At 37.1% G+C, this 576716-nt stretch overlaps 5 protein-coding genes, 2 long non-coding RNA genes and 3 pseudogenes across 9 annotated transcripts; 3 read left to right on the top strand and 7 right to left on the bottom strand.

The window, feature by feature from the left end:
- Positions 1-307184: 307184 nt before the first annotated feature.
- On the bottom strand, positions 307185-408130 carry LOC107513081. Its single transcript, XR_004953406.1, has 12 exons — positions 407623-408130; positions 354105-354215; positions 352873-353027; positions 347682-347776; positions 346317-346431; positions 338107-338241; positions 325940-326104; positions 321949-322015; positions 314989-317076; positions 314614-314759; positions 309841-314039; positions 307185-308766 (listed from the first exon to the last, which is right to left on the bottom strand). It is a non-coding gene; the product is annotated as an uncharacterized LOC107513081 (long non-coding RNA).
- LOC118609420 lies at positions 383419-383537 on the bottom strand (annotated as a pseudogene).
- Positions 408131-416064: 7934 nt separating the features above from the next.
- On the bottom strand, positions 416065-469936 carry LOC118609392. The gene is made up of 3 exons (XR_004953407.1): positions 468054-469936; positions 422906-422975; positions 416065-417306 (listed from the first exon to the last, which is right to left on the bottom strand). It is a non-coding gene; the product is annotated as an uncharacterized LOC118609392 (long non-coding RNA).
- On the bottom strand, positions 435278-435395 carry LOC118609711 (annotated as a pseudogene).
- Positions 469937-470842: 906 nt separating the features above from the next.
- On the bottom strand, positions 470843-477088 carry KCTD12 (potassium channel tetramerization domain containing 12). The gene has a single exon (XM_016149350.2). It carries the CDS (start codon positions 476826-476828, stop codon positions 475851-475853), a length of 978 nt encoding a protein of 325 aa, XP_016004836.1. The 5' UTR covers positions 476829-477088; the 3' UTR covers positions 470843-475850.
- A 7717-nt stretch (positions 477089-484805) lies between these two features.
- On the bottom strand, positions 484806-534653 carry LOC107513079 (glutamine amidotransferase-like class 1 domain-containing protein 3A, mitochondrial). Its single transcript, XM_016149349.2, has 5 exons — positions 534534-534653; positions 533480-533651; positions 530629-530833; positions 519265-519371; positions 484806-484949 (listed from the first exon to the last, which is right to left on the bottom strand). Exons 1-3 carry the CDS (start codon positions 534555-534557, stop codon positions 530712-530714), a joined length of 318 nt encoding a protein of 105 aa, XP_016004835.2. The 5' UTR covers positions 534558-534653; the 3' UTR covers positions 484806-484949; positions 519265-519371; positions 530629-530711.
- LOC118609653 lies at positions 489537-489655 on the top strand (annotated as a pseudogene).
- On the top strand, positions 515230-523636 carry ACOD1 (aconitate decarboxylase 1). The gene is made up of 5 exons (XM_016149347.2): positions 515230-515316; positions 518607-518768; positions 519527-519616; positions 520909-521114; positions 521987-523636. The coding sequence occupies exons 1-5, from the start codon at positions 515305-515307 to the stop codon at positions 522951-522953; spliced, it is 1437 nt and encodes a 478-aa protein (XP_016004833.2). The 5' UTR covers positions 515230-515304; the 3' UTR covers positions 522954-523636.
- A 6074-nt stretch (positions 534654-540727) lies between the features above and the next one.
- Positions 540728-549567, top strand: CLN5 (CLN5 intracellular trafficking protein). Its single transcript, XM_016149346.2, has 4 exons — positions 540728-540926; positions 543348-543513; positions 544195-544420; positions 546774-549567. Exons 1-4 carry the CDS (start codon positions 540772-540774, stop codon positions 547283-547285), a joined length of 1059 nt encoding a protein of 352 aa, XP_016004832.2. The 5' UTR covers positions 540728-540771; the 3' UTR covers positions 547286-549567.
- A 1275-nt stretch (positions 549568-550842) lies between these two features.
- FBXL3 (F-box and leucine rich repeat protein 3) lies at positions 550843-570084 on the bottom strand. 3 transcript variants are annotated; one of them, XM_016149344.2, is made up of 5 exons: positions 569734-570084; positions 565365-565713; positions 562747-562869; positions 559754-559925; positions 550843-553316 (listed from the first exon to the last, which is right to left on the bottom strand). In XM_016149344.2, exons 2-5 carry the CDS (start codon positions 565710-565712, stop codon positions 552673-552675), a joined length of 1287 nt encoding a protein of 428 aa, XP_016004830.1. In that variant the 5' UTR covers position 565713; positions 569734-570084; the 3' UTR covers positions 550843-552672. The 3 variants fall into 3 exon arrangements, with proteins under 3 accessions (XP_016004830.1, XP_016004831.1, XP_016004827.1); XM_016149345.2 differs by having other exon boundaries at positions 569916-570084; XM_016149341.2 differs by lacking the exon at positions 569734-570084 and adding an exon at positions 569199-569544.
- Positions 570085-576716: the final 6632 nt, after the last annotated feature.

Here is a 576716-nt window from a genome sequence, read left to right as displayed (position 1 = left end):
CAAAAGACTGTTTTAATTTGAGCATGAAAATATGCAGTCCAGAGTGATCACTGAAACTCTGAACTTTATTTCAAGTTCAAATTTCTCCCTGCTCTGAGGTAGGGCGCTTCAGGTTGAACTCCTGCAAGTGAGAAAGAGAACCTGATAAGCTTCTTCTCTAAGTCCGCCATCCACACATACTGCTTCTGCGTCTGATTGCCCAGTCTTTGGCTGCCTCTGGCTCCTTCTTGCTTGAAGCCTGGAAAGGACAAATTTTACTTGAATGAAATCCATAAATTGGATGTCTTTGGCCGTGGCTGATTTTTATACTGAACCCGTCCTTGTTGGTGGACTCCTTCATTGTTCACTTTTGGTGTCTCTGACTTCAATACTCTTGATATGCAAGATGCCATGCCTTTGGGTGGCATCAGAAAACTTCTACTATTAATATTGTGCCTCTTTTTACTGAGGTCTCCCTGCCTTGTACAGAAAGCCCTCGTGGAGAGTATTGTTTAGAACAACGCTGAGCTGACATCCTTTCTGTAGTTTATACATCTGGAACACACACCTTGGACCTGTCACTGTAGAGACACAGTCATCCCCCAAATGGGGTCCTCTGTTCTGCCGCCCCCTGTGTTTTCATCCAGCATCTCAGCCATGAGTCAGACATCCCTCCATTGCTTCTTCAAACTCAGGCACCACATTCCCCCATCTGCAAGTGACTTCCATAAAGGTTTCCTCACAATGTGTGAGATGAGAGAAAAGTACCTCTCATCCTTCCCATGGGCTGCGATGCCAAACTCATAAATCTCTCCAAAGTAAACTTCTTCATTTCCACCTTCCTCTACTTTTCTGCTTTAGTGCTTAAATAGCTTTAATATGACTATAAGGGGCTATGATCAGAAAATTATAATTTAATTGTTGTTTTTGAATGTCCAGTTAAAGTGTTTTAGCATAGGAGGTTGCCAGCTATTGTCGTAAGCCTTTGGCTAAAACTAAGTCAGAAAGTTATGTATTTTAATATTCTGTTATAAATATATTTGTAATATTGGTATGTTATGAGTGCATATGTACATGTGTAAATATATGCATGTATATGTGTTTATATGCCCTCTCACACACACAGACGTACCCTGACACACACAGATATAGTTTGTATTTGTATTAATGCGTTCTCCTATTATACAGGCATTTGTGGAGGTTTTCTCAATGTAATTCCTGGTAGGCACTGGGAATACAAAATGAGGAGGGTCCTCTTTGCTCTGCAGGGGATTTCAGTCTGGCCAGGGTAACAGACATAAAAGCAGATAAATACATTGTAAAGTGAGAAATGCTACTCTCAAGCTCTGTCAGCTACTTGAAGGACAAAGGCATTAGCTGTGATGGAGTGGAGGATATGCCCAAACAAGCACCATGAAACCAGTGATAGTTCAGGGCAAAGGTCTTCAAATTAATGCACAGTAATCAGAACTCCATCCTCTAACAAGCACAGCATTCCTGGAGCTACTGAAGAAAATGTGTGTGTAGAATCACTTTTGTGCCATTGTATTGATTCAACGTTTAGGGTCTCCTGCTTCTTGTCTATTCTTCTTCCATCCACTTTAAATACACTCTGAAACTGTTTCATTTGCCGTATCTTATCATAGAGGACCCTTACTTTCAGAAACCAGCCTAATCAGACAGCTGTATACGTTAATCAAGAACAATATTGTTCTCTAGGATACAGACTGTTTTCAGTAAAGCCGTATTGTAGAGACAGCTTAGTTCAAGTCGCCACATGAAAATGTTTTGTTTTTCATGAAAGTTTAGTTAAAAGGGAATCTGAATTGTGTGTCTTATGACTGTGCAGATGAAAATCTGCAGACTCCAAGAAATGTAGTCTTAGAAAATCAGTGCAGTTGTAAGGAAAATGCTTGAGACTCTACTAAGCAACTGAGCAAAATTCAGGGTCAAATAATTCTCTTGAGTAAATAAACAGTGATTTTTAAAAAATGAAAAAAATGTTCATTTTCTATATATGAAAGAAAGTGAATAAGTTTGTTTTCTTCAATATTGAAAACATTGTTTCCCACAAGTCTAAAATAGAAACATTTTCACTGGGCTGTACTACTTTAAAACATGTAATATTTATTGATTATAAATGCTTCTAATTCCTAAAATTGTTTTTACATGTGCATCTATTGTTGGTATTTACCCTTCAGTGTTTGACATTAATCTTTTATTAAGGTTGTTATCCTATGGAGCACTTTTTATGCGAAGGTAATTATCAGTGGTTCATATGATAATAACAACAAATTTGCAGGCTATATTTTCTTATGTATGTTAGGTTTAAGAGTAAATTAAAAATGATTATTACTCTAACTTGAACTGGTTTGGTTGTCTGAGGAGTTACTGGAGAATTCACAGGATTTTCCAAGATATTTTAGAGTTGACAGCAAATTAAAACCATATCTGTTAATAGAAACTAAAAGTACCTTTTAACAAGGGTTCCAAGAGAACAGTTTTAGTAAACTTGAAATATGTGAAAGTTTAAGATACAATATGAAACCTAAGAAAGATGGTACTTATCCAAGCAAGCTAGCTTTGTCTATTAACATCCAACAGTACCCTCATACTTTCTTTGGAATGTTATACATCTATGTTTAAATATTTGTATACACCGCCTGAAGCTTATCAGGTTTTAATTCAGCTGGGAATAGATTTCAACAGTACTTTATCTTCTGTTCACGTTGACATTTCAGAGTCTGGCAAGATTCTTAAAGTAACACATGCTAAAGTGCAATCCTCTGGTTTAAAGGATGGCATCACTGTTTGCTAAAGTTACATGGTCTGATGAAATTTAGCACAGCATTTCTAGACAGCAGTACAGAAATCCACCTGGTCTCTGAATGGAACAAGCCATAGTTGAAACAATGTGGCAAGGCCAGCTCATCACATGTCTAACATAAGCTGATAATTTAGCTTTTGCAAAGGAAAGGTCAGAAAAAATGAAGATGGTAAGACTTTGAAATTATCCATCTACTTATTATTCATTCTCTCCTAAGTACTTAAAACAAGCTTCTTTTCACTTCTTTGTTATCTTCTCAAACTCATCTTAGCCTTTTAGCTTTGAATCATCTACTAAAGAGCTAATGTTAGTTTTTATGAACCTATTCTTTTCTGATACTTATCTCATCATTTTTCCTAGTTTTTATTCTCTTCCTTTGCATATCATTTATCTTTTATCATTCTTCCTTTGGCTTTTTTCTCTCCCAAGTTTGTATATTTTCCCATTTTAACTTCGTTTATCTTCGTAACTCCAACAGCTATCTCTGTGCTGTGAATATTAACATATATGACTCCATTGTGATTCTCTCTTCTGAACAACAGCCCTGTGTATCCAAATACCTATTTGACATCTCCATTTGGATGTCTCACAGATGCCTCATCAGAACAAGTGTAAGATGAGTCGATTCTTATTTTCTCTATAGTCTTTCCCGCTATGGATTATCATTCTCCTTTAAAAAAGAACAAATTCTCGTCGGCTCTAGATACCACCATCTATGTGACTGAGAAGGAGACCCATTAAACTTTAAGTGGTCTTGTTAATGTTTCCCTCTCTCCCAAAATTGACATCTTCAGTACCAAAATTTGACTTTGGGATTTCAACATCCACATTAATGAGTCCTCCAATCCACTGGCTTTCAGATCCTTCACTCTATCTTCCAAAGGTCATGTCCTCCATTCTGAGACATCTACTCTCGTGATCAGCCTGGACCTTAGCAATCTCTAACAAACACCTCTCAGTTTTCTTTCTTTACTCCCCCATATCCAATCATTTCTCAAAGCCCTTAGGATCTTTCCACGAACTATTGATCCTATACTACTTTTCACTATTCCTCATCCCTTGAATATTTTCAGTTCCTTGCTTATGCAGTCGAAGTCTCATGGTCAGTCATTACAATCACATCTCATATATATCCCCAACTTTTTCTTCCCTCCCTCTCACCTTCGACTGATAAACACAACCCAGTAAAATATGTCTTTTCATCTACTCTATACTTGAACCTGAGTAGGTAGCCATGCCGAGGAAAAAAATCACATAACTGTTCTGACAAATCTTTAAATTAAATTGCAACTAACATCAAGTAGGCCCCCCCATGTTATCTAAATATTCTCCTCCATTTCCACAAAATATTCACTCTTGCACTCTTATAGATCAATAGTACATACCTTTTCTCCTTTAATTTCCATCACATTTTTCCCCATTCTTAGCTGGTAACTTTGTTTCTTATTTCACAGAGAAAAGAGACATTACCAGACAAAAATGTCTACATTCTCTTTCACACAAATCTAGGAAGTTATCTGTACTTACAATTGAATACTCAATCTTTCTTGGTTCTCTTTCCACCTTATTCCTCACCCAACTGCCTCTTTCTACTTCTAGATATTGAGGTTTCTCAACTCCAGTATCTCACTGCTTTGTTTGGGTGATATCGCCTAATCTCATATGTTTAAATACATCTACGTGCTGGTCAATCACGAATATGTATTTTCAGTCTTATCTTTCTCCTTGATTCTAGACTCAGGTATTTATCGGCTTACTCGGCATTTCCATATATACATTGTGGATATCATTAGAGTTGTTTGTAAACACTTTTCTACCTTGGCCACACAGTAGATCTGTATTTCTCTGGACCGTCCTCCCCTATGTAGCTCGCAATATGCATATGTTTTCCAGTGAAATGGAAGCAGTAAGTGTCTTAGGTCATTTACATGAGAAGTCTTAAAGAGCCAGAGTATGGAATCATAGTCCCTTCCCTATCATGCTATCTATCAGGGGAAATACATATCTAGAAACACCATCACATTGGCTCTCTGAGTGACTGAATTGAGTAGAGCTTGCTGTTTACCCTTGTCGGACTTGAAACAAGAGCAAAGAGATAAATCTGTTGTACAATTCCAACAGTGTTTTGGAGTTGTTTATTCTACATCTTAACCCAGCCCATTTGACTGATAACATTTTTGTTATGTATCTCAAATTTAACCTATTTTAAACAAACTCTTGCCTTTCTCCCTAAAACTGATCTGCTCATAGGTTTCCCGTATCAGGAAATGGTACTCCTGTTCTCCAGTCTCTATGTCAAAGGCATCTTTTTTTCTTGTAACTCACATCCAGTTCATCAACAAATCCTATTGGCTCCACCTTCAAAATGTAACCAAATTTAAATTACCAGCACTTATATCCCTACCACTCTAGTCCAAACTTGACTTTTGCAATAGTCTTAACTTGTCTCTCTTTTTTCCCTTTTACACCATCACAGTTAATTTTCCACATAGCATCAAGAGTGGATCTTTTAAAAAATCATCATATTAAGTTATTCCCTTGACCAAAACTTTCACTGGGTCTTGAATGTAGACAAAGTAAAATTTAAAGTTCTTATTCAGCTGACAAGTTCTATATCATCTGTCTCACTGCTAATTTTCTGATCTTATTTCTTTTTATCGCTTCTCTTCCTCTCAACTCCCTGCTTCAGCCACTCATCTCTTTCTATCACTTAAACACATCGTGTAAGCTATTAATCAGCTTTTTGCTTGCTGTTTCATTTACAAACCAATTACCATAAGTTAAATCAATACTATTATGAATCTGGCCATAATAGAGTTAAGTTTCTGGCTAAGACTGATTATCAAGAAAAACAGAGTGTTTTGCATTATTCAGAGATGTGTGTTTTATTCTTTCTATCATTTATTAACTTATGTCCTTGAGACAATTATTATGGTAAACTGCACTTATTAAAATGTTTCTTTTATAAAGATCTGTTTGTTCAGTTAAAGTTGTAAACCAAAGTTGTAGATTTAAAATATGTCCGCAAATGCTGAGATACTCCTTTCAATATGTGGAACCTAATTATTCTACCTTGAGTCGGGTATACTTAGACTTACATCTAGGGAAGAAAATGTGGCAGAAGTCATACTGGGGTTTTCAAGACCAGATCATAAAAGGCATCGTAGCTTTTGCTTTGCACTTTATCTCTCTCTTGGATTACTTACTCTTGGTATATCATGAGGACACTCAAGCAGCCCTATGGAAAGGTCTACCTGATAGGGAACTGAGGCCTCCTGCAAACAGCCAGCAAAGGAATGAGGCCTTCAGCCACAATGAGAGAACAGTCTGGAGAAGCAGATCCTCCAGCCCCAGTTGAGCCTTCAGCTGGCTTCGGTCTTGACTATAACATCATGTGAGACAGCCAAAAACACTTATCTGTGTCACTCCCTAATTTCTTACTCTCAGAAATTGTGTGAGATAACAAATGTCTATTCTTTTAATCTGCTAAATTTTGAGGTAATTCATAATGCAAAAAGTAAATAATTCACTATATTATTTTTACCATAAGAGTTAAATTTTAATAAAATATAACCAAGGTGAAAATTTACCTCCTTACTATTATCTTACTGATTTTGTTGTAATAAATTCAAATGGCAAAAAATGGTGTAGGTTACCTTAAATTTAAGTACATAAATAATGTTATTCTTTATTGCAAAAGTACTTTACAAGTAACTTATTTACATATTTTAACTATAAAATTCCTTGCACAATATCTTCTATAGGGGTAAAAATATGAAGGAAATTCTCGAAGTAAAAACTGGCATCATGGTTGTTGAGTAGAGTGAACATCAGCCTTTCTAGAGTAGAAGGTACAAAACGAGGACAAAGTTAAATAATTGGCCTTTAGTAATCCATAAATTACTTTCAGAATTTATGAAAAATTACCTGTAAGTTTTAATTAAATTCAAATATTTATTGATCATTTACTATTTGCCAAAAATTGGGCTAAAGACTAAAAAATAATCAAGACTGGGTCCATTTCCTGGAAGAATCTAGTGGGGGAGTGAGAGAATTAGGGAAAGACCACATCATATGTAGGATGAAATAGAGGTGAGTTAAGAGCACCTGAAAGCTTTTTCTGGACTGTAGCAAATAGCTGTGCAACTAATGTTAGGATAAAAAGCATATTTTTTAAAAAGTTGATTTAACTTCTTCCATTAAACCTGCAAGAAATGATCTCTGCAGTTTCTGAATTATCACAACGTTTCTCCAGTCCCTTAAATATCAAAATAACTTCCCCTTTCAACTCCTGGTATTCCCTTCCCCATCGCTGGAAACAGCTAAGGATGTGGTAGAAGAGAAGCTTTCAGTAAATTGTTTTGTTGGGCTTGGAGGAAGGAGTCTCACCTTGTGACAAATCAGATTTCTAAGCAGAGCTGTCAGATCAGATTTATAAGCAGCATTGAGACCTGCTGGTCATGCTGTTGTGCCCACCTGAGACCCCTCAAGGAAAGGAGGCTTGGGGACCATCTCCTAGCAACACCAGATGGAATCATTTAATACCAAACATTTATTTTCTCTACCTGTCATTCAGTTTCATTATATCAGGAGAGAAGGATAGAAAAGAGAAGGAAAGAAAGCAATGAAGCAAAAGGAAGCTTGGGAAAGGAATGAGAATAGTAAAGGAAGAATGGAGAGAAGGTTGCAGATGCTTGAGCTAGAATATACAGGGCACTTGGGAAACGTTTGAAAGTTATTTCCTTAGGTAAATGACTTGCTCTTTCAGCCTTAACCAGAGTAATTGGTGGAAGCCTTTCCTTCTCTCAAGATAGTTTTGTCTCTCGTAGGGTTCTTATAAGGCTCAGGAATTATTCCCGAGGCAGCTGTCAGCCCTGCCAACTATTTTTTTCATAGCTGGAGTTGATAGTAACATGTCATTTCTGTTTCCACCACATGACTCGTTTTCCATCTGCCAGTTTGCTTTCCCCTTTTGGAACTGCTAATGATGCCGAGAATAGGAAGCTGCTACTCACTGTGTCCCCATGCAGGGCACTGCCCCTTACTGTGGCCTCTGCCCCTGCGACCTATGCACTAGGTCTGAGGCTGCATCACATAGGACAGAAGGCTCTGCATCACATAGGGCAGGTGCTCTGACTGGTCCTCCTCACACTGCACACTCTGCTGCACGGAGGCCGGGGTGGTTACCTCCTCAGTGGTATTGTTCTGTTATGGTGCCGGGACCTGTCTCCTGCAGCCTAAGTTGACTGTTCTCAAACTGGAGCATGCATCAGAATTATGTGCTAGAAAATACTGACTTCATAGAGTTGTTGGGTTTGTTAAAGTAAGTTATATAATTGCCCCGTGTAACACCTACTAAAGAGTTAAAACTTAAACTCTCTTTTCTCTTTACTTATCCAAAGGGTCCCTCACAGTTCTCCCGATTAGTTTCAGTTCTGTCCTGTCTTCTGGACTCACAAACAGGTTTTATTCCTCCCTTCCTTTTCTCTCTCTCTTTTTCTTCTTTTCCTTTTTCTTTTCACTTTTTCCTTACTTTGTATACTTAATAAGGAGATTGCTAATCTTTCTCTGATTTACCGGTCTCATAACTATGTGAAAAAAATAAGTTATTTTGATCTAACTTGTTTCTCCTAAACTAATATCAATAACCTTAATTATCAATATATTCCTTAGTACCACAAGTTATCTGATTGATCACTGATAATCTATTCCAGACTTTAGCCTATTGTTGAAATTAGCTGTTTTTTTCCTTAAATTTCCTTTCTACTTTTTCAAATAGATATAGCACTTGCCCATAGTTTTACACTTGAAACAATTACTTTGATATTGCCAGTGGATAAAGTTTAAAATGTAACTACAAAAAAACAGTATTGGTAGTATAGTGTTGAACTTAAAACTATATTTAGGGATTGTTAAAATATGGCAGGCTGAGCTGAAGCTTCCCTCCAAAAACATTATATTGGGTAAAATAATTTTTAAAAATTACATATTAGAACTCTAAAGACAGGATATCCCAGGAACCAAGGTGGGGCTATATGATGCAGGTCAGGAGTATCTGACCTGGATCGAAGGTCCAAAGTCACCTCGGGCCTGGGTTTGGGCTCTATCATCCAATAAAGGCTTCTTTCCATGTTATGTTCTCCTTATTTCTGAAGTTTCAGTAAAGTGTCCTAAAATGCCTCATTTGATTTTTGCTCTGCTAGAGAGAAGAGGGAGAGCAGAGATCCCTCCCCGAGGCAGGAGGAGGGCTTTGAGGCTGTCCCCAGCAGAGACAGTGCCACACTGGCATCAGCTGAGCTGTGACCACCTGAGGGAACTAAAGATTGAGGCATGACCACAGAGCTGGAAGCTCACAGAGAGCCACGAGGCAGCATACAGGGCACTTTGCAAGGAGGGAAAATTCTCATCATTTGACCACGTAGAGTTCATGCCATAATGATATAGGTATGGAAGAAAGGCATTTATTTTGAAGCCAAAAACAAAGCGGGGATTTTGATATAGGGGTCATGAATAGCCTAGAATGGAAAAAGCCTTAGCATTCTTCTGCTCGATAGGGAGTGAAACTGAATGCCACAAAGATTCCTATGTATCGTGGAGAAGCTGATGCCTTGAGCTAGGATCCTAGCTTCTTGTCCACGGACTCTTCTCCATATTCTACTGTCTCTGAGGGCGAATGGTGGCAGGGATCACATGGGGATTTACCATGGCATGTGACACTTAGGGCTGCTGCTAGTCTGAGTTTGAACTTAGGCCCTGTCCTTTCCTGAGTGATCACAGCAAGTTACTTAATTCCCTGAACTTCAGTTTCCTCATCTGTAAAAAGGTATAGTAGTAACACTAAACTCACATGGATGTTGACAAAGTTAAATGAGTAGATACATGTACTGTGTCTAACATCCTAGTGATTGTTAGAGATCCTGATTTGGCTCCATCCTTCCTTTCCTGCTTCATCTCTCCTATACTCTCCTCCCCCACCATATCACCCAGTGTTTTGTCTTGCTGCCCCTCATGCTGTTTTCAGAAAATGGCAGCTTTTTCATGACCACAGACTTCTGTTTAAAATGACTTTGTTTCCTTGCACCTGTCTCAGTTTTGGGATAAAATCTGCTTCAAAACCTTTCTCCAACGTTCTCTCTCATTCTCACTCCCAGAGTTAAATGCTCTGTCTTGTCTGCTTCCAGTCGCACTCTATAAAGGCTTCATCTAGCACTTTCCACGTCACAGTATGACTGTGACGTTGTGTCCCTGGGTTTCCATATGCCTGTGATCTCCTTGAGGGTAGGCATGTGGCTGAATCCTCCTTTTAATGTTAATATTTTATTCTTAATAGTCTCTCAAAATTTACTTATCTCAAAATAATAAATACAGGCCTTCCCAGGCCACCTTTCTAAATTAAAAACATTCACCATACACACACACACACACACACACACACACACACACGCACGCACACGCACGCACGCACACACACATGCATGCATGCACTGCCCCATCCTTGCCTGAATTTTTTGCTCGACACCTATTATCACTTAACATACTACATATTTTTATTTATTTTCCTTATTTATTATGATAATATGTAAAACACTTCGAATTCTGTATGGCGAACACATTCCTGATAAGTGTTGGTCATTGTTCTTGCTAGTCATTAATGTCACTATTCTGAGTGGTGATAGTGTTGTTTGTATTTACTATCTTCGTTATTATTGCCCAGCTCCTGTAAATTTAAATGATAAAAGAGAGCAGACCCTTCCTTATGTTTTATTAAATTCTATTCTAAACACAGTTAAGTCATTATTATTATTATTTTTTACCTATAGATTTCTTACTTTGAAGTGGATAATTTGAAAAAATGCTAGAGTAGGAACCCAAGAGCCAGATTTTACCAGTTCTGTGACCTGGGCCAAGCTCCTTCATGTATCTTTAAAATAAGTGGTTGGGGAAATTGAGGGCAGCTTTGTGTGGTGACTTCATTTCCCTTTTTCAATGGCAGCATTGCTGTTCCCGTTGAGGCTGGTTGTGGCACTGGAGTCCTTGTCACACTCCTTCAGAGCAGGAAGTTTCTACCACTCAGAGTTGACATGCAAGGTATATACTCCTGGTCATCCAGGGATGACCCTGACCCCTCCTGTTTCATCCTTTACCATTCTGTAAATGAAGAACACAGTGAAGAATTGTGTTCTTGATCCCAGTGCATCCACAGGCTTCCACTCACAATTGCTCATGGGATTCTCCTAAAATGCTTTTTAGCATAATTCTCTCTCAAAAACTGCCCACACAGCATTTTCTAGTCAGTGAACTAGGACTAAGGGTAAAGGCCACCTCTGTCTCCACCTCAGGGATTGTACTCCCTGGAGGAAAATGTAATGTGCTCTGTACTTTTTTCCTAGATGCAGAGGCTCCCAGTTCTCTCTGGGGCCAGAGTGTGGTCCAGACAGTTTTTCTCATGGAAGAGAAATGTTTGGGTTCCATTTTTCTCCATAATGTCAGGGAAGATATTGGTTTCTTTTATCAAACCTGTGTCAAGGAGGTGTGAAGATTAATGAGCTAGTATTTATGAAGTGCTATTCTCTGCCTTGAGGAAAAAGGAAAGAACAACTCACCAAAACCCCTTTATTTTAAGTAAACCTTTTCTGACCCACTTATTAGAGCTCATTTTTAATACTTAGATTCTTAAAAGCCTGCATGAACAATTCGATATTTACCAGATTTATTTTTATATTTGAGAATTGGGAATAGTGAGTTTTCTCTCTAGTTCTTATTTTTAATTTTATATTTGTGCTTCTTTATAAGATTTCTTACTGTTTAGTGCCAATAGAGGATGGTACAAGAATATGTTCTGACAGATACAGCATGGCCAACCTTCAAAAGCCAGGAATAATTAGCTACTGCTACCAAAAATAAAACAATAAGAAAACATTTTAATTTTGTTTCATTATAGAAGAATTATATTTACCTATGAGTATGTAAAACACAAAAACACAAAATATAGAAGCTTCTCTTGAAGAAACTTTGGATAGCTTTGTAGAAATATTTTATTGGTCATAAGCTATTCTACTGAATTCCATGAATCTTCACTCTTCCCTCAAATTAAGTTTTGTGGGCATATCTGTGACATAATGGATTGTGATTACACTTGACTGCTAAAAGTTGTTTACAGAGAGCTTTTCACATCTGTTGGAATGGCTGCTTCACAGAGAAACTATGTGGAGAATTCGTTATGGTTTGTAAATGCTGTAGCAGCACTAACTCATTAGCGTGATTATGGTGGCTCTGGGGCTTGCCACTTGATTCTCCAGTGGGAAAATTTTCAGAGGAATCTCTAGCCCAAGAGGGAAACAGCCTAAGAATATCTCTTTCCTGTACTACTTAATTCAACTGAGTCACAGGTAGCTCGCATGTCCCTCTTCTTTGCATTTCTCTTCTTCCATATTTCCCCTTCCCAATGTGAAAAATTACATACAGAATCACTACATTGTCAAAAGGCATTGTAATGTTGTATTAGAAGAGTCAAACATTCCTGGAGGTAAAACTATCAGCCATAATTGTCCTTATCCATATTATTCTTAGATATAATAATAATTATGTTATAAATGTACATAATATACACAAACATGCATAGAACTTATCCATTATGTACAATAATTATACCATATTGGTATATATGTGTTTGTATACCTATTGATTGATATATAAATCAATCTTAACTACTTTTGAATGAATTCTAATAGTGTCCCTAAAATAGCCATCTAATAAAATAAGGTTGATAGACTATACTTAACTCATTATAAAAAGGAAAAGTAACCTGGTAAATTTGGTTTATGTATGAATGTTTACTTTGCACATGTTATTTCTGTTCTAACAAGGATGATTTAAAAATTAGAATAAGTTCACGTATCTATTGGCTTCCAAAAAATGGAGGCAAAAGAACCCACATGCATGACTAACAATGAGAGGATGATAGAACTGCAGCTGAAGAAGAACAAGCTCTCTGAGTATGGAGGAGGAGGGCAGAGGTTGCTTCAGCTTAGAAAGTAAAAGGGAAAATTTCATAGCTGAACCTTGGATAAGGGGTGAAATTTGGTGGTAGAAGTGCCAGGAGAGGGTAAAGATACAGAGACAGGAAAACTACATATTTGAAACTTGTTTGGTGGAGTATAAAGGGCAAGCAAAAGAGTTCTTGGAGAGAAGTAGAAACATTATTTTTAAATCTACCATAGGAATTTTTACCTGTAAAATAAGCAAAAAAATAATTTTACGTACTTCATGAGATTACGAGTTGATGCATGTGAATTTCTTAGTGCCAAACACTTAAAAAGTACTGGATAAATGGTTAACAACTACTACTGCAATGAGAATTTTTGTAAATGTTCCACAGAAATTGAAAGTGTATTTTCTGTTTATATGGAATCGTGCCCCATTTATGTGATCAATCTTATATTTTTCAGATCTATATGCTTACTTAGTTGATCAATTACAGTCTAGAGTAGGAGCTGGCAAATTATAGACAGTGGCAAACCCAACTGCAGCCTGTTTATAAACAAAGAATGATTTGAACCCAGCCACACCTGTTTATTTATAGACTGTCCCTGGCAGAGTTGCATATTTACACCAAAAACTGTATTGGCTTCAAAGCCTAAAATCGCTACTTCCTGGCCCTTTACAGGCAAAGTTTGCTAACCCCTGGTCTATAGAGACAAAATTGAGTTTCTTATTACTATTTTGTTTCTCAATTTCTTCTTATACTTACAGTAATTGTCAATACTTGTACTTTGGTTTTATGGTATCTGATGCTTAAAGTTTCATTGTGGCATTTAATTTTTATAATTTTGAAGTGCCACTATATGTCTAATTTATTTATGTTTTGCAATTAAACTTGTCTGATACCTCTGCTATCAACTGATATGTCTTTGTTTGCATCTCTCAGATTAGGTCTTTACCCATTGTTTTAGAGTTACCTTGTTGTGATCGCATCTCTTTTTGTATCTTTTAAAATTTAATACGATGCAATTAAATTTATATTGTTACAATTACTGTGTTTAATCTTAATATCATCATTTTATTTTATATTTTTCTTCATACCTATCTTTCACTTTATGGGATGCATGCATGTGCATGTGCGTGCATGTGAGTGTGTGTGTGTGTGTGTGTGTGTGTGTGTGTGACAGAAAGAGAGAGAGAGAAAAGAAAGGAGTGTGAAAGAGAAGTGAGAGAGAGAGTGTGTGTGTATTAGGATCCAACTGCAGACAGCAGAAACCAGTCTAGATGGTTTAGAAAGAAGAGGATTTACTACCTGGTACTTTGGTAGTTTATGAAATTGTTGGAAAGGCTGGAAGAGCAAGCTCTGGTCAATATTCCTTTCTTCTAGCATTACACTATTTACCCATTAATTATGGCTGATAAACCTGAGGTAATGTCTACAAGAAACTATTGAAACAGAAAGTCATGACCACGACACTCAGCCTGTCACAATAGGAAAACTGCTATTCCCATTGTGGCTAGTTCTTTTTCGTGCACCACATGGCTTCTACTGTGATCTCTGTCAGAAAATGAATGCTTTGTACCCCACCTCTGTCTTTCTCACTACCATGTTCAAATATCAGTAAATACTAAAACACATCTGGAACTCTAGCTCATGGAAGTCTGGGATATGTAGATTTTAGCTGTATGCTCGCTGCAGTAGAGAGAGGCATTTAAAAAATATACCAATGTTGAAAAAGCCAATCCACGAGATCTGTCCCTTGGTTTTCTTCCCTGCTTTAAATAGTATGCACGGCTTTGAATAATATAAATGAGTTTAAATAATACACATATCTTTCTATTTCTTGATTTATCAATATTAATTGAGATCTATTGCCTCTCAAATATGAAATATGTGGCGTCCAACTCATTCTATTTTCTCTAAAATATAATATGAAAGATGAAGCAATAAGCTCACTTTTACCTCCATGTTTTTCCCCATCTTTCTTATTCTTTGTATTAATCATATTACTATTTTTAAAGGGTCAAAATTTATAACATGCACATTCTTTCCTATAACTGTTATTCACCCAGTGATTGGCATTAGTTCTATACTTTTATCAATTTAATTATACTGACAATCTTTTCACACTATAATATTTCTCTTTCTGAGCTTCTTTACCTTGGTATATAGCTCATGCTCAGCTATATTTCATTAGCATATATGTCTAATGTACTAGCAAAATTTTGAAATGATGTTTATAGAATATATTTTTTATTAATAAATGAAAATGAAAGGACACAACTGAAAATCTAAGATAATGATAGCATTAATTCATGGCATATGGTAAACAATGAATAAATTTTGAGCCTTGTTTTTTTTCTGAGCATCGAGAATACTACATTTGACTCCTCCCAAAATTTAGTCATCTGTGATCTTCGGCAAGTGACCTGCTTTAATGGGCCTCAGTTCAGCCATCTATAAATTGAAATAGCAATGTTCATAACCCCTTCAGCCTCTTACTTCTCTATATTGTATTTTTATGACTCTTGGTGGGTTACCTGCCACTATTTTTAGAATCTAAGTTTGCCTTCTTCCAGGTGCTCCGAATGCTCCTTGACAAATATCTGTGCTGTCAGTTGATGTGTGTGGCAGGAAGTGCCAACTAATTCTAATATTAATCTAAGAAGGCTATCATTAAAAATTAAATTGATGTCATGCTTATCAAAAGCAAGGAGTAGTGATCTTTTTGCCTATCGAAAGTTGTAGGCTGACTGTGTCATTGCACATCTTTTGCAATATGCAAAACAAAAAATATGACTTTATTTGTATTCAAGTCCCAAGTAGTATTTTTGGAAACTCTAGCGCTATTTTGGGTATTTATTTGGAAAAAAAAGAACAAAACCAAATATTATTGGAATATATATTTTTATATATACATATATAAACACATATATACATATACATATTTACACATACACACACACACACACACACACACACACCAGAAAACATTTTTTGATGGCTTCTAACAGGCTGAAAGACTCATGAAAATGGGGAATATTATTGAAACTAAAGTAAAACAAGAAATAAAGAAAAACCTTATGAGCTCATGCATGACTACGGCTTATTTTATAATGATCGTACAGTGGTTGTAGGCTTCTAAAGCAGTGGTCTGGAACATTCAATTGCAAACACATAACTGGATATCATAATATGGGGTTTCTGAAATATGATTCAAGAAATTCTAAAACATTTAAGAACTAACACAGCAATGATTTTTCAAAACACTCATATCGCTGAAAATGGAGATGATAGGAGAACATACCAGTGAAAGTAAAATATTAACGTTTGGTGGAAAGGCATTTTTGTCTGCGATGTGGAAGAGAAATTTGATTAAGAGATAACTTTGCAGTGGCCAATTGTAACTAAGGTTTTTATGGAAAAGTTAATAATTGTGTCTGCATATTTTCACTAAGTCTACATTTAGCATCTAGAACTTGTTTTAATGTAAGTTTCTGTAAGTTAAAAAGTAGCTGCCATCCAAGCAGCTCTGACTTTGGAATACCACCAAAAAAAAGTGCTATTAGAAAACCAATTTGCAAAATTTGAAAATGAATGTCGTATTTCTTGCAAAACAGTGGGTTTTTCAAATTATTTTAGCACAAAGACACACTGTACATAATCATAGCAACCAGCTCAGAAAAGCCAGGTCCCTGGACAACAGTTAAACTCAAAGAGCATTGGTTTTGTTTTGTTTTGTCTTGTCTTGTTTTGTTTTGTTTTGTTTAAAGCATCTGCAGTATCTATACGATATTGAATTGTGGAGGAAAACTCCATGTGTATGTTGGTTTGCACAAGCTCTTCCACTTATCAGCTATGTAACTTTGGGAAAATTGTTTTGTCTCCTTGAGCTGCCTGCCTATTGAGGTTGTTTTGAGATTTATAGGAGAAAATTTATAGGAGAAAATTCATGGGAAACAATGAAAATCTATACAGATGTAAACTCTATTACATAATTGCATTTTGAAAAAAGTGGCATCAAGAATTATTAAGCATATATCAATTAATAAAAGTTTTTAGAGCAACATTTAAATCTAATTCAATGCCTTTATATGTGAGAATTAACATTCTTATCACTGTTTTCTTAACTATAGTTAACTTTTCATTATTAGCAATGGATTACCTACACAGCAATTTATCAACAATGAAGCTTCATCCCCTCTACAGAGCATTGTGCCTTGATTACTTATCAATGGGATTTTAATTAAAATACCAAGTATAATGCTAGAGGAATCTGCAAGGTGAACCTGTGTTAGGTTTTTACTCTATACTCTATCAAACCCAGAAAAGAATATTTAAGACATATTTCACTTTTTATCCCTATCTCAACATCCTAGAGATTATGAGAAAAAGTACAGCATCACCTGGAAAATTATTTAATAATTATGTCTTGAATATTGCATGACATTGTGCTCTGGTTTTAGAACAGTGATTCTTATATTTGATGTGCATCAGAATCACCTGAGTGAAGGACTTTTTAAACAAACATTTCTGGGCCCTACTGTGGGTTACCGATTTAGTAGATCTTGCATAAGTGTGTCAAGCATCTGCTTTTCTAATCAGTTCCCAGGTGCTGTTGAGGCTGCAGATTTGGGGACCATAAGTTGAGAACAACTATTTAGATAAAGAGACACAGGGGATGAAAGGATTCAGACTGGATTCTTAAGTAGGCTCTGGTGATAGACAACAGTGGGTCTGAGGTAAGTCGTATATCTCTGCAAGGTTCAGTTGGCTTCTTGGGGTTGGGAATGCTACTTCTGCTGCAAGTGGGCCAGACTGTCCTGAGGAAGCACTGTCTTCTTCGCCAGTTCATGGTGTGTACCAGGCTCACCAACTGCCCCTGGAGTGAGGCAGTTCTTATTCCTCGCTCAGTGCCTTCAGACAAGGATCAGCCCACTGTGACACACCTACAAACTGCCCCTTAAATGGCTGCATTTCTCTCTTATGGTGCTTTTTTAGAGTAACATTTTTTTTGGTCTTATGTTTCTTAGGTCTTAAAGGCACACTTTTCTGTAATCCTAATAAGTTTCTTGGAACTTTTTCTTTTTTATAAATAATGATGTCACATTATTTATAAAAAAGGACTAACTCCTCTGCCTTCTCAATTGGGCTAATTGAGATTATAAAATGAGATAAACTGTATGAATGCTTATAAACTGCTATATAGATTTGAGACGACAGATTCAAGAAAGGTATTTATATGTTATTTATGTGATAGAATAAAAATCAAATGGATTTGGCTTATGTCATAGAGCTAATCTGGAACAAAAGAGAAAAAAAATAAAAGAAAAAGAAGGAAAATGAACCAGGTAGTTTCAGGGCTTGTAACTAAGAAAGGCACTCACTGAAGGTTAATAAAAGCTACATTTAGAGGGTTACATCCCATTTGGGTGGACATGTTTTATAGCCCCTGGAGAATAAAAGATTATAAAGAGGATGGTTGATGTTATATAAATGTATTTGCATCTCTTGATAATATCACAATAGACTATTATTTTAGTAAATATGTTTTTGGTTTAAATACTTCTTATTAACGATACATAAGACTCTGACAACTACATTCTGTATATCACAATACGAGTTCGTCATTCACATTTTTAGTGGTGGCTCAAAATTCAAATGTGCACATGTGTGATCATTAGTTGGTAAGATGGTGCTGACTCCCTGCCTTTCTTTTTTCTCCTCTATATTCCAATTCCCCTATTGACAACTGAAATATCTATAGGAAGGAGACTCTTAACCTGAATCGAAGAAATATAATGCAGACCAATTAAAAATGATTCTGGAGAAATGAAAAGATTGAAAATTAAAACAAAATCTTCTATCACTCAGCAACCACCAGCAACGGGGAATATGTCCTATTCTCCTTTCATAATTCTGGTTTCATAGTACTGGATTAGATAATGGAGCTTTGGGGAAATAAAGAATTATAAAGCTAAACTACGTGAAGGGCAAATTCTGGTGATTTTGAAGAATGGAAGAGACCATTGGGTTACATTTCTCACTCTCTTTTCTCTCATTCCATTGGAGCACTAAGAACTGGGGCTGCCTGTGCCTTACTACTGAGAAATACTTTTACTTTTAACGGGTAAGGCAACCAAATAAATTTTGGACTGATATTTAAGGGAAAAGTGATTGAATTTGTGAGTCTAAAGAGTATATTATTGAAGTCTTATCCAGGCTTGTTTACTAAGAGAGAAAAACTAAAAGGGATTTGAGGGGAAAAAATTTCTGAAACTTGGAGTAGTATCTTCCAGAGATTTAATAAAAATGTTAATTTTACAGATGCAATTATATAATTCCCCGGACAATGGAGGGTTGGAGAGAAATGTGTATATGGATATACATGGAATGAGTTTTGCCATGCATTGTTTATTGTGGAAATGGGGGAAAAGGCTCATTTTACTATTCTACTTTTAAATTCTCAATATGCTCAAATATACCTAAAAATAAAAAAGATAGAAAATTATTAAGTGGTTTGATGACCTCCATGTCCAATGGGAAAAAAGAAAACTCAATCATTAATATGACATAAATTTCATCCAAGTAGGTTTAAAAACCTTTCCTAAAGTTTAAAAATATTACATAAACAGTATTTATTTAGACTGTAATGTCATTTTAGGATGCTAACAACAACTTCTCTCTATTACAGGAATAAGTAGCATTTTTTTAATGCTAATTCCTCAGTCATTATGCCATTATTTTATTTCATTAAGACACCAAAGTTATAAGTACAGGCTATCAGATATGAAAATCAAGTCTAAAAATATAGCTTGTCATTTAGATGTTCCTAAACATTCCATTATTTAAAAAAATATGTATAATTCTACTTACATTTCTATCAAACTTTTGAAAATCCAGAAACCATTTGAAAAACATGATGAAACAACTATAGAAAATTTCCAGTGTAAATGACTATAGACTGCTTGTTGCATCTGCAAAGACAAGCAAAGAATTAACAATTAAACATATAATTTGAGAAATTGGGCTTTTCATGTAAATTACCTAGATTGGATCTTTATGTTAACTCCCTGGGTAAAACCAGCTCTCCACTTTCTTTTACCTTTGCAAACACTGTCTCCCTTAATTTTGTGTCATAGAGATAAAGTGAGACTTTCTTAGCACCAAGCTTCAGTTTAAAATAAGCACTGATTTCAAGAGAAAATGTGGAGTAATTTAGGTACATTTCTTTTGCTTCTTTAAATGTGTGTTGACTGGGTACATAATAACAAAAGCAGTCAGATGGCAGTTAAATACAAGAGGGCTAACCGGGGCAAAACTGGGAGTTTGTTCGTGTCTATAATACATTTTGCACAATATCCATACACCCTCCTGAAGTGAATTTTTCATCTTTCTTTTATAGAGCTTCTTAGTTCTAAAACTTGTCCTATGCATTAGTATCATCTAAACCAAACATACATACCACACACATGCTAGCCACCAAAATTCAGGAAACATAGAAATCAAAAGAAACATTAGATTATAATGTTCCTGCTTATGTATATGGCATAATTCTGTTCTTTTTTAAAAACAAAATTTCTTCTACTGTAGGGCCTTTGCATTTGCAATTCTCAGTCACATGCTTGATTCCTAATTATCATATCTAAGTTCATCAGTGCCCTCTCAGGTCATTTTGGACCATTTAATCTAAAGTGGCCCCTTTGACTCAATCCTTCTCTATTGAATTAGCCTGTGTCATTTTCTTCATTGCATTTATCATTAGTAAAAATTGGCTTGTTTAATTATTCCTGTTTATTTTCTGTCTCCCTTCATTAGAATGTAAGCTCCATAAAGACACAAACTTCGTTTTTCTATCATAGTGTTCAGAACGTGACCTGGCACGTGACTAGTACTGAAAAAGGTGTTTATTGAACAAATAAATGACTAACTGAATGGATAGACAAAGTTTATGTAGGGCTTTTTTTCCTGAATCATAATATTTACAATAAATTGATCAATCATCAATAAAAAATGTCTACACCTTCATTAGGATGACTTACTAAAGAAGGCCCTTGATTAAATCAGTTAATGAAATGAGGGCAAAGTTGTGCAACTTATCGCATATAGTTGAACTATTTACTATAATAGCAAAAGCACAAGTGCTTAGTAATACACACAGAACTTAAAATTTCATTTGGCAGCTTTAGAATCTAAATTATTGAGCAAGTATTTCTGCATTTGTTCCAGAGATCAGCTGAGCAAGGTGCAGCATGGGAGGCAGACTGGAATTAGAACTTTTCACAATAAATGGGAACAGATGCCATCCTCAAATTTAACACTGGGTTATATGGAAAGAATGAAAAAAATGATTTAAAGGTTCAAAGGTAGTGAATTCAAAAGAGATTGACCTTGGTGATGCAGAAGGTTAAACGCTGCTATGGAAAGCCATATAAACCATATTTATAGGGTCTACTCTAATTCATATTTTCTAATGTTAGCTAGTTCTAAGATATATTGTTCTCTCTTTATAGGGAATTCTACTAGATACTTCAGAGATCCCCAAACACTGAGGTCTGTGACCTACAGTTTCATTGACAAAGATGAATGTGTCTCCTCTGGCCATGCTTGCCAATTTTCCCCCAAGCATCCTTCACTTAACCTCTAGCTTTTGACTCCATACAAATATTCTCTTGTTAGTGGCTCTCCTCCTATACTTTTTATGATGGCATTGCTCCTGTCAGGAATGCTCTGCTTGTCTGTCCACTACTCATTCTTCATGTCTTAATTCATATATCAACACTTTCATGAATATTTGTTGATGTGACCACCTGAGAAAAAAATCCAAGTGCTGGAAAGTTTACTAAATCTGGAGAAAGAGCGAAGGAGCTCTCTGGTGTCTCTTCTTATAAAGACACCACCTTACTGAATCGGCACCCCACCCTTAACCTTATTTTACCTTAATTACTCCCATAAAGACCCATCTCCAAATACCATCACTTTAACATATAAATATTGGGAGAGAAACAGCATTCAGTTCATAACAGACCTGGCGTAGCATTGGAATCTAGTCACTAATATTTTATTTTGAGTTTTTGCTATATTTATAAGTAATATTGGTCTGTAATTTCCTTTCTTGTCAACTATCTTTATCAGGTTATATAATGATATTGTTCTTGTTTAATAAAATAAATTTTAATGTTTTTGATCATTTACATTCTAATTGGTCTTAAATGTTTTATAGAATTATTTGATGAAACCATTTGTCCCTGATGCTATTTTTCTGAAGAAGTTCCTTTATAACTTTACTTCTTCTATAAAAATAAATCTTTTTAATCCTCCCAGCCTTACCAGAGTTAATTTTGGCAACTCAAATTTTCTTTTAAAATTATCCATTTATTATTATAAAGGTGTGCCTGATTTCCCCAATAGACAGGTTACTAGAGGCTGATTTGGTTTATTCTAATTTAGAAAAATAAAGACTAAATTCTGATTAATTTTAGAAAAATAAAGATATATGATTCAGGTATTAAGGAAAAATATAATAATAATTTTTTTCATTGTGATAACCACAGTTTATATTCATTTATATCTTATTTATCATTTTTCTTTATTTTTATGTGAATATGCCTTAACTATTATCCAGCCAGGATTTGCTATAGGTTCTTCAAGTTTTAGAACTTGTTTTCTCTGCATTCTATATACTGCTATAGTATACAGTACAGTGTAATACTCACAGTAGATGTTCAACAAATATATATTATTATGAAAAGCAATATAGACCCTGATAGATGTTTGACATTTCATAATAATCTTCTAGCAGTATGTTATAATGCAATACCCCATACTGAGAAAAAAATTGATTTAAGAAAACATATCTTTGTGTAAAACTTTTAATGGAATAGTAGCTATATAGTTTTGCTATACTCTGCAAATAACTCTAAATAATATATTTAGAGAGTAGCAATTATCAAGAAGTATGAATAAGAAATGATAATTTGTCACTTAAAAGAGTGAAAGTTTTACACGATTAACCACAGAGAAATACATGAGAATAAAAAATCTCTCTCAAAGGAAATATTTATGAACTAGTTGGAACTTAATGGCAAATATATTTAACTTCTAAAAGAAGTTTGCTGGTTTTATACATCCTTGTCAAGACTGACGTTCCCTCAGTAAACGCGTGGCAGTCTGGCTATTTACAGGGCAGGATTCCAGGAATCCAATAAACCTTTCAAAACATCATTAATGGCATGGTCATACATTTTTATGGACAATAATAATTTCTTTAGGTGTGTCTTGTTAGTTGATTTTCACACTCTATATTAGCATCGTTACTAAACATGAAAACACGGGAGCTGCATCCTCATTAGAGTATCAAGCGAACACCAGCACAGCACTTTTATGGGTCACTGACCTGCTGTCAGCAGTGAGCAGTCCATCTGGGAAAGTGACCTTGACATAAACTTCACTTTATCTGTAATGTTTCATTTATTATAGGCTCCTTATAATGGAAGGTATAAAATGGAGATCCCTTTGCAGAAAATATCATTTAAAAATTCACAGTTATCATTTCAGAGCAAAAAAAAAAATTCATTTGAAAATGAGGAAACATTTATTTTATTTATTTTTAAATTTTATTGAAGTTATTGGGGTGATATTGGTTAGTAAAATAATATAGGTTACAAGTATAGGATTCTATGATACATCATCTGTATATCGCATTGTGTGCTCACCAATCCTTCCATCACTATGTATTTGACCCTCTTTACCCTCTTCAACCTCCCCGTGAAAACTCCCTACCCACTGGTAACCACCATACTGTCATCTGTGTCTATGAGTTTATTTGTTAGTTTTGTTTATTTGTTGCTTTCTGTTTTATATTTCACATATAAGTGAAAACACATAGTTTTTGTCATTTTCCATATGACATTTTGCTTAACATGATAATCTCGAGATCTATCCATGTTGTTGAAAATGGCAGGAGTTCATCTCTTCTTATGGTTGAGTAGTATTCCTTTGTATATATCTACCATATCTTCTTTTATCCAATTATCTATATAAGGACACTTTAGTTACTTCCATGCCTTGTCTAACACAAATAATGCTGCAATGAACATAGGGGTACTTATATCTTTCTGAATAAATGTTTTCAAAATTTTCAGGAAGATACTCAGAAGAGGGATTGCTCGGTCATATGGTAACTCTATTTTTAATTTTTTGAGGAACCTCCATACTATTTTCTATAGTAGCTATACCAATTTACATTCTCACCATGTATGAGGGTTCCTTTTACCCCATAGCCTCTCCATAACTTGTTATTACTTGTCCTGTTGATAATAGCCATTCAAACAAGCATGACATGGTATCTCATTGTGGTTTCAATTTCCATTTTCCTAATAGCTAGTGAAATTGAACATGTTTTCATATATCTGTTGCAATTTATATATCTTCTTGGGAGAAGTATCTGTTCAGGTCCTCTGCCCATTTTTAATTGGTTTATTTTTTTGTTGAGTTGTATGAGTTCTTTATATATTTTGGATGTTAACTTCTTATCTAGGGTGTTGCTTGCAAATATCTTCTCCCCTTCAGTTGGTAGCCTTTTTTTGTTGTTATTGATTGTTTTTTTGTTTTGTTTTGTTTGTTTGTTTGTTTGTTTTGCTGCACAGAAACTTTTTAGTTTGATACATCAATAATCACTCTAAATGTAAATGAACTCAACTCACCAATAAAAATATACAGAGTAGTGGATTGGATCAAAAAACAAAACCCAACCTAGGAATACCAGGTGCTATAGATGTTTAAAAAACAAAACAAAACAAAAAACAAAAACAAAAAATAAAACCCAACCATATACTGCCTTCAGGAGACACATCTCAGCTGCAAGGACAAATATAAACTTAAAGTGAGAGAGTGAAAAATAATACCCCAAGCAAATGGTATCCAGAGAAAAGTGAGTATAGCCATACTTATATCTGACAAAATAGATTATGAGATTAAAAAGGAAATGTAAGATAAAGATGGACATTTTATAATGATAAAGGGGACAATACATCAAGAAGATGTAATGCTTATCAATATGTAAGCATGCAGTCAGAAAGCACTGAAAAATATAAGCAACTACTAAAAGAACTAGAGGGAGAAACTGACAAAAACACAATCATAGTAGGGACCTAAATATCCCATTGTCAGCTGTGGATAGATTATCCAAACAGAAAACCAATAAGAAAACATCAGCTTTAAAAAATGCATTAAATCAAATGAATATAATCAACATTTACAGAACCTTTTATCTCAGAATACCATATTATACATTCTTCTCTGGTACACATAGAGCAGTCTCAAGGATAGACCATTTGTAGGGACACAAAACTATCCTCAATAAATTTAAGATCAAAATCATGCCAAGCATATTCTCCAATCACAATGCTTTGAAATTGAACTGCAGAAAGAAAGCAGGAAAACCACAAATGTGTCAAGATTAAACAACATGCTACTAAAGAATGACTGGGTCAAAGAAGAAATAAAAGATCAAAAGATACATACAGACAAATGAGAGTGACAGTATAATATATCAAAATTTGGGGGATACAGCAAAAGCAGTAATAGGGAAAAGTTTAAATCATTACAGACCTATCTCAAGAAACAATACAAATCTCAAGTGAACAGCCTAATAATAAGTCTTAAGAAACTAGAAAAAAAAAGAACGAATGAAGTCCAAAGTCAGTTGAAATTGAGCAGAATTTAGGGAAATCAAGAACAAAAAGGCAATATAAAAAATTAATGCAATAAAGAGTTGGTTCTTTGAAAAGATTAAGCATTATCGTTTAAGCAATGTAGTTTTTGACCCTTTTGACATTTACATAATAAATAGTAATCGAGTAGATTGAAATGTACACTATTCTTTGCTTACCTTTTTTTACAAGATTATCTGCTCAAATACACACACACATAAAGATATAGATATATCTATATATCTATATCTTTACGCACTGCTATTCTTAGGGGCCAAGTAATGAAAACATTTCAAGTGAGATAGTGTTGGTATTCTAGCAGTAAAATCTTGGCAATTCATTATAACTAAAATTGAACTCATTCCTCCACCCCACTCTCCAAATGTAATATAATTTACTCTCTATGTCAATTCATGAGTTCACGAATTCTGTTGTCATCCTTGACAGCTCCTCCTTCCTTAAACTTTATTCTCACCAATTTCTATCAATTCTACCTGTGTCATATCTCCCAAATTACTCGACTTCATTCTTTTCTCGTTTTTAAAGATGTGTTCACCTGTAAGTTTCATATTTAATTCCTGGGGCTTCATTTGCCACATCATGAAAGAATATCATAATGCAAGGGTGAGAAGATGCCATTAACATGGGAACAACATTGACTGCTGTAATTAATTAAAATGAAATGTTTACTAAAACTGTTTCTCAAAATTAATCATTGCGCATCACTGGGTGTTGTGTTGGCAGAATAGCTGAGAAAAAAGATGCCCTAAAATATTCTGTACTGTATTGGCAGTATTGAAAACAATTTTGATCACGTCAGTCTCTTTTTTACAAAATTAACAGGTTCTGCATTGCCTGTAGGATAAGGTCTAAACTCCTTAACAAGTCATACAAATCTCACCAACACAATTCTTTGCATATTGTAGAACATCTGTTTATCTACCTATTTATCTATCCCTTGTGAGATATTGAAATATATATTTGTCACATATATACACACATATATATGTGTATACATATACACAAATATACATTGTAGGATATCCTAGTGTATATATATTATACACTATATTGCATTTGGTTTTAATGACCGTGAACTAATAATTATCACAGAACAGCATAAAGCTGACTGCTGTCCCTTTTAGTTAAACAAGCATGTCTCTGAGAGAGAAGTCAGAATTGTACCTCATCCATTTTGCCTATGTTTCAAAATCTCAGTGCATTAATTTTTATCTTGTTTTTTGTTAGAATGAAATTATGTAGATTACCTTATCCACAGATTTTATGTGATGTGTGAAATCATTCACAATATGTAAGGCAAGCTTATGACAATCGCTTGAGTACTAATGATAATTACACTTGGATTTGCATTGTCTTTGAAACTAAATTTAGATGATTCTTCATCTCAAACTGCTATTTAATGCCAAACCTGTCACTAAATTCCGGGTTATAGAAGACTATCCCTTAGGATATTACTTCCGAGCTAATAAGTGATGATTGTGAGGTAAGATAAAGAAGGAGAAACCAGTGTTTACTAGTATATGATTAAAAGTATGTTTGATATTTTATTCAACACAAATATTTAAATATTCTTTCTGGAATTTTTTCAATAAACAGCATATTAGCATTTATAGTTGTTTAGAATATTTATATATACTTCTCACTCACTCACTTAAGGAAGAATGAAGCTTTTTTTTTTTTACTTAATGGGATGCTGACAAATAAGATGTTTCTCTAAAAAATTATCGTTAAATTTTTCTTAAGAACTCAAACAAAGCTTTATTTTTTTGTCACTGTGAGTTGAGTAAATTACTCAGAATAAATAATAAAGATTTTACATGAATTGCTTTACTCTAGATATTTTTAATATTTAAATAAATATTTAAAATATATAAATAAATATGTAATATTCGCTATCTGCTTTGATAAATTATTTCCTTTGTAAAAAAAAGAGTTACGATCATATGTGAGGAAGAGTAGTTAAATAGGCTGCAGGTAAAATATGGCACATTTGGGTTTTGAAAACCCTTGAGACTTTCCTGATGTGGTTTGGTGTAATGGGAGGTTTGACACTATAAATAACATTTACAGTCTGGGTAAAGCACAGAAAAGTGGCGGCAAACGCAAAGCTGCTCATGACACAAAGTAGAGCTTTCTCAGTATCTGAATATGGAGGACTGTGTGAGATTTAGTCTACTGAAAATGACCTACTATCATAAATTTTTGGAATAATAGACTGTAATTATTTTATTAAAAATAATGATTTTCTTTATAAAAATAAGATATTCTGATTATAAATAATTTGAACGATTCAGAAGAATTATTTTTAAAAATTTATTTAAAGCTTCACCATCCAGGTCTATACACTCTTAATATTCTGTTACCTTTCTTTTCAGTATTTCTATGCATTGTTTTTTTACCTAGCTGTGTTTACATATTACATGCATAAGTGTATAGTAATTTAGGGGGAAAGCTATAAAATTTGGAAAACACTGGCAGGATAAAGAAGAAAACATTTAGAATTCTATAACCAGATATAGCCTCTTAATGTTTTAATGTGTTTGCTAATTTTCTTTGTCTTGATGTATATTGACATCATCTTCTATGTTCTGATTATGAAGGATAGTTAACAGAGGATGTTTTTAATGGAAGAAGACATACATTGGGACTTGGTGAGAGAGGATATTTCTGTGATTAGGTTGACTTATTAGTTTTTCTCAATGAACAAAAACAAGAAATCAAATTATTTAATATAAGATTTAAAAATATGGAAAATAATTTCTCAAGTTCCTTGGAAATGAAAATAATAATTCTCTCTTCAATTCTGATTTTGTGAAGAAAAATTTCTTGTGTCCCAGCCATTTTAATGAGGGCAATATCACATAAAGCTTAAGATTGAAACCAGGCTCTGCTACTTGGAAGCTGAGTGACTGTGGACGAGCTATTTGCTATCTCTGTGCTTCATGTTCTCATTGACAAAATGGAGTTGGATGAGTTAAAATGTGTGAACTGCTTAGAAGAGTGCCTATCACCTGGTAAGTTTTGTATACATGTTAGCCACAACTAGTAAGCTCTTAAAAAGAACAGCATCTTATTTATGAAGGTGGCCATAGACATTGTATAAATTGTGCAGTAAAGGAAAACACTTTGTTGGGAAGTAGCAAAGGAGTGAAAACAGAAAAGAACCAACTGAATTAATTTTCGACAAAAGGCTACAATTAATTCATCTGAACTCGGCGTTGTGGTTCAAACATAGTAAGAAAAGGCTTTAGTGTAATTATTAAAATTGTGAGCTTAAATTCAAGCAAGATATTTCTAAGCTGTAGCAATCTTGGGGGAAATGTTTAATGCCTCTAAGCCTCGGTGTACTTACTGTAAATAGGGAAAGATAATGGTATTATGTGAAAGGTCATTGTAAAGATGAGATAATTCACATCAAGATCTGGGCACAGAATGAGCATCCAGTAAATGTTAACAGCTATTTTTCTTAATAGTAATAATAATAATAATTCTTAATAATTTTTAAACTTTCTTTATCTTTGAGTTTTTAAATTCATCTCTCCTCTAAGTCTTCTGAAGTGAATATTGAGTCTTTGATTTCAAACAAAGTTTTATGATAATGTTTTTTGAGTTTTTATGTACTCGAGAATTTATTTCTGTTTCTTTTTCTAATGAAAGACAATTTGAATGTGCAAATATTTCTTCTATGTTAAGTCATTTTCTCAACCTGTTTGCCTAGAGCTTATAGCATTTTTTTTTTATTATTTATTTACTGATTGATTTACTAATTGATTGACTATCCTGGTAAGGCATCATTTCTTTTTAGTTATTTCACTGGGAACATTATGATCCTTAAATTTTCCCAATTTAGATTTTTTTTCTTTGACTATGTCTTTTAATATTTATTGTATTACAAATATTCATGTTCCTTACTTTTCTCAATCTTTCTCAGAAGCAGGATATTTTTCAGCTTTTCCTTTTGTCTGCCCTTTTATTTACTTTTAGTAATAGTTTTCAAGTTATTGCTCTGATGCTTGTATTAAGTTTTCCTTGATGCAATTGCAAATTTAAATGTAATATTATATTAGTTTCCTTTTTGGTTCTTCCTTATTCTACTCTTCTCTCTTTAAATCCCGTATTTGTATTTCAGCTTATGTTTATATGTCTATTCATATTGCATTAAAGTCATGTCATCTTGCTTTCTGACATATGTCAAAATCTATAGCTTTTATTTCCTTCTAAATAATGTAGCAATTAATTTGAACCTTTTTTTCTAGATTGATTCTAATGTAAAAGATTTTTTTTCACTACAGTAATTTTTACACACCTTATTTTATTCTCTTTATATATTCTTAAATAAGTTAGAATTCTGTTCATATTTGGCATTGCCAATAGACAGAAATCATAGATAGTTTTTGTGGTCCTACTTTCTATTTACTTAAAAGATGATCATATTGAACCAAAAGATAAACTGATCGTACAGTTCCAAAGTTCTCACTGTGAAGCAATTTTGTTTGTGTGCCTGTTTTGTTTTTTTGTTTTTTGTCCCCCCCTTCCCCCCGCCCCATGGTAGATCAGTTCTATCTACAGGAGAGCTTTTCTATCCTCATGGTCTGATTCTCTGTCACTATGAACTGATGGTACACATGGAAAAGTTTAATCTTAAAGTCTCTTGCCTTGATTTTCACCTATGGAACTTGGCTTCATGAGGTATATCTACCAGGATTCATTGTGCAATTACTGATGGGAAGTATTAATGGAAGATGCAGATGAGAGGATCCTAAATGCTGAGATCTCAAAAATAGCACTAATAGTAGTAGCACAGTTGACCAGTGATTTGATTAGCATGGTCTTCAATGGATGGAGAATACAGGATCTGTTTACTTTTACATGGATAATGAATTCTGTTTCTGACAGCATAAAAGGAACAATTTGTTCTTTGAACATATCAATCAATTTAAATTAATCTTCTTGTCAGTAGAAATTCTTTTCAAAGTATGATGATATGTTGCATAAAAATTCTAACAGTGGCATTTGTGTGCATGTGTGTGTGTACGTGGTCTGTATTGATATTATTGTTGCCATTGTCTACATGCATGTATTTTCATATTTTCAGTAAAAACTGAGAGAATCTAAATGGGGATTGATCATCAGATACCACTTAAAACCAGAAATACAGATTTTCATTTTAAGCATGATAAATGGACATGTGATCTAGGACTGCCAGAGAAAGCCTGCTCACCATAAACATTGTTTACTTGATGTGCATGAATGGAAGATCTTCACAAAATGCTTCCTTTCATTCAGTCTAATATAACATATTTTTGTATTTTGTCTTGTTTTGGAGATACCCTGCCTCATAAAATGTATTTACTTATCACATATGACTTTCTCATTTCAATAGCAGCCAGGTAGAACAAAGGGACTATATTAGGCAGCATGAAGAGAGTAAAAGAAGTACTTGCAAGAAATTATGTAGAGCTCTTGACAAAATTTCAGTATTTACTGCTCTTACCTTAGCTTTCCATATATGGGAATGTCTAGGTGATACTGAACAATGTTCTAGTTATTTTTGGCTTTATTTTGCTTGATTGCATTTCTGCTGAAAAAATGAGCGTGATTTCTAAATACTTTCTATAGCTATTCTGTACTCTCTTTCTATACCTCCTTTTCTCTTTTCTCTTTTCATTGTTCATCCAACAAGCCTAATTTGCTCTATTTCTCTTTCCTATTGGAGATTAGGTAGAAAATAAGGGGGGGGGAGGGAAGAAGGAAAAAGTGAAGAAGCAGAAGAATTAAAACTGAATTTTTTGTTTTGCCTTCTTGTTTCCATCTCAATGCCTAAAATGATAGTGATAAGCTATAGGATTATCTTTTCAGATCCTACAAATGAGTTAAGCCTTGGTGTAAAGAAGCATCTGTACTGCAGAATGAGGAATATAATAAATTTGAATAGAAAATACAATAAAAAATATTTTTTAAAATTGATTTTATACTCAAAGGGGACACAGTTTTCTTTGCATTACTTGATATGTACAAAGAAATTTGTTTTTGTAAATCTACAGTGATCCTTTCTAGGTCCGTATGTAAACCTTCATTGTTGCCTCATTGCTATATTCTTAAAATTTATTTCAGAAACATATTTTACCTTTTCTTTATTAAAGTGTTCATAGGAATTCTTTCAAAGCCAATTATTAATTTCATATGAATAAGTTTGATCGACAGAAATTATATTTCTGTTTCCTCCTTCCCAATAGTACTTGACTGTGTAGATGCTAATTAAGCAGAGATACTTTGCAAAGACTGAGTATCAGACATGGCTCTTGTGTATATGCTGAGTAATGCATATTGAGAATATTTGGAACAGGGCATTTTCTAAATGGAAGGAGCTCTAGCTTTGTCAGAAATTTAAATCATATTACATGACAGGTCACACCACATGCATTTTCCCAGGGAAATCAGACATTTTATTAGAGATATTTCAACCTTCATAACTGTTTTTCAAGCATTTCCTTTGTTCTAGACATTGTGCGAGACTCAAGGTATATAGAAGTTATCAAAACAAGCAACCTTGAGAAAGACATACACACGCGCGCACACACACACACACACACACACACACACAACAAACAATCCCACCAAATATTTTTCAGTAGTATTTGGATAAATACTATAAAGAAAAATATAAGACATTGAGACAGGATATATTAGAAAATCCATTTACTGAAAAGTGAAGGGGGAGATGGGATTTAGAGTAATGAGGAGGTACAGTAGTGAGTGTGGGGAGCCTCTGAGGTGGAAAGATGACCAGTATTTTTAAATGAAGTCACAGATAGGAATGTGGAGAAAGATGAGACTTAAACTTCTAATAGGGACCAAATGATACTGAGTCTTTTAGGTTACGTAAAGCCTTTTGAACTTTAAAGCTAACGGCAATAGAATTCCACTGCAGGTAAAAGGACCATTCAGGAGTTGAAGGCAAGATATAGCTAGAATTATAAACATGCTCAGAGCAATTAGAAATTTTTGCAGTAATTTAAGCAAGAGAATAGAGACTTGGACTTAGTTGGTGGCAATCAGTTAAGAGGGAGGAACATAAGTTAAAAAGCTGGTATCAGCAAGATGCAAGACTTTGTCTTATAACTGTTACATTTGTAAATATAAATATAGACTTGAAAGTTAGAGATCAGGAGTCCTGATTATCCTAAGAACCTACTTTCTTTTTTTTTACAGTAAAAACATGAGTTTCCCAGGTCATAGAAATGTTTGGGGACAGAACTGGGACTAAAATCTAGACTGTAGAATTCAGCTTATGCTTATTTTACAATTCTAAAAGCATCTCGATATGTATATTTTAGCCTTATGAAGCACTGAAGTAGACATGAGTACTTTCTGGTGCACGGTTGCCACAAAGTCAGGATTTTAATATTCTGGTTGTATTTTCATAGCAACAGGCTGCCTCAAATCAGAAGTGCAATGTTAGGAGTTAGAGTGAATCTTAGGCTTTTTGGGAATCAAGATGTCAGTATTAAAATGTTTGTCTCCTTCAACTCATGCTTTAATTATCCTAAACAGGTTGAATTTAAGGACTGTAGAAGTAGAAATTGACTAAATTTTCTTTTGATACAGCTTCCAGAGAGATGGCTGGGGAATATTAGGGATCGGTTTTGAGACTCACCTTCTTCACCCTCATTCTAAAATTTAATTAGCCAGCATATCTGCTGAATTGACATGATGAAACTCAAGGGTTTCAGGCCAACGTGAATCTGGTTTGTGGAGAGTCCCTATGCGTGAGCAGTATCAGAAATACATGCATCTGACTTTAACTCCTCTCTTACCTCCAGAAACAAGCCTAACTAAATACAAGTAGAATTCATGAAATGTGTTGAATAATGATGAGTGTGTATAAAACTATCACCTGTCAAGAAAGACCTTGTAATTAAATTAGAAGTGACTGAGTTGTGGAGCTAAAATTTAAATAATTTTTGTGTGCATGGTCTGTCAACCTCAGCACACAGCTTGGGCATCTTGCTTATTGGTCTTTGACCTAGGAGGGCAGTATAAAAATTGCCTCATCATTCAATTTGAAAAGTCTGATTGACCTATCCATTTAGGTAGGCTGGCTCTTGCCTTATAATTAGCCATAGATCTCCTTTCTAAATGAGTTGTAACTGGGGAAGCACTTTTAGTTCACATTTTTCATACCACATTTAAGTTTCTTTGGGAAAAATGATTCAGAATATATACATAACAAATTTTTAAAAGGCTAACCATTGCCACAGGCCTGTAGAACTCAAGTTTCTAAGAAAAGAACAGAAATTAGTGACATATTTCATGTTATTCCCCTCAATAGCTCTGTATATGTTGTAATTGGTCAGGCTCTCTAGTGTGAATGGGTCCCGGCTCCCCCTTAGCTAGTTATTATTATCTGTAGTGGCTACTATCAGGCCCAACGTCATCATCACTGAAAGGCATGGGAGCTATTGCATTGTCCAGCATGGGCAGCAGTATCACTGACCTGGTTATTAAGATGCAGTGTTACTTGATTCAGCACTAGAGATAAGGGCTGGCAAGGTCACTTTGGCTGGCAGGACACAATCCAGGCAGCAAGAAAGCAAGTCCACAAACAGTTTACCTTTTCCTCTGGCTCATCCTGAAACTTACATGGCAGCCAATGATTAATATACTATTAAAAATATTTTATATTTTCATGGAGAAATGCAATTATTTTCAACTTTTGGTTTCTCTTTCGTAAGGAGGTTAGACTAGCCATAATTATCATACCTCCATTTCTTTTCTTGACTATTTTGGTTTTAGAGATTGAAGCCAGATGTAAAAGTAGGACTAGATTGACTAAATAGCCTTGGATAAGCATCCTTAGGTGTTTTGGGTAACTCATTTATGCGTAATACAAGGAGACAACTCCCAAAGTAAAACAGGGGGCTTACGTCCACAGGGAATAAGAGTGACCAACTTCACTGTTTTCCTCCATTTCTAACAACCCAGTCAAATACAGTTCTAGTACAGCCACAATACTAGCAATGTACAGAAACACAAACATGGTGCTAGCAGTTTTCCTGCCTCTGATACCTCAGGGCAACCAATTAAAAGGTAACTTCCCTTTTCCCCAATACCACACATCCCTGCTCATTGAGGAAGATGGAGGAAGGAGTGGATGTAATCCTAGTGTTCTTGGCAAGGTTAGGAATTTGTGAGGGTTTGACCATGAAATCCTCCAAACATTTATGAGTTTTATATGTATGTTTGCTACTTCCCATCAACATTTAAAGATCATTTTTATCTAGCATTGCTAGGAAATAGATGTATTATAGAGCAAGAGGAAAGAAAGCATATGTGCAAGATATTATAGGGTAAATAATCACAGAGATAGAAACCTGAATCTACACTAATGAACACTGTGACCCAGAGCAAAACGCTACCTCCTGATACCTCAGTCACTCTGTTAAGTGTTTTGGCTGGGCAATAGCTATAGTCATTGATACCTTCCAAACATATAATTTTATGCTGCTTCATTTTTCAAACAACTTATTTTATAATTTTTTTCATAGAGAGATTAATGACAGTTTTTAAGGGCTTACATAATGATGTTTATTTAAAAAGTGGCTTTGACAAAAGTATCAAGGAAAAAACAGTACAGTAGTAGTAGATGCTGTGATGTGCTACCCAGAAACTCTTTCTGGAATGAAGGCCATATTGTCCCAGATGCTGGGTGTGCTATCAGCAGCCAGGTCACAGTTATCAGCCTTCTTCAGAATTGCTTCAATTGAGAAGAGCCACCTTGCCAAAGTCATGTCTTCTTTACATGAAGATATAGAGGCTCAGCTTCCTCACCTAAATTCTTAAAATCTATGCAGGACCATCATTGATTTAAAGCTCCTCATATGGTTGCGTAAGGCCTTCCTTGTGACTTCATTACACCCCAACAGCTTCCTCTGCCCAATTCTGCTTCCTTTCCTTCTACAAATGCTGATCTCAGGAGCGCTCCCTAATGATCCTCCTCCATGCTAGCTTCTAGCATAGTCTGCTTCCCTAATTGTACAAACTGCAGCTGACAGCATATAATACCTCTTCTTTGTTACTGGATCATGTTTCAGACATCTAAGATTCCAGGACAGTGTTCTTCCTGATTTCCAATAATAAAACTCCTCATTATGCTGGGGGAGTAGTTTTCTGATGTTGCATTTTATGGTCTCTTTCTATTATGCAGCGTAAACCCAAGTAAAATAGCTTGTCTACACTTTGCAGATTCATTAAACGCATCGACTATTCAAGGAAGTCGAACTTGTTATTTATGTTCTTGGATAAATGTATTTTTTAAAATTCAAAGGTTATTTAACAGGACATTGAATGTTATGAAGAGATGGTATTATTTCATTTGCTTGATGTTTTAGCCATCCTTATGAAGCCTCTTTATTCATGGAAACAGAATAATTTTATGCACATTACATTTGATCATTTAAAAGCATATTACTGAATAGAAAACCTTGCAATTGTGCTATTTTTAGTTCAAGAAGAACTCAAATTAAGATATGAAAAGGATAGTGATAGACATTTTTGAATAAATTTAGCTCGCACTCTTCATCATTAAATGAAAAGTATGTAAATAAGAACTGCAAAAGGATAGACTCTAAACAGAAGAGATATTTTCGTATCGACAATCTCTGCAGAATGCCAGAGTATATTTAACTCGATGGTATCTCAATATGAAAAAAGGAAAAAAAAATGGACTATTGAGATATTCATGATGGAAAACATCAACTATGTCTTTAAATATTATTCACTTAGCATTTTAATTTTTATATAAACTGAGGATTAATTTTTTAAACTAGGGATAGTCTTCTTTTAATCTGGATACATATTTAGGCAGCTTCTCCCTCTACCTGAACCTTTGATTACTGGCAAACTTACGCGATCTTTTGACACCAGGTCTATTTATCTCAGGTCTAGAGAACAGAACAGTTGTCCTAGTCAGGAACTGATGAGTTACAGAGAAACATAAGGTTCAAGCAAGCAGAAATGGGACCCACTTCATGCACTACCCGGAGCTCTTTGGGCCGCTTTTTTCCTCCTTTCTCTTCCTCCTCTCTCTCCTGTTCCTCTTCCTCCTCCTCTGTAGTCCTCCCCCTCATCCTTCTCCTTCTTTTTATATATTTGGGTCAATTTAAAAAAGTGGGACCAATCTTTCTTTTGTAAGATGAAACAGAGTCAAATCATTGAATATTTTCCTGCCTCCAACATGTCTTTATCTAAAATTTGGGACTCATAGTATATTTTTGCATTTATACATATATATTTAAATATTTCATCAAAATATTGTTCATTTTAACTATTGATTTTTTTGACACCTCCTTAAATTTTGTGCCCAGCACACAGGTCCCTCCAACCCTCAAATGTTGCCTCTGTTAAAGATACAGCAAAAGAAACATAGCATGATAGTGAGGAATAAGGCTCTAGAATCTAAATGTTTGGGCCTAAATTATAGTTTTACCACTTTCTATGTCCTTGGCACTTTATTTCCTTTCTCATCGGTAAAATGGAGAAAGTAGTACCAATGGTACACGGTTGATTCAAAGGCTACATTTATCAGTTAGCAAAGAACTTGACATAAAGTCAACCGACCATAAACACTGGCTGTTAAAATACAGCACTGAACTGGGTGCACTTTTTGGTATCATGAGGATATGCGAAGGAGAACGACTCTTTGTCCATTGGTTGTTCAAAATTTTTAAAAAGTGGTACCATCCATTCCAGCCTTTTTTTCTCTGCCTATTCCTAAACTAAGGGCAACACATGGACCTTCCTTCCTTCCGTCCTTCCTTCTTACGAAGCGGACAGGAAGGAAGGAAGGAACGAAGGAAGGAAGGAAGGAAGGGAAGGAGAAAAGAAAGAAAGAAAGCAAAGGAAAGAAGGAAGGGAAAGGAATAAGAAGAAGGAAGAGGGCAGGAGGAAAGGAAGGAGGGAGTAGTGCAGGAGGGGAAGCTTTTCATCTGCAAGATGAGGAAGAAAGGAGGGGGGAGCATGGGGGAGAGGGGAGAGGGCGGTGGGCGGGTGGGGAGGGAGGGAGGAAGGTGAAGTAGGAAGTAATGCACAGACCTACTCATACCTCCAAATCCTCCCTCCCTCCCTCCCTCCATCCCTCCCTCCCTCCCTCCTTCTTTCTTCTTTCTTTTCTTTCTTTCTTTCTTTCTTTCTTTCTTTCTTTCTTTCTTTCTTGTGGTCTTACTTTCATGTGGCTGCAGAAACAGTCATTTTTAATTGCCTCAAACTAGAATTGCTTTCCTCTTCTACTACAACAACAGAAGTTTAACTAGTATTATAGCCAGAAGCTGAGATAATGACTTGTAATATAAAGTGGAAAATAAGAACAAAATTAATGAAAATTAAGATTATAGAAAACTATTCCTTTAATTAAGCAAATCTTGTATAAATATAAATCTTGGTTGCAATACAATCTTGGTCATTGCCATCTGATATTAAATAAACAAATAAACAATGACATTTCCAGATTCCCTTGTGCCTGGCTGTGGCCATGTGCTAAGTAGTGCTGACCGCAGGGGAAACACACGGAAGTGGGTACAATTCTAGGAAAGCTGTTTATAGACTTAAATTATTTGGAAGGGAGATAATTTTGCTCTCTTTTGACTTGCATCTGGCCTGCGATGCCGAAATGATGGCTGGAGTTCTAGTGGTCACTTTGGAACATGAGAACACCCTGGAGTTAGCAGTTGTATGTTAAACTACTGAAGTAGAAAAAAGGCATCAGGATCCCTGATGATGTCACGAAGCTTCCACACCAGCCCCAACCTGCTCACCTCTGGACCTCTTTAAAATAGGAGAAAAAAACAACCATCTCCTATTTTCCTTGAGCCTCAATATTTATTTCTGTTAGAGCCAAACCTAATCTTAACTGATAAAATTGCCTTTAACATGTCATTTTGGAACTTTGGAAAGTTAATCAGCTTTCCGCTACCACAGCTACCATAACCAGGATTTATATGTATCTCAGACTTTCTTAGCTTAGAAACAGCTTTATAAGACCAAATTTCCATATTTTTAAAATATTTCCATTTATATTTCAAGTCATTGACTTGGCTTTCGGCTTTAATATTCTGTAGCTCAACTTTTGCTAGTTGTATGTGCAGATAACCTTTGCTTGACTTGCTGCTGCCCATAAGGAGTGTTTGCTTAACAATGAAACATATTTTGTATTTTCACATGTAACTTCTCTGATCATAAATTGCAAAGTTGAGTGTCCTTGCTTTTGCAAGCTGTTTTGTCACAACTATTCTAACCATATGTAGCCGAGGCTATTTTTGGATGCAAGAAAACACATATTTGTGCTTCAAAACTTAAGTTGTGTAGCTTGTTCTCAGCTACAGTTGCCAGTGCAAATCGCTGAAAATTCCCAATAGGAGAGAGTAAAGATGTTTTAATATAAATAATAAGGAAATTAAATGGCCAGTCATTAAAATCAAAATGTCAATTAGGTGACAGAAAAGTCTTCTGCTTGGGGGCTTCGGGTTCATCAAGTGTGAATCTGCACTGTGATCCCTCATAGGTAAAAGGTTGAGCAGAAGAGGAAGAAGGAAGGAAGGAAGGAAGGAAGGAAGGAAGGAAGGAAGGAAGGAAGGAAGGAAGGAAGGAAGGAAGGAAGGAAAGGAGGGAGGGAAGGAGGAAGATGGGGGAGAGAGAGAGAGAGAGAGAGAGAGAGAAAGAGAAAATACATTGTTTCTTTCACTTCTTTTCAGGTTTCTTCTTGATGCTTGAAGAAGTCAGATAGTCTAGTGGTAGAATATTACCTGAAGTTGTCAAGTTCTACATAATCTTTTTTTTTCAAATGTATACAATGTCTCCTTAAACATATGTTATTGAAACAGGTACTGTAGTGCCTCACCTCTATTTTCATAGGCCTCATCAACTCAGAGAACTTTCTCTGGTTCCCAGATCCTGCTCTGTCCCCAAATAGGTCAGGCCAGAAATGCCCAGGAACTAATATCTTTCTGGGAGTAGCCCTCAGACAGTGACTAATAGAAGTTGTTGGTATGTAAAAACCCCACTTCCCTCATCCATTGAGTGGGATAACTCTAAGGTGCATCTTTACACCTGCCCTCAGGGTTTCCCAGTGTGATTAAGCTTAATAACCAAACTCGTGCTTGTTATACAATTTTAATGAAAGATAATCATTTCTTGCTATGTAAGTCTAACATTGCCTAATTTCAGGGGATATGCTTATAATTACTAGCATCATTGGAAAGAAGCTCAAGGTGAGTCCAATTGATTGCCTTAATCATGGACCTCCACAAAGATCTATCATATACATCATCTGCCCTCCAGGTGCTTGTCACAGAGAAAATCCTGAAATGCTTAAGTGAGAGAAACAATATTTGTGGTAATCCCTGAAAATTATGCATTCATCCAATATTGAACAAATATTTACATACCTACTATGTGTCAGATGCTCTGCTGGGAGCTGAGGATTCCGTGTTGTCTTTATTCTTAAGAAGCTTCTAGCCTAGAATGAGATAAACAGCTTAGTTATAAAATGCAGTAAGTTCTAAGAAGAAAAAGTACCATGAAAAGTGTACTTATTGCCATGCATTTCCTTTGCAATAAAATTAACCTTGGAATCAAGCCATCCTTTCAGAGAGAACTCTCTGTGGTTGCAATACACTGTCCCTGGGTGAAATGATTTTCACTAAATTGTGCTTCATTGTAATGTCATCAGCTTACATAAAGGCACATTATGTAGAAGCCGTACAATTCATGCATCACTGTGTTTACTTGAAGGATGGTAAGAGGGATGTTTATAAATAAATTTTACAGTATCTCTCCATAAAGATAGTACACAGAGAGTAATTTCTCTCCTGTATCATTAGAAGGAATATTGGCGCTTATCCTAATCAACTGGTTTGCCTATAACTTATGGATTCTATGTTTTCCAATTCCGTTACCTACTAGAAACCATTGAATGCTGATCAATGTTCTGTCTTATCTCCCCTGAGTAGATAGAGTTTCACTGCTTCTATTATTTGTGGCTTTCCTCTGAGATTCATTTTACTTGTCTGCTCTTATTTTTTCTTTATTATGTTTCTCTTGCTTTTTAGTAAAAACTTGTCTTTCTAGGTTGTCTGTATTTTTTAACTTGCCTCAAATCACTCCAGAATAAGACTGTATATAAATAAATCATCTAAAATATAAAATTATTAGAATTCACAAAGCAAAATTTACTCAATTTCATCAATTTAAACTGACATTATTTAGATAATTTATTTTACTTGCAGTTCTTCAATTCAGGCAATGATTTGGAAACCATGCCTAAAGTAATATGTTATTATTAAATCTGAATAATTTTGAATTTATTTTAAGTGAAAAAGAAACACTTTACATGATATTGAAGGAAGGAATAAAACAAAAATAATAAAAGTTTATATTTTTACACTGAATAAATTCGTTTCTTATGTCTTTCATATGTCAACCTCCTATTTATAAAATTTTCAGGAGAAGCCTTTTTTTTTAGAACTCAACAAGATTTTTCTGATGAAAATGCTCAGAGTTTCATATTTTCAACTGCAATACATCTGCACTTACGTTGAGGAAAATAAAAATCATCCAACAATTGAGAAACTGTAGTTTGCAAAGTGTTAAATGTTACCTTAGACGCAACCAAAATACAGAGATATCGCAATCTTTTATAGTCACTAAGTCAAGTCCTGAGATTGAACAGTCTTGGGAACTTGGGGTTTATAAATATATAAAGCTCCTTTTGTGAACAGATGGTCATTCATAGCCTTATGTCCTTGTTTGCAGACCATTTATGACTGTAACAATTTTTCGAGTTATTCAGCCTTTGAAATATCAACCTGAGATGGTGTAACTCTATGTGGTTCAAATTAGTCAGATATGTTCAATAGGTAGTTGGCTCTTTTTTTTTTTCCCCCAGCTTAGTTAAATTCTCAGAAGGGCGCAGATGGCAGAACTGATTTACCCATTTGTTTTTTCAGAAGGAAAACAGTAGAGTTATTCTTTGAAAATATAAAAAGGCTACAGACAATATCAAAGGCTTCAGGCACTGTACATTTCCTAAATATTTTACTTTATTTGACACTCCACATGTACATAATTTCCATACAAATATGTCTCAGAATTATTTATAACAATCTCCTTTATTATTCCTGCTCTTTTCCTACCAGAGACATCTTTTTTTAAAAAAATACTCCTCTTGAGACCTGAATTATAGTAACTCACTTAAATGTCATCCTGCTTCTGAATTATGTGACATTGGGCTCCCTCACTTCTCTCAGGACATAAGAAGAAATAATCTTATACTTAAAAATAACTATCGCAATAGAAATGTTCTTCCTTTATATATAACCCCTCCTATACTTTAACAATTCAAAATAGTTGACACAAAAATGGTAATTGATAGTAAATTAATTGTGAAAACAAACCAGGGTTGGGGCAATGAACCAGTAGAGAACTTAATTTGTTGACTGCGAGTGTGTTTAAATCAAGTTGAAAAATGGAGGTTCCGGGGAATTAAGTTTCTTGGTGGGCCTTTGTGGTAACAAGCAAGTCTGGGCTTTATGATCTGTGTTCTGAAATGATGAGGGATTTTATTCTCCAAGGCTGTCATTCTAGTACTTTCCACAGGCAAATAATTGAATTTCCAAAAGCCTTGTATTGGAAGAGCCAACCTCAACATCCTCTCTTGGCTTCTAATCCATGGCTTTTTTCTGCTGAATAAGGCCTACTGAGAATAACTAGATTGTAGTTTATTATGTTGTCCTGATTATGAATCAGTGTAATTTACAAATGTTTTGCATTTGAAACCTGGAGTTGTTTTAGGCTCATTTGCTGACATATGTGAATTTGCTAGAAAGGGCCAGGATCAAATGACATCCACCATCTGTGGAGGATATTATGTCTAGAGCTAAGAACTAGATACATGAGAGGTTTGCAAATTGAATTGAATTGAATTTATTTGAGTACAAAAGCAAAAGCAAACATTTATTCCTGCAAAATCATTCAGTTTAGGATTATTTCTATTCTACATTTAAAAGATTATTATAATGTGAATATTAATATCAACTTTTAAATCATGAAGAGTATTAACAACAAAGTCAGGCTTTCAGGGTAGGTTTCTGTATAGGAGAAATGAGTAGAAACTGTGAAATAAACATTCCCAACTTATCTCTTGTTCCCAAAGCAACCCCTCTTTATTATCATATATAAAACTTTAAGTTAGAGCCCCATATTTAAATCAAAACCTTTCAAACATTGTCTTCTCTTACATTCATTTTTGTGAGTGTAATTAAGGTCCCTAATTATCCCAAGGTTAAATCTTGTTTTCAATTTTAAAATTAAAGAATTTGTTCCTTGGAGAATATTTTGTGGAAAGAGGTGGTAAGAATGAAGAGGCAGGGAAGGATAGGATTATCTGAAATTACTTTTCATGGTGGTCATAATCCATTTCCTATATATCAGGTCAATCCTGTTTTTTGGCAGCTAATTTTAAGGGTTTTTGTTTGTTTGTTTGCTTGTTTTGCAAAGCTAGGTGGGTGCTACATTATATGATAGTGAGTCTCCTAGTAGTGTATAATCATCAATAGAATATGAAGAAGTATAGGTGGAATGCAGGACATTCATAATAATTATGAGCAGCATTTCAAATCATAAAGCTCAATTATTATCTTTTATTCTTGGTGTTTTGAAATGATATTTTTCATTTACTTATTTATTTAGTAAATATTAAATACACATTTATCAAATACCAGGCATTGCTATCAAACTTGGATCGAAAGCAGCAAGTAACCAATAAAACAAAGCCCTCATTGTAAAGACACCTGCAGTCTCATGGGGAAAACAACAAATTAACAAACAAATCTATACATGAAGTGGCGGTAAATCCCACTAAGAAAAATCAACCTGGATAAGGGGTTAGGAAATGTTCGAGATTAAATACTACGTAAACAGGAAAAGACTCCCTGAAGAGATAGCATTTGACTAGGACTCGAAGCGGGGAATTATTAGTGCAAATATAATGGGAAGAACAGAACAGCCAGTGCAAAGGCCATAAAGCAAGTGTGCACTCAGTACATTTGAAGAATAGTAAAGATTCTGGTGTGGTTGTTACGAAGTGTGCAAGGGAGCGACTGGTAGGAAAGGATACCACATAGGTAGCACTGGGCCTTATGGACCAAGTAAAGACTGATATTTTTTTCTGTGGTAAAAAACACATAACAAAATTACCATTTTTAAGCATAAGATAGTATAGATGTGTGGTTTAAATGTACAGATCAGCATTATTAAGTATATTTACATTGTCATGAAACATATCTTCAGAAACTTTTTTTATCTTGCAAATCTTAAGCTCCAATCCCATAAAACAATTATCCTTTCTTTTCTTCTTCCCCCCAGCCCCTGGTAACGATCATTCTACCTTTTATTTCTATAAATTTGACCTCTCTGGATACCTCATATATGTGGACTCATAAGGTATTTGTCTTTTTCTGACTGGTGTATTTACCATAACATATTATACTCAAGGTTTATCCACATTGTGGCAAACAACAAGATTTCCTTCCTTTTTAAGGATAAATAATATTCCACATTTTGTTTATTCATTCATCTGGCCATGAACATAAAGTCTTAGAATTATTCTGGACTCCTATTTTTGTATCACATCTTACATATGTCTTTTTTTTTTTAAATCATTTTAAAACATTTATTGTATGAATATTACTCTCTTTGGCAATTTATTTTTTCCATTCAAAACTTTTCTATCTTCTTCAATCTTCTAAAACAATTTTCCTCAGGTTAATCGTGCTTTTCTCACTGTTGTTTCCATGGTGTCTTCATTATACTCAGTTCATTATTGCATTCTATTGCAGCTAAAATGAATTATTATTTGTATAAATATTTCCTTTATACTTGTTAATGCATCTAGCACAGAAACTATCTTAGAATAAGTGTGTGCATTTAAAATTTATTGAATGGATACTGAGAATCTGTATCCTTTGCCTTTACAATTTTCTCTAATTTATAACTAGTTCTCTGAATAATAGGATAAACTCTTCTCATAAAACCTCAATAACATAAAGGGAGAAAAATGCTTTTTAGGGCAACAGCATATCACTAGGAATATCAATTAATATACAAATAAGCCACACAGAATATGATATACATCATTTTATAAATAAAATATACAAGCATACCTGTAAGTGGCAAAGCATTGTGCTGATGTTTTAAATAACATCACCATTGATAATGATAACATACAATTATGATAGTTGAAAATAAAAAGATAAATTTTAAGACAGAGGATTAAAAAGACCTCATGATATGGAAACATGTACTTAATTTTTGAAGGATAGAATTTGGAGGAAGAGCATTCTAGGTAGAGGAACTGCCTAAGCCAAGACATAAAGGCAAGAGATTATGTCTTTAATCAAAGGCAGACATGGAGACTTGATTTCTAATGAAATAGTTTGACATAAAGTATGAATATTTTAAGTATTCTGTAGGGTAGTAACGCACTATTTGCCAGAAAAGAAAATGCGACTAATGTTGTGTGATACGTCAAACGGTGTGTGTGGAGGGGATAGGGGCGGGGAGGGGAGGCTGTATCTGATTCAGTTGAAAGGGAGTGAGAAGACATGGAAGGATTTTGAGACAACGAGTGACAAATCCGAACTTTTATCCAGGATGATTTAGTAACTTTGGAAGATTATGGAAAAAATGCCTACTGACTGTAAAACAAGGCAGGTGGTTTTTCAATAACCCCAGCAGCAGGTGACAAAATATAAAAAGTGGCGAGTAGCAGTGAGGATGAACAGTGTAAAGAAGATGAATAAGAAACGTATTTTAGAAATACAGTCAACCATGTTGGGTGTCTGTAGGACTATGAAGAATCAGGGAGAGCAAGGGTGCTATAGAAGGTTCTAGGTGCTGGAGAGCATGGCAAAGACACACCATTAGGAGTTAGGAGAAATAGGGAAAGAGGAACAAGAAGTTGAGGAAGAGATTGGATAAATTTTATTTTTAAATTATAACTTTCGGGGGCTACACGAGTCTTGGAGAACAAGGAAAAACAATGGAAGTCATTATGGTGGGGTGATAGGGCTGTGACTGCAACTACTGTTTAGTTAAGGGTTGAGTTTTGGTACATTCAGCAGCGATTGCAGAAAATAACAAAAGTATATTAGGCATCTGTTAAGTATCGGAGAGTAAGCCAAACTCTTCTAGCAATTTTAAAAAACATATTCTTCATAATAGTTCCATGAGGTAGTCACTATTAGCTTGATTTTCTTAAAGAAAAGACATATAGAATAACGTCCACGGATACATTGATAGGTGACACAACCAGGGTTAAGAGCCTGGTTTGTCTGACTTCAGAGGCCACTTTCATAAGTGGCAAGTCTCCTGCTCTTTCATTAGTACTATGTCTGTCTTTTATTGTGTGTTTTTGCTAACACAGTTTTTGAAATTTTATTTACCATGCTGAGAAACATTATGGGATATGGGTAGTTCTAAACACCCAGAACTAATAAAATTACATTGATCCGTAGATATCAAAATCACAGAGCAAAGCACTCTCTAAAGCAATTCTAGCCCCTTTTGCCAATTTAGCAGTAGTTAGAGCTAGGGAGGCTCGGGAGTTCTGTGATCCAACTATTTCTAGAAGATTTCGCTTTCTCCACCACGCTTTCAATTACATTTTGAAGGTTGTTTTTATTACCATCCCAGGAAGGAGGCTATGTAACCTTGTACCTTGTTTTCCTCTCATTAGTCTAACCAGAATAATTCTGGCTTTATTTAAAGAAAAACTAACAACTACCCAAAATACCTCATACCAGAGTACTTCACCTTTGTTTCTGGGCACGAAAATGAAGGTCGCTAAGAGGTCGAGAAAAGTAAAACCAAAATGAGACAAAAGGAAACTAAAATAATGTTTGCCTGCTTACTCAGAACAACATGCCAGTTAGTTTTGTATTCTTCTCCCTTTTGAATGAACTGGCGATGTTTTTTAAATTTCTGAATGAATATATCGTCTGGATATTTCTAACTGAATCATGACATTCAAAACATATTAAATTTTAAAAGTTTTCAATATCAGCAAGAAGGCATTTCCTTGGTTTCTTTTTTAAAAAGCTGCCACTTGGAAAAAGTATTTTGATGTTACTGTTGGAAACTTCCCATAGGAATGTCTATGGAAAGCAAATGACGGAACCGATCAAAAATACGCTTCTCCTTTGGAGACTGGTGTGTGGCGGGTGTAATAACTACCGAGTTACACCTGCAAGAATGTACAGCATCTAGTAACTGTCATTTGCTAATATAAAAAGTATTTACTAGTATGTGCACTTGGGAAAAATTATAAAGGGCTCCTTTTGAATGTACACTTTCATTAAGGTCTCACATGCAAGCCTAATGGGGACCTCTAAGGACCTTAACTTTTGTTCAATATCATGTCATCATTTCATGTGAATATTTTAAGTATATACAAAAAGTGATTAGATCATATAATTGCTTTTATCAGATTTAAAACATTGGGAAATCAAGCAGCTTGTCCAAGATAATACTGGGTCAAACTTTTCTTCAAACCAAGAGAGGAGTTATCATTTCATTTTTTTTTTTTCCAGAGGGAGACATATAAAAAATATGTGTCCTTTAAAACTATAAGTCGTATTTAGGATTTGCAACCCAAATATCACCTAGCCTGCTTCTTCCAGTGTATTCACCATTATAACATAGTCATCATGGAGCTGACCCCAGTGGTGAAGACAATTCTACATTTCTGCTTTTTAGTGGAATTTCACATACTGAAAATTTAGGAAGAAACATTTACTGTTGATGACCAGCCAAATTAATTATTCTTTACTGACTGAAAGCAAAACAGATTGATTACTCACATGGTTGTCTTAAAACTGGCAAAATTTGAGATGAGAGTTAAATTTTAAAAGCACCAATAACTTCAAAAGAAAAATTTATTCATAAACAAGCATTAGGGTATCAAACTTTTCAGAGCAAGGGAAAGAACAATGGCCTATGTTGGTCCTTCAGGAAAGATTCAAAGTGGAAGAGAGAGATTCTGGCCATCAAAAAATAAATATAGTGGTGATGCTTTCATTGGGAACAGCCTGGAAGATGATAGAGATCTTTTCCCTTCAGGTCCCAGTTTGCTCAGGGGTCTGTGAATACGTATGTAGAATTTTCTAACAACTCTAAATATCCCAGAAAATGTAATCAAATACCAGAAATTTTAGGTAAGTGGTTACCGTATGGGGATTTGGGGATTTGAGACCCGGGTTGGAATCCTGACATCACTAACTATTCTGATCTTAGCAGAATATATTCAGTTTTTCAGTCTCATTAGAAAGAGCATCATAACCTGAGATTACTCCGTGTTAAGAGGGTTAAATGAGACATTATCAGAATATATATTCCAGCAAGCCTGAAATGTGTGCGGTTGTCATATACACAGTATTTTCATCTCTATGACCTCATTTCTCCCATTTCTTCTGCCTAAAGCATATGCTTGCATATAAATAGGAAGGAGTCCATAGAGAGGGAAAGACTGAGTGCTCAGAAACCAGAAGGATAACTCCATCTCATGGTCTCCGGAGGGAAAGAAGGTATGAGACCAAGAAGAGAGTGTGAGATACACTGCAGGCTTAGGCCAGCTTTTAGCACTGGGGCACACTCATGTAGATTCAAATACATGCTCCAACATTTATTAGCTATGTGATTTGGGGCAAGTTCCTTTACTTGTGCTGTTGATTTTATTATTTGAAAGACGGGGATAATAGGAGATGACTTAAGGTAATGCTTTTTGATAAAGCTCTTAGCAAACTCTGGTACCTAATGCTCATTTAATTGCTATCAGTAGTCTTCACTGTTGTTGTTGTTGTTATTATTATTAATCTTCTTCTATGTAAAGGAACTGAATTAGGAAGGGATATCTTTGTATGCAAATAAAAGCACTGATTTCTGATGGCTTTGATTTTACATGAGGCATGAGATAATGCCATCCACTTTGCTTTGGAGTGGGAGACCAAAGGAAAAAGGAAGAAGGGTTGAACCCTTACCAAAGTAGTGAGACTAAAAATCATTTACAAAGATGAAAACAATATTATTTTGTTTACCAGTCTTCTCTCTCCAAAATAATGCTTGATGGATTTTTTTTTTAGCTAGAGAGCTACTTTTTAAAAATTTACCTACTGCATTTTTTGCTACTGTAGTTTGAATCACACATAGAAAAAATAACTTATAAATTAGTATTAGTGTCCATCCTGAAACATAGAAAAAGTCCATAATTGTCATTATTGTTATTTTCACAGCCTATGTATAAATTCTCAAACATTCTTGTTTTTTTAAGTCTCTATGCATGACATACCACCCACTATTGGGGGTTACATTTACTTTTAAAATGAATATTTCTTTTCATGAGACTTCTATGTAGGACTTCAGAATTAATGCTATGCTACATTTTCAGAAAGATGAGTTTTAATAATCAGGGTTACAAACCTCTATTTAATAAAAAGTTTATTACAATTTAATTATTCTTTTTCTATACCGGCTTCTTGTGCTTCAACGATAGTGTTTCTTCAAGGATTTAGGATCTCTATATATGTAATTACTTTGATCTTTGTTAATGGTTTTGGTAATTGGGACAGGTGATATAGTTAGAAAATGACCTGTAAAAAACACTTTAACCCATAAATTAGCTTAACATTTAACTATTTTAGCTATATATATCCTAGGATAAATGGATTTGAGAACTGACAGATAATCCCTTATAAGAATATATTGATCCCTGGCCCTTTCCCACCCATGCCCAGTCTAAGACACAATGGGCCACAGACAACCTTGTGCTTGCCATGTGCTGTACCACGTGCTGGAGAACTTACTGAAACTTCCTCAAGGCAGGCATTGATGTTTAGAAAGCCTTGACTACAGTCGGAGTGTAAGTTGCTTGAGGGCCAGAACTACATAAGCATCATTGGATCTCTAATTTCTAATATATGTGGCCTAGTGCACAGAGGCACATGACATTGGTGAATGAATGAGTGATTAATGAGAAATATAGATACATTTTTTATATTTACCTCTTCCCTACATACATCTTATTAGAAGACCTAATTACATTTTGTATCATCTTGGGCTTCTGTCTTCATCTCAAAGTCCCATCTGGGCTCATCAATCTCACCCTCTTCACCAAGCAACTCAAATTACACAGCTTATGTTTAGTAATTTATCTCCTTAAAAAAAAAGGAAAAAAAAAAACCTTTGCTAGGGAGGAATTGCAGCCTAGAAAGTCTCATTAGTACAGCAAGTCCCATCCTCCCACCTAATTTTTTCAACACTACAAAAGAACAAACACATGCCCAATTCAAGACGTGATAATATTTAAATGATTCGACTATGCTAATGTAGTTATTATGGCATGGCTTTGGAATAGTTCAGTATACAGATCCATGCAAATTGTTCAATATGTGACGGAATCCTTCAGGATAAGACTAAACCTCAGAGCTGAGTTTCCACATTAAAACAAAAGGTTGGGGAGGGAGGGAGAGTGGGAAGAAGGGAGGGAGGAAGAATGGGAGGGAGAAAGGGAGGAAGGGAGGAAGGAAGGGAGAAACTGGGGTAGGAAGAGAGAGAGAGAGAGAGAGAGAAAGAGAGAGAGAGAGAGAGAGAGAAATTATAAATGCTGAAGGTAAGAGTTTAAAAAAATATATTCACAGCAACAATACTTCTGCCATGTCAAGTGTTTGAACATATAACCATTTGATGGAACCTTGACCTTTTACGTTTTTGAAAAATCTATTTATGGGCAATAACCTTAAATGTTGAATGACTTGATATTTTTAAAACATCTGACGATGTGGTATCGTTTTTGCCTGTCTAACATGTGGAGCGGAATGCCTCTAGATGCTACTCAAGCGTGCACTCTGAATGTGTCAGACAGAACACGGTTTAGTCTACCAGACTCCGTCTGAAGTGGAATAGTAAAAATGCCAGAGAGCAGAGCAGAGGGTGCCTGAGGCCCGTGGAAAGCAGTAGAATGACAGGTGACAAGTACACGTTCAAGGGTCAGACTGCCCACTTTAAAATCCTAACTTAGGTAACTCTGTAAACTTAACTTAAGTTTTTGTTTTCGTTCACTTCATGGAAATAACAGGTTCTTCAGAGGGTTCTAATAGGATTCACTGGCCTGATACCTGAGAAGCACTTATGCAGAGCCAGGTGCATCTTCAAAGCACAATGAAGCTCACCTGCTATTATGTTGCCCCACAATTTCCGTTTGAGCGATGGCAAGTAACTTTAATGCCTGGCAGCATTTGCTCACCTATAAAAGGGGATATTGATCACATCTGTCTGCGTAGTTGTGAGAATCTGATGGTACAGTGGAAAGCTCAGTGTGAATCATGGCGAATATTTTCTAATATAATACCCTTCCTATTATGAATGTTCAGAAATCAAATGTTAACAGCTATTCATTTACCTTAATATTTGTTCAGTCCACATGTATCACTCTTGATGTGTGTGTGGGTGTGGGAGGTCTTTCTAATTATATATGTCGAGAAATGAATAAACGATACTATAATATTCACTAAACAGATATATTATCGTATATACACTTACTAATTAAAACACTGAGTTTCTACTTTGACTTAAGTGCAGTTCTAGATGCTGGGGGTATGGCAATGATTAATTCTGATGGATTCTCTACTTTCATAGAGATAACTTTGAAGAGAGACATGCAAGAAAAAAAGTAAATGATGAATGGCTGTGACCAAAAACATATGGCTGTTGAGTGATGGGAGTGTGGTCGGAGAGAGCTCCTAGAGACCTGAAGGAAGGAGGACGAGCAGGCAGAGAAAAGAGCAAGTGTGCAGGTTCTCAAGGGGAAGCCTGCTTGGTGGGTTAAATGGACAGGAAGTGGCTGGAGAGGTGTGAGTGAGGCGAGAATGGCGGAGATAAGGAAAAGGAACAAAACACGGGAAGCCCTTGTGGGCCACGATGAAATCTTTGTGTTACACTCTGAATGAGATGGCAACCCTGGCAATGTTTGCGTGGAAGACCAGCTGGACCTAACATTTTAAAGGACTCATTGCCTTAGTCCATTCTGACGGACGTAACAAGAATATCATAGACTGAGTGCCTTACAAACAAACCAAAATTTGTTTCTCATAGTTCGGGAGGCTGAGAAGTCCAAGATCAAGGTACTAGCAGAGTAGGGGTCTAATGATGAGGACCTGCTTCCTGGTTCACAGACAATTCTCTTTGCTGTATCTTAACGGGATGAAAGGGGGCAAGGAGATCTCTGGGGTCTCTTTTAAAAGGACACCAATCCCATTAATGAGGGTAGTGCTCTTGCATCCTATTCATCTCCAAAAAGCCCCACCTCCGAATATTATTACATCAGGACTTCAACATACGAATTTTGGCAGGACACAAACATTCAGGTGATAGGACTCACTTTGGGTGCTACGTGCAGAATAGACTGCAAGGGTAGTAGTAATGAAAGGAGAGAGAATCTATAGGAGGCAATTGCAGTAGCCTAAGTGGGAAAGCAGGATAGCTTAGATTACAGGGTAGCAGTGGTGCTGATGAGACGATTATGATTCTGGAAATATTTAGAATGTAGAACTAAGGGTGTTATACTGATGGTTTAGAGGTGAGTGAGAAGAAAGAAGGATGATATCAGAACTGACATCAAGACTGTTGGCCAGAACAACTGAGAATATAGAATGGAGATTCCATTAATTAAAGTAGGAACTACTGGGGGAGGAGAGTGTTTGGAGATGAAGTAAGAATTTGGCTTTGGACATGTCAAGTTTGAGATGCTTGTTGTAAATTCAAATAGAGATTACAAGTAAAAAAATTAAAAAAAAAAGTTTAGGGTTCTGTAGAGCGGTCCAGACTGGGTCATCAGCATATAGGTAGTGTCTAAAATCATGATACTAGAATAGTTCACCTGGGGAGTAAGAAAGGAATCCCAAAGGGAACCCCTGGGACACTCTCAGTTTATAGAATGAGAGTAAAAAGATACCAGCAGGAGGAAATCCATTCATACAGACACACACACACACACACACAATGTTTTCCTTTCTCCTATTAAATATGCTACTCATTAGTGTTTTTTTCAAAGGGAGGTCTTTGTGCCATCTGCCTCAGAAATATCTGAGGTGCTTGTTAATAATATAGATTTCTGGTCTAACTGCACAGCAACTGAATCAGAAACCCTGGGAATAGAGCCTCAGAGTTTGTGTCTTAACAAGTTTCTCAGGTCAGCTTTATGCACACTAAAGTTTGAGAATTAGTACTTGTAAAAAGTAGTTTTTTCTCACGGTGCATGTAGAAGATGATACTATTTGTACAACACGTTGACTAAATAAAGTGTTGACATGGGCAAACGGCATTGTCCTGGAACTAGGGTTGCCTGGCCCTCTGTACAGCCTGAGGGATCAATGCATTGTACCTATAATCAATGCAGGTCAAAGGAGAGAGCGCTAGACAGGCGCACAATTGGGCAGCTTTGCTTCAGTCTGTCACACAGAATATTCACTTTTTTATAAAACGATGGTTATGTTTATATATTTATTCTAATAAATATGGGAGTTATGGAGATGACTTAGAGATTGACTGGTGTCTTAAGATACCTATTTCAGCCACAAAGAAAAATATTACAAAAATATGCATGAGTATAAAATATGGACAATCTAATGTCTAAAGGAATTCTCATAGTCTAGAAATTCATGGCACTGAATTTTAAGAAAAGTAAAAAAGCTTCTTTAATTTCCATATCACTAAAAGTTTTTAATTTTCATAAGGACTAAAAGTTTTAGCAGGTGTTTTTTCAAATATATTTAAGCATAAGATAGTATTAAAGTAATAGTTTCTAAAATCTGTTCAGTAAAATGTGAATGTTTCCACAGTTAATTTGGGACCAGTTATACTCCCTTAGTTGTTAACACTTCATATAATGTTATGAAACAAACAAAAAGTTAGTTATTGCTTATTCCAATACACCCTAGATGTATTTGATCAAAACTATTTTTCTTCTGTAGAATTGTTAATGTCTCGAAGGTCAATTACTGTTCCTCAGACCCCAGTCTTACATCAGACTTGGTCGAAAAAACAATTGCAACATGGCATGTGAGCAACGCCAAGGTAGTTTAGTAATCTGCATACTGGATAACTAATCAGAGGGAAGTGGTGATGAGTGACGTGTTTAGTCTAATGAGACTCTCTAGAGCAGGTGAAGCTTGGCCACGAGGAAGGATGTGCTGGCAGAAAGGAAGTGATAGTGCAGAAGGGAGCGGAGGATTAGGTGAGGCAAACTCGTGTCTAGAGTCTGGGAATTACAATGAAAGGAAGAATTTTTCTAAGAAAGAAACTATTTATGGTGTCAAAACTAAAGTTTAAGAATTAAGACATACATGTCTCTGAAAAGTATTAAGAAAGATCTTTTTTTCAGGGTGATATTAGTTATAGACATGGGAAGTGAGAAACCAGCGAGGGGCTATTTCAGGAGAATGTAGCTATCGCTGCATAACAACCACCCGAAAACTCAGTGTTTCAGACGAATAGTCACGTAATTAGATCACAATTCTGTGGTTCAGAAATTTGGGCCAGGTGCAGTTGAATGATGCTAGAGGTCTGGCTAGACTCATCTTGTGTCTGTGTTCAGCTGCTGGTCAACTAGATGGCTTTCCTTCTGAGGTTTTAGCAACTCCTGCTGGAGCAGCAAAGACTCAGAAGCCACATCTCTTTCATCTTCCATAAGGCTAGCCTTAGCTTGGTCATGTAGTCCACAGGGTATCTTTAGCAGCAGAAGAGAAAACTCTCCTGAAGTGTAGACTGCGAAACCTAACGGCACTGCCACCCAACACTACCAGTGAAAGAAAGCACAAGACAGCCTGATGTCAGGGGTGAGGAAGTAGGCTCCACCTCCTGATTGCGGGGAGCCGAAAGTTACTGTGTTCTTTTTTGCAGTCTATCATGACAGGTGACACAAACACAGCCTTTGTGAATTGAGAAGTAATGATTAATACTCTGGCAAATGTACCAAGGCTTTCTTTAAGCTATAGCTCCTTAAAACCTATCTCTGGAATGATTCTAGATCATATGCTCCCATGTACTTAATTCCAATAGGGCTGATCTTGCACGTGATAGTGGCAGCCACAGTCAGTGTACAATCTGCATTAATATGTTGCATAGACACACACTTCTTAGTTATAGGCCTGGCATTTTACAAAATTCAAATTTGTAGCATATTTAGTATATATTATATAGTATATAAATTATACATACTACATATATAGATTATATGTATTATATATTATAAAATATGTAGCAATATGAAGCATAATGTTCTAAATATTTACATTTGAAGTTAATATTCTAAAGCTAAAACTCCATATGCCTTCAACAAATCCCAGGAAGTGGAGGAAAATAGAGATGTGAGTATAAGTAAGCTTAAAATCTTATATAATTTTCAGAGAGAGCGTATAGATACAGACTTGTCCTTTTAAAATATTTCTTTTATCAGGTAACAACACATGTACAATGTATAAAATTCAAAGTTCCACAAGTTACTATATATGATGAAAAGTATCGCTTTCGTTATAGTTCCCCCATTCACTAATTGCTCTCATTGGAAGAACCACAGTTTAGCCTTATTTATCCTTATTTATTTTTATAGAACTATGTATATGCTTTTCTTTTCCATCTTCATCTCCCTTTTTCATTTAAGAGGTCGTCTACTACTTCTCCAGTTCTGTGCCTTATTTTTCCCTAGTGAGAGTAACAGTTAGGCACAGGTTATCCTATAAATCGGTCCATGTGAATCAATCTATTAGCAAGTAGCATGTGGCCTCGTTTTTTTGAACAGCTATATTTATCTCAAGTTATGTACCAAAATTGAATCAGTCTCTTATTAAAGGACAGTAATACTTGCCAATAGTTTGAATTTATAAACCATGCTAAAATGAATGTTCACATTTAATGACACATTTAAATGAAAGACACATTAAAAAATGTGTCATTTCTTATACATGCCAGTATATCCATGGGAAGAATTATAGGACTAGAGTTGCTGGCATAAAAAAGAACATATGCATTTGTCATTTTGACAAATTGCTATGAATCAAGAAGTTTTGCTATGCATAGACAATTTAAAAATTAGTTTGTTATAATTTAATTTACAATGTCTTTTCCTTTTTGACTTCTGTGCTTTGTGTCATACCTAAGATGTTTTTCCAATTCAAGATTGTAAATCTCTCACTTTTTTCTAGAATTTGAGGTTGTATTTATTTATATTGTTTAATTTATTATTTTAATCATTTAAGCTACCTGGCATTTATATTTTAATAAATGTAGAAATATAATTTATTTATTTTTTATTAAGGTGTCTACTCAGGTGGCTTAATCGATTATTGAGTAATATATATATATTTTACTGGTGATTTGAAATACTATCTGTTATTATTATTAATTTTGGGTTTGATTTTTTGGTCTTTTATTTACTAATACCTCTCCTGTTTGTAATAGATATGAAACAGCAGTTTTACACAGGAATCCATAGCTAAGCAGAGGAAGCAGGTGACCTAGTTTGGCAAGGTGGATGAGAAATAGTCTAAGTATGGAGTTGCCACTGAAAGAAAAAGAAAGAAGAACAGTGTACTCAGAGAAACAATAAAGCAGTATTTAAAGGGAATTAGACAAAGAAAGTTATATGTATATGTCTGTCTACGTGATATCATATAGATACCTACACATGCATATACATATAATGAGAGGTGAATAAGAGAAGCCATGACCCTTGTTGGAAGAGACAGAGAGGGATTTATGAATAATATAAAATTTATAAAAGCTCATAGGAGTAGAAAGTAGAATGAGACGTGTACTTGATATAGGCATCTATGGCAGCTACAATCAATGGCATCTCCCTTCCCGACTTAAGGAAGGAAGCAGAATTTCTTTTTTATTGCTAATAGATGTGAGGTTAGAAGACATGGTTTTAAGGCTGTTAAGAAAGAGTTTACTAATCCTGAGCTCCAGAATTCTTTAGATTTAACTGCTTAGTCAAGGCAGGACAAGATCCCAAAGTATTTCCTGAATATTCCTTCTTCTCTTAGATGTAGCAGCAAAACTAACACTCACTGCTGGCACCCTGCTCCCTGGAGGAATAAGGACAGAAAAGACAGAGCGTCCAGATGTTTCCAAACAGAAGAATTGCTCCAGTTAACTCAAGCAGAAGCAGAGTGAGTAAAAAGGCAGAGAAAGGCAAATTGAGTATCAAAATCCCTCTTCTAGAAAACCAGAAGGAGGAAAAAGTGTCTTTTCTAACATTAAACTTCAAGGCCTACTGAGTGAGGAAAGAAATGACCCCTGAAGTAGAACAAGTAGGCAAAATGCTAAAAAATTAAATGTCTGATCGCCTGGATAAAAAAAAAAAAAAATGAGAGGAGATCAAGCGAATGCTTTTAGGAACTGTATAATGAGCCAAGATTTTGATATTATGGAAATGGAAAAGCACTTACTGAGAATTTTTAGAAATAAATAGGTAAAAGCACAAAGTTTAATGTCAATAATCATGTACAAAAAAAAATCATGATAAACACTACTGGTAAACAATTTTATCGAAAAAGAAATTGATAATGATTATGTTAGTGCTACAGGTTTAGAGATTAAAATTGTGGACTCCTTTTGGACAGTTCTCACCCAGACACACACTCACACATGCATGTGCACACGTGTGTGTGCGCGCGCGCGCACACACACACACACACACACACACAAACTCTCCCATATGATTTTACCAACCTAAATCTGTACCCCACAAGGTAATCACTGTTATCCTTAACACTGACAAAATTCTGGAAATTCTGGAAGCTTACTAAGCTTCAAATACGTAACTGACTGCTTGCAATAGTATTTGAATGGTTGATTCTAGAAGTTAAATGGAAATAAAACAATGGCAACCACTTAGCAACAGAATTCTGCAACTGGAAATGTGTATAGTGGTCTCCAAAAGCACCATTTTCTGCTGGTCTAGCTGTGTTCCCTATGCAAATTCTGTGACTTTCTTGAGCTTTTATTTATATAGTTTTAAAATGTGTATAAATATTAAAATACACAGCCTCTCACTGGCTGGACCCACCTTATGTTCACCTCTTCATCAGAACTCCCAGTTGAATAATAAAAGTATTTTTAATCTTAAAATTTCAAAATAATGACATAAGAAGTAAAAAGCAATATCTCATTTTATTATTCTCATTTGTACCACCCACCAGCTAATTTCATAAAAAATAAGATTGAATGATGCTGAACTGAAGGACCAGTTGGTTTAATCACAATCTTAGATTAAATATATGATTTAATTTTGTTCTAAACTTTGGAACTCATGCCTTTTTTATTTTAAAGTATAAAAGCTGCAAAAACTCTTTAAAGAAGTTAATTTGTAACAATATCACCATATTGCACATCTATGACCATATCATAAACCCACAGATATGTACTTGTGTAAATTGTGTGTGTGTGTGGAAAATACACTTTCCAGATGTCTCTCTTAAAGATGCCTGTACACGTATGTTAGAAGCGTTAGGTGGAGTATGTGAGTTTTTCATTCCTCATTTCTTGAAGTCAACAGTTCTCAGAGTGTAGTGCCCAGACCAGCATCATTAGCATCACCTGAAAACTTAGAAGTGCAAAGTTGGGCCCCACCCTGTGTGTATTGAGTCAGAAACACTGGAAACTGGCACCCAGAAATCTGTTTTATCACAATTTTTCTGGGTGATTCTGATGCATGCTCAAGTTTGAGAACCACCAGTATAGAATCTATGTTGTTTATTTCAAAATTCTCTCCCTAAATAAGAGAAGCCAAAATTGAGTCATGAAAATCTAGGTAATGCACCCCAGAGAGTCATAATGACATGGTGGTAGTAAATTATGGTAATCATATTGAATGTCTTTTTTTTTAGGTAAATAAATGTTTTGATGAGAATTTTGTCCTTTTCTTGATCTAGAGAAGATAGGTTTAGGATTCAATCATGTAGGTAATTCAGAATGAAAGGATGCCTATGCAATTTACTATTTCACAACAAGACTAAAAGGCCTAGTCATATCTTTTGGAACTATTGAATATAAGGTTTACATATGTTCTTTCAGTAATGATGATTTTCATTTCCCAAAGATAAATTAGCTCACCAGTACTTTTTAGACGATTATTTTCAGGATTATCCCGCATTGGGCCCTTAGGGCAGCCAAAGAAACTAGGAGGGGATATCACAAAAAAAAGCAACTTTAGCTCTGCCCACAATGTGTTGCTGAAAACACACTCTCGGGGTAGACCAAAAAAACGAACAAACAAAAAAACAAAACACCTAGGTCGTTGGATCCCCCTGAATTCTGCCGATTATATAGCTTCCTGGGAATTGGCTCAGCAGTTTGCAGAACTAATCTAAGGGTGTTCATAGAATTCTGCAGAGTTGCTCCTCTTCTCCTCCTTCTCCCTCTTTCTCCCTCTCTTTCTCTCTTCTCCTTCTTCTTGCTCTTTCTCCTTCTCATTGTTTTCTTAATGGCTATATAGTGCTTCCCTATACAAGGTATAACAATTTAGTCAATCTATTCCTCATTGTTCTCATTATCTGGGATATTATGAACATTGCTTCCTTAAACACCCTTATACTTAAACTTTGATGATTTTTTCCCCTCGAGGTATATTTCTTTTGATAGCATCTCTGTGCCCAAAGGCATGTATATGTTTTAAACTTTTGATAGATGTTGCTAAGTTGCTATCTAGACACCTGTTGTTATTTAAATGATTTGATTTTTAGGGTGTACATTTTTACAAATGTGGTTGCTAACACTAGATATCAATGTTTCTTCTTGGTCAACTGAATTCTTATATTATATATACATATGATATATTTTTAAATAAAATTTTCTTTGATTGATAGTGAGGTTAGGCATTAAAATTTTTTTTTCTTAGCCAATCGCATTTCCTCTTTTGTTATTTATTATTTTTTGGTCATTCTTTTTCTTGGCTATTTTTCTATCTTATTGATTTTAAGAGCTTTTTGTATATTCATTATTTTAATCCATTAGCAATATTAATGCAAATACTTCAAGTTATTCTTATTTCTTTTTTATTAATTTTCCCACTTTAATTAAGATATAATTGACATATAACATTGGGTAAGTCTAACATATGCAGCACATTGATTTGATACATTTATATACTGCCAAAATGATTTCCAGCATAGCACCAGGTAACGCCTCCGTGCTACCACTTATCCAAGCTATCCTTTGTCTTAACTTTATTAAGTGTTTTTTCATGTTTACATAGAAAATATATGAATCTTTTTTCCTATATGTTTATACCTGTGTGACAACCTTAAGTGTTTTTCATTACTAAATTATTTAAAGATTCTTATGTATTTTCTTCCCTACTTTTTCTTTTTTCATTTAAATTTATAAAATATCTGAAATTTGTTTTGATATAAGTTAAAGGTCTATCTTTTCTTCTAAGGAACTCCCTATCCCAAGAAAATATATGGTCGGAAAAGTTTGTTGGAGAACTTTCAAGACTAAAATAGAGAAAATTTTAGAAAAAAGTCTAATTTATTATTTATCTACAAACCATTTAATATCATTTTGTCATTGTGTTTCTTCGGTGAATTGACTGAAAATTGACTCGTCAATACGATATAGAACAGTAAATGGTTCAATAATTCTGACCCTTCTTTAAGTTAACAAGTTCCTTCTCAGATTTTTATCTGTGTTTAAGAAAATTGCAATGATTTAATTTGTTTCAAAGCATATTCTGGAAAATCGTAGCTCAAATCACAAAAGCTTTGTTCCCTTTATCCTTCTTTATTACTCCATGTTACGAGATGAAACAATGTAAAGTCTCTTACCAAGGCCAGTTGCAGGTGTCTCCTTTCAGAGGAAACTGAACGACATCTTTCTATCTATGGAGGTCCCAGACGAAGACACCATCCAGTGCCTCGTGGACTCACACATCCCATGTAGCTTTTAAAGTAGCTTTAAGGTGATCTCTTCTTATCAGACTTGTCCATTCCTCAGGGTGCTCTTCTCCAATTATAAAGTGGGATGTTGGCTACACTACAGAGACTCTGGCCTGGTGGACTGCGAATACAATTGCCCAACAGAGACTCAGTTCTAATTCTTACCATGCCTTTCCTTAGCTTTCAATTCTTGCTAAAGCCCCTTAATCTTACAGTGTTTCAAGTTTTGCATCTGCAACAAGGGATAAAAATGCTGTATTCTACCCAGGAGGTTGTTAGGATCAAATAATTAATAGTCACAAAGAGCAATTTAAATAGTAAGTGCCAAATGTCTTCCCCGATCATTATTGTGCTTGCTTTTTCATCTTCTCTTTGTTGTCATGCTGTCTTGTATGCCTACTTTCAGAGTGTTTAGGCTCATCTACTTCAATTCATTTCCTTCTAAAAGACTTTTAAATACAATCAAAACTACTTTAGTTCCCAATTATGTGTGAGGCATCCTGCTTTTCTAGCTCAGGGCCTGGGGGACATGAGTCATAAGGTGCTTCTGATTCACAGTCACTGGAATGTTTAAAATGTCCAAAACAAAAGGTGCTCTCTCTCTCTCTCTCTCTCTCTCTCTCTCTCTCTCTCTCTCTCTCTCTCTCTCTCTCTCTCTCTCTCTCTCTATATATATATATATATATATATATATATATATATATAAAGCATAAGGAAATTTTAAGAGATCAGAATTCAAAGCACCAGAAACCCAGGTAACTGAAAAGCAGTTTCCCAACATTCTGTTTTGGGGATGAAGGAGATTATACATTTGATTTTAAAAATATGCACAAAGAACTTCAAGAATGTCACACTCTGCTCAATCTTCTATGCGGATATAATTATAGACTAGATCACCACAGAATTTATCATCCAAATCAGGACACATTGGAGCATGAAAGAAGGTGCAATTAGTGATTCAAGTAGAGTATCAGGCTTATATCCAAACCATCTCAAACTAATGGGATATATGATCACGCGGTTCATACACCTACTGACTGATAATCATTGACATCCAGTTAAATGATACTGATTGTCTTAAGCAAGATTTTCAGCTTTCCTGTTATTGACAAAAATAGAAACACAAAAAGATTTTGTGTCGTTTGTTTAATTTTGTGTTAATTTAATTAGAAACGTCTATTTATTAGTCATTCTAGAAACATTACTACTCATAATCCAGAGAGGCATTGGGGCACTAATTTAATAAAGCAATTGTTTGTTTTCAGAGTATTAATGTTATGCCTTCTATTTTCAGTGGCCCTACTTATGCATACCCATTCTGGAATCCTGCTCCCTGGGGAGGTTTGGTGGAAGGAAGTTCATGCTATTAGGGAACCGAGCAGAGAGACTCAGAGCTTTCTGGCCTTGTCCAGGACTGTATTATCTTAGCAAAGTATAGAAGGATTCATGCTAGCATGTAATGGCTCCCCACTTGGATGCCGTGGCTCTAACAAATCATAGCTCTGAGCTCAAGAGCAAAGAAAAAAGCCTTTTATTCTGATTTTAGTATAGGTAAAAATTGCTAATTTGTTTACCTAAAATAAAGATTTCTGGACCTCATCCTCAGAGATCCTGATGCTTGACAAGAGACCAAGGATGCATGTTGCTCAAACATGACAGGTTATTCTGAAGCAAGTGGCCATAAACTTCTTTTCTAAGAAAATTGTTTCCCAATTTTATACATCAAAGTTTGGTCCATAACTATCTATGACCCATAAATATGATTTTACATGTATTTATATTGAAGCAGTTTAAACAATGGTGACTGCAACTTGAGAGACTAATCAAATCTTAACATTTCATGTAAAATGAGGAGAACATAAGAGAACCTACTTTTCTTTTGGAAAAAAAAATTGTTAAATAATGTAAAACCGGAAGCTGGATTTAAGAACCCTTTCCCCTAAAACTATACTTCTTAAAATGTTTCAGATTTTCTGAAGCAAGCAGCCAATGGTTGCAACACGATTGAGAAACACTGTTATTAAAAACTGAAGATCAACTTAGTTAACCATGACAAGGCTTTATATTTATTTCATAGCAATAATTTTGTAAATTTAGAAAATGGATCCTACACACTTAGGGCACTATTATTTTTTTTTATTCAGCAAACCATAAGCAAACATCTTGGAATCTCTTACAATTTAATGGAGAAAAATGGATAAAGTGCACAAAACACATATATTCATGCAAATTACATTTTATTTCCCTGATTATTTGGAAAGTGTTTGAATATCTATATTTGTTTCTAGACTTATCCATCTTCTCCATTCGACTGTAAACATTTTAAGGTATAAATTGTTATTATACTGGCTAATATTATAATAATAAGCAACAGTTACATGCTAGGTGTGTGCTAGGTGATATGAATATGCATTTATTCATTCTTATTAATTAATTAGTCTCACAAATATTTATTTGCCTTCTGTGAAATGAAACTTACTGTGCAAGATGCTGGTGATGGTGATGAATGCAGTAGATGATAATAGAGCTCTAACTTCAAACTTCAATATTGACATTTAAAAGGCAACTTACTAAGAGTTGTAAATTGATTAAATAGATGTGCTGATATTGATTGGTAAGAAACAAGCCATAGCTTAGTGTCCTTTATCTTAGGCTCATTTTTTTTCTAGCTGAATCCTCATAAAATACAGTAAAATCAAGAGAAGAGACATGTGGAAGATGTGTTGACATGGATAAGGTACAAAGATTTCAAAGATTTTTTTTTTTTTTCTGAAAAGGAAAAAGCTTCCTCTATGTTGAATTATTGGAATTCTCCAAAGATTCATTTTGAAAGTCATTACAAATTCTTGCAATAAGCCAAAAATAAAAGTATATTTTAGAACATGAAAACAAAAATACAGGAAAATAGCTGCAAAGATAGATATTATCTCTAACTTTTGCAATCCTTGGGGTAAATTTTTTTAAAGTAAAATTAAACAGCCACAGCCATAGAAAAGATTCATGAAAAAACCTTAATTTAAAGGAGAGTTGGTGATTTACTAGTTACGAGCTATCATAACTTAGTTACTTAACTAAGCCCCACTTCTTCTGTAATATGAATAAAAAGAATACTGATTTTACTGGGTTATTCTGAGTATTAAGAGATAATGTATTTAAAGCGTTTAGCACTGTGCATGGCACATAATAAATGCTTGAGAAATATTAGCCATTATTTTACTCTAAGTCAAATTATTTCATTTATTATTTTTCAATTCTATTTTCTATAATATGAGTACAATATTGTATTGTATGATATTAGGAGTTGTGACGATTTCATGGATTTTTAGATTTCATAAGATGTCTGTTATCTTTTAATCTTAATACAGAAGTTATGAAACTAAAGCATTTTTTTAAATATGAGCAAAAAAACTCTTTAAAATATCACAGTTCTAACTGTGCTTGTTACTATAGGTTTAAAAATGTATTTCACTTCTTTTATACATACTGATCTGGGGTTACATATTCAGCACCCCTTTCCTGAGATTCTGTATTTTATCAGAGTATAATTGAGAGGGCTTTAATAACATAGGAAAAGAAATGATGACTCATTAAACCATTCCCTTCATGGGCATAATATCTCTGACTCAATACAAATACAAATCGCACTTAGAGAAAAAGCTTGCCAACTGTTTCTGAGTTTTATTATGCAAAACTTCTTATACTCTCTCCCCCACCCCCTGCACAACTGACCCCACCAATTCATCACTGTTTTTCTTCCTTTATTATCTTGTCATTTTATTACAAGACCTGTCAAATATTCTTGGGGGATTTAGAGGCGAACTTTAAGTGTCCGTGATAGATTAAATCACACTTTTCAAAGGCACAAATTTTGGTGTGTGGGAAATTTAGGTTTTAGGACTGATGTTAAAACTATGTTTATTCCTTGGGCAACACCTAGTGACATTCCCCTAATCAGAGCTCACCAAAAAAGCTCCTCACATATCTGTAAATGTAGAGAACTCCTGAGGTCTTTCTTGACCAATCAGAAGCAAACTGAATGGCTCCAGTATAGCCTGTGTAGGAACTACAGGCAGGGACTATGCAGGCACTTACCTTTGCTTTTCCTTCATGAAAATCCTTGATTCTTTCTCATTGTTTGGCCACGTTTATACTGAAACATTATTTATTTTTCTATTTTCTCTTTAAGGAAGGGATATATTTAGTTACCCTCTATTTAGGTAAAAATAGTTGCTAATTAATGCTTTATCATTTTTCATCATTAGAATAACCAGAACATAGGTTGCAGTGTTTTTGGTTTTATCCTTGATAATTAATGTGGAGAGGAGCATTTGTAGGAGAAGAAAATTTATTTTCTATTATTTTCTAGGTTCTCTAGGTGGCCTAATAGTTAAATTGCCATAAGATGGATTAACAGAAAATGCAAATTTAATTAAGTATAGTGGAGGGAGCCCCACAAAGATACGAGGTTTGTATACTATCCTGAGAAAAAGAGAAAGAAGTAGAGACCTGGGGATTCAAAAGAGAGGAAGACAATTCACAGGAAGATAAGAAGAGCAAATGTTTGGAATAAATGTTTGCCATACCACATAGACAAGTCTTTCTGAAATAAAAAGTTCTCTCTGGTAATAGCTTTCTTCCCAGTATAGGCCCGCTATCTAAATTCTTTTAGACAGCTAAAGAAAAGGTAGAAAACTTTTCCTGAGACTGCTGGGTCTTTTAATTGCCTTCAACTCAAAACAATCCACATTTTGGGGTGGCATACTCTGTATCTCTCACATTGATTCTGTTAGCAAACATGCAGAGGATGAACGTCTTGGCTTGTTTTTATCCTTGGTGAGCATATAAAAACTCAAAATTTTGTATTTTTGGCTTTATTCCAATGACAAGGCAGTCATCCCCAAAGTAAATAGCAGCCAGTTCTTAGTATGGGAAAGGAAGATTGGGAAATGATTGTTTTGATTTTTTTTGATAGCTGACTTTTTGAATACATTTGAATTCACACAATTGCACCAAGAACAGTGTGTGTGTGTGTGTGTGTGTGTGTGTGTGTGTGTGAGAGAGAGAGAGAGAGAGAGAGAGAGAGAGAGAGAGAGATCCGTAAGTAGGGGTAGCTCTTATTTAGTTCAGTACAGAATGATTTTCCTGGAGGATATTTTTTTGAAGAAAATTGTATACATGAAGAAATGGTGTAGTCATACTTCTCAAAGTTAACCCTTTCAGATAGGTATGAATCGCATACAAGTCCTTGTTTTGTTGTTTGTTTTTAATCCAATATTTTAGAAAACTTTTTCTGCTGGCATTTCTGTCTACACCCAAATCTCATACATCATCCAAGATTGAAGTTTGAGGTCAAATAAAATTAGATAGAATACTTGGAGAAACTTCCTTTCTTCCTCCTTCCTCCCTTTCCTTCTTTCCCTTCCTCCTTTCCTTCTTTCCTTCCTTCCTCCCTCCCTTCTTTCTTTCCTTTTGTTAGCCTAAATATTAAAAAAATTAAAGGCAATAAGCATTTATTTGAGATCACAAAGAATTACAAACCAGAGGCATAGATTCAGGTAGAAATCCAAATTATGTCCCAATTAGGGAGTGAAGGCAAGAGATTTTTCTGAGAAAAGAAAAGGAAATAATTATATGAATAGAAGCAACAGATTTCTATTGTTGTTAACAAACTAAGTTACTCTTTAGCTATACATGTGTGGTACTGATTCTAAAGAATGTCCACAATTATCAGTCATCATAGTCAGGATTTCTGTTACTTTACACTTAGTCAGTGTTGGTTTGGCACAGAACAAAGGTTATTTTGCTCAAATAGAACATTCTAAAGGTTCGAGGAGCAAGACATGCAAGGCAGTTCCTCTAGAATGGCTGCCCTAGCTCTGTTTTAAAATGGCTCCGCGTACATCACCTTTCACACTTCTTTCATCTTTTACTTTTGGCATTTTAAAGGTATTTTTTGATGTAATTTATACCATGTCCAGGTCAAGTTAAAAAGCCCTAGCTGGCCTCCAGACAGGTTGCTGTAGAATCATATCACAATTACATGCAGCTTTCTGTTTCTCTGTAAGATTGTTTTATTAATGTCTAAGTATAAACAATGGAGAATTTACCACTAATAAAGGTTTTATTCTTGATTTACCTTTTGAACTGTGAATTGGCATAATGTTTGAGTGTAAGTTGAAAAATGGCACTCTTTATAAACAAATGATTAATCTGTATACTATATACCATTAGGAAAAACAATTTGGCATTAATCTCAAAAGCTTTAAAATTATGACCCAGTAACTACGTTGCTAGGAACCTATGCTAATAAAATAATCAAGCATGTACACAAATACTTTTGAGAAACATTTTTGAGCTTTCTATTCATAATGTTAGGATATGAGAAATTTTTTGAGTATCCAATGGTTAGAGAATTAATCAATAAATTAATCATAATAGGAACATTAAGGTAGCCTAAAAATCATATTTGTTTGCCAAAAAAAAAAAAAATGTATGTTTTGTGTGTGTATTCCAAAAAGATTTTAAAATTTTAAAAATATGCCTAGGAAATAATGCTAAATGAGAAAAGGTTTTAAAACGGTGAATTGTAATTCTGAAAAGAATATATGAAAATAATAGAATACAGCAAAATTTTGATCTTCTCTTCAATTAACTCTATAGTGATACTATTAGAGGTTTTAATTCCTCATTAGACTTTTTTGTATTATCTTCAATGAGCATGTGTAATTACTTCAATCTGAAATAGCTTTTTTCTTATTTTAAAAATATCAAATCATTTTCCATTTGCTCTACTGTTCACAATACATTAATTCTTATTGCTATTAATTTGTCTGTCTCCCAAATATATCTTCTCTGTACCACACATGTTTAAGCTTTCCAAATGCTTCCTTTAAATGTTTTACAGTATCTTAATAAAGTCAGACTGCTGCAAACTATAAAATATTTACATAGATTGATTTGGTGGGGAAAAAAATGACCTCATTTATATTGCCACAAAGAGTATACAATTAATAGAGATGTAATTCCAAGAAATTGAGAATCTTAAATGCATGTGAATCTTATTAAGTAAGTAACATGTTAGCAATATTAGTATTAAAGGAGTTGCTAAAAATTAGTGAGATCTTATTATTAGTCTGTTTGTACTATAGCTTTCTGCTGGAAAGATTCACAGGACTTTTCTAATGCCTATGTCTATAGATTATGTCTTATCAAGAACAATTTATTATTTATTTAGTGAGGTTTGACCCAGATTTTACAAATTGCATTATTACTCATTTCTGGATGTTGTCAACCTACTGTGTGAAAGTATAGCATAGCAAGCTAATCTTAAAAGGTATTTTTTGGGGGAAGAATGTTGTTTAAAGTTCCACATAAATTTTCATTTCAGGTAATATTCATCATTATTATATGTTACAATCATATGTGTTAATGACATATTGGCATGCTGTTATAACTTTCAAAATACAGTAAATTTTTCAGATTTTTTTTCTCAAAAAATGTGTCAGGAATAGCCATCTTAAAAAGTGATATTCTACTGGAGTCCAAAGTAAATGAATGCTCATGGGCAGAGCTGAGGGAAAGACCAGCGGGAAAACGGCCTAGAATGTGCAAATGTCTGAGGAAAAAGAAAAGTTATTGAAAATAGTTCACTTGAGCTGAAACTCACAGTGAAAGGAATTTATTTAATTCAACAAGTGTTTATTAATCGTGTACTCAGTGCCATGCATCTGATTGGTTCTGGAGATTGGCTGAAGAAGTAGGGAAAGAGTGTCGCTGGGGGAAGGAGATGAAAAAAAAAAGTTTCACACACGAATATAAATATGCTGTGTGTTTCCAGAGAGGACATCTCCAACTAACCTGGAAGACTGACTGGAGGTGACACTGAGCCGTAAAAGGGAGATGAATCCTAGCCAGCTCGGCAGTCAGACTACAAGGCCCTAGCAGACTGCAAGGCAGGAGACAGTGAGCAGCGTCAGGAAATTTGTCAGGACATTTGACGGAGTTTAGAGTTTGCTATGGCTGAGTACAGAGGGTTTGGAGGCCTGATGATAGATATGAAGTGGGTGGTGCTCACCATGCAGGGCATTGCAAGTCAAGGAGTGTGATCTTTATTCTAAGAGCAGTGGAAAGCCTTTACCTCCAAATGCAGGAGAGTGACAAAATCAGATGTGCGATTTTAAAAGGTCATTCTTAGAGGCATTGTAGAAAACACATTGGGGTGAGTGAAGGGGTCAGAGAATGAAGAGTACTAGTTAGGCAACTAATACAAAATTTCAAAAAACAGGTAACAGTGATTTGGGTGGCATTTGCAGTAACTGAAATGAAAAGAAGTGGACTAAGGCATTTTTCTCCATACCTGCTCTCATAGTGACTGAGACTCTAGATGGGCAGCCAACCTGTTCTCTATGAAATATAAACCCTTTAGTCCCCGTAGGCAATGCTGAGCAGTAGAAACTTCCTCCTGGATAGTGACTGCGCTTTGTTTTCTAAATGGCCAAGAGCCAGACCTCATTATGCCTTTTTAAAGATTCGTTTAATAATATCCATTTCATCTTATTGTTACAAAGTTTAAATGAGATAAATTATTTGAAAGCTCTTTGGAAATGATGATCATTTTCTTATGCCCATGAACAGGAGAAATTCAAAAATCCTAAACAGATGTTCATCCATCAATACTTATTTATCAAACACTTCCTTTGTGCTTGCCACTCTGCTGGGCATCATGAAAAAATGGAAGAAATTTATGGGTGTATTGGTGTGTGATTTAAAGAAGGGTTTAAATGCAAATAAAATTAAGGGAACGCTGAAATTAGTGAGGTGGACCAAGACCTTAGGCTCTATGCATAGATCATGTTTCTCTGTTTTAAATCAATGAGAACTGTGCTATTAACCTTGAAATACAATTCATCTTCTCTTGATTTGTTATTTAGAAGTGTTGATTGCCCTAGGGAGAGAATTATCACCTTGTGAGTGAGTGAACTTGGGAAGTTTCTGGTGGCGATTTTCCCATCAGTTGGAACCCAGCTGATTACTATATCTGCCCAGTGTCATGGCCAGACCTTTAATGTTTATGTTTCATTATAATCCAATTAGGTAAACACAACCTTAAAGGTTTACAGATAACAGAGGTTCCAAAGTTTTAATTTCTCTTTCATTTTTCTTCCTGTAGTGGAAGATTGTGCTCACAGGAAAATATGAACAAATAGATATATTCTTGGTGAAATCACTTTAATCTCATCTAACCTGTCTCTGGTGTATTTCTTATTTTTGCCAGTCTTCCTGATGTAGACCAGGTCACTACTGAGAGCAGATTCATTTGCCCTTTATGAAAACACCATTTGTATTATCATTTAGTCTATTACTCTGCAGTTAGGTCTATGTTCCAATGAATAAAAAGGCCATAGCTTTATAAAGAAAATACATTTCAGGGAAAAAACTAAATTTTTCATTCTTCAGTTAATGAATTATTGGACTATTTATGAATATACTTGATTATACACCCTCATCTTTGACCTAAATTTTATTTTAAAAGTTATTAAAATATGCAGTTTAGTAATGGTAGAAAACATGGGTACATATTTTTGCAATTATAAAAATTTTTTTTAATGCGGAGAAGATATCAGAAGATATGGATTTTAGTTCTTATTCTCAGAAAAGTCTAAATCATCTCAAAATATCAATTTCCTTATTTTTACAGTAAGAATAATAATGTCAGTGGGATAAAGTAGTTCTGAGGCTCAAATAAGATACATGTAGGAAGATGGTATTTTGCAAAGTATAAAACACCACATAAATCTGGCATTGACAGGTAGCTTTTATCTAGATGTCCAAATTTAATTAAGGATTTAAAAACAATATCAACTAAAAAGTATTATTAAGTAAAATTCATATGTCACTCAGTCATGTTTCACATTTAAATATAAAAAAAATATTTCATGAAGCAAGTTTAATAATTTATTTGCTTTTAAAGTCAATTTTAATCTAAACTTAGTAATCTTATTTTAAAACTTTTTTATTTTTATGAATTAAGATTTTTTTCTGAACTAGAGCGAATTACCACATGTCAGTTTACTCGTTCATTCATTTACGCATCCAATTAACATTCTTGAGCAACTAATATACACCTAGGCAGTATAAGTATTGGGGATACCAACAAAAATTAAGATATTGTTTAAAAATAAAAGAAATTCCCAGTGTAGTAGGGGAAAATAGCAATGGTAATATACAATAGTACACATGAGTATACAAAAATGTGTAAACCAGCAATTTTGATTCACAGTTCTAGGTGTTGTTTTAAAAGTGTTTAAAAGTTACGGTAAGTACAAAAAGGCAAAACGAAGATACTTTATGTGAGAGAAGGATTACAGGAGATGTCATAGAGGTTTCCGTGTCACTGAGTGTTATGAGCTGTATTATGTCCTCTCGAATTTGTTTGTTGAACTCGTAACTCCCAGTATTTTAGAATGTGACCTTCTTTGAAGGTAGATTCTTTGCAGAGGTAATCAAGTAAAACTTGGGTCTCGAGGGTGAGCCGGAATTCAGAATGACGGTGTCCTCCAAGGAAAATTTGGACACGGACATGCACCCAGGGAGAACATGTGAAGATAAAAGCAGAAATCTAGGTTATGCTTATACAAGCTAAGGGACACCAAAGACTGCCAGCAAACCCCCAGAAGCCAGAAGAGAGGCATGGAACAGATTTTTCTTCACAGCCCTCAAAAGAAACCAACCCTGATGACATCTTGATCTCAGACTTCTAGTCTCCAGAACTGTGAGACAATACATTTCTGTTATTTAAGCCACTCAGTTTGTGGTATTTGTTATGACTGCCCAAACAAACTCATAAACTAATGCTTAAAAAAAAAAAAGAATAAGAATTCATCAGTACATGCCAAAGGAAGGAAACGTGGAGAGCACGTAAAACTGAACAGTCTGTGCGAAGATGGAGTGGAGTGCCTAATTGTAAAGTTGCAAGTAGTTCACCTGGCAGAACTTGGATGCGATGCGAACTCCCAGCAGGAGAAAACCTCAGATAGATGGCCAGGAGCCGTCTGTCTCGGACCATGCCGTGGGGTTTGAATTCCGTTCTAAAAGAAATTATGAACCACTGAAGGGTTTTAAAGAGAGAGTACCTGTAATAAGATACATGTTTTAGAAAGATCACTTACTTTTTTTAGTTCTCTGAAGGATGGTTAGAAGGGGTGAAACTAGAGATCTAACCAGGAATTTACTGTGATATGGTTATTGACGTGAGAAATTATGGTTATTCAAGTAGGGCAATGGAGTGAGATTAAGGAGCAGATTCAGGAGATACTTAGATAGATAAAAATTCAGTGACCAGCTGGTTAAGTGGGCAACAGAGAGGAAATGGATTGTGATTCTAACAGCATAAATGACGAAGGGACAGAGAAGAGAATATTTCAAAAGAAGTGAAGGATGTTCTTTCTCCCAGTGTAGCAAAAGAAACATACATGACCTCAACAAAATTATGGGCCCATTCAGGAAGGCATTTCATTGTGTTGTGATTCTGGAAGCACTTTGTGGGCACTGTTACCTATTTGTGTGCCGCAAATTATATGCCAGCAATTTCATAAACTATTATATTTTCATTATATTTTATTGTACATATCACAGAGAGATACATATTCACTTTGATGGGAAACAAATGTTTCTGCATAAAAAAATAATTTTATGAGATGTGCTATATTTTTACTATAAAAGATAAACTTCCTCTGGTAACTAAATTGCAAAAAGTTTTGCTATACAACAATAATGTTCGTTTTCTCAAGGAAAGGAGGGAATACAAATCTTCCAGTCACACTACTGGAAAACAACTTTATCATAAACTACTCATTCAATTTATTCTTTTTTAGGTTTCAAAATATGTAATTTAAATGTTTTAAAAATGGGGGTCCATAGGTCTATTTTAGAAAGAAATTAAGAACTTTACCTCTACAGAAAATAAGAAGGTACCCAAAGGGTACTTTTTGATGTTTTTCTTTTTTTAATTTTAATTTTATTTTTTTATTTTTATTTTCCCTCTTTAAAATTGGTCACCCCTTACAGTTTGTATTTCCATTAAATGATTTCTCCATACTCAATTATTTCACAGAGGACCAGCAAAGAAATCTTTCTTTTACATCTTTTCTGTTGTAAAAAGTTCTTCCCTAAGCTCTACCCCACCCAGTGCTGGCCTGTGCTCTGGCCTTGCTTTACCTTCATCAGAGCCTTTGTTCTCTGTTCAAGAGGTACCTGCTTTTTGCTAGCTCCCCACTTGGCAGTTCTTTTTTTGCTCCAAGATTTTCCTTCAAGCTGCTTTCTGTAGTTGGTTCTAGCTTTGCTTGGACATCATCTCTGGGCACCAATGTCTGGGCCTAATGCTCCCACTGTCTGTGCTCCCTCACACCCTATATATGCGTCTGCCATTTCACTTCACTCGGTTTCACTGAAACTATCTAAGTAGAGCTTCCACTCATGGACTATGAAATTCTGGAGAGAAGGTTGTTGTATAGAACCTGATACAAACTGTATTTTGTATCACAGATCATCCCCTCTGGCCAGCCTTTAAGGTAGAGTCTGTCTTCATCTGAACTTTTCTTCATCTGAGAATGTCTTTATTACCGCTTTACTCTTAAAGGATAGTTTCACTGGATATGGAATTCATGGTCAACAGTCCTTTCAGTATTTGAAAAATGTGTCACTTTCTTAAGGCCATGATGGACTCGGGTAATATATTATTTCTCTTAGGCTCATTTCAAGATTTTTTCATTGTCTTTATATTCAGAATTTTAACTATGATGCATCTTGGTGTGGATTTCTTCAACATTGTGAATCTGTAAGTTTGTCTATTTTGCCAAATTTGAGAAGTTTTAGCCTTTATTTCTTCAAATACTTTTTCATCTCCTCTATCTTTCTCCTCTCACTAGGGCTTCAGTGATAAGAATGTTGGATCTTTTCTGATTATCTCACTGGTCTCTAAGGATCTGTTCTTTTCTTTTCTTTTCTTTTCTTTCCTTTCCTTTTCTTTTCTTTTCTTTCAGTCCATGTTTTCTGTTGTTCATATTGAGTGGATTCTATTGTTCTGTCCTCAAATTCAGAGTTTATCCTCTGTCATCTTTACCATTGAGCCCATCCACTGAGTTATTTATTTATTTGTTTGTTTTTTTGTTTGTCTATTTGTTTGTTTCGAGTATACAGTACATTGTTAGACATTTATATAGTTTATAAACAATCCCCCTAATTGCTTAATCTCTCCTTTGGTTTTCCACCTAGCCAATATATTAATGCTGACTGCATTCCCTATGCTGTGCTCCCCTACTCTATGACCATCTATCAACTACTAATTTGTACTTCTTTAATCCTTTACCCCATCTATTGAGTTTTAAAATTTTTTCTCATTGTATTTTAAATCCTATAAATTTCATTTTTTTTTCCATAGTAACTTCTGAATAAAATTTTCTGTTTCTCATTTCAAGAGAATTCATAATTATATTTTGGAGCATTTTTATCATTGCTGCTTTAAAACTCTTGTGAGATCATTTGAATTCCTTATTCATTTTAGTGTTAGCATCAGTTGATTTCTATTCACTCAAGTTGTGATTTCCCTTGTTCTAGGTATGATGAATTTTTTCTTATTGTATCCCAAGCATTTTGGCTAATATCTTGGGAGACCCTGGACCCTATTTAAATTGTTTTAACAGGAAGACACGCTGTTTCAGTTTGGCATACAAGTCCCGATCTATTTCTGTGATTCCAATTACAGTATAGTTTTCAGAGACTATGTGATACTATGTTGGTCTGGTTGGTTTATCTCATGCTACTGGTCGCTGCTGATGCTACTTGAGGAAACCGAAAGAGCTTACTGAAGTCAAACTGTCATGTCCCTTTTGATGAGTAAAGGGATTCTTAGGCCTATGGGACAGAGTACTTCCTGGGCTGGGAGCTGTGGTGGTGGGTTCCCCCTGCCTATGAGTGGCATAATACCTATGGTTGTGCTCTCCAGATGAATGGTGTATTCAGGCTGGAGAAGTGAATCTCTGGCCTGGCAGGAGAGACGAGCACTTCCTGGGCTGGGTACTTGTTGCAGTGGGACCTTCCTTGCAATATTCCCTGGATGCATGGTGCTTCTGGGTGAGAAAGATGAGTCATAGGACCAGTGGGAAATGGCAGAACTTACCCTAGCTGTTTATTATCAGCAGGACTTCCTATTGATCCTCCTGCTGTTTGCACTGGGACCTGGCAAATGTTGTTTTACTGCACTACATTTTGACTATATTACATTTTTTCCAATTCCTTTAGATCACGATACTTTATTTTACTTATGTAAGTAATCAAAGCCAAATGGTAGCAAGTGAAGAGTTCTTGAAGAACTTAGAAACTATTCGACATCCCTTTGTAGGCAAGAAAAATTGAGACCCAAAGAGTTTTATTGACTGTCTCCAATTAATAAAGGCAAATGGTTAGGGAGCAGGATTAGATCCCAGGTTTTATGACTTCTACTCAGTGCTCTTCTTTTAAAATTTTTACCATGGAAATAAATGATAATGATTGAATCCATGTTTCAATAATAAATGTTTTATTATAACTCCCCTCGCAGTTTTTTTCTGTACATATTTAATTTGCATGTTTGTTTCTCTTGTGCCCTATAAAAACTACATCTATTTTGTCATTTATGAGCCAAGTATAAAGAAGAAAAAAATTTTAAATTATGCTATTTTCTATTCGTTGAGCAAGCTTTTATTAAGTGTATCATATATTCTAGGCATTGTGATAGTTTTGGAAATATCGTAGAAACATAAAAGTGAAAAAAAAATGACTTCTTAGCTTCTGCCCCTCACTCTCAGTAGTTTCCAGGCTGATGAGACATACGGATGTGTAAACTCACCCTAATGTAAGACATTGTGAAGTAGTTGATTTTAAAGGAATATGAACACTTTTTCAAAGGGAATTAGAAAATGATAAAAATCTAAGAAAATTAGAAAAGACAATCTAAAAGATTGTCAGAACAGAGCTTCATTCTGGTTCCAAACCCAGTAGGTCTAACTCAAGTTGATCATCTTCTCCACATCCCTCAAATGTGTTTCTTCTTTGTTTTTTTTTCTCATAGTATTCTCAAACTCTTGGTGTAGAAACTCTGCAGCTGTCTGAATGCACCTCTCACCTCTATCTTGCCGCTCATCCAGGTTGTCGCCAAACCTTACAGGTCACCACCTCCCTGTGAAATGTCTCCCTGACACCACCATTTCTTTCCCTTTCTCCAGTCTCAGTCTAGGCTCTTGTTACTGTTTATACAAAATTTTGTGTGAATTCACCAAATAGTCTCTCTAACTCAAATCTCTCACTTTTCCAGTATTTTCTTATTTAAGCCAGGCTTATTTTTAGAAAACAAATGGGATTATGTCATTTTTCTCACCAAAACCTTTGTTAATTTATTTAACAATTGTTTAATTACAAATATATGCCAGGCACTGTATATTAGTTGTCCACTGAATAAAATCCAAACACTTTGACCACCTTATGTATTCTGACCCTGAAACTCCTATTTTCTCTAGATTATATCTCTGCCTACCCTTAGACTTTGTTCCCTTGGTTTTCTTTTTCCCTAACTTCCAGGGATTTGTACTCACAAACACAGTTGTATCTTCTCACCCCAAAATAATCTTTGCACACACACATAGAGTTCCCCAGTTTTATCATTACCTATCTTCTAAAAAAAAAAAAATTATTATTCTTGTTTCTATTTTTTCCATACAAGCTTCAAGTTTTTCTAGTCCCTTAGCTCACTTTAGGATTTTCAGCAATAATATGACATAATCAGGATTGCATTTTATAAAATATATAGCTGTACTATGAGAAACTGATTGAATAGAAGAAGAGAAGCAAAGTACCTCTTTAGATAGCTATTACAGTTGACAAGTTACATCTCCAGGCAAGAGATGATAGTGGCATGGATTTGAGTGGCAGCTGTGGGGATCGAGAGAATGAATGAATTCAAAAGATTCACAGAAGACACAGTCCAACAAAATTGGTAACTTACTGGACATTAGAGAAAGGAGTCCAGTAACTCACTGGAACTTAGTTTTATTTACTAATTTTAAAGCTCTAGAGAAAGAGCAGTTTCAACTTTAGATATATATTAAGTTGGGGTGTATACGAGATATCTCAAGGGGATGGTGAGTGATACAATGTGTACATGTAGATCTCAAACTCATCATTGATTACAAAAATAACCACAAATGATAGCTCCCCATCACTGCCCCTTGGAGCACCCATCCAAAATGATTTTAGGCTGGTATCGATTTGGCCAATGGAACATTAGCGAGCATGATGCCAGCAGCAGCATTAAAATAAATGTGCAATGAGGCTGGCCTTCTCGCTACTCCTAGGAACATTGTGATCAAACATCATATCAAGAAGACCAGGCCAACCCATTGTCCCAATCCTCCCCGTTGCCCTCACCCACAAAATGCCAAACATGAGAATGAATTGATTTTAGGTCACAGGACCCCATCAACCTTCCTGCCAACGACAGACACAAGCACAGCAGAGTCAGCCGAACTGACTTGGAATAAAACAACCACAGAAGGCCTACGGAATCCCATGCTAAATTAATAAAAATTATTTTAAGCCAAGATATTTTGTGCTGAATTGTTATGCAGCAAGACCTAAGTGACTCAATATGTTAGGGATACAATAATAATAGTAGCTAAAATAAAAACAGCTTATTCAGTATTAGCATGATGTTAAATACACAAACTAAATAACAGAAGTAAAACTTTTACATGGTGTTGAAATGAAGAGTTATGTTTTATGACAAACTTTAAAAGATGTTAACATTTAAAGAAGAGTAAAGAATTTGCTGAAAGCTACTCAGTTATTACATGGCAGAACTAGAAGTAATCTGAAGAAATCTAAGCTACAAACTTTCTAAGTCTATAAATTATTGAATCCTAGAAGTACATAACTTTGAATTTACTGGATACTCCAAAAATGCTGGTTGATGGTAAAATGTGACTTTAATTCACATCATTTTAGACCTTTGGTTATTTGTGTTAAGTTTTTCTCAGTCTTTGTCAAGGTATGTTTTCTAGCTTGTTTTTTTTCAAAGTGCTAATTCTATGATTTACGCATGCTTCATAGGCAGCAGGAAAAATTTATAGCCTTCAGATAAAATTATAAGTGTGAAGTGTTTCACAAATAGCAATAATTTGCCATACCATTTGACATATTTTTTTTCTGAAATTCTATATTCATAGAATTTTAAGTTACCTAATCAACAGGTTCTTCTGGAAGAACCAGTTCATAACTGTCTTTTAAAAGTTTTTCTTTTAAGCAAAAGAAGTAAACCTTGAACTTGTGAAATGAAGATAATGATGGTTGTGCAATCCTCTTTCTTTAATGCACAGTACAACGTATGTAATTCTCAGCCATCACTCCTGCTGCACTTCTGATCTAATGTCTATGTGGATGCTCTAAGTAATGTGTTTTGAGCTAAAGTATTTAAAAGATGAACTAACAAATAGATTTTCATGTTGCTAATCCATATGGCACCTGACATCACTAGACATTTATCAACATGGGACATGTATTAGTTTCTCACTGCCGTTGTAACAAGTCACGAAAATTTAGTGCTTTCAACAGCACAGATTTATTCTCTTACAGTTCTGGAGGGCAGAAGTCCAATATGGGTCTCACTAGTTGTCTTAGTCAGCTTGGGCTGCCATAATGAACTACCACATTCTCCACTGCTTAAACAACAGATAATTATTTCCTCACTTCTATAAAGGCTGGAATGGTCAATATCAAGGTTCTGGACAATCTGCTTTCTGTTGAGCACTCTCTTCTTGACTTGAGTCTACCCTCCTGTCTGTGTCCTCAGTGGTGAAGAGAAAGGGCTCTGGTAGTTCTTCTTCTTCTTCTTCTTAGGGCACCAGCCCTGTGATATCACCTTTATGACTTCATGGAAACTTCTTCACCTCCCTACAAATCCCATCTTCAAACACAGTCACATAATGGGTAGAACTTCAACATATGAATTATGGGGACACATTTAGCCTATAACACAAGGTTAAAATGAAGGTGTCAGCAGGACCTCATTCCTTTCTGCAGACTCTGGAGGAGAGCTCAATGCCTCACCTTTTCCAGCTTCCGGAAGGGGCCCACATTCATTGGCTCACAGGTCTTTGAAACCAATGTATTAGTTTCCTAAGGCTGCCATAGCACAAAATGAATGGCTTAAAATAACAGAATTTTATCTTTAAAGTTCTGGAGGGAAGAAGTCTGAAATCAAGCTGCTGGCAGGGTTGATTATGAGGGCCATGAGAGAATCAGTCCCATGCTGCTCACCTGACTTCTGATGATCTGTTGGCAGTTTTTGCTGTTTCTTGGCTTGAATATGCTTTATTCCAATCTTCCACATTCATATGGTGATCTCCCTGCGTATTTTTACATAGTCTTCTTTCTGACCATGTGTGTGTCCAAATATCCTCCTTTTATAAACACACCAGTCATATTGCATTAGGGTCCACCCCAGTGACATTGTTTTGATTTGATCACCTTTTAAAAACTCTATTTTCAAATAAGGTTACATTTCTGAGGCACTGGAGTTAGGACTCAACATATTTGGGGAGGGGCATAATTCAACCCACGGCAGTCAGCAATTGCCAGTGAAGTCCATTCCACATTGTATCCCATCATTCTTACCACATTTTTTGCTTCTGTCTTCTACTTTTTAAGGATTCCTGTGATTACATCGAGTCTACACAGGAAATCCAGTATAATCTCACTATTTGGAGTTGATTGGTAACCTTAATTCCATCCATTACCTGATTCATCTTTGCCTTGTAATATAATATATGCGCAGATTCCAGAAATTAAGATACGGATGTCTTTGGAGAGACATATTCTTCCTGCCACAGGGAAAATTGTTATTTACTAAAACTCCCAGAAAGAGTCCTAGATATGGCTTGAAGGAAGTTAGAAAATCCACTTACATTTGGAGACATGCAGGTGATGTGACTCTGCAGAGGATATGGTTGCTGAGCTGCCTTCAAAGGAGAGGGTTTCGAAGTTTTTGAAAGAGCTAAGCCAGAGTTAAAGTATTGTAAGTAGAGGAGCAGTTGAGCATTTCCACCAGTGTTCTTGCATAAAGTATGTTCCAATCCTGCATAAAATAATGACTTCTCAACTAAATAAATATTCAATAGATATTAAAATTAGGTTTCAGAGCTCTTCTGCTATTTGATGCATAAGTGTGCACTACAAGGATAAAAGTTTGATTTCAAGGAACAACTTTTGGTTATAGGATACAGTTCTAGAAGAATCACATATTAAAAATCTGTTTTCCAACCCCATCCCTGAAAACACACACACACACACACACACACACACACAGTTTATTACAGTTTCATTGGTCAAAAAAAAAAGAGAAAGAAAATAGGGCTCTTTAGATTGTGCTCACTTCAGACCTACTCCTTTTCTTGAATTGGGTGAATATTTAGAATTCTGGTATAGCTGTCACCATACTCAAGACTATTCCCATCTTCAATAAATGCTTATATTCTGCTTCATGGTTTCCTGTAATTCATACAGTTAATATTTATTTTATTATATATTTACTAATACTTGGTTCAAATGTAAGTGTAGGAAAGCATGGACTTTAATTTTCTGGAATCAAAGACTAAATTGAGTATTCCATTTGGTGTACCTGTCAAAGAAGAGAATTACTTACTTACTTACTTACTTACTTATTTATTTAGATTTTCCTATTACAATTAACATTCAATATTTTAGATTAGTTTCAGGTGTACAGCATAGTGGTTAGACATTTATATAATTTACAGAATGATCCACCGATTAGTCTGGTATCACCCGAAATCATACATAGTTATTACCATATTATTGATTATATTCCCAATGCTGTACTTTACATCTCTGTGACAGTTTTGTAACTGCCAATTTGTAGTTCTTAATCACTTCACCTTTTTTATCCAGTCCCTCAACCCTCTCCCATCTGGCAGCTATCAGTTTGTTCTCTGTACCTATGAGTCTGTTTCTGTTTTGTTGCTTCATTTATTTTGTTGTTTAGATACCACATATAAGTAAGATCATATAGTATTTGTCTTTCTCTATCTGACTTATTTCACTTAGCATAATACCCTCAAGGTCCATCCATGTTGTTGTAAATGGTAATATGTAATTCTTTTTTATGGCTGAGTAATATTCCATTATATACATGCATACACACACACATGTGTATGTATATATAGCACATATTCTTTATCCATTGGTCTATAGATGGGCATTTATGTTGCTTCCATATCTTGGCTATTGTAAATTATGCTGCAGTGAACATAGGGGTACACAGAACTTTACAGATTAGCGTTTTGGATTTCTTTGGTTAAATAACCAGAAATAGAATTTCTGGGTCAAAATGTAGTCCTTTTTACATTTTTGAGGGCACTCCGTACTGTTTTTCATTCTGGCTGCCCCATTTCACAATCCCCCTAATAGTGCACGGGGTTCCCTCTCTCCACATCCTTGCCAACACTTATTATATGTTGATTTATTGATGATGACCATTCTGGAAGGTGTGAAGTAATATCTTATTGTGTATTTCTCTGATTATTAGTGACATTGGACATCTTTTCATATGTCTACTGGCCATCTGTATGTCCTCTTGGGAGAAAAGTCTATTCAGGTCCTAGAATAAGAATTGTTTTAAAATATTCTGAATTCTTTCTCAAATCTTCTCCAGGATCACAGTCAATTCCTGTAGAGACTGGGATTTTCCTTGGAAGTACAAAACAGAGGGAAGGGGTAAAAGCAAAGTGAAAGGGTGAGCTCAAGTAATTAAAATTATATAAACAGGAAAGAGTGGCAGAGTGATGGGAATAAAAGAAAGACAAGATATCTTTGGCAGCTGAAAAATTAGGAGAGATTATAAAACAGAAAGATTCAGAATTTTAAGGACATAGAGACAAGAAGACTCTCCGGACAGAGGTATACAGAAAAAAACTAAGGAAGTAAGTAATTACAATGAGAGAGAATGCTAGATATAAAAATAAAGAGGAAATTGAAGAGGCATTGAATACATGAGCAAGGGGAGAGGGCAGGACGCATAACCTGGGGGTGAAGGTATTGTTTATTATTCCGCGGAGTACATTTTTCTTTCAATATAAAGGGGGAAAAAAGAGGATATATAATTAGTCTATGGTAAAAAGTGAAGAGATGATGGCAGCCAGAGAGCCAGAAGTTTCTGAGGCCGCTTAGAAGACGCTGCACTCTTGACATTAAGCATTGGCTGGAATTCATTCTTGCTAACATGAACCCGGGGATGACAAATCTCTGCAGGCCCTGCAACGGCCCCTAATTCATCAGTCACCCATAGACGCCACACATGGGAGTTTTACAAATGATTCTCCAGGCATAGTAATCATGGGCTATGGGAGAAGAAAAGTGGGTTTTTGGGCTGCTAGGCTTTTTGCTGAAATTTTCCTCTGTGAAATTGTCCTACGTCTTGAGCGTTGTTCTCCACAGAGACGCCACCTGTGTATCCATCACAAGTGTGTGAGGTTATTGGATCCTTAAGTGACTTCCAAAGGTTGCACTATGTCTTTTTCAGAAAATTCTGGGAGAATTCACAAATTAACATTTCAACTCTGAATAAAGATTTAATGGCAGTGTTTTGTATATTTCGAAGAGAGAGAGAGAAAGAAGAAAAAAGAAAAGGAAAGAGAACCTAAGCTCTGAATGAGTGACTATCTAACAAAATGCCCCAGGGTTTTTCGTCCAAATCTATGTTCCTCCTATAGGCTCTGATTCCAGAATGATCAGAGATACTTAATATGTGTGAATTTACAATTGAGTGGTGATCTTCATCATAGAATCTTCTTGCTTTCTTAGAGTGTGTGTGTGTATGTGTGTGTGTATTCTCAAGATACCACTTGGATCCAGGATAGTTTTCTAAGTTACTGTTGTTTTATTTGCCACTATGAAAAAGAGTCTTGTGTTGCAAACTATGTGTATTTCCAAGGTTCTACCCTTTTCAAATAAATGTCTTCTCATTAAAATGTATAAATAAAGAAGTACTTTGCTGTTCCAGATACCAAGATTGGTGTATAAATTAAACAGAAAGTGAAAAATTGCTATTCCAAGCACTCCAGGATCACCTATATTATAACATCTTTTTAGGAGAAAGTAAAGATAAATGAAACTGATGACTAAGAGACAAAGTCTTTTCAAACTGAGTCAAGTTGCATATTCATGTTATACAAATATTGTCATTTTTGTTGTTTTTATTAGTAGCAGTTGGTCGGATGTTTAGATCTCTTCAAGAGCACCAGGAAAGTGTAAAAGCCAGAGAATGCAAAAACAATTTAAAGCAATTTGAATTCTGTTTTACCGCAAGGCACTATTCCCACAACTGTGTGTCAAAGCATAGCGTTATCTGGACGAAGCCAGCATAGCCCTGAAGTCTGAAACTCATAACTGGGAGTCTCTTTGGAAATCCTTTAAATATTGGGATCATGGGGAGAAAGTGCTGAGAAAACCAAGATGTTGAGAGAAGTATGAGAGAGAAGAGACCTAAAATGTGTGCAATAAGATCCAAAGAGTCATCTTGCATATTTCTGTGTGGTTAGGAATTGGAGGAAAAGAAATAATAAAATCTTCCATCTCTTGCCTGACTTGATCCCAGTTATAAAATAGTCGCTTGTAATATATTTCTTATTAGATTATAGACAAACTGCTTTTGACAATTACCTCTAGAAGTCTCTTTGCTTCCTTTTCTTTTTTTTAATGGAATGTCTTACTCTTTAAAAAAGTGATATTGCAAACAATACTTCTTCATTGAGATACATATTAAAAACTGAAACTGTAGACAACTTCCAAGTGCTACTTTAATTCATTATTTATATATTTGATTAATCTAGTATCCTGTGGGGAGAACAGCAAAAGAGAAAACTAGTCTTGGGCATTTAGAATATGTTCAGAAACCTTGAAACATTTCACACAATTTTGAGGATGACCATAATTCTCTTTAGTGTTATTTTTAAAAATTGACACTTTATTTTCTTGATCAATTTATTTTTATTGAGCAAACTTTCTATCTCAGAAATCCTTTATTCTCCTAAAAATTATCTAGAACTCAAGAATTTTGTATATGTGCATTACAGTTGTTGACATTTAACATATTAGATATGAAAATGAAAAGTTTTTTAATATTTGCCTATTAATATATTTAAAAATAAAAAATAATTACATAAATAAGATACTTTTATGAAAATAACTATTTTCAGAAACAAAGCTAATATTAGAGGAGAATTATGTTGTATTTTTAAAAATCTATGTCTAGCTTAATAGATCATTGTATTCTCATATCTACCTATATATTTAATTTTTTGCAATATATTTAATTTCTTGCAATATATTTTTCTGAAGTTTTTGAAGAAAATTGGGCTTCACACAGATATGTAGGTAGAAAAGGAGAGTGTTTTAATAGCTTTTTCAGATAAGTGTGGATATATTTTCTTGATTTATAACAAAACTTGTGGTACTATAGTAAAGGTTATAATGTGGAATCTAAAACATCAATGAACTTTACATACTTTGTTACATTAAATTTAATTAACCACTCTTGGTTTTAAATAGATCTCAGAGTTGGTTGAGATTGTGGTGTTACACATTGGTCATTCAAAAAAAGTATGTAATATTGCTTAAATTTGTTAATATTACCACCAATCTCATTAGAAAAGTCTTTAAATATTGGGAAGCTTTCAAGTTAATGGTGGCAAGATGGAAGTTTTCCAAACATTAATTGTTTTCATTTTATTTTATTTATTATTTTATTTTATTGTTAACTGTAAGGCATGCATAAATGTACACTGTATATTTACCTCTCATATAGATTTCTTTCTGTCACCACATATTTGACCCCTTTTATCCCGTCTATCTCTCCTCTCTCCCTACCCTCTACCCTCTGGTAACCACTAGTCTATTGTCCATGTCCATGAGTCTATGTTTGTTTGTCCTGTTCATTTGTTGCTTTTAGGTTTGTAGCCCACTTATAAGTGATATCATGTGATGTTCAACATTTTCTTTCTGGCTTATTTCGCTTAGCATGACTATCTCAAGGTCCATCCATGTTGTCACAAACAAACTATTTATTTATTTATTTATTTATTTATTTATTTATTTGCCTATAACCTTCAATTTTACTCTTGGTAATAGATTCTGAGTTGTTTTCTTCTAGTAACATGCTCATTTTTTGCATTTTAGGGAACGTGTATACTAAGTACCCAAGTCAATAACCTTGGTTTTTCAGTTGCTCTTTAAAGTGAAATGTTTATGAAAGAATTTAGTTCAACTAGCAGCTTGAACAGATGTACAAGTGATTTCCCGTGAGATAACCATCATTCCTGAGTATACAACAATATTGCTTTATGCATACTTTTCATTTTGTTGCAGGAGTATTAAAAATGTGTGTACATGATTTGAGATTTAATTAAATTAAAAAATTTCACTGCTTCATCAAGGACATTAATGAGAGAACTCTGCCTTCCCTTCTTTTTACTGTGAGTGCATGTGGACTACTGGCGCAGCTGGGTACTTCCTTGATTCATACTAAGTACCAAAAGTTTTGCCCATCATTGCTTTGTATCATTACTACAAATGTCAACACAGTACAAAAAACAAATCTAAATATTATTAAGGAAATAGGTGTGACACCCTCTTGGACTCCCTGAAAGAGTCTCTATGCAGCCCCAATAGGCCTTGAATCACACTTTAAGAATTGCTCATGAAAAGACAAAATCACAACCTTTAGTTTTAAATTTACTTGTTTCTTTGAGTATTCTTTCCTTAGAATGCAAATGCCAGAAAAGCAGCTGTTGTCTCTGTCTCGTTCTTTTTTGTATCTTAGCCCCAAGTACTAGAGCTGGATTAACAGAATTTAGTAAAACTATGTAGGTATAAAAATAGATAAATATTTTAAAAATAAAAAGTAGGTGAATTAATTTTTTTCAGAACATCTGCATTTATATGACATAAACTATAATAATATTTCTCAAAACAAATAAAGCTATGTCTAAAGTTTTATGTTTTCTATATTTAAACAATTGATAATAATGAAAACAAATTAGCATCAAATGTGTTAGGAAAAAGATTATTTTTTAAATTCTTTCTATATAACAATAAAGTTACTGCCATTTAAGAAATAATTAAAGCATCCACAGCCAAAATATGTAGAAAAAAAAGTGTTTTAGAGATGTTAGACAGTTACTTTATAAAAATATTTTTTCTTGTTTCATGATATTTTTAAGATTAAAAAAATGTGTTTTTATCTTGTTATTCTACACAAATATTCATTTTTCATACCTAATTTGGTAGTCTTGTTCCTAAGGAGTCTCACTACCACTGCCAACAAAAAGCTTCAAGGCCCCCAAATCTGGACACACTCCTGCCTAAAGTGCTATCTCACATGCACTATTGCTTGATTGACAGGATTTATTCAAGTATGGTAGCAAAACCTAACTCTATAATTGAGCTTTAAATTTTTTTATTTAGAAGAAACAGTCAAAAGGGGAGACAAATTATATAATGATGATAGATGACAAAAAGAAAGATATACTTCGTGTATTTCGAGTAAAATGATCTATATACTGAAAAAAGTAGAAAGAGCTTCCTTCTCTCATTCACAAAGCAGAGCGGATCACTTTGCATCAACACTGCTCTTACCTCTGCAGATTCACTCATCGAAGGATAACTTTGTGTTTGCATTTGTATCTACTCACAGATTACGAGACTCTTATGAGCAGCCATTGTTCTTTTTCCATGTTTCTATTCCCAATACCTAGTCCCTATGCCTGACTTGTACCCTGGTACCAGGAAAACAGTTGATATTAATCATAGTGTGTAGATAAGATACATAAATGAATGAATTTGAAAATTATGAACAAATTTAATACTTTGGAAGTTTTTATGAGGATAGTGAATGCTTTGATTGGCAAGTTTTCGTTGTGTTTCCTCTGACTAACCAATACCATTATCAGGTGATCAGGGAAGTCTTTACTAGAAAGATAAAACTTTAAATAGAAATACCTTCAAGTAGTTAACTTCTGAGAAGGGTAAAATTAATAGAGGTTGGAATAGTTGGGTAATTTTTAAGACTTGGAATGTTTTTAACACTATGTATCAGTTTCTTCATTCTGGAGTGGGTGGCAGAACAGTTTAAGCAACTATATGAAGACAAAACATGAACATAACTTATTTGGAGAATGGTGAGAAGATCTGTCTGAAAGAATTGAAGAGTGGGTGACAATTAAAGATTAGTAGACAATATGGTTAAATAAGTAGTTTTTGTAGGAGAATAAAAATTAGGAGTCAGATATTATAAAAGTCTTAAGATTCATTCAGAGTAACTGATATTTAATAAGCATAAAAAACTATAGTTTTTTTTTGAACAGGAGGGTGAGAATACAAAGTAGATTAATTTAGCAGTGGTATAAATAAAATATAAGAGCAGCGTAAACCACATGCAAGGATATTATATAAGTGAAAGTAGAAATCCAGTTATGGAAAGGTAAGAATGTTTATATTAATAGAAGCAAAATTTCTATCAGGAAAATATTTTAAGCAGGAATCATGAACCTTATTAGTTAATATGGACTAAATAATGAGCCAAAATTTTTCATCAGAAGTAAAAATCTACCCAAGCAAATATTGAAAATTAATAAAAGTAATATATACTATACTAGTGTTAATCTTTAAAATCATAAATCAGTAGAGAGAATGTAATTCCTGTGCTATGGGATGTATGATGATGTATAATGTGCGATGACACTAGATATTGATTTTTTCCTGTGATAGTTCATCACGGAGGAAAATTCACACTCATTATTTTAATGTTGATTATTTGTAAAACTGTAGTTTATAGACTTTGCGAATGAGAACAACAGAATTATTAATCTGTGCATAATATTGCCACCCAAAAAGTGTTTTTATTAGTTTGGTAGGACTGACATAACCAAATACCATAGGCTCGGAGTCATAGATCAAAGTGTTGGCAGGTTTAGTTCTCGCTGATTCCTCTCTCTTCGGCTTGCAGGTACTGCCTTCTTGCTATGTCTTTGTGTATGGCTTTTTTTTCTATGTACACACACTCTTTGTGTCTCTTCCTCTACTTATAAGAAAACCAGTTCTATTGGATTAAGGCCCTACTCTAATGCCCTCATTTTAACTTAATCAACTCTTTAAAGACCTTATCTTTAAGTATGGTTACATTCCCGGATACTAGCAGTTGAGACTTCAAACACATGAATTTTGGGGAAACACAATCGAGACAATGACATTCTGCCTTCTGGGCCTCTAAAATTTATGTCATTCTCCCATGCAAAATACATTCACCCCACTCCAACAGCCAAACTCCTTAATCCATTTCTGCATCAACTCTTGGTCTACATCTCATCTAAATGTCATCTAAATCAATTGTGGGTGAGACTTTAGGTTTGATTTATCCTGAGGTAAAATTCCTCTAAAGCTGTGAACCTATAAACCCAGATAAGTTATCCACTTCCAAAACACAATGGTGGGACAATCATAGAATAGATATTCCCACCCAAAAAGGGAAGGGAAAAAAAAGAATGAGATCACAAATTTAAATAAATCTAAAATCTAGCAGGGCAAACTCCAAATGAATAATTATCTTTGTCACCATGCTCTGTTCTCTGGACCCATTGGAGTGATGATCCCACCTCCTGGGCCCAATGGAGAGACAACATTGCCCCCTCACCCCTGAGCAGCAGTCTCAACTCCTTGGCCCTGGGCGGTGGCAGCCCAGCCAGCTATGTGCAAGGAGGTGGCCCCAACCACTGAAACCCAGGAGGAGGCAGCCTCCACACCACCTCACCAACAACACACCTGCAGTGGGAGTGGCAGCCCTACAAATCTCCAAACCACCTTTGGGGACATTCTCAACTTTTCTGGAAGGATAATGCATGTTTGCAGCAGGGTAGCCTTAGTGACCTGTCCTACAGAGTCCCAGAAGTGCAGTAGCCTTTCTTCACTTTGTCATCTGTCCGCTTCAGTCCAAGCTGAACTGATTCTAATTACGAGTGTGACTCTCTTTCTCTGAGGCAAAAATAAAGGAAATTAGGACAAATGAGTTATTCAGTCCTGGTAACTTCTATTTTTTTGGTGGGGGGTGGAGGGGAGAAAACAGTGTGACCGCTAAAAGCGAATAAGGCAAAGGTGGAGTTGGAGGCTTTAAGAGAACGCTCAAGACTAGAAGATGGCTGCTGTAAAGAATGGGAGAAGTTATTTACCAAAGGCTGAGGAAGAAGATGATAAATCAGAAGTCGTGCCCAGTCACGTTGTGCTCATCTTTTTCCTATTAGCTGTCAAGTTAGAGGAAAAGAGAAACTGGATGTCGGTATTAATCCAGAGTAGGGATTTTGTAGTTCAGGTTTAAGTGATAGAACAAGAAGGTAAGTAATATAAGGTGGGGAGGCAGAGGTATACAGAGAATGGCTAGGCTCTGTGGTCTAGTTGGATGGAGGAGGAAAAGAGCAAGTAACGAATGACTTGGAAATATGAGGTGAAAAGGAAGGACAGGGGATTGGGAATGACCTCAGGAAAAAGGAAAAGATTAAGAAGCTGGGTTTTTGGGGGAAGAAGAGCCAATATAGTGAGGATAAGATAATAATAAAGTTGGAAAGGTAGAATGCTATGGTTACAGATTTGGAATTAAGGGAATGTACATAACAAGGTCCACATTTAGGTTAGTAAAAAAACAGCTAAAATTGAAAAGATCAAGAAACTTTGTAGACTGGACTGTTAGACTTCAGTTGAGAACACTTGTGTCCTCAAGGTTGTAGTCACAAAGTGGGAAAGAGATAATCTCTGTGAACCAGGTGCTAAAGCTGTGATAGTCTTGAAAGGAGAAATGAAAAGGGAAGAAAGGGATAGCTATGGAGATGGAAAGTCCCCACCAAAAGAAAAGGTAGAACTATTAAAGGAAACAGCTAGAGTGCAGAGAACAGACAGAGCCCCAGAAGACTTCTTCCATAAGGAAAGCCCAGGGAAAAAATTTAGTCTGACAAACAATTCAGGGGTTCACAGTAGAAAGCTCTACATTTAGGTTACTTACTAATGAAATTCAAATAAATATGTAGATTCCATCTCCCAGTCCTCTAGTTCTACCCAGAGTCTTGTGTCATTACTCCTGGTTTCCTGAGACTGAACTCCATAAAGGCAAAATATTTTCTGTTCAATGAACCTGAACCATTAATGAATATTTAGTAACGCCATTGGAACTGTCTTCTGTCTTTTTCCTGCTGACTGCTAAAGGCGCTATCTCTGTTTTTGGTTCTCCCATTGGTCTCAGCTGCCTGTATTTAAATCCTAGTTCCAAAGCCACTTCTACATGTTTGGGTATTCGTTCCAGCAGCATTCCACTTTTTAGTACTGCAGTTTGCTAGAGATGCTACAACAAGACACCACAGATTGGGAGACTGAAAAACAAATTTATTTCTTCACAGATATGGAGGCTGCAAGTCCAAGATCAAGGTGTTAACAGGGTTAGTGTCTCCTAAGACCTCTCTCCTTGGCTTGCAGGTAACCTCTTTCCACATCCTCACATGGCCTTTCCTCTGTGCACACCTCTGGTATCTCTCTCCTTCTTATAAAGACACCAGTCCTGTTGGATTAGGGCCCCACATCAATGACCTCATTTTAACTCCATCACTTCTTTAAAGACCTTGGCTCCAAATACAGTTACAATCTGAGGCACTGGGTTGGGACTTGAACATATGACTTTGGCGGGAACACAATTTATTCAATAGCAGTGTTTATGATAGATGTTTTCAACACAATAGTCTCATTTCTTCTTCGATGGTTCCAATACCTGTTAAATGTTTTTTCATGTGATTTAAATTTTTTCAATAATTCAAAGGACCCAAAATATGCTTCTGTCACTCATAATTTTTTTTCCCCTCCTCGGTGGGAGTTAATTTGAGTCTATTGAGTTTATAAATTTTTTACCTCTAATTGATGCATATTTAATCCTCTTCTTTAATAATAACTACATAAATAAGTGGTCTCATGTGAATTAATTTTTTTTAAAAACTATAATCATACTCTGAAACTTTTTAATTTATAAGATCATTTTTGATAAATAAAAAAAAACTTACAAAAGACAGGGTACTCTCTTTGATGTATGAACTTGAGATGATACTTAGTTTTCTGTACCTCAATTTTCTACTCTATGAGGTAAAATAAAATACTAAACTCATCCGTTTACTGTAAAGACTACAGTGTGTTAATGTATATGTATAGGGTTTGACTTCTTTATTACTTTATGCCCCAACTCGCTCTTTTTAAACCTAAGAACAAGGACATGACCTTTTCTCAGAAGATCAAAATCCAATAGCTTAAGATACCTGTTGAGAGTATTAATTGTTGCATTGTACAATAATAGTAATTCCTCATCCCTTTTGAGGTTTGTAGAGCTATTTGTTGCATAGAAATGTCCCCGATTTTTATGAAGTTTTTTCAATTCTTACATATAGTCATTTACCACTTAACAATGGGGGTATGTTCTGAGAAATTCATTGTTAGGTGACTCTGTCATGCAAACATCATAAGTGCACTTACACAAATCTAGATGGTATAGCCTAGTACTGTAATTGTATATGCTATACTTTATATGACAGGCAGGGCAGTAAGCTTGCTTACACCAGCATCACCACAAACATGTGGATAATGAATTGCACTGTGATATTACAAAGGCTCTAACATCATGATGGCTACAAAGTCACTAGACAACAGGAATTTTTCAGCTTCATTATAATCTTACAGGACCACCCTGGTAAATGTGGTCCACTGTTGACTGAAACAGAACCAGTTCTTCCACATATATTGGAGATTCATATACCATCTCCATAAGAATCTTACTCCATCAATAATCTAATCTGTCAACCATACCTTCAACCTCATTCTAGAACTGGAAGCCATGGTCTACACAGCAAACGTGATCTCCTACCAAGGCTCAAAGCCTTCATCAGCACTTTCCTCCAGACGAATTCTGTTTGCCATTGTTACTGTACTGCACCAAAATGGCCCAAACCTCATGGTGCCAAAACACGCATGTATTTGTGCATGCATATGTGAATTTTATGTGTGAGGCGGGGAGAGAAAAAGGAAGGGAGAGAGAAATAAAGGGAGACGGAGACAAGAGAGTAGGGGGAGAGACTGAGGGTATATCTAAGTTTTCTTCTCATTCTTTTTCTTTTACATTCAGGGCCCATTTTGAGCTAATGACCAAACCCTTGAGTCCAGAGATCACATTTGCATCAGAAGTATACAAAATAGTAAAATTGTCATCAGTGAATTAATTCTAAATGTGTAGAACATCAAACAGATATATTGATCCAATAATTTTGCACCAAATTATACATGTAAAAACTTTAATAAATCTTTTAAATTATATGTTTTTCTAAATTAAAGTCTTCAAAATATCTTTTTATGTTTTTTTATCATAAAATATATAAAGTAGATACACAAAATTCTGCTATTATAAAATATCAGTGAGATGAAGGGCTAATGGAAAAAAAATCTTATTATATATTACTGTCAATAAACCCACTCATGAGCACATATCATTTTTTTCACTAAAATAAATGTGCTAGCAGCAACAGGGAATAGATGTAGTATGATTAGAAATTCCCCATAAAATATTTAAGAATTTAAGATTTACCTTATTGAACTCACTATAACCCAGTCCACCAAAAAAAAAAGAAGTTGGCATTTTCTTTCACAGTTATGGGAATAGTGATTCTCATCAGAAATTTCATATTGGAGAACCTCAAGGAATTAATTATTAATATCATGAAGGGTGATTTTTTATGGTGGAAAACATGTGAGAAAAATAGATGTCAGTCTCAGGCAACCCCAAAGAACAACAATTTATTCCCTATTTCTACTGACTTCAGAACAAGACAGAGCCAGGGGGGAATGTGTTTGGCTTCTCTTCTTTGAAATCAAGCATAAAATATGATCATTATGGGGATTTCCAAAAAGAGGAGAAATAGGTATTAAGTGGCAAAAATATTCTTATTTTTAGATCAATAAAGTAACAGAGTTTGGAGTGACAAAATAAAATAAGAAAAGTAGGTTTGTGTATATATGGGGTGTTGGAAATGGTGAAGCAAGGTGATACTTCCTTATAAGAATATTCTAGAATCCTGTGGGAGGCAGCTTTCTAGGCTAGAGCTCCCAAAAGAACTACGGCTTGAGAAACAACTAACAGGACATTACCCTGTAGATGCAGAATAAGGAAAAATGTGGCCTGGCCTGAGTAAGTTGTAAATCAATTTGGTTTTTATCATTTGCAAAACAATACTATCTACCTCTTTTCTACCATAAATCCCAAATGCATTCTCCATGTCGCTAGGAAATGTGAAATCACTTCTGTTGAGGAAGGAGTGGAAAGGACAGGACAAACCAGCTGTTAGCCCCAGAGAATGTATGAAACATGGACGAGGGGATCTGCTCACGGGGGAGGGAGGGAGGCCCTCTAGAAATTCAGGCCCTTTGAGGACCATGCCCAACTCACCTCGGCACCTTGCCAGATGCACCTGTGGTACCAAGGAGAAGATAATGGTGCCCACACAACTGGGTCAAGGAGTGAAGGACCAGAAGAACAATTTACCAGTATAGTGGAAATGTGCCCCTGGCCACTTCATGAAATGATATTTGCAAATGCCATACTCTCTCCTCTCTTCAACCTGTTGAAGAAGAAGGAGAACAAGATGAAGGAGAGGAGGAGGAGGAGGAGGAGGAGGAGGAGGAGGAGGAGGAGGAGGAGGAGGAGGAGGAGGAGGAGGAGGAGGAGGAGGAGGAGGAGGAGGAAAGAAAGAAAGAAAAAAGAAAAGGAAAAAAAACTCTATACCTCCTTCTGACAAAATGAAATTGGGAGAATGATTGATAATGTGCTTTTCATGCTCGCAACTCAAATCTGAGGCAGTTTCTGTGTAAATAGAATATGTGAATATTATAATTCTAGTTGGCCAGGTTTCTTAATAAAGTTCTGAAATTTTGCTAGGAGCACTGAGGTAAGGCAGTCATAAAAAGTGTCATGAATACTTCAGACTGCCTATTGAGCAGGCTTTGGAAAGTTTTTATTTCCCTCTGTACCTTATTCATTTTCCTGACATTAAAATGAACTTTGAAAACGATGGCATATGTTGTCCACCCATCAAAAAATTATGCTTCAGACTATCATGAGACTTTGCTAAAATGAGGTTTTGTTTGAAAACTACTGCCTAAATGTAGGGAAAAAAAATCAGATTTCCCTGAAAAGGTTAAAACCATAGCAAGGGACATCCTGATAGCTAAAATTAGCCTTGTTCCTATTAGCAAAGGCCAGGGCCCACAGTGAGAAAATGTGAAGGCACCTTTGTTGAAAAGATTCTAACCTTTCATTATTGCTGGATTCCTATAGAGTAACAAGCATAATATGTCCTGCTTTCAATTATGTTTTCTCATCGTTCGTGCTATCTTAATTTAATGGTTGGTAAGGCTACGAAAAAAAAAAAAAAAACATCTAACCGAGATTCTCTTTTTAAGTATATCCTTTTAATGAGATTTTAAAATGAAAAATATAGTCCTTGATAATATTCTATGTCAGTGTTGTTTTTTTCCTGTCATAGCTAGAAATAAAAAATGTGGCAGCTTCTCTATACCTCCTGCATAACGGAAAACGTGAGGAAAATAACTACCATGCTTTCTCACCTTCCCAAGGTTTAGGAAGCTACAAAACCAGGAAAGTGGAGATTTTAGAATTAAACCCCTGTGCATAGAAAAAGGATTACTTTTATTTAGTGAGAGCTTCCAGTCAGGACAAAGAAAACTTAATTTCTTACTTTTCCTCAATTTCTTCATATCTTCCAAATAGAGAAACATGAATTAAAATCACAGAAATAGCATCATATAAAACAAAGTAAGTAAAATTAGCACAAGACTTTACGGAAAGCTTTCCCTCTTTGTCTTTAAAGATGTGGTAGCCTTGTAATTTTTCCAGCTTATAATATACAATTGGCATATTAAAATTATATATGTATATTTATGTGTACAATGTAATATACATATGCATTGTGAAATGATTACCATAATCAATCTATTTAACATATCCATCACCTCATATAGTTACGTGTACATGCGCATGTGGTGAGAACATTTAAAATCTATTCTCAGTAAATTTCAAACAACTCTAGCCATTATGTTTTACATCAGGTCTCTAGACCTTATTTAACTTGTAACTGGAAGTTTGTACCCTTTTACCAATATCTCCTCATTTCCCCCAGGGGTAGTAGTGTTTGATGGGAAATAATTTTCGTCATATTACAGTTCGAAGAAGAAAAAAAAAAAAACAGTAGCATATCTCTGAAAGCAGAAAATATCTCCAGGGAAGCAATCAATCTGCAGCTCTGCTACAGGAGAAAAGCCAATGGTGTTTATTTCATCAAGGCATCTTTACAAAGATAGAGAAATTTAGTTTGTGAATTATGGCGGCCTCTCCTAAATAATCAAAATATTCTGTAAGGCTGTGAGTTATCCAGAGAGGGACTGCTAATCAAACACCTATTCCATTTTCAATTTCTAAATTGGGAATTTTAATAAAGTTCAACTATATGAATTGCTTTTTTAGCAGTGCTCTCTTTTTTGGAGACTAGTAATTATGATTTCTTCAATAGTCTCTTTATAGTGATAAAATCCGCCTTGGTTTGATGGTTCCTGTGGTAATAATATTAACTGATTTAGTTTTAGTATTATTCTAGTTATTTCATAGATTATAACATGGAAAATGTTTGGCAATATGATTTAGGGTATTTTTAAATGGTGGTCTCATGTCTCTGTCTTCTTATGCTCTCTAAAATAATGAGGAGAATAAGAAACAGAAGTACAAACTCACACTTCAGTAAAACTGGAGACATTGGTAACCAGAACTATATAGAAAGACTGCCAAATGTAGGGAAGTTCAAATAGAGATGAAGGAAGATGTTGAACAGGCTTAAAGCTAGAATTTCAAGTGATGGGGCAGAATACAGTTCTTCAAAGCAGGTTTTATGAATTTAACCAAGTGATCAGAGTTAATGTGAACAATAACGGCAAAAATTGACATCATGGGCCTTTTGGAAAAGGTACAATATCTCTTATTCTTGCTCTCACTCCTTAAAAAGCACAGCCTGAAGTGAATCATGAGGAAACAATTATACAATTTAAACTGAGGGTGTTATGGACATCCAGCAGAAATGAAATGAAACCTCACCCAAAATTTGGATCCAGTATTGAGACTCATCATACACTACAACAAAAATGGAATGGCTTATTACTCACATAGCAAAGCTTTCTGGATAAAGAGAATTTGATCCCACGAACATCAAAAAAACAGTCTGAAAGAAAGGAACAGGAAACTGGCATGGGGTTTGTTCTATTGTGATTAGGAAGTGGGGCCAGGGTAGGCGATTTCTGCCTGCATGTGACTGGGAGGAACTTGCACGGTTTGAACCTTCAATGCAGCCAAAAGGGAATACCCGATTGTTTTTGTTTTTGTTGTTTTTGTTTTTGTTTTTTTGTTTTGTTTTGTTTTTGTTTTGTTTTGTTTTTGTTTTTGTTTTATCAGCTTGCCCAGGTGTGGGACAGAAAGGAAAGAGGTAGAGACAACTGAAAAGTTGTCAGCAAACATCAAAAAATAGAGTAAGACTATATTATGAAGGGGCATTTTGCAAATGAATTGACCTACGCTCTTCTAAATTGTCAATATACTGATATAAAAGTAAACAGAATTGTTCCATATTAAAAATGATTAAAGAGACATAACTAAATTTTATGTGTGATCATGGATTGGAATCTGGATCAGTAAAAATATTCTAAAATACATTATTGAGACAACTGGTGAATTTTGAATAGGAATGATATGTTGTACTTATTTTTTATCAAAGTTAATTTTCTGAATTTAAAAATTATAATGTGATTATTTGAAAGAATATTTTTGTTCTTAGTATCTCCATAGGGTATTTATGGGTAAAAAATCATGAAGTCCGCAATAGGTTCGGTAAGTAATAATATATATATACATTTTAAGTGTGTACATGCTTATACACAGAGTAAATGTATCAAATGTTATCAAATGGCGAATCTAGGTAAAGGGTATACAGTTTTACCTTCTCAGAAGTTTTTCATAGCTTCATTTTTTTCCCAAAAAAATATAAAGATGAAATAAAGGAGGTCGTATAAAATCTTTTTACTGGAAATAAAGGAGCAGGATTCATAGACTGAGAGATGGAAGTGTTTTCTGCACCCTTTGTATCATTAAGGAGGATAGGGAAGGACAAGGTGAATAAAGACACACGCAGAAGACTGCCTCTGCAGGGTAGCGGAGAGAATCTAAGTTCAGAGCTACTACCTTTTGTTGAATGTGAAGACAAAAATAACCCACATTCTCACACATATCTAGGTCATACCGAAGAACTTGACTTCATACCAGGAAGGAAATCTATTAACCCAGACAACTTTCTTGCTTGATCTGAACATAAACTTCTGCCAACATCTATTTTACTTCATGTAATCAAAATAAATAAAAAAGGAGGAAAATAATTTTTTTATGTTGCTAAGACATTTAGGAAAATGAACATTAAATCTTAAAAACAAACTAAGAAACAAAATTAATAGGATTAGCTTGGTACATAACTAAGTATATAATTTGTCCATTCATTTGTCCATCCATCTGACCATCCATCTATCCATCCATTCATCCATCTATCCATCCATCATCTATTATCTATCTATCTATCTATCTATCTATCTATCTATCTATCTATCTATCTGTCTCTATCTGTCTAACTTCCTATCTATCTGTCTATCTATCTATCATCTATCATCTATCTATCATCTATTTATTTTCTCTTCCTCCTTCTCTCCTTCTCTGTCTTATTCTCTCTCTTCCCCCTCTGTTCTCCCTTCTATATGGAAACACTGGAAGCTTCTAGTGGGGCTTAGCATCCCCAAAGAGGAAAATATCAGGGCAGAAAGAAATGAATGATGGAAAAATTGATTTGTGTGTATATAACTTCAACCAAAATAATACAAGATAAATTAGGGTCATCATATCATATCTCTAGTTGACTATGAATTCCATTATGAAAAATAAGTTAGAATCTTTCTATACTTTAGTACTGAAGTGATAGGGTTTATATAAGGTAAGATTTAGATGAGCTGCTTGATGGGAACTCCTACATCATTTGAAAGAAAATTATGAGATAAATACAAAGGTTACTAATTACTGGCAGAGCTCACTCTCTTAAAATGCAGATTAAAGGAAATGATATAGCATGAAATTGCTTTACACATCTGTCAAAAGCAAACTAAAATGATTATATCCTATTTCATGCTGTTTTGAACATTGAAGTTTTTTTTTTTTTTAATTCTAGAATCATAATCTTATTGCTGTGACAGCATGATACCAAGTTCCACTTTAATGTAATGGAAAAATAAAGAATAATTCAAATGAGTTGTCAAAAAAAAAAAAAAGAAATTTCATGCAAGTAATAAAATGAATTGGACAAGGATAAAAAGAACAAGACAAGACACTAAATAATAAAAATATTATGGATGATGTCCCCATACTGATACCAAATATGTACGTACTGTCAGTATGTGAGAATTCTTAGCCTCATATGCTCCATTAGAAAGATATCTTCTCTAAGTAGTATATAAAGCATTGAACATCATGACCATAGCTTAACAGTTTAATATAACTTAATACACAGTTAGAAATAGTGTCTATAGTTCTATGTACTATTAGAAATATTAAATATATATAAACTATTGTTTCCCATATAAAATTTCTGAAGCACGGCCTAATCCTCTCCTAGAAAAAGCTCTGCTTCTGACTTATTTTCATCTGAATGACTGAACATAAAACTCTGAGAAATTTCTATGAAATGAAAATAAATAAATGTACCGAATTTGGTGCTGAGTGCTGAGGTGGGAAAGGAAGCCTTCCGGAGTATACGATCATAGATCTTTATCTTTAAATGGGAGCCAATCCCCATTCAGTAAGAGTCACCCAGGCATCAGTCAGAGAGAAAAAGAAGGCCATTCTAGGCGAAGTGAGCAGAAGCACAGAGGTGTGAAATGGGCTGCTTTGTCAGGTGTGCTATGCCAACTAGAATAAAAAGTCCAAGAAATGATGCAGTAAAAGATAAGGCAGAGGACTAGATAAGGGTAAGAAGGTCTTTGGTGCCAAACCAAGAATTATAAACTTAATTCACAGCAAAATGTGTAATAAAAGGTTTTAAACAGAAGATGTTATATTGGGTTTTAGAAGATTACTTCGGTGAGAGTATAGATAGATAGGAGGAATGTGGGAGTAGAGGAAAAATAGTCTGTAAGGAAATTATTCTTAACTAAGGCAATAGAAGTAAAGATGTAGAGGAAGACATGGATAGAAGTGATGTGGATATAGAATCTATATAACTTGGCAATTGATGGACTGTTAAGAAGTATTCTAAGATATAGATGAATAATCTAGATTTTTATCTTGGTTGATTGGGTGATGTTGGTCTTTTCATTGAGATCAGGAATGCATTCTGGGAAAACATGGTGACTTCGTTTTAGATAAGTAATAAGAGGGCGTGGAACGTCCTGAGAGGCAGTTGCAGCTTAGAAAGGTAGCAGGCTGAGAAAGAGATCTGTGGTAGTTGTCAATTTTTTTCCCAGCACATAGTTGGGAGTCACATAGAATTTATTAATAGGTTCTTTGTTGTATGATAAATGTATTTGGGGAGAAAGACCATGAAGCAAAGTTTAAAAACGTAGAACACAAACCATTTGCAATTCCAGCTTCATCACCTCATTAAAATGTGATTACTTGCTAGAACAGACTATGTGACTTGGCTTCTCCAAACCATCCATGATTTAATTCTCCCTTTCTTTTTCCTACTATAAAGTCTGAAATCTCCAAATACTTGCTTATCCAGACTCTCTTCTGGCTAGGCATGGCCATATGACATAATTTTAGTCAGTGAGATGGAAGCAGAAGTCACTGGGTAAGAACTTGGAGAAAGTTTTTAAATAAAGCAGCCAACACTGGCAACATATTTCTTGACTTTTTCCCCTTCTCCTTGCTGGCAGGCAGACACAATGCCTAGAGGGACAGCAAACATATTGCAAGCATTAGGATGAAAACCACCCACTGAGGCTAGTGGAGCAAGAATAACAGAGGAGCCTGTGTTCTGAGTGACGTCCTTGAGCAGTTTCATCACACTGAGGCTGCCACATCTAATTTCGATGGGATAAGAGCTCTTATCTGTTTAAGCTAAAGGTAGATCTACATTCTGTCATTTGAAGTAGAAATCCTTCCTGGTTGATCTGTTTGCTGATTTTCTTATTTTTAACGAGAACTGTCCATCAAAAAGTTAGGCTGTTGGCAGTAGCCAGGGGCCATTGGTATGTGTCCTGGATTTTTTTGTTACTCTGAGGTTCTGTTCATTTTAGCCACCCATTGTTTAATCCAATAGGCAGTATGAGGGAATAAGGTTTATTTACTCTGCATTCATTCAATGAAATAAGGTTTGGGCTTGGAACCAGATGACTCTGCCTCTTACAGCAATTTTAACTACTAATTTTCACAATTAGAATAGGTATCTGAGCTTTTGCCCATAGGCTAGAGAAATAGTCTTTCGAAGAGAATACATGGGTGTAATTCTATATCATTTAGGGAAGGAGAGTTTCATATGTGAAAAAAATTCACTTTATAAAATGAAGTTTTTTTGCCATCACTTTATGCCTTATGATTTCTCTCAGCAATCTCAAAGATGCACTTTAGTAATCTGAGATACCCCATGTGCCGGAATGATAGCAATTCTAAATCTTTTCTAATTTAGAGCCCCATGCCAGGAGTCATCAGCCATTTGATTAAAGATAGTTTTTAAATGAGTGGAATGCATTTCATGCTTAATATATTTTTTAAAGGAAAAAAAATATGTTTTAGAGTTGTTCAGTTTTCAAGACCGAAATTTTGTATCATTTTCTCTCTTCTATTTACATTACTATTTTTGTCAATTTCCACATAACTCCTTTTTATCTACCACTGTTTTCTTCAAAATAAAATGATATGGAGGAAAATCAGTAAATAGAGTCAAATAATTTAGGGAGGAGGCAAGAGAACTAAAATGTTAAATCAAGGTGTATTTAGAGACTGAAATATGCCAATCAACCCTATAGCCAGACTAGGAGGAAACTTGGAGAACAAAGGAAGATTTCTGCTGGGATTCCTATCAAACCATTTCTCCACACCACGAAGGGAAAACAGGAAAACAGAGTCTTTAAGTCAAGCCCTACACAAAATAAATCATTCATTCCCTCTGGTTAAAACCATGGGGAACCTATGAATCAAAGGGTAGGAAATGCCAGCAGGATGCTACATATTCTCACCTTTTCACACTATTCACTCTTATCCTTATGCTCATATCATCAAAGGAAAATGAGTAAGCAAAGTCTTTAAACTGTAATTCATAGAAACTAAGAATGATACATAAACCGAATTCCCAGAACACTCAAGGTCCCTTGATTTTTTCTCTGCCCCTCTCACTGTCGCTGTCACTGTCTCTGTCTCTCTGAGTCTCACTCTCTGCCTCTAAGAGGAGGCCACGCTCTGTGTATGGACCAATAACCTTTTTCTGATAAACTTCCCTTTTTACTCTAACTCTGGCGTGAGTTTGAATTCTTCTTGAACTCAGCCAAGAACTCTCTATCTCTCAGTGCAAGGCTTGAGCTCCCTCCCTCCCATACTCAGGGAAATTTGCCCTGTCCTGCATCAGAAACACTTGTCTAGACGCAGCTCTTCATTAATCACCTTTGCCACAGCATGTCTGGCCTTGACAGGGATCTCGAGGAATGCTACTTTGGAGAAGACAGAGGCAGCTGTCTGGCTGGCAAGGAGGGATTAAAGACTTAAGGGCGTGACACCTTATGGTGTTCTTATGCTGGAGTCTGGAGGAAGTGCAAAAACCCTTCTCATTCACTTTATCTTCCTCTGACTCTGCATCTCCATTCCCTCATCTGTTAATTGCAGAGGCTGACTTAACTATAAGCATTTAAAATTCCAATTTTACTTTGAGCTTTCTATTGCTTTATGTCCTAACTTTCATCACGTTCCCAACACTTAAATACTTCTGATTCCAACTTTTACATTTCTCTGACTATAAACCACTGCCAGGGTTTTCCTTACACACATAATCTCTGTTGTATCATTCCTATGCTTCAAAGCTTATTTTATCTCACATTACTCTAGGCCAGGTATACAATTTTCTTTCACAGTGTTTGATGAATTCCAGAGAAATTTGTCACATAAATATATTGTGCAGTGGCTCTGAATACGGTTACCTGATTTTCAAGAATAAACGGCACTTGAAAACTTGCGCATCACTAAGTGACAAAAAATAATTTCTTTCATTTTTTTTTTATGTACCAGGGACTGTTCCCAGGTGTTTTTACACATATTATTTCATTTAATGTTCCATTACAAGTATTTCCAGTTGCTATATATTATTCCCTTTTTCAGAGATGAGACATCTCCTGTTTAGATCCATTGAATATCTTACCTCAGGTCATAAGCATAGTGAACGGAATCATTCTATTCAAGCCCAGATCTATTTGACTTCAGCATTTTTCTCTTTGAACTGCAGAATTCTGCCACCCACTAGAGTCTACCATGTTTTAATAATACAGCAGTGCCAGCTCTGTTTACTTTCTCAAAACTCTAAACATACACATCTTTAATCATTATTGCGTACTTTATTGTTCAACTACCAAAGGGTATACCATTTTTAAGTTCAATTCTTCACTCCACAGTCAAATAAAATGTTTCAAAACACCAAAGTGACAGGACCAATGGTCTGTCCACTCCAACTGCCTAGGAACAGAGCCGATTTTAGAAAACTCACAGGCCATGAAAGAGAAGGGAAGGCAATTTTATTATTAGATAGCTGATACAGATAGACTATCATATGCATACTTCCTAAAAGTGATTTATAGTGATTTCAAATTTAAAAAAAAAAACCATATAATAAATCTCAGACATGATATGAGAAAACACAAAGCTAATTTTTAAAATAAAAATAGTAAGATAGGTTTTACATACCAGCAGGGAAATCAAAATAAGAAGAGAAAAATTGTGATAGAAAGATTTAGAAAAAGAATTTGCTACCAGTGAGAGTAAAGCTTGTCTTAGCCATCCCTGGAAGCCCAGCTGGATAAGGAAACAGGATGAGCTAGAGCAGCACTTCTCAAACTTAAACGTGTGTATGAATCATCTGGGAATGTTGTTCAAAAGCAGACCCTGATTTAGTAGGACTAAGGTGCGGCTAGATACTCTGCATGTTTAAGTTCCTGGATGATACAGACTACATTCCATAGAATAGAGCTACTTTCATAGTTAAATAACTGAAAATATAACATGACAAAAAGAACGTTATTTTTTTTATCTCTGAATGTTATGGGTTGACGTGTGTCCCACCGCCAAAATTTATATGTTGAGGTCCTAACCACAAATACCTCAGAATGTGACTAAAGGTCATTGCAGATGCCATTATTTAAGTTAAGGTTAGGTCATTAGGGTGACTCTAATCCAAAATGACTTGTGTCTTTATAAAATGGGGAAATTTGGACACAGAAAACACACACAGGGAGGACACCACGTGAAGATGAAGGCAAAGATCGGAGTGATGTTTCTACAAGCCAAGGAGCGCCAAATATTGTCAGCAAACCAGCAGAAGCAAGCAGGGAGATCATGGAACAGAGTTTCTCCCATCGTCCTCAGGTAATAAGGTCATTTTAAATATGTTGATTCTTTTAGTCCAAGAACATGGAATATCTTTTCATTTCTTGTATCTTCTTTGATTTCTTTTAATAGGGTCTTGTAGTTTTCATTATATAGGTCCTTCACATGTTTCGTAAGATTTATTCCTAGATATTTTATTCTTTTTGTTGCAATTGCAAAAGGAATTATTTTTTTCCACTTCTTATTCTGACACTTCATTATTAGAGTATAAGGACACTGGATTTTTGAACATTGATTTTGTATCCAGAAACTTTACTGTATTTGCTTATTGTTTCTAATAGTGTTCTTGCGGAGTCTTTAGGTTTTTGTATACAGAGAATCATGTCATCCGCAAATAGCGACAGTTTGACTTCTTCATTTCTTATTTGGGTGCCTTTTATATCTTTCTCTTATCTGATTGCACTTGCTAGGACTTCCAATGTTATATTGAATTATAGTGGTGATAATGAACAACCTTCCCTTGTTCCTGATCTTAGAGGAAGGTTTTTAGTTTTTCACCATTAAGTACAATGTTAACTGAATGTTTGTCTTATATGACCTTTATTATGTTAAGATACTTTCCTTCTATACCGATTTTGTGAAGTGTTTTGATCATAAATGGCTGCTATATCTTGTCAAAGGATTTTTCTGCATCTATTGATATGATCATGTGATTCTTCTTTTTTACGTTGTTTACGTGGTGTATCACATTAACCAATTTGCATGTGTTGAACCATCTCTGTGCCCCTGGGATGAAGCCCACTTGATCGTGGTGTATAATCTTTTTAATATGTTGCTGTATTCAGTTCACTAGTATCTTATTTAGGATTTTTGCATCTGTGTTCATGAGAGATATTGATCTATAGTTTTCTTTTTCTGTGTTATCTTTACCAGGTTTTGGTATCAGGGTAAGGAACCAACCCTGCCGATGCCTTGATCTTAGGCTTCTAGCATCCAGAACTGTGAGACTATAAATTCCTATTGTTTAAGCCACTCGATTTGTGGTATTTGTTACAGCAGCCCTAGCAAGTTAGCATAAAAACAAAATATGCCTCTATGGAAGAAATATTTCACCACATATAGTCCTTGACTGTGGTTTAATGAAGGGTTCCTACAGGGTCCCTTCTTCTCCAGACATGGCTTTCTTTAACTATCATTGGCATGCTTTGGCTTTTATGAGCTAGTGTCTGGGATATCCAGTCATCTGGGCACCAAGAAAGATCGATGAATGGTATTCTATTCTTTCCTACTTGAATAGATCTACTGTTGTGGCCTTTTGGGCCTCAAGAGGAGAATGTGGCTGAAAAAAAAAATAAAACTTGGCTTCCTACAATTACTTTCCCCCAAGAGTTTCAAACTGATAAAGAATTCACCAATTTTGTTATCTTCTAGATGTGTATATAGATATCTATTTAATAAGCCTAAAGGCTTAGTTGTTTCCTTCCTCTGATCAGACTGGAGAACTCACACTTCTACATCTATCACTGCCATTTTAATGCCTTCTTAGCTTCTTAGCCATCATATCTAGCTACTTTGTATGATGTCCGACTACGACCAATGGCACTGAAGCTGTGTCCACCATCAGGCCTACTGTAAAATATAGTTTAGTGTATATTACTATAATGTATAGCTAGTATATATTACTATATTATATAGTTAATGTATATTTCTATAATTATAGAAAGCATACTAATTTCTCTTTCAGATATATGACATATTATGATGTACTGCCCTCTTGAAAAGAGATAACAAGACTAACAGGAAACCCATCTTAACCTGAGTCTTTATTTAATAAAAGATAAAATATAATAGAACACAGCACGAGTGACAGTTCCTGAAAAGTGCCCAGTACCTGTGTCAAAGCAAAAATTGCTCTAGACAATGTTAAACAATCAAGGATAATTTTATTTAAGTCTTCTGCAATAGGGAAGAGAGATCAGAACTCAATTTGATCTTAACTCCACTGAAACAAAGGGCTGGAAGATTTTTGAGAGCTGAAGTAGGAAGGGAATCAGAACACCTGTGTTTAGTAAATAGCCTTACCCAGAGTAAAACCAAACCTTTGCATATCTTCATGACAGAAATCAGTTTTACAACTCGGAGGAAGGCATCCTCAGAAGTTAGATTCCTACCCGCCCACAGAGAATGGAAAATGGGCGCATTCATTTCCTTGATGATTACATTTCAAGGGCCTGGCTCTCAAGTCCTTGAGAAAGACAGCTCATGGTTGTAAAACTGGCAAGAAGATTTTTAAAATATTTATACCTCAAAGGTACAGAGAAATAATTTACAGTTGTAAGTTTTCTAACATCTATACTCTACGGAAAGGGAGGTCAGGGGGCAAGAAGTCTGTCTAAAGTTTAGACAAGCTGGGGGTAATGTTAGTGCTGTCCCAATCACCCGATATGCATGTGGGTAGATATTTCACAGCACAGGTTTATGATTATAAAATTGGAAATCGCTAGGAGGCATTGGAGACCACAAATGCAGCTCATGCTGTGCTCTTCAAATCAAGTCCAGAAGTGCTTATTTAAAATGTTCCATCATCATTCTGGGCATCAGAATCCTGATACAGAAAATAAACACTTGAACTAATATTTTGGATAACTTGGAGTTATAACTTTCCCTCTCACCAGTGCAGTCAATTTTTTAGCCTTAACATGAACATATGTTCACAAGACAAAATTCTAGGCACCATAGAATCAACTGTTGGTTTTTTGCTATGAAGCACCCAATGAGTTTGCTGTCATGTGTTAGCCAGGTCATTGACAAATCTCCAAATTGGGTTGATCATCAAAACCATTAGGGGATTTTTAAAAATACAAATTCCCAGACTCTTACCCTGGATATTTTGATTTTATAAAGTTGAGGTGGCTCCAGAGAAATTGAGTTTCTGTAAAATATCCCATTACAAATAATCAGTTATGTTTGAGACCTAGTGGTTGAAGTTAACATTGTGGCGACATGTCTCATGAGATAATTGCAAGATATAATGTAGGATTCATTCTCTCCCATTTCAGTTTCCATAGTGAATTTTTAATCTTTAGTTGAATAAATCAATTCAACTAGTTGCTATTCTGTATAAGGGCAAAAAAGCTTTATGAAAAATTTCTTTTCCAGTATTTATAATTACTCTTACTAGCTTTTGGTTTCATAACCTAATATTCCCAAAATAGAACTTATTAAATAAATAAGAAATTCGATCTATTCAATATGTTATAAATTCACTAACGTCTTGCTAGGCAAGAAGAGCGAATGACTTTTACCATCTTTCCAAGCCCACCCAGCCTGAGCCCTTTGGTTTGGTGAACAAAATCAGAGTGGCAGCTTCTGAGAAAGACAAGGTTTCCAGTTCCTCCCCACTCCCTGCCCCTCCTCCCGCCTGAATTCCATTAGTGTGAGACCTTGAAATCACATCTGTTTTTCCTTATGAAATTCAAACAACTGCCTAACCTTTTGGCTCTTAAGTGAAATGTTCAAGGGCTCACATGACTACACTTTGTTGTATATAATGAATCTGTTAAATTTAAACTCTTTTTGCTAAAAGAGGCAAAAGGGGGCATAAATAAATGGTTATAAAACAGCTGGTTAGGATCTGCAGAAGGTTGTATTTTTTCCATGTCTCCAAAAGGTTTGTTCTATCTGTCACCCATCATTTTGTTTGAGTTTCTGCAGGCAACAAAATCATGCTGAAGTCCTGTGGCTAGAAATACAATGTCTGAAGCCTGCTATGGCTTCCTGTTTGGCTGCAGCTGAGCTCGTCTGCAGACAGGCAGAAAGCAGCTGTGTAAGAATCTATGTTTAGAATAGGGTCACTCGATAGACACAAAGGCAACTCACAGGGCCCTGCAACACATCTCTATTGAAATATTGCACAATGTGCAAATTTGTTTGTCCAAGATTCAATTCTAGACATTGTATAAACAGCAGAGAGAGGGGAGATCTAAGATGAGAAGATTCAGGAAAAAAACATAAGTGCTTTATAGTTTGCTCAGCTACAATTAATTATGTGCCAACATGATTTAATGTATGTTGCTTTAATTAGGTGTGTGTGTGTGTGTGTGTGTGTGTGTGTGTGTGCGCAGACACAGCATAGTGTATGCAATCAAAGTAAAGGGAAGACTTTAAGAATTTAACAGATGGAAAAACTTTAACCATTTAAAACTGAGGAACTTATATCTCTGAAGCATGATACTTTTAAAATTAATTATGTGAATATAAAATTGATTTGTTTCATCTTATAGATGTTTCCTTTAATTTGCCAGAACATGAAAGTGAACACTAACATACAAAGGAAAATATGTAGTCAAGATAGTTTAAAATAATCAATAGTAGGCAAAATCTAAAGGAATACACTTGAGGGAAAGTAATAATAATGACTTTATTTCAAAAGTCATAAAACTAGAAATTTAAGTTTTATAAACCTATATGTTCTCAGCTATTGTATATTGAACATTTGCTATATGTAAGGGAATAGTCTAAGAGCTTTATATGAATTAACTGATTTAACTTTCATTGCACTGTAATGGATCATTGTACCCATTTTATATGTGAGGAAATTAAGGCTCATACAGTGATTAACATTTTGAACGAAGTCAAAAACTTGTAAGTGACAGAGCTGAGATTCACTTTCCAGGCTTTTAACTTCTCTCTGTTGCTAATCTGGTTCCAGGGTTTGATTTACATAAATTCAGCATTTCATTTTAAGTATTTAAACCCAGCCAGGCCACCCACAGGCAAAAATGTGCTTGTTGCACTTCATGCTCATACCAGACAGACCAATACCACTTTGACCTGTGTCTATGCCGTGTCTTTTAATATTGGTGGAAAATTGGTGGCGATTAAAACAAACAAACAAAAAACAACTCACATGTTTTGATATAACAAAAGTTTTCTGTTAAAAATTGTCAGAGAATGGATATAATTATTTAGCAAGAGAATGATTAGAATGCGGGCTCTAAATCATTGCACTCTAGATTAAAATGCAAAATGACATTGATGCTTAGCATGCCTAAAATTCAAGAAGTTGAAGAAAACAATGTTTGATTGGATAGACATTTTAGTCAGTTAATTGAGTTGGCTGGCTTTTTTCATGGAATTGCCTTGTTGATACACTATTTGTGATATAAACACAGGCTGAATGTTAGTACATAAGAGTAGCTAAAATTGCATATAGCTTTAAATGTGTTAAACCACAGCAATACAAAGATGGAAGGGTCCTTATTCATCTGTGAGACCTATTCAACACTGGAACCTCTCGATAAGGATTTATAGTCTAATCCTCCCATTAAATTATGAGGAAACTGAGGCTAAGTTTACTTAAGTGATTTAAAGTTAGATGTGAATTAGTTCTCAGATTCCACAATTCACAGCCCACTGTTCTTACTATAATCATGTTCTTTCACAGTGACCTCTCTGCTTTACTGAATTAGTGGCTTATGCAGTCAGCTACCCAATGACACAAAAATGTAAAAGGTAAATTTATGTGCATATCAACAGTAGCTAGGTGGACTCTAAAAGACATCACATGTGAAGTTAGAGAGTACTTAGTTTGCACCTCGAATTCTCTATGACTTTACAACAGTCTTCTCCTCCTGCCAAGCAGTGCACATACCCCTGCATGGGTATGATCAAGCAAATCACAAAAGTAATCTCCCACCCTGTATACAACCTGCTCGTGCTTCGCAATCCCTTTATGTAATTGCCATTGCTTCTTCTGCAGGCATAGTGGTGGCATTTCCAGGGTGCTTTGAATATTTGCTTTTCAAGAAAAACAGAAATTCTGCTCACAAAAATATGTGCCAGCGAGGTAAGGATAGGAGGCAGATCAATTCACAAGACCAGTGATAGGAAATACTGTGGTTGACCAGATGTACCATCAACATGCCCATGTTCCTAGAGCTGTGCAAATAGTGAGGATGGGCTCCATGATGGCTCAAAAACCCTCAAAAATTCTAAATCCCTCAGTCCTTCCCTCAAAACTCCATCCTACAAAGGCTGTAAACAATTTGCTAAAACTTTATTTTATTTAAGACTTAAGTAATAAAAGTGATTTAATAAAGAGATATAGGCCCTTACATTCCACTCTCTGTTGTTATTAAATCCTCCTTCAAGTTGATGGCGTTGATCATTCATGGTGCAGAAATACTCATGTGGGGCAAAGGCCTCAACGGAGCTTGGTGTCATGTAGTTATTCTCTGCAGCCAAAGATGCTGCTGATGCAGCATTGTTTCCTGCACTTTGCTTCTTACCATTAGCTGTATTTACACATGACCTATTTTTTTTTTTTTTTTGACATAACTTGGATGGGATTTCCAGCACTGTTTGTTTGCATTAACTTGTTACACTGGAAATTAATGACGACTTGAGTAAGTGTTAGTCTCTAGAGAAAAGCATTTTAAGACAAAGGGGTCATTAAGAGCATCATTTATGTGCACAGGAAAGACCATTAACAATGTTAGGGTTTTAAGATATTGGCTGCCTTCCTGTTTCCTGAGTACTTAGCCTCTTCTTTGGGAACCAAGTTCACCAAAAAGTTGGTAATGCTATTGATTTTGCTCTGTCCTCAGCTACTTCTCTAAGCATTTTTGAGGCCTTCCTAGGGCTGTCACCTAGGACCTTAATTATAATGTAACACACACAGATGCCTGAATGTTCAGACTATATATTTAGAATTTTGCTCAGTGATACCAGTTTGTGTTTTATTCTATATTTGTCTCCCGCATGTTGCCCTCTGCAGACCTCCAGAAATTTATCTATGTAGTTTTGCCCTGTGCAGCGTTTTGCCCTGCAGACTCTGTCTGCCAAGTTCTTAGTGGACTCCAGCTCTATCTCTTCAACTCAGGGTGTATCCCTAGATTTCCTCTCCCTGCAACACGGCCTGGAAAGTCTCTCCAAGTGATAAGCTGGTGCAATTGTAAGGCTCACCCCTCTCTAAGCAATTCTTATCCTTCCTTGCCAGTGATACTCAGTGTCCTCAAAACCATGTGTCATTCATTTTGTCAGTATCTTGGTTATTTCAGGTGGGTGGATAAATCTAGTCCCTGCTGCCCGAGATATAAAGCAGAAGTCTCTAGTCTTAGTTATTAGAAGATTTTTGAATCCAACTGTGGGACAATAAGGGAATATTTTGCTGGTGATCTAGATTGATGAAGAAAATTTTATTTTGTTTTATTTTAAATTATGAGAACAAGATGAGAAATGGCAAGGATGGGGTTTTAAGGCTGCTGCGTTGAATTTAGAATTTTTCTTTCCCATTTTGATAAGATCATGGTTGTTTCTCTTGTGTGCATTTTTTTCAGATTAATGGTGGAATTTAAACACAGTGTGAACGACTTGATAGATGTGATAAAACTGAATGTAGCTACTAAATATTTGGGGAAGAACACTACCAATGAGGACTTGGGTAAGAAGACTTAGAAAGGTGGCTAACTTAGAAAGGTGGCTAGCCACAATACAGAGGTTCTGGGAGTTCAAATAGGAGGACTTCGTGCCTCATTGCTGAATAAATGATAAAACATTCAAAATCATAACTGTTTTCTCCTTAATAGCCCCAATATTTGCTGCTGTTTCCACAGGGAAAGAAATGGAAATCTTATAAATTAATAGTTAAATACATTGTGAAACAACAATGGTTTTCTGCTCAGTGGAAGTAAAAAATAGACAAATTTTTCATCAAGATAGAAAACCACAAAAAAACAAAAAAAAACAAAAATGATGAACAATAACATAACTATCAATAATTGTCTAATTGCATCTTCCCTCCACATAAACCTGTTTATTTATTATAACATTATACAGTTTAGAAACACTTAGTGTTTGCTTTCCTGTTTCCTTTAATATTTGGACATTTTGTCTAGCTTGTTTGTAACTGTGATGTATCTTATAGGCAGCTATAATTATTTGGAAATGAAACTGGAAGCTTCTACTAAAAATTTTCTAAAAAATTATAACACGTGAAAAAGTAATATACATTTTAAACTATTGTTTTTAGAATCAAATGGATTTTGTGATAGAACCATTTCAGGTTCATTAATATTGAAGGGATAGAAAAAACCTGAAATTCAGAATTGAGAATATTTGTTGGGAAATAGTATTTATTGTTAAAGGAGTATGATGACTCTATTTCATTTGGAAAGAAAAACACTTCAGTTATTGGAAATCAGAAAGGTAAGAAAAATATGTTTTTATTTATGAGCTCACAGATTGATGTGAACAGTTCTCTAGACAGAAGAATAATAATATCCAAAATGATGCCAAGTGTGTGATGGCATTCTTTCCATAAATGCGGTAGGTTGTCACGTGACAAACGAAGGGGCAACTGCGATAGGGCTGTTGTTAGTGTTAGATGCTCTCACAGAGCATCAAAGCTCATCTTAAAGAGAACATTTTGATTTTCATCATATCGGAAAGATGACTGATACCAATCTGAACAGAGTTATAAAAATTTATCTGCAGAAAATCAGAGTTCATTTTAACATAATTGAGCAGGCAGAAATATAACAGTGCTGATAACGTGGGTGAAATATTTAATAATTTCCCCAAAGTTTAAGAAGAGGGAGAAAAGACTTGTATATATGTACTATCATGATTACCATTTAGTGTTAATTGTGATGAGGTTCTGTCAGCAAATGGAACTCCAAAATTCTTTGACTATTGGTAATTATTTAAACAACAATATTCAAGCATCTACAAAAAGATTGATAATATTACAGTACATTACAAACCAGACAAACAGATAATAATGAGGAAATTAGATGGCTCATAAAAATAGATTGTTAACAGACACTGGAACCCTGTCTAAAATATTTTAGATAATATTGAAATATTGGAAGTGACATCAAATAAATATTTAAGTTACACAGGTGGCTAGTGAATTAAATAGTTTGCCAAATTAGTTTCCAAATTGGAAATTATTATTATTTCTCTAAAAAATGTTTAGCACATGTTAAGAACCAGTACTGGAAAAATTCCTTCTGAGGAACTTCAAAATAAAACTATGTAATTTTCTTTAAATTGAAAAAATTCTATACTGTTTCTCATCTTAGAAAAATAATGAATATTTCAAAACAATATATGACAGGGCAGAGAAAAAATACTTTCTGACTTTACTTTCTAAACCTAAGTTGTTCGAGATTTGAAAGAAATGTCAAAAGAATATTTCACAACATTTTTCTTACTTCATTAGAATATTAACCTTATATTCAGATTTCTGGATACTTTAAGTGGAATGAAATGTAGTTTAAACAATAATCGAATGTGTATAAAAACTTTATATGCTTCATGCAAATAAGATTCCATATCTCTGAATCTTACAGGAATTATGCAAACTTTGCCTTCATCATAGAACCTGATCAGTAATGCTCTTTGCTTTTGATGGCTATTACATGTTATGTTGTCTTGACCAACATCTATATCAGTACAGAATGTACATTTTCTACTTTGTGTTGCGGGAAAAAATGCCAATCCTACTACAAAGGTAGAAGAGGGAGTCAATGACTAGGATTGAATATTAACAAGTATATTGGTAACCAATTTATTTAGCATGAAAGGCTGTCTATTCCCAGCTGAAAAATTTGCAACATCAGTTTGGGCAGAGATAAGTATTTTCCAAACTCAGTCATAAAAATCCTACACAATATTTACTTCTTATACGACTCTATTTCAATTTCCAACTTTTAATTATAAGTTTAAAATTTTCTGCTCCGTTTTTTGGTTTTATGCATTGATGGCTCTTTTTAGGACTATGTACTAGATTAACATGTTATTTATGAAAACAATACTTTATTATTCAAGATGATAAACTTGAAAAATATTAAAATGAAATTATTCACAAGGCCACCTGTTTATTGGTGATTATTCATGAAGAAATAGTTCTCTACCTGTCTATATAATCAGCAATCTTAATTACCATTTCCATAATGCTAAGCTTTTGATCCAACAAGAAAAATGTTGGCAGGGCTAGCAATTTCAACTTCTATATACCATTTGTCCTGTCATGGACCCACTTGTGTTTCCTGAAAATTCATATATTGAAGTCCTGACCCCCAATGGAACTGTATTTGGAGATAAGGCTCTTAAAGAGGAAATTAATATTGAGTGAAGTAATAAGGGCAGGACCAAATCCAACAGGACTGGTGTCCTTATGAAAGAAAGAGACTCCAGGGGTGCGAGCATACAGAGAAAAGTCCATTTGAGGAAACAGCGAGGAGACAGTCATCTGCTAGCCAAGGAGAGAGGTCCCAGGAGAAATCAATGTGCCGACACCTTGATCTTGGAATTCTAGCCTCTAGAATTGTGAGAAAATAAATGTCAGTTGTTTACGCCTCAGTCTGTGCTATTTTTGTTATGGTGGCCCTAGAAGACTAATACACATCCCAACAAGTGCTATCTTATTTTCTGTTAATTGGACATATATATAAATTATGTAAGTAAAATATGTGGGAGAGAAATATTTCTTATTTATTATGACAGATATGTCCAAATGTAAAATGGGAATGCATACACCAAACCAAGTGGGCTTTTTCCAAACTTAATAATTAGAACTTTCTCTTTAATGAGTAAGTTATAATTGTTTTAAAATTGATCTTTTTCAATCAACAAACTTATTTCCTTAAAAAGGTGATACATAATCAAAGTCTACTTATCAGGCCTACATGTTCCCAATATATGGATTTAATTTATAAGATATTTTGGATTTCTCATGCATAAAATACACCAAAAGTAATCTCAAATCGTATTCTCTCCCATATCTCTGTCAAGCAATTCTCTTCAGTATTCTTATTTGGGATTTGTTCCTTGTTAGCTAGCCAGAGGAAACCTTGGATTTCTCTCTAATATGCCCATTTAGTTTCATTTCACAACAAAGGAATAAACAAGAGAACTTTACTTAATATATACAACGAAAGGAAGGAATACTGCAGAAGTAGCTTCCTCCCACTCCATCAATACCCCTCAATCCATTTCCCCATATTTGGTCCCAAAACAGGCTACTCTAATACTCCAGGATGGAGGTTGTCGATAACGGGCTTTTTATCATATGTTCCTTTTGTGTCATGACTTGACTAGGACTCACCCTCCAATATAATCTTGTTCTAGAGCAGGAATTGATAAGTTGCCCTGCTGACCACACCTGGACTGCTGCCTGTGTTCGTAAAGAGTTTTACTGGGACACTATCTGGGCCATCCTTTCGCATTTTGCGTGGAGTTGCTTCCTCAGTATGACAGTGCAGCTGAGTGACTATGACCGAGACTTCGGCCCACAAAAGCTAAAACATGTAGTACATTGTCCTTACAATAAACATTTGCAGATGCATGCTCTCCGGTAAGGATGGAGGACTAAGAAGGAGTTAGAAGACTAGGATTTGTTCTCTGGGCGCCATTCAAAGTAAAGAGCTAGAGCACCTGTGTAAATAACTTCTAGAGATTACCACTAGACTGCAGCTGAGCAGGCACGCCTGCCTCCCTTCGGCCTTTCCATCCATGTTCCCATATCACTGGTGGAGGTGTATTTCCTCTGAACTCCCAGGCTGCAGAGAAGCGGTTTAAATCACTCATAACCTGACATTAAAACAATTTGACCTCTTGTTGAAAGTGCTTTTAAACTCAAATCACTCAAATGGCACTGAAATTATCTGGACCCCTGAAAAACTTAAAACAAATTGAAGCTCCTTTTCAGGGCAGAGCCTCACTAAAAGAAACTGCGGACAGTATAGTCCATACTCTGGAGAAACTGCAAAACACAGAACAGAGAAGTAGCAGAGAAAAACAAAATGTTTTATCTCAAATTGAAAGAGAAGAGGCTGGCATAACTCAGAAATTATAGGATAATAATTTTATTACTTTATGAACACAACAGAAGAGGAATCCTAAGAGCTGTGGAGTTAGGACAACTTTCTAGGGCATCTTTTCTTTTAAAATCACACAGACAAAAAAAAGTTATCTCACCTAAAAAGAAAAAGTCGATTATCACCATTGAGTCCCATACAAAGTTACTTTAGGGAAAAAAAAAAAAAAAAGCAAAACTAAGGATCGATATAGTCATTCTATAGACAATGAAGGCAATCCAGAAAGAATACCCATTAACTCGTGAAAACAAAAATTGAATATTTTACAAAGCACTAAAAGAAAAGTAATAATAATAATAATAATAATACAATCAATGAAAAAATAACAAACTGGAAACAAATAAGAGTGTGAGGGGAGCCAGGATGGAAGAGGAAGAACTATCTAAATTTTCCAAAGGCTTGATTAATATCTGGAAACCCAAAACAATCAATAGTAAAATTTCTGTAATAATTTGAGATTTTAAAATAAAACAGCATGTTATAAAATCATCAAAAATGAATAACCTTTTATATATAAAGAGAAACAGAAAATATAATTAAAAATAAAATGTCATTTATGAGAACTTATAAAAATTAATTAAGAACAATATCGATCACTCTTAAAAGAATCAAAAGTGTATTTGACTAAAAGGAAACAGGGCAGGGCGCAGGTTGGAAAAGAAAACTCGTGAGAGAATGCTAGGAAACCAACTGTTTTAAAAAATGGTGGTAGTGAGAGTGGTGGTAATTGGTCAAGCATTTATTTTGCCTTTTCTGTAAGAATTATCTCACAGGATAACCAAATAGTTGATAAGAAATATTTTACCTTCATATAGTTTTGTACTTAAAAAAATGAATACTACTTGCTCTCCTGCAGATGATGAGTAATTTTTTTCTTTCTGTTTTCAATATTTTCCTTTGTCTTTTGTTGTAAGAAGATAGACTCTGATGAATGAAGGTGTAAATCTCTTTGTGTTTACCTTACTTGAAGTTTGTTTATCTTTTGGATGTGTATATTAATATTTTCCATCAAATTAGGGAAGTTTTGAACATTATATCCACTTCTTTCTGTTTCTCCTGTTTGTCTGGGACTTATATCCATATATCGGTATGTTTGATTATATCCCACAGAACTGTGAGACTGTTCATTTTCTCTTTAACTTTTTTTTTTCTGTCTGTTCTTTGAATTGGATCTATAGATCTAACTCTAAATTTATTCATTCTTTTTTCCTGGCATCTCAAACTATTGTTGAGAATACTTATTAAAATGGTTATTTCCGTTTTTATGCTTTCCAGCTCTAAAACTTTTACTGGTTCTTTTCATAATTCATCTTTCTCTTTTGAGATTTAAAAATGCTTTTATCATATTTAAAATGTCTGCTTTGGAGTCTTTGCTAAATTCAACTTCTAGGTCCATGTAGAGTCCGTTTGTATGGACCGCTTTTTCTCCTGTCCTCTTGCATATCTAATAATGTTTGATTAAAAATAGAAACTTTAGAGAATATATTATAGTGATCTTGAATTCTGCTTTCATTTTTTCTGATATTCGATATTTCTCCTTTCCTCCTATCTTTCCTTCTTTCCTCCCAACCTCCCTCCCTCCCTCCCTTCCTTCTTTCCTTCCTCCCTTCTTGCCTGGATTCATATTTAAAATCTGTCTCTCTTTCACTATTTGACAACTAATGTCTCTATACAATTTTTTAAAATTCTTATTTATATTTTTTAGCCCAGTTTCATATGGTCCATTCTTCTGTCTGCATAACCAGATGGTCAGCCAATGATTTGGGCAGTTTATGTTTAAACACTTGGTATCTGTAAACCTTCCCATCCCTATAGATCAATCTGTGTGGTCTAGTGTGTAACTTATACTTTTCGCACAATTCTCGAATCTGTCTTGGCTTTTTCTTTTCCCTGGGCTCTCTGGGATCTCCTTCATGTGTTTATAATTTCCCAGTCGGCCAGAGAGGTATGAAGAGCTAATCTCAGCACTTTCATGGCTCTCTCATTTTCAGGATCTCTGGGGACTACAGCCTCAACTAGCAGAGCTGTGTGTACATTTTTCTTATTTACTTCCTAACATATTCACCACATTGAGTTGACAAAGCCTGGGCTTCAAATATAGCTTTCTCTCCCTAGCAGCAAACTCGTTGCTTTATGTGGTCAGACTCATGCTTGAAAACTACAGTTCTCAAACACCGAGCACCAAGAGGAGGACGGGAGTGTTTCAGACAAGGACACACATTCCTGCTGTCCTTATCTCAAGTCCTAGTAGATTAAAGAAAAAATGAATGCTTCTCTCTTTGTTGTCCTCATTTGGTTGATTTCCACAGCTTGGAATTATTGTTTATGACAATTTTGTTCAGTGTTATACTTCTTCTCCTTTTCCGTTTCTTTTTCTTTCTTTCTTTCTCTCTCTCTCTCTTTTTTTTTTTTTTTTTTTTTGAGCAAAGATAATCTGCCTACTCCTTAATGCTGTCATTCCCTAGTATTTTGTGGTTATGATTTTAAAGTCTTTATCAACATGAGATACATGCTAAAATATTTATGATGAAATTATATGATGCTAATATTTGCTTTAAAATAATTTGTGTCACAAAGAGTAGAAAAACTCTTTGATGGAGATATAGATGAAACAAGATTGGGCGTAACTTAATAGTTATAGAAACATAGCAACGGGTACCTGAAGATTCATCATGATTTTCTCGAATTTTGTATGTTTGAAATTATTCATAGTAAAATGCTGAATTGGAGAAAAATAATTAAATGCTTGAAATCCTGTTAGTTAAGTGCAGCATCAGAAATAGAATGAGACAAACATAACTTGTTCTAACACAGTATATTATAGCGACGGAGTATATAGGTAACCCTTCACGTATTAATTCAAACTTCTTTGTAAAGAAAGCTATTAGCCCACTGACACTGCAACTGAGATGATCGTCATCTTTATATATTTTTTCTAAAATATAACAGCTTTACATTTATCGAACACGTACTTGTGCCAGCTGTTTCATTCAGCATTTGGCATATATTGCCAAGAGCTAATGCTTGGGGTTCAAATTTTTTGTTAGACCTGTGGCTAGTTCCTGCTCTTCTTGTCTCTTAAAATTTAGATAAAAAAGCAACAGAAACTTAAAAACATAGTAAGTTTAATTAATATTTGTGAAGAGAGAGTGCAAATGAAGCCCAATGCCTCCCCTGCGTCTCCCGGTGTCTATGTAGGATGTGCCGGCAAGCTCCCAAATTGCACTGCATGCAGAGACTAAGAGCACAACCACATGCCTCTGTTCCTTCTGTATCAGGCACATGTAAACTTTGCTTGGGACTCCAGTGTGTATGCCTCAGTGGCCTTCGAGCACTCCCTCAACTCTCTGTATTTCATATCACACAGGGCAAGGCTCGGGATCCTTCTACTGTAACACATAGTAGGGTTCATGGAGCCGCAGTGCCAACCTTGGATGTCGAAAGAATCTATTAGACATGGGTAACCAATGCACTACCAGGGGCTGGATCTCATGTTCTCTCTCTCTCTCTCCTATTGCTGTGACTGCTGTACCATTTCAGTGCATGTTATCTATTCTGAGCGACCTTGAATCATGCACTGGTGTCTTCCCTGGATAGTACTTACCTGCCTTTTCACCTTGGTCTCACTTCCGACTCATGCTAGGAAACTCTTCACCTGCAATGTGAGCTGTGGTGTCCTGGGCGTACGATAGACATTGCATGCCAAGAAAACAATTAGCTGTTAGCCGACCTCAGGGCAACGTGGTGCTTTCAGCACCCACGGCGTGATGGCAGGGGGACAGCTTTCATGACTACTCATTGATGAGCCAGTTCAATTTTCACCTCTCTCAGAAAGGATTCTGCTCCGCCTGTCAAAGTTCTAAATCTTTTATAGCTGACTGCGGAAATAGACATCATTGAAAATCTCTTTCTCTGCTGACACAAAGTATGATTCATCAGTCTATTTAAGGATATGTTGTTGTTGTCTTCATGTGAATATTTTGACTTACAATTTGACAGCCCATATATTGTGGAGCCATTTCAACATTATTACCTCTGCTCACACAGATCTGGGGACTTTCCATGAAACAGCCAGTTAGGTGAGGATATGCCTTGTGTACCTGGCAGGATCCTGCTAAAGAATCACGCCTGAAAACATAGGTGAATCAAAAAGTGAGGGAGGTAAGGGCTAATCTCATCTGATGAAGGAAACCAGTAACCACACCTTCTCCCTGTACGATGACTGGCTTTGCCATACTTAAAGGAACAAATGCTTTTCAATAGGTTCGAGTACAGATAATGTGAATTTTGGACTTCAGATGTGAGAACGAAGAGATAAGTAAATGGAAGTCAGACAAGCTTGAATTCCTCGATAAATGCATAAACTTCTGCATTTATTTAATCTGGCCACTTAATACACTGAAATCCTGTTTCAGTTTCAATGCACCAGGTGGCCTTTTTCAGTGTGCCTTTTTTTTTTTTTTTTTTTTGCTTATGGAAGAGGATTTATCTTTAATTTCACAGTAATGGGAAGTTATACCATTTTTACCTAAATTTAAGATTTAATAATTTTTATTCTTTGAAGGGAAGATTATTTTGTCTTTGCTTGAATAATTATCCCGCTGTCACATTCTTGACTAAGACCTGTCTGAAATGTTTAGTGTTAGTTCATATTTTCGATGGCACACTTTGGGTTAGCAGACGCTATCCAAGAAAAAGGAGAGGGCACTCCTCACAAGGGGAAATCATTCTCTTGGCATATTGTCAAATAGAAATCATAGCATTAACGATTCAAGAAGGATGGATGATGAACATATTTATTTTGCTTTTTAAGTTATGCTGTCTCCATAATAGTAGGATAAGAATTGCAGTTTGGAATATGAGGATCTACTGGTCTAAGCATACTATATTTTATCTTTGGAGTTTACTTTTAGCTAATTGAATTTAATGCATCAAACTCTGTTTCTTCAATTAATTTTATTGCTTATCATTTATTTTCTGTTTCTCTACTAGAATGTAAATGTCACATGGGCAAGAATATTTGTCTGTTTCACTCTCTGATAGATCTTAAGTACATAAAGCAATGTCAGGCACATTGTAGGTAAACAATAAATACTTTTCTACTATTGAAAGCATTCATGATGCAAACATTAAAAAGGTGATTTTTTAATTATTCTATAGATTTAGTTGGTTTTAGATAATAAATATATAAAAACCACCAAATTTCAAAGTCTAGCTAATATAACTCCTTTAGATTTCCTTAGTCCTTCGAGTCATACTAACTGATTGAGACCACACATAATTAACAAGGCCTATATCCCAGATAAGTTATTCTTCTGCTACTTCTTAACTTGTCCTTTCTTAGGTAAACTATTTTTAATCCTTTTTCAAGTTCATTTAAAAAACTGCAATCAATACTCATCCATGAATATTTTTCTAATTTTATATTCTTTTACACCTGAGAAAACTTTTTAGTAGTATATGTATTTATGTGTGCGTGTGTGTGTGTGTGTGTGTGTGTGTGTGTGTGTGTTTTACACCATACCCCCTGGCAAAAGTATTTTTTGCAAGAAGTATTGATGTTTTACATTAAGTATCACAATGTTGTTTCTGTTTTCCTGGTAAGAGCAGGCTGTCTTTTTTAGCCACTTTGAAGACTGATTGAAGAAACAACAGTGATAGCTTCACTCTGTCATCTTTATCATCTCATCCTGTTTTGATCCAAACCCCCTCAGTCTTTAATTTAAGTGTCTAATGGCTCCTTTCACCTAACAGGACTTTAGACTCTACCTTCAAACTTGTTTCAGTAATGGTTGAATAGCCTCAGGGTTGGGAGACCTCTTTGCTTAAGAACACATCCCGCCCCTGTTCTCTGATGCTGGCCTCCCTGTTAAGATGCCTTATCCCTGCTCTATGTGTCTTCCTGAGAAAGCTTGTTACCATGGCCTGTTCTTTGTCCCTCAGATATGCCATGATGTGTGAGGAGGAAGAGAATGGATGGCCTTCCTTAAACACAAGAGGTTTGTTACCATGTGGGCCTATAGCCTTCAGAAACTTTCATGAACAGAGTTGGTTTAAAACCAACCCATCATGTCAGGTTGGGAATATGGGGTAGCAGCAAGTCTCACTGGGTCACCTACATCTTTCTTATCTATCTTTTGTACTCTTTCTCATATACCCGAAATTTCTAAATAATATGTCTTATCCTTCAGGAAAGAGACTAAAGCCCCATGTATATCTTTTGGGTCAGTATTTTGTAGTAGTGGCAAAAACAGCCATTTACCTTGAACTCTCGGACAGGTGTCCCTGCTTTCTCTTGTATAAGGGAGTTTAGTTTGAGTGCAGAGTACAACTTACAGAGGCTGAGGGCATGTCTAGATAGTTCAGGCTGCTATAACAGAATACCGTAAACTGCATGGCTTAAACAACAAACATTTATTTCTCGCAGTCTGGAGGCTAGGAAATCCAAGAATAAGGTAGCTGAAGATCAGGTTTCTGGTGAGAGAACTCTTCCTGGCTTGCAGATGGCATCTTTGCACACTATCCTCCGATGGTGAATTGCAGACAGAGGCAATGCAAGCTCCCCCATGTCTCTAGTTATAAGGGCACTAATCCCACTCATAAGGGCCCACCCCATCCTCATGACCTAATTACCTCCAAAGTCCCCCACCTCTTAATATAATCATATTGGGGATTAGGGTTTTGATATTTGAATTTTAGGGGAATACAAGCCTTTAGTTCATATGAAGGGGTGTAAACCTACAAGTCATAATAAAGAAGCATAGCCAGAATATTATTTTTTAAACCATCTTTTCTTTCTTCAATTCTTAATTTTTTAGTAGAAATTAAAATTCTGACTATGCCAAGAAATGGTATTATTTAGCACAAATTACTGAGTTAGTTATAGGTACGCAACTATGGAAAGGCAAGGCAATACTAACAGGAACTTGTAGTAACAAAAACTTGAGACTAAATCATGGCACTCATTTATTTAATATTCACTTACTGAGTGCTTAATATGTGGCCAGGCAATTTACTAAATTGTCTGTCCTTGTCCTCACAGATCTCTTTATAGAGAAAATTGTGTTTCAATTATTTACTACTAACTGGCCCCCGTACTAATGGCTTGCACAGATAATACACACACAATAGTTCTGAATACCAAGAAATACTTAAATGACCACCTATTACTTGACAGACACTGGAGATTTGGAGATACACAAAATGAATTAGCTTTGGTCATTGCCTGTGAAGATGGTATAACATAAAATAGGAGAACAAATAATAAGGCTGAATGAGTATCAGGTTTCTTGACTGAACCCAAGAATAGTGAATAGGCCCTTTAAAACAAAATATGAATAAATGGAAGGGGAAGAAGTATGATTCTATAAGCTTGAAAACATTCTCTCTCTTTTTTTTCCTGTTGAGTGCTTTTGAAGCAAAATCAGAAGCTACAGAGTAAGACAGGAAATGTCAAGTTGATATGTGACAGTTTGAAAAAGCCCTCAATGTTTCTTTCATAGTCATTGCAAACATGAAAAAGCATAAGGGCATCTTTTAAAGCAGCAATAATTTAACTGAAATGGATCGCTTAAGGAAGACAAAGTATTACTGAGCCCAAATGCGGCTGTCCACACTAGTTGAACTAACTCCAAACAAAATCCACAAAGGCAAAGAATGAAACTGAGTTGATATATATACAACCCACAACCATATGAATCTTCAGTCAATCTGGAGACAAAAAACAGACAACTTTATAGTTCTCTAAAGTATTTAAAATTAACCTTAGAAGGAAGTAAAAAACTAACAATGCTTCATAATGATAGAAACAGAATTATTTTAGGAAAAAAAACTTATAAGGTGTTGTATAATTAACATCAGCCATTAAAACCCTCAGTTAAAATATCACTGCAAGTTAATTAATGAAAGTGATGTTAAATTAATATAAAGAATTACATTTGCGAAGGTGACATTAGTCTCATTATAATTACTATTTATTTTGTTGGAAATATAGCTAATTCAGAAATGCCTTGAAACTGTGTTAGCTAAGGTAATTTTTAAGACTTAAAAAGTATAGAATTATGCAATATAATTTTAAAAAATAAACACCATTCAATATAAATGACCTCTTATGCCACAGAGAAGTCAGTAATTAGTAGGTAAAATAAAGACATTCTTAGTAAAGTTAGTAAAAACTGACACCTAGTCATTTTAGATCGACTCTTCTCAAGGCACAGCATAACTGATGCTTCTTCAGAATTCTCAGATATGTCATAAAAAGAAGCTCTGACGGGTAGAGTGAGCTTTAGGTCAAAAACTGAGATAAATGTACTCAAGACTATTACCGATGTTCCCAAATCAAATAATACTCCCATGAAAAATGTGTAGGTTGTTCAACTGATGAAAACTCAAACATAAAATGATAGTGCAAAATGCACAATCCTAATCACCTAACCAAGATGAGGATGCATGATTCACATCATTTGTCTATTTTTCATAATTGATATTTGCAATTCTAAAGCAGTTAGGTTTTAGATTACTTTATTAAAATTGCAGAGCACCTCTACAGTGCATTGGGGACCAGTTAAGCAGAGCTCGGAAGAAAGGTATCAGAGGTTCCATTTGAGGCTAGAAAAGGCCCTCGGCCTTGGGTCCTACCCCCCAGCATAGGAAGCAATGGATTGGCGGAGAACTGGTCAAGGCTGGTAGAAAGTTTCCTGTGGTTCTGTTGGGGAGAAACAACAGCAATACTCACCAACCCTAACAAATCGCTATGGAAGAGTAGATAGATAAGTGATGGTGTATACTCACTTTATTATCAAACCATGAGAGGAAAAAATCTTTCTTGCAAAGGTTAAACATGTGTTTTTTACTCCAATGAATAAACTATGTGCTAACCATTTCACATACAGTAACTCATTTAATTTAAATTAGTAAGCCTGTCCTTTTCTTAACTTTAAATAATCACTATTCTTTTAAGTTCCACCATGGTAAATGTCTGATTCATCGTCCCATATTATAATGTTCAATATTCTCTTAAAGAACTGAAAGAATCTCATGACCTGTCTAGAAGGATGGATTAGACAACTCGTGACTATCTCTATGGACAGCTAATGGGATTTTAATATCATACAAAACCAAGTGGTACCATTTAGACAAAAGGGAGCCTTCAAAACTGAAAATTGGTCAGAATCCTCGACCAGCCTCGATGACATAGAAAGCCCTCAGAATCAAGATGACATCTGCCTTATTAGCTGTCGGCACAGACTCTTTTCTTCTTTTCAAAAGAATGTCAAAGCATAGCCTCAACACAAAGGGTTTAATGAAACTACTTTTTCTAAAATTTTATATTCTTAAAGAGTCAGAATTTAATTCATGTCGCTAAAAGAAAAAAAACAGTACTCTATTTTAAGCTTTTTTTTTCTTTTTTCTTTGCTTTTCTGATACATGGAGAAGAAATATTTAGAGAGGAAGGAAAAGAAGAAAAAGAAGAAGGAGGAGGAGGAGAGGGAGGGGGAGGGGAGGGGAGGGCAAAAGAAACAGGAGAGGAGAGGAAGGGAGGAGAGAAAATAATAATGTTATCTGGCCTTATCCTCTGTTTAAATAAAGCACAAGAACCATTGATCAAGGGAAATAAGTATTACCTTGAAGTTCCTAACATATCTTCCAACAAAATCTCCCATGATATGTGGCAAAGGAAATAAGATATGATTGAAAATGCTGCACAGTCAAAATTTGTGTATATGACATTTGTATATACAATCTTTCTTAATAGAAAAGAATATCCATTTAGAGCTTCACAATGAAGGAAGCTTTCGAAACCTGCTTCTTGTTAATATGAATTTATAAATAATCTATTAATTCCTCAGGATGTTTGGCTTTATTGATGGAAAAAACGTCAGGTTCGGTCCATAACACAGACGTCGGTGTGTTCAGCTGCCAGCCTGGTATCGGAAATGACTGGCCACAGCAGTGGGGAAAGCCATCCCAGAGAAAAATCAAAAGTAAGTTCTGATTTGAAGCTGTGTTTTAAACATTTGAGAACTGACGACAGAGATCACAGTTAAAATGCCGATGAGCTAGCAGAGTTGTAAAGTGTGCTTGTGGAGTTCATTAAACCAACTTTGTTGTGCCACAAAAATTGAATTGGGCTGATCGAAATGTACATTGGCTTTTGCATTTTAAAGAATCCATTGGCCTATTAATAAAAACATATTAAGATCATTTCTTTATCTTCTAGTAAACAGCTATGACTCATTTCATCGAATTGTTTGTATTTCTTGAATATCCATCTGTTATCCATGCCAAAAAAAATTTTTTTGAAAGTCTATCACTCCTAAGGAAAAGCTATGCTCCCTTTTATTAGAAAAAGAGAGATATATAATCCTTCTCATTTCCTTTTATTGTTTGTTCGGGGTAGTATTAATTACAGTAATGGCAGAACTTAGTGATTTAGTTTTACTATATCCATTGTCACCAAATAAAATTTTAAACTTCTGGTTTAATTTTGATGGTCTAATTAAATATACCTACAGGTAACTCAATTTCTTTTCAGAAATAAAAACAGTTTAATCAGTCATTCTTTTGTCTTGAAAATTCAGAGTATTTGAGCTTTCCCTATCCACCCAAATTTACCAAAGAAAAATCACTGGTGTTCTATTTGTATCTTCCGATAAATTTCAAATTCTAAGTTGATTTTTCTATGGAATTTAGATATTTCCATGATCATTCTCAAAGCAAGAAAATGCTTAAAAATATTTTTTAAAGAAAAAAGAATTTCAAGAGAAGTAGAATCTAGACTAAAGACTCTCATAAAGTATACACTTTGTTTTTTAAGATTCAGTTGGACAATATGTTTTTAACTGGAGCATTTAGTTCATTACAGTTGATATAAAAGTGATATATTTTACTTGTAACTACCACATTATTTTATGGTTTTTACTTACTCATTCTGTCTTATTTTGTTTATTTCATTTCCCTTTTCTTGCCTTCTTCTGAAATTATTTTTTATTATTCCATTGTCTCTTCTGTTTAGAAATAATATACTTGTGTTTATTACTTTAACGAATAGTTCGGAAATTACAATGCGTGTATCTAACCTACTAAAATTTATACTCTTCTGTGTTTTTTTCTTCCTCCTTCCTCCAAAATACAAAGATATTAAAAAATATAACTCCAGGTGAGACAGAAATATATTTCTCGCACCTTCTGCCGTGGGAGCACACTTGATTCTCAGCCCCAGCTACTGCCCCTTTGGATCTTCTAAGATCTTCTACCAATTTCATGCCATGGCCATGCATCCCCTATGCTGCTCTCATGATTTTCCAGAAAGACCACAATGAGGGTTATAAAGTCAGTCCATTCCTGCCCAATGCAGTATTCCTCTGATGGACTACTCTTGCTTGAGAACTCCCCATTGGTCTGGTTAAAATATTAGATCTGTGCTGCAGTCTGATCTTCTTCCTACCCAATGCTCCTTCGACCTCCTCTCCTGCCACATGGGAGACCTGTATTGTAGTCTGACTGTTCTCCCACCTTCTCAGCTCTCTTCACTTTATTCTTCAGGGTGTTTCCTCCAATCGGTCACTTGCATTTCCTATCTCATTAGATATATGCTTCTTGAGGTCCTAAACTGACACAATTCATTTAATCACTTCCTGACTTATATGATGTTACTAGATATTTTATTTCTCTCACTTTTTAATCCTATGAGACATATTTTATTTTTTATACAATCAAAGTTTATTTAGACAAAACTAATATTTACTTTTTAGATCTTTATTCCTTTTTGCCCTTTGATTTGAAATAAATTTTCTTCTGAAAGAATTCTTTAAGATTTATTAGGTTTCTCCAAGCTTTGAAATTATTCATCCTTCTAAAACTCTGATTACATGTACATTAAACCCTATATCTTTTAACTTTATTCGTATTTCTATCACTTTGCCTCACTATGTGGCATTCTGGGTAGTTTCTTCAGACCTACCTCCCAGCTCATGAACTTTCTTTTTAGGTATTTCGAAATGACTTATATAGTTAACCTTTTTGTTTTTAATATTAGGTATATTTTTTATTTCTAGCATTTCTATTTTTTTTTTTAAAAAAAGTCTTCTATAACCTTTGCTATATATACATGTTCCTTGCTTAGTTTCTTAATGTAGTGAGAACATTGGTCTTATTTTTTATTTTGATACTTCCAATATTTGAAGTCTTCGGGGTCTGTTTGTTTTATTTCTGTTGCTTCTCACATAAGGTACTTTGTAAGTTCATTGTAAATTCATAGCATGATGTTTTGTTTTCTTTTGTATTGTTTTGAAATACCAAGAAATGTAGATTTGGACTGTAGAAGGAATTTCTAGTGATGACAACTTTCCAGTAATGATGTCCCCCACTCTGCACCTTGGTCAGCTCTGTTCAGTATCAAATAGTCTTTCCTTCATGCCCAATTACCGCCAAAACTTAAGTTCAAGTTCACGAAGTTTGGTAGTATGCCCTCAGTCTCAAAACCCTATTTACCTGTCTGTGTTCACACTTAATTTAGATTTTGGCTCTATAATTGCTTACTCTATTGTAAGTTTTTCAATATTTCAAAAAGTACTTTTAAAATATAGTTCATAAAATATTTGTAATTGTTTTCAGTGAGAGTACTTTGTATAAATAAGCTAGCTTATAATATGATTGGAAAGGGGATTTTGAATACTGATATTATGAAAGTAATACAGTAAAGACTAATTTTAGAATAATAGAAAGTTTTTATGGGCATTCTGCATTAATTTTCTAGGTGCCTGGAGATATTTAGTATAGATCACATCAAGATTATGAAGCAAAATAGTTTATTTTCAGTTATCTTACTAAATAAATCACAGTACTCAAATTTATGAACACCTAATTGATTAGATATTGAAAATATAATAATACTATTACTGGCATCAGATAGACAGAGTTATATTGAGAGAAGAAAGTGTATTTCCCATTGTAGCAGATATTCCTATTTATTAAACTAACACAACTGAATAATGAAAATATCCCAGATACCTCACCAAAGAAATACAAACTCAAAATTAAAGCTCTCGGTCCCCCACGCAATATGCTTAGATAAGCACATATTTCAGCAAAACTAAACATATTCATGTGGACCCTCTTAGTAATCAAAACAATAATTATTAGATAATGCATGAGTTTACCATATCTAGATCCCGGTGTGAAAGACTTAATACTAAGTCAGTATGAGTTGAGAAAACAAATGTTCATCAAGTAAATTACGCTTATTAGACAGTAAATGAGGTAGCAGCGAGCCTTGCCCTGCCTTGGGATATTCACAATCACTATTTAGCATGTGACTGGAGTTTATCCAGAAAGTGAGTCTCAATAGGACAAGTTCCTTATCAGTTTAGTAAGAAAAACATAATCTGTTGAGCAGAGGGAAAATAGCAGAGATTATCCTACAGAATATATAAAACAGACTGTATGTTTAATACAGTTGTCGGCCTATTTATTTTAATTTTATCATCCATTGCTCATTGCCCTGGAAGAATTAAGGACATATAGCTCTACCTCTATTATCTAAGTTTTTCTTGCCAGTCTTCTTTCTTCTCTTGTTCAGAATTTTACCCTTACAAACATTTTAGTTCTATTGAGATCCTGGCCTCTGCCTACACAGAGTTCCTTGTACTTCCCTTTATCTAATCATTTATCCATTTAATAAATATTTATTGAGCAAATACTGGGTGTCCAGCAATGTCTAGGAGCTCGGGATCCAGTGATGGAGAAGATAGACTCCAGCCCTGTTTGACAAAGTTACTTTCTAATGTGAGAAAAGAGAAAGTAAACATGGGTAGTAGTAAATGATTAAGATGATTTCAGAGAATGAAAAAATGCTATGAAGAAAATAAAAGAGAGCACTGGTTAAAGGCACTGTGGAGGCAAGGGAAGAGAGGGAGAAAGGGCTGGTGGATTTAGCTATGGGCATCAGGGAAAATCTATCTAAAGAGGTACTATTTGGGCTGAGGCTGTAGTGTTGTGGAGGAAATAGCCATTCAGGATTAACTTAGATATTAAATGAAAATCACTTGGCTCAGCAACTGACACATGGTACATACCATTTTATCTTCTCTCTAACCCAATACCCTATATTCCTCTGTTCTCTTAGTTCAAAGGGGGAAATAACATCCAAGGAAAACAATAGAAAGAAGAAACCGAGGCAAAGAGAAAAACATTATTTTACACATGCAAGTGCCAATGAAAATACACAACTATTACAGGAGAGCACACAGCTGCAGAAAAGGGATCTGAGAAAAGTTTAAAGAAAAAATACAAGCATTTTTGTTTTTAAAAAGCCCTACGTAGAGAAATAAAGAAAACCGAATTATTAACCTTGTGAAAAGAACTATAAACTGTGCTGTCAAATGGTTATGATACTATTAGATGGAGAATGGCCAGGTGTTCTTTTTATCTCCAAAGGTATTTATGTTTGCAATGCTTCATGAGGATAGGGATGGGGAAGAATATTCTAACTGAAGTGTGCCTAGACAATTACAAACAAAAATATTTCCTTTTAAAAAAAAAAAAAATTTACCACGGTACGTTCCACCTAAAATCTTTCAGCCACGTATTAGAAGGAGTGATTAGTCAAAAGTTGTGAAGTTCCCTGTGACCTTCTTAGGGCTAGGCACAGAGTCCTCTGCAAGACCACAATTGTGAAATATTGTTTTAGATTTGTTTTTAAAGGGTTTGTATTGTACTTAGGAATGAGCTAAGCAGAGCCAACTTAAAATGTGGGTTACATCAATTTATATCTTGGTGACTTTAGGCAAATTACTTAACCTCTCTGGATTTCCTTTTGTTACCTGAAAATGTAACGAATGACAATACTTATCTCTGAGGGCTTTCTGAAGGAGAGATAAAGGAATGTGTGTAAAAGCATGGTTTGCAGGGTATACTATCATCAGACAGAATGTAAATTAAACTTTTGGGAGAGACAGGATCATGACAGAGGCTATCACGTTTTAATCTGCTCAAGTACTTTCATTAAAACAGAACAACTAGGATGGCAAATATATATATATAGACAGTATTTTCAACAATACTAGATGAAAAAGTGCTCCAACCCCCAAAGTACAAATTTGTGAAGGCAAATTACCTGCATAGTTTAGCATCTGGCAGAGGAGGGAAAACAGGTTGTTATTGCTGTTATTTTCATTTGTTTGTTTGTTTTTTAATCTCCAGAGCTCTCAGTACAGAAATAGCCAAAGAGTATCCCAAAAGATGAGGAGCCGCTGTGAGTGGAATTCTCAGCAAGCGGATCAAAGAACAAACTGAGAAAGAGAAGAAAGAATAGAAACTTTGGAAGAATATAATATTAACCCAAAACCAAAAAAGTTGAAAATGAGATTATTAAACAATCATAAGGAGAATTGACAAAGTTCAAGAAAGACTTAAGAGGATTAAAATAAAAGAAGGAAAGGAAATGTATTCAGCAATGAAAATAGAATTACAAAAACAAACAAACAAAAATATTAGAAATATTTAGTTTTATTTCCTTTCAGTGGGAAATCTGGAGGAAAGCTGGTATGGCACCTCCATTATATCATCGGAAACCTAGGTGTTTCATTTTTTCCACTTCACTAGACTTAGTGAGGGATTGTCATTCAAAGTCAAGGTAATTTGAAGTCTCCTGGTTATTGATTCTTCACCTCCTATATCTTTATTTCAGGCTAAATAGGTAACTAGGTCTATGCTAATTGAATCTTGCCATTTTAAAAGTTTTCCCTGAAAACCAAGCTAACTTTTACTTGTTTCTTATTGACCAGATCTTGGATATCTAACCACCCTATCTACAAGGGAATTTGGGAATGTCACTTTTTTATTGAGCACATCTGTCCTCCCCTAACAAATCAGAGTTTTATTAGTAAAGAAGTGGTGAAGGGATAAACAATTAGCAGTGTGCTCCGTTCTCAGTATATATCAACGGACTTCTACGGCGAGCATTACAGGTCAATCCATGGCAGAGCAACGGGTACTAAATCCAGAAAACCACTTACATTTTGCACTTTCCCTAGAAACCACAAGTACATCACAAATTTTCCAACCCGATAAAGTAGCACTTGAGCAGAATAGGAAAATGAATATTCAGTTGAATTTAGACTTAGATGCTGGACTGGATCAGGTTAATTCTGCAGTCCCCGCCTACATTCATTTTATCTCATCTTCAGCTTCCTTAGGCAGTTGATCCTCATCTTTTCACAGGTTCCGTCTAATTGCTGACATTTACTTGCAACCCCAAAATTAATACTGTGGTGCTTTCATAGTCATTCACAAACATGTCCAGAGTAGCAAAATATTCTCACTGCCTGACTCGCATGTTCTCACCTGATTTTGATCAAGGTGACATACTGCCTTCATATTTCAGCTCTCATGCTATAAACGAGTGCCCTTTTCAGTGTGTTTACTGCCACTTTTTTTTTCTCATTTTGGTTGGTAATTTTACTATTTCACATGGCCCCAAGAATAGTGCTAAAGTGCTGTCTAGCGTTTCTAAGTGGAAAAAGGCTTTACAGAGAAAATACATGTGTTAGATAAGCTTTGTTCAAGCATGACTTACGGTACTATTGGCCCTGAGTTCAATGTTATTGAATCAACAGTATGTATTAAATAACATGTCTTTAAACAGAAATGTACATGAAACAAGGTTATGGATTGCACAGTTGATGAACATGTTACCAGAGGCTTGTCTAATCCTATATGTTCCCTATATGGTTCAGTATTCACTAATTCACTGTTTGTGGCCACTACAGAGAACATTACCTACATGTATAATGAGAGTCAACTGTAATCTCTATTTCTCTATGCTGTAATTTTGTAGGACTGACACCCAGAGAAACTTTCTTCAGACAGTCAGTAGACTGCTCAGCAATGTATTATGCAAAACACTATTCAAGATCTTACATAAATGCAAGGCACTGTGGGGACACAAGATGACCAAAACCCACAGCTTACACTTTAAAAGCTTATAGTTTACTGAGAGAGGCAAACAGTGCAGTATAATGCAAATAGACTGCGATAAAGGATACACTTCGAATGCAATAAAATTTGCCTGTTTAACAAATTGGCAAAAATGGGGCTGGTACATTTCCTCTTATTTTTCCTTTAAAAAACAAACTTACAAGATGTTACTACATGCCTTTAACAAAATTCAGTCTTTCTATAAGGTTATGTTGTCAACATGTATCCTTACAAATAACAATGGGACTCATTGTTTAGAATATATAACTAAAGTGATATATTTTAATTTTTATACTACTTCTGCAGGTACATTTCAACAAAAGTAAAACCCTTTCTTTTAGGAAGCTGAATTTTGGTGTTGTCTTTGATTTGTTCAAAATCCTCTCTCTTATTTATAGCATTTCTAACTTCTCAATATTTTCCCCTTTACAATAATTTAATTCATATTATGACTTCCATTTGTTCCTACTTCCTTCTTATCCTTCCTCAGTATATCTTCTCCAACTCCAGAAGCCTGTATCGACCCATGATATAAATCTAGTTATTCCAGTTATCCTCCAGTCATTTCAGACGCAGTTGCCCTTGGCGACTTAATCTTTTACGTAACCAACAAAATGTCATAAAACGTCCTTGACTATGTGTCATAGTGAAGCACCTTAAATAGGACTCTGCAAATATTGTTCAGAATGAATCTTATTTGCTCTTTAGTTTTTAGCTGAAAAACTGAATTAAAATATTTTATCATATTTCTTCAGTGGCATTTTGAATTTAAATGAGTCATTCTACTTTTTATGATTTTCATATTATAATTGAAAGAAAATTTTCAAGCAAGAGATGATCTCCTATTACTGTGTTTCAAAGGTTAGTTGGACTGAGCTTTAAAATTACCTCCCAAAGAGTAAATTTTGTTTTTTGAGATATGTTCTTGTTGATTTTTTGCTAACTACATGAATGCCTAACTAGAGAGGGCATTTATCTGCCTTTAATAGTGTTTTATATTTTACCTAGAGCATAGTCTCCACTAAATAGGAATGACCTCAGTGAGGACATAAATTGTGATCAAATTAAATGCCTTATTTTGTCTTGGCTGTTAGAAAGATGAACCATATGGCCTCCATTTAAACATCTATCTAGATATAATAGAAGACTGCAGTTTCCTTAGACTGTGTCTTATTGACACAGACATATGAAAGAGTTCTCAGAGCTTACAGCAGAAACAAAGAGACAAAGGACTCTAACACCGAGCTTTCCTTCGTTAACAAGCACTGGTATTGAAAGATGAGAGTGGAAGGAACATCCTTCCAATTGAATCATAACAATGGGATCTCTGTTTTGAAAGAGTCCAATAATGCTTCAGTTGTTACACATTATCTGAACTACGTATTTCTTCCATCTCAATCTTGTCTTCAGTGTTGCTATCTGTAGCCACCGTTGCCTCTTCTGTGGGCTAGTTCAGATAATTGGATTCTCTAAATTATGCATTTAAGTTACTTTTTTACAAAAGATGAAAATATACGATATTTTTAACTACATTTTTTTAAAGCAGAACATGGGGACTATCATTGAGCCTTTATGAATGTGATGCTTGTGTGGCACTGAAAGGCCAAGATACCCCTAGCCTTCAACATTTTAACAATATGGTCAGTGTATCTGCATCTCCTCTGCAAAGCCGAGACAGGAAGACGGAGACTACACAGGAGAATCGGTGGCCCATTACATAGAAACACAAAATATATATATTCTTGATATTGAGCACTCTGAATATCTATTAATTAGCCCAACTATTTGAAAAGCACTTTTCTAAGTATTTATACATGAAAAGTTGGGGCAAGAAGAGTAAGTTATGAAGAAGAAAGAGACATGATTCCCGTTCTTAGAAAATGTGAAAAATGTTCAGAAAAAAAAAAAGAAATGTCAAAATAAAGTTTAAATATACAGTTGTGAGAGACGATGTATGTTTCAAATTCCATGCCAGTGACACTCTGAGGAGAAGGATGGGGAAGGATGGAAGAGACATCATCGAGGCAGAAAGTCGGCCTGTGTGTCTTCCGCCTCTGTTTCATCTTTAGTCTCCAAGTTCCAGCCACTACTGCTCCTTCTACTGCCTGCTCTTCTGTTTTCTCATGGTTTTTGTTTGTTTGTTTGTTTTTTGCCATCTTATTTTAGTTTTCACCTGGCTAATTAGTCTCCTTTAACTAATTTCTTTTTCCTTGTAGATCTGGCTTCACGACGAAAATCTTAATTCTTCACAGCCCTAGAAGCCCAACAGAAAAACTTTCTTTCCTTCCATTATCCAGCATTAGACACAATCTTAAGCATATTGGGTTATTGTTTTATGCCCAAAGTTTTTACTTGTTTTCCTATATCTAACAAAAAATGTCTAGTTTTAGCACTCTTTGAGGATTTGACTTTGTAGGTGGCTGTCTTGCAGATAACTGTATTACTGTTGGCTCTTTATTTAAAGGAAGGAAAAAAAGAAGAAAGAAAGGTACATTTTAAACTTAAGAGTAAAGTTAGCTGTACTTTAAACTTGAAACAAAATTTAGTTTCTAGTTAAATCTTGGCATGTTTTTACTTTTAAAAACTACTTTTTCTGAAGATTAAAGTTACATATGCCTTTTCAAATATATTCATAACAACGTATGTAAGGAGAAAAAAATTCACTCATGATACCATTATTAAAACTCCGGTATATTTATTTCAGTCTTTTTAAAATGATTTTCTGTGATCATCATTTGCATTGTATTTTTATAGATCCACTATGTCTCCCAGTCTTGGCAGGGTAACCTTAAGTAGTAGGTGTCTTGTGGTGCCCAGTGGCACAGTGACCCTGTTCACCTGAGCTGGGTGCTCCAGGTGTATCTCTTGTGTGGGTGGAGTGTGCCCTCTTGTTGTAATTGAGCCTTGATTGCTGTCGGCACTTCAGTGGATGGGATTGACCCTCAGGCTGACTGGCCTTTATGACTGACTGGCCATAAGGACCAGCCATGACTACAGCAAACAAGCTATTGTTCAGGGGCTGCCCCCATAGAGCAGGATTTGCTTTAGCAGAGCTCTGGTGCCTGCCAGGTCCACCTTTTGAGTACGTTGTTTGTGATGCAAATTGGATGTTGCTCTGGTGTGGTCTGAAGCCAGCCACCAGGTGTTGGTTGTAGGCCACTTTTAAGGAGCTCTAGTGTAGGCCAATGCCAGCCATTGCACGTGTCCAGCTAAGGGCCACCTGGTAGGAGCTTCGAAGTGATCTGCGATTGGTAGCTGCCTCTGCTGAGCTTAGAGGCGCCTGGGAGTGGTTACGCTATGAACCTAGGCTGGCTGCCACTAGTGCCGGGCTTGGTGCTGCTTAGCAAGAAGTATAGGGCACGCTGAGGCCAGCCACTGCTTGTGTGGGGTTTGTGGACTTTGAGAGATTTTAGAGAAGTTTACAGCAAGGGCCTAGACAAGCTAACTAACCACTTGTGTGGATTAGCCTCTGAAAGAGATTTGGGTGTATGAATTGGGGCAGGGTCTCCGAGAACCACCAGGGTGGGACAAGAGCAGTGTTAGTCAGGTTAATGGGGAGCTCAGATTTGGTGTCTGCCTGTGTCTGCAGGTTGAGTCTAACTAACTCTTGTCCAGAAATTTGTGACCCAAACCAGAACAAAACGAGACAAAACAAAACAAGAAACCTCTTTTAAAGAAGAAAAACAGCCTCCAGTTGGATGTAAACTGTTGCATACATCCTGACACTAAACAGTGGCAACAAAGTCATACTTCGAATTCTAAAGATTATCTGCTAGATATTATGTTATTTATACCTTGGTAAAATACTCCACAATTCAACAAGTATTACCTAGAATTCTAAATACAACAGAGTTTAAAAGGGAGACAAAAAGGTAATGAATATATATATCGCTTCCCAAAATTCTACATGCCCCTTTGTGTTCCTACTACGTTACCTTCTTACCCTCTCCCCATCACAAGGCAACAACTGATCTGTTTTCTGACATTCTAGCTTTTCTTTCTAGAATTTATTATAAATAAAATTATGCACTATATGTTCTTTTTGGGAGGTGGCATGTCTGAATTCTTTTGCTCAGATATTCTAGTAAGTACATGGTATTATCTTTTTATTATTATTATTTGATTTTCTCTAATGGCTAAAGATATTGAGTATGTGCTTTTATTGCCATCAATATACCTTTTTTGGGTGAAGCATCTGTGCATTTGTCTATTTCGTATTGGCTTATTTGTTTTCTTATTATTGAGTTTTGAAATTTCTTTTTATGTTTTGGAAACAAGTCCTTTTGCACACACGTGATTTGCAAATATTTTCTCCAAATACATAGTTTACTTTTTCATTCTCTGAAGAGAATGAATTCTTAATTTTGATGAAATTTAATTTGGCCATTTAAAAAAAAAAATTAGAGATTGTGCTTTGGGTATTGTACTAAAATCTTTGCCTAAGCCAAGGTAAAAAAAATTCTTTCCTATATTTTCTTCTAAAAGTTTTAAAATTTTTTATTTGGGTTCGTAATTCATTTGGTGTGAATTTTAGTATAGGGGACAAGATATGAATAAATAATAAATATGTGACTCTATCGCTTCATACTCTGTTCTGTTCAGTTGATCTAGTTCTCTGTTTTGACACTGTTACCACTTAATATATATACTTAAGGAAAGTATTGCTATCATTGGTTTTAAATCTACAATCTTACTATTTGTACTTTCTTTAAAAAAATCCCAAATATTATTTTGATCTCCCTCATTTTTGCCTTCTTTGAGATGAATTGAGTATATTTTATGATGCCATTTTATTCCCTTTATTGTTTTATTAGCTATAAATCTTTTGGATGTTATTTTAGTAATTAATTACTTTATTGTTTATAGCAGAATATTCATCATTATCCATCTTCCAGTCCATTATACCACTTCATATGTAGCACAAGAACTTTATAAAAATATACTTCCCCTTCTTGCTTCCAAGTCTCTATATTATTATCAGATATTTTTTCCCTGGGTGTTATAGATTCTATAATACATCATTGTTTTTGCTTCGAACAATTTAAAAAATTAAGAATTAAATAATAAGAAGAGGTTTTAATTATGGCCATAGTTGTTACAGATTTTACTGCTCTTCATTCATTTGTGTAGATCCACATTTTCATCTGGTATAATTTTCCCTATCTAAATGACTTCTTTTAATTTTTCTTCCAGCACTTTTCAGCTGGTGATGAATTCTTTGAGCTTTGTATGTCTGAATAAGTGTTTTGCCTTTGCTTCTGAAAGATATTTTTTGCTGCGTGTGGATTTCCAGGTTTACAGTGATTTTTTTAAACGTTAAAAATGTTTTTCTCTCCTCTCCTCTCCACCCCCCACCACTCTCCATCCCTCCCTCTCTCTCTCCCTCTCTCTGTTTCCAAATAGAAATTGGCTGTCACCATATATTTTTCCATTGTCAGTACTGTTTATTTTCTCTCATCGTTTGTAAGTTTTTTTATCTTTATCATTGGTCTTAAACAGTTTCATTATGATGTAAGTTGGTGTGGTTTGCATTTGGGGTTCAGACTGATTCTCGTATCTATGCATTTACAGTTTTAATTAAATTTAGCAAATATTTAATCTTTATTTCTTGAATATATTTTTTTCCACTGTCCTTTCTCTTCTCCTTTCAGGATTTCAGTTGCATGTATATTTAACTTGTATTTATTTTAAATTTCATTGATTCTCTGTTCACATTTTTTCCACTCTGTTTCAGTTTAGATAGTTTCTATTGCTATGACTTTAAGTTCATCAGTATTTTTCTGTAATATATAATCTGTCATTCATCCTAGACTGTATTTTTCATGTCAGATATTATAATTTTCATTTCTAAAAGTTCAATTTGGGTTATTTAAATATATATAATCTTCCATGTTTCTGTGTAACAATTTCAGTCTTTGTTCTAGCTTCTTGAACATAATAAAATATAGCCATAACTATTTTAATGTCTTTACTAATTATCTCATATTTGTTATTTCTGAGTCAGTTTTAATTGAGTTCTCATTTTGAGTTTTATGTTCAGCTTATTGGAATGCTTAGTAATTTCTTATTTGATATCACAAATTGTAATTTATTCTTGTTGAGTGTTGAATTTGTGTGTGTGTGTGTGTGTGTGTGTGTGTGTGTGTGTGTGTGTGTTCCTATCGATATCTGTGAACTTTGTTCTAAGACTTCATCTAGTTACTTGGCCACAATTTGATACTATTTTTCACTGGTCTTTCTCTTAGTCTTTGTTATGTAGAACAGTATTAAATTTAGCTTAAGGTCTATTTTTCCCCACTGCTAAGACAAGATACCACTTAGTACTCAGTTGATGATCAATGAATTTCTGAATCAGTCTTGCTAGGAACAAATATTAATTCTAGTCCTGTCCAGTCTGAGTACTACTTTTTTCTAATTCTTTCAGGTGATTATTTTCTGCAGCTACTAGAAGTTTCCTCACATGCATGAGCTAATAAGAACTCAGCTGAATACTGCCAGGGACCACCTGTAAATCTGAATTGACTGTCTGTGCTGTTTTCTCCTCTATGATACTCTGTGGTACTGTGAACTCTACCAGCCTTAGCTTCCTGAAACTTCCAGCTTGGTTTCATCAACTCAGAGGTTCAGCCAGGGTTTTTCCTCCCTAAGTGACAGCCTGAAAACTTTCACCAGGCAGTAAGTTGGGAAAATCATAGGGGTCATTTCATTTGCTTCTCACCTCTCAAGGATCATTATTTTTCATTGTCTGCTGTCCTATAGCTTGAGTGTCACTGTTTCACATACTTTGTTGGGTGTTTTAGTTGTTCAGGCAGGAAGGTAAATTCAAACCATGTTACTCCATCTTGAACACAAGTTGAAGTCTCAGTGGTTATTTTTAAACTTAACATTACAGAATAAGCTTTTGCCTATGTCATTAAAAATTGCTCAAAATTAGCCACAGGAAGAGGGCTCAATGGCAGCTATCCCTCCAGCCTTCACTTGAAGCCACACAACTTAGTCTTTCCCTGTATGTCCCCGGCACCTCCTGAGCTGCTGTCCCTCTTCCAGAGCCCAGACTATAGACTTCAACATGAGGAAAATTCTAAGGAACCCAAAATATATATAATGTCTACATTCAAGGAAGAATCAAGATTATTAAGACTAACAACAAAGTTCCATGATAGCAGCACTCGTGCAGAGTTAACTGTGTGCTCTTCAATATTGGAGGTTAGAGTCCACTGATTTTATACTATCTTAAGATGCATGAACGAGCTAGTACTTTAAAGCCCCTAGAAAAAAACAAATTTAAATTCACCGAAATATTGTGAAAACCACCATTTGCTCCAACTTACTATGATATTTTAAAGGGAGTAAAAGACAGTTTTCAAGGAACCAAAAGGATTTCAGGATAAAAAAGCACAGAATTAATGAAGAAATAAAACTCCTAGGACAGTGGCAGGAAAGAAGGGACAAGAAGCCTAACAGCCTCCAAGCAAAGGCTGCCAAGAAACCTTACAAAGTTGAGGGTGACTTTGAGAAGTTCCTACATAACACGAGTTTCAAAGTTCATGTTGACAGAGAATTTCTTGCATCACTATCATCATCACCAACAGAAGACTTCAGCTTTGAGGAAAAACACTAAGAAAAAAACAGAAATAAACCGTATTTAAGAATATGGCTTACAATTCAGTTTTATTGGTTTAATTGTAGCAGTGTGTTTAATCCAGCCCAGTCCATGAGGTCAGTATTATCTTTTATCATTCATCTCTAAAAATCTTGAAATCTATAAATCTCAGTAAATCACTTTTAGGAAAAAATTGCTGAAAATATATTTAAATGGATTTATAATATTTTACTTTATGGATGTAGTATAGTTTGAAAAACTTTGCTATTATGAATAATGTTTCCACAAACTTTATTTTGCTGTACATTTATTGGCATGGGATTATTTATCTAAAATATATTGGTAGAAATGGGATAATGAAGTCCAAAAACTGGAACATTGTATTAGTTTTCTAGAGCTACCTTAACAAAATAGCGCAAACTGTATGGCTTAAATAACAGATTTTATTGTTTTAAAGTTCTGGAGTCTAAAAGTTTCAAATCAAGGTTTCAACTAAGATTGGTTCTTTCTGAGAGATGTGAGGGAAAATCTTTTTCACACATTTTTACTAGCATCTGGTGGTTTACTGTCAATCTTTGGTGTTCCTTTGAGGATCTCTTCCTTCATCTTCATATGGCATCTTCCATATGTACATGCCTATGTTTGAATTTCCCCTTGAATGAGGACATCAGTCATATTGACTCAGGGGCCCACCCTGCTACATATGACCTCTTCTTAACTAGTAATCTATGCAATGACCATGTTTTCAAGTGAGTTCACATTCTGTGATACTGGGGATTAGGGCTCCAACATATGAATTTTGATAGAGCACAAGTCACCTGAAACAAACATATTTAAACTCCATTACATGCTTCCAAACTGATTCTAGAAGGGTCATAACAACAGAAAAATTATATATTGAATATATTTTGCACAATAATTTAAAGAATCTAGAAAGCAACTTGTTTTTGATCATAATAAAGTAGGATAAATCAAGAGCTTATTGCTATATATACTCATTTTTATATAAGTATTTTATAAACTTTAAAATATATTATAGCATCTTGCCATTCTCCTTCTCTGAACCCTTTAGTCTCACTGTGGTTCTGCTCTGGATTAGATATATGTTTTCCTTTTCAATTGTCTATTGACTTTTTCTTTTCCTAAGTGAACATTTATTTAGCTTATTTAATTTCATTCTATTATCCAACCTGCTTTTACAGTAAGTGCTTAAAAAGCATATGTGACATTCCAAAACTGAAATGAACACTATCAGCAAATTATGTATATGTGCCTTTCCTAAATTGAGGTGAACTCTATAATAATATTATTTTTAAAAATATTTGCCCTAATGTCTCTAAAATATTAGCAAACAAGGGAAGTCAAATTAATTCAAACAATCGCATATTCACTGACTATTCTCACTTATATTTCTGTTGGTGTATCACAGTACAGGTCTAACCTAAACTGGAATTTAGAAATATTTGAATTTGCACAATTTTCTGGTAAGTAGAGCCACTAAGAACTGATTTACTGAAAGATTTGTAACTGGATGTGAATAAAAATGTCAATATTGGTACTAGACATGAAAAGATAAGGGATGGAAATGGCAAAGTGGTAACTTTCCCAAATATAATCTTTTCACCTCCTCTCTTATTTCAGCCCCCACAATAATTATCAGTGTATTAATGCTAACATCATCTTATTACAGAGGCTGGGGAAAATTGAGTTAGTAAAAACAATTTGGATTAACTACTCTAAGCTCAGTACTTACTATGCTAAGTATTAAACATATAGTGAAAAAAAAGGGTGGGGGCCTATTTAAGAGTTCTCTGAATCTTAAAATCTAGTTAAGAAACAAACATTAGCAAATAAATTTTTATATGTAAAGAAAATAATAATGGTTTATATTAAAACAGAAGCAACTTAAATCAGGTTGGAAGATACAGTAAAGGATATCTCAAGAATGAACTTTAAGCTAATGTCTGAAGAATGAGTGGGCATCTGCCAGGAATAAGTAAAAGGAAGCGTATTTAAGACAGAGGAAGTGATGAAGAAGACACTGATGCAAGAAAGACCTTGACATACTCAAATAATTAAAGGACAACATGGCTAGAATATAACAATCAAGAGGGATGAGATTAGGTGGGAGAGGAGGACGGGGGTGTGATAATGTAGGACATTGTTAAGCTTCTTTATAACTTAGTATTTTATTTTAAATATAATGGGTAGTAATGTGAAAAGTATATTTAAAAGTGTGAAACAGTTATCTGTTTTAAAGAAATAGTTTGTAAAAAACAAAGAGGAAAAAAGTCAAGATGAAAGAGTTTTGACAGTTCATGTGCACAAAGTATATAGATTTCAAATATATTTTTGAGGAAGCAGCAGAACCAGCAAAAACTTGAGAGGCAAAGGGAGATCTCAAAATCTTCCAGTTCTTTGGCTCAAGTAATTGGGTAGCTTGATGCCAATTACTTATAAGAGGAGGACCAGAGTAAGGTTAAATTCGAGTCAAAGATTGAGAGTTTAGTTTTAGATGTGTTAAGGAATTTAAGTTGCTTATTTAATATACATAAGATGTCAACAAGAAGTTGATTATAAAAGTCTAGAGATAACAAGAGTGGTCTGAATTAAAAGCACAAAATTGAGTCACCACCATATAAATGTTACTGAACACCAAGGAAATAGATATGATCACCTAGTGAGAAAGTCTAGAACAAAAACAGAAGACAGTCCAATCTCTGTAGAACTCCAACATTTAACAATTGCTTAGAGCAAAAAGCAACAGTTAACAGATCTGGGGAGGAGCATTTCAGAGGTCAGAAGACAACAGTGGACAAGAAAGTGTGATGTCTGGAAAAGAACGAAGAGATTTAGTACAGTAACAGCTAAGCGATCCATTGTATTTTGGCTATGTGGAGGCTTCTGTGGCTTAAGCAAGAGCTGTTCCTTTAAGGGGAGAATCCTAAATAGTGTGAATTAGAAAGAGAAAGGAAGATAAGAATGTAAAAACAGTATAGCAGGTGATGCTTATGAGATTCTGGGTTACACAGAGAAATGGAAAAACAGGGTAGGACTAGAAAGGGATATGAAATCAAGTAAAGATTTGTTTTTGTCTTTTTAAAGAGATATGAATTATTGTAGCTTGTTTATAAGCTGTTGGGGAAGATCCTGCAGATGAAATAGACTGAATATACAGGTAGAGAGGGGCCCCAAAGAATAAAAGTCTGAAAATAAGAGGTATTGGCCCTTGACGGGAGTAGGGCCTTCCATTTGCCATAAAGAAGGGGAGAAGACTCAGGTGGTCCAGATAGATGGAGGAGAGTTGGTCAAAGGAAGATGACATTAGTATGGAAAAGAATGAAAGCTAAAGATTTTTTAAATTTTTTTAGCAAATGTTATATGATCTCACTAATTATAAAACATTATAATAAATGCTACTTTATATAACATATAGATATATTACATTTACTATAAAAATAAAATATTATAAAATAAACAACAAATATAGTTAAACACAGAAAATTGGCAGTGGAATTTTTTCCCTTTGGACTTTGTCTTATAAAACAATTGCTAGGCTTTGTTGTATAACAATATCCAAATGGCAATCCTGCCTTAAATTTTAAAGACAGAAATAAAAGCCCAATTTATGTGAATGGTTGGGAGTACATTTGGTGAAATATGCTGCTAGCAACCATCAAAAGCTGAGAGGCTCATGGCTCTAATATAAAGCCAGCTTTATTCTTTCTGTACAAATCTGGTAATACATGCAATAAAATATAACAGTCCCAATGAAGGATATTGTTTTCTACCGTTATCCTCCCCCACAATCTTGGTGTTCAGAAGGTTTTTATTTGGTCTTTTCTGTTAAGTAAAATACATTGGCAAGAGATTATTACCTAATATTTGTTTATCATAACAATCCAGAAAAAAAAAGTGTCTTTTTATTTTAGTGATTGATTCTTTCCTTTCTGTCCTTAGATCTGACTGAAAAACCAAAGCCCAGGTTTTATTCTATCTGAACCAAATACTCATTAGGATTAGGTTTTATGGTGGTAGATTTTTGTCCCTCCTTTTCCTCTCCTTTCCTTTCCTTTCCTTCCTTCCTTCCTTCCTTCCTTCCTTCCTTCCTTCCTTCCTTCCTTCCTTCCTTCCTTCCTTCCCTCCCTCCCCCTTTTTCTTTTTACTCCCTTTCATTTATTTTTTCACTCTGCCTGCCATCCTGCCTGAAGGTTTGAGATGAAGAGATGTTTATTATAACATATCTTTCATAAAACTCACATGATAGCAATATTGGCTACCTAAAAAGTGAGCCATGGATCTCTTCCAAGGTCACTTTTAATTCTCTGACTCAACATCATTGTAAAATGATCGATATTCTCGTAAATAAGTTTAGAATCAGGAAAAAAAGGCAATTTGTCATCAATTGTGTATATAATCCAATTATCCAAGGCAAACCTATTACCTTCCAGTTCCATTTACTATCTGGCATTTGTTCAGGATGCTCATACATTAGCCTTATTTCCAAGTTGCACTTGGAAAGCTACCCAGAGTAGAAATCCTAATAATAGATCCAATGGCAGTGGTAATGTCAGGAAATCCCAGAATAGTTTTCGGACAAGAGACAAATTAGGTTTATTCTATGTTAACTCGTTTGAGACTTCTGGGGAAATTTTAAAAATTGGTAACCTTTAGATTGTGGAAAGAAAAACTAATATTTTTTCCAACTCATTTAATCAAACTTTAATCAGTACCAGTTAACACCAAAAAGAATTTCAAAAAGCTATCTGATTTCTTCCCCTATTTTAAATATATTCATTAAACTGTATGCTCCCATGCAAATGGCAATTATATTCTTAAATTATGCTATAAATATTCTTAAACATCTTCATCAGAGGCAGTAATCACGTAATCTCTCTTCCTTCGCTGCTCCAGAGATTCACTCAATGTTAGAATATTTCCCTACTTATATTTAGCAAAGCATTATGTGTTGCAACTTAAATTGATTCTTTCGTTTTTTGACTTTAATGAGAATTATCTTCCTCAAAATTTATGGTCCATTTTACAGAATCTTATCTCATCAGAATAAATTCAAAGCCAAGCCTGCTTAGAATAGTCAACATATTTCTAGAGATGCAGAGAAAATTTTCTTAGTGCTTTTCTCAGCTTTTTTAAGAAATGTACTTTAATTTAATTTTCAATAACCGTGGACATTGGTAAGTAGAAAATTTTATGTATTTTGTGATTTCTCTGAACTAATATAATCTCATATTATTAATAATTATTAATATTCTAATATAATTCTTGTCAATGAACAACTTGGTATCAAGACTAAATATTGGGATAAATCATACTTTAGGGAAAGCAATGGCTTCAAGAAGGAAGGGATTCCTTTTATTTTTTTATTAAATTTATTTATAAACCATTTTTTCTGTAATGTTTCATTCATTATAGGCTCCTTATAATGGGAGGTATAAAATGGAGATCCTATTACAGAAAATATCATTAAAAAATTCACACAGTATCATCTCAGAGCAAAAATATTCATTCGAAAACAATGAAACATTTATTTTGAAATTTTATTAAATTTATCGGGGCGACAATGGTTAATAACATATGAGTTTCAAGTGTACAATTCTATAACACACAATCCGTATATTGCGTTGTGCGCTCGCCACCCAACATCTGGTCTCCTTCCGTCACCACGTATTTGGCCCCCTTTACTCTCTTCAACCTCCCGCCAAGCCCGCTTCCCCTCTGGCAACCACCACGCTGTTATCTGTCTATGAGTTTGAGTATTTTTTGTTTTGTTTGTTACTTTCTGTTTCATATGCCACATACGAATGAAATCATATGGTTTTTGTTATTTTCCATCTGACATTTCACTTAGCATGATAATCTCGAAATCCATTTACGTCGTTGCAAATGGTAACATTTCATCTTTTCTTATGGCTGGGTAATATTTCATTGAATATATGTACCATATCTTCTTTATCCAATCATACATTGATGGACACTTAGGTTGTTTCCATGCCTTGGCTATCATGAATAATGCTGAAATGAACATAGAGGTGGGGACGTATGTCATTATGAATAAGTGTTTTCAAATTTTTTGGTTAGATACTCTTAAAAGGGATTGCTGGGTCATATGGTAGCTCTGTTCTTAATTTTTTGAAGAACTTCCATACTGTTTTCCACAGTGGCTATACCAGTTTACATTCTCACCAGCTATATACGAGGGGTCCTTTTCCTCCACATCCTCTCTAACATTATTTCTTGTCATGTTGATAAAAGCCATTCTAACAGGTGTGAGGCAGTATCACATTGTGGTTTTGATTTGCATTTTCCTTACAGCTAGTGAGGTCGAGCATCTTTTCATTTATTTGTTGGCCATTTGTATGTCTTCTTGGAAAATGGTTCTCTGCCCATTATTTAATTGGGTTGTTTGTTTTTTGTTGTTATTGTATAAGTTCTTTATATTTTTTGTATATTAACCCCTTATCACACGTATTGTTTGCAAGTAACTTCTCCTATTAGGTTGATTGCCTTTTTGTTTTGTTGATGTTTTCCTTTGCTGTGCAGGAACTATTTAGTTTCATGTATTCTCATTCAATTATTATTGCTTTTCCTTCTCTTGCCTTTGGGGTGAAGTTTACAAAAGCATCTCTGAAACCAAGGTCCATACATTTAGTATCTATGTTTTTTTCCATCCATTTTATTGTTTCGGGTTCTATTTTAAGTCTTTAATCCATTTAAAATTAAGTTAATTTTTGTGTACAGTGTCAAATAGAAGTTTAGTTTCATTTTTTTGCATGTGGCTTACTAATTTTTTCAACACCACTTATTGAACAAATTTTCCTTTCTCCATTGTATGTTTTTGACTTCTTTGTCAAAAATCAGTTGACTATCTACATACGGATTTAATATTGGACTCTCAGTTCTGTTCCATTGGTCTGTGTCTGTTTTTCTGCCAATGCCATGCTGATTTGATTATTGTAGCTTTGTAGCATAATTTGAAGTCAGGGAGTGTGATACCCCCAGCTTTGTTCTTTTCCCCTCAGAATTGTTTTGACTATTCAGAGTCTCTTATGGTTCCATACAGATTTATTTTCTGTTCCATTTTTTAAAATGCCTTTGAGATTTTAATGGGAATTGTATTAGATTTATATATTGCTTTAGGTAACATGACCCTTTTTAACTATGTCGATTCTTCCAATCCATGAACATGAAATATCTTTCCATTTCTTTATGTCTACTTCAATTAGGGAAAAAGTAATTCTCAAGCTAAGTCTTTAAAGAATGAGAAAAGTTCAGAAAGCAAAAACTTTGAATGCTATTCTCAGCTGAGAGAACCATGACGATGTATGGTCATTGTGAATATCTCTTAAAAATCTATTATTTTGTCTTGCTCCTGTTTCTAAATTATTATTAACTTTTTGTTCTGATTTTCTGTTACATTTTCTTTGTTCTCAATGTAAGCCTACTTGCTTTCTCACTTTTAGTTATCATGATGCCTGATATCAAGGAAATAATTCAGAAAACTGTTGCTGTAGGTTTCAGGATTTTGCAATATGACAATATCACATTGCTAAGTGAGGGTATTCATGATGTAATGCAAGTATTTGCCACCAAAAGCAACTCATGTCATGTCATAATTTCACGAAGAAGAAGGAGGAGGAGGAAGAAGAGGAGGAGGAGGAGGAGGAGGAGGAGGAGGAGGAGGAGGAGGAGGAGAAGCAAACATTTGGAAATTTTGTCATAAAAGCAAGAAAACCTCCAAATACCTTTACATCCGTATTTTTAGTGTCATCTTTCTGGCAGGATGAAATTTTCATCAGTAGAGATAAACAGTACTAAACAGAATGTGTGAGCAAGGAATAAAATAACTTTTATAGAAAATAATTATATATATACACTTATATATAATGATTTAATTATATCTATGTAACTTTATAGAAGTAGCCACATACACACACAAAGGACTATGTGTGGAGTGTATGCACATATATAGATATTTTAAATTTCATTTTAAAAGGAAATTTATTATATATATTATTATTATTATAATTTCTCTTTTCAGAACACAAATAAATTACTTTCTTTTCATAAGTTAAGTACAAAAAACAATTTTCTTTCTCTAAGCACAAAGTGTTTCACAACTTCCCAGGAGAAAGTTTTAGAAATGACAAGCCAGATCTAAGCCCACAGCATATGATGATAGAATTGTCAACAAGCTGACTTTTGACCATTTATGTCATATTGATTATAAATGAAATGGCTCCTTGATTGATTCTCTAAGATGGAAATCAGCTGTGTAGGGGTTGGTTACTCATTGCATTTTAATTATTACTCGCTATCCATGAGAGGATTAAAATTGGTTTGCATGTTTTCAATAAAATAAATAATGTGGAAAACATTTTATTCTTTAAGGCATTTTTGACAGAGTGCATGTTGACATTGGAGGAGAAAAAAGTCCCATATGGCAATTTCTTTGGGCTACTGTTTATTAAACCTCAATTAATTAACAATGTGTACTTGATCTATATTAGTAGTAACAAGATACTCTAAGTTAAAATTACAGGATGTTTTTCTTCATTTCCAGCATGTTTTCATGTTCACAACATAGACTAATGATTCACATCTCAGCAGAAAACACTCGAATTGTTTAAACAATTTCGTTGAGGAAGTAAAATTAGGCTTTTGTGCAAAGGGAACAACTACATTGAAATTTTAAGAACCTGAAATGTATATGAAAGGCAGTGATAAATTATATTATGGATGTTTTTCATTGCAGAAACTGAAAAGCAGCCAAGATCTATTTTTATTTCATTCATCAGGACTAACACAGCACTTTGATAGTTCCAAACAATTAGCCATTATACACTTTTAAAACATGTTTTTTCTCTTTTATTTTTCAAACTGTAAAAGAACTTGAAAGATACTTTCCATAAGAAAATACTCTAAGTATAAAAGGAACTAAATTAAAGTTCAAGAAATCTGAATATACCTCCTAGCCTCTCCCTGACTTTGCTGGATTATGTGGAAAAGCCTTTCCATTTGCATTTATATGTGATTCCTCAGTGAAAATCCAGATATACCCTGTCCTAGTTTGGAGAAATAATTTGGGCCTTCAGGTCAGACTTAATTTATGGAGAATAAATAAGCCCCTTTCTCAGTAGAAATACTATTAAAGTTAAATTCTCAATGTTTTGTGTTGTCAAAGAGGAAAATTTTTTCCTCTACCCTTTCAGGTTCTTCTGGCTGGCCTAATAATTAAATTAACATAATATAGATGAACACGAGAAAACCAACAGCACCAGCTGTTTCTCAAGTAACTTTAATTCAAAATAATCGATATGCCATTTTTGCATATTTTGGGGTAGCCTGCCCTGAGACCCATCAGTGTCTGTGTTTATTTTTATTATTTATATAAAAGTGCCTTTATATTTGCATTACTCTAGAGCTTCTTTATAAACCCTCTTTAAATTAAAATGGCCCTCATTTTTTTCTCCCATTTTTTTATGTAATCTATGTGGCATCAAATATGGATATGTGTGTGTAGATGGTTAAAGGCTATATTAGCTGGAACACAACTTGATATTCTGTTCATTTTTATTTTGCTTCATTAAATCATAGAAAATTTGGACCCAACATATATTAATAATAATATAGTTCACTTTCCTACATTATGAATAAGAAAATACACTCAGGAGATTTAATTGGCTTATCCAAGGAAATGTAGAAAGATGGTGAGCAACTGACATATAGCTGAGAACATCTTCTAATGGGTTTTCCACTATCTACAGCATCAATCTCCTGAAAGAGTTTTTTGATAATACAAGTATCCCTTGTTTCCAACTGATCAAATTATTTTACTGAAGTTTACAAATCCTGTAAAAATTCTGATACATGACTATTTGGACATAACTTACTACAAAGTTTCATGATAAGACTGTGCCCACAAAAGAAGCTGAAAGAATAGTTTTCATTATAATATTCAGAATGTTACCTCATAAAGCCCATAGTCCAGATAGGAGTCTATTAATAACTAGAATGCAATGTCAATGTCACTGCTCCGAGGAGTGAGACATTCACTCACATCCAGTCAGCTCTTGTCACAAAGAATAAAACCTAAATCTGCAGACATGTGAAAAGTTGATTTTGAGTTAGGCCAGATTTTAAATTTCACTGGTGAATTAAATAATCGTTTCTACAAGATTTTCATATGTTGGCTCTATGCAATGTATCATCTATCATTCAACAGGCATAGCCAAGTTCTAACGAAACAGGAGTTATCCAGAAAAATATCAGAAAATGAAACATGTTATTCTAGATAACTTTTTAAAATACTAATTCTTAACATTTAACACTGTCATAGAGTTGAAAAATAAACACATTCTCTTTAATATTTGATTGTATATAATGATTTTCTCATGCCAGAGCACTCTATCTTCTAATTTCTCAGTTTATGGAAAGCTATGTCCATAGAAACAGTGCTGTTATACCATTTATTTCTTATGAGGAGATTTGACCATTTAATTTCCATTTAACACTTTATAGTTTTCTCTACTCTAAATTATGACCAATGATACCTATATCTATTTGTTAGGTAAAAATTTTTTTCTTCTTGAATTCCAACTGAATTGAAAAATATTGCTCTTGCTTCTTTTTTCTTATTTCATTTTTCCAGAATGAATGATCAATAACTTTATACAAACTACTGTGATTTCCTTTATCAACCTATATTCACCATTAAAATTGTTAGAATTTTAATAATTAATAATGAATTATTTCTGCTTAATGTATAAGATATGGAGATGTAATTAGAGTTTTATATATGGCATTCGTATACATTTTTAAAATCTGTTAAATGGCTCATGTAAATTTAAACCTTAAGTTAATTTTATACCATTTAATATTTATTAATTATTTCTAATTTTGATCCTAATACTTCCATAAATGATGTAAGATGGCTCACAAGAGAAGACATATGTAAAAAATAACTATTAAAATATAAGTAAAGAAGTAACACAATGTCAGAAGGGAAAAGTTAAATATTACAAAATGGAGTAGGAAAAATGTGGCCAAGAAACTATTCCAATTGAGTACTGAGTTTAATTTTTTACTTTTTCTGTAGGTGAAGTGAGAGTAAGGAAAGTAATTCCAGATTAAGGGTTCTCCCACCAGTATCACTAATTTACACAACTGGACACTTTTCTAAGTAACTATAGGCGTGAAGCAACTGCCGTGCATGTTAGTTGAGAAAAAATCTAAGGCTGGAAATATCCAGGGCCAGGTTCTCCTGCCTGAGTGGGGCTTTGGAGCCTAAAACTGGCTTGGGATTGAGCTCTGGAAAAGAAGAAGTGGTATCATTTATACCACCATGATGTGGCCTCGCCCCAAGTCTATGTTATAAATATTTAAAAGAAAAAAGAGGTAGAATCAAAGTTAGAAAAAAGTTATGGGCTTCAAGCAAATTTTATGTTGCCTTCCAGTTAAAAGAGACTTATAATTCAAATATTAGGTTGATTTCTTTTTATGTCCACATTTGCATGAAACTCTTGGTCAGCTTCATTTGCATATACATGAATAACCATATATATGCTACAGAAAATGCCTCTTTGAAAATAATTCAACTTTAAAACATTCTTGAAAGTCATCGTTTTGTAGAATGATAAAAAGCAAGCTACCCTTATAGCATACACATAAATCAACTCAAATGGATTAAAGACTAACTCAAGTTATGAAATGGTAAAACCCCTAGAAGAAAACATAAAGTGAAAACTCCTTGACATTGGTCTTGTCTTGGCAATAATTTTATTTTTTGAATTGACACCAAAAGCAAAGCAACAAAACCAAAAATAAATGTTACACTATATTAAACTAATAAACAAGTGAGACTACATCCTTGCTGTTTCTACACAGCTAAAGAAACCATCAACAAAATGGAAAAGCAACCTATGAAATGGGAGAAAATAGTTTCAAACTACATATCTGGTAAGGGTTAATATCCAAAATATATAAGTAAGTCATACAACTCAACAGAAAAAAAAAAATAGCTGAATTAAAAAATGGCCAAAGGATCTGGATAGACATTTTTCCATATATACAAATGACCAACAGGTACATGAAAAGATGCCAAACATCACTAATTATCAGGAAAATGCAAACGAAACCACAATGAGATATTGCTTCACACCTATTAGAAAGGCTATTACCAAAAGTCAAAAGACAGTAAGATTTAGAGAAGAAGTCAAGAAAAGGATACCCTCATGCACTGCTGGTGGAAATGTTAATTGGTACAACCACTATGAAAAACAATGTGGAGGCTCCTCAAGAAATTAAAAATAGAACTATGCTGTGATCAACATTTTCACTTCTGGGTATATATCTGAAGGAAATTAAATCAGGATCTTCAAGAGATACCTGCACTCCCATTTTCAGTGCAGCATTAATCACAAAAGCCAGTTCTTGGAAACAACTTAAGTGTCCATCGACAGATAAATGGGTCAAGAAAATGTGATATAAATTATCCAGCTATAAGAAAGAAGCACATCCTGCTATTTCCCATAGCTTGGATGAAACTGTAATACATTATCTTAAATGAAACAAAGACATAGAATGACAAATATTGCATGATTTCACTTGTATGTGGAATCTAAAAAAAAAAAAAAGTCAAATTCCTAGTAACAGAGAATAGAATGATGGTTATCAGAGACTAGGGGGTGAGAAAAATGGGGAGATATTGATCACTTTCAGTTATAAGATGACTAAGTTCTGGGATATAATGTATAGCATAGTGGCTATACTTAACAATATTGTATTCTATACAAATTTGCCAAGATCTCGAGAGTTTTCACTATAACATAAAAAGGTAGCTATGGGAGGTGATGGATATGTTAATTAGTTTGATTATGGTATTCATTTCACCATTTATATGTATATCAAAACATCACATTTTACACCTTAAATATATATAATTTTTATTTGTCAAAAAAATTAAAATAAAAACAAAATAAAAATAGGCTTTAAAGTTCAAATGTCAGATTTATAAATTATTGCCACATATTGAGCAATATATATAAACTCTCAGTGTCTCTATTCTCTCAACTGTAAAATGAGGACACTACCTTACAAGAATTTCTTAAGCGTGGAAGGCAGTTTCTAAAAGGACTCTTGATATTCACAGCCTGATGTAAACCCTTCCCCTTGAGCGTGGGTAGATCTAGCAATACAATTCTAACAGAATATAGCAAATGTAATGGGATATTACAGCTGAAATTAAACTGCAAAAGACTGTGCGTTCCATCTTGCTTGTCCCTTCTCACTCTCTTACTTCCTCCAAGGGAAGCCAGTTGCTTTGTTGTGGGTTGTCCTACAGACAGGCCCATGTGGCAAGGAGCTGAAGGACGCCTCTACCCAATAGCCAGTAAAGAACTGAGGCTTTCAGTCCAGTCACCCATGAGAAACAAGGTTCAACTTCATGACTATGTTTGAAGACTTCAGACTGCAGTCCATTCTGATACTTTATTGCCTCTTTGAGCCATATAATCCAGCTAAGCCAGATCCAGATTCATGACCCACATAATAATAAATGTTGTTTTGAGTCATAAAGTTTAGAATACTTTGTTACACAGCAATAGATATCTAATATAATAAAGTTATCTATAGAGGTGTTGAAATACACATCTGGAGTTCAGGAGAACACACTAAAATTAGAAGCCATCAAGAAATAGATTTTGCCTTAAATTTTATGCTTTTTAAGTAGAAAAGAGGGTAAGACAAATCCTTGGAGAAAACTGATATTTAAGAAAAATAAGATCCGTCAGAGGAAGAGAAAGAAATCCATGGTACAGGCCAAAAGGAACAACTATGAAGTAGAGATTGAGAACAAGGAGAGAGTATACCATGGAGAATTCCAAGAAAGAAGTTAATACTAAAGTTAATTAACATTGGGGAAGAAGAAAAAATATTTGTTTAAACTCATTATGAGGTAGACACAGGTGTTTTGTAAGTAACTTATTTTGGTTCTTATAAGATTAGAACATGATTATTCCCATTTTACAGATAAGAAAGATACTCAAAGGAGTGAAATATCTTCCTCAAAGTCACACAGCTAGTGTGTGGATGCATCAGGGTTCAAATCCAGATCGGTCTAACTCCACTTCCTTGCTTTTTCCACCAAGAGATAACACTCGCTAACTGGTATAGACTAGCTTATAAAGCTCTCTTTTGTGACAAACTTACTTAGACTGAAGAAAATCCCTGTGAGGTGGTTAGAGAGTTCCTCTCCAACCATTGGGTGGGGCTCAGGCTTTACCGTTTGGTGTTTCTGAAGAAACCATGTTCTCTCAGAACCTTGCACATACTGGAAGCTTGACTCTTCCCTCCTGCCTTTGCAACTCCTTCCAGATAACATTTAAGCATTACCCCCTCCATCAAGATTAACTTCCTATCATAGCCGGAGTTGCATCAAAGTGATGCATCAAAGCTCAGATGCATCCCTCCATATTAGTACATAACAGGCTCTGTTTTAATTGTTGATTTATGTCTATTTCCTCCATCATAGGTTGTAGCTATACTTTCTGTTATAATTTCCATTGCCTGATTTCTAATAGACAACATATATTTGTCAACTGTATGTTAAAAAAATAAATGAATGAAAGGAGACTTGTCTAAATCTGTAAAACTGCATAAGATGAAAAAAGCAAAGGAATGGCAAGCAGAAGCAAGAGCATCTCTGAAAGTCTGAAAGCATAAAGGAGCATAGGGTATACAGAGGGAAAGCATTCCCATACGGAAATGTAATGCTCACTTCATCACTACTAAATTCAGAACCATATGCTTATGGGATTTGATAGGAAGTGGCAGACAAAGAGGCGGGAAAGCTAAGGAGTGTAACAGGCACTGGTGGTTGCAGCTAAGTAGCTATTTCTCCTTCTAATAGAACTCTGAGTTCAGAAGTTCACCTGCATTTGTGGTTCAGGGCCTGCATATCCCTAGGGACCACTTAGGAAGGTAGGAGGTGGAGAGTCCTATTGTCCTATGGCAATCCAGATGGGGGTACAGTCCCCTTATCCAGGTTGATGTAGATATGAGTGTATGAGGCAACATAACCCAGTCATGGTCTTATAACCAGTAGAAACTTTATTCATTTATATTGATTAGTCACTGCCCACTAATTGGAATAATCTCAGGCTATTATTATTGTTACCACAGAGTAATAATTGTCATTTATTGGGCATATTCGGTGCCAAGCACTTTAACAAGTGCTGTTACACTTCACATACAAAAGAGCCCTCATTATGAGTGATATTTTTGTTGGGATAACAGTTCTGGACTAACTTAATTTCTAGACAACTATTTCAGTCTCTATTAGCTAATCCATTTTGTTCAATAGAATTAAGCACTCTTTGACTCTAGTAAGAAAAAAAGGAAAAGACCTATTTATGACATATAGTAGATTAAAAATGAAAGAGAGAGAGAGGAGAGAATTAAACCTTCCCCTTCCCCATCTCCACCTGGGTCACAAGGGAGACGATTTCTTAATGACAAGATATTCTTCCCCAGGTTGATACAATATTGATTTAATGAACCTACCAGGGCAACAGTTGCAGGACATCCACTTCAACCACATGTTAATGCTTCTGGATAAGCCATCAGGGTGGAGGTGAGTCTCGAAGCATGATCTAAATATGCACGATGAGGTTTATAACAGACCGTTTTCCTGACCAGCGCGTTCTCCTTCCAGCTCTGGGTCACGGCAAGGCCAGCTTCTCGAAAGTCCCTCTCCCTGGAGGATATTTCATCCGATGCATCACCATGCGTTTTGCTTCACTACAGTCTAACCAGCGGACCTTCTAGCACTTTTCAACCCAGCCAAGGTTGTTCCTGCTTCAGTCCTTTGTACTCCATGTTCTCTCCAGCCAGATGGGTCTTCCCCAAGACAGTCACATGACTCGTTTCTTCACTTCTTTCAAATTACCTAAGTTTCACACTCCAAAAATATCCTTATGTCTCATAAATGAACAGTCCTGAACATGTTGCTATTTAGCTTGACAACTTTACCCTGATCACTCCAACTATGCAAAATCCCCGTTGGCTAGATTTTTCAATTTGTTCCTCATAATCTCAGTGTCCAGAAGAGTGCCTGGCACAAAGTTGGCACTCAGAAAAATTATGTTGCATTAGAAAATAAATCTTATTTATTATAGATAAAATTTATTAAACTGAAAGAATTAGATTTTTAACTGATCACTATACGTCTTTAACTACTGGATCTTGGATATTAGTATGTTCTGCATTTTCTTTCTACAATGTGTCTGTGTTGGGAGAGGGGAACGTGTTCTTAAATTTATTAGAAACTTATTTGTCGAAATCAGGAACTTGAGAGTCACATCCTTCTTTAATTAAGACCCATCTAGCACTCTTCCCAATTTCCCATTTGGTAATCTGCCTCTGCCTCTTCCAAGGTTTAAATGGCAGAAGAGAGTCACAGCACAAGAAACATCATACTTAACTCTAGCATTGTGGGATGTTTAAGTCAAACTCTGTTTCTTAGGCAATGGTTGTAGTTCCTTCAGACAGCACTCCTTCATTACTGGGCATCTCTCACTGCAGGTGCTTTGATGCAGACAAAGCCTTCCCCTGTTGGCTAATTACATATCTCTGCTGTCCCAGCCTCTGGTTTCCTTGCTCGGCTCCTCATAGAATGTCACCTAAATTGGGATTTTTATCATTCCTCTAGGCAGCCCTTTTGAACTCTCTTTTTAATCACCCTTGCTCAGCCTGCAGAATAACTGGAAAGCTACAGTCTATAACTTTTAAGCTTTGTCAGCTCTAGGACCAGGCTTCTTGCTGCACAGACTCCAAGTAACAGAAGCAAAGCTGTTTGAAAATTCTCCTTGGGCCCTGTTGAAATTTACACTGTGGACAAATGTGAAGTACACTCTAGATTTCTGAAAATTCCCAGAGTCTTATTTTCCATATACCTTTCTCCAAGCCCCATTGCCATTGCATCTGCCCTTAACGGTGTCTCTTGAGTTGTGCCAAGAGAATCCACTCGTCCCAAAACATTAGTGAATCATGTAGACTTTATTCAGAACTTTGTAGGGGTGGCAGAGGCGATATTGAAATCACACTGCTGACAGTACCCAACTAGAACCATGATGTGCACAGCTTATAAACCTTTCACTATCATGCAAAGCAATTCATGTTTCTCCGACTCCTGCTCCCAGATTTGCCTACACTAGATCAAAATTTCTCAACACAACAAAGCCCATTTCTTTAAAAAGGATCCATCCTTAAAGGAAAGCAGTCATGTTTATAAATATCAAAGATTTTATCTTGCATAAATGTACATATCTATGTGCATATATATCTATGTACATTAACAGAAAACAGTACATGATGAATTTTCATGCATTTTGATTTGAATAATACTGAAAGCACAAAAACATCTACCTCAGCTCTCACTATGTCTTAAGTATGACCACTTTACTAGTGTGGTGTATTGCAAAATTTTTCTAGGGGAGTGCATACAGTTGCATATTGCATATAAGCACACATGTAGTTTTAACATAAATATAATCACGTGAAGCACATTGGTCGGCAAGTTGTTGTTTTTTTCCTTAACACTGTATCACCTGCCCAGCATCTTACTGGGCAATACATACACTGGTTTGCTTTTGTGGCTACGGAGTATTCCCTTTGATGAATGCAGCATAATCGATCTAAGCTGTACCTGCCAGGCTTCCCCAGTTCCCACCACAGTTTTTCTAGTCTTTGATAGCATCCAGTCTGTGATGAGCACATCTTTTCCAAAATGTTTGTCCTGTGTTGTCTTTATTTTTCCATATAGACTTGAGAATAATTTTTGAAAGCCAAAGGAAAACAAATGTCCCAACTGAGATTGCCATTATAAGATATGTAGACATTAACTTAAGGGTAAATTAACATGTTAAAATGTCTTTCCATTCAGAAACATGACATTTTTTTTTTTGCATTCACTCACGTTTAAGTTATTGTTCGATTGACTTTGTATACCACAATAAAGTTTTGTACTTTTTATCTAAAATGTCGGGCATGAGCAATGATATATGAGTGCTAATGTGCATCTTAGGAAGTTTTGCAACTCATAACCTAATTTCTAGATAAAAATAAAAAAAATTTAAAAAGCTGCCTTTGTGTTCCTAACTTCTCAAATAATTCAATTAACATTTTAATAGCTTCGGAGTGCCACCAATTTTTCATTGCCAATAATATATTAAATAATTCAAATAATCTAAGTTTTGAGAATGTATTTTCCCCCTGGATGGCTCAATAAAGCTATTAAAATTGTGAATAAAATGTGACTCGTAATATGTGAATAGTTTTTATCCTGAGTTGATTCCATGCAACAAAGTTTGTTTGTCAGTATTAGAAGTTCTAACCATTTCTTTTGTCTTCTTAATGAAATATTTATGAAATGTCAAGCAGAGCACTGATAAAAATTGGTCCTTTTTTTTTTAAAACTATTAAACTATTCGTGTTTTCTGTTGTTCTTTACAGTAAATACTTATTTGGAAAAAGATGGCCATTTATCTCCTCACTTTGTGGTAGGATTTTTTCCCCCCATTGGGCCTTTTTCTGGCTTCTGGAGTGTAGCTGTGGAAAATTTATCTGAAACGACTTTGAGTGAAGCAGAAAGTGGGAGGTGCAGACCCAGATTAAGTTTTTTCTCCCTGTTCCACAACTATTCCCCCCAATCCAAAAAATTTAGAAAATTATATCAGATAATTATCCAAAATAATATAATAATCTAGATAATTATTTCAGATTTTTTATTGCAATATTTTGTGTTCATATGGAATGTTTATTTCCAATACTCCTAGGAAGATACTGTTATGAATCAGCTAAAACTGTACCATTGTTCATGCTCTTTGTCAACCATCAATAGAGGAGACGAAGTTATGAAAAAAAATTTGACTTATATGAAACTCTAAATGTGTACACCATACACAGATGCTAAGAGTTCTACTGTGTAAGCTTAACATTTAAATGGTCTATGAGTCACATTTTGATTGGAAAACAAAAAAACACTGTACTTATTTTAACAAGAAGGGCTTTAATAGAGAGAATTGGCCACTTAAAACACTGCTTATAAGGCTAGGGGGCTAAAGGTCAGGGTGTGCCACTGCTGGCTTTTAGCAAATCAGAATGTGTGGAGATTCAGGAAAGTATTCAAGAAGCTCTCAATTGCCTACATCACTTAAGCAGATGAATCACAGGAGCTCACACAGAAGATGCTGCAAACCTTATGTCTACAGTCTGCCAAACATCTCACATGTTGCTGCCAGAAGCAAAACAAAAAAAAAAAACCACTTTAATTCTGTCGTTCAAATCTCTTCTGACTGATCTTCTTGGAATTCCATTTAAATCATGCAGCAGAGGAGTCTGGTAAATGTAGTTTTTAGAATTTAACCATGAGATAAAGGAACATCTTAGTATGGATCTCAACATGAATCCTAAGATTGTAGTTTCCCATTGAAGACTTAAAATACATATACTTATTTCAGGTTTGGTCAACACTCTATGATTTTCAGCTTGATCTTAACTCATCTGGATACCCCGATTCCCTGCTTACAAAATCCTAAATCAATGGTTCCTCAATAGGCAGCCCCTGTTGCCATTACCCTTTTAGATTTAGAAAAGGGTGTTAAAACCTCCTTCCAAAACTGGCCTAGCAGAGTTGATTTACATCATAACTATTTTCATTTCTTCTATTATGGTAGTGGAAGAGCAAGTTACAATACCTAGCTAGTACTTCCCATAGCAACAAACCAAATTAGTGCAGCCTCATTTCTCTTGGGTAACATTTCTATACAAGAAGATTAACATGTTTTCAAGTCTGGCTAGGTGGTTTTGGGTAACTGAAACTGCTAGTTTTATGAATCATTCATGGAATTGATTTAAATCTTATAGACAGTGCTCTCTATCTCTAAAGACTAATTTTACTATTTGCAGATGAACTTCATATGGTTTTCAAAATGTATTATCTCTCTCCATGTCAATGAGCCTGGAAGTTTGAGTAATCCTGGATAGGTTCCAGCAACAGCATTATGACTGACTATGAAAATCAAGATCCAAAAACTTTAGGCAGCAAATTTCCATTTATACCCTCTAATTTTCAGTTCCAGGCTCCTATGACGTGACTTCATATGAATTCTAAATATTTGTTAATAATATAAAAATCTCTAGTATAGTCAAAAAACTTTGTCCCCAAGTTATTTTTCTCTTCTGTATATTAGAAAGGGAAGTGAACAATTTAGGCAAATTGCTGGCATAGAATATCCAGAAATGCTGATATAAGCCAAAAGAGAAAAGTCATGTTAATGTTATTCTACTTTTAGTAACTTAAAGAAAACTTCCAATTGAATCATCAATTATCTAGTTTTCACTTTTCAAGAATAAGGATTTTCTAAATTTGGTTAATACACAAAAATATATTCTCTATCTGAACTTTGTAGTCACAACTATGGTTTTGCTAAAACTGTATTATAGAACATCTTAATATCAAAAATCACTTATGATATAGCAAATTGTAAAGCGGATTTCAAAAATAAATTCAGATCCCATTTTTATTAAAAAGGCAAATGGACGAATTGGATTTTTAGAAAACCATTAGCTATCTCTGGCTAGTGATAATATGATCGATTCTAATTATTCTATATGTTTTATTCACTTTTCTATATAACTTCTGTTATTAAACACATTTATTTTCAAATAAAAAAGCAGTTTTTATTTGTAAGTTTCCCCAGAAGACCAAATAATGCTGTCCCCTTAAATTTACATATTCAAACTGGTTTTTGACTAAAGTACATAATATTTCTATGGAAAAAAAGGGTCATCTTTCTAACAAATTATGTTGTAACAATTGTATGCATAACCAAAAAAAACTTTTATGAATACTTTATACAAAAATTAAATCAAAGTGAATTTTAAATGTAAATCTAAAATTATAAAACTTCTAGAAGACAACATTGGGAAAAAAATTTGTGACCTTGGATTAGGCAAAGATTTCTTTGCTATAATAGCAAAAGTATTATCTATCTATCGATCGATTGATCGATCTATTTATTTCTATTATTATTTCTTAATTGCAAAGCATTATTCATTTTTTAAAAATTACTAAGTGGGACTTCATCAATATTTAAAACTTCTGTTTGCTGGAGGCATTGTTAAAGGAATGAAAAGCCAAGTCACAGACAGGGAGAGAATATTTGCAAATCATATATCTGATAAAGAATGTATAAAGAACTCTCAAAACTCTAACAACAAAACAAACAATGAAATAAATAATTAGGCAATATACTGAACAAAAACTTCACAAAAAAGGCATGGATAACAATTAGATATATAAAAAAATATTCAACATTATTTGTCATTGAGAAAATGCAAACTGAGATTATAATAGTATGCAACTATAAATCTATTAGAATAACTAAAATTAAAAAGTCTTACCATACCAAATTTTGGGGAGGATGTGTAAAAAACAGGAACTTTATAGAAATGTAAAATGACACAAACATTTTGGAAAACAGTTTTTCAATTTCTTAAAATGTTAAATATATACTTACCATGTAACCCAGCCATTTTTCCTGCCAGGTATTTACTAGAGAAATGAAAGCATGTTTCCATTAAATATTTGTATACAAATATTCATAATAGCTTTATTTATAATAGCCCAAAACTATAAACAACCAAATGCCCATCGACAGTTGAATGGATAAACAAATTGTAGTATGTCCAATGCCGTATAGAAAATGGATTACTACTTAGCAATAAAATGGAATGAACCATCGCTACATATGTGTAACAACATGAATAAATCTCAAAATAATTATGCTGAGTGAATAAAGCCAAACAAGAGCAACAAAAACATACTATTTGATTCTATTTACACCTACTTCCAGAAACTGCAAAGCAATGTGAAAACAATATATAGTGGCATAAAGCAGACACTGATTGGTTGGGATGTGTAACCTGGAAGGGTCAAGAAGAAGGGATAACTGAAGGGGGTAAGCAACTCTAGGAAGATGGCGGATATAAATATTGTGTTGATTTTAGTGATAGTTTATAGATAAAATAATATATACATAGAACAAAACATCAGATTGTATATTATAAATATGTGTATTTCATTGTATATCAATTATACCTGATTACGTTGTTATATATACCGATATATATACATACACACATATATACACATACATATATGTGTGTATGTGTGTGTATGTGTGTGTGCGTGTGTGTGTGTGTATCCTCCTCAAAAAGGAATTCATACTGTATTGGTTATTACTATGTAACAAATTCTCCCAAATCTTACTATCTTAAAACAGCAAATATTTATTACCACACAGTTTCTGGGTTTCACAAACCTAGGAATGGCTTAGCTGGATGGCTCCCTCTCAGAGTTTCTCATGAGGTTGCGATCAGGATGGCAGACAAGGCTGCAGTCTTCTGAAGGCTGGGCTGTGTCTGAAGGATGCTCTTTTAAGATGGCTCACTTACATGGCTGTTGGCAGATGGCCTCCTTCCCTCTCCACTTGAACCTCACCATAAAGCTGCTTTTGTCTCCTCCAGAGCAAACAGTGCAGGAGAAAGGAAAAATGAAGCCATGATGCCTTTTAAGACACAGTCTTGTAAGTAACATACCATCACCTCTGACATATTCCATTGGTCACACAGACTAACTGTGATACAATATGGGAGACAACTACAAAACGCATAAATCTCAGGGAGTTGGAATCACCGGAAGCCATCATGGAGCCTACAATGACATTTGCTCATTGTAGACCAAGATAGTATTTGAATTTGGAAGTGAAAGCTCTTTGTATTCCCACAAAGTTAACATTTCTGCTTACATGTATTTCTCAGAAGATATTATGCCTACTATTTTCTTTTTTTCCCCACTTAGTACCTTATGGACAGCCTTCTTTGTGAACGTGAATTGGCTTATATAGACCCATCTTATCTTTTTTTATTTTTATTTAACAGCTTTATTGAGATATAATTAACATGAAATAAACCACGTATTTAACGTAAAAAAAAAAACACTTTGTGTGCTTTTTAAAAAAACAATAATTAAATTTCTATACCTTTTCAAATATTTATACCATCTGCCTAACAAATTGCTACACGATAAGAAACATTGGAACCTAAGAGATAAAAAGATTAGGTGTACTTCAGATGTATCATTTTCCTTCTAGTTGTATTATACCTTCTTGGATTACTTTGTCTTGATGGGAGGTTTTGGAGATTATATGTTTGGGGCATCTGAGATCAGCAAGAGATGAAGGATCATTGCGACTTTAAGGTGGGATGAAAAAACAAAGACTCTTGGGTCTGTTATATCTCTTCCCACAATGCAATCAGCTGGCAGCGAGATATTTTCATAGTAATCATTTCATTAGTAGTAGTTATGTGGGCCTTAGGATATTTAAGGTAATATTATAGGAATTATACATTTTTTATCAAAGATATGCATATTATTACATGAGTATAGACAAGAAAAATTATTTAACCTCACTATTATTTCTTATATGCAATCTTCATAATGTATTGAGCAACAAACAATAAACCCTTTTTTCTAAGAATGGACTGAAAGGAGTACAAATTTGGCCAAGTGGCTTAATCATCCTAGTTCTTATATTATTTCAGCTACAAAATGAAATAAAATCTTTACAAAAGATTTTCAGATTTAATATAATATTCAATATTTTAAATATAATATTTATAATTCTACATAAAATTTTTCACTTTCTTCTTTATAATTTAATTATTTAAAAAATTGCTTTTAGAAATACTTTCTGGGAGATTAAATTGTTTAAAAATCCACAGCTTCATCAAAACGACCTTCAGACCGATATGGAGAATTAAAGAAAAACGGACTTTACGCTCCATTAATGGGGGCTTACCGCTCAACTCAGGGTCTAACATGCTGCAGGTGCCCAGGAAGGACTCATTCGAAGAGCAAAGGTTAAGAGAGCTGGACATCAAGCACAGCTCCACAGAGAAGAAGCTGTGTATCAACTTAGGTAAATTGCTTATTTTATTTCTCATTTATTTGTTTCTAAAATTAATTGTTTCTGAGAGATCCTTTTCATTATAATAGAAATTCGAATGAAACAACTAATCAAAAAGATAAGTGGTTGGGAGCAGGATTTATTGACACAGGAGTTTTTATTTTTCTGTTTATTAGAGGCTTCTAGTACCCAGATGTCCCTCTTTCTTATCTGGGACTGGCTGAAAAGAATCCTACGATGCCCGTGCTTCTATCACATGCCTGCCCACAGTCACTGTGGCCAGGGACATTTAGTCTTCATCTAGGCAAGTCCTGTATCGTGCGTCATGCTGGCTGGGCAAGGGAGTGAGGAAGAGGGGTCACTGCATCCAAAACCCACGGTTTCCCTTAGGAAAAAAGAGAAAGAGATGCTGGACACATAAAGACAGCCTATACCTGTTACAGGGATCGCAGAATAAATAGTCTTTCATACTTTAAAGATGAATAAATACCTGGTCCTGTTTTTAGGACTTCACACCTACTAAATAATCCTTATTAAGTAATCCTTCTCTGTTAGGACTCCATATCTTAACTGTAAAGGTCAATCATGTCAAAATGCCAAGGGCAGCATTTAATTATTTTATGGCATTATATTTTCTAACAGAAAAAGAAACCCTGAGGTACCTATATGCTTTTAGAGAAGCTTTAAGAAGCTATTTCACTTTATAACTCCTCTGATCCCAGACACAATCTCCAACTCTGTGTTCTCAACTGGACTTGATTAAATCTGCGCTTCTACCATTTCTTTGTTTGGCTCAAACGAACTGCAGGGCACACTTAGGGCTGCTTCCCAGCAGTGTCTCCGGCAGCAACACTCCTGTCTACACAGTGGTTCTCCAAATTGTGACCATATGAAAGCGGAAATTCAGCCCGGGAGACTAATTAATGTTTATGTTTTCATAAGACGAAAGTTAGCCAGTAATTGCCTTTGAATTACCATGGCATCTGCTCTAGTTAATTTAGAATAAAGTTGTATTTTTGAAAGACCTGTATGTTTTGAGTATGTGAGTGCTAAATGTTGTAAAAGAGGTTTATAAAGTGTAATTGATGTACACAACTAGTTAGGAAAAAAAAAAAGTGTAGCTAAAACATCAGAAGGGATGAGAGAATTCTGAAAACTTCAGTTGGATCATGTTTTACTGAGAGAAATACATCCATGGAACCCAGTCTAAAAACCATTTCAGGAGGATGTTTGTCAGGGTTGTTTAGGCTGGAGAAGAAAAATTCAAAGTGGCTTAAATCACTGTCTTCAAGTATATGAAGGGTTTCTATGAAATTGAAACTTATTACTTTTTCCCTTTCCATGGTGAACTGAATGAAATAAAATAGCATTAAATTAAGTCAGAGGCAATTTAGGTTGGACATAATGAACTTCTTGGCTATCAGAATTGTAACAGGGAAGAAATCCTCCAAGAGAAGGATGGAAACTCCGTTTTTCATGGCCGTTAAAAAAAAAAAAAAAAAAAAAGGAAAAAGGAAAAGAAAGGAAAAAAGAAAAAGAAAAAGAAAAGAAAAAAAAAAAAACAGAACGATACAGTGCTTTTCCCGGTTCTCTCAGCTTAAATGATTGTATTTGCTACACAAGTAATTGGTGTAACTTCTGTTGCATTGATTGTCACTGTCACCCTTTGTCTTATTCATTAGTCTTTGACAGGGGAAACTCTGCATTAGCTACTGCCCCAAGATTTCTAAATCATTGCCAAGGAGAGGCTAAAAGGAAACTGAATGCAAGTGGGAGCTGTGCGTCCAGGGCTGCTGATGTCTAACATGTGTTATAACTTAATAACTCAAACTTCGAGACATGTGGAAAAGCCAGACAATTGTATAATTTTGGGACCACTTGGCTGCATCATGTCCTTTTGTGTGGTGTGGAAGTAATACCAGCATAGAAAATAAGCATATGAAGGAAGAAGATATGTCTCTCCTTTTTCTGTGGTCAGTATTGCCTGGAGAACAAGGCACAGCCATGGTAGGGTACCCTTAATGTTAGAGATGGGCTGGAAGGAAGCAGGTTCATCCAAGAGGGCAATGGCCCAGAAGGCCCTGCCCAAGCCTGGTTGTAAACGTTCCTTTCCATTTTCAGGCACTGCGCTGGAGGTTAAAGTCTGGCCTAATGCACAAACATGGCTGTAGGCTCAAACATTGTCCTTTATGCCACCCTGAAATCAGCTGAGAAAAATGAGACAAATAGAATAAAAGTGGTAAACACGCAAGATAAAGAGAGCAGAAGCTCACTAACAGAAACAAGAGCTAGCAATAAATCTTTGAAGCTGTAAAGCAGATAGTGAAGTGGGAAGTAACTTAACAGAGTGAAGAGGCTGAAACTCCATGTCTTAAGAGGTACATATTGACAGGAACCAGGAATTCTGGGAACCAGGAGTTCTGAAGGTGAGATGGCAAGTGGGGTAAGGCTTGAGAGACTAACTCAGGGATTGGCTGACACTTTAGATAGGGAACAACTTCAGGTTCTGGTCCCCGTTCAATTAAAGCAACATCCTCTCCTATACCCCTCAAAACATAGTAGGTCTATTCTCTGCAGAAATTATACCAGGACCACCAGGAGCAGATGAGGGCAGGAGTGAGGCACAGCGCACATGCCAAAGGGTGAGTCCTCTTTATCCATCAAGCAGTCCGGTCAATTGCCCATCGAGGCAGAAGACCGTAGCACCTTCTCTGGAGAAACAGAAAACTACAGATTTGGGTATTGCTCAATATTGTAGCTGGCTTGACAGACACAATTTACAGCTTCACTTTTAAGCCAGTCAGAAATTAGGATAAAAAGATAAAAAGATAAACAAGGGAACAAAAATAAGTTAGCCTGAATGTTGATTGAATTTGTTAACCCAGAGTGGCACCATTTCCAGATCCTAGTGTTTTTCTTGCCTCAGACCTTGGAAGTCCTGAGCATAATGTGAAAGAAAAACGAGTATAAATCAGACTGGCAGCATCGCGAGATCACTCAAAACTACCTTTTGGCTTAAGACATCTACAGGTCTCAAGCAGCCCTTTGATGACTGCAGCATTATACACTGGCTTCTCTCATATGCAGAGCCTTCTAAACAAAATGCGTTCACCACTCATATTTGGGGAACATTTTAACAGAGTTTTGGGAGACAGCCATTTCCCCCCTGAAATCATTCTTTGCTTTCCATGCTGTCCTTCTGAGATATTAGAACCTTATGATTCTCATCACCCTCTCACTTAAGGTGCCAAACTTCAATAGTCATCCTCAGCTTAGGTATTTCTCCCTGGCGATGTTAGAAGCAGATTTACGTAGATACTACATACTTACCAGCATGCTTAAGGTGTGAAATGTTGTAAAGCAAGGGGAGTAGAAGTTACTCATTAAATGGCTCTGTTTAATAACTAAGGAAATTGTGGGTGAAAAGTTGTAACGTTTATTTATGGAGTAGTTATACTTTTCTTATTTCTAAACAAGCCCAGATGAATGACACCTCCCCCAAAGAGTTCGGAACACCTCTCTGAGGAACAGACATATTGCTCTACTAGAAATCCAGCATTTCTCTGAAGCGAGCTAGACATATGCACTTTCAGAGGTTAACCATTTGACTCCTTTGTTATATTAATCATTTTGCCTATGTTGATACGTTCTTCTTTTCAATGCATTCTTCGTTATTACAGATCCATTAGCGTCAAGCAAATCTTAATTAAAAAGATATAACTCCAGAGGTTACTTCTATTTCTCTTATTTCCAAACTGTTGGAGAATCCATCTACATGTATAACTGTAAGTTCTATTTGGCATGTGTAATATATATACTAAATTGTTCTTTTGTTAGAAATATTAATCATGATTTCTCTAATGAGGTTTAGTAAATGTAACTTTTTATCACTCTTAAAAGATTCCAAAATAAAAATAATATAATTTAATAAAATAATTTAAAACCAAAGCATTTAAAAACTTTTAATCCTAAAATAGTTTTAATGTTACTTGTTACTGTTTATTCATCGGAAGGGGAGTGGGAGTCTTTCATTTTTCTTAAATTGTGATATTGAGTCCGTATTGATTTATCCATGGCATTAGACTTGCATAAGCATAGACTTTATTTTAATTATCTGAACATGGCCCACATAGTTAAATAAAATATTTTAAGAGAATCATACTATAAACAAGATTTATGAAGTTTTATAATCTCAACATGCCTATCTTAAAAATCCCAGCCTAATCTTTATGCTATCAAACTCTGCCATACACTTTCTTTGACTTGAGAGAATCTTGATAAAATTTTAGAACTTCTTTTTTCCCCCCAGTTCATTTCTGTGCCTCATTTAACGACTCCTTTGAAAATCAGAAATTTGGCATTGTTCTTTGTATTTCTGAAAAGAATTCTCCCTCCCACAATTGTTCTTTAGTTAGAAATGCTGATTATGATTTCTCCAAAGAAGTTTTATTAAATGTATCTTTTCATAGCTTTTAAAAGATTTTTATAAAAACAGCACAATTTGAAACAATAATTTTAAAATAAGAGTATTTTAAAAGTTTCACTCACTGGACAGAAGAAGCATTTTTTTTTTTTTTTAAAGATGGTTAAACATTTGCCAGACATGTTATTGTTTTCCACTCGGAGGCTATCAATCACATTAAAGCCAGATTTCCCCTGAACCTCTGTCGCAAACCATTAATCTGCCTGGTTTCTGATTTATTTAGTCCGTTTCCCAGACTGGACTAATCTCCTCTGCTTAAAGAGCAGAGCAAGTTTTACCTCCAACTAAAAACCCAGAACTATTTTCTGTAAGACTCTTCCCACTTTCATAAAGTCTTAACTACCAAGGTACCAAAGTGTAAAGTCCATTAGCCTACGGCTCTGTTTCACAAGAATCGTTTTGATCTTTTGACTGGAAATGTTAACACTTTGAAAGATATGTAGTTACGCTCCTCGATGTGGTCATACTTACACAAAACTGGAAATAACCTAAATGCCCAACAATAGAGAACTTTCTATAAAGTGTGTTAAAATTATATGTAATAAGCCATTATCAGCCATTAAAATAATGCCAAGGATGAATCTCAAAGGGCAGGGAATGATATTTAGAATATGAAGTTAAATTTTGTAATAATACAAGTACTAAAACTGTGCAAAAGGATTCCATTTTTGTGGAAAGTAATATGAATTTGTACGCATAGTACATAAGACAGAAAAAATAAAGAGGATTAAACACTAAAAAGGTTAAAATGAAGGAAATTTTCTTTTCTTCTTTTCATATGACCCATTTTCTAATGTTTTGCCAAGTGTATTTATTACTTTGTAATAAACTTGAAAAACAATTTATAACTAAGAGGTCCTGTATATCTTCATTGGAGTTTTGCTATTTGTTTTGCCTCAGGATAAAAAAGGAGAGGTTCCTGTCTGGAGAATTTGATGAAGACCTGCCTAAGAATAGTAGGTGAGAGGCAGACTCTTACAGACCCTAAAGGGACTGCTTCAGCCCACATAGGTCCCTCCTTCCTCTGAATTTCCAAACTGAGAAGAGTTCAGCTATACCAACTGGCAAGCATTCAATCCAGTGTTCTTTCCATTATCTGTTATAATCGTCATCTCATCTTCAGTTGGGAGAACCACTAAATCAGATTACATCCAAATAGCAAAAAGGATAATGGAACTAAAATAAAGAGCCCCACTACTCTAAACTGGCTCAGCTATTCTCCAATGGCAGCACAATTTCATTCTTGACAGAAGACACACAGTATTTCCTTCTTCATGCTAGCTCTCTTGTCTCCTAGCTCTAGTAAGTCTTTATAATGCCACATGGGACAGTGTAGGGATTTGAGTGTGACCTCTCAAAACTTCACCAGTGTCCAAGTGTCCAAGTTTAAAACTTCAAGGTCTCCTAGTGCCACACTCTGCTCATGTTAAAATCACCTCACTGCTAAATCCAGTGCCCCAAACTGCACCTGTTATATCATCGCACTCAGGTGTTTATATCATTGAACTCAAACCTCCTTTGAGGATGTGTTTGATGCACTTTAGTATTCCTGATGATACTTTGCTGAGTACTTTGCTCATCATAAATGTTCAGTAACTTTGTATTATAGAGAGGATAGATAGACAGGCATTGATAATCAAAACTGATTCAGTATGAGCTGGTATATGCCTTCGCCTAGGCTAAAAGAAGGATATTATGTATTTGTTTTGAGGGTTTGAAGTTGTCCAAAAAAAAATGATATTCCTTTCTTCAACACATGTCGAGACCTATTGAAGGAAGTCAAGAAAATGGAGGTAAAGACATGTTGGAGGACCCGGATGGCTGCAAAGTTTATCTTGATAATGCATTCCAGAGCTAGCCAGACTTACTGCAGACTCAGAGAGGCAGCCACACCTAAGGGACATCCAAAGGGTTCAATAAACCAGTTCAATTTGGAGAGGAGGTTAGGCTGAAGTTTTCTAAATCTTATTGCCAGTGATTCTGATTTAGTGGTCTGGATAGAGCAGTTATCTGCACATTTTGAGATATGACTCCGTATTCTATCAGAAAACAGAATTGTTGTAATAAGGTACCAAACACTGAAGCTGAATATGGTATTTTCTTTTTTTATAAAGTAAAGTTGTCACTTTTAAGAGCAAAAACATACACAAAATTCAATAAGCAATTTGTAAAAATAAACCAATCATTGCTAGTTGGCAGAGACAAAGATGTAGCCAGCCAGTCAAGTTCACAGTGCTTCTCAAGGGGCTTTATTACACCAAGTGGCCGACCACATTACTTGGCTGGAAAAGGACAGCATCTGCCTCAGGACATCCAAAGGGCACAGATGTGTCTTTTGGCTTGAGAAACGGTGGGCCACAGCAGACACTTCCCTGTCATGTGGCCATTGTTAGAATGTTATGAGCCATATAAATCTGACTGGGCTGTTTGTCTTCAGAGAATTGATTTTTCAGCCTGACAAATGAGACATCTTATTTAGAAAACATTATGTACCTAAAAATAAAGTCTTAATTTCTTCAGATTACCGAGTGGAAAGTTGGATTTTCAAAACCACTTCTGCCGTTGCCCCTATATACACAGAAATACCATGGAAAGGAGAGGAGTGATGGCAAGGACTGAGCTGAGGGCCACTGATAAATGGCGGTGAAGAATTCTCCCAGACTCAGTTCCTAGAGAACACATTTCATGCTGGTGAAGACGCAGTTCTAATGTTATTACCATCTCAAGTGCTTTGAGCTCCTTCCCTCTCCTTGCCTGTCAATGAGAAAGAGCTACTGGATGTGAACCTAATAATCAAAGTGAAAACTGTTCTTTTTAAAAAGAAAAATGTTTTAAATGAAAGGTAAAGCCTTGTTATTATTAAGAACATTATTTTAGCAGGCAAAAGCAGGAAACTAATATTTATTGGGTCTAATTCCTACTTTGTGCAGATGTGGTTATGATCCATTGAAGAAAATGAAGAATTAAATATCCCAGATATTCATTGGGACAATCAATCATGCCGATTGTAACAATGTAGCAATTTGCTGATTCTTTTTTCCATAGACATTAAATGTCTTGCCATCGTGGCTAACCTTTAAATTAGCTGGCCAATCTTCCTCTTCATAATTGTTATTATTAAAGATAAAATGCTGGCTAATTTTAAAGCAGGGAAGAGCAATTAGAAAAATTAAAGAATTGTTCCTTCATACTTTCATTTCAAGGCTCTATGTTAGTTTAAGTAATGTTTTATGTTTTGATCAGAGCTATTAGCAGATGGCCCTATTTTATGAAAGACTAGAATACATCTAAAATGTCATATATTTGTGAAATCCAGTTCCGAGTTACATTAATTAATGTCTATTAATAAGGTGTAAATTTTCAGTTAAATACTTATTTGATCTGTACAAAAATGATTACTAATTTAGTCCTTGTCGAGGCTTTTTTGGTTATGGTTGCAGAAACCCATTTCAGTCAGCAGAAGCAAAGTCGGGAGAGACAACATGATCGCAATTCCATACCGTCGTCTGTGGCGGCTGGTTTTCTCTGCATCTCTGCGTGCTTGGGCAGCACCAGCACGGGTCCTGCTGCCAACATGCCCTCTCAGTTCTAACGTCAACCTTGAGATGTAACATTTCTGAGTCATAAATTCATTTTTCTAGGAAAGAGAAGCCCATGAGTTCGCCTTGGGTCAACTGTCTGCTTCATAGTCCAATCAGGAATTCATTAAATAAGGCTATAGTTTCTCTGGACACAGTGGTACAGACTTTGGCAGTCATCAGAGTTGTGACTGTTACTTGTGACATGTGCCGTTCATTTAGCCTCATTGCTTTAGCATGATCTCACCTGCAGAATCAACAGGTTAGAATAAATCACTTCTAAAAATCCCTTTAAATCAATATTTTAAGCATCTATGATAATTTATCATAAAAGAACGTCTTCCAGGCAAATGTTAAAAAATATTATGTCAGCACATTACAAGATTTCAATGAAGGCAAACCCACTTGTTAGCTAAAACAATCACCTGACAAAACTGGAGAGTAATCATAACCATAATGAATTATTTTATCATTTCAATACAACAAAATATTTAATTATTCTTCTATTGAAAAATATTATTAGCTAGCATTTTTGCATCCTAACAATAACCAAGCACTGTTCTGAACCTTTTAAATGCATTAACAAATTTAATTCTTACATTTATGTAAGTTGGTATCATTACTCTCATTTGGAGATAAAGTTTTAAATTGGGTTAAATCATCTACTCAAAGTCAAATAGCTTTGAGTAGCACATTTGAAAATTGACTCTGATTCTACCATTTTTGCCACATTCTGCTCACCCTCTGGACTTTCCTTTGACATGAATATATTTCCATCCAGTGTTCATGTGGGATTCTGGGTAAAGGAGATAAAGATTTGATTTCAAACTCTTTCTCAGATTCTGCTACAATTATTCTGACCATTACTGCCAATTATTCTGACTCTGTGACCCATTACTACCATCCTAGGGCACACGCAGAAGGGGGAGGAAGTATAAAGGTACACTGAGTTGATTCGCTTTGAGACACCCAGGGACAGGTGACAACCTTCAACAAAGTCACTGAGTACATTTTACTTTTTGTCTCTCCATCATCTTCTTCCACACCCCTTTATAAATTATGGATTCTAGCATAGTATTTTGTGCCTGCATACTAATGAACCATTTTCATTTAGACTGATCCCAGGAGAAACTATCAGTCAGTCAAAGGAAAAACAGCACAGAATCTTGAAAATCCTCTGAAGAGATACCAGTCTTTGAATTACTGAGAGTTGACATGATGCACATTTGGGTTTATTTTCAAATCGTTACTAATGTGGGGAGATAAAATTTTCTCAATTCAATATCCCAAGTATGTATAGAAGAACACTAACTACTGATATGTAATGTGCATTAAGTGCATATATCTAATACCATTTAAATAGTGTCATGGATAGAAAAAAAATTCTATCTAGTTTAACATATTGTTATCAGTAAAGTCTTCGTCATTCATTCATTCAATAAATATTCACTAATCTGCAACAGAAAACATGCTAGGTCTTTGGGAATCCAGTGGTAGAGACAAGTAGAAGTGGATGCTTTCTTCATGGAAATTAGGTGGCGTGGTTTTCAGTTGTGTGTCACATTTGTCTCTGGTTTCTTGTACCTTCTGTGCCTGATTATTTTTTTAATTCAGAAACCACTTAAGCTATTCAAGCTTATTTTCATGAGAAAATACAGAAAGAAAGGGGTGAAAAAAAGGAAAAGAGAGAAAGCAAAGCATTCCCATCCATGTTCTGCACCTTTCTCCTTTGGACTTTGAAATGTTTATTTTGCAGTTTTCACGATGGGAGTGAGATTAGCCTGAATTGTCCTAGGAGTTATGTACGGACACAGGAAGAGGAAACTGTCAGCTTTGCATCACATCTAAGTGTCCGCTTTTGGTGCTTCCTTTAGCTATGGGGAAGTACACATGTTCATTTGTTTGTTTCCTTCATATCTAGTCCTACATTCAGAGTAAGCCTTCATTTTTGTAAGAGGGTTTCAAGTTATCCTTCTTGAATGCAGCGATAACTGATAGATACAAACCACAGGTAGGGAATTATAGGCATCGACTGTCTGTTCATCGCTGCATCCCTGATGCCTAGAAGTGTGCTGGGTACACAGAAGGTCTCCGAAACCTTCAGTAAAAGAGTGAATAAATGGGTCCAGGATTTATGTATACATAACTACTGAGACATCTCTTACTAACCTCCCCCAACCTGGAAGGTCATTCAAGTTCTCAGATTCCAATTTTTTTTCCATCCCATTTCCATCCTTCTGCCTTGGTCCTGAGTCCTTTTTATTTTGTGTTCCAAGACCTACAGTGTACACATTCAGCTACTAACTGGATTCTGCTGCCTGTGCTGTGTCTATTTCATTCCTGGCCTTACTATGACCTTTGTTCTTTGGTTGTTGTTGCTTGTTTTTTTGTTTGTTTGTTTGTTTGTTTTGTTTCATTTTCCTGTCAGGTATCAGTATTTTGCTGGGCTTTCCTTTGACTTGTTACTCTTTTATTTAGCTTTTTCTAGTGATATCTTCATTTAAGCCATCAACGATTAACCCTTTAAACATATGTACATATGCTATACATCTACACAGTATATTATCCCATAGCTATAATATGGAAAATAAAATAAGGGAGAGTAAGGTATAGAGAATGTTTGTTAACCTTCAAAGTATTTGTTCACTCTCCGAGTATTGCAGACTGACTTGAGTTTCTGCTCCATTCATCGGCAGCATGACCCCACAAAACCCAAACCATGACCTCCACTCACCTTTGTTCCAGACATCCAGCCAGGTGGCATCCCTGCCCAATGGCCCTGTACTTAGAAAGGGGCATTACCAGGCACCACCTCCTAGAAGAGAGAAAATGCCTAATGCACCCTGATGATGACGGGAAATGGGCTTAAATGAAAAAATAGGCCATCTTCGGGATTTTCTGACTGCCTCGAATCAAAGTAACAATATATAAAATGTATTTTCTTCTACAAATTGCATGTGCAGTTCTTTGTTTCACTCTCTTAGTGGTAAAGATGATTTTCCTTTGACTATAATCATTTGTAAATCCCATGAAACTAACACACATATACTGCTAATAGGAAATTCTTAAAAGCCTTTAAATTAGATAGAGGCTAAGAAATCAAATACCCTACTGTTCTAAAACATTTCCATTGGCTTTCTTTCCAAGACTAAAAATCTTGAGTCCAACATATTAACTAATTTTATCTGTAAAGATTTCAGCATGTACCTCCAACTGATTGAAATTGTTTGTTTTAAACATCATCACACCTGAATAAAATTAACGGAGATTCTTTAATATTATCAGTGTTCACATTTTCTAACTTGCCTTATAAATAAATGCCGTGAAACTTTGTTCACAATTTGGTTCATTTGAATCAAATTTCAAATAAAGTCCATATATTAAATTAGCTGATACTTATTTTAAACCTTTTAGTATGTAGGTTCTCCCCTGACTCCATTCTAACAATTTTTATAGAGAAAAATAGATCATTTGTTTCATAAAATTTTTTAGCCTTCTGGATTTTGCTAATTGCATTCCACTGAGAACACATTAAATTTTACGTTTTGATTGTTTTTAGAAAATAATTTCCTGAGTCAGATGTCTATATATGCTATTTAATTTTTTTCCTTAAATCTATGTCCTCTAGGGTCATTCTAGGGAAGCATTTTTTTTTTTTTTTTTTAGAAATTATGTAATTAACCATTTTATTGCTGGATAAAATATTTTCAGGAGGCTGAAACATTTAACATTTCCACTCGAATGTTTTTTTTTTTTTTTCTCTTCTGAACATCCAGAGGAGACAGCGCTATCCGTGTGACACGACCTTATTGCATACCCCAAATTTCTTGCTGCTCTGCCTTTCCATTTTAACACAGCATTTGAAAGACAGACCGTGGGTCATGAATTAAAGTACAAGTTGAAATACGGTAAGTTCTTCCATTTATTCACAATATAGTGCCTTATCCCAAATGATCTTCTTTATCCCTCCTGTTCTAAAAATACAAGTCTTGGCTTTGCCATTTTCTGACCAAATACTTCTGGCTCTCCATTTGAAAGCACTCATGACTTTAACTAGAGTCTGTGTATTTAAAGACAAAATTTAATCATATATTTATGAAGTGTTTTTATCCAGACCTCAAAATTATTGCTCTGGTGCATGAAATGTTTCTAAGGAAGACACGAATAGTCTGCCAAAATTTGGCTTTCGTACATGCAGAAGTTAACTGCGGTAGTCACAAAAACACCGAAATTCTTTATTCAGCAAGAGGCCAATCTGTGAGGCTGAAACACATTCTGGGTACAAAAATCTCATTTCAATTGTGAGTTGAATCCACCCACTTTCCCTAAGCAGTACTTTAAATGATACTTTGGGACTCTACAAAACGTTTGGACAATTAAAGATGGATTATCCCACGCTATGCCTTTTATTTAAATTTAAAGATAGAGTGCAGTTCTCATGTTAACTTTAACATCTTCTAAGTAAGGTCAGTAAACTCCTTCTGGCAGGATTTTCTTTGTTGTTTTTCTCCGCTTCATCCAGTGCGTCTCCTCCATGCTCCAGGCTGGGCAGATGCCACAATGCTTTTGCAACATCTTATATGAAATTACCCTTTCTTTGTATCAGAACTCACATACTAATCGCAGAAAAGTGTCAGGTTTATTAAATTTCTAAGGCCCGAAAGAGTCATCTTTAATGGTCATCTGTTTTTTGTTTGTTTGTTTTGCTGCCTGAGTTTTTATCTCCCACTGCACAGATCAGTGCAGCTCTTCTGTGTACACATGATCAAATATGCCTTTTGCAGCTGCCTGCGACTGTCTTAGGAGAGGAGAATGTGGTGGCAGAGGAGCAGGGGGTGGGAAAGGTATGATTATTTTCAATTTTTGTAGGCAGAAGATAACTTCCTGGCTAAGCTCTCCTTTCAGATGCATGCCCCTGATAGTTGAGGCAAATGAAACAAAAACCTAAAAGTAATTTAGGAGTGTGGTACAGGTGCCATCCTAGTCTATACAGATAACCATGTTCAGACTAAATAGTCCATCAGTTGTCTGTGCTCAGTATAGAGTCAGCCCCACATGCAAAACCTTTACAGAACCCACTGTCAACTTTGTATTGACCACTAAATGGTCAATATGAAAACTGTGAGAGTAGATCTTAAATATTCTCACCACAAAAGACAGATGGTAGTTGTATGACTTGATGTAGATGCTAACTACCTCTATGATGATAATCATTTGCACTATATACATGTATTAAATCAACAGTTATACACCTGAAACTTACATGGTGTTATTTGTCAAATACATATCAACAAAGCTGGGAGAAAAGACGAAAGCAGCCTCTAAAACAACAACAAATGATGGCAACTGGAAGAGGCCAACTGGGATGAGTTAGACCTATGTGAGAATGATAACTTTTGGTGCAAGCTGGATAAAAGCTGGATTAAATTGCTCAGAAGAGCAATTTAAACATTCATATATTTTATCCAAATCAATAGCAAGACATCCACATGACCTGGATAGACTACCTGAGAATCCCAAATCTATTCTTCAAAATTCTGGACATTCTCAAGTTTATCCGAATGGAGAGAAATAAAACTAACATCCTGTTAATTTGTTTGGATTTTCAATTTACAAAGTGTGGGGTACATTCCTTCAATATCCACCTCCTTATATACCTGAATACACATTGGTGGTTTTTCTTCTGAGCTGTCACAGTGCCTCAGATTAAGCCTCGTGTTGTATTTTAAGACCAATAAAGCACTATAACAATAAAGAGACAGTAGAATTGTCTAGTCATTCTGAGCTCGTGAAGATAACCACTCATGCCCCATTTCTGGTTGCCCAGGAAGCCAATGTAGCTTGCTGGCTATGGCTAACTTTGAATTTGTTTGTTCACTCCAATCTAGAAGAAATTTTTCTTGCTAGCCTAATGTCTACATAATATTCTTATCTGTCTTGACTTTGAATTAGAAATTAGATTACAGAGAAATTAGAAATCTGAAGAATATTACTGTTAACCCAGTGCAATGCACTAAGTCCTTGTAGAACACATCGAACAGTGAGAAGTAACCAACGGGCTTTGTAATCCATGCCTCACTGAAGAACACAGAGAATGTGAATACTCTTGACTTGGGGACATTTGACAATTGAACTTTATATATTAACTAATTAGCTTTTTTTTTTCAGGAGGAGAAAAACAAAGAAATAACAGGCAGGTGGCATAAAAAGAAATAAACTCTGTTTAACTAAAAAGGTACCTGAAAGAAGATGATTACAATTCCAAGGAACACCAAAATGTAGATTCAACAAACTCAAAAAGAAAGACAATTGTTTCCAGTGGGATTGATACAACAGGCTGTGGTTGCCTTGAAGGTTCAAATACATGCTTTTCAGAGACTGCTGGTATACCATGCAGTGGCTGAGCCTCTCGTTTAAAACAAAAACTGGCAGCCTATTGATAATATCAAAAATTGACATTATTCTTATATAGCCCGAAAAGATAAGAGAGGAGTTTGCAATACTCTAAACTGAGTTGGAAGAAGAACTAGTTGATAGCAAGAGAAAAATATATTACTCTTTTATTATTATTATTATTATTACTAGGGTCTAGCATAACTAAAATGAAGCTTGTGAGCCCAGAAAATCAATCCAATATTGTAAGAAATATTATCTAGAATTATAAAAATATCTATGTTTATTTCCCCTGTATTTTCCCACAGTTCTTATTCAATTCTTGTTTAAGTGCTATACATTCAGCTCTGATATACAAATGGAAAGGCTTTTTACATATATTGGAAGACTAAAAAAAAAAAAAGGTTACTCCCGCCTCTTCTGAGTCCAACATGAGAGGAATGGTACTTTGCAAGAAACTCTACCTCCAAAAAAATATTGCATATCCAAGACAGAATCAGAAATATGTGCTCTAACCACCATTAATGGTTTTAGTGTGAATACTAAAAGCATAGTCAAGAGGGAATTAAAGAAGGAAGGATTTTCTTACTTGCACAAATGACGAAATTACTGACAAGTTAAAAGTATGGGAACAACTTTGGTTTGAGACAGAAAAAGAGAATAATTAGAGGTCTTTGTAGGCCAACTAAACTGTGGAGACAAGTCTAATATAGTTTGTAGCTCAGTGGAGATTCCATACCAGTTAAAAGATGGGTCCTTAAGGGGACCTTGGAGTAACAATTCAGGCAGTTTCACCCTTTTTCCTATCACGTGAAGAGAAAATATGAGACCAAATATCCTCAGATAAACTTCTGAAAACCCTGTATCTACGGTCTATAAGTTCACACTTCCCCAAGGTCAACCCATGAAAACGTAGGCACTCCTTGTGGGGATCCTTTCTATCCTTCTCTCTCCTTTATGCATGAGAATAACCAGTAGCTTTTGGAAACTACACATGCCCCTGCCATTCTCCACCTCCCCAGAGATTATGATTCAAAATTTCCCGGACCATTCTAACGTGCACTCTCAGCTAAGGACCGCGCCCCAGCAAAAATGGAGGAAGACTGCAGGAGTGTACCCATCTTAGTTGATTGAACAACTTCCAGGTGTTAAGATCCTACAGCCTCTGCTGCCCCCTGGTGGTGACTATTAAACTTACCTTACCCCTCTTGAGTCGGTTCTCCAATGAAATCAAGATACATTTATGAAGAACAAACTGTGAAAATATTGCATAGGGTGTTGTGGTACTATGCCATATAATATGTTTCTTCATATTTTAACATTCAATAAAAACATCAATCGTACTTGAAAGACAACTTCAAATACTTAACCAAACACCTAGATCGAATGCCACAAAAATTTTGATTACAAATGCAGAGTAAGCAAACTAACCTGTTCTAATATCAGAAGTTGAAAGCAAAAGCTATACAGAGAATCAATGTAAATATAAAGTAAAATTATTTATATTATTTTTATATTAATTATATTTCCCTCTTTTGAAATCACATACAATTTAATTGTTTAAATTCTTTAAGTGAAAGTCTGTTTTGGTGCTTCTACACAAATAAAAGTAGATATATGAGGATTTAAAACTGAACTAAAAAGGATGAAATCTAAGCCTTCTTTCATGTGTCCAATCTTTTCATCAATCATTTCTTGTTGTTAACAACGAGAAAAAAGGATTATGAGTGAATTGCAGTTTTTTCCTCCCAAGCATCCCAGAAAATAACCTCTAAATTGTTAGTCTCCGCTCATTAAATTTGAAGACCATGGCATATTTTTCAACTTATCTAATATTTCTTCTCCTTTGACTTAGAGTCCACTAAAGAATCATTTTTGTCAACGTGTGTTTCATTTAAAGAAACATTTACTAATAAGATCATTTTCACTGTGTGGGCAGACATCTGTTCCCAATTCAATTTCTGGAAGCCAAGCAGAATTACGAGCAACTCACAATTATTTGACAGTTCTCCATCTTTGTTTCCACTGGTAGAAACAGCCCTCTTAAATGTTCAACTCTTTCAAATGAGTCATATCTTTAATTTATGTTCATGTCTAATCTGATGTTCCCAAACTGGGATAATTTCTAATCAAAGACTTCCCCACAGCTGTTTTGTAGGACAAGGTGTTCTGTGTATTATTTTTTAAGTGGCTGCATGTCATTATAAGCATAGAAACCACATTTTAATATATCTAAATCTATCTTCTTTTGATGCTGGTACATTGAATATGCACACAGGGCCATGTGGGTGTTGTTTTTCACTGTAATAAACTGTAGTGAAATTTGAAGTTATCATGTATAACTTTGGGCTATAAGAGGTTACTTTTGACACATGAATGTCTCTAGGATGCTGAAAAATTCAATTTATTCTATCGCCTCTCTTGAAAGTTCTAAAAGTTTTGGGGAATTTTAAAACTGCCCTACATACTTCTTAGAAATCTTAATATCTGTGGCTGTTAAGAATTAAAATATCTATACCTCATACAACATGTGGAGCCACTAAGAATAAATCATTTAGAATTAAAAGCAAATAAGTAAGACAAATAAAAAGCAGCCAAGTTTCTGACTGCGCAAGTTAAGGATCAAGTTCCCGCAGGCACCAAATGGATTAACTGTTATTTTTACTTTTCTACTCTCAATATGAGTATATTTCCAGGACTAGGTTTCTTGTTGTTTGACTGATCTTACAGTTCCTTCTGCCTAGAATGGTCCCCTCTCTTACAGTCTCCCGTAATTCACCCATGAGCCCCCATTCTGCCACCCACTTGAAAAATCCTTAATGATTTCTAAGACTCAGCTAGAAGAGTTGGCTGCAAATCTACACCCAATTATTAGTTCTTGAATTTTGCATAACTTGATCACACTGGACCAGATGATGATAGCTGTCCACTCTTCTATCATCCCAATTAGACTCATAAGTAACTCGATGGCTCGGACTTTAATTTTTATAACCCCGGCACCAGGAATTGTGCCTCACACCTACCCAGAGCTAAAATTTTGTGGTAGAATGAATATAGGTAGCACACCATAAAGATAGAGTCGATTTCCTTTATATAAAATGAGATTATTTTTTATGAAGTTTAGGCCTTGTTGCAACAAGGAAATATGCCTCCGGTTTATTTTTACATGTTTAATTCTGGGAACAATTTTGTTTATGCAAATATTTGCCTATTGTCAAATGCTAGCAGAAACAATTTTTGTTATCTATGATTGATACACAAAACATAACTTCTGGTAGAAAAGTGATTTAAATAGAGTTTAGTAGGTTTTTTTTTTTTTTGGTAATATGTTTAACTCTAATTAACAGTTTCGACCTATTGTTTTTACTGAACTTAATTCTCAGAACTTATCTCCTTAAATGTGGTGCTTTATTTACAGTAAATGTGTAAATATTTATTGACTCTTTAAGGTAATAGAAAAGAATAACTTGGATAAATTAGTTCATTGCTACCAAATCTAGAGCAAATTCTGCCTTACTCTTCTGGTTCTTTGTTAGACAAAAGGCCTCGGTACCAAATCTTATAAATTTTGATTGATGGCTGTTCTGTACTATTATCTCCCCTACACAGTTCCTGTGAGAGAGAGCCCTGGAATCTAAGACTCGAGTCTTGCTTGTCTGCCTAGAGACTCACATTCATCATAGGCAGTAAGGACAGAAAGTAGATTAAAATAAACTCCACTATAGCACAAATTTTTTAATCTTACTTTTCTACACACATGATCCTGATTCTCATCTTCCTTCCCACTTCTGGAAATTTAACAGACCTAAACCAAGATCAGGTGAAGAAAATGCAACAGAGGGAAAGAATGGAGAAACACAGAATATTGGTCAGAGGGCCATTCAGCTTCTATGAGTAGCACCATATTTACATTCTATAACAAGGGCAGTTAGCTGGGGCCACCATTTCATCCATTGGTAGACCGCTGGCTGACTCTGAGTCAAATTCACGCAGCTAACCCAGATGGGAATAGCCACCGTGTGCTCCAAGTGAATTGATTTTCTCTCCTGGGCTTGGGGGACTTGAAATAGTAAAACACAGAGGACTCAGGTTTCCTTGCACTGAGTAATATTAAGAGCTACACCTCAGAGAGAGAGTTCAATTTCCTGTAGGTGGATATTTGGATTATTTTCACTTTTTGCCTTTATGAAAAGGGTCTGTGTGTCCATTTGTGAAAGCTGCCATCACAGAATACCTCTAACCGGGTGACTTAAATAACAAAAATTAACTTTCTCACAGTTCTAGAGGCTGTAAGTCCAAGATCAAGGTGCCTTCTGGTTTGGTTTGGTTTCTCTTCAGCTTTCTCTCTTGGCTTGCGAATGGCCATCTTCTCCCTGAACGCTCATATGGCCTTTTCTCTGTGTGCATGCATCCTTGGTGTTCCTCTGAGGTCCTCATCTCTTCTTACAAGGACACCAGTCATATCTGATTAGCAACCACCCTAATAGCCTCATTTTAACTTATGAAACTTTTAAAGGCCCTGTCTCCAAATAGTCACATTCTGAGGTACTGGGGGTTTAAGGGTTCGACATATGAATCGAAGGGGTGCGGGGGGTGGGGGGGGCGGGTAGATCCTTTAGAATAAGCCCTGTGGCAAACCACTGAGACCCTAACGCCTCTGCTTGCAGTCCTCAACCCTCAATTCCCTACTCCCTCCACATTGTACCGGGTAGATTCATATTTCTAAGGAAATCCATACTTCTAGAGAAAAGGATTTATTCTAAAAAAATCTCTAAGAATTTTCATTTACTAACTTTGAAAACACTTAAAAACTCACTTTGACTCTTTTACGTAAAGACCTCCGGTTCTTCCCAGTCTCATCAAACTGACTGTCCACCCTCCAGTGGGAAAGGCTGGATTACTGGGAGGATCATCACTGCCACGTGGTGAAGATTCCATGTCTCAGAGTACAGCTAAAAGAACGGACTGAGGAAGCTCAAGTGTCATTTCAATGCAGAGTGTATTTGATATTATTAGGCTGCCTCTAGCAGGAGGATGAATTGTTCAAAACATTTGAGTGAGCTGGTAAGAATTTAGGCTTATCTTCCAAAGCAAATTACCATGACCATCTGCTTTGAAATCTGCATGAACACTAGGAACATGATTTGAGCTAATATATTCTAGTTTCCAAATTCTCCCAGTGAAGATACTTATACATCTTATTTCTTTGCATATATAAAACGCAGCCTTGGCTTTTGGTAAGAAGCCCTGGGCAGTTTTCATGAGAAAAAAAAAAAAAAAAAAAAAGCTAGTTAAGATGATTTTTGCAAAAAGAGATCTCCTCATTAGTAACCAGGCTCACTGCAATGCTTATTTATGTCTGTCTTCTGAGTGATTGGAACAGAATTCCAACCTAATACCATTTCTGCTTTCAAAAGACTCTATCTTCTAGACCTCATTTAGCATGAGGATGGAGAAACACAGATAAATGTCTTATCAGGCGAAAAAGTAATTTCATGTTCTTGCAGTTCTTTTCTCTGTCTATTCAAATGCTAGATGCCCTTTCATCTTCTACAAATGATTTTCTCTTAATCCGCAAAAAACTAGTTTATTCTTTCTAACGACATCATTATATTTTTGAGTGAATTATCACAGAACAATTAAGAGCTGTTCTCATGTGACACGCTTATCTTTGGCTGTTTGTTTCAAAATTTGTTTCAGCTGTGCCCTCCACTATTTCCTCATTTTGTTGAATGCCTTTGTCAGTGTGGAGGGAAAAAAATAACGCTGCGGGGGGCAGGGCATAAGTCCTCGTGTTGTAAGACATGGCTGCCTTTGGGAACAGCGTTCTCCATTATGCTTCAATGAGCTAATAAAGATGCATTATTCTGTTAAAGGCCATTGTTACTATCACTGCAGCAAAACATCTTGTTGTGTCAACTAAACTCTTATTCTGACACTTTGGGTTAAATGAGGACAAATTTTTATTGTAAAATCTTATCTTGTCATGCATTACCTTTTTATGCTTTCCTTTAGACATTTTGTATTTTAATAAGAGTGAAGCTACAGGCAAAAGGGTGGTGAAGTTTACAGTCAGACAGCCGTGAGATTGAATACTTACTCAATGGTTTACAAATGGCATGACTTGGGATAATATGATTTCTTTAATTCATAACTTCTGCCTCTACAGAATGGAGGTTTGTAGGGTTTATTAGTAACATAAGCAATGTGGCTGGTCAGGGCTTGACATGAGGAGACACTTAAAAAGAGGGGGGCATTATTACTATTATTAAGAACCTTAAACTACCTTTAGGTTTTCGCTCCAGAATTCCATTAAACTGTTGCAACAAATAAATAAATAAACCAACTATTCTGGGTGTGCCTTGTTTTATAGGCTCACCTGTTATTGGAAGCATAAAATTCTTCTTTTTGTCTTTTTCTTAATGGAGCAGCTTGAGCAGCATATAGACCATTCTCTAAAATTATTATAGAAAACTTTGTTTGCTCAGACTTCCTCTGATGCTTATGACATAGTGGATGAAGGAGTCCCAATATCCTTTCTCTGATATTTTTTAGTTGTATCAATGGAAATAACATTTTAAGATAAATGTGAAGTCAGTTATCCAAGCTCAGAGAAGAAGTCACATTTTTACATCATTGAGCAAAACCCTAATCTGGCTTTGTTGTCTCTGCTAAGTAACATAGCACAGAAACCTTCTGTTCACCACAGCAAAATAGAGCAAATTCTGTATATTAATTCATTAACACTTATTTAATAAGTGCCTGCTTTGTGTCAGAAACTGAATTAAACACTGAAAACACACAGTAAGACATGGTCCCTTTTCACTCAGAGTTTAGTGAGGGAGACATACACATTGAGAGATAATTAGAGATTTGCAGTCCAGACAACGGGGTATAGATTCATTTCTCCAAGTACAACTATAAACTCTGGAAATAATTCAAGAAACAATGGAAGGAGAACTCTAAACAGTGGAAAGAGAAAGGCGAACCAGTTGGCGATTCCCAAGACTGAAGGAAAAATGTAGAGGCAGAGGTCTCACAATTCCCTGCCCAACAGAAAAATACTAGCCAGGCCCCTGAGTCAGCTCTAGCATCTGACAATTGGAGGCAGCCCGGGTCAGCTCATTCCTCCCCTGGATCAGATAGGAGTCCTGCTGGTAATCAGACACACGAATGCAACGCAACGAGGGGAGATTGAGACCCACACTGAGAACCAGCAGGCCCAGGAGGATCTTCTTCCTCACAGGACCAGAGACTCTCCTCCACCCCACAGGGAAAATGCACGGCCAGGTAACTACAAAGATGGAGAACCACGGCAGGAGGCCTGACCGAGAAGTCTCTTTACCTCTGCAGATCTGAGTCTCCCGTCTCTCACCAAGAGCCGTGGGTGAGCAGGCAGCAGCAGCAAAAGGGATCCGGCTACAAGAGTCTCCTCACCAGCACTCTTTGTTCCCAGAGGAAAGGGAGACACTCATCAACTAGAGGCACCAGGCATCCAAGATTTGGGGGACTGCTCGCTCTTCCTCGGGTAGCACAGAAAGGGTCCAGTGGGAGCCCCAGTGGAACCAGACAAACCAAGCAGACAAAAATAGCTCTATAAAGCTTTTAAAATTCCAATTGTGCAAAATGAATAAATAAATAAATAATAAAATAATTAAATTAAATTAAATTAAATTAAAAAGTGTGGAGAAATTACAGCCCTCATCCCCTGCTAGTGGGAATATAAAATGGTGCAGCTGCTGTGAAATACAGTTTGGTGGTTCCTCAAAATTTAAATGTAGAAATACCACATCGAATATAGAATTACCCAGCGATTCCACACCTACATAATTCCACCCCTAAAAAATTGAATACAGGTATTCAAACAAAAACGTGTACACAAATGGTTGCGCAGCACTAGTCACAATAACCAAAAGGTAGAAACAACCCAAATATCCATCTCCTGAATAGCCATCAATGGATAAACAAAATGTGACACATCCACACAATGGAAAATTATCCAGCCATTAAAAGGAATAAAGTTCTGATACTTGCTACAACATGGCTGAACCCTGAAAACGTGCTAAGTGAAAGAAGCCGGTCACAACAGACCACATACTGTGTAAATTATGTGAAATGTCTAGAACAGATAAATCTATAAGCATGAAAAGTAGATTAGTGGTTGCCTGGGGCCGGAGGATGAGGAGATACAAAGGTGATTTCTAAAGGCTACAGGGTTTCTCGTTGTTGTAATGAAGGAGTTCTAAAACTGCGGTAATGGTTGCACATATCAGTGATTATATTATAAACCACTGAAGTGAACACTTCAAAAAAATTGAATTGTCATTGGAACTATAGCTCACAAAAAATAAGCCAGGAGCTGCATGGTTAGCTAAACCCAAAAGGTTGACTGCCTGATAAAATAAAAGATTTAAATAGGACCCAGAATCTCCTAACATAATTATCAAAATGTAGAGGATACAATTAAAAGTAACCTCATTACACCAAGAAAAGACAATTGACTAATGCCAACACTGATATGAATTGGATACTGAAATAATATGATAAGAATTTGAGAGTAGCCATTATAAAAATACTTCAATAAGATATGATAAATTTCCTTGAAACCAATTAAAAAATAAAAAATCTTAGCAAAGAAAGCTGATGTGTCACAAAGTTATTTAAGTATACAGCTACTGCTCTTAACTCAGAGGAGTGAGGTGAGGAAGAGTAAAGAGAAATTTTAACTTTTCACCCCATAACTTTCTGTATTACTTTGAATTATTTCCAATGAATAGGATTTATTTTTATAAGAGAATTAAAATTAAAACTCCATAAAATTAGTTAGATTTCATTTTGAAAAGTGAAATAGCTTTTCCATGCCTGAGTATTAAAAATTCCTTCCTTTTCTGATAAGTAGCTCATATGCCTTTTAATCGTTGTATGCTGAAATCATGAAAAAAATGAGATAGTGTCTTTCCTTATAAAAAGGTTTATGAACCGCTATTTCAAAAAAAAGGAAAAAAAGTGCATCACTTCCTAGGAATAAGCAAGTTCTATAAAACTGGCTGAGTCAAATTCTGACAGTGCCCATGTACTGTGCTAAATTATTATGTTCAATATTTGGGGAGCTGAATGGTTAAATATTTTTATATTTCATTTTTGATAGTTGGCTTTTCACTCGTGACTACATTTGTTTTCCTAATTTATTAGAAACACTAAATATTATGATTAGAAGTTGACATTTCAGTCCTCCACATTCTACTGTAATTTAAGTAACAAATAAAAGTGTGGTAGTCAACAAATTTTTTCGAGCTATTGCCTCATAGAATACTGTGTGTACATGTGTCATTGCCAAATTCAGCTTTAAGAAATTACCAAGTTTTTTAAAACTACCATTACTTACGAACAGTTATTATCTAGTTAATAATGTGGAACTCAAAATAGAAAGCATGCTGGAAATCATCGGTATTTACTGTTCTTCTCCAGGAGGAGGCTGGATGCCAACCCCCACTCTTGTCTTAAGTAAGTGGAATCCTCCGAAATCCTGGTATCGGTGGCCTTGGAGAATAAAAGGACAAAGGGAAAGACACACTTTGTGTTTTTTGTTTTTGTTTTGTCATTTGTATTTGTTACCCTCAGATCTTCCAACATTCTGACCAAACATGGTGTGATATTATGATTTATAATAAGAAATAGATATGTGGTCTTCAATTCTATATCTGGCACAGAGCTCCTAAAATTTCTGGAATTTCCTAAGTGTTATGTTAACAAGATGACCTTTGGAGAGCCCCTGGGTTGCTTTAGATGGGGGCTGGATTCCAATGGAGCCAACCAAGTGATTAGAGGATTCCAACATTCAGTCTCACCCATTGACTTCTGGAGATGGGAGAGGGGCTGGAGGTTGATATCAATCTACAATAACCAGTGATTCAGTCAAATCATGCTTATGTAACAAAGCCTCTATAAAAACCTAAAAGGACAGGTTTGGCGAGCTTCCAGATTAGCGAACACATGGAGACTCGGGAAGAGTGGCAAGCTCAGGGAGCATGAAGGCTCCAGGCCCTTTCTCTATAATTTGCCCTGTGCATCTCTTCCATTTGGCTGTTCCCAAGTATTTATTTTTATAATAAACCAGTAATCTAGTTTTGTGAACCACTTTAGCAAATTAACCAAACCCAAAGGGAGACTTGTGGGAACTTCTGATCTACAGTTGGTCAGTCAGAAGCACAAATGACAACCTGAACTTGTGATTGGTCTCTGAAGTCTTGTAGGATTGAGCCTTCAACCTGCAAAATCTGATGCTGTCTCTGAGTATAGAGCATCATAATTGAGTTGGACTATAGAACATCCAGCTGGTGTTGGAGAGTTGGTTGGTGGTGTGGGGAAAAACCCACACATCGGAATTGAGTGCAGAATCATACATGGAAATCAGAAGTCACTCACCTAACTAGCTGTACCTGTAGTTACACTGTTTAGAGTCAAGCTTCCAAGTTCATCAATCAGACCACATAGAAAGGCAACATTTTCTCTCTCTTATTTTACCAGGAAGCAACAGAGAAAAAAAATAATACTGTGAATCTATTTTTCTGCCAAACCCAGAGGAAAGTACAGAAAGCAAAGGACGAAGAAAAAGTATGATGCATGCAAAGCCAAAATAAATAGGGTTCTTCATGGCCAGCATTCTGCCAGTACTGTCGGAGACATTCATCCTTTCTTTACTGTAGCAGCAAGAGCCTCTGCTTGTGCCAAAATTATCCGAGCTGCGACACGCACATGAGAATTTCAATATTCCTGTCAGAGCAAACTATAAATATAAAAATTAACCCTCGAAAGGATTTGTCACCATCAGCGAGCATGAATATTTCAATTTCTGGATCCATCATTTATTTACCAGGCAGACACATGGTGTCTTAGAGCAAACAAGTTATTCCTGAAAACTTGTCTCAGTCTAAAGTGACAGAGGTAAGAAGAGGTGCCATTTTTAGAAAAAAAAAATGGAAATCTATAAAAACAATCCTTGATTAGTTTTATAAAAATGATTCCAGAACACAGAAGTGTATAAGGCGATGCTGTCCCCGCGCCGTCTCTTCTCGCTTAGTTGTTCTTCCCCAGATTTTACCATATTAATAGTTTCATGTCAACATGTTCAGAAAAATGTATGTATACGTTATATGTAAATAATCCTTTTATTTACACGAACATTTGTGTTTTGCAATTTTCATTACTTCCTGACCAATGTATTGGCCAACTTTCTATTTTAAGTAGCTAAATCTACCCATTTCTAATCACAGTTGCAAAATAGCACAATGTAAGGATATCATTAGTACTTTTCCTACTGAACACTATTTGTTTTTATTCTAGATTTGAGCCTCAGTGAACATCATTGCATTTAAATAAAACTGCTAGGTAAATTCTAGCAAGTGGGATTCTTGGTCACAAGAAATCTTGGAATTTTCAAATTGTCTTTGAACACGATTTGAGAGTACTTATTTATTCTAGCCAACACTTGTTATTATAAAACATTTTAATGTTTCCAATACGATAGGACAAAATGGTATCTTATTGTTATTTAAATTTGCATATACAGTTATGAGTGAATTTTAGCATCTCACCATATGGCAGGCTATTCACTATTTGTGATTTTTTTTACTGAGGAATGTTACTTTCAAGTCTTTGATCATTTTTCTATTGTGAAAACTCTTTGCAACATTTGTCTGGCACATATTTTATTCTTTTCATGAATTTTTCATAGTTGTCATTTTTTGTGAATTTTTTTACACAAAAGTTAAACTCTTTTATGTGGCCCAATTTATGATTTTCTCCTCTCAGTTTCTAAGTTAGAAAAAGTCTTTTCCACTCCAAATTTTTTAAGAAGTAAAATTATTTCTTATGGTGCTTTTAGAAATTTTTTTCCATATTTAAATGCTTATATATCAGGTATTTATTTTAGAACAAAGCTTCCAGTAGGATTCAATTTTACTTCTTTCAAAAGACCTTACCTAATGGCCCAACAGAACTTTCTGAATAATCTATTAGATTCTTAATAATTTTAAATATCCTCTTTACTAATTTCTTCATTATACTTATGAGTCTATTTTTGACTTAGTTTCCTTAAATACCAAATTATTTTAATGTAGCTTCACAATATTTTTTAAACCAATATAAATGACTTCTTGCTAATTACTTCTCTATATCAGATTATTCTAAGGTATTCTCACATGCTAATTATTTCATACAAATTTCCGGTAAGTTAAAAAAGAATCAATTGTTAATTTAATTGAGATATAAATGTTTGTTGTTTAATTTTGGAATATTACCAATAGGAATTTTGTTTTTCTATCCCAAAACAGAGTATAGCTTTCCATTTATTTAGAGCTTGCTACATGTCCTTTAGTGAAGTATTAAAATTAGTTTCTGAATATCTTAAATTTCGGCATATTCTTAGACACTTTATCTGTTATTTTGATAGTGACATTTTCTTCACAAAGTGCTGATTGAAGAAAAATGCAAAAGATATGACTGTGTACTTGAGAAACTCATAGAGTCTTATTAGAACTTTATAAACATGTAAATTCTGCTATTATTGAGAAAATAAACATATGCGGAAGATGGTGTAGGAGTTCAGAGGAGACAGTGGCCATCTCTGCAAAATAAGTTGCCTAATAAAAGGTAACGTTAGATCTGGATGTTTAAGAGTGAGTGGAGTCTCTAGGGCAATAAGAGAGGAAAGGGCTTTGCAAGGAGAAGGAAGGGACATGCAAAGACAGGACAATGAAAGCAGAAGGCACTTACGAGATGCTCCTGCTGAAATTTTAGCTTGGCTGGAGTAGAGATGTAAGAAAGGAGGTAAGAATTTGCTCACAGGGAAATAGTCCGGGCTACAGATGCACCGTGAAAGGCTTTTCATTGCAAGTCAAAGAATTTGGAATAGATTAAATGTGTTTTTTTATTGCATGATAACTTAGCTAGCTGTGAAGAGGTTTACCCAAAATGAGGAGACGCAAGTGGCAGGGAATGCCAGCAATGGGAAGAAAGGTCAGGTTTGGACAGAGAATCCGAGGTTCCCACACACAGCACATTCCAGGGTAGCAAAGCTTCTAAGGTAATGAAGATTTTCATAAAGTAGTGAAGGAATGAATGAAAAAAATCAATGTAAAAAACAAGGGTTTTTTGAAGTCAGGTATTTCCGGGAGTGCATAATATGTCATAGTTTAATATAAAAGTTTAAACCACTCATTCTGCAAAACCACCAGACTTCCTACAGGTGTAGTACTTTTCCTAATGAGCATGGCAACATTAAGGGAGCAGAATCTGAAACACGGCCCTGTTCTGAAGCACAGCAGTAATTAAGTAAATGAATTAATGTCTCAAAGCACTTGGGACACAGACTAAGTGCTATATAACTGATAAATCTATTTGTTAAATAAATAATAAAGGTTTAAATGCAAGGCCCTGGATACAAATTATAAAGCGGTCGATGTTTAAATCAGAGTTCCCTCTTTCTGAACTATTCACCTCTCTCCAGCTCTCCCCTTCATTTGGCTCATCTGCCTTGTTTTCCAAACCAACTCACAGGAAAAGCTGTATTTACCATAGAAGTGCACGCAGGCTCAGAGGAAGGAGGGAACTTGTGTCACTTGACACGCGAAAGGAAGCTCTGTGCAGCTGGGCCATTGCGAGAAAGCAGGAGGATGGGCTCAGGTCATGCTGAATGCGTTGGCCGCTTTTAAAGAACAATGAAAAGTCAGTAAAAAGCTTTAACGAGAGACTTATGTGCTTAGACTGTCATTTTCAAATGATCCTCCCATTCGCAGTGCAGAACGGAGGTGAAGGAATCGAGAGGGAATGCGGGGCAGCTATTCCTGTGGCGAAGTGAGAGGTGGCGGCAGTTTGGACAACAGGAGCGGCTGCGGGAGTGGGGAGGATCCGCACGAGGTGGAACACTGCAGATCGATTCATGCGGAGGACGGAAGAAAGGGCAATGCCAGGAACGACGACTAGGTTTTGTGTCACGAGCACCTAGGCACCATTCCCCAGGGGAGAAACTTTGGAGGAAGTGCAGTTTGGGAGGGCGAAGAGCATGAGTCCAGTTGATTACATGGGTCTGGAGCTCGGTAAAATCTGGGCTAGAGAAATACGCTTGGGAGTTGTATCAGACTCCTCTCCTGCATTCCTTCGGCCCCACTTCTTAAGCCAGCAAAGCCTGCTACAACTGCCACTGGTGTCTCCTCTCGTCTACTTTCCACTAGAATTTCGCAGGTCAATCAGATAATACATTTCCCAGGCTTTAGCCACGAACCTCTTGTTTACTGCCTGAGGCCTACATATGTGTAACCCGAAAGTGTGAGAGTTGACTTCTATGAGGCGCCCTTGTTAAGTGGAGAATAGAGGCTGATGAATAAATACTTCTTTTCTTATTCCCTGGGAGACAAATCTTAGCTGTATTTATTGAAGCTGCTCAGAAGCTCTTGGAAAAATGCAGCACCAGTTGCCTGAAGAAGTGATCAACTTGATAATGCATCCTTCTTCTAGCTTTTCCTCCTTCCCTGTCTTACTTCCCCTGTATGTCACTGCCACTGCCCGGGGTAACTATCCAAGTAAACTGCCTGTGTGCAAGGCTTTGTCTCACTCTGCTTTCAGGAATCTAGGATAAAAATGGTAGTTATAAGTAAGTGGTAATTCGAATAGTGGATAAGATGATAGAGAGAAAGAAAAGTGTACACAGCCTTTAAAAATCCAATATTTCCTAATTGGATAGAGCTAGTAAAGAAAACTAAGAAAGTATACCAAAAGAAGAAGAGGAAACAGAGAGTGGGAGAAAGAGAGGGAGAGAGAAGAGAAAGAGAGAAAGAGAATAAGAAAGAGAGAGAGAGAGAGAAGTTACAGAAGCCAGGACAAGGGAATAGTGAAGGAGGAAGTAGCCAGTGCTGTCGAATGCTCCTGAGGTCATGAAAACTGAAGACCAGAAGTCTACAGTAGGTGCGGCATCATGGAAGTCAAGACTCTCATAGCTGGGATCGGCCTTTTCTTTTAACAGGACACGTGATTAAAAGGACACCTGGAACTGAAATCAAAGATATCCTCGGACTGAAACTGAAGGTATTAATGAGCAGGATAAGAAGATAAGCAAAGGGGCTTTAAACAACCCTGGAGCCACACCGTGTTGGGGGCTCTCTATCTGTGAGGTCAGTTGTCTAAGACAGCTTTCGGCACAGCAGGGCTTGATTCCGGCTGTGGGATACTTAAGACGCTGGATTGATGAGCCTACTCTGATGTAGACATTTCCCAGGATACATTCACTAACATCTGTACCAAATTAACAATAACTTTTAATTCAGTTGTCATGATCTTGTAAATATATGATCAAGTTTTCATCCACAAGAGATTAACCTGAAATTGAATCTGCAGTGCTATCTTAAAGGTAATGCTTGTACACTTTTTGTCACTATAAAAAAAGTTTTTGAGAAAATTTACCTTGGCATTTAAACCACTCCCCATTTTATGTGGGTTTTCAACACCAAACACTTTCTATGAGAGCAAAGAAATCAGATTTGCCAGAATTCCTCCATCCACCTGCTTTATAGCTAGGGTCACTTAAAATTCTATCCTGGTACTACCATCAAAATGCCAACTCTTTCTTCCCTAACAAAGTCCTTCCTGAATACCATCTCTAACTTCATAGTAATCTTTCCCTGACTCCTACACACAGCTGGCAAAGTACTTGGATGAAAGGCTCATAGAAATGCAGACACATTTTGAAATACAAGACTACACAGTGTCCAAACTGAAAGAAATAGCTCAGTCCTATGTTCCAAGAAGACTAGGGTTATAACTTTTGATAAAATGTAATGCTAATAAAGAAAAACACAGTTTGGAGGAAGAGAAATTGTTTTTATATTTCACATGAAAACGTCAATAATGTTATTCAGCTCTTGACTTCTAGTGCTTTAGTCCCACACTAAAGAACCAGTCAAGATAATCGAACATGCTTAAGAAGAATAGCCAATACCGTTTGCTGGGCATGGTTTCAATACCTTACGTGTACTGAGTATAAATCTTCTTAATAACTGTGTGAGGTAGATATCATTATCTCTATTTCATAAATAGGAAAACTGAGATATAGGAAGATGAAGTAGATTGCCCAGGTTAACAGAGCTAAAAAGTGGCAGATGGGGGCTTGCTTCTACCCTCAAGTCTGTATCCCTAAACCCTCAGAGTAAGACCCTCTGACCATGTAACTAACCTAAGCCAACAGACCACTTAATTCCTCCCTTACTTGTGTGAGCTGTCCTGAGCAGGCTTCTCATATTTGCACATTATCAAACAATCGAAAGCAGAAGTTCAGAAACCAGAGCGCAGGAAGCTCATCACTGAAAACCTGACATGACTATTGATGTTTAATTACAGCCAATATTAAATCTACATGGCCTCCCAAATCAATAGGCTAGAAAAATCAAACTTTGTAACCTGAAGTACACTCTTTCTCATGCCATTCTGCATTGAAGTCAAAAGCCTCTAGTGAAAGAGAGAATCTGTGCAGACGAGGAATCAAAGAGGAGAAATTACCAGTTCTAAAGAGTCATGTTTGTTTCTGCCATTTCAGCAGAGCTGCTGACACTGTCCTGTCTAGAGGCTGACTGCTCCCAGCCGCCCACGCTCCCGGGGGCTGCGGCCCAGGCTGAGCAGCCAGGCCTTCCCATTGCATTTAATTTTGCTTCCTTCAATAACATTAACTTGAGAAGGCTATTCAAAGGTTGCCCTAAATTTAAACACAATTTCTGACAATTAAATTTTGTCAATACCGAAGTTTAAAAAAGGAGGGGGAAAACTCTTTTACACTCAAAAACGAACAGAAAATACAGAACATCTAACTCAGCACAAACCAGTTTTATCTCATTTCTCTCTTTCTCTCTCTACACACACACACACACACACACACACACACACACACACACACACACAGAGATTCATATTGAACATCTCCACTTATTTTTCTGTGCTTTACAAGGCCAGAGATTTTCAAAATAAATGTCATATTCTTCTGTGCCTTCAAAATCTGTTTCTTAGACATATCATCCTTCGATGATTTTATAATCCTCAAAGTGGTTTATACAAAGAAAGCTGATCTTGAGGTACAGACATGAATTCAAATCCCACGTCAGCATGAAGCCAGTATACCGTTTGAGACATTTTGAGCTTTAGTGTCATGACATGCAAAACACAAGTAACAGCACTTGCTTTACGAAGACAGTGAAGGCCACATACGCCAAAGGGTTTGCATCGTGCCTGGCACATAGAGAGGCTTAGAATTGTGATTACATCTTAAACTCGGTCCTTCACACACCAGCTCGCCAGTTTCAATAAACTGTTTTGTCATTAAAAAAATGCTTGTTTAATGACTGCCCCCCACCATGAGTCACCACAGCATTGTGCAGGATTCTAGGGAATAGATAAAATTGATGAATGTTGGGGTATCTAAGTGTCACACTGCCACCAGGCAGCAATGAAGAGAATTATCTGTTTAAGATGCTGTCCTCCGCATGAAATGCTGGCTTAATGGTCACAGAGGGATATGAAAAGTCCTTTGGCAGGTGGGCAAGGATACAAATTCCAGACCTTGGGAACATTGGTTCTTGCCTCTAAATATCCTGTGCGCCTGTCAGAGTCTTACAGAGCAGATCTGATCCCTTTAGGGAACCTGGCTGAATACATGTAACCAACCTTTTGGGGCCACTTAGGGCAGCTCTCCTGGGGTACTTGGCCCCATGATTCAGGACGAGGCGGACAGCTACCCAGTCTCTGGGCATGCAGGATGCATTCCTAGCAGAGCGTATGGGTCTTAAAAATGTTAAGATGATTCTGTATTACACAGGGTATACAGAAAAATAGTCCGTGGAGTGCGAGCTCTTCTGAATCCATAGCAGGACACCCATCATCATTCGCCTTTGGTATAGGGATGATAAGAAATGCATTTAGTTTATAAAACAAAACCACATACGAAATGAACAGTTCCCCATTCTCAGCTGGTTTTGGGACTAGCATAGTCTGGGAATTGTATTTTATATTTCTGCCAGAAGAAAAAAAAAGGCAAAGAAAAAGCTTGTGTATAACTCTCTGCAGTTCAGTAATCTCGGCTGGCATGAGAGGAAGGTCGAGTATCATCCTGGAAAGGAGATGATGTCCCCAGGTACAGAGGCCATTTCCTGGGACTCGGTTGTTTATTAGTAATGTCTATTTAACATTCACCGAGTGTGTGCGCTGATGCAAAACAGGCGTATCAACAGCGTGCATGTGTCACCTAGACGGCCTTGACATGAAGTTACGAATAGAGCAAGATTAAAGCAAGGAAGAGATGTACCACGATTTCTGAGCTATGTGAAACAGCTAGGTCCATCTTTAAACGGCTCAGAAGGCATTTATGTAGATAGGGACTTGTATGAACTAGTTTAATTAGTTACCCAGTCGATGCCATTAATAACCATAGTCAGTCTTGATTAGCCACTACACTAAAGATCTTATCCTCACCTAATTTAATCTACTTTGCAACCTTTAGAAGTAGTTACTATCGGTGTGCCCGTTTTATAAGGTAAACTTAGTCAGAGGGAGGGGGCTGGCCATGTGTGTTGTGTGGAGGTGACACTAAGCCTATGGCCTTACGGACATCAGTGAGCCGCCCTGGGGAACAGCAGGCTGCATCTCATAAGAAGCAGTAACGTGCAGATAAATGCAAACGGGCCATCTGACCACAGAGCATAATTTTTTGAACACCTATGGTCGGTCTATTGCTGCTCTCCATCTCCGCGTCAAATCCAAATAGTATCACTTGAGTTTAGATAATAGAAGTCCAAGTCATTAGGTCTCCACTTAAGAATATTGTCTTGTCATCATTTCTTTTCCTCACCAAAGTACTTTTTTTTTTTTAAGTGAAAGTAAGCATCAGATTCCAAAACTCTTAGATCTTAACTAGGCTTCAAATCTATGATTTATGATTCTAAGGTACGATGACTGCCGAAGGCACTTCTCCTTTTCCTTTAGGTCCCAGCTCGATCATACCTCCTGGGGGGAAGCTTTTCAACCTCCCTGATTGTGACCTGCAGAATTTTTGGAAGAACACTATGGCTGCCCTTATTTGGTATGTAAGTCTATATTCCTTGATTATCATTCAGCTTCTTGCTAGACTTTGCTCTATGAGGGCAGGAACCATTTCTACTTGCTTACAAATTTATTCACCACCAAAAGCACTGTATTTAGTAGGTAATAAATCCCTTAATATCATCTGTTAAATGAATGAAAGAACAGCCTCCAAAGTTGTCCTCTCCAGCAATCACACCAAATCCTTTCATGGACCCAGAACTTCTAACACACGAAATGGCCAAAGGTATGGCTTCACGACAGTGACGACATGGAAGAGAGACAGAAATGATGCCTTTCTATTCTTCCAGCCCTAATCTCCACACAATAATTGAACCAAACTTGCAGTTTCAATCATGCCTAACTTTTGCCATCCTCACCATTTTTCCCCAAACTAAACACACTCTGGACAGTAACGGGAAGGCATCAAGTTCTTTTACCGAAAGGCACAATGTGGGAGACCCAGAGGGTGAGGCTTTGCTCTACCTCACAGAGACAGTTGAAAGAGCCACTGTCCTATGTGAGTACCGCCTCTTCCCAGATGTCTCCATTCCTTCCCTCCAGCTGTCTTCCCCACACGGTCCTTCGTTTACCCCACCCAGACTCTGCCACACAACTCCCCCCCAGGAATTGCATCCTTTTGCACAGAAGAAGGAGGCTCATATGCCACCAGTCCCCGCCGAGGGTGAGGAATCACTCTAGGCTTGTGAGCGGGCGCTGACGGGGGCCCCAGGTGCAGCATGGAGACATCAGGGAAAGCTGTGGCTGATTACCGCCCGGGACTCTAGGGAATGAACCCACATTGCCCAACGCATGTTTTCCCTGAGGTGCTCTATTCTTACTTGCAAACAGAGCCCACCTCCTAGTATGTCTTTCATCCTGCCCCTTGTGGGACAGGGCGTAACTCAGGCCACCTCGTAGTTGAGGGGCATTCAAATCTTTCTTATTCCTGACTTATATGGTAAAAATGTAAAAGGCTTCCTCTTCACCATTAAGGATGGCCGGGGTCAATTTCTATTAAACATTTTCCAATTCCGTTGCCACCAAGGTAAAACAAGGGAGATAAAGCTTGGGGTTGTTGTCACTTTGTTTTACGACATAATCTATGGTCTTCATCGCGCGGCTTAAGTTTCATTTCCTTCTCTCTCATACTATAGTAGTTACCATGTATAGCTATTTTTTAATGTGAAAAGCATATGTCCTATTTTGAAAGTATATTATTTTCCTATTAGTTCTTAAGAACTTATAGAATGCTGTCTTACTGAAAATGCCACTAAAACGAATTGTGAAAAAGACAAAACTTGCTTTGCAAGGTGAGAGAATGCATTATCTTGATAGAATCTTAGTAGCTCCTTGAAGGATAAAGGGCAAAGTTGGAATTTTTACGAGGTTTGGAAGCAGGTTTATGGTGAATCTTTCATTGTGGGAGCTTGTATAAGGACCATGCTATAGCAATATAGGTTTGGTGAGCACAGCGGGGTGGAGATTTTTAGGCAAAGGTTTTAAAAGCTTTCTATGAGTTGAAAAGAGTAGTTTGAGAGAAAAAAAAGTGACTTGAAAAGTCGAATGTCTGATGTTCATTCACTAAGATGTCTTTTTTGGCGGAGTGTCAGGACTTCCCTTAAAAAAAAAAAATACAGCTATTTGAAACTTTTATCTTCTTGAGGAAAAGTTTCCTAGAATAGTAAAGTCATATTAGTAAAGACAGCTGAACAGTATGATTTCCTGAAGGTAGATAGTAAGCTGTGTGGGTGTGGATAATTTTTGTTCTTAAATGCATCAAAATTTTAAGAATCCTGATTTAATTCAAATTAAGGATTTCAAAATTGGGATAATGATTTAGGCTTAAAGAAATTAAATAACTTGTGTAAGTCCAATGAGTTTCAGAACTGTCATTTTCTTTCTCTTTACATAGTGTCTCCTCTGTAGAAATGTTATAATCATGTCACTGCTGATTAGAGTGATATGTCTAATTCACAGTTAAATTCATAATAATTAAAAAATGTATATTCTAGTACAACTAATTTTGTAAAATACTATGCTTGGGTAGTAAGTATCCTGGTTAGTGTTATCATAACATACTTATTTATAATAAATATCCCACCAGCTCCAAAAAGTAATTCAAGTTTTCTAGGGCACTGCCTAACATCTTGTGGAAAGGGCTTGTGTTAATGTTTTTGTTTTTGTTTCTGTTTTTTTGACCATAGAATCTAGTACAATTCCTTCTACATGATAGAATAGATAAATAAGAACATGATAAAATACCTTAACAGTTAAACTATATTAGAGATAATTTTAATAATTTACTTGCTTAATAAATAAAGAATTATTCAAAAGACTATTCTGGATGGTATAATATCAAAGAGACTTTATCACAACATCAGTCATAACTATTAAACATTTATAAATCTCCAATGTAATTTTATTTTTGATTTACTTTTAACTTAATGGGCCACACTAGTGACTTAGCACTCAGAAATAGTTTGCTATTACATTTGCAAATAGGTAGAATTACTACAGTTTGTATTTGCGAGGTTCGTATTTTCTTCTGCTGCTATTCAAGTCCACATTATTGTCCAATGATCTAATCATTACCTTAGATTTCTAGAGGATTTCTTAATTATGATATTTTATTTAAGAATTATATCCTCCGGAATGAATCTAATTCTGTTAAATTAAAGAAAAAAATAGAACATGAAATTCTGGATGAATCGTTTTACAAATGCTTTATCAGTGGTTGTAGAAAATTACTGTGATTCAGACAGAATAAAGTTAGGAAGAAGGGAGAAAAGTCTATTTTGGAGAATATCGTTTCTCATATTTGTGGCTTACATTTTATTATTTCTTTCATGTTAATTTCACTCTCATTTTCTACGGTTCCTCTTTGAAGACTCATAATGTCCTCACAGAGATAATATTTCTTTTTTCTCAGGGTTCTGAGAACAGCAGCTTCTAAATCCACTTATATAAATATCCCAAACCTTAATTTCTAACTATTACTACATCTCTTTCCTATTATTTTGTTAATATATCTTCTTGATAAATCTGTTTTCCCTTTTATCTATTTTCTTATATTTAGAATGAACTTGTTTCTTTGGAAGAAAAAAGAATAATAGATACTTTCTTATTGATTTTTTTTTTAATCTATTAGAGAAAATTCTTTTTCTTGAACATCAAGTATTTAATTTTATTTTTCCCCTTTTTAAAATGAGTATCTGAATAATTTCATATACTGTGAGAAGAATATTAAGCATTACTAACTTGAAAAAAAGTTCTCGGTAAGTAAAACAGCCTCTTTCTTCAAGAATCACTAGCTCCTGAGAAGTCACCTGGTTTTAGACGTCACCTGGAGGGAAAATAAGCAGCGTTTCCCTCAAGATGTGCTTCCTTCCACAAATCCATCGCCACTACTATCCTGCAAGCCAGGGTCATTTTTACATTTTAAAAATGAATTTCACTTCTGCTTTAAAAGATGGAGTAGACATTCTTTTCCCTATTCCTCTTGTTAAGTGCAACTATAAAGCCTGGAAGCAGATGTGAACCAAATATAAGGAGCCTTCCAACATGGAGTCAAGGCAAAAAGAAAAGTGAAAATAGAACTGCTACCTAGGAAAGGTGACTAGTAACTCAGGCAGGATCACTTAAGGTGGTAACAATTTGACTTACTTATCAAAGTCCAACGAGGATCTTCCTGTTTGTAAGTCCAGAATCTTGACTTTAATCAAAGCACCCAGAATTGATCCATCTCTGCAGACTGACTTATATTAATCTAACTCACAAGAGACTAATATTTCCTTGAGCAGGAACATGTAGATGCTCTTTCTTTGCTAACCCTCTCTTCTCAACATCCCTCCTCTGGTCCAAAGCCCCCAATCAAATATCCCATATTCATCTGGGAAACAGACCTTCCGGATTCTTCTTGAATTCTTTAAACTGAATATCATTGGAGCTTAATGGATCTCACTCATCCCTAAAGGGGAAAAACAAACTGCAGTTCTCTGAGGGAACAAAAAATCAGTATTTTAGTTTCGGTTTAGTTTTAACTGAACTACGACTTTAATTATGACTGAACTGTAAATGTAAAGTTTAGTACTTATTTCTTCATTAGGAAATAAGTACACCCCACTTAAGTGAGCATTAATTTTTCATGAAGACCACACACTCAAGTCTCATATGAGGAAAGGAAATTTTCTCCCACTAATCTGACTTTGACCTGCCCTTTATAAAATAGCGACTTCTGCATTACTCTTAAGAACATCTGTCTCCTGCCTGGGCTTTCCCTGTATTATGAAGCTGTGTAAGTAGCTCCCTCTTTGGCAACTAATGCAAGCTCAATAGTCACTTTCTTTTTAATTTTATAGTAAGTGAAATAGGAGATACAGAAAAAGAGTGGGTCCTATTATATGAATTTCAGAGATGCTTTTTTCTTTCATTTCTGAGCCTTACCTCTTATCCTACCTAAGTACTTCTTTTATGTATTTTTCATAACTGTAGTTAATTAGTGTTCCTATATGTAAATGAAGTAGTTGTGAAGATTAAACGTGATATCATAAGACACATAGAAAAGTTTAGGATTCTTTTCTTAATTATACTATGATTAATTCCATGCTGGGTTCTAAGATCCTTGAGGGCAGGTACCTTGTCTGTCTTATATATTCATCTGTTCCTAATCTTTCACAGGAAAATAGTAAAAGCTCAATAAATATCTGTTGAATGGATGGATGGATATGAATGGATGGGTGGATACATGAATGGAGAGGAAGATGGCAAATGACTTAAGCTCTCTGTCCCTCAGTGTTCCTATATGTAAATGAAGTAGTTGTGAAGATTAAATGTGATATCATAAGACACGTAGAAAAGTTCAGGATTCTTCTTTTCTTCCTTTCTTCCTTCTTCCTTCCTTCCTTTCTTCCTTCCTTCCTTTCTACCCATCCATCCATCACTCTAGCTGTATATCTGTACCTTAGAACACAAGACTAGATTAAGGTCTAGCAAAGGTTAAAAGTAACTAGATTCTGCTTATAAAAGAGTCTTACTATAGCTTGTATAAAAATGTAATAATATGCTCGCCATAGTAAGCTTGGAAAACATAAGAAGAATGAAGAAGAACCAAAGAATTGCCCATGGTACCAAAACAATTGTTAAAATTTTAATAGATTTCTTTCAAACCTTTTCCTATAGTCAACTGAAATATCAAATTCTAAAATAAGCCCTCAAGGAGACTATTAAACTCTAAAGTAGATGATTACATTGATATTAATTAAAATATTTAGTAGGTATAATTTCATTTAAATATTTTTCCAATTATAAAAGTGATCTCTAATGTTATAGGGTATTTGGAAAATACAGAAAGTGAAAAGAAGAAAATTGAAAACTTCCATAACTTTACTGCAACTTTTTCTGCACCTCCATTTTGAAACTTTTTTGAGATGTTTTATGAATATTGAATTTTCTAAAGCATATAAAATATTTAATATTTATTAATATCCGTAATACAAGGTAAATATAATATGAAATTATACACATTTCTCCAGCTATTAAACATTCTTTGCAACCTTTTCTTTTGAAGAAGTATACTGTTTTAATGCACCATAATTAAGATAACTATATTGTTGAATATTTGGGTTATATATAGTTATTCACTATTATGAAGTGATAAGGGTACTCTGATTTAGGCTACTGTTTTCATCTCTTATTTTTTTTTCCTTAAAAGAAACTCATACTTTGAATTATAGATCAAAGAGTGTGAACTACATTTTTACTAGGCTTAATAAAAATATGTTTTCATGAGTTTAAATATTACAGACATATATAAAGTAGAAAGTCTTCCCGTAATTTTATCCCACAATTCTCAAAGCTAACCACTGTTAATAATTCGGTATGCATCGGATTTTACATGAGACTCTGTTCTTCTTGTTATTCTGTATCTTATTTCTACTTAACGCCAAAATACAAGGATGAAAATGATCAGACTTATTGCAAAATATTCAGGGATGGGTGTATGTATGTATGTATGTATATATGTATGTATGTATGTATGTACGTACATGGCAAAAGTATGTCCTCTCTAGCTATGAAAACTGATGTTTTGTTTTTATTCTCTACGCTCTATCAGGGACTTCTTAGCATAAACACTATTGTGGTGTTGGCTTTTCCTCACCAAAGATCATGTTTTGAGCATATGAGGCAGGAAAGAGATTGAGCCATTAACGTTATTTTCTTCCTTATTCAAAATGTGAGTATATATTATTCTAAGAAACTCTCCTGACTACTCAAAAAATATTCAGTTAAGTTTTTATTAAGCAGAGATGATCTTAACCAAATCATTTTTATGTCAGTATCTACAGTTCTAATTTATATTATTAGCTGCATATTATAAAAAGGATAATTAAAGTTTTGTCTATTTTGTGCTTATGTATTTTATAATTTATTCATCACTAATGATGTGTGTTTTTCTTTATTTTTTCTAGTTAGTCATACATGATTGAAACATTTATCTATTTTATTGTTCACTTTAAGGAACCAGAACTGTATGGATTTGTGGTGCTGATAGTGGTTATTCTTACCTAATTCGTTAGTTTTTGCTTTTATCTTTATCTTTTTATCTTTATTTCTTTTTTTCAGATCTTTTATCATCTTTTCTAATTTATGGATCTCACTTTTAGTGCTTTTAAATATTTTCTATTTATTAATACAAATTTTAAAACCATAAAGTTTCTTCTGTGTTATAGATTTAGCAATGTTTAATAAGTTTTGACATATAGCATTTTCATTGACATTAATTTCAAAGTATTCTTTATTTCATCTTTATTTTCACTTTAATTCAAGTGTAATGGTAGAGATGACTTGTTTGCTATTATTATTTTTTATTTCCTAATGATTATATTCAGAGGACTCTCTTTTCATTACAACCTGTGGGATTATTTTTTACTATAAATTTGTCAAATTTTCTAGTTCTCTAATATATAATCTTTTTTGTATTCCCATGACTATTTGAAAATAATATGTATTTCTTGGGTTTGGCATCCAATTATCTATATTAAAACTCCTCTGTACGTTTTATATTTGTCAACTTCAGCCATGAAATTCGAAAAAGATATCTTAAATCCGCTATTCTGCTGTGGTTTCGTTGAATTAAAAAATATACATATCTAGATAGATAGATAATATCAATTGATATATACCTTAATGATTATGTCTTCTGTTTATTGAGAACAAGCATCTTCATATGATTTAATCTATCATCTTCCACTTTTCTGAACCATCACTGTGTTTTTCAGCATCACATTTGACAGAGGACCTGGCTTCAAATTTCGTCTTCTCTGTTATTAAGACTTCAGACTATTCGTTTAAACTCTGAACTTCAGTTTTCTCATATGTAGAGCCAAGATCATAATAGTCCTTCTTACCTTATGGATTGTTATAAGGAGCAAATGAAAGTCAATAATGTAAAAGTTTCTTTAAAGTAGAATATTTTCAAATATAAAATATTATTTGGTTATTATTTGTAAGTTTCAGAGTTGTGGCTAATATTTCTGTAGGATTGCAATTGTCTGACTTAAAAGTGTAAAATATGAAGTTTGAGAAAATTTTAAGAGATTTATTCTGAGGTGTGAAGTGTTTGCTATGAATATGGACAAAAAATTAAAGCCATTATATAACTTTTTACTAAAAAGTACCTAATGGGTACTAACTCTTTAACTTTATTAAAAATTTATTTTACTAAACTGTTTTATTCACCAGAGCATCATACAAGAGAAGATGAAATGTCACTTGAATTTAAGAATAAATTCTGCTATTTTTCACAGCTAGAGCATTGGATGTGAATCCTCTTCAAAGTTCATTTTATCCCCTAAATTAACTTTAGTGTGTTTGTTTTAGAACATCATGCTCTTAAATGTGAGTCAAGGGGCATATGGTCTCTTTATTGAAAAATAAAGAACAGATGTGTGGTTTAGATAAGTACACATAAACATGTGAAGGTCAATGACAGGTGACTCATCGTTTTCACCGTATTGTGGAAAGGATATGAATAATTTCCTTAGAGGAAATTTAATCCTCAATACAGTAACATCAAAGAAATCATCATTTTATTTATTTAACTAGATAAGCATAAAAAGATCTAACAAAAATACGGGTTTGAGTTGCTAATAATTCTCTGAAGACCAGATGATGAATTTAAGAAAATGTGCTGAAAGCCAGTCCAAGTATGAAACACAATGCCAACAGAGATTCATATTAACTAAGAACAGAAACGTCTTAAATATACTTTCCTTTTAATTTCTTTGAAATTCAATTCACTGTGCATGAAAAGACTGTGGGTAATTTGGCTTAGCAGGTTGTTTTACTTATTTTGTTTTTAATTGTTAAAACCTTTAGTTAGAATCCCATGAAATCAAAGAAAAGCATCTAGGCTTTAATAGAAATTTATTTATTTATTTAATCATAAGTTCTTGAAAACTTTTAAAATTTCTCTTTTTATTATTTTATCTTTCTTTGCTATAGATTTTCATGTTGATCAATTCAAGAGTTTTCTGGGTGACAGAGCAAGTCTTAAAGCTGACAGGGTGTACACATCCTGCCTTCAGAGAAGATCAAATTTACACTTTCCCAATACAGGCCAAATCTTTTCAGGCTCCACCACCTTTATTTCCACAGCTGTTAGGAAATCAGTCCAGACTTTAAATTCTTGCATCTAAACTCCAGAAACACCTTTCTTACTAGTTCCCCTAGTACCAATTTTTCATTACATCTAAAGTAATATTAAAGCAAGAACTTTATTCTTAGATTCATCTATTCATTTACTTCTCATTAATGTATGCATTTATTAACTAATTTAATAATCCACCACTTAAACATCGTACATATGCTAAAAGTTCTGCTAGGTACCTGAAGAAATGAACATAATATCTATTAAAAGACTTGCTCGGAGATTCTGGAGGATCTCAGATTATAGTTCAAGAGAGACATATAAATAAACTATTACAAAATAATATAATGAAATGAATGTATCCCAAGGGATTAAGAGAGCACCTGAGAAGAAATGCAGATTTGTATCTATTTCGGTCTCCACTATATTCAAGCACCTGGAACACTGTCTGAGACCTGTGGCACTTAGTGAATATGTGGTGAATGCATGGATAGATAGAGGATGTGCGAATGGATGGGTCAAGGATGGCTACAGAAAAGAAAAAGAAATCCAGTTATAGATTGAAGACTATAAAAGTACACGTGAGAGAGATAATTCCATCTGGATAGAGTGGTATAGAGAAGTGAAATAGCATTTTCATTAGCATAGTTCAGAGCACCGGCAAGGAGCGATGCCACGGTATGATGGAGAGGAGTGTTTGGTGAAATGACAGGGGGTGAGATTGGGGAGGTTAAAAGAAACTAGACTACGAAAGGCTTTTCATACATCACTAAGAAATGTGGTCTTGGTGAGTAATAAAAAAATACTAAAGGTTTTAAGTAGGAAACTGAAATGATCTGATTTGTCGGGTGAGAGGACAGAGCTAAGGGAAGCAAAGCATTTAGTAGGAGTGGGAGCAACGGCATGGTTGAAATCACAGACTGGAATCCAGATGTACAGTTTCTTCTTTTAGAATTCCTTAGGGATTCTGATAATCTTGAGAGGAAGTATAGCGTAGTGGCCAAGAGTAATCATACTAAGAGCCGTGCTGTCTAGCCTTGAATCCTGGCTCTTTTTGTAAGAATTAAATGAGTTGGTTTGTAAAGTGCTCAGAAAAGTGGCAATAGTGTTTGTTAAATTGGTTAAATTAAGCTTTATATGTGGGTTCACAACTATTTTATCTAAAATTATGAATGTTTCTTCATTTTATGTTTTCATTTCTATAAAACCATACAAATATTTTTTTCTATAATTTTAGAGTGTTGTATAATTTTTACCCTATGGTAATAAATGTCTGGTTCTAAAGTGGGTTTGTAAGGTAAATCAAACAGTAGAACTTACAAACATTTAAATGCTCAAGATCATGTTAAATACTTTCTCCACATTAAGCATGTAAAAGATCCAGAGAGAATTTGCGAGCTGAGGAAGAGAATCAAAGCAGGAAAAAACCCAAATTCTCCTTCCCACTCCAGCAGAAGTTGGAAGTGTTAACTTCTATATATGAGATTGAGTATTTTAAGTACCAAAATGAGGCAATTTTGTGACTTAAAGTGATCTAATCTCTGGCTTGTGTTCTGCAGAGTACTGTAACTGCCCGTTTTCATGCATAGGCAGGGGGAAATTTAGCTCACAGAACACTAAAAGAACAATGAGAGAAGGAAATAAATTTGTTCTGTGAATTGCATCCTACAAATTGCACTTGTTCATGGCACTGGTTACAATTTTTTGATTCTGTCTTCTGTTTTACCCATTTGCACATTTCACTCCAAACAAACCAACTTGCTCTGTATGCCACTCCGTAATTTTATTTCTAGACCTTTTCTCATGTCTTCTTTTCAACTGACATGAAAGCATTCATCACATTCAAGGCTTCTAACAAACACCCATTATTCTAGGGATGAAACAAACCCTTGGTTAGCGGCCCTCGACCTGCCATCTTGGATAGATTTCAAAGAGTCCTTGAACCCCTGAAATTGTCCTTCAGTGTTTGGGTAAATGTATATATGTACATTTTTTTTCTGATAAAAAAATTTAAAGCTTTTGCTAGATTCTCTAAAAAGAATTAGAAGAAAAACAAAAGGTAGGACAAATCTGTCTGCATCCTCAAAATCTTCCTTTCTTAAAGTTGAGATAAATTAGAAATATGCACGTCCAGGTCTGCACAAAATTATGAAGTAAATGAAGTTTCCTCCTCTGAATTTAATATCTCTAAAAGCTCCTTTATTTCTTTCCTCCCACCTTTTGACCCTCTAGTAAGAGAAAGTATTAGTTCCAGGCATATATCCCTTAAATTAACGATGCATCTCTGTCCATTTAAGCATTTTGCCCTTGTGAATCAGTTCAAGTTGTAGTAAACAAAGGAGAAAGCTCTTGATCGTTAGTAGAGATTTCTATAGCTTTAAAACTGCATTATATAGACTGTGCCTAAGGCAAACTATAGAATATATTTGTTTTAAGGTGTGATTATAAATATACATGTTTAAGTATATATACATAGCATACACATACAAATGTAACTTTTTAAATTTATATATATCCTTGATCATTTCTTCAAGAGCTGTATGTGGCGTTCAGTACAGAGGAGCTGGATAAATGCTTGATTAAGGGCCCAGTGGTTGGTTTCCAGAAATTGAACATATTGAATGCCAGTGGTTGTCTGATTTCCACTGATGACAGGTCCTTCCATGTCCTCCCTCTCTAGCCATTTTTAAGTTGTCATTCTGAAACTTTCATTCACTTAATTTTTCCTTCTCTAGGATTTTGGCTATTTCTCAGAGTTGGAGCAATAATCTTTGGTAGTCCTTGATTGTGGGTCAAAATTATAATAGTTCTCAAAATGCTTTAACTTCTAATTACTGACATTTTTCCCTACAGAAAAATAAAAGAGGTAACTTCATTTAATAAACAGCAGCTAAATCTATTAGCATCAATTCATAATTTTATATAAATGCCAATAATTTTTTTATTAATAAGGGGGAAAGTTTCTGGAGGAGAGTAGAACATTTAAGTGGTTATTAATAGATTTCCAGGTGTCTTCTGACTCCTGTGTCCTGCTCACGGAGTATAAAATTATGGTGTTAAGATCGTCCACTTTCCAGTCATGCAGAGTTCTCCTCTCATGGAGAAAAACTTCTCTTCTGCTCCAGTGACGACTCATTTCAAATCCACAAATAGACATCTCACACTGACAAGATGTGGAGAAAATGCAGGAAGAAGAGAAATTGAAGGGGAATGTAGGGAAATTTTTCCACCTCAAAGTATAATCAAATGGTGAGTACCCAACTTAAATTACTTTGCAGAAAGTTTTCTTTGTTCTGATAAAATCTGTATTTTCAAAAAGATAATTTGAGTGAGTACAGTAACTAGAATCTTACCACTAGCTGGGGGATGGAATTGATAGAATTGGTTTCGGGGTCACAGGTCTGAGTGGACAGAAACGGTGAAATTAATCCTTTCAAGCTGACTCTAGGTGTCAAATACAACTAAGTGTATTTAACAAATATATCTACTGAGGTGTGTTGCTGTGTGAAGCCCCATAGATATGGTTAGGCTCTGCATTTATTCCTGAACTACCTGCCTTCTTGGTCAGCAGATACCTTTCACCTGGCTCTTGGGAGCAGCTGTTAGCCCATATTCCAGCTCCTCTGTACCAGGCCTCCGGGCTGACAATCTTTTGAACACTTTATAGTCACTTGAATTTTCAGCTGTATTACTTACTATCCAAACAGTATTTTTTGTGTATGATATGGGTTAAGGTTCCAGGTTCATTTTCTCCCACAAGAATACTTCATTGTTCAACCACATTTATTAAAAAGAGAGGCTGTTCTTTTTTTCCTCCCCAAAAATGAACATACAAGTTTTGCTTTTAGTTCTAATAATATGTTATCTTTGCACAAAATTCAACAATATAGAGAAAATTAATGTTCTGCTAAAGGCTCTCTCTCTCTTGCAAGAGAGAACTATTAATATTTATCATAAATTCTGTAAGTTTGCATGATTTCTGTATTTATATAATGGGTATATTTATTCACACGTACATACACACAAATGCAAGACAATATAGCTAAGTGGTTAAAAGTATGGGCTCTAGAGACAAATTGACCAGGTTCAAATCTCGTTTGTAAGTTATGAGTAACTTAACTTCTCTGCGCTTCTCTTTTCCTGTCTGTAATTGAGAAAGTAATATCCACTTCATAAGGTTGCTTTTAGAATCGATTTAGAAAATCTCCTAGGAAAATGCGTAACACATAGTAAACAATGTGTTAATATTGGTCATGATTATACCATAAAATGTTCATTGCTTTGTCACTTACCAGTAATTCATAAATCCCTTCCCATAATATTAGAGATTTGCCTTATCTTTGAAGATGCTTATTCTGTTCTGTTCTATTCTATTCTGTTCTATTCTACTTATTCTAATAAGCCTATTCCATATTCTATTGAATGACTATACCTAGAATTAGGTGCAACCTTAACACTAACACCATATTGTTTTAAATACTGTGCCTTTTTGTTACATTCTAATAATACCAGATAAGGCAAGTTGAATTTATAGATGTTTTCATGTAACTAATTACTATGTACTTTCATGTAACAATAATTATTGTGCACTTACTCTTTGTTGAGATTGTTCTTTGCACTACAGATACAATGATGAGCAAAGAAAAGAAATATTTTTTTAGAAAGCTTTGTGATTATTTGTATTGATTTATTTTTTCCTTTGAAATTTAGAAACCATTTACAATTGTACACAATAGAAATTAAAATTACGGATTACTATAAAGGAACATTGACATCTTTCCACTTTTGCTCAAGAACTCCATTCTAACTATGCTTTCAAATTTGTTGCCACGAAGTTATCCACCATATATCTTTAATTCTTTTCATATTTCTACATATTTCTGATTATACAAATTTTCTAGTGATATAAATTTTATCATAATTTATATCTGTGTTTAGTTTTGTTTTAGTTACATTTTTCAGCGATTTCTCTATTTTTAAGGAGCTTGTGATTTTTTTTTTTTTTGCAACACGTAGTTTTTAACATTTAGGCATTCTAATACATTATTCCTTTTCTTTGTAATTGTTTTCATCATTTTTCTCTCTAGTAATTGCTTTCGCAGTCAAGGAATGGGTAAATATTAATTAAGATTTTCTTTAATTATGAAAATAAATTTTAAGGTTTATTATTAAAAATATATACCAGGATTAAGTTTCTAAACATTTTAACTATATGCTAATGAGCACCTAAAACAAAATACCTTAGAAGTTTAAAAATAAAAAGAATAAAGAAGCTACATTTTTTTTAAAAAGGTAGCCATAATAATAATAAAGTTTGATGCAAAATGCATTAAATAGGACAAAGAATAATTTTTACAAAAGCTTATAATATGCAATGATAAAATAATGTAAACTTGGATGCAACAAACAGCATTGCATTAAGATATATAAAACAAAATCTGTAAGAATTATAAAAGCAATGGGCAAAAACACAATATAAGCAAACGATTTCAAGATAGTATTCTCAGCATACGAGAGATTATGATGAAGTAATTATATTTATCCAAAAATACTCTATTTTAAATCACAAAAGAAACCTAAGGAGTTCTAAAAAATACACTATTTTTTCCATGCTAGGTCCTAAGTACAATACAAAAATACCTAAAGATTAATTGCAAATGTTTAAATGTAAAACATAACAACTGAAGATTTAAAAACCTTCTCCTAAAAACGTGAGTCAAAGAAAAAATTAAAATGATAATTACATAGTATTTAGGAAATGAGAATACTGTGTACGAAAATATAAAGGATATAGGCAAACTCACAAAAAGGTAAATTCTTACACTTTATCATAACTTAAAGGAAGAAAAAAGAAAATAAATGAACTAAGCCTCTGTAATGAGCTAGGCAATCTTAGAAATGTCTGCTATGCTCAATCCTTCTTGTGAGGTGAACTATCTGCTCGCAAGCCCTACTGCCACACAGCGAGGCCCTGTGCCCTATATCTTTCCTCCACGGCAACTGGACCAGGGGTCAGCTTGGGATCCAATATACACTCATCCTTAGCCTGGACAGTGATCAATAAAAATCTACCTGGAAAAGATGAACAGAGGCAATAAAATTCTTCTTTAGGTACCTAAGCATCCCAAGATGCAATACACCCCTGCCACACTACCTACTGATAGATGTGGTTTCTGAATGATTACAAGTTGAGGATCTTATGTGTTGGGAAGTGGGTGGAGAGAAATTGGACACACAGGTTCTCCTGATGCTGGATGGCTCAGAAAAACTGACTCTGAACAATTATGGGATGGCTGTTTGTTTTTCTTATCAGTTTTTCTCCAAATCATCATTTCCAAAAATAGCGCCAGACTATGAGGGGCCAAAGTCCCTTCTTATCACAACAGCAACCATTCATGTATTTCTTATTGAGAGAGCAAAATGCATGGCACTTTAACTAAGAATCTCGATAATATGCCTTTTAAGGATATACTTTTAATTCAAGTTCTTCTGGCTCATGGGAAGAAAACACCTCACATATGCTCTTTCTTTATCTTAAGGCGCTATTACTAGGTTCTGCCTTTATAAGTCTTCAGTTGTACTTAAAGGGAATATGGAAGAAAGCATACCAAGCTAGTCTACTGCAGTACAAAGCATTTGTTTAGTTACTCGTTCATTCTTTTTGTTTCATTTACTCATTTGCTTGTTTATTTACAAAAATGCATATAATGCGAAAAGGAATAAAATCAATATGTTTGGCAGGCAAAAGGAATAAATGCACAAAAATTAATAAAACTACAGGTGAGTTAGACAGTAGAAAATGTGTAGTGTACAGTTCTCTGTAGGTGTTAAAGATAACCTAAAAATGTATTTCTTTGTTCCACTAACCAAAGAGGGAAGTAAAATCAGTAGTAAAATTTATAATGTTTTCAAGATGCAAATGAACTTATTTTGGATAATCCAAGTTTTCTCCTTATACTGGCATTTGTTTTCTCATCTTGACGTGGAAAAACACCTTCTCAGTAAGCTCTCCCTAGCTGCAGATATAATGCTACTGAACAAAGGGTTGAAAGAACCTTGACTCAAAATAATGAGAATTTAAATTTTATAACATTCTTCAGTTTGTGCTAATGTCATAACAGTTCAATAGAAAGAATCTTATAAGGGGCAAAAGACAGAACATTTTATTATTTTTAAAAAATTTATTAAATTTATTGGGGTCACATTGGTTAATAAAATTATATAGGTTTCAAGTGTACAGTTCTATAATACATCACGGAAAAGTCACTTATGTTTACAAGATTTCAATTTCTCAAGTTTAATTTGGGAATAAATATTGTTATCAATTCCCTTGGCTGAACTGATGGCTTCAATACATAAAGGGTAATTAATTGGCTCATGTAACCAAACCGTAGATGGGATCTTTATCTCTTTCTGCCAGGTTTATCTCAGCCTCTCTCTGCACACTGATTTTAATCTCTAAAAGCACCTCATGCCACACAAGACTTACCTCATATCACTTATCCACCTGCCCAGCATGTGCACACGTGATATTAAAATAAAGCTCCAAAGAAAGACTTTGATTGGCTTGGGTCACGTGACAAGCCATTAACACTTGTTAAGCTAGACATCAAAGTCATGAAAAAAATTGGATCATTTGGAACACTTGGCCAGGGATGGAAAAAGAAAGCAATTTTTTAAAGCGAGGGATGGCATTTATAAGGGCATGGCCGTTGGAAGAATCAATGTGATTTCTACGGCTGATTTAATTGGTGCCTAACAGTGATACCTCTTTCACATGTTATGTGAATTAAATGTGGGAATGTGCTGTGCAAGTAGTAAAATGATATATAAAATCCCAACCACTGTTTCTTCTGATATGATATTCTTGGAATTTAAAAAAAAAAAAAAGAAAGAAAGAAAAGATTTCAGAGGACAGAAGACTCCTTTGCCTGGAGGTGGCGGGGGAGAGGGGTGGGCGGTGGCGGAGGCGGGGAGAAGCTGCTGTCCTACAATTCCTTGCGACTTGAGAGCAAATCACCAGCTGTTAAAAGTTTGAAAATGAAGAACTCCCAGGAGTGTACTCTGGCCCGTCAGGAAGATAGTGGCTTAGTGACTCTGCTCCTAGACCAGTAGACACTGTCTGCTTTACAGTTGTCCCTGAAGTCTAGGAATGATATGAACACAATCCCAACGACAACACATGGTTTGACTCTAACCGAGGAAATTATTGTTTGTGTACAAGTGGGTATTCTTCATAATTAAACATCCTCGAAAATTGTTTCCTAAGAATTCTCAGAAGTTGGGTCATTACCCTCCCATTTCCATGCTGCAATATTCCCAGGGGTGCTGTGAGAGAGGAAATTTGGCAGTAAAACTAATTTTCTAAACAATTCTCCAAAGGACATCAAGGCAAGGGCATACTTAACAAAAGTGTGTCATGTCTTCTAATGTAAAGCTGAAATTTCGCCCTATATTTTCAAGATGGTTTAATAGAAAAAGAGCTATATCCTGAGTGCAAAGAAACACATTAAAATAAATGTCCTTCTCTCCACTTCTCCAACAAGAAAGAACAACTCCAGCATCACGAAGCAATTAAATTTAAAAACAAACTATTTTTAAATTGAGCTTTCATCTTAGTTTACCTGCTAATGAAAATGGTAAGCATAGATAACCACAGTTTATATATAGAAGGTAATTAAAATCTTCATGTAAATGGTAGACTCATTATACTTAGTAAATATGCTTTTATATATTCTGCTTTTTATTTCTATCTTTTTTGCCTTTCTCCTTTGGAGCAAATCAGTTTCAAGTACCAGACCCACATTTAAGCAAATGCAATTGATCTGTATGTAGTTTGCACAACAATGGAGAGTCCCCACCCTGGGGAAAATTGAAGCTGAAAACTATTGCCATGTTTAGGAGAAAAGTCTCCATTTCAGTTGGCCTTTCAATATTAGTTTTTATTTTTTAACAATTAACGAGATTATTATTGGAAAAAGAAAAAGAAAGACGGGTGTTTATAGGTGAGGAAATTTCATATAAAAGCACAGAAACCTGAGGAGGTGGGTTGAAATCAGGGAGTCAAATGAGGACAGTAATACCGGCATCCCTTACTGATGAAAAGGAGCCCTGAAATCACTCCACGTGATGTCCAGCTCCCCACAGCCATGGTGTCCAAGGGGCAACAGTTATCGATCTGTCTCAAAACAGGGCAATTAGTAAAAGTGCAAACAGTGCCTGCTGAAGAACAAGCATAATTTGAGCCAAACCGTTGTGCTTTCCTATGAGGGCCAGTGAAATTTGAGACTGTCCCTGTGTTCAAACCAGACACCTTACTCTTACTTGTTAATAAATGTGCAATAACCCAAATGATCACAAAACCACATACCAATATCGAGATGAGGAAACTTCTCAATTTCTATCCTAAAGTGTCTACGGTTGCAGCTTTAAAGATCAGATTTCAAATTTTTCCGGATCCTCCCCCACTTTTTTTAGTTATCTCCATGAAATCAAAATGTTTGCTAAATTAAAAGGACTGTATCTGACATCAGCCCATTAGTCATTTTTACCATCTGATGTCAGCACAGGACCCTGCTCTTCTTCCTCATCCTCCTTCATCTGCTCCAGAATGTCGGCCAACATCAAAAACACACCATGATTCCTGGCAACCCTAAGGCCCAGATGCTGAATAATTTTTAACAGTTAACTCGTTACCAACACTTTGGAAGCCAGTCTGTGACCATGAATCCTGCTCCTGGGACAGTTGCTGTCTTACTGAATGTTAAAGCTTGTAGCAGAAGCAGCTGTGCCCAGGGGGGTTGCGATCGCCCTGACTACTGTGTATAAGTAGTGAGGTACTCAGTGCTTTTATTGCAAACAGGTGATTATTTCCAAAGTTATCTGTGCCACGAGTACTCATATTATAAGCAACAGTTTGCTTCTTGGGAGAAATAAAACATTTTCTTCAGAACACCAAGTAGAAAGAATGTTTTAGAGGTGTATTTCCTCATTTCATTATTCTTCTAACTGGGTTTATGAAGCTACCTTAAATGAATAAATTTAAATGTCATATACTTCCATAATACCCTCACTTAAAGAACTTTAAATTAGGAACATATTGTATCCTGACAACCTACAGAGGCAGAGTAGTATAAATAAATGTTTACTGCCTCTGAAAGGCAAACTGAGGTAAAGCGAGAATTTGATTAGTGCCACACATTAAATTGGAGAACTCTTCATATGGCAAATCCCCTGGTTTGCTGATAACTCACTGTAACCTCTTCTCCTTTGGTGCCTGAATCCGCCATCAGAAATCTCCACAGCACAGGTGCCCGGGCTGCTATAGTAACTGATCCTCCTCTGTTATCCCTGCCCTGTAGTGTTCACGTCCAGAAATAAGGAGAATGCCAGGTAACTCCCTGTTAAGTGGAGATAACGACGGTACACATCTTGTTGGGTGGCTCTGAGAATGAACTGCATTAACATGCGTAAAGATCTTCGAAGTGCCTGGCACACGGTGAGCACTGCATGAGCCTGCACCTTCACCCCGCCCGCTTCTTTCCAGCCTTTTCGCCAGGGAAATATTGATCATAAGGAACAGTTGGTTACACTCCGTGAGAATGTGAAAACTAAGAATAAATCCATCCTCACTTCCAAAATAATAAAATGACCTGTTTAGTGATAATGGATCAAAGTGCTACCATTATTTGCAAAAATTGCACATGTTTATGTTCATATGTGAGGAAGATGGAATTTGACAAGTAGAGATTAAAATAACAATTACACTTTTTAAATTTTTTATTGCCATAGGAAATTTTTCAGTAAACAATTCAAACTTTTAAATATAGTAGCAGAAAAGTCGATATTGTCTTCTTTTTAGGATGCATTATGATTTGGCATATATGCCAATTATTGTATATTTGCATTATATTTGTATATGTTGCAATAATCATGATTCGTTCAATAAAATAGGTGTTCATCAAATTTTTTGGAACTAAATTATTTTACGTTTAAATTTTCCATTGAACCAAAGAGTTTGTAAAAAAAATTATAGTCTGAATTTCTGATTTATGTAGCCTAGCTTCTTGAGAATGCAAATTGCTTTATAGTTAAAAGGAAAGTCATTTTTTAAAAGAGCAACATTAAATTAGGAGGTAAAGTAATTTGATCTTTATTAAATGTATCTAATCCACAACTGAAAGAACTATTAATTTTATAATATCTGAATTAAAACAATATATGCCATCCAGTCGACATTTAGGTAAACTAGTTCACTTCACAACTAGTTTTAATTCTAGGAGGAAATTAGTGACCCTATTTGATTTTCAAAATAGCCCCTGACCCAAATCTATTTTTTGGAATTACACTGTTTGAAAATGGGACATTGTGAACAAAAAGAGTTAGCAATAGAACTATTTTTTTTTCTAAAGGAAAAATAAGCCAACAAAACAGTGATTTTTTTCCCCACATGTACCAATTCTTCAAAATTAAAGGCGTTTAACACATTTACCAGTTAATGTGAACTCCATTGGTTTTGGGAAATGTAATGTCAAATTTAAATTATAAAAGCATTATTTATTTGGGTCATCAAAGATAGACTTTAATTTGGGGATAAAATTTAGTTTCCATTATTTTATTTTTTTTAGTTACACAGCTTTTATACATAATTAGAAATATTTACTTTGCTTTCATAAACATATTAATTGGCTTCGATCATCTGAGAGACTATTAGGGCAAAATAAGATGTCATGGAAAATTAAGGTCTGTCTATACTACTTTATTAAATTAATTATCAATACGATTATTCTACAATTTCTCTCAATTAAAAACCTTTAAAAGAATATGAACTTTGTCAGAAATAGACATATTTCTATGAATCATATGGTAATACATATATTTTCATTGAATGGAAGTATATAAAATATATTTTTGTGCTGTTATAAAAGCACAATAAAATTTTAATTCTAGTTGGGGCATTTTAATTCTAGTTGGGGATTGTATTTAATGAGTTAATCTGTGATTTTTCCACTAACACACCAAAGAATTTGCATTTATTCATCCTACTGCTACTATTAGGATCATTGATTCTCAAGCTCGAGGTAGAAAAACAGTAAGGCAACCAACTATTTTTTAAATGAAAAGTGTCTCATTAAACTAATATATCATAAAAAGGAATTTAAGTACAAAGTGGATTTTTGCAAACCTGTCATATACATTTAAAAGCAAAACATTAAGTCATTTAAAGAATTCTTACAAACTAGAGAAATTAAATTTTAAAAAAATACTTAAAATTAGGCTTCGAAGGATTCTCATATATCTCATGTATTCTTGTTTAGGTAGAATACGGTGTTTCTTTTCTTTCTTTTTTTTTTTTTTTTTACTATAGTCTTAAAGGGAACTGCTGGCAACTCCTTGGTTGTAGCTAGAGTCATTGTCCTTCACCTCCCTAATCCTCAGTAGCCAGGGTTAATTGGGGAACCTTTTCTGTAACTGTAACCCAACCCAGAAAACATTTATACAAAACCCAACTTCTTCCAATTTAACTTCATTTTCTTTAAGACTTATCAAATCACACTATTGCCAAGATGTAATCATTTTTGTTAATATTATTGTTGACCAATTGGTCTTACTTCCCACCTTGCTCCATCTTTAAATTCTAATGTCACGCCATTAAAATATCAAGAGATCTGTCTATGCTAGCTCAGCACTCTTGAGAACTCTTTCCTTACTCCTGACTTCCATTTTCGAACTCTTAATATAGACAGTAGCTGCTGCTACACTGCAGGAACTAAGAAAACTCTCCAAGATCTTTCTATTCAGAAGCCCACAGGGCTGGTCTGATGATCTTTGTTTCTATACTGTTGCCTTGGATTTAATTTTTCTTTTCTTTACACACATATCTTTCAGCCCCCACTCTCCCTCCCTCATCCTTGTTTTCATACTGTAATATTGTGATTTATAAGAAATACATATGTTTGGTTACTCAGATGAACAAAATACATCTCTCATCTATATTTGGTCTCTTGTTCTCAGTTCCTGAAAATGCTTCAGAGCTCTCAAGGTGAAAGAGGTGTCTTGCTTCTTATAACAAGCCCTTTCCACCACAACTGGATTTACGTTAATGAGTTGATTTTTGCAAAGCACCAAGAGAACCAACTCTTAGTACCCTTAATAGTCCCACCCTCTGATTTCCTGGAAGGAGAGAGGGACTAGAGTTTGAATTAATCACCAATGACCAATGAGTTAATCAACCATACCTAATTAATGAGACTGCCAGAAAAACCCAGAAAAAAAGGGGGTTCAAAGAGCTTCCAGATTGGGGAACCAGAATGTTTCCATGTGTCACCATGCCAGGACCCAAGCTCCATGAGGACAGAAAGTCTTTTCTTCAGGACCTCACCCTACGTGTCTCTTCATCTGGCTGTTGATTCATATCTTTTAATATACTTTGTAATAAATTGGTACTCTAGTAAGTAATTGGTTTTCCTGAGTTCTATGAGCAATTCTAAACAAATTAATCAAACCTGAGGAGTTATACCCAGTCCGTTAGAACTACAGGTAACCTGGACTTGTGATTGGAATCCTGATTTAGAGGAGGTCATTGGGACCTCCCATTCGTAGCGGCTTGGAAAGAAGCACAGGTAACCGGGGCTTGCAATTGGCATCTGAAGTAGAGAGTGGTCTTTGGGTTCCAGGAATCAAACAAGGTAAATCAAGTTGTTTCTTAACTTTTTCCATAGTAAACTCGGGAGTCAGCATTCTTAGTTCTGCTGACTTAATTAATGCTTGTGCAAGACTTTCCAGTTTCCCATTTTTTAGTTCTTTTTCCCTTCTCTCGTCATCTCATTGTGTGTCTCCTATGGCTGTCACAACAAAGTACCATACGAATTTATTTGCTCGTGGTTCTGCAGGCTGTGAGTCTGAGATCAGGGCGTTGACAGGAGCATTCTCTTTCTAAAGCCTCTAGTAAAGGATCTTTCCTGGGCACTTTCAGCTTCCGGTCGTCGCAGGCCCTCCTCAGTCTGCAGATGCAGCACGCTCATCTCGGTCTGCAGTTCCATGCAGCATTCTCCCTGCACGTGTCTTTACCTTACTATATCTTCCTTCCATGTTTCTGATTCTTTATAAGATATCAGTCAAGTGGGATTAAGGGTCCACCTTACGCCAGTATGATTCATGTTTGCTAATTTCATTTACGATAATCCTATTTCCAAATAAGTTTACATTTTAAGCTCCTGGGAGCTAGAACTTCAACATATCATTTTGAAAGATATGATTCAACCCATAGCACTCATCCTAATCTGTTTATGCTTTCAAAAAGTGTTTTACTCTAGTTTTAATGCTATTTCAGGAGAAAGCAAAGTTGTATTTGACCCAAAACTTATACAACCTCTCAATGTTTTGAATGAATAATAGCAGTGCTCTCTTCAACTATGAGCCCATAAACTGAAATTTTATAGCTTTTTATTGAATCCCAGTCTCCTGTCTGATCCCTCCTACTTCTACCTATGACCTCAAGATATTGCTAGTTATACTTAATTGTTATGGGCAATTGGATTTCATTTCATTGATGTTGATCTGTACTCATACAGAAGTGGAATAAAAACTAACATAACATGAAGTAATAAAGTATTTTTCAAATTTAGTTTATCACCGCGCTTTCCAAAAGAAGTTCAAAATACCTGTAATGTAGCATGGAGTCCAAGTTTTAAGAGGTAAGCTCTTTCTGAAATAATGCAATAAGGTTTTGATCAAGCAAATTACTGACTTAAATTGCATTCTTGTTGCATATTCCTCTCTTGGTCTAGTTATAAGAACTGTTCTTTAAGTAATGACATACAACAGCCATGGGAAAAGAAATAGCACGAAAGTGCTCACATTACAAAGAGGATTTATTATCAAAGATAGGTGCTATAAGAAATGTTTAAGCACATCATAAATATAAATGCTGCTAATGATGGACTTTACTCCAAAATGTATCACTATATTAATCAACTACATGGTATTATCTACACACTGGTTATTACTAAGAGACTAGTATTTCAAAATAATACCTTACTATAGTCATTAATGAATCTCCTAGCTAAGGAAGCACTTAAGTAAATTAACTCAGTGAGGTAAGGCTATATTTGAAGAACAGAATTACAGATGACTCATCATCTGTTTATTATGCGACATTTGAAAAGTTATTTTACATTTAGATGTTTACACAAAATAATGTATATAAAACTGGCTAGCATGTTGCCTTCAAGAAAAAGATGCTCAGTAAGGGCTGCCACTTTTTACAGCATTATGCTAAATGCAGGTACAGTTTTAAGCATTGTTCTAAATACTTTATATTTACTTTTTTTATCTTTTTGTTAAAAAACAAAATTTAAGAAAATAAATTGAACATCTGATTGGCTTTATGAAGGCATTCATGAATCAGGCAGCACCCCATCTAGCAACTAGAAAGGCATTCTGAGGGTTGTAAAAACTGGAAACTTTTTATAGGTGGGGCAAGGGAGAGATTTAAAAAGAAAAGAAAGAATTATGTTGGGCCAGAACCTCTTTTTTTTAGTGCGGGGGTGGTAGGGGCGCAGAGACTGGAAAGTTTTTTAATCAAACAGATTGTCTCTTTCTCCTATGGGGGAGGGAATGGGGTCACATGACAGATGGCTTTACTGGGTGCTTGACCAGAGAATTCTAGACTCATTAATAAGGGTACATTTGGAGAGAGGTTGAAATTGCATTTAGATCAAATTTGAAAGTTGTGTTCAGTATCATCAGCTTTTAGCATAAGTGATGTCATGTTGGGCCTGTGATTTTTCTCTTTAACACTTTGTGTATCACATGTTTACATTCATATGTGACCAAACTGAAGCTACCACTATCTCTACCATTTTAAGAAATTTATATTAAACCTTTAAGATACAAGTAAATAAAATAATACTTGATAGATTATTGGTCCAACTACCTCTTGGAAAGATTTCTACCAAAGCATTTTATATATTCAGTTGTCTCTTTTTATTTTTAAGAGATTTCAGAAAAAAGTATTGTTACTTTAATAATATTCAATAGACTAGTGGTTCTCAATTTTTAGCATGCATTGGAATCACCTAGAAGGCTTGTTACACTACAAGCTGCACTCCAGAGCTTCTGATTTAGTCGTACCAGTGTGGGGCTTGAGAACTTAAATTTTTAATAAGTTCTCATAACATGTTCCCAGGCAAAGCTGTTGGCCTAGTGACAGCAATTTAAGAATCATTACTATAGATCAATAATTGTCAAAAAGCAAGAAATTCTTTCTTAATTCTAAACCTAAGTCTACATTATTCATGTTTTAAACTTATATCTAAGACTAAATAATACACTTGAACTATTTTTGCCTATAGGCTCTCCAATTTCTTTTGAAATGTTGAAACTGAAAATGATATAGGTGTTTAGGAAAAACTGAAACTCACATGACAACTCCTGTTCTCAGAGTATAGAAGATTTTGATACAGACTCATCATAGATAACCTTATGGCATGAAGTTTGAGCATCAGGGGAAGCAAGAAGATCTTTGCTGTCAAGAAGAAACAATCTTGCTTTGTTCTGGACAGATAATACATCCATTCAAGAACATTATCCCTACATATGTTAGTATTTTATTTTTAACTGATGTTGGTAGGTACAATTGAATCATCTCAAGCTGATCATCTCAATTAAAGCCATATAAATCTCATTGTATACTTTTAAAATTTGTTCTCAGTAACATATGGATGACTTTATTATAAAGAACATGTTTTACTATTCAAAGATTTACACTCTAATTAATCATGGTAATTGAAATGTATTTTTCACTGATATAGAGTCAAATTTCAAAGTTTTTCAGGGTTTCTAACTTCAAATTTGATAATATAGAAGAGGTAGGGCACAGTTTTTGCCAAGAAGTCATGCATTCAGCTTAATACCATCATTGAAAGGATTAGCAACCACACACCATGTGCATAAAGCTATTTCCTGTTATGACATATTGATATTTTTATCTGGAAGGGTAGAAAAGAATAAGAATTCACACATGATACTCCCAAAGTGTAAAAAACAAATATTTTCTTTATTGTTCAAAACATATATATATTTTTTTGTTCCTGAGTTCCTTTCCCTCTGATGACAGGCTTAGAAGAACGATTTAAACTTTCTAAACAAAGGAACTCTTTTGAATAAATATGGAGCCAAGTCAAAGTGCAATCACCCTCCCAGACTCTCTCTTCCTCTTCCAGGGTTTCCCATGTCTGCCTCCTTCCCAAATAGTGTCTAGGTACAGAGAAAAGTTAACATTCTCATGGCGTTAGTTTATCACAGGTTCAAATGCTGTTCCCTGAATGACTGCCTTGTCCCATTTGTCTCTGGGCATCTGTTTACAGCCTTTAATGGTGACATGTTCATGGCTGATAAAAAAATGTGAATGGCTTCCTCAGCCTGGCAAAGCATGCTAATTGCTACTAAAGACATGAGCCATTTATCACGGTTGGCCAGACTTCCTTTCATTGGCACCGCAGATTTCCTCATGTGTAGTCACAACTGCTTTGGGTCTACTCAACAGCTATCAGCTTAATTTTATTCTCACTGGTCTTCTATAACCCCTCAGGTACCATTGAATTTGTGGAATCCACACACTTCCCTTGAGAGCTGAATCTACTCAAGGACATATCACAATACCATTTCCTTCATCTTAATTGGATCTTTACCTGTTGGATGTTAGAGAGGGAACTCCCTGAGTGGTATTCCCCCTGAGATCCATAAGTCCACTTAGAGTTCTGTTCTACTCAGGGCTCACGCCCAAGGTAAGGTTTGAAAGATGAAGGTTGAAGAAGGGGAAACGGGGCATAAAGGCTGCTGCCTTCCTGAGGGATGGAGAAGAAAATCCATCCTATTGCTGTGTTCTTTGGGTCTCTGCCTTCTCCACAATTCAAGTTATAAAGACTTTTCATAAAAACGTGCTAAGAGTAGATAACTTAGTCTCACCAAAAAAAATAAATAAATAAAATGAAATTAAAAAATATTTTAAACTAAACTTTTTTTAAAACTCATTTTTTTTAACTTGTGCATATCTCGAGTTCTTACTATCTATGGCTTAAAATCTCAGTTCGGATTATCAAATTTTACTCTACATAAAGAAAAACTTCTAAAATTTAGTAAAGTTTTTTCCTTGAATACAGCAAGACTTTCAGAACTATTGCCTGTCGGGCTGTAAGATCGTATTTTGTCAGTCAAAAGTTGAAATTGACTATTTTTGCTTTCTTAATTATTATCGTCCTGAGGTAATAGACACCTCTGATTGAAAGGGAAAAGAAAAAAGGTCAAGTTTAAGCAAGTATGAAAAGAAAAAGCACATTAATATATTTTTTAATATTTATCTAGTGAACTGACAATGCTTTAGGAATCTTTCATTAACCAATGAGAATTAAGTACACACTCTGTAGCCCTTTAGATTAAGAAATGTTTTATTGTATTAGTTTACCCAAAGACAAGAGCTAATTAATAAATTCTTATAATTTAAACTCATGAAAAGCTAATTTTGAAACCATTAAACTAATGTGATGATTTCTAATGTAATACACATCTTCTTTGTCACCCACCAAATGCAATCTTAGGAAGCAGGGTCCACAAAGACAAAAATCGTGTAAGTAGATAATTGCTTTAATGAATTTACAACAAAATGTGTTTTTTTTAACTTTAGATTTATAATTATTCTAACACTTTTAATGTGTATACAATACGTGACTAAGCAATAAAATTTAAGTAATGTTTAGTTATAGGTATAACTATATGGATACATCCTTAAATGTTGTATATGAATCAGGAAGCTTAATTGGTTCTCAGGCATTTTTCTATTTCATTCATATAAATATAAATGACTATCAAGAAATTTGATACTCCATTTTATACTATAAATATGGTATTTAATCTGGTATTAAATAAGCACTTCATGCTTGAGGATGGTCATTGCAATCTGGGACTAGAATTAAAAGTTCATGACACCACTCTGATATTTTTTTATTATCATCATGCTTTTAATTAAATACATTTATGAGAAAAGGAAAAAGGGCAGGTATCTCTGCTTTTACCACTTCTAGTCAACATTGTACTAGAGATCCTAATCATTGAATTAAGGCAAGAAAAAATAAAAGGCATAAATAAAAATGATAGAAGAAATAAAAATGTTTTTAGTCACAGACATTATTAACTAAATAAAAAATCCTAAAAAACCTACAAAAAGGGTAACTACAACTAATAAGTGAGTTGAGCAAGATTGAATTATAAATGTCAATATATATTAAAAAATGGTTTTCCATATACTACCCAGGCACAATTAGAAATGAAAAAATTTAAAAGTAGTACCATTTAAAATAGCATCATAAAACATGAAATTGTTAAGTATAATTATTAAGTATAATCTAACAAAATAATTATAAAAATTACATGATGAAAACTATAAAATTGTGGGAAAAATAATAAAATTAAATAAATTGGAGTCATATCATGTACATATTGAAATAACTAATAATGTTAAGATATTAATTTTCCACAAATTGATATATATATAGATTCTTCACAGTTCCAATCCAAATTCCAAGATGTTCTTTTTGTAGAAATTGTAAGCTGACTCTAAATTTATATAGCCAAAACAATTTAGAAAAGCAGAAAAAGTTGGAAGACTTGGGCTACATGATTTTAGATTAACTATGTAGCTGTCACAGCAAAGACAATGTATGTATAAAGTATGAACAAGTAGTCCAGAAATGGACCTACACATATACATATAGTCAGTTGATCTTTAAAATAATGTAACAATAAAGCAATGGGCAAAGTACAGTCTTTTCAATAAATGTTGCTTTTGCATATGGATATTCACATACAGAAAAAAAATGTTCAATTCACATCTCATACAATAAGCATAAATCAACTCCAAGTGGATCATGGACCTAAATTTAAAAAAACATAAGAGAAAATCTTTATGACATTGGGTTAGGAAAAAACTTCTTAGAACCAAAATAAGCATTTGCCATTAAAGAAAAACAAACGTGATTAATTGGACTTTATCAATATTAAAATGTGCTCTGTAAGAATGTTGTGAAGAAAATAAAAGGACAAGCTACAGACTGAGAAAAAAATATTTGCAAAACACATATCTAATAAACAACTATATCCAAATGTATTTTTTAAAAACTCTTACAACTCATTTATAATAATAAAAAATTAGAAAAATTTGAACAGCTATTTCAACTGAGTGGAGACACAAATGGCCAACAATCTCATAAAAAGATGGTCAACTTGTCATTAGGGAAATGCAAACTAAAATCACAAAGAGACATTACTACACACCTATTAGTTTAACTAAATTACACACACACACACACAGAAACTGGCAATAGTTAAGTGCTGACAGGAATGTGGAGCAATTAGAACTCTTATACATTACCAGTGGCAGTGAAATAAATGGTATAACTAAGGATATACTTACTTTGGAAAAACAGGCAATTTCTTTTAACATTAAACATACATTCACCTCACGACCCAGCAATGCCACTCCTAAGCATTTACCGAAAAGAAATAAAAATATATGTGCAGATAAAATACTATACGGAAAGTTTATATCATAATTATATTCATAATTTCCAAAAATTGGAAATAAAACAAATGTCCAACAATTGGGAAATATATAAAAAAATTATGGTATATGACACAATTGAATATTCAACAATAGAAAGAAACTACTTATGTCAGCAACAACACAGCAACAGCAATATCAAACATATTAAGCCACGTGCAACAAGTTAGACATAAAAGGCTACATACATATCTTCTGATCCATTTATATGGCATTCTGGAAGAGATGAAACTATAAATAAAGAAATCAGGTCTGTGGTTGACAGAAGGTTGGGGAGGAAATGGAGGTTATGCACAAAGAAGGGGCATTGGAAACTTTCTGAGGTGAAGGAAATAGTCTGTCACAGTTGCCATGGTGATTACAAAATTGTAGATATTTATCAAAAATAACATACTATGCATCTGAAAAAGGATAACGTTTACTGTAAACAAATTATACCCCAATAAATATGACTAAAAACAAATAAAATGAATATTTTTTAGACTAAGTATTCTCTCTCAATCATTTCAAGATAATGAAAAATGCCAAATTTACCTAAACAGTTATCTACATATGAATCCAGAAACAGGTATCATTAGACGCAAGATTTCATTTCTTCTGACTAATCTACATTTTCCCTGGTGGTCTCCCAAATTCCCACCGTTGTCCATGAAGAAAATTAATGGCATATACTTAACTCCTTTTTAACACCACTGCAGGCGTTTGCAGTGTCAGTCACTTGGAATGCTAATTTCTTCCCTGGAGGAAAAAAAAAGAAAAAAAAAAAGAGAGAGCAAACTGATAGTAGCCAAAGAGCAGCAGGAACTCCAGAAAATGGTTCTGGGTGATGAGGGAGGACAGAAAAGAAGTGAGGAATGATCAATAGTTAAATGAAAAATGAGAATAAATGGGATGGGCTAGCAATGTGGCCCTTTAACACTAAATGTAAGGCTATGGATCATGCTTCTTTCCAATTTACGTTTGTGTTTTTTCCTATCCTGTATTCAGATATGACTTGCAGCTCGTTATTTTCAAGTGGGAAGTAGTTTTATGATTACTGAGAGAAGTTATTAATAAAGCATTATAAAGTCTGTAGAGGTAAAAGTCACAAACATTTTATGGTCACCTTGCACTCAATAGGCATGTATTTACTTATATGCTGCACACCATCAAACTTTCTACAAGTTCATAGTATAACAACACAGAGCAGCATGTGGATCTGAACATTTGATTAGCACAAATAAAATGTAAGAAATATGACTGATGAGATTAAATTAGAAAAATCACACCTTTGTCCAGAAAGTATCTTTTCTCCTTTCTGTCTTAATTTATTTAAAAAGTAACTGTATAAAGTAATATGTATATAATTGTGTCATTAAGCTTATAATATATGGAAATGTAATGTATTGAAATAATAAAATGATACCACAGGAATCCACATGAGCAAACGAAGAAGTACAAGAAGTGGTAAATAGAAAAGTTAGTATTATTTGATGAGATGAGCATATTTGCTAAGCCATTTGAGCTCAAAAAAATATGTAATTTCTGGGCACTGTATTTGACACTGCCAATAAAATACTGATTAAGACTAAATCCCATCTCACAGGTATATGAATAAACAGTTACTTCGTAACATAGTATGTGCAGAGGACTCTATAGCTAGAGGAAATGTGTTTATATGTATTCCTTTTCTGGGATAACCATAAGATAAAAATTAATTTTTCAGTTACTCAGAGAGGAATAAAAAACAAATTTTGTAGGTCATGAATTTGTTTAACAACAAAGCATCTAATATTGTATGTTTATTCTAAAAGAACTCTCCTCAATAGGTAAGGAGAATTTCTTCTTTATAAAAATAGGAGAGATGCTCCATGTCATTTGAGTTGATATCATTGTTTGGAGCATTCATCTAACTAGGTCAATTAATTTCAACCTTTTTACCAGTTTTATACCATGCACTTTTTTTCTAATCGCCATCTCAGTAAGGGCTCAGTTCTAAACATCATTGTCCCTGTCTCCAAAGAGACACCCGGGTTAGAATTGACAACTAAAGGAAACTGCTGTCCTTGGAGACAGTGGAATACTGAAGCCTGGGACTCCTTTTCACTCACTAAGCTTTCCACTGAGTGTTCCTTATTTCCTTAAGCAATGCTGGGTGACAGTGGTGCTTGGTGTCTCTAAGACTTGACCCCTACAGAGGACAAGACTATGCTCTATCTGAAACACATCAACAGATAAACTCTTTGAGGTCAAGGATGCTCTTCTGCATTATATCCCCCAGTGTCTGGCACAAAGGAGGTGCACAGCAAGTGTTTGCTGGGTGAATAAAATATAGCACATGTTTTTCAGATTGAAGCCGCTTACAAGTATAGCTCTCATTGGCATTATTTTTATGCAAGTTTCAGTAGGATCAGGACTGCTAAACAGCTAAACATTTGTCCTTCCATTGCAGCAGATAAATCAGTGAACTGGTAATTGATATCTTATTCGGAGACAATAAAAAATGAATTTCTTTCCAATTTGTCAATGCGGGTTTGCTATTTTGTTCTACGAAAATTTTCATATGGGTTGAGCTAAGTAAAATAGTTGGGAAACCACTCCTGCCATATAGGATTTGTGCTATTGTCTCATGAAGTTGGTAGTTGTATCTAAACTTTGTAGACTAGAAAGAGATGCTAGTGATTGTCTTGGCTACCAGAGAAATCACTTTTAAGCAATTAAAATATTTTGGACTGCTATTGTTCAAAGAGATGAAAGGAGCTCTAAGACATTTAATAATTTGTTTCTGCCCTTAAGAGGCATAAATCTTAGTTGAGGAGCAGAGGCATAAACAAATCCACGTGGCTTACACCTTTATTTTATGCGGGACTTGTTCAGACATACTTTCTCCTTACCTGACCGTATTTTGCTTTATAGGACTTATCTCATGCTTGTTCATTATCTAGCTCCTGTTACTACAATGTTAGCCCATGAGAATAAAAAAGATTTATCTTATTCATTGCTCTGTTTCCAGTGTTCTGGGCATTGGCTGGCACAGAGTTACCCCTTAATAAATATTTATTGTTAAATAAACTATCATTATCAGCTAGCCTATAATTTCCTCTCTGAGTTAATACTAGATAATCTGTGAGTCCTTCAATGACAACATTTTACCATCACCTATGGTCAAAGACAAATGTCCATCCAATAAATGACATATGAATTAAAAGAATAAAATCCATTGTTATCCTACACAGAAAAGAACTATGGAATCCAGTAGATTCCTCTTCTTCCAAACATTTACAGAAAATTATATTATCAGCAAAGCTTCTATATTATATAGTATACATATTCGTGTGTGTGTGTGTGTGTGTATACACACACAGTTTTATACACATGTATGATTAGTTTATGTTGTTTCTGCTAGAGTCAATTTTCTTTACCACCTCTGTCGCTGAAGGGGCAATAGTACCAATGGGCCTCAAAAATGTCTGATGACATTTTTAGTACACAGAAATTATACTCTCATTAATAATCTTTTCATGGATGCCATAGTCTTTGGGGAAATAGAGGCCTACAGGATCTGAATTGATTACTTGAGTGAGATAAAATAATCAATATATAACTGTTTAATGTCTCCTAGACTGAATTACAAGAAAATTTTGTTGAAACACAATGAAGTTATACTATGCAATTCAATCACAGACTAAATCATTCAGAGTTGTTCTTGCCCTAATCCATCAATAACAGCAATAATGTTTAGTAGCAAATGCAATTTTGAAGTCTGATGTGAACTGTCTACTTAAATAGCCATAACACTAACCAATTAAATTTTCTCGATCATTTTCATTGGGGGGTGGGTAGATATGATATCTTGTATAATGCCTAATAATAACTAAGGAACTGTAATTCTGCAGCCTTAGCTTGACTTATTGTATGCCTTAGGGAATAATATGTAAATTAGACATGAATCATTACAGTCACTTGTCAATCCAAAAATAACTGTGAGCAAGGTAGGCCAAAAATGACTGGTTGGGGATTGTAGAATCTATTGAAATACATTGCTTTCTTTAAAACATATCACTTTCTTTAATTGAATTATGTTAGCCTCATGTAAACCAACCTGAAGATCTGATGGACAGGAGGTGATAACCAGAGGGTCAGGCTAAATTGAAAAAAGATCAGGACATCATTTAAGATTAAGCGAGATGACCTTTATGTTGCCTTCCACTGGACACTGTATGATTTCGAAAAACCACAGCCTGTCACTATGTGCCTCCGTCCAGCAATGTCTTGCAGAGTGACAACAGTAAGAAGCTGAAATGTCTCTGATAGAGTGGGAGATAATATTAACAAATTCCTCACCCTGGATCATCAAAGAGCGTATTTAGCTGGTATTTTCCAAGTTTGTTGCGTCTTAAGAGTCACCAGACACGTTGCTGAAAATACCTCGTCATACCAGTCTCCTCTCCATCACCGAGCTCCGAAGGTTTGGATGGAGTGAACGTGATTTGAAAAAAAAAAAGGGAAAACATTTCTTAACATCCTACCAGAAATTAGATGAATGTAGCTTTACTTTTTCACATTAACTAAATGAAATGACCCTTCCTATATATGACTATTTCTAATTATTTGCATGATATTTGCATGATCCAAGGGATTATGAATTTGGATTTTAAATTACCAGAGACAGAATTTTAATCACATTCAAACTTGGTTAATGTTTTATATATATATATGCATACTTAACAAATATTTTTAAAAGTATATATATGCATATATATACTTATATAATATATATTATGCATATAAAATATTATATATAAAATTATATATATATTTTTGAAAAAGTTAAATAGAAAAGAGATTGATATTTTCTACTCCTCATTTATATTACAATATCAATTCTTGGGAAGGGAAGACATGTCAAAGTTTTAAAATAGTGTACAATTGCCAATCAGATGTTTTAGATTACATTCTTAACACTCTGTTCATCACAAAGAAAATGATGTGAAAAGGATGGGCACACTGATAGATGAACAACATTATTAAAAATGAAAAAGTTTTATGGCCTCATGTGTATGAACTGAGATGCCATTTAATTATAGACTCCAATAAATTACTCTCTCAGGATAATTTTTGGCATATTTGTATGCGGTTACTTGGGAACAACATATTTATTTTTGATAACTTTAAAAATTCGCTCTGTATAAAAAGGTTAAAAAAAAGCCCTGGGAATTCATATGATAAAATCATTAATTAAAAATTTTAACTCCCTGCTGATATTCTATAATGGAGTTCTCAGCAGAAAAACACAGCATGACTACTTTTTCCTCTGAGAAGATTTTGCATTCCTTACGCAGCACACTAATTAATGAATGAAGACATTCGTACTCATGCAGCTATGTGGACAAATGGATACATATTACCTGTGCAACTAATTACTTTTTATATTCATAGGTGAAGAAACCAACACGCATTACTATATATTTAGAGCTAATAAGAGGTGGACCTTCCTCTATGATGTTTTACTTATTAAAAACACCATTGAATTATTTTCCAAATTGCAGGAAAACCACTATTTCTACTTTAAGATGAGACTGAAGACTAGAGGGATAGATTAAGCTCAACATTAAGGCCTGAGTGTCTTGGGGCATGTTCCTCTGTGCTTTAGTGTCTTCACAGGAAAAATTATCATCCTTTCTCTGAGGTTGCAGGGATTTAATGAATTCACACATGTAAAGTGCCTGGAAGAGTGCTCAACAAATAATGATGTGCATAACAATAGCTATTGTCACCACAGAACTTAGAACAGGAAGCAATCTCAAGGAATGCCCTAGCCTAGGCCGCAGCAGAACTAGGAAGCAGTTCAAGGGCTCCCCCAGCTCTCTTCAGCAGCATCATTATCTCAAGTCCAAAAATGAGGTGATGCGAGCTCATAGGCAGAAAGTCTAGAACCAGTCTCATAAGCCGATTTTTATTATGTGTGTCCACTGAAATGCTGCCCTAATTCTTCTCTGCTTCGGAAAATAGTTTCAGATGCCCTCTGTCACACAGTAGCTGCTTATCAAGTATTTAATAGAGAAACGATTATATGAGCTACTCTTTTTGAACTCTTATTTGTTACAGAATGCACTTGATTGAAGGTTTCACCACACACATTCAGTGCTATTTTAAATTTAACTGTGGAGCAAGGTTTTATAATCTTTATTTTTCAAAAGGGGATTTTATTTAAGGAATTTGAGATTTCAAAGTTATAAAGTGATATATATTGGTATATACAAACATATTCACACACACACGCATACACACACCATTTTTTCAAAATAGAGTTTTGGTTGCGGAATTGAAATCTAACTTTTTCAAGAAGGTTAAAAAGTGACATTATATGCTCACGCACGCACACACACACAAACATAGGAAATTAAATTAAGAAAGTATCTTAATTAATGAAATAGTACTTGGTTAATTTGTCAATTTCTTCTTTCGGATGGGCTTCCCATTGTGAGTAGCAGTCCATTGGAAACTGCTCGTTTAAATTGTGGAGCTGTTGACATCCCACAGGACTTACTCCCCCACACTCCCCACCTCCCTCCCTTCCCTGCGGTTAATAACGCTATAATGTGCATACGTCTAAAGCTGAACTTATCACTTGCTAGTGTAATTTTTTTAAAGGTTCACATAATATTTCACCTTCTGCAAGTCATCCTATCATCTTTATTTTTTGGAGTGAGTACAGTTTGACACGCTCCCAAGGGGATGTGTGCAGTGTGTTTGTGTGTATGAGTGGAGTGTTGTTGCCCCAATTCTTTCCAGTTCTGCTATGACCATCCTAGTCAGAGTCACCATTGTCTCTCACCTGGACTTTTGAAAACCTGTCTCTCCTCTTTCAATTTTGCCCCATTCAAATGGTTGATCACTCAGCAGAGTAACTTTTTAAAAAATCTAAATAGGTTAGGTCAATCTAGTGCTAAAACCCTCTTTGATTTTCCACCAAACTTATAAACATCTTACTGTGACTTATGAAGGCCTGAATGACCTGGCTTCCCCCAACACTTTCATATCTGATCTTATGTGACTCTCTCCAACACCTCGTGCTAAGTTTCCTTCAATATCTTATAATTTCCTTCATCGTACAAGTAAAAATTTGTATTGTGTATTTATATCTGGGTTTAAGTAGTGGGTATATATCTTGTCAAACTCTCTTTATTTATTTTAAATCAACCTAATTCTAACACAGAGTCACATCCCACTTGGTTGACAGGAAATTCCATCTTGGTCATAATTAAGTTTGCTCCATTACCAGAATTTCTCGGCCAGATGTTGTTCCAAGACCTACAGGTAGTCTTTGGGCCACTGACCCCTGGATGGGCCATTGAGAGACTTCTGCTCCTGAAAACATCAAGAAGGGTATGTGTGCAGAGGCAAAATATTCATGCCGTTGTTTTGACATAATTAAATGACCAAGTTTTAGGTACAGTTCTAGACAGGTTTTTAAGTCTTCATTTTATATTGAAAAGGAGAAAATCTTACATTATCTGTGTTTGCTCTGTTTCACATTGGCTCTTACATTTCTCAGACCACCCCTAAATTAGGATAGTTACAACTAGGGCTGTTCTCCTGTTGTTTTTAGAACCTCCCTGTTCTGAGGGGTTTGAATAGACCTATTTCCCATCTCATTTGTTTTTTTTGCCCTTTGCTTTGATGATTTCATTTAGGGAAATATATAGTGGCTTCCCAACCTGTCACTTCATGGATACAAATGTGTCAAGTTAATATCTGAGTCATGTGATCATGTGGCTTTCTTGTCCAGATCTAATGAGAAATCTGACACATTCTGTGATCATGCTGTAATTTTGACAAGGGAAACCTAGCTGAAAACACCATTTATTGTCTTCACACAAATAATCTAAAATGTCTCCCTTTCTTCCATCCATAAAATAAATGGTTATGCCAGTTTGAGGTGAAGAACCATGAAGAGAATGAAGTATTACACTGTCAGCTGAAGCAATGAAAAACATGTACATTATCTGTTCTGAGTAGTGATGTTCAGGCACACAAGCAGGTATTTCTTATTATAGTTTATACGTTTTCATTGTCTTAAAAGAATAGCATGTGTTTTATTGTTTTTAAACTAAACAATGGAAAGTGTACAATGTTGTCATATAACCAGCAAACTGACAGTCTGAGACTAGGAGAAAAGAATTGGTGCTTAGCGTTAAGATTAAGGGTCTCAGAAAATAAAGTGAGGAAAAATTAATGAGTGAAATTATAGATTGTACAATATGTTATTTTCTTTTCTCCATAGTTGTAAAGATTTCATAATTTGACAATTTGGATCCATGATCTCTTTTACCTACAACAGACATTTTAACATAAGCATACGGAGAATTTGGAATTATGTGCTACCACTTTGGGGAAAAAAAAACACACCATTATCTTAACTTTTGTTTTCTATAACATTTACCCAACAAAAAAGATAATAAAAGCAAAGCAAAACAAAATAAAAAACACTGAAATATCTGCCTTTTATCCTTGGTACAGCATAGCCTTTTGTTTATACTTAAGACAACCTTGAAAAAAGTGTTAGATTATATTTACTGAGTCTTTGTGAAGAATAAAGAAGTTCGAATATGTACTTCTTTCATTTTTATCACTAGGAAAATCACACTTTGTTCAGCCTAGTCACTTCACAGTTATGCAGCTTTCTGTTTGTACAATATCGTTTACTTCAGAGCTTCGCAATCCCTTTTTCATAAAATAAATGTGCCTATTTTACCAATCCAACAACAGAATTTTGAACTGGTATTTTTTATTATAGAATATACATTTACATTTTCCTAAAATAATATCATTGTTATTTATGCTTTTTAATTCAAAAGAGAAATATTCTTATAAAAGGACTTTTATTAAGCAATAAAGTGACTACATAATGTGTAAGAGTATGGTTAAAACAAATATTGCAATGAGAAAGAAAAGTTCAGATAGTCTATAAAAAGAGCTTTACTAAGAAGACTTCATTGTAAATGGAAACTATTCTCTAGTAGTTTATATTGAAAAAAAATGGCAAGGAGGCAGAAGAATAAGATTTAAAGAAAGAAAACCTCAGTTATAGGTCTTTTGAGTAGAAGCATAACCCCAGTTAGTTATTTAAGTTACCTCAACCTGATTTCTCATCTTTAAAAATCTGTATCTATCCCACGAGAATAGAGAGAATAAAGTGCTATTAACTTAATAAAGCATCATAAACAGGCAAGTTACTTTAATTATTTTTGTGGCTTTACAAAAGTAAATATCTTATAACCAAAAATACATTGTTAACTTCTATTTCTGAAGTCAAAATGTTATCTCTCATAAAATTTGTATATAATGCATATCACTCTAGATAGGAAGAAAGTCTTAGCACATAACATGGGAGAAGAGGTACTATTTATGTAGTCTAAGCTACCAAAATCTTGCCAGTTGGGATCCAACTGTTCAGATATAGATCCACAATAATCAAAGTTACCTAAAGCATGACTGTAAAAAGGCAAGAACTAACTGAGTGACTAAACTTACATTCTGAAATCTAGACCTGCAGACACCTTAGTATATAATTGACGGAAGTACAGGTAAGCACTGCAAACTGTAAATGATCCAAAGTGGTGTTTTGTCGTTGACTACCTCCCCTTCCCCTAAGTCACTGAAGAATTAATAAGGCTGAGAGAATTTTTTAATGTCCTGTGTTTCCTTATATTTCCGTCTTTCTGACTTGATGATCTTTCTGTGTCCCCCAGTCTATTTTCCACTGAATCAATTATATTCACATTCCTTTTTCCTTGTAACACAATAGAGAAAATTTTAAGTCTCTCTAGAATTGCTCCCAGTTCAGACTTCAAAGAGCAAAGTCCTCATTAACTCTATTGCTAAGGAGATTACGTCCTCCAACGGTTTCAGAAAAAAATGTCACTGCCATTGACTTATCCTCCCAATTGCCCTTCAGTGAAACTTTCTCTATTTTCAAATACTTTAGTTGGTGTCATGCAGCCTGTTACGCTGTGACATTTGAAGTTTTGGGGTTTTTTAATTATTATCTTTTGGAGTTGGATAAAAATTGTGTAGATTAATCTTATCTGCAAAGGATTTTCTTTTGCGTAGAAAAAGGATGCCAAGACACTCCTAATCGCAGCAGCGTGAGACTGTATTATTTACCTCTTCATGCCTTCCATCATGTATCTACATATGTCAAATTCTTAAGAGATCTGAATTCTGATATTTGCCTAAAGATTAGTCATCAACCTGGTTAATAAAATGTATAATAATAATAATAATTATAATAATAATAACGAACCTAGCTAGACTCTTAGAAGCTCAGGTTTCATAAAGAGAAAACAAGAAAAAGAAAAGACTACTCTACTAATATTTGGACGCTCTCACACTATTTTAAAGATAAATACTTTTAAAAATCAAAAGAAAAAGGTAAGAAAAAATTTGCTATTCCTTTTAAACTTTCATTTTATGAGCTTTACCTATCGCCAATGCTATAGCCATTTCTCTAGTAAAGAACCTTGTTTAGCATCAGCCAAAAAAAAAAGGCTAATATCTATTTTATAAAAATCAATTATTAATAGCTGTTTGATTTAGCTTTAGCTAAGGCCAAGAAAACAGAATTCTACTTTGCAGCTTTTGTTTCTACTTGAGGTTTTATTTTTTGTTTTTGTCTTATTTCTTATTAAATTGCATCTGTTTATCTCCTATGTATGCCCCATCTTCCTTCCGTACATGGTAATGGTATGTTGTCAATTTTGCTATTTGTCATTCTTGCTCAAGACCACTGAAAGTCACATACTTCTTAAAAGCTTTAAGAACCCTTCAAGAGTAAAACCTGGCAGAAAACTCCTCTCTCCAGATATGCATTTTACAATCCATTATTTATTATTGTTGCTTGCTCACTCAGAGTGTTGTTCTTTATGTACTGCTGTGAGCAACATATATGGTCCAAACTCATTATCTTTTTCCCTTTGTCTACCCAAACCTATAACCCAAGAGAGGACTTTCATTTTCCATACTTGAGAGAATGCCTCTGTGACCAACTGAACAGCAGGTCTGTTTTAAGTACTCAACTTTTGAGCTTAAAATGTCTAGGTTCGTGTCATTCATGGCAATTCATAAATAAACCACTCCTGTTTCTGATCTCTCCAGGATCTTAATGTCTGAATGAGTTGTCCCAGAGAGAAAATAATAAATGAAACATCAGACAAACTGCACTCCAGCTCTCTTAGCTCATACTAATCTTTATTGTTCCAGACGCTCCCAACATGTATCAGCAGAACCAGAATCAAGACACAGAGCTCTCCTTCACGATTGTAACCACAAAGACCATTTTCTCCCTTTTACTGTTTCTAAAAGTAACATGTTTCCCCACTAAGGTGTTTTTTAAATTTATTATTGGGGGAGTCACAGGTAAGTAATTGTCTTTTCCAAACCATGAAATGTATATTGTCTAACAGCCTGAAAAATAAGAAAACAGAAATAAAAGTCACAAAATGGAAGGGTACACAAGAAAATCAATTCTAATAACATAGAGTGTGTGTCATTTTAATCATTCTGCTTTAATTCAGCTACTGACCAAAATCACTGGACGTCTATCTTACTTACCAAGTTAAACAATTTTCCAAATAGCATTTTGAACGAAAAACTGTTGCTATATATTTTAGCCGAAATATGCTGTAGTTCAATTTAAAGAAAACAGTGATGGTAGAACTGATATAGCCGCCAAGTGTAAGATGTTACATATAAAATTTATTTTAGGAAAAAATTTAAGATCTTTTAAAGACAGATTTATCAGCCCAGTCTCAGATAGTGAGTTTAAGGAATCAGTATTATGAATAAAATTATTATTCATAAAAGTAAAATATTTTTGCCTCTCAATAAAAGTTACCTGAATAGCATGCTCTGCCTAGAACAGAACCTAGTGAAGTAAAGCTTTTCACATGTTATCTTGAATACTAAAGTCTGTCATCATTCTTTTTTTGAAAACAAATAAAATGATAATTATATAAAATCAGGTAAAAGAAAAATAATTATAATTTATTTCTACAGAGGAAATTCAACACAAACCGAGATAGATTACTGGATAATTAATTACTAGAGACAAAGCCAAATTATATAAGACAAAAGTGACATGAAATTGACAGCAACCTCTGCTGCTCCTGTATTTGTGGTTCAGTCATTTTTAAAAGTTCATTCTATTGAGAAATACGTTATAATAGTCCATATATATTTTTGCCTTGAGTCTTAGAAAGGTAAAATGGAAATCTTCAATTACACATTTATTCAAAATCTTTTTCCTCTTCCTTGATATTTAGCAAGAGCCTAGTTCTTAATAGTCCTTAATAAATATATGGTATTTGCCTTCTAAGTTAATTATCAAGTACTGAGCATTTTTTACAGAGAGGTATAATTAACACAGCCCTTTTTTCCTAAAACTGTAATTGTTGTGGTCAATTTTTCCTTAGTGTCTACCATTTATTGAACATTTACTATGGATTAGAAAACATGTGAATCACCTATATGCTCAGTTCATTTCCCCCAATAACCATAAATACCGAGGGCAATAAGCCCAGAACTATGATTTAACTTCATATTTTTTCTGACTCTGGATAAAGTTTTAGTGCCAGGTTTAGGCAGACTACAGCAGTACCTGGTAAGGGAATCAAGGGCCCTAGAGTGTTGCAGGGGTGTGAGGTGGAGAGCTGGAGAAGGATTCTCTTTGGTACTCTTATGTGCACCTTTATGTGGCTCCTTCCTCCATCAAAAAGATAATCCATTATCTATTGCCCCAACAATTCTGTGTGACAAACTACCCCCAAAACTCTCATTTAAAACAATAAGTGTTTATTTAGTTTATGAGTTTACAAGTTAACAATTTGGGCAGGGTAGAGTTGGGCAAAGTAGGTCTTTCGGGGTGGATGTGGCTCACACACAGGACTATGTTGATGAGGACAGCACGGTGATGGAGCCATGTGTCCCCTCATTCTTTAGGAGGCTAAACTGGTGAACACAGAGAAACAAGCAAGGGCAAACGTGAAAGAAAGCACAGGCACTCTACAAGCCCCTGCTTTGTCGTATCTGCTGATATCCTATTGGACAATGCAAGTCAAGTGGCTGATCCAGAGTCAAAGGGACAGGGCACAGCACAGCTAGCTACATGGCAAAAGATTTATATACATGAGGTTGAAGAATTGGGTCCATTAGTGAAATCAAAATCCCAGAATCTACAACTTTTAATCTTATTTCTGGAGATTTCTTTCCCCTTTGGCAGTCTAAGGCCATGACTCTACAAGAACAGTCATCTACAATAAGTAGTAGATGTACCTAGAACAAATGACTTCCAGTATTGCTGGGAATCCGTCATCAAAGAAACATTTGTTACTTTGCTACCCAGAACCAGCAGTACTGACAACTCATGGCACCTTGTTACAAATTCAGAATCTTGGGCCACATCCCATGCCTACTGAATCATAATGTGCAGTTTAATGATGTCCAAGTATTAACATTAAAGTTTGAAAAAAGGTTGGCTGTTAGATTTAGAATTCTGTTCTTAAGTTTGTTCTTAATTGTGTTTACTAAGAAAACAAACTAATATGATTAGAATTTTTAACTGTAAAAAATGGGGATAAAGGGAGTTTTCACTATTGATTAATAACTATTTTTTAAATAAGCAAAAGACTTGACACTTTACCAAAGAATATATACAAAAAAAAAATCTATAAGCACAGAAAAAGATGATTAGTACCACTAGTTATTAGAAAAATGCAGATTAAAACCATACTGAAACTGTTACTGGAACCCCGGTGTTTTTTTCCTTGATCTGCCTGCCTGTGCACACTGGCCTAGTGAAATGAACAAGCAGGAGTTAGCAGAATAGAAAAAAAAAAAAGTTTAGTATTGAATTGGTCAATATGAAGACAGGGAGTTTATGCTCTAAAAATCTGACCCCCTGATGGTGTGTAGATTACAGATTACATAGGGCAAAATCACAAAATACCATGGGTTAGGGTGCATGAGGTTATGTAGGAGTAAGGGTAAGAGTAAGAAATCATTTCTTCAGGTCTTGAGGACAGTTTTGAGGTCTCTCCTGGCATCCCTCTGTCTGGTCTCATAGGAAAGTAGCCAGGGGTTCATTCCATCTTAGGGCTCAGGAGCTGAAATATAACATAGGTCAAGACGTTACCTTTAGCTTGCCAGAGGTTCAGAAAGACTTGGTGATTATTAGCCAGGTCCGGGCTACTGCCTTCTGCTGCCTCGGGGGTTGCTGATCATCCAGAGGAAAGGCTAGTTCACCAAGGGGGTATATGTAAAGACAATATGATATGATTTCTAGAGAAGGATTTAAAACTAAATTTAATCGAAGTCATAGGGGCTCTCAGTTGAAAACCCACTATAAGGGTTGACATTTAAGAGGCCAAAAAGATTCATAAGGATGTGGAGCATCTGGAACTCTCATAAAACTACCTTGGAAAGCAATTTAGCAGTTTCTTATGAAGGTAAACTTTTACCTTTCCTATGACCCAGCAATTATACTTTGAGTACATACACAAGGGAAACGAAAGTATATACCCACAAAATAACATGTACATAATATTCATAGTAGTTTTATTTATAATAGCTAAAACTGGACATAATTTAGATATCCATTAACAGGAGTATGAATAAGCAAAATGTGGTATATTCACACAATAAAATACTCAGCAATAAAAAGGAGATACATGTATCTCACTATGTTAGTGAAAAAAGCCAACTACAAAAAGCACGCATTGTATAATCCCATTTATCTGAAACTCAAGGTCAAAAACAATGAGTTTACGGTTAAAAAAAATAAGCATAGTGGTGTCCTGAGTGGTGGTGGGAGGTTCAGTGTGGATTCATCATAAAGAACAAGAGAGACCTTTCTACAGAGATGGCGAGCTTTTGTATCTTGCTTTGGGGATTGGTTACACAGATGTATATAGCTGTCAAAAACATATTGAACTTTGTGCATTTTATTGTTTATAAATTAAACATAAAGTGTTTAGCCTTTCAGTTTTCAAATCATATATTCTCATATAGCATCTCATTTGCAATAACCCTGTGAAACTGGCAGGGCAGGTATTATTATGGACTTAACAGATAAGGACATTAAAGCTCAGAGGATGTGACTTGCTAAAGTCTCCTGAGTGCCTGTAGGTCTTTGACCACTATTTCATTTTCTTTACACTGCGTATCCATTTTCCCCAGCTGGAGTGGGAGCAGGGCCATAAGTTTTGAAATAGAAAAGAGTTCATGGATTTAAAAGTGCTGAGAAGAACTTCTCTACTGGGATAATACAATCTGAATACTAAGCATAGTCTTTGCATATCAAATATACACTTTTTTTTTTCTCTTGCCCACTGTTCTAGAGAATAAGGAAACTTTCCAAAGAGGGAACTAGAGAAAACCATAGAAAAAGAAGACTATTGTTGCTAGGGGAGCTGGCTTCCTTGTTTGGCTTGGAACTACTCTTCCCTTGGTTCTTCAGAGCCTGGGGGAAAGATAAACATTTTCAACCAGCACTAAGAGACTGAAGGGAAACCACAAAGGCCTGCCTCAGAGCCAACCTCAAGAGAGGGAGAACGAAAAAAACTATAGTGGGAACCATGGGTCAGGCCAGTCAGTGTGGTTGGTGATTTCTATAGCAAGATATCAGCAAGGGAAAAAAGGGGACAGACGGGACTGCGGCCCAGCTGCCAGAGGTCAGGCCCTAGTTCTGCAAAGGACAGTTTCTCCAGGCTCGTAGGCAGCTTCCGAATACCAATACCATTCCCAGCCCCCTGGCTAAAACTCTAGACCCATCTAAATGAGGCTAAGGGAATGACTTATTTGCTCGTGCTAACATATGTATGAAATTGATTATATGCATATAACACACTGAACTGTCCCTTGCAGGAGAGATTGCTGATTAAACAAGAAGGCATCCTCACAATTCTATCACAACTAAATTTACTCGTGCCTACGTAGTAAACTGTATATTGTTCACTCACAGTGCTGTTCTGATTCTTCTCAATAAAATCCAAGCTAGAGTTTGCTGTAGAAAAGACATGTACATATAGGGAAGGGAATGGTGTGAAGAGAGGTGGTTGCTGCGATAACCGAAATGTGGATATCGATTAGCCCAGTGCCTCTCTGCACTGGATGGATGCTTGTGTCATATCTGGAGCTTCTGATAAAATGTCATCATGCCCAGGTCTCACTGTCCAAGATTCTAATTTAGTTGGTCTGAGTGGATGAAGGAGAGATGTGCGAATCGTGAAAGCTCCACAGGTGGCTCTAATGTGTGGTCCAGGGCTGAGAACTATTTGGTTAGGCAGAGGAGAGAGGATACTTATTCAGAATGAAACCCACATGGGTTGGTGTCAACGACTCCTACAAAAAGAAGAAAAGCATTCAAAAAGGGTGTCTCACTTTCTAATCAGATGGAAAATCAAAGGTGGAGACACCAGAAAACCCAAAGCCAAGAAACTCTGCCAAAGGAGGATAAAACATGGCCCCACAGGGCTTCCATTGCTTCTGTCTCTGCCCCCAGCACATCGCATTCTGCTGCCACATCTTATGGGAAATAAACATGGACTCGAAATCTTGGCATGGAACCGCTGGGTCAGTTGTTGCCACACATCCCATTCTATTTTACAAAATAGTAAACAGCAGCTTTCTGACTTTGAGTCACCTTGATCCAAGTTAAGCCCCAAGTACCATACTAAAAAACGTTCACTTTACTGTTTCCGTATACCGTAAAGTAGCATACTTGTATCCTACTAACAATCAAAGAAACATAAATGACAATAGGATATTTTTAGAATCAGATTTGAAGAGATTAAAAATATAATATCCAGCATTGGCAACAATAAGGGAAAGAGGTTTTTTTCCTACTCTACTGTTAGAAATCTAAATTTATGAAACTCCTCTGGAGGATAACATTTTTTTAATGTCAAGAGAAACTATAAAAGTTCAGAAAACATTTGATCCAAAATCCTCCCTCCGGAAATTTATCCTAAGGAACTAATTATGATTACATACAAATACTTACTTATCAGGGCACTCATAACATTAGAACAACCCGATATTAATAAGGAATTGAGTAATTAAATCACTAAATTTATTTCATGAAAAGTGCGAAATGATAAATGTAAAAGTATATTTTATAAAATTAATATTTGATTAGACAACGAGTAGGTCATAAAGCAGAATGTACAATACAATCGCATTTTTGGTAAATATATCTGCATAGAAAACAGTGGAGCGCGACAACAAGCTCTTGGCAGTGATTATCTGCGTGAAGCGCTTTCTCCTTTTGTACTGTATATTTTTGTTATATTTTATAACTTGAATTTAATTGTCTTCCTTATATAATTAAGACAAATGCATAAAAGCAAATAGAAAAGACTAAAATGTTATATGGCAAAATATTAATAGTTGAGATGCAGTCTTTGCTTATTGGTATTTTTTAAGATTTATAACAATGACTACGTATTACTTTTATAATAAAAAAGGCCCCCAAGTAATTTTAATTACATCCTTACATCATCTAAGAGCTTTTGGAATCTTCGAATAATTCAACTATTACAGCTATTGTATTTTCTTTATTGAGCCCAAAATTATTTTTTAAAACAACTGCAAACCAAAACACTAAGCATTAGCACAAACCTAATTGAGTTTAAGAGAGGAAGAATCTACACAGCCGACAGTCTAGGTTTTGAGAATTGTCCTTATCATGACATGTGGTTTTGCAACTTTAAAGCAAAAGCCACTTGGATTCTTGTTCTGCTTAGTTATTTCCGGGTTCTTTCGTAATGTTTCCTTTTGCATTTAGAAGCAAAAGGAACTTCGCTAACAACTTCGCTCACTATACATTTCCACTCATATTGTTTACTTTCCCATATTGAGTTGCCCTAGTTCTTGACATACCCTCTAGGCATCAAGCAATACTCTAATTACACTGGGTCTGCAAATGTTCAGGTGCCATTTAGTGCAGGGAATCACATCAAAATATTCCGTTTCAAATTTCGCATTCAGTAAAAGAGGAAGATATTTCAGGATTTCCAAACCTATCATCTTGAGGCGCCAAAGGCATGTCTACTGAGAAAAGCAACTGTCCAATATTCTCCAGCCCAAGAATATTGTTTATATAGACAGTTAACTCTCCCTCCCTCACTTCTTTTGTGGAAAAAAAAATAAAGTGTAGTTTTCTTCAAGGGTTACCTTAAATGTCTGCCTCTGAACTAGAACCTCTGCAGACCTCAGACTCGAATTCTCTTCCAAGAAGTAGCATATGTTCATCAGAAATATTTTCCCATGAGACTTGTGTATAGATAAAAGGATATCCCAGGAAGAGCTCCTGGATCTACCCTAATACCCACAGCTGGCCAGGGAGGCAATGACTTTGCAGGCTCCCTGAGAACAAACTAAAATTTGTTCCCCATCAGGTCCTCAACACTTACATACAGAACTATTAGATAATACTCGTAGGGTAAGTGGATAAAAACATAAATGGATAAAGGGAAGAAGGAAGGAAGGAAGAAAGGGAGGAAGGAAGGAAGGAAGGAAGGAAGGAAGGAAGGAAGGAAGGAAGGAAGGAAGGAAGGAAAGAGGGAAGGAGGAAGTTAGTTCAATAGAATTCTTCACAGATGATGTCTTCATACAAAAAAATTTGCATAGGATATGCAGTAGAATAAAAGGCCACCATAATAGATAAATGACTGATGTCAAATTCATTCTTAAAAATAAGTTTTGACAGATAAAAGGATGAAGATAACACAAGGTCTGGGGCCAAAAAGGGAGAGGACCAATCAGAAGTTGGATCTCCAGGAGCACTGGAGGAAAACCTGGCTGACCTCAGACCATGTCCCGCACTGGTCCCTGACATAGATGCACGGACTTCAGAGGATCCCCAAGGATTTTCCCTTTTTCTTACCAAGGTTTTATTCTCCAAATTTGTACTTAGAATGGGGAGAAAGTTGCTCTTCTGCAGAAGCAGACCAAAAGAAGTTTCCACAGAGAGAAGCAGAGACCATAGGTGCATAGAGAATCCTGGCAGCATTTGAACACTGGTTCCAGTGGTCCCTGAGTCCAACGATACCCACTGGTTATATGAGCCACAAAGGTCTCACATTTTTGTTTACTTTAATTCAAATTGGGATCCTAATACCCCAAAAGTCAACATTTTGTAAAATACAGAGCCAAATTGCAGAAGATGGGCAAAGGGAATAAATCACAATGTCAAAATTATTGGTGCCACGGCACTTTCAGGACAAAGAGTAGTTTCAGAGAAATGCCAGAAAATACAGTGAAAGGACTTGGTCAGCACTTGCACATAACCTAGCCTTTCTACTGCCACTTAACTTGAGATGAAACATTAGAGAGTTGGCAGGAAGCAGGAGTAGGAACTGAGAAGGGAGGTTGCCAAAGCAACTCTTTGCTCATTCATTACTGAAGACATGCCATGGCCGAAGTCGGCTAAGGATACAGCAATGAACAGGATAGACAGTGCCTCTTCTCATGGAGTTCCAGTCTAGTGTTGTGTTGCTTTTGAGAAAGAGGACTACTGCCCATCTTGAGGCCAAGAAAGATGTCAGCTTAACACCATAGATATTGCAGGTTCAACATGGCATGTGGAACCAGGCTATATGCAAGGAAAGAAATTACTAGTAGTGTCACAAAAAGAGAGAGTTTTTCAGAAAGACCAGTGATCAAACAGCTATATTAACGTGTTGAATCTCCTAACACATCTTGATAAGGAGCAAAGCTATGTCTCAAAGAAAGGGATCACGAAGGAAGAAAATTGGGAGGATGTCACGGTGCCAGGAGGCCTGTTCCTCAGGGATTCAACGATCAAAGCAGTTGTCTCTACTCTCCCCTCTACCAGGGCTGGGGGAGAGGCGTGGTCTACGGATGCGCACGCAATGTCCTTCGGGTCTGTCAGAGAAAATGGTACACTGAGAGTGCACGATTAGAACTTAGAAGTCTGAAAGCAGAATCTCGTAACAACTAGAAGTGTCCTTCCTTTTCCACAGGATAGTTAGAAAGATTGCCTCTCACAGTCTTGTTTTACAAGGAAATGAAATCTCGCACCCATTCTGTGGCATCAGCTGTCACCCAGGCGGAGGATGAGATGCAGGGCAACATATTCAGCTTTTGCCAATAAACACTGGCTCTTGTGCCCATCAGTCAGTCTCAGCACACTGCAAAGTGTCCCCGGAGGGGCTTTCACACCAAATGTCTTTTCTGAAGGCAAGATTCTATACAAATGGTGGAGAAAGTACCTCGGTTTCATTTATGTGTCAGATGCCTTAAGAACATCTGAGCTGTCTGTGTTACTAACAAGCCCCATCTCCTGTCAAGACCATTGCCAACAACCCAAGCATATCTCTAGTGGCTGTCAGAATCTGCAAACTCTAAAGTAATTTAACCCTGACCAAAAGAAGGAAAAAATATATATAAGCAAAGAACTTAAATTAATGTCATTAAATTAAACTTTGGAGTCAGCGCTATGAGCTTCCATACCAGTTTCGAAGAAGGAACTTGAGGAATATGTTCCAGGTGTGTGTGACTACATGTACAGGTGGCTGAAAACCAGATTCGAGCTATACCTGTCACGCTCCTGAACAGACCCTTCCACCTCTATCACTGGGACTGTTTTTAGAGATGAAATATTTTTCTTGAATTGAGAACACTCTCAAGGACATTATTTAGTAGGTGCACAATAGCTATCAGTCCGATGGATTATATTTACAAGAACAGGAGTCTCGTATCTCAACATTGGCTTAATGAGAGTCAACCACAGGGAATGGCTGCTAAGCAGCAAAACTTTGTGCAGGAATCATGGAAGGCTTCCCTGACAAAGTAATCTGGAGGAAGAAGAGAATGTACTCAAGTTCAAGAGAAGGGAATTAACTTTAAAGGCTAAGAAAATGTTTTATGTGAAGGCTTGGTGCACGTGGCTGGACCAGCACAAGTAAGGAGTCATGAAATGAGGCTGGAGAGCAAGCCAGCTGGCCAAGGTCAAAAACAAGGGCTGGGAAGTGCATTGCCCACAGGTGACAGGGACTACAAAGTTCTATGGCAAAGAGTTTGGATACAGAAAGGGAAAGAGAATTAGAGCCAAAAATTCAATTAATCAGCTGATTCACCACTACTATATTCTTTCAAAGATTTTGAAAAAAAAATAGAAGAAAATGTTTAATTCTTTCAAAAATTGCTACAGATTTAATAACATAAAAATAGTGATCACTTCAGCTCTTCCTCTGGAACACAAAGTACTGGAATAAGTGAAGCATTATGTGGTGGGCTGAATAATACCCTCCCCACAAGATGTTCACACCCTAAGCCCCAGAACCTGTGAGTATGTTATCTTATAAGGTGAAAGGGACTCTGTGGTGATAAATTAAGAAATTTGAGACGATGAGAGGATCCCAGGTTATTGAGGTGGGCCCCATATAATCACGAGAGTCCTTATGGGAGAGAGGCTGGATGATCCAAATCAGGGAGAGATGAAACGATGGAAGCAGAGGGTAGAGAGAGAGAATATGCCCTGGCGCTGACTTTGAAGACAGAAGAAGAGACCATGAGTCAAAATATGTGTCCTCTAAGAGCTGGAAAAGGCAAGGAAACCGGTTCTCCCCTAGAGCTTCTGAGAGGAACCAGCCCTGCCGACACATCTGAGTCCAGTGAAATTGATTTCACTCTTCTGACCTCCAAAACTGTAAAATAATGTATTTGGATTGTTTTAAGCACTAAGTCTGTAGTAATTTGTTATAGTAGAAGTAAGGCACTAATACATACGATATATAAAGAAATTTCGAAGGGAAAAATTGTGACTTAAATTTATTTACTCCGTAACTTGTTTCTAATGACTGAAAAATAGAAACATACCATCAGGAAGTCAAAGGCTCAATAAATGTACTATTTATATCAACTTTATTGACTAAATGTCTGTTTAGATAGTTTTAATGAATAAATCACTTTGTTTTAATAATACTACTTTTTCGCTATGGAAATTGTAATTATGAACAATTTTTTGGTTGATTATTATATGTTTTCAAGTAATTTTTCAAGAAAAAACAAGTGGATGTTATTCCTGAGTTTTTGTGTAAGATATTTCTATTGCTGTAGCAAATGAACATTTATTAGCTCAGCTTGTCTTAAAATTTTAGGCTGAAATTTTTGCTCTTAAGTATAGCTTTAAATGTTTTCATGTCGAACAATGAGGAGTAAAACTTAATGAAGTAAAATTTAGTTCAGTCTAATCAAAACACAGCCTAAGTTTACTAATGATTCGGAGAGAATCTCTCTCTCTCCCCATGAGATATAGAAGCAAAGAGCATCTCACAATCACAAGGGGAGCCAGCCCTGTGTGGTAGCAGAGACTGTGGAAAGCAGAGCAGAGAGACTAGGTCTTTGGGGATAGTGGAAGTCAGGGAATGAAGGCCACCCCGAAGTCCACTCTACCTCTCAGCTTTCAGGTTATCAGTGTATTTTCTTATAGTGAAAGCCACTTTGAGTTAGATTTTTGTTATTTTCAACACAAAGGGCTCTAATTGATCCTGTAGTCTCTGTTTGGCTATTCCATATTTATATAACTAACTTCCTTTAGATGGATAGTTTGGTTGCTCACAACCTTTTGCTACTACAAATAAGATGGCCATGAATATTTTTGTACGCACAACTTTAAGAACAAACTCGAATATATCCAGAGAAATAATTTCTAGAAATTAATATATTGCTATCAATGCATATATGATTTTAAATTTTACCAGAATTTCCCAGATGTCCCTCCATAGAGTCTGCAGCAATTTTTACACATATTGACAAAATATGAGAATTCTGTTTCTCAAACACTCATTGACTCAGTGTTATCAAAGTTTTTAATCATCAAAGATTTTGTTTGTAGGAATAATATTTAATGCTGCTAAAGGTATAATAGGAGAGGTACCCTTATGTACTTTTGCTTAATTACATACAAGCTTTCTGGAAAGTGATCAGGCAATATGATTCAAGAAATTTAACAAGTTCATTTTTTTTTTTTACTGATATAATTGACATGTAACACCGTGGAGGTTTAAAGTGTACAGTGTATTGATTTGATATATATTGCAATATAATTACCATTCTAGCCTTAGTCAATACCTCCATCACATCACATAATTATCATTTCTTTTTTGTGGTGAGAACATTTAAGATCTAGTCTCTTCACTTTGAGGACTCTATCTTGAGGAAAATTTCAGAGATGTGGACAGTGTTTATACAAAAGAAAACGCTGAATATTATTTAAATGAAAATACTGAAAGTAAGAAGAAAATGGTAAAATATGGTTTATCCATAGGATAAATATTCTCCAGACATTAAATATCATGTTTTTGAAAAACAATAGTGAAATATGCTTCTTATATAAGGTTAAATTAAACAAGCACTCACTGAAGTAATATACTAGTTTTGAAAGTATGCACACTCATACACACACATACATATGTATATGCGTTTTTTCTATTTGGCATATACGTATGTATAAATATTATTTGCACATCTATATATACTTATCAGTGTTAAAGGATTTATGTACTAAAATGTTAACTCTGGTTTTGTTTTTCATGGTAGACTTAGCAGTAATTGATTCTTAACTTCTTAATAATCTACATTTCTGAAATTCCATGTAATGAACATGTGTTATTTCATAACCAGAAAAATATTACCTTCTTTACTATCCCTTGGCTTTAGCTTGACAAGGAGTTTGAATTCATAACTAATTGGAGGAAGGGAAATGAAACATCATGAAACTTTCTGGTTCATGAAACTTCCAACATGAATGAAAACCGAATACTTTCCATAACATTTCTGAAATGCTGATCTCTCTATTTTAGATCCTCAATTTATTAAGTTGTAAGACCATGAAAATATTCATTACCTATTTCAAATCCCTCTGCCAATGCTCGCTTAGGATTTTTTTTTTAAATAACTTAACTTAGCAACATGAAACTCCAAAGCACAGCATACATATGAAAGGAAGTTAGCAATCAAAATGCAAAGTGATGTTAAAAATAGTTTGATATTTTGTTCATTCAATTGTTTTCATTCTTTCATTGATATTTGAATTTTGTACCTTAGTAAAGAGTAAAAAAAAATAGTTTTCCTTACAGAGGGAAAGTAGGCAGATAATTGTAAATTGCAACTTTGAAAACTGACACTAAAGGAGAGAGACAGCCTAAGTGAGGTCCTTAAAAGTGAACCTGGACAATCGGACTCTGGAGTTGATGTCTGGGATTGATAATTTCTGCCATATACTAGCTGTGCGACTCTGGGCTAGTTACATAACCTCTCAGACCTCAGTTTGCTGATGTGGAAAATGGAAGATTTTAAATATCTACTTCATAGGATTTTATGGATATTGAGTTAATAGTTACAGTGTTTATAATAGTGTTTGATGCATAGTAACATTTAGTTAAATTTTTCATAAATGAATAAATAGAATGAAGCACATGTATTGTGAGCATTTAATGAGGAGGTAGACCTGAGGTGGCCAGAGAAGTCTTTCCTGAATGACGAGAGTTATCTATGTAAAGGGCATGGGGTGAGGGAATTGTATCAGATCAAAGTGGAACACAGAAAAAATCAGGACAGAAATGTAGGACATGTTTGGCCATATTAAATATTTGGGTGTTTATTAAAGTGTTATATGGGAGGTGTGACTTTATCAGGTTTCTGTTTGGAAAAAAAAACAACTCTGATTATAGAGTAAAGACTGGAAGAGAACTGACAGGGGAGGATTTGTTAGGAAACTATTCTAATAATCTAGGTGAGAGATAAGGTAGCTTGAACAAGGGCAGAGACAGTAGACAAGAAAAAGGGACAAATTTTTAAAGCATTGGGAGGGGAAAAAGAACTTTTTTAGTGGTAGACTATATATTGATAATAAGAGAGAAGAAAATGTCAGTTTAATCCTTGGGTTTCTGGAGTGACTGAGACAGGGGCCACCAGAGAAAAAGGTAAGACTTGGCAGGTAGAACATGACTTTGAATCTAAAATAAGTTGAGAAGAGTGTAAGATGTTATGAGAATTTAAAGATAGAAGAGGTCACCTTCATTTGGGGAGCTCTGACAGATCTTACTGAAAAAGGTAACATTTGGATCAAGTCCTAACAGATGAGTTACATAGGTAAGAGAAGAAAAATTTTTGGAACTGAATCGATTGATTGATTGATTGATTTCCTTATTTATTTACCGATATTTATAAAAACCATAGAATGTATTTGGAAAATGTTTAACTGGGGCATACATTTCATGTAGGAAATTTTTAAAGAATACAGTGATTAAGACCAGGTAGAGCCAAATCATAGAACCCCTGCGATTCTAGTTGTGTGACCAGAACTTTGTTTCAGATGGAGAGTATGCTGGTAGCTCAGTGCAGGATGGACTGGACAAGAGACATGGAAGGAGACTCGGAAAAAGTATTGAAATTTCAGCTGAGAATTCTGAAATACAAATGGATAAAAATAGAAATATGTATAACAATTTGCGCCCCAAGAACTGGGGCTGAGTGGACATAGTGGTGGGAATGAAAGATGACGAAGATGACCCCCAAAGAATGTATCATCTCAATAACATTGATTTTAAACAGAAGTATTATCAGAAGTCTCTGAAAATAGAAGGAGGTTTGAGAAGGGGTTGTTGGGTTAGGTGATTACCTACCTAGTCACTCAGTGAATACTTAAGGAGTGCCAACTCAGTACCAGACAGGATATATAGGAGTTATAACAAGGAACCAGACAGATAAAATCTCTGTCTTCAAGGGCTTTCCACTCTTATTTGGGGAAATAGACAATATGCATGTAAATATATATAAGATTTATTTTACATATAAGATAATTCATTACAATTAGAAGATTGTATTTTTAAGAGAGTATTTCTCCCAATGGAATGTTAGATATCAAATTGTAAGTGCATATGGATTCAGCAAGTTATTAAAAATGGAGCGAGTGGGCATAGACTGCTATTGAAAAGGAAACACATAGAAAGTAGCAGTTTAAAGGGAAGATAACTGTGTTAACTGGAAGAAAGAAAAAAAAATAGAAACAGAATGCTTGGAGATGTGAAATAAAGGGAATAATTAATGAGGCAAGTCTTGCAGAAGGGGTGAGATTTTGAGCATAGAATAAATTGTTGGCTTTGAGAAGGAAAATGGATCTTCTTCTCCATTAAAAGAATTAAGAATAGAATGACAGATAAAAGTACAAAGAAAATGTAAGGTGGGAAATACCCGAGGGAACATGAGTCGGGGAATGAGTTGGACTCTTTTTCAAATGATTATTCACCTTAAGGAAAATAAAACGGGTTGTGAATGGGTTTTCAGGTTTGAAGAGAGAAAAAAAAAATTATGTAGCTATCAGTTTAGCAGGGGTTGCCAAGGGCTCATCCAAGGTTACGAGCCATGAGTTTTTGGAGCATCTAAGCAGCATGACTTTCTCTAGCAATCTGAGAGCAGAGAACATAGAAAATTCAGGTTGTAGAACAAAATTAAACAAATAACTGGAAAACTGATGGGTGGCCAAAGGGATTAGGTATATAAAAGTGTTATTGAAATGAATAATGATGTGATCCCCTTGGAATCCAGGGGAGAAGCCATGGTCAATTCATGACAAAATGACAAGCTGACATAGAATAAGGCAGTTGGAGAGGTGGGAAGTAAGATTACGCAGAGAAAGGAATAGCAGAAACTAGGATGCAGGGTTGCAGAAGTTCTTAGAAATGCTATAATCAGGATTTAGGCCTTCAGTAAAAGGTATTGTGCACAGTAAGGGTTTTAAAAAATACTTTTCAAATTTTGATCCACTATTTACATACAGATCTCTTATGTGAAACCCTAAGGTCATGATTAAAGCCTAAATATTTGAAATGGTAATTTTATAATTCTTTGAGGAAATATGAAGACGCACTTCATCTTTTGAACAGTCTAGTTTTGCAAGTGATTGTTATAAATATGAAGTTACAAAAAGGAAACTTCAGATGCCTTCTCTGTGCTGTTGGCAACAATCTCATCCGGGCCGGAAAAGGAGAATGTGATTGTATTATAAACTAGAAAATTCCTAAATTTGCCTCATGCTATATTTACAATGATTGAGTTAAATTTCATTAACTTTAGAGTTTGGTGATCAACTTAGGGAACAAACAAAAACTAAAGAAATAGAAAAGAACATTTTCTCCTAATGTTCTGCTACTCAGTAGAGAAAATGAATTTTTATGAGCTACATTATTTTGACTGGAAGAAACAAAACTCTGACAAGGCAGCAGGTGGTTATCATTTTGAAACAGAAAAATAAACACATATTTCCCTACCTTAAAGTTCAAAGTGTTCTTTCAAATTTAATCCAACTGAGTATCAATGTCTCTTGAGTATCAATGTTCATGGGTGAGCTCTGAAATGCTAATACGATTAGTGACTCTGGGCCAAAGATTCCAAGTCCTAAACACAGAGTAAGAAACAAAATATCTTACCTACCCTCACCCCCCTTACCCTGTAAATGACACACTTCTGAAAGCAACATCAATTGGCGACACATTGTGATGATAATAGTTCCAAAACATTTGGTTATACCAATTCCCTAAGAGCAATTTTACATCACCTGACCAGCACAGACATTTCTCTGAGGTCACTCGGAATAATATGCTTATTTTAGATGAATTATAGAATATCGAACTGACTACATTGCTTAGTCCAATTTGGTCACATTTCTGTAGATCTAACGTTTCATTTGTTTTCTTCTACAATGGACGATTTTTTTTCCTCTCCTTTTCTAGAATTTGGAAAATAAATTTATCATTAAATATGGTTTAGAAGATCTGCAAAATATTTGATGGTCCACTTTCATTGGTATCAAATGGAAGCAGATGGATCAAGGCCTCCAAATTACACAGCACCAGGAGATATCATTCTACAGAACATAATACTGTGTCCCGGGGGTGTCATTCACATTATATTTTATATTATGCAACATGGTGGCCCTGGGGAGAGCAGATGACAAATGAGTTTATCAGGTAAGTGTGCCTTATCAAATGTTTGCTGTGTGGAACAGGTTGTCTATTCATCATGCAACTTCTGCCTGACTCTAGTCTAACCCTATGGGAAGGATAACATTATTATCTCATTTTACACAAGAGAAAACTGAGTTAAAGAGACATTATGTACCTTGCCCTTGGTCATAAAGCTAATAAGTGGCAGAGCCAACATTCGAAACCAGGTAGTCTGCTGCCAGGATCTGGGCTCATCTACTTTTTAAACAGAGATCAAAACCATAGGAAATTAACAACAAAAAATTAGAGTTTGTGAGATCTACAATGGATGAAATACGTGGTATAGAACTTAATTTATTACCCAGACTGGGTCTTCCAAAAACAAGTATACTGGATATATTTTCTAGTAAGTTTTAAAAATGTAAAACAAAATAAATTGACAGTGTTATCTGAGAGAGCAAATTTAATTGTATAGCAATTATTCTTTCCCTGTTAATATAACAACATCAAATCTGTACAAAAAATAAAGAAACCAGAGAGGTTTCTTTAGAGATTATCAGACACTACTCTATTTTTCTTTCTTTTGAATAAAATAGTGGAAGAAAAGTAAAGGCTTTATTTTGCCATGTATTTTTTTTCTTTTAACATGATAAAGTTAAAGTTACTGAATGACAAAAGAGAAATACATGAAGTTGTAAATTTATAAAGAATAAAGCAAATATCTTAAAAGAGAGACAATTACTGGTACAGTTAATTAATCATGTGCTTCCTGGTGATACTGTATCTGATATTATTTTTTTCATATATGAAAAATTAAATTTTCATTTTTAATTTTTATCTAATTAAAATTTAACTCTTATCTAATTAAAGTAAAATTTTCAGGACTATGAGAGAACTTTTCATAGTATATTACAGAGAATTTCTTTAACACAATTTGGTTTTATCACACAAATTATTTTCCTTGCATTAAAACAAAATATTACTGATTTAAATATGCCTCGTAACCACATAATATAGTTTTCCCACAAGATGTATCTTCTACTTGACAATGTTCCTACATCATCCTCAGATCCTGACAGATAACATGATTGTGAAGATTTTACAACCAAGCTAGTAAAGTATGCCAAAGTTCACATAAAAGAACCTGGCAACTGGTAAAAGTGTTCTCAATAAAATGGAACACTCTTACACCTGAAGCAGCTATTGTTAGAGATAGGGAGATGGAGGCATTTGGATGGAAATTGATTGGCAAAGTCAGAAGTAGCAAACACACTTTAGATTCAACTTCTCTCTGTACCTTAAAAATCAAAGTCACAAATAGGACTAAAGAGAACAAGGATGAAAATTTCCATCTTGACAGCTTTTAAGGAAAAAAATTATTTCCCATTTAGGTTAAAAGTGCCCCAAAATGAGGCACATTAAAGAGAACTAAAATTATTTCTAGAAAATTTTCTTAGATTTTATGGAGTTTTATGTAAGAAACTTTAATTGAACGAGTATTAAAGCCACCTTCTTGGAGAGCTGAAAATCATACGATTGCTTCCGAGGAAAAAATCTGAAGCTGCATGCCAATTATTTTGTCCTTTCTGAGTGCACAAGAGGACTGCACTCAAGAGTGTTGAAAATATTAATATTCAGATTCTCTAGTAGAGAATGACACCGGTCTCCAGTTGTGAGGAAGAGTACACCCCGAGCCTACAGCTGGGCTCTCAACCCTGAATAGCAAGTCTGCGGGTACACCTGAGACAGTGCTTCCTATATAGAGAGTGTCAGCATATGTATTAGGGCATGTGTAATATTTGATTTTTCCAACACCTCGTTGTTTATTGACTCAGCAAATAATTCCTATTGTATAAAATATACATTGAAAAAGAAATTTTAGTTAAGACTAGAGAGTGAATTTGAGAAGCAAAAAAGATGAAGAGTATGTTTGTGTGTGTGTGTGTGTGCGTGCGCGTGTGCGTGCGCGTGTGCACGCGCGCATATGTGTGTGCACACTTATCTTCCTCTTCATCTAGCTGAGCCCAGGAGAATGAGAGATGCATTACTTAATAAAGAGATGTAATATCAGTAAGAGCTTTTTCTCATCCTTTGTTCTAGCTGGATTTGAAGGTCAGCGTTATTTTACCAACAAATGCTGCCTATGAGAATCCATGGCAGAAAACAAAGATTAGCAGCAAAGCACAAACAAAATAGGAAATTAAGAAGCTGGAAGCTTTTGCTTCCCACTTGATCCTTCCTCCTTGTCCCTGGCCCTCTTCCCGCCTCACAACCTGAGCCTCCCTGCCTGAAAATTATGGCCCAAGAACAGGTGTTAGAGTTTAGTTCTATCTTCTGTGTTCAACTAACAAAATTCACTTGGGTATCTCATCTGGGGTGGGGGATGGGGGAAACTTAAATATAAGGATGTTAGTTGAAGAATTGAAGCTGCTCTGCAAACTGCTCTTTCTCTTTTCTTCTCTCTTTCCCTCTATTTCTCCGTGCACATCATCTCTCTTTCACGCTCTCCACCTATTTACCTTTTATGCCCCCTTATACTTTCAGTTTGCACATGGCTTTGGCTGGTCACAGTCCTGATCCATGACATCCTTTCAACAATTCCTATGTTGCTTTGATTTTAGATTTGAAGATAGAGATGTGGTTGGCTCGATTCATTCTTTTGTGTCCAGTCATGGTTCATAAATATTTGGTCACAGCTACAGCTTGAATTGCAACCCTCTCTCCCCCTCCGCCCCCAAAGATATGCAGATGTCCTAACCCTCCTGATACCGTGAACGTGACCTTACTTAAAAATAGGGTCTTTGTAGATGTAGTCACATCAAGGTGACATTATAGGGTAGGCCCTTAATCCATTACAACTGGCATTCTTATCAGAAGAGAGAAGTCTGAATAGAGGCACAGAGAGAATATTGCCGTGTGAAGACAGAGGCAGAGACTGGAGTTACGCTTTCACACACCAAGGAATGCCTGCTGCTACCAGGGCAGGAAAAGTGTCCTCCTTTACAAGTTTCCTGCCAGCACCTTAATTTTGGACTTCTCGCTTCCCTAACTGTAAGAGAAGACGTCTATGCTGCCTTAGCCACTCAAATTATGGTACTTTATTGCAGCAATCCTAGAAAATTAATACAGCCACATAAGTCAATTTCCCAACCCTTATCCAAATGTTTAGAGCATGTCCCATGTCCCAAAATGATACTTTTGCCCTCTGGCTGAGCTTGTGAGATTTTTTTCCTTAGAAATTGTGGGAATAGTCCATATGTCTTGTCAAGAACATACCCGGTGACTATTGCTAACATAAACTTTCTCCAAAGAAGGAAGGGGGTGTATTAGTTTATTTTCTGTTTTTTTGTTTTGCTTTATTTTTTTATTTTTGTCAAAGGTATATGGTTTATTCTCCAACTTCTGGGAAAGGGGGAATTTTCAAAAGAAAAAGAATAAATTCTTCTAGAACTGAAATTAATAGTTTTTTTTTAAAAAAATGTCTTTTTGTTTTCCTCTATCCTAATTCTCATACTTTTGAAAAGAGAATTTAAAAACAGGAAGATTTTCATACTTAATATTGACCATCACGCATCATTTTTTGAATTCTTCTGTTCTCATTAGCATGAGGAAAGGCACTGAAACCTAAGATAAAACCCAAGACAGAAATAGGCACAATATGCTACTCAGCACATCCTACATGTCCGTTTTATTTTTTTTATTGAAATATAATTGACATATAACATTGTATAAGTTTCAGATGTACAATATGTTGGTTCGATGTATATTTCAATATGATTATCATCATGGAGTTAGCTAACACCTCCACACATCATTTAGTTGGAATATGGAAGTAGAGAAATCAGGAAAGTGAAGATGTGGGGTGGTGGAGTAGAAGAACAGGAGGAACCCTGAAATAGTTCTGTAAAGGGCAAGATAGTAAAGATTGATGATTTGTAGGCTATAGGGTCCCTGTCAAAATTTGTGGCATAAAAAGCAGGTGTAGACAATATGCAAATAAATGGGCATGACCCTGTTACAATAAAATTCAACAAAACTAGAGAGGAGGATTGAATTTGATGTGCAGGCCGTGGTTTGCCAACCCCATGTCTAGAGGATGATTCTAATTCCCTGGGGCTTTCTGATGAGGCTACTCAGTGGTTTGCACTCAGCATGGAAGTGTAGAGCATCCTATCCATGGGGACACTAACTATAATAACCTCTTCCCTTCCCTGTTCCTCCGGAGACTGGATCTCAGCTACAGTCGATTATAGTGTGTGAGAACACATGTGGTCGATGACAGGAACTTTAAGGCATGGAAACATTACCCCAAAGAGCCCGGTACCCCTGAAAGATGTGTTAAGACCTACCTCTGCCTCTAGAGAATCCCTCAGAATTTCAGTGTGCGCTGGCAGTCACACTTCACCATTTGTTGACAGATTGCCATAGAAATGTCCTTTCTCAGAACAAAAATAGCATGCTAAGCAGGGGGAATCCATACCGCGAGCATATTTAGATGCAGAAACCTGTGTAGGTCTACAGCCCCACAGCTGCTGATAAAGGCAGTCTGATGTTATCACTGAACAAATTCTTAATGGCAGTAGAGTGTATATAAATGCCTTGTGGTACAAAAGAAAGAAAAAAGCCGAGCACCATTCTACAAAGACAGAACATAATATATACTGTCACTGGCCACAGAGGCACGTAACTCATGATGTCATCCTGGCCAGTTTTCAGAGCCCTTCGCATGGTCTGCAAAACTCGCAGTGTCCTTACACTCATCAATACTGCTCAAAATGTTACTACTTAAAACAATTCATGTGTGAAGACAGAGACAGATCAGAAATTCCACATAGTTTCCTGAATTTCCAATGTTCGAATGTCCCCCAAGGCCCTGTGCTGTTAGACTGTATCTCAGATCTAAAACACTTCCATTTACAGTGGAGAATTCCATTACGCAAAACAAAAACAAAAAGATAAAAGCACATTTCATTCCTCATTCTGCCAACAATGTGCTGAATTTGGCTTACACCAGCTTGTCAGAGTCAAATGTCAAATTTTCAGAAACTTTGTGAGCCAAATGACATTACGTTTTTGCTTAAATCAGCCATCTTGGGAGTATTTATTTCACAAACACCACTAAATACTATAAATCAGGGTCTTCCTTCTTCCAGGGAACTGGGTGTTCCACATTTACAGAACACCACTGACCCTGTTCCTATCCTACTGCACCAGCCAGAAAGTCCTTGGTTTTTTTTTTAAATCAGATATTCCACTTCTTGAACTATCTAGTCACTTGATCACTAAGTTCTAAATTCTCAGTGTCTTCCATTTCGAAATCTACCTCTTTATCATCCTCCCCGTGTCACAGAACAACAAAGAAACAATAGAAATTAACTGTTACATCTCCCACCAACGACACATCTGGTCCACACGTCAGAGTATCCGTCACTCATGATACTCCTGCAGCAGAAACAGCTATGATCACTAAGATCATTCTGCATCCCAAACCACCACCTATAAATCCGCCAAAAAGAGGGAAAATACTTTTTAAAAGTTTCCATTTAAAAGCAGGCATTTGAGAAAAAAAAAAAATTTGTGATAAAAATTTTAATTCTAGACTATGTCAAAAGGAGCACATTCCCCATAAAAAATATAGAATAAGACTAATTCCTCAGACAAGCTGCTTCTGCAAAGTTGAGAAGAGCAGCTGTGAATGTTGGCTTCAATCCAGCCTGATAAGTTTAGGGGTAGTCTGCTGCTGTTCGTGGAAAATTATGACAGGGATTGTTTATCCCTTGCGGTTTTCACTTGATTTCTCTCTCACAAAAAGGGAAATAAGCCTTGTTCAGAGTGTAAAACTTTCTAGACTACAATTATAACATAAGAGGATGAATCCTATTTTTTATTTATTTTTATAACTGCACTGCTTTTCCTTTCTCCCCCCATTTTTTGTGCTTAATGAGACAGAAAGAAAGACTGATATGAAAGTGCAGATTTATCAATTGATTGTTCCTAAAATTTACACATAAAATGCTATTTTGACTAAAAATCACTCTCATTAGACCGCCATAATGTATAAATTCTACCATTAAAAAATCATTCTTTTTATTTAAAAAAGTTCTATGTTAAACCATTCATATTTGAATCTGAACCAAACTATCCAAAATTTTAAAAACTCAAACATTTTTTACACTACAATCATTGTATACCCAGAGTTTATGAGGTCCTGGACTGCTTTAAAGGAATACATATGTGGACCTTAGACTTGATCAAGAGCATTCACAAAGGATACATGGTTCCTCTAAAGTGTCTCTGAAGGTACTAGGACAAGTTTACCTCCATGTAGTAAGGTAAGAAGTTAAATAATATGCCCAAGATCACACAGCTAGTAAAGGGTAGAGCTAAGAGTTGAGTCAAGATCTAATTTCAAAACTTTAGTCTGTACCCTATATTGTATTGCTTGGTGGAATAGAAATGAGGGTTTAATCTCTGGTAATATGCAACAAACCCAGGGATTATGACATGTCTTTGTCCTAAATGACAGCTATGCTAGACTATGAAAATGTCAGCTGGTCTTCTGCAAACAAAGTATAATCAAACAAAGCATGATCTAAGAATTTCATTTGCTGTTTCCTGAAACTCGTGTATTAGGGATTGACAGGAGGTGATAATGATGCTTTTCAGTTAATAGTGCTTGTGTTAGTTTCCCATGGCTGCTATAACGGATTATCACAAACCACATGCCTTAAAACAACAAAAACGTATTTCCTCACAATTCTGGAGACACCTGCTGTGGCCTTACCAATGCTGTACCTTTCCCTCACAAGGAAGAGTCCATAGGTCAGGAGAAGTGCCCACCTAGTGCTCATGTCCTTCCCCCTCCCATTGAAGACCACATTCTAGGGACCTGCAATCTTGAAATTCTCTGCCCAAGGATCTCCTAAGTCTTCCTTCCCAAAGATGGAATGCATGGCCAGTATAGACACTCCTAGCTCTAAGAGATGCCTAAAATGAGGCTATATAAGTTATGGATTCACTTGGATGAACAGACGGAAACATCTGTACGCATGCACTCCAGGTCAGAGCCAGGGGTGGAATGTGAAGGTGGGAGGCCTAAAGGCTGAGTTTCCATTCATTCTTTGACCTAGTGCCCTGCAAATATCAAAGGTGGACCTGGCCCTAAGGACAGGAATTGAGGCAAAACCAGGTAAGCCTGTGAGCAGCCCTTCGGATTCTTCATGACATGCTTGGAGACCAGAAAATACCATATAGTTGGAAATAGCTAAGTAACTACTCACCAATTTAATTTCTATCAATACTAAAAACATATAATGCTTGCCTTAATATCTTAATAGCCATAATAATGTTCATACTTTTTGACTGGACAATTTTGCTTGCTAGAATTTAGTCTTTGAAAATATTTCAAAATAGAGAAAAGTCATTATCTAGAGATTTTCATCCTCAAATTGTTTTGCTTTTTAAGAAAATAAAAAGCGAAACATCCCAAATGTCCAATAATAAACACATGGCTAAATAAACTGTATATTGAAATCAACATAATGGAGCTTATAAAAATAATATTTACAAATTTCTTTAATAACATGGAAAATTCTCATAACATTGAGTAATAAATAAAAGAAATATGATACAAAATTATAACAAAAAATAATCTCAACTATATGCAAAATAATTCTAGAAAAAAATGTTAATCTGGTACCCACAGATTAGATTATTTGTATTAAACTTCATAATTTAACTAACAAATTGTCTGCAGTGACATACATTACTTTTACAACAAGATTTTTTAAAGCCACATTAAAAATACAACACTGAGACCACATACACATTGTGTTTACCCTTTCCTTCCCCAGACCACACTAGATGATCATAGAGATAGCATTTTGAAGAGCATAAACCCACAAAGAGAAAGAGAATGAGAAAAAAGACAATAGCAAATCAACATTTGGGAACTAGAATTCTGGTGAATGAGACAGCATTGATGACAAAGAGCTGAGAAGACTGACCTTACTAACGCGCGGCAGGGGACACCAGGTGATCTATAGAAAAACTTCTGATCCTCGAGGATTGCGGCCACCCTATTAAAAGAGAGTGGGAATGCAGATGGGTTATAAAAACAAGAGGATAAATTGAAATTCTGTACATACTGCATTTAGAACCTCAGAAGTTTCTCTCACCCCAAAAGAAGACAGAGGCTTATGGTCTTGAAAGAATAAACCAGAAGGATTCTAAGTTAAATACATAGGCAGAGCAGAGGGCGGGTATGTTATATTGAAAAATATGGGCATTATGTAAGTGGTGAGATCTGTTAGCTTCCTCCAGAATGCTGGTAGCGAGGCTTACACCTTTCAGAAGGGAAACTGACCAGACCAAGAAAAAACACCTGCTGACGAGTGGGGGTCCCCCAATAAAGCAGCCACCCATTGAGAAGCCCTTGACATTTATACCTAGTTATCAACCAACTTTTTATCGTATCATTCTTAAAAATGAATGGAATCCAGGATCATAAGTCATTTGAGGAAAGGCTCCAACATAAAAGAGAGAAGTTAAAATATCCAAAATGTAAGAAATAACTCGGGAGAAACAGAAATGTTGCAGTAAGCAGATAGAAAATTAGAATCAACTATAATTGAAACCCTCAGAGAAATAAGGTTGTGTACTTAATCCACAAAATAAAAACACAAGGCTATAAATCAAAGAACTTTGTGAGAAAAAAGAAAAAAGATCTTTGTACTTTAAAAGCAATATGATAGCAAAATGAAAATCTCAACAACAAAAAAGGCTCAGAAGCAAAGTTAACCATTGCCCGCTGAGTAGTAGAGCCAATCCTCAAACCAGCTTTTCCAGTATTCCACTCCCTGCCTTATCGATCAATACCTGTCCCCAGTGTATTCTTATGGAAGGTGACTGTGGTTTAAAGAATTTATCTGGGCCATTTTAAGCATCTCTTAGAACTGTTATATCAAAGTACTCTAACTTCATGAGCAATGAAACTTTATTGCCAGGCTCTGCCGTTTATCTGGAAATAGAAGAATAGGTTTGCTCTCCCCTCTACTTTCCCCCTCATTCTTAAAGGCATTCTATGCGATAATTTCATAACACCAATTGCCCATTGGGCGTTCTACTTTCTTTTTCCAGGCAGCACAAAATTGACTCTACTTTTAAAGCCTTTGGAAATAGTAACTAGAATTAGGAAGAGGTATTGACATGCTCCCAGAGGTAATACACATCTCCAGCAGTAACTTTCACTAAGGCCAGCCAGCTCCACCCAGAGATGCAGGCCCATCCTGAACTATTTTTTGCTCAGCCCTGCATTTTCTCCAAGATCATTAATTACCCACTCCTTCAGCATATCTCTGCTGCACATAGGTGCTATGAATGCAAGTCTGTCTCCTTTTATATGGTCAATTGAAACTGTCACAACAGCCAAAGCTCAGATATAATCATTTAAACTAATACATTTTCTTTAACAAATTGTAACAGCATTTAAGTACAGTATGAAGGATCTGGGACTAAGACAATATCGTTGATCAGTGTTTTTCTCACAGCCAAAGGTCTATCTTTGTGAAGAGCTAAATTCCTAGTTTTAAAAAGCTTTTAGGTTTTTAATTTTACTGTGACAAAAGCTTTTAGTTGTTTTTGTTGTTATTTGATATATACCGGAGTTCTAGAAGAACCAAATATACAGTGATCAAACTTGTTTCTAGTTGCATTGAATCAGAAGCATTATATAAAATAAAAGTTCATCAAAATAAATGTGTCTCGCTATGAGAAAGTTCAACAACTGAACTCATAAAACAAATATGTTGGAGGAAATCATTCACACCACTAGATGTCTAAACAATTAGAATTAGTCAAAAATAAAATTCTTTAGTCCACCTAAACAACACCCCCATACTCTGCCATTTATTAACTATATACTTTAAGCACATAAGTTTACTTTTACAAGAGCTACAATAGTTATCAGATAGTTTCCAAAATTATGTTGCGTGTCTTACTTCATTTGATCCCATTTACAACACTGTTGAGTATGCATAACAACTCTTATCTCCAATTTATAGATGGTCAAATGACTTGTTATAATGACAATTCTGAAAACAGACTTCGCTCACATAAATGTTTCTCCTTTGCATATACCAATGCTTCCAGCAGTAACTAAATCCAGAAGGAGCTCAATAAATGTTTCTGAGGAAAACAAAAACTGTACCTGAAGAAAATATTTACTTTCAAAGTTATATTTTAAGGGATTTTAAAGAACAATGTTTGCAGGAATAACACACGGTAAAATTCTGATGCAGCAAGGGTTTGAATTTTTAGCTTCCTAGAAGAGACAAAAAGTCTCTTGACTCATACTCTGAACCTAAGTCGCTTCTTGAGTGAAATGTCAGCCTGGCTGACCGTATCTTTTACAATAGTCCTAGCTCAGAAATCAACAAGGTAAATGAGGTAAAGTCTAACTAATGTTGAGCTACTTGGAGAATAAGTAGTATAATCTAAAATATTAAAATAAAGTTAGTTCTACTATTTTGAATTACACAAAGCAACTCAAAGAATGCTAACAATATAACTTGAGTGGAGAAATAAGTATGACTCTTATTAGCAAATAAAGTATTTCTCATCATAGTTGCTTTGTGTACACAGCTCTGTGACAGAGGTGGGCACGTTGTTTAGCTGATCATCTGCTTCCATAAATAACCATCTCCACCACCCAGTCCAAAGGTAGGGTCCGGATCTTATCCATCTCGGTATTGTTGGAGCCTGTCTAGTCCATGTATTACAGGGACTCAATAAATGTTTGATGAGGAAGTTAATTAATGAATAAATAAACTGCTGTTGAATGGCTGTTGAATATATCTTGCCAGAGAAAATAGCACAGACCGTAGAGTCAGAAAAACTTGAGTTCACTTTCCAGCTCAGCAAAACAGTAGCTACACGATCTTGTTTCTTAACCTCTGAGTCCCTCTTGTCTCACCTGTAAAATGAGGGTAACAGTGGGTAATAATGCCAGCCATATAAGGTTTCTCTGATGAGGAGATAAGAGAATGAAGTCAGCATTTTAACTGCTTTCCTTGACACCTTGTATGTACTATAAATTTGCTTTAACCATGAAAAAATTTATCAGACAAGCTAAACTTCCGATCTCAAAATAGCATAGTACTGAATAATTAAGTCCTGAAATAGTAGGGTTCAATTAAATTCACTGTCCTCTTTCAATGCACAAGATAGGGAATGATTAATTAAAAGTGCATGCCGGTGACCATTAACTAAAATAAAAAATGAATAAGGTATATGTTACCATCCATTAAAACATCTCCATGGATATGGCTTTGATGTCAATTTGATTATTAAATTAAGTAAATATTCATTGGACTGCTTTAAAATTAATAACTTTGTCCAAGTAATTTGTTGAAATTTGGACTCTGAGATGATTTAATGACAGCGACTTCTACATAGGAAAAGTATGGTTCATGAAATAGCTTGGAAACCAAGTTTAAAGCCAAAAATCATTGAAAGAATCAGAAACAAAATATTGTGAAACCTCTGTGGGAATTCCCCATTTCCACCGTTGCGGAGGACGATAACCTGATAACCTGGCCTGGTGTGATTTCTATTTCCCTGCAAGCCTTCCGACAATGAAAATGTCATGCTGAAAAATGTGGTAATTGCTTTAGGCAAAGGTAAGTTTCCCAGATTACTGGAAAATGTTTTGACATTTCAGTGACCCTTCCATTCTGTTTTACAAAACAAAAAGAAAAGTTCCAATTAAGCTCAGAGCTTTCCTCTTATTTACTATCCTAACCCTGGAAATGAAGATTGTGGACAGGTGAATGCTATTCTTGCTGTGGGAGCACAGCTGAGTGCTCTGCAAGAGGCAATAAGAACTCCAAGCCTCCTCCCAAGAAGATGAGAGATGACGCAAATTGCTGGGGTTTTTTATGAAGTTCATCACCATTTCCCTACAGTACTGTTTTTTTCTTCCCCCTTGGCTGGGGCCCAGCCCAGATGCTCACTTCAGCCAACTGTAAAAGGGAGAAGTCTAATGCTGGAAAGTTCATTCCTGGTTTTACTACTAATTTATTGTGCAGCATTGGATAAGCCTCTTCATCCCTTAGAATCTCTGTTTCATTATCTATTAAATGAGGAAGTTGCACCGGATGATTTCTGAAGCTCCTTCCAGCTCCGATATCCTATGGCTGTGAGTGAAAGGAGAAGGTAGAGTTTGTGTAATAATGCGATTCCCCCAATGCAGCCAGCTGTTCCCCACTTCTAGAGGAAAAACGAGTATCAGAATGGAGCAACCGGTGGTCTGAGGCTGCGCGGCTCACACACACACACACACACACACACACACACACACGCATGCACACTCAGCCCTGGAGTTCAGAAATGAGACACAGACTCAGGCAGGTGCAGGCCGGCTCTGGCAATCTAGACAGAGTTTGATTTCCAGACTTTATCTGTAAAAACAAACAAACAAACAAACAAACAAACCTGGAAAAAAGGCCCTTCTATTTCCTCCCTAAAGCCAATTAGGATTCTTTCACTTTGAATAGTAGAAATCATACAAAAGTAGCTTGAGGAAAAAGGTGGAAATGGTTATACAAATACCATCTGAGCCTAGGAAGGAACTGGAACTATGGATCCTTCCAGAATCCAGGAAGTACTCTCCTACTGTCTCTTGTGTCTGGTTCTTTAGACACACCTGACTTCCAGACCTCCCCTCCTCCTTTTCCTTCCCTCCCCCTTCTCCAATCCCCTTCTTTCTTCCCTCTCAATAGGCTTTCTCTACTCTCCATCCATATAGAGAAATATGAACCTACCACTGCTCTTGACTGTATATGTTATAGTTTTACTGATACTTAGAGAAGAACTGGCCTTTCTCAATTCATTTCCAGTCGGCCTGGACAGAGACGCTGAATGGACCAAGTGTCTATTGTGGCCAGAATAAGTTTGTGCAGGTGGGCATGTGAACAGACAACAGTTTTAAAATTTTAAATGCAAGGCCTAATCTTCTTATACTCTTCTCAAATATAAAGCACACTTCAATCATTGGGTTTCATTTGTCCATCTGAATCTGGTTATATGAGTGCTCAACCTCACTCACCATTACAAAGCGCTAGCTAATGGCCAAAATATATATTTTTAACTGTTGAGGTTAATATATTTTTTAAGTAGTGCTATACAATTAAGTATAATAACATTTAAAATAAGAGGTCTTTAAATTCCTTTCAAAATCTTACTTGATTTAGTTGCTACTACTTGGTTCATATAATTCAGATATTAGACTCCAGAGATACTTTCTTCTGGAATTTCTTCCTGAAATAATTTACTCTTAATCAATATGAAACATTGTGCATGAGTTCCCTAATAGGTTATGTTTATAGCTTATATTATATGTAGATTCCTAATTGATGTCAGGACACTGAGGATAGCTTCAGGAATCACAAGAAGAGGGAAAGAAATATTCAAACACTTTTTTCCTCAGGTAGCATCAAAGAAATGATTGTCGGTTCCTATGGGACATTTATAGAGCCTTTCCTTTCTTAGCTACCAAAGCATATTGATTATTTCTACTTATTTATTCAATCAGCAAGTAGTTATTTGTTGTCTACTTTGCAAAAATAATGATTTTCTAGATTCTTTCCTCCACATGTAATCAAATTGGTAATATTTTACCAAGAGAATAATGTGCTCCACTAAGCTCAATTATGAGTCACTTGAGATTCATTAAACATCTAATATAAATAAATTTTCAGTTTTATAAGTCTTTTATTCTGAATAAAACATGTGGTGTAAAAAAATTCAAATGATAGAGAAATAAAGCAAAAAGTAAAAGTTTTCTGAAACCATATCCTTTTCTCTATTAACAGTTTGCTTGTAAAAATTTTCCTATTCATATACTGATAAAAATTATATGTATATATAATTCATGAATATACAACTATGTATTCTATAAATATACAAATCCACGAGACATATATACATATTTTTATAATAAAATCAAAATTGTTCTGCAACTAGTTTTCATCACTGTCAATATATTATAAATATTTACTCTTGTCCACCCCATTTTTTTTTAAAGGCAACAATGCAGTCCATTATTTTGTGGACAAAAAAGGGGCCACATACCTGACAAGATCAGGGAAGACCCGCATGGAGGACCCTACAAGCTCAGAAATCGAAAATAACCACATAGGATGATGGTCAGAAAATAAAAATTCCTAATTAAAAGCAGGTCACGGTGGGTGGTCACATCCTAGACCTATAGCCTCCTTGGCAAAGGTCTATCTTTACCTTAAATGAGCCCATTGTCTTTTTGCATCTAAGAAAACATACCTTTGACATGTCAGCATAATCTCCTTTTCCAGATCCATGGCACAACTGCACCAGAACATGACACCCAGGACCCCTCATCGTTATCTTGTGTCCCACATTCCATCTCTATGTACCGTAAATGTTAATTATTAACTATCCTGGACCCACCAATGTAAAAGAACTATGTGTTTCTTTGTTTTGTTTTTTATCCAGTCTCAGAGATGTCCTCACTTTGCTTTCTCCTGCCCCCTTAATCCGCCAATGGATTCCATGTAATCTTTCTTATGTCTCCTGCTTTGGTTCTAATGTGTGAAATAAGCTGCAAACTGCCATTCTCTGGAGCATTTTCTCAACCTGTTGAGATTTTTCTTCCCAGCAATGATCGGCTTGGTCAAATAAACTGATGAAGATTCTCTACAGGTATGGACATACATAAAAAAATTGAATATAACAAATGTCTTTCAATCTCTTAAATATATCCATTTTAGGTCATTTTCGTTTCTTTTCTATACAAACAATGCTATTATGAACACTTTCATATGTATCTTTATTCACTTGGGATAGCATTTCTAAGGAATGAAATCCTAGAAATAGAATTGCTAAGTCAAAGAGTAGATATAGTTATCATTTAGGTAATAACTGTTTGGCAGTGCTTTCCAGAAAGCTTTTACCAAATTATGACCTCACTTAGAGTTCATGGTAATGCCTGTTCTATACACACTGGTCACCGCTGGGTGTCTGATAAATCACTGCTATGTGTCCAGATGGGAAAAGTTTAATTCAACGCTCTAATTGGAAGTTTTTCATAACACACTACCTTTTATTTCTTATATTTCTTCTGTCATTACCAATAATCACTCTTTGCTCACTTTCAGTAAATTACTCTTTTTATACTTTATGTATTATCGTTGTTAAACCTTCAAGTCTGAACATAGCTTGTTATTTGTATAAACTATCTTGGTTTTCAATTGTTTTTCAGCAGGTTTATAATTTGGAACTGATGTCTATTTTCTCTTTGTTTTCTGGCTGCCATCTCATGGTTTTTTTTGCATAAGCTTTCTATATTGCTATAACAAATTACCACAAACCTGTGGTTTAAGACAACACAAAATCATTAGCTTGCAGTTCTAGAGGTCAGAAGTCTTATAATCAAAGCTTCAGCAGGGCTGTATTCCTCTGGAGGCCCTCGGGGGAGAATCCATTTCCTTTCCTTTTCCAGCTTCTAGTGGTCACCTAAATTCCTGGGCTCATCTTTAAGTTTTGCAGCATAACATTCTCTCTCTCTCTCTCTCTCTCTCTCTCTCTCTCTCTCTCTCTCTCTCTCTCTCTCTCACACACACACACACACACACACACACACACTTCTCTCATCTTTGTCCTGACTCTGACTCTCCTGCCTCCCTCTTATATGGACCAGTGTAATTATCTCTTCATCTCAACATCCTTAATTTAATTAATCTTCAAAATCCTTTGAGCTATGCAAGGTAACATACGTGAAGGAAAACCACAGGCCCAAAATGGCACCACTTGTGCTAACGCCTATAACACCAAACCTTGATTTAATACCTGTTCTAATTGGTGTTTTAACCTCTTATAGAAATGTAATATAAATTGATCAGTCTAGGATTTTCTGGTCAGCATCAATGAGGTATCTATTATTTGGGCCCTTTCCATCTCTCGTAGGAAGAAGAGGCAATATATATGATTTAAAAAAAAATGTTCTGGTATTTTAAAAATAATCCTTCTTTTTCTTTTGTTAATAGGTCCCTTGCCCCACCCTTTGTCCCTATAAAAACCTCGGTTTTGTATAATCCCTCAGCGCGCCCTTCCAGCTGCTGGATGGGATGCTGCTCAATTCATACATCATTTAATAAAGTCAATTGGCTTTTAAAATTTACTGGGTTGAATCTTTTTTTAACACATATCAACAGGCTTCAAGAAGTAGGACATGGACATCTTTGAGGGGTCATTATTCTGCCTATCTTACCTTTCAATCAAAAGATTATAAACATCATTACCCATATTATTTTCTACTATTTTGTGATTTTAATTTTTACAATCAGAAATACCTGGACTTTATTTTACGATAGTATATCATTTATGTAAACCTCATGAAAATAAATAAAGTTGCCTCCTTTATGTTTCTAGCGCTTTTCTTTTCTTGTTTCTTCCATTTGAACAATAAGTTTACTGAACTCTCATGCATTAGATAGATAGGAGAGAGAGAGAATGAGAGCACACACTGTAACTCTCTCTAGTTATTGCCCCCCACATCCCTATCCATTTGCTTCCCAGTTAAGCTCCTCTGGGACAGGTCTGCATTCTTGGTAACATTACCTCACTTTTCACTATTCAGTCATTGGACTCAAGCTTCTGTCATCACACGTCTTTCATTGAATTTCCCCAGCGTCTTTCCACCCCCTGTCTCATTCTCCATCCAAAATGCTACAGCCAGAGTGTTATTCCAAAAATCCAAACCAATTGTCTCACTTCCTGGCTTAAAACACATAAAAATCGCCTGCAGGATGCGATGCAAGCTCCATGATGAGGTGAGTCTGACCCTGCAGGTTTGAGCCACTGGACACCTCTGTAGGTTTCCCTCTGCCTGCCCCCTGCGCTCTAGTCACATTGAGCAATTTGCAGTTCCGTGGAGTCTTTTACTTTCAGGCTTCTGGGCCTTATATTCCTGTACCTGAAATACCCACCCATATCTGCCAGGCTAAGAGCCACCATCTATCAAGACTTAACTCAAGTGTTGCCTCCTTTCTGGGGTCTTTCCTGACCAACCCCCTACCTGCCAACCCCATCTCATAGACCAGTCTTATTATTACTTTATCGGTACCTTTTTCCATGGTTTTAGTTATCTGAAGTCAACCACAGTCCAAAATGTTAAATAGAAAATTCCAGAAATAATTCTTAAGTTTTAAACGGCACACCATTCTGAGTCCCTTGATGAGATTTCACAACATTCCACTCCATTCCACACAAGACGTGAACCATCTGTTTGTCCAGCATCTCCACGCTGTATCTGCTCCCCTCCTGTTAGCCATCTAGGTTATCAAATTACTGTCAGCAGTGTGTGTGTTCAGGCAACCCTTAGTTTACTTAATAATGGCTCCAAAGCCATCCACATAACTTTCATTACACTATATTGTTTTAATTGTTTCATGTTATTATTAGTTATTGTTTATCTCTTACTGTGCCAAATTTGTAAATTAAACTTTATCATATATATGTATGTACAGGAAAGAACATAATGTGTGTGTATATTATAATTATATAATATATAATTAAATCATATAATTAAATAATATATATTATATTGTATTATAGGTGATAGTTCACCTATACATTATATATATATACACACACATATATGCATATATATGTATATATGTATATGTGTATATATAAACATATTTATGTGTGTGTGTGTGTGTATATATATATATAAACGGTTCGGTATTATTCGTGGTTTCAGGCATCCACTGGGAATCTTGGATCATATCTGCCACAGGTAAGGGAAAACTACTGTGTTCGCTACAAGCTACAGAGATCAGGGAGACAGGATTGTTTGAGATGGCTGTCAGATTTCACAAAAAAAAATTTTTTAAACAGGGCATTTTAACCAATGAGTATTTATTAAAAGCCAAGGGTGTTACCAGGCACAGTTCTTGTCCAGTAGACTAACAAATTCAAATGATATATAACCAATTCGCTTATTAGCTTATCTGATTAAATAAAATATGTTTCATAAAAATGACTTTCAATGTATTGCAGATAGAAACAGAATATCTTTTATACTTACAGATCTTACATTACCCAAGCAATTATTGATAAAAACCAGCCAACTTATATGGTAAACAGAAGTTAGCAAACCACCAGTTATTTCTTTATTTTAGTCAGGAAAAAAAAAAAAAACACATGCATTGTTATACTGAAATAGGTTTCAGCATTCAATACAAATATCTTGTTGCAAAACTAACCTGGTTCACCTATAATCTTAAAAATTCTGTTTTTTTTTTAATTTTACAAAAAATCACTATTATACTTTTGATTTAAAGATTAACTTTAGTTTCAAGGTAAGTTTAATTTAGTGCTTCAGTCCTGTGCATCACACATTCTTGATACGGAGTAGGTGAGAATCAATCCAATTAAGTATTAGCTTGAGGAACAAAAAACAAAACATAAATGGGATAATATCTGCTTTGCCCAATATTCTTGCCAATACTCACTTTAGCAGTTAAGACACACAGGCGATTTAACCCAAAACATAAGAGCAGAAAGAAAAAAAAAAACAAGACAAACAAAAAATGTCGATGCTATTTGTTTGAAGCAAGTCTGTCCATTAAAGCCATTTATTGTTTAAGCAAATCAAAATAAACTACAGAAACACAAGATGCTTGTCATGCAAACAATATCTCAAGATAAGTTCCTCTCTACCTCTTCCTTCCAACCAATTTCTCTCCCTAAACCCCTTTATATCTGTCAGGCATCAGGCAGGAAATGTACCCTACATATAGAAATAAGAAAAGGATTGATTACAAGGATTAAGTGCTTATAAAACTGTTGGAAGGGCTGGAGGAGAAGAAGCCAGAGGTAACTGGAACTGCAGGGTTCAAGAACACTCCACAGCAGGAATCGAGAAGACTCTGCCATTCATCCAAGTGCTACAGCCAGCACAAAGATCTTATGACTTCTGCAATGCAGGCAACAGAGATGGATTTCGGGCACGGTAACTGCCCTCAATATTCACAACTCTGAGCCTCGCTTACCAGCAGCTGTGTCTGGAACATGGTATGAGCCTGTCTTCTGCTTTCTGAGTCTCACACAAATGCACCTATTTGGTGGAACCTACTTTATACTGAGAACATTTGTCGGGGAAAACTAGACATCTGCTTTTGAGGCTTTCGCGACACAAGACAGGACATAGAGGTGGAAATGGGTGTTTAGAGTCAATTGACAGTATCAGATTGCTCCTTCTACCTAGTAATTTTAGAACCACCACTACTCTGTATACATTTGAATACTTAGAATACTTTCCTGTACTTGTCTAGTGCCTGCCTTCTCTTACAAGAAACTAAGGGTCTGAAAGATAGGTCTGTGTCAGGTTTATCTCTATCTCATGGGGGCTCAAGAATAGTTAAGCAACACACAAAGCAAGAATTAAATATGTACAGACAGCCAGTCAATCTTGTGAACACATCAGTTCTCAACTCACTAGGCACCACTTGTCCTAGTTACTTTCAAAATTCATGCACAAAGCAATGGAAGAAATCAACCTATCTCAAGAGCATAGATTTTGGAGTTAGAAATTCTAGATTCTGTATGATCTTGAGAAATGTATGCTCTCTGAGCCTCAGTTTCCTTACCTCTCCTCCTTTAGAGGGGCTTGGCAGAAATCCCAAATGAGGCGATTCATGAAAAGCATGACAGATGCTGAACAAGGACTAGTTTTTGCCCCCACCCCATCCGCATTGAATCCTACCTTTACTATGTCTCTTAGTCCATCTCCTATATCTGCAATACAGAGTATAAGAACTAAAAATAATGTAATGTAAAAGATACTACATAGAAAATCGATTTAAACTTTTTCTGCCATAACTAAACATCTTAATTACTTTGTCCCTTTATAGTTTTTTATCTGAATATTTCAAAGGATTTTATAAGCAAGAATTATGATACACAATTGATACGTACAATAGCTGAGGTTTAGGGGCTCTGAGTGATTTGTCAATTTTCTTGTGATACTCATAAAATGAGCAGACTACTGACTTTTTTGCCTGTGCTTTTCTTTATATTATTTGTGTGCGTGTGTGTGTGTGTGTGTGTGTGTTTTAGTTGCTGCTGTTTAAAAGCTGATTATCTGCAAAGAAAGGCCTTTTTAAATATGGATTGTTATCAAGTGTTCTAACCAAAATTACATATTTAAGGACAGAGAAGGAATGACCTATCAAATCACTTTACTGATTCTAACATAATTTAGGGATTGTTCCACATTTTATTATGTAGTCTATTTTTCCTAAGATTCCCAAAGCTTCAATCTTTACTATATAAACATGTTGAGGCAGGGGTCCCAGACCCAATTTCTATCTCCAGCCCTACTACTAGTCAGCTTTGCTGGGTTAAATCTAAATCTCTGAGTTTTGGTGCCTCATTTCTAAATTGATGGAACTGGGTAATCTGTATTTCAGCTCAATGCTTCTGTGAGTTTTATGTACAATTTCTAGGTCCCTGAACAATGAGAGACCAACTGCACTTTTCATCTGTGGCACATGAGAAGCCAAAAATATATTCTCTTTCTGAGCAGAAGTGGCAGCTGGCAGTAAAAAAGGGTGAGGCACTATTTGTCCTTGCCAGAGCCAGGGCAAAGAAGCCACAGGGTTGGGAGTTGAGCATGGCATGCAAGGGCCAAGCAAAGTTGGGGAAGAAGTCAAAAAGGCAGCTTGCAACCAAGATGCAGAGATGCTCAGGAGAACCTACACATTCTCAGCCTGGCAGACATCAAATACTGTTGAGCTATTAATGGTTCTGTTTAGCAATGCAATCTGTGGTTCTTTAATAAAATGCCAAATAATCGAAATGATATTTTTACGCAGGAGTCTTCCGTATAATGACTTGACTGGTTATGTGAGTTTATCTTATCTAGATAGACATACAAAGAATTTCTTTCGAAAGTAAAAAAAAAAAAAAAAAAAAATCACAGAATTATAACATTTAAAAAAAGGAACCTTTGAAAATGGGTAATCTAACTCTTATACACCCTTATCCCTCTTCCTCTTTATAAATAATAAAAATGAGAATGAGAGGGATTAGTGATTTGCTCAAGGTTATAAGTTTAACAGTATCTTAAATACTGCTGATGAAAGATACCAAAGAAAACCTTGATCAATGGAGTAATATAGCATTTGTGAATTTAAAGACATTGTTTTTAAGATGCCACTTCTCCCCAAAAATTGATCTATAGATTTAATGCAATTTTAATCAAAATCTTTTCAGGCTGAGTTTTTGGTAGATACAGACAAGCTAATTCTAAAATTCATATGAGAGGCAAAGGAACTAAGACAGTCAACGCAATTTTGAAACTAAAAATAAAGTTGAAGTAATCTCACCACCCAACTTTAAGTTGCAAAATAAAGTTATAGTATCAAGACAGTGTAATATTGGAAAAAAGATAGACATATGGATTAACAGAATGGAATAGAGAGTGCAGAAATAGACTCACAAAAATATAGCCAATTCATTTTGACACAGATGCGAAAGCTATTCAATGAAGAAATTATACCCTTTTCAACAAATAGTACAGAGCAATTGGTCATGCATTCGCAGAAAAAAATAAATAAACCTAGACCTACACTTTTCCCTTTATGCAAAAATTACCTCTAAATGGATCCCAGATCTAAATATAGATGCAAAACTATAAAACTTTTAGACAAAAACAGGAGAAAATTTATGACATTTTCTATGGCAAAACCAAAAATAGGCAGAAGTTCTTAAATATAATAGAAAAAATTAATAAATTGGACCAAGTCAGAAAAAAGAATGTTTGCCCTGTGAGAGACACTGTTAAGAGAAGAAAAGACAAACTAGAGACTGGGAGAATATATTTGTAAATCACATATTTAATAAAGAACTTTTACCCAAAATATGTAAATACCTCTCAAAACTCAATAGTAAGGAAATAACCCAAATTTTGAAAAATGAACAAAAGATTTGAACATCTCACAAAGGATATACACAAGGCAATCAAGCCCCTGAAAAGACCTTCAACATCATTAGCCATGAGAGAAATATAAATTAAAACTATGATGAAATATTATAACATACCTATTAAAATGTCCAAAACAAAAATTACAAGCAACACTAAGGGTTAGCTAGCATGCACAGCAACTGGAATTCTCATACATTTACTGGTGGGAATATTAAACAGTACAACCACTCCGGAAAGAGTATGGCAGTTCATTAAAAGGTTAAACGTACGCTTAACATATGATCCCACATTCTCACTCTTATTTTCCCCAAGAAACAAAAACTTATGTACACATGCACACAAACAGTACATAAATGGGAATACCAACTTTATATTCATAATAGCTAAAAACTGGGAACAACTCATGTATCCTTCAATATAGGTAAAGAGACAAATATTGCCACATTCATATAATGAAATACTACTCAGCAATAAAAATAAATTAATCATATACAAAACAACTTGGATGATCTCAAAGATATTATGCTAAATGAAATAAGCTAGACTCAAAGGTTATATATGGTATAATTCTATTGATATGACATTGGGAAAAAGATAAAACTATAGTGATTGAGAACAGTTCAGTGGTTGGGAGTTAAGGGGGGGTAAAGGTATGACCACAAAATGAAAGCACACGGGAGAATTTTGGGGTGATATCTGTACCTTATTGTGGTGATGGTTACCTGAAAGTAGACACATGTTGAAATTCTACAGATCGTACATGCTATACACCCCCCCCCAAAGGTAAACTTTACTATATGTTAATTTTAAAAATAAAAATGTTTAAATACTGGAGAAATGCCTCTCATTTTAATACCGAGTCCTGTGATAAATTTCTCTGATCATTTTACTAAAAGTAATGTAATGAATGGTAATAAATATGAAATTTCCTAAAGGTGAACCAATATAATCATTTATTCATTTTTTAAAAATCTATTCGTTCATGCAACTAATACTTACTGAGCACTTACTATTTTTCTAGACACTCTGGATTTAGCAGTAAGTATCACAAAACCTTACTTTGAAACATCTTCCAGTTTAGGCACAATGACAAAACACTATTTGTAAAGTCAATCCTACATGAACCAAAATAATACAACCAGGAACTCGGCTATCTTCTGCTCTGACTTCAATTAAAGATGAATTTTAGAAAATGTAGAAGAATAAGTGAGTCACTATATAAGTATTAGTTCTCTAAGCTGAGCTTTTAATAAACAGTAAGTGGCAAAGCGTTTGAGATAATACTCCCCAGTAAGTACCTGGAGTGCAATACTGTATCATTTCAGTTAAATAGAGAGCCACTTGCTTTCCAAGTCAGCCCAGCTGGGGTGGAATTGCAATTCTCTTACAAACGTCAAGAAGTTTGATAAGTGTTCCAGTCCTAACGGAAAGTCACACTGCCTTAGCCCAGAGAGGCTGGAGGAGGTACAGATGGAGAAAGCTATGGAAAAAAAAAAAATCTCCATTAGGGACTCACACAAAGTATAAACTTTATCATATACTTTTGATATATCCTACGGAAATTATTATATCAAATAATTAACCATAAACCAGTTCAAAATTGGGAACCAACCACCAAAAAAATATTAACTGGGTTTTAAAATAGTTTATTTCTAGCTTTTATGAGATAAAATATAAGGCCACTTGCTATAGAATGAATGATGTTACCTCAAAATCTATGTATCGAAGCCTTCGCCCCTAGTGTGATAGTATTTGGAGATGGGCCTTTGGGAGGTAATTAGGTTTAGGTGAGGTTGTGAGGGCGGGGTCCCCATGAGAGAGCGAGAGCTTGTACTCACTTATATTCTTTCTCTGTCTGTCTCTGTCTCTGTCTCTGTCTCTATCTCTCTGTCTCTGTCTCTGTCTCTCTTTCTCTCTCTCTCTCCCTCCCTCTCTTTTTCTCTCTCTCCCTCTCCCTCTCTCCACGTGAGGACACAGTGAAGAGGCAGCCAGGGCTCTTACTGGAACCTGACCACGCTGGTACCCTAATCTCAGACTTCCAGTCTCCAGAACTGTGAGAGACAAATGTCTGTTGTTTAAGCCACCAACTCTATGGTATTTTGTTATGGCAATCTGAGCAATCTGAGCAGACTAACAGATAACAGGTCATGACAATAATAAAAAACATTATAATCACTAAAATGTATTGGGTGCTTAAGACACGACATATCTCATGACATGCCTATGAATTAAGTATTATCATCATCCCCATTTCTCAAATAGTTTAACATCTTTTACAGTGTCACCCAGCTAGTAATAGTGAGTGTCGAATTTAGACTCTGGACATTAAAAAGGGTTCCCAGATATAGCTCTAGTTACCCACTGCAAACTGGCATAAGAAACATCCAAAATCTTTACTATTGAACCTGGATTAAAGTGCAAGTTCTAAATAAGTGTCAATAACTTGGTGGGAGTGGTCTCTATGGAGATCATCTTCATAATCTGTAAACTATTCATATTGACAAAAACCACAAATAACCTTTCTCCCAGGTGATAAAGAATATAACTAAAAGAGGTTAACGGCAGAATACACTGTACTTAAATCTTTCCCCTCGTTGAATAACTAAACTTTGTCAATGTCCTCCAGCCAAAATCAATGAGGAACACATCTGTATTTAACCAAGTTAGACTTATTGATAATTGCAATAGGAAGACCACGCAGTCTGAGAACCATGGGATGTCTCAGTAAGAGGATGTTATAAAGAACCTATTACGGGCATAAGGCTTGGGTCAGGTGACTTTGGGGGATCTTTAGGAAGCAAAGTTTTGCTGTGGATTGGATGCTTTCAGGAAATAGAAGTAATTCTGTAATTCCAGAATCATACCTTATATAGATGAAGGAAAGTAGAGTGAAGCTAGAGCTGTGATTAGTAAAGAAGCAGCAGTCACTCGCAAAAGCTAGGAGAGAAGAATGTTTCCTATTTTGTGGTTTTCACACTGATCTTTTGTTTGCGCGTAGACAAGATCCCGAAGTGGTCTTGTTTTGTGTCTCACTTCATCATGGTCACAGAGTGGCCTGCTTGGATGCTGGCGCTCTGTGAGAGTGCTCTTGTCCGACAGGACCACACGCCAAGGCCTTGCTGTGAGTTTCAGGCCAGCTCTGAACAACAGCAGTGGCTGACTGAAAGTACCAGCCAGGCCAGTTTCCAGCTGTCAGGGGCTGCTTTTCTCTTCCTCAACTTAAATCTTCCCTTCTCATCAAACAGACCTGGGAAAATGAATTTAGCAATGTATCAACTAGGTAATTGGCATTGAATTACCTTTCAGACAGAATGTCTAAGAAACTAATTAGTCTATAATTTTAAGGGAACAGTGCTGTCCTTTAACAAAAACGAGATACAGTGTTCTGTGTCAACAAGCTCTATATTATATAGAAGCGGGTATCTTTTCAAAAGTAACAAAATCCCTTTTAGCATTCTTCCTCAGCATTTGAGACTACAAAATCATTTTCCACTTTATTCAAATGCATATTAATTTTGTTTTTTTAGCATCCATTAATTATTTCCAAGGCAAAAAGGGAAAGAGTTCATGGAGGCTAAGAAAACATTTCAATTTTAATAGAGGGCTTTCCAAGTGGTCAATACAAGTAGTTTGTTCCAGTGGAAGAAGTGTGGGTTTTGGAATTAGATTATCTTTGTCCAAATAGCAGCTCTACCACATTTCATGACCCTGAGCTTGTTGCTTAAACTTTCTATATAATAGAAAATAATTATGCCTGCCATCACATAAAGATAATTGAGATAAAAATGAGAAAACACTCTGTAATCTTCAAAATCATCTTAAATTCTAGCCATGTTTGTTATTACATATTTAAAATATTGTGCTATTGATTTAAAATATATCAATAATGTGTTAGAAATAAGGATAATAATGTAAGGACTGATCATATTAAGTTCTCGTTTTAAATTAGACATAAAACGTTTCTGATTTCTAAAAATCTTCTAAAATTCAAAGGAAGTTTATATAAGATGTTTACTTTGGGTAAGTTAAAAAGATTCTCCAAGAGTCATTTCATCTATTATCTAGCTGGCTCAAAGCCATTAATATAAAATAAATGACCCATTGTATCAGATTGATTTATTATTTCATCTTATAAAAAATATTTTAGTCCTCAGGGCTCTTAGGGCATGTAATATTCAAAGAAGAATAAATAGTGAGACTAACTTGAAATTAAAGGCACAGAAAATGCCTACATTCTGTGAAAGAGGGTTAAGGAAGCAGTCCATCGATATTCATGTGTAAAAAGAGAATTGGAAATAGGAGTCTCTCTCCAGCTCTAAAGGTACAAAACCTTTAAGGAGGGAAAGAAACAACTTAAGGAATAAACAATGGATTAGGAGGAACATGTGACGAGCCAAGCAGGTCTAAACAGGATTCACTGGGTTGTGTAGATGAGGCAAAAATAAAACACAAGATTGGTGGAGCACAGGACAAGTGGTCCCTCTGTGAAGACACCATGCCCACTGAAGTGAAGTCAGGATGCAGAGATGGCCCAGAAGTCCAGGCCACTACTAACTCCCAGAAGCACCATGGTGTAGAGTCGGGGTTCATAAGCCACCCGGTCTTCATTCACTTGAGTATGCTGCCCCGAAAGTGACAGCAGATGTCAACGGTTAGCACTGATCAACAGGTATTGACCAGACAGCCATCACAGCACCAAGACTCTGCTTGGTCTCTATTACCCTCACTTCTGTGTAAAATCTCCTTGTCCCAAGGGACTCATAAGCCCCAGATCTGTAGGGGGATGGGCAGCACATCTGGTGAAGTGTCAGGAGAACAACAGAAACCCTACATATTAGATGAAACTAAACATATCCAATTTGAGATCTCCTTCTCTGGGTAAATTTGTATGTAAAACTAATGGGAGAAAAGACAGAATTCCTCTTCTCCTCCAAATACCCTTGAGGATCCCAGAGTTCCAAGATAGACACTAGACTAAAGAGATTTCCACACCATCTTAGTCATTAGTCATTATTTACAATGCTTACCAAGCCCCTGAATAAATAAGTAGAGTGTTATGTTAAGAAACAAAGGAAGAGAGAGAGAGAGAGAGAGAGAGAGAGAGAGAGAGAGAGAGAGAGAGAGAGAAGAAGAAGAAGAAGAAGAAGAAGAACGAAAATTAGAGGTAAGGAGGCTTCGAGGCGTGATTATGAGTTATTCTGCTTCTCGTCTTCTCTGTCTTCTTCTTCCCTTCTTCCTGCCTTTTCCTTCCTTCCTTCCTTCCTTCCTTCCTGTCCTTCCTTCCTTCCTTCCTTCCTTCCTTCCTTCCCTCCTCCCTCCCGTCCCTCCCTCCTCCCGCCCCCCTCCCTCATCCCTCCGCCCTCCCCCTCCCTCCTCCCTCCCTCCCTCCGCCCCCTCCTCGCCACCCCTCTCCCCTAATTGTCAGCTTTTAATCGGCTTTTGTTGATAGTCAATTTTTATGGGAAGATACACATTTGATGGTCTACCACTATTCATTGTGCGTCATTGGTTTTAGAGGACTGACCCTGTCCAGAGTGGTTACTAAATCGTCTATGCCAATGATGGAAATATTTTCATCCACACGATTGTCAAAGAATCTAGGCCTAGACCAATAGCTTATGGCATTTCCCAGGAAACAGCCATCAGTTCAGGAACAGACGCCTGACTCAGATGAGGTCAATGAGATATCAGGGGCGAGAGAGTGAGAGAGTCACAGAGTCATAGGTAGACATGATGTCTCTCTCATCTGCCAAAAATGTTGTTGAGAAAGCAGGTAGCTTCATTTGCTACTGGCAGTACCTTTATGATACAGAGATCCAGCTTTAATGTGAAGTCTACATTGTGAATGGCAGACGAAATAGAAAAGACCCGGGTCTTTTATGATACCTCCAGCTGCTAGATCAACCGATTCTGATGCCTGCCCTGTTTCTGCTAAGTGACCCTATATATTTCATCAACATTTAAGCCAGTTAAGTTTCTGTTATTTGTGACCAAAAGTAATCTAGTTGATACATATGGCTGTGATGCTAGCTTAAGGGAATATACTTATGGCTCTAGAAACCAATCTGTTTTCTCTACACAGAGCCAATTTCCACCTGAAAATGTAACTTGTTCTGTCATTCTCCTGGGATAAAGACTTGTCCCTCAGATTAAAAATCGGAAAAAATTAGAAGTCCTTAGGAGAGGATCAGAGTTAAAACGCCCTTTTTATGATCCTGTAGCAAAGGAACCAAGTGAAAAAAAAAAGACATTTTTCTGGAAACAAGAAGTGAAATGCAATCGGAAAGACGGGAAGTGTGGAATCCAGCTAAAGTGTTCTTTGGGGGGAGTAAAAGTCAGGTTAGCCATAGCAGAAAAACCTAAACATTATATATGGTGGCTGTAATTTTATACCTATAGCTTTTGGATTCCACACCTTTGTTTACCTTTTATATTAAAAAAAAAATCTTTTTGAAAACTCTATCTCTGCTGTTTTATGAGGAAATCAGTCCTCTTAAGGGATTGAGTGTATCGCTAATGATAATAAGAATTAAAATGAGAGGACTCTGAGATAAAACACTGGATACTGGTTCCTCGCCTTTGGTGGTTCTCCTTCAGGGCTGGACCCAGGGGCCTTAGGTTTAACTTTGCTGACAAACATCATGCTCCTTGCATCACGGTGACCTTGTAGCTGTATTGGATTAGAAACAGATTAATCAGCATCTAGATAATCTGCGCAGTCACACTGGTGACAGATGCATAGTCCCCGTGTAGTGCGTCCTTGCCTCAGGAATGCCCAGGTTAACAGAATCACTCTACAGGGCACCCACTAAAACCTCGGTCACCATCCACACCCAGTCTACAGTGTGAGCCAACTTCCTTCCATGTGTCACATGCAGCTTGAAAACTGAAGTTTCTCTGAATCGGTATCAGCACACTTTATAGATGTTAAGACCCTGCCCATCCACTTCGGATCACCTTGCAGATTCTCATTTCAACAGAAAATCAATATATGGAAAGTAATTCATGTATCAGCACAATCAGCAGTGCACAAAAGCAGAGACTAGTAAGGTAAGCATTTTTTTTTTCTTTTTTTACTATTTTGAGTGAAAAATAAGTCACAGCAGTTTTTTTTTTTTCTCACAATTGCTCAGCAAAAGAAAACACAGTTTTAATGTGTCTATCTTTATTGGCTGATTATAGATCTATTTGCTTTTAATCACCTTTTTTGAAGCAATTTTAATCCGTTCTATGAATGGATTAAAAAAAGCTTTGGGACCATTTCGTTGGGAACACAACAAAGTTTTCAAAAGAAAACAAGCTTAAGAAAAAAATGCCATATAAATTTCTAACAATGTAATTAATGTTTTTTAATGTGGTTGGGTTTTTCTGCATGTCTCTAAGCAATTGCATACATTATCAGTTGCTTCTTGTACAATTTAATTCAGAGTGACAAAACTATTTTTGAATTCTAAATAGACAAAAAAATTAGCTTACTGTCTTGCTTTTGCAATTTATTTGAATCCCAAATATGTACTTTATTTGGATTTAAAAATCTTTATACCGTAGTACGAAATATGCAATGTTTGCCCTCAAGTTTTAGGTCCATGGTTATATTTTTTGTCATTTTTTAAGTTAGAAATCACTCAAGATACACACAGCAATACTCTCCCTAAAATGTCTCGGCTATGTACTGTATTTGAACATTTCCAATATATAAGACAACGTTTTTGAGTTCTTTAAAAAACAGAAAGTCAAAACATCAAAAGGAATCTCTTAGATATGTACCACGTGCCATCCCTTTGTTTAAAAATCTTCAGCTTCTGGAGCTCTATGCTTCTGGTGACTATTGTTTTCATGATTGTTCAGTAACCTAGTTTACAGGGCAGTCAAGTATAGGACACCGTGAGACCCATTTTCATCACAGCCAGCACTTACAGAGTTTCACCATGCAACTTGCAGCAACCTTACTGTGCATGAGAAATACATTTCTGCCCACCATGCTGAATTTGATGCCAGTGGGACCACATTCAGAATCCAGAAAAACTGAACCCATTAGGTTATATCATCTATGGTTTAGCACGGAAAGCACAAAAAGAGTTGAGGATCTCACAAATATCAGTAAATTTGGACAACAAGGACTGCCTAAGTGAGGTTATTCAATCTGAAAGCGGGTATAGGTTTATTATTGGTCGAATTAGTCATATAATTATCAGTGTTGTTTGCAATTGTGAAAAGTTCTTTTCTCATAAGGTACAAATGAATGTGATTCAGATACCTCATTTTTCTGATTTACTAATGTTGCTAAGGTGGTCTGTGACTAGTGGATGTGGTCATTTATTTCATTAATACTTCTAAAGCCATTATATGACAACTAACAAATCCAGCCAACAGAGTCATTGGTCACATCTCATTCCATGAGAAAGGTACAGACTTGACACGTATCTATTTACTCTCCCCTCAGATATGTAGTGGGACCCTATGGGCAAGGCACTGTGCTAAGAAATGAAGGTAATCACAGGAAGAGGCAGACATCACCTGCTGTCTTGTGCCTGTCCACAGGCGGAGGAATGACATAAACTGGGTAGCTGTCCAGTCTATTTCTATAGTGATAACAGCACTCTCTTCAAAGTCAGACTGGCCTGGAGAACAATCTTGGCTCACATCCCGATATATACCACATGTGTGCCTTTGGGCAAATCACCTAATTTCCCTGAGTTTGGGTTCTCTTATCTGTAAAAAGGAATAGTAATATCTACCTTGTAGAGAACATTAGAATTCAGAAACCTAGGAAAGGAAAATGCTCAAATAATGGTTCTTTTTCAAACAAGGATGATGATGATGATAAGTCTTAACTGGGCAAGGAAGCTTATTATTAGACCTTCAAACAGCAATAATTGACCATTGCCTTTTATGTGTGACTTGAAGGATGTAGGAAATATTCTAGTACTACCTGCCAGCAGAAATAAACCCTATCTTAACTCTGACCACTTAGAAATTTGTGCCTTTGAATTAAGACATTCTGCCCTATTAAAATACAAAGACGAGGAAGAGGCACAGATATTTTCAGTAATTAAAATTTTAAGATGAATTATTTCATATATGCTAAATAGAGGAGCCACTTAACTAGGTTTTCATACGTAGGTAAAAGAAGGTTAGGTCCAGAGTTCAAGGCATTGTTATCCTGCATATACGGGACCTGCATGATCAGGAATATGAAGACCCAGAACATGGGGTCAAGGAGGTAAAGGGGTAAAGGAGACGATGGCAAGAAAGATGGGAAATTTTTACATAATGGCTAATAGATGACAAACACTATTCTAAAAACGTGGCATATATGTCTCGTGGTGCTTACAATAATCTTGTTAGGTGCATACTGTTTATACTCCTGGTTTACAGCTGAGAAATTTGAAACAGAGATGTTAAATAGCTTTCCCAAGAGGCACAGGTAATGTAAAACGGTAAAGCCAAGACTCACACTCCAGCAGCCTGACTCCAGAACTTTCTATTAACCACTATGCTACAAAGACTCATTCAGCTCTTTAGTCACATTACTGATTCGAACTTTGCATTACGACAGTTGGCAAATGTATTAGGACTCTCCTGAGAAACAGAACCAATAGGATATACATAGGTATATAAAAAGAGATTTGTCATGAAGAATTGGCTCACACAATCATGGAGGCTGAGGAGTCCCATGATTTGTAAGCTGGAGACCTAGGTAAACCAGTAGCATAGCCAGTCCAAACCTGAAGGCCTGAGAACCAGGAGCACCCGCATCTTAGAGCAAGAGAAGATTAGTATTCCAGCTTATGAAGAGAGCAGATTCACTCTCTTCATTTTTGTTGTGCCCAGGTGCTCCGCGTATTGGGTGATGCCCACCTGCCCAGGTGCAGGCCGTCTTCTTTACTCAGTCAACCAATTCAGATGCTAATCTAGTCCTGAAACACCCTTGCAGACACATCCAGAAAGAACATTTTACCCCTTGCAGGACATTTGGTCTTGTCTAAAATGTCAACAAAGATATTTGGCCCATGCTAAATGCTTCTGGATATTTGGTCCTGTCAAAAATGTCCACTCTTAGACAATGTCCCTGGGTTCAAATAGTTCATAACATTTATTTATACTTTTGTTTTATAGGATTAACACATTAAAAGTACTATCATGTTTTATTGGTCCATTGATTGCATGTGGCTGTATTGTCAATAATAACACTTCTTACCTTGGGAGCCTTGCTGGTCATGACACGAGAGATTAGCCAGATAGGCTTGCAGAAGTGGGATTTAAATATCAGGGACCTTTTGGCAGAGACCAAATGTCTTCGTGGATGTTTTGGACAAGACCAATGTCTGCCAGTGATTTTACCAACTACTTGGAATTATCTCAGCCCAGTCAAGTTAACACATAAATTATCACAGCCGAGATTTTTAAAGTTCTTTATATGTATGTATAAGTCCGCCCTCTGAGTCAATGAGAAGGCCCATTTTACACTTGGAACTTTATGAGGGTGCGGCACAAAGGGTAACAATGTAGAAATAAGACCAAGGGATTCGGTATCCTATTATTTTTCTGAAGAAAGTACAATGTGTGCTGACACATAAGGTGAGACATTTGAAAGCTCTTTATAACAAAGAAGCAATTGCTTGCCTTTGAGCACAGCTGTTAGAGTATAATCAGGAGTGCTTTTCTGAGAGGAGGCCACAGCCATAGGTACTTAACAAAACAGGGGTCCTAAATCCATCCACTTAGTAATGGATGGGGTAGAGACACAACAGCCTACCATTTACTTTCTGGCAGTAAGTGTGACTTGTATTTGTATTTGACGCTGGGAGTCGAAACCACAGTAGGAATTTCTATGAAGCAAGAATCTGGGGAAATGGGGGTCGGGGCAGGGAATATGTAAAATTTCTTGGCTAAAAACAGGGGCAGTTGAGGAACAACTTGTGGTGTGAGAATTGTATCTTTTCTCTCTTATTATGATAATTTGTAGGGGGCTTACCTGAGTTAAAAGTAAAATGAATTCCTCACCCTGGAGACCAGTAATATGTCCTTTATAATTTCTGGCTTTAGCTTGAGACAATGTAGAAAAGCCTTATTACTAATGTTCCTCTTTGCCTTATGTTAAGTTTTACTGGCAGAGATAGGATGGCTCTCCTTTTGAGAAGGACTGGAGAAAAAGGACAGGAGAGACCTTTTTCTTCCCTAAAAACTGATACTGTCTTTTAATTTTCAACAGTGTTTTGACTCTGAAAGAGGATATAGAATCAAGACAAAGAATGAAGGAAGTGTACTTCCAAAATGACTTCCAGACCTTTTAAAACATCAAAGCCTAAACAGTCCCGCCAGGAATGAACTTCAGATAACAATTTAAAAGAAGACATATTAAGGAATGTTGTACTTCATAGTCACAAAACTTAAGCTTCCCATCGCCACAGTATTCTATGTTTTTATGTATTTTAACAGCTTATGATAGCTTCAAAAGTAAAAATATGATCATGTGGTATATATGTGTGTGTGTGTGTGTGTGTGTGTGTGTGTGTGTGTATACACATACATATAACCAGAAACAGTTCTTAATCATTCATTATCACTCAGCCTTATTGAGCATGAACAAGATAAAAGTTGAAGGTGCCATAAAAATTAAAATAGAGAAAGAGCACTTTTCTAAGACTAGCCTTTATAGAAGTGGTTTTTTTGTTATCACAAAAATGTTTCCGACCACGCACAAAAGGTATACAGATACATAAAAGCATAAAAGAGGCTAAAAACCTATCATTAATAAGAAATTTGCATGTAGAAGAGCACACAGTTCTTTTTAAGTGTATAGCTCGGCAAGAATCTCTGTCAGATAGAACATAATGATACAGTGAGGATCATGGCTGATTTTAATAAACTTTTTAATGCACAATAAAGTTACTAGGATGTGCAGTTTTAACCCCTTGGCAACCTTATGGATGCTTTCCTGAAGTCTTTACATTAGAAAACGTCTGAATTTTGGAGAGAGAGTTTGCAATTTAAAGCTTGCTGATGCTTTCACAGAAATGGAAGAATAAATGCCCCTTCTCTACAATACCCGCTCGAGAGCAAGAGTGGAAAAGTTTAATCTTCCCCTCTGCAGCTGGCAATAGGAGATGTCCAAATAGCTTCCTTATTCTAAGGACTGTGCCAGACTAGAACTCATATGAGCCAAGTTATCACACTTCTGGTATAATATATTTGTTGTTTTTGTCCCCATATAAACACACACCAGTCAGACCATGTATACTGACTTTTCATGAAGAAAAAATGGTCACTATGTGTCCAGATTTCTATGTTTTACTAGTTCTATTTCCTCCTCCCCTTTCTTTAGCAGTTTGTGGTTTCTTTTCATTGACAAATTGCCAACTCTTAATTTATAAAACAGACTAAGTGTAAAGTAACCATAGTGAAGAAACCAAAACAAAGAAAAAATAAAACCAAGAGAAATAATATGACAAAATATGTTCTATCACAGAGGTATGATCTGTTTTTGAAGCTCTGAATCCCTGGAACACTCAGTGAGAACTACTCAGAGGTGACCAAACTCTGATGTCCTATGTTTCATATCTGTTTGACAGGGCTGGGGTAGGAGATACTTGGGCAAGTTATCAGCAAGCCAGCCTCCTAAAAGAAGTGCAAAGGAACTAATCGGTTATTGAAGGATGCTAGAGAACACACTTTCTTACTCTGGCTTTATCAAAATAGAGAAAGAAAGCATCTTGAATGAGAAAACCCTGGGAAGCTCCCAAACCTGCCCTAGCATCCAAGTATCTAACCAGGATTCCACCAAGGTAGTAAGCCAGTACCTTTCATTTGAGGTTCTTTCCCCTTCCTTCAACTCCCCAGATACTTAGAGCTCTCCCCTAGACTGTTCTGATTAAGTCGGACATCAGCGAAAAATCCCCAGTAAGGCCACTGCCCCGATTAAGGATTACAGATCCTTTGTTCGAGATAAAGTACTTGCTTACTCTGACTCACTAAAATTTCATTTACTTGTCTGAATCCCACCCCATTCCCCTAAATTGAGGAAAGACTTGATCTTACAATAAAAAGAGATAGAGTGCCTCCTCTACCACAGGGAATACATCTCTTCCCCCTATCTTACCAATGGTATTAACCTACCTAAAAATGTGTGCTTGAAACGAGATGGCCAGAATGAGGATACGGAATGGAATTTGCGGAAGGAACCTTTGGCAGGTGTGCTTGGCATGGTGCTGGTCGCGGGAAAGGTGGGTGCTGGTCACCGGACGGTCCTGTGGGAGGTGGTAATTCATCAGCTCTCAGGTGGGAGGATGGGAAGAAAACCACCCTCCCTGCTTCCAGGATACTTTCTGCCCTTTCTCTTGGGGCTCACAATGTACTCTGATGACCGGATTGGCTTCCCAAGGGGCTTAATATTTGGCATAGTGTCCTCGATAGGGAACATAAGACTAGAAAGGAATGCTTCCTCTCCCAGGCTTACTTCCCGCTTCTGCACCAACAACTGGCTGATGGTATTGTGACTGGTGTCAGGCCATCTCTGAGAGTCTCGTGCTCTCTGGAAGCAAAGCAGCTTCTCAAATGATGTCATTTTGTTATAACATTAGCGAGGGGAAAAAAATCCGTTCTGGCTGGGGCCACCATCTGCGTGGAGTCTGCATGTTCTCCTCACATCTGTGTGATAGATATTTTTTCTAGGTACTCCGGTCTCCTCCTACATCTCAAAGATGTGCACATGAGGTAGACGGGCGTGTTTGAATCGTCCCAGTCTGAGTGAGTGAGGGTGTGTGAGAGCGCCCCCAGGGATGGAAACACCTCTTCAGGGTTGGTTCCCACCTTAGTCCCTGAGCTGCCAGGATAGGCTCCAGCCACCGATGACAATGGACTGGAACAGATGAGTTGAAAAATAATTATCTTACTTGTTTAACTTTCTTAAACGTATGTATAGCTCACATTTATTTCAAAGTTTCATATTAGAAGTGTTTGGGGTCTTTATTTAGAAGTTCGGTGATGTTTTTGTGACCAGAAACATGCTATAGGAACTTAATTCTTGTTTCTATCAATTAGCCTAGGGTAAAACTGGTTCTGGTATACATTGTTTTACTTAAAGTCACAGTTTCCAAGAACCTATCACAACGTTAAGCGAGGACTTACTGGATTGGCGATGCCTAGGTGCTGGAGCTGCAGGAACGAGAGGCAGGTCTGACTTCAGTACCCTCACCACGGCCGGGGTGCCCTAAAGAAGCGCATGGATGAAGAGCCAGTCGGTCAGAGACACACTCCGGCCTCAAGAATACCTCTATTAGAAGGTCAACAAACCATACTGAATCAGCCTCTTCTAATTTCTTCTTTCCTTGTTTCACTCTTCCTTCCTTCGACTCTGTAGGATATTCATTCATCCCCTAATATGCCAAGAACACACATATCTCTAGCCTTTCCTCCAACTGTTTTTTCTGTCTAGAATTCCTTATGACTGACTACATCTAAAAAGTAAAGGGAAGAGAGCTTTCGAGGATAACTCTGATGATGCCTAGTGTAGATAAATGGAAGGAATTGGGTGCCAATAAGTGAATTGAAATGCGGACACGGAGGGCCGAATGTGGGAAGTAAAGGGATAGGGGAGACGATGATTTGGGGGACCTGTTGTTTTTTTAAGTACGTAGGAAACATTTCAGAAGAGAAATACATAACAAATAATTCAGGCAGTGGCTGGGAAAGACATAGACACATGAGAATCATCAAAACAAAGTAGCAATAGTTGAAGAGCTTTCCAAAGGGATAATAGCAGAGTGAGAAAATAAACAAGAAGCATGTGGACAACACCTTGGTAAATATATGAAATTAGGACACAAAAACATGTAAACACTATAATAAAATTTTTAAAAAATGAAGAAAGCAGACAAGTAGGAGAATCAGATGACTTTGTGGTTACAGAGGCCAACAGAGGATCAATATGTCAAGTAATATCGAAATGCTAAGCAACAGGAAAATGGGAAAAAAATCATTAGACGTGGTAATTAAAAAAATCAAGTAAACCTTGAGTAGGAGGCAGCCTAGTTAACTCTGGAGTGGGACTGCCGGGGCTTACATCCTAGCTAAAACTGTTGCTAGCTCTGTGACCTGGGCAGATTATTTATCCTCTCTCTGCCTCAATCTCCACTCCATCCAATAGAGATAGTGACAGTACCCACTTCAAAGAGTAGAGATAGTGACAGTACCCACTTCAAAGAGTAGAGATAGTGACAGTACCCACTTCAAAGAGTGGACATGAAGATCTCGTGAGTTAATATATTTAAATTGCTGAGACCACTGCCTGACATTAGTTCTTCATGAATGTTTGCTGTTATTTATTACTGTGTTATAAGATTTCAAGGAATCAGAGAGTGATACATCTATGTAACAATATGTTCATCTACGAAGAAATGTGGCGATGAACTGAAGGGGAGAAATAGGGTACTACCCTAAATAGAAAAAGAAGAGTACTATCCTTTTTCCTTTTTTTTTATTTTTTAACTTTGTTTATATTAAATTAAATTTATTGAGGCGACAATGGTTAATAAAATTATATAGGTTTCAAGTGTACAATTCTATTACACATCATCTGTATATTGCATTGTGTTCACTACCCAAAGTTAAATCTCCTTCCATCACCACATATTTGACCTACCCTTTTCTCCTTCCTTTCTACTTTCCCCTACAAAATAGGAAGAAGAAAAGAATCTCAAATTTATGGATAGTTCCAACATAAATGTAGAAACCTGGAAAACAAAGTTCTTTTCAAATACACCAGACCCTCACATAACATTATTTATCCTATGTCATTTTATTATAACATTGATGAGATGACATAGAAACTTAACTCTTGTTTTTATCAACTGGCTTATGGTAAAATTGGTTTTGTTATACATCATTTCACTTAAAACTGCAAAATCTATCAACAACGTTAAGTAAGGACTTACTGTACTGGAAAACTACCTAAGTCCTTACAGGCACTCTTAATCTGACTTTTTTAAAACATGGAGTCAACATTTATCTATCTGATTAGCTTAAGATATATTTTTATTTCTGCCAACTCTGTGGGTATATACTTTGGTAAATGAAGTATCTATCAAATTTAATCCCTAGTCTCATTGTCTCTAATATGGTTTTAAGAAGTAAATGTTGCATTAAAATAAGTTTAAAAATAAAGTAAATCACTCTTTCCAAAGAAACATTACAGAATAACTAAACAACACATGTCATTACTATAAGAACAAATTATGCTTTCCCAAATAATTTTGCCTTAACTCTGGCCATCAATCATCTTATAATTAGTAAAGAAAATGGTTCTTCTCCTTAATTATGTAAATCTTTATATCCATGAGTAAAAAGTGGGAAATAAGGTAAGGATTTATTCTAAGAAATTTAAGGTGCCTTTTTAAGTTTAAAAAAATCACTACAGTTTTTAATTTTCCCAGCATTTGGTATTATTTTGCTGATACAGTATTCCATTGTATTCTTATTCCTTACTCTTACAAAGCTTCTATTCACATCAAAAATATGTTCAAGACCCTAACCTTGACCATGAAAGTTCTCTTTGTCTTTTTGATCACAGCTGGTAAACCTTAACTGGCCACCTGTTATCAATTATTTAATTTAGCATCATGAAATATTTTGGCCTGCTCCACAGAGCCTTTTAAGTAAGATTTGGTTGAAATTTTTTTTTTCATTCTGAAATGAGAGAAACTAAAATGATAACTGGAAAAGTTTGTAAGCTAATTAATGAGTCAGATTTGAAAATCAAAACAACCAAAATTGTCACAAGCAAGTTATCAATCGACCGTATAGTTACCAACATAGGCCCAGTAGGTGCTGTAAGTCATGGCTTGCCAATTTATCTACGTCATGCTCCATTTTTCATTTTATCAGGGAATCTTAGTCCCACAGTGAATGCCCTCTTTAAAGGACATTTTTCAGCTTCCAAGAAATTTGCAATAACACATGTTTAACTTGCTAAGCAAAACTAATAAATACGAAATGATTAAATATCAGCAAAATATTAAGCTGTTGGAAACAGTCCATAGGTTCAATCAGAGCGAGGGAGGGATAAAGGACCTCAAGGGTGAGGAGCGGAAGCAAACATTGACCTGACTAGAAAGGTATCGAGGCTGAGGAGGAGAGCTTCCGTCCTGTGGGAGGAAAACTGCATCCCAGCAGCAACTCTTCCCAGGAAGAGCAAACACAGGAGTGCTGGAGGAGCCCCAGTAATTAGCTCAAGCACAACACTTCCTTTAGATGGATTGCTTTCAGTCCATACACTTCATTTTTTATCTAGAACAGCAGAGTTTATTTATAGCTTGACATTTTATGTCATTTTATAACTCTACTAAATTTGTAAATTACAAAAAAAAAATGTCTCATATAGGCAACCTAATTAGTGGACTGGGGGGGGGGGGGAAGAAAGAAACTTAAAAACATATGTCCCCCTTAGAAAGAAATGATTGTTTTTCTATGGTTCGTTATGTACAGTTACAGATTATTTCCCAAAAATGTTTATGCTTCAGGTTGTATTTCCCCAGAATTATGCCGCACGTGACAGCAGGCCTTGTGTGGCCTCAAAGCACAGCTACTGCACAGTCTCCCTGATGAGCGAGAACCACAGCGGCCGCCTGTGCAGCCCGGTCTGGGGAGCGGGCTGCGTGGCTCTGGCTGCGGATGGAGGCCGCAGACCCGAAACGGAAATCTGCCTTCTAAGAGACTGTCGTGGCTCCCTGTAGGATGTTTCATTCTACTGATAAATCGACTTTATTTTTTATTTATTTATTTTTAGGCGAGGCAACCTTGGTCGACCTCACAGATTGCAAGGGCCTTGTCATCTTACGATCCCTTATTTTTTTTATTTTTATTTATTTATTTTTTATGCCTACAGTACTTGGTCTTCCTAGGTGGTCTGCCACCCAAGTACTAACAAGACCCGACCCGAGATCAGACAGATAAATTGACTTTAAAATGATGTAGTTAATTAAGGCAATTCCTAGAAACTTAAAAAATTGCATTGCTTTAGATTAGACTGGGTTTCGGTAGGAAAAAAAAAAACCCTGCTGCCCAGCACCACTGCCAAACTTGCCATCTGATGTGGTTTTGTTGCGGGGTGGAAGACTGTCATCCTGACGGCTGCTCACCAGTTGTCTGAATTGCCGGCATGGCTGTCCAGGATCCTCTCTACACTCCTCAAGCCTGTGACTCTCAACTCCACAACCAGACACACCAAAGACCTAGAAGAACACTCCATAAGCTATGTGTTATTTCTCCTCAAGTACCAGGGTTGATTCGAGCTGTTACTTTTGGTTATTGCTTATTGCAATTTTTTATTCAGTCTTTCATTCTATGACCCAACTGATGAGTCAGTATAAATCTCTCAAATAAATACTTTACACTTTGAATATATGTTGTAAAATTCAGTAAAAAATATTGAACAACTGCTTAATGTGTTTCTTGTAGTAAACTATAGCACATGAATTGTCATTTTTAAAAAGTAAGAGGAAAAGGGGGCTGTTGGTTAAAATTCTGTTCCTTGATGCAAAACAGACTAATAGCTTACCAGAACAGTATTCAGTTCTTGCACAGGTAACTCAAATTCCTTTAAATAAATAGGCATGTTATTTTTTTTTTATTTATTTTAACAATGATACCCAGGAAATAACCTTTCCAATCAGGGAACACCAGCAATTTGAAGTATGCCAATTAAACTTAGATTTTTTTTGGCTAACTTATTAATAGGACTTATTATCAGATTACAGCAAATAGCAATGTATGTTTTACATTACTGACTTATTAAAAAAACATTTTACATATACATTTACTATATTCACCAGTAAGTGTAGTGTCAAAATGCCTCATAGTCAATATATAATGTAACAAAAATTCCTATCCCATTGTCAGATTTCTAGAAGTTATATTAACCTTTTTAGTTCAAGAATGCCTGTGTTCTTGATGAAAATGAAGCTGATAAAATTGACTGATATGTCATAATTTAGGTCTTCTTCCTATCATTTAAAGAAACATATATTGGCTAATGTTATTTCTCTGTCAAAATCATTACATATATGAAATTTTACTGCAGGATTGGTTCGTTTTACTTACCGAGAAGCTAAAATTTAGACAGTATCTACTTGAAATCAGTAAAGGAAACAATAACTTATGTAACCAATGTTAATCCTCACCGTATAAATGAGGGTAACCATAGTCATTTTGATCATTAAATCGAAAGATGATTAAGGACTTATCAGTGAGCTTCCTCATCAATATGTTATCAGAAACAAAGGTAGGCCTTTGACTCTTGAAGGACAAATTCTCTAGTGAGAATACAAAATAATTATGGCATCATTGTACCAGAAAAATAACAGGAGTTTTATTTGATATAATTCTAGTCTTGGCTCTTCCTTGATATGATTTTAGCTTAATATTTCAAGGCAAGTTTCAAATTCTGAAAATGGGGAAATTAGATGCTTGCTTAGATCTCTCATAGCTCTAAAATGTCAATGGATTTAGATTTTAAAAACCATAAATATCTAGACAAAGTAACCTTTGCTAAGTATTGAATAACTACAGATATTAAGTACTAAGGAGGTTGAGAGTAGAAATCAGTCACTGCAGCCTGGCCAGGGGGAGACAACCAGACAGACTACAAAGCAGGCTAGGCTTGAATGACTGCCGCTGGAGGGGGCAACTCAGGATCTGAACCCACCTACTGAAATGAGGGGCTGCAGAACCTAGGAGCAGATTCTGGGGGCCAAGGGCAGTGCCAGCTGAGTAGCAACAGTACTTTGTGCTGAGCCAGCAGCCCTTAAATCTAGCATGGCCATGGTCAAGCTATGTCCAGGTGCTGAGACAAGGTGCATTGTGTTGAAAGAGCCAATGACCCCAGCCAAAGGAAAAAAAAAATTAAGAAGCTGAGACCAAGCAGTTCTTAAGAGGTCATTTCCTTCACATTACATTGACCACATAAGTTACTGCTACATAATTTTAAACTGAATGTGAATTAAAAGCCAAATTCTATTTCACAATGGAGCATGTAACCTTCACTTTCTAATGAAAGAATTACTCGCACTGTATTCTTCTTATTAAGTAGAGGACAAAAATACATCTCAGGGAAAACAGTGATTCAGAAATTAGATAAAGGATCTGAGGAAATAGGCATGCATATATTCCTTTTTCAAGCCCCTTCCCCCTAAAACACTGAAAAGCTAAGAATATGAATATCAGTTTCAGCTCAAGAATTCTGCATTCATAGGAGATGTCATCCAGAATTTCTGTGTCTCTGACCACATGCAAAGGGCTTGCACATGTCTAAGCTTCTGCCCTAAGGTGAAGATTGAAGATTTCCATGCTGTTTGGTTAATCCTACCAGTTCTTCAATTAATAAGCAAGCCCTGCTATGTATAGATTTAGCCCCACCTTTAGTCTATCTCAAGTGAGTCTTTCAAGATATGTTTGCACTAAAGTTGCAGGCTTCTATCTGCCCCATTCATGTGATAGGGCTTCTTCTCTTTTTCTCAGTTGCTACTGAAGTTCCTCCACTGATTCTTGAATTTTGCCCTTAACTCCAGCCTCCTTGTCTGGAACTATACTTACCTAATTTGTGTCAGTCCCCTATTTCTAGGAGCGATAAAGTGAAAGACTAGATGTTTCCTGTTAAAACAGTCTCCATTGCTTCTGGTGACAGCTCCTATTGGCATGTTTCTTCTAGCGCTCCCAGGAAGAAGTCTTTAGCAGGGCTCAGTGGTGGCTTTCAGTGCCCACTAACAGCACAGCAAATTTTTGAACTGTCCGTCAGCTCCTGGCAGCTTCCAGAATCTGTATCTCCCATTAGTCATAGTCTGTGCCCCAAATCTGATTGTGTCAGCAGCTTTCATAAAGTAGGAAAATCTGTCATTTAAGAATAGTGCTGAATCCCAGTGTGGCTCTCTTAGCATCAACTCTAGGCAGGAGCTCATAACATTCTATACCTTACTGTATTTGTTGCTTCTTTTAATTTTCAAAAAATTTTTGCTATATAAAAATGATCATAAACTGGATAATTTACAATGATATACATTTATCTCACAGTTCTGTAGATCAGAAGTCCAGGCGAACTCAGCCAGGTTATTTGCTGGTTTGGAATGAGGTAAAACTCTTAAATGAAGGCTCAGGGGAAGAATCCATTTTCGAGTCATCGGATTTTGAATCTACCTTTAAAACTATTCAGGTTGTGGCAGGACTCTCATTTCCTTGTGGCTCTATGTCTGAGGTCCCCTTCCTTGCTGGCTGCCAACCAGACTCTATCCTCAGATCCTGTCCTCGAAGGGGCCTACATTGGCCTTGGCCCTCTCCATCTTCAAGCCAGTAATGGCACATTAGATCCCACAAATGCTTCACAGTTTTCTGACTTCTTCTTCTGCCACCAGCCAGATAAAGTTCTCCTCCCTAAAGGCTCATGTGATTATATTAGGCCCACCTAGATAATCTTTCTTTTCTAAGGTCAACTATACCTTATGTTATAGGTTCATGTGTACCCCAAAAAGACATGTTGAAGTCCTAACCCTCAATCCCCCACAATGTGACATTTGGAAATAGGGTCTTTAAAGCTGTAACCGCGTTAAAACAACGTCATTAGGGTAGACCCTAATTTAATATGACTGGTGGTCTTATAAAAAGAAGAAATTTGGACATAGAAATAGGCACGAAAAGAAGACGATGTGAAGACACAGGAAACATGCCATGTAAAGGCAGAGGCAGAAATTTAGTCTCAGAGGGAGCACAGCCCAACTGACACCTTGATTTCAGACGTCCGCCTTTCAGAACTGTGACGTAAAACATTTATGTTATTTCAAGGTACCTAGTTTGCATTGCTTTGTTATAACAACCCTAGTAAAGTGATATAGCATATAACATAACACAATTAAAGAAGTATCATTCACAGTTCAAGGGATTACAGGGTGTATAATCTTGAAGACCTGTCCAAGAAGTTCTGCCTATCTGATTTACTCTACACATCTTTCAAAGAAGTTGAAAGATTCTGTGACCTGAGTCCCCATAACACACCCCCCCACACACACCCAGCCTCACACCACACTCTTTTTTGCTCACAGAGCAGGACATAGAGCCATCATCTTTTTAAAACTCTTTGTAGAAATATAATTGATATACAAAAAAAAAAAAAGTGCATACTTAATGTGTATATGTGATGAATTTGTACATATGTGAATACCTGTGAAATCATCACCACAATCAAGGTAATAGACATATCCATCACCTCCCTAAGTTTCTTCGTCTCTTTTTTCTGCTTTTTTTTTCCTTGTGGTACAAACATTAAATATGAAATCTACCCTCTTAACAAATTTTGAAGGGCACAATGCAGTATTTTTAACCACAGGCACCATGTAGTACATGTAGACCTCTAGAACTTACTCATCTTGCATAACTGAAACTTTATAGCCCCTGAATTCTTCCTTGACTCGGGGTACATCCTAACTTTTTTTAGAGGAACTTTCTTTTGATCGAGTGAACTGTGGCTACTAATCCCTACTAGCAAAGTCCAATTATAGACACAGAAAAGTCTCCCAAATTCTTCAGGGGTTCCATCACCAGATATTAGAAAGGAATCTATGTAATTCAAGTACCAGAAGGAGTTCAGATAGCTCTAAGGTCCCAAAATAGCTTTGTTAATGAAATCCTAATGACGCAAGAATAACATGTCTACAGCTAGTGCATTAGAGAACTACTTCCCCTTAAGTGGTCTACCAGGTACAGAACTATTACATTTGTGAATACGATGTTTTACTCAAAGCAATTTGCTTATTGACCCTGCTTGTTTAGAGCAAAAAATGCTGAGATGTGAGTATCGTCTTTCACATTTCCAGCCCCTCTGGATTTCTGCCCTACCTGTCAAAGAAGGATGTGCTATTTCTCTGCAGCCACTTACGACCCTGGAGTGAATAGCGCAGACCATTCCATGGACCTTTCTTCTGAGAAAACTAGTATTTCTGAGGTCCCTCTGGATCTCCAGGAACTCTCCTGTCATTTCCTGTCTAAACACAAATTGTGCTTCTTTCTATACCTGTCTTAGCACTTAACAACACTGCCCTCTCTTCCTTCTACACAAGTCTCTGCCAAACATTTTCCCAATGTGAGGCAGTACATCATACTCTCTGAGAGCTACCATATCCATTCACGATCATAAATCACTGTGGGCCCGGGCCCAGGGATCAGATCTCTGACCCAAAAGCCTTTCTCAATGGGCTATATGGGAGAGAGCCAGCAGCATCAGGTAGAAGAAACCTGCCAAATACTACTACTCCATACTGGTGCATAACCATGAAATCCAAGCAAATCTTTCCAGGAACTCAGAATGGAAAACACATAACAGGCAGGAGCAGAAACTGAAGGGATTACCAGGGAAGAGGTAATAAGCAACAGTCATGACACAGAATAAGTCATGAGCGGGTAGAAGCCACAGGTAATGAAAAACAAACACATAAAGGTTATGTGAGAGTGGAAGGAGATGGGAAAAGCAGAGACAAGAGAAGCTAAAACAACAGAGTGGTGGTCAGAGAAGCAGAGATGGATTCCACTTTGGGGGATACAAGTAGAGATGCTCTGTAGCCTCGAGAGCTAGCGTTGTAGCAAGAGTGATGAGCAATGAGGATGGGAGTGCAGAGGCAGCTTCCTTAATTTCCTTAAAATCATTCCCATCACCTTAGGTTATAGAATGTTTTCTTAATATTTTCTTAAAATTTATGTTATTTTGTTCCACATTTTCCACCCTGAAATGGACTCCTCCACTGGGCTCTTCAATGGACTGAACATGACCAGTGGAAGAATGAGTGAGTTTTGAGATACTTCAAAAACAAAACTTCTCAAATTTGAAGAGAAAAATGTTTTTTAAAAAAGAACATTCAAGAATGCAAGAACTGTGGGATAATATAAAAAGTATGACATATAGATAGTTGGAATAAGAGAATGAGAAGAAAGAGAGAAAGGAGCAGAAAAAAAAATTAAAAAAAAAAAGAATATTGGTTATATTTGTATGTGTCTTTTTGTACACAGTCCCATGCATTTTCATTGGAGTTGCATAAATTTACTTTTGGAAGATCATGCCGAACTGTTTCATAAGCTTATTGTATCAGTTGGCAGTCTCACCAAACATATGTGAGCTCCAGTTGCTCCACATCCTCACCAACACCTGGTATTTTCCATCTTAATTATACCCTATCTGACGGTTGTATGATGGTACTCATTGTGGTTTTACTTTACATTTATCTTATTGCCATTAACTTTGAACACTATCCACATTAACAAGCCATGTGGCATTCTCCTTGTGAAGAGCCTGTGCAAGTCTTTTGCCTTCTATTTCACTTACCACCTTTAGCTTATTGATTTGTAAGAGCTCTTTATATATTCTAGATATAAATACACTTTCAATCTACTTCTGGTTCACCCTTACTTTTGATGCTACTTTTGTCTTCTTGCTTCTTTGCAAGAGACAGAGGGGAAAATTGATGGAGTTAAGGACTTAAAAAGTTAAGACAAATTATGATTCAGAGCACAACAAATTGAGAGATTTGACCCTTGATAGGCACAGGTACACTCCATACACAATAACAGAGAACGCATCAGAGAGTTGACTATAGAAGTGATTAGGTTGGTAGTCTTGGATCTTGAAGAGTTTCTTTTTGATTACTTCTATTTCAGTAGTGCAATAAGAGACAAGATTATCAGCTAAGAGTGAGGAAGGAGAGAGTGTAAGAGTTCAAGAAGAGTTCAAGAGAGGGTTTAAAATTACTTAGAAAAAACAAATATGCAAGGAATGAATAGCAGGATTACCTTATATGCCAGCATCCTTGCAGTAGACTAAAAGAATTTAACTAGGCAAGTACACCAGAGCAGACAAAGAACTTAATGGAGGTTGTGGGTTTATAATGGTGAACCATGGAAACCATGCTGGGTCAGGTGGAAAGTGAGTGGCTAGCTCTCTCCTGAACAGCTACATTAACACACCTAGCTAATTATCTACATGAGAGTATACAAAGCAGTTTCCTTTCAGTACAACTGAATGTGTTTTTATGGCAGAACATCTGCTCAAAGCTAAGAATAACAATCCTGACTAAATGAAAGAACAGAATCCAAGAATCTTCAATAAAAATTTATGTGTGCTTTACCTCTGGGAGTTCATTCTGGAATTCCTTATAGAATAAATGTTTGTATCATTCAATTACGTCTTCATATTGGATAACTATTATTTTTTAAATTAGTATTTTATCTACTGACAGTGTTTTTGTTTGTTTATTTGTTTAATTTTGGTGTTAAGACCTATAAATGAAGCTCTATAAACATCACTAAGCTTGATCAAGCTAAACAATTTCTATCTTAAACAAAAATACCCTCAGTGTATGAGTTGGTTCATTTTCATCAACATATGAAGTAGCCCTATATTAGAAATATTATAAATCAGAAAACAAGTCATGATAAGAAGCTCTGGGGGAAAACATCATCATTTTGAAACCATTTTATAAACTGTTATAGAGTATATCTAAGAAATTGAAACATTTAATTAATTAATTAATTAATTAATTGGATTATATATCTTATATAGACCCAACCATAGTAACAGGAGTCTCCTTTATTCTTTCAGTGATTTAGACAGCCAAAAAACTTTCCTCCCACATACCTCGTGTGGACTTCCTGGGGAATTTAACGTTGCATATGAGCTATATAAATGCATCTTCTATCTTTCGTTCTAGGTCGTAGAGAGAGATCTGGGAAGGAACTACAAATTCCAAAAAGCAGAAGGTGAAACAAAAGTAAATATAAAATGGGCAACCACATTAGTCATTCATCAAAACAGATGTTGAGAACTAGGTGTTCTGCAAACAGAAAGAATTTAGGCATCAGAATCCAATTTCAGCAACCCGCGTTATGCAAACCAAAGGATATTGTGTGAAAGACAGTTTACAATAAGGTTGTGTGTCATTGCCAAAAACACTTTTATATGTATGTAAGGTGCATAAGCAAAATATCACCATTTTTCAAGACAGTGTTGTTAAAAGATATAATCGTAAAGCAAATGCATTCACCACAATAATAATTCTGTTTGATTTAAATATTAAGAAACATTTTTAGATGTGAATTCTAGTTCTTAAATTTAAAAATCCAATGGGAATTGGCTGCAATTTAAAAAAAAAAAAAAAAGAGCCTACAGCCATCTATATTCAGGCACCAAATTCCACCAGCAGAGCAAGCCAGCCTACGAGTGTCAGTCTCTTAACAGCTATAACAATATCTACGGCTGAATTGATTGTGGGGTGAACCACATAAACTTCTAAGTGGTCCAACAAGACTATTTCAGCATTGCCATGACCTGTATACATTTTAATCTCAGAGTCACAACCTACAAAAGCAAGACCTACACTGATATCTGAGATTTTACAACTATACACATACTTTCTCTCAAGAAAGAGAACCCTAAGATACAAACTGATTTATTTAAATCTTGAAAAAAAATTTTTAGCTGTGAATACTAGTTTCCATATTCAGAGATCAGCACTTTTTTTATGATTTCTTACAAAAGAAGTAATATGTTTTTATAAAAATTAGAATATATATATATGTGTATACATAAATAAAACAGACAATATAAATGAATTACGAGTGATTCACAGTGAGAACAAGGCAAGGCTGTCTGCTCTTCTACTCCTATATATTATATTTGAGTTCTAGCCAGTCTGGTTTTAAGTCAAAAAATGCAATCCAATTGGAAAGAAAAAAGTGAAACTTTCTTTGTTCACTGATGACTTAATTTTGTACATAGAGGATCCTGAAGAATTACAAAACTAGCTGTGGGAATGAATAAGTGAATATAACGCAGTAATAGGATTCAAAGTAAATGTAAAAAATCAACCATATATCTATAGACTACCAACAACAATGTTTATGTTCCAATAAACAACTGGAATTTTTAAATTAAATACTATGTATAATACTATTAAAAAATCAAGTACTGAGAATAAACATCAAACACATGTATAATATTTCCACATTGCAAACCAACCACACGAAGCATTGCTGAGAAAACAAATGGAGACCTAAATAAGTGTAGACATACACCATGTCCATGAAGTGATTGATTTAAGGTTAAGATGTTAGTTCTTTCCTAATTGATCTACAGATTCAATGCAATTTCAATAAAAATGACGTGATATTTTTTTGAATTGACAAACTGATTTTAAAAATCACATGAAAATGGAAAGAACCTAAAATAGCTGAAACAATTTTGAATATGAAGAACAAAGATTGAAGATGTAAATTGCCTGATTTTAAGACTTACTATATAAAGCTAGTTGTCAAGACAGTGTGATGGTAGCATTAAAATAGACGTATAAGAAAAATGAGACAAAATAGGGAATTCATATATAGGCCCACATATATCTGCTAAGTTCAAAGTTTGAAAAGGGAAGTTTTATTTTGGGGGTGTTTCTTTTTTTTTTAAATTTTTTTAAACAAAGTCACCAAGGTAATTTGGGGAGAAAAAATTGTCTTTCAACAAACAGTACTTAACAACCCAATTGTATATTAGTGTAAAAAAGATTAACTTTGACCCTTACTTCACATAGCATACAAAAATCAATTCCAAATGGATCATCAACCGAAATATAAACTTTAAAACTAAAAAACTTTTAGAAAAAAAGATAAGAGAAATACTTTGAAACCCTGAGAGAGGCAAAGATTTTGTAAATAAACAGCACAAAAATAAACCATTTAAAAAATGATTAATTGAATTTGTAAAAAAGTTACAACTTTTTGCTCCTTAAAAACACCACTTAAAAAATAGAAAAGCTAAGTCAAAGACTGGGAAAAAATTTTGCAATACATATATCTAGTAAAAGACTTATGTCCAGAATATATAAAGAATTCTTACAACTCAGTAAGAAAAAAATAAACAACCCAATTAAAAAACAAGGTGAGCAAGTGATTTGAAAAGATATGTCACAAAAAAAAAAAAAATAAGTACATGGAAGGGTGTTCAACATCTTTGGTCTCAAGGAGCTAATTAAAACAACAATAAGATATAAATACGAGCCCACAACAATTGTTACCTTTAAAAAGGCTGACAGTACCAGTTGTTGATGTGAATGTGGAGCAAGTGGAACTCTTATACATTACAAATGGCAGTGTGAAATGGTACAGTCACATTGGAGAATATTTTGACCCAGTAATTGTACTCTTAGCTACTTACCAAAAAGAAGAAGAAATGTTTTTATAAAACTTCTTGACGTAAGTATTCATAAAATCTTTATTAATTAATAATAGCCAAAATGTTCATCAAAAGATAAAAAGATAAACACACTATGGTATACATACAATGGGGTAATACTCAGCAATAAAAAAAGAATAAATAACTGATACACACAAAGATATAACGGAATCTCAAAATCATTATGCTAAATAAAATAAACCAGAATCAAGAGTATATACTTGAGTACATATTCTAAAACTTTGTATAAATATAAAATTTATAAATATATAAACATCTATTAAAGTTTTTTTAATAATGGCCCAAATGTCCATCAAAAGATTATAAAAATTAGTGGTTACATGGGGCAAGAAATCAGGAGCTTAACTATAAGAGAGTGTGAGCAAATTTTCAGGGCTAATGACAACGTTCTATATTTTTATTGTGATGATGGTTACACGGGTTTATACATTCATCAAAACTTACGAGTATAGTAGAGCTTCCAAACTCACAAGCAAAGAAAAAGGAAAGAAGGAAAAATTTAGCAAGCCAACAAAAGTAAGGAAATGGAGAGAGAAAAACAAATAGCAAATATAATATGAATGTATAAAATCAAGTAGATCACATGACATGACATAGGTTTAAAGGACATCCTGGTCTTTATTTTGAGAAGAGAATGAAAACGTAGAATCAAGTGTTCTTCTAAATGTTTCCCTACAAAGAGTCTTCCCTGACTTCCTTATCTGAAGTAGTCACACACATCCCATTTATAATGGTAATATTCTAACACAGAGAAAAAATTTCAAATAAACAGAAAAATTATTAGAATTAATGTGATATTAGCAAAGTTCTGGATACAAAAATCAGTATATAGAAATCAATTTGGTTTCTATATAATAGATAAATGATTGTTAAATATTTTAAATTACATTTATAATATCATCAAAATATCAAATACCTAGAAATCAGTAAGTTATAAAACGTTATTGAGAAAAATTAAATAAGACCTAAACAGAAGTGTATAATCATTTTTATGAGTTGGAAAACTCAATGTTATCAAGATGTAAATTCATCCAAAATTTATCCATGGATTCAAAATTTGTCTATGGATACGAATTTCTATAGCTTTTTGTAGAAGCTGGCAATCTAAGCTTTACCTTAAAATTCAAATAAAGAACAAGGTGAGAGCATTTACTTAGCTAGATATACAACTGCAGTAACTCAAACAGTGTGGTATTGCCTCTAAGATAGACAAGTAGACAAATACAACTAATTAAAAAGTCCAGACAGGAATTTACACATATTTGGTGACTTGATTTATGATAGAGATAACACTGCAGAGCACTAGGGAAATACGAGACTCTTTCAATAAGTGGTTCTGGGTCAACTAGATATCTAATCTGAAATAAATGAAACTAGATCCCTACCTCATATCATGTAGAAAAATCAATTTTAGGTAGATCGAAATTTTAAATGTGTAATGCCAAAGTTTCTAGATAAAAATATTTGATTAATTTTTAGGATCTTGAAGTCATTTCAACTGAATATAAAAGTCCTAATAGTAAGGAATGAGATTGAAAAAATTGATTACAGTGAAAGTATGAACCTCTATTGAAAAACTCTATACAAAAAAAGTAGGCAAATTACAGGATTTGAGAAGATATTTGCAACACTTACAACCAACGAAGACCCATACACAGACTAAAAAGCTACAAATCATCATTGAAGAGACAACCTATGGACTCAAATAGCCATTTCACCAGAAAAAGATAACGAAATGGTCAATAAAGTTAAGAAAACTGTCTGATCTCAATAATAATAAAGGAAATGCAAGCTAAGACCATAAATCAATATCACTGTAATCCACCAAAATGACAGAAATTTAAAAGGATGATAATACCATTGTGATAATTCACTAACCTGCGTATTTATGATTTGTAAGTAAAGTACCATTCACAATAAAAGTTACAATTAATTTAAAAATAAACGAGGGGGGGCGTGTATCACTATTAGAAAGCCATTAGGAGATCAAACAAAAATATTTTAATGAATGTACAAATACCCAAATAATATTTATAAAAAGTAGTGGCTTTTGTCAAAAATTTAGTTCAATTAATGTTAATTTATTAATTTAATGTAATTTTAATTAAAATCTTAATTTTGATGATTCTGTTGTTTTTGAGCAGGGAAATAAAACCATTTTAAGGTTTATAAGATAAAAGAAATGTCTGTGATGGAAAAGAAGATTATGAACAAAGAAAAGTAGTAGGGTAATACATACCTTACTAGATATTTAAATTTACTATAAGGTCACTGTAATCTCTTGTACTGACACAAAAATAGACAAATACAGTTGCAGAACAAAATAGAGTCCAGAAATAAATTCATAAAAGTGACATTTTAATTCAGTGGGAAATAACTGGTTTATTAATAAATGATCCTGTCATAATTGGCTATCTGTCTAGAAGAAAACAAGTTAGATCATCTACCTTGCACCATATGCCAAAATGAATTCCAGATGGATACATTTAAAAGTAAAAGTATTTTCGAAGCTTTTAAAAATTAGAAAATGAAGATATTTTCACAAATTCGAGGTAGAGTAAAACTTCTTATGGAAAACATAATTTTCTAAAGCCATAAGCAAGAGAGACATATTTTGATTTCATAAAATTAAAACATTTTATATGGCAAACCCACTATAAACAAAGTCAAAATAAAAATGATAAACTAGGAAAACATGAGCAGTTTATGTGACAAACTACTACATCTAGCAAGCCAAAAGAATGTCTCTAATTTGAAAAAAATAAAGAAATGAAAGAAAACCAGGCAAAAGCTTTAATGGCAATTCACAGAAGATGAAACCCAATTAGCCGATAAAAGTAGAAAAATGCTTAGCTTCACTATATCTAAAGAAGTGGAAACTAAAGCTCAATTAAAATGGCCTTTCCACCTATATCAGTAAAAAATAATGTTTATGACTTTGGTGCTGATGAAGATACAGAAAAATGGGTACTCTCCTATTTTATTGCTGTGATTATGCATTGCTCAAGCTCCTTATAGTAAGCTCATGTTAAGAAGTCTGGTAATTGCTATAGACATTCAAAACATACATCCTTTTTAACCAAGCAATTTCACTTTGGAAAATCTGTCCTACAGAAAACAAAAGCAGCAGTTAGCGATGATAAATACAAGGATGATTGTTGCAACAATTTTTGTGGAGATAAATGAAGAAAAGGAAACAACCTCTAGAAACAAATGCCATCAATACAGAAATAGTGAAATAGACTATGGAATACCCATTCTGTAGATGTGGCTCTTAAAAAAAGAAAAGAAAGAGGAAAATGGAGAGTTGCCAGTCAATGGCTATAAAGTTGCAGTCCTATAAAGTGAATAACAACGTTGTACCTATAGATTACAATATTGCATTTTACACTTAAAAATCGGTTAAAAGGGTAGATTTCATGTTAAATGCTCTTAACCCAATAAAATAAAAAAATTAATTAAGGAAGAAAGAGAAAGGAAAAGAGAAGGGAGGGAGATGGATAGGAAGAAAGGAAGGGAGAAGGGAAAAGATAGATTGGTATCTATTCACTTACAGGGATATCCAAGACGTGTTGATAATTTGCATGTGATAATACAGTGTACTTTTTTTTTGTAAAGGAGCAAATGAGATCCTGTGTATATATATATACACATTTGTACGAGCACTGAGAAAGTCATGGAACTGTAACATCCAACATGCATACTAGTTTGGAAAACCTAGGAATAGAGGGAATGAGAAGAAAAATTATCTATTCAATGCATCTTTGCATTATTTCATCAAGTTCAATGAATGCATATTTTGTAATTAGAGATTTTCACTAAAGTACTTTTTCTAAGATACTTGTTAACTGATTGAAAATAGGCATTTGACCCTACTAACTTCACACATTCTAATATAAATTCTTTCCCTTAACTCGTCTATCATTCTCTTTCCTAGATTTTCTTTTACCCTCTATCTACCCCTTCTCTATCTCCTTTATTAGCACATTTTACTCACTAATACTTGGAATAAATTATTTCTGCTAATTCTTTCTCATAGCCATTCCTTTCCCATGTGCTTATGGTCTCTAATTTATTCACTTATTCATGGTACTTAATCCCCCTACAAATTCAGAGAAAAATGTAGGAGATAGATAAGGAAATAAAAAAATTAAAATAGGGTGAGATAATCTTTTAATGTAACATACATTGACTTTCCAGAGGGAAGTACGCTTCGCAAAAGCATATTTTGAAACACCAAAAAGTAACCTGCCACCAGGATTGAGCATTTGGAGCTAAATCCCAGGGAAAGAAAGTGCCTTTGCCAGATTAACAAGGAGGACAGCTGAATTCCAGACATCACCAATGATTGTATGTTGCCATTCATTCATTCTCTCTTTTTTCGAATAACATTCAGTTTTTGGACAAACTCCATGAAGACTGCCCATTGAACTAAAATTGTGCTAAAAGTAAATTTCTTTCCCTGAAAATATGTAGAGAAGTAAAAAATGTTGCCCAACTTGTAAATGGTTAGTTTTAAAAACTATTAATTTGGAATTCAAATTCAGAAGGAGGAACATGAACATCACACAAATGCTACCCTGTTCTGTAAGTTTCCGGCATGTATATTTTTCACTCATCCTACAATATAAGTACAGTCCTTAGCCTCTCGGAGCCATGTGGAGTGGAAAGAGGCATTAAAAGATGATTTCTACTGTATACCTGAAACTAATATAAAATAATATTGAATGTCGCCAACTCTAATTGAAAAATAAAAATTAAAAAAGAAAAAGAAAGATGGTTGCTACTTACAAGGGCCCTGCTGGAACAGAAGAACCTGGAAGATTTTGGGAATGGCTCTAGAGATTTCTCCTCTTCCCATCACACCACAGAGCATGACTGCTCCAGGGCCAGAAACCAAAGAAAGGAGAGAATGTGTTAGAATCAGGAAAACAAGATTCTTCTGCTCTTTGGCTGGGTCATCTTATAGTACACAGAAATACATCCTCACAGTAAGAAAAGAGAATTTTATTATTGAGAAAATATTTGTGCATTGCAGAAGTACAGACCAACAGAGTATATCTGGAAGCTATCTTAGAAATATCCATCTCAGCTCTTTCTTTTATAAATTAGATCAGAGTCAAGAAGTTAAAAGATGCTCACGATCTCACAGCTACTAATTGATATTTCCTCTCCATAATTCTACCCATATATAAATATAAGTCCACCGAATAAGAAGCAAGAAAATATGTAGTATTTCTGAAAACCTGAATTAAGATCTTTCTGAAAATGTGTACAGTAGGAATTTTACTTTAAGTACACAAAGGAAATATGTGTATTATTTGCTACTTAAAGAAACTCTGGAATGAATTCTTTTTACTACGAATAAATATTCTTTCAAGAGTAGGTTTAGGTTTTTAAATATTATTTTATTTTTCTGAAAGAAGGAAGCACCTGAGTTGTATTTGTAAACCACAACAATGAAAAATCAATGCTTTTGCCACAATAGATAGAGAAATCATTGTTATGACCCTATCAAGTCTATTATTAGTCACTGGCAAAGGTATAATATCTCTATCTCATCAGATAGTGTGCCCAAATGTTTTGATCAATAAAGGAAACCTCAAAATTGTCCAGTTAGAATAAGATCAGCATTTATATCCTAATTTAACTCTCCTTGGAAGTTTCATTGATTCTACCTTGACTTTTGCTTTTCTGTCTCCTGTACACCCTTTTTTCCCCATGGGATTTAATTTTTTTATTACATTTTCTTATAAACTTCAGGGTATCACCTGTTTCTAAACACTTGGTATTCATTTCTGAAAGGTTATTATTTATATACTTTGGGACCTTCCTTGATAGCTCTTTTTAAGCTTCCCAACTACATTTCAATATTTAGTGATTATATTTCCAAGTTAATCTTAAACAAAAGAAGAATATTCAGTTATGATTTAAGAGAAGACATGAAGTTTTTAAAGAAAAGTAAATAAAATCATGTCATATTTTGGAAAAGGGATGTGAAATATCACAACAAATTTTCTATCTCCCTATCTTTAGCCAAGGTCTTGATTTTCCTTTCAGTGGTGATAGTTCAATTTCAACAACACCCTCACATCAATGCAATATTTTATTTCAACAAATATTTCAGGGCCCAGTGTATTACAGGCTCTGGAACATCACAGATGAACAGGACAGGGCTCATCTCCTAGAGCGCACAGTCCTGCATAGGAAAGAGACGGCCCAGTTACTATATTACGAGGTAGTTAGTGCTATGTAATAGAGGTATAATCGTGTGATGGAAACTTTTAAGTTGCTCCTAAAATAAATATATGGTATAAAATAGATGAATCGTGTATAGATGAGAAATTAGAATCCAAGAGGGACAATAACTTCCAGAGGAAAACTTTGCTTAGACGACTCTCTGGTTGTGGCTATCTTTGGCCATTGCAAAACAGACTCTTCTTTAATTAAGTCCTCCCTCCTTGAATGTCCCAACGTATTTGGATTCTCTTTCTAATTCCAACCCACTTACATTCTTTCCACAAGCTCAGTCTACCTTACCTGGGGCTCTTTGGAATATGCATACACATATCTGATCTAGTCTGCAGCTTCCTTGCCTGTCCTGATGCCTCTTCACCCGAGCTATTCCCACCATAGGGCTTCTCCAGTTCTTCCAGACTATAATTCTTCACTCTCATCTAAATGACCATCTGGCGGCTGGAATTAATTTGAGTCCAGAATTAGAATCAATCACTGCTTTGGGAGAGCCCCAAAGCACCTCTCCCACCCCCCAAAATAACTGACATTAGCACTAATTAGACGTCAGCATAAGAGATCACAAACTCGGGAATGTGAAAACCAGCCAAAAAATAGAGATAAAAGAAACAGTAAAAAAAGAGTCAAAGCCTATCAAGAGGGATCACAACAGCAAAATGTCACTGGATAGATTTTTGCAGGATTCTCCAAGGTCAGCAGGTTGATTGTTTCCTTCCCTCATGATTTGGGGTTATTGTTGGAGTGTTTGTTTTGTTTTGTTTTAAATGCCTCCAATAGGTTCTTCCCACATCTTAATCACCCAAAAGGAAAACAATAGTTTTCTCATCATTTATATGCCACATTTAGCCATTTCAACTCACACTTAGAGCACCAAGAATTCTCTGTGGAGGATTGAGTGGGGAGAAAAAGATAAGGGCTCTAGCTCCATCTGGGTTCAATCAGTTCCAATCTTTCAGTGGGCACGTGAAAGGTTTCTAAGCCTCACAATACTTTGAAGAAATCCCTGCAGCTTCAGAGAAATGTCAAAGGGAACCTTCCCTCAGCATGTTTTCTAGTTTCTCAGTGAAGCCGGAGCTCTGAGGTGGAACCTGGTGCATCCAGGCTTCCTGTTTCAGCCTGGCCCCTGGAACGCAGAGCCTGGGTTCTTTCTGCGAAGAAACTGATTCTTTCCTACTGTTTCAGATTGCTGTCTGGTGACCTCGTACAAACATCTTTGGGCAAGGAATTTCTACATGTTTTCTAAGCAAGAGTTTAAGATTAGATATTACCTGAAGGCAAGTTCTCCAGACCTGCTTCTCACACAAGATGTAGTATTTTCAAACATCATCTGGTTTGTTTTCCTGTCATTTGCTCCCCAACTGAGACCTTATTTAGTAATTATTCATCGTGATAATATTTATTGTTTAAACTTGTGGCATGAAAATATTATCTAATGAATATTTAATAAATAATGTAGAAAGATAAAAATTGTTCAGCCTTTTCTCGGTAAATCTTAATGTCTTGAATAATTTTAACATATTTATAATTTGAAAATGCTATGAGTCCTATGAAGTTCAGACAAAATATAGACTAGTCTCAGTCTAAAAGTTTACTGCAAATTATATAGGATTCAGTGAATTTCTTCATAGAGACAGTTATATAAATGATGCTTATTGCTGGTACCAATCTTTACTAGCACATCTGATTCCATTTGACACCATGGTACCATTTTCATTGTAACAAACCTCCACATGTACTCAAAATCCAGAACACACCACCCACCTCACCTGTGTGAAACAAGAGCTTTGAAAAGTGCTCACTCTCTTCCCTCCCCTCTTTAATATTTCATGTCATATGTGGAATTTTAAAACACTTTTAAAAAGATGAAATTCCAGATTTCTGAACCACAGAGGAAAATGTCCAAAGCTGGAAGCATAATTGCTCCTCTGTTGGGAAGCCAACCCAATCGTTGCATCTTAGTGGAATCTTACTTCTTCCACTGTGAACAGTTTTCCATATTTAAAGAGCTGCAAGTATGTGGGTTATCGATACAGGATGGATCTTTCATTACCACTCAACGCTGACCACAACTTGCTTTGGCAGGGAATCCTACACATAACTGCAAAGTCTGCTTTGCTGCAAAAAGACATATCTCCAGTTGGATCCAATATCATCTTTTAGAAATAATTTTCTATTATTTTCCTTTATTTTCATGTCTAGTAAGTTTCTTTTTGTTGAACGTGACCTAGCAAAGTGTGGTTAATGGGAACTTGAAGGAAATTTTTAAAAATCTGTTCAGAAGGCTCAGTTGAAGAACTGAAAGCCAAAGAACATTTGAGGAAAATGCCAGGAGCTTGTTCAGAACTTGCTTATTAAACCTCAGACCTAGCTAGCAACGAGTTCTTCTCTTTTAGGTGACTAAGGAATGATCTCTAAAATGCCTTCTGGCTCTAAATTTCTATCATTTACAGTGAATGGGGTTTCCTTAAAAGAGTAAGCTTTTTAAAGATATGAGCAGTGGATCTGAACCCTAAAGCTCTTCTTCAGAAATTCATTTCAAGGGACTGATTTCTGCTTTCAGTATTCATCAAAGACTAACCCTGTACTTACTCCTTGGAGGCAAACTTTAGAGGAGCATGCCTTTATGTGATGTACATTGTCAAAGCAGCACACATTTTTAACCCAGGTTCACAGTATTGATGTTAAGTCGACAGGAAATGGTTCAAGCTGATCAAACACTCTGTAAATGCTTCGCCCTAGCAAGAAATGAAATACCATGTTCTATGAATTTCAGTCATCATTTCAATTAAAATTCTTATTTGTCTTCAGTCTAAATTCTTAACCTAGGCTCATTTTAAATTTTTTCCAACACAGACCCATGAGCTGCTTAGGAACACCCAATACACAGGAAAATTACTATTCAAGTCTGGACACTGTACTCCAAGAGTCCCCATTAAGGGGAAGAAATTGAGCTAAGAGAGTCCAATAAGAGCTAATATACCCAGCATTCATTTAAGGGCCTTACATAAACTCACTTAATCTTCGTAATTACCCTATGAGCTAGGGACAATTAATATCACCAAATTATAGCCGGAGAAAATTTAGGCATAATAAGTTTCCCAAAGTTACATAAATATTAAGTGATAAAGCTAGGATACGAACCCGGGAGACCAAGCACTGCCTTACAAGGGCCCTATGTGAAATAGATTTCCTTGGGTTTATCTTCAGAGATTCTGATTCATTTATGGTGAGGTGGGATGGGATTAGGGGAAGGCAGTGGATGTTGGAGCCAGCTCACGCTGGCTCACGAACCAGCTACCACCCACCTACCTCCAACCCCACAGAGCCAGTGGTTAAACATAGCAGCATTCCACTGGCTGGAGACCAGGTATCGGTATTTTCTTTAAACTCTTCTGATAATTCTAGCATGCATGTGGAGTTGAAAACTACTCCTGGAAGGTCGTTAACTCTGGTTTCTTCAAGGAGTGAGAGCAGAGGAGAGAGAAGGTGGGTTATTCACTTATTACTACATAATGTATTTGATATAAGCCCGCATTTCATAAAATAATGTGCCAAACATAAACTGATTAAGAAATATCTTTTTCAAGGTTGCCTCTGTCTTTTACTTATAGAAATAAAAGTTGCTGTCGTGCTTCAGGTATAGCAATGGGGCGGAGATATCAGGCAATGAGGAAAGGTTCTTACCACTGTCTCTAAGGAAAAATCAAGAGCAGCAAGGCATCGGAGCTGTGAACAGCCTGGAGTAGATTCTCAGCAGATTGTGCGCAGTTCCAGGGAGGAGACTTCAGGAGGTTCTTGTACCAGGTAGGAAGTAAAGACAGGAAATTGGACACCAAAGAATGGGGGTCCGATCCTGATGCTTGAGCTTCAGAGTTAAGAGTTCAGACCTCAGAAGATTGATAAGAGCCAGGAGAAATTTTGGTCATAGAGGAACTGGAGTCTTAGGCAGGATGCCTGACTTTAAGAAGAATATGGAGAAGTAACACTGGAGCCCAGTTCCTGAAAGACCAATGAACTAGGCCAACATTCAGAGAGGACCAGCAGCCAGGCTGGGCTGACTATGAGGCTCTACCTGAGCTTGCTAAATGCCTGGGTCTCAGCCATGTTCTTATCATGGCCACAAGAACAAAGATGATCTGATTCCTGGAAATGAAATTCTGTAGGAGCAGTGGGTCAAAAAGCTTGACATGTATAGCGCCACTTCGGCAATTGAGACACTCTGTGAATTATAGTTTGTTTTGCTATGCAATTTCAGTTACGTAGACCAAAAAATTAATAAAATCAGACACCATTAAAGTTGATCAACATGAGGACACACCATTCCCATTAGAATATTTCTATGTAACAAATTCTTTATCTTGATCTAGCATCATGATTTTTAGCAAAAACTAACTAGTGTAGTAAATATGAAAAAACTAATAAACGGAAAGAGTAGGAGTGGAAGGAACAGTATGGATATAAAACATAAGAATGGGTATCATATAAAAGACAATGATTAAGTTATCCTTAATTTTTTTTTCAATAAACACAAGTGAAGAAGCTTTTGAAAATGGAAAATGTCTCCTAATGCCAACCAATAAGAAATATGTAAATAGACAAGAAATCTATTATATTGGCAAAACGTTTTCTAGCAACCTAATTCAGATGCATCCTTTGAAACAGTATTATTCTTTCAATCTGATCCCTTTGTTTAGAAGTGATAATGATAGATTAAATAAAGTTACTGTTTATAAAAACCTAAAATTCATAGAGCTCCTTGGGGACAAAAATTCCAGTAGTGCCTAACACATGGTAAATAGTCAACAAATATTTATTAAAAGGATGGTGTACAACGATCTCAATATTGCATATGATTGGGACAGATCTGAGGTTGCAGGAGTAGATGTTTCAGAAGGAATTTAAGTGATCCGTCAAAATGAATTCTTGATAAAGCCTTTTTAGTCACTTACTGGAGTAAAACAAGGGTATTTGGTGGGCTACACTTACTAGGATGATATTACAGACCTTAACAGTTTTTTAAACACTAGAATTACTTCATGTCACACATAGGAATATGTGGGCTCATTTCCTTCTGTGATAATGGCATAGTTATCTAAAATCTATTTTGATCAAAATTTATCTTGTTTATGCTAGATTAGTATAACTCTTCCTGAAATTTTCTTTTTTATTCTTTTAGTTTTATATTTTGACAAACTAAATGATTCCAAAATGTATTTAGCCAACCTGGAGATACTTCTATTTTAATTTCTTATTTCTAAAAAGAATTCAACAAATAACAGCTTTTCATGTACTCTAGCTTGTTCTCAGCCTCTTTGACATTTTTGTCATCCTTTCAGATCTATTTTTTAGTATTTTGTTCATATTCAGGATTTTTTTATCCAACTTATTTAAGACAACTTTCATTTTCTTTAAATTTTTGCTGAATATTTAGTTCTGTGGCTGTGCCAAGAGGCTCAACCTTGGAGACTTTGAAGCTACACAGCCAAAGAGACATGAATCACTTCTTTTTGCCTAATAATCTCTAATTAGTTGGCAGGTAAATTCCGCTTGACATAGATGCTTTGGCAAGGAGAGCAAGCTGTGACAGTGAGGCAAAAGCAAAGAAAAAGAGATATGTAGGGTATTTTGTGTCAGGCTCTTTATTCACCTGTGGTATCACCCCAGAGAGAGTTTCCATTCACGTGGGAGTCTTCAGTTCTTTTGGAATCCAGAGTCAACTCAGACCTTTTTAAAGAACTTCAGCATGTTTATTAGTTTTCTATGACCGTCATCCTGGAAAATAACACAGACTTGGTGGCCTAATACAACACACTTATTCACAGTTATAGAGACCAGAAGTCTAAAATGGTTTCACTAGGCTGCAACCAAGAAGTCAGTAGGACTGTGCTCTAGAGGAAAATCCATTCCCTTGCCTTTCCAAGTTTCTAGAGCTGCATTTCTTGCATTGTGGCTCTGGCCCCATTTCTATCTTGAAAACCAGCAGCATAGAATCTTGCCTCAGTAATCTTTGCCTGGATCAAATTCTCCTTTGCCTCCCTCTCATAAGGACACTTGTGATTGCATTTAAGGACCACCCAGATAATCCAACATAACTCCTCTCTCAACATCTTCAATTTAATCGCATCTTAAGTCTCTTTTATCATGTAAGGTAATATTCACAAGTTCAAGGAATTAGGATCTAAATACCTATCACAGTGTAGTACCATTCTTTCCATTTTTTAATTTTTTTAATAAACATATATTTGTGTGTGTTTTCGAAATTTTGCTCTGAATAATACAACTTTGTTTAAGTTATCCTTATTTATTCTATTTTTAATTTACTCACTCTTTCAACTCTTTCACAGGAATCGAAACCCACTTTTTCTAGGCAATGCAATAATCAGAGCAGTCTCCGATATGACACAGATGTTGAAGTGATTGGACAGGAAAATTAAGATAACTATGACTAACATATGAAAAACTTTAATATAAAAACTAGACAACATGTAAGAATAAATGGGTAAAGTAAGCAGAGAGATGGAAACTATAAGAAAAAAATCAAAAGGAAATACTACAAATAGAAAGCACTAGAAGAAATAAAGAATGCCTTTGATGGACTCATTAGTAGAATGGACACAGCTCAGAAAAGAATCAGTGAACTTGAATGTAGGTCAACAGAAACTTCTCCAAGTGAAATTAAAAATAAAGAATTTTTTAAAAGAGCAGAATGTCCAAGAACTGTGAGACGATATTAGAAAATATTAGTACATGTAATTGGAATACCAGAATGAAAAAAGAGAAAGAATGAAGCAGAAGAAATACGTAAAGTAATAATGACCAAGAACTTTCCAAAATTAATGACAAACACCAAACCATAGATCAAGGAAGTTGAGACTACCAAGCAAGATTGTTTTTAAAAAATCACCTTAAACATGGGCACATCATATTCAAACTTCAGAAAACCAAAAACAAAGAATGGAGCAAAATAGGTAAAGTATTGAAAGAAAAGACAAATTTATAATTCTATGTTCATTAAAATTATTTTTTTTAAGTGAATGAGAAATAAGGACATTCTAAGACTTTCTCAGACAAACAAAAACATAAAACTTATCACCAACAGACCTACTGGCAGAAAAAAAAAAGAGTATTGATTAGAAACTTAAATCTGTATTAAGAAGAATGTCAAAAAGGTAATAAATGAAGTGGTTTTGATGGGTTATAGTATTAAATTTTTCAATCAAACACTAATCTAGGTGTTTCTGTGATGGTATCTTGTAGCTGTGATTATAGTCTATAATCAGTTGATTTCAAGAACAGGAGATTAAACTAGGTAATCTGAATGGGCTCGGCTCGATCAGTTCAAAGTTCTTAAGAACAAAGCTTAAGTTTTCCTAAGAAAAAAATTCATATATGGACAGTAGCTTCAGCTTCAGCAGCCCAAGAGTACCAGCCTGCTCTATGGATTTTGAACTTACGTATCTAGCCATCAAAACTGCATAAGCCAATTCTTTGTAATAAATCTCAATCTATATCTCCTATTGGTTCTGCTTCTTTGATTGAATTCTGACAGATACAGAGTTAGAATATTTTTAAATGTTTTTATTTTTAACTCATCTAAAAAAATAACTCTTTGTTAAACAATATATTAATATACGAGGTGATTAAAACATATAGATAAGTCAAATGAATGGCAGTAACGTCACAAGGGATGGGAGAGAGGAATTGAGAATACTGTATTATAAGTTACCTGTAGTATATGTGATGTGGTAGTTATTTAAAAGTAAACTTAAATTAGTTTACAATGTATATTTTAAACTCTAAGATAACCACAAAAATGTGAATAACCAATTTTTTTAAGGAATTATAATTGATACATTAAGAGAAAAGATAAAATGGAATTATGAAATGCTCAGTTAAAGAGGAAAAAGAAACAAAGAACAAATGTAATAAATAGAAAATAGTTACAAATATTACAGATATTATTCCAACTATATCAGAGGGTTTTATATACGTAAAGCTAGTAAGTCTTAAGTGGTGAATCTATTCCTTATGATATTGTAATGGTGGATATATTATACTATATACTTGTTAAAACTGACCTGTACTGCACAGAGAATAAACATTACTATATCCAAATTAAAAAAAAAAAATTTAGGAGGACAGAGAATCCAAGAACGAAATGAAGTGACAAAGAAATCTAACCGTATTACAAATATACGAAACAACTTCACTTGAAAAATGACTATGTCATCCAGGTGATCAAGACTAATATCAACAGGGATAAATCATATTGATGACATATACCTTTGATACGATATGACAAGAATGACACTTTATTTTTCTGGTCTCCCTCCCCAAAACTGATAACTTTGGTGTATTTATGAGAAAAAGATCAGACACAGTTGAGGGCCATTCTGCAAAATATCTGAACAGTACTACTCAAAACTTTCAAGGATAACAAAAACAAGAAAAGTGTGAGACACTGTCATAGCTAAAAGGAAGATAAGGAGACGTGAAAATTAAATGCAATGTGGTACCCTAGATGGGATTCTGGAACACTTGGGATATTGAGTAAAACGGAAGGAAATCTGAATAAAGAATGGGATATGTATATAATAATGTGTGCATAAGTGGAATTTTAATTTGAATGTCTTTAACTGTGAGTAAAATTGATTATCTTTTTATACGTTTAATTTTTTTTTATAAGGATAGGTTTTCCTTGAAAATAGGTTCTTTGTGGAAGGAATGAAGGAAAGAAGGAAAGAGAAAAGGAGGGAGGAAGGGAGGAAGGTGGAAGCAAGATATAGGGACAAATAGCAGTGGAACAAAGAGTGAATTTCTCATTTTAACATTTTTAATTCATTTTATTTATATTATTTCTAACACTGATTATAAATCTTATTTTAGTCTAGTTTTTAAATCTTTTCTCTTACTTTTATTCTTAATTTAGTTTTAATTTATATTAATAATTTAATTGTTAATTTTCAATCACTTTATTTTTTAAATTACCGTTCTTAACTTTTATCCTATTCTTGGAACTTCATTTCAATTTCCTTTGCTTTTATACAAACTGAATGTATTGACGTTCTTTATGTAAAAGCATATTCTGACTACAGCGGGAAAAGCCAGAAAACATGAGAAGTGGCACAGTTACTCTGCTGCCTCTAGTGTTATCTGATGTATAATAATAATCATTCCCAAATGTAGGGGCTTAAAACAATAGTCATTTATTTTCTCTCACAATTTCTATGGTTCAGGAATTCATACAGGGCACCACAGGGCAGCTTGTGTCTAGTCCGTTACGGCTGAAAGCTACAAAGGCTGGCACCTGAGTCATCTGAAAGCTTGTTCGCTCACAAGTCTGGCATTTGATCCTGGCTATCAGCTGAGTCCCGAGCTTTGGCTTTTGGCCAGGGACGCGTACGCACGGTTTCACCATGCAGCCCAGGCTTCTGCGCGACATGGTGGCTGGCGGCGCTCTCAAAGTGAGCAGGCTGAGAGAGAGAGAGAAGCAGTGAGATGGAATCACGCTGCCTAATCGTAACCTATGCTTGAAAGTCACGCGGCATCACTTCTGCCGCATTCTGGTGGTCGAGGCAGCTGCAAACACCTCTAGTTTTGATGGGGGTAGAAAACTGTCAATATCATATAGATTGGTGCAACTACACTTATAAAATGCAATTTGCTGGAGTGCCAGGTGCATCTGAAACAATCTTTCAAGATGCCCCTAAACGAACCATCATTCCTTCCAAATTTGGTTATAAAAGTTAATTAACTAAATACTAACTGACTGACTGACTTCGCCCGGTTAATTTAGGATGATTCAGGCCAGTACCTTTCTCTGCCCTCCATGTGGTTCATTGAAGATTGTTTCTCTCTGATGTTGCCCACCACTCACTCATTCTCCGAATAGTTGAGTGCCTGCTGTGTCTCAGTCACTGTGCTGAGGTCTGGAAAAATACTGGTAATTTTAGAGTCGCTGTCCTTAACAAGGTATAGTTTTGTGAGTTATAAAGAACATAAACCAGAAATTATAATTCAATGTGTTTTATATAACAATGGTAAGTACACAGTTTCATAGAAGTACATGGAATAGGTTCATTAACGAGGCCTGGGAATTGGGAATAACTTCAAAAGGGAAGTGACATCTGACCTAGTAGTAGCAATTAGCCAAGAAATAAGTATCCTCGGTGGAGGATAGGGGAGGGGGCAGAAGTATTTAAAACAGGGAGAAGGGCAGGTTCACAAGCTCCAGAAGTGAGAAAGAACATGGCATTATCATAAAGGAGTAAATAGTTCATTATAGCTGGAATGTTCATTTTGAAACAGGCGTGGAAATAATAGAAGCTAAATTGTTAAGTGAGAGCTGGATTAAGAAAGATTGTGTAAATCATGCTACGATTGGATATAGCCCATCAAGCAGACTTTTAATCCCAAGCTACTCTGCCCAGGATTTCAGATGTCTTATGCAAGCAGCCGGGGCTCTGGTCTCCAGAACAAACACTCCTTCAGGCTCCATACCCTCTACTTACCCTTACAGACCACACAGGTATATGTGCTAGGAACGCAAGTTTAGTAATAAAGGTTTAGGTAAACCTGGACCTAGTATATCCTGTTGCACATGAAGATAAAATAAACATTGTTAAATAAATAAATTTATTTTACCTTATCTTTGTCCTATGGCTTCATCCTTAGATTTCTGGCCCCTTCTACCTCCATCTCTGATTATTTGCTGCGAATGAAAACACATTGCAGAATCTTGCTGTCGGTCAGTTTCTGCTTTACACTCTATCTTTTAACTCATGCTCGGGTCCATAAACAATGACCTGAAAATAAGACCTGCCCTCCTACACTCCCCAGCCTCTGCTCCAAGCCAGGCCAACGACCAGAGCTACTGTTCCCCAAAAAGTTGTCAAGCACTTAAAGAGAATGGTGCATTTGAAAATTCACAGTCTCCAACATCTTCAAGATTTGTTAGAAATTATAGCGGTAGACCTTGGAATTGGTTATATGCAGGGAATGATAGGGTTCACACAAATACCACTGGCCTACCCTGGTAGAGAAGCAAGAAGTGCTGAACCTCCTGATAGACAGGCATACGAGATGGCACAATAGAAGGGCTACAGTCGTACAGCCAGGCTTATTACATCAGCGTCAACCTAAAATACTCATCTACGGCTTGGTTTATCTAGCTATCTCCTTTATCAGTAGTTTTATTGAAAATATTACGGATATCCCAATGACTATGACTCAGCTCTCTTTCTCTGTCTTTGTCAGCAAACTGCCTGGAATCAGAGCATTCCATGACAGCAGGGCATCTCAGACTTTAGCGTTTCCTTGGGCAGCTCACACAAGTGATTCGACGAAATCCTGAGAGCAAAGACCTCCAACTTAATGGCTGGTTAGATTTTGATGACCTGAATTCTGGCCATTAGAACTTAAAAAAAAGGAGAAAAATTGAAAAGATATTTGTCTTAGGTATACGGAAAATCAAATTGTGGAAGCTAAGGTCCTGTTTTTACCTGGCGATTCCTTTCTGGCCAAAATGTGAACCCAGGGCACCTACTCCGAAGCACGTTGGCCTCTGCACACCTCGCTCTGTTCGTGCTCCCTCCTGTAAGCACCCTTAACGCACATGTTTAAACTGGATAAAGGATCTACTGGGGGTTCCCTGACCTCGGAGTTGTTCAAGGCCACTATAAATGGCAGGCATACATACTTATCATACAACTTACTGTTCTTAATTCTGGGGATCTTGCAGTGTCTGAGGCAGTCTTTATTTTCTGCAAATTTGGAGATGCAAAGTTTTTCAAATTCAACCGCAAACTTCCCCAAAATTGACCATCGGTTTCAGTCTTGGCCTGGACAAGGCTGACTAGCCAAATGCATATTTCGAAATCACTCCCAAATTGCTAAACTTGCAGCTAATCAATTTTCTTGAGAATATTTGGTTATCATCATAACTACTCAGCCAAACAACATCTAAAAGTTTCTTGTTCACATTCTTTAGAGCTTTCATTATATCTGCGTCAGAGATGATTTTCATGGGTGTTGTAAATAATTTTGAAGATTTTTCCTACTTTTGAATTCTTCAAGTGGCACGGTTGACCTTCTGCTTTTATTTTTTCCTCACAAATGTGAAGAAAGGATTTTTTTCTTGAAAAACTTAAGCCCTAAATGAAATTAAATAAATGAAAATCAAACACAGCTCTTATAAGTTATTTTGTTTACATTTATAAATCCTAATACCCCAGATGTTCCACAATTTAAAATTATATCATCTACTTCCTATTATTCTGTATTGCATTATTTAAATGTCTATAAACATTTATCTAAATGTATATATTATTCTTCCTAAATTTGCCAAATTAAAACACTCCTAATATTTTAGTAACTGCTAATCTGTTTCCCTTCTCAATTATTTAAAAGTTTTCATCACTGCTTTTATATAAAACTAACGACTTCTTTAATCATCTTTTATTAGTACACATTTGACTTCAGACAGCTGATAGAATTTCAACATATAGAGAACATAAGGGTATGATTTTGCTCCAAGATGTATCTAACATGCATACCTCTATTTGGAAGTTATTAACAATGACTCCAAAAACATGTCTTCCTCAGGTCACTTATGTTAATAAGGTATGATGGAAATCTATTATGCTAAAAACACAAATGCCAGATGTCAGAAATAAAGCAAACCTTCAGCTATTTGGCTTCCTAAGGGCTAAGATGGAGATCTAAGAGCATATTTGAGCCAAATACAGGGACCTAAGTGCTCTTTGCTGCACTTGGGAGTTCTGATGAAAATTCTAGAATTTCCTAGTACCCAGTCAGCAGGTCAACGTAACAAGACATATGGAGTTAAAAACTGCAGGTTTGGGGTTGATTAGATACTTTCTCCTAAAGGTTTCTCTTCATATTCAAGTTCTCATTCAACCCTGGTTTTAGGTTTTGTCAAATATATAAAATATTATTTGTGTAAAAGGTAATTCTTCATAGTAGCTACTTTTCTCTATCTTCCACATTTATAGACATGCTGACTACACTCTAATTTTTTTTTCAGTATAAAATGTGCATACTAAAGCTGTAGATAAAGGAAAACCATTCCTTGATAGTCTCAGGTTTCCAACTGTCAAAGTCTTATATGGTCATTATCCTGAAAATTTGTCTCCACCTTTAGAAACTCATCTGGGTCTCAGAAAAAAAATCAAAACGGCAAAGTTTATCCTTAGCATCCACCACGCCCCCCTTCAGAGGAATGCCCTTCCAGGTACCTGGGGCTCAACACTCTCACCAAACCCCTCCCAGCCTCTCTCCACAACTCTTTCATCTTTGTTCCTTTTCCCAAACCTGTGATCTGCCTCCAGGTGGCAGGGAGAGAGGAGAGAACAGGGTGGGTATGTTCTGAATATGTTACCCTGATCTTTGGACATATTTATATATCACTGAGGCATGTTAGAGAAAAACTTATCCCTAAGACATTATCACAATCATCACAAATTTTAGGCATCTCGACCAACAGTAATGACTGAAGGTAGGGAGAGACATTTTTTTGAATAAGAGAGCTTTCCTGATTGCACAAATTGTACCATGGTTCTTAATATTAGCCTCTCAATTGCACAGGGTCAGATGTGTGTTCTCCAACATCTCCCAGCCCTGCGAGGGGCCCCTCTCCATGCTCTCATAACATCCTGTGCATGTCTCAATGAGAGCACATGCTGTTCATATTACATATTTCTATTTGTATGTTGGTGTCCTCCAGTTCAAAGTAACTTGGCCAAGGAAAATGAACAGTAAATGATGGAGATGGGATTTGAACCTGGGCCTCTCTGATATCAGAGCTTATGATCTTTTGATTTTTATGTTATGGCTCCTTATTTGAAAATGTAGATAAAAAAGTGTGTCAAACCATTTATCTAGAATTACTACTCCTGAAATAACAAAAAACTATTGCTATGGATTTTAGTGTCCATTTTTTATGTGAATTATTACTGTAATTTATTTGGTTTGTTTAGGTCCAATGTTTCTTAAACAAAATTGAATTAAATAATAACTATAATGTGATTCTCATAGTATATATACTATGAAGTCTGCAAAATCATAAGTATGAAGGGGAAATATATACTATATAAAAATATTATCCCTGAGCAAAAGGGCTGGATAAGGTGTAGGTATCTCCCATCTCAGCAAAAATGATTTGGCAGCCCTCAAAGGACAAAAATGACTTGTGGGAGATTTGGGGTCCAGGTAAAAGACTATACAACCCTGGTGCTGTCCAAGACCAAGGAGAACCATTTGAAGAAGATAGACTCAAAAATAGGCACCTGACTCCCCAGCTGTGGTCCCTACTACAGAAAGGGAAACAGCTTCATATTCCTGATGACTTGGCTACAGCTCCACTTGGCTTTTTGATGTGTCACCAGCACCATACACCAAGGGACCCAGGAGGAGTCACATCCACACATACAGTGGGTAATAGACATAGATACCTTGGTCCTGGCCATGGACCCTGAAGTGGAGCATGAACTGACTCCAGCCCCTGATTGTTGGTTCACAAACTGGCCCTTGTAGACAGAAGGCAAGAAGAAATCAAAAAAAGAGGCAAACCACTCCAGAGAGGTAGGTAGCAGGTTTAGCAAGCAAGGGAACTTACGGGCTTGTCTTGGGCAGTCAGAGGAGAATAAATCTTCACTCCCGCCAGCCAGAATCTTAAAAGTTTATATAGAGGCCTTAATGGAGTTTATCCAAGAACAGGGGAGGAGGTTGAGGGCTTCCAATTGCCCAGGTCCAGCTCATGGTCACATCCTCTTATGACTACCTACGACAATTATCAAACAGACAAAATAACAAGTGTTGACAAGGGTGTGGGAAAAAAGGTAACCCTAGTACACAACTGCCGGAAATGGAAATTGATACAGCTATTATGAAAAATGCTATGGACTTTCCTTAAAACATTAATAAGAGAAATATCATATTATCCAGCAATCCCACTTCTGGGTATATATCTAAAGGAAATGAAATCAGGATCTCAAAGAGATATCTGCACCTCTGTATTCTTTGTAGCACTATTCACAGTGATCAAGCATGGAAACCACCTAAGAGTCTATTGACAGATGATCAAAGAAAATGTTGTGTGTATACACATATATATGTAGCAAATGATCACATTGTACACCTAAAATGTACACAATGTTATATACCAGTTATATCTCAATAAAGTTGAAAAATATTTTAACTAAAAAAAAATTCCCTCTATAATCTTGGCACATAGTAGGAGCTCAATGAATCTAGAAAATTTTCTAGATTTGAAGCAGCCCAAAAGAGCACTGGGCTCTACAATTAACTTAGATAAGTCAATTTTCTCCTATAATTCTCAGCACCTCTTCTGTAAAATAAAAGGGTTGATCCTATTATTTGGAAACCCTAGTGTTGAATAATTTGCTTCTGGCCCTGAAACTCCAAATCGAGTACACTTATATTGTTTTTCCTCATTAAGGGACATATTTTTCTAGAATAGTTCAATCACAGAACTACAGGAAGAAAGAAATTACTTACTCAACATTTCAGTTTATATAAAAATAAAAGAGCCTCAGAAAACACTAAAACTTAATAAAATATTTTAAATGCCTAAGTGAAAATAATATGTACATGTAAAAAGCCTGAAAGTAAAGAATAAATTTCCTTTTTTATCTGGCAGCCCCAGAAAGGGGTGATAGATTATGTACTTGCTTGTTTGGAATTCCATTTATATTCTATCGAATGCTGTAAGATTTAAAACTTTGTGAAAATGTTGCAGCTCTTAGGCAAGAAAAAGGAGAAAAGAAATAATAAAGTTAATCCTTGCATTAAATTTTTCAAAATTAAAACAGAGACCTTCCAACAAAAAAGGGAGTGTATCATGTGGGTAAATGCAAGCTTAATATAAAGGAAAATACATTTATAGTTGATTTACCACATTGCTGAAGCATACAGCTAAACAAACACCAGAGCTTCACTCTATAGATTTAACTATATAATTGCTTCACAGTCCTACTAACTGAATTCAAACCTATAATTGTTTAAGTCCTATTGTAAGCACAGTTTTGCAATCTCTCAAATACATTCAGAAAAAAATTGCTACACTCAGCTGTGGCTAGGAAAACAATCAGAAGACATTCGATAGCATTTCTCAAGTTATAAAAAAATATTCAACTATTATTTCTTCTAATTTAGACCAGCATCTAATTAAACCCAAATCCTGAACAGTTCTTCAATTGAGTATTAAAATCTATTTTTATTAAAACCTTCTAAAAGCATTCATTTGAATTTTCTTAAATTTTCCCAGCTGGATGCATTCTCTACAGAATTTATCATTCAATGTAGCAGTACCAGGTGGTCCCATCAGCTTAATGAGGATTTGATCATAAGTGTAGGGGAGAAAATTGCAGTGGAAACATCTTTATTCTGGACACCTATCTTTATAATTTCTAACTTGATATGCTACCTTTTGGCTAAAGCTTCCACTTTACCTCTAACAGAGATGAAGTGAAATAGCAGGGCTTACCAACATCAGCTGGTCAAAGCCGTGTTGGGAATTTACTTTGACCCCCTTTCCCGAACTATATTCTACATAAGTGGAGAAGTTACAGAGATTACTCCCTGAGATGACTCTGCTAATACATAAGCAGGCTGTATCCATATGGTTCCAGTGGGTTGCTATGTCATGATAATCTTAAAAGGAGATAGGCTATAAAAAGAAAGAGGAAAGAATTCTTTTGCAACTGATGTTTGGGAAAGGAGAGCTAATGTACTCAAATATGATATATGTTTAATAAGTCACTGTCTTGCCAAAGTGACTAGTTACCGTAGGAGGTAATCCTCTCGGAATTGGACTAGAAAAGCATTTGACCAGCTGTTATCACAAATAAATTTTGATTTAAAAAATATGAAGAGAGAAACATTGATAGTCCAGTGACCTTCCATTCTCTCCTACCCTTTCTATGCCTGTGTTTATTTATATTTTATGCTATGCTCCCCAACTGGTACCTAAGGAGGAGAGGCCTCCTTTGTTCTGCTGACTACTTTTATGAGTTTAGGTATACAAGTTTGGTGGGAAATGGGTTTGAGAATTACTTTGAATAAAGCAGGAAAATAATTTTGAACTCTGTGGTTAATGTGAGATAAAAGGCACAAACATGCAAGACCATGTGAGTGACAGATGATCAAAGAAAGTTAACTAAAGTTAACAAAAATCATGAAGCAAGCCTTAGACTCTCAAAACCATGATTTTAGCAAGGGTCTTAGAAGACAGTATTTAGGCATTAGGAACATTGGAAGCTTTATTTCATATCTGGGTTACATAACATAACTAGGAGTGCGGCCTATATGGATCTGGATCTGGAGATTGAAAATGCTGATGCTACTGAACGATCAGGTCAATTACAGTTAATTATGGGAAAAGGTTGTTGAGCCTTTGGTCTAGAAGAAATCTCCGAAGTCATGCAGCCCACTCCCCTGCCATTCCCCTGATTGCAACATGGACACATTGAAACTATCATAAGCAACCAGCATTCCTTCGCACCCTTCTTCCTATGAGAAGAATCCACTGCCTCCCCAGCAACACCACCCACTTTTCACAGTTCAGGGCAATATTTACCAAGGATCAACATAATTGAATGACTCCCAAGTGCTTACAGATGTACCTACCACTTAAAATCAATAAAACGTTTTAGATTTAATGAATTAATCCATTTTCCTAAGAAATATTTTAATAATTTAGGAATAAGATTAATAATAAAAGGTATTGCTGAAACTATAGCTATTACGTGTCCCAAAAGGAATCAGCAATTATTTCGACACTTCCAAATACCTTTTCCCTTTACCATAAATATGATTCCGAATTTAATTTCTCCTAGAGTGAAGATATATTTTATGAAAATGTGCTGGCCAAAAAGTAACTTGTCAAGGTTGTTTGCAGTTAATTGGGATAGAATCACTGTCAATTAAAATGGGTCTTCCATGTCTTACTAGACCAAAACAGATAAAAGGCTAGTACAAGCAATTCAGAACATTATTAAAATTTAGTGATGCTCAGGGTTGGAAGTTGCCTTAACAAATAAGGAGACAGGCCAGACTGGATGACTAAAATGTATTTCAGACAATATAATTTCATTTAGCCATTATAGTTAGTTCATTTTTTAAATCTTTATATTTTCTCTGGTGAAGTGACTAAAATAAAGGCAGGTTTTAGAAAGGAGAAAAAATAAAAGGACTAGAGAAACTATGAACTCAATATGCATCTTTTGAATAATGCAACATTCACCATGATAGAAATAGCCCAGTTTTTTGGTTTAAAAATGCTTTGTTTTGTTCTGTTTCTTTTCTTCAAAACTAGAGGTATAAGTGCTACAAGGAGAATAGTACACTTTTCTTAGCCTCCAAACTACTTTCTCATTCACAAAAAAAAATTACAAACTTTGTTTTTTTATATACAAATAACATTCATAAAAAATACATTATACTACATTTAGATAATTATCTATTTTAATTAATAGGTAAAAAATATTTTATTTTTATATTTTAATCACATATTACTGGTTGAATGCTAATAAATATTTTTATGTCAGTTTTATCCTCTCTGTGAATGTACACAGACCACACCCCACAAAATAAAGAATCTTATTACTTATAAAAACCTTTGTAGCTACTGTCTATGCAGATGACTTTGTTGACTTTGGTTTCAATCAAAGCACTGATAAAACCAGAACAATTTTAGAATGAGAGAGAGAGTTCAAGGTGCAAATAGAAAAAAAAAAAAAACCAATGGCTTACTTTCAAATGACTACAAGTAGGTAAATGTTGGTACGATGCCGCATCTTTATCCATATGGCTCTAGATTCTAGTCTTTGGCTCATCACCCTGCACCACTCATGGAAGAATTCTCCTAACCAAGCCTGTGGATGGAGAAGGACCCAAACAAGTGTTTCCAATGGCACTGATGGCACATCAGTTGTAAAAGGAGGCCAGAGGAAAATTTAGCACTGTACGACTTAATTCATTTAGAAATAATACGATTTAATAGAATTTTTATGACAGAAAACAATTGGTCCTAGATGTCTTAAATCACTTAATTTTGGTAGATTTTGTTGATGGTGTTGTTGTTAACTTATCTTGAACTACATATCTTAGGTTGACCCATTTCCAATTGATTATGTTTTTCTCTCCTGGAAAAGCCCTAGTTGGAAGCTGATAATTCTGTTTGCTTCTGTAGAATAGTTTCTGTTTTCCCTTTTTGTTTGTTTTGGGTAGATTGGATTTTGGCTTTGTTTACATCTGTCCTTCAGTTACTTTATAATCTTCAGGTTTGTTAATGGCTTTATGTCTTTAAAATCCAGTCAATTCATGAGAAATTCTATGAAGCAGCCACAAAAAATGTCAGGAAGAGAAAATTAAGCACCAAACTGCCTTTTTAAAAATTTTGTAGAATGGGTTTCCTTGCATATAAATAAATGTCCTCTAAGACTGACCCAGGCAGAGATTAATTGCTTTGTCCAGAGGCGTATCACTGTCAAGGAAAGATTCAAACTCAAGTTTTTTTTATCTTGCCTTAGTTCAGCAGATTATTTAAAATGAACAAACATTTCCTGAATCCTGGAATACTAGACAATATATACCTTACCTTAAAAAGCATGTCCTCTAATTGAGGAGACAGAACGTCGAGGACAATAGACACACAGCACATGATATAATGAAAAGGCCTGGGGTCAGAGACAGAAGGATGATGTTAAGTGCAATCACTTTACCTTTCTATCCCTAGTTACAATGGTGAAATAAAGACATTTGTATTTGCTCTGCCTTCCTACATGGGTACAATAAGGATCAGATTAAAAGAATGTGAAATGCTTAGGCGAATGAAACTGGAAATTTTTAACTTAAAAATTAAGAATAAAAAATCAATATTTTACTAACTATCCTATTTTAAATGTGACAAGTGCCAAAATTCTGTTGAACTTCTTTATTTTACAAAAATTAGGATATCTTCCTAAGAATTAGCAAAGAAGACCTGTTCCTTGATGCTTTTCCCTCACTGATGTCAATGTGACACCTTTCCCAAAAGAACAAACAACTCTTTATTACTCTTAACTACAGACTCTGAAGTTCTATGTCATCGTGGTTGTTTTCAAAATCTTAAAAAAGGCACCTCGTCTTCAGATGCAGGAGGTTTACTTAGTCTAAGAGGGATTTCACTTCCATTGTTAGTGTTTGGTTCAGTAACAAGCTTGTGACTCCGCCTGGACCAAAAAAAAAAAAAAAAAAAAAAAAAGGATGATGATGTCTTCTTAGGAGCTTCTTGGAAAAGTATCCCTGCTTAAGAGAGCTGCAAGCTAGAATAGCCTCCCTGTTCTACTGGATTTTTTCGTGTGTGTGTCCTCAAAACTACTATGGCCCTATTACTATCTATGATGAAGCCAACACTAAGAACTGTAGATAATAGATGGAAAAACTATGAATCTCTATAATAGCATTGAGCTATGCACTCAAACACCTCTCAAGGGCCGTAGCCAGCACCCTACCACTGGTCTTCCTATTATATGAGAAAGTAAATTTCCTTTGTGTTTAACCAAGTTTGAGTCAGGATTTTTATTACTTAGATGGAAGCACTCTAACTGATATACATATACATATACTGATACATACTGATATACATATCAGTATATGTATATGGATATATACATATCAGTATAATATTTATTTAGTTCTTATTAGAAAAAAGACTCCATGATAAACACTTTAAAAATTATCTCATTTTATACTCAGAACATTATCATTTATAGATGAGGATGTGAAGGTCCAAAATAAGCGACTGGTCCAAGGTCACACAGAGCCAGGTTGCTTCCAGGGCCAATTTTTTAATTCAACATTTAACATTTAAAACATTATCTTCTAGAATATTTTAGCGATCCCTTATTAGAACCAAGCAAAAAGATACTTTTCTTTAAAAATGCATTGATGATTAAACATATACTAGGTAGACTATTACAGTGTTCTCTAATTTTCTGTTCATTTCATGGGTATGACTAGCCAAAAGTTTGTTTAGAGACCTTACTTCTCTTGGACTCTCACAAACTTCCATAAAAGATGAGAGAAATAATAGAACTAATTTTGTAGAAAAGTCAGTGTAATGTGTAATTTTCAATGAATAAACTGTAGTTAATATTAATTCACAATTTTTGAAATGGAAGTATAAACACTGCTATAATGGCACAGAACACCTGGGGGCCCTAACCAGAAAGCAGGAGTCTTATACCTGTTTTCTTATAAAAGACATAGACATGGTCAAAAATATATGATGTTTTTCCTCTTGAAGGGGCTGCTGATCTAACAGGGTTGATGATCAAGTATTTGGTTGGTATTAGGATCAGATTTCCTAGACTTGAATGGGACAGGTAGAAACTGTGAATACTCTGGCTGAGGGGACAGTCACCAAAAAAAAAAAAAAAAGAAGGAAGAAAAATTGAGATTTGACACCCAAGAGACAGAAGCCAAGTATCAAATACAAGGGTAAAAGGCAGGAACTAATACAAGGAGCAAAAAACCCTTGATCTTTAGGTCAAAATTTAAACTGATCTGAACCAGCACAACAGGACATGGGTGTCCAGAAGAACTGTGTCCACTACTGGGTATTAATGGTCCCCTAGAGGAAACAGCAGGTGTATGATGACTGGCAGGGTGAAAACAGTTTCAAAAACTGAGGCTGTGCAGACCTCCGGGGATCTCAAAGTAAAAACTGAGGTTTAAGCACTTAATTGTAAATAACTATAATGGCATAAAGCAAAGTATTTGTTGCCGTAGTAAAGATTTGAAAGCAGAATCTTTCTCTTGGTGCAGCAAAGGATCCCCAGTAAGAAATAACACAATAAGATGCAGGTGTTATGGTAATTATAAAGGTCAATAATTCTCAAGTACACTCAGGGATGTTAACATTTTGATAATGTTCAGTTGATGAGAGGTAGAGATCAGGTGTCATTACAAAATCCTCCCACCAAAAGACATCAAGATTAACTAAATTTCAAATCTGGACTGTAGGACAGCCATGTGGAAAATAACCCTGCAAAACTATACACAGCATGGAAGTCAAGTTACAAAGCTGAAATGAACTATAGTCTGCTGGAGACTGTGTGCTGCAGGCCACACCAATCTGTATATGTACATGACTGTCAATACTCAAGCTTGAAACAATTTCAGTGATGGGAATAAACATTAAATATTTACCAGTCGGTGCACCGCTGGATCAATGGTGGACTCATCTCCCTCCCTTAGTATACACAATAGTAAATGAATTGACTTGGGCTTCCAACAGCAAGAACAGTTTGCCTGAAAATTGGAAATCAATGATACCACTATGGTTACATCACTAGGTTAAGCAATAAATAATGTGTACTGTCGTTTCTTTAGAAAAGAAAAAAAAAAAAACAACTAAAATAACAATGAAAAAAATAAAGGTAAAAGAAAATTTCTTGTTTGTTCTATTTACTTTTGAGTTTATAAAATAAATTCTTACAGAAGTCCCAGGCTATGTGTACTTTTTGAAAGAACATATTATCCCAAACTAACAATGTTTCCTAATACTAAATCCAGTTCCTGTCAATCTGTCCCTAAAAATATTTTAGGTTCAGATTTTCAGTTATGTCTATGCTAAGAAAAAGTATGATGACTAAACTTGAGAAGGAATGAGAGATGGAGTTGCAATAAATAGAGTCACAAGAACCTTTAAAAGAAAGAAAAATGTGTTTTTCTTTAATCTCTATTTTATTCTATTAAATCTCATGCCTTATAAAATACACTGAACAAAAAAAGTTCTGAAGTCATGACTTATCATGGAAAATTCTAGTGTTAATATTCTCTCTCAGAAATAGCATATTGGGCTCTGAGAGTGGATTTAATCACAATCTTGTAAGCTTATTTAAGAAAACGGTCGATAGTAAGATCAGCACTAATATACTGAGTTGGTCCATTTATACATCCCTTCAACAGACCCATTGAAATCTTCCAGCAGCATGATAACACCTTGGCTTTCATTCTCTTCGTCCCCAATTAAGTGGCAATGTAACGAAACCTGATCTAAGAAATGTCTGTTAGAATCCCATGGCACATCAGCCAGAAGCTTTACCCATGACTAGTGCATTGTTACTAACCTGAATCAAAAATTAGCCCCAGTCGATTCTAAGGATAAGACAACAACGAGACAATGAGATGACAATGACTGATGATACCAAGGGGATAAGTAAGTAGAATCAAAAAAACACTTCTTTTTGAGAACAGAATTGGCACTAATTAAAATGAAATATAAGTTACAATTTATTACAAACCAGACTCCTTACAAAGTAGAAAGCCATTTCAGAGGCCTAAAAATACTCTGTTTCTTCAGTTGCTATTTTGAAAATCATTTTTCCCTGTATGAGAATCTTTCATAGGATTCAGAACATTCAAGATGAACAAAAAGCCCTGTTAGCCCTTATCTTTATCATAAAGTCTATTCTTTACCATTTTGCATATTCTCTCTGTATTTTCTTATGTGCAGTAAAGAAAACTCCCTAAAAGATATTTTTATATACTATCTTTTTTGTAAAAATTTCAAAGTCTGTAAAGCATTGCTTATAAATGGTTATGAAGGCATACATATGTTAATAGTAAGAGTTCAAAATGCTCATATTATTAATCACTTGAGTTATAGATTTGTTTGGTTTGGTTTTCTATTCCTTTTTTTGTTCTTCCAATCTATAAAGTTTCTGTGAACCGTATGGATAAAAGGCCCAGTCAGTATGTGAGCTTCCTGTAGTTTCTGTATCAAGACAATTTAAAAATGTGGCTGTTAATATGTTGCTTCTTATAAAAAATGGTAATTTCATTCAGTAAACCTTCATCATTTGTTTATTGAGCCTGTACTATGTTCTACTACTACTGGGCTAGGAAATTAGACAAGATAATAACCTGGCAGCAAATTATGTGATCTTTAGTGTGTTTCAATTAAATACAGTTGAAATGTGAAAATATATGCAAAAAAGATGGAGATAGAGAATATTCCAGTTGTCAAAATTCCTCCTGGTGCAAGCACTGTACATTTTTGGAAAACAAAATTCTTGGAAAAGTCATTTCAGTGATATTTGAGACACCAGAGGGCAAATTCAAGTAAAAGATTTTTACTACAGTGTTTGCTAAGGATCAGAGGCCAGTTAAATGAGGCCGTATGTTCCTATGCCCTGTGACAACTGAGCAAGCAAGTCGGGGCAGCAGGGAGAGAGCCAGGCGGCTCTGCAAAGCAGAGGGCAAGGGAGCTGGAAGACCTCTGGGAAAATTCAAAAGAAAAAAGAGGATCCAGAAAGGCGGAAGCAAAGAAAATAGAGAAAGAAGCAGCAGCTAGGCTTGGTAGTAGCAAGGCCAAGAAAGAAATGAACATATGTGTCTAGCATGAGGCATTTTTTAAATGATCCACGTTACAGAATGCAGGACTTTCACTCCTACTCAATCTCCCCACTCCACTTCAGGCATCCTCCCCATAGCTACAAAATATATATGTATACACAGAAGAAAATCTTTGGTGTTTATTGGACTTCTTGACAAAACCATTGAACGTACAATATTCCAAATCTAAATGAATGCAGCCTGAAACAGAATCAGGGTGTGGCTGAGAGAACAGTTGACATTAGACGGGTGACATACCCAAAATCTATAAGGCAGATCCAGGTTTTTCTTGGGCCTAAAGTAATACAATTTGAGGCATTGTATTTTAATGAGAAAAAATCCTCAAAAATACAAAGTTAGCTACAGGGTCTTGTAAGGATTCTGTGTACATTACTACAACGAAAGCTTCACTTTCTTCAAAGTAAATCCGCCTTTGCCTATAAGTCAGTCCAATTGCGGGGACTTTTTTCTAAATCAAATAAAATGTTGTTCAAGATTTTTCCACAGAAGATAGGAACCTTAGAATGCTGGATAGAATGGAGAAAGGATGGAAATATATAAAAATAAAGTTGTTTGTAAAGTCAATGTTTATCATTGTGTTATCTAAATCATTTCTTACATACCCATAATCTACACAGTCTTTTAATTAAATACATGTCCGATATAGAAACCATCTCATTATGTTACTTTAATCAGATAGGAGCAGTTTGTGTCATTACATTTAAATACATGGTAATTCTCTGTGCTGAGGTAAGTATATATAGAATGTTGATTGCACTGGTTTCCAGTTACTCTTATTAAAATTGACGGATAATCTGCATGAATTATAGTGCATGTTATTATTATAATATGGGTGTAAAACAAGGAGGAAGTAGATTTTTTTTTTTAATTCTTCTAACAATGAGGGATGAGTGTCTGAGAAAGAAGACACGTCACTGTTGTCAGCATACTTTGGCCACCGAGTTTCCTAATCTACGCCTTTCATTCAACCCAGTGCCTTCCCTAGCAGAGGTTTCCACTGCGAATCCATACAAAAATATCAGAAGAACATAAATGGTATATCAGAAGCAGCAGATTTTGAATCTACATGTTTTTCTACGGGCATTCATGATGACTTCGTGTCAGAGAATAAGGCTCAAGGGGCAGCAGAAAATAAAACTTCACCCGATGGCTCGGCTGTGCCACGGTACAGGCGAGGCTGGCCCCGCCTCCCTTCCCCTTTCTCCCGGCAACGACCTCCTTTGAAGGACAAAACCCCTTCCTGTTTTCCTAGTTCCATGGGGTTATCTCAAGGGTGCTGAAAAGGGGACATGTGACCCAGGTCAAACCAATTGGACTTTCTTTCCTGGGAGGCTCCGTCTATCTTGAACAGTGTAAAAACAGAGGGAAGCATTCGGGCTGAGTTTTTTAAGGTCACTGTCTAGAGAACACACTGTCAGTGAATTCCTGACAGCTCCCTGGAGCTGCTCCAGTTCCTGCCCTTCCAGAGGCTTCGTTATTCAATAATTCCTTAGGCTCTGTAAACTATCCAGAATCCTTCCTAGAAAGTACTTATATGCTTAAATCAGAAAGAGTCCATCTCTGTTGCTAGCAACCAATGTGCCCCAACACATAGAGAGAGGTTTTGGCCTCTGCGTGGAGGGTAGTCTATCACTAAATTAATGGATTTCTGATTTCCAGTCACGTTCATTTCTCTCTATAATCTTGCAGCGACATTGGAAATAAATCTGAAAATATTCTTAAAAGTAAAAACTCCCTTCCTCTGCTTCCCAAAAAAGAACTTCTATGCAAAATTTAAAAACATTTAGTTCCTTCATACTTCACCAAATCTACCACACTATGTCTAAAAGTAAAAGCAAGGTATAACATGTAAATAGTAGTGTCTTATGTGGAAATTCCCAAAAGGAAATTATATTTTTTCAAATGCTTATAAGACTAGATGAATTTAGGGGTTAACTATCCCAACTATCTCTTGTGGTTTCAGACCTCACTGAAATTTTTCTTAAAAATCCTCTTTAAGAACTAATTTGCAAATTCACATTCACTCTTGGGAGACTTATAGTTAAAAAATAATATTTAAAATGATTAACTAATTTTTTAATTAGTTAAAAAAAGATTTTGGCAGGTTTGCATTTGTGTGTGTTTGTTTATCTCCAAGAGTTTAATTTTGACAAATTGAAATTAGAAAGCCAGTCATCTCTAACAGCAGCTTAATTGCTTTATCTCCTTTAACAACAAAAAGAAGCAGATATAGAGAATTTTCCAAGTGCTGCATTTTCCTAGTGTTTCCACTACGGGCGTAGTGAAAAAATAAGATACTCAAATACGTACTGAGGGGGTGAGTCCTTGTTGAAACCACTCAGAAGAGATCCCACTTACCCTTCTGCATCAGCTTATGATGGGGGCAGACCTTTTCTCTCCCGGACTTCAATTCTGCAACCTCAGAGCTATCTGCTCTAATGTCTTCAGAGTAAAATTTCCAGGGTTGAGCCAAATGTATTTCTAGATTTGTATCTGAAAGCACATTTAAAACAGCAAAATAAATATACATACAATGCAGGATTAGATTGAATAGTCATACGTTGATAATAATTACAAAATAACCTTCAATTTTTTTTTTCTGCCTGCATTTCTGAGTCATTCAAATTAGGAGAAGCTCTGTCAAGAAGCGGTATATCTGATTTTTTTAGAGATAATTACCAATCATACATCAAGCCTGGAAGTGGAAAGCATGTGGTTTTAGCAATACCTATAAAAGTCTAGATGACATTTGCTGATACTGAGATTATGGACATAATGTGTACTGTAGTGTCAAAGAAAATTGCACATGATAAAAGTCTTGGTGACACTCGTATAATAGTTCCACATTAGAATTCAAAGCTGAAGCAGAATATTAATTGGGTTTTATTAAAATAGCAATGTGAGTTATAGAGTAGGGAGACAGCCTCAGAAAACGCTTTGTTTGTTGTTCATGTGTCACAGAAATGGTACGCATGGCCAGGTTTCCACCTGTCCCAGCTCTGGGAAAGAATCTCGAGTTCTCTTCAGCCACACCAAGTAAAAGCATCAGGGTTTTCTCTCCCATGTCCCACATAACCCTGGGTGTCAAAGACCTGAATTTCTGTCTTGTTTATATTCCGTAGATGGGTTTGAGAGTGACATTGGAACTTGAGAGTGTTCTGGATCATTACAAGGTAAATCCATACTGAGTTCAGACAGAATTCAGCAGGCATCACTTTTGCCCATTGTGTCACTCTTGATAGAAGTCCTCACCAGATATCCACTCGAAGGACAGTTGTGGCTCTTCTGCACAAGTTGCAGGCACAGGTCACATGGATGGGGATGGGAGGGTATTGACTGGGCTACTATGCCTTCAATAGTGTTTACATGGCAGGAGTCGACAGATTCTCAAGGCTCCTCTGCTCTTCTTCACGTATCCTTCTATGCCTGTTCCTTTCATTGCATGGCCCAGCAACCTCCTCAAGTATCAAAATCCATGCATACTCTTCTTGCACCACTCACGAAAGCTGACCACCCTAAGCTAGTCTGGGGAGGCTCTTTATCCATTTTCTACTCAGTTAATTGCAGGTGTTTGTACATCAACCTGCTTCATTTCTCTCCTAATAAAGCTTTGCATTCCTATAAATGATGTGCACTAGCACCTTAGTGTACCCCACCTAACGTGCCCTTCCCATAATTCAAAACAAAGTTAACATTTGGACTCTGTTTCTTCAGAGTACTAGACAACCCAAGAGCATATAGACTGGACCCAAATCCTAGTGAAGTGCTTATATTTTTCCAGTAGAGAACCTGCACTTGTTTTCTTCGAGCAGTCTACTTTCTCCCAGCATCACTGACCTCACTTCCTCTACTCAACCCAGACCGCTTCACCTCATATGTAGGCACAGCTTCCCTGGACCGTGGACAAGCTTTGGTTAATCCTTGATCAATAAGTGTGAGGAGCTGTTCTTGCCTAAAGACAAAGAGAAGTACTGGGGGACTCACCAACCCAATCTCCTGTCATTCCATCGTCCTCCCCAGGGTCACTGAGTCTCTGAGACATGGCCACATAGTTTGAAAAGTAGTTTTTGGCTCCACTTTCTGGACCCTCTCTTGTCCCCACCCAACGCCCTCCCACAGATCTCTCACACCTGCTTTAATACCCCAATTCCTAGCTTTGCAATCACTTCCTTTCCTAGTTATGGAGTATTATCTCTTCCTTCAAAGCAAAGATCTTCCTAATACACCTTCACACTTCTCATGTAAGATCGTACAGCATCCCATCCCCTCTCCAAGAAGAGTTCAGTACATTCAGCACCTCAGTGTCTGCAGTTGGTGTCTTTCCATACCCATCCCTCTACGTGATACACTTTCAATCACGGGCTTACGACAGTCTCTGTTTCAAAATCAGCAGGGAGTTCTGAGAATTTGCTTCTTTGCTGCACATCATTTTTCTCACAAGGTCACAACTTCGATTTCGAGCTGACTTGTTCCAATTCTCATCTGGGATTATATTATTTTTCAGAGCAGATGTGCCTTTATACAGAGATTCTTCAGAATTCCAGACAAGTGTCCATGTGTAAGGGATATGAATTTCAACAACCACAGAAGGTGAGTGTGCAGCGGTAAAGCTTCCTTTACATCTTCATAACTAAACACATCTTATATGTACCTTTTATTTCTTCTAATGCAGAAAAAAATAACATGATCATTCCAAGCACGGATATTAATAAAAGTTCAAAACATTTTTTCAGTCTGAGTTGTGGCTGAAGCCCAAAATTAATAGATGCCAACTATTCCCACCTTCTACTTCCCACAGTAGTGGAAGTAATGAAAAAAAACAAATAAACACAAACAAAAAGTTATATGACCATTGGCCCCTAACCCACTAGTGAGTATAAAGGAAAGAGTGTGAATTCTTTCTTGACATCTTTAATCAAGTGAGAAGAACTTCAGAGGGACCAGTCACAAAGCTTCCCATGCACAGACGGGATTAGAAAGGTTGAGCTAAATTGTGTTCTTCTCTCACAGCCTTCTTTGCATAACCATCCAGCATAGAGAGGGAAGGCTTATTTATTCTCATTACCTTAGATGAACTCAAGGGTAGACATCGCAGGTTATCTGGTGTTTCTTAAATAATGTCATCCAGTCATGTCAGAGCTGCCTAAAACAGACTTATTTTAGTAATTAATGCGTGCTCCAATGTAATAATTAAAAATCCAGATTTCATTTGGAGTTAAAGCTTCTGCCTCCCATAGCTTGAGCCCATGGTGGATGGAAAGCCAGTAGTGAAAAAGGAAGGAGAAGGCAGATTCTTCTTTCTTTATTCCACTGGCATCTCCAGGAACATGTCCTACTTACTGGCTATAGCTTCCGACACATCTGGGTTTACAGTACAGAAAGGGAGAGTAGCTAAAGATGGGGAGATATTGCTCAGTTGACACCAGTATGGAACTGGTTTCCACCAAAAATTGGCAAGTGTTTAAAATGGATTCTTTCTCCCAAAGGTGTTTCTTCCTAGGGTGTGTGGCAGCATGCTCTGTGCCAGTCCTGTGTCTGTTTGCTCTCCGGTGCACCTCTCACACTTCGCCGGCTCCGTATTTCAGCTGAGCTGGCTTCTTTGGATTTGGCGTTGAATGGAGAATGGAAAGTGGGAGAGAAGGGAGAAGCTAAGGTACTTCTCCCCATTTCACTTTACCTCCAGGAGCCTCTCTAGCGGTGGCTGCGCTTCTTCAGAATCACATCTCTTACTGAAGAGTCCTACCCTGATTCCAGCTTCTTCCCAGTGGTCCAGGCCTTGGGCTCCACATGGGCTCTAGTTACGACACCTCTCACTTTGTCCTCCAACTGCAGGGTGTAGTGACTTCCTGTCTTACCACTCTCGGGATTACCTCTCCATCCTCTACCTCTCCATCCTTGGTCACCTCTGTAAACAACTTCTTAGAATAAATTTCCTACACTGTAAAGATTCATAGTTGTTTCTGTTTTTCTAGTTAGACCCTGATGATAGACCCCCTACACGCATTGTCCTCCCCATTACTGGGGACCTCAGCTTCAAGTCCCTGACATGGGGATGTACTTTGGCTAATAACTTGCAGTTTCTCCCTCCTTCTCTGGTCATTAGGGACACTTGAGCATTTTTTAGTTGAGGCTCCCTCTCCCTGTCAATGCCATCTTGGATGGAATCGAAGATCAGCCAACTGCTGGTGCTCAGGGAAAACACACCATGGAAACTGCCAGTAGCAGTCCAGTTACTTCCCGTCCTAGCCAGGGTTCCCGCACACACACAACCGTCCACACAAAGCAGACTCTGACACAAAGTCTTCTGTGAGATCACTTAATTCAGGAATGTGATCCACTTAATTTAGGAGTGGGATTGAGGAATGAGAGAATGAAATGTGGATATTGTATCAGTTTCCTATTACTTCTGTATCTTAAAAAAAACACACACACACACAAATGTATTACCTTATAGTCCTGAGGTCAGAAGACTGAAATGAATCTTATGAGCTAAAATCAAGGTATAGACAGGGCTGTTTATTTTGAAGCCTCTGAAAATAGAATTCGTTCACCTGTTTTTTATTTTTCAGATTCTAGAGGCTTCCAGTATTTCTTGGCTTATGACACCTTTCTTACATCACTCCAGCCTCTTGGTCATGCCATCACACCTTCTGCTGTCTCTAAAGCTGCTCCCTCCTTCTTACAAAGGCCTTTGTGATTATACCTGGCCCACTGAAAACACCCAGGATAACCTATCCATCTCAAAATTCTTGGCTTTATCACATCTGAGGAGTCCCTTTTACCATATAAGATCTCATATTTAAAGATACCAGGGACATCGTTGAGGTGGCATTACTCAGCCTACCACAGAAGCACTGGCCACTACTATGGGCGAATCATTCCTGCAGAACCTTCTAAGTAGTCTTATGAAACCCATCTCAAAACTGTCCACCTAGAGGAGGAAAGGGAAACAAATTTATCTGACAGCACCATCCTCTACGATCAAGGTTGTCCCCAGGCATTAACTCCCCCAATAAGTCCAGGAGCTATGTGCATTAGTGCCGAATGGGTCCTATGGCATCCCACACCACAGCCTCGGAGAAAGCCCCAGTACAGGAAGAAAAAGGTTCAAGATAAGGTACAGTCAATTTTCACTTCCCAAAACTGGTTGAAGCCCACATGACTCAAGTAAGGGGTGAAGTCTAGAGAACCTGAAGTGATGCATAGTAGGTGTGCCATTTACTTCCTCTAACGCAAGGACACTAACATCTTTAGCCAGTTTGTTTCTCTCTTTCTCAGGTGTAAGTCAGGCATTATTTTACTGTTTCTTTCTTAGGAAACTTCTCACAGTGCTTCAGGTAAAGAGGGAAATCCCATGAGGGAGGAAAGGAGTGGAGAGTTAAAACCTTTCAAAAGCCCAAGAAGGAAGAATCAGAATATTCCCCTAGTGAAGGCCACGAGCAACAGATACAGAAAGAAGCTCCAAAGATTGGACTAAAGCACCAGAAAAGGCAGTTAAAAGAAATTATTCTCCCTCCAGCTAATGACAATGATTACTGAGATTTCAAACTCTTCTCAGAGAGCACCAGGGAGAGAGGCACCGGGGAGAAAGCATCTGAACCCTGACCTGGTATATTTCTAAAGTGTTACCCAGGCAACAAACCGAGAGGTGGAGACGATGAGCTATTCAGGTCCTTTATATTCGCAAGGACAACCACTCTTTAATGAACAAGCATCTGGACCTGTCGAAACCTTAAGGCAACTTCACTCTTTTACCATTTATCAGAAATGGGAGAAAAGTATCTGTTTGTGCGTGGAGAAGGGAAGTAGCCCAAGGAGCCACACTGTCATGGTGATAATCAAGGCCGTGTGCTAAGAAAATACCATTCGCTTATCAGATAAGCAAAAATTACAAGGATAAAATAAATACGGTTTTGGGCTTTCTGATAATTGCTTAAAATGTATAAATTGATAATTTTTTGTAAGGCAATCTGTCCTTAGCTATGAAAACGCAACAGGGGCTGGCCCTTTGACTCAGAATTCTACTTCTGGAAAAAAATATTTTACAGAAATACATGAACAAATGAGCAAAAAGTTTATCAAAGCTTGTTTATTACAATATTGCTTTAAATTAGAAACTACCTGAGTTCTTTCACAAAAAAAAAAAAAAAAAAAAAAGAATGTTAGTTCTTCACATACTGACATGGTAGGGACTGACTGTATATAAAGAGAAATGAACAATTTGCAAAACAGTGGGTGTATTATGATCCAGTTTATATTTTTAAAAAATAACATTTGCATGTGTGGAAGCTTACATAGGATTTGACTATAATGTCACATCCTTGATATGCTATGGAACACAATTTGCCGTATACTGTCACTATTATAGCCATCACCAGGTTCACGGAGAAGCTGTGGCACCAAAGCCGCGTTGTGTGATGACTCCCAGGTAAAATGAGTGATTACTATAACAAGGATGAATATGAGTTTTGTGTTGATGAGCGCACTAATGGTGAAAAGAAAACAGAATCCATTCTCTCGAACAAAAGCCACATGTAACCAAATGCTTCCTTGCTAGGTGTGCCCAGTGAGGTTTAGGTTTTATTGCTATTCTTATAAGAGTTACTGAAATCCCTACAGGTAAAAAATAATTTCACTTTAAAAACCTGAACTCCCTAGTTCCAATCTCTTCTTTTATTAAGATAATTTATGCAATTTTTTAAAAAGCAAAACAAGATTCCTGGAGAAAACAGTTATTGAGCTATAGTGGAACAAATTTATATATGTTCATATATATCTAAAGAGTCTGAAGACTTCAGGCTAAACATGCCAGATGGAACATGGATGTTGCTCTCTTGCAAAACCTCACTAGAATAAGACTGGAGAAATGAAATCAAGATATAAACCCACAAGGACCAAGACAATGTAAGAGGATACGGTAATGAAAAAGAGGTATCGAGACATTTTTGGAAGCTGGAAAAGTGATAAAGAACCAAGAAAGATGAACAACAAATGCCCCAGTTGGTGGGGGAAGGGAGCGAAAGCTGACACGAAGCAAGCCAGCCGCTTTATTCCACGAAACCCACAAAGTCTCAGGCGCTGGGGGCACAACTGCCTGAAAAGGTTGGGCAAGGCCCCTGCAGACAGGAGTGTCCGAAAGCCTGCAACAGGAGTCAGACCTCTACATCCCCTTCCTCACCTGACACATCCCCTCGGCGGCTGCTGGTCAGAGCTCAGGAACGTGCTGAGGCTCCTCTCGCTTCCCGTCCACGAGATACTGAAACCCCCTCCACACGGGAGTTAGGGGTGAGACATGAGGGAGAATGACAAGAAGCTTGGACGTGCAACCTGCATCTTTGTATTCAGAGAAAGCTGTCACTCTCCCAGTAGGAAGAAAGAGGAATCCAAGGGAGCAGAAAGGGCAGAGGCAAAGCTTGAGCCCTTCGAAGAGAGAGGACCAGAGCCTTCTCTAGGGGAATCAGAATTTCACTCCAGACTGAGAAAGTAAAGCTATTTAATGGACATTATACTAAATAATATAATGTTCTTTTTAAACTGGTTTTGACCTCACAGGAATAAAACGACGTTGGCTACCCTGGGAGAGGAAAAAAAATAATAATTTTTTTTTTTTTAATCTACAATGGCTGAAAACATCAAATTTAAATTCCAGACTTGTACCCACTGCAGTCAGCAGAAAACCCTGCCAACACAGACAGCTTATTTGGGAAATACCCAAAGCAGCAAAACCCTAGCACAAATACACATAGATTTCTTATCCTTAGAATTAGATGAAAAAAAAAAAAAACCTGGGGACATATTATGGTGACCTCAAACTTCAGTCAGTATACATAAGCCAATGAATGACACCCTGGGTTAGAAAAGCACCTAGAACTACCCAGTGTTACAGGAGAAATATATTTCCACATATGAGTTTTCAATTCAAACCCACTCAGATCAAGAGAGGTGGCTCCTATAAGAGCTCACCAAATAAACCTGGTTACAAAAGTATAGGATCAGTCCCCAGAAGACCTACAATTTGAAAAATTCAACAAATTTAATTCAACTTGTTGGTGACAGCAAAACTTGAGCCACCAGATGGCCTGTATCAGAATCCATCCTGACCCAGCTGTTTCAGTTATCTATCGACACAATATTGTTACATATATACAACCGCAAATGCTCAGAGGCTTACAATAGTAAACGTGTATTTTGCTCACAAGTTTACAGGCCATCTGGGTCGCCCTGCTGCTCTGGGACAGGCTAAGCTGGTCTTGGCTGGACTTACTCATGGCTCTGCAGTCATCTGGGGCCTGGCTGACTAAATGGCCTCAGTACTCAGTTGGGATATCTCCTGTCTGATGCATGTAGTCCCTCAATCCAGCAGGCTAGTCCAGCATTGTTCCTACAAAGGAGGCCGGCATCCAAGACAGAGAGCACAGCACCCATGGTCTCCGGGGGCCCAGGCTCAGAATGAGCATATCTCCCTATCTGCTGCTGATTTTATTGGCCAAAGGAAGTCACAAGGCCAGCCCAGATTCAAGGATGGGGATGTAGACTCCATCTCCTTAGAGGAGGTGCTAAACTTTTACCTTGTGAGAAGTATGGTCATGCGGAGATGACAAATGGAGGCCATTAGAGCAATTAATCCATCCCACCGGCCTCTTGACAAAAAAAAACTTGGTTAAAACTTGGCAATGCGATACCCTAAGAAGAAAAAAAAAAATGAGGTCAGTGAGAAAACTGCTGGAATTTTAATAGAGTCTGTATTTATTTAATTGTAATACAATTTCCTAGTTCCGATAAATTCATCATAGTTGTAAGATGTTAATAAACGGAGAAGCTAGGTAAAGCACATATGGAAACTGTATTGTCTTTGCAACTGCTCTGTAAAACTACAATTAATTCAAAATAAGAAGTATTTTTAAAAGAAATATTATTTTAAAAATCTGGAATACAGGCCAGTTTGGTGTGCAGCACCCTGAACTGGGCACATCACTGAGGCACGAAGAATGCTCCATCCTACTATTCAGAAGCCCCTGTGGCTAGGAAAATTCGGCAGCGTGTGGGGCCCTGAAAAGCCAGAGCAGGTGGCTTGGCCGGGGCTGGTCTCTGCAGACTCCCAGGCAATAGCTGCACTGAGCCTCAGCTTCGGCAGGGAAGACGCCAGGCTCAGCAGGGCAGGTGGCTGTGCCAGCATCCTTTCTCCGTGTGACTAAAGGGGTGTTGACCCAGCTGGCTACGGTGCTTAGAGAATATGTCACATGGCCACAAGGCTGCAGTGCTTGGGGATTCTCTTTTCTTCCCTTTGTAAATGAGTGAAATTCAGACTTAGCCATCTCCTTCTGACTTTGTGAGAGTGATGAATGGTGACCTTCTCCACTGTGCAGTAGCTCTGAGTGGAAGCTAAACAGGACACAGTAATAGAGTTACCATAGATGCAATAAGATCCATGTAACAGGCATATGTTCCTTGTCTGTTCTGCTCTCTTCCTTCAGGAAACCCCATCCTCCTTCCAGGATGGTTAAGGTAGGAGTATCTCCCCCACCCCCACCCCTATGTGCCCCAAAGGTAGGCACATGTCCTATGACCCAGATCTAGTTGCTCAGAGCAACACATTCCTCTGGGCACGGCCGGTGGTCAAGGGAGAAGCACATGCCCCAAGGCAGGCTAGCCAGATCCTCTCCATCACATTTGAGATAATACCTCTAGGAAAAGAAGGGTCATTTTTTTTCTCTGGCATTAGAAACAGTTGTAAAAATACAGACCGTCTTGGACTTTCATACTTCTGTCCATTATCTAGTTTGAGTTGGGTTTCTCTCACTGGCACCCACAAGAATCCCGCCTAATGCAGAGATCGGTAGCTGGAAGCAGGGTGTTGGAACCGGCAGACATTACAGAGGGGGCTTGGCTGAGAACAGGTGGGACCCTGGGCGATGAGCGTGGCCTTTCGTTACCTGCTCGGGAAGCGGGAACAAAGCAGCTGGGCGGATTTTTCCGATTTGTGTGCCGGAACTCAGTCCAGGTCACTTCCATGAGTCTGCGGAAGCAACTGTGACAAAGTTAAAATAATTCGACCGTGTTTCACAGTCTTCAGGACAGTCCTAAAAGCTTTGGCCCAAGCTGGCCCTCTGACAGTAGGAAGGGCCTCACCACAGAGATTGTTTATTCCTCTAGCAATCCTTACGAAAACCCAAAGACTGATTTTTTTTCTCTTTTGAAAGGAGGTGATACTGCGATACCAGAATACTGGAAGAACTAGAGAGCGGGGGAAACCTAATTTCCCAGGTCTTGATCAAACACTTCTGTCTGTATGCTCCCCACCTCCAAAAGGCGGCCATTTCCCCATTTTAAAGAGATATGCACGAGCATGAACCCCTACCACCGTTCCAAATGCAGGTAACAAAAGGCAAGCGGGTAAAGACTTAATTGGTAAGAGACAGGAACCAGGTCGAAATCGAGGACCATGCCATGATCTTAGTGGCTAGCCCACTGGATTGCTAGGAATTGAATAAGCTGTCCTCCCTCTGAGGTGTTCATTCCAGAAGTATTACATCGGAGACTCTATAAGCCCTGCAGAAGGGCTTATGATTGATTTCTCAATCCCTAAAGCAATCCCTAGACTCCCAAACCTGCACCAAAAGGAAATGGGCTATAGTTTTCCAGCACCTCTTCCTGAACTGTATGAGTAAATCCAAAGAAAGGATTTTGAGAAGCCATAGTTTAGCCTGTTTCTGGCCTAAGCCCCAATGCGGCATGATCAGCAATAAATCAGACACTACATTTTCATCCCCATCTGGCTTGTGCGTCTAACCCACAATTGATTCAGAATCTGGAAAGGAAGAAGGATAAGTAATTAAACTCTGCCTTAAATCCCAATACCACAAAGTTGATACTTTATCTCATAGGCTATAGAGAATAGTAGCGACCTTTCACCAGGTTTAAGACAGATCAAACTTGTGGTGTGTTTTGAAGGCAACTGTGGTAGCCTTTGGGAAGGGGAAGGGAAAGACTGAAAAAAATGAACAAAAAATTGAGTAAGCGATAACAACAGGAAAACTAACACAAGCTTAAACTACAGAGTTGCAATGAGCGTGGAGAAGCTCTGAGGGACACCGAGCTTATGCAGAACATGAAAAGCTACCAACATAGGAAATACAGCAAGTGGAAAACGTCCTGTGAGAGATCACCACGATTAAACATCGTGAAATGGAAATGAACACAAGTCACTCATTTTGTGTTTGTTGGAGGAAAGGAAGAAGCAGACAGCGATTCTGCCTGAAACAGAAAAAAAAAATTTATAAATTCTTGTTCATTTTATACTTGAGAAAGGTTTGTCCTGAAAACTGCCAAGCTGTATAGATGCTCTTCAGAGATTTTGGCAAGATATACATAAATGAACGTCTCGGGGTTCGCTACTGAAGTACAACCCCTGGGACCTTAAACCATAGCAGGTGATTAGGAGCTTCTAGGTCCACTGCACAAGGTTTTAGGTTAGAAAATGAGGCTAATTACATTCTTTCTGGGTTCCCCATCACCTAGATGAGAGCACAGTGTTAAGTGATCCTGCAGGACTCAGCAGACTATAGAAACGTGCAGACCAGAAACACTTGAAACACATTTTCGTGATTTGTAAGGCTAGAGGAGATGATGATCTGCCCAAGGGGGGTTACATCAGTCTCGTTCCTTCGACACCACTTCCCTCGTTGGGATTCTGTTAAACATTGAACCCTCATCAGTGCCGTGCCTTTCGTCCCGGTCAATGCTTCACTGTAGTCCTAAATAATTCTACCAGGGTACTGAATAAAACCCATTGGTCTCTCAGCCAAAAGTAGATTCAGTTTGACAGTTACAGTTTGTTTATCATAAAGGGTCTGTGCAAGGGTTTAATGAAATTTTGCAGGGTCAGTTCTTAGCTTAGATCCTGGCATATTATAAGCAATAACATATGGTGGTTATTCCTATTTATACAGAGCATTGAACATTCTGGCTTTAGCTAGAAAAAGAGGACATATCGCAAAAAGATATTTTGACAATACAAATATCTAGTAACCCACCCCTATTTTCACTCCAGTCTGTACTTCTTTCCCCTTTGGTACTTCTCCAGAATTAAATTTATCATAAGAATTCAGGAACTTAGATGTTTACATTAAAAAAATATTAATGGTAATCGAAAGACCACCCAAGCATTTTTTTTGGCTAAGTTCAAGATTGTTATTCACTAGCACAAGTATGCTTCTAACCCTTTACAAAGAGTAAAAATTATTTCTCAACATCAGTAGGAAGGCTTAAGTTCTTTCCCAGAAGCAGCTTAAAGTTTTTTTCCCCAACTTGGCCAGCTGCACTTGAATTCAGGGTTTCCGCCCTAGAAAAAATGTGATATGTCCAAGTGGGATGAGTAGCTGAATTCTAAGCAGAGAAGTTTTTATCTCTTTAAGAGGAACATTGTTATGGCAAAACAAGGCTTAAAGTGGAGCAGGACAGAGCCATCCCGTCTCAGATCCTCTCCTCCATGCCTTGCAATTAGGAGGGGGAGGAAAAAGTTGATGAGAGAGGACGAGAGGGGAAGGATATTTGAACACTGGCAACGGGCCACTTGGCTTTGTGGATTTATCGAGTGATCTTAGAAAAGAAGAAAACATCCTTGAGTAATAGTATGGAACATTAAGCCCCTCTGGGATGCTCATTAAACGCTTGTTGGCTGTCTGTAGGGAGCCCTGGGCTTCATCCACAGTCCTGTGGCCCTGTTTGTTGCTGATAGCGTGATAGACCGCACCTCATCTCTGCCTCCTTTGAACTCTGTCTGTAAAGCTATGCCATTATTTTTGAGATTTGCAATAGTTATCATCTCTCCAACATCAATCTTTTGAAGATGAGGTTTTGTTGCATAGTGTGTTGAAACAATGCATTTTTTTTCAGAAGGACTTATGAATATGTAAATTACCTATGCCTTTTTTATTTTTGAAATATTGCTGAGGATGGGCCAATTTGTCAATGTTATGATACATAATATTTCACTGAATATCACATCTACCTTGAGAAAGGTAAAGTCAATAATGTTCATTCCATTTGATGTAACGGGAATGTAGTGAACACCTACTAGACTGCAAGCTGCTTTGCTAGGTGCTTTGGGAAATACGAAGCTGAGTAACACACAGCCCTCGCTCTCCAGTAGATTCTGATCAGGAAGAAAGACAAAGCAAAAGCGCATATGACTACAATACCAAGTGGGGTACGGAAAACTTTTGGTTGTTTTTCATAGACTAATGGAAACACCTTGAAGGATTATATACAGGAGAACGACATGACTGTAACTGCATTTTAGAAAGATTACCCTGCCAGCAGGGTGTAAAACAGATTTAAAAGGTGCGAGCAAGGCATTGGGAGGCTAGTGTAATAATCTAGGCAAGATACGGAAGAGGCCCAACCTAATGCATAGAATGAAGAGAGTGCATGTGAAGATTTTAACCAGGGAAAATTCACAGGGCTAGCGGCAAATGACTGATTGATGAGGGATGCTGAGGGACTGTGAAGAGCAACAAGATCTCTGCCTTTGGCAGCTGAGTGGGAAGCAGTGCCGTTGGCTGTAGGAGAGCACGGCGGAGATAGAGAAGGGCGTTTAGAACAGGCCACGAGAGAAGAAAGAGCATGGAAAGCCCTCGGGAAACGACACCCACGGCAGAGTGTGGGGTACATGCAGCAGTGTTAGAGCGGACAAGCTCAGAAAAGCAGGCCGAGGGCCGTGAATGCTAAGCACAGAGTTTGGACTTGAATTCAGTGAGCAGTGGAGAGACTTTTAAGCAAAAGAACAGCAAGATTGAAGCAGCTCTCTTGGAAAACTGATCTTATCAACAAAGAAACAAAGATTCCAAAAGGTTAAGTGATAAGATACCTAGTTAGTGTCTGAGATGGAACTAAAATGCAGGTCTTTGAACTCCTAGCCCATTCCATACAAGAAGGAGGAACTTTGTCTGCTTCAGAATTCTAAATGTGCACTCCTCTCCGAGAAGTCTTCCCTTACTGGATCCACCAGTCTCTATATTTAGCTTGGACCAGACATTTAGCACATTAAGAGAATGGGTGGCTACTTCTATTTTTTAGTAACGACCAAAGAGTCCAGTCCAATGTTTGTCCTAAACATAAATGCTCAAAAAAGCACCTTAATTGCTAAATGTAGATAAAGGCAGTGCTCTTTAAGACTCTTACCTTTGAAGTGGGAATTTAAAGGTATAGAATGTTTAAAAATGATAAAATGGCTTGCAAATACAAGTTAGTATTATAATAAGACAAAATGAGAGATACATTTTACTAAAGTATTATTCTGTGACAGCAAGTATGTCATACATTATTTTATTTTGTCTCCACAAATAACTACTGGATGGGCGAGGAAACTAAAACTGAGAGAGGTTAATTAAATAGATCGCTTACTGCCACATGGGAGCATCAGAATTTAAGCCCATATTCAACTCCAGAAATTCAGTTTTTAAATAGTTTGCTGTTCTGCTCTTCAGAACAGTTTGCTAGAGAAAGTTCAAAAGAAGCTAGAAAGAAAGCAGAGTTTATTTTTGTATAAGGGCTATGAACAGTGATTTCTTGTGGCTCTACAGGACATTATAACCCAGAGTTGTCATTTATTCAGAGGCACAGTGAGAACCTACCGACTCAAATCATGCTCCTACTATTTGGGAAGAACAAGCTCTTTTTGCACTGAATAAAAAGCCTGGAGAGGAGAATAGAATGAGAGAGGAGTGGACTGCCATTAACTTCACTTATTTTCAATAAGCACTTTGACGAACAAAAGCAATCAGTAAATTAAAATAAACCAGATTCTAATGCGTGTGTGCGTTTAACCCACACGTGTGCATGTGTGCATGTGTGTACTCACACGGAGCTTGAGGGGAAGCCTGGAAAATCACACACTCAAAGTCAACGCGAAGCTGTGGGCTTTCCTGTTAACCTCTCAGAGTTATTATTTTCATGACACAAAACGCTGTGTGTTGACTCTTTCTCTTTATTGAGGCCCTTGGGTAGATTTTTTATGAATGTCATTATTCGCTAAAGTAAATTTAATAGAAAAATTCCCACAGGAGCAAAATGATGAGTTTTTGAAAAAAAAAAAAAAAAAAAACTTTTGTGATATAACCTTACCTCAATATCTCTCTTTAAGATGTTTATTCATGACCAGGCAGTGAATTTTAAATCTGTTCCTTTCATAATCCATCTCTTGAGAAGAATGAAAGTTGAGCTTGACGAGAGGCAACGCTCAAAAGAGAAAACCTCCTATTCTAGGCTAAGCATTCATGCTAGTTAAGAAGGAATTATGGGAAAGAATAACCATTGAAAAAGACCATGATCAAAGCAACATGATTAGAGCAAACAAAAAAAAATGTTTTTCCTGGTACTGATTCTTTAATTTTTGCAAACATTATTAATCTAATATTCTCAGCTGCATAGTACTATTTAAATTATATCAAAGTACTGGCCCACTGTAATATCAAATTAGGAAGTCCTTTGCTTAATCCCATTAGCTGCAGAGTAATTAATCATAGATGACTACTACAAAGTAAAAAAGTCTTGATTCAGAAGAGGAGTGTAGACAGAAATAAAAGATGAGAATGAAAGAGAAAAGGCGAGGAACAGGGAATGGAACTATTCATAAGCACAGGAAACGATTCCTTATGTAACAAAGTGCATGTTTAAATTTTATGTTTAAGTTGCTAAAAACATAAAACAATCGAAGTATTTTAAAGAAAAAAAAATAAGCGGTAAATCTCAAATATGTCATATTCGACATATTTAAATAAAGCTATTTAAAACTATAAGTTAATGGGAGATGAACACACAGTGGAAATATATATATATGCCTTACTGTAAACTTATTGGATTTCATTAACCAACATCACTATAAAATAAATAAATTTAAATTTAAAACATAAAAATAAATGAATAAGACTGTAAGTTAAATAGTTATATCACACAGTGAAATTAAATGCATTCCAAGAAAAGAAAATGAAAACTATCAAATAAAGCAATATGGTAATCTCAATAATGCGCCTACCCTTAAAATATTGTATTAAGATGAAAACTTAAGGGTAGCTCATTCCAGAATACCAAAACCTAAAAGAAAAACTATTTGTTGACATGACTGAATTATCTGAGATCATATGAACTTGTTCGTCATATGATTCATACGTGAGACAAAGGTTTTTAACAGAAAAATAGAAGGTCTTTTACACTCAGTATGTCAAATGAATTGTTAAAGAAAATTTTAAAAGACTCAATCTAAGGTGAGCAAAAATAAGAAATTATTTACAATAACTCTTCCTTTACTGGGTTCCTATAAGTAGTTGTTTTACACTGGACAACTTGGAACGACTTACCATAGAATCACAGATCTGGAAAGAACCCATCTAAAAATTCACATTCTTCCAGGCAGTAATGATTTCAAACCAAGCAAAATTTATTCCTATTGAACCTTTCCTTATTAGGCTCTGAAAAAAAAAAAGATGTTACCGTAAGTCTTAAAAATTTCTATCAATTTATTCCCAACAACCTTGGAAGATCATTTTTAATTCTAATGTGGAACCAATAAAAACACAACAATCAACTTTCAGAAAAGATACTTATCCTAAATATTGTCTTTCGAAATTACATTGATTTGTTGTCTTCTTCCTCGGATTAAAAAATATAAATTAAGATATTTATAGCCAATTGCGCTAAAACAAAAATATATTTAGATAAAGTAAAGAGGTCAGCCGATCTAAGGAGGAGTCTGGGAAAAACCCAGACAAGCAGCAATCTGCCTCCAAGGAGACCAGTGTCTGCTGTAAGCAAATTATGAAGTGACTGACTTGCCTGGGTGAATCACCACAACTAATCTCTGTCTGGAAATGGCAATGCAGGAGAGGTTAATATTCCTGTACACTATTGTTGGGATTTTCAGTCCTAGACTTGGAAAAGACCCTACAAAGGCCAACTTGTTTGAAACTGAGAAGGTGAAAAGCTAAGAGAAATCTTCCTCCCTTCTTAATCAATGCATCAATGTGAGGTGATGTATGTTAATTTATTGTCATCATTTAGCAATATATGCATATATTAAATCATTACATTGTACACCTAAAACAAATGCAATGTTATATGTCAATTATATCAATTGTAAACAAATAATCTAAGCTTAAAATATGTATTTTAAAAATCTTAACAGAAAAATGATAATATGAATAATAAAAAACTGGAGGAGAGCTGAAAGCTGAAGGGAGGAAGTGTACTAATTTTCTAATCTATAGAGCAAGGAGTCAAACAGATACTGTGTAAAATCTGTAGTTTTAAAAAATGACTACATTCTATGTTCTTAGCGAGGTTCCTTTAGAGTCAATAAGCCTTACAATGAAAATTTATCTGAAGTTCAGCAATACTTTATTTTAATTGTTTTACCTTTTGTTGTTGTTAAATTAAACAAAACTTAATGCTTATTATTTTCAAATAGCACACATAGAATAATCTCATCTTTCTAAAAGTGTTCATATCTCTCTATATTTATCTTTCCAATACACATAGGGAGGTATAGGAAATAATCACTGATTATTTCCAGGTGACAAAATTTAGGAAGATATTTAATTTCAATTTTATAATTTCATATATATATATATATATTTGGTGAGCAAGTATAATTTTTTAAATATAATGTCTATTCTTTACATGACTTAGGTACTGAGAGAAGTAAAAGCAGGAGGAGGAGGAAGAAAGGAGAGAGATGTGGAAAGAGAGGGAAAGATTTCGGTGCCTGTCCTCAAGCAACTTACAGTCTTTGAGGGAGCAGGAGGAAGAACACACAACTCACAATCAGTGAGAACGTGCTGGACACGCTATTGCCCATAGGAGCTGCCATGGAAATTCCCTAAAGGAAAACACCATTTCAGGATGGAGTCTTTGCAGAACAGCAAGAGTGTAAGGGGGAGATTTGCCCAGGGACCTGCTGCTGCACCCTGACCCGCTAAGACCATGGAAGCCTGCGCTCTTAGCCCTCTGTCCCCTCCTCCCACCAGGGATAAAATACAACCAATTCTACCTGTCCTTCCTTTTGTGCTAATGGAAAATAATGTGCATTGGTGTTGTCATCCCTTCCTTTTTAAACTGTATTTGGTCGGCCTTTTGGTAGACAGAATGTCTTAATATAAAGGAAAAAGTATAAAGGTGAAAATTTCTTAGACCAATGCTAGGCAATGGTGGGGGCATTTTAGTCAGGGAAGGTTGGCTGTATCTTAAAGATGTTCTTCAGATCTTCTCTCTCTCCCCTCCCTCCTGTCTGTGTCGGCCTCATTCTCAGGCAGCTGCTACCCACCAGCGTGGCAAAGATGACCACCAGCAGCTCTAGGAGCACATAAGCCTTTAAGCTAAGGATCTCAACAAAAGGACGATGCCTCTCTCCTGACAGATCCCAGGAATGGCTTTAATTGTCCTCTTGTATTAGTTTTCTAGGGCTGCCATAATAAAGTACCAAAGACAGATGGCTTAAAACAATAGAAATTGGTTTTCTTAGTTATGGAGGCTAGCCTCAGGCAATCAATCAATCACATGATGGTCGAAGGACATATCATGAGAAAAAGGGCTCTGTTTGCTTCAAGAAATCTGTTATGGACGTGTCGCCAGTCCTGCGCTTAACCTCACAGGAGAGGAGAAGTAAGGAGTGCCCTGGCTGAGAAAAGGACCATCAAACCACAACACAGGGACCCTTACCACACAGACCTGCCAAGTCAAGTGATGTCAGGTTTTCCACAGATTATATTAGCTACTCTCCATCCCCAGGGGAAACCTGGGTAAGGAGTAGAAAGGAGCAACAAGTTTCCTTTCCGAGCTTTCCCCAAGGAGAAACGAGTGTCAGAAGGCAGAAATGTAGGCACACGTGTGTCCTTCCTCTGCGGGCTGAGGCAGGAGTGTGGGCAGGGGGAGAGACACATTATCTCCTGCAGTGGGAAGCAGCATGCCAGTGGGCGGTTTCAGAGGCCACTGAACTGAGGGCTGGGCAGATCCTATTGATGTCCCACCATATCCCTTCTGTCTATCCAGAAGATAAACTATTCAGGCTTAGATGGCTTTCTGCATCTCTCTGCCTATGCCGGCACTCTCTGAGAGCGGGAGGACTGTGGCGGGCTGGAAGCTGCCCCATGCTGCTGTGGGCGTTGGTTTCTGGTGAAGCTTCTCTTTCTGGCTCGTACCGGCCATCTTCTTGCTGTTCTCACATGGTCTCTTCTCTGTGTCTGCACAGAGAGACAGTGATCTCTAGTGTCTCGTCCTCTTACAAGGACACCAGTATTATTGGCATAAGGCCTCACCCTTATGACCTTATTGATCCTTTATTTCCTCCTCACAGGCTCTGTCTCCAAATGCAGTCACATTGGGGATTAAGGCTCCAATGTGTGAATTGGGGCAGGGAGAGGATGCAATGCCATCTATAACAGCACCCTAAGATAAGACCTTCCAGGAGGGAGACCTCGGGTCCATGCTGCTACTCCAGGGCTTCCATCACAGGTGTGGGGGCTGCTTACCAGGACTCAACAGAAAGTCTGGTGAATAGTCCCACAGGCTAGCTACAGGCTTAACCAAGATTCAATAAGCGTCACCATTAGGAGCCTCGGCTAAAATTTCAGGATGTCCGAGCATTGTGGCTTGAAGGTCTCCAGCCTTTCTCACCACCTTAGTGAAATAAATAGCATCCAGGTAGTTAGTGGCAATGGTAGGAAGTATAAGGTTTCAATAGACTCTCACAGAAGAAAGGAGGTGTCAGTTTCTCAAAAGACATCTCATGCCTTGAAAGTCAAGTTATAGAAACCTTATGTTTGAATCCCAGCCCCAGAGACCCAATGAACAGAAGATATAGTTCGAAAATTATGATCTATATTTATTCTTTGTTCCTAAGTGATGGGACCACAGTTTCCTCTTTTGTATAATTAATAATAATGATAATAATAATAATAATAATAATAATTAATGATGATGATGCTTGATTTCAGGGTTGTGATGCATGAATGAGATCACAGATGTCAAGTGCTTAGCCGCGTGCCAGACACAACACTGGCATGCAACAAGCACGAGCCCTCTTTCCCCTCCCCAGGAGACTGGGACTTACACTGGTCTCTGTCTTAGCTGTAAAATATCATTCACAGGTATTTAATTACTGTCACTACCAGTTTGCAAAGTTAAGAACCACGTCTAGGTCTTTGCGTTTCAAATCAAATTTTGTCAAAATGGAAACCAAAACAAATTTGTTTTCTTCATGGAGTTCATAAGCTTCCTGATTTCTACCAAAATGATATTTTGAGTACAAAGCTATCTTTAACTGACTTTAAAAAAAAAAAAATCAAGTCTACTTTAAGTAGGTAGCAGTATGATTGATCCATTCAGGTCCTAGATTGAAACAAGGAATATCACAGGTGCCTACTTCTAGAGCATGGAGGTTGGGGGTAGGCCAGACAATACATCTTTCACCAAGAGAAAATCCTATTTCACTAGGTAGATAAGGCACAGTAAGAAGAAGGGCTGACTCCTACTTTAGATGAGATCGAAGTGTTTCCATTGCTTCTCATTTTACTTAATCAATATAGATTTGTTTCTATAAGTCGCTCATTTCCTAGTTCTTTGTTCTGTTGGCATCCAAAGAATATCTATCTTTCCTTTTCCATTTCCATGTTTCAAATTTCCATCCTAAAATAATTTTTTCTCAATACATCCAAGTACTTCTCATACCATTTGGCTCACCCTCCCGGGCCCATTCTTGTCTTTCCTTCCTATTAGCTTGCTCTACCAAAGCCATTATAGGAATAGGCTATTTCTATGATGCTGTAGTGACAATATAGTGAAAACCTCCATGGCAGCCAAGTCCCCAGATGACACATATCTCAGCTTATGTTTTTTTTTTTTTTAATTTATTTATTATTATTTTTTTATTTAGTTCACACCGTCCTCAGGAGCTCGACTGAGAGGGTCTGTAGCTTTTTTAAGGCATTCTTTGACAACCTCCACAAACACTTTTACCTTTACCCTCCTGACTTCTCTGAAATTAACAAGAAGAAAACTCTGATGATCCTAGTGAAAGAATAATATAGGCCTGGTAACAATAATCAAAATATGAGATGCTGGCTTGCTGAGCCCAGGCTGGGTGCCCCCCTCCCACCCAGGCTTCCTGCAGCCCACTCTTCCGGTGCAGGCTTACAGACTTCCCTGGCAACCACCAGGGACCACAACCTCACAACTCACAGCAAACAGGAAGCAGGGAAACCCACTACATGAAATGGGTTCAGAGCCCCAAGCCACTGAAAAAGCTCAATGTCAGACTTCCACCATCTGCCCCAATGACATCCTGTACCTTGGTTAACTAAGCAACTTGGAATTCTCCTCATTTCGAACAGATATCATCTGCTGCACAGTCTCACCCAGTGAAAGAATTCTGTTTGTAACATTCCTGAAGTTTAGTCACCCAACCTCTGCTAGACTATTTCTAGAAGGCCTTGAGGGACAATGTGGACAGTCTGCTCCCTCCATCACATCTCATCTTGATCTCTTCTACAAGCCAAACGGTCCTGGACCCTGTCCTCATTCCAAGTTCGGCATGTTTGGTGGGTCCTTCACTCTCTTACTTCCTCTATTCTTATTACACTTGGGTTTCAAAGCAAGTTTCAAAACCTAGGGTATTCACAACCCCAGCTAATACTATTGATACAATATTACAGATGCATTATTATTTGTCATTGGCCTCCATCATGGAAGGCAAACTCCAAGGGCTTCAGGAGTGATTACTTAGTGTTCTTCATAGCATACTGCAACATGTATTAGTCGTTAGTTAGCTTCCACTTTCTGATTCTTCTCAAATAGTTTGTCAGGGAATGAAAAAAAATTCACATCCATTTGCTTACAAATTCAAAATTTATCTTATAAATGTTGAAATATCTCCCAAGCATTTTCTTGTTTTACTTAATGTGACACCATTCCTGAAAAGAATAATTAACAAGAACGAAACAGCAATAAAATTTAATTCGAAAAGGACTGGAGGAAAAGTCATGTTAAACTATGTGGAAAACATGCGACATGTGACACGATGAGTCAGATGTTAAAGATGATCACATTGAGTGAGCTAAGCATGGGAGCCAAACTAAAAAAAAAAAAAAAAAAAAAAGGTTTTGATTATGTGTTCATGAGCTAAAATACAGCTATGGAAGTAGATATTAACAAAAGCAGAAACCCAGGCCAGAGTCCTGCTTCCTATATTAAGTGGGCAAATACTAGACACTGTGAGGTCATCATACTTTTTGCATAGTAGGCTAAGACTAGGGAAGGAGAAATAGAAAGAAAGTGAGGAGAGGAGAAAAATGAAGGGTTAAATCAGTGACAGAACAAACCAAGCCTACTTTTCTAATACAAATGCCAATTCTTCCAAGAAAACAGAAAATGAGGATAGACTGTTTCATTTTCAATGATCCTTCTATCAACAGCCTCATTTGTGTGTCCACTGCAATGATTTATGCAGTAATTAGTATCTTATCTTCTTATCGATGTTACCTAATATGAATTTACAAAAAAATAAAGGACATAATGTAAATACCTTAAAATAAAATAAAAAAAAAAAAAACTCTAAGAGACATGAGTACATATTCAAAGCTACCATCGGACCTAGAGAAATAAAAAGAAGAATTGCTTGCTTTTTTCTGACTTTGGAATATGTCTGGTTTGGTACATGGAGGGAGAATTATCTGTAGGTTTGTGCTTTTTTGTTTTGCTTTGCTTTCCAGATGATCGCATCTGCTGAGAGATTTTTTTAAATGGAAAGGAAAGTTACTGTAGGTTTAGCAGAAACAACACAAAGTGTTGTCTTTCCTGAATTACAACCAACAGCAGATAAAAAAGGAGAAAGGTCGTCTCACACTCATGGCCCTCTGAGTTTGGGTTTTCCTTTTTCCTTTGGCCAGAGCACTGCAATCCATTTACATGTTGTTTTCTTTATTGCCTCGAGAAAAACAGGCAAGCCAAAGCTATTATTTTTCAGAAGTTCTGCTTGGTTAGTGTCATGGGAATTCGAGGCCATTATCTAGTACTTTTGGGATGATTCTTCAGCGCAACAACAAAATCTCTACAATGTTTATGAATTTATTTTCTAGTTTGATGTTTCTACCACCCTCATGCTTCCAGATGAATTTCACTTGGGTCTTTCCACATTCCCCATGGTACATAAAAGTACACCTAACATTTACTATCTGAGGCTGTCCTGCATTAACATGAGAATACTATGAGCAGAGAGATTTTTTAAATGTAAGAGAAGCTGTATTTTTCTCAAAATCTTATCACCTATATTTTGAAAGGGATAAAATACATGGCAAATTTTTCTTATTTTCTGGTCAAGTAAAAGGAAAATCTTCAACCCATCAGATAAATGTATTCAATTTATATATATTATGTGCCCAGAACTGTAAGCAGGCACTGTTAGGGATGTGGCATGTTTTAGATACAAGACATGGTCCTTGCTCCTTCAGAATTTCGAATGTAACTGAAACAATTTAGAGAGCAATGAGAAGGCAGGCAGAAGGAAGGGAGGTCTCAGGAGGAACAGAAATGCCAGGAAGACCTTGAACTACTAGTATTCTTGGAGATGTAGAGACAAGAGACTCCAGCCTGGAAATGGCAAGATGAAAGCCATGAGGGAGGGAAAACTTCAAGAATTTTCAGGAACATCAAGTAAAGCCAAAAAGAAGCAAACAGAGAATGCCAATTAACATGTTAAAAGAGAGCTTCAATTATTTTAATTCCAGGAAGGGGTCATTTTTCTGCTTATCCGGGCACCAAATACTTTGAATAAATGGAGTTTTTTTGTCCTCATTTATCTCAAGATTTATTTCCTTTAATGCACAGGTTTGAGGGTTTTTGTTTGTTTGTTTTTGTGTTTGTTTTGTAGGAAACTACACGCAGGACCTAAAGTAGTGCTTCCTCACAACCAAAGTTCGAACTCTTTCATCCCAGAAACCACAGCTTAGCCGCACATGTTCTCACACAGCCTGCCCACCCTTCCTGCCCAGTCAGTTAACAGTCGGAAGGCTGGGGATGGGGCAGCAGGGAAAGCAAGATTGCAGGGGGGACTAACAGAGCATGAGAGCCAGATGAACTGGGTTTGACTTGTTCTGTTTTAGAGGTTTGGGGGGGGGGGTTGCTTGTTAGTATTGTAATTAATTTCTTAACTTCAACTCTATTGGAAATGGAGATAGTGCCAAGAAAACTATACCTAGAGTGAAGGACAATATTTATTTCATTAAAAGAATTCCCTTTTTTCTTAAGGTAGTATATCTCTGAGGAGGCATAAAACTCTATTTTTCGTGTTTAAATAATATCATGCAGGTTATTTAAGGCTGTTGGTTCTGTTTAGCTTTGAAATTCTCCTTCACTTGAGCCAATGTTCAGGTGAACCTGCATAACAACCTGTAGACAACAAAAAGGGAAGACAAATAACAGATCTCATGCTCTCGTATCTTTCACACGTCAGATCTCTGCCAAGCACTTTACCTGTATTATCTCATGTACTCCTTCCCACCATCCTATGTGATAGGCATTATAATCTCCATTTTATAAATGAAGAATTGACATTTAGAGAATTTGGGTAATTTTCCCAAAGTCAAATTTCAGCAAGTGGTGGAGCTAACATTTAAGGTCTGCCCCTAACCACTATTCAACTGTCAATGTAGCAGGTGGAGAAAGCCAAAAGGGAGAAGGGCTGCAGGAGGGTATGAAATTAACACGTAAGAGAGGAAATGAAAAACAACAACTGTGCTATGCTTTGAAGTAACAGATGATTAAAGAAGTAGGACTGAAGAATTCAGAACTGATGAGAAATACAGAACTGGTGAGTGATACCTAGAAAGTTAAATCCTTGGTCTCAGCTATAAATAATCTGAATTCTCTACGTGTGCCATAAATTATCTGTTTGGGTTCTGCTTGGCATGGCTATAGACAAGCTGGGAAAGTAACCTTTTCAGAGAAACCAAAGACCAGAAGCTCCAGGGCTGTTGCCCAAGAAAGAGAAACAGTCTCTATTTTTACACATAGGTGGTGAAAACCTCCGATGAGGAAGTGAGATCAATAGCAGAACCAAGGACTAAAGCAATAAAGTTCCCTTAACAATACCATGTTTATCTTTAAATCACTTAATTTAATATCTGGAACATTTTATTTTTTAACCATCAATACTGAGAAAAGACTATTTAGAAAGACAATGATCTAAATGCAACAGGATGCTTTTGCAGACTGGAACAGAGATTGTGGATTGGATCAGCATGTGGATTTAAGCCTCAGTCCTGGAAGTACTTAGGATCTTCCCTAAGACACTAAGAAAAAGTATCTTTCACTGTCACAGGATGTTTAGGGACATGCAAAAGGATTCTGGGCTCATGTCCATAGGAGAGGACTTGAACTGTGACCACAATGATATTTGGGTACATTAGAAATATGTCTGCTGGAAAAGCCAAGAGAAAGCCAGATGTCAGGGAGGGACAGGCAAGTCCCTCTCAGAGTACAGCATTGGAAATGAGGAGAGAATCTGCCATGGCGGGTGAGAAGTAGCTCAAGACCTGAGTATGTAAAAAGAAAGCGCTGGCAGGTACAGTGCCAGGAGATGCACTGACACGTACCCCTTAAAACTGTCTGGGTGGTGCCTCACCCCTTAAACCTCAGCAAAAGGAATTCACTAATGAACACTTGGGCATCTCTGTCTTTTGGGTTTCAAGACTCAGAATTTTAGCACAATTCATAATCCTAAATATCCGCTCATGTTTCTAATGCCATTCAAGCCCCAGTGAAACTCCTCACATCTCTTGTCTTGTCTTTGAAAGAAATAACAACTGTATCCACATGCCATGAAGGCTGGTGAGCTATACCACTGCCAACCTCAGAGACTGACAGTGCTTCAGAGTGCAGGGAGGAGTCGAACAGTGAAAAGTGTTTATGTAAGGGGAAAGCAAATTACACAATGTATCATAATCCTCTCTGGTATTGTGAACATAATGGATTCCTGCGTGAGGTATCACTTCCCATGACTACTGAGCATCCATTGTTTTTCTTCTTCATGTTCCAGAGGTACTCACAAATGAGCATATCATTCATGACAGTTGTACGTGGAAGATGAGGAGCAGTCCTCATTGTTCAATAGTTCATGTTACTTTTATTTTTTTATTTTTATTTATTTTTCATGTTACTTTTAAATCACACATTTACAAATTTATACTTTTAAACTATACATAAACATCTAGACCTAACAAGGATGAAGCAAAATATCATTACTCTACTTTGGCTACTAGGTAGAAATTAAACATTTGAAGTAGTAATAGTTTCATTTTTATAGATACAGTTCAGTGATTTAATTTATGTTCAGAAAATTAAAATGCCAGCTCTATTTTAAACATTGATTAAAATTTATGATAGTCATTAATTCCAATTTGAATTTTATCTCTTAATTTCAATAGATCTTTTTATTTTTCAATGTTCTCATTTATTTTTAATGTATTTGAATTTTATATACTATAAGTAAAATTACATTTTATTTTTTCATACTTTAGGTCATTGTGGTTGAGAACAAGGTAAATTATGATAGAAAATACAAAATAAATAGTCACAGGGGTATAAAATATAGCATAGAGAATACAGCCAATAATACTGTAAGAATTACATATGGTATCAGGTGGGTATAAGACTTATTGTGGTGATCCCTTTGAAAGTTATGTAAATGCCTGATCTTGTACACCTGAAACTAATATAATATTGCATGTCAATTGTAACTAAAAAATAAATTTTATATATCGATGTCAAATTATAATGTACACCTGAAAATTATATAATCGTATTAACCAATGTTACCCCAATAAACTTAACAGGGAAAAAGCAAAAATAAATAAATTTTTTAAAAAAGAAAATACAAAATAGAGTTAGGAAAAGTAAAAAGGCTAAAATTTTTCAAATAGAAATTTTGTTGTAATGAAGAAATATTTGTCAAGGTAAGGGATAAGATAAATTTTATATAAGAGTATGTTCACTAATTTATACTCAAGTATTTAGACTTTTATATGTGGGCCTCTATTTTTACTCTTTCCCTGGGCCTCAAAAATATTGGAAGCTGGACTGACTTTGTACCCTAAAAAAGACAGAAATATGTAGAAAAAAAGTGTTTAATGTGCCCAGCTATATCTCTAAGGCCCTAAGCCATTCTTGCTGTGCCGATTTTGCCACTTCGCCACTAGGGAACTTGACGAAATAACTGAAACAACTGTATCTCTTGAAATCTGTTTATGAGACGTCGCCCACCCACCCCATGCCCGAGAAAGAGAGAACTAGGCTCTAAAAAGACCAGTTCTTTGACCAAAGGATGAGACAAACACCATGGGTGAGGAGTCAGAATTCCAGGTCATGGCAACTCAGAGTACGGACATTCCAGGTCATTAGAGGTCAAGGGCAAGCGATGCATGCCAAGCAGAGAAGCAGCAGCCACTGTACAGGACCAGAGTGGCCAAGACAGCAGCCTCTGTGAGGGTGTCAGTAGCAGCCAGGGCACAGGGACAGAGGCCCTCCAGGCAGTGACTGTATTATAAGGGCCCCTCTTCTCCTCAGTCTTCTGGGGGATTCCCTGAGTAACAAAGGAACCTTAAAAATCAGGGCCTGCCTCTCACAAGAAGTAGCTGTTGGTTCATGGAACAAGAGGACTATTCCTGTGAAAGTTACCTTACCCTGGTGACTTCCATGAGCTTGTGGAATCTAAGAAGTATTCAGATTGTACAGATACAAACGAAAATATTTGTATGAATATTATTAATAAGTAACATGACCCCAAGGCCAGCCTTTAAGTAAGTAGAAATGAAGACATTATAAAACGACAATAATCTACTTAAAATTTTTCCCTGAATAGAATAAAATACTATTTTGAGTTATATATTTAAATTGAGATTTTCAGCTTTTCTGTCTCAAACTTAAACAGATGAGGTACTTTAAGAAACCAAAAATTCTCGAGAGATATCTTGGCAAGCTTTAGTTTGGTTTGTTTATTTGAGACATAATAGATATGTTTTACTCTTCTAGGCCGTAAATGTCATAGGCACCACTTAATCAAAAGGAATAAACACTCCTGAGGAAGATGCTCTCTGCTCTAAATCAAACATAGCAAAGAAAATGTGTGAAGAAAGGTTCTTTTCTCAAAGAACCATAAAACTTATCATAATTAGATTTTTTCTGGAGGGATGATTCCATTCCTTTGCAACAGTCAATATTCCCTTGAAAACAAATGGGAGTTTCTCTCTATCTTTGTTGCTCCTGAGGGACAATTCTACTTGGGAACTAATCTGCTCAGTCATGAGTAAAAACATGAGAACTTTCTAGAAGAACAAGTCTGTAAGTCTCCTATCAAGAGGAACCTCTAACTCCCTCAGACACACACAAGTCTTCCCAATGACTGAAGGGGCTGACTTCCCAGATGGGTGCCCTGCAGGCAATTCAGGCAAAGTGAGGCAAAAGGGAGATGTCTAGCAGTTAATATTTCTCCCCTAGTTTCTCCCCTATTTAGGAAGATTTTTGTCAGACCGTTTAAATGCGCATAATATTTATCACAAATGTTAGCTATCCTAGGACTATTTTAAAAGGACTGTCCCAGATGACTGACCTCTTTCAAACAAATCATGCCTTTGCATAGTTGGAAAAGCATCCCACATCCAAATACCAGTTTCCCGCTTGGACCACATGGGCTGGGGAATTTTTCCACTCATCTTCCCCTTTTTGTTGGCTCTCTTATGTTAGCTATGTCTTTCACTTGGAGGGCAAGAACTTTACTTAAAACCACTAAACGCCAATATTTAGTGAGCAGTTACAATATGCTTGACATTGGGCTGTGAGCTTCATGGGAAATATTTAATCCTTTCACAACACTATGAGTGAGGAATTATTATGAAGTTCATTTTACAGATGAGGGTGCTGAGGTTTAGAGAGATGAAATAAGCCACTCCCAAACTCCGATATCAGAGTCTGCACTCCGAAGCACTTAATTGCGTTAATCCTAGGGGGCATATCTTTTCATATTACACATCTCTGAAATTGTTAGCGTATCTAACAATGGAAAGTTTATAATAATTAAAACTGGCAATAGTTTTCTCTCCTAATGATACATAAAATAACACTATGTCTCATAATCTATGGTATCTTCCTTTTTATGGCTTTGTATAGCATCCTGTCTTAGCAGTATTTAATTCCCCAGTGGGACTTGACCCCATCCTGACACAGGGTAGACAGCCAATAATTCCCCTCCCTATTTATTTATTTTTTCTAGTGTTATTGAGATATAATTGACATATAACATAGTATTAGTTTAAGGTATACAACATGATTTTATACATGTTTATATTGAGAAATGACCACCACAATAAATTTAGTTAATATCCATCGCCTCACATAATTATAATTTTTTTGTTGTAATGAGAACTTTTAAGATTTACTCTCTTAGCAGCTTTCTAATACACAAAACAGTGTTATTAACTATAGTCGCCATGCTGTACATTACATGCTCTATAGGACTTTTTTATTGTATAACTGGAAGTTTGCCTCTTATGAAAACCTTCACCAATTTTTCCTACTCCCTCACCTCTAGCAACCACCAATCTGTTCTCCGTTTCTATGGGTTCAATTTTTTAAGATTCCACATATAAGTGAGATCATACAGTATTTGTCTTTCTCTGTCTGACTTATTTGACTTAGCATAATACCCTCAACATCCATGCATGTTGTTGCAAATGGCTGGATTTCCTACTTTCTATGGCCGAATAATATTCCACTGTATATATATTACATGTTGTTTATCCATTTGTCTTTCAGCGAACATCTAGGTTGTTTCCATTGGGTAGAAACCTATTTATAATAGGTTGGCTATTGTAAACAATGCTGCAGTGAACATGGGGGTCCAGATATCTTTACAAGACAGCTTTTCCTTTCCTTCAGATATATGCCTAGAAGTGGAATTGCTGAATCATAAGGTAGTTCTATTTTTAATTTTTTGAGGAAACACCAAACTGTTTTCCACGGTGACTCCATCAATTTTCATTCTCAGGTTTCCTTTTTCTCCATATTCAATAATTCTTACATTTAAAAATGTGTAAATTTAAATATTACCAAGTAACATGTGGTGTAAAGAAAGAAGGGGCTGCTAGCTGTCTAAAATATCTCTTCTCCCCTACGTCCTTAGTGACTAAACACTGATGTTAGCTGGGTCCCTGGCCGCCGAGAATAAAGAGTGTATTTTCCAGATCCCTTGCAACTCAGTGCGCTCAGGTGATTACATTCTAGTCAATGGCGGCGAGAGTGGGGGAGGAGTGGGGGTTGCCAGAGGCATTGGGTCTGACTTCTGAGAAATGTCCTTAGAGGGAAGGAGCATGTCCTTCTTTGCCCGTCCTCTAACCCACTGCCTAAAACCAGGAGTGATGGCCAAAGCAGTGACAGCTCTTTGGGACCATGTGAATAAATGCGGTACCTTGGAAATTTTATAGCAGAGAGCAGGAAGTAGCCAGGACCACTGATGATTTGGAAATACACCTTACTGTCATAGAATGCTGCTTTCTTAACTTCTTCTTCTTTTTTTTCCCCCTTAACTTTTTATATTAGAGAAAATGCCATGTGTATTTAAACAACTTTAAATTAGGTTCTCTGTACTATACAGACAGATATCACCCTTTTTGATACAGAAATTGGTACCTAAAGAGAGGAGTTTTGTGAAACTTCTCATGAAATTTGCAATTGGCTCCAAGTAACTTATGAGAATGCAATTTCTGGAGCCTGTCCTGAATCCTGGGACCGATCTTAACCATGTGAACTAATCTGATGTCCAGATCAAGCCTAAAGCTGGACTGATGAGTTGCAATAGGACTCCTGCCATTTCAGTGATACTGGGCCTCTATTTCCATTGGCCAAGTTGCTCTGTGATTTGGGTATAAAAGTTGGGATATCCCTCGTAGTTTATTACACCACCTTGTCAGTTGGCACAAGAATCACTAGTATGTAGTCATATTTATAATTCGGCCTGCAGAACATTTAATATATACCATATGGCTCAGATAAAAATGACAAAATAACTGGGTGACATGTTGTATGACGGATCACATGGGTTTGTCACCCTTGCATCTGCTCTTCTCAGGAAGCAACAGAGACCACATATCATGTATAGTCCTTTTCATCACCAGTTACTCAGGACCTCTCTATATCTCCCAAGTGGGCAAAGACCCCACCACATCCATGAACATTTGCAACTCCCTAACACCATCCTTTCAAATAGACTTGAGCAGATAGAGTCACCTATTCCAGCATCTTTTCTGGCCCCACAAAAACTGCCCCTCCATCCCTCCCTTCCTATGCCACTGACAAAAACTTTGGCATAATCCATGTAACTTTGCTCTTAAAGGAAAACTAGACTGAAAATTCAAGTGCAAGTATAATGAGAATGACCTAAAGCGACCCTCATTTACATTTAATAAAAATGTCTGAGGGATAAACAAAAATCATTCTAACTAATATTTAAAATTACACTGCAATATCGATTTAGAGTAAGGTAGCAATCTCATTCAACTGAGTTAAAGGCAAGACATAAATTTCCCACGGTGCCATAAGGTAAATCTACCATATCTATAGGAAGTTCGCTTTCCAGCCCTGAGTTTATGAGGCTTTAAAAGCATGCAACGCACATGCCCCAGCACCTCCAAATTATCTGGCTAACTTCGCATTTACGAAAGTTGTCCTTGGGTGAAACTTAAAGACAAGCAAACAAGTTGACTAAATGAAAACCTGTAAAAAGGTGAAAAGAGAACAGCTCCTTAGGGGAAAATGAAAGGATTTAATCTCATCTGTATAAACTTTAATCACCTGTTGCGGCCCTGCAGGCCTAGTAGGCAAACAAACCTCCCTGCATATGGCAGATTATAGTCCTGAAGCCAGTCTCGGTTTGACCTCCGTGCCTGATATCACCCTCCTGCCTCATTATTTGAAATTCTCTCCCACTTCCTCCTGCTTAGTTCTCAAGACTTGCACTCTTCACCTCTGTTCTTACTGGCCCTTCTTTGTCCTAACTGAATTGGTTAACTTATTACAGCTTACACTTTCCATCTTTGGCAACAACCCCCATCCCTTCCTGTCCTCAAAAAAGTGCACTACATCTTTGGGTTTTGACATATGCTACCTGTCCTGCCACATCTTCCCTGCTATCTACCAAACAGACTTCCCACCTTTGTCGGGACAGCCACTAATCCTTAAGACAGAAAGCAGAGAAGCAGAGACATTTTCATATACCCTGAGCAAGCTAATAAATCCCAGTCTACAAATATAAACAACCCATCTGTCGCCCATGAGACCTAGAAGCCAAAGGGACATGAGCAATGGTAATCTACTGACACCAAAGTCTAAATCACAGGACAACCCGAGTAAACTGGGGACTTGTGGTCACTTTAGAAGGGCAGCCACACTTGGAATCCCCATGGCTGGCCACAGCTCCAGGTGAAGTTTCTGCCAGCAATCCCAAGAACACATACGGAAGTCTCAACCCAGAGCCAGTAGGGTTCTTCTGTATTAGTCAGGGCTCTCCAGAGAAATAGAACCAATAGAATATGCATACATAAAGAGAAAGGGATTTATTTTAAGGAATTGGCTCAACTAATTATAGGAAGTGGTAAGTCCAAATTCCAGCAGGAGTTGATGCTGCAGTCTATAGACCAAAGGCGGCAGAATTTAGACTGAAAACAGAATTCTTTCCTTTTCCACAGACCTCAGTCTTTTCTCTTAACTGATTAGACGAGGCCCACCCACATTATGGAGAGTAATCTGCTTTACTTAAAGTATACCGATTGAAATATTAGTCACATCTTTAAAAAATATACCTTCATAGCATTATTTATACTTGTGTTTGACTAATCAACCGGGCGCCATGGCCTAGATAAGTTGACACACAAAATTAACTACCATATCTTCCAACAAGCCTGGACTCCACCCGGGATGCACCAAACACCATTCTGTTCTTCAGGTCTTATATCCTGAGAGCTGATCCATCCTCCCCAAGTACAATGTCACCTCCTATGGCCCCATCGCAAATATTGGTGAAGGATCCCAAGGTCCCAGAGACATTCTAGCTAATCCAGATCCCAGAGACCTGTCTCTCCTCTCCAGAGCACCATACCCTCTCTGAACATGGAAAGTGGGGTTCTTGTTCCCTGCACCTTTGCGTAGATCATAACAGAACCCCTCACTGCCCTGAGCAAGAGTTGAACTGAACAATCCATCGAAAGTGACAAATCCACCTGTCATATACTTTCAGACTGTGTCTCTTGATCCAAATAGGTATTATTTTACCTAAAAATTGGACTTTTTCAGTATATCAAAATTATAGCTATCAAGAAATATGTTCATTTAATCGCTAAACTTACTCTTAATTTCAGAGATAAAGACTTCTCCTACTGCTTTTAATGACAGAAATTATACCAGTGAGAAAACACAGATATCAGATGATACATTCCAGGCTGTGGAGCTGCATGAAATGGGCCCCTGGGGCCACAGGGCAAGCTGGGAGGCAGAATGTGCCCAAAACAAAACACGAGGAAAAGCATGTAACACACTCACTTCCCTACGGTTGGCATAGCTTTTAAACACGGAGGTTTCACAAAGAGCTTGGAAGCTGAGGGAGAGTAACGTTATTCAGCAGAGTTAAAGGCAGAATATGAACAACAGCATCACTACAAAGAATTAAATTTTCCAAATACTATTCATTCTGCAGCAAGATAATTGTAAGCAACCGCAGCATCAAAAAATGAGTTATGCAGATTCTGGCAGTGCTGTAGAAATTGAATTAGCTCCTCTATTCTTAGGACAAGAGATCATTCAAATGGTGATGGACAGCCACAGGCAGCACCCAGGGAGCCTTGAGTTAAACAGGGAAGTGGCCACCATTTCAGCTTCGTGCTGGTCTGTTCCCTCCCCTCAGAAGGAAGCTGAGGAGCATGAACAACTGATGCTATCTGCCTTATTATCGTCATCGCTAACCAACATCAAACATCAAGGATACACTAAGTACTTCGCAGAGACTAAAGCTGCCCAGAGAGCCCTCAGCCTAATTTCAGCTCCAACACGTCAACAAATATCAGTCATTCAAAGTCTTTAGCAAGAGGATGCCATCTTGCCTCATCAGACAGAGAATTGCCTGATTACACAACAGGAAAAAGAAGAGGCCAGAAAAAAACTTGAAAGAGGAAAGCAGATTTTAGGAAATGTGTCACTTATTGACCTCTTTTTAGGACTTCTGCAATGAAGGGATAATTATTTATAGAAATAATTCATGGTATTCTAGAGAAAAGACCTGAAAAATCATTAAAGATTTCTTGTTGAGTAGAGACGGTTTTGCTTTCCGAGGAATGAAAAAGTTGTAGTTAGAGTTACTGGTAAAATGAAAAACTAGCAACAGTCCCGTTACCACATTTTGAACTTAACATACAAAGGAAATTTCCTTATAATAAACAGGAAATCTGCATCCTGTTTTATAGTAGGTCATTTTGGCCTGCGTCAAATTCCTGGTACACTGGCCATGTGACTTTGAACAACTCGTTTAACTTTTTGCGTCTCAATCTCCTAAACTGTAAAATGGAGAGAATGAAAGCAACCTGAAGGGTTATCATACACATTAAGTAAAATAACACATGTAAAACTGCCTAGCACCATGACTGGCACGTAGCAGGTGCTCAATAAATAACAATAATTATAATGTGAGACTACTTTGCAAACTGTCAATTATAACACAAATGCAGGTTACCATATACGACATGAATGGTTACAGAATCAGCTTATAATTGTTTCCAAATAACGTGTTTCCTTTCTGTAAACAGACCTACATGACAAAACATGTCACGTGATGGTGAGTTTCCTGTCTAACTAAAAAGGGCTGAAGGCACAGGGAGGTGTCATCCAGAGCTGGCGAGGAAGGGCAAGTGAGAAATGCAGGTTCTAATCTAAGTTTTAACTGAGCTGCAAAGCCTTACCCCTAGAAAGTCATTTCGCTGCTGGTACAGTCACCATTTCCATCTTGCAGTGCATCTTTTTAAAAAATTGAGAGTCAAATGACAGAAAGGATAACTCCTGGCAGCATTAGGTACTCGGGAGCCTACCATGGACCTGCAAGAACGATGTACTCCCCAACCCTCACCCTTCTTTCCCTTTTCCCTCCTCTACTCACACTACTCACACCCTTGAAGGAGCTCTTGGTCTCCACACAGAGTTTCCGTTCCTTCTCAGAAAGGCAGCCTGCTGTGATGCTGACATGTAGGCCCATGGTCAGACTACATGGATGCAAATGCTGTGTGACTTTGAGAAAGTTTCTCCCCCTACCTCAGTTTTCTCATCTGTTAAATGCAGAAAATGGAAATTCTTCCATCAAAGGTCTGTTGTGAAGATTAAGTGTGATGATCTATGTTTAAAAACATAGGTGATGAGTAAACATTAGCTATGAGAATCGCCACCATCATCATCACCATCCTCATCATCATCCATGTCATGATTACACACATTCCTCATTCCTCTGAGAGCATCCACCTGCAAGTATTAGAGGTCATCGTCCTCTCTGTGAAACTGCCAGATCTTCTGTGGCAATCAATAACACCAAGTGACAGGAAAATAAGAGGACAAACCCAGATGGGTCGCAAAGGCACTCTACCAGAGGCCTGGATTAGAATAGTTCACTGGCACGAAAGCGGCCTAGCGCTGTAACGTTGAGTGGGGAATGAAAGGTGATATCCTCGAAGTCATTAATATTTAACATTTAGCACAAAAGAACATTCTTTAGAAATGACTCATTTAGAAATGACTTCAGGTCCAACTGCCTACTTTCGCAGATGATGAAAATAGGGCCCAGCAGTAAATAACTTGCCCAGTGAGTTCACATCAGAGACAGAAGCCAATCTGCTAGTGTCCGGTCCAGGTGTCTGCCACAACTTCCTGGCTCACTGACAAGTTGTGCAAACTCTGATTCGGACTGAGACGGCAGAGAAAGGCAGGACCAGCACTGGGTCTCCCTCGCTGGGGACTACCCCAGCTGCCACTGTCAGTAAGCAACATTCTTCCCTTCCCCTCCTCATTTGCTTCTTGGCCAGTTCCTCTTCCCCTACTAAGTCCCAGCCAGCCTTGCAAGCACATGCAGCACTAACATGCGTTAGCAATAAAATTCAGATCCCCAAGGTCAAAGCCCTTCTGCACGTCTCCTCTCCCGTACTCACGCATGGTTCCTCTCTGTTTTGGTCCTTTCCATCTAGACCCTTTGATCACTAGCCCTGTAGACTCTTCCATGCAGCCCTTATTTCCCAGGTCATCTTCCCTTCTACCCTTTCACCTTTGCTCTCACCCTCTGCATGAAATGTCTTTCTTCCCCCCACCCCATCCTTATCACCTGGCTATACCTCCGTCCTCTCATAAATCTCAATTCCAGCATCTCTTGCTCCACATCTTCCTGAATCACTCCCCTCCGCTGCTCAGATGGGATTCAGTGGCTCCCTTCCTGATTCCCAAATGTGTGTTTCTATCTTTACATCCTTACACTTAACACACTTTTCACATTTCTGCTTCCTCAGTACCTAGGGCTCTCCGAGGCCAGTGACCATCTGCTTTCACATCCCTGGGACGTAATGCAGTGCCTGGCCCCATTCTAGATTCCCAATAAATATTTGTCTGAATGAATGTAACACAAGTAAAAATACCCCAACTATTCCATTGAGGTAAAACCGTCATCATTTCCATGTCAATGACTGAAAACCCTTTCACAAGTGCCTTAGCTGACGAAACAAGCCGCTCTTCTATTTTCTGTTCTCCTGATTCTGATATCCAAACCTCCTTTCATGAGACACCCCCTCTCTTCTTTCTCTTTCTTCCAAAATCTACAACTTCAAAATTAACCTCTCGACTCAAAGGGTTAAAAGAGACTTGAGATCACAGGGGTTGCGTGAATTGCCGAATTTTTTGCCTAAATAGAAGTACATTTCTTGCCGTGATAAATACACCGAACTTATGGCACAGAGACCTCACTGCGTACAACACACGCACTGCCCCTGAATGAAGACGCACGTGGCAACCACACCTCCACACTCAGGGCCACTCACTCAGCTGGACGCTTCGGGCTGCCCGAGAAGCAGACTAGGTTCCCCTGCTGCATTTCTTCTTCTAGTTTTCTCACTTTCTCCTTTCTCCTCAAACATCCTGCTCCACTTATTCATTCTCACCCTCAGCTGCTGTGACCTTACTCACTCTTTCACTGGAAAAACAGAATCCACCCAAAGGGAAGTCCCACAAGCTTTTCCCATTCATTTACATCTGCACCCTTAGTCTCTCCTGCTCTCCGGCAAAAGGCGAACTCTTCCACCTGGCCCTACGTCTCAGACCTTTTTGCCTCTTCTAGAACATTTCTTCCACCATTCTCTCCTTTCTGCAGCATCAGATTTTCATTGTTATACTAGATATTACCATCGGAATCACTATGTTCTTTGCCTCCCATCTTAAAAAAGAAAAGAAAAAAAGCGAATCCTCTCCCCAGTTACTTCTATGTTTTGTCCTTCCTTTTAGAGCAAGGCTCCCCAGGAGCTGTGATGAGCAGTGTTTTTAACTTAACTCTTCTGTTATGTCTTGCATCCACTGCAGTCATATTTTTTACCCTCAAAACTCCACTGAGGCCCCCAGTGTCCTCTATGTTGATAAACTTATGGTCTAATCTCTATCTTTGTCTCCTTGACATTAGAGCAGCGTTTGAAACAGGTGATAGCTAACTTCCTCTAACGCCTCCCCAACTGGCTCTGTGGACACCTCACTCTCCCGGATTTTCTCGTACCTGTCTAGACACTCCATCCTGATCTTCTTTTCTGCTTCGTCTCCATCTCTGAAATCTCTAAACTTTGGAGTAACCCAGGTCAGCCTGAATTCTTTTCTATCCATAGTCACTCCCTTGGTAATCTCATCTAGATGTATAGCTTGAAATACCTTATCTTTTTTTCATGCTGATGACTTCCAAAGATGTCAAATAGGCATCTTAAACCTATCATGTCTAAAACTGAACTCTCAATATATATACCCCCAGATCAACCCCTTTTTACTAGTTAACTGCACTCAATCCTTTCGGTTGCTCAGGACAAAACTCTTAAAGTCATCTCTAACTCTTTTTTCTGTTATAACCCACATCGGCCCTGTCAGCAAATTCTGTGGACTCCACTTATTTTTTTGCCTTCATCAGCATCTTCTATTATTATTAAAGGGCAAGAAGCCTCACACAACTACAGAAGTTCATCAGGAGCAGCAAATACTATCGAGAACACCAAAGAAGCCAGAAAACCACCGGAAAGAGCCACAACTCACCTACCGTCAGAGCCGCCCTCATTCCCTGCTTTCCCTGACACTTCTGCCCTACCGCGCATCAAATAATAATATCATTTAAGTTTTTGTTTTGCGATAATTACATAGTCACAGGAATTTGCAAAGATACTACCGAGATCCCGTGTGTCCTTCATTTAGTGCCCACTGATGTTACATCTCACATAAATACGGCACCGAAACCAAGACACTGGCATTGGCATGTGTGTTTATAGTTTCATGTCATTTAATCACACCCATAGATTCCTGTGACCACCACTGTAATCAAGATAACAGAACCGTGCCATCACCACGAAGAACTTCCTTTTGTGCTACCACTTTATAATTATGTTGATCTCCCATCCCTAACCCCTGCCAACCACTAACCTGTTTCCCATCTCTTTAATTTCGTCATTTTGATAATGTCATATAAATGGAGCCATATGTAGTATGTTCCCCTTTATCTACAGGGACTATGTTCCAAGACTCCTAGTGGAACTAAGAATAGTGCGGAACCCTTTATATACTGTTTCTTTCTATACATACGTACCTATGATAAACCTTAATTTATAAGTCAGGCACAGTAAGAGATTAACGACAACTACAAATAAAATTTAAAAATTATAACAATATACTTTAATAAAAGTTATATGAATGTAGTGTCTCTTTCTCTCTCTCTCTCTCATAACCAATTTGATCATCAAGATGGCTACTGAGTGACTAAGGGGCGGGTAGTATGTACAGCGTGGATTCACTGGGCAAAGGGATAATTCTCGTCCTGGGAAGAATGGAGCAGGATGGCACAAGATTTCATCACCCTACTCAGAATAGGGTGCAATTTAAAACTTATGAATTGTTTATTTCTGGAATTTTTTTTTTTTACTATTTTTGGACCACAGTGGACAGCAGGTAACTGAAACTGTGGAAAGTGAAGTCACAGATAAGGAGAGACTATTGTAGTATGTAATCTTTTGAGACTGGCTTTCTTTCACTCAACATAGTATCCTTGAGGCCCATGGAAGTTATCACACATATCAATAATTTGTTCTTTTTCATTGTCGAGTAGCAAGCATTCTCATGATATGAATATTCCACAGTTGTTTAATCATTCAACTATTGGATGGCATTTTGGTCGTTATCAGTTTTTAACTATTCCTGTATAAATAATCCTGTACCAATTTCAGTGTAGACATACGCGTTTATTTCTCTGAGATAACTGCCCAGAAGTGCAATTGCTAGGTCATAGGGTTAAGTGTATGCTTAGAGTTTTTTCGTTTGTTTTTTGTTTTAGGTTTGTTTTAGGAACCGCCGAACTACTTTCCGGAGTGGCTCTGCCATTTACACTCTAGAATGTTTCCAGGAACCAACTGCCTCTGACCACCAGGCCAGCACCCTGATCCAAGTCTCTGTCCTCATTTAAGTGCTGTCTCTACTTTGACCCATGTTCTCTCCCTCCCCCTTCAGTCTACTTTCAACCTGAGTGACCCTGGCAAAGTGAAACTCTTGTCTAAGACCATTCAGTAGCTTCCCACGCTGCACTGAGTAAAGCCAAATTCCTTACCGCAACCAATGTAACATGGCTCTTTCCTTCTCTCTGACTCTATTTCCAGTTATTCTCTCTTCACTCACTCCTCGCCAGCTATGACAATGACCTCTCTGCTCTGCCCTACACATGCCAAGAATTCTCACGTCTCCTTTGCTTTTGCCATTCCCTCTTCCTGAAATGTCCTTCCCACACAGCTCATTCCCACACTCCTTCAGGTCTTTATCAGACATCTCTCTCAGTGAAGCTTTCCTAGCCACCCACCTCCTTACCCACCTTTCCCGCTCTGTTTTTCTCCTTAACATGCCACATGCTTATCTTCATTATTATTTCTCGCCCTTCGCTAGAATGCAAGCATGTTGAAAGCAGGGATTTGTGTTTGTTTTGTTCACTGCTGAATCCCCAGTGTCCGGAATAATTCCTGGCATATAATAGATGCTTAATAAATATCCTTTAAGTTGATGAATGGATAAATGAGCAAACAATCATTAACTAGGAAAACATGATTGCCAGCGTTTCATATTTGTTCACAATGTCTCTGTGAAGAATGCCATTTGGAGCACATTGAAACCGAGGCCGGAACAAAGCATCAAAGCAAAAGTCCCAAGCAAATAATAACAAATATGTTTGTAAACCGTCCCCTCGGTGGTACGCTGGGCCACCCGGACAGAGCCCTTGCATTTCTGTGTCACTAGAACAAAACTCTGGAGCTGCCCCAGGCCTGTGGTGTCACATTGGAACACACAGCCCCAGAAGCCAAACAGGAAACTGCAAGCGCATTTCCTGATATCCTATTCTAAACACTTCCACATATTACTCAACCAGTCACCCAAACAACACCAGGAGGTAGCTACTGTAATAAGCCCAAGATTATAAAGAGTTTTCGTAACATGTCCAAAGACACACAGCCAATGAATGAGGCCCCCGGGGCTTGATTCGGGCCTCCTGATTCTAGAGTTCTCGTTCTTGACTTTGCCTCTCCACTTTGTACTAACATCTGCTAAAATATGCTACTCCACTATCTGATTAAATGTTCAAAACCACCTCCAAGAAGTAAGAGAAAAAGAAACTGAAGTTTAGAGAGATGAGATAAGTAGCCTGGGACGTGGTAGGGTTTCAAGCTCAGGCAGGCCTGACCCTTAGAGCCCATCCACGTGGCCTCTTCTGGCATCTGCCTCCCTGGCAGGAGGGAAGGCTTCTGTCCATCAGCCGCCCCCGCCCCAGCCTGCAAGGCTCCACACCACAAGGCTCCTCCCTCCTTCAAAACACCTTTCTCTCAATTATGTAGGAAAGGAAATGCAATTTGTCTATTACTGGTGTCCCTTTTAATAGAGTCTACTACTTAACTTGAATAAAGTTTTTATCATTCAGTCTTCAGACACTAAGAATCTCAGAGAGCATTATGGAAATATTGTTGATGTGGGGGAAGGGGAATGGGATCTTGTTTCTTTCTGGTAGACCACAAATCACACCCCTGAGCGGTGGTCTTTGTCTACAAGCAAAGTTGGCTAAAACCACAGTAGAGCACACGGTGCCTGTGTGACCACTGACAAGTCATGTCATCTCTCTACCTCAGTATCTCATGTGCAACAGAGGATAAAAATATACCTACCTCATGGGATGCGAGAGGATTTGTTGAGCTTTGTACAGAAAGCGGCACTTAGAAAAGTTCTTAGCACAAGGTAAGTGTTATGTAAATGTTTGCTATTATTGTCACTAATATTATCAGACACCCTGCTCACTGCCCTGAGGAGGTAGGCTTCTCCTGCTCCCCTGGCCCCCCATCCCCTTTCCCCCCTCCTCTATTCTCAAACCTCTCTCAGTATAGAAATACTTTCTGCCCCTGGTTTTCAAGGAAGTTTGTTTTCTGCCTCATGGAATGGAGAATTGGGTTGATTTAATACTTCCTATTTATATAGTGAGGGTTTTTTTCCCTTAAAAGATCTCCGTGCAACCAATATTTTTTTCTATGAGACTAAACAAACAAACCAAAAGATTCTTCCAAGGAAAATTTTTGAAAGAAATATCCTGGGCCTCATTTACAGGAATGGTCAACCTGGTTGAAGTCTCTTTACTGTAAGAAAAGTGACACCAACTATCACAAAACAAGAACTTCTACAGTACAAGAAAATGCACTTCATTCAAATGCAAAAAAAAAAAAAAGCTATTTTACGTTTATGTACATTTGAGGGTAAATTTGCATTGCTCTGAATGCTTTGCATGCTACTTCTTAGGCTTTAAAAAAAAAAAATTTAAGAGAAGAAAAAGAAAAGAGAACAGTGCAACTAAAAAAAGAAAAGGATGCTTTGCTTATGTAACTCCCGCCGTGGAGACTGAGAGGAAATCCGCTAACACGTGTCGGCCCATCTCATTGCACAATACACTGGCAATTTTCAACGCACTTGATGGAAATGTCAGTGTTCTCTCCTGCTTTTTCAGGGGACTGTTCATCCGCCTCATTCAGAACCTCTTTCCAAGCCATGAACTTTCAGCGACCTACATTTACACTTGCCTCACTGCGTGCACTGAGAAAAGTTCTTAAACTCTTAGGCCGGAAGCAGGTTCTGCTCCTCACAACTTCACCAACACCTGAAACACACTTCCATAATAATTCACTGTAGTAACTGCTCACAACACTGTGACATGTGTTGCAACTTCAAATGAAAAGATATGCTTAGGAAATTATGAAAGAAACTCCATAGACAGTTAAACATCTTCATGGTCAGAGATGAAAACGTTTTCCTAACAAAATAACAAAAAAACACTCTGCTTTCTGCGAGCTTGAGGATGAAAGCTCCAGCCCTCTGAGCTGAGGGATCTCTGTCTGGCCAACCATGACTCTCCTCAATTTCCCAGTTTGATTAAAAGATTAGCTTTTGTACCTACATACCTCTCCTTTCCAGATGTCTGGCCTGTATTTGACATAAAAGACATCAGGCTACTTACTGTTGGGAGCCCTGCTATTTCTGTTCCACAAGCAAGACAGGTTTCGCTGAGGGACCCAGCTCAGATGACAAGTCTGCAGAGTCTGTCCGGAGCCACAGCCTCCTCATTGTCACTGGCTCTCACACCGGCCCTTGACTGTTCTGAGCAGACCACCGTTCAGCAAACAGTGCAGCAATTGCTTTGACATCTTACTGTCACACATCCTGTTCACAGGCACAGAAGAGCTGTGTCTATGTAAGCAGAAGGCTGTTTGTTGCATTTTCTTCATTAGATAGAGCGATTACCTAATGACGGGTGTCCTTAGACCCATGGTGGCCTGATTTACATAGTTGAGCAGGATTTGTATTGCTGGTTGAATCCGAAAAAAAATGTCCGCTAATTTTGAGTTTTGCATTTGCTCCCTGTAGATTTCCTTGGTTCTAAGAATCCTCTTTGAAGTCAGTGCTCTTCAATTTAGATGATTAGTACATTATTTTAACAAGGCCAGAGCCATTAATCTATTTATTTGTCAATTAATGTCACTCACTTCTATGATCACAGATTATACTATTCTTGGTCAATTGTCTCAGAAATTACTATAGGTTACTAAAAAGACCAACTTTAGAAAATGTGGCTAGCTCTGCATAAATCTTTTATCCCAAGAGATAAAAAATTCAAAGGTACCCATTCTTTAAAAAAGAAAAAAAAAAGTATTTTTTCTTGTGTAAACAGTTGCATGGGATATAAAAGAGTTCCATTAAGTGTGCCTTTCCCCCGTCATGTACGTACAACCTCAAACCAGCACCTGTACTAATATCTAATATCTATAATTAATATCTACATTATCAAAAGTTCTGAGTCTGATGTTCACACAAGTAAAGACTTCACCATAACCAAAGCTTTGTGGATTTTCTCTATGGTCTTGCAGCATAAAATGTAATGGAATTGACTCTGCCCCCAGAGTAATAATGACAACGTTTAGTATGCTTTCAGAATTTATTATATTAATAAACTGGGCATTAAGGCTGTCCACCAATATAAATCATTTTTAACATGAAAACTTAAAGAGTCTGAAGTCGGTATTTCCCCTATCAAAACAGCCAAAAGGATGGATGTCCAGGCCCAAAGGCATGGCCCATCCTGTTCCAGGGGTAGATACAGCCCTAGCATGAAGGTGAATTAATCAAGCTCCCTTTGCCCAATGCCATGGATTATTCAGATCACACTAACACTCCTGGTTCTAAGAATTTTCCTGGTTTATTCATAGGTATAACATGTACTCATCTGCTGATACCAGTGCTCATTTATTAACTGAATTCAATGAATAGGCATTAACTGTTAGTTCAGGCATAGAAATACAGTATCCTCATGGAGCTTGAATTTTAGTCAGACATTGCTCAAAGAATTACATAAATACACATAAAATCTCGGTTGTGATAAATGCTATGAATGCAAGGTATATAGTCCTAAAATAGCAGAAAATAATCTGAACACATCAGTATTGTTATTTATACTGATCAAGTCAAAATAAATAAAATATTTATGTTTCAGAGTTCTTGTGGAGACTAAATTTGATATCTACAAAAACATTTTAAACTGTGTACTTAAATAAAAATAAGGATTATTTTATTATAGTGGATAGACTAAACTATGGTTCAGCATAAGTAATAAATAAAATTTCAGTATCTAAATACATCAAAGGTTTATTTCTCACTTGGGCAAAGCCACCAGTAAGTCTGGCGGCCCTCCAGGGCAGTTCCCTTCAAGTAGTGAATCAGGAAGCCAGTCTACTTGCATCTTGAGGTTCCAACATCCCAAGATGTGGCTTCTAGACCACAGCGCGAGGAATTGCAGAGTCGTGCATGCACTTAAATGTTCCATCTTATCGCAAGGGCGCTCATAAGTGGGGAAGAACATGAAGACTTCTGCCACGGGTAGGAAGAGCACGGTTCCTGAACGAGTCATCTGACTTTTCTGAAACCCTTTCCCCACTGATCCATGGGGAGGGTGACTCAGGCTATCTCATGAGGTTAACAGGGGTCATGTGAAGAACTCACACACTGCAAGGATCCCTGGAAGAGCCTTGCTGCTACTTCTGCCACGACCACCCACGATGCCAACACCAAGGGGAGGAATGAAAATTGAGCTGAAGCATGACAGGCCTGGACTCACTTCTTTTAATGAAACGGGCCAGCCAGGCTGGCTGGACACTGAAGACTTGGCAGCATCTTGCATCGTGTCACTCGGAGGCAGAGCAGGGTGGTTGGAAGCAGCGCCAAGGCAAACCTGCTCCTCCCCCACCCTCCTGAAAAGCGCAGTTTAACTTCTGGGTCAGTGCACCTAATTTTCCTACTGGGCTAGTCTAAAATTATCTAATTAGGTTAACAGACCCAGTTTAAAAAAAAAAAAAAAGGCTAAATATACCTAGTTACCTAAGTACTTTCTTATTCTAACTAATATTATCCTGGGTCAGAGTCAAGGCATATTACTTGTTTAACTGTTATCGTCAGCCTCTGTTTGACCATTAGGGAGCCAATGACCCTTATCTAAATTACTGACCCCTCTTTACCTAACTACAAACCAAGAAACCCATAAAGATCCAGAATCCCTACTTAACATTATGCCTCCCAATTGTCATTATTCAGTTGGAAACTCAAGTGGTGTTTATCTAGCTGAGAAATGTTGTATTTACGTACACCCTCTTAAGCAACCACACTCAGCACCAATATCTGCTTAATATGCTCCCTTTATTGCATTGGTGATAGATATACCATTAGGTACACAGCATGACAAATGTGATGCCAGCCTTTTTTTCTTTTTTACACCTACAGCACCTGGTCTTTCTAGGTGGTCTCCCATCCAAGTACTAACCAGGCCCGACCCTGCTTAGCTTCCGAGATCGGATGGGATCCGGCTTGTTCAGGGTGGCATGGTCACAGATGATGCCAGGCTTTTATCACAGGTTTTAGTTCTCTATCTGCCTGAGCAGGCTAGTCACAGCCAGAGCAAAGGAGCGATGTGCAGTCACATTAAAGGCAATGCCAAAATAAGAAAAAGAATGTTTCTATAAAAAAAAAAATAAAAATAAAATAAAATAAAAATAAAAGAGAATAAAATGAAAATAATTGGTTGTAAGAAAAAAAAGTTCTCAGAGATTCCAAAGATTGAAGATAGAAAATCCAAAGGCTGGGAAGATTAATTTCACCACTATGAAAAGATGATCTTCAGGGAAAAACAAAAACAAAAACAAAAACAAAACTGTAACAGCAATTGATAAATAAATGGCTGTTCCAGAAAATATAATAAAATAAAAAATGGTGAAAAGATAAAAAGGATATGGTAACCAAAACTTCACTTATATAGTTTAAGAAAGTTCATTGCCAGAATGCATGTGTCATTAAAAGGTATGACAGTGACCCAAAGCAAATTAAAAAAAAAAAAAAAAAAAAAAGCAGAAGCACTTCATTTTTTGTTGTTTATTAGGAGAAGTTATAGAATTTGGGGGGATTTCCTACAAAAATAAAGCTCGAGAGTCCAAAAAGAAAAATGACTCACTCTATGACCTTTTCATTATTATTGGTTGAGATTCATTCTTAACTAAGTACTAGATTATCTGACCATTTTTAGCTTAATTTATAAAACTTATCTACATATTAATATTATATCATATCATGAAAATAAATACGTTAGGATGTTTCAAAGGTGTTTGTGTAGGTGTGTTTATGTATGTATGTATGGTGAGGGGTATGAGTATGTATGTGTGACTGCTTATATGTGTGTGTGTTTACCTGTCTTTATGAAATGAGTGTATGTATGTGTGTGGTTGTACATGATTTGTGTGGTTGTGTACATGAGCGCATATGTATGTGTACTATCTGTGTATGTATGTTTAGAAATTTGTGAGAGCATATGTGACTGTATGTGTTTCTGTGGTGTGTGGGATTGTGAATGCATGCAAGTCATGCAAGTATGTGTGTTCGTGTGACTATGAGTGCATGTGTGAGCGTGTATGTGAGAATCTGTGAAAGTATGCATGAGTGTATACGGGAGTGTGAGTGTGAGGGATGTGTCCGTGTGGTCACATGTGAACATATCCAGAAGCTGTTGCTAACAGCAAAATACTTCCAATAAAACAGAGGGGTAAGGTATTCCCATGGCCTGGCTTAGCCGAAGACAAAGAGTAGAAATATCAAAGGAGTAATTAGCACAGCAACTTTCTTCTTATGAGATCTTAGACCAGAATCACATTCAGTGCCAAAGTAATTTCCTAAATGGTCCCCTAGAGACTGGAGCCTGCATTCCTGTCTCTCTGTTCTGCGTTCTCTCTTCTTTCTATCCTTATTAGACAAAGAAGGCAAAAGGAGTTCTAATAACATCCCTTCTTAGCTCCTGACCAAGTCTTCTCATTTCTAGGCACCCCGTTGCCTCTGTCAGGAATGCCACACTCTACCTGTTCATGAGGCCCATGACTTCTTCCAATTCCTGACTAAAAATACTTTCTTCAAGCAACCTTTCCTATCCATGCTCCCCCTACACTGATATCTCCCTCAGCTCTTAAAAATAGCATTTATCATTTTGAATTACATATTCCAGCTATTTGCTATCTATACATCTACCAGCATGAAAAGTCTACGATTCAGCACTGTTACCTTCTCATTTAGAGTATAAGTTTGTCAAAAGAAGGAAGCCTATCTTCTTTTTCTTTTAAATTTCTCATAAAATATTAAAACGCCATGCTCAAAATCATTGCTTAAAAGGTCTTAGATTAAATGGAAGTTATATGAGTGTTTTTGTACTATTCTTGCAACTTTTCCTATATGTTTAAAATTTTTAATAACAAGTTGGGGAAAATAGCCTTAAATGAAAACTAAAGTAAGGGAACTAAAATTTTTACCCTCTGCTATGTACCAGATACCCACTTAATTCTTCCAGAAAGTGTGATCCTTTTAGATGTGAGCTTTGATCTCCACTTTACAGATGAGAAATCTGAATCTCAAAATCATCCCCAAGATCACCCAGCTGGAGAGTGGCAAATTATGGATATAAATCTAGTGCTTTCGAATTTAAAAACTTAGTCCCTTTCCACTAGGCCATGCAGCCTAAGTAAAATTTCTTACTGGTATACAGCTGGTAATTAATAGATGCTAATTGAATTGTATTGAGATGAATCAAATTACCTGTACAAAGAGATGAAATCATAGCCATCTACACAGAATGATTATAATAATTATAATAGTTAACTTTTACTGAGAACTTACTATCTGCCTGGCACTCTGCCAAGCAAGTACTTTATATGCATCTCAATTGTCACAATATTCTTTTGACACAGCTACAATCATGACTCTCATTTTAAAGATGAGCAAAGACAAGTTTAAGTAACTTATCTAAGGTCCTTTTCTCCATCTATGCTCTCTTTTGTTCTTATTGGGTAAATTCTATTGATGTGTCCTCAAACTCACTGATTTCATTCTGTCTTCACTGCTCTACAATTGAGCCTACCTACTGAGGTTTTACTTTGGTTATTGAATTTTTTAGTTCTATAATTTCTACTTGGCTTCTTTTTTTGTAACTTCTATTTGTTTGCTGAGATATTCTAATTTTTCATGTGTTTCAAGAAAATCCATAATGCTTGTGAAGCGTTTTTATGAGGCTGCTTTAAAGTTGTCCTCAGATCATTTCAAAATCTGATTCCTCTTAGTGTTGGCATCTGTTGATTGTCTTTCCTCTTTCATGCTTTGATTTTTTCAGTTCTTGGTATGACAAGTGACTTCCTACTGTATGCCGGGCATTTTGGAGATTCTACTATGAGATTCTGGATCCTATGTAATTTTATCAGGCTGCCACCCTGCTGAGTTGTAGTGCAAGGGAGGGATGGGTTGTGTACGTTCAACTTCCTCTGGGCCCTGACAACACCACCCTGGCAAGAGTAGGGCACTGACTCACACTGCTTGGTTGCAGAAAGAGAAATTTCCATTCAGCTTCCCCTTCTGCCCTATTGACACTTTCCAGGTAAAAGTCAGACACCAAATCCCATTCCACTGGGTCCTACTGACACTAGCCTGGCAGGAGAATTGCACTGTCTGGTTCCCTGGGGCAAGACATACATCAGCTCCCCGTTTGGTCCTGCCAACATCATGCGGCAGAAGAATAGAAACACTATCTACTTCTGCCACATTCAAGACAGATGAGCTTCCCACTTAGCCCTGCTGACACCACCCTGTGGGATTATGGGAGCACACTGCCTGCTTCCATCCATCAGTGAGTTAGAGGATAGAGGAGGCATTTTTCCGCTGGTATTTGGCATTTGGTTAGAGTAGGGTAAGTGTTTTCAAAATGCTTTCTGGTCCTTTGACTAAGAAGGGCAGGCTTTTCTTGGAGCTTTTTGTGTCTGTTTGTTGGTGGTCCTGGTTTGGAGGCTTCTGCAGTACCTGCACAAAATACACAGAAGTCCATAAGCTAACCTAGGAACTCGCCACGGTGTAATTCCTCAAGTCCCACGGTCCCAAGCAGCCCATTCTTCTCTTACCTTTTAGAGATAGTCTATGCTTGTTTGCTGTATGACATTCAGGGATATTTAGTTGCAAACTGGAGAGCTGGGAGAAATGGGGCTACTCCATCTTGGTGGAGCCAGAATTATCCAGGGTCTTATAAACTCATGAATAGTAAGGCAGGAATCTGAACCCAAGATGGCTAGTCATAGAAACTACTATTTTGATTGTCATACTTGCATTAGTCATAGTAAAGATTTTCTGTATATTCATTTTCTAGGTCTGCCATTACACCATACCATAGACTGGGAAGCTTAAATAACAGAGACTTATTCGCTCACAATTCTGGAGCCTGGAAGATCCAGACTGACTGAAGTCGGCTGGGTATGCTTCTTCCGAGGCTTCCCTTCCTGGCTTATGGATGACCCCCTTCTCGCTATTTCTTCACACGGTCTCCTCTCTGTCTGTGTCTGTGTTCCAATTTCCTCTTTTTGTAAGGCCAGCTCTACTGGATTAGAAACGGCAACAAGAACCTCATTTTAACTTAATCACCTCTTTAATTTAACCTTTCTCCAAATACAGTCACAGTGGAGGTGTTACCTAACACTATCACAGTAATCGTTTTGCAATACGTAAATGTATTAAATCAACATGTTGTACACCCTAAACAATGTTATCTGTCAATTATATCTCAAACATAGCTGGTAAAAAATCAGTCACATGGTAAGGTACTGGGGGTTAGGACTTTAACATGAATTTGGGGGGAATACAACTCAGCCCATAACAGCATGTCGTATAACAATATAGTGTATAAAATAGTATATTACATAAAGTTAGATATTACAAATGCATAATATATATGAGAAAATAGTCTAATAGTCTAATTGTTACTTATTTCTATTATGTATAATGTACAGTTGGCGTCAAGGCGAATTTACTAATGTGCACGTTTACTATAATTAACACCAACTTCCCTGGACCTTCTCTTTAGTATTAGGTCAGCATAGATTGTAGCCTTTTCTCTCCTCTTCCTTTCCAGATACAGCCACCCTTCCAGGGCACATTCAAATCTTTCCTTCCCATACAAGCCATATCTGACTTCACCAGCACATAATATCCCTTAATGAATTCCTATAAAGTGACTGAGGTATTTCTTTATTTCTCTCTTTACAGATAGTAAACTTTCATATGGCTGAAAATATATTTTTCTCCCTCCTCATCCACTTATGATTTGAATTATGTCGAAATCAGTGGACATGGTAACATCAGTTTGGTACTTCCTCTAGGAATGGTCCCTCTCACTTTGTCCTAGGCTAATGCTTGAGCCACCCTATTGATAGCATGACATCCCATCACTGATCATATTCAATGGAGCAGGGGCGACTCGAATCCAAACTAGACCAATAAGCTCCTTCCCCAGGATTGTTAGACTCAGTGCCCAGACAGTAAAAAGAAAAGTTTGAATACTGATATTGATATCTGCCATGGTTCATGCTACGAGTGAAATAAAGGCAGAGAAGGCTAATGTTCAAAAAAGCAGAGAAGGGTCGTTGAACAGAAACAAAGACTGGCAAGGAAGTTCTGGTGATGGCTGCGTTCCTGCTTCCGGTTAATTTCTGAGTCTCGAATGAATTCCTGTCCTTGGGTTAGCAAAACCCTTCAGTATTTAATAAATTCTCCTTTGCGGTTCGGCTACTTTAAACAGAGTTTCTATTACTTTCATCCAAATAATCAATCTTTTTTATGACTTATTCTCCATGAAGTTGACCACCATACCTGCCCATCACGGTCCACCTTCTGAGGCCCTCAGCCTTCAGCCAGGAGGGAATGCTCTGAAGGTGACGACTACTATCAACTAGTTCAGTCAGGTTTACTGAGAGCCCTGTGATGCCAAATGCTAGGATTATCAGACCCGCAACACTCACAAGAGGACGCTGAACCACTATCACCCTCCACCTTGTCAAAGAGACATTGATATTCAACCATTGGCACAACTCACCTTAACTCTGACCTTCCCTAGAATCGATCTTTGTTTTTTAAATGGACATTCCCAAAATTTCAGGCAGCACATTTCTTGGTCCTGGAATTAACATGTATTACCTAAAAGAAAGAACTACAGGGTCGTATATATTTGAATGCATTCTCTCACGCTGACAAAATAGAAAGAGATCTAAACCCTCTTCTTATCTCATTGAGGTGAATTCATATTCTCAAACATCAGAATACAGACTATCTCCTTAATATCTGACTTTCAGAGACTAAATCATTGAAACATAATATATCAGGTCACTCAATGCTTTGACTATTTTTATTTCAAATCTTCACATTCATGTAGTATACATCCTTATTTCTAAATAGGCTACGAATTCCTTAAAGCAACAAGAATTCTGAGCACATTTTAAATACTTAAAATAAATTAGTTCATTATTTGTTCTGTGACCAATATAAGAATTTTGCATAGCTGTGAAGCCTGGGTTTCACAGATAACATTGTAGCTGGTGTCCCAAACCACATTGTGGCCATTAAAAAAACTCCCATTTACTTTGCACTGAATCTACAAAGTACACATTTTTGCCTGCCAAGCGTTCAAGCTTTTGAAAGGTACCCCCAGTGTCATAGTTATGAATTCTATGGTACCAATGGCATTTTACCACATAAAGTAAACAGTTAATTGAGATAAATAATTAGCAAGGGAATGTTGCAAGTTCCGGAGAAAAACCAGAACAATAAAAAGTCAAAAACCAGTCTCTTGGACACTCCCAGGGTCTCTCCCTATGGACCAATTAACCAACACATTCAAATGTTGGCAGTCCTTCTCATTTTTAGAAGCACAGGACCAATTACCAGGCTCTAAAAAACTACATTTTATAGCCGAAATGATTTATAGCCAATGTTTTCATTGCACAGTACGTGTTCCTCTTTGTTAAACAAAAGTTCACAGAAAAGAACTGGTACTAGGAGGAGGAAGAGGGAACATGCATGCAAAAAGATGGAAAGCAAAAAACGCCAAATGCAAATTCAAGAAAAAACAGCTTCTTTGGACTTTAGCCCTTATTCCTTTGGATTCAGTACCAAACATGTATTTAAAGACACTCTGAAATATCACCAATTTAGAATCTATTTTTTGCTTTTGTTGGAAGTGCTATTCTGCCATTGGATTTGTTGAACAATAAACCTAATTCACTTACCAAAGGTCAAAAAACCAGCAGTCGATCTATTTTGCTTTATTAATAACCAAGTCAGACAGACTATCAGAGACCCTTTTCATTGTTTAGCGCTCAACCATTGTGCAAGGAAATAGCTTGTCCAAGTGTTATATTTAATAGCGAGCCTAAGATTTCAGTCCAAGTCTGTCTGTGCTCAAAGCTGGCGCTCCCAAATGTTGTGCTCTACTACTGGGTTAGACAGAAAGTAACTGCAGAATTTCTCAGCCCCTTTAATACTCGATCTCTAATTATGAGCTCTAAATCCATTTCCCAAAGTGACTTGTCCTCTGTGCCCTTTCCCATGAAAGATCCTGTGTGATTAGTGTCCCAGGACCGGTGCAGAACTATACCACATTCTCTACTGGGAAGAACCAGGCCAGAGAAAGGTATGAAGAGACACTCACGCCAGTTACTGTCCACTAAGTAACCTGAACCGATGGCCACAGGCTCACGAGTAAAACGCAGTGAGGCAGCGCCAGCGTCACGGGGCTGAGGAGAGAAGACAGACTTCCCGAGAGCAGAGGCTAGAGAGTCAGGCCTTTCGTAGAGTCTCTTCCAGAATTTAAACCGAGCACAATTTTCTCCCTCTTTACCAATAAACAGCTGAAAAGCATTAAAAGCTGGGCGAATATTTTCTTACCTTCTAGAACAAAAGATGTTAAAATAAACTGCCCAGAGAAGTTTGGTGACTTATGAAGTGTCCTATGTTATGAGCAGTTCGGTCGGATGCAGAGTTGGTTCATAAAGGCCAAAAATTAAGTGTTACTATTGAATGAATCTCCACATTTCCATGATAATGTTGTTAGCTTGCTATGCTTTTCAAACTTTCCTTTGCGTTCCTTACTTTTATTGTCAATATTTAATTGGGGCCATAAGTCTGGAAATATTCAGACTCTGAGAAACAAGGGAATGTCAGGTAAAGCACATCATATCCCATAGGTCACATATATTTTAAGGAAGCTGGGAAGAGAGACAGTCAGTAAAACAGAAACAGATGTGAATTTGATATGATTACAACCTCCATTTCAATAGGAACAGTGCTTTCAAATTCTTGGAACCCATTGCTTCACTGAATTTAAAGTGAAACATTGAGCAGCTCTCGCCCAAAAAGAATTGCATGAAGCCCACACAGAGCTTTTGAAAATTCGTTTGCATTTGAATGCTGCAAATTATAATTTAGTATGACAAAGTCTATGTAACTGAGGAGAAATTATATGAACAATCCAACTTTCAGTCAACTTTACTCCTAGTTCTAATCCCAACATACTAACTTTAATTTATATGTCCCATCAGAGATGTTTTTCTGTAAAATAAGTCGTATCTTTCCTAACCCTGCCATACCTGCCTGGCTGTGATAGGCTCAAATGTGACCGACACAACATACCCTCAAGGATTCCCCATGAACAGTGGACGTTTCTGTCTGAGTCTTCTTTGACACAACGGACACAGCATCATGGTGCCACAGTCAGAGTGAACCTCTTTAAGATAAGTTTAGGTTCTGATGTGGAATTAGCATCATAACAAATCTGTATTTACGGCAGATTATCTTTGCTGGAAAAACAATATTCTTCATTTTACTATCAGATGACAAACGTCAAATACAAATAGGATACCAATGCAAGAAAAGTTGTCTAATCTTTCCTCAGAATGGTTAATTCATGTAGTTTCTAAGCTTATTATTATGTGAGAAAAGGGAGAGTAAAGTGTCACAATTTGGGGAGACCACAACAGGGAATTACTATTTCTCTTCCCTATGCATGTATGCTCTCTCACTATAGCATGGTACTGCACCCTTGAAGCTGAGCTTAAATTTTGCAGAACGCTTTCATAAAAAGTATGATTTTCAAAGACTATTGACTCAGAATTCAGGGAATCTTAGAAGTCATCTAGTGTCCCCAAACAGCCCCCTCCAATCAGGATTTCCTTCCTAACTGGTAGGCAATCGGCTGCCCTTACAGAGGAGGCAGCTAAAAACGCGGTGAGTTTGTTAAATCCTGTGTTGTGTGTTTTTATTATATGAAAGTGATTCCACAAACGAAAGCAGAATTGAGTTCCACGAAGTTCCTCAGTGCTCTCAGGAGCAACACAGACTAAATCTGGTTCCTGTTTAGAAGACTGAAAGGCACATGATTCCACCCTGGAAAGAAGTGGCTCTCCCCAGAGCCAACCACGGCCCACTCACTCAGCCCTTCCTTGTGTGACGGGTGCGGAGACAAGCATCCTCACCTCCCTTCTCTGACACTCCTGCACAACCTCCCCTTCCTGTGCCCACCCCTTCATGTTTGGGTTTCCTCATTTTCCTACCTCCTCTCTCTTCTGTTCTCAAACCACACACTCCCAACTGTCACATAGACAGAGACTACCAGTTCTGAATCGCCAGTGAAGACTTCTCTTTCCAACTCATCTCCTAACTGAACCACACGCACTTATCGAAGACATCTCAGTCACAGAATGGCACGGCACTCTCTCTCCTCTGCACTCCCTATCTCAATCTGATGGTGTCATTTACCATCATCCGAGGAAGACAGTCTTGAATCTTAATAAATCCTCATTCCCCTTCAGTACGCCCTTCCAACAAATCTATTTCCCAAAACATCCTTGAATTCTGTTGTCTTTTCTCCATCTCCCTCCTACTGCCTTGATTCAGGTCATTGCTATTTCTCTTGGGACGGTTGTAACACTCTCAAGCTGGTCTCCCTGGGTCCAGTGTGACCTCACTTCCCTCACTGTGGCCAGAGTGATCTTCCCAAAGCACAAACACGCTTGTGTTAAACTCATTTTAATCACAATAAAAAAAACTATCTAGCTAAACCCCCTTTCATGTCGTATAAAAGATACCCTTATTGGCCATGATTTGTAGACCAAAAAAAACATGTTAATAGATTGTATTCTTTTTTAGAAGAAGTTTGCATCAGACAGGAAAGAGGTGGTTGTCAGAAAGGAAGAACTGCAGCTTTACAAAACGTGTCCACACAGCCTATCGGTTCTAAGCTGTTTGTTGACAGTGAGCACATGGGAGAAAACTACAGTATAAGACAAAGAATTAAGAGCCCCATAAAAATACCTGTATAGTTAAATAAGACATTTTCCAGATCCTCGTACCTGGGTAAAATCAAAGGATATGTTCTGAGATGCCTTTCAGTTTTGAAAAAAGAAGTTAATCTTCCATTTCCCCTATCATTAATAGCTCCATGGTACTTTTACAACTCTCTGCCCACACAGATTATAGTGGGTGTCTGATGGAGTTCTCTAGTAGGAATAGATACACTGGGGTAAAGAGTTTGAAAGGATTGTGATTTGGTAACAGAAACAGAAACCTTTATTACTTTTTTTTTTTTCATGAAGCAGATTAACTTCTATATCATATGAACTGTCTCTATCATGAACAGCATCACAGCGGAGACGAAAATGTTAGTCTTCAGTCACTTTTATAGAACAAAGCAGAGTGATTTAATTATATATCCTTAAGTTCCTAAAATTGACTCTCCCTTTCTTGACTCACAGTTTTCAATAAATACACACTAAGAGTCACAACTTTGCAGTTTCTTGACAAATCTCCCAACAAAATATTTCAGATTCATTCATTTGTCTAAATTTATTTAGAAAAAAAATATTTAAAGGATGATGATGGATTGAACCTAGCCACATTCCAGATGACCAGGATTTCTAAATTCACTTATTTCTTTTTGACAAAATCCACAGTACATTCTCATTTACAGTGGTATAAAATTAAAGACTTTTGCTTTTTTTTTTTTTTTTTTTTTTTTTTTTTATTGCTGTTAGTTAACCTTGAAGAGTAATAAACTCTAGGGAGGAAACAACAACACTAAATCATGAACAATAAATGATTCCAATTAGATCACTGACCCAAAATCTGACTTTTCTCATTTCAAAGTAACTGATATAGACTCTAGAAACAAAACTGGTTTTCTTGTGTGTTTATAAGTGTTTGTGTAAGTGTAAGCAAGGAGTTTTATTCCTTTCTTCCTTCAAAAACAGAAATATTTTTATTTTTCATTGTTCCCCTATGCTTCAGAACCATGTCAAGGTATCGGTGTGAATTTGCAAAACCACAGTTAAGCATTGCCAGAAGCCCCTGAAAACATTTATCTTTATTTGGTATAGGTTTAAAAAGTCATTTTTTAAATGGGTCCAAGAACAGATATTATTTGAATTGAATTTTCATAATTCTGTGGAAAATCAATAGAACACATGGTTTGGTGGTCGTATCACCCACCCCAGGGACTTTTGAGAGTCACTGCCCTGTTTGTCTACCAAACAAGATGATTTAGGTCAAAATTACATTGAAAATGAGCTTTGATTCTCTGGTTCAAAAAAATAATAATAATTGCAGTAGTTTTTGTTCTAACTTTTGACATAATTTTTTTCATCTTCCCCAGGAATTTAAAGATTATTTCAGATTCAGTAGAAAACTCGAAGGGGAATAAAAAAGAGAGATGGGAAAGGGAGGGACATTTCTAAACATGACCCTTGAACAACATCAGTCCCTACCTAAACGTAACCAAAACATGATGACTGTATCTTTCAACAGTGTATGATAAAAAATAAAACTTAGGAGTGAAAAACCAGAGCTTTCTGAGAGCATGTGTTAACAGAGGGTGAGCTCCTGAAATGCTAATAAGATGGGGGAGGAAATGATAAAGAAATTAAACTGTATTTCTTCAGGCTGATCCAAAGCGATAAAAGTGCAGCATTAGCCAGGAATATTTATAGGTGTTGCCACATATAAAAATTTGTGTACATCTTGCCTTATTTTTTTTATGTGTGTAAAACATGAACAATTTTAAACATCTCAAAACAGCACGAATTGTGAACATTTTATTTAACTCTAACCTTTTAACAGAACCCACAACTCATTGATTGAGGATTCATCTCTATATTTCAGCTCTTGGTTTAAGACCTCTAGTACTACATATGTCAATCCGGGGCTATCTGGAGCATTAACTGAAAATGTCAAAAGTGTAATTCTTCATTACAATGGAAATAGAATTATAAAAATTAGGTCTTTCAATTACAAATGACATTTGGCACTCTAATCAAGGTTAGCCTTCTATGGGGTAGAATGAGAAGGATCTTCTACCTCAAAATAACTCTAGCACAGTTCTACCATTGAGATTTTTGTTTCCACCTTTAGCAAATACTTCCCTGATCTTGGTTCTGAGTTATAGCAGCCATAATAATAGCTATATTTTATTACAGGTTTTCGATGTACCAAATATTGTGTCCAGCTCTTGATAATTAACATAAAGAAGTCCTTAAGTATAGGTGCTGAAGTTGAGCTTCATGTATTCAAACCCTGGCTCTTGGGAAAACTACCTAACCTTGCTAAACTTCTGTTTTCTCATGTAAAATGGGCTTTGTAGCATCTATCTTATAAGGTTTTTGTGAAAACAATGTGAAAGATGATGATCAAGAAAAATTAAGCAATTTTCCTAAGATCACACGCAGCTAGGAAGTAGAAGAACCAGATTCAAACCTAGTTCTTGCACCTCCAAATTTCCAAATTCCCATAACATTCTGCTATATCATACCACCTCTGAGGGTGACCAGGATGACACACAGACAGAAGGTATTCAAGAGGAGGAAGCCACCCACACAGTGCTTCTGTTCCTGGGAGGGGACACAAACCTTTGGGGCCCTGGGAAACCTAACGAAGACAGACCCTGTTTGACTCTCAGAATCTTAGGAAATTACATGGGTGACATGTTGCTCAGCTGGACCTCATGGGAGCTAATAAGGAGTTTCTGACCAACAGTGCTGGATACACCACAGAAATCAAAAAATAAGCAAATAAATGTATGAGTGAAAAAATGAGTCAATGAATTCTAAGAAACTATATGAGAAAAACTTCTCCCAGCGAAACATTTTACAATCCTCTCCCAACTTCACCACCCTTCGAACACCTTGAATACCTACATTTTATGACAGAAGATGAGGGTACATTTCAGGAAAGTTGGGACGAGCTATGCTGCCTCCAGTTGTCAAGTTCCGCCTAGGCAGGAAAAGCACCCGTTTTAGTGACCACTCTGCTCATATTGTCTGGCACATGCTAACACTCAATAAGTATTTCTTGAATTGGATCAAATTGCTCCCCTGATCTTCATCTATAATGCACCGATATTTGTCCCTCCTGTTTTCTCTTGGACTGTCAACATCTAGAAATATTCAGTTTGACATGCGTTTGGATCCCACTCATATTAAGCATCTACAAGGCAAAGACCCAAAGCCACAAAGATCAGACATATCAACTCAAAGAAATGGAAATGTTCCACATTAAAAGTAACGTATATTATTTCAAACTGCTCTGTTTAATACATAGGATAACGAATGTCGATAGAGGAATGTAATATTATTTGATACTGATCCAGACTTCCTCCTTCTTCATGAAATGCAGAAGCAGTTCTGTAGGGGTATTTTTTGTAAGACTTGACTGGGACAAAAGAATCCATTTTCAAGATGGTTTACTCCCAAGTAGGTTCTCTTCATAAGGCTCAGTTCCTCGCTATACAGGCCTCTCCCGTGGCACCTGGCTTCCCCCTGGAATATGTGTTCCAAAAGAGGAAGGTGGGAGCTGCAGTTCTGTATGATCTAGCCTCGAAGTCCACACGCCATCACTTTGGATATTTGGTGCCGTCCTGCAGACTGCCTACCACAGCTTTCCCCCGTAAAGCCAGGTTCAGGAAACGGAAATAACATTGTTCATAAGACTACGTAATTGTGACTGTCTTTCTATAAAGCTAGTTGAAAATGTCAAAAACCTTAAAAATGTTTATATTTTTTGACTGAATAATTCTACTTCTCAGAATCTATCCCAAAGAAATAGTCACAAATATACAAATCGTTTATATTATAAGAGAAAAAAAAAGTTTTTTATAAATAAGTAATTTTTATGAATAAAAGATCCTGAATAACAAAATTGTTAATTAAATCAGGTGAATTCACTGATGATGAGATCCACCTTTTTCCACATTTTAACATCTCTGAAATTGGAATGGGTTTTATACTAGCCAACATCTTATTATCCCCTGGGCCACACAGCAGGCAAAAAGTAAACTGACACTGCCATGAACTTGGTCACAAATGTTCATCTTGTCACTACTTTAATTGAATTACATGCATTGTTGGTACTCTACACGTTGGTTTTACTGCTATTTAAAATGTCTTCAAAAGTAACACTGTAATTCAGCATTGAAACGAAAAGTCATTGTGTATACAAAAAGGCATGTAAACAGAGCAGCAGTGGATAAACGTTATACTGGTGACGCAAATATTCACCGTAGAAGGAACGATCACTACTCCATGTGGTATTCCAAAGCAACAGAGCAGGTAAATGCTCCGTGGAAGCTAAGCAGGTAAAGCTATGTTATGTTTTGTTTTCTGAGGCATAGGCAAAAGAAACACCTTCTAGAGGCCAAGCGTTGCAACCAAAGGCAAGAGAATTGCCAAATCCTTGGCTAGATGAAAGAAATGTTGAAGCATTAAAAGGCTGTGACCCACAAATGTGTCATGCAGAGCTCTGTGTCACAGCTTAATTGGAAACATTTTTATCCTTATATAACAGTATGTAAAATAACATGTCTTATAGTCAATGGTATCTTTAAATCACATTTAAAATAAAGACTTCCTGGAGACTTAAGGAACATTTTGGGCTTAAATAAAAACATAAAAGCAGAACACAAAATTGCAGTCACAACTATGTAGAATAATTTTTAAATAATGAGGATAAAGTGAAAGAAAGCAAATACATTAAATGGTAAAAGTCTGTAAAATAAGGTTATAGTTAGCCTATTTTCATCTTCCTTTATATGTTTTTCAAATTATTAAGACTTTGGTTTTTGAATTAATTAAAAATAATATTTAGAATATTAAAAAACAAAGATGAAAACACACTCTTCGGGTACCCCTAACCTCTTTCGTAACCCATTATTGGTATTTATTAAAGCCTTTTTTGAATGCTTGTATTTCACATCCTTATTCTTTTGTGAGAAGTGCCTTCCACTTCTCAAAATAGAATCATGAGCTTCAAGTTCAACCTCCTCCTTGGTGTTCCTGGATGGGGCTGGTGAATGTCAACCCAGGCTATATTCTTCACACTTTCATAACAGTCCATAAAACTTTCTTGGCCTTCGCTATTCCACACAACAACAAATACTAACGTATTAATACTTCCTCTAAATATTGAAGCACTTTCAGAAAAATTAAGAACCTTTCCAACTGGTTTTTATTAGTACTTAGAATTATTCTAAGTTTGCTACTTTAAGCTTTTCTGAGAGCAGGTACAGAGCAGACCGAGCATATTCCCAAGTTATTTATCCAATTGTGGCATCTTTCAATTTATTACCTATATAACAGAAACAAAGAGGAACAAAGAGGAAACATCATTTCCTGGGTATACTAGTGATCGAAGGGCCTTTTAGCCAGCACGTTTTGCAGCCAAGGATCTTTGGATAGTAACCCGAAGATGAATAAAGATAGTAGAAGGTGAAGATGGAAGAGAAAAAAGGGAGACACAGAGCCTGAATTAACCTCAGAAACAAGCGGATTTGTGCTAGGGAATGTACCTCCAGGCCCATCTTTCTCTCGGCCCTGGATCTTTCTAAGTTTCGTTTAATTTACAAAATCTGCCTCTTTAATCTCTTGTTTCTGTCACTCCTACAACTGAAATAAATATTGCTCAGATGCCACAGGCAGCTTTGAGTTGCAAATGGGAAGCAAGGTGATCCCCAAGTTTGCATGTTTGAGCTCCTCTTCAGTCAATGGCTGATAGAAGACTCTCCCCGAAGCAGCATCTCTATTTGTCTCTGCAGTTAGCAAGGTTCCTTGAGCCTCATGAACTTTTCTGCCACTCATGGAATCTATGGGTGGCCCTCTGCAGATATGAGGGTATCAGAGTACCACCAATCAAGTCCACAAATGAAGATCACCATGCCCCAAATTAAGTTTTCCCACTGGCACCAGGCAAGTCCCTAAATCCAAATTTGATTACCAGAAGCTCTGTTTTCACTTCAAATCCCTCCTCTAAGTAAATTCGTTTGATGTTGTAAATAAAAAATCATTTAGCCATTTAACCTGCAGTCCATTAGCATGTTCAACTCCCTATTCATGCCCAATTCACCCCCAACCAGTTAAAATAATAAGTTAACAAAATCTGGATTTAATGCTACTCATTTACAACTGATAATAAACGTCTGAATTTGTCTAAGATTAAAGTTTAAGACTTACTTTGTTAAAGCTAGACTTTCCCAAATACTGGACACAGAGGCATAAAATGGTAGAATGAGATGGGACCCAGGAATGTCATAGCAATACAAATAGAGCTTATTTCAAATTAGAGACAGCTTGGCACAAAGAGAGGCACATCTGGGGTACAACTCTGGAGGAGGGAAAAGGGTCTGCTAGAAGTGTCTTGTCGCTGTTCCATGAAGACCTAGACTTTGTACAGTCAGGATCTGCTCAAAATAGTGAAATAAGAATACATCTCACTGCTGTCATGTGTGAGATGTTCATTAGCATTTCATGCAGGCCGACAGAAAATTGCTGGAGAACAGGGAAAAAATCACATTGCTAGCTCATCCCCCACCAAGAGCTACAAATCTGGCATTTCTGCACAGGAGGAAACCGTACCCCGCTGGCAACAGACTCATCATCAACCCAACCCACAGTGAAAACACAAAGAAAGCAAAATACCCCTGCGTCGTTATTGCTCTCCATACCTGGTGTGTATTTATCAGACTTAGAAACATATTCTGGAATCATTGCATAGACTCTCCTTTCACCCAAAGCACTGTGCTCCCTACCTGGCTTCTGTGTAATTCATTAGAACAGAGGTATAATTAGTTTCTTTAATGATCAATATACTAGAAATCTGTGGGAATGGAGAAAGAGGAAAGGAAAGGCATCACGGAGCCCAGAGCCCTAGAGAGAGGCCGGTTTCATCTGTGTCGAAGCCCCACACCCCTAGTTAGCACTTTTCAGAAGTGGGGCCTCTCTAATCATTTAAGCTGCCCTACAGCTCCAAATGGTAAACGGGGCCTTGATGCTGGATTTGACTTTCATCTTTAAGGTTATGTCGGTGCTTCCTACTCTGCAAGTTCCCAATTATCTATGGCAACAGGGAACACACGGAGTAAACGAAGGCAAGCACTTCAAATACTTTACCACATTTTTCATCACAACTTTTAGCAAAATTGATTAACATGGAACAAAGTGGACTGTTTTGAATTTTATCTCTTCCTCCTTTAATTGCCCCGCTTCTGGTGAAAAAGTAATAAGCAGTGACATGGTCTAAAGGCCTTGTGTTGAAGGGAGAGAAAGTGGGCTGGATAATCAATGCCTGGATTCGGAAGAGCCGGTTATGCATCTGAGTCACCTCCACCCAGAAGATGAGGGCTTTAAATCATGGCAGCTAAAAGTGACCAGTCTGTGGCCTAAAAATCGCTTTGTTTTATAAGGTTACGCTGCTGGAGAGGGCAAAATAAGAAACTATTACATTGTCTTAAGTGTACGTTTTTGAATCGACTTTCCGTCACCTGCCTCTAAATGACCTCACGCTGCTGCCTACGGAAGACTGACAGCTCTCATCAGCTGTTGTCGCTGTTCATTCCATGCCATCATCAGATCATAGTACCAAGCCTTAGCACTCCCTTTTCTCTTAATTCTATGTCAGGATCCAGTCCACATCATCCAGTTCTAACGGTTCATCACTAAAGCAATAAAAGTAAAAAAGAACGACCTGAGAATATTATTTAGCCATTTAAAAATCATATTTTTGCAGCACAATGACATGAGAAATACTCACCATGTAATATTAAATAAAAATAAAACAGGATAAAAATTAGGTATGCAATATAACCTGATTTAATTATATATATGTGTATAATTCCAAAATATGAATCTTGTCATTTCTTGACAATACAATTAAGAATAATTTTAATTTTCTTCTTTATGCATTCAAAAACTTACCAAATTGAGCATTTATTATTTTTATAAGTGAAAAAATTATATTGTCAAACTGCTACATAGATGTATTACTCAATTTAAACCTGAATTTTATTGTTATTTATACCACATTCTACTCCACTAACTTCATTTCCTATCGTCTGAATTCCCCAAGTCCCACATGGTTTAGATTTGTTTCCAGCAGCCAGAATGCAAAAGAAGTCAGCAGGCTGACTTCTGGGTGACTCCTCAGCATATCATGTGTCAGGAAGCAGAATGAGCCAGAAGAACTGGCTTCAAGTCCCCTTCCTGCCTTTAACAGTAATGCAGGGATCTTGACAATCCCTCCGAGCATCCTGGGCCAACTCCTCCCCATATACAAACCGAGTTGGGCTGAATAATCCCAAAGGCCCAACTGGCTTGAAATTCCTACTTTTCATAAGCTGCTAGATACAACTGCAGCAGAAAGTTCTAATCTCCATGAGTGTGAGGTTACTGCAAAATTCCATTCATAAGGCAAATGATTCTCATTCAACAGGAAGTGGTGAAAGCCAAGAGTCATAAATATTCGAGAGATCCCACATGATGTTTTACCTCAGAACAAATCTTCAGGCAAAATATTCTCTGCAGATAGAAATACAGCCCAAATAGCCACTGTATTGAAAATTGGGTGTGGGCGGGTGGAAGGTCTCAAAAAAGAGATAGGCAAAGTGGCCTTTAAGAAACATCAACTTATGTAATGTCCAGACAGAAATAAAGAGTTAGCTGTGTACCTAATATTTAAGTTTAATGGAGTCTGAATTCACCTGAATCACCAGGTGACTCAAATTAATTTTTAAATTAATTTCTTAAAAGTATACAAGTAATACATAAATTTATGATACATAACATTTAAACGATATAGATGTACATAGATTTTTTAAAAAATGGAAGTTCCCTTTCAAGTCTTACTCTGCCATCCCACTCCTCTAGCAACAAGTAAGCGATGTTTTAGATCCTTCTCATCCTAAATGTACATATTTTCGCATGGTTCTCATCTATCGCTCCCAAAGTATTACAAGAATATCTGTCAATATCAGATGTCTTTGTTCTGTCAAATTTAACCAAGAACTTGACATATTTTTTTACTAACATGAAATAGCTGATTTTCAAAGAAAAATCTATTATTTGTATCTTCTAGAATTGATTCTAACCATTATTCTCTGTCTCTGCTTTTGTTATCTTTAAAATAATAAGCAAATAAATGTGGATGTTAACGGAAGAAATGTTACTAGGACAACGAGCACAGCACAGAAGTACCTGTGTGTGCAGGTGTTGACCTCTGAGACACAGGCATGTGCATATCTGTATCAGCTCAGACTCAGACCGAGCGTAGCAGATGTCCCCACGTTAGTAACCATCTGAAAATATCCAATCTGTGGGCACTACTAAGAAACAGAGTCGCAACTATTCCTTCTCACTCTTCTTTCTTCTCACACTCAACTCTTCCTTCTCTGCAAAACTATTCCCAGACAGAGCTGTGGGCTCAAGAGGAAGAATCAGGTATTCTGGAGGTATTTGAAGTCCAGAAATGGCTCTTAAAGATCGGTCCTTAAGGTTTTGTTATTTAAATGCTGACATGGTTAGTGTAATGCTGGCAAAATCAATTCTGTAGAAAGTCTAAAAATCAATGATGATTTTGTAGAGATCACTGAAGTGTAGAGCCAAGAGGAGACAAAAATATATAAGAAGTAAATACAATTAACCAAACAGCCCAGATCCCCAAAATTATTATAGCAGGTTTAGGGAGGGAAAATGATACTTTTTTGTTGTTGTTGTTAAAGTAGAAGAAATACACTATATGTAGTAATAAAAAATATATTATTTATTGAGTACCTACTATCCTAAGCATCTCACATGTTGAACAATTTAATTTCACAATGAACCTGGAAGAAGGCACTATTATTGTCTTCATTCTAAAGAACACAGAGCCAGTCTGCTTCATCTGGGCTCTTCTTCCTACTAGCAAAATGGCTGCAGCAGCGTCAGCCGTCACATTTCCTTATCACGCCATCCAGAGGAAAAGAAGCCTTCTCTGGAATTCACATTCTCATTGTCCTGATTGTGTTACATGTTCTTCTCATGAAGTCAGGGAGACTAGGAATATGCCTGTTAGACTAAGCCAATTAGAATTATCTGATTATATACATGGAGGTATAAGTAGGTTCAATGGCCCCTAACTTTCCTGGCTGAGAATAAAGATAGCCAGAGATGGAGGATAATAGATACTGGAAAGGTAGACCGCCGAATGTCTACTACAGTACTTATCAGCCAGGAAAAGAACAGAAAGTTTCTCCAACAGTATGATTATAATTATATTCCAGCTTGAAATTATTAACTACCATTGGCACTATTTGTTCTGGAACAACATGCCCTCTATGCAGTTACTTTTTAAAGATAAATTGTTTTTTTTATTCTATCACTTCTTCCCCAGAAATCAATTTCTTTCAGGAACTAGAATAAGTTTGCAATACCTGTTGGACACTCTCAAGAATGTATGTGATAATTTTTTTTAATCAGGAAATTGGATAGTGCAGAACTAGGACTATCATATATTTTGTAATTTTAGGAAAATCAAGCTTTCAAATGAGAAAATTCTTGCTATCTAGTCACCTTTTATGCATGTGCTATTTTACCCTTGAGCTGTGGATTTAGTGATTTGTTTATACACACACAAAGCACACAAGTGAAATCAAGAACTGTATGAGTCCTTATGAAGTACTCAGAATTATTCCTCTACTTTTATTCTAAACAGATAATTAGCTATCCAATTTAAAAGATGTTCTCAAATGAAGATGCAATAGTGTTCCTTGGAAACACATTTTAAAGTGTAATGATCTTCACTATCTGCATGATACTTATATTGAATCTAACATTGTATTCGATTTAATCCAATGAATATTGTTAAATATAGAGTATCCACTATGTGACCATCTTGAAACTCATGCCCATGTCTCAATAGAAAATATCGTCTGCATTGGCTTTCATAAACTAGAAGACCACAGTGGTCGTATATAAGTTGGTCAACATATAGGTATTTGAGCAGGTGTGTTAGGAAAAGTAGCATGTATACAAATATAATTGTTATTCTCAAACTTACTTTGCCAGGATATATGTTAGCATTTCATTTTCCTAGTCCTTCATCGTTCCCATAGCTTTCCTCAGCTATGATAAATTGATGTCTCACAACTGAATCACACAAATAGAAACAACCAAATGGAGTCTAGAAAAAAAATGGTGGCTTATTTTGGGAAGCAGATTCTCAACCACGATGCTTTCACATTAAATTATGCTTGAATGGAAAAGAAAAATAAATGTAAAACTGAAAGAGTAAATATAACAGATATCAATTAATAATCCAGGGAGGTACACTTCATATCATTTTACTAGGGGTGACTAATTCAATAAATTCGTTAGCTAACACCAACTGTCCATAATCGACACGGACCAGCAACCATTCCCAAGCCTACAGTGTACCAGCACGTTGCTAAGAAGGACTACTTATATCAAGGCCTACACAGCTCCAAAGTTCACTCAATTCTTCTCCTGAAGAAGCTTCAAAGCCACATTAGATCTCCCCAACATAATTAAAAGCTCCAGAGTAGGCATATTCAGTGGTGATTGAGTTCATCTTGTTCAGTGCAAGAATCTGTCTACAACCGTGGTTATCCACTGATTTAGCAATGGGGAGCTGGGCAAGTTGTTGAGTTTCAACTATTGGGAGGCCCTTTCTTACACTAAGTCAAAGCCAAGTTCTTACACCCCTCCTCTCTGTCATTCTCACCAAAATATGTCTAATCCTTCTTACAATGACAAGCCTTTAAATAGAGAAAGAAAGCTATCATGTTAGTCACATCTCTTACTGTGTTCTGCATTGAACATCTTCCAGCCTGCATGTATCTTACATCTAGCTTCTCCTTGTCATTTTTGTTAAGCAAGTTAACTGATACAAAATATAAGTTTTTTGAAAAACTTATCCGTTTCCTGTTCTACCATAGATCTTTCGGTAAAGGTGTTTGTATTCATTTAGTAGTCACTCAGAATTGAACAAATAAACTCAGCCATAACAAGAGATGAAATACTGCCATTTGGGACAACATGGATGGACCTCAAGATAATCATGCTAAGTGAAATAAGCCAGACAGAAAAAGTTGAAAATCACATGGTATCACTTATATGTGGGATATAAACCTAGAATGAGCAGGACAAACAGAGACTCAGGGAGATGGACTATACGCTAGTGGTTACTAGTGGTGTGGGGAAGAGACAGGAGGTAGACAGGGAAAAAGGGGGTCAAATATAGGATTTAGGGGGAGGGGGAAATAGGTAAAGGGGATCAAATGTATAGTAGCTGAAGGAAAGTGGTCTTTGGGTGGTAAACACACAATAGAATATACAGATGTCAAATGATAATGTACACCTGAAAATTATATAATTGTATTAACCAATGTTACCAATGTTACCCCCAAAATTTAATTAAAATAAAAAAAAAAAGAATTGAACCAATAAGTAAATCTGTCTACATCATAATAAGCATGTATCATGAGGATGTCCTTTCTGTCACAAGTGAACATTTATACTGCTTTGTGTCTGTTGAAACTATACTCTGATGATTTCCTCTGCCTTTGAGTCTCTCTACTCCCTCTTTTCTATTCAGTCATTCTTACCCTGTGGATTAAGGTCAGGTAGAAAATATTTCTATTCTGCACCATCTAATTGATCATGCTTGTGTGACATTCCAATCTCTGCTTTATCTGAAGCAGAAGCCTCATGTTAAATGGTAATGCCATGTAGGAGAAAACAGAAACAGAAAAAGCCTATTAACCTTCGGAAAATGATAGTACATTTTGTGCTTCTCTTAACACTTGATTATTTTCTAAGCACTAAAGCTTTCAATTTATTAAGCTCTAGGTGGGTAAATGATGCTTTTACAAATAGAGAACATGAGATACCACTTTTGAGTGATTTTGTGGAAATCATACAAACTGGGAGAGATTGAAGTAAATGACCAGCTATGAAAATCACGGACCTGTGTTCTGAATGCTGAAGTGCTCTTTCTACACATTTCTACATTGTTATTTAGATAGATAACTCTACCATGTAACTCCAGAAGGTAGAATTCAGATCTTGTCTGAAAGACCTAGGTTATAAACACAAGGTAGACCAAAGTATTCAATATAGACCCAACTTCTACAGTGTATGGCACCTTTACCTATCTTAACTCAGTCATTCCTCAAAACATCTTGTCAAAACCAGAAAGATGAGCTCTATTGTACAGATAAATAAGGTCACTGAAGCTTGGAAATTTGTGACTCGATGAAGCTCACATAAGAGTTAAATGGAGTTAAAATAGAAATAAATCAATCATTGATTTGGTATGCTACATTAAGTGCATATTGCAATATTCTTCTGTTTTTATTGTAGTCCTTCCTCATGGAAGTCTAATATTACAAAATTACCTTCTGCTTTTACTTGCCCTAGATTTCGACAAGTGACAGGCAAAAGAAACAGTCAGAGAGGAAGAATGATCCCAAGAAGCCTGAAAACATGTGTCCTCAAGGATACTTGACCAGGGCACTGCCAGGCAGCCAACCCAAATTTTGGCCTCACCAACTTAAGGGAGTGAGAGAAGCCATCATACACTGTTGATTACACATGAACACTGCAAGGCAGCCTTCTTATCTGCTGGTGGCCACACCTTCTTCTGCACCTTTTTGCAGAAACATGACTCCAGGTAGCTCTTTCCAGTAAGTATGCTGGGTTTCAAGACAGTACCCAATTTTTCATTCTCTGAGTTGAGGTATGAAAACCTATATTAAAATAAAATAATTTTTTTTTGGGGGGGAACAATTTTTTTCTTTCTTATTTTCTGAGATCATTGGGAAGTTTTGCACTAATTTTTTTTTTTTTTTTAGGAAAAACATCTGGGGGTGAAGAGGGGGAATCTGCAATTTTCCTTCTGAAATTGTCCAAATATTTCTGAACCTTCACACCGCTTACTCTGCGATTAATCATATGGATATGGTGAATCTTTTTTAGTTAACTAAGCGCAGAACAATTTTCTAATCTCTGCTTTGCCATTTTCTTTATAATTGCAGGCTATGACATATGTTCTTTCATCTGTAAAATGGTGATAATATTAGCCTACTCCAGGGAGACTCTGTAAGAAGAATAGAAGAAAAGCCTTTAAGCCCCGCTATAGCAACCACCCCCATGGACTAAGGTTTCTAGAGGATTTGAGAGGAGTGGGAGGGAGCACTGAGGGAGAGGGATGATGGAAGGAAACTCAGAGAAAGGAGCTCAACCCACCTCTCCCCAAAACACAGCAACTCACCTCATCTTTCTCTAATGATCTCTTATGATCTGCTTCCGTCCAGCAGTTTCTCCATCGCACCTCCTCCCAGTTCCATGGAACTGCTATCCCTACCTTAAGGGCCCTTGCTCAAAATTATGTTTGAGATTCTCACATTTCTATAAATGCATTGCTGCTTTCAAGGCTTCACAAAATATGTTAATGCCATGGCTAAAGATTTTCTTATTAAGAAAATTCTAGTAATGAGGAATCTGTTGACTTTCCGCTTCGGAGACCAGAGACCAAATATATTACCATTCACTTCCTGTTTTAGTTTTTAAATGGTTGACAAGTTCTACAGCTTAATTTTAGTAAAGCAAAAGTTGGTCTACAGGGTAAATCATCCTGTAATTCTTCCATATGTAGTTAGTCTTGGAGATAATCAAGTAATACCCACCATTGGAGAGCTATGGGGGAAAAAAGGGACCAACCTCAATTGAACACCATCATGGCAGAATAGTAAAAAAATAATAAAGACACAACTAGATTGGATTAAAAGAAAAATTATATTTTTTGTAACTATGTATGGTGATGAATGTTAACTAGACTTACTGTGATGATCATTTCACTATTTATGCAAATATCAAATCATTATGTTGTATAACTGAAACTAATATGTTATATGTCAATTGTATCTCAATTCAAAAGAAGTTAATTATATGAAGAAAAGCACGTTTCTTTTGGTCCATCCAATTAAACAATCTTTAGCTGTACCAGTAGCTTCAAAATGCCCACTCTCTTCTACTGAAAGCACTTAGTTGCAGATAATGTATATCAGTAATTATAGATCAAGGCACTAACAAAAAAATCAGGATTCAAAATGTAATAACTTAGAACTGGTGTTTTGATCACAGATGTCACAGTGTTTTTAAATTACTATAACTTACTTTACTACCAAGCACTAAAAAAAGTTAGGCCTCTTAATAATATTTGTATATGAACTTAAAATAATGTGATAACCTCACTTATTAATTAAATAAAATTTTAATTATCTCTATTGAATTTAAGCAAGATATTTATCCATAATTATAGCTGAGTAACTACTAACTCCTTCTTCTTTAACAAAATCAAGACAAAAGATGCAGTTTAGCAAGTCTTAAACATGACTTAGACTAGATTTCATATTCATTCCCTTTTTTCTTTCCAATTATAATTTCAACCACCCCCTCTGCATTTCCATTCAACTTTTCAACAATTATCAATATAATAATCTATTCATCTCTAAGTTACTACTGAAGCACCCTATAAATGAACAATGTGTTTTGATTCAATGCATTATCTTCATTCCTTCTCTGATAGACCCTAAAGAAAAAATTATTCAAATTAGGGAAAATTATTTCCAGAAAAGAATGATCAAAGATGGGTTTCTTGGCCTTCCAAATCTATATGACATCTGGAAAACTTTGTGGAGTATTAATTAAGCAATATCACTTTAAGCAAGATACCATTAAAAATAGATCTATGTATACATGCAAATGCATATAGATAACAAATCAAATGTAAATACATAAATACATACTATTGCATTAGATGGTTGTGTGCATGTGTATTTAGTATTTTTGGCAGCAGCTTAGTGTCCACTTCTCCTTTCTTGAGAAAGTAAATTTTCTTTTGGAAAATTACTTCTTTCCTATTGTGCTGTCTTGATGGAATGGTAAACTCAGATGCCTGCCTCCCTTAAGAATGTAAAATAAACCACCTTCCTTCATACGCTGTCAGCAGAGCCGGAAGCCCAGGGAATTGGTCTTCCAGGATCTTTGTCTTGCATGAGAGATGATAGGACCGAAGAAGCTGTTGGAATCCCATACTTCTCAGCTATGGTTCCTCGACATGACTGTTCCTGATCTGGAAACATTCGCAGTCCTCCATAACGGCCTTAAGTAATGACTATTACCAAGCCCTGTCCTCAGCTTTCCAGTTGATTTGCTGAGTTCCTAGGAAATTTCATCTTTATATGTATATATATATAAAATACACACACAGTGTCTTGAAATATATGTATACATTATATATAATATATATGTATATTTCCAGACCTATTGGTATGTTCTGAAACTTTATTAATACACTTAGTGGAATAACAATTAAAATTGACAACAAGTTGTTTGGTGAGAACTCAAACAGCAAAGAAATGAGTCACCTCTGTTTTGAAAAATTCTGTACATTACGCAGCAAGTGAAAAGAGCATTTGATCTAATTATTTAACGTATGCGTAGTTTGTTACACTGAAGTAGTAAGGATATTTCACTTTTTGTGATCTGTCTTAATAGTTACTAACTATCTTGATTCTCCATATTACCAAGCGATAAGGGGATTTGTTTTGTTGATACAGAGCATTAACTTAATGTTGCAGAATTTAAGGTCTGCTCTTTTATAAACCTATAATATCCTTTCTCTCCCTGTGCAGTATATCTGATTTAATTATCTCCCAGAAATCAGTAAAGGTACTATTTTTGTCTTTGCTTGCCCTTAATCTTTATTTGATTAAAGTATCACACGCTTAATTGGACTGGGTTTACCTCAACCTCCTCAATTCTAAATATCAAAGGCAGCAGTAGCACTGCTGGGGTGGTTTCAACAGGATCTAGATTCAACAGACTGTTCTGGGATAATCAGCAAATCGCCGGTTCATCCTCTCCTTTGTGCCCCCCTGTCCTACCATGCCACCCACACCTCTTCTGAGTACAGGCCTTCCTCCTTCACCATTCCAGTCAGCAAGGAAGAGAAGGAATTTATAGAAATGAAGAGTGTGTGTGAAACCTATTATTCCCCATTCCAACAGGCTGAAATCTTTTTAAATCTTGTAGGTCTTTGAAAAGACTTCAAGTGCTATTTGATTGAAGCGCTGCAGTATTGACAAGAAAGAGTTCACTAAAAAAAATCCAGCATTTGAAAAGGAAAGAGAAAAACATAGGCCCCTGTCAACACATAAAGGAAGTATAGGTATCATTGTGATGCTTTTCCCAATGAATGAGCTTTTAAGAGGCCAGGAGAGAGAAGGAGGGAGGAAAGAGAAGGGCGGAATATTTCTCTTGGCTCCAAGTGGGAGTAAAATTATATCAAAGTCATTTTCTCACCAGAAGATAGTTCTGAGATCTCCATGACACAAGGCGCAACTGTAACACTGGCAAAGCTGTTGGAGGAAAAGCCTGATTTCAACATTATCTTCAGTGTTAGTTTCCTATAAGGCCACCATAACAAAGCATCACAAACTGGCTTATAACAACAGAAATTTTTTTCCCTCACAGCTCTGAGGCTGGAAGTCTGAATCAGGGTGTTAGCAGGGTTGGTTCCTTCGGAGGCCCTGAGGGAGAACTGTTCTGTGCCTCGCTCCAAGCTTCTGGCCCTTCCCAACCCTTGGCCATGTCTCTGTGTCCCTGTGTATCAATGTGGCTCCTTCTAATGACACCTTGTAAGAATTGACTGAGGGCCCACAGCAATCCGGGAACTCCCTCTCCTGACCTCACCTTCACTTCTCTCTTTCAGAAACCTCCTCCTCCCTACTCTTCTCCACAAAATACTTCAGCCAGAACTTCCAAGCCACGACACTGGTGCATACCATTTCACAGGGTACCCTGGTGCTGCCGAGTTCATTATGCTTTTTGGTATCGAGGTGTCAGAGACCAGCGACCACGTCCTTCCTTTGTCCTGGACACACAGTCAGACCTCACTTCCCAACTCCCTTAGATGTACTTAGATGTAGCCCCAAGACTGAGCTCTAACAGGTGGATTGTGAGGGATGTGCACCACTCATGGGTCCGGCCTTATAAAACTTCCAACAACAGTAATCGGTGCTCTCTCCCAACCCACTGGCCTGATGGAAGTGACGCAGAGCGTATGGCAGAGACAGTGTTAGATAGGGCCCAGGTCTCTCAATAGGAGCCTCCAAACAAAGATTTCACCATTTAGGATGTAACATAAGCAAGAAGTAAACTTCTGTTCTGTTTGAGCCACTATTCGTTCTTTACTCAAATTTGTTTGTTACAGCAATGACTCTACCTTACTTAATTTACATGGACCTTCTTCCAAGGTGCCCCCCATGGGGCTATGTGCTTTCTGACACTGTCTTCCACTAGAGCAATCGTGCTTCTAAAAACACTGCAGATGGTATAAGAGAACTTGCCCCTTATTGATAATAAAGTAAAATATTAATACTAAGACAAATATTCTTAAAATACATAAAGACAAATATTTTTATTATTAAATTGACTGCTTCTTGGAAACACACACAGAAATGGTTAATTTCTTAGAAAATAGGGTAATGAAGCACTTTGTTTCATCCAAAACAAGACATATCCCACACACAAGTTAGGCTAGCAGGTGATAGGTCAGTCACATTTAACTTTCTCAAGATGGTTTCAATCTTGACTCATAAGCTGCCTTTGAAATGAAAAATAGGACCTGGGAGGAGAAGGCAGAGCAAGAGCTAAAATGAGAAAAATAGGTTCAAATTAAGTTTTGATGTAGCTGGAGAAAATGTAGTTCAATTATACTGTATATAAATAATTGCCCTGATTACATCTGAAGAACACTGAAAGAAGATGAGGTCAAGTTAGAAGTGTCACCAGGAGGGCTGCCAGGCTTGAGGCCACATGACCCCTCAAAGTTACACTACCTTAGGGTGTTCTTCCTCAGGTGAGGCCAAGTTCTCTCCTTTGCAAGCTATATTTCATTCACACACAAATGAATGCAGCTCTTGAGGACTCTGAGCTCATGAGAGATTGAAGGATAAACAAGAATGCAAACATATCCATTTACACCAAGTCATGGAGTATTTGGGGTATTCATGCATGCCACTCTGGCCAGCCTAGCCTCCCTGATTATAAATATAATGTGGAAATACAGCCTGAATGCAGAAGTTCACTTTGCGAGCTTGGCCTCAGAGCTAGTTGGAAGATTCAGATTAGTGTATGACTTTAGGTCCATTTGTCACCCCAATAGAAACACACCTGCCCCTAGGAGTCAGTAAGTCAATGCATTAAGTCAGGGAAGATGGGGGCCCTCTACCTTACCAATAGAGAATTGGAATAGACAGTGGCCTCTCTGTCTCTTGTTTTCCTGCACTCACCTGCCGGTCACTCTCTACCTGTCACTCTCTATGTCTGACCATCATATTCTTTCTAATTCTTTGTAATATTGGCAAAGTCAAACAAGGTTCTTGAGCTTCCTGCTGATTGCATGTGAACAACTTTACTTTTGTAAATTTTATTTTATTAGTTTCAAGTATACAGAATATTGGTTAGACATTTATATAGTTTATGAAATGACCCCCTTGATTGCTCTTTCTCTCCTCTGGCTCTCCACCTGGCCATTACAGTAATGCTGACTGCATTCCCTATGCCATGCTGCCCATCCTCATGACCATCAGCTACTAATTTGTATCTCTTTAACCCTTCACCTCATTCTCCCAGCCCCCCAAATCCCCTCCCCTCTGGTCGTCACCAGATTATCCTCTATATTTGTGAGTCTGTTTTTGATTAGTTTTGAACTGCTTTATTTTTAAGGTGAATCTTGCTAATATATGATCACAAGGACCATGTGATAATTTTATTCAAGTCGTTGCCTCTGCTTATAAGAACTAGTGTTACTTTTCCACAAAGAAAATTATATTTGATCTTCTTTGGATGCAAATGCAAATTCTTAGGTATTCAACTTTCATCAGAGAGACAAATATTATTATTATTACACTGACTTCATAAGCACAAATTCCTTATCAAAGGAAGTCCGGAATGGCAGATTTTGTAACTAAAATAACAACTAGTACTTTAGGCTCAAGGAGGTTGTTGAATTAGTTCTCCAAATCTTTTTTTTTTTTCCTTTTTATTGGTGCACACTTTCAGCCTCAGTTACAGAGCTAGATGAGATCATCTCGTTTTCATAGTTCGTTTCAGCTCTAAATTTTTATGCTTCTACGATAGTAGTACTGACATGCCACACTACTGAAAAACATCCCTGAGTTGGGAGACGTGAAAGAGCTACCAGTGACTATACCAAACACTTGACACACCATCTTGTTCAGTTCCTAAAACCACCCTATTAGTAGGTCCTATCATCGCCTGCATTTCACAGATGAAAAGACAGAGATCCAGAGAAGTAAAGTGAGTTGCCCAATATTGTGAACTGTATGTTTTTATTCCCCCCAAATCCATATGTTAAAGCCCTATTCCTTAATGCAATGGTCTTTGGAAGAGGGCTTTTGGGAGAAGATTGGGTTTAGATAATCTCGTGATCATGCTCCTACACGATAGGATGAGTGTCTTTATAAGAAGAGACCAGAGTGACCAGAGAGCTTCTCTTTCTCTCTCTCTCTGCCATGTGAGGACACAGTAAGAAGGCAGCTATCTGCAAACCAGGCACTGAGTCCTTACTAGTAACCAAATCAGCCAGCACCTTGATCTTGGACTTCAAGAAGTATAAGAAATGAATGTCTATTGTTTAAGCCACCCAGTCTGCAGGATTTTGTTATAGCAATCCGAGCTGACTAAGACGCCCAATGCTCTCTAGTTGGTACCAGATCTGAACTCTGTACTAAAAATAAAGGCCAAATGAAACTACAAATATTTAAAGAAATTATCCCCAGGCCAACCTGCTAAATGCTAACAGTCCCAGTTCTTAGGTGCTGCTCCTCTGAGGGCAGGATTAGAAGTTAATCTGTGTCAGTGACAACCCTACCCCTGAATGTGTAGTAAATGACCTAGACGGTCTGATTGGAAGGATGAGCACTCTGCAGGCCACCTGCGCAAATGTATTTCACAGGCCCAGGAGTAGCAAGCCGAGCACTTGCTAAGCCACCATTCAAAAGTCCATCCTTCCGGAACAAGACTGCTCTCTTCCTGAGGCTCTCTTTTAAACTGCAGATTTCTCTGCGTCGGAAAGCAAATGCTCATTGCTCTGAGCTGGCCCATCAGATGCCGCTGGCAAGGCAGGGGCCTCCAGATGACTTGAGAAATTTGGAGGAGAGAAATGGCAAGAGGAAAGGAGAATGGGAGAGGGCAGATGAGGGCGACCCCCCTTTGCTGGGACCAATCCTAGAGTAGAGAATTCTGCTCTTGTCTGAGCTGGGATGCAAAAGCCATTATTTATAGCTTACAGTCTCCCAAATCAGGCATGATACTCACATGGGAGGGTAATCAGAAGAAGCAAGGAGCATGTCGTGTGCAGACATTACTACAGCAGATGGTGGCCATGTGAGCTGTGGTGACAGCCTGTTCAGAGTGGATTCCGTCCTACTTTAATGGCATCTGTTTCCAAGCTAAGTCTGAGCCTCCAGATCTGCTGACATAGCTCCTCCCAAATCCAAGTCAGTCACCGTCTCAGCCTCCAGACCCTTCAGCCCTCAGGCAGGGTGCATTGAACTCAAGCAGAAAATGAAATTGCCCCTTCCTGCCTCATTAAAGGAAGCCACGAAGTTCACTTCTCTAACAGGAGCAATTTTGGCTGAATTTAGTCTTGAGCAGTGATGAGCAAAGGCATCAAGTTCCATGATCCTTCCTAGGTCTCAGTTAGAAATGCACCAGAGTAAGAAAGAAATTTCTGCACACGTCCTGACTCCCATGGGGAATATGCAATTCCATCTGCCACTTCACATGCTAAGTGCCATGGATGGCAGTCATTTTTAAGAAACCATAAGAAAAAATTTTTACAGGCCATACTTTGCATTTTTATTTCCATTGAGCATATCAGTGGGCACCAGGCAGAAAATACTAAGGGTTACAGAATTTCATTGTATTTAGATATAGCTACATTCAAAAAAGCAAGCCATTCTGGAGGTCTCATCTGGAATATGTAGACAGTGTAACTGCCGTATTGATGAGATATTTTTCTTATAACACTTCTCGCAATCCAGTACTTCATTTTCCAGGTGTTGACCCAGCTTTTATTTCAGCTTCATCAGCCCCATCGTGGCCATGAGACTTGTTATTCAATTGTGGACTTTGAGGAGGAAAGCGTGAGAATGACATCATAGGTTTCGCTAAACCCAACTGCCCCAAAACACAATGAGCCACTTTTGGCAGCCCAAGCAGTCTCACAGGAAGGCCAACGGCTGAGGAATAGCGCCAAACTTGAGCTAAGCACTCAGCGTTGAAAGGTTTCATACGAAAATACTGAAGCAGAGCAGTGAAGTTTTCAGAGTGGAGCCCCCAACTCCTGTCACAGAAATAGTGTTTATTGGATGGTCTCTGGCTCCCAGCAACCCAGTCTCAATTTCCATCAGGCAAATAGAAACGAATGTACTTCTGCTGCCCCATCCTCCCCACCCTCCCAAAGCAACCAAGGGTTTGCAACAGGCTCTGACTCCTCTCACTTCCTTCCTGGGCATGAGCTCTCAGCACTCTCTGCTGCTCACAGAAGGTGGGTGGCAAACGGTCATGCTCTCAAGCAGTCAGGAGACACAAAAAGCAAAGCCCTCGGCATGTGGCCACCAAGCGAGAGGTTTCAGTTCTCTTAGAGTTTAAAGTCCAGGCATTTCAACCTAGAGAGACCTCTGTCCACGTTGGTCATTTACTGATGGAAAAATCAGCTTGGAGTGGATAGTGGGAATACAAGATTCCACAGGGTCAGAGCTAAGACTAGAATCCAGGTTCCCTGATGACTCTCCATCTAGACTCCTCATTGTTTCCTTGTGCATGAGATGAAAAGAGACAGGAAGGGAAGAGGATCTTGGAGTTTGAGTTTGAGATTATCTAGCCCAAGGGTTTTCTGAATCAGAAATTATGCAGCTTTAATCTGTTCTGCCCACACTCCTCACAAGGTATCTGGTTATCTGTTTCAAAGACATGTCCAAATCAGTGTGCCAGCTCTGAATGCCCTGGGGTGGTAACAGAACTCAGCTCTCTCCCCAGCCCAGAAGACGAGCCTTTGCTCCCAGGGCTCTCTGTTGCGGCCGGGCTAGCCTGCAGCTATAGCAGAAACATGTGGAAACTTACAAAGGGAAGCTGTGGTTCAGCATAGCAGATGATGTGCACAGATAGGGTGTCGAAGGCTTCAAGCTAACCCAGGGCTGCAGAGGTCCTGGTCCTCCACAGGTGCTGTTCGAAAGCTAGTGTGAAATAAGGTGGATTTCTCTGCCTGTGGCCGAAATAGTGCCATTAACTCATTTCAGAACAAGGTTTTGAAAATTTAAAAATATAAAACAGTTCCATCTTCTTTAAATTGTAGATCTACTTATAGAAAAAAACCTAGATTTAACCCAGGACCATGCCATTTTTTAAAAAATGCATATTTGTGGTAAAATTCAAGCCTCCAACACTTTTCATGCAGGTCCCCCAGATGTTGTTACTTGCCTTGTCCCTTCTCACGTAGCAGGACAACAGTAATCACTTTTCGTGGTGCATACCAGAGATCGTAACTACACGAGGCAAAGCAGATGCTATCGTTCTCATTGTACAGATGAATAAAATAAGGTTAAGAATTTCCAGTTGTATGTTTTGCCCCGGATCTCAGAGCTGGTAACAGGTAACAATTCAAGTCGAGGCCTGAAGCTGGAACCTGGAATCTTTCCACGGTGCTGCTCCTTTTACCCATCTCAGATACAGCCAGCCAAAGCTCACTGGACCAACTCATTCCTCCTCTCCTTAAAGCTGAACACATGGAGACCACAGTACACCCACCTGCCCCACTCAACCACCAAGACTCAGCAGAGGTGAGCTCCACAGTCACTCTCCCCTGAAATAGTAAGAGAAAGGCAAATTACCTCCTTTTCCTTGAGATACCTCCTGACACCTACATATTTCCTTCTGATATGTCAATCACAAATCTAGTTTTAAAATTAGCTCTCCATGCTGGTTGATATCGAGTTGGTTTCAGCTTTCCATAATTCCTATAAGTTTGTGCCCATATCTCAATTTATAGTGTCTACCATAGATTATAATCCTAGACAGAAGGAATCTAGACTAATTACCATCTAAGAGAAAACCACCCAAAATTATGATGAATATTTGATCTTTACAATGAAGATGATGAAGATGAGGATGATGATGGGATAAGAGCCCGCAAGGCTCTGTCCTGTAGAAGCCTCCAGAGCACTTCACCAAAATTTTCCATAGAAATTTCCCAAAGAGCTGCAATAGAGGACTAGGCAGACAGGAAAGCAGAGGCTCTGAGAACTGGTTTTCTCTGGCAGTACCAGATAAGGGCTTACTGTCTCCTCTCTCTCGGGGCACTGAATGAGGGTCAGAGGAGGCGCAGGGGCTGCTGGAGGCGTTTACTTCAAGGAGAGCACTCGTCAGCCAACAGAAGCAGCACCTGCTCTTCACAGCAGGGTACCAGTCATCTCTGAGCCATAGTTCACCAAATTCAAAGCCAAACTGGCAGATTGGAGAAAGAAGTCAATAAAACCTTCATGTCGGTGCATGGACTCGTGGTTTCCCTGAAACATGCTGAGTATGACTCAAAGTGGGGGAAGCTAGAACAGAAAGTCCAGGCCTCAGGGAGCCAGCTGCATGTCTCAGCCTCTGCGAGAAGGTTCTGTGTCCCATTATCAAGCCCACTGAGTAGAGTCAGTGCAATTTTACAGGGCCTCACTCATTAAAGAGGAGCAGCCATAGCTGTGGTCTGAGTATAAAATAAGGCCAAAAATAATAAAGGTAAGAACCGTGGAGACACGTTCACACCAGGATGAGACTGCCTCCCGAAGGCACTCAGACCCCGGCTGGGAATATCTTTTAACATTCTCAGAAACTTTTATCCTGGGTTTTCTACAAGAGTCAAAAATTATCATTAGCTTCTAAAGCAATTAGACTTAAGCGATTGTAAATAAAGAATACAAATCGTTTATGTTATGCATTGAGTCAATATAGCACACAGCTCAGACTAATAGCTGTTGTCCTGATTCCAGCTTGCATTTAGGACGTTTGTTTTTTATTGCGTTTGGTTTGCTGAGTGCTTTCAGGCAGAATAAATAAGGCTTTGAAGGAATAGCTCAGGAAATTTACAAATTGAGAGTATTTTTTACTTTTAAAATAATTTTACACTTATAAGCACTTGTATGTCAATGGCTTGCAATCTGCTAAAAAGTCGTACATTTTTGGAAAGGAAAACTACTTTAATATGAACACTTTCTAACTTGCTTTAGAAATAGGACACAGAAATCAATCTATAGACCCATATTTCAACCATCTCTTGTCATTTTCTTTATTTTATTCACAGCTCATAGAGATGAGAACTGGGAATGAATAAAAATGAGCTGTTTGACTCATATATCCTTATTCTGTTTTAATTGCAGGTAAAGATGACACACTGTAGTGAAGACATTTCATTACAATTCAGAAAGAAAAAGGTTGAGTCAGTTATGAGCCGTATGAGATGGGGGCATTGAAAGATGCATGACAGTTAAATTCAGGCATACCTGTCATTTCCCTGTACATGGCATTGCAACAGATAAATAACACTCATGTCATCTATCGTATCTGCTTAAATAAACGGTATCGGCTTGCTATAAATATTCAATGTTGTCTTTTATACTAGAGTAAGCGTTAGCAATGATGCTACTATCTCTTCATGTGCGGTCACATGAAGATTAGTGTGCCAGTTTCTAAGATGATGAACTCTGGCTGTCCCTTCGCTCTGACACCCGCATGCAGTTACCAGAGCTGCCAAGTGATCCTAGAGCTACAGGGCAGAGGAGTAGGGAGGAGCACACACAGCCTGGAGCCAGAGAAAGTCCAAATCCCAACTCTTACTCTCACTATGACCTTGACGAGCTGCTTAGTCACTCACTCCTGCCTCATTCTCCTCATCTGGGAAGTGAGGCCAGTAAAGCTGCCTATTGTGCAGATTCATTGAGGTAAATACTTAGAACAGCCTCTGGCACATAATAAATACTACGTAAGCATCATCGTTCCAGATGACAATGATTTTTTTTAATATGGGTACCTTAATACTTCTACTTCCACTCCTTTCCCGCCTCTACATCCCACCCCATTGCCCCAGTCAACTGGAATAAGTAAGATCCCAGGCAGGGATTCCTGCTTCTAGTATATACCATCCACCCACCTCCAGTGCAAATCTAACATTCCCTACTTTGTGGCTCACACGACCCAGTAGGCATTTCTATCATAGCGTTTACTGCACTTTTTATTTCATCTATCTATCTATCATCCATTTATCAGCTGTCTGTCTATCTGTCTCTCTAAGTATCTCTCTATGTATAGTGGGGCTGAAAACATATATTTTAATAACTGATATCAGAAGCCCATTCAGATAGAAAATTGTCTTTGCTTAGGAAATATCTTGATAGGTAAGTTTTGGCAGGAACGGTGAGTCCCAAAGATTCATTAGGGAGAAAGGGTAAGAAAGAAAAATCTAAGTTGCCTGCATGAGAGGTATGCATACATTTGAAGATAGAAGTGAGCAATGGAAAATAAGTTGGGTTAATGGGAAAAGGCAGTCAAACAACATTAAAAAAGAAAAAAAGTTTACCTTTGCAGAAAAATTTGGCCAGTGACAGATTCCTGGTGGCTGGAGTGGAAGGAGATTTAAGGCAGGAATGAGTCATTTTTTAAGTTCAAACTGTTTGCATTACTAAGATGTGAAAAAGGCCCACCATTTAAGTAATGCCTAATACAGATGGATTGGGACCAAATCAAGGAAAAGAAGCTGAGTTCCATGTAAGAGTTTAGATGAAGTAGAGGGAAGAGAAGAGCAATGGAAACGAGACAGAACTGAATGCAGGAGTTCAGGGACTTAAGGCCTAGAGCCAGAATGAAAAAATGAAAATACAAACTTTCGAGAACTTGCAGAAATCTTGCTGATGAGCTCGGGCTTCCCAGGATATGTGCAAAAAAAAAAAAAAAAAAAAAGGCTAACATCTATTATTAAAAGTTCAAAATCCAGATATGTTGGCTTAGGTCCACCAAGAAACGGACAGGACTGGATGTGTAAGAAATTTACTGGGGAAATAAATACCTATGAAGGAGTAAAAAGAGGGAGCTGGGAACGGTGAGAAGAAACTTCAGAGAGAAATGCAGGTCTGACTCCTGTGAAAAGAGAGAGGGAGGAAGGAAAATTGGGTAGAAAGAGCCTCAGACCACAGAGCAGTTCTAAGAAAGACCCAGCCAGGTGGATGAAAAGTCGTTGAAGTCAAAGTCACCATTGGAGGAGTCCCGCATCTCACAGCCAGCAGCACTACCCCCGCGATAGTGGTAATGGGCCACCAAAGTTGTGAACTCAGCACAAATGCAATAGTAGACCCAGAGGGCCAGCAGCTGGGGCTGTCATTCAGCCATGCTCCCAGAGCAGGGGATTAGAGCTGCACATTGCCGTCACCACCACCCAGGGCTACCTCGGCAGACAGCGAAATGTCTGATTCATCATGTGATACTCAACTACCCAATGTCTGCTGGATTAATAAAATGATCCGCACTGTGCACACCATGTAATCATCCTGAACAACTATTGAAACCAAAGATTGTGTGATTGTGTGCAGAATTCTTTCTGTTTTGTTGTGTTTTAAATTTATCTTAATAAGTTTTATTTAAATATTATTTGGGAACACTGCGATGGTTCCTCAAACAATTATGTGTGTGTGTGTGTGTGTGTGTGTGTGTGTGTATACCATTACCATATAATCCAGCAATTCCATTTGTAGGTATATACCCAAATGTGTTGAAAGTAGAGACTCAAACAGTTATCTACGCTCTCACATTCATAGCAGCGCTGTTTATAATATATAATATTATTTTTTCTATTTATAATAGCAAAATAAAAAGATGGAAATAACCAAAATGTCCATCAAAAGAGGAATGGAAAGACAAATGCCATATATACATACAATGGAATATTATTCAGCATTAAAAAGGAAAGAAATTTGACACATGCTACAACATGGATGGACCCTGAGGACATTATGCTAAGTTAAATAAGTGAGTCCCAAAAAAGACAAATACTGCATGATCCCCCTTGTATGAGGTAACTAGAATAGTCAATCTCATAGAGACAGGAAAGTAGAACTATGCTTATCAGGGGCTAGGAGGAGGGGAGAATGGGGAAATAGGGTTTAATGGATGTAGAGTTTCATCTGGCAGAAAAGAAATAGTTCTGATGATAGTTGCACGATAATGTGAAGGTACTTAATTTGACTAAAGAGTGTACCTAAAAATGGTTGCAATGGTAAATTGCATCTTATGCATATTTTGCCACAAGAAAAATATGTTTTTTTATAAAATATATCTTATTGGAAAAAAATTAAAAAGAGTTAGTGCTCCACAGTATCATGTGCTATGCCCCAAGTCCACCTCTCTGCCTCCAGATCCTTAATAAAGTCAGCAGGCTACCAACTTCTCCCAGCCTCGCCTTTTGGCTGGTGGGCTGGTTCCAGGGCTCTCTCTAATTATTTTCCTTCCGAAGTCTGCTTGGGGCAATTCCTCAGACTCCATCTGCGAGCTTCCTCTCAGAGCAGCCATTCCCAGCCAGCCATTCCCACAAAAGACCACAAAGCCCAGGTGACAGTACCTCCTTAGACCCCAGACGCTGGCTCTGTCCTTTGGCTCCCTTGACTGAGATTTCTCGGTGTAAAAATAAAAGTAGATTTGTTTTGGTAAAAGTAGCCAGATGGTATCTCTTTCCCTCAAAGACTCCTACCAGGACAACGGAGTGAGACCAGATGGCATCTCTTTCCCTCAAAGACTTCTACCAGGACAACGGAGTGAGAAAGCTACCTGAGTCTTCGGCACAAGGGTGGCATGGTGGGCTGGGACCCAGCTGGGGACATGAGCTCTGTGTCCACAACAAAGAGGCTGCGAGGGCAGGAGGCACCCCGCAGCCTGCCGTCGATACCCAATGCCCTCTCTTCTCCCTTTGCACATGCTTCCTACCCTTACTCATGAGACCCTTCTCATTTTCCACTCTGCTTCAGGCACTAAATGACTGCAGGTACTCTGTCGTTCTCTCCATTTATGCCTTCCTTCCTGCGTGTCCACTCACTCTATTACTTTCACCATACTAGAAGTTCCAAACTGTCAAACACCCTGAGTTCAGACTTTGGGCTCCACATACTATGTGTTTAAGGCAGTGCATCATGGGTATCAATAACATGAAATCAGTAGGACATGTGGGGATACTGATCACTCATGCCATAAAGGTGGCCAAGACAGCTGACCCAAGGCACCAAAAGGCCTATAAATCACCTAGGCTGATTTATAGATCAAGGCGCCTAGATCTATAAATTGTTCAGAAGGTCAGAGGAAGGGGCACAGAGAGGGCATACGGTGTCCAAAAAAAGATGCAAAAAGTATGGCTGTTCCCTATGTGATGGCAAGATACTCACAGTGCCTGACTCCTCTTGCCCATGAGCAGCTCGCCGTGTTAGGTCTCCTTTTGGTCATCTGAAACCAATTCTAGTTTAGACAGAAAAAAATATATTATTAAAAGAGATTAGTTAGCTCACACGATCTTTTGAAGCATTGTCAGGCTTAGGGACTAAGTAGCCAAGAAAATTCCCCAAATAATATTCCCTTGGCCCACTGGTTACAGAGAGCGAGTCTCACACAAACAACACTGGCAACATGGGCATGCCAGGCTGCCTTGGCTCTCTGCCATACGGTCTCCAGAATCTGGATACTCTTACCACTACACTAGCCGAAATGAATCTCACACCATCCTTAACTTCTAATTCAAATTCTATTTGGTGGGGCCTAGGTCACATGCCTGTGCCCTAACTGGAGGCATGCTGAGTAGGTATTGGGGGAACTGGCTGGTCTCTTAGTTGAGGAATTCTCCAGTCATGGGCACCATATGCATAGGTTCTACTGATGAATACTGGGCAGCCAAAAAGAGTACACGTGCTCCTTTGGGAGCATCCCTGCCCCCAATACACTCTACTACTTCTGCTACTCTACAGCAATGCTTCAGAGAAAGCTTTGGTACCTAGAAAATTAAATTCTATCTTGCTGAGAGAATAAGAAAGGCCAATTATGTAGACATAAAAAAACCTCAACAGTATCAAATGTACGCCTTCGGGAAAAAAGAGCAAACTCCTTAGAGCACCATTCAAAGTTTTCCACAACAGGGCTCAACCCGCCATTTCAGCATTTCTCCACTTTGCTTCCAAAATTCTCTACATTGCTACAACCACACTGGGCGGCTTCTGCTCCCCATGTCCTAGGACGTAGTACATTCTTTCACCTTGGTTATTGCTCATTTCATATCCACTTGCCACTTGGCCACTTGCCATCTACTCTGCCTACCCAACTCCTACATCCTGAAACACACAGCTCTGCTTCCATAATTCCTTAAGAGGAAGGACATTTTTCTCTTTTTTAAATGCCAAAGATAGCTGTTATCATCATAATCCATTTTTCAATTGATCACGCACCATGAGACACTGTCCTTGCCTCAAACTCCCATTTGTGTCTGTTCTTCATTCATTCATTCATAAATATCTTATCTCCCCAATTAGCCACTAAAAACTTTCGTGGTAGAGACTCTTTGATAGACTTCTTAGAATTCCCATAGCATCTCACATAAGGCTTTGCACATTATAGGTAGCCAAGATATGTGAGTTTAGATTTACTTTACTCCATAGAGTTTTTACCTATCGCAGTGACTTCGAATGCCCTTGCTTGTAGCATGGCCCTGCTCCACATGCTGACACTTGTTCATTTCCTTAAGTAGGGCATCTTTCTTAAGGGAGCCAGACAGGAAGAAGTCAGCAGTTGATTCTTCTCCAGCAAGCATGCTGGCAGAAACAGAGATAACATCTCAGCAGCTCTCATTAATCTGGGAACATTGGTCCAATATTTATCTGAATCGAGCTGATTAAGTGTTAGGTACATTCCGAGAGCCCACAAATCCTTAGGGCAACTACACCAAGTAAACAATTTTATTCTCGGTTTACAGATAGGAAGGCTATGTAACTCCACTGGTGTCACCCAGAGAGTAAGGGACAGACCCGGGAATCAACCCAGGCAAGCTAGCTGCAAAAGCAGTGCCATTAACTACTACCTAGGGACCATGACACTCTGTTTTATATTGCAGTCTTAATCATGGTTTCTGCAGAAAGAGTACATTCCAAAATTTTTAAAGTACATTTTCACAAACCATCTCTAGATGATTCTAGCAACACCCATCACCGTGATTTCTCTGCCATCCAATCAGCCACAGCCACTCCCTCTCCGACGCGGTCGGGACCTCAGCGCTAGGGGAAGCCGCCTCCTTCCAGCTCAGTCCTATGGACGGTGGTTTCCCTTTTTCTTCACTTTTGTCATGTTCTGCAGAGTTCTCTTTACTTCTTCCCAGGTATCTCCTTGTTCCTGCAATCCCACTACCTTTAACGATTCTTTGTATTAAACTTTCCATGTTCGACTGACTGCAGTTCCTCTCTCCCTATCGGACTCAGACGCTTAGCATATGCGCGCTCGGTATTTTCTTTCTACCCTGACATATATATTCAAACGTTTTACCCCTGTTTCTATTAATTTTAAAATTCGGGTTTCACTTCTTTATTGTATATTTACTTTCTTTAGTCTAAACTGTTCATGGGATTTAAAGCTATTAAATAATTAAAATTCATATGCAAATAAGGGTCCTGCCTATTTAATTTGTTGCCTTCCGTTCCCAGGAAAGAACCAGGCTCAATGCAGTAAACCAATTATTTCTGATGAAGATACTGAAGCTGATGACCCTAGGTTTCTCCATCTCAGGTTAGTTTTCCCTACAATGAAATAGCTCCCTTAGGAGTTTAGATATTAGTACAAAGAATAACAAAGCTATTAAAGAGAACCATGATATAATAGTTTATCGTTGTGTTTCCCAAATCAAAATTTTCTTTTCCTAGACATTTTCTGAAATGTTCGTGGCCTGCCTCAGGCTAGGAATTGATTTAGAAGATACTAAACCCTGAGAGATAGGTGTGGAGATAGATAGACATGAAAAATTGTAACAAAGTAGAGCAGAGATTTTTCAACTTACTGTAACAGAGCAGAGGATGACAACTTCAGAGGAACATAGGAGAGGGAGGCCGGTGAGAGCGTTGTGATAGTTAATAAGTAAAGTCTCAGACCAAATTCCCAGGGTGGCCCAAAATTGAAAACTTCCCAGGTTAACCAACAATTCCATTACCGCTGCCCAGGAGATTGAGAGCTGTGGTGTGGTGAGAGGAGCTGGTTTGAAGCCCCAGGTTCTGCTGCACACTTATTATATGTCCTTGAGCAATTCCTTAACCTCAGTATCATAACAATGCCTACCTCCCATGGGGACACAAAGAAGCACTGAATTTGAATGCCCTTATCTCAGTGGCTGGCAGGGCCGTAGGAAGTCTCAGCAAATGTAATTAGCTTCCCCCTTGGTATTAGTTTCCTAAGGCTGCCATAACAAAGAACCACAAACTGGGTGACTTAGAACAACAGAAGTTTATTGTCTCACAGTTCTGTCGGCAACAAGCTCAAAATTAAGGTGTCAGCTTGGCCATGCGAGGCCATGAAATCTGTAGAGAAAGGATCCTCCCTCGCCTCTTCCAGCTGCTGGTAGCCTCAGACTTTCCTTGGTTTGCGGCAGCATAATTCTAACCTCTGCCTCCACCCTCACATGGCGCTCTCCCTGTGTCTCTAAACAGAGTCTTCCCTCTCTGCATGTCTGTCTCTGTGTTCCATTTCCCCTTTTTATAAGGATATTTGTCTTATTGGATTAGCCTCCCCCCCCCCCAGAAAAATCTCATTTTAACCTAATTCTCTGAAGTTTCTCTTTCCAAAAATGGTCACATTCTGAGGTACTTGGGGTTAGGACTTCAACATAACTTTTCCTATGGGGACACAATTCAACCCATAATACCCCCCTTAATTTTCTGCTTAGAAGTGGCAGCCTAACACCCTTCCTCCATAGTGAACCATCAGTCAGCTATTTCTAGTACAATTTCTGTTTTACCAGTTACTGGAATATGGGTTATATACCACAATCCACTGAGATAAAGCAGAGGTAAGTCTATAACTTAGAAACCTCCTAACTCCTCTCTGCCCCATTCTGGCACTGGCCACTGCGACCACCTTCGTCCTCTCCTGGTCTATATTTACATACTCCCCACGCCCACTCCCTGCCTCACTTCATGAGCCCTGTGCTACCCAGATGCTCCTCCCTTCCCTCCCCTCTTCTGTGGAACAAAGAGACCATAAAGGAAGGAGTGTAGACAGTGCACGCATATGTGAGCAGAGACACATCGATGTGTCCTCAAACTGGCCCCGGCCAAGAAACACCAGGGAATTAAGAAGAGTTCCTAAGTTTTGTTACATGTCACAAGTGTTGACAAATAGACCTGTGAGCATTGTCTCTCTCTCTGTTTCGACTGTAAGAAACTTGATTCTCCCACTCTAGAAATCCCAAATAGAAAAAACGAAGAGATGAATGGGCTATAAGAGATAGCCCCACATTAGGCAGGCGTATGTATGCATGGTCTGGAAAACATTTGCTAGTCCAAAGTCATCTCCCCATCACCCCCATTTAGGGTCTAAAAACCCTCATCACTTGGATTATTCTTAAGTTAAAGACATCCTGGCCTCCAACAGCATTTAATAAAAGCAGAATGCTTTTGGGGGAGGAAACAGGGTGTCCTCAGTGCCCGCAAATATTTTCACTTAATGTACCTGGTGGTCATTTTAGTCAGTTGTCTCAAGAGAATAAATCCAATTACAGGCTAATATTTGTTTTGTTCTCTGTTATATCCTCAGAGCTTTGCAAATCCCTGTAAAACGTAGTATGAATCCACCTCTATAAAGTGAGGATAGAATAGTACCCAGCACATCATGTTGTGAAGTTAATGATCGATATAGCAAAAATGCTCAAAACAGTGCAAGGGCTATGGTAAGCTCCCAGTAAATACTGACTGCCATTATTATTATTATTATTATTATTATTATTATTATTATCATCATCATTGTTCTTTACTGATTAAACACACAGTAATGGGAGAGGAGAAAGGTCTACAGATCTGTCCAGCAAGGGAGATGCTGAAGGGGAGAGTCCAGGAGGGAGTGGGTGGTGGATAGAAAAGGAAAGTGATCAGGACCAGCTTCTCCAACCACACAAGTATGTACGGAACAACCCTGAAGACACTGCCTACGTTCCAAGCACAGGGCACTTACCACGGCCCATGGAGGGCCTGGCACCGAGCTATGGCCATCCTGCCCCTCCTGGGTTGAGCTGGAAGCGTTCATCTTGCGCTTTGCTGCGGCCAATGAGGTGTAATAAAACTCAGGAGAGTGTAGTGGGGAGAAGCTTCCATAAGTTAGAAAAGTGATGGTGTCCCGGAATCTCTGAAACTGAACCAGAAACACAGGAAGCAAAAGTAGGTGTCCTGGATCCCTGACAAGGACCCAAGGGATATTTATTATACAGCCTAAAGGAGAGGAAAACTGCTACACCAGAGATTCCCGAAGAGCGTTACAAGTGGCTCATGAAAAAAAGTATCCAAATAGGTTTCTGGGTTAAACAGAGTTAAACCTACTTCTTTAGCATAAGATTTCTCCAAGCTTCTATTACGGCTAAATGCACAGTGAATCTCCAGGAGTGAATGCTGTGTGAAGTGCTGTCCAAATACATTTGCTCCAAGAAGCCAATTATCAGTAGAGGGTCCAGAGACTGAATCCTCTGCTAGAAAACCCCAAGGTTGTCAATAAGTGCTAGACAGTGTCTCTAGGGTAAGTCACCTGGTATTTCTGAGCTCTCAGTTTCCTCGTCTAAAAAATGTAGAGACTCCATCAACAGTTCTTAGCTGAGATGCAGGTAAAGCTATGGATTTTCCTCTCTGTAATTAGCTGCCTCTTTATAAATGGGCTAGACTTAGTTTTCATACAATTTCAGGGACTCATAAATCCCTTCTTGACTATAGGTGTTCTAGGATCCTTTCTATCTCTAAAATAGTGAATATACTTGAGTTGGAAGGCTTTTAGGGTAGATATCCACAATTTTTGTCCCCCTGGCCAGCATCCTTCCCATTCCTTCAGTAACGGCACTAGTTTCCCTTCATGAAACCAGTTCATATGTTTCAAGAAAAATTGACCATCTCCCCCCAGTTCCAGAGGCGGGCACGTCACCCAAGCCTTAACTATCAGAATTCCCCTATCCACAATGAAGCAATCATAGATGACACAATGCTGATAAGAGTATTCTCTAGGACACAGTCTAGTGCTATCAGATAAGGAAGAGAGGAAGAGAGGGAGGACGGGGGAGGAGGGGAGATGGGGGGGTAGGAAAATTTTTACATCATGGCTACTAAACTGGTAAATGAAATCCTGCGGTCTTGGTAGTCACCTTTATCTTTGAAAGGGAAAGGGATTCCTAATGACATTAGCTGAATCATCCCTGAAGTCCACTTCATTCTCCAAAATATCCCATTTATGTGAGCCCATAAATATTCTCTTCTGTTTAAACCAAGTTGCAACTGAAAGACTGCTGAATAATTCAGACATCAATCTGGGGATTCCCAGGGCTGCTGTGAAGCTCAATGAAGAGGCTCACCGTGTTACTGCTGACTCTACACTTGATAGAGAACTGCAGAGGGATGTTAATGGACGGCTGTGCATTGGTAGGTACTGGCAGGACCTGACCACAGACCCATGTGATCCGTGCACAAAGAAGACCTCGGAGACTTCACGTAATTTCTTCTACCTGCTTCCTGAAATGCCGCTGTGGGGTCTCTGTGACATTGGTGGGAAACAGAGAGAGGTGTGGAGAGTGTTGCAGAACCTTTTGAAAATCTAATAAATCTAATCAATTCTCTGAAAAATAAGAGATGTTTACCTGCAGTTTCAGGGGTTTATACATTTCCTGAAGCCCTGAAGTTCTCAGGGATCCACTGCCTCATTTCAGGCAGAGAGGGATTGCTGGATTTGTTACATGAAAGAGCCCAGTCTCTCAAAGCCCTGACTAGGGGAGTAGGGGTGGGGGGAGGGGGGAGACATCTCCATTTGCACAAGAAGGGAAAGGAAAATGGCACCGTAATCCACAAAGACTCTGGCATTTAAACGAAAAGCATACATTTGTATCACGACCTCCCACCCACCTTTTGAGTTTTCCAGCTCATAGGAGTGGGGAGCCAGCAGAGCTGAAGCCCCCTTAGTCAGATCTTGAATTAACCCGTGACCTAAGGTTTGGATTCCTGTAAACGTGTTCCCAGGAGAGAAGACACTTTGAACTCTTCAGTCATTCACACCTTATCCGGTGTAACATAGTTTGATAAGGAGCGCCTAGTGCTTCTGACAAAAGTCGAAGGGGAAGCAGTGATAACAGATGTGTCCTCCGCAGTCTGGCTCTGTCTGGGCCTGCGTGGCAGAAGCGCTAGTTTCTAAAAAAAGCAGTTGACCCACACCTTTGGAATATTTTGCTAGATAATTGTTTCAAATGGCTTTGTTCTTCCCCATTATGGGAGGATTTATAAAAATAAAAACATAGCCAAAGCCTCATCACCAAGGAACTACCGAGTTTACAGATGGCTGTAGATTTAATAGCAAAGTTAGAGGCTGATGGTTTGCCAAATCCTCACCTATTTTTCTTCTCATCCTTAAACTTTTTCATCAAAACTGACCTCCAGCACTGATGCCTACCTGTTTCGTTCCCAACCCCCGCCCCATCCAGCAAGCCCGTGCTATGACCCTGCCCAGGCCCCTGAGGCCACCTACACACCTGAGGACGAAGGCAGGGAGTGGAGTGGCCGCTGCAGCTTAGTCCCAGCCACAGTCATTGCACCAAACCAAAGTCTTGAGTATTGTCTCCTGCCATAAAAGATGTCAGATCTGGGGTCTCACGTGAGGAGGGCTCAAATGAATCGCTGCGAAAAACTCATTTGACAAGCCGGAGCCTTTTGCCAAGAATAAAAATGGTCTCTCCTGTGCCTATTTCTATCTCAAACTGAGAACGGATAATAATTTATGTTTGCCTTACTCCTCACTCCTCCACAGCAGGGAGAGTGCTTTTCATTATTTTTCTGCCTGTTTATTTGTTATATTTGGGACCCCAGAGGGGAACCAATGCGTCAGATCTACTCCGCAGCATCTCTACCCCTCTCATTCCAACAGGGGTAGAGTCATCGCCACACGTGCAGATGCAGCTGGAAACTGAGTCCGGATTCTCAAGTTTACTTCAAGGATGTCGATGCTGGTAGATGAGAATGTTTAAATGTTTTCCACCATTAGTCTTTTAAAAATAAGAAAAACTTATTTCTTATATGAAATAAGATGTTTATACTTAAAAAGCAAAGAATCGAACTAAGCCATCCAGTTTCACTCTGTTTTGAAAGACTTGTATTGGTACCAAAGTCACTCAGCTAGATGTATTTTAATAGGAAGCTCATTAAAACCTAAGCTACATCTTTGGTGAAGACCTTACACAATCAGCTCATATTTGATATAAGTATGAGGCAAGAATCGGGACACCAAGATCTGCGTTTTATGGATGACCATATACTGGCACAGCATCGAGCATTGAGACTTCACCACGGTGCCACTAAGGAGGATTAGAAAGTGTGTGAAGTTTGTATTGGGTGTCTCTGCCTGTTTTAGCACCTTCTTTCACTTTGTAAAACCCCCTGGAAGCTTCTCTTTGTTCTGCGTCTGCAGGCCTGATCTTCATGCTGCCTGGCCATAGCAAAGGGCTCTGTGTCCTCTGAACTGCCCACCCAGGATGGCAGTTAGACGACTCTGTGTTGCAAGAACAAGCTCCACCTGTTAAAAACACTTCCATGCCATGGAGATGCCAGGCACCATCTGCCGGGATACTTCTGCCTCTTCCTAGCAACTGCTCCCACATCCATGTCTCTGGTTACCTTGCCTGTTTCCCTAGTTACCAAAGCCACCGATCCCCAGCACACCTCTCATACCACCCCTGTCTGTTTGCAGCTTCGCCAGTGACCCAGGACCACCGGCAAGGGGTCCCAGGCACTCTGCCTCTAGGCTCTCAGACTGATTCTGAGCACCGACTCTGGTTTCAACCCTACCAAGCCCACAGCATGTCAGTCAAAACCCCAGTTCCAGCACTTTAATTAGGTGTTAGACAAGCTGACCAGTTAAACCAGTAGGTCTTAATCTTGGACATACATTTGAATCCTCTGGAAGACTTTAAAAATTACTAACCCCAAGGTGCCAGCCCAGAGATTTTGTTGGTCTGGGGTAGAAGAGTATTATGTAAGCACTACAGGTAGCTCAAGAATGAGCCCAGGTTAATGATCAAAGCCCCCGAAAATCTACAGTTCTGAGCATGTAAAAAATAATTGCTTAATAATGACTGTTTTGATAGACAAATACTAAAAAACCATCCCAGTTTGATTTAAACAAGTAATTGCTTCAGGTTTTTAATTTTGCCTCATATTCAGTAAAATTATTTTATAATGATATTTTATAAAAAAAAAAAAAAAACCAAAAACCCAATTCTCTACCTTCCATGGAACTGCATCATTGCTCGCTAAACATTGATTTTGTCTGTGAGATTCCCTGGTTGGATATTATGCACCTTTGGAAACGATAACTCTTTCACGCCTCCGAAGTGCTATGTAAAACCCTGAAATAGTTGGTTATATAATAAGAATGTCATTAGGCATTTTTCCAATTAAATCTTCACAGTTTTTCACCTAGTCCTCCAATCCCTTGCGATTGGAGGTGAGGCCCATGGGTTAGCAGCATGTTAGAAATGTAGAATCTACAGCCCCACCCCAGACCAACGGAATCAGAAACTGCATTTTAACTAGATCTTCAGAAGAACTATAGCTACATTTAAGCTTGAGAAGCACTACCTGGTAAACTTGTTTTATGAGTCTGGGTGTTAAAGTAACTTCTTTCAAGACTGTCCCTGCCTGGTCTTAGCTCTCCATGAATATTGTGCTCCCACCAAATGGAACCACCTCTGCTTTGCTCTTTCAACCCCCCTTTTCTCCAACAGCTGCAAAGCTCTCTCCCCTCCATTCTGCCTAAAAGCAGCATTTCCACTTCTCGAAGTCCCAGCTGAGCCTCTCCTCTACAAAACCTTTGCAGATGCCCCCAGCCCCGGAGTTCTCGTCTGCCTCTAATGTTCTAGCACTTATCTAGCTGCGTATTCCTCCAACGTTGTGGCTACTCTTGTTTTATTATTTAACTGTTATTTCACCCTTAACTTTCTGAGTACTCCTGCCTTGTCTTCCGTCACCTACATGCCTTTGTATCTGCCAAGGGGATTTGCACGTAATAAATTCAATAAATATTTGGTATTTGGCTTTGACTTAGATCTCTGATGGCAAACTAAATAATATACAAAACTTATGAATCTGAGTCTTGAAGCTGGCAAAAGTTTTACAACATTTAAGCTTTGTCAGTATTAAAACTTCCAATATGCTGAAATGAACAAAGTTGTAAAATAACATGCTATATAAACAGGTAATGGACTGTATTAAATAACTAGAGAAAATAAATATCAAAAATGAAAGCAAGACAACATAATATCAGGTATCGACTAAGAATGTAAGTTTCATATTATTGTTACTAAGGACAACTAATCAAATAAAATCCCTTAGCTACCAACAGCTGCCATTACCAAAATGCATTGGTGGCCAACCCCAGGCCTATGATGTACAAATAAAGCACATAAGGCTCCTGCATATAGGGTTTCTACCAGGGTATCGGCAGTCCCAAAATTCATTACATACCACTCCTGCATGGAATGACCCCATATATTGCAGTAGGAAAATTCAGCAGTGATTTTTCTAACCTTCATAAAGTTCACAAATATTATTGAGAGTTAACGATGTGTCCTGTAATAGGCCCCAGAAATACAGAGATGACTAAGACATGTCCTTCCAACAAATTTCTCACAGTCTAGTGGGTGGAGACATAAACAGATCATTTTAACACAATGTGGAGCATACAAGACTAGAATCTACATATAGAGGGTATTATTAGAACACAAGGAAGAGCTGCCTAGCCCAACCTGAAGCAATCAAGGAGGGCCTTTGGAGGTGGTGATGCCTGAACTGAGCCTCAGAATTAGCAAAGGAATTAGCCAAGTGAAAGATGAATATTAATATTCCAGTGAGGGGGAAGCATGTAAGAGAAGGAAATACTTGAAGGGGCTTAGATTGCTCTGCAGAGTAAGAGGCAGGAAGGAATGAGGTTTCCTCCACAGAGGTACTGACCTCTTGCTAGTTGATAAGCTTGGGCCGAAAAGACCTTGGACTTTATCTTAAAGGCAAATGGAGACTGTCTAGGCTTGAAAGACTTCCTACAGCTTCCCAGATCTGATATGCAAAGTAAAAACCGCTTAGATTCTACGCGAATCACAACTATATTAAATGCCATTGAATATTTGTCAACATGGCTACTTGGATAGATTCAAACATTTCGAGGATCGTCTCCACAGATAGATATAGGAGAAAATGATCTCCAAGATAAATCCCTTCCAACCAAGATTCTGTTCTGATTTCAAATAGCCAAGAAAATTATGGACCTATGACATGGATCTGTCCCCCAGAAGGCACTAAATAAACTGTATCACATGACAAATACCACAGTGCTATCAAGGCATAGTAATAAAATGAAAGAGCATTAAAAGTGCCATAGAATTATAGGCCAACTGGGGACAGGAGCCTGCTTCTTCTCATTCCTAGTTAACTTTTCTTTCCAGAAAACTATATTTTTCCCCCAATTATAACTCATGACATTGGGAAAATGTATGTGTTTATTATTTTTTTATTCTTCGTATTTTATTTTAAAATATTAGTTTTTCTTTCCATTTGCAACCAACCAGTTCAGTTATTTGCTTTTTACTTACACACACAAGCGCGCGCGCGCGCACACACACACACACACACACACACACACACACCTCAATTTTTATTCAATTTTGATAGGTGAGAAGCTGGTTGGTTTAAATGTTGCCATTTTGTGAAATTTTGCCTCAGCATAAAAAAATAAATTGTGTAGTCTAGATGTTCAAAACCATTAGCACAGAAGAAAAACACCAGCAGGAAGTAATTCTGTTTGGCTCAGGCAGGTTTTATACCCAAGGTTATATATAATCTGGAATCAGTCAGCTGCCTCCTTTTAAATATGTCATGTCTCCAACCTGAACCCTGCACGCTGATTTCCCTAATGGTTCTAATCTGGGCCAGACTTTTCAAAGTGGGTGAAACTAGATTACTCCCGACTTCCCCTGCCAGCCTCACTGTATTCAGACGCGTTCTCTCATTTTTTCATCTCGCTGGCACAAATATTATTTCCCTAGCAGTGCTGCTACTAGTTGGAGACGGGTCATATGTTCATATTTACATTGTTTTTAGTCTTTTTAGGACCACAGAATTACAGATTCATTAAAAAAATAAAAATAACGCAATAAAACATAGAATAATATTAAAGAGGTAAGTGTGATATTTTAGAAAAAAAATTCTTTTTAAGCGAGTAAAACAGTGGTGAATTGAATGGGTCCTAGGGCCAGACTGCAACTGGTGACTCTTGGTTTCCCCACCTACTAGCTAGATGACCTTGAACGGATCACTTAATAGTTCAAAGGTCTCAGTTACCCAATGTGCAAAATGGGGATAATAATACTAGTTTCTATCTCCTAATGTTGCTGACAAGATTTTTTAAAGTAATTAATATACAGTATTTATTTATTTATTTTTATTTTTAACCCTCGCAGATTGCAAGGACCTTGTCAGCTTCCAATCCCCTTTTTTTTAATTTTTTATTTTTTACACCTACAGCACCTAGTCTTCCTAGATGGCTCCCATCCAAGTACTAACCAGGCCTGACCCTGCTTAGCTTCCGAGATCAGACAGGATTGGGCTTGTTCAGGGTGGCATGGCCGTAGGCAATATACCGCATTTAAATTAGAGGTTGAGCTTGACACACTGGAACCTATGTGTGCTAGCTATTATTGGTATTATCATAATTATAAGGTACTATAATTTGATAATCTCATTAATTCTCAGAAAGTAGTTTCATAGACTATCACAGGGCATTTCATATTCACACTCACCCCCTCCTTTTCTAGCATTTCTTGAAGTGTTTGAAATACAAGGAAATAAAAAATCTCTTCTCGAGAAATTGCATTACAAGAGTCAGCAGAAAAGTATGATGTGGCAGATGCTGTTGGTAAAATGACCCAACCCCCTACTTCCGGCCTCTTTCCTCAGTCCTCTTCCAACTTGGAATGTCCACATGACACAGCACAGCAAGAAGAGACTTCTTCCTTTCCCTCCCTGATGAAATGATGGCTGGGCTGCAAGAGACTTACTTCCCAGAAAGAAATTTTAGAAGAATCAGAGATGTCAGTACTAACATTGCTGAGCCCTTGAACCAGTGCCAGCAACAACCCGCCCACAGATTTTTTTTCATCATGTATGAAAATAAACCCCTTTACAATTAAGACATCATATTCAGGTTTTCTAACACATGCAGACAAAAGCATTCCTGTCTCAGACATTTACAGACTCTCTACCTTGCTCTGGAAACTATCCAAGAGATATCGGCCTGCAGCACTCATCTGCACCCAATGCCACTGAGCCTTATTTCTTTTCCTGGGGTAAAAATAGGTCCTTGATGCTAGTGCTTCTATCTGTTCAGCCGTTCTCACCATAAGCTGAATCCTGGAAATACCCAGGAAGCCCTTCATGCCAGGTCTTCTCCAGTCCATCTTTTTGATCCCAGGTGCCGATCCCACTTCCAGCTGCTCATGCTGCAGGCTTTTCATTTCTTGCCTTCCAGAAAGCCACATTCTGGGTGACCAGTGTACCTGTTATTGATGCCACTCATTACTCTCAGCACAAACATCGCCAGATTTCTTCAACTTGAGAATGGGGCCTACTTCTTTCCATCATTTGTCTCTCTACCATATCAGTTTTATTATCTTGGCCAGTTTTTCCAGCCCCCAATTGTTTCAAAAGGCCTTTCTACCCAATCGGTCCTCAGCTTCTTCCTGTTCTCTAGTGAAGTTTAGTTACAGCTGTATACACAATAAAACTGATAAAAGCTATATAATATATGAATAGCATTACCAAGGAGTATATCCCATTGTCACTTTGTGTTATTAGACAATCAAATTGTTCACTGAAACAAATACATTATTAAACTATTTTTAAATTGACTATATACTTAAGAGAGTGCTTCTTCAGATCTACAATTATTCAACTACTTCCATAAAAAAAGAAAAAACTGAAACTTTGACTAGGTGATTGATAAATTTTTCTTCATAAAACCAGTTCATATTCTGGAAACAAGGGTTTGTCTGTTTAATATCATATGAAAAATTATAGTAATCTTGGCTAAGCAATGTCAGTAAATAGCATCTACATAAGCCTGGAAAAAAAAAAAAAAAAAAAGAAACTATATTCTTCCTGCCAGCAGAAAGATAAATTTTATTGGCCTTTGAAAGCCAGGGGATTAACTAGCATTTGGGGGGAGAGATTTTGAAAGATACAGAACCTGTCATTTTTTCTGCTTCATGAACTAAACATAAACACTGGGAAGGCTGTTATGGGTGTATTACAGCTGTCTGTGAACAGATGAGGCTTTTGAGTTTGTGAGCTGAAGGAGCAGCAGACACCATTCTGTGTTTAATAAGCCATACACTCTCTAGTACTGAGATTACCCCTGACAGGAAGTTAAAATTTAGAAGAAAAAAAAGTTCTTCCAAGTCACAGAGATATAACATAAGACCCTGTGATTATAAAGAAATCACATAGCTTGTGAAGGGAACGATTGAGAGACATGTCACTGCCTTTAAAATTCCCTATTATTTATAAATGGGAGGGGGTGGAGCTGAAAAAATATTCAAAGTATATAAATTACTATTTGGTAATGATTTAGACCACAGGGGACACAAAACAATATTTTTGCTTTCTAGCAAAACATGCATGTGTGAATTGAGGTGAATCAGAAACTCTTCCTAGATAAGAAAAACTTTAAATCATCATCATAATAAAGATAAAAGTCATTTTTGGACAATAGCTCAATAATATTCTAAGAATGGAGCCATTACATACATAATTCAAATATAATGTAATCCTCAAGACACACATTTCTAAAATAGAGGCAGACAGCCTGGGTGAGGATCTGGCTCTTGTGCTACTCTGTGCAAGCAACTTAACATCTCTGGGCCTCAGTATCCACATCTATTAAAAAAAAAAAAAATCTGTACAACTTGTGGAGTTGTTAAAATAAGTTAATATTTGTACGGTATTTAGAAGAGCTCCAAATACATAAAAAGTGATTTATAAGTATAAATAACAATCACAGTTGAATAGCTTACCAGATGGAATAAATTTAAACTAATCAGTCAGTGCAAGAAACCATAAAAGCCTCCAGTCTAACTTATCTCATACAAGAATCCTCTAAAAATAAGAAACAAAACCCTTAATACACCACAAGGAAGAGAAAACTGCATCCCTATAATTCCCACTTTGAATTCTAAAGCTGAAACAATAATAAATCCAACTCGGCATCCATGTGGCAACCCATCACACTTTTTAAGGAACCATCACTACCTTCTCTTCTTCAAACCAAGCATCATCTATGTCTTCGTCCTTAATGAATTTGACGGGGCCCGAGCTCCTTCATGATTCCCACCACCTGCCTCTATAGGCACTGAGTTTGTCAGGTTCCCCAGCAAAGTGAGGCAGCAAGTACCTGGATGTGATGTATCTAACACTGTCATTCTGGACCTTGATTTCTATTACCTGAGGCTTTGTTTGCATTCTCATTTGGGGACATCTGTGTCACCCTGTCACCTTACGCATACATTTCAGTTAATAAAGCTAGCCTCTTGATCTGCTGAAGAGCCAGAGCACTCAGCTCCATCCTTACACTGAATTGTTAAGCCTAAATTCAAAACTGTATACTGATCCCTATTAATAAGTCCCATTTGATTATTAATCAAGATAAGTGTGTGTAAATGGAATCTTAGTACACCAAATTAGATTTTAAATGCCTTAAAGGAAATTGTTGTTTTTTTTTTACAGGAATCTCATGATGAAAATTTTATAAAGCAAATAATTATCCACCAATTGATTTTTTATGTAACTATCTATTACTGTATTATAGTTGTCTAAAGCAGGATACAAATATGTTAAGCTTTGTGTTATACCATATTATGTTATTGCAGCAGATCTGCCTTCCTGTAATTTGATTAGACTAATACTAAAATTAGTTTATTTTCCTTAAATGTATTGAAAATAGAAGATAAGTGTGTAGAAGAGAGAGCCAGGAGACCACAGACCCAAAACACTATGCCCAGCCCTAAAAAGTCCTTAAAGTGCACAATCCTCACATGGCAAACCTAGAGTTTACTCTTTGGTTTAAAACTTACCTCCCATTCCTTTTATGTGAATACAATACTATTATTGAAAAAAAAAATTATAGCTGACTTTTACTTATTTAAATAGTTTCCATTCAATTTGATTCCACAGTTGGGTCACTCTCTTCCAAAACTCTCTCTCAGGCAAGGCCCTGAGGCAAAGCTTTCTACAGGTGAACCTCAGTTTAACTCTCTTGCCTCATCTCTGATGACACTCCATCACTGTCACCCTTAGAGTTTCACCAGCCTCATCTACCTATACACAGCTCCACTCATTTCTCAAAACCATTCCTAACGAAGGAGGCAATGGGTAAATTCACAAATTAATCCTGTGGCAAAAAACAAAAACAAATAACATCTAGTATGCCTGGGTGAATTGAGCTGTCCCCTTCTCTGACACTAACCCTTCCCTACTGCTGAGCACAGCATGTGTGGCCTTCTAATTAGGTTTCTGACTGAGTCTTTCTGTTCCCTTACTGGGCTTGAAGCTCTGTATTAAGCCCAGACACCAATGACTTTCCCAGCCCATTTCCAGATACCTGTTATGCAGTTACTACCTAGGACTCCACCATAAACCAGAACAATCTCCACACATCACTATGCCACCTCTCATTAGACTTCAAACATCAGCATTACTGCCTGAGGACCTCCCACCATGTTGGAGATTGGGCCTGGATTTACCCTGGATCTTTCAAAATTACAATTTGAAATTCTGATGCTAAAGAGGAACTTGAAAAATGTGCAAACCCATGTATTTAAAAAAATAAAAATAAAAAAGGCCTCGACTTCTTTTTCTGAGGCATAAAAGGAGTCTCAAATAAATGAAGATGCATTCCTGCTTGTGGCAAGGAGCCAAGGCCAAGAAGTACTGAGAATCCAGTTGAACAGATTAAACTTTTGGTGGCCCCAATTGACTTTTGGGGAGATTTTCTAATTGGCCAGTCTCGGGTGTGGAAGAATGATGTTTGAATTCATCCAGGCTTTGGATTTTGCTAAGCAGATATGAAAGAGGCACATGGGGGACAAAAGAGTCGATACTGTCGAAGAGATACTGAGTGATGAAACAAAATCTAAATGGATTGAGAAAAAGAATTGAGCATAGAAAGTGGGTAACAGGAAGAAAATGTCTTTCTCTGTCAATAGAGGAATCAAGAGTCTGGACAGCCTAATGGGACAAAGAGCTAGATGCTCCTTGCCAGAGGCTATAGCAAGAAAGGAAATGTCTGGATATGAAATTTCGGTGAAGACGTGAGTGGTCACCAAGTGCAGAGTACTGATCTGGTAGAAACTATTGGAGATAAGTAAATCAAAGCCCTGAGAAGCGTGTGTCATTTGGAAAGGTGAAGTAACCTGATGTGACATGGCCTTAGGGTGCACAGAAGGACTGAAGCCAGATTCCAAAATGGAACCTCTTTCCGAATGGTGGGAGGATTGGCTCGCTTGAGACAATAAATTAGACACAAGACAAGACAGAAAAATCTGGACTGCCTTTAATTTTTAATTTCTAAAACTGAGAAAGGGGAGATAAGAGTTCTAGGTTTAAATCTTCTGGTTAATACTACAAATACGATTTTAACTTCACCAAGTTATGACACATGGTCCCCTGGCAGAAGCAGCGCCAGTCAGGTGACAGGGTACCACAGCTCGAGATTTCGGTGAGCTCTATACCAATGCTAATAACACAGAACCCAACCAGAATTGACTTTAGCACAGCTAGAAAATAAGCTCAGGGGATAACATTAAAGTGGAAAAATACGTTTGACATCTACTTATTTCATTAGTTTAGAAAATCATTTACGAATCATTAAAATTCTTGACGTCTATAACCATAAAAGAAACAATGGAAGAAAAGAAATGAGACTGATTTCAGTTAAGATGATGGATGGAAACTACAACAAAGTTGTAGAATGGTATAGAAAAGCGCCAGTTGCCGTGGGATGTCATTCCATTCCTAAGTGTCCATTCACAGAAGTTGTACTTGAAGCTCAGAGGTTCTAACAGCGAATCAAAAATAAAAACTCAGGCACATAATAGCAAAAGGTAAAGTTCTATTAGTCCTGATTCCTTTGATAAATAATTAAGTAATAATGAAATTAGAAGGCTAATTTCAGTGTAAAAATTCCAACTCGTTCATATGAAAGTCCATTGTCAAAAAACCGCAAACTAAATGACATCACTTTGAGGCCCCAGCACTTGATTCAAGAAAAAAAAAAAAAAAAAAAAAAAAGCCTTTCACAGTTTTGGGTAAAGTAAAACCTTCTCAACAAATAATCTACAAGCATTTCTCTGATTATTACTTCAACACTAAGTTTATAAAATTTGGAAATAGACTATTTATTAGGTTGAGAAAAAAGAGATTGAGCAAACTATGACTGACTCCTGAGCATTTAATTTCTTTTATAAAGTAAAATTCTATTCATCTTGCTTATTAATATTTCAGACTGCCTAACATTCTAAAGTTCTACACCACATATAACATCCAACTGAGAACACAGGAGAAAAGTAACTGTGGTTATCCACTTCCTCTGCTAAGGACAGAACACCGTCACAATCAGCTAATTTACCATGGAGAGCAGGCATCTTTGTCAACACTTCTTGGAGAATCATGATTATTGGCAGGTAATTAATTTTTAACTAAACTTTTAAAAAAGATTTTTATTAAAATATAGCTAATGTACAATATTAAATAGTTTCAGGTGTACACTAGTTATTCATTCATTAACTAAACTTTTTAAAAATATTTATCTTTCTATGCAGGTCCTCTCTTAAACTTGCAGTTGGTTATTTTTATTTTTATTCATCCTGCTTTCATATGTTATACATAGAAGTTGAGACCATTAGTTGAAACTACAAACACTCTTAAAATTAATCATTAGTTATTTGTTGGGGACTCATAAAACTTAACAGGTAAATTAACTTTTGATATTCGTGTTTAAAATAAGTTTCAGTTTTAAAATTACAAGTAATAAATTATGCAAAATAATACAAAAAAAAAAAAAGAGGAAACACACACACAGAGAACTTTCTGTTTTATTCTTCTAAATCCCAAAGGGACACAGATACTACCAATCAGTTTATTTCTGGGTAGCATGTAATTATGACAATATTTTTCTTACACTGAAATTTTGAGGAGAGAATGGGTATTTTTTCTATTAGCTTCAAAATTTGAGGAATAAACTAGGGGGAAAAAACCAGATCGTGTGTGTGTGTGTGTGTCAGTGTGTGTGTGTATTTAGCAAAACAAAATAGACTAAAGAAAGAGTTGATGCATGTGCTCCACAGAAAAAAAAAAAATCATACTTCACTGCATGTCTCAAGAATTAATTTAATGTTTTTAAATTTTTCCATGAAAGATTATCTTTTCACTTTAAAAGGAAAAAGCTGAGCATAAACAAAACTGTATGTATTCCACATTTTATTCTCTGAAGTAAACATGAACCTACTTTCCAACATGACACAGTAAAAATAGTTCCACCATCACCGACAAGGATTCTATAACCTCTCTGTCTAATTAGGCAACTTAATCTCCAAGATTTGGTCTGCAACACTTGCTGACCAAAATTTTTTTGACTATTCCTGGAATTGTTTTTTGTTTGTTTGTTTTTTTGTTGTTTTTTGTTTTGTTTTGTTTTGTTTTTAATGAAACATTATCATACTGAGCAATTTTTCTTTTTGGAAAACCAGAGTAAAATCTCACAAAGATGTGATTGAACAGCATTGTCCCTCTGGAGATAAATTTAGCGAAGATGACTAGACCAGGAACATCTTTTTCTGGCAAGATATGCAAGAAGAAGTACAAAGCAATAGGTATTTGTTTGTCCTTTTCCTCCCTACAGTGACCATGTAAGATGGTTTTATCTATCTTCATTCTTGATGGCAGCATAAATTTAAGATAAGCTGTTCCCCTTGCAGACAATCTACTTGTAGATGCTTCGGTCCTGGCACCTCTGTTTCCTTCAAGTTTTTTGCTCTAAAAAGAAATTCTTCATGCTCAGAGAAAATCTGTCACAAAATAATGCATGCATGGAAAGTGCAAATATGACTTGGCATTTAAAATTAGTCACTCCAGTAATCAAGGAGATGTGAAGTACAGCATAGGGAATATAGTCAAAAATATCATAATAGCTATTTATAGTGCCAGGTGGGTACTGGACTAATCAGAGGGATCACTCTGTAAGTTATATAAATATCTAACTACTATTCTGTATACCTGGAACTAATTTAATATTGAATGTCAACTGTAATTGAAAAATAAACATTTTTTAAAATATGTGAATGAAGTGAAAAAATTAGTCATTCCAGAAGACAAATTATTAAAACTCGCCCTAAATATCAAGGGTTTCACTTTAGCAAACTATTTTGAGATTGATGAGTGAATCAAAGCAGATAATAATTAGAGTTTAAATTAAAAGGACTATAAAGCATTAACCAAGATGCTGGAGACCAAAGAAGAGAGGTGACTAGATAATACCAGCAAAATGACTACGCACAAACAAGTTTTTTACTTTCACGAAAGCTTCAGATGCAGTGTCATACTAATTCATTTTTCAATTAAAATGATAGTTCCTCTAGATGTCAGAATAAAAATAACCAAATAGTTTTGGCTTGAAATATCTTATATGCTGTCAAGAGAATATCAATTTATCCTTCTAGTCTTGGAACAAGATTAGATTGTTCAACCCAAAAGTGACTAGAATAATTACAAAAATTGAGAAGAAAAGGATATTCACCCTGAAAATATACTGCTCCATATTTGCCAGATTCCCTACCTCACCTTTGTTCTTGCGTCACCAAAGCATTTTAATCTTGTCTGACTTCCTCCAACAAAACCAATGAAACATACATGTATCGACCAGCAAGAATTATTCTTTAGAAACATAAGGCTTTGGTGTCCATCTTAGCCAGAAAGCGTGCGCCCATGGACAAGCAGAAATCTATGGTCAACTGGGTAGAATCTTTCTTCTGCAACAGCACTTGCCTTTTTCCCCACATTCTGAGCAAAGATCTTTTTGAAAGAAGTCACTGAATAAAGAGGTTCAGGATAAAGCACAAATGCAAACTGTTTTTATAGAACTGACCTATCTTTCTTTCTGCTAGAAATAAACTAATTTAGAATTTGAATGTAAGAATCGAAGAGCTTTCTTTTTCTTTTCTTTTTTCTTTCTTTCTTTCTTCTCTCTCTCTCTCTCTCTCTCTCTCTCTCCCCCCTTCCTTCCTTCCTTCCTTCCTTTTTTTTGTTCCTCCGTTCTTTCTTTTTTTCCTCTTTCTTTCTTTTTCTGTATTTCTTCTTTTTTTAATGTGCTTTTTACTTAAATTTTGAAGAAAATATTGCTGGGATAAGACCTGTGAATTTAACATGTCGAAATAGGTAAAATCTGGAAAAAAAAAACTTTAGTACAATTTATTTATATTTTCCATGTATTATTTTCTCTCATTTTTCCACCTCACTTTTAATTTTCTATTCTTGTCTCCTTTTTTCCATTTATTGCTATCCTTAGTTTGGGGATGTTTCTATGATTCAAACTTCATCCAATTTCTTTTCTCTCTTCACTTGATATTTTTTAGTAGGATCATGTTAGTAGAGCACTTTATACATTTTACGACAGTTATCACATTTGATTGTCATAATCATCTTATGGCATAATCTTGAAAGATATTATTACCTTTAAATCTACATCTACCTGAAATGACACACCTATTAAGTGGTAACATAGAACCATATAAGATTTTTCCAATGGCTTTTATCTCTTCCAAAGAGACCACACAGACAGGAAAATCTGTCTTCTTCATCAATGTGGCTCCAGAAATTAGCATAATCTGTAGCATATAATTATACATATTGAGCAGTATGATAAGAAGCTCAAAATATTGAATAAATAAATGAATAAAAGCTAGCTTTAATTCTTATATGTATGAGGTCTTCCACTTTGCAAAGTGCTTTTTTTAAAAAAATATGAACTCTATTGTTCATAAAAGGAACACAAAACTATGAATATGAAAGATCAATTACTTTGCTCTTTTATTTTATTGATGAAGAAATTATGGCTCAGAAAAACTAAAGAATTTTTTCATAAATTGCCAATATAAGTTTCAAACTTAAAGCCTAAAAAGTATCAACTTGAGAAGAATTTTGAATCCCATATGAACCTGTGGACTATTCTTTACTATAAGGTTACAGTTAGAAGAAGTGAGTTATAGGTATGAGTTATTTTCATCATTCTGCACAGTCAAATAGTATGTATGCATATGTGTCTGTTTATGTCACATGCTACGTTATTGGGATATGAGGGAAATTCTTATATTTTTTTACTGATTGCCTCTAGGTAATATATTGAATTAAACAAAGTTATTCAGTTCCTTATCAATTTTAAAATAAATAATTAAAAGATCGAAACTTTCTAATGTTATTTAAACTAAGAATCCCATGTCACTGTTCTGTATTGACAACTCCTCTAAATAAAAAAATAAAATAATAAAAAAAACATTTATGACTTGAAATATTCCTAATATGTATGTTCACACACGTGTGATGCACACACTGCTTCTTGAAATATTCATCACGATTCACCGTCTTGCCTTTTGGCCCTCCAGATGGCCCACTGGTTCTGTTCAAACTAAACTCCAAGATTCCTTTTTCCTAATTACTGAATGCCAGAAGGAGCTGTTTGTGGCAGCTGTTCCTTCATGGCCAATTGCAGCATTCCCTTGCTTGGGCCTAAGTTTTAATATAATTATCCAGCTCTTCCTCTGCCTACATAGTTAATATTCATACAGTTCTTAATTATCTAGGAAGGGGAAAAGGGCAACAATAATTTAAAATGTCATCATCAAAAGAAAATTATTTGAAAGAATAAGAATTATTGTACTGGGTGAGATTTGTGATCTCAGTTTATTTTTGGTCTCTGTAGGTAGTAACCAGACTTTAGAAGAATTTAGTTATCAAGATAAAATGTATATTTATTAGTCAGTCATTCACTCCTTTATTCAATAATTTTAATAAAGAATAGAAGATATATAAGACCTCAATTAAGTGGCTGAGGGCTGGATGAAATTGGGGAGGGGGGAGAATGAAAGGAGGGAAAGAGAAAGGAAGAAAGAAACACATCATTATTTCAAGGAACTTACATCTAGACTTCTAGCTAACATTTCAGTGATGCGCTCTCTTCTCTCAGGCCGTGTGCTTCCGTATCTGCCGGTCCCTTTGCCTGCAGCAGCCCTTCACCCCATGTTCTTCCTTATACCATTCTCTACTCTCTCCTAACTAGTAAACGCTGAGTCATCCTTCAGATCCAACATCCAGTGATGCTGGTGGGAACCTTCCCAAAACCCACCTTCCAACCACAGTCGTTGTTCCTTCCGCTCTCGTCTATCATTATATTAGATCTGATTTTATATTTTAATTATATTTAAAATATATTTAATATATGTGTTATATGATGTCGTATTTAATCATATTATTATATTTAATAAGTATATTATTCTACATTTTAATTATTACTTTCTGTTGCCCTAGAACCTAATATCATGCAAACCATTTAGGAGGTCCCCAATAAATGTTCCTGAATAAAAAAAAAATGAATTAATAAATGGGAGATACATGGCAAGATGATCTAAAGTCTTAGTAGTTAAAAATACAAGTTTTGAGTCAGAATGTTGGCTCAAAACCTTCTTCAACACTTACTAGCTGAAAACACTTGAGAAAAGTACAGGGGTTAAAGTTGCCTCAACAACTGCCAGCTTGGACAGGCTGTGGTATACAACTGTTTGGTGGAACTCCACTCTAGGTATTGCCGTGAGGTATTTTTTTAGTTGCGATTAACATTTAAATCAATAGAGAACGACTATATTAAAACTTAGGCCCAAGCAATGGAATCCTACAACTGGCCATACTATAATGGAGTGTGTCTCATCCAATCAGGTGAAGGGCTTACGAGAAAAGACTGAGCTTTCCCAAGGAGGCAGAAATTTTCCTCCAAACTGCAGCATAGAAACCCTGCCTGGGTTTCTGACTTGCTGCCCTGCAGAATTCAGACACAAGACTGCAACATCAGTTCTTACCTACAAATTTTAGACTTTCCAGTCCACACAATCATGTAAACCAATTCCTAAAAATAAATCCTTCTCTCTCTTCTTTCCACAATCTCTTTCTCTCTCTCTCTCCACTTACATATGACATATAACAGTATGTAATAATATATAAAAATATAATTATAATACACTGTATATATAATTAATTCTGTTTCTCTAGAAAATCCTGTCTAATATAGATCCATAGTAGGGAACCTGGGAGAAGGCATCGGCCCTGCCTCCACAGGATCAGGCTCGTGAAGGCCAGGGCCCTTTAGATGCCCAGTCACCGAGGGCCTCAGCAGCAGGAATTGGTACTTCTTGTTCTTGGGCTTTGCCATCAATGTGGCTGTGCTACCCTCTCATGTCTGTCTCATTTGCAGTAGCTAGAGAGTGAGTCCTCGTTTGCTAACCTGTTTATCTGTTCCTGCCTGTATCTCCTGCCTACTCATAATTTTTGCCTTTATACCTACTTTCCTCATGCTTCCTCATGATTTTGAGTTGTTGATCTTCACGCCACAAACACTACTCCATGGCTTTTCTCTAAACAATCTTTTAGTTTCAGCTCCCATGGCTGACTTCTCCCCTATCACTACAATTCACAAATCACATTCCTGAAAGTTGAGTTGGCACAGCTCATCTTGTTGGACCAGATCATGGTATAGGCCTCTGAACAACCTGTGGGCTGGCTGTCTTTAGAACAGGTAGGTACCCATTTCTGCGACAATGAACTACAGTTGGGGACAAGAGTCATGTGAGGCCTAGCAGGGCCATCTAGAGTAGGAGCTCTCTCTGCCCACCCTTGAGGAAGGAGCAACTGGCACCACCAATGGCTATAGCATAGACCACTTCTGACCTGTACTCAGTCACTGTCAGGAACAGAGAAGACTTGGATGGAAGCTCTGTTGGTTACAATAATGAGAGAGATTGAGTCAGAGATGATGACAGATTTCATGGTGTTATGAATAGTATAAACATAGTATTCACAGCGTTAAGAGTGAGGAGCTCTATTTTACTCTTACCTTACATTGAGGAACCTTCGGATATGTTTATAATCGTTTCAAGAGAAGGGGTTTGACCAAGAGGAGTCCTAATTCCGGTGCGATGTTCATCTACACCATAGACTACCTGTCTCGCCCCCAAATTCAGCTTCTTGATGTTGTGGAAAATTTCAGCAAAACTTTTAAATCATCTCAGTGGGACTGATATGGGTCCTTACAGGTCATTCCTAGCTGGGGAAATATTGCTAAACTGAACTGTGCAAGGATATCACTGACAAGACAGATTATATAGCCACTGGGTTGGTACAGAGTCGACCCATCTAACATAGTAGCTGCTTGCTGTACATGGCTATTTGCATTTAAGTAAACTTAAATTAAATTGAAAATTTGCTTCTCAGTGATATTAGCCAAATTTCAAGTGCTCAATAGCCCCATGTGGCAAATGCTATAATGTCGGACAGCACAGATAGAGGACATTTCCATCATCACAGAAAGGTCTCTTGGACAGTGCCTGAATGGTATGCTCGCTCTGAAGTTCAGGGTGAAGGAGATTCCTGCAACTAGAGCTTTCCTTCCAGAAAAATGACCTTAACATTTCTAGAATGATACATATAGAAAGAGTTTCAGGAAAAAGAATTTTGAGTCCCTTCCCTCAAATATTAAATTTTTAAATAAGTTGACCTATTTCCTACAAAATAAAATGAACATACTATAAAATATGGTCAAAGCACCACAGCATAAAATCACCCTTGTAGTTCCGAGCCCCATTATATCATGAGAGAGGTATCCCCAGATTTGGGGGCATACATGGGGTGCATAATTCAGCAAGTCCCTTACGGAAGCTGCAAAAATCAGAAAATTGGTGATTTTCCAGTATGAAATCTTGTATGAGTCTCTGATAAAGATTTTTGACAGCTGGCTAGAACATACATATAAGATGTAGAATGGAACATTTGCGGAAGGAAAACCATGGAATTCGATAGTTTATGTGCCCTGCTCTCAAAGGCAGCCATGTTCTCACGTGATACTGAGGAGTCCTACCCAGGTGTTGAGAGATGTGAGAAACTTAACCACTTAAGCAGGACAAAGAAAAAAGAAATATTACAGGAAACAGTTTTTAAAAGACTTCAGAAGTAATTGGAGCCGGAGAGTTTGTGGGCCTATAATTTCCAGTGTTGACAGTTACAACAAGTGTAACTTGTTGTACTCCACCAAGGTCAGGAGGAACGAGAGGCAGAAGGGGCTCCAGGGTCATGCTATGATGACTTGAAACCAGGTCCTCACATATTTTTTGTTGTTTAGTCAACAGTAGTATGAATCACCTCCTTTTACCTTTTGAACCTCATAATAGGAAAACATCTAATTACATATAATTATAGGCAAAAAAAAAAAATCTTCATTTTAATCTTGTCATTGTAATATTTGTCAGTCAAGCTCTTTTAACCTATTGGATTGGAAACTAGGGGGCCAACAGTATAGCCTCTACTCACTGGATGCACATATTCTGGTGTGCCTCAATGGTTCTGGTTTACGACGTTGTTCAGAGGTCATTATTAATAGAGCCCCGTTTCATTCACAAAAGCCCTAGTTGTACAATAAATATATGGTTACCTACCCAGAATACTGTTCTCTAAATGCATCCCCAAATGCCAAGGCAAAATGTGTTGTTTTTCAGAGGCTGGTGGTGTTTGCGCCACTTTCCATCTCACCGAAGGTCACCTTGGAAAGACATTACTTCACCAAGTTGGCATTGCTGACCATCTTCAAAACTATTTCATTTTGGTGACTTTTTTTAAACTTCTCTGTGCTTCTCAAGTTCAATTTTAGTGTCAAGTTTTTCTTAGCACGGTCTTCCTGTCCTTCATTCTTCGAGATTTTTTTTTCCTTTGGCTTTCTATTTTCTCACCTCTGTTGTCTGTTTTTCTACATTTACTGTAATGTGTGCCTCCTATTTGTGGTTTCTTTTCTTCCTACATTCAATTTGTCTGTCATGTCCTAAATGACTATTTTTGAGTAAATAATAGCATTTCACAAAAAGACACTGGTACGATGTACAATACTCGATAACTAACCTTTTTATTCTACCTCAAATATGTATGCTGAATTTTAGTCTGATAGGTAAAAATTTCTAATGCCTTTAAAACTATCTGAAAATCAGCGGTCTCTTGGTAAATATTTACCAGCCTGGAGGGGTGACACACAGAGGAGGAAACCACCTCATGTACTGTTTGCTGATTTCTATGGTATAAATATCCCTACCATGAGCAATTCCAAGCTACCAGGATGACTTTAACCAATTTGTGAAAACGATAGTTGGCTCTAATAAGCCGATGTGAGCCAGATCCGGCAGACTACTACGAAACCCTTTGCAGAGATTCGGAAATTAAAGTTCTGAAAAACAAATGACATAATGAATAATTAGTCTAATTATTTTAATTTATGATTTATCGTAAAAAGAAAATCAGCTTATATTGAAAATATATTAAAATAAGCTTATATGTGAAGCTTATTAAATAATAAAATAAGCTTATATTGAAAATAAGCTTATATATGAAAAAAAGTAACATCTAAGATTCTATTTGGTAAAGTAAAATTCAGAAGGGGCTATTCCAAGTTTTTTCACCTAGTACATAAAAGTCCTAGGTGAAAAAACTTGGTTCTGTTCCTCCAAAGATTATTCTGAAATTTCAAGAACATTATTATGTGAGGTTAGGACTTCATACTCCATGACTGACACACTAAAGCAAATCCATGGGCCAGAAAACTTCCATGAGCTAGAACTTAGCCTCAGGGCAGAAAGTGAAAAAGCCAGACAATATCAGAGCTATAGAGCACTTTATTAGCTAATGAAAATCCTTTGGCATTCAGCAAATTTATAAGATTGCCTTTTCTTTGTTCTGAGAGATTCCAGAAGACATAAAGGTTACATTTGGGATCAGTGATTTTTTTTCACAGATCTAAGCATTATTTTTATTCAAAGTCAATTGATAGCTTTGTTTAGTCCTAGTGGCTTAATATATAATAAAAACTAAAGTAGGTTAGGAGTGAAGAAATCCCTTTGAGGAGTAGTTTAAGCGTTACTCACATCCATTCAAATGCTTTAATCAAATGGAAGGGATTCTCCACAGAATGTGCCAGATAGAGACACTCGGTGAATATTTTCTAGAGAGAATTCTGCAGCCAGCAAAATGTTACCTCTAAATTTGATATATTTGGCCTGAGGGAAAACACCTAAAGGCTAACAATGTACTGACCCCCAAATTTATTTAGAGAAGTATCTTTGAACACATCAGTCACATTTTATTGTAGATTTTTTAAAACCCATATGCTAAACTTTATAGATAGATTAAAAATAAAATAGACTACTTAGAGACTTATAAATTGATGCATCATTTCTAGAAATAGCTCATATTTGTTAGACGCTGTAATAAAAGCTCTTCGTAAATTATTTTATTTAACTTATTAGGAACCTTATGAAGTAGATACTACATCCACCCACATTTTACAGATCATGAAACTGAGACTTGAATCAGTTACTTATGCAAAGTCACACACACATCTAGGAAATGGCAGAATCTGAGTTGGAACCAAGCACAATCCAGAATGCCTGCATTAACCAAATCACTGCCCTGCCAAAAACCTCCAAATTGTTCTATATCCTTTGATCCACTCGTCCCACAGCTACAAACCTATCCTAAGATAATATGTCATAGAAAGACATAAATGTAGCAATAAAAAAAAATTGGAAACAATGTAAATGTTCAACAACCAAAGTATTTTAAATGATTTATGAATACAATTGTGTTGATCAAGGATGTTTTATGAGATTAGAAACCTGTCATATAATATCAAGAAAAACGCAGGTCATAAAACACAATATACAGGATTTCACTATATAAAATAAATATATATGTGGATGAGGGGGAAAGCTAAGAGAGAAACAGCAATATCTTCTCTCTCATTTCTGTGGACTAGGATCATATGTATTTTTTACTTTTCCTTCTGCATCTTTCTATTTTTTGTTTTTGTGATGAATAGATGTATCATTTTTATAATGAAAAGAGTCATTTTGAATTCAACAAAAGCATATATATAGTTCTCATTCCCACATCTCATGAAGGAAATGTTGGAACAAAGAAGGCTCAAAGAAAAGTAACTAGTGTGGTCAGAAGAATGGGAAATAAGCTAACATTATCAGATCTGGGAATTATTCAAAAAGTTCTGAACTACACAGGCAGGCAATGTCACAGCTGACACCATCCTGGCTGAGGAACAAAGTGCACAGGATTTCCAACTGGGAACAAGATAGAGGCCCAAGCCAGGCCCATCATCTCTCATCTCCCTCATAGTTAGGACCCTTGAACAAGCTGCCTTCCCTCCCTTGCTCCAACTCCCCTCCCCAGCCTCATTTACTCTTTAACTCACCAGTTAGGGTCTGTCCCTGTTAATTTCCTCCCCAACTCCACAAAAATTGCTCTTACTATGGCCACCCATGTTTTCTTTGTTTTCCAACCCAATAGTCACATTTACTCTTTGTCTTATATGAATCGTCACTCAGCTACAATGGGCTCAACGGACTCCTTCCTTGAGCATCACTTCCCTTGAGTTCTCCGACAGATACACTGCCGGTTGTCTCTCCAGAAGGCATTGTGCCTCACTCACATGCATGCACAGTGACTTCCTTGCTAACGCAGTGCCAGCTGTGTTCAGCTGTGGGACAGCGAGATGCTCAAGGGAAGGAGGCCTTTCCCCTAGCCCGAGGAGATGGACTGTGTTCGCCTAAACCAATCAAGGAAATCTCATTCCCCTTTGCTGTAGCTGCTTTGGGAGTTGATACTGGCCAAGGATAAGTTTTTCCCAAGCACGATTTCTGTCTTTGACCCAGTTTTTGATATTTAGTGCTGTGACAGCCTTTTGTGACAATGGGAAGCCAGCCAGGAGAATCACCAAAAACTAATATTGAGCCTCAACATGAAAGAAATACTGAACTAACTAACCCTGGGACTACTACCTCCAGGCTGTTATGTGAAATAATATAATAAAAGCCTATTGTTTAAACCACTCTTAGTTAGAAGTTCAGTTCCTTGTAGCTGAAGATAGATATCATAGTTGCCGCTGATAGACTCTCTTTCTGGACTCCCATCTACATCCTGCCTACTCTTCAGGCTCTCTCCTGCACTCTAAAATGTCTTCAAGTTGGTCTTCTGGAGAGTTTGACCTTTGGCCTCCTTCTCTTATTATTCCATTCATTTTCTCTTTGTGCTTTTTCTTTTCCATTTGGATGATTTCAACTATGCATATTTATTTATAGTTTACATAAATATTTACTGAAAATCTACTATTTTCCAGATCCTCTTTTATTTTTTATGCTCTAGGAATATGTCAATGAATGAGACCACTGAGGTCTTTAGATAAGGGGGCTGGGGCGGGTGGGGGGGGGGCCAAAGGAAAGGAGGAGAGGGTTTGGATCTTTTCATGAGAGCTACTGTACAACTTAGTGCCTATAGTTAATGATTCAGTATTGCACATTTACAAATCCGTGAAGAAGACAGATCTCATGCAGTGTTCTTACCATAAAAAAAAGGGGGAGATGGGGGAGCAGGACAAAACTTTTAGAGATGATGGATATTTTATTAACTTGATTGTGGTGATGATCTCACAGGTGTATGCATATCTCCAAACTCATCAAATTGTATTCATTAAATATGTCCAATTTTTTTCTGTATATCAATTATATGTCAATAAAGCTATTTTTAAAAATACAAAAATAAGAAAGAAAAGTTCACTTTTGTGAAATGTTTAAGTCTTTTGCCTCTTTTTGCATGGCATTATCTTTTCCATATTGATTCTAAAAAGTTGTTTATTCTAGACACTATTCCTCTTTAAGTTTTCATAGTATTGGATAGTTTTTTTAAAAAGATTTTAATAAAACTGGCAAAATTATCTTAACCTGGAATGTTCTTTGGAGAAGGGCTTTCTATTCTTCTAACTTGATTTTGGGGAGTACATTTTTCCAGGAATTCATCTATATTGTCAAATGTATTAGCTTAAAGTTTTCCAATATATAAATTTAAGGCTAAAAATTCCTGTCTCTGTACAGCTTTAGTTGTACCCCATGAGTCTGTATATATATATATATATATATATATATATATATATATATATATATATATATAATTATTTAATTATGATTCTAAATATCTTTTAATTTTTATTACAATTTCTTCTTTGACTCATGGGTTATTTAGAAAATTCTTAATTTTCACATGTATTGATTTCTTTTTCTAGTTAGCTTTTCTTAGTGATTTCTAACTTAATTGCATTTGTGGTGAGAAAACATGCTCTGTATGATTTTAATATTTCAAATTTGTTTAGATTTTCATTATGACCCAGGATATATCAATTTTTATAAATTCTGTTCTTTAAAAAAATGCATTCTTCAGTTCTTCCATGTTCTATATGTGACAATTAGATCAAATTTGTTAATATACTGCTCAAAATTTGTCTCCCCTTATTGGTTTTGTTGCTAACTACCTCTATTACCTACTGAAACAGATGTGTTAAAATCTCCCACTATGACAATAGAGTTCTTTATTTCTCTTCATAGTTCTATCAATTTTGCTTTATATATTTTGAAACTGTATTATTTGGAACACCCAAATTTAAAACTGTTATATCATCCTAGAGACGTTATCTTTATCTGTAGTAAGGCTTTCCCGCCTCCTTAAATCTACTGTTTTTTTATAAATTAATATAGCTGCATCAGCTTTTTTTAAATGAGAATTTGCCTGATTTATCTTTTTCTATCTTTTTAATTCTAATTTTTATCATCTCCACTGCTTTTTAAGTGACTCCATAATACTACCACCACTGTAATGGCCTAATTATAGTTTTAGCTTCAAAAATAAGATTATTCGTGTCTCAAAAGAAACAAGAAATAGAAATGGAATTTCTGAAATTATGGTTTGTGGTTCTGAATATCATTGGTTTGCCATAGCAAACCCTATTTTTTCTCAAAAGACCAGTTCTTGTTTTAACTGAGCTCATGGGCTCTGCTGGAAAAACATGTACGTATGGGTGGATGCCAGCATAGAAAGAAGGAAGATGTGGCCAGGAAAGGTGGAGGTGGGTAAACAATGGTCAGTGTAGAATGGACGTGGCGAATCCAAATGCCTACAAGAGCCAAACAGGTAATTTCAGCAATTACACAAGTAGGAGAGACCTGTCCGTACTGGGGACATTTGCCCTTCTTATTTGTTATTAATTAACCCTTTCCCTGTTGGAATGTTGCCAAATATTTTTCAGGGGAAACCTAAATCTAGATTTAGATGGGAAATCTACTGAGTTTGAAAATTGTCAGTTAAATTATTTTTTAAGTTCTATATAAGTCAAATAAATCCCATCTGTTACCTACAGTGCAAATCTTCAGCTCCACCAACAAATCCTCGAAGAGATTGCACTTAAGAGGAAGAGAGCAATCAGAGAAGGGTTTTTCCCATCCCTGCTAACCCTCCCAAAAGGGCTAACCCACTCTTCTTTACGAAGAGAAATTCCTCCTGAGAAACATAAATTGAATTCATATCCTAGTTCTTGAGAAATGGGTTTTTGAGATCCTTGGCCTGGTCAACTGCCACAAGCAACATGATATGCTGGCAGTCCCTTGGGACTGAAATGAGAAATGGTAGGAAGCAAGAGTGAGGCTCACACACGAAGGGACAGCAAGACGTTTCTACCAAAACAAGATTCAAATTTTTGTCTGGGAGCCCCGTTGGCAGCCCTTGCCAACATTAAAACTTGAAATAATCTCATTAACCTCAAACCCAGTTAGTCCATTCCGAGAAAAAAATATGAAAAAAAAAAAAAAAAGAGGGAGGGAAAAGACAAGATGCCCCCCTAAAAAATTTATACGTATACATATATATGTATATATGCAGTCATATGCACATATAAAGTCCTTAATTATTCTGCTCTTTTGTTAATATTTCAAAACAATGAAATATTTGTGAAATATCTCCAGGCAGTCTACACTTCTATCAAGAGGAGCCGCTTCAGTAACTGGCGGAACAAGGTGTTCTTTAAAAAAAAAAAAATGATTGAGTCCCTACTACTTACAAATCATTGTTAGCTGTTTTATCTATGCTATCTTATGTAGTACTTAAAATTATGAAGTAGTTTTATAGCGAGAAAACTGAAGCACAAAGGAGATAAATGACTTGTCAAGGTCACAGATTTAATTAATATTAGTTGCCAGATTCAAAACTAGCTTTCCTGTGTGGAAATCCTGTGTTTTCCACTCTATCACACCTTCTTTACCTGACAATCAGATGAGAATCTCAGCTCCAGCAGCCTGATTTTTAGATAGCAAAGATTTCTGACGAAGTGTGGGAGCTGGGAGGTGCCAGTGTCAAGAACTGAAAGCTGTGTGAAGCCAGAAACGAGCAGCAGGACCCACACCGTGCAGCAAAGACAGGCTCACGAGAGATTTCAAGGAAGCACTGAAGCCTGAGTTAAAAGCCCTGTGATTCCTCACCTCGCCCACAGCCAAAGTCCCCTTCCCTTCCCTCCACACAGGCCAGGTACCCACATTACTTCTTCAAACATAAAACCATTTCACCCCAAATTCAAAGAAACTACTTTTCCATTTCCCTTTTTCTAATCTTCCTTCAGAACCGAAATACCTATTTAATTGCTTTAGCTTAGATTTCAACTTTTGATGATGTGATTTCATTCTCCACCTTCTTATAGTTTTAGTATATTAAGATAGGTAAGTCAATATGTATCACCTCAGATAAAGAAAACATTCTCCTTAGAGAAATTAAGACATTTTGAATAACAAAAAAAAAATTCTATCTGCTTTCATCATAGTTTCATTTAACAAAATTGTATTTATACCTGCTTTGAAACTGATCACATAAAGCAAATATCTATAGCATTCAATTATGACACATTTTTTGACTGGTCATATGGTAATTGTATTGACTTAGTTGTACAAGAAAACTGTTTTCTTTTGGATGAAAATAAATAATTTAATTAATTCTCATTCTCTTCAATATGCACAATATAAAATTTCTCAGGGAATTAGAATAAGAGATTTCACTGGAAAATAAAATCCATAATTCATATGCCATCTCTCTAGTCAATTCTCAGACTGACCTTTTAGAGCAAAGCCTGTAATTGTTCTTCAGCATTTTCATTATCAATATTTTATAAATAAACAATTATACATGCACAGCCCATCTCCCGATATAGTAAAATTTAACTTATTCAAGATTCGTGGGATCCATTCTGAAGAAAACAGCTTCTCCCCTTTCAGTCTGCTCTCAGGCCCACCTTGGTCACAACTGCTTTGTTACCTCTGAAAATTCATAAGCATTGCAATAAAACATTGAATAGTAAAGACATTGTCTTATTTACCTCTATTAGTATTTACCACAGTGCCTTGGAATGAATTATGGAAGGAAAGGAGAGAGCATATGAAAACTATAAACTCCTAGGTACTTGCCCACAAAGAATTAAGCTTGAAGTATAAATTTCCTCTACCAAGGACTCAAACCCTTCTTTGAAGAGTTCTCCCATTTCCATCAGGAAGGTAGTTGAAAAAATAGAATCATTTACATTTAACCGACACTTTACTTAATTTTGTGATAAAACTATAAGTCTTCAAGAAATACTTGCTTGTCTTTTAGCCAACACATAGGCACAAAGACCATAGAAATTCTTTGCAAAACAAAACCATTCAGTTTTTCCACTCGGTTATGTTCTGACTGTCCTCTTTAAGAAGCAATTATTGTCATATAAGGGGGTCAATGATCATAAAAGAAATTATGTTTCTCTGATTTTTTTAATAAAAAAAAACCTAGGTAATGCTTTTATGAAAAATATTTTTTTATATTTCTAACAGTTTGTTTCATCCATACTTCTAGGACTTTTGGCTAAAACCAAAAATCTATTAACTTTTCTTGAAACTGCATCACAACTTACATGGAAATAGGATCCCCCAAGGGCTACGTTACCCCCAGTGACATCTACACTACAGAGTCCCATAATTCATGAACTGGCCCCAGTAAATCACAGTCAAATAACAGCAGGAGAAATAAAGGTGAAGTTGACAGTTTCTGCTATTGGCTAAAAAGGATAAGGACATCTTGATTGTACTTCCCCCACTTCAGTCGAGTCATAATAATCTGTACCTCATACCAATAACCATTCCACAGAGTGTAATTCCAATTCAAAGGTATCTTGTACTACACTATTTATACTGATAAAATACAGTGGGTCTATCTATCTCACAGAAACTGAAAAGGGAAATAAAATGGTGATATAATGAACATTCAATACAGAGCAGATAATATTCTCTCTCTTTCTTGGAATATTGGGTCTTCTAGGTCAGTGGTCCTCAGCCTTTTTGGCACCAGGGACCAGTGCTGCTATGAGAATCTAATGCCGGATGGTCTGAGGTGGAGCTGAGGCAGTGAGCTAGCACTGGGGAGCGGCTGCAAACACAGATGGAGCTTCACTTGTTTTCTGGGGGTGGAAGGAGGGGGGTTGGGGACCCTGCTCTAGGCTACTTGTTCACAAAAGTTTTGTCCCATGTCTTGGGATCTCTTCAGCAGATCAAATGATCCTGTAGCTCATCTTCCCTATTGGTCTCTACTTGTCCAGACAGAATTCAGTAGAATAAATGGATCATAACTGAGATACCAAATGAAAAATATTAATTAACGATTCATTTTAAGAAAAAAAATACTGACATTGATATATTAGAATAAATAAGCAACCTGTCTGAGAATCATAAAACAGACTTTTATAGACTATTTTAGTTTTCCTATGAGTGAGGAACAAATTACCACAAAAGGGGTGGCTTAAAACAACAGAAATTTATTCTTTAATTACAGAGCCGAATATCTAAAATCAGCTTCACAGGTGAAATTAAAGTGTTGGCAGGGCCATATTATCACCAGGTAATTCGGGGACTCTCTGGAAGTTTAAATCCAAAGCTCTAGGGGAAAATTTTTTCCTTGTCACTGCCAGCTTCTGGGGGTTGTAACAGTCCTTGACTTATGGCCACCTCACTCCAACCGCTGTCTGTGTGGTCACATGGCCGTATCCCCGACCGTCTGTATTCAAATCTCTCTCTCTCTCTCTCTCTCTCTCTCTCTCTCTCTCTCTCTCGTTTTATTAGTTACAGGTCTACAGCACAATGGTTAGGCGTTTATATAATTTATAAAGTGATCTTCCCGATTACTCTAGCACCCAACTAGCCCTATACACAGCCATTACAATAGTATTGACTATACTCCCTATGCTGCACTCTATGTCCCTGTGACTGTTTTGTAACTACTAATTTGTACTTCTTCATCCTTTCACCTTTTTCACCTTGCCCCCCAAACTCCCTCCCCTCTGGCAATCACCAGTGAAATAAGTCAGACAAAGACAAATACCATATAATTCCACTTATATGCGAAATCTAAGGAACCAAAGAAACAAACAAACAGAGCAAAAACAAATTCACAGATACAGAGGATAAACTGGGGACTGCCTCTCTCTTAAAAGGACATCAGTGATGGCATTTAGGACCCTCCAGGGTAACCCAAAATAATCTCATTTCAAAATCCTTAATGCAATCAACCTTTGCAAAGATACTTTTTACACTACAGCTTCCAGAAATTAGGGTGAGCATTTCTCAGCCTGACATACGAACCAAGACCACAGTTCAAGAATTTAAATGTAAGCAAAGAAAATGGTGAAAAGAAACCCAAGCTTTCTGCACACCTCACCCAGTGTCCTTCTCATGACTGGTAATGTCAGCTCTTTGGAGAATCATGCTCAGGGTCTCAGTCACGATGATGTTTGGTCAGTTAATGGATTATCTGTCGTTAGACAGTCATTGACCAACTGTTTATCTACTAATAAAGATATTTATAATGAGAGGGGACGATGTTCTTACCTGACAGTGACACAGGACAGAACATATTATCTAATCATCCTTCAAGGCTTTTTATCAAAGCATTTTAACTTAGAAGTTGCCTGGAGACCAACAGTGTGCTTTTTTTTTTTTTTTTAATTGTTCACAGGATACTGTCACTGACACAGTTACAAATAGGGAGGCAGAGTTTATTTCAAAAAAATGTCAGGTGAAGCTCTGGGAAAATATCAGGCTATCTCTGGGTCGCTGGTGCTTAGCTTTCAGCTGCTAATGTATGTAAATGAGCCCATCGGGGGCCCAGCTGTTGTATGTTGTAATGTGCTGATGAAACTAAATTGGGATTCTAGAGAAAGCAAATCAAATTGTAAGCAAAATTACTGAAATACACCAGCTCTCCTTTGAAGCATTATAGGCCAACCCAAGAAAAATGACTAATGGGTACTAATACACAGTCCTGACAGGAATCATAAGCTAGGAAGGAAGTTGCATGTAAAATAATAATAAAGAATATTAAATTGCCACCAAGCCCCGCCAGAGACAAATGAAAATGGAACAGATTCTCACCACCAGTCACTTACTCAAGCTCTTTGAAAGTGTCCCAAGAATCTGCGGACAAAAGAATGCTTTCACGCATATTCACTTTCTACTAGAAAGGAGTGTTTTCTCAGGAATGCGTCCAAACTGAAAAAAGCAGGTGAGGATGCCCATCTGGGAAGGCCGTGAGCGGCACCCTCCCGGCCAGTTCACCATCCTTCTGTCAAGGTGAGAAAACAAGGTGCATTTATCAGCTACTTGTGGAGAAAACTATGCACCTTCTACAAGATATCCATAGTTTGGTGGCTTTTCATTTCTTCTCTTATTATTCATTCTCATTCGTATACAGTCATGCGCCATATAACGATGCTTTGGTTAATAACAGACTTTGGTTAATAATATACCACAGTGGTTCCATAAGATTATAACAGAGCTGAAAAATTCCTGTCACCTAGTGACGTCACAGCCATCATTAAGCAACGTATGACTCACATGTTTGTGATGATGCTGGTTTAAAAAACCTACTGCATGCCTATCGAATAAAAGTATAACGCATATCATTATGTATACGACATAACAAAAATGATAATAAATGACCATATAACTTGTTTATGTGTTTATTATACTATATTTTTCTAATTAGAGTACACTCTTTCAACTCATAAAAAATTTTGCTATAAAACAGCATGTCATGTTACGCTAACCCCAGCCTCATACATCTCGTTTATCACATATTAATTGCATCATTTTCTCTTATGTTTGTTTTAATCTCCTGTTTTACAAATTTAGCATAGCTTAAGCGTGCAGTCTTTATAAAGTCTACCGCAGTGAAGAGCAATGTCCCTGGCCTTCACATTCCTTCACCATTTGCTCACTGACTTGCCCAGAGCAAACTCCAGATCTGCAAGCTCCCTTCACGGTAAGTGCCCAATCAGGTGTACTATTCTCTGGAAGTTTAAATCCAGAGCCAAGTCATTAGTCACTAGTAAGAATTGGGCCCCTGTCTGCCTGCTTATCAACAAACTGCAAGCAAAACCCACCCTCAAGGGCCTGGCGGCATGATCCTTTCAGCCACAGCTCATGCACATCCCTACAAAGGACAGGTAGCAAAACCCTGGGACAGAGGATGAGCAACACTTAATCTCGGATGGTAGCTTATTTCAGAGTATTGTTCTAGTTGTCCTGTTTAGTTCTCCTTGACATTATTGACTTATTAGGACAGCAGTTCTTAATCCTACCTGCACATTGGAAATATTTGGGAAATGTCTGTAAACATACTTGAAGTCCAGAACCCACCCCCAAATGCTTGAATTGAATTGGTTTGAAGTGGACCCCAGGTATCAGTATTTTTTCTTAATTCCCTCAGTGATTCTAATGTATAAACGGGTTTGAGAAATGCTGTTCTACCTGCTAGCTTCTGTTACTTTTTACCTTCATGTCCCCAGAATTTCTTCTATACTCATCTACCAGGCCCACCATATTTGCCCACTTTTTTGTCATCTTTCTAGGATCTCTAAATCATTTTGCTGCCTGAAGCTAGGGTACTTGCTCTTCTGCAGACGTGGTACATTATCTGGCAAAACATTCAGTCTGTTTTTTTCCAGGTCCAGGCTTTCCCTGGCTTGACCACCCACCAAGATGACAGAAGTACCTTAGTAAGCATCCACCTGCCCCCTCCCCCACCATTTCCCTCATCCACTTTCACTTTGGCCCATCTCAGATCTGATGAATCACATAATCTTTCCCTTTTAGAACTCCAGAACATTCAACACCTTGTTCTATGTTTGGACCAAACATCTCACCGCGACTAGTCCCTTGCCCACCTAGGCATTCTCTTTCCCATTACAGAGCTTCTCGACTTCAAAATTACCACCATGTACAGCCAAATAACTTGTTGTTGTGGGAGGTTATACCAGTACATTAACAGGATGCATAGCATCATCCCTGCTCTCTGCTCACCAGATGCCAGTAGTACCCTTCCCCACCTTGTGACAACCAAAAATGTCTCCAGGCATTGCCAAGTGATTCCTGGGGAGCAGGAAGAATAGCCACACACCCCATTCCATTGAGAAGCACTGTTCTATCTCTTTGCCTAATCTCCCAAACTATTCAATGGAGTTGGTCCATCTGCCATCTGGTATATATATTCTTCCTAATTTTCATCTAAGTTTACAATTTTACTCTGAGGCATCCCCTTCCTCCTGCATTGGCAGCCTTCAGCTTTGATTCAGCTCTCCAAACGACACCAGCCCCGAAAGAGTTAGGACAGATTCTCATGTCTGCTGGTCATCTTTAACCCTCCCATTGCAGGTAGACTGTGATTTCTCTATCACATACCTTTGTCCCATAAATACTGGCCTTATGCTATAAGCCCGGTAAACACTAAGTTAATTTATAGGACAATGAGAGTACTAATAGAGAGCACATAGATCAGTACCTTTCTTAATATCAGAAATGCTAAGCTGATTCCTGACTCTAAACACACTTACCCTCCTGAACAATTACTCATTTCCTCTTCTGACTTGTGGAAGGGGAATTACAATGTTCTTGCAAAGCCTTTTGAAATTCCAAATTGGGTAGAGTTTCATTTCAATTCAATTGGAGTAACAACCTTAATTATCTGGGGTAATGAAGAGGGATGAAGCCCTCAAAACAGATAATTCACATAATACAAATTTAAGCACATACTGACATAAACACATATATTCTCAAATTTTCAGAAATTAAAAGGTCACCAAAAGTTATTAGACTGATTTTACTGCATGATTCATAACTCATCCAAATGAAGAACTGCTCACATGTTTGAACATTGCATTACTGGCATAACACATCAGAGGGGTGACTTTTCATAGTTATTCATTACCATTGGAGATGATTTCAATGTCAACATTTTTTTGGTAGGTTTATATAAGAACTTTTGTTTTCTTTATAATTTCCTATATTTCTCATATTATCTTAAACTCAAATTAGTTTTTATTGCGATAAAATATGCATAGCATACAATGTACCATTTTAAAGATTTTTAACTGTACAGTTCTGTGACATTAAATGCATTCAGATCATCACCACCACTCGTCTCCAGAACTTTATCATCTCCTGCAACATCAGAACATTGTAATAGCTATTCCCTCCCTACCATCTACTAATAATCTGCTATATGTCATTTTAAGTTAATTTTCTGTAGCTCTTACTGAAATAAATATAAACTCTACCAAAATGATTGAAGGTCAGCATTTATATAGGTTTATGAATTCAACTTTCAAATGTAAAAAGAGAGTTCTTATCTTTTCGTAATCATGCTTCATACATTCCCACTATTCAATGCCTAACTAACCCTGTCTTTCCTTCATTTCCCAAACCCCAGTTGACAGCCCAGGGGAACTTCACATGGGCAGTTCCTGGCTCCCTTGAATAGTACATAGAGTGCAGGGTTGTTGACTAGATAAGTTCGTTTTTGTATCTAGAAAACTAAAAAGTTATTTTTAACAAATATATTTCATTTTGCTTTAAAAGATATAATAGACATTGGTTAAAGGATATGAAGGCATGCTCATCCAGTTTTTTTTAAAGCCTTTAGCTTTTTGACTAGACAATCTCTGGTTTAACAGATGCAAAATACTAACTACTCGGGAAGACAGAAGTTTCATAAAGCTTTATTAGTAAAGTTTTTTTAGTCTCCCATAGCTCTGGCTTTATTAGTAAAGCTTTATTTTAGCTTCTCTTAGTCTTATCTTTATTAATAAAGTTTAATTTTAGCTGTACATATCTCATAAAGACTATGGAAAGTTCTTTGAAACAAAATGCTATCCAACTATCACAAAACTTCAGGATTAAGAAAAACATTTCTACTTTTTTTTTTTTTTTTTTTTTTTTTTTATGAGAACCACAGGCATTCTTATTTTCTGGGAGACAAAGACTGAAATGGATGGTGGTGAAATCACTGAACATATCGCCAAGATCAGTTTCCTTCACAGAACTGAAAACAATAGTCCCCATAGAATTCTAGCTCTCCTTTTAAAGCTTCCTGATAACAGAAATGCATGTCTCAATCAAAGGCGTGAGTTTCACAAGTTCCTCACTACAGTGAAGTTTTAACCTCAACCTCTTCTAAGAGATGGTGACTCCCTTCTCTCTGCTCTTTCTTAACTAATGATCATTTATGGTAAATTTCCTATAAATAGTGTAAGTGAATATTGTCCTTTTAACCAGGAAATCACTGGTAATTTAATCAGTTATGTCTAGGTTTATAAGGTAGAGTGGGTTTGAGATAAATGTCAAAAATTTCAGCCCCAACAGCTCTTTTCACCTGTTAGAAACAGAAAATAAAGCAAAAGTATTGATTTGCCTTATTTATCCTTAAATTGACTCAACCCTAGAATTAAACTACATGATGACAATAACAAAACTTTTTTCAGAATTCGTCTGGGAAAATAAGACTATACATTACAGAGGAGAAATATAACAACAATGTAATAAAGTTTTGTTGTTGTAAATCTTTAACAAAAATTCCAATAGATTGAGTGTCTTAAACAATAAACATTTATTCCTCACAGTTCTGTAGGCTGGAAAGTCCAAGATTAAGGAGGTGGCAGATTCGGAGTCTGATGAGGACACTCTGATTCATGGATGGCTGTCCTCTCTTCTTCCTTCCACATGGCAGAAGAGGCAAGAGCTCTCTCTGGGGTCTCTTTTATAAAGGTATTAATTCCATCATGATGGTCCTACCCTTATGACCTAATCACCTCCCAAATGCCCCACCTCCAAACGCCATTACCTTGAGGAGTAGAATTTAAACATACGAATGTTGGAGGAGGGGCAAACATTCCGTCTATAGCATTATTGTTGTTTCTTGCTCACATTTTAAAAGTAACATTCTCAGATCCAGTGGGCAACACTTTGACTTAACAGCTGTGTTTCTGACAAACTCAGGGAGAAAACTTATACTACTTTGAAAACACGTGATTCTGAGCAGAGAAAAAAACAACATAACTGCTATTGTAAGGTCATAGCATCATTGCACAGACCATTTATTTTTTAAAAGTCCTTCCAACTGTCACCTTAAAAACCCACAACTCTCACCAGCAGAACATTTGGAACAGTATACTCCAGTATTTCAGAGAGGTCAAATTTCTTTTCTACAACTCTTAAGAGGTACCTCTTGAAATTTTCCAGTTAACATTTTCTGTAACAAATAACAGCCCCAGAGAAAAACCTATAATATGGCTGTCAGTGAATTTGACTTCCATCATAAAATGGAAACAGTGTCAAGTGTTTTGGGCATTGAAGCAACTGCCACCTAATAACTATTCAGAAAAAAAAAATATCCAAATCAGTTTAGGTCTCATCGTAATCTCTATGACTTTCAAGTTAAAAAAAAAAAAAAAAAAGGATGGTCATTTTTATGTTTTTATGTATTTATTTATGAAACTATAGTTATATTCTCAAATATATATATATGTATAAAGAAGGATTGTAGATTCTTGATAGTATTATAAAAAAGTAAAGGACAAATTTTAAGTGGATTATTTTTCTCCCTAACACATAAAAAATAAATTAACATAAGCATCATTCATCTATTGACGATTATTATTTGCTAGGCACTGTATTAAGCTCTGAGGCAAATATAAAGAAATAAGTACTTCTTTCCCCTCCTATGAATGGGCAAATAGATGTCAAGAATGAATGAAGATTAAGACCACCTCGTAAAGTAGAAGCAAATGGCTCAAGTCACCAAGGAGTGTAAATTCCTCATTTTGTTTCCTTCATGTTCTTCTCATTCTAGTTGGTGATTTTTATTCAATACTTTCCAAGGAAGAAAGATAAAGGCTGAACGAGAAGATACTTCTGCTGCCCTTTTCTTCTGTATACAAAAATTAGGGCTTGCTCTTCCCTTGGATCCTTACCATCACTCACCCAGAAAAAAAAATTGGAATGGCGAAAGATAATGAATTAATTTGTAAAAATCTTGGGAAATGTCAGTTACTATTATACCAAAAAGAAGTTCAAAAACTAATTGTAGAATCTGTCATTACTGGTTTCATGTTTTTCAGTTTGAAAACAGGGGGAAATCATTCTTAGTAGTTATTAGATGTACTTTTTAAATGGGGAGGGGGAGGAGGTAGTGGTCATAAAACTCCAAACATGCCAACCGTATAAGGCCCAATGATGCTGTTCTCTGTGATATCTGGTTGTAGAGAAGTAAGGCCCTTTAACTGGCCAGTTCACCATTTTGCTCTCTATTATTGCTCAGGTAAAGGAAACATATCTGAAGGGATGTCTCGAATGTATTAAAGACTCAAACAATGACTGTTGGAAGCTGAAGAATAAGTTGGTATTTCAGGGTTTTTAATGCATTATAACAGATGTTCCATAAAGAACCTACTAAATAAATAATTGATTAGGTCTCTCTAAAGACTCCATAATTCATCTCTTGGGGATGAGATATATCTAGGGATTAACAGAAAGGAGTTCCTCACTCAAGCATGGTGCTCCCAATATTACTGCAAACAAGTTTTATGTGAAACTGCATGGCCTGAGAGGTTCGAAGGAAGAAGGGGGAACAAAACCTCACCCCACCCTGCAGCCAGGTGTTCTGCATGTGGCTTAAGGTGTGTAAATCTTACTCCACACATAGCTGCCCAGCTGGCTTCTAACTCCCTCTGCCAGTCAAGCCTGTCGAACGTATTCCTCTCAGAGCCCCAAGTTGTCTTTGCAAACTGGAACTCTGATTATTTCACATCTTGTTTAAAATTCCTCAGTTAACACTAAACATTAATGTCCAAATCTTTTAACATGGCATATGAGGCTCACCCTGATCTGACTCTCACTGCTTCTTTGGCTTTTTTTTTTTTTTTTTTTTTTTTGGCTTTTTGTTTGTTTGTTTGGCTTTTGGGGGTTGCTTGTTTGGTTCGGGGGGTCCTATTTTCCAATGAGGTTCTGGCTCTTGCTGTCTCTGGTCTTTCCTCACTAATTGGTCTGTGCTGAGAAGGGCCCGCGCCTTCCTCTTCTTCGCCTTTAAGTCTCAGTTCTTCCATCTCCTCCTCTAGCAAGCCTAGGACATGACTTACTTCTACGATTACTCAGATTATCTTAACATGGCACTACCAAGTTATTTTCTCATTATTCAGCTCCCTTAATTCAGCACTTAATTCTTGTCTGGGTCCCTATCTAATTGTCATAGTCTGGCACACAGTAGGTACTCAAGAGATTTTAAATGAATCCATAAACACCGAATGGCTATACATGGGTGAAAGTTGCAGCAGCCAGGTTAAGAGACAACTGCCTAAATTGGCCTCAACACCTCCTTTCTACTTTGCCCCGTTAGGTCACTGTTAGGAAATCTGTGAGTGGAAAAGAGGTGCATTTCGGCTCCAAAAAGGCATCAACCTTGAAATCTACGTGAGCATAGTTAAGCAGTGAACTTAAGAGACTAACATTTCCCCTAAACTATCCATCAAAAAGCAAGCCCAGCATATACCTGCAGAAGTACGCAACCTACCACCACCACCAAGTTCTAAAAGGCAAACGTCAAACTCATCCCTGAGATTCTACAAATTCAAAATATCTTTAATGTTTATGGTTTTGCCTTTTAAATTTATGTAAATTTATCACTTTCCATAAAATGAAACAGATCTTTGTAAATCACTTACCAGTTAAATGCCTGACACAGTCACGTGCCACATGAGGACACTTCTGACCAGTGGTCCCACAAGATCATGATGGAGCTGAAACATTCCCCCCGCCCAGTGATGCCGGAGCTGCAGTAATGTCATAAAGTCGTAAAGCAATGCGTCACTCACGTGTTTGTGCTGATGCGGTGTAAACAAGCCTCCCTGCGCAGCCTGTCGTTTGAAGTATAGCACGTACCATTACGTACGGGTACATAATACTTGATAATAACAATAAACAACTATGTTACTGGTTTATGTATTTGCTACACTAAATTTTTATGCTTAGAGTGTACTCTTCCTACTTACAAAAATAAGTTTGCTGTATAACAGCAAGCCGTGCTACGCTGCCGGTAGCAGCCTCGTACACATCTCAATTTCAACCACGTCTCTTGATTGCATCCTTTCCCTTGTGCTTGATTTAATCTGTTGTTTTATAAATTGAGCATAGCCTAAGTGTACAGTGTTGATAAAGTCTACAGTAGTGTCCTCGGCCTTCACATTCACTCACCTCACTCACTCACCCACAGCAACTACCAGTCCTGCAAACTCAGTTCATGGTACCATTTGTTATCTTTTATACTGCGTGTTTACTATAGCTTTTCTTTTGATATGTTTAAAAACACAAATACCATTGTTACAATTGCCTACAGTATTCAGTGCAGTAATATGCCATACAGGTTGGTAGCCTAAAAGCAATATGCGATATCATACAGCTGAGATGTGTCGTAGACTGTATCATCTAGGTTTGTGTAAGTGCACTCTGTGATGTTCGCACAATGATAAAATCACCTAAAGGATGCATTCTGCAGAACATATCACACAGGGGTGCATGACCGTAATTCCCCATCTCATATTTACACACCTCAATTAGTCTGATATTCCATGAAAGTGTCCCATATTTATTCTATCGCTTCTCATCTCTTTCTAACTCTCCAAGAGGTATGTCATTAAGAAGTATGAGATCTTTATTGCTCCTTTTCATATACTATATTCCTAAAAACCAAGTGTTAGCCATAATTAATTTAAAAAGAGAGAGAGAGAATAAAAATGGAAGGAAGAGGACCTTTAGACAGAGTGGGAAAAAAAAGAATGAGGGCTATTGTTCTCAATATTAAAGCTACTTAAAACTTCGCACTTGCATACCTAAAACAATTCCAGAGTTATTTCATACCACCGTCATCTCCATTCCTTTGAGAGCTGCACATGAATCCTATTATTTCCATAAACCCTGAGGAAGAAAAAAGTACCTCCAAGTGATTTCTCTCTTAGGATCACTTCATGCAAAAATGACTCAAATATATTTGCATATATGTAAAAAGATATTAAATACAACACTCTTTAGAGTAGAAACGAAAAAACCTGGAAATTTAAATGCCCATCAAGAAAGAACTGGTAAGATAAATGAAGCATACCTAGACAATGGCATATCATGCAGAACATCATGTAGCCATCAAAGAAAATGAGGGAGACCATTGCTTTGTGTTCGTGAATGTGTAAGGGAGGAGAAACTATTGCCTTCTTCTCTTCTAAGTTATTTGGCTGGTCTAATATAAATTGACATAAGGCAGATTTAACAAGAGGAAAAAAGTTATCCCTGCTAATAGCTTTCTTCCTGGTACAAATCCTCCTATCTAAATTCCTTTAGGCAGTTAAAGGAGAGGTAAAAAGCTCTTCTTAAGTCTGCTGGGCCTTAATTATTGTCAGCTCAAAACAATCCACATTCCAAAAGGACATGTTCTGAAAGTCTGCCTGACCCCCGTCACATGCATTCCAAGAGCTCCAGGATACGTGGTTGAAAGAAAGCAAGGCGCAGAATGGGAATTGTATGTATGTATGTATGTATGTATGCATGTATGTATGTATGTGTGTATGTGTGTATGTGTGTATGTATGTATATGTGTATATATATACACACACATACACACACATACATATATACATTATAAAAAGCTCTGTAAAGATACACCAATGATTGATTACCCCTGGAAGAAACAAGGGGTTACTAAAGGAGGAAGTTTACGTTTTATTATATACACTCTGTATTGCTTAAAATTGCCACCATAAACTTTTCAAAAAATTGTGCATGTGTCTATATTTATACTCGTACACACACACAGTTTTAAAACAAAAGCTATCTAGAGGAAGTACAGGCAAACGCAAAGAGGAAGGGCGAAACCTGGCTCACTCCCCTCGCTCGACTCATGGCTTCCTGCGCCATAACCCAGCAGACCCAGGCTGGTGATGCCCAGCTCCAGCTTCCGCGGTTTCTGCGTGGGCCGCGCTATGCTTTCTTTCAAGAGGAGCGACATCAAAGACTGGAGATGATTCACGAAAAAGCCCCTATGAGCACAATGCAGATCCTCCTCCAACATTCTTCAGAATTTTACCTTCGCGAATTGTGCTTTTGATTAAGGCCTATCTACAGCTTCTTTTTCCCTACGAACTTTAAGAGGTCATCTCTACCTACATGCCCCATGTTCCAAATAACTTGCATATGCTGCAAAGACTGAGGTCAGAGAAAAGGTGGAAAACTTTTCTCCACACTGAGTACCAAACCACCTTGAGGGCAGGCGTTCTTGACAATAAAAACTGAGGAAACAGTCTGTTCGCTGCTGGCCCAGCTGGCCAATTACAGTGAGATCTTCTGATGGCATAATGTTCATCATTAGCCCTACAATTTGGGAAGCATTCCCAGTATTCAGAGAGACCTTTAAATGAAATCAGACCGGTGTTCAAGCCAATCCATACCCAGGAACCAAGCGGAATAATTAAAGGAATGAATGTTTTATTCTTTAGTGTTTAATAGAATACATAACAAGTCACATAATCAATGATTCATTACTTCACACACTGGGAGGAAAACAGTATAGAGTATTTCTGTTATACAACTGGTTGTGAACAGAACAAAAATCTCTATAAGAGTATTTAGGTGGTTGAAGAAATTGTCATTTAGAGTTTGGGTACAAAAAGACTTTATTAGCGCCTTTTTTTAAGTATTGAGGAATTTATTTTTCTTGACTTTCCGTTTCATTAGAAAAGCCTGATAATCATATAATTTTCTCCTTTTCCTTCTATTTTGAGAAAATAGCTCAATGATATGTAAGACATTTTCAGTAATTTCATAATTCCAGATAGCTGTGGTAATCTTATATTGTTTAGCAGATAAGAGTTTTTCGGATGTCTGGCAATTTTTAAATAACATAATTTACATCTTCAAAATTAATATCCATACTGGAGATTTTAACCTTTTATCATTAAATATCACTAATGCTGTTTGAATGGTCATAAATGAATTGTCGTGTTTTCAATAGTTAATAGCAAAATTTACCTGCCTATAAAGTCACAAAGACAGTCGTATAATAGTTTACATTACAATTAATGTTCACATACCTCGAAACGCATTTAAAATTTTAATATTTGACTTGGATAAAAAAAATCACACAATGTATAAGGTGACAAGAATTCTTGGTCAACTAGTCCATCTTCCTACCAACAAGATTACACTCTTAATGTAGATATTCTGGTTTAATTTCTTCAAAGTTTCAAGGGCCCCAGTAGAAAATCTAAATCTTCAAACATTAACACTTAGATTTTTATTACCCAAACTTGTAACAAAGAAAAGTTAACTTCAACATAACTTGTTTCTGGCTCTAGAAATCCGTTTTCAGGTACTATAGCCACTAGAAACACAAGAGTATTTTATTTATTTCTCAAAAAACAGATTAGGTCATCTAAGAAAACTAATTCGGTTTTTAAATGAATTATAGTAAGAAAAAAAAAAAAAAACAGAAAAAAATCCAAAGGATTTACTGATAGGTTTAGAATAAAAATATTCAGTTTACTACTTTAGAAACTTAAGTCAACTGAGAAAAGTACTTATGAGTTAGACTAAAACAGAAATTCTTAAAGAATTCAACCCCTCCAGTCAATACTTTCTAAATGCCTGCACAGTGATTTAGCATTTTTCATGTGGAGTACAAAAATGTTTGAATATTAGATTAGAATTTACCATAATTTCAAAAGTAAGAAATTATCAAAGCTTCATCTTACATGGCTTCAATGTAATAATAACATTCCATAAAAAATGCCAATAAAAATTGAAAGTTATGAGCATTGCCAGTTGCCATTTTGTCTGAGAATTCACAGATTATGCATTTCCTCAGAGAAGCAACAGGTCTCACGCATATATATATATATATATATATATATATATATATCTGTTTTAAAACAGGACATAATTTTGGCTAGTATTATAAATTATCAGTTTGCTATCGATGCAAAAAGCCAAATAAAAATACAAGATAAAAACAGTATTAAAGGGGAAAAAAAACTTTTAAGTCACAGGCCTTTAGGGAATATTTTCCACAACATAGAATTTGAAATATTAGAATGAATATGATTCATATTCTACATGTATTTAAAAAATAGACAACTTGTCAAACACTTGGTGCAAAAGCACTGAACATGGTACCTGTTTTTTTAACCAATTAACAAGTATTCTCTAAGTTAAATTTGCTATTGAAATCTAATGTCACTCAGTTGTATTTATGAATTAAATGGTAATCAAAGCCATTACATATGTAAATACGGGCTACACTGAGTCAGGTTAATGCACTCATAATGATCTGAATAATTAATGACATTCTCCCAGGTAATATGAACTGTATCCCTACAAGGTTTATTCAAATGGCTCCTCCATATCCCATCCACAGCTGACAACCAACAAACCCTCCAGCCCACTTCGTAGACAACGAAGGGTTCTTCTGTGGCCCAAAGTACATAAAACGGAAGGGACCCAAAAGTGCCCATGCCAAGTCATCTTATTTAGTTATACTCTCCTCCCAATGCAGAATGTTTCCCATTCAGTCTTTACTTTGGGCAAAACGTAGAATGTTTTCAGGTACTCATTTCCAACTTTATAGGGACGGAGTCATTCCCAGAAGAAGATGGCTTATTGTCTCTTATCAGTAAGTTCCCAGTCTTTCAGATAATGAAAGGGGTAAGGGGAGCGCTGCAAGGTGGCAAGGATGTGCAGGGGAGTAAAATGTGTATGCACAAAGCAGTGGAATAGTTCAACTCAAAGTTTTATAAGATAAAACTTATGACTTAAGGGGCAGAGATTAAACTTCAGCAGTTTCCCATGACTCTTGGAATTGTGCAGATTTAACAAGGAAAATCAGAAGTCTTGCCTTGGAAGTCTTGGCATATGTCAGTGGTTTTGATCTGTTCCTCTAAGATGTTCTCAATTATGTGATTTTTGTTGAGCAATCTAACAGAATACCATATGAGTGGAGAAGTTTCTGTGACACTCTCTTTTGGCCAGTGAGTGACATTCCTAAATCATTTCAGGTTTAAAACAGAGGTAAATTCTGATGCATTACCTAGTCGGTCTGAGAACACACTCAACATTAAAGCAAACACCACTTCCTGGATTTCTGTTTCCACTTCCCTTACAATTAGTATTTATATATAAAGCTAACTTAGCTTTTCTAAAAATGCAACAATAAAAGATCTCAAATCTTTCTCTTTCCCAACTTAAAAAAGAATTAGTGGATTAAAAATACAGGTACCTTGATTTAAGTAGACAGTTAATAAACATATTATTAGTATACGACTAATATCCAAGCAAAAAAGTATGGAGCAAACTCAGTTTTGTAATTATGTATTTTTTCCTAACCCAATTTCCCCATAGACAAGGATATAAGAAACTCATCAAAACATGTTGCTTTAGTATATACAACATCTGATGCAAGTTACTGGGGGCAAATATATGAAATTTTATAGCATTAGGAAATGAATTAAAAAACTAAATGATTCATGTAAAATGCTTATATATGGTATATACAGATTGGATCACATGAGTCTAAGAAAACTTCTGATTCTTAACATCTGTTATGGACACAATAAGATACAGTACAAGATTCATTTTTAAAAAGGAAAAATAGCGCTAATTTAAACACTGAAAACTGACTCTTACAAAATCTTTAAAAACATACTCCAGAGAAAGATGCTGAAACAAAAGAAAGGCTTCTTTGTCATCATCATAGAATATTCAAAGGAGCCTCACAGCATGAAAGAATTCATTTCCCTTCATTTATGATGTAGATAGGATATACAATGGGAATTTTTTCCATGTTAGAGAAAAGGTATAAGGCAACCAGGTCTCCTGTTTCTGTTGCATTTACCTAAAACACCGTTTTATTGCTCAGCTCACTTTTAAGTACCTGTCTTCATTTTTAAAATATTCCATTTTACAGTTATCTACAGATGGGCAGCCCTCGGTGCTTCTATTTCTCTGCAGCCCTGTCAATCAAAACGATTCCACCTTAACTTTAAATAATCTGCATGAAAGAAGTGGCATTTTCTGGTTTTCAGGTTTGCCCAGAAGTCAACATTGACTGAGCTTGGAGAAAATAAGGGTTTTTAATAAAAGATCTTAAGTCTAAGTAACCAAAGTCAAACATATTTTGCTCAAGTAAATAGATGTTTAACTCAGGATTTGTAATCAACAAGAAGATAAAGTTCAAAAACTAAAAAAAAACCCTACTGGGTAACTCTTTGGTTAGGTTATATAAGTATCAGTAACTTCTAAGTTTAGGACTCAAAACAGTTCGATAAACTGCCAGTTAAGAATAAATGTTATAATCTTTATAAAATCCGTTGCATGTTATGAATTATTTTTTTATGTGCATGTACTCAAGTGGATGGTACAAACTTCCAACTTTCAAATCATAAATGATTAGGTCTGTTCCTCCCTTCCCACCCCTCCTGCCTACCTTCCTCCCTCCCCACCCCCCTAACCCAAGTCTTAAGAGCTAAAGTCCTACTGCCATTCAGTGCCATTCATACTTGGGCTTTGCTAATGCCCACGACGACGTGCATTACTACCCGGCTCCATTCAGACACTGTCGGGTGACTTCCCCGCAGTGCTTGGTGACCTGGGCTGTCTTGCCCTTGTCAGAGGCAGTGCTCTTTCTCCCGCATGCCAATAATGGCTGTGATGTCAACCAGTCCAACCCAAGGGCTTCTGACAGTGAGCTGAGGAGAAAGGGTGCCTCCTCAGGCTAGAGGGTAACTTTCTACAAGTTTCAGCCACAGGTGAAGACCTTTATTTCGACGTGGAGAAGATACAATTAATTCTTCGTTGTGCCAGCACTAGATTCTTCTCCTACTTCTACCTGTAACTTCCCGAAACTTTATTGTAGTCTCTGAACTGCCTCCATGGGATCCTAATTCCAGGTCCAGAGTCTTCCAACCAGCCTTTTAAAACGCTACCTTTAAAGAAGGCCAAAAGGCTGTAATGACCTTTTAAAACTCAGGCAGTGTTATCAATTCTGATTTCTTAAACTCGAGTGAGTCATAAGGGCTTGAGAAGATTTCAAGGAATCTTCTACACACTGGACAAGGTCCAATCAGGTTCTCAACAATTCAGTCCTTCCCAGGTACTTGGTGACTTTGTGGCCACACTGCCCCACTAGATCAGACTGGAGGGCAATGCGGGGGGGGGGGGGGTGAGGCAGGGGACAGGGGAAGCACGGGGTGGAGGGGGTACATCTGGGCTCTCTCGGTTATTATAGTGAGGATCAAAGACGACAAAGAAGCCAAGAGGATTTGTGGCTCCAGGTTCTGAAGTGGGGGACAAAGGGATCTAGCCCAGCTACTGGAGGAGGGGAAAAAGAGAAATGGGAGAACGAGGGCTGGGAGGGGAGATCTGTTATCCTCCCCCGGGGAAGAAAGGAGGGGGAATGGGTGAGCTCGCGAGGGAGCCTGGGGACCTCACTCCCTGCAGAAGACGTACTCGGTGTAGCTGGTCCAGATCTTGTCCTCGCTCTGGTCGGTGCTGCCGGCGAAAGCGCAGGTGCCCGTGGAACTGCACGCTACCATGTGGAAGCCCGATTCGGACAGCTTGTCAAAGGCCTGCTCCAGGAAGTTGAACTTGAGGTAATAGCGCGAGGTGTAGCGCTCCGGAGGCCGGTCGGGGTCCCGACTCTCGTTCAGGGTATCCCCGAACACCTCCTTGGCCAGCGACGTCTTGCCGCACACGGTGATGCGCGCCACTCGCCGGAACTTGGCGTCCGCCTGCGCGTCCCGCCCAATAGTGTAGGAACCGCGGTAGCCGATGGTGATGTAGCCCGAGCGCCGGCTGCCGTCCAGCGACTGGGACGGCGTGAGCAGCGGGCCCGCCGCGCCCCCGGACGGGCTGCGGCTCGCCAGCTCCAGCGTGGGCGACGGCGCCCCGGCCGAGGCGCCCTCCTGCTGCTCGGGCTCCGTGTAGCCGAGCGACAGCAGCTCGTCGCCTAGCGAGCCCTCCTTTTGCACACCGCGCCGCGGGTGCGGCGGCGGCCCAGGGCCAGGCTGCTGGGGCGCCCCGAGGCGGCGCACGAGCTCTGGCAGCTCAAAGTACTCGGCCTCGCGCTGCAGCCGGCTGCGCTCGGGGAAGTAGTCGGGCAGCACGAGCTGCAGGTCCCGCAGGTAATCCAGGATGTAGCGGAAGAGGAAGCCGTCTCGGTCCAGAAAGAAGCGGCCTTTGCTGTCCCGGGCCAGCTCCTGCGGCTGCTGCTGCGTGAACATGCGCCACAGAAGCGAGTCGGGCACCGACACCACGGTGCAGCGCCGGGTCACATACACCTGGCCCCCCACGTTCAGCTCCACGATATCGGGGAAGAGCGGCGGCTCCGCCGAGGACGACGAAGAACCGCTGCCGCCTCCGCCGCCCCCGTTGGGTAACCCGCGGGTGCTGTCCGCCAGAGCCATGGCCGAGAGGTGGCCGGGCTGGGGTAGTGGCAGAGAGTGGAGCCGCGCGCAAGGGCTGCAGCCGCCCTTTCCGGACGCTCGCTCAGCCCTGCTCCGCGGCCGCCGCCGCCGCCGCCGAGAGCCGCGCCGCGCCGAGCGGAGCGAGCGCGCAGCCGTGCGCCCCCCGGAGTCCCGAAGCGCTCCTCCCGCCTCGCCCGCGCGCTCCAGGCGAGTGCTGGGTCGCGGCCCGCGCGCGTCTTAAGTAGAGCCGCCCGCTCGGGCGCCGCGGCGCGCAGGAGGCGTGGGCGGCGGCAGAGCGGCGGAGCCTCGCTCCCGGGGCGGGAGGGGGTGGTGGAGCGGAGAATCGATTTGCATCTTAAACGCTGACGCCGCGCCCCGCCGCTGGCTCCACCCAGGCTCGCGCGCGCCCGGGGGGACCCGAGTGCCCGGCCCCGTCCCTGCTCGTCCCGCCCTCCAGCCCCTTCCCACTCTTGCCCAACTTTCTTCCTCTTCCAAAGTGGACAGAGCGTGGCACAGGCGGCTCCGGAAGGTGGGCCTTCTCTGGAGGCGTATTCAGTGCACCCCCTTCCCCTTCTAACCCCACCCAGCGCCTGGGGACTCTTGACGGAGAACCGTAAACTTTTCGGCTCCCCGCTCCCGGGTTTGGAAGTGCGTGGCCGCCTCCGGCACCGGCGGCTCCCGGAACTGGCCGCTTTAAACACGAGATGAAGCGCTGCCATAGTCGGTCTTCGTGTTGCTGAACGTTCTCGAGAGACAAAGCATTTGGAGAGACGATGGGCTGCCCCAGCCCTGAGGCAGGCGCTTTCTGTTCGCATTGATGAAAAACCCATAGAAACAAAAAGCTAACCTCGGTATCCTGCCGTAGGACGCTTTCTGATAGTTTAACTTCCCGGGTAAAGAGGCAAACTTATTGGTTGGAAGACCTCAAAATTGGAGAAAATAAGTTGCAATGGCAGTGGGAGGACTTGGGCGAGATAAGGGGGACTTCGTGGCGCGTTGCCCCGAGCGGGGCCTGTGCGGCCTCCTCCCTCTGCGCCCTCGAGGCCAGGCCGCGGGGGTATAGTGAGGTCGAAGGGAAAGCTCCGTCTCCGGGTCCCTTCCAGCCCTCGGTGAACCGCGCCATGAAACGCGAGGGTTGCAGATCTAACGTAATTCACAAACACCACCTCTCAGCCCCTGCATGTTTATTCTCCCGAAGGTCCAGGTACCCCTGCTGTCCCGTGCACCTCTCATTCCGTTCAGTGCTTTCCGGGTTCCTTCTAGTCCCAGGGCCTCTGCACAATTTGAAGGCCCTCTTCTAGGTCGCATCTAGTCCCGCAGTCGCATTCCCCTCTCACATTTCAGCCCAGAGGGCTCCTGCCCCAGGAAGCCTTCTTTAGCTTTCCAGGAGAAAAGGGCGTTTGGATTGCTCCCTCCTAATGCCCTGCCTAATGCACGCAACACCTTCCGAAATGTATTTCTCATTATCTGATCTTCGACTTTGCAGAAAGAGGACAAAGGGAGGGTAAGGAATGATGCTCAGAAATCATCAGGTCAATGAATATTTGGTGTGCACCTGCTATTTACCCTTGCCAGGTAGTGAAGAATGCAAACAGGTAGGCAAAGGGTCAGAAGTCTGAGCGGTTATCAGATCAGTTGGAAATAAAGATGTCAGTCAGGATAAATCAGACCAGATCTTTGTTCCCGATAATGTTTACCCTTTTTCGTAACTAACCAATGAGCTTTACAGTCTCCTCACAGATAAGTGACATTTTTACTTTGAAATGTTTATGTCTGCTGAACAATTATCTCATTCATGTCAGTGTGCTGAAAGGAGATCAAGCCCTCATCCAGCTCACTTAATTGCAAGCCCAGACTTTGATACTGAATATATTTGACCACTCTTTTTGTTGTTGTTGTTCGTTCGTTCCTGGGGATAAATAATAGGTGACACAGAAGTTTCAAGTTCCAATGCTGAATTTCTAGGAGGTTGTGCTACTGTTGGTTATCTCAGTGTCACAGGTTTAACAAAGCCAGTTTCCTTTCTCTAAATCCAAGAAAAGCCCTCTTCGTAACATTTCGGTACATATTTTTGTGTCATTACTTTGTTCGGTGTATCAGCAGTTCCTGCCAGCTCTGCCTTCAGAATACTTCCAGACTACTAACGTGTTTCGCCACCTCCCTGCCACCACTCTGGACCAAGCCACCCATCATCTCCTGCCTGGATTATTGCCCTGGTCTCCTAACTGCTTCATCCTTGCTCTCTACTATCTTATCAACAGAACGGAAAGATGGATCATCTTAGAACCTAAGTTAGATCATGTCACTTTGCTCAGTGCTCCTCAGTGGCTTCCCATCTGAGGAAAGAGTCCTTTCGTGGTCTGCAAAACACTACATGATGGGAACTGCCCACAGTACCTCTCAGACCCATCTCCTACCACTCTCCCAGGGGCTCCCTGGTTTTAGCCTCATTATCCCCCTCTGCTGTTTTCGCAGGGCCTTTGCACCTCCTGTCCCCTTTGCTAAAAGACTAATTTCCCCTTCTCCCTCTGACCTTCCTCACCCTGTTCAGTTGCCTCCCTTATTACCTTCTTCGGATTGCTGCAATAAGACCCTCCCTTGGTCAATCTATTTAGTAAAGCACAGCCCAACCCAAGCAGCTTTTCTTTCTCTTTTATTTGTTTACTGTTTCCCTGCATTAAAACATAAACTCCAAGTGTCCAGAGATTTTGGTCTGTTTGATTTATTACTACAGTAGTCCCCCTTCTCAGCAGTTTCACTTTCCATGGTTTCAGATTGAAAATATTACAGAGAAAATTTCAGAAATAAACAATTTATGATTTAAATCGCTTGCAATTCTGAGTAGTGTGATGAAATCTTGAACCATCCCACTCCATCCCACCCCGACATGAATCATCCCTTTGTCTAGCATATTCACTCTGATTCGCTACCCACCTGGTAATCACTTAGTAGCCATCACCTCGGTTATCAGGTGGACTGGCAGGCATCACAGTGCTTCTGTTCGAGTAACCCTTATTTTACTTAATAATGGCCTCAAACAGCAAGAGCACTGATGCTGGCAAGTCGGATATGCCAAAGAGAAGCCATAAAGTGTTTCTTTTAAGTGAAAAGGTAAAAGTTCTTGAGTTAATAAGGCATTTTATCATGTCATTATAAGAAGGGTGAGTACAGTGCAGTAAGATATTAAGAGAGAGACTACATTCATATAACTTATTACGGTATGTTGTTATTTTTTATTATTACTAGAAATCTCTTACTATGCCTAATTTATAAATTAAACTTTATCATAGAGATATATGTATAGGAAAAAACAGTATATGTAGGGTTTTTTACTATCCATGGTTTCAGGCATGCACTGGGGGTCTTGGAACATATGCTCCATGGAGAAGACGGGACTACTGTGCATCCCCAATGCCTAGAATAGAACTGGCATCTCATAGTCATTCAATAAATATCTGTTGCTCACCTGTTTATTCTAATATTTATTAAGGGTCTGCTACCATGTTCCAGGAAGCATGTTAAAAAAAATAATAATCTCTGCCCTCTTGGAGCTTAGAGTCTTGTGAGGGAGACAGATAATAAATATATAGGTAAGTGCACTTTAGGTAGAGATAAATGCCATGAAGTAAAGTTGTGAAATGAAGTAGAGTGACTGGTGCGGGGATACTACTTTGTATTGACTGGGTGGGAAGGCCTATCCATGAAAGTGACATTGAGCTGAATAATAAGAGACAGCCATGAGAAATTCCGAAGAGCGTTCCAAGCAGAGGGCAAAGCAAGTTCAAAGGCTCTGGATTAGAAATGAGCTTGGTACATCTCAAGGTATCCGTTTATTGTATCAGCTTCTGTCCTGTGAATCTCCAAAGTACCCCTGAAGAGATCAGCGCAAGCTCAAGTGTTTCAGATATTGCATGCCTAGACACAAGAAGCATACCACCTTCCTTCTCAACCACTCGGCATAGCATATTCTTCCACCATAAGCTAGTCTACTGCAGGAAGCCATTGTTTTTTCTTTATGGAACTCTAGGCGGTGCTGGCGAGGCAGAACAATGAATGAACCAGTGATATGAGGCTGAGAGAGTAGTTTTCTGGTTCATTTGGTATGTTCTGTTTCTTGCCTACTGGTTGGTGTCATGAAATTCAAGAACTATAATTAGGGGACTTTAATGCTAAAACTGAAGAGAGTGAGTGTTTATGGGGAAGGAAAGATCATAACGCCTTAACTTCTTCAGTATGTTAAATATGTTAGTTGCCAGAGGGTTGGGCAGGACGTCTAGCCCGTGACTAGTCTCCATACAGCTTCGAGTGGTAAATACATTGATAGTCATTATTTGCTTTCCAGTCGCTCCTTGCATTTTCCTAAGTAAGAGATAGTGCTTTGCCTTTTTATCCTAAACGCTGAGGGATTGGAAACATTTCCAAACCTACGTTCTCATCCCACTGGTGTCTCCTCCCTGGCCTACTTACTACCGCCTCTTCCAATCAGCTTCCCACCTCACCCCACTCCCAACGTACTTGGTAATATTCTCCACGCCGCACGTTTGACACAGAAATGAGGAAGATTAAGAGAAATAGAAAATTAAAAGGGGAGGAGGAAATGCAGTGAAATGAAGTGTGCGCCTCTGAGGAGTGAATGAATTTAATATATGTGAAAACGATCCGTAAGCTGTGAAACACCATTCAAGTGTCAGAATCATGATTTTCCACCACATATCATGGTGACTGACAGTCTGCTCGATAAACACTGAATGAAGAAGTGAGTGGCAAAAACATTAAAATGAATGCTGTAAGGAAAGGGGAGAAGAGACAGGATCAGACGTTGTCTCGAATAAGTGTTTAGTTCATTTATCATCCTCTCAATATGTGTGACTCTTTTCTGTATGCAGGCTTTAAAAATAATTGTTGACTCTTTTTGCATTCAGAAGGAGAAAGGAATTGGATACAGAGAGATTAAATAACATTAAGTGTAAGTGAATCAGGGGATAAGATGATCTTAATAAAGATTTGATAAAAGGTATGCCAATATTTAATCTTTAAACGAGAGAGAAAATTTTATATGAGGGACATTGCCAAAATATTATGTCTAGAACATAAAGAAAATAGCAATATCATTATTACATGATTTTTATACTTGATAGAACCAGAAGAACAAAAGTTAGTAATGTTGGAAATTTTTAAGTTTTTATTTCTATATCGTTATAAGTAGCATTCAAATCTTTTCTAAGAAACCTGTAACAATATAATAGCGAGCATTTCTGTAATACATATAGTTATATACGTAGTAGCACATTTAACCCTCACAATAACTCTAAGAGGTGGGAATTATTATTACCCAATTTCTAGAAGATCAAATAAGCATATAAGTGGTGGTACTGGGATTTGAACCCGAGCAGTCTAACTTTAGAATCTGTGCTTTTAAACACTATTTTATAGCTTGTCACTCCTCTAAGTGATTTAATGTATTAAGAAATGTGTTCTATTATTCTCCCCAATTCACAGATGAGGAACCCAAGGCAAAGACAGGTTAGGTAACTTGACCAAGGTAACACAGCTAAGGGGCAGAAATGGTATTCTAACATCCAAGTGGTTATACTCTACAGTATTAGCAACCAGACACCCAAAGTAGTTACCGTGAAAGAACGAGGATCAGGAAGGGGTTACGTCTTCAGCTTTCTGTCGATGGCACAATCCTGCCTCAAGTCGGACTCTCCAAGGACATCTATGAGCCCACAGACAGAATGAACACCCTATTGTCCTGCTCTTCGTCCAACTCAGTCCTACACATAATAAATATGATTTTGTTTCTGGCTCTCTAAAATACCATTATGGTTTGCAAAGCACCAGGTTTTGAGTATGTTTATTCAGTTTTTTTTCTGATCTCATTAACTCTAGACAAGGATAAAGTAAGTCCGTGGAAACTGCTGAGATTTAGGTTCCAGTATTCAAAAGCTAGCAGTATCCACTGGTCTTCTGGGGCCTGTCAAATTGAACAAATGTATTCTGCTTGTGGCTTTCCATATCAGACTGAGCACAAAAATAAGTGATCCTCACACACACAGTGAGTCTGGAATTTCTGACCAAGGCTAATTATTAACATCACTGATGTTTCATAAGGATTTAAAGGCCTAGGTTTCAAATTGTGATTAAACTTAGAGGTTAACTAGGAATGAGTTCTCACATTCTATGCTAGTGCTTCACTTTTCTGAGGACTTTCATATTGTCAAGTTCAGTTGATTATCACGACAATTTCAGGAGGCATCATTTAATGGCATCACAAGTGAAGAAAGAAGCTCAGAAAGGTGACAGGACTGACGGTGCCTCTCAGGTAGCTGGGATGCAGTTCTGGGATGCAAATAGAGCTCTTCAGCAGCTCTATCAGATCTACTCAATTTGATGCCCCAAATGAAGGTTGTCACTCAAAATAATCACCTTGGAGACTATATGCTTATTTGAGAGATGTCACAATCACTCACCGTTTTTGGCATATCTGTTTAGAAATTTTCCTCAGAGCTAGTTTACACAAGAACCTCATTCCTTTATACTTACGCCAAATTTTGGATTGATCTCTTTTTACAAGGCTGTGAAACAGGGCACCTCACTGCAGGACAGCCCCACATGCCTGAGAATAAATTAGGACAAAGCCAGTTTTCATGACTATGAAACCGAGGTGCTGATTATCAGGTCTTCACCTTTTGACACTGGGTTTTAAAGATCTCATCCCTGGAGTTCTCTAATATGCTAAATGGTATCAAGTTTACGTTCCCCAGAAAAAAGAAGGGCTGATTCAACTGCAGAGATTTTAATATGTGGTTCCAGAAAGTCTGCATATTTCACTGTGAGGTTTGGACAAGCAGCCAAGCCACTGGCTAGATTATAATGGGCAACTTCTTATGTAACTGTAAGATCATTTGTTTGATATAATAAAGAGGGGGAGACTTTTATTTCCCCAATTTGCTTTCCAGTTACTACAGAAATATGCATGATATTTAACAGTAGAGAAATGGCCTCAAATGATGCTAAATTTTAAAATTATATTACTTAATATGGTTTATTTTTAGAAAATAAGTTTCTTTTCCTACAATGAAGTATAGATGAGAACATTATATACTTTGGATTTGGATGAACCTATATGCTTCTCCTGAATCTGTTACTTAAACTCTAAGGTTTTGGACAAGGTTATTTAAATATTCTGAACTTCAGCTCTTTCTCTTAAAATGGAGCAAAAACACCTACCTCCTGAAACCCTTATAAGATTGAATGAGATGATACAAAGCATTTCATTTCGAAGTGCATTTCACTTAGTGGACACATCATAAACATAAGTTTCTACCTCCACCTTGCCATTGCTATCTCAGTTGCACTTTTTAAAATTTAAGTATAGTTGGTATACGATATTATATTAGTTATATTAGTTTCAGGTATACGATATAGCGATTCGACACTTTTATGCCTTATAATGTGACCACCCCACAAATTCTAGTAATCATCTGTCACCGTGCAAACTTACCACATATTATTGGCTGTGTCCCTCCTCACGTTTTTCGCCCATCCCCCATGGCCTTCCCTGCTGGCAGCCATCCATCCCCTTGGTCTCTGTTTCTACGAATCTGTTTTTGTTTTGTTTGTTCATCTGTTTTGTGTTTTTAGGTTTCGCATATAAGTGAAATCATACAGTACTTGTCTTTGTCTTTCTCTGACTTACTTCACTTAGCATGATACTTTCTAGGTCCGTCCATGTTGTTGCAAATGGCAAGGTTTCATTCTTTTGTATTTTTGCACACGCACACACATATACACACACACCCTACTACTTTATTCATTCATCTATTGATGCACACCTAAGTTGCTTCCATATCTTGGCTTTTGTAAATAATGCTGCAATGAGCATAGGAGAGCATGCATCTTTTCAAATTAGTGTTTTCATTTTCTTCAGATAAATACCCAGAATGGAAATTGCTGAGTTGTATGGTAGAGCTATTTTATTTTTTTGCATAATCTCCATACTGTTTTCCATAGCAGGTGCACTTCTATAATCCAAATAGTTTCTTCTTAAACGTGCTTGCCTTGGTCTTCCACTAGTTTTCTTATTCATTCTCTTAGATGACACCTTTTCCATAGTATCTAAAATGGACAAGATAAATGACATTTCATTTGCAGTTCCCTGTTCGTCCTAGTCAGTCATTTCTAACACAAATTTTCTCTCTGGTTGGAAGATTTTGTCAGGATCTAGACAGCTTGGAACTCTCAATTACAGAGCTTATTTCTCATCCTAGACTTTGCAATTTGAGCGACAATTACTAAAATAGTTTAGTTTTATCTCTAACTAAATAGTTAACCTTTGGCAACATCTAGAAGGTAAAGTCTGGGGGTTTGGGTACAGGAGTGTTGTAAGGGGACTTAAAAACTCCAGGCGTCCTTAGACTCCAAAGAGAGTGACTTCCTCTCTGCGCCCAACCCAGGGGCCTAGACCAGGTAACGACAAAGAACCAAGTCTGGGCTAGGGCAGAGCAGCAACAGTGCCGACCTAAACAGTGCTGTTTCACCACGAGCGGGTCCCCAGGAAGAAGAGCACACATGTGCACTGCAAAGGAAACATTGTGGCAGCTGTCACCAGAAGAGAGATTAACAGCACGAGAGAAGTTTAGCTCCTTTTTGCATTGTATTTAACATTCCTTCAACTATTCATGAAACACCTGCTGTGTGTCTGATCCTCTTAGAGGTCATGGGTGGCTCTGTGAGATTCTGCACACTATCGGAGTGAGTGGCCAGCAACAGCAGGAGCCACAGTGAGTTCCTCATGGCACGTGTGACGATCCTAAGAAGGGAAGTTACCTTCATGCGTAAGTCAGGATTCTCCAAAGAAACTGAACCAATAGGATGGATAGCTGTATCTATTAACCAAAATAGATACAAACAGAGGGAGGCTGATTTATTTTAAAGAATTGGTTCACTTGATTGTGAGGGCCGGTAAGTCTGAAATCTGCAGGACAGGCCAGCTGACTTGAAATTGAGGCAAGAGTTGAAGTCTAAGTCATGAGTCTGAAATCTGTATGGCGGGCAGGCAGGCTGACACTCAGGCAAGATTTCTATGTTACAGTCTTGAGATAGAATTCCTTCTTTTCTAGGAAACCTGAGGGGTTTTTTTGTTCTTACAGCCTTCAAATGATTAGATGTGACCCACCCACATCATCAAGTATAATCTCCTTTACTTAAAGCCAACCGATTGTAAATGTTAATCACATCTTCAAAATACCTTCACAGCAACATCCAGACTAGTGTTTGACTAAATACCTAAGCACATATGCTAGCCAAGTTGACACATAAATTAACCATCAAGCTTTCCCAACAGTGTTTTATTAGAGGTAAAACTGAGCTCCTTTTGAGGAAAGATGCCTTATCCGTCAGCAAGAAGTCACGTTTCATAAACTATAAAAAAGTTACACTATTCTCATGTTCAGTGTAAGAGCATCTGTAAATACAAGCTTAGCCCCCTTAGTCACTCTGTACTTATGATCAAGTGGATTTTCAGACAGACTTGTGGAATTCAAGTCATTAACAGAATTGCTACATGAGTGGTATTACTCACAGCTTGGTTAGTACTGGGGTGGAAGAGACCCAAAACGGTATTTATAGCACCACGAGCAAAGATAACTAGGTGTCTCGATGCATTGCATTTGGTACATAAACGTTTACTTATTGATGAAGATATTTTTTATTACTAATCCATCATGCATCATTTATTAATGACTCTATTAAAGAGGCATGAAGAGATCACAGAGGAAGGAAGCACTTCATCACTAAACTGACAGTCTCGGTCCCCTCCAAAAGACACCTTCCCCATCCACTACCTACCTTTCTATGTCTTTGGTCTCTATACCCTGTACGAACAAGGTGTTTAAGGATTGACCTTTTCTACCCATGAATGAGAAAGAAACAAATATTGTTCTACTTCCCAAGGACAGAGAAAAGATAGTTCTTAGAAAATAGAGACTAGAAAACATCGCTCTTCCAAAAAATTCCAGAATAGATTATTAGATTGCTTATGAGAGAGAAAGAGAGAGAAAGGGAGAGAGAGACAGAGAGGGAGGGGTAGGCCACTGACCTTTAGGAGACAATACTAGTCAATATGAGTTCACCTCAAGTAAGTCATGCCAAGCAATTCTTGGACAGCATTGCTAATCTCATGAGTACGGTAATATTGCAGACACAGTATATTATATTTTTGCAAGGTATTTGATAGTTCACTTTGGACAATTTAGAGAAATGTAGGCTGGAGACTAATATCAGTAGATGAACACATTGGTGGTAAGACAGGTCTATTCAAAGACTGTTGATGAATGGAACAATGTCGAACTGAAGAGAAAGGACTAGGGACAAGATTCTGTGTCAGTCCTTTTCCACTGAACTATTATTCTATCAACAAATGGAATGAATATGTGGGAATCATGCTAAAAATGTATAGATAGTACAGATCTTGATGGGCTAACTAATCCAACAAATATGGAATTAACATTTAAAATAATCCACATAGGCTTTAGCAACAGAAAGAAACAAACAAGAGAGGATGTGATAAGCATAAATGTTGCTTAAGATGTAGCTTAGCAGACTTTCATGTGAAAAATTATCTGGGACTCTGTATCAACTGCAAGTTCAAGAAGACAATAAGATGGCATGTCTGTAACACACATGCGTATACACACACCCTGAATACAATAACTTTTAAAGATTGGAAAGAATCTTAAAAATTATTCAAATCAAATCCTTCATTTTACAGGTAAAAGTTGAGTATGTAATAATAGAAATAGAATAACTGATAGAAAAACTACATCTGGTATTTATGTATGTTTAATTGTAGAACTCACAATCTAAAGAGTCATGTTATAGTGGTTTTGGTTTGCCTTTATCTGGTGATTAGCGATGTTGAGCACCTTTTTACATACCTGTTGGACATTTGTATATTTTCTTTAGAGAAGTGTCTGTCTATTCAATTCCTTTGCCCATTTTTTAGTCATTTTTGTTTTGTTTTGTTTTGCCTTTGAGGTATAGGCATTCCTTTATACTTTGGATATTAACCCCTTCTTAGATATATAGTTTGAAAATATTTTTTCCCATTCCATAGATTGTCTTTTTACTTTGTTGATTATTTCCTCTGCTGTGCAGAAGCTTTTAGTTTGATGTAGTCCCACTTGTCTATTTTTGTTTTGATTGTCTAAATATCCATCAATCGATGAATAAAAAAAAATGTGGGTGGTATTTACATACAGTGGAATATTATTCAGCCTTTTAAAAAGAAGGAAATATGCCATTTGGGAAATGCATGAGCCTGAAGGACATTATGCTAAGTGAAATAAGCCAGACACAGAAGGACAAATACTACATGATATCACTTATATGAGGAATCTAAAATAGTCAAACTCTTAGAAGCAGAGAGCAGAATAGTGGTTTTCAGGGGCTGGAGGAAGGAGGAAACAGGATGTAATATAATAGTCAAAGGACATAATTACTCAATTATGCAATATGAGTAAGCCTTAGAGATCCACGGTATGGCATAGTACCTATAGTTAATACTTAAAATTTTGATAAGAGGGTAGTTCTTATGTTAAGGGTTAATAATATTATTACCACAAATAATAACAATATAGAAAAAAGTTATTTTAGTAGGCAAAGGTCATTTCAAGGAGTGTAAGCAAGGTCATGTGGAATCCAAAAACAGTATAACAGCAAGTATTTTTTTTTTTTTTTTAGCCGAGAAAACAGTAAAATAGCCTAGAGGGCAGTACTATTAGAGGCAGAATGACAGCTGTATTCTTTCCAAAACCAAAAGGTGAAACTGGAATCTATAGGTAGAAGTTATTAAAAGGAAAAGTTCAGGTTTAGCTTAAGAACGTTTAAACATCGACAGCCATCCTTTGATGGGAAACACCACTTCGACAAGAATTGGGCTCCCCTTCCCGCCGCTGGCCCACAGAAGACAGGCGACAGAGAAGGAATTCCTGGTTTGCATGAAGAAGCTGCACATGATGGTCTCTACTTTTTTTCTATTTATAAGAGTCTATTCAGAGAATAATTTTCCTAACCTACTTATGCAAAAATAGGTGTTTTTTCTTTCGAAACTTCTCTCCCATTTGCGGGGATAAAAACTTGATTTAACACCTATAATATTAGAGAACTTATCATCGTAATCAATAGCTAGTACGTCGTATACACTCCTTATGTACCAGAATATAGGGCAAACAGTACACCAAATCATGTGCTAAATGTCTGACCATCCAGCAATTAGCAGAAAGGAGAAAGTGGCATAATTTTCTTCTGGTTATTAAATATTTGACTAAATGTAAGTCTCATTATTAACAAATATTCCCAAAGTGTTTTATAATCAGTTGTATTCATTTATATAAATAAATCCAACTATACAAGTATGACAAGTGGACATATACTAATAAAACTATTTTTGTAAGTACATCGCAGTGGAAGTAAAAAGTTATAAAATAATATAGCACCAATCCACATAATTTAAATCTTTTTATTACATAAATTGCTTTTTTAATTTTATTGATTTTTCACTAATTCATTCTACTAAAATCTTATATTATTTAGCCACTGTGCTGGATCGAGCTGTCATTATGTACTTGGCAAAACCCATAGAATTGTATGATGTAGAGAACTCCAAAAGGTGAACTATAGACTTCGGTTAAAAATAATGCATACATCTATGGCCATGCTACCCTGAACAAGCCTGATCCCATCTGATCTCGGAAGTTACGCAGCGTCAGGCCTGGTTAGTACTGAGATGGGAGGCCACTTAGGAAGACCAAGTGCTGTAGGCGTAAAAAATAAAATAAAATAAAATAAAATAAAATAAAATAAAATAAAATAAAATAAAATAAAATAAAATAAAATAAAATAAAATAAAATAAAATAAAATGAAATAAAATAACAAATAATAATAATAATAATAATAATAATAACAATGCATGTTGGGCCATCAACTGTGACAAATCTACCACGCCAATGCAAGTCATTAATAATAGAGGAAACGGTGGGGGTAGGAAGAGTACATGGAAACTCTCTACTTTCTCTTCAATTTTTCTATAAAACTAAAAGTGCTCTAAAAAGTAACGTTTGTTAATTTAAAAAAACTCAAGCAGTCAAACTTTCACTGGCCCTCTGATTATTTACTTTTGGACCATGCCCTAAAGGATCTATCACCCTTATGATTATTTGTAAATAATCTCATTTGTAAATAAGCTCATTAACATAGAAATATAGTTCTTAAGGTAGAAACAGCTTTTGTTTATTTCAGCAACTGTCCCAATGGGTGACGTTGTCACAATCCAGAAGTTTAACATTACCCTACCCAATTTAATATAAGGCCAGTTGTCCTTAATGTATTCCAAGGACAGTGGGAAGGTTGTTCCATGGATAAGAATCTTAGACATATTTGGATTACTCGATCCCTTTTCCTGAAACAGTCTTCATGATTTTTCTGACTCTTCCAGCCATTTAACCAGAAGTTACATTGACCCATCCTAAACTTATTGTATTAGGTTCCGGTGATTATAGCAATGTCTAAGGCAGACAGAATTATCATCCTCAATAGAAAATGCAGATATTAAACAAATTTTATAATAAAGAACTCTATGTTTATCATATTCATAATATGCGCTCAACAAATATTGGTTAAATGAATAAATGAACTCAGCTGATTAACAAAATAACCTGGGCTCAGTTATATTTTTCCTTTATATCACCTAGAAAGAGTTTACTAAAAAAAAAAAAAATGCCATGGACAGAATAATGTGGGCATATTCAACCTGCTTAAACTGAATATCTTTAAAAAATTAGTATAATCACTTATCTGATGTTTTAAGTTTCAAATAAGCTCTATTTTTTTTTTTTAATTTAAAGATAATATTTTTTTTCCTAGCTCTATTAACCAAGTGATTATCTGTGAATGCCTCTCAGAGCACTTTAGGAAGGCCCAGTGTCAGGTGTTTAAATGTGCTGATCGAACGTTCAGATATTAAATCAAGAGGAGCAGTGACTGAACTGTCCTCCTGTCCCAGCAGCAGGGTAGGGCAATAACGCCGCACCCTGCACAGGAACATCAAAAGCCAATGGATTTTTCCTCCAGCTATTTTCAGCTACTGAAGTCGAGCTAAGAGTTGGATCTACCCAGGGAGGGAGCCGAAGGTGTAGGCAAGGGAGTGAGTAAAACGATGAACTAAATCCAAGCCCTAAATCCGAGCCCGTGCAGGAGGGAGGAGGAAAGTGAGGACGCAAGTGAGGCCTTCTCAAAAATAGCCCTTAAAGACAGGGCTAATCCTTTTCGGTATTCTTTTCTCCTCAGAGGAGGCCGTCAGGGAGTCGATAGAGCATATAATGGGATTTCTAACCAAGAGGGGGTAATGGGAGGATCATTTCCCACCTCTCGCCTTTGCTGTCTCTGCCTCTCACTTCCTTTATTAACATTACATGTCTGAACCCTGCAGCTTAGAGTCTGCCAGTGAGAGCACAGCCTTTTCAGCTTCTCCTGGATTAATCAATATTTCTTTCGCTTAAATTCTTTTTTGACCTTCAAAAGTAACCTTTGTGGGCGACGTGCGCTCATTGCTTGTGAAAGAGGTTGAAATGCTAGATTTGATCATGATGTTATTTCTCTCTATTTCTGTCCAGCTAAAAGCTAATATCCAATCTCCAAAGTTAGAACAAAAAAGCAGGTTCTCAATTCTATAATCAAATAGGTAAGCCCTTACTGAGGAAACTAGCCTCAACTGGTATGAGTGAAATAAAATCCAGTGCTGATTTTATGCCTGGCTTACCTTAGATCCAATTGGAATAAAGGCAGTAGCTCTCACCGTTCCTGATTGTGGCATGTACTGGTGGCCCAGAGAAAGGAAGGTAGCACCTGGCAAATCACCTGTCTCACAAGTCTTGCCCAACACTCACATCCATCTCTGTGGCCAACACGTGGTCATGTAGCCATATCCAGTGCAGGGGCGTCACAAGGGCGGGCAGGTAGGAGCAATCTACGTGGAAGACTAACAGGCAATGGACAGCAAAGCCACCAGCAGATTCAGCGACACATCTATCCAGACAGTGGAGAATTTCCGTTCACTTAGCTTCAAGGCATGTCAAAGTCACCAAAAGATGCTTATACTCATATGTCATTATACCCAAATGAAAGGTGATCCCATGAGCTATTACCGCACCATTTTTCTGTTTACAAATCTGATTCTCCTCCTTAGCAGCTACACTTTACCCTGAACTTGAAGCCTCCACAAAATAGAGGCCATTTCACTTTTTTTTTAATCTGAAACACATGAGCTTGCCCACTAAAAGTCTGTTCAATGAATAAATGATTGATGGATTCAGTGAATGAACAGTTGAACTGGATGGGCGACTCTAAGGGAAGAAATGAATAAATATGTTTCAAGTACCTAATTCACCCAGTTGGCTTGTATTAATTTTTAAATCACAATTTGTTCAGCTTTTAATTATGTCTTTTATCCACTGGGGAGAGAAATTTTTTAAGTTTCAGTATTTAGAATTGCTGAATTTAAAATCAAATGCCTAAGTAAAACATATAAATCTCTTCTCAACAGGCCCCTGTGGACATAAATATGAAGGCGGTTTTTCCCCTCTTCATTTTCGAAAATGTTTACTCTGCATTCACAATCAGTGCTTCCAGGAAAATTAACAAACAGGAATCTCCATTTCTCAGCCACATACCGTCTATATAAAACATTTAGTATGAGACTGTGAACAGAGTCCATACATTTGCCTCCTTCTTAGATATGTAGTATACCAATAATTATGCCTTTGGGTGATTAGTAATACATAACTTAACTTAGAATTTGGTATTTTTAAAATTGTTTAGATACTACAATATTTATTCTTTTCGGGAGAAATCATTTGCCTATCCACTGTCTTTTTAATGAGATTACAACCCTGTAGCTTCTTTTGATTAATAGAAATCAGCAAGTAGAGGTATTGATAGTCTAGTTTTCTGAAATGCTGTGTGCTTAGCCAGCCACTTTCAAAATACTGTATAGTTACAGTGAAGAGTAAAGACGGGAGGTAAAGTTGTAGCTTCTGTTTAAATAGTAGCCAGAAGATTTTTAAAAAATAAAATAAAAATAAAAATAAATAAACTAGGTTGGTTTTGCAGCCTTAAGAGTGCTTGTTACACTGTATATTCACATATGATGGAGGAAGAGTACCACCTAGTGGTAAAAAGTATGAGCTGTTCCCACCAGGGAGATGACTGGATATCTCCCAGAAAGCATTTCAGCCGCGTTTTAAAAAATGCATTTCGTGTATTTTAAATGTAGGCATCTTCAATTCCTGAAACAGGTGTTTATCATGTCAGTTACAGACTTGAGTCAACTTTATGTGTTTGAATATTTTCAAAATGTAGAGATATTCAATATATCCAAGAATTTAGAAAAAGTCCCTAAACTTTTCAGACTTTTCATAGGTACCTAAAGTATGTATGGTAAAACATGCAGGTTAAAATATTATGTTTCTTAGATGACCTGAGGCTTTATTTAAAAATTACCTATCTAAGTCTACTAATACATTTGAGCAAGAGTAGTGCTTTCCTAAACAAGAAGTTAGTATTTCACTGAGATTATTTCAAGAACTTGGGAATACCTGTAAACAGCTACTCTGAAATTCTCTTTTCTTCCATTGCTGGATGCCATCAGCTTAACAGAGCATTTTACACACTTCGGGCATGCAGTACATTAATACTTGAGCACTTAAAGCTTTTGTAGTGAAAACTAGTTTTAAATATTTAGCTTATAGTTTGGTTGACATCGATAATGGCAAGATGAAATAATTGGGAAAATTATGAATTTGTACATGCTTCGAATCCTAAATTAAATGTAAATTCAACTAAAATGTATTCCCTAGTGGGAGTACAATCATATGTTTATGTCATCTGTCATTGACATCCTGATATGAAAAGACAGAATTATGAAATTCAAATCACACCTATAACCATTTTGTTTTTATTCCCTGGGCTCCTTTTTGCTAGTTGCAGACATTGCATGCACACACGCATGCACACACACATATGCACACACATGCACACACACACAGAGCCAGGCCAGACTAATCACCATATCCTGCCCCTTGACCTTTGGGATTATTTCAAGGTTGTCCAATCAAAGCACAGCTTCCAGCAGTGATATGTGAATCGGAGCTGGCAGGGAAGTTCCCCTGTGGTGGGTCACTGTAACAGGCCTGTGAAGCTCCAGCTAGGAGAAACTTGCCACAGCAGAGAGATAGAGAGAGGGGAGGTGAAGAGCCCTAAGGCATGAGCCTCTCGTTCTGCTTGCTGAGGTCCCTGGCTCCTGTTTTTTGTTCCTGTTTCTCTTCCGCAGTTTCTCTTCCCATAAATCTCTTTAGACAAAATCTACTCAGAGACACATTTCTGCAACCTAAGGAGAACTGATTCATACTGCATTCTGAAAATAAGTTGTAGCCCTGGTCAGAAAACCTCCATCCTCTCCATCGCTTGAGAAATAATCCCCACGTTCTTTTGGATTTTTAATTTGCCTCTAATCTACCTTTCTAGCCTCATTTCACTCAGTCTAGTGAAATTAAATCAGTCTCTATTCCTTCAAAACACCTACTACTTTCTCTTATTCAATCTACCCCATGAAGATTTTCTACCTCCAGTCACCCAGTTTCCACCTTCTGAAACCATATCCACTTTTCAAGTCCAACCACAAATGACCCATCTTCCATCGATCCTTCCTCATAACTCCATGAATAAGTTACGGTTAGGTTCAGCTGCCTGTAAACACAAAATCACAATGGCTTAAAGAAGTGAGAAATTGAGATTTAATTCTGGCTCGTGTGAAAGAAGCTTGGAGGTAGGCATTACCCAGTTGTGACAGCACCAACATGGACGTCAATGTACTAGCGCTCTGTGCTGAGTAACAAATTTGCACAGACTTAGCAGCTTCAAACAATTCACGTTTATTATCTCACAGTTTCCATGGGTCAGAAGTCTGGCTATAGCTTAGCTGGGTAGTCTCTCAAGGCTGAAAACAAGGTGTTGGCCAGGCTGCATTCTCATCTGGAGAGTAGGGAAGAATCCACGTCCAAGTTTCTTGAGGATAGAATTATTGGCAGAATTCATTTCCTCGTGGCTGTAAAATTGATGGAGTATAATTTCTTCAAAGCCAGCAGCAGAGAAAAAGAGTCTCTGCTGCTTGAAGCCTCTGAATCCAGGGAAGTCATAGGGCATCTTTTAAAGGACTCACCTGATTAGGTCACACCTACCTAGAAGAATCTCCTTTTTGATAAAGTCAAAGTCAATGGATTAGGGACCTTAATTACATCTGCAAAATTCCTTCACCCTTGCCATAACATAACCATGAAAGTGCTACCCCATCTCCTTTGCCATTTTCTATTGGTTAGAAGAAGCAAGTCATAGGTTTCATCTCAACTCAGCAAGAGGGGATTCTACAAAGGCATGGCTCACTGAAGGTCACCTTAGTGCATGTCCACACAATCAGGCACCTGGGTCCTCTATTTTTTCTGTTCTACCCTATCACCAGCTTGCATCCTCAGGTTGTCCTCAAGGTCCAAAAAAGCTGCTAGAGCTCTAACCCTCATGTCCCCCTAACACAATGCAAAGAGGAGGAAAGACATATGGCAAGAAAGAGTATTTCTCAGTTGCTTATAAGCAGATTTTCAGGAGTTTCACACAACATGTTCACTTAAATCTTTTTAGCCTGGCGTGTAGGCGATAAGGGATGCATTCTCTGTAGAGAAGTTATTCAGAAACAATAAAACGAACTTAAAGTCAGTCTGTATTTTTATTGTCACCGCCCACCAACAATTCTAAATAATCCATTGATAGAATACTTCTTCCTGAAAAACATTTCAGATTAACATATTTTTATTACTTACTCTCTAATTCTGTGGTACTCAACTTGGAAATTAATTCAAAGAACTTAACTCCCAACACATAGGAGTTTGTTCATATCAAGAGTAGGTTCATAATGGTTTGAAATCTTCCAAGCTCCCTCCGAGCATAATTTGTGTCTCTGGCTTTAGTGGAAATATATATTCCTGCATTTAAACAGCATCTTCAAGTGAACAACGATAGTACATGAAAGAAACAGAAATTGAATTACTTCAGTTCTTTCATTCCGTGTAACTACTTAGAGTTGTTATTTTATGTTTAAATTTAAAACAGCCAACCAGAGTGCAAACTGTAGAATGTACTGTTTTTGTTTGGTGACTGCAAATTTTAATTTATACATGAAATATTTCACTTAATGCAGATAATAATTTTTAAAATTAAAATATTTTCTTTTTTAAATGTTAGTTGTCTTAAAACTAAAAAATAAAATCATAAAATAAAGCATTACATCAGTAGTCAATTTAATAGTTCCCAAATCTGCACCTTTTTTCAGATGTTTTAGTTTTATTAAAATTTAGCTTTTATTAGCTTTATTAGTTACTGTAATATTATCTATTGCTATGAAAATTATGCTGATAGAATTATTTTTTTCTTTCTATTTAGTTACCTCTGATATATTCATAGAGCTCAATGACCTTGAAATGCCTTTCTATAAAATAAATAAGTATAATAAATAAATGCAGAACTAAATTGGCAAGCTTTGCTAAACTTTGAAATGGACACACCCTAACTTCCTGCAAGTCTGAGATGAAAGGGAAGAAGAGCCTTACCCTGTCCCTCTGTTCTCAGGCACTCTGCCAGGTATTAATATCAGGGCGTGGCTCCAGTCTGACTGATCTAGCCACCAGAGGACCATCTGCCCACAAACCGGTGAGTTTTACTAGTGCAAATTAAAACAAGGCCATTTATCACTCACCGATAAATTGGGTGAGTTTGGAAGAGAAATTGGAAAAAAAATGTCTAGAATGTGGGAAATAAACTTTCAGTTATTTTTAATGTACAGAACATTGCTGACATTTAAAGAACATGCATTGTTTTTTTTTGTTGTTTTTTCTGTGCTCGACATTGGCTTGGAGGCATTCACACTCAGCCTGTTATCAGTGATCAAGTGCTCCATCTATGGCACTGAGATATTTTAAAAAACAAATTAATGTAGTCTCAACTTCTTTAAGGAAGCGGGCTACATTAACCAGGAGTGGAAAGAGTGAGGGGGAACAAGAATTTCCATCCCAGAAATTATTTTCTGAGTTACACAAGTTGAGACTGCATTCTTGAACCTCTGTGTCAACCGATAGTTGCCAGTATAGCAAAACCACATTCTCTCCCAGATCCAATAACTAACTGTTTATTTATTTAATACGTTATCATGCCTCCCTATGAAACAAAGGGCATTCTAGTACCATAGATCTTTATGTCCAGGCGATGCACATTCCCTCTCTTTCTGGGTCTGCATAATTCTACCCATTTCAAAGTCTGCACTACTGAGAAATTTCCAGCGGCGAGCACAGTGTAGCTGTCGTAGTAATAGTGTGTGATGTGATGTCATTCTGACATTTGGTTTCCCCAAATTTCTCCTCGATTAAGCTGGAAAGGGGGCAGAAACCGGAAGCTGCTTGTGCCCACTATACCGTAGTCGGACCTTCTCTGCATCACTTCTTCCCTGCAGGGGAGGCACAGGCTTCCGAACCAGACAGTCGCAATTAAAAAGACCCAGGGACACTGCTGTGACAAGGAGGGGATTGACATGCGGATGCTCCCATGCGCAATATTTGATTATTTCATTGTGCAAGAAGACATGTGTCATGTATTTCAAAATGAAGTCATTTCTGCATTGTGAACCCATATTAATAGAAATGGAATGCTATTTATTAATTAACTTTTTATATGTGTTATTTAGCAATATTAAACTTATTCATTAAATAATATTTAATGAATGCCATTCACTACTTATTTAGTAATATAAGTAATATTCATTGAATTAATGTTATCAAAAATAATAATACATTCAATTTTAAAATTCAGTATCAAACCTCCGAAGTGTTAATATAAATAGTTAAGTCAAATACAAATGAAAAAAAGGATAAAAGGAGGGAGCATTCCGGGGTTAACATTTACGGCAGTGAGGATAAGATATGTATGTTAATTCTTTGTCAGTCCCCAGCTTCCTCCAAATGCTCTGTGACATGTGACTGTTGATCACTCAGTATCTTGAAACTTTTTCCCCCTTTGAGCTGTGAGAAAACACTTAATTCTTCTGCTGCATCACTTAAATTCCTGCTCAGATTGTTTAAACATGCAGGAATGTCCGCATGTTTAAAACAGTGAGGATAAGATATGTATGTTAATTCCACAGGGTGGGGTTTGGGAGGGAAGAAGTCGCCTGGAAAGTCTCCTGGGCTTTATGCTGCACCTCTCTGTCAATGACCTGTGGTACCCACCTACGTTCATCATTTACCAGCTCATTCTGCAAACCACCCAGGAGCCTACACTGCAGCCTTCTCTTTGCTCAGTTCTGACCCGCCTCCAAGTTCTCTGGGCCAAGAGATATAGCCCAGCTACCCCAGCAGAGAAATGCAAACCCAGGCAAAAGTTGTGGAGAAGGATGCTGGTGGCCCTGCCTCGCAGCTTCCTGTTCCTTTCAGAACTTCTCTACATGGCTCTCTTTATGCTTCTGTAAGAGATTCACTCTATGTCACTATCCAAAAACTGTCTTTTAGTGACTCTGGTGCAGATACTCCTAAGACTACAATTTGAGAAATTCTGTACTTTTCAACCACCTGAACATTCTAATATAATAGCATAAAACAGTGCTTTAATGGTGCGGTTTAAGTTATTGAATATAAGCCTATTTTTTAAATTTAAGGCAGAAATAAGTGGGGAAGGCAAGGACGAACGGCATCAGAGGCGATCCGGTGAGGCTGGGCGCCAGCGTTCATGGACCAAGCACGGCCAGCCAAGTGCTGCCCTGGAAGGCAATGCACGAGGTACAAATGAAATCAGAAGCTGCGGCCCCCAAATGAGAATTAAAACAGCTTACTCTGCTGGGAAAAGGAAAGCCCTTAGAAAGAAAACCCAGTTTGGAAAAATAGTGAAAATGGCCCCATGAGACTGAATGAAAGAGGGACTCGAAGAATAAATTACAGCAAAAAAAAAAACCTTTCAAGCACACACATAGAATTTTTAAATATACTACTCGACACCTGTACACACACACACACACACACACCACACATTTTTCTACTTTGCAGCGATGAACATCCATGTCAGCAGAGACTTCTTTAAGCAGACGTTCTTTCTCCTTTAGGGGCCAGATTCTAAAACTGACAACCTCCCGTTTGCCTCAGGCGGGGACACGGACCCTGCACCCAGGCCAGCTCCTCCCCTCCGGCTGTACCGCCAGGTCCCATCCTCCCCCGCTTCCCCGGCCGGCAGCCCCTCCACCTGGGGCCCCATTTGCTGTTCTCTCTCTTCTGGAGTCTCACGTGTTCCTTCTCTACTGACTCTCTATCGTCGGTGTCTCCATTAATTAAAAAAATATATATATACCTTCAAGTAGTGTTGCAGTCCCCTCTATTTGGCTTTACAAAGAAGCCCTCAAATAAGCCATCTCCACCACAGCACTCCGACTCTCTTCACCACTGCGAACTGGCCCATTACTGTGCTGAAAATGCTTTGTTCAGTATCTCCACTGGCCCCCTCACTGCTGATCTAATTTTTTCAGATCAGTCTTCGGCTCCCTTCAAACTCTGTTTGACATGTGACTGCTGACCACTCTGTGTCTTCACACTTTTTTCTCCTTTGAGTTCTGAGGAAGCGTTTAATTCTGCTGTCTAACTTACATTCCTGCTCAGATTGCTTTGCTAGTTAAATGCTGGCACTTCCCAGGACTCTGCGCTCCTGCGAGTCTGTACCTGAGGCTCCAACTGCGGTCTCCAAACCACCAGTATCCCCACCACCAGAGCCCTCGTTAGAAACACACACTGGCTATCAGATAGAGTCTGGGAAATCCAGATAATTGGAATTTCAGATAAGCAGTGAATAGATTTTATGGTTAAAACATTTAGGATAAGTATATCCCCATGCAATATTTGGGACATACTTATCCTTTTTTTTTTATTAAGTTTATTGGGGTAACATTGGTTAATCGATTATATAATTTTCAGGTGTATATTCTATTGTGTGTTGACCACCAAAAGTCCAGTTTCCTTTAGCTACTATATATTTGATCCCCTTTACCCATTTCACTCTCTGTCTACCCCCCTATCTTTGACGCCCTTTAATCATCTACTGACCCCCTCCTCTCCTGTCCTCCACCTTCTGGTAACTTCTAGTCTACTATCCATGTCCATGAGTCTCTGTTTGTTTGTCCCGTTGTTTTTAGGTTTATATCCCACATAACTGACATCATATGATTTTCAACTTTTTCTGTTTGGCTTATTTCACTTAACATGATTATCTTGAGGTCCATCTACGTTGTTACAAATGGCAGTATTTCATCTCTTCCATACTTATACTTTCTAAAACATTATTGTTTATCTGAAATCCAAATTTACTGGGCAGCTAGTATTTTTGTTTGCTAAATCTTGTAGTCCTAAATGTGAATTACTGGTTCCTGTCACAGTCCTACTGAAATTCTGGGGATGAGTCCCATAGTCTGTGGTTCAATAAGCCCCCCCAGGTAATTCTGATGCTCTCTGGAGTTTGAGGAGCACCATTCTACCTCACATCTTCAAGAGACCTCATCTGCTCCCCTGACAACACTTATCAAAGTGTGGGATGTTCCCCAGCTCTTAACTGATGTGGGTTCTCTTGAATTTGAATTAATCATGTGACCTACCTCTATGTAGAAAACCAAAAAGAATACAAGAATAAATTTATCAAGTCCTTGGCTTTAGAGCAATTTCGAGTTGTCTAGGTGTGAGACAGAAAGATTTGGGAGGACACAATGAAAGAGAATCTGTTTTTACATACAGTTATGAAAAAAATTAATTAGTCACTGGAATCAGGTTTTTTTTACCTACCGCCACTTCCTCAGTCTCTGTAAGGGAAGGTGGTGGATGTTCCCATATAAGCCTAAAAAAAAAAAAAAAGAAAGAAAGAAAGAAAGGAAGGAAGGAAGGAAGGAAGGAAGGAAGGAAGGAAGGAAGGAAGGAAGGAAGGAAAGAAGAAAGAAAGAAAGAAAGAAAGAAAGAAAGAAAGAAAGAAAGAAAGAAAGAAAGAAAGAAAGAAAGAAATGAAATGTTGAAAGAGCTGGATTCCTATTCATCTTACCAATAATCGCAGTTTGATTCTTGATGTGTTACTATCTGAGAGGAGCCAGTGCCTCCATCTGGAGTTTCTCTCAGTCACCTTGGCTTTTGATTCTGTGGAAAGACTTGGGCAGTGGATTGAGCTGCACAGTTGCCTGTTCTTCACTTCAGATTAGTCTTAAGGACTTAACTCTGAAATTTTGGAGGAAGAAGTAACCTTAAATAGACATAGCATCATTTAAGCACTTGTAAATCACAAGGTCAAAATGATTGAAAGTATCGCTTTCCCCCTACACATTACAGTTAGGGAGCACCCATTAGGTGCTTGGAAGTGTATCAGACATGGTACAGATCATAACAGCTTAAACTGTGGGAATTACCGATTAAAAAAAAAAAAAAAGGAAAGAAAGGAATGTTGGAAGAGCTGGATTCCAATTGATTTTACCAATAGTCGTGGTTTAACTCTTGATGTGGCACTACTGTATGGAATTTAAAAGTCTCAATAGCGAGTGAAGTTATTAAAAGTAGCAGCGGCGAGTAAGCCTCAGATGCTTATATAACTTTAAAAATGAAAATGTCAAGAAGGTTAAAGAGACAATCATACAAGCGAGACACATTCCATAAAATAACAAAGAACAGGACCTTTTTAAAAAGCCTGATGGCAAGAAAATGTCACAAGTTTGAATAATGCTCATTTGTTGAATGTGTTCAATATGTCGCATGCATAGATTTTCTAATTCTATGAGAGATTTTAACTTAAAACTGTAATTATGTTGACTAGATAAGAAGTGATTGGCTCCTTCTCCCCGAATGGGGCCGGAAAACCAAGTTGGCACAGTAGGTGGCACTGCTTCCCCTGGGTTTCTCAGCTGGCAACATCTGGCCGCCACAGAGCCCTTCTTAGGGACCATTGTTGACTTGTCCAGTCCTACTGCGAACTGCCTCCCAGCTCGTCCTCTACGGCCCCTGGGGTTACCCTGCACCCAGCCATGCCAAAGTGCCCACCTCTCCCTGCAACTCCCCTCTGCCAGCAATGCCTCCTAACCCCTTTATGCTGCCTAGCACATTTCTGCTCATCCTTTTCTTTTAAAGTCTTAATGAAATGTCACCTTCCCTGTGACACCTAGTTAGTCTTCCACACGGAATTTGTAATCCCCACTTCGGTGGTTCCTCAGCACTTTATCGATTCCCTCTGTTCTGCTGCACTAACACTTGATATTCATTCATTTATCTCTTTAATAAATATTTATTGAGCATCTGCCATGGATCAGACATTGTATCTGGCCCTGCAAACAGAAAGATGAAAGGTTCATGGGGTCCCCTGTTATGAAGCTGGCAACCTAGAGAGAGGGAGTCTGGGACATGATTTCAGGACAGTACACTAAGGGTGACAAAGATGTGCAAAGGGTAGCCTTAGGGGGGAGCACAGGAGGTGCAAATGACTGGGCCTGGGAAGGAGAGGGGGTCAAGATGCCTAACTGGAGAAGGGAACGGCTGAGATGGGCAGCAACAAGAAGGAAAAGGCATTCTGGGCAGAGGCGACTGTGGAAAGGCCCATAAGTGAGGTATGTGCACATGGGTTTGGGTGGAGAATAAAAACAGCTGGGTGTTTGCGGGAACTTGGAGAGCCTGATAAGAGATAAGGTTGGAGAGAAGAATAGAGATCAGGACATTCTTGCTCCTCTTCCTGCACTACCAATGGTGTGGAGAGCAGAAAGCAACTGATAGCTCGTAGTACCTAAGCTCCCTGCAAAAATGGTTTCCCTCAATTACAACTTGTGTTCTGTTCAGCTCTTATAGATGGTTCCAAGGAATAGCCATTTAAACAGCATTCCTGTGACTTTTGCAAGGCCAAATTTAGAGTTATTGCCTGTTAAGTTGTGAAATGTCCCTTACATGAAAACCCAGTTGATAGATTGCTTCCTTATTCAGATCAAGAAAAGTTTCATTTCTCAAAGAGGTGACCTGCATTCTGCTGTCAAACCATAAGAATTATATTACCAACTATTTCCCTTTTTGCCTCAGCCCCAGAAGAGTAGAATTTACTGTGCTGTACTAGAGTGACTATTTCATTTTAAGGGCTCTGTGACATCGGTTCCTCTGCTATAGGAATGTGTGTCTGGCTAAATTATGCATTGTGTTTGATTTTGTAAACAGCCTTGGGTTTTTCTAGAAATAACGGGGGGGGGGGGGGTATCATTTTAAAGAAGTGCATTTTAATTCTACCAAAAATTGGTTTTCTTCAAAACTTTTATCTTTTATTTCTATGTTAATTTTTCTATTTGATTAATTTCCGTCGCTTCCATCAGAATCTAAGTTCCACGAGACTCCATCTAATCAGCTCACCACTGCATCTTCAGTATCTAGCATCGTGCCTGAGAGTCGATGGTACTTGTGTCAGTCAACATAAACCCGGCTGTGCTACAGGAACCAGCAGCCTGGAAACCCCGGTGGGTTAAAAGAACAAAGGGTTTTTTCTTGCTCGTTCTACACATCTGTCATAGCGGTTGGCTGTAGCTCTGCTTCACCTCATATCCACTAGAATATCGCCATGGCAAAGACAAAAGAGATCTGACAAACCACAAATCGCTCGCTAGTACTTCCATCGCACCAGCCACATCCCCGTCACATGGCTGGCAAGGGATGTGTAACCTCCCAGGAGGGGCCCTGCAGGGGGAGAACATAATATTTGGTGAATGGCAACACCATCTATACCACTGCCCTAGGAATTAAGCCACCTGGACTTAGAAATCACATTTTTTTAAGTTAGTTAGGTGCTCTTCAATTATGTCTTCCCATGTATCTTTAACCTTTGGTACATTCGAAACTTCTTTTATAATAACCTGATTTCAAAGTATCTCACTATATCACTGACATGGTATGATATACTTCATTAGGTCAAGTATACGTCATCATGCATAGTATCTCCCTCCCACTAATAGCTCGGACTGTCTAGAGAGTAGCATATTAACTTTTTCCAACACCAATATAATATGCTAGCAGAGGACTTTCTTGACTGATATAGAGCCTGTGTCAGAGTTTCCAGCTCCTGTGGTAGGGTAGACCAGATAACCTGAAACCTTTCACTTCAAAACACCTGAAAATGCTGAACAAAGTATAACAAACATCCTCTTAAAGATATGCCTGAGCTTGGAAGAAGATAAGGGAACTTCAGGGGCCAAAAATGAAAATGAAACTGAAAACTACAGCTAGAAGCCAGAGAACCAAGAGATCAGAGATAATGTGAGTTCAGGGCTTTCTAGTCTGATGCTAGAATTACAGCTCCAAGTTTGAAAGTCTTCTGGGAGCAGGAGATCCTAATAAAAAGCAAATTAGGCAAATCTGTGCAGGTTTTCCTTTTATCCTCCTACCAACAAAATAAGCTAAAAATTTTATCTTCAAGAAGCAGGTTATGCAGAGAATATGAGAAGTTACAATTGAGACCCCAAATAAAGCTTGAATCCCCCAAAGGACCTCAGCCAAAGTGGAATATACACTTAGAGTTGCTATATTTCGCAAATAAAAATACAAGATATATTACTTCTTGGCCTTTTGGCTAAGATAAAATGTAAAAATGCAGGATATCCAGTTAAATTGGTATTACACATGAATAATAAGTAAATTTTTAATATAAGTATGTCCAGTGCAGTATTCGGGACACATTCATACTAGAAAGGTATTTATTGTTTATCTGAAATTCAGCATTTCATCTGGCTACTCTAGGCACACCAGAAAAACTACCCACCAGTATAGGGAATTGACAAGAATGCTTGTCTATCTCTATGTGGGCTCTGATGTGGGATGGGGAGTATCTCCCCAGGAATTAACAATCTGGCCTGCCCTTACATGGATTTATGATTCAACTTTACTAATCTGCATGATCCTCATCTATCAACCAGAAGTTAGCACAAGAAACACCCCCAGACCATGATACCCCAGGATCCTAGCAGAAGCAGATGCAGATCTGCTCTGGGTGAGGAGGGCTCATGCCCTCCCCTCAGGCCACTGAATGAGTTCACAGACCACACTTCGCTAAAGATGAACTCACAACCCAAAATTACAAACACAGGTGGGAGTGAGGGTGCTTATGTACAGCAAGCAAGGGAGGCCCTGTCACTTGCCAGCTAAAGTCAAAGGTCATGGAACCTGTGAGATAGAGTGAGGGTCATTCAAAGCTGATTTCATCCCTGTGTTCCCTCAGGAAAGGCAAATCAAAATATCCAGCTCTATGACTTCAGACTATGATTTTCCTCATGGCCAACCACCTCACGCAAATCCATCACCACTGTTGAGAAAAACAAAACAACACAAAAAAGCCAGTTCTAGCGTCAACAGGTTCAGTATTCATTCATCCATTAAGAACTGACCTTCAGAAATCAGTACTTTTAGTTATCTTTTATCATAAGAACCACTTGTTCATTAAACCCAAGAAAATCTTGAGCAATTTGCTTTCAAAGGCTTGACTCCAATGCTTTGCTTCTCTGAAATCCATATGGATGGACCAATTATCCCAGTTTTTCTGCTGTTTTTCTGCTGTTAGCGCTGAAACTCCTCAGTCATTGGCAAACCAAGATAGTTGTTCACAAGAAACATTTTTTTATCCGCATAAAAGGTAAATTAAGTAAATTTGTGAAGATTTTCCTTTTTAACTTCCTATCACCAATGTTCAGGCAAAATAAGCTAATAATTATTACTTTGAGAAGTAGGTATACAGAAAGCATCTATAATTGCAGTATATTATGTATAAGTACGTGTATATTCACGTGTATAAATATGCATACATACACATTCACTCTTAAGCTTCCTTTAGCTTCAGTTTTCTCATCTGCAAAATACAAAAAGCCACACAACCATAGGTTTTGGTGAGAATTAATGAGATCGTGTAGAACAGCGGCCCCCAACATTTTCGGCACCAGGGACCGGTGCTCCTGTGAGAGATGCCTGATGATCTGAGGTGGAGCCGAGACTGATGCTAGCGCTGGGGAGCGGCTGCAAACACAGATGAAGCATCACTTGCTGGCCTGCAGCTCACCTCCTCCTGTGCGGTTCACTTCCTAATAGGCCACTGGTCAGTACCAGCCTGAGGCCTAGGGGTTGGGGACATCTGGTATAGAATGCAGATAAAGTGCTTAGCTTAGTTGCTGGCATGCATAAGCACTCAAGAAAGATAGCTATTTCAATTATTAAGTTTAAGACTTTTGTAGCACTTAGATTTTATATTTCGGAAAGTTATTAAATGGTTCCATTGTCCATATTTCTGGTTTAAAGTAGCAATTTTATTGATATTGCTTGATTATTCCTAAATGGTGTGTCAGATTCTACTGACAGATGCAAATTATTTTCTTACTGTGTTTGGGCACTTATCTGATCATTCATCCTTTGATTTTCAAAATCCAAACATCTCTATCAAGACTTAGGAAAAATAACAATAATATCAACAATTTTTTTTCACTTTTTAAAACACAAACTTGACATACTTTATCTTGTCTGCTTATCCTTTTTATCCCCAAAATTTGAAAGTGAAATAAAAGCTTTCCCTTTTCCCACCTCTTAACATCAGTGACCCAAAACTAACAGCTTTCATTTCTAACTGATTTTCAATGTATTAAAACTCTCAGTAACCCTTAAGTTGACATTGTTTTACTGATCAAGAAGGTGCTCAAAAGCTCATTTCTGCCCCCCCCCCACCAGCTGGTATTAGGCTGCGTTGAGCATGTGCATATTAACAATCTTTTAAATTGCTATCGGTTTGAAGGCATTGCTCTCCCTTCTTTAGAAGAACATAATGCTGAGCCATTTGGAGTGAATTGTGATAGATTTGCCTTAGATCACCTAAATAATCTTATTTGGTCTTCTCCGGAGCAATGTGTGGCGTCCCCAGGACTGGAACACACAGAGTACCTCTCAAAGTTAAACTAGTCCAATTCACATGAAATGACGGAGTTCTGAACAAAGGACCCATTGCCAAAGAAGAGATGAAACGATAGGTTTCCAAGATTTCTGACATGTTCTCAGGACCGTAAGGATACTTCAAGAAGATATGATGTGCCACAAATGAGCTGCCATATTATGAGTTATAAGAACTCAAATTCAATTCTTGTAAGAAGCACACTGAAAAGGTGACCAAATAAAAATGTGTTGTCACATGTCTGAATGTTACAACAACAGGAAGATGAATAATGTGTAATCTGTGAAGGGGAACAAAGAAAAAGAAGTGGACAGAGACTGCCTGGCACTGCCTGACACTGCCTGACACGTGCTGGGGTAGACCTTGCATTTAGCAAAGACCAATAGAGAAGTATCCATTATGTGGGAGCAGGGACCTCCGTCCACCTCTCCCAAAGTCTTGGTAAATGTCCCTCAAGTCTCTGCTACTGCTTTCTTTACTCTATTTCCACACGCAGCAAGCAACATCTCATTACTCATTTAAATTCCCAGCCACACTGTCATAGGGTTATGTCTGCCTGGCTGTGGGAAGATTCTTTCTTTGCAATCTCCTAGGGAATTGCCTATGATGTACATCACGTTCTGGTTTAATGCTTAGTCAAAAATTAGTGTTATCTTTCTCTTATCTCTGTGAAGAGGATTCTGGGTGGAAAGAAGACTCTGTTCTTAGTTATATTTCCCTAACATGTTGCTCTTCCACATCCACAGTCCTTAGCACAGTGTTTTCTCATAAATAGAAGGTGCTTTGTTGATTTTTACCATTCCTTTTCCCATCTTTTACATATCTAAGACTAAGACAAATTTTTATTTAGCTAGCATATAAAAGAATAGCACTGATTCAAGGAATGAAACCACAAGCAGAGGGTTTGAAAATTTTGGAAACTAGATTTCTTATGAATGTTAAACTACATAAAAAGGGCAATATTCTTTGTGGGTGCCAAGGAGTATGGAGGGAGGAAGGTAAGGAGCAGGGCTAAGTAGAAATTCCAGAAGGCAGAATCCAATTATTCATAATGAAAATACCAAGTCTAAAGTCACAAGAGCCATGTTACATCTAAATATTTTTCTAAAATTTTGAGGAAATGCCTAAATTGTATAATTTGAATGAGTCATGAGAGACATTTCAGCTAACAGGAGTTTTCTCCTATTGAAATATGACAATAGAACATTTCGGCTGTTCGTTGTCATCTCATTGATACCCAGAATCTATGTTTTATTGTGTAGTAAATTTGAAAGGTACAGATCTCACCTACTCCACTGACAGACCAGGATGATGTGCTTGGGGCATGAAACTTCAAATCTAGGAGTGTCTGATTGCATTGTGCTGTAAGTTAGCATTGGCATCAGGCTTTCACAGGACAAAGACTAAAAGGTAAATAAAATAAAGGTAATCATGCGGAACAAACTAAGAATTTGGCTAAGTACTTCTAGTAGAGAATCTGGTGGGCCTAGGCATTCCGGTCACCACAGAAGTGGATGACTTCATGCGGCAAGGATAGTTTCTGACTTTTCCACAATCTATGTAAAGTAGCTCTCCATCCATTCCTCTGCTACTAACCAAGTAAGCATTGCCAAATCACCTTCTCAGACACCTTGATATGAAAAGGGCCTGAATAGCAGACTCCTATGGACACCAGAAATTATAAAAGTCTGAACAATGTAAATCAATAAATTGAAATTCTAATTAACTTCTCATGTAACTTGGGTTAATGAGAGTCAGTCCCCAGGACTCTAGTCAACTTTGGGGGCACTGATAGAATCAAGACCTGTTAAATGAATAACCAGCCAGGTAAATGCGATCACCTGCCAAGGTGAGCACACAGGTGATGTTTCCACGGGGCCTCAGCAATGACTCGGAATCAATTCATGTCTCTTTGTGATATTGCGCGCGCTCTCTCTCTCTCTCTCTCTCTCTCTCTCTCTCTCTCCCTCTTCTCTCCCTCTTCTCTCCCTCTCATCTCTCTTCTCTCTCTCTCTCTCCCCTCTAATTTCATAAAGAAAGTTTTGGAACTTTAGATTATCAACCATAAAGAAAATATGCAAATAGGAAGGGAATAAAAGATAAAATCTGAGACATCAGCAAAACACCCTGCTTAATGGTCTATATTCGATTAAATGGGACATGAAAAGCCACATGAAAAATAAAAAAAATATATATGAAAAATAGATGATAACAATTCTTGGGAAAATATTATCATACATGAGAAGCCAAGCCAAATAATAAGTGGCATTCCTGTGGGCCCCCTCTGAAGACTAAGGAACCACACAAGTCCCAGGAGACCGAAGCTCCTCTGACCATGACTAATTGAACCAGCAGTAGATGCTGATCTAAGGAGAGCAATCTAGAGACCACCAGTGGTCTGCTGGTTGATCTAATGGTTCTGCCAAAGTAAAATAACAGTGAGTAAACCTGAATTTTCTCTGTAGGTTCTCTGGCTTATAGATTTTTTTAACATTAATACTGTAATATGCGAGGATGTCTGATCGTAGTAGTCCTCTTACTTGTGTACCCTGACTAGTACCTCTCACCCTAACTGAGTTTGAGAGCTTCATTAAGAGCCCCATGGTCTCCAGGCCTAAAGGTGATCGTTCTAAATTGAAGCACTAAGGGAACAGAGAGCATCTATCATGAGTGATTCTGGAGTCAGGGTTGTGGCCAACACCAGTGACCAGTCTGATTCATGTGGAACTTGTCATGAGCAAACAAGAGGAAAACCAAGAGCGTGATAAAGAGTTATCAAGATGAAGAAGTATTATGAGTAATCCTGGAAGAAACAGGAAAAAATATTTAATTTTTAAAGTAATTTTCTCAAAGAGATTGTTAGAGGATTCATAAGATAAGAAAAAGCTACTATGTAAAATATTAATCAGAGAACAAGGAAGAGTTCTTATAAAATAAAAACATGATTGCCAAAATAAGAAACTCATTAAAAGACCTAAATAGCAGACTGGGTGCACTGGAAGATTAAATTAGTGATTGGAAGACCAAATCATGCAACTCTTGTCAGAGCATTGAACAGAAATGTTAAAATAAACATAAATTACAAGAATCTAGTGGAGACATGCAAGGTAAATGCAAGAGACATAAAATTGACCCAGTGTATGTTGAGAAGGAGACCAGAAATGAAACTGAATCAAGAAAATAAAGGAAGAGAATTTTGCTGAGCCGAAGAAAGATGTGATATCAGAAAAAGAGCCTCTGATGTGAAATGTGAATATCAAAAGGAGGTAGGTAACTAGACCTTTGCTGCTGACACGTTCAGCTGCTTTCCTTTTCAGGTCCACGACGATTCCATATGTAAATATAGCTTTGAAAGAGCCTATTCTGTGTGCTCAATGTGTATATATAATTTCTGCATGACATATTCTTTAAACGTCTGCCAGATTTATTAAAACAAGGCATCTATTTATTTTATTGTACTTTTTAGCAAACATCTGGTGAAGGGCAATATAGCTGGTGGATAATTACTCCGTATTTGCTAGTTAACTAAGTAAGAAACACAAATGGGCTCTTTTATGCATATGAGAAAAGCTACAAATAGTCTTTTCCTTTTAGGTAGAGTGATTTAGAGAATAAATTATAATCACCTTGAGCTTCCACAAATGGGAAGATTTTGTCACAATAAAATAGGTTGAGCCAATTGTATTTAAGCAATGATTTTACAGCCACACATTCATTCAATAATTCAAATTCCTCAGGTCATAATCTCTGTATCCTAATCCCTCTGTGTACTTAAAAAAAATTCCGTTCAAAGTTTAATAAATTGTTAAAGAAAGGTTCATACACACATACACACACACGACACACACGAGAACCTATAGAGAGAACACATACACACAAAGTAAGCAGTGATGGCCTTTGAGCCACACTTCTCTTGCTCATCAGGCTCGCTTCCATGTCTGGAGGTGTTTCCCTTCTTATAAAACTTTTCTTTCCTACTGTAAAAAAAAAAAAAAAAAAGCATTGATTCTATGAGGCATTCTCTTAAGTATTGTTTTAAAATACTCTTTCTTGATGTCTTACTGAAGTTTTCATCTTCCCTATTAAAATTTGGTTTTATCTTATTGCCGAGGTGCTGGCGAAAATGGAGACAGAACAAGGGCAGATAGATAATGGCCTAAGCAGTGAAGATTTTGATGGTTGCCGTTGTCATTTTAAGGAAATTAAATAAACTTTGTCCTAAAGTTTCCTCTTTTACAGAAACATTTTTATGGTAAGTATGTCTCAATATCCCAAATGAATTAAGAAAGAACTAATCAGGGACATGAACCCTGGTTGCTACCACTGTGATCTCTGCTAAAACATAAGCTTGCAAAAAAAGAGAAAATTTTAACAATAATTATAGTCCAGGCATTGACACATAAGATTTTGTGCAATAGTAGTACAGGAATTATAAGGCAGGAAAAGAGAAACTGAAAATCAAAAATCCTAAATCAGCGATTCTGGGCAAAATTCATCAGATTAAATGGTTTTTCTTTTTAAAAAAGACTGTGATATGTTGTTTCAAATAGTTCTGATTTACTCTGATAGCTCAAATTCACAAATAATCCCTTATAGCTGGAACTGCTGTTTCCAAGATCAAGAGATGTCATCATTGTATTCTGCTTGCTGTCAGACCAGCATTCCGTAGGAGAATAAAAGTCACAGCTATTAAAAATATATAAATCTTCCTGACATATTTACACTAGGAACAAAGAAGGGATACATTTCACTCATGTATTAGTATGATTGACTTAATGAAAACATCAGGTTTACATTAATTTATTCAACAAAAATGTATTGAGCACCTACTATGTGTGGGTCCTGTGCCAGACCTTGGGATCCACAGGGTAGATCAGTTTCCTGACTAAACAGAACTTTCCAATCAAATAAAAGAACATTCAGGCACTTAAACGTAGGATGTTTTGGTGGGCTCTTAGATGTAACCCCTCACTTAGATAGGGGTTTCTTGACTTTGATACTATTCACATTTTGAGTCAGTTCATTTGTTGTCAGGGACTGAGGGGACTGTCCTATACATTGGAGCAGCATCCCTGGACCCTGCCCACTGCATTTGCAATTTGGTGAATGTCTCTAAGACATTGCCAAATGTCCCTTGGAGGACAAACACACTTCCAACTTAGATGGAAGACGAGTAGCGAGTTGTGGGGTAAGGAGAGAAGAAAAGAGTACGATGCAGAGAGAAGACATGAAAGGTGAGAGGGAATCGCTGGTATCGAGGTCCCTAAGACCATAAAGACCTTGGCCCCTTGGGTAGGGGCAGATGCTAAACCAAATAGAGAGTACAGAGTTAACTAAAGTCCTAAGGGCCTGTATAAGTCACATTAACAGCTTGAAGTTCGTATTATCTATTACTGTATGACAAAATACCCTCAAGTTTGTTCCACTTAAAACAACAAACTTTTATTATCTAGGGGTCAGGAATCCTAGAGCAGTTTAACTCGGTGGCTCCAGCTTAGGGGGGCTCACGAGGTTGCAGTCAATCTCTGGGCGGGGGCTGAAGTCTCTGAAGATTTGCTGTGAAAAGATGAGTGTCCAAAGGCTATTGGCAGGAAACCTTCCCTAGGACTGTAATGCTTCCCTCCATACAGTAATGGAGGAGCAGATTTGCATTTAAAATCAATTGCTCTGGCTTCCACTCAGAGCTAGGAACAAAAGGATTCAGGAAGGCATCAGTTGTTTTTGATTAGAGAGGTGCAGCCAATATACAATTTATCATTTAAGACCCCGGATAGTTAGAAAGTGACTGTAATTACAGAGGGCCTTAGTCTTTAAATTGGGCACAATTCCATAAAAGTACAAAGTAATTAAACTAGCAAAGCATTGAACTAACTCTTCTGAATTCCATAATGGCTAAATCTGAGGCCCAGAGAAGCTGAATGAGAGAACTTCCATTAAAGAGCGTCAGACTTGATAAAATTCCTCATTTCTTCATCAAGCTTTTCCACAGTGAGGTGGTTGAGATCCTCACAGCCTGTTCTTCATGTTCACAGAAAAGTGGTCTTAGGGATCTCTAAATGTCTAAGTACAGACATTTGCTGAAAACCCCAGAATTCCCAAACTGGATAACACTTAGGATAGCTCTTTTTAAAGCTTTCGTCAAACTTGATGCCTGCTTTCTTTCAACTCTTGACACAAATTTATGTCAACTATCCAGCAATAATCACAAAATCCTACATTGTGAGTGATCTTACCAGAATCTGTGCAAATGGTCCCGGCCTCGCCCTTCTTGCTTCACATCCCTAAACACCCGTCTTATTCTTTGGATACAGAAATCCACCTTTTCACTGGAAACTGGCTTTGAAGTCCACCGATATAAAATTAACGTCGTCCGAAATGGTACCCTGATGCGCACAACCACCCTGTTGCCAACGTTCAACCTCGCTCTGGGTTTCCCCAGACTAGACCATAGCCGGGATGCCCACTTTAACAACAGTTTGCTTAAGTGTAGAATCCAAACATCCTCAGGTCCTCATTTTTCTAAGTCCCTCTTCTTTACCCCATCAAGTGGGTAGAGTCACACCCTTTCCTTTGACTCTCCCTCATGTAGAACAACCAAAGAGTAGCTGCATTCCCCAGGTGGCTGCTAGTCACTTCTCCCTCTGGTTGGCACCTTGAGCTGCTCTCTCCCGCCCATCACGCACAATCACCTGTGCCTTCATTCCCCAAAGCGTGGCGGACACTAGGTTGTAGTATGTAACAAACTTTCCTGAGAACCACTTAAGGGAATGATTAGGTTGTGAAGAAAAACTTCAAATTAGATATTTGATCTCACTGCTCCTCAAATTTTTCTGCCTGTGTCCTTCCACATGGAGTATCCTGCTGATCACATCCTCACCTTCCATGTGGTCCTGGCTTATTACCAGGGTATCACACGCACACCCAGTACATGGGGGTTCCCTCTGACCCTGCCCTTGGCCCAGTCTGTGGCACCTGCACACTTTCTCCATAGGCTCCACCCAAGAGAAGCAAAATTACTTAATCTGTTCTTCCAGAGATACCAGCTGCCCAAAAGAAAAAGAGCCTTTTGCATTTTAATGCAGAGCAGTTGAGTTCCTTTGTCCTAAACTCTCCTTTCCTTAATAGGATTGGGGTAGAACAATGACACTCAAAGAGATTTCCCCAAAATTGAAATGCAGTCTTTCCTAAAGATGTTTTGCCGCCACATCTGGAACAAAGGGATCTGGGTTTTGTACCTGCTACAAGTACAAACCACAAACCAATTAATTGGCCAGGACTAGGCGGCCAGAAGGAAAGGACAGTTACCCAGAGGAGCAGAGCTAAGTCCAGACAAGCCACACTGATTGATTATAAGTGAAGGGGCTTGGACGGCTGTGCCGAAGCAGACTGGGGCAATAGCAAAGGAGCAAGGGGGCAGCCAGCACAGCCCAAAAGCCAGGCGGAGGACCCGGAACCAGAGATCTGCATTTATGGAAAATGCAGTTCAGGAACAAAGAAGGGAACGAGCTGGAAAGAAGTGCAAGTGACACCCAATGCCCTTCCAGGTTCTTCATCTCAAGCTGCCAGGAACTTCTGGTTGGTACATTTGTCCCTAAACAATGGTGACCAGCAGGGATGAAGTGGAAGAGAAACTGAGAGTGTGCCTTAAATACTGTTCAGATCACAAATTGGCAGTTACAAAATAGTCACAGGGATGTAAAATACAGCCTAGTCGATAACATAGTAATAACTATGCATGGTGTCAGGTGGGTACTAGACTTACTGAAGGATAACTTCATAAGTTATAGAAATGCACCTGAAAATACTGAATGTCATTTATAACTGAAAAAAATTTTAATTAAAAAATAAAAAATTAATTTTAAAAATACTGTACATTGCATATTTTACTTAATCCCCTATTTAGGTACACTTGATTGTTTCCATTTCTTAATCTTTTAAGAAAGGCTATGAATTTTATTTTTATTTTTTTGCTAAATTTTTCTATATATCATGTTTATTTCCTTAGGATAACTTTTTAGAAATATAATACTGAGATAAATCTCAAGTGTGAATATTTCTCTAATTTTGACATATAGTATTTAGGCACAAAATGAAATCCTAATTTTGCTGTCAATGTACTTTCCTGATGCCTGTGAGAAGTCATTCGATCATTGCCACTGTACTTTCTAGCCTATTTAATTCTTCCTCTGCTGGTGAGTTAAATAACTCATTACAGAGGAAGTTAAAGAAAATTTAGTTAGAAGGTGATGCAATGGTGGAAATTTTAGGGTTAGAACAAATGAAAGAGAACGAGTTCGAAGGGTATAAATGCAGTCACACAGCAAACAAATTATTCCTCGGATTTACTCCTGAGATAAACCTCCTCTTTAGACCATGAAGCTCAAGGTATCGTTACATTTGATGTGGCTTATTTAAATTGGTCTTCTATGTTACCTTTCCTTTCTTAATTTCCTCAGTTGCCCTCTCTTTTTAAGAGCTACCTGCTTCTACTTTTAAAATGGCATTTTACCATTTCTCATAGCCTCTGGGCTATCTAATTAACTGCATCTTTTTTTTTTTTTTAAATCAGTATTTTACCAATAATAGCCATGATTCTGTTATACAAAATTAGGAGGAAAGTGAATCATTATAAATTCATTGAATTTCAACCTCCTGGTTTTGTATATGTCAATTACAGCATTGCCAGATTGCATTTCTAATTATATTTACTATCCTTAGTTCCCTGGAGAAGATAAACTTTTTGTGGCAGAAACTGTAACCTCTTGGTTTGGTATTCTAGAGAGATTAGCAAAGTGCCAGACATATAGCAGGAATTTGTGAAATATTTATTAAATGACTTCATATTTTGCCTTAATTTATACATTAATCATAATGTTTTACTAAAAAGAGATATAAATGCCAGGAGGAAGTCAAGAAGATCAAAATAATACTTTAGAAATAGATGGGGCTACAGACAGCCGAGCGCTGTGCGCTCATTTCCTCATTCCCTTCCTTGAGGCGCAGAAAGAGGTCACTTGTTCTTCACACATGGAGTGGCGTTCAGGACCCGTCAGGGGGTCCCCATACTTCTCCCACACTTGTTATGAAAGCCCAGCTTTCATAAGTCACTAGCACTATGGGGTCGTGTGGACGGACACCAGGATCACCTTCTAGTCTCCATGTCTGCGCCCTGCTGCCCCATGCTCCCAGGCCCACACACCTCCCCACAGTCTAACCCTGCAGGCCGGGTCTAACCCTGCAGCGATGAACAACCAGTCACGAAATGCTCTCATCTGTGGGAATTGTGAGGGTGGGAAGAGAGGTTGAAAGGAGGCAATTTTACTTAGAACAAGGAGTCCAACCAGTGCTAGAAACCCTAAGTTTTACTTGGCAATCATCAAACCAGTGTCTCATCCTTCCACCCCTTTGCCCCTAAATACATTTACCCAGATTTTTAGCGCCATGAAAATCAAAGTCATTGTTATTCTCCATTTTACTCAGAAACTTCTTTGCCAGCGCCTTTTCTCCCAGTGTTCTTCTCTCTGATCCCAGATGATTCACCTTTCTACCAAAGCTTCAGAGACATAAAGAGTAGCCCATTCTTTTGAAAGTTACAGGGTTTTCCTGACTTGCTCCTCTGGAGACTGCAACTGTGGGACTAGTCAGTGGCCAGCTCAGAGGACTTTCACCTGGGCACTGGTTCCATTTCTTATCTCTGCCTGGGCACTGAGTTTAGCATCAGAGCATCTCAGACACTTCATTCAGACCCTCTAATCCAATAGTCCCTCGCCCTATAGCTAACACTTTAAAATGATGTATCTGATTGTTAGACAAAGTAAGTAGCACAATAACGTAATAATCAGAGCAGAAAAGGAAAGCAACCCAACATTTACTAAGTGGTACTAAGTGCTAAGTATATAGTGAAACACAATTTAGGAGTGGATGTTTTTAACTGTACATAATAAAGTTCTCTTGTAAGACATACTAAAGACAAAATAATTGTCTGTGCATTGAAGAACTTGATATTTAAAGGAATTGCATGGTATTCTGCTGCTTATAAAATGCAAATAGCCTCACAGGTTTTTATTCGGTGGTTTGTGGGTTAGGAGCTGAATGGTCTTCTCCACTAGGATGACCACGCATACTTCCCATTCGACAAGTTCACAGTGCATCCATTACCGTTGCCCCAAACTCTGCCCCTCGTCCTGTGTTCCCTCTCTTGGTAAATGGCACTACTGTCGCCACATCTGGAACCGGTGCCACTGCAGCAGTCTCTTGTCTGCCCATCTCAAATTCCTTCTCTACACGGCTGCTTACAGAGATCGTGGCAAAACACAGTTCTGATCACACCCCTACCTTTCTTAAGACAGCACTGTGGCTCCCCACTGACTCCACCGTAGCCCGCGAATCCATTCTCTCTTCCTCCTCTGTCCCCTGCATGCAGCTCTACAGCTGGAGTTTGCCGAATTCCCTGCACTCCTCACTCCTCCAAACCTTGGCCCACACTGCTACCCTTGCCTTTCACCTCCATCCTCATCTCAGGCACCTTCGTCCGGCTGAATCCCCTAAGTTTTCATAACCAGCTCAGGTATCAACATCCCCAGGTACTCTCCACCAACAGAAAAAGCAGGCAGTGGTTCTCCAGGATACTTTTAAATTTTCTAGCAGCTATGTTTTAAAAAGAAGAAACTAATTAAATTAATTATAATAATATATTTTATTTAACTAATTTATCCCAAATATTATCATTTCAGTATGTAATCAAGATGTCACAACTATTCATATGCTCTATATTCCTTTTTGCCTACCCATCTTCAAAATCCAGTGTTTATTTTACTCCTGTAATATGTCTCAGTTTGGACTAGTCGCATTTCAGATACTCAAGAGCGTATATGGAGAGTAGCTACCACGTGGGCCATGAAAGCACTAGAGAACTGGAGGATCACCTGGACATCTTCATGAAAGCATAGAATCCTGTGCCATAACTCCAACGCTTCTAATGCTGGGAGCGCTAATTCTCAGAGTCTGGAGTGGGGACCACAGACATTAATTTTCACAAGAACTCCAAGTGTTTCTGATGTACGTGTTCATCAGACCACACTTTAAGAAACAGGCTTAATAGCTGTGCATCAATTTTGGAGTTAGACCCACAGGGGTTTCTGTCCTAATTCCATCATTTAAAAGTTGTGTAATTTAGTGACTTGGTCTTTCTAGGTCTCGGTCTCCTCACCTCCAAAGTGAGACTCATAATAAATACCTACCCAGAGACTTGTGGGTATTGAATGGATACTGTATTTTGAAAGGTCAGCACATTACCTGGCACATACTTAATATGGCACTTACCAGCGGTCTGAATACCCTGTGCTTTATGGGCGAGACGTCCCTCTCATCCTTCCCCAGTGACTCTACTTCTCTCTACTGTCACCTTCGCCATCCTCCATGGTCATCATCTGCTAGCTAGCCTTTGCCTCAGTTTGACTGAGGACAGAAACAGGCTGTCGTGCATTTCCACACCCTTTTTTCTTACACTTGGTAGGTGCTCGGTACACATCATTTTTTAGCAATTGAACTTAATTTGATTGGCCAGGCTCCCTCTAGCAAACGCTTCACATAAAAGTACGTCTAGTTCTCACATGTAAAAGAAGCATGCAAATACAAAGTGAGCGTAGCACTGCTTAACACTCTTTCCTTTAAAGTCTGTCACAGAAAGCTTTGCCCAAGTGATCCACGGCTTGAAAGTGGGACACCTGACGGATCGTGTCATTCAGAGGAGCAAGAGGATGATTCTGGATACTCTGGGCGTTGGATTCCTGGGAACCAGTACAGAAGTGTTTCACAAAGCCAGTGAATATAGTAAAGTAAGAAGCTCAATGTCTCCTTTAGAGATAAAACCAAGCGTGCACACATACCTGCTCATGAGTGTACCCCTGAGTGTACCCAGAGCTGTGTGTGTGTTCTGCGACCCTGCTCTTTGTTTTAGGGATACTACTTGGTGTACATAGCATTGGTGTATATAGTTTTACGCTTTTCAATGCTTTGCTATCTGAGTTTTAGTATTCATTCACATCCTTTACTAAGTCACTGTCTTAAGACTGATTTTAAGACTAGTCTTAACACTAGTAATATCTCATGGTTTATTACTATTATGACTGAAAACACTTTTTACCTGAGAGTTTTAGAAGCAATAGCATGTACCCCAGACAATTCGTTCATGCAAAGACTTTGAGAGTCTCTGGAGAAAAGGTTGGGCTGGCACTCTGAGCAGACAGTGAGTGTGTATGTGGGAGATGTAGCATCCATTCGCCAGAAAATGTGCTTGGTATAAATGGTTAGTCCACCGTCCCGAGTACTTACACACAAGGAATAAATAAGAGTAAGTTCAGACTCTACCCCCTGGATCGTGGTCTGGGATCGATTGACAGCATCTCTTCTCACATCCACGGAGAAAGTTGTATATTCTTCTACAAGGAAGAGAAGAATTCAATGATTAGGCCTTCAATGTAGGACCAAAGTTTCAGATAAGGACTATTCATGTAATGCCTCCAAAGATGAAGAATGACTCTTGAAATGCTGTGCTGTGCTCACGCTCTGTATCACTGATCTTCTTCTGTTCCAGATCTACAATTCCAATACCTACAGCACTGTTTGGGGCCGACCAGAGCTCAGGCTGCCGCCGACATATGCTGCCTTTGTTAACGGTGTGGCTGTAAGGAGGTTTTCATGTCTTTTCAACTGATAGACAGACGATCACAATAATTTTCAGAGCCAGGACATATCTTAGAAATTGCCCAATTTCCATATTTTACTGATGACATCGCTGGGATTTAAAGAGGCCTGCTCTCTCTCCTATGTAGTAATTTCAGTTTTCATGTTTTAATAGTAAATTGGTGCTTTCCAAACAAATTGTGAAGTAGAAGAAATAAGATAGAAGGATTTAGATAAAAACTCCCCCAAGGTATCCCAACTCTAAGCTCTGAATATATATAGCAAAAAATATAAAACCCAATTTCCAGACTCAATTCTTTTTGTTGTGGTCAGTACCACTTTCTATCCAGTAACCAACCAACCATTCATTCATTCATTCATTCATTCTATGAATATTTATTCAGAAAGAAATGATGTCTATATAGGATGATTATATTTTTTGAACCAAATAGGATTTATTGTCTGACAGATAATTTTATGCTTTATGCTTTATGCTTTTTTGTTTTCAAGGGCAGTCTACAAGATATAATTTGTACATGAATGTGTTGGGATTTCTGAGATATTTTCCTGGTTTGGGGGGACAGTGGCTCAGAATATTGAAAGTCAAACCCAATGATGCATCCAGGAGTAAATGTCCAGTAAGCAGTGAGAAACACACAAGCCACATCCAATAGACATAAAAATCTATTTTTAAATGAACTTCTGGTTATTACTATTTCATATAAGAAAAAAGCAAATGGCTGGAATAAAGAGGAAGAAAACCTTATAGCAGAAAATAATGATTTTAAAATATAGCTTAGTATATAATCTAGGTTCAAAAGTTCTTACAACTTCTCCATATGTTTAAAATTATTTCATAATAAAAAGATACAAGAATAAATGGTCTGATGATACTAAATGATACTAAAGTTTTAGTGCAACTTGTTTTAAGGGTGGGGGATGAAGGAGGGAGGGAGGAGCAGCCACCTAATTCCACAGCTTTGTTTATAAAGGGAACATAGATCTTTTCAGGGGCTGTGGCAGAGAGCTCTGGCCACCTGGGTAAGACCCAAACTCCTTGGGGCTCACAGCTGCCCCGCAAGGTCCTGCCTGATCTGGGTGGTGGACAGTGTGTCCAGTGCCTAGACATGTGATTAAGAATCATAGCCATTTCATAGGTTTTATTTTCAGAGATTCAAATCTAAAAATATCATATCAAACAAGCTTGTTACTAAACACTTACTGGTCCAAAAGCCATTTCATTCAGGGAAATATATTTTGGTTTTTGGTTATTGTTTGTGTCTGTTTATGTAGATTCACTCAATGGATTTTGATGACACATGGCACCCTGCCACCCACCCTTCTGGAGCTGTCCTTCCTGTCCTCATGGCTTTATCAGAAGCTCTGCCTCCAAGTCCAAAGTTTTCTGGCCTGGACCTGCTGCTGGCTTTCAATGTTGGGATTGAAGTGCAAGGCCGATTAATGAATTTCTCCAAGGAAGCCAATAACATACCAAAAAGGTATGGGAAATATTTGCCCCATGGAGAGAGAGCCATATTCCCTTTCATCTGTCAATTGTTATCTCTGTAGAGCTTTTGGATGTAAAGGTTGGCTCAGTTGAAGATGTTAATATTAGTGCCAGCAGATAAGTCAATTCACCAGTCATATATTAAACTGTGTGCCCATATACAGAGCATAACTTCAGAAGTTCCCGTGAAAAATCGTTGGATTTAGAGAATCAAGCAAACAAGACTGTGAAATAAATTGAGGCTCCTCATCCCAGGTGACTCAGGTCATTCTAGTATGCGTGGGAACTCTAGACAGTCCTGATCCCATCAAAGCAGAATCTACTTTGTTTTTGTTACGATTCTTCGGACTAATAAGAACATTCAGAATATCCCAAATCTGACTGTTAAAAAATGGTGACATGTTGGCTTTATTATATGGTTCAATCTACTATTTATTTTGCTACTTGATCCCGCTTATTAGGAAAGGAGTAAATTGGAATATTGAGTGAATTTTCACAGTTTCTACAAGGCCCTCAATTTTTATAGTTATTTAAATGGACTTTCAGCAATCAACAACTTTTACCTTTCTCCAATATTGTAACAATTTCATTTATGAAGAATTTACTACATTTCGGGCACTGTTGTAAGCATGTGAATTCATTCGAAACTCACAAAACTATGAGGTAGATACCATTATAATTGCCATTTTATGTAAGAAAAAAACACGTACAGAGAAGTCGAATAACTTTCCCCAGATCACTCAGCCAATAGGCAGAAGGGCTGAGATTTGACTCCATTCTCTAAACTCCTGATCACTACGCTACATTGCCTCTTGATGGTTAAGGTTTGTAAACCTTCAACTTTTTGCTATTTTCGCCTTTCAGATTCCATCCCCCCTCAGTGGTCGGAACTTTGGGTAGTGCTGCTGCTGCATCCAAGATTTTAGGGCTCAGCATGACCAAGTGCCAAGAGGCTCTGGCCGTTGCTGTGTCTCATGCGGGAGCACCCATGGCAAATGCTGCCACTCAGACTAAGCCTCTTCATGTCGGCAACGCTGCCCGGCATGGAATGGAAGCTGCTTTTCTGGCGATGCTGGGTCTCCAAGGCAATAAGCAGGTCTTGGACATGCAGGCAGGGTTTGGGGCCTTCTATGCCAACTACTCTCCCAAAGTCCTTCCAAACCTAAATTCCTACACTTGGCTGCTGGACCAGCAGGATGTGGCCTTCAAGCGTTTCCCTGCACATCTGGCTACCCACTGGGTGGCAGATGCAGCTGCATCTGTGAGAAAGCGCCTTGTAACAGACGGAGTCCTGCTTCCCATTGACCGGATCGAAAGAATTGTGCTCAGAATTCCAGATGTCCAGTATGTAAACCGGCCCTTCCCAGACTCGGAGCATGAAGCCCGTCACTCCTTCCAGTACGTGGCCTGTGCCATGCTACTCGATGGTAACATCACTGTCCCATCATTCCACACATGCCAGATCAACAGGCCACAGATGAGAGAGTTGCTCAGTAAGGTGGAGACTGAGCATCCTCAGGACAACCTCCCAAACTTCAACACACTATACTGTGAGATAAGTGTCACCCTCAAGGACGGCATCACCTTCACTGAGTGCTGCGATACCTTCTATGGTCACTGGAGGAAGCCACTGAGCCAGAAAGACCTACTGGAGAAGTTCAGAGCCAATGCCTCCAAAACGCTGTCCTGCGACACAGTAGAAAGACTCATCGAGATGGTAGAGACCCTGGAAGACCTAGAGGACTGTTCTTTGTTAACCGCGCTTCTGAAAGGACACTCTCCACTGGACATGGTTTCAGAATCGGCCCAGCATTTAACAGTCCCAGCATAAAATCTCTCCTGAGGTTCTCTGCCATATAAAAGACTATATATGGGGAAATTTAGTGTTTTGCTTTACAGAGCAAGTCTGTTCTTGGTCTGCCCAGGAATAAATGCAGCATGATGCAGAAAATCTAGACACAGAACTGGAGATACATGGAAGGAGTCTTGTCCTGTAACTTTGAAAGGCTTTTCCAATTTCTTATAGCAAGATAATATACATGCAAGAAACACAGAGAAATTGATTGTATAAGTATTCGTATGGCTGAAATTCAAGTCCTTGATGATTTGCCTATAAACTTAATCTTTACAGAGAAATCTAATGAACTTCATGAACCTCAAGACATGAGAGAAATTTGAACCCGTACATATATTTGCTGACAGTGGAAAAGGGCTCTGATCTGTTGCACCACCAACAGACTTCTTAGACCATCTCCACAGGGCTATTGGCTTTAAATATAAGAGCTTAATGAGTTCAAATCCTGCCTCCGCCATTAACCAGATGTAACCTCAGACACGTTACTGGGTATCCTTCTGCTTCGGTTTCTCTATTTGTAAAGCAGAAATATAAAGCAGTCTAAAAAATAAAGCACTTTGCCCCTAGAAGCCATGTTCTTAACCACTATGTCACCTTTCATTACAACAAAACTTTTTTGAGAAGTACATAATACATAAAGAGCCTGAGATATAATGAAAAATGATAGCAAAAAAGTATATATATATAATTAAATACTGACTATAAAAAATTAAAATGTCTTAGGGGGTTAAAAATTGCAGGGAATTATTATAATTAATTTGTCCTAAATTCTTTGCATCATTCAAGAAAAGGGCACAACTATTAACTCTAGACTTTGATTTGTAAGTATGCATGTTGACATTCCTAGAGTAATCATTACAAAAAAAAGTGTTAGAATTATCACTTCTAGGTTAATAGAGGCAGAAATATGAATTTAGGAAAAAAATAATCTGTAGAAAGGCAAGAAAGGAGGGGGGAAAGATACATTAAAAAGGCAGGACATAAACGATAGAAAAAAGTTTAAATATTTATAATTTTTAAACATAATTTTTAAATATTTATATATTTGTAATTACAAAAAGAGTAAATGCACTCAATGCTCCAGTTAAAAGGACAAGACTATGAACTCATTTTAAAAAATGTTTCATAGCTTTCTTAACATCTACTTTACATATCATTAATTAATCCATTTTAAGTGTAGATTTCAATGAATCTCAGTAAATTTATGGTTGTGCAAACATCACCACAATCCAGTTTTGTACTTCTGTCACTCTAAAAGTTTCTTTATGACTGCTTGCAATCAATCTCCACTCCCACCTCCAGCCTGCAGCAACCAATGATTTGCTTTCTATCTCTACAGTTGTATCTTTTCCAGACATTTGATATAGTAAATGGAATCACACAATACGTAGTCTTATGTGTCTGGCTCTTTCACTTAGCATAATAAAAGTTTTCCACAAACATAGCAGTACTTTCTTTTAATTGCTAAGTAGCATTCCCTTGTATAGATGTACCGCATTTGCTTACCTATTCATTAGTTAATGAATAGTTAGATTGTTTCCAGCTTAAAGTTATTATGAATAATGCTTATATGAACATTCACATACATATATTTCTGCGGGCATATCTTTCCATTTCTCTTGGGTAGACACCTAGGAGTAGGAATGCTGGGTCATTTGGTAAGTACAAGTCTAGGTTATAAAAAACTGTTTTCCAAAGTAGGTTTATCATGTCACATTTCCACCAACAATATCTAAGAGTTCTACTTTCTCCTTATCCTCACAACCCTTTGAATTGCCATTCTTTTTCATTTTAGCCAGTTTAGTGATGGTGTAATGATACCTCATAGTGGTTTTCATTAGCTTTTCCCTAATGACTAATTCTTGCCCATTTTTGCCAATTATTTTAATTAGGTTATTTACCGTTGAGTTGTAAAAGTTCTTTATACATTTTAGGTATAAGTTCTTTATAAGATAAATGTTTTTGAAAAACTCTATCCCAGTCTGTGACGTGTTTTTCCATGTTTCTAATGGTCTCTTTTGAAGAGAGTTGTTTTAAAAATTTTGATCAAGTCCATTTTACCATTTGAATAAGAATTATTGTTCCTGCTTTTGGTATCATCAGAAGACACTTAAAAAACAATCCAGTTATATACTTGTTAAACAATGGAGAGGTTCAGGCTATAATAAAGAACAAGAAGCATTTATATGAGCAAAAGGATTGTAATCCAAAAGACACAGATTCCGGAAGCAACCACACTGTGCTCTGTGAAGAACAAAGAAGGCAGGGTTTATAAAGATTTTTTAAAAATCACAAACTGTAATTCTTTCATGCAAAGGAAGGATTGCTGCTAGGTTAACGGCGATTGGTTAGTTCCAATATGAAAATGAGAGAGGTGAAAACTCGGGGGAAGGAAACAAAGTCCATATGTGTCCACACAGCAGTCGTTCCAGGATGTTTATGGCTCCAGGACGTTTTAAGGTGAGTGTAGCAACAGGTTTAACAACTTAATAGCTCTGAGACCTGAGGCACAAGACCCATAGGCTGCAGAGACCCCACTTCCTTAATAGCTTCCTGACTCTAAGTTAAGTAACTCTCTTATCAATATTTAATCTACTTTATTTTCTCCATTATCAAATATTTTATTCAGAACACATAGGATGCAGAAAACTTGAAAGTAACAAGATGGGAGAAAATGTGTATGGACTATTAACAAAAGAAAGCTGGAATAAATAAATGTTAACATTAGACCAAAAAAAAAAATCAAGCAAAAAGCATTACTAGAAATAAAAATAATAATATTGATAAAAAGTTCAAATCAGTAGGTAACTAAAATAATTCTTAATTTACATGCATCTAAAAAATATTGAACAGCAAGGAGAAATTGATAAATCTAACACCATACTGAGGAAATTTTAACATTTTTCTCTTAGTAACTGATATTTCAAGGAAACCGAAAATAGACTATATGAGATTTAAACATAATTAACATGCTTTAGCTAGTGGACATATAGAGAATTCTGCACCCAACAACTAGAGAATTCACAATCTTTTAAAAATCTCATAGAACTTTAAAAAAGATGAACCATATATTGAGCCATAAAGCAAAACCCAGCAACTTTTCAAAGGACTGGATCATACAGATTATTTTCTCTAATCACAGTGTAATTAAGTTAACTCAAAATGAAAAAGATAATTAGAAAAGCTTGAAGTGTTTGGAAATAAATGTTCCTCTAAATAACTCTTAGGTCACAAAAGAAATTATAATGTAAATTATAAGATGTTTAGAACTAACCAATAACAAAAATATCATATATCAAAATATGTAGAATGCAGCAAAAGCAGTACTTAGAAATGTGTAGAATTTTCTGTTGCTGGTTCTATATTACTTGGATTATGCTACTCCATTGGATGTTAACTGATGAATTTGTTTGAACACAGCTGATAAAAAGAGAAGATAGAAGAGATGGTTTCTACTGTGGCCTTGAAATAAAATTTAATTATTACCCTGTCTTGATACATTTCAGAAGTTTCTAAGGGCAAGATCTGAGGGTCATTAATATCCTCAGATAACCCCTGTTAAAAACAAGACACCAGGCCCCAAATGGAGTCACTTATGCTAAGGCCCATAGCACCAAACCAAGACTTCATTACAGTTTCAGCTCTCTCAGAAATGGAACCTTCAGCCAGTCAATCAGGAATCCTACAATCAGCACTAGTTGGGTCGTCTGCCTGAGAGGCCCCTGTCATTCCCTAAAAGAAAGTAACTTTGCAATAACCAATCCACTTTTTTGCCTAGTATCACTTTTGTCTCTGCTCCCTTCTGCCCCTAGAAGTCTTTTTCTGCACAGCATTTTAAATTTCCTTTCTGTCTGCTAGATTGGATGCTGCCCAATTCAGACTGATTTTTGTTCAAACTCTTAAAATATTTAACATGCCTCAGTTTACCTTTTAACAGCCCTGATGGATGTGTCAAACCAACAGCAGTGTCAAAGAGACAACCACACTCAGGGTGACCTTGATGCTGGTTTGTGCCCACTGAGTTAACTGAAGGCAGGAGAAAATGAGGGAATGTGGCTCTGTGGAGAGAGCGTCCACGTCCTCCTCGCTGGCAGCCCTGCACACTGTCCGCCCCCACAGCACCACATACAAAAAACAGAGGGGAAAAAGAGGGAGGAGGGAACGGGAAGAGAGAGAGAGAGAAAGAGAAATTGTCTCCCCACATTCCTTTCTAGATGGTTCTCTTTTATGAGGGTCAAAAGCTAGGGCGTTTTTGAGCCACAGTGCTAGCGGGGACCTTTTGTTGGAAAGGGAGAGTTAAGGCTGAGCTCACTGTCTCTTCCTTCCAAGAGCCTCAAGGACAAGAACTGCTTGTGAGCTACCTGGCCCTGAGAAAGCCCGAGACTGGGGGGGAGGGGGGGGCTTCCGCAGCTCTGATCTGATGTCCGGACACTGAGGCAAGTGCTTGCTCTTACCTTTCATTCCCTAGGAGGAGCAACAAAAGATGCTACTCGGCCTGCTCTTAGTGCTGTAGGCCCTATGCGTAGGCAAAGAAGTACTCGACATGGAGTTGGCCAGACCACCAGGGGGAAAACCCCACCGTGAGACTGGAACGAGCCTCCAGCTCACAGCTCACAGAGGGAAATTTGTTCCAGCTCCCCCTCTGTGTTTCTGCATCCTCGGCACACATCCTGGGCCCTGAGTCAACTGACTCAGTCACCAGACACACCTTGCCAGCTCTGAGGAGCCCTACAGTTGGCTACTGTATATACTTTGGGGATCTCCAAGACCATGCACACTTTCAGGTATTCACGGCTAAGGTTTTTTGTAGTTAAAGTATACACAACAGGATCAATGAGAGAAAAAGACATAGCAGTGTGTGAAGAAATCCGGGCATAGGCTTTCGAGGCTCTCTCCCTCCAGTGAGGAGACACACGAATGCTCCTTTCTTTAGCGGTAAAAAATTCAGTAAAGTGTATGTAATGTCTCTGCCCTGGGAAGAGACTTAGCACCCAAGGTTTTATTAGTGGCTGGTCAGGGAGGCTCCCTCCGCCCAGCAACAGTCCTAATTCCAGACTCAACTCAAAGAAGGAAAGCAGGTACTCGGCATGATCTGCATTGTTTGCAATCTAGCCACTTTTATAAGTTAAGGAGTTGGTCAAGCGCCAAGTTCTCAGACTCCATCCAAGGACTGACCTTATACACAGGCCCTAATAAAAACAGGAGCCTCTGGCTTATTGTTATCTCTTTTCTGCTCAACTTTTCCCATCCTGAGACGTCTTCCTTTCCTGTTTGTAGGGCGTTGTAAAGTAAAAAAATGATACCGAAAAAGATTGGACTTTGCCTCCACTTTAGAAATTGTCTCTGCTCTGTAGCACTTAAAGTCTGTTTTATCATAATATTAACTAAAACTGACACCCCAGCAGGCCTAGAGATGTCATAGATCAAAAGGCTATGATTTTAACTGCAGCACTTAAAATGAGAATGTGTGAGGTTAAAGGGAATTTTTATATATTATATTTTGTAACAATTTTACTTGGAATCCTTTATCTAAAAATAACGTCACAGACAGATAAGGCCCCTATGATATCTAGGACTACCTTAAGGTCTGTGATAGCCTATGTGGGGAATACTGAGTAAATAGTGGGCATTCATTCAATTCATTCAATTCAACAAGTGTGGATTAAGGGCCAACGGGTGCCCAAGGCTGTCTTTGGTGCAGGCAACAGAGCAGTGAATAAAATAAGCAAAAATCTCTTATGATCGAAGCCGAACTTAGGATCTAATGTAAGAGACAGCAAAGTAAGCAAACAGGACAAGGCAAGTGCTCTGTGCCTGTCGCAGGCCAGCTGTGCTTCTGCCATTCCTCCCCTGGTGGGAATGAGAGCTTCGGAGGCTGAGTTGGGTTCCAGGAGCAGGGTCCAGGGCCTGTGAGCCTTCCTTAAGTGGAATTAATAGCTTGTGGTTCTGGTCCATAATATAAACTGTGACGACAAGAGACTTGTGGCACGATAGGAATGCTGCTTCCTTGTCAATTCTGGAGGACTTTCCTACACAGAGCAAAGCTATAGGGAACTGAAGGTAGGGAGCGAAGTCACAAGAGACACCGCTTTTCCTTCCAGCAGAGGAGCGCACGTGCGTGCATGCACACGTATGTGTTCTCTTCCTACCAATGAAAAATCCATCGGCAACACCAAAGTCCTTTTACCACTCGTTAGTGAAAGTGGTCCACTTTTCCTCTCTTCCTCTACTCTGCATCAACAAAAATAGGAATAGGAACAGTTCACAGAAAGTGATAATTCAAAAGAGATCGAAAGCAGTGGTTCAGAAGTAACTACTCCAGCTCCTGGACCCATATCCCTCTGGGTACCCAGCAGTCGATGGCTATATATAACCCATCAAAAGAATTTATGATGCATAGTAGCAAAAAAAAAAGTGCCATCGCTTTATCTGAATCAAAGAGCAGAATAAATACCTTCTCAGAAATAATAAAAATTAGTCTAGTCATCTAGCTCTGCTGTTAATGGAGAAATCAACAGATATCATCATCTCTCTTTAAAAATGCTCCCTTTTTGTTGTAGTTATTATTAAAAACAGGCCAACCCACCCCAGTTACAGTTGGTTCCCACGTAGGAGTGAACCTCAAGGTTCAGGAAAAAAAGCCTTTGGAACATCCCAGTGCCCATCTGTTCAGAACACGGCATGAGGGTGTTACTTCTGGCTTTAAAAAGTGGAAAATAAAAATGACAGTGTGCTTGTGTAGAAGCCATGTATGTCTGAATAATCCGATAATAGTTATTTCATCCTTGAGTCAAGATCACGTTGACAGTATGTACCAAGTGATAGAGTATGTAATTCATTTGGGTGGAGCTAATGTATTTTTACTTGAACAGTTGCTTCCAAATATCATAATTAATGCATATTTTTAGAATACATTATAAAACACCCCCCACCACTTTTCCTATCAAAAATTTCACGTGGGGAAAAAAAAAAAATTCGCGCAGAGGGGCCACGCCATGAAAGTGCCTCATTTTGTTGGCGGCTTCCTGGCAGGATTCACTCACATCCCTGCAGCTGTGTTTGCATCTGGGATTTTTTTTTTTTTTTTTACAGTAGTTGCTTGGTCTGCATCAGCAAACCTATCAGAAAAGAAGATCTAACCAAGTAGGAGAAAGCATTTCTTAGGCACCTGACAGCATGACTGTGAAGAGAGTTAAAATTATCAGCTCACTGTGGCCTCTCAAACACTGCAATATTCAGAACAAAAGCTCACAGGCACGGTGTATTAAGAAATCTGTTGCAACAGGAGGCTTCATTTAATTAATCCAGTTAGTAAAAGAAACAAAGGCTATCTGTACTAGGATCAATAAGAAGAAATTAAAGTAAGCACAATCTGATCCATATAGCTGAATATCATGCAAGAGAATTGCTATATTGAAATTTTCTTACAGAATAAGCCAATGTATTTTGAAAGAATACACATTCTCTGTGATTCAAAGCCATCTGGGCTTATCACCTTAAATCATGGTCCCTTAACCCTTCCCATCCACCCTAATACCTATCATCAAACACCACAGCCCCATAATGAAAGATAATTTGTTATCAGAAAAGCAGGCACATTTACATTTATCTGGAGGAAGGAAAATGGGAAAGCACTGTAGAACCTGCTTACCCAGGAGTAAGCTTTTCATCCTTTTCTTCCTCTCCATCCACATTATTATCCCGACCCACCGTGACTTCACAAGCAGGAAGGTTTTAGCTGCCAGCACAGGAGAAACGCAGCAGCTCCAGCCGATGGGCTTCTAAGCACAGTGGAAGGCTTGATGAGTCCTTTACGGAACTGTTCACACTGTAGTTCCATGCCACTCCAAAATTATCTGCAAAAACAGGAGACTAGGATTATTTGAGGCAGATGACAAGAAGAACCTATGAATAACTAATTCTTCAGCAAAGAATTAAGGCAGATAAGAGCAAGAACGCATGTGATTAGAATGGAAAAATAGCATTTCTTTAAAGTCTTTGGGAGTTGATAATAACTTCAATTCATTAACTAACTTTGTTTTAAAAAGTCAGGATAGCAACCCATATTTGTCAAAGATCCTTTTGGAAAAAGTTGGTGCCGAGTACTAAGATGCAGACTCAATCATTAGAGAGTTTGCATGGCTTCAACGCAGCCCTTGTAGCAAGTGGATCTTACAGACCTAAAGGGCTTATATCAACCTACTAATAAACCTTTTGCATCAGCAGTCTGAAGACACAAGCTGAGATACCCATCATGATGCCAATTTTTCCTATATATTTCAAGTTTGGTATAAAGTAGAACTGTATTTTTTAAAAAATATTTAAGATCACTTCATTTCTCCTAAAAACAGAAACCTATCTTTTTTGTGCTAAAAGATTTTTTTTAAATAGCAGTATTGTTTTAAATTGATTTACAAGTAAAACTGTCTGATGTGAAAACACAGTATCGGGTAGTCGTCTTTACAAAGTTGTCTTAGGTCAACCCAATTTGCAGTGGAAGAAAAGAATAAATCCTCAAAACATCAGCAGCTCAAAATTAATTTCCCTCACCCTTCACCTCTGGGATTTTGTGAATAGATATTTAAAGTCACGTTGCATATATAATGTGTAGTGTGTCTCCAAAGATGGTGCCCCAATGTCATGCCTCTGATATTCACACCCTTTTGTAGTCTCTTCTCTTGGAATCTGGTCTCACTTTTGATTACCTAAATACAACAGAAGTGATGCTGAGGGATATCTGTGGCTGGGTTGTTAGAAAAAAGCCTGAGTCTTCTTGGGATGGAAGATGCCACTTTTCACATAAGAACCTCAACCACCCTAAGATCTATGCTTATAGGGAAGCCCAAGATAGCCACATGGAATGGCCACGTGGCCACCCAGCCAACCCGCAGGTGTCCCAGCCCAGGCACCACACGTGAGAGTGAAAATACCACTCTGGTGTCTTTCACCCCAATCAGGCTTCCAGATGCCTGCGGGCCTAGCCATAGCTAATTACAGCTACATGAGGGATCTCAAGCAAAGCCCCGCTCTGCCCAGTCAACCAACGGAACCCATAATAGTTTATTGTTAAAGCCACTAAATTGTGGTAGTGTTAGTAACATAGGCATAGATATGCGAATGACTTTATATGTAAAATAGCAGTAAGCAACCTATTTAGATAAATACATGTAAGTCGCCACAAGCAACACACTCCTGATCTAAAACAATGATTCCCAGTTCTCACTGTGGAACACCTGCAAATGGCCTCCAAAAATCTCAAGAATATTGTTAATGTTTAAAATAATCTTAAAATACAACTGACTCTATTGTTTAGTTTGGAAGAGATAAATATATAACACATAGCTCTTTATGAAGGGAATTAAATAAAAGGAAAATTTTAAATATCTAAGACAATTATACTTGTAAATCGATCTTTTACCTGAAAAGGTAGAGTCATCTATTATAAGTTATTCCTGCACTGAAGAAGTCCAGAAATAAGCAACTCTCCACTGTGATTTCTAGAGCCTCAAGGCTTTAAATTGTGGGCTGCATGTCACATGCCACCTGTCACCTGGGAGCTGAATCAGAATCTGCATTATAACAAGATAGCCAGGTGATTCATATACCCATTAAAATTAGCGACACATTGGTATAGATCAGTGGTTCCCAAACTTGTCTGCATTATGACAAGCATCTAGGGATCTTAAAAGTTCCAAACTCCAGGTCATAGGGACATAGGTCTTGATGGTGTTGAAACCCTGTGATCCCAGGTGTAGCCAAGTCTTGGAACCACTTGGTCACTTGTCGGGAGCCATTTTCAGAAGCCATTATGAGGCACTGAAGAAGTCACGTAGCTAAAAGCCATGGTATGGCTGATGAGTTTAATACAATGGTCACCTTGGTAAGCCTCATAAAGTCACCTTTTAAGGTAATGGAATGTTATACTACCATGGAAACAAGACCATGTAGGATCTTATGTAATTGACAAGCATTGTTTTAGATATGTACAGTGTGCTTTGCTATGGTAACGTGGTGATTGATTATGGTATTCAAAAATCACATAAAAAGGCTATGCTAAATAAACTCGGGGCTGCAGTTCTGACTGTATGCCCTCCCGGAAAGATCTTTTCTGTCTTCTCTTTTTTCCCTTAGGCTTCACCCCCGTCTTTCAGGTACTGATCAACTTTAGCTGGCTGGCTCCGGCAGTCACTCTAGACAGAACGCTGGTCCTCAAACTTGGCTGCACAGCAGGATCACCGGGAGCATCAAAGAATACTAATGTCTGTTTCCACCCCCAAAGAATCTTATGTGACTGGTCTCAGAGGGACACAAGCCCCGGGAATTTTGAAAACTCCCCGAGTGATTTTCACATCCAGCAAAGTTTGAGAACTGCAAACCCAGAGCCTGACCCAGAAAGTTCAAAATGGCAGCTGAGCCCACACTGCCCTGTTGGGAACAGAGTCTTGAAGTCAGTGAACATTGATTAAAATGAACAGTTGGCCTCACAGTTTCGGCTAACTCACCAGGTATAATGACAGCATCAAGCTTGCTGAGGTGCAGGTCTGCCAAATCGCGTGTGTCCCCACAGACTCTCTTGGCACTTTCCTCCCGCACATTTCTCCTCTCTTCTATTGGGCCCCCTTTCAAGTGATTAACCATGTGCATCTGCTCGGCATTAGGAGCAAATATCTTCACCTTTAAAAATAGAAACAAAAACAAACGATGCCATTCCCTCTATGAAAACAGTCATGCAAATCAATCTCAGAGTCTAAACCACAAAAGGAAAGTCAAAAAAACACTAAGTAATTCTGTTTGTCTCCAGGGCCAACACCTACAACAAATATTAAAGCTCAATTTCAAGGAAAAAATCAAATTCTGTTTGTCTCCAGGGCCAACACCTACAACAAATATTAAAGCTCAATTTCAAGGAAAAAAATACAGCTATAAATTAGCTTCCAGAAAGAAAGCAGAACAGAAAGAGATTGGTTTCCAAATATATATACGTATACACTTTTTAAAGAGATGGAAGAGGGAGAGGATCTGGCTGAAAAGACATGGGGAAATTGATGAAATCTGCCCTGGAACCTTTCTAAAGCAGTGATTCTCAACCCTGGCTACAGATTAGAAGACCCTGAGTTGTTTGAGGCCCAAATGGACTAGTAAAATACAAATCTCTAGTAACAAAGCATAAGCCTAGGCATCAGTGTCTTAAAATCTTTCTAGATGACTCTATCATTTTTCAGGGTTGGCAACCACTGATCTAAATCAAATGGGAGACAAACTCGCACTCTCAGGGCTCTGAGTTAAAGTCCCAGGGGCTTTAACCCAATAACCCCAAACATGCCATTCAGAAACTCTCACTTCCTCCACTTCTACACATCAAGCTCCACCAAACTCTCGGTAAACACCCCAAGTCTGCCATCAGAAATATTTGGGGGGGGTGGGGATCGCTTGGGTTCCTCTGCTCCCAAACCTTGGATCCTGGAGGGTCACTGATCCGGGGAGACTTGAGGATTTGGAGGCAAGGAAAGAAACTCGGGGTAGGCACCTGTATACTTGGGGGACTTTGAGTCATACCTTTTTTACTGTCTTCTTCTCCATGCTCAAAGTCACAGGTCCATTTCATTGGAAGTGGGCAGGGCTGATCTGAGTTGAACATTCCTTGACTCTCTGAGAGAGCATCATTAGTTCACAGACTCAAACTCCTGTTAATACACTGTATTTGATTAAAATATATATTAAGATTCTAAACATTCTCTTCTCCATATTTTTTTGATTTTACAAAACTGAGTCAAATATCTCTTTTCTGTGATATACGTGAAAGAGATTCTAAGCACACATATATGCCATTATCAGTGAAAAGACAGAACATTCCGAAGGGCGAGAAAGACAGATGTTAAGAAACATGGACTGGTTTCTAAACCAGTAATTCAGGTAACAAATTGGCCTGAAGTTGCTTCTTGGAATTAATGGGAGCCACTTGCACAAGGTGACAGTGAAAGTGAAATACACTTTTGACACTTGCAACTTCCTTGGGACCCTCCACTGCAATCAAGAGTAAGTATGTCCCTCTACTTCCAAGGGTCTTCACTCAAGGACAGAAATCTGGACTCATTAAACAATAACCAAAAGCAGATAGGACATTGTCCCTCACCTACAGTAAGTATTTGTTGGACAAATGAAGGAATAATGGCCACATTAATTTCAAAACCCCTCAAGATAAACAGGTGTCAGGTTTAAACAGTTTCCTAAGTTTTAGAGACAAGAGACCTGGCTTCTAAGTTCCAACCCACTAATCACGTATCAGTTCTCCTGGCGACCAATCCTCCATCCCATGGTGCCTTCCAAAACTCACCTCATTAACACAAGGAGAGACACCTTTAAAGCGCTCATCACTTAGGAAATTTCATAAATCTTAAGAGCTCTGTACCAGAAACAAGAGGAAGACCAAATATATACTTATCAGTTTGGGATGATGAAAAACTGGAAATGGACAGTAGTATAGTTGGTTGTATACCATTGTGAATGTACCTAATGCCCTGAATTGTACACTTAAAAATTGTTAAGATGGTAAAAATTTATGTATATTTTTATTACAAAACAGACAAACAAAACCACTATTGACCAAGGGTGTCTCAGGCTGCTGCAGGTGAAGAGTGGGTCTCCTCTGGCTTCAGCCCCTTCACATTTGAGTGGCAGGCATCCCTAGCTAGCCTGGTTTTTGTCTAAAGCGCAATTCAGTAGCTGAACCATGCGGAGGAGTGGCGAATATTGGATATAGTTTAAAATTAGAAGTAAACCACAGGAAAGTAGAAAATTCCTCAGAAGTGTCTGTCCCCGGAATCTGACAAGCTACATAAGGAAGAGGGTGTGCCCCTCTTCTTTCCCCGACGAAGGCCCTAGGCTGTCCTGATCTATCCTCGCTGCCTCAAATGCACGCAGAAGCTTCGTGCGCTTGGCTGTCATTGAAGACGCCCCACCGGCCAGGGAGGGGGCAGCTGACAGCAGGGCTTCGCTGCAGGATGCAGCAGCCGCGGACTGCACCCGCGCGCCCCCTCGCGGCACATAGGCTCTGGTGCACAGGCTCTGGCGCACAGCCCGGCGGGTGAACCCAAGGCGTGGGTGTTGGCTAGGAATCGCGGTGGGGTGGGACAGACCACGAGCCTGCTGAAACTGCAAATCCCAGAGTTGCGGAGGCCGCAGCTGTTCTGTCCTTAGTGTTGGGAAGGAAGAGAGAGCCTGCCAGGGAGCCATAAACCGTATTTTAATACCCAGCAACTTCCATTTGAAAATGATCCTTAAATGATAGAGCAAGGAAAGAAATATGGATTCTATCCTTAGCTGGATTAAAGTTAAACTTCCATGCAAGTTATTTCAAAAGAGAATATTAATATTTATAAACAATTTTTAAATTAAAAAAAAAATTAATTCTGTGCAATAGATTTTCAAACTACTCAGCTCCAAAGCTGCAAGTCGAAATGGTGTTTGAAACTGAATGAGAAACAGCATTGCATTTTCATCTGCATTAAAGCTGAAGGACAAATAATTTCAGGACACAATACTAAGAGGCTGAGGTCCAGATGCACGTGGGCTGTCATTAATATCAGTGAAATGAGGCAGTTGTGGCTAGGATGCAACTGCTCCTCATATTTTGTATTTCACAAATGTATCAAGTTTTCAGAAAGTCCAAAGCTCCTTAGATGTAACCTAGTTTTCTTAAATGATCACAGGAAAGAAATAGCAAAGAATGTGGTTACATTGTTTAGCTAGGATGCTCCCTGAGTTATGTACAACTATGTATATTTCCCAGATATTGAAAGAAATGTAGTTTTTTATTATTAAAAGGTGATGAAATCAGCAATCTCCTCAATCAATTACATCTCTACTCCTCCTACTGGATCTTTAAATTATTAGTCCCATCTTCCTCCAACAGAAATTCACTAAGCTCATTTTATATGCTAGGTGCTAAATAAAGCACTGCCTCTACTTTCAACAAGAAATCTAACAGTTTTAGCCTGAAGGTTGGATGCTTGTGACAGATAAGCCCTGGATGGAAGACTGCCATACCCTGAGGTGGATTCCAGCCTTTGACCCAGTAGGATGTTTGCTTAGCTGTTGGGGATGTCCATATTTAGAAAGAGGAAGTAAACACAGTTATCAGCATCAGGCAGGGGAAAGATCAGCTGCTTGTGAATACACACACATCCACCCGCCTCTGAGGAGAGGGAGGGAGAACGGGACTAAGGGGGTGGGGAGGCAGAGGAGGAGAAAGAAGAGGAGAGTAATAGTGAATTTGAGAAGCAGGATAACCAAATGGTTAGGAGCAGGTTCTGGGTCAACTCTTGGGGATCTACCTTGTATGATATTGGGAAAGTTACTCAATATCTCTATGCCTATATTTCCTCAATCTGGAAGTAGGAAATAGCACCTTTTTTCTTTGGATTGTTGAGAAGGTTAAATAAAGTAAATATCAGCTGTGTCAAAACCTAGAGACTAGTGAATTTCCTCTTACTGAATGGTAGGCACTGCTTCATTTTGCTTGATATACATGAAGAAAAGAGAAGTTTTCATTCCTAAGCTGGTTTTCTTGAGAATATTAATAAACTGTTTACAATGGAAGTAAAAAAATATTCACTAAATACATACAAGATTGTAAAGACTTGTTTAATAGATTTAATGTAATAAGTAAAAGAGTATAAACCCAAAATTACTTGATTTAGGATTAGGGTGAGATGTAAATTATAACTCCATCCATAGTTGGTTGTTTGTTTTAAAGTACCACATATTTATAGTTTTATTAAGCAATGCCACCACAATACATTTAATTAAAAAATACAAAAACATAATAAAGTTATCACATATTAAGTAGATATCCCCTCTAATTCCTCCAAGTGAGTTTTTAACTTTTTAAAATTTACACTTATTCTTTTAAATTATCTTTGACCTAAAATAAATTATGTTGTAGGTAATTGAAACTGCCAACAAAATTTGAAAATAGGATCTATCATTAGTTGATGTATTTAGGGAGAGGGAGAATGTTAATGTTTTAATTAACATGAAAATATTGTTAACCTCTTGCATGAAAATTAGTGCACAACATTAGTGTGTCCAGAGCTGGGGCTCTTAACCTTTCTTTGTGTTACATGGACCTCTTTGGCAGTGTGGCGAAACCTCTTCTTAGGCTAAGGTTTTTAAAGCCTAAAATAGTAATTAAAAACCATCATATTATGAGTGAATAAGTGAAAATTAGCTTAGACTGTAAAAATCTGCCTTGTCATTCATAAACATGGAATAAAAGGCAGATACAAACCAGTTGCAAAATTAACAGAAAACCATATTTCTCCCAAAACACAGTAACACAATAGTTGTAAAGTGTCATAACAACCTCCTGCTTTCTCTACTTCTCTCCCTTCCTCTCTCTCCTTCACTCCTTCTCTCCCTGCCTCTCTCTTACCCTCTCTCCCAGTCAGTTTGTGTTCAATCCTGTAAACATCCTGCTTTCTGACTCACTTGGAAAATCTGTTTTCGAAAATTAAGGACTTAGATTTTGCCATTTGAAATTATAAAGAATGAAATTAGTAAGAATGAAATATCCCACTTTTGCCCAGAGAATCTCAGTTACCTGACAGAGGCAGCCTCAATTTACAACCTTTACGACCCAGGTGCAGAGCTTCAACGAAGGGGTTACAAGATACAAAACTCCACTTCTACTTTAACTTTGCAGCTCCCAAGGAAATAAGTCTCTGGGTCCCTTTTGTAGTTTAGATCACACGGTGACCTAGTGTGTTGACACGCAGCTTTGCTTTGCTTTGAGGCTACCAAAATACTGCTTAAATTTCACCCAAACTCCACCCCAACGCAGAATCCTATAACTGTCTTTACCTTTGGGGAGATGCTACACCGTCCCTATTGTGTGCAATCTCCCATGTTGCAATGGCTGATAAACCTGCTTTTATCAGACTACAGTATTGTTCCTCCTAGTGGTCTTAAGACTAACTGGGCAAGGGGGCTAAGGGACACCAATTGAATTCAAATCCAGTCTATTAATGGGCCTTCAAGGTTTCACAGCCATGGAGCAGCGAGAAGTAACCAGCACAATGGGGTATCAGACAACCGCAGTATGCAAGCATCTTTAGCCTGGGGTGCTGGGGTCATAGCCAAGAGGAACAGACGGCAGGACCAGAGCAGAGCATATGGGAGTGACTAAAACTGAGTTAGGGCTCATATGAGGTAATGCTTTCTCAGCATTAGAGCTGCAGACCCAAGAGAAATCCCCACCAAGGTCAACCTGAAGCTTTTGTAGCTCTAGGAAGTCCTGAGTATGGGAAGTTCCACTGTGTCCCTCTAGTGTATGATCCCATTATTTGTAAAAGCTATAACGTTGCTTTTAATTAGGTTTAGTTAAATGCTCAAATGCGAGACCACAAGGAATCCTGCCAGTGCCCTTCAAATCCCAGATTGCATTTCAGCTTACATGGCTATGATATGTTCCCCTCTCATCCGTGGAGCTTTGAAGAGGCCAGCGTAGCCTTGGTGATTTTGACCTGGGGTAGTATATGGAGGAGGGCTAGGACTGGAGCCACTTGAACGCTTAGATAAGTGAGAGTTAATATGTGGCCCTGCCCAGACTTCCACAGAACTCCCAACCTGGTGCAGTAAGTGGGCAAAGGTGTTGAGGGGTAAGAGACGGGGAGCACTACTTCGAAACAGCCCTTAGAAGGCCTGGCGGGCCTGGGGAAGCCACTGACGCTCCCACCCACGGTCATGGTGGACAACTCTGGCCTTTGCAGCCACCTCAGTTATTCCGATATACTTACAAATGTTACGGTGTTTCACTCGTGTTGTGGAAGCGAAGGCATTGTAAAGCACTGCTCCTACAGCTCAGCAGGCTGCTTGCTCTCTCGTAAATCAAGTGACTATTAGTGGCAACGGCTTTAACGTCTTATTTACAGACATGTCAACATCTGTGTATAACAGCATGGCAGGTCATAAAGCAGGGCAGTTGATCCCATTGTTTTCTCGAGGTGGGTGAAAGGTTGAAGAGAGGGTAATGTATATAGAACATTCTTCCCCACTGAATTGGTAGCGCCAAACAAGGAATAACATGGGGGAGGCGGGAAGTGCATAAAATAGAGCATAGAGAAGTAGCAGGGCCTGCATGTGTATTATTGCTAGTGTAGGTCGTTATCACTGGCATAGGTTTCATAAGGACAAGTCATTCCCCCATTGTCCGCCTCAGGGCACTCACCACTCCAAATAAGGATTCTCCCTCACTCAAATGTTTTCTGTCACCTAGTCTGGGCCCTGTAGGAAGAGGTAAGAAGAGTCTCCTGTTAGAGGAGCCCCCGACGCTGGATGTTTGTTGGTTTTCCCGACTGATGAGAGAAAGTCAGAAGATGATCCAAAGAACCGGTGATCTTTAAACTGAGACGTGAGGCCAGAAGACCGCGGCATCACGAACAGGTTAAGAGAAATACGAAGCCCCGAGGCCCCCTGAAGCGCTCTGGGGTACCGGACCCAAGAGACCTCTGGCTGGCAAAGCCGGGAAGCCGCCACTATGCAGGGCGCTGGGGAGGAGACGGGACAAGACCGCGCTGAGACCCGCCGCCTGGCTCCCCAACGCTCAGGGAGGCTTCCCGCGCCGAGGGGACCGAGTCTTCGGCCCGGACGCCGGGCAGAGGGCGGGCCCCGCCGGGTTCCAGGCGGCCCGCGGTCCGCCTGGCGCGGGCGGGGCAGCGGCTCCGCGCATGCTCCGCTCGGCCGCCCTCCGCCGTCGTCGGGCTCGGGAGGCGCGAGTGGCAGCGGGAGCCGTCGCATGGCGCGGGCGCGGAACACCAGCCCCGGGGCCGGGGAACAGCGAGGCGCGGGCGCGTCCCCGTGGCGCGCGCCTTGGCGATGTACCCTGGCGCTGCTGTGGCTGGCGGCAGCCACCGGCGTCTCCTCCCGGCGCCACTGGCCGGTTCCCTACAAGTGAGTGCGCGGGCGCGATGGGGCGCGCATGCGCGCGCACGGCCAGGCGCGTGGGGCGCGCGCGGGCGCCGGGGGCGGGGGCACGCGCGGGCGCCGGGGTGGGGCCGGGGTGGCCCCGGGGACCCGCGCGCCGGTCTTGTTTTTCCGGTCACGCGGCCCTGCGGAGTCAGCCCCTCGCGACACTGAGCAAATCGTAGAACGAAGTTAAGAGGTTGGGGGTGGCCGCCGCTTGTTGCGCGCCGCCCTGAGCGCTTTTCCTCCTTGGGACTCTTGAGCCAGTGACGAGGCGACTTAGGCTCATGGCTGGCCTGATTATGGAAGGAAAGGGGAGTAATGTTTTATCGCGTGACTTTTAGACTCTTCGAGTAGTGTAGGGAGGAGGCTTTTAATTTCACATTTAGGATGTCCTGAACTGTCATTAGCATACCCTCTGGTAGAATTTACAGAATGACGAACTCGCCTTGGTTCGCCGGGACTTCCCATTTGGGGCGCAAAAAGTCGCGTGTCCCTGTAATCTCTCCTGCTCCCTCGATCCCGGGGAAACCGGGAAGGTTGGTACCCTCATTTGTCCACTCTTTATCCTGAAGGTAGGACAGTGGTCAGAATTTGGGTGCAGAGGCTGCAAACCTGTAAAGCTGATACTCACTTTTGACCTAGAAAAGTGTTTGCACCGCCTGACACTGTCACATGGCTAAACAGAAAACACGGTATCTGCGTCAGGCAAGGGAAAGGCCACCAGCTTTTGAAAAGGCACAGCTATTTTGGATGACAAAGTAGTGAGTTCAGAGGCAGGATAATCTAGCAGTGGGAGCGAGTTCTGGATTCCGACTACTGTGGATCACATCAGGCTCCACCGTGACTAGCTCTGTAATCTTAGGAAAGTAAGTTACTTGCATCTCTGTGCCCACATGCCCTGAGGCAGAAAATAGAAATAGTAATAGCACTTGTCGTAGGTGTGTTGGGAGGATTAAATGCCAGCTGTTGTCAAACCTGGATATTAGTGTATTCTGCTCATAGAATGGTTTGTACCCCTCGTTTTGCTTGATATACATGGAAAGAGAAGTTTGAGGTTGAAACTAGTTTTCTGGAAAGTGTTAATAAAATGTTCATAAGAAGTAAAAATTGAATATTCAATAAAACAAGGAAGAGATTGTAAATCCAAAACCACTTAAGAGCAAGTTATTCTTTAAGCTTCAAGAATTAAGTATATGCCTCCATCAAATCCCCTCAACTGAATAAAATAAAATTTATCTTTAAGTTCACACTTAAACTGTGCTTTTAAAAAAATTAATTTTTATGGTGATATTGGTTAACGAAATCCAATAAGTTTCCGCCGTACACCCTAACAGTAATGCATATTTATGTTTACGCTGTGTGTTCACCTCCCATAGTTAGATTTCTTTCAGTCACTACATATTTGACCCCCCCCCACCCCTGTAACCACTAAACCACTAGTTCGTTGTCCATATCCACTGTCTCTCTTTGTCCTGTTCATTTGTTGGTTTTAGGTTTATATTCCACATATAAGTGATACCATGTGATTTTCTACTTTTTCTGTCTGGCTTATTTCACTTAGCATGATTATCTCGAGGTCCATCCATGTTGTCGCAAATGACAGTATTTTATCTCTTCTTGTTGCTGAGTAATATTCCATCATATATATGTATCACAGCTCTTTAGCCAATCATCTATCATAGGACGCTTTGGTTGCTTCCATGTCCTGGTCACTGTGAATAATGCTGCTGTGAACATCGGTGTGCAAATATCTTTTCGTATATAGGTTCTCTCTTTTGTGCCCATAAGACTTTATATGTTTCTTTGGTTACCACTTACCACACAGTGCTTCATTGTTTAATGCCTTCCCAGCCCCCACCAAAAGCTTCTTGAGGAAAGGAACAGTAATATAATTTTTGTTTCCCTCCTTCCTATAGTATCCCACACATAGTAGATCCTCAGTAAATATTGGTTTAGGGAACATCGGCTAATTCTTAAAATAGAAAATATGTTCTACTTAACCATAATTACCTTTGGACAACAATTGTAGTGTATGGATTGTTTGGGAAGTTAAATATCATTTGAAAAATATTCCTTTATTCAGTAAATATTCATTTACTAAATAAGATCTGGAGCTGTAAACATTTTAAGATATGGTCTCTGTCTCCAAAATTCTCACAATGAGAGCAGGAAACAGGGAAGCATGCATTTATTAAAGTACTTTTAATGTATCATTGGCTACAATGACATCATTGGAATGTGTTCACAGAAAAACAACTAAAATGTATATTTATACACTATGGGCTAAGCTTTGACTTTTCTCAAACAATGTCATTGACAGTGAAATTAAAATCTGGATTCTAAAATGTGCCAGAAGAACCAAATTCCTATTAGAATCTAAGTTGATGATTTATTTTTCTTTATCAGACGCTTTTCCTTCCGTCCGTTGCCAGATCCTTATTGTCAAGCTAAATACACTTTCTGTCCAACTGGCTCGCCTATCCCAGTTATCAAGGCTGATGATGTTATTGAAGTCTTTCGATTACAAGCCCCAGTATGGGAATTTAAATATGGAGACCTCCTGGGACACTTGGTAAGGATGTGTCATGATAGTGTAACTTTAGTTAATTAAATGATGTCATTATTAAGTGGATTCGAAGGAATAATCACCAAATGGCTGATTTTTGCTCATTTGTTGGTTTTTCTCTTAATGTATTTAAAATGAGTAGTCAAAAATATATCAGGTTTTGTGATCCTGACGATAACAGATACTGTTGCTCTTATCCTTTTTAATATTTTAAATCCAAACCCAACTCCTGTAACCAGCTCCTGGAAAGTAAGAAGGGAGGATGCCCAAGAAAGGGGCAGGGCAGGCAGGAGACACTTAATTTCCAGGCCCTGTCATATGCACTTTTCCCAGGTTAGCTCACCATTTGAGTCTCTCCTCACCTGTGATGTACATAGACTTCCTTCCTGAGACTGAGGCATGGGGGTTTCTCATACTAATCTAAGCTATCAGGAGATTATGAATGTGTCCACATAGCATATGTCCTTCCTATCTGAGATGGGGTGCAGTGGCCAACACAAGAGCTGGTGAGGGCCTGGAAGTTGAGGGGCCTCAGAGTGGAAGCAAGAATAGCAACATGGAAGAAGGAACAGCTGAGCAGCTGTTCTACTTGATACGCAGTTGTGACACATCATGTTTTCTCCCACCTTGTTCTTGCAACAGTGGTTGTTTCACAAATACATTCATACATGTATGATCTTTACACAGAAAATTATGCATGATGCCATTGGATTCAGGAGTACTTTAACTGGCAAGAACTACACAATGGAGTGGTATGAGCTTTTCCAGCTTGGAAACTGCACATTTCCCCACCTTCGACCTGAAATGAATGCCCCTTTCTGGTGTAATCAAGGAGCTGCCTGCTTCTTTGAAGGAATTGATGATAGTCACTGGAAGGAAAATGGGACATTAGTTCATGTAGCAACCATATCAGGTGAGTTTCAAAAAAAAATATGGCAGTATTTGATCATCGCATAAATATCTAAATGATAGAAATTATTTTCATTGAGGCGTTTCAGTAATGTTCTACTTTATAAGGGTCACTTTATAAAATGTACTTCTGGAACCACTAACCGTTGACCCAAACTAATACTCATGCGCAACTTCACCTGTGAGTGATGAATAGTTCATCTCATTTATTCCCATGGTAAAAATGAAGGAAAAAATAAAGCATTCTGCACAATTTAATTGGACTTCTTAAATAATAGAGGTAAATCCATAAAATGCCTGACAAAAAAAATTGATTAAAGGGCCTGTTAACCGGTTCTGGAAAGAGGCTTTCAGTCATGACAAATTCAAATATTTTTATGTCGAGAAATAATGGCCGCCACTCATGTGGACTTGCTCAGGGCCTGGCGGTGTTCTGAGTGCTGTACATATATCCTGTCACTTATCATCACAACTACCACCTGAAATAGTTGCTATTACTTTTCCCATTTTACATATGGGTAAACCGAGGCACAAAGAGGTAAAAGTTCCACAACTAGGGAACTTGGCAGTAAATAGACCATTTTTTAAACCACTTTGCTGACTTGCCACCTCAAATATATGATCTTATGCATTTGAGGCCTCTTCAAAACTTAAATATTTTATCTCTGAGGTTTTCTATTCTTTTGGATGTGTTTGAAAGTTGCTGAAACAGTTGGAATTTTGCTGCATGTGTTGCATTTAGTTACTGATAAAGGAGTTCAGCAGAACTTTTATCAGAAACTGGTTATGTGACTTGGTTTTATGACTTCGGTCATATTTTATCTCACTGACTCATTGCCTTGTGTGTAGGATGGGGATGAGGCTTTTATAGGTAGGGAGCTTGGCCATATCATTTACAGAGCTCTACACTGTAAACCATTGTTCTCCAAAAAATGGAAATGTCATGGAAGCACTGTTGTAAGAATTATTACTGAACCACAGGACTTGAAGAAATTATCATGCTTTCCACTTGTATAGCTCTTCACAAAGCATTTTGGAGTATGTTTAGGGGGAAGGCTAGGATACTCTTCATTTTACATAAAAAGAAATGAGGTTCAGCCAGGTAGCATGACTTACCTGTCTCTCAATGTCACAGAGCTGGATATAGAACCAGGAATATAATTGGTATCTCTTCAATGTAATCTGGGGCTCTTTTAACTATATATTGTGCTGTTTCCTAATCTTTAACTATATATTATGTTTTCTTCTAATTGATGTGCCCCAAACCATTCCAGCAATACGAAAGTCCCTTTCTTTTAACAATGCTTGGTATAATAGCTATGCTTTCTTTCATTCTAGGCCAGCACTGTTTTTTTTTGAGATGAAGAACACTAAGGACAGTATCCCAGTTTTAACAAAACAAGTCATATTATTCCACAATTTTAATTCCATAAAATCAATAAAGGCAGCCATTCTATTCATGTTATAGGACATGAAGTGTTGCATTTATGGACTCAAGTTGGAGTAGCCTAAAAGTTTCACGCACAGTGACAAAACAAAACTTTGGGGCCGAGCCCTTTTAGGCATTGTAAATGCCCAGATGAAGTTGTAACCATGCAAAGGACAGTGTTTTGTTAAAATTTAGAGAGATTCCTCTGCTATGGTCCAGGGTGGTAGGAGAGAATGTTAGCTGTCCAGGAGTCTGTATAGTCCATGTACTTGGCCAAAACACACTTCCCATTTTAGTGGATTCATTGGAAGAACTTGTGTGGTGGGCAGGAAAGTTGTAAGCAGACTCCCAACAGCTGCAAGTACAGGGAGAAGAGGAAAACACCAAATATTCAAGGTGGATGCAGTGCAGTGCTTCCTCTTCTCACATTAGTAGCCCGGCCTTCCAGAGCAGCCGTTCCTTGGGCAGCCGTGCGTACTGTGTGTATACCATGCTTTCCAACAGAGAAGCTCTGCATCTCGCCCTCAGTTCTTCTCATCTTCTTTGTCCCGTTCACTCTTTCCTCTTCCCGTTTTTCCTTGCTCTCCTTTTCTCTTTTGCTTCTGAATCCAAGATTCATTGAGTAGGGTAGAGAAAGAGGGCTTCTACATGTGCACAATTTTGCTTTTGACTGACTTAAATGATTATAGAATTCATATATTAAGACTTCTCTAGCACATCTAATATTTACAATTCAGCAATACCTTGTGCCTTGAAAAGTGGAATAAAAGTTGGCTGAGCTTAGATTCCTATTGCAAGATGCAGGTTTGGAAATTCGAAAACTATTTTTTATTCGTGTACATTCATAGCCTTAATCTGGCTAAAACATTTTTCTTAAAACTAATATCATTAGCTTTGATGTTTATGTCTTTTTTTTTTTTTTAACTAGGAAACACGTTTAACGAAATGGCAAAGTGGGTAAAACAGGACAATGAAACAGGGATTTATTATGAGACATGGACCGTCCAAGCCAGCCCAGAAAAAGGGGCGGAGACATGGTTTGAATCCTACGACTGTTCCAAATTTGTATTAAGGACATATAAGAAGTTGGCTGAACTTGGAGCAGAATTCAAGAAGATAGAAACAAACTACACAAGAATATTTCTTTACAGTGGAGAACCTACTTATTTGGGAAATGAAACATCTGTTTTTGGGCCGGCAGGAAACAAGACTCTTGCTTTAGCCATAAAAAGATTTTATTATCCCTTCAAACCACACTTGTCAACTAAAGAACTTCTGTTGAGTCTCTTGCAGATTTTTGATGCAATGATTATACACAGACAGTTCTATTTGTTTTATAATTTTGAATATTGGTTTTTACCTATGAAATTCCCTTTTATTAAAATAACATATGAAGAAATCCCTTTACCTAAAAGAAACAAAACACTATCTGGTTTATAAAACCTTCATTTTTTTGCTTTTTTCCCCCCTCTTACCACCAGCACATCGTTTTTTTAAGGGAGTGCTTTTACATTTGTTTCTTAAGCCTTTCCTTTTCGGGGCTGAAAGGTAAAATGCACACGGATGGAATTGCTACATATTATCTCAGGAATTTTTTTGGAAAGAAGCTGAAACTCTTACAGTGTTGACCAAAGTGAGCATGTCACATGATCTTTATTTCAATCTTCAAGCCTTCGTCAATATGGATAATTAGTTTTACCAGATATATAAGCTTTTTGGACCCAACTTTTTAAAATTGTGGATACGCTGTGCCAAGATTTAAAAATTACCCTCAGTAACATTTCCATGGTGGGAGCCACTTTTCTCTGGTATGGTAGTTATGCTTTTTCATTTAGGTCCTTTTTGAGAGTTTAGACTTTACAGTTCTTGCAACTTTTAAAATAACTATTAATTTGATTTTGTTCCATTCACTTAACCTTAAAGACTGCTTTGGACCCCATAGCCAGAGTAGTTGTGCTTCCAGATGTAATAAATACAGTGATAAAGAACACAAGTTTTTGGCTAGCATTTTATAACCAACCAGTAACTGGCATTGAGTGATTAAGCATCTTAACATCTCTGAACCTTAGTTTCCTTATCTCTGAAGTGATTCATTTGTCAGGATTGTTAACGATTGAAGCCATGTATGTTTGGCATAGTAAGGTCACAATAAACGGTAGCTATAATGATTAATCAAAGAACATCTCTGATCTTGCCTAGTGAAGTTTACGTGCCAGCCTTTCCTGGGTTTTATAATAACAACCTCAACTTTGAGCTGGCAGCACAGTGTTTTTACAGTTCTTCAAATATGTGGGGCATGGAAGTATCTGACTGGAGACTTGTCGGGGTGCAGAGGGACCCACTGATTCCTTCACTGCTTCTTGTAGTCCTCCCTACACCCACTAAAGCTGCCAGCTCAGTGAAAGAGGGTAAACTACCCAGAAGGAGGACAGGATTTTGTCAGAGATCTCCAAGTAGCTGTGCTTTCATTAGGACCATCAAACAAGGTTCAAGTTCCTTTTAAGAGTTTGATAATCGACTGAACTCTTGAATACATTGTCTATGCATGAAAAACAAACAAAATACCAGTAGGATGACTAAGCAGAAACCAGAGAGAAGAAAACCTGTTTAATATTTAATGTACCAATTATATTAGTTTCTACTAACATTTGAGTGCTCCCTGAGAGGTTAGTACATGATCATTGAATTCTCATAAAAAGTCTAAGCATAGGTATTATTTACCTGATCTAAATGAGTAAATTGGGGCTTAGAAAGTTACCTTTCCACACCCAGCTAGTGGTAATGAAGCCACAATTGAACAAGGATCTACTGACCGGATGGGATGCACTCTCAGGGAATTTTTTTAGTGCCACTCAGTGCGGTCTTCAGACCAGTGCCTGCACTGTATGTTACTAACACGTTACTGGTCTGTAGGAGATGACAGGAAGCGTCTAGAAACTTTTAAAGCAACTTAGAATAATTTTCTGTTGAATCTACTAAAAAAAATTGGGGCTTGTATTTTGTATGTCTTTTTAAAATTCATTTGTGTAGGAATTCATTTATTGTCTTTTGAAAAAATATGGGCACTACTACAGTCTGAAAATAAAAACCTAGCCCTTTATTACAGATAGCTTGGGAAACTGCACTATTAGTGCCTACTAGAGAGGTTGTTTTGCTGAAGTAAATAGGGAGAACTTGGATCTTTGCATTGTCAGCATCTAGGGGCTAAAGTCAGGCAATGCCAACTTCTACAGGATTAGGAAAATTGCTCTGGAAAAACAATATTTTGGATTTACAGAACTGCATTAGGGTAACAAGCAAAAACTTGTGCCAAGTTTATGTTAACTGTGACTCACAGAACTTGGTTCCAAAGCAAAGGCAAATGAGGACATCTGTATATAGAACTTGAATTTTAAAGCAAGATTCTAAATAGTTGACGTTAAAAAAAGCATTTAAGATTTTTCACTGATCCTAAGAATGTTATTGAAGAAATCCTGCGAAAGTAACATGTAGACTCAGGTGACTATAACACCAAGAGCACAGTGTTCATGTGAGTACTCTTAAGAACTTATTAAACTTGTCAGCTGTACTTAGATGATTCAAGAATATGCTTTCAAAATGGGAGCTGGGAAACCAAAACATGGCCAGGCAATTTTGTGGACCTTTGGAATTACTGTGTAACTTAAATGTGATTTCTATTTTTCTGTTAAGTTGTAAATGTATAAAATTACCTCTAAGAGAAACCATTTTATTGAAGTTTGAAATATATTAGGGCTTTACGATAAATATATCCTCATTCATTCTGGCTCAGTATCAGGTAAGTATACCCATAAAATATCACATATATTTTTGTAGGTACAAGAAGATAGTCAAAAGGTGAAAAAAACTAAATATTTGGAACTCTCAATCAGAACTGGCTTTTTGGAAGTCAAAAAAATATTAGAATGTTTCATCCCATTTTATAATATGCTTTGGTAGCACTTAATGAATTTTCTCTGGGACTGTAGTTCCTTTAAGATGCTGGCTTTTTAAAAAAGAAATAGTTGGCATGTTATACACAGAGCAATGTTCCAAAGCCACACATGCTTTTACCTTTTCACAGCCAAAGGCAAATGGCCAAAGTTTGTAGCATCTTCCTTATGTTTGCCCTTTATTGTCCAAGTAGCTTTCTGCTCCTCAAAACTTTCTACACTTGTCTCTCCCCAAGTTAAAACGAGAGGATATTAACCTTTTACTTTATTAGACTAATTATTCTAAGGATGAGCTTATAATTTACTTTGAAGAAAAAGGTGTTGTGTCTTTTTTATATAGATGTCTTTCAAAGGAAAGTTGGGCGTTAGCAAACAGGTAAAATTTTTCTGGCTGCATGGTAACATTAAAACCGGTCCCACCAGATTGTTCCCAGGTATGGGGTAGAAAATTACATCTTAAAAGACTTAGTGCAAGACTGAACTTTCTTCACACTAATCCCTCCCTTCTATCCTAAGCTTTTCTATAAAATGTCTGAATGCAGTAAACTGATTTAATCTTGGATCATGCCAGTTTTTTATGATAATATTTAAAAGCCTAGATTACCAAAGTAAACTGGTTATTTTATAGAGGCTGTTAAGGCCGGCGATGAAAATAATTCAAATAGTTTAAAAACTATTCTGATTGGATTTATATAAAGACATTTGTCTCTCAAAAGGATAGCTAGGTTCGAAGATCCTAAGAATGCTATTTCTAAGTAATGTTTTATAAATTCTTTATTTTAAAAGTAAAAAGAACCTATTCTTTCTTTTAAACCATTTTCTTTGTCAATTTTTAATTTCCTATCACTTCAGGCACCAGAGCTTATTTCAAGAATAGATTCCATTTGCCTAATCTTCAAAAAAACCATTCTACTATAAACGTTATTTAATGTTAAACATATCCATCAAATATAGATTTGAAACTAAAACCACAGATTTGTAAGTTTAACTTGTTTTAAAATGAAGTACCTATATTGGAGTACTTTTAAAAAATTATAATACACCAGCTTTAGTAACTATCTTTATTCTTAAATTGATAAAAGCATTTAACACATGGGTTACAGTATAAACAAATTAAGTGCTATACATTTTGCTTATAAAGTGACTTAATGTATTTCAAGCATTATATAATTCCATTTGTACAAAAAGTAAATTTCCAAATAAAGCTTTGGTTAGTAGAACTGATTATGCACTGTCAAATCTATTTTCCAAAATTGTTCAAGGGAAAAAAGCTTCATTTACTAACACGGGAACTTCTTGTATAATCAAAGCTTTTTACTGTAGTAAGAAGGGAGGAATAGTATAATAACTTAAAAATCTGGATCATTGTTTTTTCTTCTCATTCTTAAAATTGATGGCCAGAATACCATCAATTTTAAAAAGCATGAATTATGTAGAAAATCACCTTTATTTTTAGGAAGGGAAGCTGTTTTAAAAATAGATCTATAAGCTTCCATATCTACTAAAATGCTTTATAAAAGTTGAAGCATTAATATATTCCATTGGGGGTAAATCACTTTGAATTTCCCTTAGGAGGGTACTATTGACTAGCACTAGTGCTCAGAATCAAAGTTTATATAGTATCTAAAAAAACTAAATGTAGCCCAAAACTTAATATTTTTACAGATTCTACAATGTATGGATTACCCTTTTTCATATGAAAGTAATAAAAATGCTACCTAATTTAATATAAAATATTGGTTTAACCAAATTAACAATCACAAAACTGCAGACAATTTCTAGTAAAATTTTCCAATCCACCGAGTAATATTTACTAAAAAATGTGATTATGAACTTAAATATATCCTTTTAAAAAATTTACTGCTTATGCTGAACTGTACATTGGTGCTTTTATTATTTTTGAAAATCCTTCGTACATAACTACATTGCAAAATGGAAAAATGAACCATCATTAACATTCACTGGAGACTAATATTCTTTCATGGAAACAATTTTTAAATATTTTAAAGTTCTACTTTTAATTATTTCAATTTGTCTTTTTTAAATAGATAAGCTTTTCATTTCAATTACTGAAAAATATTTCAAAACTAGCTTAAACAAAGAAACAAAACCAAGGAGAACTGGTAAAGCATTCCTTACTTTACATATGATGATGCCTCAAGTGCCACATAGTAACATGTCACTGAAAAGAATTTATATCATTTAGCAGATTATAGAGCAAATTTAAAAGTTTATACAAAGTTAAACACTGCTTCCCCTCTATTCATTTTCTTTTGATTTCATCTTGGCTGTTTATTATCCTTCTATAATAACCACTATGTGACATATCAGTTTTCTAAGTGTTCTGATTACTCACACATTTATATACCTCATTAAATAGCTTTGTAACATCTGAGAACATGAAACCAATCTTCTTCATTAGATATGAAATATCCTACATTTTTCCCACAAAATGCTCACTTTCCTGAGCTATAGTAAACACCTTATAACAGGTGTATGTATAACTGAAGACCCTAAAATGTCATTTACATTCTTAAAAAATGCACAGACAACATATTTTGGAAAACCTATTAGTACTCACTTGGATATCATATAGGTTTTGTTCCTTCAGATTGTTAAAATCTTTAATCTTTATAATAGGTTATTACTTTCAGTTTTGAAGTTTAAGTTTTCTGCAATTTGATTGCTATTAGGCTAAAGAAACAGATCAAGTTTTCTGACCAAAACTGGCCCGTAGGTCTTTCAATAAACAATCCTTATATATTCAACGCAGATATCAAATTTCTGTGCCACAAAATAGAACTACAGGAAATAAAATTTTATTATAATACAATATGCTTAAAGGTGCTGTTCATCATGCCCTCCATCATTTGGTCTTTACCACGTGGGCATCATGTCTGGAAACCATACCCTACCAAGATGCTTGGACACTTCCCAATGAATCTGCTCCAAGCTATACTTTTGGTCAGGAATTAATACTTCTTCCATAATGGATAATTGAGATAGGCGGCCACCACACATTTTCACAAACTCAACAAAGGCACTACATGAGACTTCGCATTCCCCTAGTCCAATAGCTGACAAATTTTTGCAACGTTCTGCAATTCGAATTAACTCTTCATCAAGTGGCCGTAATCCATTAGCACACACTACTAGTTCAACTAGTCTAGGGCATGTCATTCCCACACGGCCAAGTACATCTTTGCTTACTGATCTCCCAAAGTAAAGATGGGTGGCAGGTATTTCATACCGAAAGAATGGATCAAATTCCTCTTCGTATAAAAAAAAATACATCACTAAGTTCACTTTGGGTGAATGTCTGATGAAAGCATCCCAGCTGCTCTTCTGAATAGTATGGAAGTGTGTCTGTCCAGGATTCTCACTGACCACATCAATGCGCAAATGTTCTAATCGAACGTGTTTTTCAGAAGATAAAGCAAGCAGCAATTCATCACTTAACAAGTGGTAATTCAGGGCCAGTTCACGTAAGCCATGACACTGATCAGCCACACAAAGGATACCTTGGAAGAAAAAAGACCTACTTACAAATTTCTGTACAAGTTTATCATCTGTTTAACAATTTAACCAAGTACATGTACCACAATGAAATCTCACCATATTTCCCTTACCACAAAGCTATACAATTTAAAATTTATTTGTATGGTTGAAAGAATAGAAATTAAGTCACAAACAATTAAAAATCTATTACTAATTTTGTCTACAGGAAAATGGGACTAATTCTAAATCTGATACTTTAAAAAGAAATGAAGCTCACATATCAATGCAGAAAAATCATAAATTATTAATAGCAATATTTTAAAATATAGCATGACTACGGTTTATCCCAGCAATGCAGCGTCATATATTTTAAATAACTGATTACAAACACTAATAAGTTAAGCAAGAAAAATTACATGATCGTTGCAACAGAAGCCAAAGGACATGTTTTGAAATTCAAAACCTATCTTAACAAACATAAGTTAAAACTATACAAAACATGACTTACGTAACTAAATAAAACATATGAAAAAAGATTTCTATCAAATGAGTAGAGTTTAACTGCTAATAGTATATAATAAGCTTACCAAAATATCATTAGATAAATCAAAAGATAACTACCCAATTCACATTAATTGAAATATATGTTATGACTTTTAAAGCTCTAATATACTCAGAAAGCAGTTTCTTCTTAAGTGGTTCCTATGCTTAGGGTACTATGTTTCAAAACTGCCTCAAACCCCCAGCAGCAGATGATTTGCCAAAGGTCAATATCTAATCTCCAAAGTGGCCTAAGAACTCTGCCCTGATGACACACTTTATACTATTTGATAAATGACCCACTAAAATTATTTCTTTGTGTTTAGAAATGAGTATGGGAACAACAAAACACATCATATTTTCTACTTTTTATTATACAAGTATATCAGGTACTAGATGTTATCCTACAAATAAAAAAAAATCTAGAAAAGTATTATTTCTATTTTGAAATTGAGGCAGTTAGCTAAAGACAGCACAGCTGGAATTCAAACAAAGACTTAGTGATGAGTGACTCAAGTTCATGCACTTAACTACTGCTGAAGAAGTGACAAAGCTGAGACCACCAATAAGCCGAAAGCTCTGTAGCAGTGGGAAGATAATGCAGGCAATAGAATCAGTGAAAAGAGAAACTGAATCACCAGTATAAGAGTCACCAGAAGAGGGAGTAAAAGACATCTGTGCCTCACCATTCAGCCACTGCAAAGTTTCTGTTCTCCACAAGGTATGTACATACTTTAAAATAAACCCTGATCACCCAAGGTAACCTAAACACAGCTCTGTTCTTTGCAATCTCATAAAGCCTGGTAGAAAAAAAAAAAACAACAAACACATAGGAAATGATAACCAAAGATGCAAATAAAAGAAACTTTGAGATATCATTTAATAATTACTAAAACAGTTGTGGCAGCCATAGTTCTAAAAGTGGTCCCCAAGATTCTACATCCTAATCCCTGGAACCTGTGAATGTTAATATCACTCCCTTGATTTTGATATGTTAATGGCACAATTAGGTTTAAAATAAGATTATACAAGTGGTCCTAATATAATTGCATGAAACCTTGCAGAACCGATTTTTCTTTGGCTGGTTGCAGAAGAGGAACTCAGAGATTCAGAGCTTCTCTGGCTAAGCAGAGAAGCCAGCTGAGCCATCACCATAGCTCTGACCTACAGAACTATGGTGCAAATAAACTGGTGTTGGTTTAAGCTGCTAAATTTGTAGTTGTTATGCAGCAATAAAAACTAATACATAGTTATAAGTGTTTACTTATACTTAACAGAAAATAGTGACAAAGATAAAACTGTTAAACCATTAAAACTCAATAATAAAAAGATGAATTACCTAATTAAAACATAGGCAAAGGATCTGAATACCCATCTCTCCAAGAAGATATAAAAATGATCAATAGCATAGGAAAAGACAAAACAAAACCACAATGAGATACCAGTTCACAACCACTAAGAGAGCTATAACCAAAAAGACATAACAAGTGCTGGTGAAGATGTGCAAAAACTGGAATCTTCATACACTTCTAGTAGAAATATAAAATGGTATAGCTGCTTTGGAAAAGTCTGGCAGTCCTCAAATAGTAAACAGGACTATGATTCAGCAATTCCATACAAAAACTTGTATATGAATTCTCACAGCATTATTCATAATAGTCAAAAGATGGAAACAACCCAAATATCCACCAGCTGATCAAAAAATAAATGTGGCATATGCATACAACGGCATATTTGACAATAAAAATAAATGAAATACTGATACATGCTACAATATGGATGAACCCTAAAAATCACATTAAGTGAAAAGAGCCAGTCACAAAAGACCACAGATAGTGTGATTCCATTTATGTGAAATTTCCAGAATAGGCACATCTATAGAGAGAAAATCAGCAGCTGCCTTGTTGGGATGAAGGTTGGGAGGTGGTGGTGACAGCTAAGAAGTATGTGGTTTCTTTAGGGGATAATAAAAATGTTTTAAAATTGATTCTAATAATAGATGTACTAATATGGTAAAAGCCAATAAATTATAAACTGTATATGAATTATATAATAATAAAGCTGTTACAAAACTGGTATAGAAATCCACTGTTGGTGGAAGTATAAATTCATATAACTCATTTGGAAAAAAATACAGCGAGCAGCATAAAAAGGATCCAGACCCTTTGACCTAGGTCTTCAACTTCTTAATAATTTGTATTTAGGGAGAAACTATGAGAAGTAAATTGCTATGTGCCAAAAAGGTTCATTTTAATAATCAGCAAAAATGTAGAAACGAGTTAAATGTTCAACCTTAAAAGATAAGGCAAATGTTGGCTTACCAACAAGATACAATACTAAGTAACTAATGTTCATTAGTTCAGCTGCTAATGAATGTCTTATTTGTCAAGTACTGGTGCTAGGATGGTAAAATACAACAGAACAAAACATCCTAAGAAAAGACAGCAGATAATTACACAAGAATGCTGTAGGAGTCACAAGGGAATCAGGGAAAAATTTCTGAACTGACACTATGAGACCTACAGGATTAGAAGGATCAAGCAGGGCAAAAGGTGAATGTAGAAGGAAAGTGAATGGTACTTCCTGTGTGAACGTCCAGACGTGGAAGAAAACGCAAGCATTCTAAGAACTGACGGGACCTCAACACACAGTACCCACGTAAGAGAACATCTTAAAAGATGAAGCCCAATAGGTAAGAAAGGACCAGATCATACAGGACCTTGTCAGCCTCAGTAAGGAGTATGAATCTTGTCTAAAGCATAGTGAGAAGTTTTGAAGGAAAATGGAGGGGAAAAAATCAAATTTATATTTTAGAAAGATATGGCTGTAGCATAGAAATCAGATTAGAGAAGAGCCAGGCTGCAAGTTAGAAAATCAATTAAGAGGTCATAGGTTATAGTACAGATTGTAGGGGCCTGGCACTAGAGCAGTAAGAAAGGAGATTAAGAAAGGTACAGTGTCTTAGTCAGTTTGGGCTACTTAACAGAATACCACAGATGGGGGGGCTTGAACAATAAACAGTTACTTTTTATAGTTCCAAAGGCTGGAAGTCCAAAATCAGGGCGACAGCATGGTCAGGTTTGGGTGAGGCCAGATCTCTTCATGATTTGTAGATGGCCACCTTCTTGCTGTGTCTTCACACGGTAGAAAGAGAAATCATCTCTCTCTTGTCCCTTCTCATAAAGGGGACTAATCCCATTTACGAAGGCTCCACCCTCAGGTCCTAATTACCTGCTAACACACCTCCAAATACCATCCTACTGGGGATTAGGGTTTCAACATATTAATGAGAGGGGGGCGGGCGGGTTAGAGACAACACACGTATTCATTCTATGGCACCACAGAAATTTGAGACATATTTCAGTGATAAGAGTCACTAGACCTCTGACTACAGAAATATAGAAAGTAAGGATAGGAGGAACCAAGGATGTCTATCAGGTCCCTGACAACCAGATGGATGGTGCCATTTACTAAGTTAGTAAAAAGCAAGAGATTTGGAAAGGGGGAAAGGAAGTTCATTAGTTTGAAGTACCAGTGTGACATTCTAGAGGCACTGGGCCTTTGGTAGCTCAAAACACAGCTCTGGAATCTCAGAGACATCAAAAGTTGGAGGTATTAATATACAGAATGTAACTGAAGCCATAGATGATGACACAGCCCATTAAAAAAAAAAAAAAAAGGACCCAATAAGAACATGGTGAAACATCAAAATTTAAGTAACGAAAAGAAAAACCAGCAAAGGAAACAGTAGGAAAAATCAGAGAGAAAAGAGAAAAATCAAGAGTATGATATCAAAGAGGCGATAGACACAAGCGTCAAATGCTGCCTAGAGATCCAGTAATAGACAATGATAAGGATATGAAATGCAGAAAAAGTTTGATAAGATGTTCAATGAAGAAAGAATAGAAAATAGCCCTTAATTTCAACTTAGAGAAATTGTCCAAATGTGCAAAATATGGATAGAAAGAAAATAGGCAAATATGTTCATTTTAAATTAAAGTCCTCTATGATTATACTCTTAAATTAAGAAATCTTATAAAAATGCTCTTTCTCTTCCCTTCCCAACAACTAATCCAAAAGTTATTAGGTCGGATCAAGCAAGCTTATAGTATACTATCAGAACTGACATGTACATTTAATAAAAAATAAATGAACGTGAGCTGTACTGGGATAAAGAGAATAATGAGGTCAGTCTCACAGAGTAACCAGAGATGTAAGGCTCTCTCATACAGTGCAGTGTGGTAAGTGCTAGAAGTTATGTTCAGAGTACTATGGAAATAATAGGTATGGTATCCAAACCAGAGAGGAGAAGGAAATAAGAATAAAACTGCAACACTTGGGCTAAATTTTGAAAGCTGGAGTTATCTAGATGAAGTGGAAACAGAAAGGAGTATTCCACAAGATACAGTGTACTGATATAACACACAAAGTACAGAGAACTGTAGTTACATAGGGTTCAAGCAAGAGCTGTACGTGAATAGCGAATATGATTAAAGAGGTGGAGGTCAGGGTACAAAGGACCTTGTACACTGTGAAGCTATAAAGTATGAACCTTACTCTCATAGCAAACCTATATAGTAGATAGTAAAAGGTGACCAAGGTTACATAGAAGTAACTGCCAAAACCCATTCTTCTTCATTTAGATCATCACCATTAGTGATAATCTAGAAGAGGCAGAAGCAGCTAGGAAAATACAGTCATCCCTTGGTATTCTCTGGGGGATTGGTTCCAGGACACACACACACGTGCACATGCCAGTCTCACATCGATACCAAAATCCACAGATGTTCAAGTCCCTTATATGCCCATGCATATCCACCCATGTAGTTTAAACATTCTCTAGACTACTAATAATACTCAATACAATCTAAATGCTGTGTAAATAGTTATTATACTGCATTGTTTAGGGAATAATGACAAGAAAAAGTCTGTCCATGTTCAGTACAGATATATTCATCATAGGCCTAACAACATAGAACACGTCAGCAACAACATAACATTTTTTCTGAATATTTTCAATCCATGTTTGAATTCATGGATCCTGAACCCATGGATGTGGAGGGCTGACTGTACTGCAGGAGACCTAGCCATCACCATCACCAAGATCCTTCATGTGGAAGATGGGAGAATGAGCAAGTAACCTTCAAGAGGGAATCATTTTCTTGGAGGAAAGCCAGGCTTTAGCTATGGCAAGAAGGTGAGAAGTATTCTGTAAAGAGCTCAAAGATTTAACACTCTCAATGAAAACAAGTTTCCTAAATAACGCAGCTAAAGGAATGAGAGGAAAATCAATAGTGGGAGATGAGTCAGGAGTGAAGCATGAGAGAGTAATGTAAGTATAGGTTTCTATTTACACTACAAGCCATTTGGAATTTAAATGATTTTAAACTGAATAATATAGAATACTTACAAAGAATTTATACAAGATAAACTATAAAGAGCTTTTATAATGCTATTCCTCCATTTGATGAGCTCTTAGTTCCAAAATTCAACTTAAAAAATTATCTTGCAAAACGTAAGGCAACAACTTCAGCACAATGCTCTTTCCTCTCCATAGTGAGAAGTAAAGCAATTACGATATTGTGCTGACTTAAAATCTATTGTCAGGTCAACTACAATTAGAGAAAATTCTGTTTTACCTAAAAGGGCACCTCAGGCAGACTTCATATTATATTTTTATTTTTGTATTCATTTTCTAGCACAGGTTGGAAACAAATTGCAAAAAAAGATGACTAGCAAAATAAGTTGGAAGTGTCAATGCTACAGAATTTATGCTATTGTACTGACATTAAAAATACTTTTATGTAAAAGAAGTAATCATATTAACCCATCTTTAAGGGTAATGATCATAGTTTTTGTTCATCTGATTAACACACTGATACATTTTACTAAAATGTTATCTGGCAAAAACACAACATACCTGCTGGAGAGACGTGAGGACAGCTGCTCATTTTTAGCAGCTTGAGCGTGTCACTATTGTTGGCCACTAGTACTTTGAGGGATGGATCATCTACTGGGGTATCATCAATCTTAAGCGAGGACAAGGACTTGGAGTTTACAAACACAACTGTCAGTGCAGAGATAAAATGAGACTGAAAAGCAAAAATACATAAATAAACAAACAAACAAATAAATAAAACGTTTCAATTCTTACAAATGAGAATTAAGGGACTGTCATATAATACACATATAGTTCATTTGAATTCCAATGATGTATTTCATAATTGTTTTAGGAGAGCATCCTCTTCACTCTGTTCTATGGTAAAAAAAAAAAAAAAAAGAGCTGACTATCTGCCATCTTTGAGAAGAGTCTTTTTACCTGTGGGAAAAAATAAGACTCCAAGACTCAGGATGTGTCTCTAAATCACTAAATCACACAATCATTGGTTAAGGAAAAATAAATTCTAGAATCCAGGATAAGCTTACCTCTCAGACACTTCATACTACCTAATTTGGAAACCCTATTCTGGCATTTTGTAACACTGAATTACGTTATTTTTTGATGTGACACTAATTACCATTAAAATAGTAGTAACTATTAGCATAATGATTAAAAATTAAAATAAGTCAAACAACTCAAAAGCTATGACTCATTTGAAATATGGAAACTCGAAATTTGATTCTAAAATAATAAAAATCATATCTTAATAAAATTCCAAATTTAAAACTTTAACTGTTAAATATTTTCAAGTCTATTTTATGTCAATGTATTTTTTCTACAAATGTACCAATTAATATCATTCCATTTATTATATATATATACTAAGTATCATTTGGACATAAAATCTGACCTAAAGGAGCCACTACAGGGAAATAGGAATTAAAGAATGGTCAAAGTATGTGACTCTGAATAAGAACTAAGAAGCCAAACCAATGGACAAAGAATCCAGGAAAGTAAGGAAAAAGCGGCCAATACATGCTATCACACATTCCTCTACATAGCACCTCATCCTCCATGTAGTTTCATAAATTCACTACATCAGCTAACAGCCAAGAAAGTACACCTGACCCTTGAACAACACAGGTTTAAACTGTGTGTGTCTACTTATATGAGTTTTTTTTTCCAACTGAAATAAAAAAAACTGAAAAATCTGTGTATAAGTGGATCCATGAAGCTCAAACTCATACCGTTCATGGGTCAACTATACTTGATCCACGATTGGGAAGCTGCATATGCTGAGGGCCAACTGTAGTTACATGTGATTTTTGACTGCTTGCTCCTAACCCCTATATTGTTTAAGGCTCACTCTCTAACTTACTTTTTCCCTACTTTAATGAAATAACTTGTTAAGTACTTAAATTTTGATTAAGTAATTGTCTTATTTAAATGTGAATTTCTTTCTCCTAATATTTAATATCAAACTTAATTATATATATGTTCTACAATCACATTTCTTCATTAGTATACTCATGACTGCATCACTGCCTTCTTTTTCCCACTTCCCTCAGATTTAGTGCTAGTCAAATTGAAACAGCAACACCCTATCTCAATCTCTACAAAAGTCATAATATGAAAAAAAAAAAAAAAAAACAGTATAAGCATCCTAGGCCCATTTAACATGGAAGAGAGCAGTCCTAGATGCATCAATAGTGCCCAAAGACCAAACAGCTACATACAAGTACAGTACTAGTGTTAAATATGCAGAATGATGCTACTAAGAAAAAAGGTAAGTTACGTTCAACATACCTTTTAATTTGATGTTTTATATATACAGGATGTATATGTTTTTAACTGTGGTATGTATATAAAAAATCTATGCAGAACATTTCATTCATGAGATGAAGCTTGAACAAGGTATACCATGTAACCCAGTGCTTTTTAGAGTGAAGTCCTTGAACCATCTTAGGCTTGGACTGATTAAGAAGGGAAAATTTGGAATATAGTAATCCAAAATTGAGAAGTTCCTCAGATGATTTTTATGCCTATTAAGTTTTAGAATCACAGTAATCTAACTCATGTACCTAAAATCTTAAAATGCTGAAAAGAGATTCTCTTGCCCATTTCCCTGATTTGGCACAAGAAACATTTTTATCTCAAATGTACATATATAGTGAACCTTTTAAAAATCAATTAAGACTTTGAAATCAACTGCAATGGTGATACATTTGTTACTGATATTCCGCTGAACCACCTGAGTTATAATATACACTCAATTTAGTAATAATTCTTCCTGAATCATCCCAGTAAATAAAATTGTTAGGCGTTTTAAAGGGATGTCTGAATTAAGTTTGTGGTATACTCTGAAAACCTTTCAAATTATTATTGGATACTAACCTACTGAACATTAGCTAACATATTCTGGGACTTTTATTAGTTGCCTCTCTAAAAATGCACACTTCTTATTTTTCTTTTTTAAAAGAATAGCTATTAGAGACACTATTTTTAATTACATGTAGGATTATGTTAGAACATAAATATGAATTTACTCTTCACCAAAAAAGTTTTCTTTAAATAAAATCTGTAGATTAATCCAAAGTGTACTAACCTTGCTCAAGAATAAATCTTTACGTACTACCAGATGCTTTTATGAGTAAGCTATACCTGCTCTCAATATTGATATTGTCTACTTTTCTTTGATTATAATTTCACCAGTCTGCTCTAAAGATCCAAAAAGGAGCATCTGTATAACTCTTTTTTTGTTGTAATAAGCTTGCTTCTCAGTTTTGTCTTTTTTAGTACTTTCTATAGAAGTCTCTGCAAATTCAACTCACTCTTCAACCTTAACCACGAAGGAGCACAAGGATAAGAAAAAGAAAAGGTTAAAAAAAACCCCTACTGTCTAACATTCTAAATAGTAACTGGTTTTCCATTAAACATACTACCTTTCTTACATGCCACAGTCAGTATAAGAAAAGGGTAGAGTTTTGATGGTTTTCTCAGTAACACCTAATAAAACAAAACCAGCAAGATACCTTTGGTAAATCCATAAAACTTGGCCGAGCAGTTGAAATAAGTCCAAGTGTTTTTAAAGAGCAATTCACAAGCTGCGATAATATATCACAAGCTGCTTCAGCTGATTCTTTGCTGCTGTCCACCTTTAAAAAGAAAACATCCTTTATCCATATATTTACGTATTTCTGTGCATATCGTAACTTTACAAAAGCAAGAAATGTAGTTATTAGTTTACAGCATTATAATTTAAAGAATATTGATTCTTTCAATCATCCACCTTCACATATAACATCAGCCTTTTCTGAGTATTCTTAAATATTATTAGGACAATTGTCAAGACTTAATTTTTGTTATAAGATTCATAATGAAAAGACTTGGCTTTTGATTTATTTCAAACTGACTACATAACCTAATGGAATGCATGGATTTATCTGTGAAAAATAATTATATATTTGGTAGTGGATCCAATCATACATACAAATACAGTGTCTACGGTACACATGTTTTAAGACATCAGAATGTGTAATCAGAAGGTTTAAGTGAATCAAAACCTGGGCTTCAGGATTAATGTTATTAATGGAAATATGAATGTGAATTAAATGAGTGCCTCCAACCAGTCAGCCATAAAAACAGGGATCAAATGAGAAGTAGCAGCTCTTATACACTCTTCTGCACAGACGTTTCCTGGGAGAAGGATATGGCCAAAAAACTCAAGGATATAAGAAGCTCTTTTATCAAAAAGGAAGTTGTTCTCTATGATAAAAGGCATCTTAGAATAATTAAAAGTAGTATCATTACTTTTATTTCCAGATTGATGTATAAACCCAAAACGTCTTGAAGATCTGGTTGTAAAACTGATGTACTGCTTTATATTAAAGTTTCAGAGCTGTTTATAAATTATTCTTTGGCTAAGTTTCTCTACATCAGTAGTTCTTATACTATAGTCCCTGGACCAGCAGCATCAAAATGACCTTGGAACTTGTTAGAAACGCTAACTTGCATGCCCAACCCAAACCATGTGAATCAGAAACTCTAGGGGTGGGACCCCTGAAATCTCTGCACACACAGTTTGACAATTACAGTTATCAGTTACTAATAACTGACTAAAAGCCTCTTTAGCCTATAGTAGTGATGAATTAAATACAAATATTATCAGGAGAGCTCAAAAGAATCCTGTGACACGGCTCTTTTTGTAAATCAGAAATTATTTCTTCAGCAAAAGAAACAAAATAATAAAAACACCTACATATAAGACAAATGGTTTTATGAGGGTTATACAAGTTGGACATAGCTGAATTTTGTCACAGGGCTATAAAAGATTAACATGAACCCACCAAGCCACTGAATACAATTCATCTTTAGGCCCATGAAATTAACATATTATACTCATCTTTTTATAGAATTTACCGTTAGAACACGTAAGACAACTCTAAGGGAAGGCTCTTTAGGTTTCATCACAGAGAGGTAGGGAAGAAATAACACATGAAGAGTTCCTGAATTTGTGAGTCTCCTACCATTCCCACGCCTTTGCTCCTAGTTAGAGTTGTCAGATAACTTACAGGACATCTAACTAAATAAGTATTAAGTATGTCCCAAATAATGCATGGGACATATTTTACAAAATTATTTATTAACTGAAATTAAATTTAACTAGGCATCCTCTATTTTTATTTACTAAACCTAGCAATCCTACTCCAAGTGGCCTAAGTATCTGTATGCATTTTTCTGGGAAGGAGGCCTAATCATTCCCATCACCAAGTTTCTCCTTCTGGATATACCTGGGTGAATAAGCAGGTAATCTCCATCTAAGAAGGAATGACATTCTTGTTAAGACTTTAGTTTTCGTAAGGAACTCTGGGTTAAAAACCACTGCTTTATCTAGATTTAATGTGACCTGTATAACAAGTGCTAGATATAAGCATATCAGTATTCATGCATTACTTTCCAACAATAATTATCAGGTGTGTTAAGAATTTAATAAACATACCCATATTCCATTAGTCATCCCCCAAACAAAACACTATGAGCCTCTGTACTCATACAAACCACTGTGATTCCTTAAACTATTCTGGACATCTCAAAAAGTCACCCCACTTTCATTTATCTCGTCGCTGAATAATTTCCAATATGTTCTTTCCAGCGATGAAAAGAAAGGAACGGTTCTCTTTGGCATTCTTCCATCTACGTTTTTCTCTCTTTAAAATATATTTATCTAAATCTTTTACATAAAATTTCCGTATCTCCGTTTTCTTTGAAGACCTCACATCATAAAACCATCGATACGCAAACTCAGTCCCCATCAGATAAAAATAACAAATTTTAGTCAGTTATAGTCTCCATATTAAAAATTTTTTATATTTTTTTCCTCAAACTGTTTGCAATAATTCAATGTGACTGACAGCTTTGGTCAATGATTTGTGCTTACTGCTCCTACTCCTTGAAGATTTTAATAATTTAATAAAATGGAGTAACTGAGCTGAAATATAATTATTTGTGACAGTTTTTGAGGTACAAGATAATTCTAAATCTTTAAGCACTTTCCCCAAAAAGGCAACATTTCAAATACATGAAAACATGCATTTAGGATACAAAAGCCACTAAATACATTTTATTTTAAAAGAAGGACTTAAAGTATTACCTTGAAGCTGACGTACTGTAGATGGTTCGAATGTCTTTTAATAATCTGTTTGATCAGCTCTGGATGTGTAGCTTTCAAATAAGATGTAGCTGGCTGATTCAGTTCAAATTCAAAACATCTCCATAAATCAGGCATATGAAATACCTGATTCCAGTTTCGGCAAACTTGTGAAGCATGAGCCCGATCAAGAAGAGGCAAATACTTAAATATGTGGAGGATAATGTCCTGAAGGAGATTACCCCAGTCACAAGTCTGAGACTGTTCATTTGTAGTCCTCAATTTCTTGGATTTCTCTCCGGTATCTTCTTCTGATGAATTATGGTCACTATCTGTTCCTCCTCGTTTCATCCTATTCGGAAAATGCATAATTTTTTCATACTTAACTTCTGAATAGAAAATCAAAATTCACCAAGATGTGTATTTATGTATTTATAAATACAAACACAAATATGCAGAAAGAACTGGAACAGTAATTCCAGGAGAGTATCAAAACAAAATGTAATGAAAAATGACAGTGCAGACCAAATGTCATTTTACAAATATACAGGTGTTTTTAAACATTTGTATTTATACTGTACTACTTGAGGAAACAGTGTTATGATTTTGAAACTAAAGCAAGAATTTATATTTCAAAAGTTGTAGTCAACAAAAGGGAAGAGTAATTATAAAAAAAAAAGTTGCAGTCAACTAAAAGGAATATAAAAGGGTACTTAGAGTGACACTTTCGAAAAGTTTCTTAAAAATCATCTAAGGACGCCTGCCATATTTGAGTTCTTGAATTCATGACAGACCAAAGTCCCAGAAACCTCCAGTGAGGTTCTAAATTAGCCAATACATCTTTCCATATTGAACAGTTTATGATATGTGTTACCGTCAGACCCAATCTCTGCTAAAAATAGGCAAACTCATCCCTACTATGCATTATTTGGCCTGGAATGTGGTTTCTTCTTCCAACGTGTCACTTACTGTTGCAATGTTTTCCCCAAGCTGTATTTCTGAACGATAGGTATGTTCCTTACATGCATTTGTATAGAGAATGGGCTCTCGAATCAAGCTCCCTGGGTTTGAATCCTGGCTCTACCTCTAACTGGTTATGTGACCTTGAATGTATTAACACATAGGGTTCCTATGAGGAATTAAATTGTACCAGGGCTTTTGAAAGGAGATAGAAAACTAATGAACTTAGGTATAGTAAAGCAGTACAGTATTAAAGACATTAAAGTGTAAAACAGTAAAAACAGTAAAAATGAACTAATTTTTGTTTTAAAATGAAGTGTGAATGCAAGAATACGTTTATGTGTAAGAAATATATGCTGGAAGTAGATTTACCACATTAATATAGTAACTATAATAGTGAATAGGATTATATTATTAATAACAGTGCGATTGTAATAGTGGAATTACAGGTGAATTTTTTTTTGCCAACATGCCCATGTTTTACACAATTCTTTTAATGTCAATGACTTACACTGTGATCAGTTGAAAACATCTTGTTTTAATCTGTTATTTGTAAAAATAGGTATTGCAGGCTCTTAACTAAACAGAGTAACTTCAAACCACTCACTAGTACCTCTATTTAGTTTAAAGCCTGCAATAGTTTTCTAACAGTCTGGAATGGTGGTGGTTTGGATTTAGAGTCACAGCTTTTTGAAAAGTATCTATCACTTGTGACTCCAACTCTCTTCTGGCATATCAACATGTAAGAATTTCTGATTCATGTGCGAGACGAAAAATGTGCACATATATGACTCTTAACCAAATATGTCTCTGTAGATTATCCAGTAGCTAGCAAAATTTGTGGAAAAGGATTAGGGGCTGGAGGGGAACAATGGCAAAACCCCCTGATCTTTTATGCCGTTAAAATCAGACCAGGAGGTCTTAACACGTGTGTAATAAACTGCCTTTTCCTCATTGTTCCTACTTCCAGCTATATGAGTTAAATGAAGTGTATGATGTATATCCTATTGTCAGGGGGAGAGAAAGGGAAAAACTAGAAAGACAGAAGTGATGGCAAAAGGGTAGTTTCATGGAGACTGAAACTTATGTGTGAATCTTAGAATGCATTTTAAAAAATGTTTAGGGAACAGGTAGTATAATCTACAATGTAATCTTTAATATAAAAAATCTCTTCTAGTAATAATGTCCCATTAGAGATTGAGATAACACTCTCATTATGACCCATTTTTCTGCTTTAACTTATCCTGAAGGCTTACTTTAATTTTAGCATACAAAATTTGGGTCAAAGAACAAAGAGTTTGCTACCTAGGGCTTATAATTTATCTTCTGGCTATCTAAAACTCTTCAGAATTTTGAGATACAGAGATTCAAAAAAGAAATGAAGCTATTTTTATAATTTCTACTCATTATAAAATACTGATTCCCTGTTCTGGAGAAAAATCTTCAAAACCAGAACTAGTCAACTTAAAGATAAAATGATTCATCTTAGAATATATGAACATATAAACAACAAAAAATGACAGTCTTATTCACACAATTATCTTTGCTAATACTCTGCTGATCCTAACAATAGATACTTTCTTTTGTCTATTACAGTCCTGTTTTAAATAAAGTATATTTCAATGCTTTTCTAAGTTGAGGGAATAAAAAGGTTGACATATTAAAAAAATATATGCAACACTGAGAAAACAGTAATTCGTTGTCTAAAGGTAAAACAGTAAATGATCATCAAAGAATATTTTAAGCACTTGCTAGATTATGAATAGCCAAATAGACTATAAGTTGTCACATATGACTTAAACATCAGAATCATAGAATATTAAGCAATGGAAAAACTCTGAGCCCAAATGCCAATAAAAATGGTCTCTGTATTACCCTCATTTGTGCATGTAAATAACAGATCACACAGTGGGTATCTAATAAAATTTTCAAAAGTTAATTTTTTCCAAAATGATCTTTTATCTATGCAAAAAACTGCATTGCTTTTCAAAGTATTTTATTAGATATATTTACAGCTCTACTGTATAGAAAACTAAAGAATTCAAAGCATACACCAGTCAGCAAAAAATTTACCTCAATGGGCTATCTCCTGCTTTTAGATAAAATGAAACACTGCTAACATTTGAACAAGAGTGCAGGGAAAGAAGCTGGATAATAAATGGCAAAAAGATTTTGTAGAGTACCAAAACCAGGCCTTTTCAGGGCTCCAACAGTTCAATTTCAAAATGCAGCTTTTCCAGGACCCAAATAATTGATGCAACTTAGGCTGCTAGAGTATTTGGTGAGGAAATATTACTATGAAAAGCCCAAAAGCAAACAAATGAGAAAAGACTACAGATTATTTGAGCAGCACAGGGAATTACTAAACAAACTCAACATTTCCACACATTGTGAAAAGAGCAGGCACATTTCTGTCAGATGGAGGGTGGAAGAGAACACCTAGCTGTGCGTCCCTCATTGTATTTGGCACTTTTATAGCACACTGGGCTTGTGGCATTTTTGAAGCCTATATGTTTTTAGCTATAAAAAGCCTGTTGTGACATCACGTTTCCTCTCTATTTATGTTCTGCTTTGCCTAATATCAAAATTAATATGCATTCTTTGGCTGGAATACAAGAATAAACCAGTGGAAAGAGATTAAAAAAGGTTAGGGAAAAAGTAATGGTGAAAATTTGTCTACTGGTCATCTGTAGATAACTGGGAGTCGATGGAATTTTCATAACTATTTCAAAGCTGGTATAAAAGACGACTAATTCAAGGATCTGGGCCATTCGACTGGACATCATGAGCAACAAATTAACAGTACTCTCACTTCTTAGCTCAAACATGCAGACCAACTATTTGAGACTGCTTCCTGATCCCTGTCTGCAAACCCACCTGAAGCGGTACCTCACGCTAAAAGCAGGTGCAAAGCTGCTCATCCCAAGTTGACCAAGTTTTCCACTTAGCTATGCGGCCCGGTGTCCCCTCCTCCTGCGCCGCCCGTACGGATTGGCTTTCCCTGACTGTTTTCCTGCGCCGTACCTGGGCAGTCGGTTTGACATCTTAACGCTCCACTTTTTTCAAGCTACAAACAGGGGTGTAGCCCACCCCGGGAAGAGCCTGTCACCAACCCCTGCGGAGGGTAATAAAGCCGGGCCACGGCCGCGGCGCGGCAGTGTCGCGGAGAGGCTGCACCGGGCCGCCGTACACGCGCCACGCCTTGTTGTCATGTTTTGAAGTAAGCCAGCGGGGGAACGCCCCCAGTGGGCTCCAAGGTCTGGGCGCCGCGCCCCGCCCGGTGCTCCCGAGGGGCGGCCCACGCGCGCCCCGACCTCGCCCCCGCCCGCGCCCCCGCCGCCCCCCCACGTCGGCGGACCCTCCCGGGTCCCGCCGTCGCCGCGGGGCTCCGGCTCTGCCCCTGCGCTGTTACCTGCTGCCGGCAGCGGCTTCCCCCACACACCTCCCCGGGCTCCGGGGACGGCAGCGACTGCTTCCGCGGTTCTCACATGAGGCCCCCCGGGCCCCGCGCTTCTGACTCCCGCCGCCGCGGCCCCCCGCTCTCCGCCCGCATCCGAGGCGCTGGTCCCGCGGCAGGCGCCAAGGCGGCTCCACCTTTGCGGCTCTGACTGCACAGGGAGAAGCGTCCTTCCTCAGTCCCGCGCCGTCCGCGTCCTTCTTCCGGGACCCCTCGGCGCTGGGTGATGCCACCGCAACGAGCTACCGCAGAAACTGCCTGCGCCTCGGCCCCGACACCGACTCCAAAATGGCGCCGGAGGGCCGCGGGCGCGCGCTTTGCCCGGCGCGTCTCCGCCCGGGGCGGGGGGGGGCGGACGCGTGCCTGGCGCGCGCGCGCACAGGACGCGAGTGGGCCGCGCCCACGCGGGAGCGCGCCCCGCCCCGCGCCGCGCCGCTGGCGGCTGCTCGGGCGGTCGGCAGCCTCTTTCCTCGACGCGTGACTGCTGCTGCGGGGGGAGTTTTCGTTTCAAAGACGAAGTGGGCGGGTTGGAGCTAACTATATGTCCAAGAAGCTACGTGCGGTTGAAACTAGAAAGTTTAGGGAGGTGGAGGAGAAAGAAGAAGGAGGCAGTGTCTCCGGGGCGCCCAGCAGCAGCTGGTTCTGGAGCAGAAGGGTTAACAGCAGAGGCGGCCGCTGACACACCTCCGCGCATGGCCACGCCTGTGCGGTGGAACCCTAGAATGCACGTAAACCAGAATAGTGACAGTGTTAAAGCTGGGATTATCCACAATTTCATACTTAAAATATTTGCGTTTTCATATTTTTCTAAAAACGACTTTTCAATCAGAGTTAATACTTTTAAAACTGCCTTTACTGTATAGTTTCCTGAAATTTATGAATAGCTTTCAGAAACACAAAAAAGGAAAGTGTACAGAAATTGATGGTTATTTAAAAACGAAACCTCTGCTGAAGCCTTTTGTAAATTGAGGCATCTTTGTATAACTGCTACCTATTTAACTTGTTTTGAAAGTTTGGATATTTGAATACTGGGTTTTCTTAAAATGTTAGAATGTCCTTAGGTGCAAAGCATGACTTGAATCATGCACCACTCCTCCTGCCTCCCTCCAAAATAAAGTAATGTTCCATCCAAAGATGGAAAGGATCGGACCCATGTGTAAGAGACTGGAAGGCAGCAGTGCTCAGGGAGGCCTCCTCTGCCACTTCCCTTCCAAAACTGAGCTGGGAAGTTATGTGTAAAATTACATTCAGATTCCTTGTGGGAAAATGCCAGTGTTGTATGTTAGGACCTGGGTATCAGATGATCAAACCAACTGAACAAAGTCTCTAGCAACATAAATGTGGTTGTACCTAAACTGCGACATTTTTGGGGTCCCTCAGTGACTGGATAATGAAGGACAATAACAAGTTTTAAGACAGGCAATGATAATTATTAGAGGAAGAAAAATTAAATACAGGTCCATTTATTAAAGCTAGATTAACATATATGATCAGCAAAGCACATTCAACTAAATCAGCAAACACAACAAGTATGTTTTATTATCACATTAAGACTTTCACACTCCAATTGTATTCTCTTTTTAATTCCTCATTTCAGGCTATCCTCTCCCTAAAGAAGACAAGGATCTTGGCATAGTTTACCTATCAAATGCTTCCTCTTCTCTCCTATTCTTATTTAAAGATTTTATTTCACCTTTTTGGAAAAAAAAAAGTGTATTTAGTTTTTAATCATATAAGCCCAGGAACTATCAGTGGTCATTTTCTACCACATGGTCTGGAGAACAGAAAAAAGTACTCTGCGGTGAAAAAGAACAGCCAAAGTAATGCAGAGAGGACCTAGAGAAGTAAGGGAGCCAAAGCCTCTGGCCCTGGTTCTGCTCTATTTCCAAAGCCTGGAGGTATTATAAGCAAGTGCATGTTTTTCTTGCTAAAGTTACTTCGAATGTTTCCTTTGGCTTGCAACCACAACTCCTTACCAGTGTAAACTTGACCTGGAAAGGTTCCTCCTTGGTTCTCAAATGATTTTTCTTCTAACTGAAAGGCATTCATGGAATTTGGTCTCACTGTCTTCTGAGTCTGGGAGTGGAAGTGGGTGTGGCATGTTCTCTCTATAGCTGCCACCAACCAAGGGCAATTCTGCCTAGTAATATAGGGGTGGTGGTCGCTGAGGCTGGGCCGATCATAGATGGAGCCCCAGGAAAATGGGCATGACAACTGCCCCTTTTTAATGGATTTCTTTTTGCCTTCAAGTTGACAGATCAGCCACAGACCTTCCTATGAGAAAGACGCATGAAGTTCTTTCCTGAAGGGCTGGTAGGTAGATCTCTAAAGAACAGTTGAGTTGGAAAGGAACAGAGCTTTTAATTCTACTTCAATCATTCCTGTGAAGAGCCTTATAGATTTAGAGTATTATTTAGAGTATTATTTCCCACTCTTTAACTTCTTTTTTCTCTCTCCAGTTCCTCTTCTTTTTTGAAGCTCTCTTCTCTCAGCTCCTGGTGTTGCCCCGCTGGAGAAGGAACTCTTGTCTCCTAATCCCCATCTCGGATCTTACAAACTTGAGTGCCCCAAATCTTCCCTGCCAGTCAAAGCTGCTCCAGATTGGAATGGAGAAGATATGATCTGGGTCGTGGTTTAGGTTTTGATCCTGGTTCTGCCTTCTCGATATAAGTGAACTTGAATAAGATACTATTTAACTTATTTGTGCTTCAGTTTCCTTATCAGCAAAATGGGAATAACACCACCGCCACCACCTACCACATAGCTTCGTCATGAGAATTAACCAAGTTAACATGTAAAGCGTGGAGATCAGTAGCAGGCTTATGGTAAATGCTACCCACATTGCTGCTGTTCTTAGTATCGGCTCTAAGTCCATGAGTGAGGACACTCACTCCTCCTTGGCGTCTTGCCTCAGCAACCCCACTGCTCCCCTCTTGGTGGTTACTCCAGCACACACCTCCCCCTCTGACAAATTAGCCTAACAAAACTATTTCATTTTATGCCAACTCTGGTTTTAACCCTATCTAGAATTAGGTTGTAAACTCTTCAAAGGAAAGAAGTATGTTTTGAGACTTTGGCAAGACACTTATTAACTCTTCCCAAGACCAAAGTTACAACTTTCCAAGTGGTCTGCCTCAAAGGCAGTGTTTTTCAAGCCACCTTCTGACCGGCTTCCTGCATTGTATTCCTAAAGCACATGTCTCTTGCTCAGAAAAAAAAAAAAAAAAAAAAAGTACAAAGATAGGTGATAGAATGCAAACTGTTGAGAATGAGATTTTTGGCATGTATTGTTCATTAGAAATATATGCAAACCTTTCTAGAAGGCAAATTTTGAAGTAAAATAGAACAGGTGGAATTAATTTTAATACCATTTTTTTAAATATATACCCACTATATCTGAAATATTTCAATATGTAAGCAATTTTAAAAATTATTGAGATATTTTAAATTCTATGTCTTTTGGTACTAAGTCTTTGCAAAACCTTGGTCTAGTTTTTTCACCTCTGAAATTTAGTTGCCTCATCTGGAAAATTTAAATAATAGTTCACAGGTTTATAGAAGATGAAAATGTGATAATGCATGTGAAGCCCATGTATTTGTTTCCTATTGCTGCTATAACAAATTACCACAGACTCAGTGGTTTAAAATGACACAAATTTATTATGGTACGGTTCAGGAGGTCTGACATCCAAAATGGGCTAAAATCGAGCCGTTGTCTGACTTTGCCTCCTTCTTTCCTAACGTGGGAATGTTAGGAAAAATCCTTCTATCTCAAGGTCTGTACCGTTAAGTACATTTGCAAAGTCCCTTTTGACATGTAAGGCAACATATTCACATCTCCTGAGGATCAGGATATGGGTATATATGGGGCTGTTATTCTGCCTACTACGCTCGCATTAGCTCAGTGCTTGGCCATTGTCAGCCCTCAACAAATATTATCTTTTATTATTAGAAAACCTTGACTATATTATTTACATGTTTTTGTATTTATGTTCTGTGAATGTCACATCCCTAGTGCCTGGCACAGTGCATTGAACATATTTACTCACTAACTCATATAGTTCATTTGTTAAGCTCCTTCTGTAAGTCACAGTTACTAAGCAACAAGGAATGTAGTTCCCACTCTCATGAGCCTGTACTGTCAAGTGTGGATATAAGACAGGTGTTCAAATATTAAACGATTTAATGAAGCAAAACAACTTACTGACACTTCTGAGGAACACATCAGTGCCTTAGTTCTCACCACTTTCTCCCTGGAACACTCTTTCCCACTTTTGCTTGTCAAAACTTCCTTCAAGATCAGGTTCAAATACCAGCATTTGTTTTGTTTGTTTTGTTTTCTTATTTTTTAGGAAATGGATATTTAGGTTGTAACTGAATATGTTTCTTGCCTTGCTTTGTTAGCTAAGAAACTTATTGTGAAGTTGATGGCCTATTACCTAGCAACTGTGTAAGACTGTATAGTTACTGCGTACTCATCTCTAACCTTGGCTTTTGTTTTCTTTCATAATTTCTCTTCACTGTAACTTCCTCCAATACTTATCTCTTACAGTTTATGTATTACTTCTAAGCTACCTTATATCATTTGTGAAACAAAGCATCCACAAAATGTATTATCCTTTTGAGTTGGTCAGCCAGGTCCTTAGGAAGCAGATGCCAAGATAAAATTAGAGGTGCAAGAGATCTGTTGGGGGTAGTACCTATGAGAGATCAGGGGTGAGGGAGCAGGAGTAGGCAAGGAGAGCCTTCAGACTGCGATGTGAATTTGGCATCTATGAAAGGACAGGCAGAAGGAAGAGTGCCTAGGAAGGAGTGCTTCCTTGGGTGGAAATAGTCTCTAGCATCCCCACCATGCTCTGTCATTGATTGGTGCTGCCCAGGAAGGATGTGGCTTAAATCAAATGCTATGGTGGCTCCCACAGGTGCTGCACCTTGGAGGCTGTTAGTTACTTGCCTTTCTCCAGGTAGGCTCTCCCATGAAGGGAGATGTAAGCTGTGTGCTTCTACATCTCTACTGCACACTCCTTGAGGCATATATAGTTGCTGCTTTTGCAGCCTTGCCCATGTTACAAGTGTCCCCTTACCATTTCATAAATTTCCTCATTTCATAGAACAAGTTGGTAATGTAATATTAATAGCGTGATGTGACAGAAAGTTTAGATTCGAGGGACAGAAAGATCTGGATTCACATCTCAGGGTTTTTTCAGCCAAATCTGGATTACATTAGCTAGAATGTAATGCAAATTATTCAGCTTCTCAAAACCTTTAAAGTCATCTACTAAAATAAGATTAATTATGTTTTTCCTTACACAGTTGTTAGAATTAAATAAAATGCCTATAATTGGATGTCTGCCATTTAGGAGGTATTATATAAATGTTCTTCTCTTCCTTACTCTTCACTTTCAAATCATACTTTATCGTGGACTGTGTGTTTTTGTAAATACTTCCTCATCTGATTTAGATTCGGCATTACTATTTCTAAGACATTGTGACTAAGAAAGGATAAGTGCCTGACTCAAGGTCACAGTCAAAACAGAGGCGGGGTGTGACTTGAACCTAATCTTCTGGTTTCAATTTCAGCACTCCTTAGGTACTGTTGGCAGGTTTCAGGAAAATGTTTCATCATGCAGCTACCATTAGAAACACATGTAACCACGTGCAGGTGGAATTCAGTGACAAAGTGGACAGGGAGAAATGTTGGGGCTGAAAAATCTGAAAAAAGCAGCAAATCAGTAACTATTGTAAATTAACAGGGAACCAAGAGTACTGCATATATTTTTCAAATATGCTTGATAAAATGTTTTTAGCCCTAAGTCGAGCTAGAAAACTGCTTAAGAAAAATTGCTTTTCCTTGGCCTGAAAATGTAACAGGAAATTAAAGTTTCCTTCCAGATTCTCCAACGCTATTGTGATTCTGCTTTGTCTCCTGCCTAGTGTATTACTCTGCATTTGAAAATGGTCTTTGTGCACAGTATGCTTGAGCCAAATGCACGCGGAAGCCTCTCCCCTCTGTGCTGTCATAACTTATTTCTAAAATATTTTAAGTTTTGTTTTCGAGATGCTTGGGATATGGTTAAAAATAGCTTCCTCATCAATGAAGATAAATCAAAGTCATTGTGAATATACATTACAGAGCTTGGTTGCTATTATCCCTTTTTTTACTAGTATATTAACTTGAGATAGTTCGTGCCAGTGAAGCCGTCTTCATAGTTTCCCGTTTCTTTTCCACTCCAATTTATACACTGGAGCTGATCGATTTGCTAGAAAAGTTAATGTATACAAAATGGCATTCTTTACAGTTTTCAAATGTCCGTGACGTCTCCTATCTATGTGGCATCCTCTTTTTTTGGGCATTTTCAACGTTAGTTTCAATCCCGTGGCCCATGAGTTTAAGTCAACCATGTTTACAATGGCCTCATCGCATTCTCTCGTTTTCCTGGGGTGTACCTAGGAACAGTGTCCGTCTTGTTAAGGGGGGAAAATTTTCAAATGGCCAACTTCCGCTTGCTTGTTTAACCAGGGTGTAGTTCTAGGAGCTATTCTGTGCAAAGATATGCTAATGGATAACTTCTGGTTCTGTAAACCTGCTTGCTTGTTTGATGTAGTTTCTGGCTTTATAAGCAGCCTCCTCTGGAAGCTCTGGGCTGATTCTCTACTGGGGAGTCAGTCAGTCGTCGCCAGCTAATAAAGGCTCATAATTAATCTCGATTGGCTCCGTGGATCTTAGATTTGAGCGCCACAACATGTCTCTGTATCTACTTTGTGTTTTCTGGAAACATTTAAAGCCACTCCTGAGCCTGTGCCCTGTTTTCCCCCATAGGATTAGGCATGGGAAAAGATTACTGTGATAGTTTGGGCTAACAAAAAAAAAAAAAAAAAAAGAGTTTGAAGCTAGGCAGGTCCTGAGAGGTAGAAGCTCAGGCTGAGGAGTTTTCTGA

This window comes from Rousettus aegyptiacus, unplaced genomic scaffold, assembly GCF_014176215.1.
Source record: "Rousettus aegyptiacus isolate mRouAeg1 unplaced genomic scaffold, mRouAeg1.p scaffold_m13_p_11, whole genome shotgun sequence".
NCBI lineage: Eukaryota > Metazoa > Chordata > Mammalia > Chiroptera > Pteropodidae > Rousettus > Rousettus aegyptiacus.
Note: the sequence above shows the minus strand (reverse complement) of the source record. Positions and strands in the feature narration are given on the sequence as shown.

Coding starts and splice junctions, on each gene's coding strand:
- KCTD12 (XM_016149350.2), bottom strand. CDS start 476,828: ATGGCTCTGGCGGACAGCACCCGCGGGTTACCCAACGGGGGCGGCGGA.
- ACOD1 (XM_016149347.2), top strand. Junction 519,617..520,908: donor CCTTTGTTAACGGTGTGGCT/GTAAGGAGGTTT, acceptor CTGTTTATGTAG/ATTCACTCAATGGATTTTGA. Junction 521,115..521,986: donor GCCAATAACATACCAAAAAG/GTATGGGAAATA, acceptor TTCGCCTTTCAG/ATTCCATCCCCCCTCAGTGG.
- LOC107513079 (XM_016149349.2), bottom strand. CDS start 534,557: ATGGAGAAGAAGACAGTAAAAAAG. Junction 533,652..534,533: donor AGAAGAAGACAGTAAAAAAG/GTATGACTCAAA, acceptor CTATTTTTAAAG/GTGAAGATATTTGCTCCTAA. Junction 530,834..533,479: donor TGATGCTGTCATTATACCTG/GTGAGTTAGCCG, acceptor CTGTTTTTGCAG/ATAATTTTGGAGTGGCATGG.
- CLN5 (XM_016149346.2), top strand. CDS start 540,772: ATGGCGCGGGCGCGGAACACCAGCCCCGGGGCCGGGGAACAGCGAGGC. Junction 540,927..543,347: donor CACTGGCCGGTTCCCTACAA/GTGAGTGCGCGG, acceptor TTTCTTTATCAG/ACGCTTTTCCTTCCGTCCGT. Junction 544,421..546,773: donor TCATGTAGCAACCATATCAG/GTGAGTTTCAAA, acceptor TTTTTTAACTAG/GAAACACGTTTAACGAAATG.
- FBXL3 (XM_016149341.2), bottom strand. CDS start 569,242: ATGAGCAGCTTTGCACCTGCTTTTAGCGTGAGGTACCGCTTCAG. Junction 562,870..565,364: donor TACAGTACGTCAGCTTCAAG/GTAATACTTTAA, acceptor TTCTTTTTAAAG/GTGGACAGCAGCAAAGAATC. Junction 553,317..559,753: donor TCCTCACGTCTCTCCAGCAG/GTATGTTGTGTT, acceptor TTTTCTTCCAAG/GTATCCTTTGTGTGGCTGAT.